The following is a 487408-nucleotide window of genomic DNA, read 5'->3' on the forward strand; positions in this document are numbered from 1 at the left end:
ACTGCACATTTATATTGTCCCGTTACACATGCAATTACTAATTACAAGAACAACAGTTTCACTTGTGAACAGATTCGCTATATCTATCTTCTTCATTAGTCACCTAAAAATAAAAGTTGAAGGAAGAAATAGCAACAATCTCAAAATTTCTGGTTTCTGTGCCATTATATAATGCTTAGCTTGTTTTTCAGGTTGAACAACAGCCTGTCTTCAAGTAAATACCCTTCTCTTTGTGAATAGCATGGTATAGAATGAAATCAAAGAGGATTTCTAAAATCTCATATAATTTTGACAATGTGTGTTTACTTTTTCATATTTCAGCTTAGAGACAGTGGAAGTAGATTTTTCACCTTCACTTTTGTTTCTGATTTGGAAATTCACTGTGAACTGTTCTTGCATGTTTACCTTCTACTTCAATATTTAAGGTCTTAATCTTGCAAACTGCCCCCAGTGCCAGGCTGACTTCAGCAGAGCTCTGTGTAAGCACAGGTGCTTGTAAGAGCATGACCTAATTCACAAACACTAGGGAGAAGTTTATTGCTTTAAAAAGTTCATTGGAATATATTTTAATAAACACGTCACGGAAACATTACAGTATTAGTCTTGGACTCTGTAAGTGCCGATATTTACTAAAGGTAAATTTGAAATTAAATTTTCCCTTAAATGGCCACATCCCTGGATGTCACTCCTGCAGGCATTTACACTCTCACTAAACTTTATTGTATAGTAATACAGGAGCCCTGTATATGAGAAAAGGATCATTTGTATCACTGAGTACAGTTCCCCTAAATCACAGACAACCATTTAACATCTATTAAGTCCAGGAGAGTCCACAAGAACATTTATTCCAGCCTTCTTATCCACCCACAACAGAAGCTACAAAACACCTTCCAACATCTTATAACCAGAGGAAACCTTTTAGTACAAGAGACCTGAAGCCTCAAAGGTTACAATGTACCCTAGAAAGAGAGCTGGAGAGGGCCCTGCCAAGGCATTGGTCTGAATTTGTTAGGTGAAATATGTCCAGGTGATCCAAAGTGGTGGAATATACTCCACACCACCAAGGCAGGCAAAAAACCAACATCAGTCCCTACTAATCTTACATGAGAGAAAACTAATTCCTAACTCTTAAGTGTATTAGCTGGGCACCTGAGAGGTTTCTCAGTGCCAATCAGAGCAACAGTGTAGCCCAACCAACCTACCATCTCTAGCTGTGGCTAATCTAATCCTAGATGCTTCAGAGGAAAATTTAAAATAAAATAAAACAAACAAAAAGGAACCAGAAACCAGTTTAAGAATGCAGATAACCATCAAAAAGTGTGAACTACAGGATTAATTAAATGCAGCATAAATATTAGCTGACAAGTGTTGTAAGCATACTGACAGCTCCAAAGAGAGGGATGAACAGAAAGGATCATCACAACTACCTGGTCCAGCCTTCCTCACTTGTGCACACAAGCCAAAGAACATCCTACAGTCTAAAGACTAGAGCATGTCTGCAAAAAGTCATCAAAATTGCTTCAAAGACCCCCAATGCTCAACCTTCCATGTTACCAGAAAATTGCATCTGTAATTTGCATCAAGCTCCACGCTCCACCTCTGGATTCTGCTCTGCATTATCAAAGCTCAGAAAACCATCATTCAACGCCAGTCCCACATGCAAAGAACTACATGCAGCAATTACATCTCCTTTGAACCCTCTCTTAGGGATACCAGTGAATCGAAGTCTGGTATCACAAGGTTTAATTTCCAACTCCAGAAGCTTCTCAGGTTCTGTCATGAAACAATTTAGGTTCCTTGCCTCTACTACACTGGCCAGGTTGTTCCAAAATTTCTCTTTTCTGATACTTAAATTTTTTTTTCCTAATTTCTCTCTAAAAGTATTCTTGACCAATTTATTCCTATTAGGCTGTGTAGCAGCATTATCCTTTACCGTAGATAGCTGTTCTCTTTCCCTGGAATGCACTTGTATTCCATGTATACATAGAGTAATCACATGCCCTATTAACCTGCATTTTGCAAAGTTAAAAAAGCCAAGCTCTTTTAATAACCTCTTATAAAAAAGAAGTTATCCATTTCTTCATTACTGGGAGAATTTGAGCACACATAATCAGGACTGTACCCAAAATTGTAAATGTTTTCATCAATGCCTTGTACACAGTTTCTGGCTAAAATTACTTTAACTGATCTTTTTTAGGAATTAGCTTTTCTCACAGCAACATCACACTGATGGCTCATGGTCATTTTATACTCAACCAATAGACCCAGATCCTTCTTCTCCTCTGTTGCCACACATTTATGAGCCCTCAAATTCTATCAAAAGTTATCCATATTAGTCCCTTAGGCATGACTTTGCAGTTTGTACCATTTAATATCCTCCTGCTTCTATTGCTCCACTCCGCAGGATCATCTAAAGCAAGGGTTCTCAACCTTTTTCTTTTTGAGCCCCACCCCCCCCTTAGCATGCTATAAGAACTCCAGGGCCATGTGCAGGAGAGAACTGGCCTGAATCCCTGGCTCCATACGCACAGCCCCTGGTACAGCAAGTGGGGAGCCCTGGGGCCCCATACACCTGCGCGGCAGGAGCACAGAGGCTCGCTCATCCACCCGCATTGCTACCTGCAAGATGCAGCCTCCCCACAGGTGGCAGCAGAGGGGCTGGCTGGGGCATGAAAGTCAGGCTCCTGCCCTGCAGGCTTCCTCCCCATGGCTGGCTGGGTTGAAATTGCACCCTGCGGTCACTGTCTACACATGTGTTTAATTGCATGTGTTAACTCTACTATAGGATAGTACTTGTACAGCTCTATGCTACACACAATAGAGTAAATTAGTTTACTGCACCCTAATTCCAGTGCACATGTAGATGGTGATATTTTACTGTGGAGCTAATTAGTCAACTCAGCAGTAAAGCACGCATGTAGATACGCCCTATATGTACCAAGGTCACCAGGGACAGTAGTAAACAGGATGAATTTCAAGACGGATACCTGGAATAATATCAGTGGTAACTTCTCCATCCTCATGACTCCCCTTTCAATATAACTCACTGCAATTTCCCCTTTAGAGAGATCTGTATAGGAATAGATGATAGGTAGATCTCTGTATAGATAGATCTGTATATACATAGAGCTGTAGATAGATATAGAGCTGTGGAGAGAGATTTGTATAGGAATAGATGATAGATCTGTATAGCTAGATCTGTATACAGCTAGAGAATTGTGGAGAGAGAAATCTGTATATAGATAGATCTGTAGAGATAGATTTGTATGTAGATCTGTAGATAGATTTGTATACAGAGTAATATAGATCAATCTGTAGATAAATCTGATATATAGATGATAGATCTGTATATAGATAGAGCTGTAGCGGGGTAATCTGTATATAGCGAGATCTGTAGAGAGATGTGTACACAGATCTGTAGATAGATTTGTATATGGAGAGATATAGATTGATTTGTAGATAGATAAATCTGTATATACAGATGATATATACAAATCTGTATATAGATCTGTGGATAGATAGGTCTATATATGAATATATCTGTTGAGAGCTATATGTATAGATAAATACCTAGATCTGTAGACAAGAGACAGATCTGTATATAGATGGATGATAGATCTGTAGATAGATCTGTGCATGGACAGATAGCTATAGATCAGGGCATTGGCGACATGTTGAAGGCCACAGGTGGAGCATATGTCCCCCTGAGATTGACCCTTGCCAGCTGGGGAGTGGGGGCGCTGAGAGAAGTGCTGGCAGCACTTCCAGTTTTGCCACTGGCACTTCCAGGGTTGGCAATCAGCCTCTGAGGGACCTCCTTCCTCCCCTGGTCAGCGGTCAGCTGCTGGTGCCCCCCAGACTCAGGAGGCACGAGTCACCCATGGATCAGTGGTTCCCAATCTGTGGTATGGGTACCACCACTGGTACGCAGACAACCTGTCAGTGGTACGCATTAACAGATTTATTATAATTACTTTCTATGACAAAAATTTGCTGGTGGTACTTAAGGTTGTATCATTTTAAACTGGTGGTGCGCAACCTGCCAGAGTTCGGGAACCACTGCTATAGACTGATCTACAGATCATCTGTAGAGAGCTAAATCTGTATATACATGATGGATCTGCAGCTAGATCTGTGTAGATCTGTCGATAGAGATGTATGAAGAGTTAGAGTCGCACACAGATCTGTAGATTGATTTGTATAGGGAAAGATAAATACAGACGGATTTGTAGATAGATAAATCTGTATATACCGGTGACAGGTCTGTAAACAGATCTGCAGATAGGCCTAGAGATAGACGTGTAGAGAGAGAGATGTACAAAGACAGATCAGTGGATAGATGACACATCTGTAAATAGAGATCTATCTCCCTCCAGACCTCTCTAGATCACCAGACCTACCTACCTGGCTACATACAGAGCGATCAGCAAGCACCACCGCACAGCCCCATCTCTGCACCCACAGACCTCTCCCCCGCCCGCGCCGAGTCGAGCCCGGGGAGGCGCCCGGGCAGCGCCAGCGCCGGCTGCAACGGGTCCTAGCAGCTCCATACATCAGGGACATCTTTCAAGAGACTTTGAAACAAAAAACAAAACAAAAAACCCCCGCGCTCCTAATAGTCAGGAGGGTTTTTCCCAGTCTGCTACCGCTCTTTTCTTTCTTTTTTTTTTTTCTTTTTTTTTTTCCGGGTGCCTTGGCGCGTCCCCTTTTCTACCGTGCTGGCCGGGCCCTGCTTGCATCCCTGGCTGGGGGCCGGCTGCGGGCGGCGCAGGTGCGCGCGGGGTTGCGAGGGGCGGGCGGGCAGCGCCGGGAGCCGGGGTGCCCGGCTTGTGCGGGGCCATGCGGAGCAGGAGCAACTCCGGGGTGCGCCTGGACGGCTACGCCCGCCTGGTCCAGCACACCGTCCTGTGCCACCAGGTGAGCGCGCCTGCTCTGTCTGCGCACGGCCGGGGATGGGGAAGGGGCTGGTGCTGCTTGGAGCAGGGGGTGGCACTAGGTGAGCCCCTGCCTGGGTCCCTGCCAGCCCTGCTGGTGCGGCAGTCGGGGGCTCCGGGCTCCACCGCTCCGCGCGCCCCTTCCCTCCAGGGTCACAGAAAAGATGATGTGATCTCTTGCATTGGTCCAAGTCAACGCAGTCTTGTATTCGTGGGTCTAATGCAAGAGATCATGGAAAAGATGTGCTCTCTTTTATTAGACCAACTCAACACAGACTTTTATTTGTTGGTCTAATAAAAGAGGTCACATCTACCCACACAACCATGTCTGCCTGTGCCCCTAGACCAAGGGCATACAGTTATTTTGGGCAGAGGGCCGCTTACTGAGTTTTGGCAAGCCATCGAGGGCTGCATGACAGGTAGCCCAGGGCAGATAAATATTAAGTTTTAGAAAATTTTCGGGGCCCCGCGGGCCGGATAGAATGGCCCGGCGGGCCGCATTAGACCAAAATGGCAACAACCAATAGACAGCTTGATTTTCAAAGCTGACCCCTTTTGGGATCCCTTGGTCACGCTGTGGGCTTTCACTGCAGCTAGCGGGAGGGAAAGGGGCTGGGGGCACAGGCCACTTCAAAGTTACTTGAATTCTTCATAGAAAAAAAATTTGATTAAAAAGGTTCCTGTTTTTTGGCACCCCCTCCCACCAAAAAGGGTGGGGGAGGGGAGAGGGGAAGGTCTTGCATTTGACAGCTGAAAATCAAACCACCTATTGGTTGTCACTGTGTTGGTCGAAGGACCAACACAGACAAGGTTCTGTGGTTAGATGTGATCTTTTATTAAACCAGCTAATACAATACTGTGTTTAATTGGTGTAATAAAAGATATCATATTTTTTCTGTAATCACTAATAAGACCAACTTATTAGACTAAGTTGGTGTAATAAAAGATATCACGTCTACCCAAAGAACCTTGTCTGCCAAACTGTCTGTCCTATGCTTTTCAGTGGAAAATGTTTAAGGTTAATTTTTTTCCTTAAATGAAAATGCCAAATGTCAGAGAAAACCGTGTTAGCTTCTGGGTGCATTTCCCTGCCTGAGCTCCCTAGCTGGCTGCCCACATGGGCTTCCCCAGAAGCACTCACTGGGCGGCTCCTCTCCCTGGACCCAGACCTCGCTGTGGTTGCTCTTGTGCCCATGCGTCTCAGAGCTACTAGTCTTGTGCACCTGATGGGGTCACCCGGGGCAGACAGGCCCGTGGGGAGGTTCCAGGCAAATTGCGGCCTAGCCCCTAAGCCCTCAGCAGCAGATCTCAAAATGTCAGGGTCTCCCAGGTGGGAGATCTCCTGGCATCTGGGGTGACTCCCTCACCATGAATCGAGGTCATGTGGCTGTTTCCCTTGCCGTGGCCCCCTGGTTGAGCCTCACTGGTATCTAGTGAAGTACAGTTGTTGGCTTAGGCAGCACTGGGCTTGTACAGTCTGTTGTTGTAAGAACTTATGTAGAGTAAATTATGCTATGAAGTGTTGCATGAAGTGGTGTGTTACCCCAAGTAAGCAACATGTTTGCTCTTCAAGAAAAGGCTGGTGAGAGAGGTGCTGGGATGCTGCCACAGGTAAATATATATAGTGCTGCATTTTCTCCGTAACATAGAGGATGAATTTTTGGATGTATGTATTAAAACCACTGAAAAATATCCTGTCCCTCAAGTGTATAACAAATACTGTACTCTTCTTGTGTGAACATCAAAAGCAATCATCAAAATTGTTCTTTCAAAAGTGTAAGCATGCTCAGGAGATGATCTTATAAAATAGATCACAGATGCATGAAAGCACAGTGAGCTCTTAAAGCTATTTTAACACTGTGTTTACTGTAATGTTGAATGGCTTGAATTGCTGCCAGAAATGTGCTCCTGCATCACTGACGGAGCTTCTGAAACTCCCCTAGCATAGATGCACTGCAGCGACTTCTAGCATATGTGGCTTTTGAATAACATTCATCTGACAGGACTGAATCCACAACAGAGCTGGATTCAGTGTTGCTAAGAAACTTACTTTGTTTAGTTTGTGCCTGTTATCACCCACTTCTTACCAGATTCATAGGCCAGATTCTGATTTCAGTTATGCTGAAGTAGATCTAGAATTACTGCATCAACTTCAGTGGAGTGGTGTCAGATTTATCCTTGTTTAACTTGCACAAGATGTTGGCCCCTTGTCTTACAGTTTTGCTTGATATACTGAAAGAGTGATGGTGTCAAGGGTGGTAGGCAAAAAATGTGACCCACTAGATATGTTTTGGCTCACAGATCTGCATAAGCACATACCATAGTGCTCTCTATTTGCTGTGCTTCTCTGCTTCATCCAGCATGCAGTCACTGGGTGTAAAAGTTGTGGTGTCCTTTGATATGGCATGCTTCAATTGAAATAGTGTAGCATATAAAGATGGACCCAAGAATATTATTCCATGAGTCAGGTTCCAAATATACTTATTTGCTAAGAACTATAAGGGTGCTTCCAGATGATGTTTGTTTCCCCAGGGAAAAGTAGCAGCGGCACAAGGTGCTGCTGTTGCAATGCCTGTGCCATGCACACTGTGGCGTGCACAGCACGTTGCCCCAGGTGGGGAAGGGGAAGCTGGCCCCAGCAGCTGTACCTGGGGGCCTCCCTGAAGGTAAGGTGGCCTTGGCAGGATGCCTGGCTGACAGCCAAGCATGTGGCTCCAACTGTCCAGGCTCTGCTCTTGCGTGGTGCACGCTGCCGCCATGTGTGCTGCCCCGCTTTTTCTCAGTGTGGGTTTTTTTTGACCCTGGGATCTCCTGGGGTCAAACACCTCTCCCCGCGCTGCCAGGTAGCAGTGTGAGGAATGCCTGTACGTGTGGCACGTGACACCACAGACGGGTCTGCAATGCCACATACCTCATATCCATACTTCTCTGGACATGACCTACAAGGCTGCCTAGGAGGGTGGTAAGGCCCAAATCTGCTTTTGCTGAAGTCTCTATGAGTTGTGTCATTGCCTGCAGAAAGCTAATACCATATACATTTCTGAGTGAATATGACTGGGTATTAGTTAAAACCAATACAAATAATGAAAAGTGATATAATTGGTGTAAGAAATCCATGGAGCCTTATGAAAAAAGCACTGGAGTAGAACTTAGGAGAACTGATTTCTGTTTCTGGCTCTGCCACTAATTTGCTTTGTGACCTTGGGCAAGGTCATTTTTACTTCCCTGAGTTTCAAAATGAGGTCTGGGGAAATTATACCACTTTGCTGGGGGGGATGCCCTTTATGATATAATAATGAAAGGTATACTTTGAGAGCTATCCTGTTGTTATTGGTTAATAATAATAATACACATTGGAACCGATCAGTATTTTTCCAAGGACAGATTGCATGGTTTTATGAAATGTATGAGTAAACTCTCTCATTTTCATAAAGAAGTTTCTTAGAAAAAACAGAGTCCCTTGACAATGATCACATAATAGGTGGGAAAAGATTATCAATGCAGTGCCTATGCTTGACTGCACAGAGGTGTTGTAAAACATCTTGCCCTTATTTCCCCACAAACTGTAAATATTGCATTTTCCTTTACAGTCATAGATTTAAATGGAAGTGTTCACCTAGCCCGATGTAGAGAGGAACAGTGCCTCAGCTGTTTTGTCATTTTTCCAATATCTATTTGGTAGGCAAATTTTAACTTTTCCATTTGAAAAAAAGTAAACCAGGAGTACTAGATGAGAAAAGAATAGGTGGCTGAAATGGAAACTACTTTTGGCCATTTTTCTTTTCCCTTTTTTCCAGTTCATGTTATAGGCGCACTGGATTGCATTCAGTTCCTCACAAACCAGCCAACCAAACAGACCCTGATGGTGATCTAACTTAATTTAGCCTTGATTTATCTGATCAACTAGACTAATGAAAGCTAAAATACACTTTAGATTGGATGCTGAACTCAGTTATAGTGATCTAAGTGTGTAGTAGTTCCAGTGAAGTCAATGGTTAGTTACTTCCCTTTCCTATTAGTGCAGCTGAGATCAGAGTAGCTGGAAAATTTGTAAATAGAAAGAGATATCGTGTGTAGAACCACATATCAAATTATGACTTGTCTGGCAATCAGATCGCTGCTGCAGAGTTTCATGGCTTTGTGGAGTCTGTTGACTTCAACAGGGTTTCTTTTTACATGCAGACCTGCCAGTGCCAAGGGTTGATAACCTTTTTGGACAGGCTGAAAAAATACAGCTCTATCCAAAGCAAGCCAGCATTTGTAATACAGATTACAAATTTGTACTGCTGTCCCTTCATCCTGGTGCCTAGTTGCCAGCACGGTGTCATGTGAGCTGGTTGCTGCCAGAATGCTGCTGGTATCCCAGCTTCCTGGGTCAAATGGAACCGCTTGATTGATGGATCCAGCCCACACAGACTGTAGTTTGTTGACCTGGGGCCCATGCAGATGGATTTACAGGATCAGGGCTTACCAATCTAAAGTAAAGTTAATAATGGCATTGTGACATGATACTCTTGAGACGTGGAGCATCTTTAAGTCCTATTGATAGCTGCAGAAATTCAACCTACCTGTCATCAGAGACACTTAGCACCTGGTAAGATTGGACTGTTTGTACAGTACCAAGGAGAAACTGAAAAAAAACCCCACCCTTATTTTAAGAATAAGAATCTTACAACGCAGACAGAGTAACTTTAATTCCCTCTGTTTCACAGAATGCCTGTTCCAAAGCCTCTTGACTTTGTCTGATCCAAAGCACTTGGGATCAGCTTTTGTCCTACGTTGGAAGTGCCTCTGTTTAGTCCCTGTGGTTCCGGTTATAGCGTAGGGTTCAGAAACCTTTTGAGAATGGCAGACTGAAAGAACACAGATTGGTTTAAGGTGGGCTGCCACTGCCTCTTATCCCTACCATTGAATTGCTGCTGATGATCGTGGGCCGAACGAAATGACTTGGTGGGTCCTGACCCAGCCTGTGAACTCTTGGTTACTGATCCCTGATACAGCAATTAGAAAAGGTGGGTCTGCTGCTGGTTATTGTTTTGGTTTTTTTGTTTGTGCAATCTTTCAAAAATTTAAAACAGCTCAGACCCTGGAAGTTGAATGGTCTCCTGGAGTTTTATAAGGATAACTCCCCCCCCCCCCCCCCCCCCCCCCACCCCAGAAATATCCTTCATAGTGGCAGGAAGCATTTTCCATTGCACATCTGACACCAGGCTGAGAATGAAGCCTCTGGGCAGGGGGGGGGATAAAAGCTGTCCTTAGGCAGCTGGGCAATCTCTGCAGTGCTAGAATTACAGCTACAGAGCAGTTCCTTTTATTGTAAGTCCCTGCCTAAGTAAGTGAGAAGTATTACATCTGCCTTTAAGAATTGCTGTTCTTCCTATTCAAATTAAATTGGACTTAAGGTTTCGTCTTCAGTGTTTTGTTTTGCAATTTCTCCTCTGCTCTTGCTTGTCTTGCTTAGGAATGCCTTCAGCAGGCAATCCTTGTTGGGTGTTTGGGTGACTGCCTTACTCCATAAAATGAATGGAAGTATGTGAAGCACCAGAGGGTTTGCTTACTCTGGAAACCTCTATGATTTGCAGTGTAAACTCTTTGGGTGGGGACCATTTTTTCAATAGATGTATACTGTACATCTAAAAGGCCCTAGTTTAGGCCTTGCAGTGCTGTTGGATCCAAATAACGGTAACGCATATTAAGCCTGTAAACATTCCCTAAGTTACCACCTACGTCTTCACTGATCACCCTTTGAGCAGCTTTGGGAACTTTAAAAGTCGTGGTGACAAACTGAAGGAAGTTCATAGTGAAATGAAAAATTAGAAAGGTAATAGATGTTTTGGTAGAGCAAAAGAGGTTGCTCAAAAGTGCTTGAAAGCTGTGCTTTCCAGGCAGCATAGATAATGGTCATAATTAATCTGAATAATTTTCTTCTCTGCACTTTCCAAGGGAGGACTGGAAAGGTTTTACTTACATTAATGGATGTAGAGATCACAAACCCTGTGTGAGGTATATTAGGTAAATATTACTTTTCATACTTTTCTGGGAGTGGAAACAGCAGTTAATTGACTTCTCAAGATCACGTGACAAGGCAGCTACACGTTTAAGCATGGATACCAGATCACTTGCTTGCCTGTTCTGTATGTGAGCATGCTGCCATGCCATATAATTAGTTTTATTTCAAACAACCTATTGCTAGATAGAACTGACTATTTTGCACGTCCATCTTATCCTTCTGGGTAGGCTGAGAACTGCTCAGCTGTTAACTGTTGAAATAGATTCTCCTTTCACTGTAGTAATGGTACTCTTAGATCTCAATTCAAACCCACTATAAACTTGTGAATGGTCACAGAGTAGAATAAAACTGTAAACGTGAGGTCTGGTGTGTCTTTGTGCTGTTTGCGTTACCATTTGATATGGAAAGAGCTACTGCAGTTCAGTAAATTGACTTTAAAATGATGATACCTGTGGATTTCTTTGTTCTTTCATTAGAATCCAGTTACAGGACTGCTTTCAGCCAGCGTTGATCACAAAGATGCTTGGGTCCGGGACAACATCTACAGTATTCTGGCTGTGTGGGGCCTGGGAATGGCTTATCGGAAGAATGCAGACCGGGATGAGGATAAAGCCAAAGCCTATGAACTTGAGCAGGTATACCTAATTACCACATAATGATATGCTTATCAGTGGTCCCACTGCATTTCTTTAATTATTTGATGAGATATTTATTATTTACGTTGGCCTAGTACCCAGCATATTGCAAGGGCTTTCAAACTAATGGGCAGTCACAATCCCAGCCCAGATTAATATTTAGATTTGGAGTATTTATCTGGTCTCTATTACCATAATATCAGAGTGCCTCACAACCTTTCATGTATCTACTTAGCCTCTCAGTATATTACTGTGGAGTAGGGAATCACTACAGGTACTCCTCACTTCCTCGGCGGCAGCAACAGTCCCTTGGAGTCGAGGATGACATCCATCAGGCTTGATGGGTCCTCAGGTGTCTGAAGAGTCCAATTCTGGATACACACGTTCTTCGGCAATAGGGGCATGTTGTTGCACGGGGGAGTGGGATTCGCAGCCCCAGGTTGATCTTGTCCTTCATCCGCTGCCACTGTTTTGCCTCAGTATTGAGTCGTTGGGCCTTGAACTGGTGCGCACCTTGGTGCACTCCTCACTTAACGTCAACCTGGTTAACGTTGTTTCATTATTACGTCGCTGATCTATTAGAGAACATACTCGTTTAAAGTTGCACAACATTCAGTTATAACATTGTTTGGGGCGCCTGCTAGTAGGTAACTACTGTGATGTAATTGGATTCGCTTAACATCATTTCGCTTAAAGTCACGTTTCTTAAGAATGTAACTACCATGTTAAGTGAGGAGTAGCTGTATTTCTGTTTCTCAGCTGGAAAATAAAACAATAAGAGATTAAATGTCTTAAATGTAGTTGCGTCAAGGGTCACACAAGAAGTGTGATATCAAGTAGGAAATAGAACCCCTGAGTCCTGGACTAGTGCCATAGATATTGGGTCACTTATTCTGAAGTCACAGCATAACTTTTGTAAATTCTCTTTTTTCAGGTTGAAAGACACATTTATTTCCTGCATTTAATGCAAAAATGAATGATTTTTCTTTATAGCAGTCCCTCTTGCAAACAGCACTGCTTGTATTTGCCTGGACAAAGGGAAAAGGTCTCACTAGGTTTTTCATCTGCACCAGTGCGGTGCTTTGCAGACATTTGGGGTGTATCCATTTGTTTTTGCCCACTTCCCCAACCCCCTCCACAAATTGAATACAACAAAAAGAGTCTCTTCTCACTTCTTCAACTAGGCCGAACTTCCTTAGCTAGTTAGAATATGCCTTTAGGAAAAGATTTTGGCTTTTCTGTGCAATAATGTTGTCCAAATAGAAATCAATAAGTTTCTTATACTTTTAGAAAACTAAAGAATTGAAGCAGTCTTGAACCCTCCTAGGTTGCTAATATGTTTTGATGTGCTTTGCTAGCAGTGAGAGTGTCAGATTTTTCAAGTGACCACAAAAAAGACACATTCCAAGATAAAACTCTGGAAAACAAAGTAATCAGAAAAATATTTCCCTTTAAGCATATCAGGTCTTTCATGTCTATGCTTGCTGCAGGACAGTTGTACATATATAGCCTTGTTATTGTTAAGAACTGTCTGATATAGGTGATCATCCTGGTGATTGGAGAAAATAATTATTTGGTCTCATTCCTGCAGAATGTTGTGAAACTGATGCGGGGACTTTTGCAGTGTATGATGAGACAGGTAATCTAATAATTACATTATTTACTGCTCTCTGTTGCTCAGCTGGATCTATTGCCTTACTGCAATTTTTGCATGAAGTGGAATATACCATGGCAAAGAATGAAGGAGTACTGGAATTTTGTAAGATCAGTAGTTCTTTTGGGTTCTGTAGTCCTGTTGATTTAAAACAAGTGGCAATTAAAAGCTGCCACTCAAGTGTATTGCAAGGGGGGTGTTCCCATATATACCTCTGTTTATGTTTACAAAGCAGGGTACATTTCTTTTATCTGAGATTTCATTCAAATGACTGTGCAAACAGATGTGGGTGTTTTAAATTTATGTATTTACTGGGAGTAAAACTCTGTTGTCCTGCATGTGATTGGTCACACCTGCAACAAATTGCAGTTATACGTATGCAAATTAATTTTTGAGTTTGCACAGCTATAATTAAGAGCTTAACTCAGCAAAGCACTTAAGCTTATGTCTTACTGATTGAGACAGTGGATTTACATATGAGCTTAAATATAAACATTCGCTTAAGTGCTTTGCTGAATTCTGCCATGTGAGAGTAAGGTAGGAAAAAATGGAACATATTTGCTAGGTGTTCCTGGAGCAAAAGTGCCCTCTGACATGGTTTGTGTCTGACAAACCTCTTCTAGACTGCTTTTGAATTTAAAATCTTGATCTTATTCTTAGGTGGACAAAGTAGAGAAATTCAAACACACACAGAGTACCAAGGACTGCTTGCATGCCAAATATAACTCAGCCACTTGTGCCACAGTGGTTGGGGATGACCAATGGGGACATCTACAGGTAGATGCAACTTCCCTTTTCCTGCTCTTCCTAGCACAGATGACTGCATCAGGTAAGCAGTGTTTTAGCCCTGGCCATTGGTACGCATGATAATTTTAAGTTAAATGCTGCAAACAGCTTTTAATAAGTAATTAACTTTAAAGAATATGACAGTTACAGTTTTTTCTTCTGCAAAATGGGGTACACCAGTAATCCTGAGTAAACGCTGCCCTTTGTTGGTATAACATCCTAACTGTGTTCTGATTGCCCCTTCTTTCAAATGCCTAAAGAGAAGTGACTACCTTTGGACACATTAATTTTACTGCTGATGTTACTACTGATTTTTAATACCTTGTAGTTAGAAAAGTTTGGCACAGATGGTGCTCTGAATATCAGAAGGTGAAAACCCCTCTGGCCAATGACATTAGAAATCAGTGCTCTAACTTGGGTTTGAGCATTATATTCTGTAGTATTGGTTTGATTGGGTTTTCCTGGCCCATATGAATTATGAGCAAGTGTTATTTTGTTTTTCTCCATGAGGACACACAAATATCAGTAAATGACTTAAGAGGATCTGCTAGTTAAAGAGGAGTGACTTCCAGTAAGAGTGGGAGCCAGCTGCAGAATCCATCAAGCTGTCCACCTAAAGTAGATATTTCCTAAATATTGTGCCCTACTTAAATGTTGATGTGATCTATGACTGGGTAGAATGCCAGAACAAGTATTGGTAGTTGTCAGGCAACAGGGAACCTAAGTTTGACTATTGTGAGTAGCTTGAAGGTCTGTCAAGTTTGAGCATATATGCTAGTAAGAATACAGATAAACAATTAGTGCTCTGTATATAGCTCTAGATGAAGTGCTTCAGAAATAAAAAAAACTTAAGTGCAATGGTTGCTTTTAATTTTCAAAATGCCAGGGAGCTGTTGGAGATGAAGCGGAGCGGCTACAATGGTATACACTTGATGACTGGAAAGAAAATATTGGGACCATGTCTGATGGAAAATGGCAGCAGGGCATGCAACATTTAGAGGAGCCCTGTGCTATTACCTCAGGAGAGTAATATTTGTATAGAAAAGAGATGCTACTCACTTGTGATTCAAGCCTTTATTAAAACAGAAACTTGAAGGGTAATTGTAATATAGCTAGTTAATGGAAACACAAAATACGTGGAGTATCTTGTATCATGCATTTATTGTGTCTGAAAGGAGACACAACTTTATGAAGGATAATTGTTGGTTCTGTTGCTGTCCTGCAGAGATCTTTGTGCCCCTCTGAAAATGAATAAAAAATGTACCTCTAAGTCAACATGGATCCTAATTATCCTGGCCCTGCTCCCTTGTTTCTTGTCACCTTTGTATTTTGATGATTTACCAAGTCTACCCTTCATAAAGAGTTGTGACTATACAGCAGCTTCCCTGCTTCTTTTCTGTTCTCTGTGTGCCTTATAATGATCTACTTCTGAAAAAGTTGTCATCAGACCCTTTGGTGTTTGAATGTGACCCTAAGTTTTTTTTTTTGTTAATCTTTGAACTAAAGAATATGTGCTAGTGACATTTAAAGTACTGCATCAGTGGCAAATGTTATGAGGCCTGATTCAGTGTCTGTTGAAACTGATGAATCTTTCAATTGATTTAATCAGGGATGGATTTCTAGCAAATAAAATGACAGTTTGGCTGCCAAACATCCTTTTAGAATGTTACATTTTGTTTCTTTTTTACTAGGGTTGCGGATTATATTCACCCTTGATGAGGTTGCGTTCATACAGAATCTTGTTTTTTACATTGAGGCAGCTTACAAAGTAGCTGTAAGTATCTGAATATTTTCTCAAGGACCTGAAAGAGAGTCCTATAATTTTTTATTGAGTCTTTTATTTTGTTCCTTGGTAACACTTACAGCTCCAGTTTGTCATTTTATAAATTATATCATTTTTTGTCCAAGAACAAAAAGCTTTAGGATGTGTGGAAAGGAATGGTGACTTTAAGAAATTGAGAGAAGCTGTATAGTAGGGGTATTGTTTACTTTGGCATACTTCCTGCTCTATGAAAAATTCATCCAACATTGTTAAGACGTCAGTCCTGCTAAGATTTACTTGCATGCTTATCTTTGAGCTCAGTGAGTTTACTCACATACTTAAATAAGGCTTTGGAGGGCCTAACTTCATAAACAAGTAGGTTCCTCTAGTGTTTTGTTTTTAAGTTTCAGTAGGATCTTTTCCTTCTTCTTGTTACAGGATTATGGAATGTGGGAACGTGGGGATAAAACCAACCAGGGGATCCCAGAACTGAATGCAAGCTCTGTGGGAATGGCCAAAGTGAGAATGTTTTACTGATTCATTGTTTGGATGTAAAACTAGAACCTGTTGCCTCTCTTAACATGCTTGATTGCTTCCCCATCTTTGTGTTTGCTGATTACATGATGTTTGTATGTATTACTGTATGTAGATCTTAATGTCCTGTTGATTCCTTTGTTTTGGTGCCTTAACTTTAGTTTAGATGACATAGAAACATATTAAATGAGGGTTGGAAGGGACCTCAGGAGGTCATCTAGTCCAGTGTTTCTCAACCCGTGGGTCACGACCCAAAAGTGGGCCGCAAGAATGTTTGAAAGGGTTGCAAACAATCACGAAAAATGCAGGGAAGTTTGGGTTTTCCCTTGCAGGCTGGGACGCTGCCAGCCTGCAAGGGGCTGCTTGGAGCTGGGGGAGTGGGACACGGGCACTATGTGCACATAGACATGCACATGGCAGCCAGGCAGGGTGGAGAGCAGCTCCTGCAGCTCCCTGCAAGTAAGTCTGTGGGACGGAGGTAAGGGGCATAGACGATGGGAGGACTGGGTGGGAATGTATGTGCCCCCAGATATGTACGGGCATGGGGCTGCAGCCTGGTTGGACCAGCATGAGTAGGAGCTGTCTCCAAGGCCCAGCAGGTGGGTCACAGCATATGAGGGTGGAGCGGGGCAGCAAGATTAGCTGCTGGCAGCCAAGCCATGGTGGCATGGTAGAGCCGTGGCCCAGCTCACAAGCAGCTGGCAGCGGGAGGAGGTGAGGTTTAATGTGGGCACCCCCTCCCATCTGTCACTTCTCATGTTTCTGATATGGGGTTCATGGTGGCGGCAGCAACCAGTCTTGCTGCCCTGCTCCACCCCTCCACTCTGGGACCCACCTGCTAGACTACTGAAGTGGATCCTGTTCATGCTAGTCTGGCCAGGCTGCAGCCCTGTACCCACATAAATCTGGGAGAGCACATGTCCCCCCTGTCCCACACACCCACCCCCAGCCCCTCACACTGTGGGGCAGGGGGCTGTGGGTCAGGGCTGGTCATCAATGTTTACAAATGGGTTCTGGTACAAAAAAGGTTGAAAACCACTGATCTAGTCTGACCCCCCCTGCTCAAAGCAGGACCATCTCCAACTAGATCATCCCAGCCAAGGCTTTGTCTAGCTGGGTCTTGAAAACCTCCAAGAATGGAGCTTCCACCACCTCTCTGGGTAATCTGTTCCAGTGTTTTACTACCCACCTCGTGAGAGAGTTTTTCCTAATATCTAACCTAAACTTTCCTTGCTGCAACTTGAGACCGTTGTTCCTTGTTCTGTCATCTGCCACCACTGAGAACAGTCTGGCTCCATCCTCTTTGGAACCTCCCTTCAGGTAGTTGAAGCCTGCTATTGAAATCCCCCTCAGTCTTCTCTTCTCAGTGAGCCCAGTTCTCTTAGCCTCTCCTCATAAGTCATGTGCACCCAGTCCTTTAACCATTTTTGATGCCCTCTGCTTTGCTCTCTCCAATTTGTGCACATTTTTCCTGTAGTGGGGGGCCCAAAACTGGACACAGAACTCCAGATGTGGTTTCATCAGTGCCGAACAGAAGGGAAGAGTCGCTTCCTTTGATCTGTTGGCAACACTCGTACTAATGTAGCCCAGTATGCCATTAGTCTTCTTTGCAACAAGGGCACACTGTTGACTCATATTCAGCTTATTGTTTACTGTAACCCCCAGGTACTTTTCTGCAGAGCTGCTGCTTAGCCAATCAGTCCCCAGCCTGTACTGTTGCATGGGATTGCTCTGCCCTTAGTGCAGGACTTTGCACTCATCCTTATTGAACCTCATGAGATTTCATTTGGTCCAGTCCTCCTGAATCCTAGTCCTACCCTCCAGCATATCTACTAGTCCCCACAGCTTAGTGTCATCTGAAGACCTGCTGAGGATCCACTCCGTCCCATCTTCCAAATCATTGATGAAAATATTGAACAAAACCGGCCTCAATATCTATTTCCGGAGACTGCTAAAAGCCTGTCGGTGGTTTCTTGGATTCATAGATGCTAGGGTCAGAAGGGACCTCAACAGATCATTGAGTCCGACCCCCTGCCTAGGCAGGAAAGTGTGCTGGGGTCAGATGACCCCAGCCAGATGCCTATCCAGCCTTTTCTTAAAGACCCCCAAGGTAGGGGAGAGCACCACCTCCCTTGGAAGCCCATTCCAAATTTTGACCACCCTCACCGTGAAGTTTTTCCTGATATCTAGCCTAAATCGGCTTGTCAGTTTGTGATCATTGTTCCTTGTTACCCCCAAGAGGCGCCCTGGTGAACAGAGCATCTCTGATCCCTTGCTGCATCCCCCTAATGAATTTGTAGGCAGCCACAAGATCACCTCTCAGCCTTCTCTTGCGGAGGCTGAAGAGGTCCGGGTCCCTCAGTCTCCCCTCATAGGGCTTGTCCTATCAGCCCCTAACCATACGAGTGGCCCTCCTCTGGACCCTCTCATGTCTATCAACATCCTTCTTGAAATATAGTGCCCAAAACTGGACACGGTACTTTAGCTGTGGTCTGACCAATGCCGCATAGAGGGTGATGCATGATAAAGTGCACTTAGCTTTGCTGATGATTTTGTCACACTGACGACATGTTCCTCTTGGAGTCCACTATGACTCCGAGGTCTCTTTCCACTTCTGTGCCGCTGAGAGGTTTCACTTCCCAGCCAGTAGGTGTGCTGGATATTTTTGCACCCTAGGTGCAGCACTCTGCACTTGTCCTTGTTGTACTGCATCCTATTGTGTAGTGCCCACTTCTCTAACCTGTCCAGGTCTGCCTGCAATTGTTCCCTACCCTCTGGAGTGTGCACTTCACCCCACAATTTAGTATCGTCTGCAAACTTGGACAGAGTACACTTCACACCCACATCCAAGTCACTGATGAAGATATTGAAGAGCACAGGTCCAAGGACCGAACCCTGCAGGACCCCACTACCCACATCCTCCCAGGTCTATACCAACCCATCTACTACCACTCTCTGGGTGCAACCGCTAAGCCAATTTGCCACCTACTGGACCATGTAAACATCTATGTCACAGCCTCTTAATTTATTTATGAGAATAGGATGAGCTACCATATCAAAGGCCTTGCTTAAGTCCAAGAAAATGACATCTGCCTCTACTCCTGCGTCTAAGCATTTTGTGACCCTGTCATAAAACGAAATCAGATTGGTCATGCATGATCTACCTGCTACAAATCCATGCTGGTTTCCCTGCTGCATTATTTTTCCCACTGGACTCCCACAAATATGATCCTTCATAATCTTTTCAATCCTTCATAATCTTTTTAGGTTCTCAGCCCTGTTAGACTCAAGGCACCCCTTGGAAAATGCCAGCTCTTAGCTTTTCCTTGTTTTTTGACTATGAAAAATAATAGAGCAGTTCTTTTGTTGCAGAGAACGTAGAAAGACCATAACAGGTGAGAGTGCTTTTGACATTATTCATTCCTATTTGAAATGTCTGGGCTTATCTTGTGAATCATGTGTAGGTGTTTGCATACCTAACAGTGCTAAGGCATCCTTAAAAAGATTTTATGGCATCCCACAGTGCTGCAGCACACTGGTTGAAGATCACTGTGCTAGACAGATGAGCATAAAGTGGCTTCTCTCCCCCTTGGGAGTTAAACATTCTGTTTGCGTAGTGATCTCAAAACAGAAATAATTTCTGGAAAAGTAACAGAGTGCTTCTCTAAGGAGTAAGATAAAAATAGTTGGAAGAGATCATTAATAGGAATGTATTTAAAGTCCACAGTATGAATCAAGCTCTGCACACTCTGTCTCATAGTGGAAGGACAAGGAAATATTTCCAGAAAATGAAAGCTACCAAACTTAATAAAACAAAACCAGGGTGAGTTTTTTGTTTTGTTTTTTTCCATAATGTATGATTAATCTACAGAACTCACTGTCACCAAACAGTGCTAAGGCTTAGCACTTAATTAGGTTCCAAAGAGGATTGTTATGGTTCCTGAGGACACTCTTGGATATGTTTAGGTAATAAAGGAGACAATCCTGCTTTTTTTTTGTCCAGAAGCCAATGAAATATCAAAGAAGTTAGTAATAAGCTTAGCCTAAAATGAAATTTATTCCAAAGGTATCACTATAAAATGTCTTGCACCTTCCTTCCTTCCTTCTTTTCTCCTGTTGACTCTAGTCACTATATAGGCCTGACTGCTGTATATTCTTGCTGATTATTAGATCATTGGCTGAGGTTGCACTGCAGGAAAAAAAAAACACATTTGATTCTCTGGGATCCTGAACAATTTGAAGTGTTTCTATATGTAGAGGAGTTAGGTGCTAGTAAACAGAAAGAAAAATGGGGAAGGGGGCATTGTTCAACATATTTTTCTCTCTTGTCACTACATATATAGGAGGAGGAGAGAGAGAACTGTTGAGCATAAATCGTCCCAGAGCAGCAGAGCAACACAGAATTTACTTCCTTGGTAGGGTCTGTACGTGGCTTGCCCATGGGCCCAGCTGTGCATTCCCTTACAGAACATTCTTGTTATCAATAACAGATCTCATGATTTAAATGGCAGGCTAGTAAAGAGAAAAGCTATTCATAGTTTCCAGACTTGGCAGCAAAACTCCTGATATTTGCATGGAAGGAAGAAACATGTTCATGCCTCCAGCGAGACCAAGGCTATGTGGAGGGTACAACTCTGAATGTTGCTCATGTTGGAAATAAGTTTGCACTACAGTAAATACCTATCATGAAAACAGACAAGGAAACCCTATTTACCTTTGGTATGACTCCACTAGACAGGCAGAGCTAACCTGACTGTAGCTCCTAGCACCTGCTATCCTCACGTGCTATCCCTGTGTCCCAATCCCAGTACTTTCTGCTGCAGCAGATTACACAGGGAGGCAGTAGGGTGGCAGGCATTGCGGTAGGGAGTATGGGGGGGAAGGCAGTTGGGGAGTCAAGTGGCTTGATCTCTGCCACCCCCCCAACCACCCCACAACCTCTGACCCCCTGCTTCTCTCCCCCCTACTACCGTTTACCTTTTGCTCTGGCTCCAGCATGGTTCCAGCCCGCAGGAAGAAGCACATTTACTCTAGCCCCAGCCCAGCCCAGGAGCAGTGGCAGTGCAGCACCAGCTCCAGGCCAGGCTCTGGGGCGAGCTGCTGTTGCTGCCACATCAGCTATTACCAGGCAAGCATGTGTCCCAGGCTGGAGAGGGGACAGAGCCAGAGCAAAGGTGGGGGTAGAGGATGGGGTGGAGCAAACAGGGGCAAGAGGCAGCAGAGGGCATGTAAGGGGGGAGGCAGCAGCTGAAGCTCTGACCCAACCCTGGGTTGGAGTCAGAGCCACAGCAACCTCCTGCTCCCCCACTGCTTCTTACTTGAATACAAGATGAGGGGCATTCCCTACCATGTAAATGGGGGGAAAAAACTTGTCTCGGATTTGAGTAAATATGGCATTTTCTTGTTGATTAGCTGCTTTCAGGGAGCTTCTTGGATTTTGTTTGTTTTGCATGGCATTTTTAATTGATGGGGGATGGGAAGGCAGTCTTCTGCTTGCTTGAATCTTAATAAACAAACTCCACTCTGTTTTCTAACAAGCTCTCATTGCCTTTTATCAGTCATAAGAATCCAACTTAACGGCTTATCTAAGGTCATTGGTATATTTCCATTATCTTCACTGGATGTTGATTGGGCATTTAAGCTCAGAAATCTGGGTTAACGTATATGTGTTTCTAAAGGCAGCACTGGAAGCAATTGATGAACTAGATCTTTTTGGAGCTCATGGAGGGCACAAGTCAGTGATCCACGTCCTTCCTGATGAAGTTGAACACTGCCAGGTAAAAAGTAGCTTCCCATGTTCCTTTGATATGAGTAAGCTCAAACATACTTTTTATAAAGTACTGACAAAATAAACCCCAAACTTTAATCTGCTGATGATTTCACAAGATACAGCATGCCAGCATGTTTACAGGAGTTCACCTGATTTTTGACCAATTCCATCTACACTCATTTTTAAAAAGCTCTCATTCAGCCAGTTCCCAGCTGTTTTTGAAAAATACTGATGTGTTCTATTTGCATCTAACATCATCATTTTGAAGAAGCCAAATTTTATATAATTATTTCTGTTTTCCTTTTGTGTTTCCCAGTCTATTCTATATTCCATGTTGCCAAGAGCTTCCACATCAAAGGAGATTGATGCTGGGCTTCTGTCCATTATTTCTTATCCAGCTTTTGCAGTGGAGGATGTGAACCTCGTTAATGCAACGAAAAATGAAATCATAGCCAAACTACAAGTAAGAGCTTTCTTCTTTCTGCTTCCGGAGAGGAAGGGAACCTTTTGTTTTGCCTCTTCAGAAGTTTAATGGGTGTGGCATAGTGAGTGTGCATGTGAGAGGGAGGCATAAAAAACCCTCAAACCTAACCCTAACGTAATATAAAACCAGAAAGAAACTTGTTATAAAATGTCCACTTGGGCACCTGAAGAGCAGGTTGCACAATGATTTCAAGAATCATTTTTCTCTCTTGTGTTTGCAGGGACGTTACGGCTGTTGTCGTTTCCTTCGTGATGGTTATAAAACACCAAAAGAGGTCCTGTAATTGCAGATTCTTCAGTTGACATTTTGAACAGTTTTTTTTAACCTAAGTTATCCCAACTTTGTGCCTGCATTTTTTTCTTTTTTTTTTAATCTTGTTACAAATAGGATTGTTCTGTATCATTACCAAGACTGCACAGTTAGAAAAACCATGCAGTTGTATATAGTTCATTTTGGCATACAATCCAGAAATAAACGTTACTCGACTGACAGTGAAATCTAGCTAACAGAGTGTAATGTATAGGGGGGGGAAAATGAACAGCAGCAAAACCTAGATCACAATCTGATAGTAAAAGTGGATGCTATTATAATGAAATATGTTTCTAAAGTGAAACAATGTCAGATTTGGAACTGCAGACATGTCATCATATACTGTCATTGGTGAAGTGAACTGTGGTTATCTTGGTGAGACCTAGGTTTTTGCAGCTGAGCTTGGTTGATACATTTTGGGAAATGGATGAGTGTTTTTGTGAGGCGAGTATGAACGTGAGAAGGAGAGGAATGTACGTGATGTATAGTGATGCGTGGCTTGATTCTGTATTTCCTGCAGTGTACGTGCAATGTATGAAACAAATCATGTAGAATATTAATTGCATATCTTCCACAGGAAGTAAATTCAAATTTATTTGATTTCTAGGATCCAAACAGGTTACATTATGACCCGGCTGAGCTCAAGCTCTTTGAGAAAATAGAATGTGAGTGGCCAGTCTTCTGGACCTATTTCCTAATTGATGGAATCTTCAATGGGGAGAAGATTCAGGTAAAGAAAGAAGTGGCTTCAGTTATTAAATCTATTCTCATGCTTGTTTTAAATGATCGTGTAAGCCCCCTGGATTACTTTATCTACTAGATCCCAAGATTGGTTGGTTAGGGGCAAGTCCTTTCCCAAGTGATATGCTTGGGGACATGAGTGATTGGTGCCTTCTGAATCTCAGGGGGCACCCGCAGAAGCTGCTGATAGCAGCAGCCCTGTCGGGGCGGCAGCAGCCCTACCAACGGTATCAGTGTCAGCCATCGTGGGGGGAAGGGGGGCACATGCACCCCCTACCAGTGGCCTATGCTTGGGGAAGTAGACTGAATATCAGATGTCCTGTGGAGTGGGGCTGAGAAGGCAGCCCTTTGGGCCGTGAAGAAGTTTCTGTAACTCCAGATGCACTGCTGAGTAGGTCTGCGTAGCATGGATTCATTATCCCCACTTCTTTTCCTGTTCACACCTGTTATCTGTGGGCTTCTAGCAGGGTGGATAAAAAAATCAACAATTTTTTAAAATAAAAAATTGGATTTTTTTTTATTTAATCACATTTTTCTATTTTTTATGTTAAGATGCTTTTTAAAAAAATACCCTATATAAAAATGGTTTTAATTTAAGATATTTTAAAGCTCAAAGATAGCATCATGGAATAGAGATTATAACTTTTAATAATATACTAGTTGAGACAATATATTTGTGTAATATTTTTAGAAAAGTTTTATAAATACGTCACAGCAGGCCAGTGGACTATATTACTGGCCCAATCTTATGGGGTTCTCAGAGGCTCCTCTGTAGATTAGTTAAGATTACAGAACACCAGTCTACCCAGTGGGACTCAGTGCTCAGTCTAGAAGATCCCATTAAGCATCTCCATGATGCTTAGTTTCAGTTCTCAAACTGTGGATCTGTCTCTCCAGAGATAACATACTTGTTAGAAGTATATGGACATGAGAGATAACAGACCTGATTACCTACTCATCTCTGTGAATTTGTGTACACAGAGTCAAGCCCTTACCTCTCTCTAAAAGTGCAGTTTCAAGAAGTTAAATTAATCAAGGATATCAAACAACAAGAATGCACTTTTTGTAGAAAACAATAATTAAATCGAGGCTTCCTGACTAGTGATTTTAAACCATGATTTAAATCATAAATTAAATTGATTTGTTTTAAATCAGATCCACCCTGGCTTCTAGCAGCACATTCCTCTTCCTCAACCTGTTCCTCATCTGAGAATTGGATTTGCAGAGTTGCATGCTTTGGGATTTAAGCAAGGTTGGCCCCTTGACAAAAGGCTATGTTTTGGAGAAGGAATGAGCAATTTCATTATATCTCATTGCTGTTTCCAGCACTTACTGCTGAGGAGGGCAGATTTGGCAGCCCTTTAATAACTGTTCTTTTGAGGAAGTTCTGGACTGAAGTGATAAATAGCAGTGAACCACTCAGCTTAGAAGACAGTATTATAGGAGTTATAAAGAATGAAGGGGCTGAGAAACTAATGGATGCATGATTTAAAATCATGCAGTGTGGAGAAGAGTAAAAGGGTTTCATATATGATGCTAATTTTAAAAGAGGATGCTAGGCGTAAAGCTGGGAGTTACAAACAAAGAAGCCTTTATTTTAATACCAGTTTCATAAACTGACTGAAAGAATAATTGAGGACAGAAATGTAGAACACTGAGATGAGCATGGTATGATGGGAAAAACAGAATTGCTTCTTGAGGGGGAAAAACATGCTATTTTAAACCACGTAATTCTTTAACTAAACTATTAAATAACAAAGTAGTATTAGGAAGAGGTGAAAAAAGTACTACTGAAAGGTAGAATCTGGCTAAAAGATGGAAAACAGCGTGGTGATAACAACACCCAAGATTTCATATAAGTACCATTACTTCAGGTAGCAGTAGTCTGAAAAAAGGAGATAAGTGGTCAGGTAGCAAAATTTGCAAAAGCAAAATTATTTACATTTATTCATGATTTGGCATAAGTTATAAAGAGCATCAAGCCAGGTGAATCCAAAGTGAAGGCAGATGAAATTTTATGCTGACAAAAGCTGAACTGCTCTTTCATATTGCTCTGTTCTAAAATAACTGTCAATGATCAGGAAATAAAACTGGATGCATATCAAGCAAATAATGATTTTTTTTTAATTCTGTACTAAGCTGTGCTCTTATTTACAGTGTCCTCTCTAATAGTACAAGAATAAGGGGATTTTCCATTAATCAGAAGAACCAATTTAAAATTGGTTAATAGAAATATTAATAATTAACATGTTGAATTTATTAACATGTAAATTGCAAATACAGGTTAATAGTTTAACTGAATTCAAAGTAGTAGGGGTGCAGCTGTCTATTTAGACATTAGCAAGTTATAAGTGATATGAACTGTTATGTGTTGAACAGGAACCAACCATTGACTTCCTCTGAGGGCAGGCTATTGTGTAAATGTCCGTTGCTGGTTTCTTCTGTAGCTGGCAGCTAGAAATAATGAGTCAATGAATTTGATCCCTTATGGCAAATCTTGTATTAGGAGGGGCCTATTGCTTAAATAGATCTTAAGAATAAATAAGACATGTTCATCTATTTTTTGTTTGTGTTTCATATTGCACTCCCCCCCTCCACACACACACACACACTCTCTCTCTCTCTCTCTCTTTCTCTTTTTCTCTCTCTTTCTCTCTCTCTCTCTTTCTCTCTCTCTCCCCTTCACAACAATTCTGAGGTTGTGGATCTCTGATTCAGATCCAAGATCCCAATCGTTGGGACACTGGCCACAGCTAAAGCTTGAGGTTTCTGACTGAGGTGCACGAGTACTCCTGCTGGTGCTGGAAACCCAGAAGTCCCTAGCTGGAGAATCCTGCTCTTTTACTTGGGGTCATACTGATCACCAAATACAGGGTCAGGAAGGAATTGTTCCCCTAGGTAAGATTGGAATAGATTGGGGGAGGGCTTTTGCATTTGCGTGTAGTGTTGTCAGTGGTTCTCAACCTTTTTTGTACTAGGATCCATTTGTAAACATTGATGTCAGTCCTGACCCAGTAAATAGTTTAGGTAGCTAGCTTCCTGCCAGCCTGCAAGGGGAAACCCATGCTTTCCCGTGTTTTTTTTCTTTTACAGGAGAAAATCTGTGATTTTTTTTCCCCATGTTTTTATGTAATTATTCATGACCCTTTCTATATTCTTGTGACCCACTTTTGAGTCGCAGCCCATGGGTTGAGAAACACTAATGTAGATTGTGGTCCTTTTCTTAGGATCTTCTGAGTGCATATTAACAAACTGCTTCCCTGTTGTTGAATTGACAGTGCCCTCATCTCCCTGACTTTTACATATAACATGTATAGGGTGTTACTCATGTTTCAGATATTGTTTCTTGCACTTGTAGATGCAGTCTTGAAGTGGCAGTTTTGGGGTTTCCTTTGGTTACAATAGCTGCAAACTCAGGGGGCTAGACTTGTTGGCTCAGGAGACCCCTTCTGATACTGTATTCTTAGAAAAACATGCTGTACAATATAATCTTCCTTTATTCTGCTTGCTTTTTCTTCCCCTTTTCACCCTTCTTCCCAAGAAAAATAGTAAATCCACAATAAAAGCTTCCTTCTGCTCTCCTCACCACAATTTAATGGAGATGCATTGTTCATTTAAAATGTAAACTACAGCAACTCCCCTCACCCCCTGAAGTCCAGGAATGTATTCTGCATTTGAGAGACAGAAGAAATACAGAGCATATTCAGAAATAAAAAATCGTCAAATCACTTTCATGGTGCAGTAAATTAATGATCTCTCTTTTATAAAGAATCTGCTCTTTAGAATGAGGTGGTGTTTTTTTAAGACAGTTTAAAATAAATTATAACTTGCTTTAATGCTCCGCATATTCCACATAGGTTTTATATTCCAAAACCAGGTTATAAAATAGGAAAACGTTTTCTGATCCTAATTTCTAGATATCTGTTAAAAAAAGAGAGAGAGAGAGTATGCTTATGGCCCTCCTTCGTGTCATGGCTGTTGGGTTAAGAAAGCCTGCTTCCCTCCTCCTTCTCCTTCTCCTCCCCCCCTTCCCCCCCAGCACTAGCATATTTATTAGAAAAGATCTTAATGTTGCTTTTCTGATGTGGTATGTAAAATTAGAGTTTTTCTTTTCTTGACTGTAATATGGACTCTACCTTTGCCTCTAGGTACAAGAATACAGAGAGGCCCTTGAAGGTGTACTTATTAGAGAAAAGAATGGCATTCTTCTGGTGCCAGAGCTGTATGCTGTCCCTCCTGATAAGGTATTGCAAAAAAAAAGTTAAGTGAACTGCTCCTTTTTTGAAATGCAGCTATAAAATGACAAAGCTTTAGTTGATAAATGTAACAAGAAATATGTGTAGTAGCTTTTGTGGGTTTTTCTTTTCTTTTTTAAATAATTGAGTAATAATTCACAATTTCCAGTGAAGAAACTCTGGTACCTTGCAAGTTTCCACAACTCCAAGTGCCTGATCTGAGAATATTGAATAGTAAGGAAGAACAAAAATGTTATGGAGCACTGAGAGCAGGGAGATATGTTAGGGCTGGTCTAAACATTTACACCTTGTTTCTACAAACAATATTTCTGCTCCCACCTCCCCGCAGATTATTTTGGTAGGGACTCCAAGAAAAAAGTCAGGGTAGGTAGATTATTTGTTAGGGAGTCTAAGAAATAAGGAGAGTAGGTTTTGCCTGCTGCTTTTTTTGCCTAGTATGCATTCTGTATAAAACCTTATACTGTAAAAATAATATATGAAGCATTTCTAGTGTTTCCTTGTACTCTTTCCCCTTTACAGACCTATCATGCATTGTTGTGCCAAATAAATGATCGGCTCTTTATTAATAGACTTCCCTATTTCATTCTTTAAGCATCTTTGTAAACACTGGAAGAGTGTTGTAGCATATACTTCTAGAGAGCTATGATAGTACCAATTGAACCCAGATGTTCCCTGGCAGGGCATAAGAAAATAGTCAAAATTCAAATGGGAGCATGAAGGAAGGAAGAATGTAACCAAAATAAAAAGGGAGGTTTAAATGTGTACATTACAGTCATACTCAAAGTCCCCTGTCAGCATCAGGCTCTGTTGGGCTCAACTCTGCACAGAGTCATTGCTCAAAAAATTTACGGTCTAAGAAGTGAAAACAAAAGAAAGAGGGGCATCGTTACCAATGACACATCATGAATTTGTAGTGTGCAGGTCCCTAACGGCATTAACCATTTTGGAAAATATGATGTTTAATATTTCTTTGTAACCAGATGGCTAACATCTCCTGTTTAAACTTTTTTCTATCAGGTGGATGAGGAGTATAAAAATCCTCACTCAGTGGATCGTGTCCCAGTTGGAAAATTGCCTCATCTGTGGGGCCAGTCTTTATATATCCTTGGTTGTTTGTTAGCAGAGGTAACTGTGTTTCTTGTAAAATAAGCAAGTTAATATTGTACATCACTTTGCAATCAATTGAGTATTGCCTAGTTCCAAACTGCTGTTGGTCAGGGACAGTTGGTTCATATTTTCTGGAAGAAACAAGCCTGCGATTCTTGGGTAGTTTATGTCCTCTGTTTCTTTTGAGAGTACATGGAATGGGTCAGTCGGTTCACTGTACATATTCAGGATGTGGTTCTTGTGACCTGTATGAGTTCTAGATGCTCTCAGGTTTCTTCACCAGAGAGCATTGCAATGTGGTCTGGGGCTCTCAGATTAGTGAATAGCAAACCTCATACTGTGAAACAAGAAAGTATCAGCTGCAGGGCCATGGAGAAGACTGGCCAGATCTATTGCTGAGCCAGGCATTGATCTCAAAGGGTATGAGGAAAGTCCAAGAGTTTGAGAGCCATAGGGAGTGTGGTAGGGAAGGAGTTAGTTACATACAAAGAGCTTGGAGTGTATGAGGAAGGAGAGACCTTTGTAGGTTGAGTAAACCTTATAAACACTTCTCTGAACTGACCATCCAACTTCTAGGAGCCTACTAGAAGTTGGTTGTAGACTGAGCCTACTAAATACATGGTTCAGGATACACGTTTAGGTTTTTGGTGTAGTTGCAGAAAATGCCAGCATCAAAGGGCACCTATACACATGCTCTGGGGCAGAAGGGTTGGGGGGAGCGTTTTAATTAGAGTGGCTCTCGAGAGCCTTCAACATCTCATGTATTCAGCGTCCCGCATTTCAAAATGGCAGCGGGGACACTTTAAAGGTCATTTGACAAGCTTTCATTAAAACGCCCCTGTGGCCATTTTGAAACAAGGGGATGCTGAATACATGAGGCGCTGCAGCATCCTGGAGCTTTCTGATTAGAACGCTCCAGGAGACTTGATTAATCGCGTCAGAGCACATGTAAAAGTGCCCAAACAGATCAACTGCAAGAGTTCCAGATCCAAAATGTTGAAAGGAAGTTATACAACACTAAACTGTTTTCACAATCACAACACTAAACTAGTTTTTTGGAATTTCATTTTGCAGTAAGAAACAACCTAAAGTTTTATTTTACTATGCAAGATTTTCAGTAAGGAGCTAAAATGGCTAAATTTTTTATTTAATTCTTTTACATATGAATTGAAGTTAGAGGATTAGGATAAGGTTTTTCCCATAAATGGAGATTTTCAGATGTGATTAAAGGTATTTTCTCTGTTTTTATTTTCTTTATTCCTCCTTTTTGTCTTTTATCCTAGGGATTTCTAGCTCCAGGTGAAATTGATCCTGTAAATAGGAGATTTTCCACTTCTTTTCAACCTGATGTTGTGGTACAAGGTTGGTGATTTGTAGTTGATGCATTGTGAATAAAAGGAGATGTTATTAAGCTTACTTTAACCTCTCGGTAAAAAAGAAAGGCATAATTAAAAACAAAACAAAAAAAAAGCATCCTGGGGCATAGAGAGATTATTGGCTGTGAAATCTTACACTGCTGGGCATGCTTTTCTTCCTCAGTTGTTGTGTGGCAAACAGATGCCGTGGTGATGATATCCACGAGAGAGAAACTGACCTTGACATTTTTTCATTCTACTAGTTTTCTTCCATGAAGGAATTAACTTCAATCCATTATTGTATTAAAACTCTTTTGTGAACAGTTGAATTAAATGGTTTTCACTTGCTTCCATCAGTTACTGAAAAGTCAAGCCCATGCTGATGGCAAGGGCAGCCAATGTGCCACTTGCTGTGGTGCATAAATGGAATTTTTTCCCTTCTGTCCCTGCCCTAAGGGGCCAGGTTTGGGTGAATGCAGGAGAGTTTCAGACTATCTTCACAGCTAGTGTGTGTGTGTTGGGGCAGGGGGAAGGTCCCAAACCTGCAAATCCAGTGCCTCTTTAGAGGTGGGGAACAAATTAGTCAGCAGAAAACAAGCATGCTGCTACTGACAAACTTCCTGCTACCTCTTAATGTTTCATAGAAGGATAAGAGGTTTTATCTTGATCATCACCAGTACCAATGCTAGAGTTTGCCTGCCTGCCTGCCTTTGTGGTGGTATCATCTAGAAAGACCAGATTAGGGGGAAATAGCAGACTCCTGGAAGCTGATCAACAGATAAAGCCTCATTTTGCTTTTTGCAGTCGTGCAGCTCCTGTTTTGTCAAGAGCAGCCTTTATGCCTCTTTTCTTCCTTTTGGCCCTAGCAGCTATCGTTCTAGTTTATCTCAGCCTATACAGTGGAGCCTGTGGTTTCTTCCTCCTGTTCTCCCACACAGACAGTTCTGGGGTAGTAATACAGATCACAAGCTGGCACCTAAGGTGGGGACTGTTCCCTCACCAGTGATGGTTTCTTTGGTGGGTAGAGATGGGATATTGTTTCTCTTAATGAATATTCATGACCACAGCAGTATGGCCTAACAGGGCTGCACAGAGTACCTCCCAGTCCAGCAAACTGGCATATGTGGATCAAGAACTTGGATTATAAATTCCTCTGTGCATGGACCTGGTTGTCTTCTGTCTTCATACAGTACTCGTCACAGCAGGGCCCTGAGCAAGAACTGAGGTTACTTCTGCTGTATGTATAGCAGCATGTGGATCCCGCTACTACATATGTGTATGTTGGCTAGTTACATCCTGTTACAACAGCAGAGAGAACTGGGGAAAACTGGCCTGAAAACTGAAGAATGAAAGATGACAAATATTCCTGGAACCCCAGTGGTATTGTTAGACTTGCCAGTCAAAGCAGAATATGACTCTTACATTTGTAGATAGCTGGGCGTTAGGAAGAGGCTATGATGGGTGGGGTCAGAACAAACAGCAGTAATTATGATTAAAATAGCAAAGTGCTCTTTTTTTGTACAGTTACTGTTTTGGCAGAATCCAATGAAATAAAGAAAATCTTGAAGCACCATGGAATCAATGTGCAGAGCATTGCTGACATCCACCCAATGAGAGTACAGCCCGCACGAATCCTGAGTAACCTGTATACCAAGCTTGGTAGGTGCCATCACCAGTCTGTCCTGTGAAATCCATTATTTTTTCTTTTCCTTTCCCTTTCCTTCATTTCCCTGTTTTTATTTGCTTTGCTTCTGGGATCTTCTAGAGCATTAAAGCATGCGTGTGTGTGAATGGCAGGACTACACACTACCTAAGTAAGACTAGTGATAAATCATCCAGTGTTGACTGCATCATATAAAGGGTCTGACAGAAGAATGTGTTTATTTTGCCTCCCTTAAATAGGATGTGCTGGATTCAAAGTAATGCACCTTTCCTATCAAGTTTCACAGTCTCACAGAAGCTGGTTCTGTTTGCTTCTGCAGAAACTGCTTTCAGAGGCAGGCTGGGCATAGGGAAAGAACTGAAAGGAGACAGGAACAGAGACTGGCCATAATTCTCAATCTGCATTCTGGAAAAAGGTTTTCTTACAAATTTGCATAAAAATGAGAAATTGCAAAATTTTCTACAGCCAGGATATTCTGATTATTTCTTCTGTCTTCCAGAAATATTAAACCATTTGTTCTGATTATCTTGAGTGCGTTGTGTGACCGCCCCTAACTGCACAGGGCATCCCAACCAGAGAGCCTAGAAGCCTTGAGAGCCCTGACTCCAGGTGAAGCTGTCAGGCATCCTGCTGGTTCAAGGAGCCTAGAAACATCTATTACAGTTCAGGTCTGATCTCTAAAGGCTCCCTAGACTAAAAACTAAAATTGAAGTTGGAGTCGGGGCTACCAGGATTTCTGGCCTCAGCTCCACGAGGACCCTGAAAGGCCTGGTGTTCCCAGGAGTTCCTCAGCTGGGGTGTCATGAAACTAGGCAGGTTTCTGTCAGGACCCTGCCTGTTCTTTGGTGGGCGGGTATGAGAACTGATATATAGTGGCTTCTGCCATTCTGCATTTTGTGATGAAAACTAGAGGTGCACCAATACATAGGTCCAATATTGGATCAGTACCGATATAAATAAAATTGCCTATATTGGCTATCGGTCTGATGGGGCCAATAATTTGGCTGATAAATGCCCGTGCTGCGCACAGCTACAGCACAGCATGGAGCAGAGCTGACAGCATGGAGAGCTGCCTCCTGCTGGTAAGACGGAAGGGAAGCGGGGAGGGAAGGGATGGGGGGGGGGGGCGCAGATCAATGCCCCCCCCGCGGTGAGGGAGGGGGCAGGGACAGGTGCTGAACAGGTGGTGGTGGGGGGCATGGGACAGAGGTGCGTCTTGTGGGGTGGGGCAGCTCCCGCCACTGCTTGCACCCTGGGGTAGGGGGGGTGCCTCCAGATCTGCATGGTGCAGGGCAGGTTGCAGCTGCCGGTTGGAGCTGGCACTGCGCGGGGCTTTTCTTTCCAGGGGCTGGGTTCAGAGTGGGCTCGGGTGATGCTGGAAGGAGGCTGCACCCACCCCAAATTTCACCGCAGCTCTGCTCCCAGCCCCGTGCCGCCACCCGCTGCAGCCCCAGCTGAACACCCCTCCTGTACCCAAGCACCAGGAAAAGTTGGGGCTGTGCCAGGCGGCAGCACAGTGCTGGGAGCAGAACTGCAGTGAAATTCGGGGTAGCGTCAGCATCCTCCCAGCGCTGCCGGAGCCCTCTCTGAGCCCAGCCTCTGGCAAAAAAAACCCCATGCAGTGCCGGCTCCAGCTCCACCCCACAACTGCAGCCCGCCCTGCATCATGCAGATCCCCTGACCTCCCAAGCAGCAGCGGGAGCTGCCTCTACCTCACGATCCATGCTTCTGTCCCGCTGCCCGGCCCGTTTGGGCAGTGTCTGCCCCTGCCCCTGTCCTCTCCCTCACCATGGGAGGTGTTGATCTGTTGTGTCGTTCCCCCCCCTCCCCCCCCAAACACACACACACCCCTTCCCTCCCCTTCCACCGCACCGGACTTACCACCTGATGGCAACAGTATCTGATGACATATCAGCCGATACTGATCTGATTCCTTAAATATCGGCTATCAATATTGGCCCCCAAAATCTCTATCGGTGCTCCCCTAACAAAACTGATTTATTCAGAAGATTCACCTGGCTCTAGTTAGAATTCCAGTCCAAATGAACATTAACCGTGGACTTTTCTAATTATTACTGCCAGAGGGGTGTGGGTATTTTGGGGATCAGGATTACAGAATCATAAGACTCTTTCCTTAGGAAAGTCTACTATGGGGGTGATTCAGCAACAGTAGGTCCTTTTTACCAGGGGCAGGGATATCTGTTTTGGGTAGAACTTACCTGGGCCATTTCAGTATTTCCAGTGGCAGTTAGGATTACAGTGCTGTCTATAGGTCTCGGCACCCTCAGGGTGTGATGAATTTGACACCCCTGGCTTACAGGTAGAGCTTGAAGCAGCCTCAGAAGGTTTGTTTGATAATTCAATTTGGGCCTTGAGCAAAATAAATCTTGCAGAAAAAATCAGAAAATCACTCATGCTGCTTGGAGGGAGAAATGAATTCTTATCTTCCTGATGGGTAGGAAGGCCTGGTTTAGGCCCAGATTTTACCTTACTTTGTACTGGTTTTCTTTTGCAAGTGGATGATGAGGTTAATTACATGCAGTGTTCTTTGTTTTAAACATCTGGTAGTAGTTGTAGATCATGTGCACTTCTTTTGTGGTAATCATCCTTATGCTGAGCACTACCTGGACCCCATAGACAAGTCGCGCTAAGAAAGGGTCTCTGATGCGTATGCAGAGAAAGACCTATTTAATTTCAGGACCTATAGGAAATTATAAAATAACATAATGCACCTTAATCCCCTCTTTGAAACTCCTTTCATGGGTAAGGGGCTGATGATGGCAGATGATGACCCCTGCAGTGGCATCCTGTTCAAGAGCTACAAGCTGAGGGCTGTGAAAAGATGGTCTTCATTCTTTTTTTTTGATCTTGCCTTCCAACCCCCCTCCCCTGTCCCAGGACCTGAGGAAGGGTTTTTAAAACTGCTGTTGTATCTACTGAGCATCCCCTTCTAGCAATGAACAATTTGTGAAGATTCCTGCAAGGGAAAGCTCAAGGAGAGCTGTGTGCATGCTTGCAGGACAACCCCAAAGAGATTAAAGGTTCAGAAGGGTTTCTACCATGGGCCTTTGCTTAGAAAACTGTACCATCCTGATATCACTGAAAATGATGAAGCAGGTACAACCTGGAGGTTCCTGGTAGGGTTGTGCAAAATTTCAACAGGTGTTTTGTTTTGAAGTTGCTTCAACATGTTTTGAGCTCGAAACAGTGAAATCAAAGTGAATTAAAAGGCTTCAAAATGAAATGAGGGCACTCAGAATGTTTCTAAAGTTTCGGAATGTGTCGAGTTTTGAGGCAGCTCGGTGGCGGGAGGCAGGGGAAAGCCAGGGCTGTGCTCGGCAGGAGGCAGGGAAGAGTCAGTGAGGGCATGGCTTTTGTGGTGGAGGTCCTGTTGCCCACTAGGGCACGTTTTTTGGGGGGTACATAGGCCCCAGCGCCAGTGAGGGCTCAGGATGTTGGGGTGCACTGACCCTGGCGCCAAAAGGCGTGATCTTAAAAGGCCAGGGTGGTCTGGTGCACCTGGGTGGGGAGCAGTTTTGTTGGGTTTTTTTCCTTTTGTGGACTGGGGTGGCATGGATTCGGGGCAGTTCCCCAGATTTGAACTTGCAGGCCCCTAGCTGTGGGGCCAGGCTCCAGATTGGAGCAGAAAAGAGGGCCACGAGCCTCAAGACTCTGAAAAAGGCTAGATTCTTCGAGTCAAACCCTGTGTGGTGGGTTTAGATGGGGAGGCCTAGCTAGAGAAAGACCGGGGTCAAGGCCCGTGTAGGCAAAAGGCCCCAACATACAAAATACAATAGGCAGTCTTCTGCTCGCAAGAACATCAGCATAATAATTTCCATCAAGACGTGGCAGGAGAGTAGAGAGTGGGACACGTGCACCCTCTATGCGTGGTGGTGTACCCCCTGCAAAAAGGCTGGTGCACCCCCTACAAAAAGTGAGTCGGCCGCTTGCCACCCTGCCGCCGACACCACTGGCAGCATCTGCGGACGGTCCACAATCGCTGCTGGCTGCTGCCGGCGGTGCCTGCAGGTGGTCACCACCTACCCCCCTCCACCCCAGCGGCATCTGCAGGAGCTCTGTGCTTACTGCCACCGGGCTCCCACCACCGCCAGCACAGCCATGTCCCACCAGCTACCGAGGGCACACACTGTTCATGATCTAAAGGTAACTTTGAACTCATAAACAGATTAAAATTATGGAAGAAAGTGGCAGTAACACTTGTCAATAAATCTCTCCTAGAATTCATCATTGCTTACTATTCAAATACAATGTCTAAGGTGCATTATGGGATTGGTGGTGCCCTGTCTTTCATTTCCCAACTAAAACAGGGGTACAATAAGGATGTCAACTGGCTCTGCTACTTTTTAATCTGTTTTTGAATGATGTAAAACATGTGCTAACAGGGAATCCATTCTATGCACCCCCAATATTGAGTGTTTGTACCCTCTCTTACTTTATGCAGAACACATGCTATTAATGTCACGATCCCAGATAGGCCCCCAAAGGTTACTAGATGATTTTCAACAGTAATGTGTCTCAAATGGCTTGGAAATCAATAGTGCTAAATCCAAGGTATTGGTTTTTGGTAATGAAAGGAAGAGATGAGTATGGCTTTTATAGAAAAAAGAAATTAAAGGAGGTGTTCTCCTTTAAGTAATTCAGAATTTATTTTAATAAAAAGCTGAGCTGAAAAAAACCACAAAAATGTCAGCATTAAAAAATATCCTGTGGTGGATTTTATCCTTTTACAATATGATGGACGGAAGGACAGTACTGACAGTGCAGAAGGTCTGTGGATCCAAGACAGAGTTCATTTTATTGTATGGAGCAGGACTATGGGGTACTGACCTCTTGGTTCTTTCCAAAATAGAATTTTAATTACTTTTCAATGTGGCTTTTATCTCTGCCAGACTTTACGATGGGTGGAGATGGGAACGCTCATGCAACATGAAACGGGTCTGCTTAATGCAAGTGCTTTAGTTCAATTAAGAGCTCTGTCAGAGAAGAATTAGAGCTTGTATCCCTATCGGGTACCCTAAGAAGTGTATTTTAGAAGTCTCTTCTCTTCCAAGTAAACCATTGTTTGGATGGTTAAATAATAATTATACTCTCCTTCAGAAAATGGCCTGGGAAATATTCTGACTGTTACACCATATTTTTCCCATATTTAAAAGAAGATACAAATTTAAGAATTAAAAACACCAGAACAGAGACAGATATGCAGAAAGTGAGATTTTTCCCAGAACTTCATCTTTTTATAAAACTAACAAAACCCTTTTTTTGGCCTGGAAACCTACATATCTGAAGTACAAACCCACAGCCAATGAGGCCATTACAAGACAAATTCACGCTGAGATCTGTAGTCATCATGGGGAGGTGGTAACACATCCCATATTTGACCAGGATATGTTCTTGTGGGAAGAATGGAATAGATTACTTAAATCACTGTTTGTGGTCTTGTTGGTTCTTTGAATAAATAAGAGGAAAATTGGTCTCTCCCTTAGTGGAGAGTTTTAAGTGCTGAGCTAATGGAAGGAAAAAAACCTAATTCAACTCCTCTCTAACAACTTGCAGCCTGTCCTAGACCATGTAGGTGTAGTTGCACTGCTTGCACAAAGAATTAAGGACCAAAATCAATAGAATTCCCTGGGTTTATTTTTTCTTATTCTAGTATTTTATATTGCTTCATGTTGTTTACTTTTATGTATCATCATTTATGTTTGATTTTAATTTCATTCAGATTAGTAGAATGTGTAATTTTATTGTATACTTTTTTACCAGTAACCACAAATCATGTCATTTTATTATCTAATATATAATTTTATTGTTAATTCTACTGTATCACTTTAGCAAAAGCTGCAAATCAACTACTACTGCAGCTACTACTGCTAAATATTACCCAAATGGTTTCCTGTTAAGATGGCAAAACACTGGCAGTGCCCTTGTCTCCTCTGTTTTTATCCGTGGCATGCTCTTGGTGTTATGCCTTGTAGTTGTGGGACTATAAAGTAGCAATTATGGAGATTTCTTGGGTAGAGTGAGTGACTGCCAATACTGGGGACTGGACTTAGTGGTTCCAGAGGCCCCTCCCTGTCTTAGGTTTGTATATTCCTAAATACCAGTGAGAGCTTCATACTTTTGCTGGAGTAACTGCTTGTTTTGATTACTTCCTTTTTTTTTTTTTTACTCTCTTTAGGGCTTTGCTTCCCTCCAGATCAGATTTTAAAAACATTAAAGGCACCTTCTTGTCCATCCACACACCTGTCCAGTTGTCTCAGTAGAAGGTGACAGGGATATGATTTTTTTCAATATAGAAATCTTAGTACAAAGAATTATTACACAGAAATAATTTGAAGAAGAATAATTTGTAGCTGAAGACAAGTGCATACTATAATTGTCTTAACTTTTTATGGAGCTGTCATTTTTAATTCTCGAGCTTCAGACACTACTATTAAACATAGCAATTTCTGTGATGCACATTGAGGGAGGGTTAAACTTGCAAATAGCTCAACTCCCATTGTTCTTAATGGGAGTTTCTGGAGGGTGAAGACTTACGGTAATTTAGCACTCATCTCTGAGGACCTAATCCAAAGGCAGATGAAATCAGTGAGAACTGACTTTGAATCAGGCACGTTAAAATTCAGAAACCTAGGATTGTATGGTACAGATACTATGATGATTGGGCTTGTGGAAACTTTGAGATGAATAGTAACAGTATACCACTTGAACCTTTTTTCTGTCTCAATTCCAGCTAATATATGCATAACAAATATTTCTGACTGAGGATTTAACATTGGTTTTAGTAGCACACCATGTACAAGAATGGTATTTGAACTCTCCTTTTTAAGTAATTTGGGAAGGAAATCCCAGATACAATATTTTTATTATTACAGGGAGGAACAAGAACATGAAATTGAGTGGGCGACCATACCGACACATTGGTGTGCTTGGAACCTCCAAATTGTACGTGATAAGGAATCAAATATTTACTTTTACCCCTCAGGTGAGCATACGAAGTGAGCCAGAAAATTACTTCTGGCCTAATCACTAATGAAACTCTGCTTTTCTATACTGTCCCTTCACTTTAGGTGCAGCAGGACTGATAAAATAGCTATACTTTGCTTAGCTGTCTTATGGAAGAGGGAGGGCAGCCAGCTGGGAATGCTGATAAAGCTTTGTCCTCCCCTAACCAGAGGCCAGCTTCACTAGGCTTTTGGCTCAGAGAAGGGTACATGCAATCAGTAGTGCAAAGTCTCTGTTGAATCTTTGGCAGCTACAATTTTGATGAGGACAATGAGATAAATAGTTTCTCAGAATTGCTGCTCACTTAGTTGTTCATTCTACTAATGACTTCATTTGAAAGTCATGTTCCAGCTACAAATGTCAATAATTATAAGTATCACTTTCGGAAAAACAGAATCTGATTCCCGCCCCTCCCCCTTATTTTGTTGCCATGGCCAGTAGTACCAAGGAAAGGATGTTTTCTATTCACTTAAATGTATATTACATGTCCTTTTAAGTACACATTTCTAACAAGAAGCTTGGATTTTGCAACAATGTTTTTATCTATTCTGCAAAATATTACACTCTTAATTATAGCTTTATAATGGGTGGCTATAATTTAGCCTTGGAAAATTCTGTTTGCCCAGAGCTAGTAATTTCTTTTATGGACAAATGAAATACAATTTCTTTCATTAATAATCAGGATGGTAAAAGATAGGAAAATGGATTTAATGCTTGTACATTTTCACAGCAGTACTGTGCAAGGCTGTGTTAAAGCTTTTTCCAAAGTGGTACGCCTAGCTCTTACTGGAGGAATGAAAGAAAATTGAAAATTTGAAAGCACTGGCACACACTTATGTATATTTTTTGTTGTTGTTGCTGCTGCTTTTCTCCAGTTTACAGATCAGCATCATTTCTACCTGGCTCTAGACAATCGGATGATTGTGGAGATGCTCAGAACAGAGCTGGCATACCTCACCTCATGTTGGAGGATGACAGGAAGACCAACCCTGACTTTTCCCATCACTCATACAATGCTCAGTAAATTTTATTTTATTTCTTTGACCATCACAAGCAGAATAGATGTACACTGGAGGTCCATAGAATGGTTATGGCCTACTGAGTCTGTAGCCAACAGCACACAAGAAAACAATGTGGCTAACATTTGTGTCTTGATGTGTCTCTAACATTTGTGCTTAGCCACTTCTTTACTCCTTTGAAATCTATCATGGGCTTTTGAGAGTTGTGAGCTGTCCTCATAGCTCCTGGCCTGTCTTGAACCTATGCCTCACTTGCATTGAAAAGGACACCTAGTAAACCGCTGAGCTGGCCTTGTGTATCCTTTAAGAAAAAGTTTCTAAATGCCAACCTTGAGTACTAAAGTCAGCAAAGATCTTAACCCCATAATTGTGCTACTGTTATTGGAATCATAACCAGTGTGTTGGTTTCCATTTTCAAATAAAAACTGTTTTAGTAGGAAGAAAACTGGTTGTATGAAAATGTTCAAATGCTCTTTTAAATATATTAAATAGGAAATTATTTTTAGACCCTATGAACTTTCATTTTTCTTTTTAGTTGATGATGGTTCTGACATTCATCCATCAGTTCTTGCCAGCGTAAGAAAATTAGAGGATGGATATTTTGGAGGGGCTAGGTAATGTCACTTTCTAAAATATATTGTTAACTTTCTTTGAATTAAGTCTTGCTTAATCCTTGGTAGAAATAAGTAGAGCGTAGGCCTGCTGCACTGGATTGAATTTCATCCTGAATTTGCTGCTGGTTTGGATTGATAGATAATAGCAAAGGACAGTTCTTAGTAAAACTTTAAGTATAATCAGACCTATAAATATAGCACCTACAGTCTTTATGAAGGGAGTTATATTTTGGGATTTCCGATACTTAAAGTTAGACCTTAATTAAACATCATTCTTGGGTGTTTGAGGTGAGAGTTAGTTTTATTTTTAAGATACATGGTTTAAAATGAAATGATCCTAATTGTACATAATTTTCAGTTATTCATATGTGTTGTATATGCACATATATATACTTCCTATTATTTTTTTTACATAAAATAATGTAAAATGAAGCTCATACTACATTATTTTAAGTATACATTCTGTTGTTTTTTCTATTAGATTTGCCTCTTTCTGCATTTTCCTAAGAGGGAAATCCGCTTTATATCCCACTTGCAGCATTTCATTTTTATTAAAGTGGCTCCAACTATGGTGAATGAACCCTTGTCAGCCCCACTGGTATGTTTGGGATATGGAATTTTAGTTCTTCAGCATACGGGTGCTCTCACTATATGAATGCACAGCACCTTTGCATAGTGGAGCTCTAACCCTAGTTTTGGACCGCTACCAGTGTCATAAGAATACATAACAACTAAGAGTAGTAGAGGCAGGGTTTTCTTGTGATTACCTTTTTATATCAACTGTATAGCTGGGAAATATGTTGGACAAGCTTTTAGGTACAAATGCCCTCCTTCAGGTCCCCTTGCCTCTTGTACACTTCCTGGACCATCACATCTACAACAACCCTCCAACCCTACTATAACTAGAGTAGTACCCAGTCAGGTCTATGACTGTTTTCTTGGCATGTTTATTGCCTGGCACCAATTTTTGTTTTCCTTTTTATCAAGTGAAGGACTAGTTGGATTTTGAAGAGGTTTCTAGGGCTGTTGAATGAAACTCAATGCCTATAAACATCTGTAGATGTTAATTCCTTCTGGCATATTTCCCTGTTTGCAGGGTGAAGCTAGGCCAACTGTCAGAATTTCTTACCACATCATTCCATACGTATTTGAGCTTCCTGGATCCAGACTGTGATGGAAAGCTCTTTGATGATCATAGTGAAGACTATTATAGTTCTGAAAGTGGATATGAATGTGAAGGCTATCCAGAAGATTTCTATGATAAAGGTAACACTTTTTATCTGAAAATATTTATAAGAATAGGAGATAAAATAGCTCTTGTTTACATTAGCACAGAATTTGGAGAGGAGGACAAAAATCTCAATTTTTGCTATTTATATGCACAGGATGGTTTTGTTCAGTTGTTTGTCAGTCTCGTATGCTAATACGATGATGACAGCACTTTCACATATTGCTCCAAGTAGTCATCTTATGCATGTATGTTCTTTCTAAACCATTCATAAACATAAGGGCATTGACCAGGAAGGTGAGCCTGCGCAGGTAAGGTTGCTCATAAAAACCCTTTACTTTTATAAGGGAAAAAATGAGGACATGGTCTTTAGAAATGTTGGTTACATTTTGTTCCCTTACTATCCCCAAGTTATTGAGTTTTTTAAAAATAGTTGACAGTGGCACTTGCCTGCAAAATATCTGGCCTTTGTATTTTTGTATCTCTCATTTTTGCCTTTCGTTATTTTTAATTGTAATACCTTAAAAAAGGAAATGCACATAAACTTTTCCAGTTGTTTAATTCAGTCCACCTTTTCTTTCCTGTGCTTCCTGCCAGAAAGCCAGGATGAGCTGGACCAGTACATCAATGATATGCTGCAAAGTACAGCACTCAAGTCATACCTGCCTCCACTCTCAAGGACTGCTGATCACCCCCATGTGTTCAGTGCTGGACATTCCACGCAGGAGATCTTGTCAATCATGGCCAAAGCAAAGGGGTTGGATATTCCAAGTATGTTCTCCCATTTTTTTTTAACTCTGTTGGTTCGAGGTAAATTGTGTAGCTCCTTTTAAGTAACAGAATATGAGAAGCAGCGATGCAAGTAAATTGTCATTTACCAAGAATTAAGAAGGTCACGTGTTCCTTTGTTTTTAATGAGGTTACTATGTTTGTTGTTTTGTTAAACTGAAACTAAATTAAACATTTGGACAACATGAAAGCAGATGTAACTGGGTCTGTTGGCTGGAATTATTTTATACTTGTGTTTGCAGGTAATTATTATAATCAAGTCACAATTTCTGGTTATATTGTGAAGTCCATGTTTGCAGCATATTACTATACAGGCAGCCCTTGGACTTACAACACAACTGGTTCCTGAAAACTGCGTCTTAAGTCGAAACATAACTTGGAACCAATTTTCTCATAAGAAACAATGTTATAAATGGGGGATTGGTCCCTGAAGCAAGGCCCGACACCCTATTTTCACTAAAAATACCCCAGACTTTTGTACTCGATTGATTATAGATATCTAATATAGCTACATTAATGTGTTTATATTGTAAACAACAATTGTATTGATTTGGAAGGACTTCTTTGAGGTGACTTTGCTGGACTTTTTGAAAGGCTCTTGGTTGGACTTTTTGAAGGGTTTTTGGCTGGAGTCTTCTCGGGAGTCTTGGCTGCAGGTTTTTCTGGAGTCCTGTCTGCTTTCTTAAAGAAAGTGTTCAAGGAAGTTTGTACAGATGTTCTCCAGGGAGATAAGCGACACAGCAAACTTGTTCACTGGCGTGGCATCGCATCGGATTAAGTGTTGTAAAGTTGAAACAGGGTGTCAGTTTATAAACATTGTAAGTGTGAAACGCTGTAACTCGAAACATTGTAAGTCGAGGACTGCCTGTACTCTGGAAATTAGATATAGATAGATATAGCTATATAATATATCTATTATATTATAGATTTTATACATATAATATATAATTATCTATATAACTATATGTAGATATAGATGTATATCTATATCTAATAGCTATTGAATCTATATATCGATATATAATATAGATATAATATGCATATATATTATAGATATAATATAGATATATTTTTTTTATTTTAGTAATTTGTGAAATGAATGTTGTTAATGCCAAAAGATGCAAATAGATTTTAATAAATTCCAGAAATAGAAGGACAAGTGAAAAATGTGACTGCTAAAAATATTATAGTAATAATATACTGACTTTACCCAGGAGCCATTCAGTTTTATCCATTTTCTGTGAATAAATAGTCATGTAATCAACATAGTGCGCCTTGTCTGTTTGAAGTTAATGGAAGGGTTCTCATTGACTTTAGTGGGCATTGGAGCAGGTTCTTTATAAATAATGTATAGGTTAATATTGTCCACATTTACTGAGCTGTCTTCTTTATCCTTTATGTATAGTCTGTCCTGGACTGTGAGAAACAGTGTAAAATAAACAGTGTATGTGCTTATCCTAGCTACTAGTTTGGTAGTACAGTATTTCACTCTCCTTCTGACATGTGTTCTGTTGTTTTGGGCTGTTTGCCTCAATAAGATCTACTTATGCTTACAATTTTAAGTACATGATTCAAATGCATGGCTTAGATTGGGTCAATAGATTTTAACATTTTTGAGGATCAGGCTGTCTCTCACTAGACACTAGGATAGCATAATGCAGCCCCTGGGCTGCCTGGGCCTTTGGGCACCAGCAGATTATAAATCATATTGGATCAGCTTGTGCTAAAGAAAGGAAGAGAAACTGCTGAGGATGGAGTTTTCTTTGAAGCTGCATGTGCCGTGGCTCTAGAGGTGTTTTTAACATGCTCACCTCATAATTCTTTTTACATAGGTGTTTGCATTCCTTCTACGTGTTCTTAATAATAACGTTTTTGCTTGCTTGGCTTTTCAGATGTTTCCATGTCTCTCCCCACCAAAGTTTTAAACACTCACCGGAAATCTCTCAATCTAGTTGATTCCCCACATCCACTTAAATTAAAGGTAAGCTGCTTAAATATTTATGCTACACATAAATGGTAAGCTGTAGAGTTGGATTTGGAATGATTATGTGGCTATTAGAGGATTCTTCTTCATTTGGATATTACTTAACTGTACATTATTGTATTAAATGTTTCTTTTTGTGACTCTGAAACAGTAAAATAACTCGCATTCACCTTTCAGGGGCAAATCTGACTTCACCCACTGCTAGGCAAGTGCAGATAGATAGGCAGTAGGGTGAGAGCAATATGACACCAGTAAAAACGGGGAAAGAGAGAGTACTCCCCATACCCTGTCTACCCTGGAGCTGTTCTCCAAGGAACTGTGTTCCTAGCAGTGTGTGGGGTGGACTTGTGAAAGTACATGGGCAGGGCTGGTAGATATGTCACTCAATGGATCCATGAGGCAAAACCCACAATAATGCAGAGAGTTGACTCCAACAGTGGTTAGAGACGGTTCAGGGCCAGGAACCCCCTTGGTCACTGCTTGTCTATGCAGGTATTACACAGGGTACTAATAGATGGTTCAATATGTATTTGTTATGTAGTATTCTCAATAGCTTATTAAACAGAGGCTTTATTCATTTAACACATGTTGTGTGTTGCCCTTATCTGATTTGCTGACATGTTCATTTAATTCATGGCATTATCTTTTTATTCAGTAAGAAAATTTTTAATAAACATCTTCACTTCTAGGTAGGCAGAGGTAAAGATATATATGGAAATCAATCTACTTTCAACTAAAATTTGTTAATTGAAAAGGATTAATACCCATGCACTTCTAGTTTTGAAAGTAGTAGAAAGTCACAGGAGCATAGTTTGTTTCCTGCTTTTATATCATTTCTAGTTGTTATGGCCCTAAACAGGTTTCCAGTGATGAAATCTCTGTTGATTCAATGGGACAGAAATACTATATTTTCTGACATACATGTGCCACAGAATATATGCGCCTTGTTTTTGAATGGCAGAATGATGGAAAAAAAATTGTGTTTGTAGTAAATAACTGGGTAGTAGCAGCAGCTAAGGAGCCCAGACTGTTCATTACTTTATTCCTATGAGTTGTGTGCAGATTTTACTTTCACTTTTGCCAGTATCTGGTAGAAACTGCTCTTACTGTATTTCTCACGTGTAATGTGCACTTCAATTTATAGCCTCTTTTTTGGGGGGAAAAGTATGTGTTGCATGTGAGACAATGCAGTATGACTTTTAAGGGAGGGGCTCTCTATCAGCTGCTGCATTTTCTGGGACTTAATCTGTCATTATTTTTTCATCTGCACAAGAGTTTAGTGCAAAGTACATAATCAATTTATATTTCAGATGAGGAGGTGCATTAATGTGTTCCTTTTCTTGGCTCCCTCTGCATAGCCAGAGAGTTCGAGAACTTTTTTTCTCCATTAGTTCTTTCAGGTACTTCTATTTTGTTTTCTGTTTCTTTTAATAATCAGGATCCTGAAGCTGTTTTACATTTACCCAAAGATGCTCATGGTGATTTGGATTGTGAGAAATTAGTTGAACAGTTGAAGGAGTGTCCAACACTACACGATCAAGCAGATATATTATACATCTTGTATTTAATGAAGTAAGTTATTGATGTTTCTCTGCAATGTCCCTTGCACATCTGGAAGTACAGTCATATGTGCACGACTGCCCTCATACAAAATCTCAGTACTGATTTTAAGCTTGCACTTTATAGGAAGGCTTGTAGGTACCTTAAGTACCATGATGATTTTCTATGAAATATATTTAACATCAAACATACATATATATGGATATACAGATTGTAGGTGACATGATGGTAAACACAGTTAATAACAAAAGCAAGGGTGTTCAGTATAAGAATATGAACAGGCATTGCATGTTTGAAACAAAGCTCAGTGAAATCAAATATGTAAGCCCTCCATATAGGCAAAACCAGGATCTGATTCATTATTGTTGTTGTTGTTGTCAGAGGTGTTGTTGTTCACAGTTAATTTAGTTAATGAAGTTTATATGCAAGTTGGAACGCACATAGATATTTCCAAAACTTTTGGAGAAACTGTAGACATTTGTTTCAGTAACATAGAGTGCATTCCTTTTTTCAGGTAGGACACATTTTAATATCTGACCATTTGTTTTGTCTGTCTTTAAGTACACCATTGGCTTAAACCTCAACACTTCTCAAAATCCTTTGGGGAATGTCTACTCCAAGCTGTTAAATGTAGCACAGTAGACCTGTGACTAAACAGGTGATAAGAATAGGGCCCTAATTTAATCCAGAGTCAACTTGTCAGAGATAATTTTCTAATGCGCACATCTGGGTGGGGTTTTTTTAATAATAATAATTATTACTATTATTATTGTGGGAAAGCTATGGGATATTGGCAGAGTTAGCTTCACTTCCTGCTGGACTTTCCTAATGCCCCATAGATTGATCTTTCATTTACTTTTCTGTCCTGTTTCTCACAGCTGGGTCTTTCTGAGCATGTCTAGAAGATTCATTTTTCTGCATCTTCTTTGCCCTGGTTATCATATTTGTACATTTCCACTGAGGAGCCTTGTTACTTGGCTACATATAACATTCTCTTCCCTCCCTGTCTTATGCCTTTGTGACAGCAACATCTTCTGAAAAGCAAATCCTCTTTGATGTACCCTATAAAAATAGTTGAAGACCATTATCATGATATTATGAAACATAGACAGCAGGGAGCCAAGTTCCTTACCATTGTGCTGCTTCCTGAAGTGGGTCAGGAGAGGAAGAAATGAACAAACGAGCTTTTTTTCAGCTCCTCTTTGTGCCCTTTTCTTTCCAGTGTTTAGAAATGTGAAAAGTTATATATATCCTTCCAAGAAGGGCAGCCTTAGTTCTGTGTCATCATCAACAGTTTCTCCAGAGCATCTGGATTTCTGTAATCTGTTGCTAGAGGGCAGAATTCCCATACCCAGGCCTCAGTTACAGAAATATAATCGCTGCCTCTTTCAGTACTTTTCTCATGACAGCGGCAGCGCTATAACACCTTTCCTATTACATGAAGGAATACAATCTTAATAGGACAAAAAGTGTGGAAATTTGATTAACAACATGACAAAGTCCAAAGTGAAAATCTATTGGAAGCCCCTGATACATCTCAAAAACTGATGCAGTCTTCAGTGTGGTTGGTGAAAGCTATTCTTCTAGGTTTCTGTCTGCACAGCGTTGTCCAATATGGCATCTAGGTGCCTGGTTCACTTAAAGCATGGGAACAGTTCCACTGACTTCAGTAGAAGTCCTGACACGCCTAAAGTTAAGCAGTTGCTTAAGGCTGGGATTTTCAAAAAAAAGCAAGGGGGATTTATATGCCCAAATCTTACTGACTTCCAGTGAGGGCTCAGCTTCTCAAGACTGCTTTTACAAACTCTTTTCTTAAGTATTCTGCTGGATTAGTATTGGACAGCCTGACTCAGTATTGCAAGGCTCAGCTTATAAAGGGGTTTTGCTTCCTATGTTTTACCATCTGCCCTGTCTCTGGACTTAGGATCTTTAGTTATCTGTCATTTTTTTGCTTCTGGATGCATCTAATCAAAGTAATCTTTTCTTTGTTTCTCTTGTGGCAGAGGTCCTGACTGGAATACAGAGCTAAATGGACAGTATGGAGTCACTGTTCGTTGTCTGCTTAATGAGCTCTACAGCAAGGCAGGCCTGAATCAAGAGTGGGGTTTGATCCGATACATTTCTGGCATGCTAAAAAAGAAAGTGGAAGTCCTGGCTGAGGTATAACAAAAATAAAGGTTGTCTGTCACTTCAGTAAAGGTCCGACATTTCCCAGAACATGATGATTCTTGAAGAGCGTGTTTGCTAACGTTCAGAGGATAATTCAAAGGTGGCTTCTGCTTGCCGCCTTCTAGTATTGCTTCACAATAATGTGTTAAAGCAAATAGTGTACTTCAGAATATTTTAGAAAAGCAGCAAGACTTAATGATATCCATCATGCCTGCCTAGAACTTTTCAGAGAAGCAGGGTAAAACTTGAGAGAGGTTGCCTGGGTATTTTAAAGAGTTGAGGATTATAGATTAATGAAATGAGAATGACAGACTCAGAGGTAAGGGAAGAGGTTAGGTAGTGCTTTAAAAATGTTTTGGAAACCAAAGTGTTCATAATGGATTACTTTAGTGCCTACAACCCCTGGTCATAGACAAGTGCAGAAACACAAGAAAAAGGTGATCTGTGCTCCAAAAACCTTAGAGCAATACAGTAGAACTATGTTGAGTTGTACAAGAATGACAAAGTATCTGGAACTAGATAAAGTGAATAATGGAGTTTGATTATAGACAAGTTGATTTCCTTTCTGCTGTTTGTAAGCCTGTCTGTCAGGCTATGTTTACTGTGTTGGGTAGGGACAGCCTTATGGGTGCCCTCACTCTCACCATTTATATGGACAATCCTTAAGCTCAGCTGCCAGCCACAGTCCAGCCTGATCTTGGAAGTTCTGCTGATTCACAGCCTGGGAGCTTGCCTTCTGTTAGCCTGACCCTCCCCACAGTGTGTTTTGATCTGTACCCAGATATTGCAGTAATTCCAAAATTTCCTGTGCTTGACTTGGAGTTAAGCACAAAAGTAGATACAAATAGCCTGCAGATTTGATTTCTTGAAGAGCTTTTCTTGAGGAATAGGTATGTAGCAACTTCGAGGCAAGGTACAGATGAAAATTCAGGACAATTTATTTGGCTTGGGCTGTTTGAGGGTTGACCCTAATTATTAGTGTAGACATACCCTTAAATTTACCTGCATGTGCCAGTTCATGGTAAGGTGCCAAGAATTGATCCTTGCTATAATTTCTGGCCATGTTTTAGGCTTGGTGTTTCAGCCTATGTAATACCGTGTTAAAGCTGTGACTATCATTCAGCGAATGTCCTGTTTTGATAAAGCTTGTGTAGCTCCAAAACTTGCAGATACTGTATTGTTTCTCCAAATGTAGGGCTTGCTGTTGGCTTGTCCCCCTGAAGGGACACAATAGACCAGATAGTTTGGAGCATGTCTAAATTTTAAGACAATAGGGGCTTGACAGTCAACTAGGCAGAAGGTATTTGTTTAATCTCCCTGAAGGAGGTGTCCTAGGTTCCCAAAAAAGGGGGAAATACTGCTCCACTGTCACCAGCTTCAGTTCAGGGCCCTCCAACAGTTAAGCAGAAGCCAGCCTGCTTTTATAAGACCAGCATAAAAAGTAACACATGGCAGCACCTATTTAGGCATAAATTGGCTATATTTTGAAAGTATGCAGTTGTTCATAGGATGGCTACTAGCTGTAAAATGTTCCAAGTGAGGTGCAGAAGCAGCAACCCACAGGGCTGGCTGCACCTCCTGCTCCTAGCCTCCTTCATCCCCACCAGCATTGGCAGACCACACCATAGGAGCCTCTCGGGACTTTAAAGGGCACCTATACACATGCAGAAGCTGTTCTGACATGCTGTAATTACAGCACGTTGGAGCAGATTTGATTAATTGAGTCCGCTGGAGCATGGTAATTACCACACTCCAGCAGACTCCAGCGTCATGTGTATAAATACCCAAAGTGTTTAAAGAGGATGAAAATCCCTCCTCCCTTACCCTTCCTGGTCAGAGGCTGGTCCTTTCCAGTCCTCTGTCTCCCTGCTCCCCTGCCTGCTGCTGCTGCTTTCTCCACTGTTTGGGGATGGGGAGCCTCCAAACTCAGCTGGGCTGAGTGGGAACTGGGCTCAGCTGGAGAGGGGACAGGGGCAACAGGATGGCTGGAGACTAGTTCTTCCCCACCACCCTGCCCAGTTCTGGAGCAGGCCCACTGCTTCTGAGCCATGCCCCCAGGACAACAGAGGAAGGCAGGGAAGTGGGGAGGAGTCATGAGCAGAAAGGAAAAGGGCGGGAGGATTTTCATGTGCTTTTAGAGCCTTTAAAAAGTCCCAGGAGGCTCCTGTGGTGCACTTCAATCCAAAGCCATACTACTGCACCCCCTCTAGATCCACCCCTACAAGTAGTAACATTACAGTAAGGGTTGGAATATTCCCATAGGTTTCTTACTCTGCTCCCCTGCACCATTGTTCTCATTGGGATCAGGGTTGGCTTGCATTGGCATCAGCCTGGGTCGAACTATACTAGTTCCATTGACTTCACTGGAGCTATGACAGTCTACTGCAGCTGGGGATCTTTCTCCAAATATGTGTCCCTTAGCAAATTTGTCCACAATGAAGAATTCCCTTAGGAGGGGTATGTTATCACCTTGAGTTAAAAAAGTATTTCCCCATCAGTTAACAAAGGCCACTCTCTTGCTTTCTCTGTCATGCTTTAACAGGCTTGCACAGACCTCCTGTCGCACCACAAACAGCTCACCGTAGGCCTTCCGCCTGAGCCTCGAGAAAAAACCATCACTACGTAAGTGTTACCTCCTCCTAGGTGTGTACATCTTGCCTCTCCACATTTCTGTGGTGTTGTACTGTTTCCAAATACTGTGTTCAGAAAGAATAGCGAGTCTTTTGCTGTAACAGGCCTTCCAGGCAAAGTTGTATCATAACATGAATCTTAACAAAGTATCAAAACTCATTTTAATGCATGTACAAAATGACTAAGCATCATGGTTGCTCTTAATTGTTTGATTCACTTTTCCTAGGCCTTTGTCACCTGATGAGCTAACAAATCTTATTTACGAAGCCAGTGGACAAGACATCAGTATTGCAGTTCTTACACAGGTAATAAATAGGTATAAAACGTGCAGGAAGAGTGTTCCTTGTGCTGCACCTAATTGAATGCCTGTTTCTTGTGTTGCCTGTTTATGGTAAGCGTTAAGATGACTGTCAATAAATAGTTGTCTTTTAATTTGCTCCCACAGGAAATAATGGTGTATTTAGCAATGTATGTTAGGTCACAGCCCAGCCTTTTTGCAGAGATGCTCAGGCTCCGTATTGGATTAATAATTCAGGTGATGGCCACTGAGCTGGCTCGGAGTCTAAACTGTTCAGGTAAAGCCATTTGTACTTTTGATATTGCAGTAAACAAATACCTCTTCCCTCTCCACCCCAATGTTAAAAAGGGATGATATATGTTTGCCTCTTAAAAAAATTAAGTTAAATTATTAAAATCCCCTCTTAAGTGAACACTCTAAAGCAGTATTCTTATGTGCGGATGTTATATAACCATCCAGGAAATATGAGAGGTAAGAGTTTTTATGGATGATATCTTTTATTGGACCAGCTGCATGGTTGGTTTAGATAGATTTAGAAAAGCTTTTGGGTATCACAGTACCATTATTTAGGTCTCTGGGAGAGAAGCAAGCACAGCAGAGTTAAATAGTGGGTGGAACAAAGATGCGTAAAACTCCATATGTAAATAAAAACAGAATCCATAAGAAATTATCAGGTAGCTGACAAACAAGAGAGATGTAGTAAACCCCTGATTAGAGGAGAGCTGGATATTTCAGGAGTACCGTTATCATCTGTGAAGTGCAGAATTAAGCAAGTATCTGGTAGATTATAATGGACCATAAAGTCATTGTCTATGTTAAGTCCCTGGTCTTTAGAGTCTGATAGGCTAATCAGTATTTTTTCCTTGCTTTTTTTCCCTAGAAAGTTGCTGTTTGACTAATTGATAATGTTTTTACTAGGTGAAGAAGCTTCAGAAAGCTTAATGAATCTAAGCCCCTTTGATATGAAAAACCTTCTGCATCATATTCTGAGTGGAAAAGAGTTTGGTGTGGAAAGAAGCAGTAAGTAGTCTGTTTGGGTCCTTGGATGTATTATGACCAGGGATCTTGGTTTTCTCTGATTTTAAAAAAAATCCCCAATTTTCAGATTTAAAAAAGTAACCCCAAGTCTACATTTTGATTTCATTTTAATCACAGAAAAATGTAGATTTGGGGTTACTTTTTTAATCTGAAAATTGGGGAATTTTTTTATCAAAGAAAACCAAAATCCCTGATTATGACTTAATGCTAAATGACAGCTATTTAAATGCAGAGTTAATTTTAAGTTGTTTTGTCTGCAGCGTCTCTGCTTTAAAAATATACTTAAAAATATACAGATCATTTATGGAACATAGTGATTTAATCTCCAAAAACACCAAATATGATTATTCATTCCAGTTTCCAAATATTATTCAGAACTAAAGAATTTTGATTCCGACCCTATTATAAGGCAGCTTAATCATATCTGGAGAGGTCTGCAGAAATATGTGAACTTGCTAGACAAAAGGAGTAAGCTAAGCATTGTGGGTAGATTTGTACCCACTGTTTTAAAGATGAGAAGCAGTGCCACATGTCAGGGAGACTAAGGTTGCTGTCAGGGCTAGCCAAAATGCAAGAACTAGAATGGCCTCCTGTGTAGGAGCATAATAGCTATAGGTTCCTTGTGCCTGCCTTCCAGCCATTGATTTGTGGTTTTTATTATTGTTTAAACATAGTGAGTGGCTGCATTTGATGAATAAAACTGTCTTGCTTCTTTCTTTAGTGCGACCTCTAGATTCCACTTCATCCAGCCCTGCAATTTCCATTCATGAAATGGGCCACACTGGAGCAACTAAAACAGAGAGGAGTGGCATTAATAGACTAAAGAGTGAAATGAAACAGGTGAGGGCCGTGTCTGAGTACTTCTTAGGCCATCCAAGGATTGAAGAAAAAATTAAATGTCCGGAGTGCAAAGGGGAGAGCAGTTTGCAAACTGAATGTTTTATTTCTAGCTTCAGTTACATTCGTGGTGAGTTACAAGAATTTCCTTTTTATTTACTCACATGCAGTATAGTTGGCTGTTAAAAAAACAAACAAAAAAGGAAAATATTTTTAAAGAAATGTTTCTTTTTTTTTAATGCAGATATTCAATTTAGAAAAAATTCAGCCACCTGTAGTTTTCTAAAGCAGTAAAGGCACCTGAATTTAGACTGAATTCTTGGTTTTATTAAATAATATGAATGCTAAAAATCTTGGATTCAAGTAGTATTTTGCACCACAAAGAGGTATACATCAACTTGACACATGGGTCATGTTAAATCAGTGATTCTCAAACCAGGGTGCCATGAGATCCTTTGAAGGGTCCCAGGGTATGAGGAGATAAGCATGCACAGGATCAAGTTTGTCCGATTCCCCACTCCCACTGCCCTGATCCCTGCAAGGAGGTAAGTACTGTAATATGTACATTAGTTTTTGAAATTGGATGCCAGAATGGAGGTGTTCCTGGAGTTTAGCGAGGAGTGCCTCAATTCCAGTAAGGTTGCGAACCACTGTTAGACCTATGTTCAGTATGGCATTTTGCAGGTTGGAAGGAAAAGAAACATTCTTATCTGAACAGGCATAGGGATTTATGTACTATCCCAATTCATATACAGTATAAAGTACGTACCAAGACAGCTAGAGTTTTTCTGTGCTAGTTACTATATCTAGACATCCTTGAGAAGTATAATACATTCAATTTTTATTTACATGACCAAATTATTTGGGGTTTTTTTCTATATATTTATTTAATTGCAGACTAGTATTGTATTCTAGATGAATAGGAGGTTAAGTGCTAATGAAATAACTAATGCAATGTAGGAATGCATTTTAACCTTTCCTCTTACTATGTCATTATATAAACTTCATCCTAAAATGTGGGAACCAAGAAGCTTTTTGTGATCTGAATACACAACACTGCAATGTTGACATAAGAAATGATTTAATTTATTATTACAGTGCAGTTTTGCTTATGAAACTGCTGTTAGATTGTAGTTATAGTCAAAAGGGCTTATATTTCAGTCTCTGAAAATCTCTAATAATTGATACAGCTATACAAATTAAAGAGTCTGAATATCAGTAGCACACGTCAAATTGGCAGCATCTGACTTGAGTGTTTTCCTACTTGAAGACTTTCCGTTCTGCTTTTGATTACCCAACCAGCCACCAGATAGCAGTGTTCTTACATTATTCTGAATACAGATGCAGCACAGTAGCAGCTATGCTGAAATGTAATGCAAAAAGATGCTTCCTCAGATTATTATCAGTTTGAAGGAGAGATGCCATTTCAATACAGAAAAGGAGTCATGTATTTCTACTGCCATCCGATTACTTTTCTATTTCAGCTGATTCCTGCTGTCTCCTTGAGCTATCGGGGATAAAACCCTGACTCCAAGACATCAGTTTGACAGTGAATATTCTGTCTTTAAATGTTTATATTCTACTCTTTATATGCTGATTTTCTAATATGCTGACTACCTCCCATTTGCACTGATTTCTGCAGGTGCTCAGCATTTCTGAAAATCAGGCCCATTAGTCTTGCAGCATGTCCATAAGGTGCTGTTAAATGTGGTTTAACTGAAAATAAAGATATTGGGAATTTGTTCTAGGTATCAATCAGCATCTGACCATTTTTGTTAGTGTGCTGCATCATTAGTTCTGTTACGCATTGCCAGCCTGCCTGTCTGATTCCAAAATATGGGATAACTTTTAAGTACTAATACAAGCTGTTGATACTATAATGGATACTGAATAAAAAATAGAAACTTGCAGTGCCAGCTCTGCGTCATGTGGAGACTGCTTTTTTTTATCTTTTTTATATATATATATATATATATATATATATATATATATATATATATCCGTGTTGCCTCAGGCAGGTTCTGTGGAAAGCTTGTGGTTCCTTAGCAACGGGGGAATGTAAAAAAATCAGAAAGTCCTCAGCCATAAAGGATCTCTCAGCTTGCGATTTCACTTACAGTGGTGTGAATCAGGATTACCCTCTGACGGCAATGGGATTGCACTGGTGTGAGGTCATAGGCCAGCTAATGGAATGCTTTTCTTTTGTATGAACGGAGGCAGTTTAATCCTCATTTGCTTGCTTCCTTGCTTGTTTGTTTTTACACATGTGTCACCTTGCCTTACTTCTCTCCTGTCATAGTCGTCTGACTCGTTGGTTTTTATTTCTGTTTTGTAGTTCTTTTATGGGGGCCATTCCATGACCAGCAGCATACACGCTTCCAGGTCAACGGTAAAACAATGTTCAGAGATTTGCAATCTGTTTTTCTGCTTCCTCTGCAGGGAGAGACCTACAACAGGCAGCTTTCCCCTTATGGAACGTTATTTTCCTTTCTCCTTTTTTCTTTCCTTTTTTCTCTGACATTCTGATTTTTGGGGGGGTTCCCCCTCATGGGGAGTGAGTTCTTATTCCCAGTCTCTTGCAACTAAAGTTAAATTTTCCACGTTAGTGCTTTTAAACTTTAGGTGTCGTGCTGAAATTACCTACTTGACCGCCCGATTAAATTGTTTGCCAGCCCTGAATGTTTAGAGGTAATGTGGAAATAGGAGTGGCATCCACTTTATTTTAGAGGTTTATAATACATTTTAATTAATAAAAACTTCCTTGTGATACTGGTTGAGTAGGATGTTGGCAGCATTTCACTTACAATATGGTCTTTTCTAGCCCCATTGTGATACACACCCAGGGACCTGGGTGAAATTCCCTCCAAATTCATGTGTACTTCTGGGCCTAAGTAAGCATTTTAAACCAGGCCCTCTGATTTTAAGTGTAATGCATATGAAGCCACAGTTTAAATCACTGTGTCGGCTGTAGAAGGGTTAAAGTGACAGCAGTTGTGCTACTCTCTCCCATCCTTATATGATCATGCGGATGTAACAGCTGCATCACAGCAGTTTATACTGGTTCAAGTATAGTTACAGCTGTCTACACCCTTACATAATAGGCAAGTAGTTATCCTAGACCCTATATGTACAGCACCCTGGTTTAATGACAAGTACAGTTAATGACAAGAATATGTAACTGTCATCAAAAGTTTTGACCCTTGTTTATTAATTTTCTGATTCAGATTCTCAAAAGTAAATTTGTAAAATTGTTTAATAGCCAGTGGTCCTGGTTTTCTCTGATTTAAAAAAAAAATCCCCAATTTTCGGATTAAAAAAAGTAATCCCAAATCTACACTTTTCCATGATTAAAATGAAAGACCACTAATCTATATCTACATGTTAGTGGTGTTTCATTTTAATCATGGAAAAATATGGATTTGGGGTTACTTTTCTTAATCTTAAAATTGGGGATTTTTTTTATCAGAGAAAATCAGGATCCCTAATTCTCACAAATGAAAATGTTTAAACCAGTCCTATAAATCTAATTTGGGTGGCCTGTACCAAACAAGACGCTGCTAAAGATAGGAAAAGATAGAAGTTTTTCAGAGGACTTATGGCAGCTGCTTGGTTCAGGAGTATTGTTCACTGTGTATATTCGACCAAGATTTTTTGGCCAAATCCCAGCCCAGTACGCAGAGATGAAGTAAATCTCTTAAGTAATGTGGGTTTGTTTTCTACCTGACATCCTTTTACGTTGAAGTCACCAGCAGCTTTTTCTTTACTAAGCCCTCACTCTTAAAAGGGTGGTAACTGTTTATATAACCTGTTATTTCCCAGCATGCCCTGCTGCAGAAACTTGTGTTTTCCAGGTAGCCACTGTGGCTCAGGCCCTCAAATTCCCATCATATTTTAGTAGTTGGCAGAAGCCTCGAAGAGGATAGTGCTGGAGGCCTGCCTTAGCTGTCCTAAACTGATGCATACATCTATGTACACACACAAACTGTACTTTGTGGTGGTGACTGCTGGCTCCCAGTATATGGAGACCAACTGTTGTGCCTCCCGAACTTCGTGGAATGTATTGTCACGGGGATACATGCATTTTTATACTTGTAGCCTATCCCATGTCCCATTTCTTCTGCATAGGAATTCTGTTGCAATGTTCCCACGCACAGAGGGACAGGACTCAGTGCCATTTTTTCAGTGCACTTAATTCATATGCAGAGTTATAAAATGAGATGTGAGTAAACAACTGGTTAGGACTGGCACAGATGAAAGAAGTAAATCTGTGTAGAGCAGTGGTGCTCAACTTGTTTCCCTGGCAAGCCAGATGGGCAGTGCCCAGCTCATCCACAGGCTGGATCCAGCCAGTGGTCCTGATCCAGCACCCAGGGCAAGCATTGCAGGCACTATCCAGCCATGAGAAGGGGGCCAGGGGATCAGGCAGTCCCAACATTGGCCTCGCCAGGGAAAGGCACTTGACCTGGCCCTGCAAGGAGGGAGAGGGCATGGCCAGGCCCCATGAGACAGAGCGGGGTATGGCCCATCTCTGTGGGGAAGGGGGCACAGCTTGGCCCTGACCAGTCACGCGGGGCTTGGGGTTTGGGAATTTGGTGGAGGGGAGGCTGGCTGTATTAATGGCCACCATTCCCCTGCTGCTAAATTTCTGGAGCCCCACAGGCCAGGTGCAATGTTTCCACGGGCCAGAGGTTGAGCAGCCCTGGCATGGAGTAATTTTTACAGCACTGGTACATCTGCATTATTCAAATGTTGAATTTGATGTCCATGTGAAGTGAAGAGGGCAAAGGCAAGGATTTTTATTTCCCCCCATTGAGTGAAATGAAAACCACTTTCTCTTTTCAGTCAAACACGGCAGGGCAAACATGACCATTCTTGTTTGGCTCCCCAGTACCACTGATGCACAGGAAGTTTAGATCACATCTGCGCCCTGGAGGGTGGGGGGTAGAGTTTTCCAGTATTTTGACTGCAGTCCTTACTCAGGCTGACTCCCACTAGCTTCACTAGCAGTTTGACTTAAAAGGGTTTCAAGATTCAGATCTCAATGAACTGCCCCCATGTGCCTGGCTCTGAGTGGCTCTACAAGAGGATACAAAGAGCTTTCCCTGGCCCGGGATAGAACGGGGCACAGTGTAGTTAAGTGATATTGTACAAGAATGTCCAGAAGATGTACGATCTCCTTGGGCTTTGGGAATGTTTCTAGATGGTGCTACAACTTTAGGTGGTAGATCACTGTCCTCTTTAATTCTGTCTTGCTGAAGCCTGCATGAGTCAATAATAGCAAAAAGATAAACAGTGATGGTTGGTGAATTTGAAGTACAAACAGGGCAGGGCATCTCTTTTCCTAAAAGAGATGTTGGCCAGTATGCACCCTTGCAGGTTTTCTGCAATAAGTGCCTCCCTGGACAAAATTACAGATTACCTATATGTCACCTGAGGCTAAGCTTGAAGGCCATATCGGGCACACCCACAGACCCTGTAATATCTTTTTTTACTCTATAGCTATTGGTGTGAATTCATAAGGTCTACAGACATGCCAGTTAGAGCTTGTAACTACCACCAAACAACTAGCTCTGGGCTAGCAGGGCCAGCAGGATTCTTAAAATTCCACAAAAGACAGACATCGTGATGCCAGCAAATCTACCATTCTGTCCTCATGTCTCCCAAGGACTAGTGTCCTGCAATGGATGTTTCCTTTCATGTGGTTTGAAGTCATACCTTCACTAGCTATAGGACACCCAAGAGAGAGATGCTTTTGCAGCTGTCAAAATGCTGGAGAAATCCCTAGTTGGAACAGCTACCCCATATGCTGTATTAGAAGTGGGGACACATGGGTGGTTTGTCAGTGATTCAAAATAAGCCTACAAATCTGTGTATCTGTTCTGTTCTGTTTAGTGTAACCTGTTTTGCATGCCTGCTTCCTTTTCTCTGTCCGCCTCCAAACCTCCATTGGGCTTACAATAAAAGTATAAAAGTATTGACCATGTTTCCATTTGTTTCAGATTGCTTTTAACATTGTTTGCCTCCACCTCTACCCCAATAAAGGCTGATCTTATAAGTGAAAGGGGGAAGGGGCGGCAAGCCTAATCAGTACTTGAAGAGAAGAACAAGAGAGGAATGGGAGGGGAGGTGTTGTAAAGACAGTACAGAGTGACTTATTTCTGTTTTCATCAGTATTATGGTGGCAGTACCACTGAGAGTTTGGTCTGTGGGGTTGCTCTATAAATACAGCCTACTGGCTGAATTCGGTCTGCAGAACCGCTCTATCTAGCCTGTTGGGCTACCAGTGAGCCACCAAGGGTTGTGGGGTGTGGGCTGCTGCAGAATTTGAGGCCTCTTGGCCCTACTGGCTATGGCTATAGGTGGCCAACTCGGCTTGCCACTGGGTGCATCTACATGAGATGTTTGTTGCTATTGCACAGTAGGGTCAGAAACAATCCGTGTGCCACCAGGACTGTGCAGTACCAGCGAGTACTGTGCAATCATTTAGTACTTGCTAAAGTGAGTACTAAATGACTGTGCAATATCAACTGTGCAGTGGGGCACATGTGTAGATGCACCCACTGACACTCTCATATCTGCTGCCACAGGACCCCTATCCCCCATCTCCACCAGACCCCATGCCACTGCTGGACCTGCTGCCAGTGACCATGTAGGCCATCCCCATGCCCTGAGCTGGGACTGGCCTGGGAGGAGACCCATAGTGTGGATCCAGCTTGGGGTCCCAGGTGAGCTTGACACCCCTGCTTTATACGGATCTTTACCTTGACTATTGGAGAAGGCTTTCGTAAGGGAACTTGATGCAGAGCATCAGGTCAAGCAATAAGGATGTTCTATCAAGATTTTCAAAATCAATCAGTAGTGTTACTCAGAAACTAGCAAAATGATGTAATATGCAAGAATTGGTGTTTGCAGTTTAACAAGTGGTCTGTCTCTCTTGCAGAAGGGCAGTAGTCCATCGTCTCCCACTAGTACTTCGTCCCTTACGGGGACTAGTGTAAATATCAGCTGGGATGATCGTCAAGGGCAGTGGCTCCGCAGAAGAAGGCTTGATGGTGCCATTAATAGAGTTCCTGTTGGGTTCTATCAAAAAGTCTGGAAAATCCTTCAGAAGGTGAGTTGATGGTAATAGAAAGTGGGAAACAAGTAGGCTGTATATAACCTTGGGTGGATAGTATTTCAGATGCATTATATGCTGTGGATTGAAGGTAGTATGATTGGAAACTAGTATTTTGTGGAAATATCTGACATACAAAAAAGCTCTACTGAAACATGTTTGCATCAGTGTATTTCTTCTAAAATTCAGCAGTAAACTGTGACTGACTGATTACATTCTGCACATCAAATTTCCATTGTTTCCTATCTTAAACTGGTCATGGTCATTGTCACTGAAGGGCGTCACACTCCAGTTCATAACTGAATGGGGAAATTGAAGAAAAAGTTGTTGCTTGCTCTTTAAAAATGTCTAAATTCTGCAAATTTTTGTGCATCTATATTCTAAAGCCAATTTGGGCTCTGCTAAAAAATAACCCCTGAAGTTATTTCTAAGTTCAATATGGTGTGGCATTTGAAACAGTGTTCCCTAAGAAGTAGTATGAAAAAGAGATCATAAACTCCCACTGACTTCAGTTTGACTATCAATTTGACTTTAAATTCTGCTGTTAGGGTCAAGAGTTTTTTACTAAACTACTCTTGCATGCTAGAAAGTAGGAATATGTGCTACATGTCCAAATAGTCCAGATATTTCACAGTTTTGAGTCCTGATAGGCTTAATCAGTGCCATGAGAAATGGAATTCTTTGTGTATTCACTGCCTGGGCTTATTAAAGTGCTACTGTTAACTTGCCTTGGTGTGAAATTTGACACGGTCTCTCACCCCATTCTCATTAATAAATTGAGCGACTGTGGCATTGATGCCTACACAGATGGATGGATCAGAAATTGGCTGATGGGGTGCACCCAGAGAGTGGTGGTGGACGGGTCATACTCGACCTGGCGGGATGTGAATAGTGGGGTCCCCCAGGGCTCGGTCCTGGGGCCTACACTGTTCAACATCTTCATCAGCAACTTGGACGAGGAGGTGGAAAACACATTGTCCAAGTTTGCTGATGACACCAAGATGTGGGGAGAGGTAGGCACACTTGAAGGGAGAGAGAGGATGCAATTAGATTTAGACAGACTACAGAAGTGGGCGGATGGTAATAGGATGGGCTTCAATGTGGATAAGTGCAGGGTGCTGCACCTGGGGAGAAGGAATCCACAGCATACATACAAGCTGGGGAGCTCCCCCCTTGTGAGCACAGAAGTGGAAAGAGATCTTGGAGTCATTGACTCCAAGATGAACATGAGCTGCCAATGCCAGACCACAGCCAGCAAAGCCAACCACACGTTGTCATGCATCCAAATATGCGTCTCAAGCCTGTCCAGAGAGGTGATACTCCCCCTCTATGTGACATTGGTCTGGCCTCAGCTAGAGTACTGTGTCCAGTTCTGGGCATCACACTTTAAGAAGGATGTGGCCTGCCTTGAGAGGGTTCAGAGGAGGGCCACTCACTTGGTTGGAGGGCAAAAGGGCAGGCCCTATGAGGAGAGGCTGAGGGACCTGAACATGTTCAGCCTCAGCAAGCGGAGGCTGAGGGGGGATTTGGTGGCTGCCTACAAACTTGTTAGGGGAGATCAGCAGCAAATAGGAAGGGTCCTATTCCCCGCAGCAGCACCTGGGGGGATGAGGATCAGTGGCCAAAAGCTGCTGGAGAACAGGTTCAGGTTAGAGATTAGGAGGCACTATTTCACTGTTAGGGTGGCTAGGATCTGGAACCAACTTCCTAGGGAAGTTGTCCTCGCTCCTACCTTGGGTAAATTCAAAAAGAGGTTGGATAAACACGTCTGGGTCCGTGTGATCCCAGCGTATGCTCCAACCAGTGGTGGGGGGTCAGACTAGATGATCTGTTTAGGTCCCTTCTGACCCCCAACTACTATGAAACTATGAAATTAAACAACACCTAAGATTACTGAACATGAGAGAAATGAGAAGTAAAATGGCTTTTCTTTGAACATGACAGCACTTCGTATAGCCAGCATGTCTCTGTTTCCATAAATAGTCAGTTATTTTCCCTGTGTCTGAGTAATTTCCATGCAGCAACAAGAGGAAGGAAACAACTGAACACGTAACTAAATTCAATTGTAAAATTGTCAATATTTGCCAGGCAATTTAATTAAAGTTAATATACCTAGCTTTTTAGGTTCCTTAGGTCTGAGTAGCTGTCTGATTGATGTCTGGCATATTAAGCCTTAAACCAATTTAAGTTTTGAACATTACCATGGAAATAGCTGGACATTAACATGCTTCCATATGTGAAAAGCTAATGCTGCCTAGCTTTCTCTGGGTGAATTTTTCTCATCTGAAGACTTTTCTGGTCCCTCTGTACAGTGTATACCATTTCTTTCTTGACCTACTTTATCTGAAAATGGTGTTTGGTCAGATTTTTTTTGAGGCTCACATGAATCCTTTTAAATCCAACCTAAATTTTTGTTTGCTCATCCTCATCTCATCACGATTCCCAAAATCCTTTTAGATCATTAATACCTGTCCTCCCATAGTTTTCCTAGGCAAGCTGTGTGTTTCTAGCTTCAGTCCTTTCCCCAAGCTTATTTTATCTGGTCCCTCAGCATTTTTGTTGCTTATTTCCAAAGAATTTTTCATTCATTGCTCTTAGGGGCTGCTAACTGCCAAGGGATCTTTTACTAGACAGAGAGTGCTTCTTATTTTTCACAGACAGCAAGTGTTTTTATTTGTTACGAACAACCCATAAGACAATATTTCAGGTTTGCCTGGGAAAACAGACAGGCAATTCCCCCCCACCCCCCAAAAAACAACTCAGGCAAGTAGTGTTTCGGTGTAAGTGCAGCATAGGGTTATTTACATTATAGCATTCAGATTTCCCCTCTCATGGTTTTTTGGTGTTGTTGCATGATTATTTCTTTGGCAAAAGTGAAACAACGTGTTTTGAGTATCATTGTTTTTAAGACTGTTTGATATCACTGAGCAACTTTTCCAGGAAAAAAAACTGACTGAAGTCAAAGGTAATGTTAATAGGTGGGGTGACCATATGTCCCGGTTTGTCTGGGACAATCCCGGATTTCACAGGCCGGTCCCAACCAGGTGGTGAAATCGCAGGGACACGAGGTACAGTCCAGTGGGGAGGTGGAGTGGCATGGTACACCAGGCAGGAAAGCGCTTTTGCTACCGCCTGCCTCGTACACCATGCTGCTCCACCTCCGCCTCTGCTGCAGCAGCACCGCTGACTTGAGAGTGGAGGAGGAGGGGGCAATGTCCTAGATTTCCTTTGGTCCCATATGGTCACCCTATCAATAGGGTTCAGGTTTGTTTTTAAGGGCCATTTTTAACCTTTATTAAATTAATGTTTTTGTTTTAGTGCCACGGGCTGTCCATTGATGGCTACGTTCTTCCTTCTTCAACTACGCAAGAGGTACAGTGAAATACTGAGGTCTTCCTAAGAATCTGACAAGCTATTTTCCTCTACAGCACAATGTGCAATGCGTTCTTCTTTGCCGTTCTTTTGTTTTAAAACACTTTAATTAAAACTAAAGTGGTAGTAATAAACTTTGAATCTTAATTAAATAGGACTGTCTGAATACTTAAGAGACTGGGATGGTAGGTTCAGATTATATTCACGATGAAATCCTGAAAATAGTCAGCCTACCTCATCAAAGCAGGACTTTCTATGTTTAGAACACATGAAGTTTGATTTTTTTTTTTTAAGTCTAATTTCTGTAGTATACCCTAAAGTGCTTTACCATCCATTTTACTTTCATCCTATTCCCTCTGTGCATTAAAAAAGACCAGTTATTTTTAACCACAGGCAGTGAGGTAAAAGCTCTGCATATCAAGTGAGTTAATAATTGCACATTCTATTTTTAGAAGCATTTTTCCTGTTTGAAATATATAAGAACAGTCCTTAATATTTAAATGTCTTCAAACCAGGCTACTATTCCATTTTCCAGGAAAGCTGTAATAGTAAAAGATCCATCTTGTTTCCTAATGCACATTAACTATGTTTCCTTTTACTGTTTTGTTACTCTTAAAGAAGGATTTACCCTGCTCAAGGTAAAATAGAGGGCAGCAAATACAAACATGAATACTGGGTTAGTAAAATGTTCTGATCTGCTGAAATTGCACAAGCTGTTTCAAATTCTATGGCTGCAATCAATACATGGAGATTTCTAACCACAAAAAATTTGATTATAGAATAATTGTGGCTGATCACAATTTTGTCTGTTTAAATGGATGCACTTTGTCTTTACACGTCTTTGTTTGGTTTGGTTTAATGCAAACAACTCGCATCCCCGTCACAAGGCACTTCTGGCAGATTTAAATATGCCATTAGCAAATGAATAGCTGTCAGTAACAGTACAAACAGTAACAAAGAAATAACCTGCAGTCATGTAAATGCCCTGGTCATCAGATTTCTATCATTCTTCTAAGCCCCAACCCTCTGTGTAGTTCTTCCCTATCACATAATCAAGGGGGAGACCTGGCAGCATGCCTGACAGGTCAACATATTTGAGCTGCTTCAGTGGAAGATCAGGTACCCAAGCCTGCCTGCGTTTGTGTTAACTGTCCATAGGGGATGCACTTTGCCCAAGACCTATTGTCAGTGCAGAACACCTATGCAACCCCTATATTTTTCTTCTTTTGGCTTTTATTTTTGTTTGGCATCCTAGTCTCTGAACTGACCCAGCTTCTCTCCACCACCACCCAAGCCACGTGTCAGCTCCTCTAAGAGTTTTGACACCATATGACATCGTTGTTCTCGGGGCATGCACAGACGTTTGCCTGGAACGGGTTCAAAAGGGGAGGGGGAGATGCTGCTCTGTAACAGTCACCTGTGCAGGAGCCTGTAGCCATGCAAATGTAGCAAACCCCTGCTTTGGATGCAGTTAAAGTTGAGGCAGTTTAGCTGGCTTCTATCCCTGTAGGTTCATGCACACATGGCAGTTAGAGCATAGCAGTTCCCATGCAGTCTTGGAGCAGCTTCCCTTCTGTGCATGCCTTCTCTGCCAGTACAATGGGGGCCAAGCCATGGGCTCATGTATTGTGGAGTCAACAGATTCATTTCTTGTCTCAATTTTTTCACTGATTGTACTGGACCAGATGATCTTGTAAGGTCCCTTCCAGTCCCTGACATCTATGAATCAGTCTCGCAGCTTTTGGAGGACAGCAGTGTTGCGCAGACGGCAGGCTGTCATTGCTTTTTGTATTTCACCAATTTAGGATATTTGAATCTTTCAGTTTAGGCAGAAAAAAATGCATGGATTTTCTGCCCACATACTCCCCCACCCCCTCCACCCCGCTTCATTGCTTCCCAGTTGTGTCCCTCCCTGGATAACACAAGGGCAGGTTTGCTGGCAGCTGCACAGGATTATTTTTCATTCTTTTGTGGTACCAGCAGCAGGGAAAGAGGATGACATTTTCTGTTGTATTGCAGCCCTTTCTTTTGTGGAAGTGCGTTCTCTAGCATGTAGACAAATGTAAATTGGATTTGTTCTTAGGCCTGTCAGACCTAATTTTACTGTTATTAGGAATTGGGCTAAATAAACCTTGCCTCCTGAGGCTACCATGTCATGTGACATCTCCATAGCTCTGCTAGAGAAATGAGGCTGTTCTCTCAGCCGCGTAGCAATTGGTGGTTATTTTTAAATCTCAACAGTACCGTTTGCTTTGTAAACAATCTATGATCCAAAAAGATGGTCACAGGAAATAACATTATGATCAAAAATGAATTTGCAAACTAAGCGGTCAGCATTTCTGTATGTAAGGTCTGTGTGTGATGGATTGCAATCGAGCGACAGTTTTCTAGAAGTCAGATAAACCTTTTGGCCTGTGAAGTCCAGGGCCTGCAAAAAGTGTTGCAAGCACTAAGCTGTATTCACACAAGCAATCTCATTTACTGCATGAGTAGCATTGAAAATATCAACATGTTTTAAAAGTCAGCAGAATCTGGGGCCTTGGCCTCTAGTGTTTGTCAGTTTTTCTTTCCACTAATTTAACCAATCTTGACTTGTCAGATGACCCCTTGTGAAATCAAGTTTGCTGTGCATGTGGAGTCCGTGCTGAATCATGTACCCCAGCCTGAGTATAGGCAGCTGCTGGTGGAAGCTATTCTTGTTCTCACACTGCTGTCGGATGTAGATGTGTCTAGCATTGGGGGCATCATCCATGTGGATCGAATAGTGCAGATGGCTAACGATCTGTTTCTTCAGGACCAGGTGGGTACTGTTACCTGAGGGCAGGGTTGGGCTATGTTTTCTGTGTGCATGAGAAATTCTCTTCCTTTTCTTTCCTCGTAAAGAACAAGTCATTTAAGCTTATTCTTGAAATACATACAGAATATTAAAACCTCTTCAATTAACAGAATTAAAGGGACACAGCCTCTCTGGGGCAGGTTTTCACAGTTGTAATGAGAAAATATTTCCTAAAGTCTTAGGGTCAGATCTTGTTCCATCTACTAGGTTTCCAAATGTGAAAGGTTTCCACCCTACTCAAGTCCCTTGGAAGTTGTCACCTAGCTACTTTTTTAACACACCTGTGTCTTATCCTTGAGAATCCACCACTAAACACTTCTTTCTGTATTAACGGTTTGTCAGGGATTTGAACAGGGTGAAACAGCATGGCTTTAAGACATTTATCTGCCTGATCAGGGGAAACACATTTTGCCCCGGCAGCCTATTGAAAATGGTTTGCTTCACAAAACCGTTCAACTCAACAAGCCACTGTTTAAGTTGAAACAAATTATTTAGTCTTATGTCACTTGAGAATGGGCAGAAAAAACACAAAGTAACCATCTAGCCTGATGGTTCCCACCCTCTTTAGACTCGAGACCTCCTTGGAAAATGCCAGCCATTAGCTTTTACTAATTTTTGGACTATGGGAAAGTAATAGAGCAAATCTTCTGTGGAAGAGAACTCCAAAAGAACACAAAAGGTCCGAGTGTTTTTGATTAAGGATTCCTATTTCAAATTTTTGGGGCCAGGTAGAGACATTACACTTTTACCAGTATAAGTGATCAGAAACTGGTCTGTACCAGTAACAGAACAGAAACTTGGCCCACATAGACTGATTTAAAAATGGCGGAACCCGATCTAAGACTTGCTGCCCACCCCCACCAAAGGGAGAATGTGCGTTCTGTTCGCTACCCATCTAAGCCAGGCCACTTACAGAAAATGTGTAATTTCAATCAATTGCACCTCAGACTTTTTAAGTATTTGTAGCTAACCTGGGTCTATCTAGTGAATCATATGTCAGTGTTTGTACGCCTAACCATGCCAATATTAAGCAGCACCCTACGGCACCTTTAAGAGGATCTTGTGGCACCCCAGGATGCCACAGCAGTCTGGTTGAGAATCACTGGTTGAGTTTCTAATGAGTTCTGGATCCAGTAGTGCAGATAAACTAGACGTTCCCCATTAGACTCAATTAATAGAGCCTGTTCTGACGCACTGTTATTACAGTGTGTCAGAGCAGCCTCCCTGCGCATGTACGGGCACACTAAGGCTCCTGCTACATGTTACATATATTAAAAAATTAACTGATTGATTGTGTAAGAAGCTTAAACTGGCCACACATGCAAAGCAATTGTTATGTCATAAAAATATCCATCCAGCTATAAGAAGAGCCAGCCCAGCTACACAGTGCTTGAAAATGTGTAACCACTCTATAGCTGGTTTCTGTCCAGCTTTCATTTAAATGCATGGCAGGGCCCTGAGTAGTATACATTGTCATCTGCTTCTGAGTAAGAAGCAAATGAAGGAAAACTGAACTGTTTTCAGTGCAGATACAGGAGTGGTCATGAGCTAGTATTATTTTGAAATCTGAGCATAGGTATCAGATTTTCCCTGCTCCTGCCTTTTTTTTCCCCCCTCCACAGAAATCATTTGGAGCAACCGAAGGCCTTCTGGAGCAAGACCTGGCCACAGGAATATGCCTCTTCTTCTACGACAGCGCTCCAAGTGGAGCGTATGGAACAATGACATACCTAACAAAGGCTGTAGCCTCATATTTACAGGACTTCCTGCCTAGCACAGGCTGCCTGATGCAATAACTTATACTACAAAATGAGGGGAAACAGTAGAGCTGAAGAAGCTCTTTTTCCTTTCCCTATTGGAAGTCGTTTTTGCAATTACTGTCTGTGCACTACCTCAGCAGTAAACACCACTCATCAGAACGTGTGAACACCAACCTGTAGGGAAAAGCCGAAGGTGAAATCTGACCTGCTTGCAGGGAGTTTGAGAGACAATACAAATAATGAGGCCTATTCTACCCAAAAAGCACACACGCAGTTCATATTAAATTGGTAGAACTGCACACCTATGCCAAGGAGAAAATAGATCACATTGAGGATAAAATGAGTAAACTGTATCACTGGCATAAATCTTCCAGAACAAGGGAAATGTATTCTTCAGTATATTGGATAGATAAGTTTTCTTTGTGTGTCCTTATGTTGATGTTGCTGTGAATGGCTAAAGCCTCCTTGGTTTGTTCAGTTTCCTGGGATGTCCCAGCATTGTGTCTAATAGAGGTAGAACCTGAGTCTGATCTGGTTGCATCTCCATGAGGAAAATGTAGTAACCTTAGTTCGGTCAAGCACGAGATCAGAGTTCTGGCTCTCCTTAAGTGGCAGCCTCTGTCTGACTAGATTGCTGCTGACTTTCATCCAACTGTAATCTCAAAGTTGAGTTTTTCCAAAGCAACAGATGCTTGTAATAATTCTGAGTAGATGAATAAATAGCTACTTGTAGATCCCAAAGGAACATTTATATTCAGGCACCCTTTCTAAATCCCTGTTTTTAAAAAAAAAAAAGCAGTCCACCATAAATGGCTTCACAGATTAGAAATACATAAGTATCCCCCTTCTATAAAATAAGATGCAAATTTAATGAAAGGAGGGGTTGGATATTTGTTGAATGTCCTTCAAGGAACCATTTGTCTAATTACCAAATGCTGCCTAGAAGCTACTGCTGTGCTCCCTACTGGGCAGACTGCCCACTGAGTGTGTTTAGCTACGTACAACCACCGTGCTTCCTCCTCCGGCCTAACCCTAGGGCGTGGGCAAAGAAGAGGCAGCAAAGATTCCCTTTGCGGGCTTCCATTTAAGGCTGAGGCTTGCCCCTAGGGGATTAACTACATGCCTGTAGGCTGAATGAGTAGCTGTTGGTTCTTGGCTAGAAGGAGAGGTGCAATTCAGAGCAGAATGATAGCTTCAGAGGAGGCAGATAAAGGTATGATTGAGTTGCTGCCAGTGCAAAGAGATGGGTCAGAACATGTCCTATATCAAAACGAGATCATGGACTAGTATGTGAGGATGGAATTTCTCCCCTTTACTTCTAGGACCTGAAGGGGAGAACCCCTCCCCCTCAAATAGTAAGGCAACTGTACTTTTATTAAAAGATTTTATTGCCTTTAGAATGGCACTTAGCAGTGAGCATAATTTTAAATGTTTATTTCTAAGTAGAAAAATTGTTGGCAAGAACTGGGAAATAAAACAGCCCAAAAAACCAAAGGAATCCAAAATCCCATTCCCCACACCCTCCAGTCTCAACCAAGCTAGACAGCACGTGTCAGGTTCACCTTCCATCCCACTCCCTCTGCCCCAAATCTGTCTGTCCTGTAAGGAACTACATCCTATTACCACTGTAGCAGTGACCTTCTGAAGAGCTGCTTCCCTGTGGGCAGGCAAGAGGGAAGCATTCAGTGTTAGAGGTACAAGAGTTGTCCCTTCCCAAGGGGCACGAATTTCTCAAAGAGCCACGAGTATTTGGCCATTTAAGAAGGGTGAGGACAAGCATCCATTCCAGATCATACATGTACCTGAGCACGTTTATTATCCAGCCACAGGAATTGTGGTTCTGTATTATTATGGGTGGGGCATGGGGTGGAGATGTGCCTATCATTATGTCATTGTTTGATTTTGGTTTTTTTATACTTGTGCTGAGAGATCAATTAGCTTCATGGTCTAAGTTCATGGGGGGAAAAAAACCTTCCTCCACTTTTAAGTAGGACAAGCTTCAAATTCAATTAGTATGCTGCGTGTTTGCTCGTGTATAAGAGACTTACAGGTACTTATTTTCTGAGGTTTCAAATAAAGATCCAGAAATTTCTGTGATTTTTAGGTTGTGCTCTGATTTTTTTATTTTTTATTTTTTTAAGATGTACAATGGTTCCCTTCAACTTTGTTTTAATTATTAGTTTACATACAGGAGAAACATTTAATGGTTTTAAATGCTGTGGATACTAAAAAGAATGCTTGAACTGTACATGTTCGTGCAGCTGAGCAGAGGTTTAAAATAATACATGAGAACCCGCAGCAAAATGTCACCATTAAATATTCAACTGCATAGGTAACCTTGAGCTCCTTCTTTATTTATAATTCATAACATGATGTGATTTAGAAATGCTTTTTGTTTTGTGTTTGTCACTTTTAGACGATCAGTACAGAGCAGTTGCTTGAAAAATGTATGTTAATTTAAGAGTCTGAGACCGTGCAGTCAAGCAGAAGGTTGATAGACAGGCTGGAGATGGTGAAGGATTTTGAAATAGAGAGAAAATGAATGATAACCCATTTGTGCTCCTAGGGCAATCACTTGTCTGTGACTTTTCCCCAGCCTCTTACTTCAAAGAACCAGGTTTAAGATCTAAACTGCTTTGTTTTTTGGAGTGGTGCAGATCTGATGAAGTTGTGAAAGCTCGCTTATATAGCACCCTATTTATAGAGGATTTGTGTGTGTGTTTAAATATTTCAGGAGTTTAAGAGACCCCTGCCAGTAATTGTTAGCTATCTGTGCTCTTGCCTGAACAAACTGAATATTTTTAGTTTACTTAGGATAAGTTAATTGGAAATAACGTGACTGGGTTGTCAGCATTTGCAGGGGACTGAAAAGTAGATGACAGTCCAGCTTTAAATCACATTTCTGGAAAATAAGCAAGAAAAGGGTAAGCAGACACACATCAAGCATCTTGGAAATAGGGGCATTCATGGAATGAAAATAGAAACAACCAAGACCCAGTGTTTTAGTTTGACAGGCTGTGCTGTTGTAAGCACAGACTGCAGCTGTCAGGAAGGAAACACCTACACTACTACTCCATCAAACCCAGACATGTCTGAAAACAGAATAAAATGGTCTGGTCTGCCGGGTTAGTCAGAATGATAAAATGTTACTAGCATTCAGTGGCTACTGTACAGTGGACTAGGTCCAGCTCTTCCAGGGTATAGCACTGAGGTGCATCTCAGTAGTCTGCACTTCCTCCTCCACTTGTAATGAGCACCTTGCATATAGGGATTCATATACAGAATCTTGTCAGACTTTTGCAGATGGTAGGAGAACACTGTAAAAGAGAGAGGGAGAGAGAACAATCTTTAACGAGTCTTATGAAATGATCAAGAAATTGTGCTCAGTACCAGTCCAGGCAGCCGTCCTTAGCAATACTGCTTGTGATTTGTTTACTTCAAGGAAGTAGAGCTTGACAAAGTTATTGACAATATACCAGACAGTCCAAGTAATGATTTTACAGCTGAGGAAGCTAAACCAGAGCAGTTTGAGTCAAATCCTCTCTCTCTCTGAAACAGTCAAAGTTGCAGTGCCTGACTTGTAGGTGCCTACCCCCTGGAGCAGAATCCATAGCTCCAATTTAAGCACCTTTGGCACCCTGTACAATGCCCAGGATAGTTAGGTGCCCCAGAATAGCATTCAACAGCACCCTGCACAGAGAGCCACATTAGCTATCCAGTAGGAAATGCTGGGGGCGGGGGTCCAAAGGTGCCTATATCACAGATAGGGACAGGATTTTGGTATCCTGTTCAGGACTGGAAAGAGGTGTAATTGAACTCTGGATCTATTCAAGGGTAGTGATGACTGAATCATATGCATGCAAGATGCATTGTATAGTGCACCCCTTCCTTGCCATCTGCCTATCTTGTGTTAGGCAAAGTTACCCCACAGTCGGGGCTTGCTGTCGGACTCTTCCATCTACACTGGTGGAAATGTCAGTGACATCAGTGTTGGCCACATAACTTACCCAGGTGGTAAATTTGCTGGGCCAGAGAGCACGTATGCAAATGTGTGCAATTCTAGCAAAAGAGCTAGAGCAGTCACAGGAAGGACCTGGACTCCAATTCCAGTTTCAAGGACTATTCTATGCATTTAATAGTAATCTTTCACTGAAGCATGGCTCAGCTTCAACAGGAGGGAGTGTGAGTTAACATTCATTGTAACGCTTAGTAAAGGCAGATATTCAGAACTAACTGCTCTTGCATTGAAATCATGTTGCAAAATGGTGGTACTAGAATAACATGGCTGCAAGCATTGAGGAAACTTATTTTACTTACATAGTTTCCTTACTACTTTTAAAATGCAGTAGATAATGGTTTGAGACTATCTGCATTTTTAGAAATCTGTGAGTATAATGCACATAATACAGAAGGGACATTATTACTCAAAATCCTTTAGCAGTTCAACTCTGCTTTCATGACATCACCTGTCCACAACCCAAGCTAAGCTCTGTTTCTACAGCTCGCAAAGTGCTTGCGTATAGCATGGCCACTCTCAAGAAGTGATTTGATTCTTCCAGGAGAGATATAAGACCTCATTTTGAAGTACAAGTTTAATACTGAATTGTTACAGGTACATTTGTCTCTGCACTGGAACAAAACAATGGACTGTATCTGAACAAGCATCGTGGCATACAGGTCATTACTGAGGGCAGAAGATGCATGCCATAGCTATTGTTCTATATAGCACTATTATATCAAGCTGTTCTGATTTTGCTTCTTGTTCTTCTAATGAAAAGAAAGTATTGCATGTTTGCAACATTTAAGACTATGATCTGCATTCACATGAGCTTGGAGCTATTTTATAAAAAAAATAAAGTTGGACAGTACTTCTGGCAAAGCATTTAGACTTACTTGATATAAGTAAACAGACTTCAGAAATGAAATGTCTCACAGCAGGGACTATTAAATTTAATGATAAAATATTTAAACGTGTGCTCGTCTCTTCCTTTCTAATGGCTTCTGTCTCTAATAGCTGTTATTCTTCAATAGAAAATTAGCTCCTTACTCCAGCTAAAATCATCGTTCAAAATGTGTTGGGAAGCTCTAGCCTAGAGAGCCTCTAATTTTGTTTTCATTACAAGATGATTATTTTTAAAAAGGACCCCCACCCCAGTGCTTTGGTAATGAATTGCACTTGGAGTTCCACCATCAGATCACAGCAAGAAACCAAAATAGGACTAGTGTCCCGGTGTTATGGGCGGAACAGGGAAAATAGGAAATGCTGGCCACGAAAGGGAAATATTGCGAGTGGTGGAAACAGAGTCGAGTGCTCTAGGTCAGGAGTGCTCAACCATTGGCCTGTGGCCTATGGCACCTTGTCATTCAGCCCATCAGGCTCTCCATGGTCTGGAAATTTGGCAGCAGGGGGGCGGTGGCACTGATGCTCTGCATACTGGATCAGGCACCTAGTCCCAGGCCAGATGGAGGTGGCATTGATACATGGGGGAAGTGCTGGCCTAATCTTGCTATATAAGACCAGCACCGGGCTCCAGGCCCAATCATAGAAAATGATAGTTGGAAGGGACTTCAGGAGGTCATCTAGTCCAACCCCCAGATCAAAGCCCCAAATATATCACTATATTTTGTCTCCAGCCCTGATGCTTGGAGAAATAATAGGCCTCATTAGGGCACAGTTAGTTATGTTCCAAGAAGACTGTTGTTTCTTGGGCTCTTAACATACGTAGCACTTGAAGAAGAAAACAATAGTTTAAACTAGGGTGCTCAGACCTTGCCTCCAGTGCCCTGTCATCCAGCCTGCAGGGCTCCACACAGGTCTGGAAATGTGGTGGCAGGCAAACCATGCCATTGTTCTACTGCAAAATTTCTGGACCCATGAGGAGCCCCAGGCCCTGCATGCTGCATCAGGTGCCCAATCCCAGTGCACGGGACTGGGTAGAGGGCAGTGTTAGGCCCTAGGAACTAATCCCCATGTGGGAGGCTGGGAGGTGGTGGCACCAGGACTTTAGGGCTGATTCTGGGGTGTGGGAGGGGGCGGCACCAATCCCCAGGAAAACTAATCCTGGTGTGTAGGGGGGTTGGAGGGGGGTGATGCCAGTCTCTGGGAGCCAATCCCAGTGTATGGGAGTGGGAGTGGGCAGTGTCAGGCCCCCAAGGGCTGCTGCTCATTCATGGGGTAGGGCAGGAGCCAGTGTCTGGCCCCAGGGCCTGATTCTGGTGGATGTGGCTCGATTCGGCTTGTGGACTGGCCCCATGCTGCTCAGCTGGTCCAAGAGACCAAAAGGTTGAGCATCACTGGTTTAAACAAGCATTTTCTAAATAACCCTCCCTATTCCAGGCAGTGCCAACAGCTGCAAGAGACACGTATGGGAATGATGCAGTTTTAAATTAGAAGTACACCATGGCTGAAGGTTGATGTATGTCTCATCTCTGGCCTGCTCACAAAGAGCTTGATCCATAACCCAGCAGACCCACGCACTACCCAATTTTCCACAGAATTTTATACATCTACAACAGTCTATCTGATATATGCTATACAGGCCCCCTCTATATGTCACATTTAAGCCACGATTAACATGTTAGCCATGGCATAAATGGGAAGGATGCTACACATGCACCCGATTTAAGGTACTAAAATGGGAAATGAACCATGTAACTGTTCCATGACTGATTTGTACGGTGTCTTAAATATACCACGTGACCACAGGCTGATGGCAGATCATTGGTTCTGGGACCCAAACCACACCAGAGTCTGGAATAGCTCCAAAGGCAATGGTCAGATGCTTGTTAATCCCATCCCAAGGCTAGGGATAGGGGTGAAAGCCAAAGGACTTCCCCCCCCCCACCAGAGACTTTAAACACTGTGCCTAGCAGCTCTGCTAGGCTGCCAGGCATGGAGGATCAGAAGCTTCCAGCAGAAGCCAAAGTGCTTTTCCTGCTGTGACCTTTAAACTCTGGGCTACTGGGCTCAGCATCTGTGCCCAGCCAGGGCTAGTGGACAGGCACCAACAGTCAGAAGATTGTCTGTGCTGATAGCCCCACATGAACGAGACCTGGGACTGGCTGAGATTGGGACCAGCAATCAAGTGACTGTCAGACCTAGTCTCCAGCCAGTCCTAGGTCTGGAACCAGACTGTCTGGCCAGGGCTGGCAGTCAGCTGATTGTTGGCTTCTCATGTGGGGCTGTGGCCCCTGGTGTGGCATGGCAGGAGGCGCTATTGTTGGAATGGGGGGGGACCAGATCCCATTGCACCAAATAAATGTGTGCCAGAAGCCTCAGACACTGATTTTTATTTCTCCATCCTCCCCCTTTCCCAAGGAAGGTAAGCAAGCAGAATTTGTTCTTGGGCTATCCCTGCTGTTTCTTGCTCATCAGCAATAGGCACCTGCAAGAGGTTTCTCCCTCTCTGGCATCAGGGCACCAATATGCAGCTGAAGTTGCCCCTTTTTCAGCTGGATGCTTGGGCTCCCCTGACACATTGGTGAGCAAGACTGCTTCCCTTCTGGGATCAGCGAGCTAAAGCTAAATCATCCTTACATGGGGTCATGAAGCTGTACTGCCTTCCTAACTGGAAGGTCCAAACAGAGGAACCTGCATAAATGTCTCTATTTCCACATCACCACCATTGTGGTACCCCGTGCGCATGCCTCTTCTCATTCTTTTGCTCTCTCAAGTCTTTGTGCAGCCAGCTGTTTTAGGATGTGGGTGCTCTTGCTGTCAGTTCTTGGTTCATTGGCTGATTCTCCATCTCTTCCCAAAGCTGTATTTCAAGTCTGACTTCTGCCTCTCTTCTTTCTTCTTCTATATGACCGTGCCTTATATTTACAGTTTTGCAATCACCTATTCCCTTTCGCTCACAATCCTGATTTCCCATCAATCACTTCTGGGGCTAAATCTCCAGGAATGTCCATGTCCATGACTGACCCAGACTTGGATCATGCTTGCTTACAGCCTTTCATTGACATCCCAATACTTACCTGTTACAGCCCTGATCCTGCAACAAATTTGCATGGTCTGAGCTTGGAACCTATGGTAGGGCTCACCGATTTCCATGGGACTCTCCGCAGAGAAGAAAGACAAAGTAGGGATACAGGGGCTTACACAGTATTTCTTTTAACATTTAGTTTATTATTTTAGTAAGGAACAAAGGGTAGTTTACTGCACAGTTAATACTGAGACCAAGGTACAGCAAAGCAATCAACCAGAAACTGTGGCGGTGCTTTTAAATAAGTCTTAATAGCTAAGACAAAGGCTTTGGCACAAAGAAAGATGCTTTCTTTTCATTTAGCATCTTTTGTGTGCATGTTTTATTGGAGAAAACACTTAGAAGTGAGCACAATATGAATGTATGTGATTTCTGTGCTACTGATTATGCATGCCCCCCATGCAGACTGGCTGAATATCTTCCAAGCCACTGGAGCTCTATGTTCCAAGCTTAAAAGCAAGCAGAGGAGCCAAGTTCCAGATTTTGCTTTCTTCTGGAAAGGGACTATGCAGTACCATATATTTTTACAGTACCTGCAATCATCTGCAACACAGCTGTCCAACTTGGAAGTTGCAAATAATATTAAGGTTGGCTTGTCTGGTATTTATTAGAATAATGTATACTGAAGCAAAGGAAAATAATATTTTGTCAAAACATCTTCATCGTCTTAAAAGCAGAATCTTTTATAGGCATATTCAACCATGGCCAAAGTGATGTTGCCCTTTGTAGTCAGCTATAATGAAAAACTTGAGGGGAAATACAAAGTGTAAAAATCACTAGACAACTCCTTTCAGGGTGCTCAATACTGCTTATTAATTGTCTGCAATGATTGGTCATGCACCACAAGAAACATTTCTTCCCAACCTCCCAAGGCTTTAGGTGGTATTTTGGCAGTGATCACAGACCTCTATGGCCACAGAAACAGGGACTGGAGTCAAACTTAGGTTGTTAATATGGCAGTGAAACACTCTACTAGCAGGAAACAAACCCGCCCCCTTAAGAAGGTAATTAATGTTTTCTCTTCTTTCATTTCTTCCTTTTCCTCATTAGTGTTTTCAAGCTTGGCAACTGTCCACAATCTACAACTGACTTGAGTAATAACTTGTCCAACCAGAACCAGGCTTCTAGTTATCTACCCCATATGTTTACCAGGCTGTCTTACAAGAACAAGCAGTCCATTATTTTCCAGCCAGAAATTAGGTATCTCAGCACAGCATTAGACCAGTGGCAAGCATGCCGGCAAGCTCCTGACAAGAACTCCTCAGGGGAATTCTGCTCTTTCACTGGTTCTTTCTCTTTTCAAACTTATGAACCACATGAAACGCCTCTAAAAATTCATTGAAATCAATGCTGCCATCTTTGTTGAAGTCTATGGCATGGGCGAGCTTGTTAATGGCTTCATCATCTATGTTGATGTTCAGATGAGAGCTAAAGAACCTCCATGTTTGGCGAAACTCCTCAATGGAGATCAGACCTGCAAAAAATAGATGAAAGTAAAGGTGCTCAGCACAGCTCACCCCATCTCTACTAAAAAAGCTACCTACCTGCCACTAACTCAAAGTATTTGCTGTTTGATGGCTGCAATGCACACACTGCTTTTGCATCAGATCAGAGGAGGGGGAATGTGACAAAAAAAGCATAACCAAAAAATGGTGAATCTACCTCTGGGGAGGGGAATTACACAGAAGCATCTTCTGGGTTTGGGCTACATTCTGGCCCTTACACAGGACACAGTCTATGTGCTTAACTGTGTTTTAAATAAACCAGAAAAAAATCACATTTGGTTCTCATGTACTTGGAAGGCTAAGAGGAAGGAGCAAAAATAAAGCCAAAACAGTAGAGAGCAATAATTAACAGACCTGCAGTCATTAGGAAGCAGTTACTCTGAAGTACCTGAACGATCTTTGTCAATGATGTTGAAGATTGTCTCCAAATCATTTCTGTATCTGCAAAAGGTTTCCACCAATGCTGGTTGAACCTGGTTTGGAAATTGCAAAACATAGATCATACCTCAGTATAAGTTAGTCTAATGAGCAGGACACACAAGACAAATTAGACCACTAATACACAAAGTGATCATTATTAACTTATTGAAGTATTCCATTTTTCAAGCAGAGATTCCAATGCGTGATTTCCACCCCTTCAGTAACCCTGCCCCAAACAAAGTATAGCCCAAGTCCAATTCCACTTTTAGATGTGTAAATAGCATTTACATGGCTCATTTTTAAGTGGTGTTTTAGGCCACTTAGATTTAAGATGGTGCTTCCTACTGGAAAAGCATGCAACTCCATATACTTCAACAAAAAAATCAAGGAGGGTGCCTAGCTCTTAATCCAACAGCCTAGTTATTACGGCACTTGCCATGGGAGTGAGATCCAGGTCCATCTTATGGTTGAACCTTTCTCTCTCACTTTCTAGCATAGTTTGGACATTGTCAAGGCATTCACCCCTCCTCTAACCTGGCCTATTGAGCTGTCAACAGGGGAAGACATGGGATACCAGAAAAAGAGCAAACTAGAGGGATTGTGGCTCAGTGGGGCAGCTTCAAGAGGAGAGCTAGAAGGTGACTAGCCCAGGGCACATTCCTGGGAAGTGGGAGATGCAGGTTCAAAATGCTTCTGGATAAGAGAGTAGAACCTGGGTCTCCCCCTCTCATGCCCTAACTGCCAGGATAGCAGGACAAAAGGTGAAAGGGCCTCTTCCTCCCTCTCATGGTTTACCTGGGACTAATATGTCTGGGTCTTGCCTAGAATGTCTGTCCCAACCTGGGTGGAACAGAATCACAACAAAGTGTAAATGGCCACACCTTGTGAGTTGTGCAAGGGGCAACAGGATCAAAAATGTATATAGCTGGTTTAAAACATCACTTATGTGGTGAAAGTTTGTTGCATGATACATACCTGCTAAAAACAAGTTGGATATGGGCCTATGAGGCTCTCGGTTCCAGGATACGTAACAGCTGGGTGGGTAAGATGACCCATGGGATGAGTCTTTCACACCTGCTATCAGTCATAATTTCTGAACAAACTAATAAACTTTTGGCAGCGCCTGCACATTACAAACATACTCACCTTAGACCTGAACCTTGCATGTCAGAACAGTTCCCCTCTCCTCACCTTCTTAGAAAAAGTGAGAAACAACTAAGTGCCAGACTTCCAAAATATGCTTAGCACTCAAGAGCTCCCCTTTCCTCACTTTTTGGAACACACAAGATTTTAGAAGAGCTCAGCTTGCATTTAGGCCTCTCAAAGCATTTCTGAGGCACTGACCCTCTCATTTCTCAGACCAGAATGGAAACGGAGCTCTTCCGAAAACCTGGCCCCACATGTGGGTGCTACATGCTTTACAAAAAAAAAAAATGTCCTCTAAGTCTCCAGTCTCAAAAGCCACAGAGCTGACAAGCCACAGAGCTGAACCTTTTCCTCTTTACCTCTTTCAGAGGTTGCTCTATTTCCAAATCATCGAAACATGAAAGATAGTCAACTCTTTCATCTGAGCCAAGCTGCACCAATCGAGAGCGCAGTGTCCTCCAAGGAAGATCCAGATGCAAGACAGATTCCATTGCCAAGGCCCACTCACCGACAGAAATATACCCTGTCAAAGTGGACCACATGTATAGTTATAAAGTATACGTGCCTCCTACTAGCACATCTCTGTTGTTTTTAAAAGGGCTATAACAATGTCTCAAATACGGATGTCAAATTCAAAGTGGCCTGTGGGCCATATTCCCTGCTTTTTTGCCTGCAGGCCAAACCCATTTGGTGGAGGTGGACTCTGCCTGCCACTGCACCAGGGTTGCCAGAGGTCCAGCACTTCCTGAGGCTCCAGCAGCTGCAATGAGAAGCCCTGCCACTCAGGGCAGGTGTCAGAGTGGTTCCCACCACAGCTGCAGCTCACCCCCATTGCCAAGTGCCACTGTTTCTCAAAGTCAGCAGCCGGTTGAGGCTGAAGTAGGCACTACTCCAATACCTCCCTCCAGGGGTGGATCAAGAGCAGATGCAGTGGTACTACTGCACTCCCCTGTTTCTGACCATGGGGCAAGATCAGCAGCCTGGACAGTTTTACGTCCCAATGGAGATAAGAATCCACCCCCTTCCCTTCCCCTCCAGGTTCAGAGGCACATCCCCTTCCCTCCCATTCCTCTCTTCCCCACCTGCCACTGCTGAAACCCTGCTGTTGCCTGGGGTGAAGGAAGTTCATGTCCTCACCTAGAAGAAAGAACGTCCCTGAGCCAGGGATATTCTTCAGATTGCATCAGCTAAGGAAACTGCTCAGTGGTTGCAAGTTGTGATAAACAGTCTTACAAGCCACCAGTATTAATTCCTAACTCCTATACTTAAACTGCACCTCCATGATTCTGTGAAGAAACTGAAGAAAATGCACCCAATCTCTGATAATTTAATCCCAACAGGAAAAAATCCTTGTCCCCTACACAGGAAAGAAGTCAGCATATTGAAAAGCATGGCTTTTGTGATACAAACATGTGGAGGGTTGGTAGGGCAGTTATAGAAACCAAGAGGCTCAAAAAGACCTGGTCAAAGCTTTAAATTAGATTAATGGGAAATGTGGGGGGAGGGCTAATCAGCTCCCATCACTAGGCACATCTACACAAGACACATTAGTGCACAGTAGAGCAAATTGCTGCATAGTAAGCATCACTGTCTACATTTGCAGATCCTTACTGCACAGTAATTTGCTCTACTCAGCAGTTAATTTGCTACTTGAAGACCGAGTAGTCTTCTTTCATATGACATTTTAGGATTACAACATTCATAGATGAATATCTAAGTTTGATAACCACCTGACTGCTTCAGGGGTAGCTGCACAAATTGGTTTAGTTACTGCACAGTAAGGCAAATGTAGATGGCCAATGGGGAGCAAATTTGCTCCCAGTCAGCCGGCCAGCAGGGAGTGGGAGATTGCTCCCTGCCCCTGGGACTTGGCTGTTGTCAGGGTGGGCTCCACTACTGAAGCCTGAGCTGAGACAATATCCCCCTGCCCTGGCAGCAGGGATCGCCTGGCCCTGGCTCCATGATTGCTTCTTGCTGCTGGGGCAGGGAATCCCCACCCTGCTGGGGTCTCACTGCTAAGTGCCTCACTGGAGGATCAGGGCAAGGGACCAGGACCTGCCCCTCCCCCACTGCTCTTTCCAAGCCTCCTGCCCCTGATTGGGCAGCTGGGGCTGGGAGCTCCCTGCTGCCAGGGCAGGGGCACATTGTCCCACCCCACATTCTGCCATCAGAGTCTGCCCTGGCAGCAGGAAGCTCCTGGGGACAGGGAGCAACTCCCAGCCTCAAGCAGGAGACAGCTGTCTCCTGGCTCTCTGCTCCCTGATAGCCCCTGGGTTAGCACTGAGGGGAGCCCAGAGCTCCCCCTGGCTGCTACAGGGGGGGCAGAGCAGGGTGGGAACAAATCTGCTCCCAAATTTGGGCACATGTAGATGCCAGCCCAGGGTGGGTTTACTCCAGAGCAAAATACTCCAGAGTAAACACATCCAGCAGCATTTGCACGCATAGATGGACACACTGTTAAGATGAAGGCTGAGACCCCTTCTAAGGTGAAGGACCCTTCTTTTTGCATTCCCCAGGTTATGCTCCTCCCTTCTTTGCAGGTGGCTTGTCACCCACTCTGACTTGATCAAATACCCTATCAAGGAGAATGAGATGTGGTATTACCTGTATCATTCGGGTCATATTGTTTGAAAGTTTCAATGAGTTCTAATCTGTGCGTGTAAATTTTCTCTCTTAGTGACTTTAAGGCAGAACATTCAACTACACTCACCCTGAGAAGAAAATAACAATAGACAGTTAAAGAGATGAAATTCTCAAGATCTCTAAAATTTTCTACGCAAGGTATGCATAAGAAAGCCTCTGTATCAACTAATATTTTACATCTTCAGAGTCTTGATATAAGGCCTCTTAAAAAGTGATACTTCAAAACCAAAAGAACTCTCTGAGTTTATCCGATGCTCAGATAATGGTAATCCTTACACAGACAAGTCAAGTCCTTTATACCAGTAAAACAAACCAGAAGGCCCCAAGAGTGGCAGAACTGTGACAATTAACTTCTTGGCCCTGATGCACAACTAAGTTTCTCATTTTAGACATGGCCATTAGACCAGTCTAAAAAGGGAGCCATACAGTGGTGACTCAAATCCTTTATAAGGCATAGGGACATAGGACTGGAAAGGATCTCCTGGTTTTCAGTCCAGTGCCCCGGTTTCATAGGCAACCAGGTCATTTATGCAGCAAGCTCCACCTTAAAATAATTAGGTGTTTTGCCTCCACCAGTCCTTGCAGAAGGCTCTTCCAGAACCTCACTGCTCAGAAGATTTCTAAGCATCAGGTTTTATAGCCAATTTATACCTATCTGCTTTTGTCTTACACATGTGCTGTCTTGTACAAGTCAAACCATTACATCCTCTTATAACATTATAGATAACCCTTAAAAAAAACAAAGTAGAGCTGTTGGAAACACTTAACATGTTTAATTAAAAGCAGTCAAAGATTTAATTAAAAATGAAAAGAAAAACTGGTAAAATAAATGGCTGTACAATTACAGCGAAGTTATTTGTGTCTAATATGAAAAATTAACAGACAAGGTTCTTTGGCTAAATGTGTAGGCAGTACACCTGAAGAAGAGTATTTGTGCCCGAAAGCTTGCAAAGAACAATTTTTCCAACAATTTAGTTGGGCTAATAAAAGATATCACATTTAGCCAAAGAACCTTCTTTGTCTATGTCCTTAGACCAATACAGCTACCACCAACAACACTGTATGAAAAACTGATGCATTCTGTGTAAATTCCTGCTCATCCACTACACATGTGACCAGTATGAGTTTTCCTTATGGTACCTTTGGTTAAGAGTCTCTTTGCGTGTGTGTTTACTGACTTGATACTGTACAAAGCGAGGTATCAGATTAGGATTCAACTTGATGTAAGCACCACGATTGCTTCCCTCTTCATAGTAGTTAGAGGCAGAAAAAATAGTGATGACCTGATTTTACAAAAGAAAGAAATTGAAGGAGTTGGTTAAAGCAGTTCCTTTTCGCACAGAAACATGAAACTGACCTTGAAAAAAATTGAGGCAGTTCTAAGATCTGTTAAACCTAGTTTAAAGTTACATTAAATAAGTAACTATCTATCATTCAGTTTAAAATAAGCAGCACCAGTTCTGAAATTGCTTGGGCCCACTGAGTCTGAGGCATCAGAACTACATTTTCAATGTGTCCCATCAAGTCTTCGGAATAACACTTTCTCACACTCATCACAAGGGCAACATTTCCCTGCAGGCTAAATCATGGCTTTTAGTCTCCTTTCCATGCTTCTAGCTGTGCACATCAGAGACAGAAGCCCAAAAAGAAAAATGAAATTATTCAGAGAAGTTAGCATCATAAATGTATCACACCTATCTGAATTAACATATATATTGTTACCCCCTCCCTGTTCCCCTGAAGGAAGCAGGGTTAAAGTTGGAGCAGTTTTGCCACATCTCTTTCATAAAAGAATCATGCAGATACAACATTTGCCATAAGAATTTGCATCAACACCCGTTGATATCAATCCATCTATATTCTCAGTTATTTCTTTAAAGCAATCCTATCTATTTACAAAGAATGTACAAAGGCCTGTTTCCTCAAATGTAGAAGGAAGCAAACAAAAGAATACAGTTCCTTTGCTCACAGCTCCAAACTTCTTTCAGCCAGCTCTTAACACCCCTATCCCCTCCATCCCCCTTTCTCTCATTTGGGTTGCCAGGACTGTCGTGGTTGCTTGTTGCTTCGCTGTTTTCCTTGTCTCTCTTGCCTCCTCCTCTCTCACACACACTTCTACTAAAAGCAATACAGAGAAAGCACCTCTATCTGTATAGTTATGCACTACATACAAGCACCCTTCTATGTGCTTGTGTTTTGATTGTTTCAACTACCTGGCTTCAGAAAGCAGCTTAATGCCTCCCTATACAATCTTAAATGAAAGGCCATGATTACCTTCCCCCTCCACTCACTTCATTTAATGATACAGGGTGCATCTACATGAGATGCTATGTTGCTGTAATGACGACCTATGGTGAGGTAGCTCGTTGCTAGGGCAACATAGTGTTGGCATGTATGAACCATTGCACTGACTACTGCACAGTAGCTATGAGCTACTGCACAACAACTCATTGCTACTGTGCAATAGCATCAGAAACGACCTGTGCAGTGCTGGGACTGCGCACTAAAGGCAGTTACTGAGCAGTCATTTACTACTTGTTTGAGCAAGTACTAAATGACTGAGCAGTAACAACTGCACAGTCCAGTGCATGTGTAGACGTACCCACAGTGGGTCTCGATTTTTTCCATAGAGGAAGGACAGTCAAATCTTTGATAAATAGGGTGCAAACCTAGGTAATAATGTATAAAACACAAGACAAACTTTCTTTAAACTTTAAAAAAGATAACTGGAATTTTAAGTTTGAGCAAACAACAGGGCATAACTCAGAGGTATTCCTTCTATCAACATTTTACCAAAGCTGAGAAAAAATAAGAAAAAGATCTAAAGTGTTGCTCATATTCTCCCCCTAATCCAGTCATTCAACTCCATTAGCTTTTGCTGCTGGCATTTTCCGGTGAGCATAAAAACAAAGCTCTGAAGCACTACCACTAGCTCTATAATGTTTCTATAACAATGTACTGATTCTCTGAATCTCTGCACTTTGAAGAAAGCTAATCGTTCTGAGACACTGAGAAAGACTTGTTTTGTTTTGTTTTTAATGCACTTTGGTTAAAAAAAAGTTGGCATGACTCAAATAGAGGATTTTAGTGAATTCAAAGCACAGATAAGTATGGTACTATTCTTGCTGTTATTACCAAATTGCCTCTTGATATTGAGGAGAATATTGTACATGTAACAACTATTGAATTGTTACATATGCAAATATCACATATTCCCTCATACTCATTTTATGAAGTTACTCTTTTTCTCTGATCAACTTTGCTGACCAGTTTGAAGTTACTAGCCTGGATTTTTCTGTGAAATGCAAGCCAGAATTTTACTTTACACACAAGGATCTTACCTTCCCTCCATGGATGACCTCATAGCCTTCTTGTTTACATTCATGAGATCTGATGAGCATCTTCAGATTATACTTTTTAAGCAGTCTGGAAGTAACATCAGGGCCAAAGTAGCAACCAGCTCCTCGATATTTGTTTGACGTGCAGCCCTTTTGGGTTTTTGGATCACTCCACAAAATATCAACCACCTGGAAATAGCAAACCAAAGCAACCAAAATCTACTGGGTTGAACTTTTAAATTTGTATCACACAAACACATTTCAGGAACACATAAAGGAAACATACTTTTCCCTGTGAGCTCTCCAAAGCAAAACATTTCAAAATTAGTTCTACACACCAGGGCTAAGTACAGAAAGTCATAGTTTCATAGTTTCTAGGGTTGGAAGGGACCTGAACAGATCATCAAGTCCAACCCCCTGCCCTGGGCAGGAACAAGTGCCGGGATCCTAATACCCCAGCCAGATATCTATCCAACCTCCTCTTGAAGACCCCCAAGGTAGGGGAGAGCACCACCTCCCTTGGGAGCCCATTCCAGAGCCTGGCAGCCCTAACTGTAAAGTGATGCCTCCTGATATCAAGCTTGAACCTACTCTCATTCAATTTGTGGCCCTCATTCCTTGTTATCCCAGGTGGTGCCCAGGGGAACAGAGCCTCACCTATTTCCTGCTGGTCCTCACCAGTGAGTTCATAGATGGCTATCAGATCCCCTCTCAGTTTTCTCTTGTGGAGGCTGAATAGATTCAGGCCCTTTAGCCCATCTTCGTAGGGCCTAGCATGCTGCCCCCTGACCATGTGAGTGGACCTCCTCTGGACCCTCTCAAGGTTAGCCACATCCCTCTTAAAGTGCAACACCCAGAACTGGACGCAGTACTCCAACTGTGGCCTGATCAGCACTGCATAGGGGGAAAGGATCCTGGACCTGTGTGTGATGCATCTGTAGATGCGCAACCAGGTCCGGTTAGCTTAACTGAGGTAAGTCAAAAAGCCAGAGGCTGAACTGATTCAGTCTTTGCAGGTTAGTCTAAACTGCACAGATTGAACCAATAAGCAAGTGAACAGACATTCACTTCTGATTCTGGAAATGCAGCCGCATGCCTGCAGTGGCTCAGGTCAGAAACTGGGGGTGCCAGAGCATGCCTCCCAGCCGCTGCAAAAGGGAAGGGAGGAGACAAGCCCTCCAAGGCTTTCCTCCTGCCTGCCTGCTCGAATGGAGGCAGCATGGCCAGGCCACAGCAGCCTGGGGCCAGTATGCTGAGGCCAGGGAGATGGGAGCTTTAAACCCCCCTTCCTGGCCTACATGGGACCCCAGCCTGGATCTATGGGGGAGGCACCCCTACCAGGCTTACCCCCACTCCCCACTCCTGCCCCAGGCCACCATGCCGGGGGGGGGGGGGGAGGGGTTAAATCCCATCCCTGGCCCACCAAGGACCCCAGCTGAGTTCTTCCTGGTAAGGTGGGGGGCAACCTGGTAAGGTGGGGGGTGGGTTTTGCCCACTGTGCTAATGCACAGTAGAATTAGTCTACTGCACTCAACACATCTCGTGTAGATGTACCCACTAATGACTTAATCTTGCCTTTTGGAAAACAAGCCAAAAACTGAAGGAAGAACATACAAAGTCCCTCCTCCCTGAGCTACTGGTAGATATCACTGATGCCTACTGTAGCCCACTTAAACTAACAAGATGTTTTGCACCACTAGATCCTAACCACATAAGATCAACTGGATGCGTTAGATACTGAAGAGTATTCTTAAAATGGACTGGAATGCTTGATACTTGGAAGAACAGAATAAATATAAACTCACAAGTCTTTCATTAATAGGGCTACAAAAGGGTTATGCATCTGAATAACCACTGGCTGAAAATAGATTCAGCTACAATTAAAATACCTTGACTGTCCTGAACAATGTGTTTGTCACTGAAAGCCCACTTCAGAATCAAACCACTTGCTTGCACAAAATAAATTCCATTTTATAACTAAACTTAAAGTCTATATTCCTAGGTCCACATACTTGTTTCCATTCCTTTGCTGTCAATTCTGGCAGCTTACAAGCACTGGACTCCAGATAGTGCATCTGAGGGGGAAGGTCAGAGCGGGTACCACCATGAAGGCGACGAGTACGTTCTTCAGCATCTGAGCGGTCATTGGTGTGTGGTCCTCTATAGCCAGACGTTGCTGGAGACTTGGCCGTTCGTTTTGATACAGAAGAATGCTGCTCAACCAAGCCAGTTTTGTTCAAGCTGGATTTTTTCTGTGTGTGTGGGTTTGGTGGTTTCAGCACAGACTTCATCTGAAACAAAAACAGACTTATCATTGCATCTTTAATGGCACGTACAGAAATTTGGAAAGGTCAATAAAATACATATCATGTTCCCATAACTTTACTCAGCACTTAGCCATAGTGATGGCTCTAGCTTCTTCAACATGGAATGGATGGCAGACATTGGTGCTCGCCATTAATTATTCCCAAGAGTGCATTTACTTGTGAGTAATCAGTGATGCTCAAAGATTGTTACACTATCTCCATTTTCTCTTTCTGAGGATTCCTACAGGAGTTCCTGTATTACTTCAATACAAATGTGTCTTTATTTAGTAAAGAAACAAAACAGATTCTCCTATATTTTTCTTCCAGGAAGCCTAGACATCTAAGTAGAGGATATCTCCCCACTATTATCTTGAACAATATCTGAAGAGATATCACATGGATTTAACAATATGAGTAGATCCCAGTGGGGACTGCCCAGCACAGTCTGGAATGTGGCGTACAAATTAAACTACTTCAGTATTCTCCTGTGAAAATGACTTCACCAGGTTAATCAGACACCGCATAATGTTTCACAAGCAACAGGCCAAACACGGAGTTGATATAAATATCTATCCCTGATTTCAGTGGGAGCTCAACCCTGCTTAACTTCAGAGCTAAATCTGACCAACCGCTGAGCTTGTTTGGTTGTTTTTTGCTGGTTTTTTGGGGGGTAGAGGGGGGGGAGAACACGGACATTGTGGGACATCAGCTTGTCGGGGGTGATCCTGACTCTGAACTACAGGTCTTTACAGTGATATGGAGTCTCAAGGAAGTTAAGCAGAGCACTCACAAGTGAAGGGGCCTGCCCACACAGATCAGACTGTAGGATCATGGCTATAGCACATACTTCTCTGCACAGAAAGTTGAACTTCACTGAAAAAATAAATTCACAAACTAAACTGATTTCCTGATTCCTTTGAAACTTCTGAGAGTTGTTAACTTTTATATTGTCTAGGATAACACAGAGTCTTACAACCGGGTGAATCAGATCCACAGCTGGTACAAGCTGGTATAACTTCCTTGAGTTCAATTTATCTACACTGACTTATAACAACTAAGTACTGGGCTCAAAATGTCCACTGATACCATATCCATTCTAAACATGTTTTAAGAAATCACTGGCACTCTTTTCCTCTCTTGTTCTTCAGCCCTGCAGGTCAGATGAGTGGCTCGGGGTCCATCTGTGACCCAGACTGGGCCTTGGGAGCCTGGCACCAAACCTTCCCACTCCCTGAGTACTGGGATTGGGGCCTGATGGCCCGGCACTGCCCCCTCCTGTACCTTCTTCCGCTCCCCACCATGCTCTGGGATTGGGTCCTGGGGGGCCAGCACTGCCCCTTCCCACCAGGATTGGATGCTGAGGACTCAGTACTACCCTCTCTGGCCATATGTACTGGGATTGGGTGCCAGATCCAGCATGCAAGGCCCAGGGCTCCCCATGGGTCCAGAGATTTGCAACAGGGGAGCCATTACTCCCCTGCCGCCAAGTTTCCAGACCCCTGGGGAGCCCCACAGATCAGGTGACACAGCATCACAGGCCAAATCTGGCCTGCAGGCCAGAGGCTGAGCATCTCTGCTCTAGACCTACAACATTCTTCGACAACAATACTTAGTCTTTTTACTTGTAAATTATTTAAATAAAATAAAATAATGCTATCTTACCTTATTTCTGCTAAACAAATTCAGGAGATCCAAATCTGTAGTGTCTGAAATTCCTCCATGCAAGATTAATACTTTGCTGTCAATTATAGTAGCAAGGGGAAGCCAGCTAAAGACGTCTTCCAGAAGGCGTAAAATTTTTTGCCCATGGTACTGTAAAATAGATTATTGTGTTAGATGCCATTCCTTAGAACCTCTAAAGCCAGTCACAGCAAGTATAAAGTAAGGAAGTATCTCTGGGTTCATCCTGTGGTTGGGGCTTCAATATTCTGGGGGAACAATTCTACCCACTGATGTAACCTCAAAAATATTTTGTTATTTACGCTCAGAAACTTACATTAAATACTGCTTGATTCTGAGTTGATCAATTATCTGCTTTGTGTCAGTGTGTTGTATTTTCTACAAACTTCACTTCATAAATGTACTGGATACAAAAAATCATGGACTAAATATAGACATTGGATTTCTGGCACATTATAACCTGTCTGCCATCTGATAACCCCAGGTAACTTGTCTGCATTTTACAAGCTACATTCTTCTATCACCAGTTCAACATCCCCCTCTTCTCCCTCCCCACCTCTCTTCCTGCCTCACATCTATTGTCTTCCACTCCTCTGACCCTCACTTCCAGGCATTACATTTTCACAGACCTGCATTTTGCATTTTGGCTTCTATTCTATTGGAGAGCACACAATTCACTAGCAGACTCTCGACATGCTTGAAGAAGCATGTTTGTGCCTAAAAGCTTGCAAAGAACAATTTTGCCAACTATTTAGATGATCTAATAAAAGATATTACATTTACCCAAAGAACCTTGTCTGCCTATGTTCTTAGACCAACACGGCTACAACCAACAACCCTGTTGTACTTTCTGGTATTTGTTGTATGGCTTATAAGTTTTTATGATTACTGTTCTTACTTCACTGGGTATAATATTCTATTCTCACTTACACTGGTATGAATACAAAATAATTTCTTTTACCTAGATGGAACTACTCTGTTTCTAGCTCTTTGTAACTGAGAGCTAGTCTTGTAGTTAACATAGGATTTGTAAATGCCAGAAAAAAAATTAAAGGGGGGGAAATATCTTACCCGATACTTCTTCATCACTTCTTTTGTGAAGCCATATCTGAAAACAGTGACAGCATCATGAAATGGCTTTCTGCCTGTTTTGCACTATAACTTTGCAATAATTCATATAAGTCATGTGAAACCTTACATCTATAGAAATCTATTAGCAGCGCATTCTCTATAAAACTCCAACGATACGCTGTGGGTGATGATGCATGCACATTTTGATCCATTTCAAAAGGGGACTACTTCAAGAGGGCAGTAGCTATTACTAATTGCAACACATGGACCATCTGGGAATGATACAAACTTAGCAAAACTGTTGCAACTTTAAACCTGAATGAAGTATTGAAGTTGAAGCAGGTGTTGTTACATTCCCTGCTCCTTAGCAGATAGCAATTAGAATGTCACAGCTGCTGCTCTTTGGAAACATTCCCCTTTTGAAAGGCTCCAAATATCACCCTGTGGGGATGCTCAAGAATTCTCCATCTCCTTTTTACTGCTCAATTCCTCAGTGGCCAGACCTTTTACCAAAGATATCAAATTCACCCAAGGAACCTTGTCTGCCTATGTCCTTAGACCAACACGGCTACAACCTGCACCCCTGCAACATGGAAGATATCGAATTCAGCCGTCTGAAATGTAAACTGTACAACATGAAAAAGAGTTGGTCTAATAAAAGATATCAAATTCACCCAAGGAACCTTGTCTGCCTACTGTACTCATAAACATACTTTCTGCTGCTCTCACTGGTGACATGTAGGGAGTGCACCCCCCAAAATCGGCCATGCACCCCCTGGAAGTGCCAGCCACGAAACTGGAAGTGCTTCCATGCTCAGAAGTATGTTCCCCCATCTGCCACTGCTACCTTCTCCACTCTCCCAGGGCTGGGAGGATCTTCAGAACTCCCTGCCTGCTCCAATTGGGCTGTGTGAGGGCTGGACTTACCTAGGACAGTGACCATGGCAGCAGCTTCCCACACCTGCTCCTGAAAAGGAAAGGCAGTATGGGAGAGCCCAGCCCCTCCCCTCTGTTGCTGCTGCTGTTCCCAGTTAGGCCCAGTCCCTGCACAGCCCAGCTGGAGGGTGAAGAAGCAGCTCTGAAACTTCCTTTGCCCCTGGGACAGCAGGAAAAGCAGCAGTGCCTGGCGGAGGTGGGAGAGGTACAGACATGCCTGTGAGCATGCAGGGGAAGGCCAAGATACCTATCTGTTTTGGGGACTTTAAAAAGTCCCCAGAGGCTCCTGCATTGTGGTCTGCCTACACTGGTGGGTTAGCAGGGGGGAGAAGCCTGGAAGTAGGGGTGCAACAACATATGCAATGTGGGTGGCTGCTCCTGCATCCCCCTTTGCCAAACCTTGGATCTGCCCCTGATTACAGGACTTAAAAGTTAGCAGGAACTGCAGTCCTAGAGAAACTGACTGTGTCTGACCCTCTATTCATTTTAATACCATGGCAGCTTCACTGGTATCTCCCTGGTTACAAAGCTTGATTGAAAGCCCCATTCCTGTCAGTCTTCAAATCTGCTAGTACATGATGCAGTCATACAGAACACTTCACCAATTAGGAGGAATGGGCAAGGGTTATCTTTACTCATTGCCTCATTGACAGATTACACTTTTTTACTACAAATCTGGTTAATACAAATGTCCTCCATGTGTTAATTAAATGGGGTTTTTTTTAAGTAATGCTGGAAAAAGAATGATCATGTGCAACACAGGGATCCGTTCACATGAATCATCAACAGGGTCTGAGCCACTGGTCTCAGAATGTCAGTGTAAACATCTAGCACTTGAGCTAAAGGATTATCTAGTATCCTGTGGGTACTAACCAGGCTGGGGACCAACTGGCTAAAGAGCAGCTCTGCAGAAAAGCCCCTGGGGGTTATAATGGACAATAAGATGAATATGAGCCAGCAGTGTGCTCTTGTTGTGAAGGGCTAATGGTATACTGGGTTGCATTAGTAGAAGCATTCCCAGCAGAGTGAGGGAAGTGATTATTCCCCTCTATTTGGCATTGATGAGGCTGCACCTGGAGTACTGTGTTCAGTTTTAGGCCCACTACTACAAAAAGGATGTGGACAAGTTGCAGAGCTTCCAGTGGAGGGCAAAGAAAATGGTTAGGGGGCTGGGGCACATGACTTCTTAAGAGAGGCTGATGGAACTGGGCTTATTCAGTCTGGAGAAGAGAAGAGGAGACTGAGAGGGGATTTGCTGCAGCCTTCAGCTACCTGAAGGGAGGTTTGGAAGAGGATGGAGCTAGACTGTTCTCAGTGGTGGCAGATAACAGAACAAGGAGCAATGGTCTCAAGTTGCAGCAGGGAAAGTTTAGGTTAGATATTAGGAAAAACTTTCTCACTAGGCCATAGTAAAGCACTGGAACAGGTTACCTAGAGAGGTGGTGGAATCTCCCTCTTCGGAGGTTTTTAAGATCCAGCTAGACAAAGCCTTGGCTGGGGTATTATAGTGGGGATGGTCCTGCTTTGAGCAGGGGGTTGGACTAGATGACCTCCTGAGGTTCCTTCCAACCCTAATTTTCTATGATTCAATGATTCCAAGCACTAGAAAAGTACACAACATATATCTTACCACATGCTTATCCAACATTTGTTAGACAGCATTGAAATAATATGGATCAGGATGCCCAACAAAATGATGGCTTCTGTAAGAGAAACTAGCTTCATCATAATTTTATCAAACCATCTAAAAGGTTTTAAAAACTATTGAACAGTTTAATAGAAAAAGATGACAAGAAAATATTACCTCAGGTTTATGAGATAGTCCTCATGGTTCCCTCTGTTCAAGTGTAAATCATTAGGGTAGACAAGAAGAAATGCAAACAGGATGATGAGTATTTCCATAGAATTTTTCCCTCTATCAACAAAATCACCATTAAAAAGGTAAGGGTTTTTTTCTGAAGGCACGCCATTCTGCAGAAGGAAACAAAACAATGCTGTTTGCCAGATTAGGCATAACTGAAAATTAATTTCTGAATAGGAATACTTGGGTCTTCGAGACTGTAAGTTTTGTCATGCTTTTTCTTGGTGGTCATGGGGTAAAGGAAATGAAATTGTAAATGAAATGGATAATATTGCTGGACACTCTGCACAAAAATTAACTTGAAAAAATAACACTATTATATTTTCTCTCTTCCTTTTAGTACAAAGTTTTCATAGCATTTTTTGCGTTACTAGTAGTCTGCCAAGCACTTGCTAGTGATGCAGTGTGGCTGTCTTGTCACATGCTGCTATCTCTAATCTTTGCTTCCACTTGCCAAATCATCAGCAGCAATCAGTACATTGCTCTTCTAATATAATACCATTTTTCCATAAAAGTTATCACTTCAGGGAAGTAATGGAAAGGAAATCTATGTATTCTGAATGGGAGGTGAAGAATCCTTGAGAAATTTTCTTCAGATGTGGTCCACGCTGAGAGAAAGTCTGTGGAGCACTGAGTTTGCATACACAAGAAAAAAGTTCCACATCTTGTACCTACATTGTTCAGATTCCAATTATTTAAAAGTTAATGAGAAATATAAAATCTACATGAAATTCAATCAGATGAAAGAAAGAAAGATAGACAGACAAGAATCCTTGAAATGTTTTAATCTTTATAACACTGTTCAAATTCTATCATCTTACATTTTGCTAATGGGGCTAAATGTATGATCTGAAAGATTCTACAGCTCTTGGAGCATAGGCTTTGCAGCTTATAAGAGTTGAAATCCTTGCTTTACAGTTCAGCAGATGTAAGGTAATTCATTATTATGAAAGATGTATATTAGGGAATCTGTTGTATGCCTTACCGAGACTGGTTGTCAACATACCAGTGGGTACTGTCAGCTTATAGAAAATGTGACAGCAATGTTTATATCTTCATCATTTCTAGAGAGTATACATATTAGAACTATTTATTCCATTTTTCAATTGCTATAGAGATCACCCTACCACAAGAAGATAACTGCTTGCGTATACTGGTATACCTGTGACCAACGTGTTTCTTGGCATACACGTGACCAACACAGCAGCTCCAGTACTGTGAAGTCATCTTAGTGTATTCTATTCATAAGATAACATTATGTGTTCTGAATAGCACTAAGTCACTCTTAGGGGGTATTTCTAATGAAGGTATAACATTTCCTAGGAAACTGCTTTCCAATAAATACATTTTAAGAAATGAAATGGGACACAAGGTGCATCTACCTGAGATGCTAAATGAGCAGTAGACTAATCCTACTGTACATTAGCATGTCATGGCAAAAGCTGCGCTAATGCACTAATGTGCAGCAGAATTAGTCTACTGAGCATTAACATCACTTAACAGGTGTGCGCTGGCGCTACTGCACAGTAGCACTGATTATTGCGCATTTACTTGTTATTACAAGGTACTAAACTTAATGCATAGTAATTACTGCACATTGATGCATATGTAGACACACCCATGATGTAGCTAGCCACTACAACCCTGAGTAACATGCTGAGCAAGTGGCACACAGCCTGATCAAAACTTACAGAAGCGATTAGTAACCTTTACAGATTCCAGTGGGTTTAAGATTGGGCACGATGTTATTAGAGTTCTACACAGCCAAGAAAGAGATGAGAGCATCTGATTCCTGACTTTGCTTTTTCAGCTTGTGTGATGGCACAGACTGAGAATGCTGCAAAAGCAAAATGCCCACACCCTGCTGTGTTCTCTCTCTGATTGATTCAGGAACTGGATGAATCAAATAGAGTTCAAGGGGATCAACCATGAGAATCTGAATATTTAGTAAGTGAAAAGGGTTAAAATGTAGAAAAAGAAATCACAGTAGGAATCCCTGAGGAAAGGGGAAAGGGTATAGAACATCCACAGAAGGGAAAGGCACAAGGCAGCAGTGACAGCACATGAAATAGAATAGTAACTGAAGGTTGTTCTCTGAACACTCCCAATTTTTTCTTGGACAAGCTTGTCACAGTTGTTTGTAAAACCAAGTTTATTTTTGCAGCAAAAAATCCCACACCTGTGACCAGATTTGATTCACGTGGCATTTTTAATACTCTTCTGTTTCCTTGCAAAAAATTATTTTGCTTCCATTTCTCCCATTTTAACTAACAAAAAGAGCAAATCAAAATTAAATCTAAAATGCATGAGATGTTGACTATGAGAACAAAGGTAGCTCCCTAATGATTTGCAAAGCAGTGGTGTGAGACTGTTAGCTGCTGGGCCTCATTACAATATCTTCTGGGTTAGTAGTTAATTAGTTTCCCTTTGTCATCTGTCTTCTTGCCAGCTTCAGGGTATCTCTACATACAGCATTGATTTCACAGTCTAATTTGGTAACACACAATTTACAATTCCAAGATGCTGGTCTGTGACGCAGGTCCACACAAAGATTAATCTGGTGAATGAAGAAGCATCTACAAATCGCTGCTTTGAGGAAGTCTACAGCACCTTGTTTACGAAGTGAAAGCTATAGATATCAAGTAGTGCACAATGTAAATTGCTTCAATCAACATTACATTCATCATCTGTAGATGGGTAATCCCTATGCTTCTCTTGTTCCACAGTGGTTAGTGGTCTGGAGGTATGCAAATACATTCTGACAAAAGGCATAAGGATAATACACTAGTATTAAGAGCCATTGCTGGAACTGAATCCTGCAAGAGGGGTTAGCATTCATCTGGGTACCGTGCTGAGTTCATTAAATTCTTCAGTGGAGCATTGACAGTGATACTGTATTGTCCCAAATGAGAAGGACCTAACAGATCTCATTGCTTATTGGAAAATATTCCTTTTAAATTCAGGAGTGTGCTGAGGATAGAGGTGCATAAGGATCCTTGGTGGAGCCAATTTGCCCCCTGCTTTGAAATGTACTTCTGCTTACTGTCCCAGCTTCTGAGTGGTCTGGAGAGTACAGAATGCAGGATTGAGATGCATACTTATTTGGAGAGAAATTAATTGGCACAGAAACAAGTCACTGTATCCTCATCTGATTTCAAAACAAGTAAATGCACCCCTAAGCAGAGAGACTGGACTGCCAAGCATAGTTTTGATTGTGATTTGCATGTTTTCAAAATTGTGAACAGTTGTGAACTGTGATTTACACAGACTAAGCATCTAGGACATTCACAAGGATGAGAGCAATACGTCATCCTTATCTCGTGGTACCTTTAGGCTAACTATGAGCAGTAGCTACAGAACAGGCACACAGCACTCTACCATCCAAGAAAATTCCTGCAAAAAGATATACCCTTGCAACATACAAAATCAGCATAGTCTGGTGGGCACACACACATCTCATTCTTGCAAGACCTACAAGACTAAGGGATATTTTATGGTGAATTAGAGAGTCAAGGCAGTGTTGCTAGAAACATTTTAAAAACTGATTACAGCTGAGCTAAAGGTTGAACTGGCCCCAGCAGGCTTAGGGTAGAAGACTAACAGACAGCCCTTCTTGTGTCACCTCCCTGACTCATGCCAATACAGGGGTGAATCAGACAACTGCTCTGATCCAGGATGATTTTAATGAATGGCTGGAAGTGGCCATTTGGAGTAAGGGCCCTGAAGAGCATTATATATTAGGCAAGAAGATGGGACCCAGGGAATGAAACTACACTTGAAATAGTCTTTGAGAAAAGCCTGTGGAAACAGTCGTTTTAGAATGTGAATATAGAACCCGTCTGCAGGAGCCCTGAAAGTAGTGCACTATGTGTGTGTGTGAATGAAACTGTGCTTTGCAATCCAGTCTCTCTGCTTAGGAGCATATGTACTTGCTTTGAAATCAAATGAGGATACAGTGACTTGTTGCTGTGCCAATTAATTTCTCTCTGAATAAGTATGCAGCTCAATCCTGCATTTTGTACTTTTCAGGCCACTCAGAAGCTGGGACAGAAATTTTGCCATTTTTACAGTCTCCAAGAAAGATTCTGTTAAGAGCATCCTAATAATGGAAGGATTGGGGTGAAATATTGGCCTCACAGTTTTGTTTGTAGAGTCCGGATTTCACAGTTACTCTGAGAGCTTTCCATTTGTATAATATTATCCTGATTAAATGACAACATCAATGTCATTTGCAGCATGCTTTTAAAGGCTACACTAAGTTTAATTTGCAGATGTAAGTATATCCATATTCTAACATTCATTTCCAAAATAGAGATTTTTTACCCTGCCAGGTGTTGTGTATTGAAATTAATCTAAATAATGCTTTTCTATCATGTCATTCTAATCTGCAATTTCAAAATGGAAGAGTTGTCTCATTAAACGGACAGCTAAAAGACAGGAAGCCAAGGAATAGCTAAAAATGGTAACTTAATAACATAGAAAGATGACCCAGGGAACAGGTCAGTGGATCTTTTGAATTGTTGTTATTGTTTTTAATTAGGTTTCTGCTTGAACAAAATATTCAAGTTTCCACACATCAGCTGTCAGCTGCAACATATAATTGAAGCAGACAGACACAGAGGAATTACATCATTTCAGCACCTGGTTTAACTCATGCCAGCCTTTGTTCAATGCAGATGAATATGCAATAATCAGTCATCAAAAACAAAAAAAAATCAGAGGGAATATCTGCTAAATTGAAAGGTGGTGATTCAGGCTAAAATGAAAAGAAATTTGGAACTTATTGTAAGACATTATTTGCTTTCAGCTAAGTATATGACTGCTAAGGAGAAAGCCTGGCATTTTGGTTTTTTCCACATTTGTGAAGCAATTATGTTTCAACAGGAAATGCATGAAAAGCTGCTGAAAGCTAAATGGAAATGCCCGATATTTTCACTAAACAATCACTTTTGAGAACTGGAAAGCTTTTAAGAAGACAGAACTGCTCTGTACTTCCCATAAATAAAAAAGCACCCTTTTCAGATATACAGTAAAAGCTGTGTTATCCGACTCTTTCCCATCCAGAGTGCTCCATTAACCAGCATCTGTCATAGACAGCATCTGTTTACAGCAGTGGATCGATGCAGCAAAAGCAAAACCGGAAGTCCCACCGTGGCACTTCCGGTTTTGCTGAGTCCCACTTCTTCCTTGAGGACCACAGCTGGGGCAAAGCAGCCTGCATGGGGCTCCCCTCCCTGTCCCCCAGCACACTGACGCCAGGGAGTGAAAGCCCTGGTGCACCAGCAAAGACGCCTCCAACCTGCTGGAAATAAGCTCTCAGATAACCGGCATATTTGATTAACCAGCACCTCCTATTCCCCATGGATGCCAGATAACAGTTTTTACTGAAAGTGTAAATAGGTTTAAAAAGCCAAAGAAAACTGTTGTATTCTCCACCATGAGCCGAATCATCCAGGATTACAGAGTTACATCAGGGATGCATTTGGCTCCTTATTTTTGAAGAACTAAATCTTTCCAAAATGCAGGAATGGGATTTTGTAGAAATTACAAGGAGTTAATCTGTCATGTTGATTCCTCAGACCAGTCCATGCCCTAGTGTGGCATTCACTTAGAGAGAGCCCAAAACACCCAGAGATTTCTCTTTTCACAAAGTCAGTGTAGATATTGAGATGGAAAGATGGAAGCTGCCCAAGAACTGATACAAACTATTGTAATGAGTTCTCTTTTTTCTTTCTCTCTCTCTTTTATTATGTCTGTATACTCACACACACACACACACATACATGCATCCATGCGCGCACACATGCAAACACATTCCTTGCATATAATATATACTAAACAGCAGCTAGCCGGTGTTCAGATGTTTTCCTAATGCCCGCCCTGGAGTGAAGGATGTTTTACTGAGCATTATTTACCTTATAGAATATCAGCAAAAGATCATCCAGTTTTCCATGCAAATCACCTAGAGGGAATAGAGGATTCCAAGTTTTGTAACAAAGTAGGGAACAAGGTGTCCATTACAGACAAATGAGAAAGCTGGAGCTACACTATAAGTAGTTATATTAACACGCTTTGTCATGTTTTCTTTTGCAGCGCTGTCCTTGTTTTTTAAATATGCAGGCCAAGTTTCACACCTAAATCTGTCCATTATGTACTTGATGGAGTACATAATTGCTTAACTAAAGCCTTAAGCATTGCAAGTGGGGGCTGTCTAATAGTATCAGATCAGAGGCATGCTTGAAAATGTTTGTTCAATTGAAGATCCCGGTGCTCTATGGTAAAATATATTGTGAATCTTAGTTTCCGTAAATGTGCTATGCTAACAGTGATAGCAAGTGAGAGGCTCCCTACAAATACTAACACCAAATAGATAGGAGCCTAGAAATAAATGTTTAGCCTGTCCATGAACATAGCTCATATGTGCTAATGCATATGTGACCATGCTTAATAGGGCAACTAGATTAATTTATATGCCCATGCAAAATGACAGTATTTTTAAGAAGTCATTAATCATTCCTTTTTTTTTTTTTTAATCTAGCATCTGCTAGACTAATGGAACAGATAATCTACAGAATATAATACAGGGCCATAATTCACACTACCATGAGCAGGGTGGGGAAGAGAAAGCACAAGGAACCTTAAGTCTTTGTACCTCTACACAAGGGGTAGCAGTTAAAGATCACCAGAAAGGTTTTTAATGGAATTAACTGCTATTCAGCAGGCAAAACTTGCTGCTATGCAAAAGGATTCTGTTGTATAGATCCTCTCTGCACAGAAGTGCATCTCACCCATTGTAATGCAGGGGAGAGGGTGCAGAATCAGGCTTTTTACCTGTCCAAATAAAATTCAGAGTTTACCTAGAATATGCCAGTGATCTCACACTTTCACTAGTAATGTTAAAAACAGGAGCAAGATGGCATTTTTATCCTGCTCATAGATGATACATGCAGCTCTGTGAATGCCTGATTGAAAGTCTGTTACAATAAGTTGAAGAGTCCCCTAGACTTCAACAGGCTTTGGACCCAGACTATTAAGGGAAACATGCCAGATAAATATTTAAGCCTCAGAAGCAGTTTGGCATTAAAAGGGAATCTCCAAAGGAGTGAAAGATTATTTTAAAGTAATCCATATTTTGGACTCAACATCAGTAAGACTATGGCTTTCATCTACTACAAAACATCTTTTTGGTTACAAAGGCTATTATTTGTTTGAATGGCAGGATGGGAAATTTTTTAGATGCTGCTTAAGTAGTGCTAATGAGGATACAATTAGGAGGAGATATCTATATTTATTAGAAAAAGGTGCTTACCAGTGAGCAAGTGTTTCTTTGGTTTATGTTTTTGTTGTTGTTGTTTTTAAAGTCCAGTGATATTTTGTATGAACAGCCATTTACTAAAAATCCACTCTTATTTGCAATTGTATTAGGTGCTTAAGCAACTCTAATGAAAATGCTGGTATCTATCTGCACCTGTCATCATCATACATTATGCATTCCTCAGAATGTTAACCCTAGTTGTCAGAATTTAATGTTGCTATTATTATTCTGTTTCACAGATAGATGTTCTTACAATAAACCATGATGTATCATCCTTTTATCACCAATAGATGACAGCATAGCAAAATGAATGGAGGACAAGGAGCTAATTCTGAAACCTTTACCCACAACTTACATTACTGTGAAGACAAATGTATTTGTTGTGTGAAGAATAATTGATTCCTATTCATCCTTTTAGTAGACAAAGACTCACAAAAGTTATTATGCATATTAGGTGTGCAATATAACCTATTCCAGGGACAAGTGTGCTGTTAATCAAAAGTTTCATTTTGGTGTCCATAGAAATAGTGGTAGCTGAAGGGTTTGGTGCTGCTGAGCATAAAGATTTTCATCTTAAACATGGTTAATTTCAGCATGTTAACTATGTTGGCTGCAGCATATGTCCATCAAGCAACAAAACCTTTAATTTTACAACTGGAAAAGGCAGAGGCAAAATTTCAGGACACTGCCACCCTTCAGCTCTGTTAGAAAATGTAACAATAACTGGGAGCAGTACTGAATTGCTGGACATCAGGCTGCATTCTCCTCCCCTCCAAAAGCACAAGCCAAGAAGGAACATGACACTCCTTACTCAGGGAAACTGTCACTGAAAGCACTGCAAAGCAAGATGTGATAGAACATCCTTTTCTCAAGGACATAATTGGACAGTGTTTCCCAACCAGTGTGTCACGGCACAGAAGTGTTGTAAAAAATGAACAGATGTGCCGCAGAATGTTGTTATGGCAATGAGCTATAATAGGTCTGAGAATGGGGAAGGCCTTACCAGGTGTGCCACAGAAAACAATTATTAATGTAAGTGTGCCTTGGGCTGGAAAAGGTTGGGAAACACTGCAATAGGCTGATGATGACACTGGTAGAAAAGTTACTGCATTAGGTAGCATAATTTTTACATAGGGCAGTACTGAGGAGGTGCTTTAATATGCATTGCAATGGCCTTGGTTTAAACACTGACTCACCCAGTAATACCAGGACAAAAAAGCAAAAGAAGATTTTTGATTTCCTTAAAATGTACCACTGGGTGACTCAACAGCATTTGTTTCCTTAGTTTGGGTACATCTATACTCTTTTAAAACTATCTAGAGCAGTGGTGCTCAACCTCCAGCCTGCAAGGCCATGTCACTAGCCTGCAGGGCTTCCCACGGGTCTGGTAATTTTGGCAACAGGGGAGCAGTGACAGCATTTACTGCCACCACTTTCAGAGCCACAGCACTTAACTGCCATCATTCTGGACCTGTGGGGCACCCAGTGGGCTGAATTACACTGGCTGGTGTGTGCGGTTGTGCTGCGGCTTGGCCAGTACACAGGATCACACTGTGACAGGATCTGGCTCACAGGGCCTGGCTGGCACACAGAATTGCACCTATAAATTAACACTGTGCATAGGAACCTGGTGCCATGCCACTTGTCTGGCCAGCAGGGCCAGAAGGTTGAGCCCCATTGATCTAGAACATTCCAGCCATCACTGCTGCTGTAAATATCTGTATCCTCTTCTGAATACAAAGCAATGCACAATATCAGGTTGTGGCCAAAACTAGTTCTCTTCATGGGCACCTTACCACAGATGGTTATCTCTTTGGAATAGGAAGTCGACAGATGAGTGATGTTTGGCATCTGTCGAAGAACTCTCCTTGTTTCATGTAGAAGCTGTAGCACATAGCGGGCATGCAGTTGCTGCAAAGGAACACGGCAAGATAAGGAAGCCTTACGAAAGACAGAAACAGAACTTTCATGAAGTAGCCTCATCCAGCATTTCTCAACCTGTGGGTCGCAACCCAAAAGTGGGCCCCAATGTTCAGCCCCAGCTCAAGTCTGGGATCGTGCCCGGTATGCAAAGGCCAATAAAGATACCGGGGTGAAAGTATAAAGAAGATTTATTGCTAGCAATAAAAGGTGCAAGCGGAATAATTTCATATAACAAGCACACAGATTTCTAATTCTAAGCATCTTTTATACAGGGGTTTTGGACCTTCATAAGCATCCTTGTTTGCTAATTGGTTATAAAGGAGTGACACAAGGAGTTCTTTACTGAGCATGTCTCTATACCTGTGTTTTAGCTATGTATCTCATTTACATACATGTATGTTTCATTAGCATACTTTTTCCCCACCTAGGGGCGTGATTTTTAGTATTTTAATGAGCTCTTTGACCCAGTACTCTGATTCTGCTTTTGTTTTCAAGCCTCCTTTATCTAAGACTGTCTCCTCCTTATCATTGCAGATGGGCATTCGTCACATAACATTCACTTTTGCTTGGGCTTTGCATAGTAGTTTCTAGGTTACTCCTTACACCAAGAATATATGAAAGGGTCACGAACAAACTTTAAAAATAGATTCTCCGTTAAAACAGAAAAACATAGGAAACTGTAGGTTTTCCCTTGCAGGTTGCCAGAGTTCCAACCTGTGAGGGTCTGCTTGGTGCCCCACCATACCGCCCACACGCACCCCCTGCCACACACATTGAGGGGTTGAGCCCTGGGGATGGGAAGCAGCAGCACGGGAGCGAGGGGCACTGGGTCAGGACTGGCCATTAATGTTTACAAATGGGTCCTAGTACAAAATAGGTTGAGAGCTACTGGTCTAGTTTATCCCAAACAACCATGAATGTTCCTATTAGTACTTACCACCTACAGATTGTTTGCACTGAGCTCACATATTATTAACACATGTTCTAATGCCAAGAATCAGGAGCTCCCATGCTCTAACTTCTAGTTGCCCTAGAGAACTGCTGCACAGGCTTCACATATATGAAGGTAAGGCTTCACTTGTATACTTCAGGGCTTTGCCACACATTCAAACTAAAGCTGGATAGAAACCAGCTATAAAGTTGTTATTCATTTTCAAGTGCTAACTTTGGAGCTGGTTGGCTTTTTTATAGCTGGATGGAAATGTTTATGGTGCCATCATTACTTTGTATGTATGGCCAGTCTAAATTTATTGCATAATTAGCCAGTAGATTGCATGGTAATGAACTTGCACATGTGGTCAGTCTAAATTCATTATGCAGTTAACCAGCCGTGAATGTTTCAGAACACTTTCAGGGGGCCAATCATGCAACAAATCTAACTTCTGTCTGCACTCTTAGAGATTGGCAGGAACCAGTGCTGCAGGGGCAGCACAGGTCCGTGCAGCTGTGGCAAGCAGAGCTGCAACCCCCAGTCCCAGCTGGGAGGCAACACTGCCCCCTATCACCGAGAACCAAATCTAGTAGGATCAGCCTGTTACTGAACCTACAGCAGCTGCTCTCCCTCCCTCCCTCCCACCTTGGAGGCAGGGGGGAAGGAGAAAGGAGTACTATAGGATGTTGGAGGAGTGAAAGAACCCTTGTAGCATTATATGTAACTGTTCATACTTTACATGGGGTGCAAAAAAATGTAGCACTATAAAGCAGTTCCTGTTTCAAACAAAAACCCTTTTCTGGCAGATCTGCTGTTTGTCTTGAAGATATTTAATCTCTTTGCTCCCCTCTGCTGCAAAAGCTGTTTTGTGCTGGGAGTCCTTCTGCTCTGTTAATGGTATTTATGATTATCCTGGCAGACAGTGATTTTAGAGCTTTTAAAGTATTCATCTGAATACATTATTCAGCTGAAGTTCTACTCAGACGGTCAGACCTATTTAGAAAGGTTGGCTTGGGGGACTGGCTTTTAAAAGAAAAGTCACAAAGGCAAACTACTGCCCCTCTACATCTTTTAAAAAGGTTCCTGATCAAAAATTAACCCTAATTCTTACTTGGCAGTGAGATAGCTGAACCTGAAGGGTGACTTGTTATCATTTATTCTTCTGTTTAGCACACTCTGTCTGCTAGTTCTCTCCCCCAGGGAAAATACTGGAAGTCCCATTCTTTAGTAAAATGAAAACTCTGCTGGACTATTAGTAGTTAGCGCTTAGAGTACTAGTAGTTAGCACTTAGACTTGCAGTTTAAATGGTCACATGGATCACCCTCCCAACACTTTGTACTATAAGTATTAATGCCATTTTACAGATGAGTATACTAAGGAGAAGTGTCTTAAGAAGATATGCTAAGAGGTGGAAGCAGAGTCAGCTGAAGCTTTCCTACCCACTATGGCTGAGACTTGAACCATCTCAAAAGACCAATAAATGAACAGGCAATGGAGTCTCTCTGTCACTGGTTTTCTTTATATTTAATTTTTTTAATGTCTATTTTAGAGAGAAATAATGTCCTTGCTCCTTCTTAACTCCCTCACCCACAAAGTAACACCTACTCTTGATTGGTGAGAGAGTTGAGGGACAGTTTCTTGCCCCAGCAACTGCAGATAGAATACTTCTACTCACCTGATCATTATCTTTTGAAGTACCGTATACTTAACTTTGTGTTAAAATCAATACCAAATCTTTAGCTCTTCTGTACCCACAACAGGTCACTATTTCTCCTTCTAAAGAACCTAGACTAAATTTTAAGAAATATTTCCCAATAAAAGCATGTTTTTCCATAAAACATCTGATATTAAACTTTATCATAGGCCTGACAATTCCATTTAAAAAATAAATCAGCCTCATCTCTGCTTCCAACTTGCCTGGTGATACTTGAAAGCATGAAGTAGAGCAGCAGTATCCTCAGCAGTGAGTGGAAAGGACAGCCGAGGTCCACGATAGGAGTGTGGAACCTCTATCATCTTCTCATATTCTAGTAACACAAGGTCTGAACTGGTGGTATTAAAATCACTGATGCCATCAAAAAAGTGAGAAACTGAATCTATAACAAGAGAGGTGAAGAAAACAAAACAGTTTGTTATTCTGGAAGGCAACACAAGCCTTTCTGCCATTAATGTATAAATAATACTGTGGGGCAGAGCTGTACTGCTACCCAGCACGTCCATGGGTGACAGATAGTGAAATGACCTCCAGGGAAGGTTAGCTGTGAAATAAGCAGGGGTAACTCTGACAAATAAGCAGTCATGGTCTGAGCAGCAGCAGCACCACCAAGATGTAGTAAGGACAGCAGGTGGCAATGGTTTCCCTCCTAAAAAGCCACATATATTCTTTGACAGTGCTGTGACATGGCAAGTACAGGTTGCCACTATAAGTCCACCCAGCCCCCGGCCATAGGTCTATAAGTTCTCAACGGTGGAGCAGGCAGAAGCAGGTAGAATCTCAATGGCTGTAAAAGTGAAGGAAGGCTGCAGGAGAACAAGATCCCCAATTGTCTTGATCTCTTTTCCATTGGATCAAGGTCCTGTTCTGTTAAGAGTCATGTGGAAGCCTATGTGCAGCAGCATCTCCACAATAAAAGAAGTCATGCATTGGCATCTTCCATGAAAACAGCTTTTCCAGCACATTCCTTAAGCCCTTTGGTGATCAGCTAATGGCGATAGGAGCAGGATTGTGAGATCTAGAAGCTCTTAGTCATGAATTGGCATGAAGGTGGCAGTTACAAGATCATCTAGCTCTTGGACAAAACAGGAGTGTGATTTGGCAGCTGAAACTGTGACTGCGCAGCCCTCTTCACAATCTGCTCTGCTCACCCTACATGGAGAGGGAGCTAGAAAAGATGCCCTAAGCATATCCAGTTTACATTTCTTCCTGGTTGGACAACCACGTCCAGTGGGACCACCTTTACTGCAGTTGAAAATACCAATGAAAACACATCATCGTTTTCGGGACCTGGAACATCAGGACTCTCACAGACAACCCTAATAGTGAATGCCCAGAGCACTGCACTGTAATTGTGGCCCAAGAACTCAGGTGACATAACATGAATGTAGCTGCACTAAGCGAGACCTGGTGAGTGGGAGATGGGAAGCTCAAAGAACATGGAGGTGGGTATACCTTCTTTTGGAAAGCTAAAAAGGAAGGAGAACACCAACTTCACAAAGTTGATTTTGCATTAAGAATGAACTCATAAACCTACTCAATGAGTTCCCTATTGGAATTAATAAGCACCTCATTAATCCATCTTAAACTGGCAGGGAGCCAATATGCAGTCATCAGCACATATGCTTCAACTGTTGACGCTGCCACTGAAACTAAGAAGGAATTCTATGCCAACCTTGACCAAGTCCTTTCTAACATTCCAGAGGCAGACAGACTTATTCTTCTTGGTTAATTTAATGCCAGAGTCAGAAGGGACTCTAACCTCTGGAATGGAACCATTGGCAAGGAAAGGTCAACTCCAATGGCATCCTCCTCTTGACCAAATGTGCAGAACATGGACCCACCATCACCAATACCCTGTTCCACCAGAAAAAAACAGGCATAGGACATGATGGCAACACCCACAGTCTAAGCACTGGCACCTGACTGTGTATGTCACTGGCTGTGCCTGGGATCACAAAGCTGTCCACATCACTCAAGCTATGCTAGGAGCTGATGATTGCTGGACCAATCGCTGACTCATCCACTCGGTTATGTCATTCAAACTGGCTCCCAAACAATGGCTGCAGTAGAAGCAATGCTGATGGAAGATCAGTGTTAAAGGACTCAAGGACCCAAGCAAGCGAGACCTCTTTCCACCAGTGCCTCAATGAAAAACTGGTGAATTGCAATCAACAACAATAGGAGAATGTCAGCAGCATGTTGGGTGCCCTCAAGGCCACTATCATCAATGTCTGTGAAGAGACACTTGGATTCTCTACCAGGAAACATCAAGACTGGTTTTATGAGAATGACTAGAAGATCCAAGAGTTGATTGATCAAAAGAGCAAGGCCTTTTGTGTTTATCAAAACAACATCAACTCCATGCAAAAGAAACTGAATGGGCATAAGCAATTGGTGACGGACGGGGGGGACAAGGCTGAACTCCTCAAGGAGTTCTTTGCCTCCATGTTCCTAAGCGAGGGGCAAGACAAGTCTCTCACTGGGATTGTAGAGAAGCAGCAGCAGGGTGCCAGACTACCAAGCGCAGACCCTGAGATGGTGCAGAGGCACTTGGAGGAACTGGATGCATTTAAGTCGGCAGGCCTGGATGAGCTCCATCCGAGGGTACTGAAGGCAATGGCTGACGTCATTGCACAGCCACTGGTGGGAATATTTGAACACTCATGGCGCATGGGCCAGGTCCCGGAGGACTGGAAAAAGGCCAATGTGGTCCCCATTTTCAAGAAGGGGAGGAAGGAGAACCCAGGCAACTATAGGCCAGTCAGTCTCACCTCCATCCTAGGCAAAGTCTTTGAAAAATTATCAAGGCTCACATTTGCAAGAGCCTGGCAGGACAAATTATGCTGAGGGGAAACCAGCATGGGTTTGTAGCAGGTAGATCATGCCTGACTAATCTAGTCTCTTTTTATGACCAGGTTACAAAACACCTGGACACAGGAGTAGGGGTTGACGTTGTTTACTTAGACTTCAGAAAGGTCTTCGATACGGTATCCCACACCATACTGGTGAACAAGCTAAGAGGCTGTGACTTGGATGATTACACAGTCCGGTGGGTAGCGAATTGGCTAGAGGGTTGTACCCAGAGAGTCGTAGTGGATGGGTCAGTATCGACCTGGAAGGGTGTGGGCAGTGGGGTCCCGCAGGGCTCGGTCCTTGGACCGATACTCTTTAATGTCTTCATCAGTGACTTGGACAAGGGAATGAAATGTACTCTGTCCAAGTTTGCGGATGACACAAAGCTATGGGGAGAAGTGGACACGCCGGAGGGCAGGGAACAACTACAAGCAGACCTGGACAGGTTGGACATATGGGCAGAAAACAACAGAATGCAATTCAACAAGGAGAAATGCAAAGTGCTGCACCTAGGGAGGAAAAATGTCCAGCATACCTACTGCCTAGGAAATGACCTGCTGGGTGGCACGAAAGCAGAAAGGGATCTTGGAGTCCTAGTGGACTCCAAGATGAACACGAGTCGTCAGCGTGATGAAGTCATCAGAAAAGCTAATGGCACTTTATCGTGCATCAGGAGATGCATGACGAACAGAACCAAGGAGGTGATAATTCCCATCTATCGGGCGCTGGTCAGACCGCAGTTGGAATACTGCGTGCAATTTTGGGTGCCGCACTTCAAGAGGGATGTGGATAACCTGGAGAGGGTCCAGAGAAGAGCCACTCGTATGGTTAAGGGCTTGCAGGCCAAGTCCTATGAGGAGAGACTAGGACATCTGGACCTCTTCAGCCTCCGCAAGAGAAGGTTGAGAGGCGACCTTGTGGCTGCCTATAAGTTCATCATGGGGGCACAGAAGGGAATTGGTGAGGCTTTACTCACCAAGGCACCCCTGGGGGTTACAAGAAATAATGGCCATAAGCTAGCAAAGAGCAGATTTAGACTAGACATTAGGAAGAACTTCACAGTTAGAGTGGCCAAAGTCTGGAATGGGCTCCCAAGGGAGGTGGTGCTCTCCCCTACCCTAGGGGTCTTCAAGAGGAGGTTAGATAGGCATCTAGCTGGGGTCATCTAAACCCAGCACTCTTTCCTGCCTGTGCAGGGGGTCGGACTTGATGATCTATTGAGGTCCCTTCCCTAACATCTATGAATCTATGAATCTCCAACAAGCCAAGGCAGAGGCCCAAAGGAAGACCCGTGATTTGAAGAGCAAATGGTGGGAAGACAAGGCCAAGGAGATTCAATATGTCTCTGAAATCCACAATATGCATGGTTTCTTCAGTGCCACCAAAGCCATCTATTGTCCAAGCACTCAGGGACCAACCCCCTTGAGTCCTAAGGATGGAGGAGATCTGATCAACGAAAGGGGAACCATCAATTCCCATTGGAAAGAGCATTTTGAAGACCTTCCCAATTGAGACTCTGCTGTTGACAAGAGTGTTCTCAACTCCATCCCACAACACCCAGTCAGAGATGATCTTGGAATCCCTCCAACCCTTGATGAGGTGAAGAAAGCCATCAAACAGATAAAGAACAACAAGGCATCTGGAACAGATGGAATCCGCGCTGAAATCTTCAACCAGGGAGGAGAGGAGCTCACATCACATTTTCATCTCCTCATCTTAAGGATGTGGAATGATGAGGAAATCCCAGATCACCTCAGGGACTTAACTATTGTGGCAATCTTCAAGAAAGGAGACAAGTCCAACTGTGGAAACTACAGAAGGATTGCCCTGCCGTCCCCCACAGGAAAGATCATTGTGAGAACCCTCTTGAACTGTCTCCTTCCAGTTGCTGAAAAGCTCTTCCTGAAATTCCAGTGTGGGTTTAGGGCTTCAAGAGGTACAACTGACATGATCTTCACAGCTTCCTAGCTGCAGGAGAAATGCTGGGAACAACATAAGCCTCTCTACATGGCCTTCTTTGACCTCACAAAAGCTTTCAACTCTGTCAGTTGAGAAGTGTTATGGAGGATCCTTCTGAAGTACGGATGCCTATCAAAATTTGTCATCATTCTCTGTCTGCTCCATGATGGTATATCAGCAGTGGTTCTCAGTAATGAATCTATCACAGATCCCTTTGAGGTTAAAACAGGAGGTAAGCAAGGCTGCATCATCACTCAAACACTCTTCTCACTATTCTTTGCTGTGATGTTACAGTTGACCACTAAATAGCTTCCAGAGTTAAAATACCGAATGGATGGTAAGCTGTTTAACCTCAGCCAACTCTGAGGCAAAATCAAGACCACCCTGACCTCAACCATTGAGCTCCACTATGCTGCTGATGCTATCATGTGTGCTTACTTGGAAGCAGACCTTCAGGCAATCATTGACATCTTTACTGAATCATACAAGAAAATGGGACTGATGCTTAACATTCAAAAGACTAAGTTTCTCCACCAACAAGCTCCAGTCCCCAGCTCCAGTAATCCATATCCACAGTGAGACTTTGGAGAACGCTGAATTTTTCCCAGACCTTGAAAGCCATCTCTCACAACAGGCTGATATCAACAAAGAAATCCAACTACGCCTGAAATGTGCAAGTGCAGCCTTTGGACACCTGAAGAAACAGGTGTTTGAAGATTGCAACATCGGATCCAAAACTAAGGTCATGGTGTATCAAGCAGTTGTGATCTCCATCTTGCTGTATGGAGCTTAGGCATGGACAACGTACAGGAGACATCTAAAGTTGTTGGCAATGTACCATTAATGCAGCCTGCAGAAGATCCTCTGAATCAAGTGAGAAGACAGACACATCAACATTAACATATCATCCAAATGTCTAACTCCAGATTAGTGAAGCAAGTTTTATTTTCCCAGCTCAGCCAAGAAGTACACTCAAGAGGAGGGCAGAGAAAATGCTTCAGGGATATCCTCAAGGCCAAATTAAAAAAGGAAACATTGATGTCAACTCATGGGAGACTATCACACAGGACCTCCCCGTATGGAGGAAGAGTCTGCTGCGAGGATCTCAGTACTTTGAAACATCATAATAAGAGGAGATGGAAAAGCAGGAGTGGAAGAAACAGCATGTCACAGAACAAGTCAAGCATCAAGCACCACCCACTCCACATGGAAACACATATCCATGCTGCAGTGGAGTCTGTTGATCCCAGAAAGGCCTCATCAGCCATTTTCGTACACATAGATAAGACAGTTACTGAAGACAATCATCTTTCACTGTGAGGGATTGCCAAAGAATAAGATAAATAATAAGCTGCACTTATGATATGATGATGAACTAGTTCCAACTAGTTTATTTAGTGAATTGATACTAACTTCCCAACAATTATTTCTCATATAAAATAGTATCTCCAGTCAGGTTGTAGATCTAGAGCAATGCCACCTGTCTCGAAACCATAATCTTCTTCCCTTGCCTCACAGAACTGTAAATTTGATATTTGCTGTTCATCATTAGGAGCTCCTCTCCCTCTATACAACAGTGAAAATTGAAATGCTTAATTGGTTTTTAAAACCTGTTTTGCTGTAGATCATTTTATCTCCATGATAAATACCAAAAGTTCCCTCAAAACAAAACAAAACAAAACAAAACAAAACAAAACAAAACAAAACAAGCCTTCAATTAAACAAAAGGTACTTTCACAGTTGTGCTCCAGCAATGAAACATCAGGCATGCTAATTTCTGCTAGCACTCAGAGACAATGTCATGGCTTGGCCACCTGCCATAAAATTACTGTATAAGTAAGTATAAGCAATAGGAAAACATTTTTTTGATCTAGTCTTCCTTGAGCATAGAGAAAGTGGAACTATTACAAATTGTTTCAACACAGGGCTATATTCTTTTAATGCAAACTAACCTGTATTTTGAGTATGTGGTAGACTGAAGTGTTTGCTTTCTGCAGATCATTTGTATACAACATTCATTATTATAAAATAGAGAACTAGCTAGTAGCAGTATGCTAATTAAAGCATTCTAGTGGTTGCTAGGGAGGAGTCAGTGTTGCTTTTGTGAGATTACTTTGTAAACAGATTTAGTTGGCTGCAGTTGATCTTAATTTCTTGCATTGGATTTTATTTGACTCTTAATAGAAAGGATGTATTATTTATTGTCATAACTACAAAACTGGCTGCAATGAAGCTTTCAGCAACTGAATCCTTCATTACATTTACATCCATATTTTATAACTGTATTTGGGCTTTTGGAGCAGCATGCCAGATAATTGATATAGGCCTAGCAGAGCTGTTTTAGAGGAACAGCTAGAGGAAATTCAAAATAAAAAGTTGAGTGAGTGAACAAAAAGGAAGCTGTTTCCTGTTTCAACGCTTAGTGCATGTTAGTCTAACTGGATTAAACCATCAACAAGGACTTGATCTCAAACAATGCTCTGCACTTTTCAGTTTCCGCTGGCTGCAATGTAAGTAGGTGCTTAGCACTTCTGAAGGCTACTAGTGTGTTACAAGCAGACCCAAATTGCTAGGTCCCAAGACAACAAGAATGGAAAGTTTGTAGCTCTGGGGTCTCTAGAACCCATTCCCAGGGCTCAATCCTAAGCACCCAGTTAATTCCTTTGAGCCCTTCCATACAAGAGTCCAGAGATCTACACTCCCCTCATCTGATCTCACCTCTTTTAAGAATCCAAGGCTCATGGAGGCATGCTAATTAAAGCACTCCCTTCCCCCAACCTCTGGAACAGGTGTAAAAACACCTCCAGAGTCCCAGGAGAACAGCAACTGAAGTAACCCTTTGCACTGCACTCAACTTGAAGGCTTCGGAAACCGCATAATGTTTTGAAAATGATTTACAGATTCCTAAGTATGGAACTATTTTCCTGCAATGCAAGGCAGGAAGAGCCACCCTTCTTTATAATTTATTCTTCCATAGTCTGAGATTTACATGTGAAGTCTCTGTGAAGAGATGCCCACATCCTTCCTCCTCTTTGCTATGACCATGCTAAACTGAGGGAACATCCTAAACAGTTTTACCCTTTTTAAGAAGGCCAGGGTACATCTCACATTGAGGATGTAGAAAGATGTCTTCATCCTGGACATGTGAGATTTGGGGAAAACAATCAGGTGGTGGATTTGTTTATTTAGGTGGAACTCTATGACCACCTTCATGTGTCCTTCAGAATACTCAACCCACATGGAAAACCATATAGGGAGGATGTGGAAAACAGGAAGATCATCTCTAATGACAAACACAGCTGGGAACATAGTGCCATTGGCTTGAACAGTAGTCTTGAGAGAGCTTCAAGAATTAGACTGATATCAGATCTTGCCTTGGTGGGAATACCTTGGTCAGACCTATCAAGAATTTTAGCACAGGGGAGTAGGAAAACACTATCTAGCCACCCATTCATGGATGATGATACAAGACAGCTGCCAGGTGCTACTTGACTGAGCACAGGGACAATTTGCTCTGATTCAACTTCAGAAAACAGTTAAAGATGACAGGCACTGATGTCTAGGTAACTACCCAAGTCGAGGCAGCAGCCAGCCAATTTCACGGATAGATCATGGGGCCAGCTTTGACTGGTTGAGGGGCTGTAGTGGCCCCACCCCTCACCGCTGATTGGCAGCAAGGGATATCTATCATATGGCCCTGCCCCCCCCATTGCTGATTTGCTGTCTGTCATGTGGCCTTGCACCTCACCACCACTTGGTGGAAAGGGCAGGGCAACATGGCAGGCAGGCCTTGCAGCTAATCAGCAGTGAGGGCCAGGGTCCCTGATGGTATACAAGAGGTGTGTCTGCATTTTGTCTCTATCCCTGTGGTTCAGGAGGTGAAAAATTTGAAAAGAGAACATTTTCCTGGGATGTGAGACTCTCCCAGGCAAGAGATAATACTTGAATCCAGGTGATCTTGAGAACATCAGACTGGTTTTAGAGAATATTGCCTTTTTTTTGTTTTTTAAACAAACAAACCAACCAACCAACCAAACAAACAAAAACCCAAATCCCCTAACAGTTCACCCATGGGCCACAAGAAATCAAACCTAACTTCCAGGAGTGCTAACTGAAGTTTAAGAGGTTCGGCATCTGCTGATGTTGTCTGTAAGCTGTCAGGAAGAAGTTCCATCTCAAACTGAAAAAAGTTTAGAGGAATTGAGATTTGAAAGAGACCCAACCTATAATATACCCTAGGGTGCATCCAGATGAGTATGCATGTGCATTTTCCTGGGGACAAATACCAGTGAAACACAGTTATGCTGTTGCGACTTGTCCCGGGGAACACCCATGCACGCATGCTCTGGCATGCAGCAAGTTGCCTTGGTTGGGGTAGGGGATGCTGGGACCAGCACCTGGGCTAGCCGCAGCAGCCTTACCTAGGGTTCTGGGGGCCTTCTGGGGCTCCAGCAGTGGCAACCCAGTGCATGAGGCCTGGCTGGCAGCCACAGTGTGGCTCTGGCTGGCCAGGCTCTGGTTTTGGGCAGCACACGCTGCTGCCACGTGTGCCACCCTGCTTTTTTCAGGCGCAGGTTTTTTTGACACTGGGATCTCCTGGTGTCAAAAAAACCCACCATACTGCCAATTAGCAGCATGGCAAACACCTACATGTGCAGTGTATGTGGTTTGCAGCACTGCAGATCTCATGTGTGTGCTCATCTGGACATGCCCAGAGTGAGGCATAAAAGCAGGGACAGGGTCCATATGTGCCATACAAGTACTGCTGACCAAAAGTCTCCAGCTTAAGGACTGTGCCCACTGTAGAACATGCATATAGAGAATCATTCAAAAGGAAAACATTCTCTTTCCCTGGAGTGGGATTGAAAGGCAGAACATTTGCCTTTTTTTTGGCTGAAAAATCTTTTACACCTGCCTCCCACAAACATCTTTAAAAATAAATGCCAGCCACCAGAATAAAAAGCGTGTTGAGTGAACAGCTTATGCAGCTATATAGCATCTTGGTCATGATGCTGAAACTACACTGACATAAAGATGAAGAGATCAGAAATAGCAATGGGTAAAAACACATTATAAGAACTACTCTGTTAAAGGGATGTGATCTTTAATTTTGTAAGCATGCTTTAAAAGAACAAATAGTCCTTACACTGGAAGGGGATGTGAAGTTTTTTTCTTTTAATCAGTTTTAGAATACGAAAATTTAGACTATAAATCTTTCATGCATCTCCCTAATCTTCTTTCCATAAGTAAAAGTGGAACTACTGAACAGCCATGCAGTGTATACTTTACTGTGAGTCCCAGAACAGCCCAAAAAAGACAATTTAGGTCCTTTTAGCCCTGGTGCTGTTACTCTAAATCAATGGTGCTCAAGCATTTGGCTACATGGGCCAGATGAACAACACAGGGATGGCCTGTGGGTCAGATCGAGCCCTGCATGCCTGGGCCCTACTCTGCTTCCACCTCTCTCCTAAAATTAAAGCTTATGCCCAAGTACTGATTTGACTACCTTAAGGAAAACTTTATGGAACATATTGAAGGTGCAGTTTAGAATTATTTAAAACACATCTAACCTAGTCCCCTCATGTATAAGGCTTTGTGCTGTCTCTCACTGAAAAATATTTCTATGCCAAACTACAAATTTTCAATCCTTGGGGGTTTTGTTGCCTATAGACCTGTTTTTATGTGTGTATTTTCAGCTTCTCCTACCACAAAAATAGCAGAACTTTTGGGGCATATACAGACATTTGCTGTCCCAGGAGAAACCCTCCTGGAAGTGACTCAAACCTAGTTGTTCCCAGGTTATTTTTCTCTTGGAGTGGCCATTTTTACCTTGGGAGAAAAAGCCTGAACATCTGTACACTTGTAGTTTCTGCTAGGAGAACAGTGACTCTCCCAGAAGAAACTGAATGCCTCTACGAGGCCTTTATCAATTTTAAAAAACTGGGCAGACACCAATCCTCAAGTTTCAAACCAAAAGGAGAAAGTATTATTAAAAAAATATGAAACTAGAGCTTCAACATAAACTGTGTTTCTATATTAACTTCAGAGGTGGTTCACTAGTACAACTAAAATGTGTCTACAATGTAGGTGTCACAACCCAAGGGTGTGATTTTGTGTGTGCACGCTTCGGCACTGCTAAATTATTTCCTGCCACGAGGAGCTTTCTTTGCAGGGTGCATTTCTCAGTTGCAAAGAGAAAACCTCGGTGCAAAGAAGTTCCCGCCACCCGCATGCAAATTTGTGTCCCACTATTGGCCAGTTCTAAATTATTCCCACGTGGCGGCTAGCGATTGGCTTGCTAGCCGTATAAGAGGCTTGAGCGGTTTCTGCCCAAGTTGGAGAACTCCAAGGAGAAACCCGCAAGGGAGGACTCCACAATCATCAGGAGGAAGAGGACTTCACGTCTCGTGAAGAACTCTAAGCGCTGTGGAGCCTAACGGACCCAGCGTGTATCTTAAAAAGGCTATAGGGGTCTGATCAACCTCTGGCCTCTCCCCGTCGCCGAGCGATCCCTTGACGAACCCCTTCCCTGCACGCAAGTTCCACGGAGCCTAGCAAACTTCGTGTGAGTGTATCCAGAGCTCTGTCCGGGTTCGAGTCCTGCAGGTTTATCTTCCCGTCGCCAAAAACCCATTGCGACGTACCCTCGTGTCTTGCATCTTCCCGTCGCCGAAAACCCCTTGCGACGTACTCTCGTGCCCTGCAGGTTCGAGTTTTGTTTTGTTTCCTGTCTGTAACTGCAACTCAAGCAAGTTTTCCTGCCTGCACTGCGACCATCTACGGTGTAAGTAAATGTCGCAGGGCACCTCGGTGCCCCTGCTCCTAGAAAGGAGAAACTGCCAGGGAGCGAGTGAGCGCACCCCGGCCTGACATAACGAGCCCAGCTGAGGCTTGCTCAGGTAATGAGCGCAGCTGCGGGTTGCCGGAGCAACCAAGGGGAGCCAGCTGGCCAGAAGGGGGCAGGGCCTGGCCCTTATAAAGCCCAGGGCTGAAGCCAGGCTAGCAGTTCTCTGCCAGCAGCCTGGGAGGCAGGAGCTCTGGGAGTGAGGATGTGGAAAGGAGCAGGATGTGCAAGTACAGCTCATGATAGCCCTGAGAGGATAGGCACTAGAGTTTAGCCATGCAGCTTGTGGTTATGTTACAGCATAGGGGCTTGTGGTTTTGCTTTGTGTTTGCGCTATTACACCCGGGGGCTTGGGTGAGGCTGTAGGGGTTGGAGCAGGCCTCAACTATAGGGACCCCAGAGAGTGTGGGGTGCCCTAGCGCCAAGAGGGCGCATTATTTGCATAGCGCCAGGGAAGGCGCAGCTCGCACACCAGTGCGTGAGCAACTGGCGGCGAGGAGTGCGGCCAGTGGGTCGCGGGCGCAACCCGTAGGTTGCGGACAGGGACCTAGACCCTGGATTGCGTGTGGGGGAACACAGACCCCGGCCCCAGGAAAGGGGTGGTATTATTGAGTAGCCCAGAGTGGGCACGGCGAGCCGCAAAGAGGGGGAGCGCCATTGTACGTTATTGAGTAGCCCAGTGTGGGCACGGAGAGCCCCAGAGAGGGGGAGCACCATACTGAGCAGCCCTAGAGAGCGGGGCCATATCGAGGAGCCCGAGACGGGCATAGCGAGCCCGGCCGCAGGCTAATGCGGTAACACCCCTCCGACTGAGGCAGGGCGCTGCAGTTGCCCCGAGAAAACAGGGAGTAGCAGCGCGGTGAGCCAGGGTCAGAGAGGGTGCCTGTGCATTTGGCCCATAGGACCGGAGGCCCGCTAGAGAGTCCCTGAGCGGAACCACACCGGCAGGGGAGGCCCAGAGTGGGCTAGACGGGAGTCCCAGCAAGAGGCTGGGCACGAGAGAGGGAGCCCAGAGTGGGCCACAGTAAAGAGGAGGCCCGAGAAGCGGGCGTACAGACCGGACAACGTCCATTACATCTGCGAGGCTTGGGGCATGGTATTAGGGGCTGGTAGGAGCCACGCATAGCCCACAAGGCTAGAGTGTCTGGGGAACACCCCCCATATCGGGAGACCCCCAGGGGGTCCGGAAGAACCGCGGGGACAGAGGTCCCGAGTAGCCGTGCCCAGGGAAAACACAAGGCAGCCTCCCATCATTATATTTACCATCAAAGATGTGGCGGGTGAGAATTAGAGGGTGTTTTGGGCCGGCCTGACACGGAGCGAGGGACCTCAAGGAGATCACGGCCCTCCGCGAGGACCCCGCTGTGACAGTAAAATAATCTTTAATCAACCGCTATGCGTCCATGCCTAATTCTAGTCTGCCGGCCTGCATTCCCTGACCCGCGTGCCAGGGCTGCTGGCCACAGCCTGCCGCACGCCCCCGAGGGCCTCGGACCGCTCCCGGCCTGCACAGTAGGTAGCCTGCTCACTGGAGATAAGGAACAATTTGAACTCCCTCTCTCCACTGCATGGACATATAAGACAAGCCACATCATCACTGTAGGTATTTCAAGTTCTTATAAAACCTTCAGATGGGTAGGCCAGTGTTCATAGAAGTGGTAAGGAGGCACCGCTCAGAAATAGTTACTCCTATTTTGTAACAACCTGAACAGACAATTTAATCCATTGTTTTATAAATTCTTGATACAAAATATGCAATGAAATATACCATCATAGCATAGATAACTAGCAGAGGATGGAAACATTGTTTGATTTTCTTCAACCTAGTCATTTCATTCCTTGGAAATCACAAGGGAAGAAAATTGTTTACAGGTTGCTATAATAATACGCAACATAGACAAATAAATTGCAGGACTACTTTGAGCTCTGCCTTCAGATGATCTTCCTTCTCAGAAAGGATCATTATGTACTAAAACCAGTTTGAGATAAAACAACTCCCAATTTTCTAGTTTCTGTCATTAGAATATAGAACCACTTAAAGTTTTTGATGGTGGTTTTATCATGCTATCAAAGTGTCTTGTGCACATTTAACTAGAGTAATCAGTAGCATGACCAGATGAAAGAAAAGTGATCTTTTGTAGTCTTTGATGAGGTGAGGCCTGCCTCTTCTTCACACAGCTAGGTTGAGATTCTACACAGACATCTAAACAAGTTGTTTGTTTTCTGAAAGTAGAAAGTCAATTACAAGCTGCGCCTCTGTTCAGAGTTCAAAACTCCAAGTAGCTTGAAATATGTAAAAAAAAAAAAAAAAAAAAAAAAAAAATACAGCAACTTAGCAGCTATTTTGCATTTCATACAGTGGTCCCAGCAATTTCACAGCAAAAGTCTAGAATAAATTATACTCAAACAGGGGTCCAGATTTCCCTACTTCAGAGAAACCTAAAGGGATAATCTCTTTGATTTTCTACATCTGGCTAGGATTGCTTAATGTAGCGGTTCTCAATGGGTGTTTATACACATGCTCTGGGGGCGGGGTAAAGGGGGCACTATAATTAGAGCTGCTCTCTGCTGGGGTGCCTTGAGATCCTTTTAAGGGTGCATCACATTGTTCTTGGAGCCTCTCTAATTAAAACGCCTGGAGTGTCTTGTGTATCAGCATCCCTGCATTTAAAAATGGTGGCAGGGTCACTTTAACTAAAGCTCGTTTGACAAGCTTTAATTAAAGTGCCCCCACTGCCATTTTTAAATGCAGGGACGCTGATACATGAGACACTGGAGTCTGCTGTAGTATAGTAATTACCATGCTCCAACAGACTTGATTAATCAAGCCTGCTCTGACATGCTGTAATTAAAAACATTGGGCACCTATACACAAGCCTATCTAAAAACATTGGGCGCCTATACATGATCAGCGAGGCTGCTCCAATGTGTTGTAACTACAGTGCATTGGAGCAGCCTTGCTGCTTGTGTATAGGTGCCCAATGTTTTTAGATTCAAGGTATCCCTCAATAGACTCAAGATGCCCTTCAAAAAATGTCAGCTCTTTGTTTTCACTCAATTTTTAACTGCAGAAAAATAATAGAGCAACCTTCTGTTGCAAAAAACCCCATAAAAAATATCACAGAGGGTCAGAATGCTGTTAACACTATGAATTCCTATTTGAAATTAGTCTTTGAATCATTTTTGCACACCTAACAATGCTAAAATTTCATAGCACCCTGAGGCACCCTTAAGGCTCCCAGTTTGAGAATCACTGGCTTAATCCACAACTATTTCAGGAGCTCTTTTACCAGAAATGTGAAAGGCTGTTAAGATTTCTACTTTTGCAGGGTAGAGAGCATGTCACAAAACACTCTATGTATCTGGAGGGCTATCTTTGTATTTAATAACAGAAACAGATATCTGGAACATCTGAAATCTTCACATCTATGTAAACACTTAAAATGTCAAGTTTTCATTGCAACAATTTCAAACTGCAATTTCAAACTGCAATTTCAGCAAGTGCGACAGAATGTGGAAGCATGCTAAATTTTCACATTTTTTTGACGTTTATCCTTACCTGTGTCGGTCTCGTTGAGCTGAGTAAAGTGATCCAGCATGAATGTGAAAAAATCGGACAGCTGAGTAAAGAAAAAAAGAAATACACTTAACAATTCCAGGGGAATCAGACAGAAAAAAAGCCTGTGGTCTTTTGCTTCTCACTGTTCCCACTGACTAGGAGTTTGAGACAGATCAAAGATCCGCCCACATCATGCACCAGGATACTGTGCAGATATACACAAGACAGCTCTAGAAGTAGAAATAACAGAGCCACATTAGCACGGGGCGGCAGCTGTGCTAATCTGCTTAGCTGTCAAGCAGAACTTACCAGCTCAGACGTAGCACAGTGCAGTGCTGCTTCTGCTTCTAGAAGTAGCACATGTGGAACTAGCTCAGGGATCTGCACAGCATTGCCTTGCACCATGTGGACTCCAATAGATGAGCTAGTCCATTTACAGCTAGCTTGGGCTATCTCTATATTTAGCCATCTGCTCTTACAGGTCTTAGTGTCTTTCTGTATCACAAATTAATGAAGATAACAGGATTTTTCATAAATGATGAAGCTCTTTCCATAAATATTACAAATTACTTTCTTCCCTCCCTTTAGGATAGCGAAGTCACATCTATGCATAGAAAGAGTCTAACTAAGGCTACAACTACAGAGCACAAGACATCCAGGGTAGGTTTACTGATCAGGGGTGTGAACCATGACTAGCACCCATGGGCTAGCAGAAACCTCTTGTACAGACAGTTTGACCAACAACACTGTGCTTTTAATTGTGTGGTTTAGTTTGCTTGTGGGGTGAATGGGTAGATATCCCACCAGCTTTTCTGGTATAGCTGTATCTATATTAGAGCACTTTACTGGTATACTATAGTAGCATTGCTATGCTGGTACATGCTCCAAGTGCAGTTTTAGCCTAAATTCAAGCACACTCACTTTGGCTAGGGACAGACATTCAAAAAGCTGTGCCTGAATTGATTCAATCTTTGCAGGGTAGTCTAACCTGGGTAGGCTGAACCACTTTGTAATCACACAGACCTCTCCTCTGGACTGAGAAAATAAAGGCACATGCCTGCAATAGCTCAGGTTAGAAGCTTAAGGCGCTAAAGCAGCCCTCCCGTTGCTTCCACAGAGCTCAGCTGAGGGGGCCAGGCAGGACACTCTTATTATTCCTCCAATCCTGAGCTGCCCAGCAGGGAATGTTTATCACCCCTAACTCAGTGTTTATCAATTCATTAAGAAAACAAAGCCTTTCTCCATTAACTAATGGAGCTCTTCTTAAACAGCTCTTCAAAGGAAGGACATTAAACTACTTGTTGATTAGCTCCAAAAAGCCTGTCTGCCTTTATCATCTCCCACAGCACAGACTATGGCCAGCATGTGGTCTGCTACCTAATTCTGAGAGATGTAAGGCAGAGGGGCAGGGGGAATAATCCCTGCTTAGCAGGGAGAAGCCAGGCAGATGCTTGCAGTCCCTGCCGAGCTTTAGGCCAACTCTGCTGTGGAGCAGAGAGCCCCACCCATGCTCCCAGAGAGCATGCCAGGATGCTGGGAGAGTCTGGTTTATCTCAAACCAGCAAGGGGTCTGGGACAGACATTGCATAAACTGGTTTGAGTCAAATCAGTTAAGTCTGATACTACATTCAACCAGGTTTATCTCAAACCGGTTTCAGCCATTTTCAAACTGGTTTATGTGCACTGAACGTCTGTTTTGTTACAGGTTTAAACCAGTTTCTGATCACTTAAACCAGTTTATATGTAATGTCTGTCCCTAGCCTTTAATTGTTTGCTGGTTGATGCTCTTTGTTTTCAAAACAGAAAAAGATAAAATAAAATGGATTTCTAGGAAGCATTAGACCAGGTAAAATCCAAAGCATCCACACTTAATGTAACACTACATGTGGAAGGAAGCTGATTTACATCATTTTAAATATTTTGTCAGAGTGTTTAAAGAAAATGTACACAAGAAAATGCTGAAAATGCTAAATGAAAAGTAAAACTATTTTAACAGATGTTTGTTTAATGTTGAAAGATGTGGAGCAAAGAATTTTCCAACCTATATTTTTTGGTCAGAGAACACTATGACACGTTTCTAACAGCTGATCGTTACAGTCGTTTATTTGTATCATGGTAAGGCTTGGAGGTGCCAACCAGTGTCAGTGACCCTTAGGATAAATGCTGTATTAATATGGCAGGAGACATATACACTGGTCTGAAAAACTTGCAAACTAAATACACAAAATGGACTGTGAGAAACAGGGAGTAGTATCATGCCATTTCATACAACTAAAACACAAAGAGGTTAAGTGATTTGCCAAAGATCACTCAGGAAGTCTGTGGCAGAGAAACAAACTACATACAGTTTCCCTGAGTTCCAGTTCAGTGCCTCAGGCACAAAGCCTCCTTCCTCATTGAATAAGCAGATTAGACTTAACTGCCAGCTCTTGGAAAGACATTTCTACTGTGGGCATGTTATATGATAATCATCAGTTACAGAATTTGTGCATCTTCTTCTGATGCATCTGATACCAGCCACTGTAAGAGATAGGTCACTAAACCGGTCTAGGAGAAATCCAATCTGGATGGCAATTCTCATGTCCCTATTTTTAATCTGAAAACCAGGAAACTAAACAGACAAAACATCAATATGGTAAGCAAATGCATGGTTCCAAACAAAGCACAAAAATTATGTTTAGTTACTTCTGGAAAGTCTCAATGCTACATCCCACTGAGCAAGTTTCCCTTTAAGCTGCACAAATGTGCAGCAGCGCACAATTAAAAATCTTACCACACAGTAACTTTTAATGCCACGCACCCGCCCAGAGAGGAGCTGGGCTGCAGCTTCGCAGAGAGGAGCTGGACACAGAGTGCAGCACAGACACCAGAGCCGACACAGGACACTTAGTGGTGGTAAGCTCCTTACTCCTCACGTGGGGCAGGCAGCAGCTCCTCCCTGAGGCGACCTGAGGGTGGGGAAGGGGCCTAGGGCTGCGGGCTGGCTCAGGCTCCACCCGCTCAAGGGAACTGCTCCACGCCCCAGCCCCAATGCTATGTGCCTCCTCGCTCCCCAAGGCAAGGCACAGGTGGGAGAGTGGAGCAGTTCCCCGGAGCCAGAGGAGCCCATGCCAGCCCCTAGCCTCAGCCCCCATCCCCGCCTCACCTCGGGGAGGAGTTGCTGCCTGGCCTGCATGAGGAATGAGGAACTTACCACCGGTAAGTGTCCCGCACTGGCCCTGGTGCCTCCCTTCTAGTTCTATCATGCTTTATAATGAATGATTCTTGGGACATGTTTAGCAGCAAACCAGTTACCCAGGGGTGGACAAAATATGGCCCATTGGCCAGATATGGCCTGCTAACTGATTGGATCCAGTGTAAGAGCAGGTGCCCACCAATTGATTGTGTCTGGCCCATGGCTGCCCCACAGCACTCTACATGGGGCTGAGTCCCACCCGCTCCTGCCAGGGGCAGCCTGTGCCACACTTCCACTGGGCCTGGCCAGCATGCACAGCTTCCCAATGGGTCTACTGCTGTCCAAGTCTCTCTGTCTACTGCTTGGCTCCCCCTGCCTCCAGCAGCTACTCCTCCTGCCCCTGCTGGGCTGCTTTGGGCAGCAGTTAGCATGGAGAAGGGTAATGCATGGGGCCCACAGTGCTTTCCATGGGGCCGAACCCCACCCGCTCCCACTTGGACACTTACTGCGGGACACTTACTGGCGGACCGCGCAGAAAGGAGGAGGCGGGACCAATTCAGAAACAGACAGACGCAGCATGCTCATGGCCCGAAGCAGCGCGCTCATGAACCACTAGTCCTTAGAGGGAACATTGCCAGTGAGTGTTTCTACAGGAAGGGAGAAAGAACTCAAAAGCACAAACCTGTAGTTGCGCTTGCTCTTCAGCATATTCAATAGATTGAAAAATATTCAGAGCATAACGTCGCCTCATTTCTAGTCGGGCCATTGCACAGCGATACCATCTCTGAATAAGGATAGCGGCCTTAATTGCTGTCAAAACATGAAGCAAAAGAAAAATTGTTATTGGGCAGACAGAATGAAAACAAACAAAGCTTGACCTTACATGAAATTTCACTCTTACTTATTTTTCAAGTAGTAACAGCAAACCCCCTCCCAAAGAAGCCCTGGAAACATTTCCAATTTCTGATCCAAAAGCAATGCTCAACTGTGGCTCTAGTGAACATGTCCTCTAATAACTAGGATTTTACACACATTTTTGTGTATTTCAGAACCCTGTGACCTCATCCATGTAGGGCTCAAACCAAATCCCATTGATCTGAGTGACACTGAATTATGCCATTGCTCAGCATGACATCATTACAAATCTTTCCTTCAAACAGAATTGATTCAGACTAATTTTTGCCAGAGAACACTATTCTGGGCAAGTGGAGAAATGACTATTTTTTTAAGCAAATAGAATGTAGCCAAACTTACCTATTTGGCTGCTTCTTCACATGCAATACAGATTTCTTCTTTTTCAGACTGCAGTTAAAAACTAAGGTCTTTCCCAGATGTATAAGAAAGGAATTTTTAACAGCTTTTATTAATAGAAAGCAGTTTGCATCATGGTTTGTTTTGTTTTGTTTTGTTTTGATTTGTTTTGTTTTTCATGAGTAAGGCCCACACTGTCCTTCTTAATCCCATATTATATTCAGTCTGAGTGTCAGATTTCCAAACAGCCACACCAATGAACTTTCACACTTTTCTGATGTCTGAAATAATACGAGACAATTTGATTTGTATTTTTGCTGGTTCAGAGAGTTTTACATGATCTTTCATAGGCAAGAGTCTACCTTATCAGATGTTAAGTGTAGCCCAGGTAGTACCTGGGTAAGTACTCCCCTTTCTAGTTGAAGGGAGAGTTAGGAGGGCCAGTGCTCTGTGAGAGGAAACTGCAGGCTGAACCAGTTTCCCTCTGTTCCCAAAAGAGCAAGGCCAGGACTTGATGAAACTTAACTATGTACAGATTGATCATTATTACATTAATAGATAAATATATACCATTATATAAACATTGGTACATATATTTACATATGCTATTAGCCTCTAAATCTTGTTCTTTAGATAGATAGATAGATAGATAGATAGATAGATAGATAGATAGATAACCATCTATCACCCTAACAATACAAATAGATTACAGATAAATAGAAGGGAAGGGTCCCAACAGAGCCCCAATAAATATCTAAACTCTATTATACTACCATCTTACAAATATAGAAATACACAAAATATAAAGCGTTCTCTCACAAAATGTATGGTGCTATATCACAAAATATAAGGTGTCTTAGCATCAGATTAACGCAACTCATTAAGCCTGCCCAGGGCCCAAGCTGATCCTGGGGCACTAGCTACACTCCTGCAATCAGTGGGAGGGGGAAATCCTCTGTGCTCTTCAATCCCACTGTGACCCACAGGAAGGGATACCTCCAACAGAAACTTCAGACCCAGGGAGACTTCCCCTGCATAGGCTTCCCCTACAATAACCAGCCTCACCACCTGGGGTAACTTCCCCCTCCCCTGTGGGAAATCCCTTTTCCTGGTGACTTATGACTCTAGGGGTGGGGGGCAGGTCCCAGGTTAGGGGTCCTCAACCCTTCAAGTGTGTGGATCCTCACTAGTAGTAATACAAAAGCTCATGCCTTTCTAACCACTACGTCTCTAAGGGTACTTTTACATGTGCTCTGACACTTTCTGATTAAAACGCATTGGAGACTTCTATTCAGAATGCTCCAGTGCTGCAGCATCCCATGTATTCAGTGTCCCTACGTTTCAAAAGGGCAGCAGGGCTGCTTTAACTAAAGATTGTGGAACAAGTTTTAGTTAAAGCGCCCCTGCTGCCATTTTGAAATGGGGGATGCTGAATACACAAGACACTGAGGGCATTTTAATTGAAGTGGCTCCCAAGACCTGGTCCAATTAAAATGCCCCCCACTGCACCCCAGAGCATGTATACAGACACCCTAAAGTGTAATCCTGCTCTGCCTTCTGTCTGACTTCAGACTAACATGGCTAACTACCTCCGATTGTCTACGCTAGCAACAATTTGCCTATTGTGTCATACCAACAAATACTGTTTGGGGAGATGCAGAAGTGGTCTTTTGCTTGGACATCTTACACCACTTCCTTGAGTAAAATAAGACAGACTGGCAAAGGAAGGTGGTGGTATGGAGGGCAAAGACTGGTTATTTTTATTTTGCTATAGATATGTTTGCAGAAGGGAGTTTTACTAGAATAGCTATTTCAGTTAAGGGTATGAGTTTTCAAATTCCTAGTCAAGATAGCTAAACCAACAAAGAGTACAGTCTGGGCCTTAAGACCAAATGCTACCTTATATGAAGTGTTTGCAGATTTAAGGGCAGATTTTATTTCCTAAATATATACCACAAGTCACATAGTACACACTTATCTGGTCCAAAAAGCAAAGGAAAGTTCACACTTGAAAACCTGATGTGACAGAGTGGGGTACGTATGTACCAAATTATGAATTATAAGGATGTACTGTGTGACTTGTGGTGTATTCACTGTGCACCGAATACACACAAAGACATGTCTGAGGGCACTTTGTTGCATTGTGTCTGACAGTGACCTTTCCCAAAATGGTTCTTGACCCCTTTTTGAAAGATGACGAATGACCCCATCCTCATTAAAAAACTAGGCGACTGTAGCATCAATGTCTACACGGTCATAGATACATAGCTTACAGCTAGTACATGGGCTTTCATAACCTCACATGCATTTTTTCAAACAACATTATTTTACAAAAACAGAAAACAACAAACCAATGTCATTTGATTATTGCCACAGGCCATTTGGATTTTTGAAGTCCCACAGCACAGAATGGAACTAAAGAGAAATTAGCCATACAAAGTGAACAATATGTTATTAAACAAGTAATAACATATTGTTATTGTTGCCTGCAGAGGGCAAACCAGGAAAGCCAAGGCTGCGATGGAACTCCAGCTAGCTACAAACATCAAGGACAATAAAAAGTCCTTTTTTAGATATGTGGGGAGCCAGAGGAAAAGCAAGGGCAACATTGGACCCCTGCTAAACCAAATGGGACAACTGACAACCAATGCCCATGAAAAAGCAAACTTGCTAAACGGGTACTTTGCGTCAGTTTTTCACCAGTCCCACGGGACGCCCCTGCCCACTGTGGGTCAGGGAGGCCCGGGTGAGGGATATTCCTTGCCCTCCATCAAAGCTGACCTCGTGAAGGAACACCTTGACAGGCTGGATACCTTCAAGTCAGCCGGCCCTGACGGTTTACATCCAAGAGTACTCAAGGAGCTGGCAAGCATCATAGTTCAGCCCCTGGCACGGATCTTTGAAAACTCCTGGCACTCTGGTGAAGTGCCCGAAGATTGAAAGAAGGCCAGTGTCGTGCCTATCTTCAAGAAAGGGAGGAAAATAGATCCAGCAAACTACAGGCCCATCAGCCTGACCTCTATCCTGGGGAAGGTCTTGGAAAAGATTATCAAAGAGGCCATCCTTAACAGACTAGCTGACAGCAATATCTTGAGGGATACCCAGCATGAGTTTGTTGCAGGTAGGTCTTGCTTGACCAATCTCATAGATTCATAGATGTTAGGGTCAGAAGGGACCTCAATAGATCATCGAGTCCAACCCCCTGCATAGGCAGGAAAGAGTGCTGGGTCTAGATGACCCCAGCTAGATGCATATCCAACCTCCTCTTGAAGACCCCCAGGGTAGGGGAGAGCACCACCTCCCTTGGGAGCCCGTTCCAGACCTTGGCCACTCGAACTGTGAAGAAGTTCTTCCTAATGTCCAGTCTAAATCTGCTCTCTGCTAGCTTGTGGCCATTATTTCCTGTAACCCCCAGGGGCGCCTTGGTGAATAAAACCTCACCAATTCCCTTCTGTGCCCCCGTGATGAACTTATAGGCAGCCACAAGGTCGCCTCTCAACCTTCTCTTGCGGAGGCTGAAAAGGTCCAGGTTCTCTAGTCTCTCCTCATAGGGCTTGGTCTGCAAGCCCTTAACCATACGAATGGCCATTCTCTGGACCCTCTCCAGGTTATCCGCATCCCCCTTGAAGCGCGGTGCCCAGAACCGCACACAGTACTCCAACTGCGGTCTGACCAGCGCCCAATAGAGGGGAAGTATCACCTCTTTGGATCTATCCGTCACGCATCTGCTGATGCACAATAAAGTGCCATTGGCTTTTCTGATGGTTTCGTCACACTGCTGACTCATGTTCATCTTGGAGTCCACTAGGACTCCAAGGTCCCTTTCCACTTCCATGCCACCCAGCAGGTCATTTCCTAGGCAGTAGGTGTGCTGGACATTTTTCCTCCCTAGGTGCAGCACTTTGCATTTCTCCTTGTTGAACTGCATCCTGTTGTTTTCTGCCCACTTGTCCAACCTGTCCAGGTCTGCTTGCAGCTGTTCCCTGCCCACCAGCGTGTCCACTTCTCCCCATAGCTTTGTGTCATCCGCAAACTTGGACAGAGTACATTTCATTCTCTCGTCCAAGTCACTGATGAAGACATTAAAGAGTATCGGTCCAAGGACCGAGCCCTGCGGGACCCCACTGCCCACACCCTTCCAGGTCGAAACCGACCCATCCACCACGACTCTCTGGGTACGACCCTCTAGCCAATTCGCTACCCACCGGACTGTGTAGTCATCCAAGTCACAGCCTCTTTAACTTGTTCACCAGTATGGGGTGGGATACCATATCGAAGGCCTTCCTGAAGTCTAAGTATACGACATCCACCCCTACTCCTGTGTCCAGGCGTTTCATAACCTGGTCATAAAAAGAGACTAGATTAGTCAGGCACAATCTGCCTGCTCTCATTTCCTTTCATGACCAGGTGACCTACCACCTGGACAAGGGGGGAGAGATTGATGTCGTATATCTTGATTTTAAAAAAGTCTTCCATCTGGTATCCCATGATCACCTCTTGGCAAAACTGGCTAACTGTGGCCTCGACCTCACCACAATCCGCTGGCTGGGCAATTGGCTCTGCGGTAGGACCCAGAGGGTGGTGAGTGACGGAGGCCAATCGTCTTGGTGCGCAGGCACCAGTGGGGTCCCTCAAGGCTCTGTCCTAGGGCCTATACTGTTTAACATCTTCATCAGTGATGTGGACATTGGTGTCAGAAGCAGACTGGCCAAGTTTGCCAATGACACCAAACTCTGGGATAAAGCATCCACACCTGAGGACAGGAGGGTGATCCAGGCAGATCTTGACAGGCTCAGGAAATGGGCATATGAGAACCTGATGGTGTTCAACACCGATAAATACAAGGTTCTCCACCTTGGGAGGAAAAACCTGCAGCATGCTTATAGGCTTGGCAGTGCTACGCTGGATAGCACTATGGATGAAAGGGACTTGGGGGTCATGATTGACCACAAGATGAACATGAGCCTTCAATGTGATACTGCAGCTAGCAAAGTGAACAAAACGCTGGCTTGCATCCATAGATATTTCTCAAGCAAATCCCGGGATGTCATTCTCCCGTTGTACTCGGCTTTGGTGAGGCCGCAGCTGGAGTACTGCGTCCAGTTTTGCGCTCAATTCAAAAAGAATGTGGAGAAGCTTGAGAGAGTCCAGAGAAGAGCCACGTGCATGATCAGAGGTCAGGAAAACAGACCTTATGATGAGAGGCTGAGAGCCATGGGACTCTTCAGCCTGGAAAAGCATAGGCTCGGGGTGATCTGGTGGCCACCTACAAGTTTATAAGGGGTGCTCATCAGGATCTGGGGGAATGTCTGTTCACCAGAGCACCCCAAGAGATGACAAGGTCAAATGGTAACAAACTCCGCCACGACTGATTCAGGCCAGACATAAGGAAGAACTTCTTCACTGTCCGAGCCCCCAGGGTTTGGAATAGACTGCTGCTGGAGACAGTTCAAGCACCTACTTTGAACACCTTCAAGACACACTTGGATGCTTATCTTGCTGGGATCCTATGATCCCTGCTGACTTCCTGCCCGTGGGGCAGAGGGCTGGACTCGATGATTCTCCGGGGTCCCTTCCAGCCCGAATGTCTATGAAATCTATGAAGTACAGGAAATAATTATTTTGGTGTTTTGTCCCAGTCTACCCTACCAATCCAGTGCCAAAGACTGCCAAAACCAGTTTCTCTCCTCCCTGGTCCTCTAGAGTATCAGCATAGATTGTAGAGTCGGAAGGGACCACAATGGATCATTGTGTCCAACCCCCTGCCCCTGGCAGGAAGGAGGACCGAGGTCAGATGGCCCCAGCCAGGTGACTATCTAGCCTCCTCTTGAAGACCTCCAAGCTAGGTGATAGCACCACCTCTCTTGCAAGCCCATTCCAGATCCTGGCCACCCTTACTGTGAAAAATGTCTTCCTAATATCTAAACTAAATCCACTCTCAACTAGTTTACACCCATTATTCCTAGTCACTCCCTGGGACGCCTTAGTAAACAGCACTTGCCCTATTCTTGTTGACCTCCCCTAATAAATTTATACGTGGTCACAAGATCCCCCCTCAGCCGTCTCTTGTGAAGGCTGAAGAGATTCAGCTCTCTCAACCTTCCCCCGTAGGGTCTATAACAAAGGCCACCAATCATGCGAGTGGCCCTCCTCTGGATCTTCTCCAGATTCCCCGCATCCCCCTTGAAGTGTGGCGCCCAAAACTGGACACAGTACTCCAACTGCGGCCTGACCAGTGCCGCATAGAGAGGGAGCATCACATTCTTTGATCTATTAGTCATGCACCTGCTAATGTACAACAAGGTGCGATTGGCCTTGTTGATGGCCTCGTTACACTGCCGGCTCATGTTCATCTTGGAGTCAATTATGACTCCAAGATCCCTCTCCGCCTCTGAGCTGCTGAAAAGGACACTCCCCAACCTATAGGTGTGCCAGGGGTTCCTCCTTCCCAGGTGGAGTACCTTACATTTATCTTTATTAAACTGCATCCTATTTCTCTCTGCCCATTGATCCAACCTGTCCAGGTCAGCCTGAATCTGCTCCCTGCCCTCTGGTGTACTAACTTTGCCCCATAACTTGGTATCATCAGCAAACTTGGAGAGGGTGCTCTCCATGCCCTCGTCCAAATTGCTGATGAAGATATTAAATAATATCGGTCCGAGGACCGAACCCTGCGGGACCCCACTGCCCACCTCCCTCCAGGCTGAGAAGGAACCATCCACCACCACTCTCTGGGTGCGGTCCCTAAGCCAGTTGGCCGCCCACCTGACTGTGTAGGCATCCACTCCACAGCCTGCTAGCTTCCCAATGAGGATAGGGTGCAAAACTGTGTCAAAGGCCTTCCTAAAGTCCAGAAAGTTGACATCAGCCTCGGCTCCCACGTCCAGACAGTGTGTGACCTGGTCATAGAAGGCTACGAGGTTTGTCAGGCAGGATCTACCTGTGACAAACCCATGCTGGTTTCCCCTCAGCATCGTTTCCCCTGCTCGGCCTGCACAAATGTGTTCTTTATTTTCTCTAGCATTTTCCCAGGAACAGAGGTAAGACTGACTGGTCTAAAGTTATCTGGCTCATCCCTTCTCCCTTTCTTGAAAATGGGCACCACACTGACCTTTCTCCAGTCCTCAGGGACTTGGCTGGAGTACCACAAGTGCTCGAACAGCTGTGCCACCGGCTCAGCTATTACACTGGCCAATTCCTTCAGCAGCCATGGATGGAGGTCATCTGGGCCTGCTGATTTGTATACCCATCCAGCTCCTCCAGGAGCTCCTTAACTATTTCAGAACTAACCATAGGCAGACTGGTGCCATGTGGACATCCGTCAATGATCGAGGTGGAGGAATTGGCTTGGTCGGTACATAGAAATACTGAAGCAAAGAACTCATTGAAGAGCTCTGCTTTTTTCCTTGCGTCAACCACCAACTGTCCTGATTTGTCCTGCAGGGGGGCCTATGTTGCTCTGAGATGACTTTTTATTGTCCTTGATTGTTGAAGCCAGCCTGAGCTTAAGCCGGCCTTGGCCTGTCTAGCTGATTCCCTGCAATAGCGCACCAGGGAGATATATTCCTCCTTGGTGGCTGCTCCCTGCTTCCATTGCCTATGCATCTCTTTCTTTGCCCCCAAACTCACCTGGAGTTCCCTGTTCAGCCAAGGGGGCTTTTTTGCCCCCTTACCTCCCTTCCTACGTAATGGGATAAACTCCTTTTGAGCCCCAAGGCTCACTCCCTTGAGATACCTCCAACCCTCATGGACCCCCATTTGCTCTATGTTCTTGAGTTGCATCCCCTCACTAACTAGCCTTCTAAGCTTGCTAAAGCTGGCCCTTATGAAGTCCAACATCTTAGCCCCGCTAGTTACTTTACCCACCCTTTGCTGGATAATGAACTCGACCAAGTGATGGTCACTGTCTCCCAGGCTACCATGAACTCACATGTTCCCCACAAGATCATCCCCTGTTGCTAAGACCAGGTCAAGCAAACCGCTATCCCTGGTGGGACTAGACACCATCTGGGTTAGGTGGAAGTCCTGCACACAGTGTAAGCATGCTCAGGAACAATTTGATAGAGCTATCCCTGAACATCCTGTATGCATATAACTACAGTTCTTGCTAAGCTGAAGATAAAAGATAACCCCTGGGGTAAAAGCATGGGGTAAGGAGACTTTTCCATTCCCATGTCTACATTGTAGTACATCTACACTGCAGTCACAGCAGTGACTCCTTTAAATCAGTTAACTCAGGTCCTGGTAGCAGTCCAGCTAGGGCAGCAAAAAGTTCATACAAACTAATTCACCCTGCTTGAAGGAAGATAATGCCACCCATGCTGTGCTCCCTGAGTGGGCCCATAAGCATTATTTAATAAGAACAATAAGGCTTGTGCAAGGCAAATGAGGGGAGAAGCAAGGCTCCTTGAATTATCCCTAGTTTTCATGTGTCGGTGCCAAGGCTGGGCATGCTCTGACTCTTTACCACATGCCATTACAGGCAACCCCCACTTAACGCGGTTTCACTTACCATGATTTTGTTATAGTGCTAATTTAAAATACCTACCAGGTTTCACTCAGCGCTCAGCGCATTTCATTATAACGCTAGGTGCGGGGTGGGGGAGAAGCAGTGGCAGTGGCGGTGGTGTCGAGGGAAGTGGTGAGTGGCAGCTGGCAGGAGCCCAGGGCGGAGTGGCGGGAGCCTGGGGTCCTGCCACTCCGCCCAGTGGGGGATGGAAGGAGTGGTAGCAGCGAGAAGGGGTGGGTAGGGGGCCGGGCAGTGTGAGCTCGGAGCCCAAGCAGGTGAGGCCCAGGGCAGGGTGGCAGAAGCACAGAGTCCGCTCTGGCACGTGGTGCTGAAGCAGTCAGCTGGTGTGGAAGAGCGGCAATGGCAGTGAGAAGGGGCGGATGGGGGCCATGAGCGCGGGGCCTGGGCCAGCGGGGCAGCAGAAGTGCGGGGCCCAAGGCCAGGGCCAGCAGGAGTGCAGGGCCTGGGCCAGTGCAAGCCGAGCCCACAGAGCTCCTCCACTCACGGGCTGCAGCCCATGCCCTGTTCCGCTCCGATAACACACTCAACCATGGGGCATGGACGCTGTCCCGAGAATGCAGCATCTGGTGGTTCATCCCAGTGCCGGGTGCCCTGGAGAGAGCCCTCACCAGGCAAAGTGGGGTGTGGGTGGGTGGGTGGCCCCACTGCTCCTCATTGTTCCACATGTCACAGCCCTGCTGCCTTCTCACCATGAACCCCTGGGTGGGTGGGTACCTGACTCAGACCCCACGGGCAGGGTGGCTGGGGCTATGCACAGGTGTACTGGTGGCCAGTGGGTGCAGGCCAACAGGGGCCATCGCAGTGGGGGAACAATGAGGACAGAAGGAGCTGATGCCTTCCCTGGCGGAGCCCACGTGGTGCCTTGCCAGGAGCACACAGCCAGGGCCGGCAGGAGCACAGGGCCCAGGCTGGCAGGGCCCAGTGTGGGGCTGCAGGAGTACGGGGTCTGGGTCGGCAGGTGGTGCAGAACCAATTATCTTTATTTACATTAAATCCTATGGGAAGATGGGTTTCGTTTAACACTGTTTTGCTTAGCACTCGTTTTTTTCCGGAACCAATTAAGAGTGGTAAGCGGGGTTTGCCTGTATACTGCTGAGTGACATTTCCATCAACAAATGAGGCCTGCTTGCACTAACTTTTTAATTGAACTTCCACCTCAGCACTGAAGAGGCTTTCAATCAATAGACTCACAGGGAATAGGGGAGAAATTCAATTAAAACCTGCTTTTCACAGAAATCATTCAGTGGTGCAGTGACTAATACTGACAAGTGGTGTGGTAGCTCTATTTGGTTTCAATTTCTGTTTAATTACCATAGTTATTCTGCAAGTTGCCTCCCAACCTTGAACAACATTTAAAAACCATGTGTCTCTTAGAAAAGGAGCATTTAGAACAAAATTTAATATAAACAACTACTTGATTCAACAGGTTTTGGGCAAAATGCCATCCCTTTAGTTTTCTTGTAGTGTTGAAAGTGAACTACAAATGACTGCAAAGGCACTGGTGGCACTCACCTTTCTCTGATTTTTTTGCTTGACTCTCAGTTGCAGAAGTGCCACATCCCATGGTTCCAGTACAGATTGTCCATCAGTTTAATTTCTCTTCAGACAAAAGGGATCTCTCTCATCCAACAGCATTAGAAGCATTCCCTTTTTGTTTCACCGAGGATGCAGGGAACCAGTCCTGTTTCTGCTATTGGCCCTACTGAGAGAAGTGTGGGGGAAGTAACGATAAGAAAGTGTTTAACAACATGGCATCTTAGGTGCAACTCAGCAAAATCATTTCAGCTTGCTATGAATTACTGCACAGCATGTGAAGTGGAAACTGAACCTCACAATCCATATTGCATTATTTTGAGGACTCAGCACCAGCAGCCTCATCTTGCTGTTGCCTGCATCCAGGTCAGATGAATAAAGATGCCTCTCTTGAATAAATATTGGCAGAAAGACAATATATGCCAGTGATCTCCTAACTGGAAGAATCTTTATTAAAGCTTTACTACTATGGATAGTAGACTAGGGAGAAAAGTTGTGATTTGAAAGGAATTTGGTGGCGGTAGCGATCCCTGACAGTTGAGAACAATCACTTCCATGGACAGCAAGTACATCAGAACTTTAAAATACTGAAAATAAATACAACTGATATTGCAATGATATTAAACCAACCAATATTAGATACTGCACATTGTCTCTCTTAGCTCCACAATGCTGTTTACCAGTTCTTCTGAATAAGACATTTCACTAATAAAAAACCTCACTACTTGTACATAATCCACAAAAATTTAATAGCAGACACAATACTGTAGAGTGGGTCCATTACAAGAACTAATTTTTACCACACTATATACAGAAATTGTATTATCTTAACCAGTCATATTAGCGTAACCATTTTTTTTATCAACTAAAGGATCAAAGTGGATTTTGTAATGGATTCTTCTGGGTTATTCATTGTGTGTGTTCACCTACACACTAATACATACCATTCACTAATTTGCAATGTGGCTGTGAGTTAGTTACAATGAGATTTCACCATAAAATAAGTTGGTGAAATTGAGTGCTACAAAAACAATAATTGGATTTGTAAGAAAGTTAGATTTTGTTCTACTGTAAACCCTTATTTGATCACCCTTATTATCATCCTCTGTTCTCTGGTTGTATATTGCTAATGACTCCCTAGCACAGCTAAATTAGAGTGCATGTTGTATGCAATATCCTTTAAAAAAGTTTTTAATACAAAGAGCAAATGCTGTCTCCAGCTGACCTATATGCTGATGGACAAATAACAGACTGGTACACTCTCCCTTCTACTTTCCTATTATAATGATTGATAAGCTAGGAGATAAAAGGCAAGAAGAGGAAGATAAAGGTACAGATGTGCTAGCAACTGGTACATGTTGTAAGACAACTGCATGTTCAATATAAAAAATGAGGATGCTTTTGCTGCAATAGTTATTAGGGTGACACAAAAGAGAAGACAGAAGCACTCTTCTAAAAATTCTACACTGGGGTTGCAGCTGCCTGCTTCTGATTCAGTAACAAAGGCACACTTCACAGAGTGGAAGATTCCTTTTTTCCCCAGTAATTCAGTTGTTCTGAATGAATTTATTCTGGGAAAATTTGTTCTGGGAAAATTCAAAAAGAGGTTGGATGATCACCTGTCTGGGGTCTTGTGAACCCAGCATTCATTCCTGCCTGTGGCAGGGGGTCAGGCTAGATGATCTGATCAGGTCCCTCCTGACCGTAGCTACTATGAAACTATGAATTTAACATTAAACACTGAATAAGTGTTGTTAATAAATAATTTGAGCAAAACAGTGGCTTTGATAAGATCTGTTTTTTTAGAATGGTGGTGGATTCATCTTCTCTTGACTCCAAGCACTCTTCATTATACTGAACACAATCTGTTCACTTTCTTCCCTTGCACTATTCCACATCATTTCTGGTCCAGCTAACACAGCCTGTCAAAGCTTAAACCTGGTCTTCACATTACATCAGTGTCAAAGACGTTACAACATAGTCTGTTTTGGACAGACCATCACTTCATTTAAGCTCTAATTAAAGCAGCAAAATGTACAAGCACATCTCTGATTCAACCATGAAGACTCTCACGCTCCAAATTCCAACGTGTAATAAATAACATTAGCATTTCACTTTGCAACACAAGGTATTGAGTAGCAAGCAAATTATCATTGCTGTACACAATTCTGACTGGCCAAACAGCCCTTTTCTCCTCACCAACAGTGCAGATCTGCTTGATCTTTTGGCATCCTGAGTCAAGTGAAGGCAGAGGAACATATACCCAAGGCTGAAACAGACAGATTGAAACAACAAATTCCTCCAGGCCTATGATAAGGCTGTATTACAAGCTTAGAGAAACTTCATATCAGCCTCAGTAAACCTTCCAAATCAGACCCCCAGAAGCTACCAGGGGTAATGGTTTCATCTGCCCATAATAGAGCCAGACATCAATCAGAGTTATTACTGTACTCCACAGCAAAAGCCATGTATATTCAGGAAAGCTTTTCAAACTGGCTGGCTCTGCTCCCTCTTGACAGGCAAACAAACAACATCTTTGCATTCCCCGAGTTTAATACACCCACTTACAAAAAAGCAATGTAGACTGACCCAGGGTCTCAAGCCAACCTCTACGAATCCAACCCATATCTTATCTGGCTAGCAAAAAAGTCATTAGCAGTCAGTAACACTCATGCCCAAAACAGCCACCCTCTTATACAAAGGTCTTCTCTTCCTCCTTCAAACAAAGAATAGATTAAGTGAATCTGCGAGAAACCAGTGCTTTCCAGGTACTGCTCATCAGCAACCAGAGATTAATTATGATTATAAGGGTGTTATAAGCAACAGATTTAGGACAGAGTAGAACATTAATTCTAATAGACTGCTTTCATTCTATAAGCACTGAACTAATTCTACATAGCGTAGCAGTATGCATTAAACTAAGAGTCAACATCCAGTAGCCTGCAGGTCAGATCTTGCCCACAAAGACACTTTTATCTGGCTCACAAAACACACCAAATTTATATATCCTGCTATTAGTAAACAGCAAGTGGTGTGGTGAGTAGCGGGCATTCAGGATTGAGCCTGCAGTCTCTGGGTTTGACAGAAGTAGCTGGGGGCTCAGGCAGGTCAGGAGTAGTGAGGGCACACAAGAGAGGGTGAGCTGGTGGGAGGCAGGCTAAGTCTGTCTGGGCATTAGAAAGTCACTGGAGCGCTGAGAAGTCAGCAGAGGCTCCGTAGGAGCCCAGGGTGGAAACATTTCTGGACAACAGGTCAGCCCCATTCATTTCAATGGGGGACCTGATCTGTTGGCAAAGAAAAAAATGCTTCTAAGTCATGCCCCAGACTTCAGTTCAACCTCCAGACCACCAGCTGTGCTAATTCAGTCCCCTGTTAATAAAAGGTGGCTAACCCCTATCTTAAACAATCATTTTGCTCTACTGTTTTGGCTGATGAAATAAAGAGTCAGAGCTTTTCTTAAATCTATTAAAAAGTTTGCAAAACACAAGGAAAATGTATTTAAAAATAGGACATGCAGTCCTGTTAGCATTCTAGCTACTACCTGCTGACTTTTACTAAAGTCAGTTCCACTTCTAAAGCAGACAAAAATTTACTATAAACAAGTCAGTTACCAAGCTAGTTCCATAAACAACTGCATTACATTTCTTTGTTTCGCTGTTTCATTTCACCAAAAAGCAACAGTAACAAGTAAAAGCATCCAGTACACTGTTTGTCTAATAATGCAAAGCAAAGCATCATTTCAAACTCTACTATATATGGATACTCAAGGCTATACAAGACCAGCACATACGAGTCTTTTTGCTGTATATGAATCACTGCAACACAAACTGACAGGAGAGTCCAGAAATACTGGGCTCCAAATCTGAGTTGCCTATAGCCTAGTTAGTAGAGTTGTTGAAAAGCATATTATTTTATCTGTAATCAAACAGATACAGATCTATTTGATCCATGTCCAAATTAGGCCCTCAGAGTATCAAGTCAGTCATCCAGAAACTGGAGCACTCAAATTAAGGACACTTTTGAAAAATCATACTTACTTTAAATTAAATTACTGGGTGGATTGCTAATTCTTTTGGGCAGGGCATGCATTTGCTTTACAGGTGCACTGTATGCAATGTGCAGACCTATCATATATGTGGGGCCATCAGCAGTTGGATGTATGCTAGAGCAGGTTTGAGAATCTGGAGGTCACAAATAAAAGCCACCAGGCCTTAGCCCTCATGCTTCTCCCATGATTCTTGCCTGCCTGCTGATGTTGTTTCCTCATTGCTTTCTGTAAATTGAGACAACAAACAATTTTTTCATGTATTTGGACAGGATTATAATGCAGCACAAAGTATCTCAAATTGTACTTCCCCTGCAGATTGTTTCATAGGCAATTCCAGCTGTCTGAGATACCTCCCTTTTCTTTCCCATTCTGATCTGTAGCTCTGTTATGGGGCACCTATGAATTCCCCCAAAGACAGATGTGGCTGGATGAATTATGAAAAAAAGATGTGTTTTCCATAAATATCTGAAGGACACACATTTCTAATTTAGAGGTATTGCTTCTGCACCCATCTACTGCTTATAATTTGATAGATTAAAATTCTACCAGAACTTGTAGAAGGTTACCTCAATTGGATACTTTCTTTTCTTTGGAAAGGAAGACTGTGGAGAACTGTTTTTATCACTGTAGTATGTGTGTCTGTGATGGATGTGCTATGACTTAGAACAAAATTAAGATGTTGAGACAATATGGCAACCTAGATATGGAGTACCCTACTCCTAACCTGTAACAGACAGTTTAATATAGGGGAAGGGTAACTCCTTGGTTCTACCTCTACTGACAAAGCTGCTCTGCCAATGCTGAAAACCTAGACAAGAACAGACAGTGACAAGAACCCCTCTGCAGACAGGAAATAGAGAAACTGTCAGTAGCTCAGAAGAGCCCAGATGTTCAACAAGTAGTCTGCAAATTGGTTCCCAAGAGAATGGGGGACACCACGGCTGTGTCATGTTCACTAGGGCTGTGTGAAGCTTTGGTAGGTGATTTGATTAGAAGGAGATTCGGCCTGATTTGGTGGCCGAATCCAAATTGAATTGGGAGGCCCACTAAAAGGTCCAAATCGATTCAGATGCCTCCAAATTGATTCAGAGAGATTTGGCGTTGATTCAGAGATTCGGCCATAGACTAAACAGCATCAATCCTCGACCAGGCTGGACACAGCTGCCTCCAGCTGGTAAGTCTGTTGTGGTGGGCAGAGGAGGAAGGGATGGGAAACTGGGGGGGGGAGGGGGGCAGATCAATGCCCCCACAGAGAGGGAGGAATTGGGGCTGGGACAAGCTGCCCAACCGGAGTGGAGAGGCGCATGAGTTGGGGAGGGGGGCTCCTGCCTGCACGCACCATCAGTCTGGGACAGCATGGGAGCAGGCGTGTGCCCCCGGATCTGCGTGGGGCAGGCTGGACCAGGCTGCGCTCAGGGAGGCTAGCCCCAGCCACCCACCACCGGACTGCACTCCATTGGGCGGGTGGAGCCAGAGCTGAGCTCCAGGCAGCTAGCCCCAGCTACAGCCCGGGGCACAGCCCTGGCTCTACCTACGCTGCAGAGTGTAGTGGAGCTGGGGTTATGGGGGGGGGGGGGGGGGGGGGGGGGGGCTGCAGCCATCCTAAAATTCCCCATAGCTCCTGCTGCCAGCCCCACCCCGATCCAGGTGCATATGCCCGCCCCCACGTCCTGCTGCTGCTCACCCAGCCGGGGTGTAGTGGGCAGAAGCCGCAGCTTGTCCAGGATGTGCAAGGAGGCTGGAGCAGCTTCTGCTGCTGTGCACTGCTTATCCAAGGCAGCGCAGCAGCACCATCCCGCACCTCCCTGCCTCGGCTGGGTGTGCAGCAGTTGGGCATAGCCCCTGCTCCCAGCACCTTCCACTATCTGTCTGGAGCACAGCCCAGCCCACCCCATGAAGATCCAGGGGCACACACCCACTCCCATGCCCTCCCAGACCAACGGTGTGAAGCGGCACACAGTGGCAGGGCCCCCCTCACCAAGTCCCGTGCCCCCCTGCCCTGGCTGGGCAGCTTGTCCCAGCCCCAGCCCTAACCCCTCCCTTGGTTTGGGAGCTTTGATCTGCACCCCCCTGCACCCCTTCCCTCCCACCTCTGCCCACCACAACAGACTTACCAGCTGGAGGCAGCTGGCCCAGCGTGGTCAAGGACTGCTGCCTGTTTAATCTATGGCTGAATCTTCGAATTTCTGGATCCAAATCAGCCAAATTGAATCAGGACAGTGATTTGAATCACCAAATTGAATCACTCTCCTTACAAATGGGCCAAATCTGAATCTGAAGCGAATACTTGCTGCTTCACCTAATGTTCACCTCCAAGCCTCCAGGATAACGCCAAGTGTAGACAGACTGTATCAACACTGAGCTCTGTTTTAAATCCATTTCTTGGAGTGCTGTGCAATTTTGTTTTGAAGAAGATACTTCTGTTCCCCACTCACTACATACTGTTATTGACCACAGGTTTCTAAAAGAAATTCTTCCACATGACAAAACTCTGTTGGGCAGGTTGAGTGTCATGGCTGATAACCCAGAAACCATAGGCAGCAGAAGGCCAGGGATAACGGGGTTTAGCCCCCCCAAAACTAATTTTGCAGCAGCTGGCAACAGCAGCAGCACCAGAGCGCCACTGTTCCACTGCATCCGGCGCTGCTCCTCTGCTGCTGCGTACAGCACCAGTGTGCACCAGCCCTGCAACAGCCCTGCGTGAGGGAGGGGCAAGGGTGAGCCCCCCCACCCAATAATATTTACTCAGCCCCCCACCAAATAATATTTCCTCCTGCTGCCAGTACCAGAGACCCAGTACCAGAGCACTAGAGAGTGTTTGAATCATGAAGGTCCAAACCCAGTGGGGTTTATCAACACAGGCTTGTCATCTGGGAGGCATGCACACAGGAGACTGGAAAACACTCTCAGAAGCAGCATCCTACCAAGGGATTGGGTGGCCATTGGTCCTATTTCATACTGGAGCATCCTGTTTTTAAACCCTTTGTCCCCTGTCCATTTCTAAATGAGGAATGGACTGCAAAAAGTCCCGTTTTTCAGTTCATTGGTAGAAATACATATCAATAATTTCTTCTTGCGATTCTGTTGGCTGTGCCTAAAGGTACAGCAGTGCACAGCTAGAAGGAGCAGGATTCCCAGCCAGCCAGGGAGGAAGGAAGGTGGTTTCTTGTGGTGGCCCTGCCCCTTGCTGCTGACTGGCCAAGGAGCCCAGTGGTCGCAACCCTCCTCGCTGACTGGCTGAGGAGATGGTGGCCCCAACCCTCACTGCTGATTGGCTGAGAGGGTCGGTGGTTACCCCTCTCCTCACCAAATGGATGTCCTGCGCTCTGGGAATGGCCACCCTACCTAGAGACTGTGACAAGGACCACTATACACAGAAATTATAAACTAGATATTTAGTCATAAATTTTAAAAGGTCTGGAGACTTTTCACAAAGAATTTGCCAGAGAGGCTAAATAAGATGGCAGTGGAGATCCTGACTATTTCTCTAAGCCTTTACAATATACAATAGGGCTGTGCGAAATTTCACTAGGTGTTTTGGTTCAAAACTGTTTTGATGCATTTCACGCTTGAAACAGCAAAAGGCTTTGAAACAGGTTTGAAATGAAACGGGGGCACTCAAAACGTTTCAAAAGTTCCAAAACGTTTCAAGTTTCGAAGCTGGGCTTACTTGGCTTCAGTGCCGGTCCCAGGCAGCCGCAGCAGCAGCAGCAGCAGCAGCCTCATCTTATCCAGCTCACAGATCCAGGGGTCCGCAACCCTGGGAGGCCTACGGGGCTGTACTGTATTCCTCCTGGGGGTGTGAGCCCCCAGATCTGCACGCCGGATGAGAGGAGGCTGCTGCTGCCACCTGGGACTGGTGGCAACAGCAATCTTCCCTGGCATTGGGCGTGGGCTGCGCCCAGCACCAGTCCCACGCAGCCTCGTCTCATTTGGCATGCAGATCCGAGGACTCGCACCCCCGGGAGGAGTCTGGCACAGCCTGAGCAGCCCTCCTGGGGGTGTGAGCCCCCAGGTCTGCGCCCCGGATGAGAGGAGGCTCAGGTAGCAGCAGCAATTTTCTGTGGTGCTGGGCACAGCCCGCACTCAGTGCCAGTCCTAGGTGGAACAGGCAGCCTTCTCTCATCCAGGGTGTAGATTCAGGGGCTTGTACCTCTGGGAGGGCTGCTGGGCTGTGCCAGACTCCTCCCGGGGGCACAAACCCCCGGATCTGCGCGCCGGATGAAAGGAGTTCCAGGTGGCAGCAGCAATCTTCTCCAGTGCTGGGCACAGACTGTGCCCAATGCCCATCCCAGGTGGGAGTGGCAGCCGCCTCTCATCCAGTGCACAGATCCAGGGGCCTGCACCCCTGGGAGGAGTCTGGCAAAGCAGGGGTGTGGGCCGCCAGATCTGCGTGCCAGATAACAGGAGGATGCTGCTGCCTGCAAGCGTCAGGAGTTGTGTTTTGAACAGTTTGAGGTACAATTTTCCAGAAACCTCTGTACCTATCTCCTTGAAACTTGGCAGGCTTCATGCCCTCAGAAGGGGCTACCATTCCTGCAGTTTTCACCCAAATCAGGCAAGAAATAACAATATTTTAGGCATTTTCATGATTCCCCATTATAGCCCATGGGCGAAACGGCAAAACGCATCAAAACAGCGAAATAGTTTCAACAAAATGAAATGGAATGGTGCTTCAAAACTAAACGACAAGATGTAACACTGTCCCTTCGAAATGGTAAAATGGATATCAAAATGAAATGATGGTGTTTTGCACAGCCCTAATATGCCGGTATCACCATACCTCATTTCCTGAACCCCACCCCCCAAGCTCTTATACCAAACCCATGACTACATCATCTGATCACTTGTACAATTATTCTAGATGAGTAATTTATAAAACTGTATACATTTTTCTGTATAGTTTACACTCAAGCCTTGTTACTATGTATTATTTCCTGGAGTGTGGTGTTATGGAGGAAATGAAGTTAGGAAGGATTTTGTAGAGTTAGCATAAAATAAAATTCTAGTAATTCACTGAAAGAAAATCATCACAGTTATTTTACACCATTCATTTACTTTACTTTTCCCATGTGAACATAATTAACGCTTTGCATTCAGTAAGTCATTCCTCTTATTTTACACTCTATTTGCGTTCACTATATGTGCTAGTGGCTAAAATTTCTTGCAGTGATAGGTCATGCCAAAACCTGCACGCGGCACACCTCTGAATTTTAAGATTATTTGGATCCAATTACCAGACTCTAAGTCCTAACATTTTATAAGTATATGGTATACTTGAACCTACCTGATATGAAAAAACAAATTAAAAGCATCCTAAACATAATTATGTATTGAGCAGTTGGGTATTTCGAGCAGACTTTTTGTTTGCACTTTCACTGCTACTGATCTTGGAGAAGCCTATATTTTTTGCCAAAATCAAAGACAACACTACCACAAACACCTCATGGCTACAGGGAACCTGCCACATGCCATGTAAAGTTTGATCCTAAAAGACAGTAAGCGCATTCAAATTTCTATTGGCTTTAATGACAAGTGAGGGATCACAACACCAGTATCTGGAAGCTGATAAGGCCTTAAGCCCTAGGGAATAAGGTGGTGCCATGCCAACTCAACAAGGTCATCAGATAATGACATGCCCAAACGGAAAAAAGCAAGAACTACAAGCACGTGAATATGCAAAGAGAATTTGAGAAATCAAGTTCAGGGGCTTTATATAAATACAAGGAGCATGTGCAGCAGATAAGGGATAAAAGGAAATTCATACTACTTAAAGGTTGATCAATAGAGGTATGTTTACTTTAAAAGTTATATATGGGGATTCATTTTTTCCCCTACAGAAAGAAAGAAGTGCATGCATTTACAAAAATTGTTACATGGAATATAAATTGTGCTATAGCTTAAGCAAGGCCATTACTTCAGCTATCATAAGCATGAGATTCCTGCAGTTGGTGAATCCTTTAAAATAAAAATTAAAATGTATCAAAATGCAAGTCCATATTCAGCAACTGGGGCCCAGCTAGATCTTAAGATTCAACAGAAGGGGACAACAATAGTATTCCCTTTCCTAAAGGTGGGGGGACAAGAAACTTCTGCCTCACTCTATCAGATATCTCCTGGGCTGCCTGAAAGCACTAGTCTCACCAAATTTTTCCTATCAGAAAAAGACAGTAGCTACAAATAGCGTGCATGTCTGTGTAGGGGGAGACAGGGGGAAAGCCCTGAGCTCCAATATGGAGACAAACACTAAATATCAGCATTTGTGCTGATTTAGAGTCAAACTCATATTCCTTAAACCAAATTTATTTTTGAAACTCAGTATGACGATTCTATAAAATGTATCCCTGAATTCCTCCATATTGTGGGAAGTACAGCACTTTTGCTCACAAAAAGATGTGTGAAATATGTTACATAACTTCAAATTGTAAAACAAATCTCTCCTCATTTATACACAGAAGCTCTGGATAATTAAACCAATCCATTTGGAAAATATCAGAGGGACCCCTTTTATCAAAGCAATAAGCAAAATCATCTATATCATCATATGCATTGTCATTTGCTGCACATGCTTGTGTATAGTATTTGCTTTTTACAAGTGAACTAAAAGTGATCCTAAAGAAATTACCTGTTTTCTTCTATGTCAGCATGTCAGCAGTGCAGAGGTTTTCCACAAGAGTATCTTTAGGAGAATTAAAAAAAAAAAAATCTCCTTTTGAAATCAGAAATGCACAGTTGGGGTGGAGAGCTGAAGGAGAATAGATGCTCTAGTTCTCTTGAGAGCTTTGAAGCTCACAGATTGCAATATACTTGCCCTCCTTGCATTTATACAGCTCCTGTGAGGATATTTCTCAAGCCCTGCTTTAAAAACCACACAAAACAAAAAGCTAATTTTCACCTTCCATCTTGATAGGAGAGCAGAGGACGGCAGATAGGGAGCTGCACTGTACGTATGCAGCTGTTACAGCTGTACTGTCACTCTGCTGCCTTGAATCTCAGGCAGAAAAAGGGATGTGCTAAGTTATCTGCTTCCAACCTGAAGTCACATGATCACCATTCCAGAGGAATGGCCGTTCTACAGGGACGAAAATGATTTGCATTTTAGCAGCCCTAGTACACAAATGGCAACAGTACTGCGGAGCTCTAACACAGTGGAGACTGGTGCCAGTGTAAGAATCCCCCCAGAAAAAATAAATTGTAGCAGTGTAGAAATGAACAGTATTAGCTTTATATGTATCTGCTAGCGCTGGAGTATTTTAGGAAGAAACATTATACTACAACCTTATGACTTGATTATTGCAAAATACTCAAATAGTATGATGAGGCGCACCACAAAAATGCCTAATAATTTCATGTTTTAAAATCTAGATCAGAGGTCTCCAACCTGTGGTGTGTGGACCCCAGGAGGTCCACAGACTATGTCTAAGGGGCTCGAAAGATGATTATGATCAATCAAAAGTATGTGAAAACCTACACTTACAATTCAAAGGGGTCCACACCTGCATTCAAAATTGTTTAGAGGTTCACAAATGAAAAAAGGTTGGAAGGGGGGAAATCATCCCTCAGAGATCCAATACTGAGACAAAGACTAAATATCAGCATTTGTGCTGATTTAGACTCAAACTCCTATTCCTGAAACAAAATTTCTTTTGGTTTAAATAAAATTTTCAAACTCTGTGGGTGCATCTACATGTGCCATTAACACATCGCAATTAACTCTGGTGCAGTTCATACCAGAGTTTATTGCTCCTGGGCACACGTGTGCCCAGGACCGAAGCACATTGAGCTGGGGTGGAGCAGCCTTGGATGACAAAGGGTCCAGGGGTTCAGCCCAGGGCTGCTGCATCCTGGCTCAATGTGTTGTGGAGAGGCTGGCTGGAGCACAAGGGAATTCCAGAGTGGGGCTAGATGGCAGTCAGCCATGGCACTATAGCACCCTTGTACCTCAGTCAGCCCCAGACACCATCTACATATGAGTTTCAGTGCATGTAACTACACCACTGTAGGATAGTACTTGTTAGGGTTACCGTATTTCCAGCCCCCGTCCCTGCTGATACCCCTCACTTCAGACCCACAGCCCTCTGGCCCTGCCTGTTCCCTGTGTTCCCAACCCTCTGGCCCCCTGTCCCTCTGGTGCTCCTCACTCCCAAGTCACTTACTCCCCAGTCCTGCTGGTGCCCCTCACTCCCAACCTGCAGCTCCCTGCCGCCAGCCCCCCATCCCCTAGTGCCCACAATCAGTGCCCCTCACTCCTGATTCAAAGCCCTCTGCTCCCCCAGCCCTGCTGCCCACACAGTTCCTTGCTGCCCCTGAAAAAATCCAAAGGCAGCCGCTACAAAAAATGTCCAGCCACCATGCTAGGAAAGAACACTAAACTCCTCAAGATCCACCAAGATATCAGAAGGTTCTGCCTCTTGTTTTTTCCAGAGAAAGTCCTGATCTCACAAAGCCATTAGAGACCCAAAGCACTTTCTGTAAGTGCAGCAATATCAAAACCGAAAATCCTGCAAAAACAGCAATCAGAACAGAAGTATTCTACCTACCTAAGTTTTCCCCATAGCTGTTTTTGCCCTTGCTTAAAAATTCTTGCAAAAAAGACTGTCCTGAGCTAAATCTTGATCTATCCTCCTGTAATTCTAGTTTTCCTAGAATACATATATCCATTGTATGTCTGCTCTCTAGTTATTCATAAAAATTTCTTCTCTGTCTCAGTGATCTGGTGAGACTAGTACTCCTGGGAACTTGATAAAAGGAATGTCCTGGGCCACCTCTCCAATTACCTGAAGGGATCATGATAACATGCAACTTGAGGAAATAAACAAATGTAGTTTCCAAGTTAACCCCTTCTCTGTTCAAGTCCAGGGATATATGTGTTAAATTTGGTCTCACTTCCAGACACAGCAAGCAGAACACACAGCTTCCACCGCTATAGAGCCCTTCATCTTCTCCTTTGCTCTTTTGCTCAACGTGCAAGTACTGAAAGGTACTTTATCAAGAGCTGGCAGTTGACAAAGCAAGTAGGCAGCAGACCATATCTTAAAAAAGAGATCTAGCTCTACCAGAACAATCATGAGTATGCTGACAGTGCAAAGGCTAGGTTACCTCTTATGACTGCATCCACCTGAACTATGGAAGAATTGTCTGAAAAGTCTATTTTACATTCCAGATAGCTTGGAAACACTCAGCTCTTAAACAGATCTACACACATGCATTCCATATACATAATTTAAATTCAGTTTCAGACTGATTTCAGGGAGGCTCCAATTACAGCGATTTAAATGACATTTTTCAAAGGACAGACTATGACCACAGGACAAAGAGAGTGTGTGTGCTCTTTCAGTGATCTGATCTTGCTTTTCCTCCTTTTCACTCCTGTTGCCATAAGGACCCCCAGAAGAATTACTTTTACAAGATCAAACAGTCTATGGGTGCTTCAGAGTAGGGGTGTCCAACTTTGGCACAGCTGGAGGCCACATGCAGCACTGGCTTGTGGTCTCCATGCTACACACAGGGTGGGTGGTTCCCACTCCCCCTGTGAGCCCTGCTGTCACGTGGGCTATGCAGCACACCGCCCCCTGGAACATCTCCTCCTCCCTCCTTTTGCTGCATGGGCTGCATGAGCGGCACACAGCCCCATCACACAGATTGCACCAGTGCACATGGACCCTGGGCCCTCCCCTGGTACACAGCCACAAGAGAGGCAGCCACTGGGGCCCACAAGCTGCATATTAACTGTCCACAGACCACACAGCCTGTGGCCAGATGCTGGCCCCTCACAAGACTGCCAACTGGACAGCCCTGCTTTAGAGCATAAACTAAAAGCCAGGATCCCTACCTGAAGACAGTACCACCCTATTGCTGACTGGGCAGAATAAAAGTATAACATTTAAGAGAAATAGAATAAACAAGACTAGAATATTTGAGAATGAGGACAAGTAATAAGATAACACAATTACTCGTTTCTGCCTTGTGCATATCTTGATGGTTCTAGTAATTTTGGTTTAGTAAATTAACTCACTCTCCATAAACAGCATGGCAGGAGTCTGTTGCTAAGAGGGATCTGAAAGAGAGGAAGTAGGTAACATAGTGCACAGGCAGTAGAAAACTCATACACTGGAGGCAGCATGGAAAAAAGGAGTGGGAAAAGGATAAAGACGAGACAAAGTCAGAGACATAGGCTTTCTTCTGTCTAAAAATATCACATCATATATCACACAACAGCAAGGGGTCACTAGACAAGCAAAAATATTTTTTTCAATACTTTAATTTTTTCCCCTCCTAAAACACCATAAAAATCTAACTTGAAAACTAATCCTCTCCAAATACCCCTTTCTTCATTGCAGGTCATAGTAGCATGTTTCTCTGGATAAGGCAGAGATTGGGGCTAGGGACAGACATTCAAAAAGCCTGAGGATTGAATTGATTCAATCTCTGCAGGTTAGTCTAACGTGGCTAGGCTAAATCGGTTTTGTAACCAGACAGCCATTTCAGAAATGCAGGCACATACCTGCAGTGGCTCAGGCTATAAACCAGGGGGGTGCTAGAGCAGCCATTCTCAAACTGGTTTATGTATGTTCTGTTACAGGTTTAAACCAGTCTCTGATTACTTAAGCTGGTTTATGTGTAATGTCTGTCCCTAGTCCTATCTCACCCATTCATCTTCTGTGTGACGGTGGGCAAACAGTTCACCTCTGCCCTTCAATCTCACCTTTTATCTTTGGTTATCTTGTATGTAGTTTGTGAACTGGCTAGGGTCAGCTCTGTCTTTCACCATGCATGTGTGACAGTAATCTGATCTCTGGTCAGGCCTCTCTAGTTTAAACCAACAAACACTTTGGATTTAAAGTTACTTAAGGCATTATCATTAATGGTAAGTAGCAGTCACCTCCCTGCTGAACAGATCTTCAGTGCCTTAGTTTGGGTCCCCCAGAAGCCAGTTAAGCAAACACATTTGGATTATAAAAGGATGTTACTGATTTTCAGCATCTCGAAGTGATTGTCTTTAGTTTTCTAATATCAGGACTGTAAAGCAGTAGTTGAAGCCATTATGTATGTGGGAGAGGGAGCTGGGAGTGTTCATGAAAGTCATTATATTTCCATTTCTTTCCCTGTCACCCTGAAAATACATCTCAGAAACTGAAATCCAAACATTTTCTTCACTGGGTCAATAAATCATAAGGTATTTCCTCAAAATGTGATCAATGCAAAAAGTGATAGTATGTACATTTCTCAACAACAGATGGAAACAAACAAATTTATAACTTTTTTTTACATATATTTGAACTACTGAAGATGATCAAGTTCCTGACTGTTGTAACACTGAATAATGGAATTTCTAATTGCAAATTTCAGTCCCAATCTTACAATAATATACTACTAGTAGTAATCCCACTGATTTCAGAGCAGTAAAATAATCAAATGCAGAAGTGTAAGTCCTTACTGTGAAGGGGGTCATTAGGAAATCTGCAAAGTGCCAGTGCTGAGAAGTGGTAGTATGATACCTAGACAGTATGTTTCATAGAGCACATACACAAACATATACACAAATTTATGGCATAAAAATTGAGAAGAGCTGTTTAGATAAAGAGAGTATTAGTAACAGAAGAGAATGAGAGAAGCTCTTCTTAAGCATTGGGAGCCCTCTGCTGACAGAATCAAAAAGGCTGAAAGCTGAATTGACATGGACTGGATAGCCACAGTTCTTGTATTCACTCAAAGACATTCACAGGAATGTAACAGTAACGATCTCATTAGGAACCCCAAACCTCACAATTAAGGCATCCTTTAATTATTTGACATACATTGTATTTGGGTACTACCGATGTTATATGCTAGAATAAGAAACAAAAAGAGATGTTGTATTCATGAGCACAGTTCTAGGCCTTTCTTTCTTTTCCTGGCTTTTATCTTTTACAGAAAAATCTTTCATGCTTTCATCCAGATTTTAAAAAGAAACCATCTTTAGCTTGTATTCTTAATGTTGGCATACTCATTCTTTCAGTCAGTATGAATCTTGTAAGAAAAAACATTATAGCTACTATGGCAGCCACGGTGGACTATTTAGCAGCTTTCTAAAAAGGGCACTATTAAGACTCACAAGGCCCAAATTCAACTATTTCATTAACACCCATTAAAAGCAATTTTCCATACCAAGAAAGTCATCAACCTCATACTAACCACTAAAACAACAAGAGTTAAAATAAATCCCAATGTGCTACATAGCACTTTCCCATCCCCAGTTTACACATACCCACACAAACATGCTCTTCAGAAACAGCAGGGCCATGTATGCATCTTCCTCTTCACCCTGCCAATTCCCTTTTTGTCAACCTGTTGGGTAGTGAAATGAAATATACCAGCTGGAATCTGTTCTCTGGTGGTTCACAAGAATGGAGCAACTAATAAACGCAGGGGACCCACAGCAAGTACACAAACATGCCTGAAAATATAAAAACAGAGCTGTCATTCCTGACAACAGAACTTTTTAAAACAGGCAATAAAAAAAAAAAGGTGCAATTAATCCTTTTATATTTACGATTTCTGGCCCTTCAAAACTATTTTTGTATCAGGGCTGAAAAAGTGATATTACTATATTACACTGTGTTAATTCAAGATCCTTTGCTGGCAACTCAGACATGCAGTGAAACCCCCATATTGAGACTCAAGCAACAGAGGCCCCAATTCTGCGAAGAGCGACTCAGGGCCCTGCCACACATTCAAATTACAGCTAGAGAGAAACCAGCTATGGCATTGTCACTTATTTTCAAGCACTAACTTTGTAGCTGGTTGGCTCTTTTTATAACTGGATGGACATTTCTGTGGCATGATAATTACTGTGCACGTGTGGCCGGTCTAGCTTTGCATGTGTGGCCAGTCTAAATTGATTGCATGGCTCACCAGTGAATTGTGTGATATATGGACCAAGTGGCAGGGGTCTCACACGCTTAACTTTACACGTGGTTACACTTCTCAGCAGTAAACAGTTGTGTGTTCAGACCCCTGGTACTCGCACACAGCATCCTGGCTTTGTTCGCATTGGAGAACCGAGCTATGTTATTACTTTATGAACGTGATAGGTTTTAGCTCAAGGTTTTAGCTGAAGGTTTTAGCTCAGTTCTCTTCTGAAGCCTGGTGACGAAACCTGTTCTCAAAATCACGTTCTCCCCAGAGCACATGTAATTATTATATTATTAGGTTATAACAAGGCAGCATGACCAGCTCTTCTGCAGCTCCCTTCCCCCCCAAAAAGGTACCTCGGGGCGGTGGAAGGCCAGCACGGTTTACCACGGTTTCCTTAATGTGTGGACAGATATTCGCCCCTGAGGCACTGCCGGACCATCCCTGCACCTCCCAGGTCGCTTGCAAGCTCAAGAGCAGGGGAATCATCTGCAGGCGCGCAGCCGGCCGCTCCCCCCCCCCCCCACACAGCGTCCGGCCCGCCAGGCGGAGCCGCCACACACGGCTGGGCGGCGCGATGCGACGCGGGGCGGGGAATCTCCTCACAAGAGCAGTGCGGCCGATAGGGGATATTGCGGTGGTTCCATAGTGTAGTGGTTATCACGTCTGCTTTACACGCAGAAGGTCCTGGGTTCGAGCCCCAGTGGAACCAAGAGCCTGGGCCTCATTTTGGTTTCTTTTGGGCTCGTGCTGCGGATCATTCTCCTCAGCATTTTTACCCGCGGGTTTACAGCACATTGGCAGGGCGGTGGGCAGGCATGATTTGCACCCCCCGTGCATGAGAGAAGGAAAAACCCCACAGGGAAGTAAGGCAGCCTGGCCTGGGGTCCTCCCAGCAGGTGTAAAATGTAAACTGAGCCTCTTAGAAGCACAAAAGGACCCTATTTGCTGAAAAAAACCCTCATTGTACACTGTAAGAAAAATGCAAATAAGCCTTCTGAGTTACTTTATATTGCGATGCTCATGCCAGCGAGTGAGTGCATGAGGACTGGGCTCTCCAAGTTGAAGCCTCTTTATTTTGAGGCAAACTGTCATAAGAAAGCGCTGACAGCAAACTGATTTAGCTGATCTGATTTGGGGCACAAAAAAATTCCCTTAAACAAACAAACAAGCAAACAAACCCCAACAACAACAAAATACCAAAAACTCAAAACGTTTGTAACAGGATTAAAAGAGTTTAACTGATAACGTGTGTTTTGGTCTGTCAAGTGAACTGTGCGGTGGTCACTTGGGGTTGGTAGAGGTACAGCTATTTATGTATGTAGAAATAAATATTTTTGCAAATATATATATAGATATATATCTATAGATAGATATATAGATATAGATAGATATCTATATTTATGTATGTATGAATGTATATGTATGTATATATACATATATATATATACACACATACATACACATGTACACATAAGTCAGATAGATAGCTAGATAGTAAACTCAAAAGTCAGTTAAGATTCCCTGCAACTGACTTGGGTTTTGCATATGCTGCATCAATGAACTGCCTCAAAAATGATCACACATTTTGAACACTTTTACCCGTATTGATCATACATTGTACCAGGGTTGAAATTATTGTACAAATACAATCATTATCCTACCCCTGGCAACACTGGGTCCTTCCACCCTCACCATGTAGGGCGTCCTTACTCCGCTGCAGGGAAGAGGCTGGGGCAGGGTGCCAGGAGGTTGGACCCACAGTCGAAGGACCAGCTCCTGTGCACAGGCACTCAGAAGAGCACCACTTTCTACAAACCCATGACCTCCAAATGGGAGGCAGAGCTCTTGAGTGCAACCCCCAGGCCCCTGCCCCCTGTATTACACAACTTACTGGTGAATCATGCAGAAAAATCAAACCAGCCACAGGTGCAACGTAATAGTCACACAATTACCTGGTGATTTGCGCGATAAATTTAGACCCTCCACAAATGCAAAGCAATAGTCACGCGATTAGCTGGTGACTCACACAATAAATTTAAACCAGCCACAAATGCGAAGTAGTAGTCACACAAGTAGCTGGTGAATCACGAAATAATTTGAGACCAGCCACACTGCAAAGTAAGGCTGGCCCTGAGTGCAAAGTAATGGTTGCAGAATTAACTGGTGGATCACACAATAAGTTTAGACCAGCCACAAATGCAAAATAGTGGTCACACAATTAACTGGTGAGTTGCACAATAAATTGAGACTGGCCACATGTGCGATGTGAGACTGGTCACACATGTGAAGGAATGGCCACATAAGTATATGGTGAATCGCACAATAAATTGAGACCAGCCTCTCTGCAAAGTAAGGCCAGGCACAAGTAGAAAATAATGGTCACAGAATTAAGTGGTGAATCGTGCAATAAATTTAGACCAGCCATGAATGCAAAGTAATGGTCACACACTTAAAGGTAAATCATGCAATAAATTGAGATCAGTCACACATGCAAAGAACTGCTACCCATGCAAAGTAAGACCAGCCATGAATGCAATGTAATTATCACACAATTAACTGGTGAATCTCTCAATAAAATTAGTGTGTCCATGAATGCAAAATATTGGTCATTAAATTAACTGGCGAATTACCCACTAAATTTGGACCAGCCACATGTACAAAGTGAGACTGGTCACAAGCGCAAAGAAATGGTCACACAATTAACTAGTGAATCACACAATAAACTGAGACCAGCCAGGAATGCAAACTAATGGTTGCACAATTAAGTAGTAAATCATGCAATAGATTTCATAGATTTCATAGACATTAGGGCTGGAAGGGACCTCGGAAGATCATCGAGTCCAGCCCCCCGCCCAAAGGGCAGGACGTCAGCTGGGGTCATAGGATCCCAGCAAGATAAGCATCCAGTTTCATCTTGAAGGTGTTCAATGAAGGCGCTTGAACAACCTCCGGCGGCAGGCTGTTCCAGACCTTGGGGGCTCGGACAGTAAAGAAATTCTTCCTTATGTCCAGCCTGAAACGATCTTGTAGTAGTTTGTGACCATTCGTCCTCGTCATCCCTTGGGGCGCTCTGGTGAACAAACGTTCCCCTAGATACTGGTGATCACCCCTGATAAACTTGTAGGTGGCCATCAGATCACCCCTGAGCCTGCGCTTTTCCAGGCTAAAGAGCCCCAGGGCTCTCAGCCTGTCATCGTAGGGTCTGCTTCCTTGACTCCTGATCATGCGCGTGGCTCTTCTCTGGACTCTCTCAAGCTTCTCCACATCCTTTTTGAATTGTGGAGCCCAAAACTGGACGCAGTACTCCAGCTGCGGCCTCACTAAGGCCGAGTACAGGGGGAGAATGAAGTCCCGGGATTTGCTTGAGAAGCATCTATGGATGCAAGCCAGCATTTTGGTCGCTTTACTAGCTGCAGCATCGCATTGCAGGCTCATGTTCATCTTGTGGTCAATGATGACCCCCAAGTCTCTTTCTTCCATAGTGCTAACCAACATAGCACTGCCGAGCCTATAAGGATGCTGCGGGTTTTTCTTCCCAAGGTGGAGAACCTTGCATTTATCGGCGTTGAACACCATCAGATTCTCATCCGCCCACTTGCTGAGCCTGTCCAGGTCAGCCTGGATCACCCGCCTGTCTTCTGGCGTGGATGCTTTGCCCCAAAGTTTGGTGTCATCGGCGAACTTGGCCAGTCCGCTTCTGACTCCAGTGTCCACATCGTTAATGAAGATGTTGAACAGTATGGGTCCAAGGACAGAGCCCTGGGGGACCCCACTGGTCACAGGACACCACGATGAGTGACTTCCATCAATTACTACCCTCTGGGTCCGACCCCGGAGCCAATTTTCCAGCCAGTGGATCGTGGGGGACCCAAGGCGACAATTGGCCAGTTTCTCCAAGAGACGATCATGGGACACCAGATCGAAGGCTTTTTTGAAGTCAAGATATATGACATCAATCTCATCTCCCTTGTCCAGGTGATAGGTCACCTGGTCGTAGAAGGAAATGAGATTGGTCAAGCAAGACCTACCCGCAACAAACCCGTGCTGGCTATCCCTTAAGACGTTGGCGTCGGCCAGTCCATTAAGGATGGCCTCCTTAATAAACTTTTCTAAGATCTTCCCCGGGATAGAAGTCAGGCTGATGGGCCTATAGTTAGCCGGATCCACTTTCCTCCCTTTCTTGAAGATAGGCACCACGTTGGCCTTCTTCCAGTCTTCGGGCACCACACCAGAGCGCCAAGAGTTTTCAAAGATCCGCGCTAGAGGCTGGGCTATGATGCTCGCCAGCTCCTTGAGTACCCTGGGGTGAAGATTGTCAGGGCCGGCTGACTTGAAGGTATCCAGCTTCTCAAGATGTTCCTTCACAAAGTCAGCATTAATGGGGGGCAGGGGATCACCCTCACCCGGACTTCCCGGCCCTGTAGCAGGCACGGGCGTCCCATGGGGCTGATGAAAGACCGACGCAAAGTACCTATTTAATAGGTTGGCTTTTTCCTGGGCGTCAGTTGTCAGTTGCCCCATCTGGTTCAGCAGGGGTCCAACGTTGCCCCTGCTTTTCCTCCGGCTCCCCACATATCTGAAAAAGGACTTTTTATTGTCCTTGATGCTCAAAGCTAGCTGGAGTTCAGCTGCAGCCTTGGCTTTCCTGGTCTGCTCCCTACAGGACCGGACCAGTGCAGAATAATCCTCCTTGGAGGTGACTCCCATCCTCCATCCTTTGTAGGCCTTTCTTTTTAGCCTCAGGAGGTCTGCTAGGTCCCTGGAGAGCCAGGGGGGCTGCTGTGCCCTCTTGCTGCCTTTCCTCTGAGATGGAATAGACTTAGTTTGTGCATTGAGGATCGCTCCCTTGAGGAGCAACCACTCTTCTTGAACTCCCCTCTCCCTGCGGTCACAGTCCCTTAGGGCCTCACTGACAAGCCTCCTGAGCTTGTCAAAGTCGGCTTTCCTGAAGTCAAGGACTTGCGTGTTGCTGACCGAGTTGCCAGCTTTTCGGCGGATGGTGAAGGTGATCAGCTCGTGGTCGCTGTCACCCAGCTTCCCATCGATCACTAGGTCGCCGACTAGGTCCTCCCCAGTAGCCAGCACCAGGTCGAGAAGCGCTTTGCCTCTCGTTGGCCCATAGACTTCTTGAGTCAGGTAGAGGTCATCCACGCACGAGAGGAAGCTCTGCGACCGCTCAGATTTTGCTGAGCGATCCTCCCACGAGATGTCTGGGTAATTGAAGTCACCCATGACAACCATGGTCCTGGAGCAAGCTGCCTCAGCCAGTTCCTGGGCAAACTCCTGGTCTAGCTCAGGACTTTGGGTGGGAGGTCTGTAATAGACTCCCACCATTGTGTCCCCTGTGCCATGTTCCCCACGGATTTTAACCCAGAGGGTCTCCAGCCGTCCACCCTGGTCGCCAATATCGGCTTGCAGGGACGCGTAGCTTTCCTTAACATAGAGAGCTACACCCCCGCCCCTTTTCTCTACACGATCCCTCCTGTACAGGGTATAGCCATCTATCCCCATGGTCCAGTCATGGGTGGAGTCCCACCAGGTCTCCGTGATCCCTATGACATCGTAATTGTTTGCACTGAGCAGGAGGATGAGCTCCTCCTGCTTATTCCCCAAGCTCCTGGCATTTGTGTACAGGCAGGCAAGCGCCCCCTGAGGGGCTCCTTCCTTGCCCACAGATTTTACCAGGGCTGGGGCTGGGGCGGGCTCCCTTGAGTGCCATGATCCGCTGGCTTTGCAAGATTTGCTCAGCGGGCCAGCAGTGGCGGTCGTGCCCCCGTCCCCCAGCGGGCTTAGTTTAAAGCCCGGTGGAGCAGGTCAGCCAGTCTGGCTGAGAAGAGCCTCCTCCCTAGGGGAGAGAGGTGGAGACCATCTCTTCCCAGCAGCTCGCTGCCTCTCTCGCCAAAGAGCGGGCTGTGGTCATGAAAGCCAAAGCCTTCCTGACGACACCAGCGCCGCAGTCTTTGGTTGACCACATAGATCCTCCTGTCCCTTCTCAGCCCATAGCCTGAGACTGGGAGGATCGACGAGAACACCACCTGTGCCCCCAGACCCTTAAGCCCCGCTCCCAAATGCCTGTAGCGCCTCATGACCTGGCTGGGAGTGCTCCGAGCCGTGTCATTGGTGCCCACATGAATAAGGAGCATGGGATAGCGGTCTGTGGGTTTGAGGAGCTTGGGGATCCTCTCCGCAATGTCCCGGATGCGGGCCCCTGGGAAGCAGCAGACTTGCCGGGCTAAGGGGTCAGGGTGGCAGATTGGCCCCTCCGTCCCCCTCAGGAGGGAGTCTCCCACAACAAACACCTTACGTTTTGTCTTGGGGAGAGCAGGGGCGGGAGTTGCAGTTGGGCCCATGTTGCCTGTGGGGGCCGGCAACTCAGCAGGCTCTGCTGGGGCAGAAAGAGGTGCATACCTGTTGCTCAGTTGTGGCGGGGGTGGGGCCTTGGTGCAGCGGGCCTTAGGGCCCTTGACCACCTTGGTCCATGCCCCTGGCTGGACACAGCAGGAGGTCCCAGAGTCCTCCTCTGGCCTGGAGGGAGACTGCGATCTACCCTCTGCCTCCCGGGGGAGAAGGGCCTGGCAGTAGGAGTCTATCTCCTGCTCGCAGTCCCTGATGGCACGCAGTCTGTGGACTGTGGCCTGGAGCTCCTCCAGCTGGCGTGCCAGAGACCCCAAAAGGGAGCAGACCCCGCAAGGGGAGGTCGCCATGCTCCCAGGCCCCAGAGCCTGAAAAGGGGACAGGCAGCCCCCGCAGCCGAGAGCCAGGGGCTCCGTCTGTGTGGAGCCCGGAACCAGGGGCTCCGTCTGGGTGGCCGTCTCTGAGGTGCCAGAGGGGGGGGGCCGCGGAGCCCGAGGGGACCCTCAGGGTATGGCGTGTGCCCATCCGTGTCATGCCTCTGGGAGGCTGGCTACAGCTGGGACTGTCTACCCTGGGGGGTGCGCAGGCAGGGTCTGGCGCCCTCCCGCACGAACTCCGCGCTAATTCACGCGCCGGCAGAGAAGCGCGCCTGTTTGTGCAGCCTGTTCGCGCGGCTCCGGTCGCGTGGCTCCCTGGGGGGCTGGGCGAAGTAGGGGCCTGGGCGGGGCTTGACCCGGCCCGGCTCCACTCAGACCAGCCACACATGCAAAGTAAGACTTGTCTCTAAGTGCAAAGTAATTATGACACAGTTAACTGGTAAATTGCATAATAAATTTAGACCCACCACACAGCACCATACAAATGGTTGTCCAGCTAGAAAAAGAGCCAACCAGCTACAAAGTTAGCACTTGTAAATGTGCAACAACTCACCACTGGAGAACATATTGGATGGAACTATCTTGCACTGGACAATGCACCACTGACATTTTCTTCCCTGGAGAAAATATCAGAGGGATATTTGTGTCTTCAAGCCTGGCGTAAGAGGAGGAGGATCTTAGGTCTGCTTCTGCTTAGTTTGTACCACATGGAAACATTTATGCCTTGGCAAAGTGATTACAAAACATTTTGATACGGTAGCACTTTGTTGCAGAGGGGTGAATATCTGTCCCAGTCATAAGGCAGAAGGGAATCAAGGCCTGTGTGTTTGAGTACATAAGTGGTTCTCAACTTTTTTAGACTCAAGGAACCCTTCAGTAGGCTCAAGGCACACCTCATATGATTCAAAGCACCCTTTGGAAAATCCCAGCTCCTAGGTTTCACAAATTTTTTCACTACAGAAAAACAATAGAGCAGTTTTGTTTCAAAAAGCTTAGAAAGACCACAACAGGTCAGAATGTTTTTAATACTATGGATTCCTCTTTGAAATCTCTGGGTTGGTCTTGGGAATCATGTTCACACACCTAAAAGAGTTAACTTTGTGTCTTACCTTGTGGCACCCATGACACCCCAGGGTGCTGCAGCCTCCTGGTTGAGAATTACTGGGCATGTCTACATGTTCCCCTGACTGCACAGTTGGTACTTTAGCAAATACTAAATGACTGCACAGTCTCAGCGGCATACAGGTTGTTTTCGACCCTACTGCGCAGTAGCAATGAGCTACTGTGCAGTAGCTCGTTGCTACTGTGCGGTAGTGGTGGCATCACAGTTAGTGTCCACCAATGTTACATCACCTTAGCTCATCACCATGGTGTCATAGCATCTCATGTAGATATGCCCACTGGGTGTAGAGGAAAGGGCTTCAGTAGATAAAGCAATCCAGTCACAGGTTTACTACAGACCCTATGTTACTAACACCAAAACTCTCAATAATATCTCCTAATTCTGAGTACTCAAGGGACTTAGGGCACAGCGAGTCTTCTTGTTGGGACTACTCAAAGTCTACAGCTTCAAAAACCAGCCAAATCCTAATGCCCTCAATCACACTGGGTATGTCTATATGAGACACTTTACTGCACAGTGATCTATTGCACAGTAAAGCATCACCAAGTAACCATGTTAAAAAGCTGTTGCACAGTAAATTAGTCTACTGAGAAGTTAGCTAGTACCTATAAATATAAGGTACTAACATACAGTGGTATGCAGCCCAGAGCTGGATGGGGCCTATCCCTCCCACACAGCTCCTTCCTCGGCTGATGGGATAGAGGGCTGGGAAAAAGTCCCCTCCCCTACAGCTCTTTCCCAGTCCTGTGCCCCAATCGAGTGATCAGGACATGGGGCTAAGAAAGAGCTGCAAGGGAGGGGCAGGTCCCAGCCCCCTGCCTCGATCCACCACTGGGGCAGCTAGCAGTGAGACCCCAGCTAGGTGGAGTATTCCTCACCCAACCTGGGGCTTACTTCCAGGAGCTCCACTGGTGGGACAGCTTGTTAGGGTAGCTTGTCACATTTATGCTTAAGATTGTACCTGCCTAGTGGTGAATTATAGTATTATTAAACTTTTCTTTTATATTTAGCCTTATTTTACCATTGCTTAAGTTTGAACTTTTCATTTTGCTTATCAGCTGACCTTGAGTTGTTTTTGCAGAACTCGTAGCATTCATATATATGTATATATTGTTTCTTTCCTTTTCTATCACTGTGACTTTTTCTAACATAACATAGTAATAGTTTTGTTACCTGCTCAAATTAACTGAAATTGGCACTAACTAGCTGAATCAGAGGGATGAAATGATTGGATATGTTAATGAAAAGTGATAAGACAAGACCAATGGACGATGCTCAGACTGAGAAAGAAGACCAAAAAAAGATCAGACGATGCTCAGACCAGAAAAAGACCAAATTAAGAGGTGTGCATATGATCAGTCTGTTGAACAAAGGAATGTGCTGACAGGATAAAATATGGACAGTATGCTGACCACAGAGAGACCAATCCAAAAGCAAAGAGTCATGAGAGGAGCGAAGTTGAAGAAAAGCATAAAAAGGGAACAGCAACAAAGGTTAAGTGCGTCGTCATAAATCCAGCCTTCAACACCTGCCTGAACCATCCCAGCCAATGATGCATCCTTTGCATTTAGGAACTGATTGGCCACCTTTTCTGTTGAGCAAAGTAACATCTGGGATTGGGTGAGATCATTGTACTAAAGGTTTTTCTCTCTATATATATAGAAACTGCTAAGAAAACATTCGTTATATCAATAAAGCTAGGCTTTGGTTATGTCAGCTGTTTGGGTTCATATTTCATGTCCATTTAAGGGTTAATTGTGCTTTAAGGATCCCTCAGCACTACCTGGTGGACAGTGGCCTTAACAGGTCCCAGCTATCCTCGCTGACAGAGGGCTCCTATGGGAAGGGGGGCAGGGGCTGATGAGGGGATTTCTGACCCTGCTCTGTGCTGCTTGACTGTTAAGTCCCCCTACCTCCCTGCTGGCACTTGACTGTTTACTGAGCTTCTGTGGCTCATGCTATGGTCACCCACCCTTACTTCTGCTACTGGCTAAACCTATTTACACTTGCCAGGTGCACAGACAATCTAACGGCGAATGATACAGAACATCCTATAAATAAATACAGAAGAATGGATTATTTGCCTTGCATTTTCCTCCCTCCTCTCTTCTCTTGGGGAGGAGTGGCTTGTACAGATGGGCCTTATCCTTCTTTCACTGGGTAAACCTGGAGTAAAATCAATGGAAATGCCCACGTACATGAGGTGTAAATCAGGCCTGTTCTGTCCTAGCAGGTCTTTTCTACAAGGTCAAAGTGGTTTGTCCTTAACTGAGCAAATCCCCACTGACTGCAAGGAGGTCCCTCCTGGAGCATCTGGCACCAGGATTTTGTGAGTCAGATCTCTGCAAAGTTATTGTGTGCGGGTGGGTACAGAATCCATGAGAGATTCCCTGTTTGACTGCACGTTTTGATTCTGTAACCAAGGAGACTGGAGAGAATAGAAACAATGATGCATGCCGCCTAGGGAAGGTGCAGCACTTACTGGAGAAAGAGAGAGCAAAGCAGTCTGTACTTCCTCTAAAGATGGGATGAGTGTATCCAAGTACTGATAGCCTCTGTGATAATTACAGCTCTGCTGCTGCTGCTGCCACCCACGCACAGGCTTTTGCTGCTGAATGCGGAACAGCTCCATTGTGATGCGTGGCAGGGAAGACTGAGGTCAGCACAGTAGGTAACAGATGACATCATTGCTGGTGTGAAGAATGCTTCATCCTACCTGCACTAGTATGATGTCACTTAGCATATTTTTCCTCTGGAGAACAGCAGGACAGTATTTGCCTGAGTACTGCACTTGAGATACTGTAGCAAAATACTGACATATTTTATCCAGTATAAACCTAGTTTATACACATTTAAATATTTTCAATTTTATCTGTCCATTTGCTCACTCATTCTCAAACCTCTCACTGTTTGAACACCCACCCAGGAACAGTGCAGTGCTTGTCACATGTTGTGTGTTATTTCTCCGTTTTTTTATATATATAATTGTTTTCTATCCTTGATTTTACCTCCATACAAATCAATAGAATATTAGAATACTAAAACTACTAAAAGTGGGAGAGAAAGAGACTTTAATTTGGGGGCAGCACAAATTGTACTCAGCTGAAATTCTTGTGTCTAGCTTTCATTTGTACAAATGCTGCTGCCCCCTGACCTCCCGCCTGGCTCTCCCAGGCTCCCCCATGGCTGCCCTGCCTACCCCAGCTCTGGCTCTTTAAGAAAAACAAAAACAAAAACAAAAAAAACCCAACCCGGTCTTGCCAGTTCCTGCAGCGGCCTTGGGGTTTTGGGGGGCTCATGGAAGAGCCCCCCACGTGGCACAGGGCATTGGGGGCAGCAGGGATCGTCCCCTGCTGGGCAGAAACCAATGAGTTCAGGGGTATTTTGGTTTTTTTTCTTAAAGGGTCAGAGCTAGGGCAGGTGGGGCAGCTGTGGGGGGGGGACTGGGGGAGCAGGTGGGGGCCAAGGGGCTCATGGCAAAGCCCCCCATGCAGCATGGGGCAGTGGGGGGGCAGCAGAGATTGCGCCCCCCACCTGGCTGCACCTGGTAAGTTGGGGCTTTTTTTTTCAAAGTGCCGGGAGTTGGGGCGGGCAGGGCAGCCATTGCCCAGCTGGGAGAGTGGGCAGGGGATGGGCCTGCATGATTTGGAGATTCAGCAGCAGTCAGGTCTCCAAATCAGATTCAGCCAAATCAATTTGGGGCAGCGATTTGAATCGCCAAATCAAATCACTGTCCCCTGAATTGGCCAAATCCAAATCCAAAGCGAACACTGGCCGCTTCACACAAGCCTACTGGGCAGCTGGAAGCTGCATCTGCATTTCTGAGTAGCACAAGGGCAGTCAGAAGCTGCCTAGCTCTGGCTAAATTCCCTGCCACCTGGAAACTGCACCCACACTGCAGCCAGGAAGCAGGGGGAGGGGAGAAGAGGTGGGATGTGGACACAACTTCCACATGCCCAGCCTTAGTGCGTTTCCTTCTGCTCTGCTCCAGTATGGGCATGAACCGAGGGAGCCTTCCATCTCCATGAGCCAGAACCACTGGCTCTGCAAACTGGATCCAGTTAATAAGGTATACTTTTTTATTAACAGTTTTTCAGGGGCTTCAGCAGGGTGGAACAGGCTCATGTTTAGGCACCTAAGACCACTTACGGGCCTAACCAGCGGAACAGAATGTGCCCCTTACTCTATGTATTTTAGGCATCTTTTCTAAGATAGCTAGCTGATGCTGTGATAGCTAAGGGTCTGACCCTCCTAACACACATGCTTAACTTTACACATGCATCTGTGCTTCTTAGCAGTAAACAGTTGCATGTTCAGAACCATTGTACTCTCACACAGCATCATGACTTTGTTCACATTGGAGAACTGAGCTAATGTTAGGCTTGCCAACTCTGTTTGAATCTATTCTGGGAGGTTTCATCAGATGATGTAATGACATTAATGACTGATCTACTGTTCTGTACTCAGGAAGCCAAATGTGCATTACTATTACATTTAAAAATCCTACTGGACTACTGTATAAATTGGATTCAACATTCAATATTTATTGTAATGAATGCCCTATCATTTATCTCCCAGGTGACTCTCAGCAGTCTCCTGGAGGTTATATCTAATTCCTGGAGACTCCAGACAATCCTGGAGGGTTAGTAACCCTAGCTAATATAGTGTCTTCTACCACAGAACCATTCATTTGGGCTGTGTAGCTCAAGCCTATTGGTTTACACATAGCACAACATAACTGAACCATAACCACTTTTCACTCTCAGTGGTAAGGCTCCAATTCAGAAAAGGCCTCAAGCCCATACTTAATTTAAAGCACAGGAGAAGTCCTGTTGATGTCAAGGTCTTGGATTGGACTGCAGTAATCACAGAGAACACTGTAAGGATGTAGCTCCACATGGTTTGAGACAGGCACTGTGTATGGACAGGATCAAAGTATCCTGGCAGGTTAATTTCTTGAAGTACATCAAACACAGAGTCCAGAGTGCTTGATATTCTTGCCCTTCTCATTCGGTCTGTTTTGCCTTCTCAGTGGTGTTAAGAGCACATTTGTAAATAAAGGCTGGTCTTCTAATATGGATGGAATACTCCAGTGCTGTCCACCTGAGGGAAAAGTGCCTTAAGTGGCACAGGCAGCCTCTATGTGTGGCATGCAGCAGATTGTGGAGGCAACAAGCAACACTGCAGCAGAAAGCAGAGGAGGAAATCAGACAGGGAGCACAGAGTAGTGAGCAGAAAGCAGAGCAGCAGATCGGGAAGGGGATCAGAGTGGTACTTGGGGAGGGTTTGGGGTTAATTTGTGGCATGCCTTCCCCACCACCTTGGAGTATCTCTCTGAAGGAAATCTTCTTTGGCTTTGTGATCTTTCTCCATGTCAGCAGTGAGTTCATCCAATTCTTCATGGTAATTAAATGTGAAATGCTATTTTTTTCCTTAAAAATAAACTAACACTTTTTTTCATGGGTAAAAGGCAGGAACTCCAGGAATGCGATATTGTTTATTGTTTACCACCTTTTTCCTGGTGCATTGAGACCTTTAAGAAACTGTAATTAGGAAAACTGTCACTAGCACTGTCAGAACTTTAATAAGTAGGGGTTTGAATTTTAGTAACTGATTGTGAGTATGCATAGTGATATTTGGGCCCACAAAATATAGTGGGTTTGAAGACCTCTGGATGACAGGATTCTCTATCTCTGCGTTCCTGATACAAAACACCTGTCCTTTGTCTGTAATTGTCTCTAGCTGTGCAACTCCGCCTCCCAGTGGCCACTTCTTAGGTGGAACAGAAAGCTAGGGATTGGAGCCCTAGCTCAGTATTTTGAGATGTCTTAAAGAGGACCATTAGGGATTACCAGTGAGGATTTTCAAGGGCAGTAGAGCTCTATACACTATATATAAACTCTTTAGTTCCCATTTTGACTGGCGTACTGACTGTCTGCACGGGGTGAATTTTACCACATTATGGCACCCAATAGGAATGTAGGTGACAAAAAACATAGGTGGGCTCAAGTCTCATTAAAAGCTTAGGGAGATAAGATACTCAATGATCCTTAATCATCCAAAGAGAAAATGATTGATTATTTCTTCCAAGAATTTCCATGACTAAAGGTGTCTCTCATAGCTATTCAATGGACGGCCCTTCTAAAGGATCAGAGAGGCATGTTAGGCATACATTGAAGTGGGGGCAATTCATCATAGAAATGTTACATTATTTGCAATGGGATACTTGACTTTTCTAAAGAAAAGTCTCCCACCAGCTGATAAGTCATCAGTCAAAGGAAGTAGATTCAGCTTTATAATTATTAGTGGCTCAGTTATGAATTAAAGCATAGTGGTTGTACAGCCAGGGATTTCTGGCAGGGCATGTCACTTGGGATGCACAATCCTTCCCAGAGTCCTCAGGTGTTCAAGCATGGGTGGGCAGTGCATCCTGCTCCCCTCTCAGCATCCCTTGCAGAAGAAGGCACAGGTTTGCCTCTATATTCACCTTTTAAGAGTGGCTTATGCTCTGGCAAGTGCTAGAAGGGAGCAGCCACTATGCTCCCCGCATGCACTGAATGTGATTATTTTTGGGCTTTGTGGAAGTGGAGTACTGTAGAGTAAGGGTATTTATACGTTTCCCTCCTGTACCACTATATATTGCCACTAGTGCCTAATACAATCCAGCTCTAGTATTCCAGCACTTACTGGGCAGCCTGTAAAATTTAGCTGTTTTTTTCTAAACACCCAGGACTTTGAACAGTTGGGAATTTTTATGAATGGGTGTTGGATATAAACAGGTGGAAAAAACTTGAGAGCTGCCAAGTTAAGTGGGCATTATATGGATGGCTGAGAGAAACAGAAACAGGCACTCATTCACAACCCCACAGCATAAACAGAAGCATATCATTAGCTTCTATGAACTCTCAGGGAGGCCTCCACTTTGACTGTGAAGAGAGGAGGGAAAAGTGGGAAATACTTCCTCTCCTGGGATAATTAATTTTAAAAGTTCAGCTAGGTCTGGGCTTTAAAAGGCAATCCTGCTATGGCAGCTACTGGGATGAATCCATCTCTGGTAGAACTTGTTCTGAGTTACTTTGCCCCAACATGGTTCCGCTTGTTTGTGGCTCTCTCAGAGCAAGCATAGTTCTCAGGTATTTGAACCGAGGTGCAAAAATAAAAATTATGAGGGATTCCAAAGAATGGCCAAGACATTTCACTTTTCAAGTTGCATTTTCATGACTTCTGGGTATTTTATTGTAGCCACTCAGTGACTTTTCCCTAAAAATGCCAGGCTAGATCAGCAGCCCTGCTTATATAATGTTTTCTCAACTTATAAAGGGCAAAGGACTGAAAGCAGGAATAGCTTAATAGGAACACATTTGACTTATGCAGTGACAGTAATTTATCTGCTAACTGAAAAGTCTTTAAAAAAACTTCTCCTGAAACGAAAGAAACTTTCCTTATTTTTTTATAATTCCATGTACAGTCTTGCCCATTAAAAGTCACTGACAATAATACATAAATAATGATGTTTTGTCATCTGATCTAAAGTCTGTTGAAGTCAACAGGAATCTTCCCATAATCTTCAAGAAGCTTTAGATCAGGCTTTTACCATCTTTATTAAAATTGTATTTATTATTGTCTTCAATTTAACATGGTTGCCAGTAACTTTTAGAAGAAGAACACCGTAGATAACATTTTTAGCGGAGGAAGGTTTGTATTTTGGTTTAAGATCTTACAGGGAGCAGATAAATCATGGTATAGGTAAATGTTCTGGTTTTGCTATGTTAAGTCTCTGCTACTCTCAATAATATAATATAATATAATATAATATAATATAATATAATATAATATAATGCTTTGTGTTGTGTGTACACACATATATGAACAATATATACATTGTACCTTTTAAATATTGTTACCCTTGATACCTCCATTAGGATGGAGCTTTGTTGACCAGAAATTGTATAGCTGGTTTGATGGTAGTTGGTAAAGCCATAAGAACTAGAGAGTAAGGTGCTTAATCAGGCAATGATTAAGTTAATCTCACTTCTTTTCAGAAAGCTGTTCAGAGTGCTAAGTAGACATTTCTGAAAGACGAAGGGAAAGATGCAGTTCAAGATAGAAAGCATCCTGTTCTCTCTCCTTTTCTGGTACAAAGGTATGCACTTTTCCTACTAAGAGGCACTTTCAGCTGTGTATGTTTATATTTTTATTTCACTCATACCTCTTTGTTCTCCCACAGGCTGTTGGGTACAGAATGAGCTCTTCTGTAAATTCTCCTGGAGACATAATTTGTGTAAAGGAAAAATTCTATAGCATTAGACATGCAATTTATATATGTGAGAGATTATTTCTCATAGTGCTGTGAATTCTCAGTAACAACTCTGTTCACCAAACAATTGCACTTTAAAAAGTGCCATATAATATGTCAAAATATAAATGTGTACTGAAGATTGCAATGCAGCTGAGTCAGTGGGTACATAATAATATTCATCTGAAAAATGAGGTACAATAGAACATGAAGGGTTGGACTCTTGGTAATCAAAACTCTTGATTAATCAAAGGTTGGTCATGACCCCTGACAGCAGGACGTTTCTGCTGAACATAATTCTCATTTCTCTAAGATTTTTCAGATATTATTAAAAATTATTGGAAGGTCAGTCAGATTGGAAAGCTTTCAAAAAAAGTACACTCTACTGAATAAAAAAAAATAGCTGTCTTGAGAAAATTTTAAAAATATTTGTGAGTTTTGAATGTGTCCAATATTTCATGAAGCCAACAACAATAGTCTAATGTAAACTGGGAGAAGATAACAGTCACAGATACCCTTCACCCTTAATTAATCCAATGCTGCTGTAACTAGATGATTTTATAGATCATGGATGAACTTCTGACCCCATTGAAGTCAATGGCAATCCCCCTCCTCCCCATGCCCCCATTAACTTCAGTGGAGTAAAGGTTTCTAATCATATTAAGGATCATAGAGTACCAGAAGTCACAGATAGAAATGTCATATCAGACAATCCAGTACATTCTTCTGTGAATGCAGAATTATACTTCCTGCTATCTTTTTTGGCTTGAGGGTTTTTTTAAATTGCAACCTATTGCTATTAATTATTTTAGCCCATTAAAGCTCATGTTCAGTAAAGTTTTCGTACACTATCTGTATTGTAATTTACTTTATTATTTCTAGTTGTGTCCCAGGGTATCAACCTAAATAATTTATCTCCCTTCAGCTAGTCATAGATTATTATCATGTCATGTGTCCCTTGGGGTCTAACTTAATGCAGATGTACTGTTAGCCTCTGAACTTTCTGGGATTTCTGGGCTTGAGTCACACTTTATTTGACTGTAGCCACGTTCAGGTGTTACATTTCTCAAAGGAGAATCGCTATTCTCCTGGTAGAAACTACAAGTATACAAGTGTTCATTCAGTTTTTCCCAAGGGAAATATGACCCTCGGGAGAAAGTTCTAGGTGTCAACCTGACAATTTCCCTTGTAAAAGCAACTGTTTCACAAGAATGAACAACTGTACATTTCCTACAGTTGTTCTACTGTAATATGGTCTATGTTGCTCTGAATCCCAGCACTACTTGTCTTTTACCAATTGTTGCAGAGCACTGAGGTGCCCTGCTCCTAGAGGGCAGAAACTGCCAGAGGAAAAGCTCTGGCAGTGCATAGGGAGCCCTAGCAGGGAATAGGAGCCCACCTGTGGGTTGCCAGGGCAACTGGAGGGAGCAAATGACCCACACCTGCCAGCAGTCAGCTGCCTTTAGGAGGCAGAGGCTGGCTGTTATAAAGCCCAGGGCTGAAGCTAGGCTGGCAGTTCCCTGCCAGCAGCTAGAGAGGTAGGAGCTCCTGGAGTAGGGGATGCGAGAAGCAGTGGGAACTGTAGGTACTGTCTAAGCCAAATAACAGAAGGCAGCTCTAAGATGTTGGGGCAATGTGGTTACAGCCAGGCGGCTTATGGTTATGTTGTAGCCTAGGGGCTTGTGTTTTGTTTTAGTTATTACACTGGTGGCTAGGGCACAGTATCCTCATTAGGGACTCACAACAAAGTGTGAGGACTCCAGCGCCAGAGCGGGCGCAGTATCCTCATAAAGGGGCCTCACAGCGGAGTGAGAGTACCCCAGCACCCAGGAAGGTGCAGCTTATGGGGTGCTTAGACCCCAGCCCCAGAGAGGAGGCATTTGAGAAGCCCCAGTGTGGGTATAGCAGGCCCTAGAGAAGGGCATTTTTTGAGAAGCCCTAGTGTGAGTGTGGTGAGGCCCAGAAAGGGGAGTGCCTAATTGAAGGAGCCCAAGTGTGGGCACAGCGAGCCCCAGAGAAGGGGCACTATATTGAGAAGGCCCCGAGAGAGGGTGACAGCGTAGAGAAGGCCCCGAGAGAGGGTGACAGCGTAGAGAAGGCCCCGAGAGAGGGTGACAGCGTAGAGAAGGCCCCGAGAGAGGGGGCGGCAGTGTACGTAGAAAGAGAGAGATAGAGACAGACCAACGTCAATTCCATCTGCGAGGCTTGGGGCATGGTATCAGGGGTGGTTGGAGCCACACATAGCCCATAAGGCTAGGGTGCCCCAAAACACCCATTTGTAAGACAAGACCCATGAGGAGTCCAGGAAACTGTGGGGTATGAGTCAACATAGAGACGTGTCTGAGAGGGCATAAGGCAGCCTCCCAACCAATCTAAACCATCAAAGACGTGGCGGGCGAGAAATAGAGGAAGCCCTTGGGCCAACTTGGCATGGAAAGAGGGCCTTAAGGAGATCACGGCCCTCCTACAGGACTCCGCTGTGACACCAATGCCTACATTTTTGGGAGGGTGCAAAAACTATCAGTAAGATAAGTTTTCACACAACTTTTTGTACCTCTAGTTCCTTTCTGGCATCTGTTCCTCCAGTATATTCAAATTATTTTGTTTCAGGCATTTGTCCAATTCCTTTAGAATTCCATGCCTCCTTCCTTATTGTAGAAGCTGCTTCCACCATCAGTATCACAAGGTCAGTCTCATAAAATAGCAGTAGTGATCCCATGGTAATCAGCTTAACCGTTCTCTCCAGTTTGACATGTGGCTCAGAGAAGCATTCCCCCACTTGTATCTTTTTGGTTGGTTGGTTCCTAAGTTTCCAAGAGTGCTGCAAAACAGTGGCATATGGTGCAGAAGATGAGCTCTTGTTACTAATACCTGAGCAGCTGTTGCTTCCAAATCCACAACAAAAAACTATACACAGAGCTTTTAATGGACACAAATATATTTTAATGTGTTGAATGTGATATGCCTATACAGCAATCTTTTGTCAAGTTCTATATACACATGAGAGAATGCATATTTTAATTTAGGGCTATGTTCATGTTTGTATCTTTTCCTATGGTATTTTTTTTTTTTTTAACAAAAAACTCCCCACATTCAAATCGCATAAAGATCTCCTTAAATTGCACCCATTCAGTCCCACTACAGTCATTGCATCTAATGAAATTACTATGTTGATAATGTACCACAGATGTTCTTCAATACCAAGAAACAATGATGTAAATGTTAAGATTAGAGAGAGCCAACTTTTTCAAATGAAAACTTTTTTTGTCAATAATAGTCTTTCCAAAGTTTGTTTTTTTTATATAAAGTGGATCTGTTGACTTTCTCATTGTTATTTGGTTTCTGCATATAATTTAACATACAAATATATTCTTCTAAGCAAAACCACTATTGAGAGCATGTGGTTATTCAAATATCTTAATTTACCAAAAAATGGTAGCCATTTCAATAACTGCTTGGATAACCTTTTTAAAATAATTAAAACTTTTTGTATAAATATTTTTGTTAAAAAAACAAACAAGTTCCATTTTGAATTTTCTGATATAGGAACAGCCAACAAATTTGAAACCTTTTGTGGTTTTTTTTCCCACTTTTGGTCAGAGGTGGTGACAAAACAATGGAGGTAAAATCCTGGCTCCACTGAAGTCATTAATTTTAATTCAGGTATTTGTTTCCCAACCCATATTTTTGTCCTACTTACCCATTTTCCAAAAAGAATTATCTAAATAATATTTAGAAAATTCTTCTCTACTTTAACTAGAAAGCATAGAGAACAGCCAGAGTAGGTAGCGGGTGGGTCTGCAAAAGATGCTTTACTGCACATTAGACTAATCTAGTGCACAGTAACCTGTCACCATTTATATGTGTGCACCAAATACTGCACAGTAGATTAATTTACAAAGCTGTTTGCTAGTACCAACAGATATAAGTAGTAGAAAATGGCACTTTAAACTAATGCACAGAAGTGCATATGTAGGCAACCGACTGGGGACAAACTGCTCTCTAAAGTTAGTCCCAAGTCAGTGCACACACTCAGTGTTACTGTGCATTAAGGCATCTACACTTGTGTTATTGTGCAGTAACTAATTGGGTGTAAATTTGATACCTGGATAATGAAGGTATTAAATGTATGCTCAAATCAGCATAAGTCACCATATTTACTGCACAGTATGGATGTGCACATGTAGATGCATGCCCATACTGTGCAGTAATTTTGGTTACTGTGCAGTAAGTGAACATGTGTAGATGCACCCACTGATATGCTATTCTATAATGCTTTCCTTCTGGGTGGGAAGCACCCAGTTCTTTAAAAAAAAAATAATTCTAAAAATAACTATATGAAAAGGCTTCTGTAAATATTTTTAAAATCACCCTTTCTCCTCCCTATATTTCTGCTAGGTGATCTCCTTCAAACATTTTGGGAGAAGAATGAAAAAAATTTCTTTTCCTCAAGTAGGCCTTCCAAAATGCACTTTATAGTCACATTAATTATTGGGAATATCACTTTAAACACTGGGAAAGTAATGGGGTTTGGCATTAAAGCTTCAGACAAGGAACAGGACAACCTGGAGTTGAGCCCTAGCCACACTGAAGTCTTTAGGAGATCTGTCATTGATTTGAGCAAGGCATACTGTTACTGGTTCATTGCATCTCATGAAGAAAATCACTTGAAGATTTTGTACCTAGGTTTTTCCATCAATCAAAGTGGGATAATTTATTCACCACTGTGAAGTATTTAGAGATCTTTGGATACACTGTACTTTGTACTAAAATGCATAGTCTTACTGCTACTAACATGAATATTTTAAATAGACATTAAGGGTACATCCAGACGAGTGCAGCCATGCAGTATGTGGCACCACAGACGTGTCTACAGTGTCACATGCAGTGCAGAGAACAGCTGAATGTGCAGTAAGGTAGCAGTGCAGCAGGGGGGGGTTGACCCTGAGAGATTCTAGGGTCAAAAAAACCCACGCGCGCAAAAAAAAAAAAAAAAAAAAAAAAAAGAAGGCAGAGCGCTGCATGCGTGCCACCCAAAACTGGAGCCTGGCCAGCTGGAGCCACACACAGACTGCTGGTCAGGCTCTGAGCAGCAGGATCACCACTGCTGCAGCCCTAGGAGGCCACCAGAACCCAAGGTAGGGCTGCTGGGGCCAGGCCAGTGCTGACTCCAACCTCTCCTACCCCACCCAGGGTAATCTGCTGTGTGCCAGAGGGTGTGTGGCACAGGAGTTCCCCTTCGACAAGCAGCAGCAGCACAAGGTGTGCCACAGCTTCTTGTTCCCAGAGAAACAAGTATGCACACTTGTATGGATGAAGGCTAAGGAACTACATAAAACCATAAAATATCACCATTATCACTATTAGGCCCCTACTACACATTACACTTAAGACATATGATTAACCAGTTAAGACACATCTTAAGTTGTGACCTAACCCCACATTCACTCAATTAATGGCATGTTAGAAGGAGCAATAAACCTCAAAGTTATTCCACAAAAATGTGTAGGAACAAGCCACAAAGTTACTATCATGCCATGAACTGAATGTGTGGCCAGGTTAGGATGGCTAGGAGCCCCATCAGCTGATTGCAGGAAGTGGGATTGTGTGGATTGTGGATCAGATCCCTTCCCACCTTTATTTGCATATCTGGCCAGGGCCTGAACAAATGTTTATTGTCAAAAGTTTGTGTTTCTGATCACATGAATACATTTGAGTTTCTAGAGGGAGCTCTGAGCCTGCTCTCCAACAGCTGAATTGAAATACGCTCACTTTCCCCTTTATAGCAAGAAGGCACACTTTTCAATGGATTGTCTCCATTAGCATTGATTAGACCCAAGGACTACTCCCTGGCAAAACAGAGATTTAGCTGAATTAGCTAGCCAAACCTGAGCAGCAGCTGCCTTACAACACAACTCATCCAAGGTGCCAGATTTCCAGCTAGTGCTAACTTGTGAAGATCCATTGCCTGAATGAAGCCAAGGGAGCTGTCCTGATTTCCAAAAACTGGGAGTGTCTACAGGTGCAAATACCGCAGGGTGGGTTTACTCTTAAGTAAATTACTCTAGAGTAAACCCATACTAGGCAGGTGGGGATTTGGGAGCAGAATTGCTACTTCTAGCAGCAGTCAGCTTCTGCCCCCTTCTGCCCTGCACCAGCCCCTTATAGCAGCCAGGGGGAGCTCTAGGCAAGGCAAGGAGCTTGGGATCAGGAGACTGCTGTCTCCCTCCCCCTGGGAGCTGCCTGCTGCTGGGTCAGGCTCCGGTAGTGGAGCTCAGGCAGGGACAATGTCCCCCTGCCCTGGCAGCAAGGAGCTCCTGGCCCTGGCTCTCTAATCGAAGCAGGGCTGGGACCTGCCCTGACCGGAACAGGTCCCAGCCAACTGCTGGCTGCACGGAGAAGCCTGAATGTGCAGCCCAGAGCTGGTTGAGGACTGCCAAAAATAAGAAAGTCCCTAGCCACCTCCAGGTTGCAGGTGCAGATTTAACTACATAGCCCAAAGTTGGCCAGGAACTGTCCTGGTCAGGGCAGGTCTCAGCCAGCTCCAGGCTGGGTGGGGAACTCTCCCAATACAGGGAGCTCCCAGTCCCTGCTCTATGATCATAAGCAGGGGCTGAGAGCTCCCTGCTGCCAGGGCAGGGGGACATTGTCCTGGCCTGGGGTCTGGTGGTAGAGCCCATCCCAGTGGCAGGCAGTTCCCACTCCCTACTGCTCACTGATCAGGAGCAAATTTACTTCCAGTCGGCCATTTACATGTGCAGTAATTATTTGGCAGTTAATTTGCTTCTTGCATTTGCAGGTAGCAAATTAACTGCCAAGTAAAGGCAATTACTATGCACTGATGGTCAGCACGTGTAGCTGATGACACTCACTATGTAGTAATTAGCTCTACTGCACAGTAAAGCATGTTGTATAGACATGCCCACTGAGCATCTGGCCCAAAGAGCTGATTTTACAGCTTGGAACTGCAATGCATGAAAAATAGTTGACTGGAAGGGTGAAGTTTACCCTGTGCAAACAACCTACACAAGGCCTATGTACCACTTAAATCCTATAAGTGAAGTTGTAGCTCCAGTGAAATAAATGCCAAAGTTCCCATTGATTGCAATGCAGTCAGGATTTCACCTGCTTCAGAGAGGGGTGCCAAGATAAGTGTCTTTTGCCATTTGTGTCCTCAAAATAGGGTTTTAATAGCGCTAAAGCAGAGCATGGGCCAAAAAGTAGGTATCTTTGGGGGTGGGGGCGGGGTTGGGGAGGAATTCCACTAATTGCATGAACACAGTGTTGTACCTTTATATGGCATCTTTTATTCCAGATAATGCCAAAGTGATAGATTTCTATTATATCAATAGAAGGGAGACAGCTCTAGCAGAGAAGCCAGAACAGCCTACTGTAAAATGGCAGGGGTAGGGAAGAGGTAACAGAATTAGAGTGAGTGCCAGTATTACAGCAGAAATATTGGTCGTTTTCTGGTTACACATTCCACAGAGAGTATATTACCTTAGGGCACTGTTACATGTGCTCCGATGCATTCTGATTAGAAGGTGTCGGAGAAGACTTGATTAACTGAGTTTGCTGCAGTGTTTGAGTTAGAATGCTTCAGCGTGCTGCAGTGTCTTGTGTGTTTAGAGTTCTTGTGTTTCAAAATGGAGGCAGGGATACTTTAACTAAAGCTCATCAAATGTCCGTTAGTTAAAGCACCCCCCGCTGCCATTTTGAAAAGTAGGATGCTGAATACACGAGACACTGCAGGTGTTTTAATTATAGTGGCTACTGGGAGCTGCTCTAATTAACACTTCCCACCCCAGAGCAAGTGTATAGGAGCCCTTGTTAGGTTTTGGATTAGCTTTTATCTATCTGTTGTATAAACTATAATGATACTGTAGATATCTGTTTATAAATGCTTTCTATGTCTTGCTGAAATGCTATATGCTTTCTAGTCTTGTTGAAAAAGACGCTGCCAAGTAGCTTAGGACCTACAGTTGAATGGTTGTGTAATCTAGAAGGGAAATTACTTCTATGTTCTTCAGCCTACAGTTCTGTCAATATACTGAACAGTAACAACTCCTTAAGGCCAAATTAACCATTTTTGGGCCCTACCTTGCTTTATTCTGCTTCCTGTTAGCGCTTTCCTGCTCTTTTAGATAAGGAAGGAATGGGCTTTTTTTTGTATGGCCATGCAGTAGTTTTTGCCCTTGATGGCAAAACCAGCAAGCTTGCCCATAAAATAAAGAAAATTGGCTGTGAGAAGTTTTGCTTAAGAATTATGAGTTCTGCCTCTTATTAATAAATTGAACTCCTGACTGGAACATAAGCCTGCCACTAAGTCTAATTTATACTACTGAATTTTGGTAAACAAGGTAAAGGTTGAGAGAAGTAAGTAGGAATAACTTAACTTGGTAAAGCAAGATTTGACTCAAAACCTGCCCTTTTAAGAGCTCTTTTGGTAAGTGTAACAGCCAAGCATATGTAAGCATCTCAAACATTACAGTTTAAGGAAGGGGACCATCAAATTTATAGACAGCTTGAAGACATATGAGGTCAAATTCTGCTTTCGTTTGTGTAGATGTAACCCTATGGGCATCAGTAGTCGCAAAGGTGTTGAGTATTTAAGAAATCGAATGCAAATCATCAAACAACTCAGGGTGTTTTTGTCTTTTGCATAAATATGAAGAGCAAATACATATGTTATGAATACTTTTTGATGAACTCTTACCTGTCTTTATAGTTACATGTTCTACCAGTTTTTCCATATAAAAGATAATGATGGAAATTAAAAAAACATTTAATTAAGAGTTCCCAAATTCTAATTTTGACTATGTCCCTGACTGACCATGGGCAAGTCACTTTGCTTTTATATCTATATCTTACCAAAGAATTGGCTATAAAAATATTTATTTATGACCCAGACCCCTAACAAGAATATTAAGAAGATTCATTAAATAATACCTGTTCAGAATCTTGATCCTTTAAAGTCCTAATTACTGTATTATAAAACTCTATTTACTTATTTTTATATATTACAAAATTAAAGAGACACTATCAGCTTAAAATCAAGTTACTTTTAGAAACTGAGTTAAGAGCAGCTAATCTGCCTCTTATCTCTTTAGTCTTTCTGCCAGTTTCTGTGTTTTTAGTCACATTTTCTCATTTTTTAATTTATTTTCCTTTCTCTGTTCTTATATGAGGTCATAAACAAGTAGGGAAACTGACTGGCTGACTATGGAGGGGAAACATCTAAAGTAATTGTCCATGATATGCTGTCACACACCTAAAGTGAACCAACATTAAAATGAAATATAATTTTGCCAGTCTTTCTTATTTATGGTAACTGTAGATGTTATTTGCATCATTATAAGTAATATTTTCAAGCAGAAATGTGATTTTAAGTTTACTGTGATCAAATCAAATAAATAATAACATATATATTATACATCAAATTTTCCATATCAATCTGTTGGCAATATTTTGATTTACCTGAGGTTTTTGTCAGGTAACATGATCTATTTTGATTCTTCCTTGTATAATCTAAAAAAAAGAGTTCAGTATTTTACAAATTGCTCTCTCAGATGCTGTTTCATCTGTTATAAACTTTAATCCCTTCAGCAAGATGGCCTCTCAGCGTCTGAGCATACAATAAGTATTGCCAGAGGTGATCTCAGTATTGTCTGCATTCTTTAAATTTTGTTAGTTAAGCTTTTTTCCTTTGGCAACATTACTTTAGCCCACACAGAGCTGGCTCCCTCTCTTTCATATTAAATTGCTCTTATAACTTTTGGACATTTTAGAAGAGGCTGAAATTATGAGGTCCTTTCATTAAATATATCGATTGTTATGCGTGGCATCTTACTTCACATGCATATGACCTGACTTGACTTGACTTGATCTCTCATTAATTGCTTGCAGTCACATGACCATCTTTTTCTTTACAAAGCTATAGGTTGGGCCTGCAGTGTTGCTACTTCTCCCCAAACAAACTGCACATGTTGTGAACATCCTGATTGTGGTTTTTCCCAGTTACAGAGGAAAAACTTCCAGGAAATTCCAGGTGAACAAGGTGAGGTAAAGACGGGTTGATGTGACCCTCTGCCTGGAGGGTCATCAGTCTCATTTATTGTATGCAGAAGATGAGAAATGTACACAATGAGTCAGCTTCAAATGGCTGTGGTACTTTATAAAGCATGGTGTAAGACATGGTTCCTGCCTTGAAAAATGTGCGATCTCACTCTACAGCAGACAAGATGTAGGACAGAAACATGAGAGAGAAAGAAGATGTCAAGTTTTGAATGAGCTAAATTCTATGTCTGTATCTACTTGCTTCTGCTGGCTGCACATAGGAGGTTTTGCTGCCCAGGACCGGAGCATGTGAAACATGTTCTTGGTGCTTTTGTCCAGCTCCACTCAGCAGCAGCTGTGCTGCCAAAGCATGAAGTGCTTTTTGGGAAGGCACCAGAATAAATCGCAGCAATCAGGTGAGGGCATGGGGTTGTCTACCCAGGCCTTGAGCCAGCTACGGGGCAGCAGCAGAAGCTTTAGTCCACTCAACAGAGGTGGAGTAAGGCTGCCCCCCAGAAAGGAGGGGTCTGCTGCTGCAGCAGGGCTTTGAGCATGAATATGCTCAGGGTTTTGTTAGAAGAACTGGAGTTTTGCTGGAAAAGCCAAGTAGACCTAAAAGCATGGCTAGAACAGGACCACCCAATTGTTGGTTTACCTGGGGTCACTCGTCTAGGACACAACAACTCAGAAGCTGAGGGGAAAAGAGGAAAATAAAAAACCCAAAAAACAAAACGAGGAGATAGTAAGCACAGAGCAGAGGGCTTACTCCCTGGTTCCCTTCTGCTGCTCCGGTTCTGGTTCCATCCACACTGCAGTCCTGCTGCAAAATCTCCAGCTACCTCATCCCATCCCATTACCACCCATTTGCTCAACATCGTCTGAAGTAACAGCACTACTGCCTGTGGCCCAGACTGTTTCATTATCCATCAGCATGGTCTTCTAGGACTGGGACCACACTGCACCAGCACAAACCGGTACAGCATCCCAGCAATACCTGCCCCATACCTGTTTCCCTCCCACCAATGTTTGTTTTCCATATCAGTCATAGGTTCTTGTTATGATCCAGAGCTGTAGGATTTAAGTGGTTTCCAGCAAAAAGAAAAAAAAAAAAAAAAGAGTGGGATTCCCAAAAGTAAAACGTTTAGAACCCCTGACCTCGAGGATTGGGAAGAAGGAACGGATGGGATTGCGTTTTCTCTCTACCTCTTACACATGCACACAGATACACACACGCATGCGTGTTTCATTTAATTACTGGTTTCTGAATGCCCTGAAGTACTTCTGTTGCTGAAAAAGAACTCTTCCCTGCTTTTGTTATTTTTTCTCTCAGTCTTGTATTTTCACATCAGTTATATCCTCAGGCTTCTGTAGGAACTCATGATTTTCCTATATATCATAATAAATAATTCTATATGATCCATAATTGCCAATTACCTTTGTCACCCCTGTGGAAGGCACACGCTTTCTATAAACATATGCTTGCTGTCACAACTTAATACTGCTGGCAGTTAGTTGTCCTCTTTGTTTCTTTCATAGGATAGTATTGATCACAGCTGTATGCATTTCATGTAAATCATTTTTTTGGAGTAACTGCAGCAAGGACAATTTTTTAATTCTTTTTTTCATTATTATTTTTCAGCCCCACCTCTAGCATTAATGGCAAGTAAATATTAAATTGTAAAATGAGCTGCAGATGCAGCATAATAGACAGGACCTCAAACATGACCAGAAAGAGGTAATTAGCTATGTTAGTCTGAAGTCAGGCAGAAGTCAGTCATTTGCATCTTATAGATTAACTAAATCAGAAATGCATAAGCTTTTGTAAGCAGCAGCTTATATAGCATCTGATGAAATAAGTTGCTGCATACAAAAGCTTATGCATCTCTGAGCATGTATACATGGGCATTAATGTGCCGTAATTATGGTGAATTAATTTTAGTACCTGCAATAACAGGTACTAACTTAATGCGCTGTAATCAGCAGCATCATGCAGTAGCACCGGTGCATGTCTTTTACGTGATGCTAATGTGCAGTAGACTAATTCTACTGTATATTAGCACATTAGCTTGGCTTTCTCCGTGATGCAATAATGTGCAATAGAATTAGTCTACTGTGCTTTTAGCGCTTTGTGTAGACACGCCGTCTGAGACTATAAGTGCAAATCTACCCTGCTTTCTGACCGGCCTTTAAGGCTTTACACCAGACTATTCATTCTTATCAGTGGTAATTTTAACACAGTTAGGTGTACACACTAAGATATACCCACAATAAAAACAAACACAAAATGACACACAGTGCAGGCCAACCTGACAGTACAGTCTGTTTGATGACAGAACTTAGGACCAGACTCTCAAAGGTATTCAGACACTTGTATCCCACTGGAATCCATAGACACCAGAATACCTTTGACAGTTGAAGTTTTACTATCTCTGTTCTTATTTCTGCCATTTAGTGGCCCAACATGCACCAAAATGTACACACCTGTTTGGAATTTATGTAGCACTGTGTTGTTTTATTAATGGTATGATCTGAAAGTTTGTTTTCAGTACATTACAGGCAGTAAAATACAGTTAGATCCAAAATATAATGGGGTGTTGATCTTTAGCTTATAAGTATGATGTCACATTCTTATTTTTGTTTCATTGCTCTCATCTCAGTCACGTGACTTTAGTGTGTAATATTTGTGCTGAAAAGAATTGAAGCATTGGATTGCACAATTTAACTTTTTTGGGGGGAAAACTATCAGGAAAGTATTCTTTAGCAGTGGTCAGATTCAGACAACACTCACTCAATTTCTATTATTATTTTTAGTCCGTCCTGTTGTGCACAATACACATTTTGCAGATGAACTCAGTGGCAGCAGGTTAGGGTTTGTGAGCACACAGCTTTTTGCAATATCTGATTATAAAGTATATCATTCATATTAGATTCAAATGTACCCTTTCCCCATATAAACCTGATATTGTCCCTAGGTATGGAACAATTACACCGATTGAAAAAGGGGCATGCAATTTACTGCCATTCAGTCGAATAAGCTTTAACTGTTACATTCAGCTGTTCTATCCTGCAGTAAGCAGAAGCTGAACTGGAGGCATTTATGACTGTCCCATTCCAGGGTAGGGCCAGATAGATGAAACTGTTAGAGTGGGTTTGTTGACATCCATTCACAAGCCGTGAGTCGGCTCCGGTTTAAAGGAGTGTGATTGTGATTACTCATCTGTTTAAACTCTTCATTTATTCTGGTAAATTGTTGATGTCAGAAGTGCTACCTCAGGAGACTGTGATTAAAGCAAACCTTGGGTATGTTAAAAAACAATTTTGTATTTTTTGAGCTCCCACATCTGCCCTGGGTGTGCGTTTTCTTCCTTTGATATATATTTTAAAGCAAGCATTACAAGTAGTTACATTTCAGTCAAAGATAAAGTGATCCTTATGCATAGTTTGTTTTAGTTGATTATGAATGTGAAGCGTTTTGGATTTTTTAGATGAAATTTGCTATAGAAATGTAAATCATTATTAATTGTCAGCATTATTTGGACCTTGCTGGGTTCAGCAATGATTCTGTATATGAATGAATAAGCTGTAACTAACGTGTGGTGAATAATTCAGAGAATAATTTACATGATAGAAAAACCTTCTTTTATTGCTCAAAGAATATCTGGCTGCAGATTCTTATTTATTCATTATTCAGATTTATTGGTCTTTCCTGTTCTGTCGACTGATCATCAACAATTGCCAGTTCACTGCAGCTAGCTAGTAGAGACTTAACATTGGACATTCAGGTTGTGTTTACTAGTTTCCAGTAGTCACATAAGTCACATGGTATTTTTTCTGTTTCCTGACTTACTGACCATAAAACTGATTAAGGCCCAATCCATCTTCCATTAAAATCAAGGGATAAATTCCCCTTGACTTTTCTGGGAGGTATAGTAGGCATGTAATGAGGAAGACTGTGGTTTAAAAAAAAGGCTATTTAAAAAGCTAATAAAAGTATAAAAAAAGCTATGGGTCAGAGAGAGAGAAAAAAGACAAGCAAAGTCAGAAGATGTTAGAAAATATAAAGCTTTTCCTTTGTGGGTCACACTGTTCTTATTTGAGGCATCATTGCTAAACAGGAATTAGTCTGTTCTAAAAGGTTGGTTAGCTGGGTGCAGTTTAAATTATTTTTTTTTCACAGATTCACATACAGTGATGTCCTTTTGAATACTAAAGGAATCAGTAGAAGTTCTCCCATTGACTTCAATGGGGCCAGGATTCTACCCTTTGATTAAATTAGATATAAAATAAGTAAGAGCACAGTTGGAAAGGGAGACACAGGGGAAGGAGGACAAAGAGAATAGCGATAGAAGCAGCGACCTTTTCAAGCTAGACAGGAAGAGGAGATGGCAGAAGTCTAAGTGACAGGAAAAGAAAATCTAGGAGGAAATGAGCATAGAACACAGGGTTACACGGTATCTCCCATCTGTAGAATCTCCTGTTCTTCCTGCCTTGTCCAGATGTCCACATCCTTTTGCTACTACATAGAAATCAGGCTGTGTGAAATATACTTAGCTCTTCTGAGGCTCTCTGTTCTGTTTTATACCTACTGCTAAGGCAAATGCATCTACCAGACTAACACTGTGGTAGCATAAGAGCCACAGAATTCATCTCTTCATTTCTTAACTCTCTTTCTTATTCTTTGTACCGTGCTTGAATCTCTCTTCACAACAGCCACACTGGCATTGTCACCAGATGAGGTAAGTCCATAAGCTTCTCTAAATATATGTAAATAGTTTTAGGGTCCAATTCTGCCTTGTGCCGAGCCACTGAACTCACACAGAAATTAGGAACAACTGAAGGAACCCAGCTCTCTGAAATCAGTCCCTTTGTTTGCAGTTTATTCTCCCCAAATATGAAAGTCCTAGCACTGCATTTTGCATTTGTTAGTTACCAGACAATCTGAATTCAGCTTTCTTTACCCAAGGATATTTGGACCAATGTAACCACATTGATGTATTTGTTTTATTAAACATGCCTAATATGGACACCAGTCAAAACACAGTTTGCATCAGTGTAACTTACCCCAATAAATAAGGCACAAACCCAATCATACACCCATGCAGTACATTTCTGGTGGACGGATTGAAACCCCACAGTATAGCCAAGAATTCAGAGTGAGGTAGGATATTAAGATCAGAAGGGATATTAGCTGTGGTTCAGTCTGTCCAATGATCCTTTTCAAAGGTTCTTTAAAAAAACCAGGTATCTGATTTCTCTTCAAATTAACCATGTAAATTCAATTTTGAAGTACAGGCTTACAAATCACAAGTTTTTAGGCCCCAAGCGCATGTTGTTTGTACAGTATTAATAACATGTTAATTGTGCAATAAATAGTAACAGTGCTACCGCCAATTTATGGTCTAAAGTGGAAAACCAGTCACAAAGATGTTCCCCAAAATATGTGGAACATCTTTGTGGCTTATTTGTCAGGCGCCATAAATTGAACATGTAGCAATGCTCCCATGCCAATGCTAACAGAGACCAGGACAGACCTATTCCTAATGCTAAAAATGGGCTGTGAGAAGAGTGGGTTGCAAGGTTCCCTGGTGAGAGGGAGCCAAGGGGCTTTCCCTGCCAAAAAAACAAACAGCCCCCACAGCTGGCAGCCTTTCCCTGCAGCCCCTGTGGAAGCACAACTTAAACCCTCTCCTGGAGTTAGGTACCTACACAAGCCTTTTCTCACAAAACAGAGGTGGAGGAGAAGGAGGTGATAGTCTTCCTTTTAGCCAGCAAGTCAGAGAATTCTCCAGGATGTGGGAAATCCAGGTTCAACTCCCTTCTCTGCCTGAGTCTATCTGAACACAGCTCCAGGCTCCTGGATCAATATCCTCACCACAGTCCTATAAGGTATTGGGGCTAGGGGAGAGAAAAGCTCTAAGCCCTACCTATTGGAGTTCCAGTTGGCATGAGAGAGGGGATGGTTAGGACACTTGTCTGGAAGCTGGGAGACCTGAGTTCTAGGTCCCAGTACACTGACCATCTAATATAAAATATTTTCTCTGGGCCAAGGAATGCTTAACTGTTACCATTCAAAGTTCAGTGGCTTCAACAGGAGGACTTGAGAGCCCCACTGCAAAATGCTCTACAACCTGGTGGTTAAAACATTTGCCTGAGACATAGATTCAAACCCTTTCAGGGGGAAGAGAGGATTGAACCTAAATGTCCTATACCCTGAGAAGTTCTCTAACCTGTGAGGTTAGAGGGGTCTCCACACTAGATGTGCTGCACAGAAGGATCCAGGAGATGTATTCTGAAATGCCCTGCAGGCAGGTGAGGTAGGTAAAGGGACTCCTAAACTGGAATTCCAACAGAGGCTCAACAAGAGACAGATACTGACCTACTTGTCAAGACTAGGGCAGTCCTGGACATGCACAGACATAGAATTTTAGGTACCTAACAAAATGCACAGACTTGAGATACCTCCAGCTTTGAGTGGTGGCTTTGAGGTTGTGAATTCTGAACTCATCACCTACAGTTCCAGTTAGGCAGGAGGTAGGTACCTAAATCGTTTTGTGGCTCTAACCCTACAACAGAAGATACAAAGCAATAGAGAATTAGGCTCAGTCTTGTGTCACTGTTTCTGATTTATAATGGTTTGTTTTACATTACATTAGGATGAGAGATCAGAGCAGTGGCACAGTAAAGTTTGCAAATGTGATTGTCAAGGAAGTCCTGATGGCGAATGGTCCCATGAAGGCAGTCTCTTAGAGTGCATCCCAGGTAAGAAATTAGTTTTCTCAGACTAACTTTAAATTATGATCCATTGTACTTCACCTGCTTTCTTTCTGTACCCTCAAACTGATTACTGATACCTATATTCACATGTTCTAACATCCTAAAGACTTACACTTTAATGTAGGTCTCTATGGATTCTATAATAAACATGACATTGCTTTACCATATACGGGGTCCTGCTTTTACCTTGGATGATCTTCTTAGCTCCAATATATTGTATTCTATTACTTAGAAATAAAGAGAGCATTAGATCTCAATTCATTGCATTGCTGATCGTATGCATTACTGTGATTTGAGTCATAGGGTTGGAGTCAGTGAGAGGGTGTGAACACAAGCTCTGTCATCTATGTAATAAATCAAATATACTATGGAACAAAAGTCAAGTGGACACATTATTTGTAGAGCCTTATTACACTCATATCCGGGGTAATGTCCCTCTCTGAAAAATGTGTAGTATTTTTACTGTGTAGGGAAGTTACTATACAGAACATGTGGTACCTCAGCTTCCCTTATCAATTTCAATCCAGGGTAGCCATTTACTCAAAGTAAACTGACCTTCCTGCCAGGCACTATAGTAGCACCTACTGTGGGCAGCTAACTTGGGAGAAGTGGTCCCGTGTCTACACCATACTATGGAGTAAAATCTGGGGTAAATGACTTCCTAGCAATTGTCATTTATTCTCAACCTAAGAGTATGAGCAGGTGTATAACAATCAGATAAGTCAGAAAAGAACTTCGTTCAAAAGGAAAGAACAAACAAAGGAGCTAAGAAACAAAGGCCAGGAAAGCCTTTAGATAGGTTACGTCTAAGCTGTTGATTAGACTAAGGATTTGCCACAATTTCAGCTGTTGGTAGCTGGCCAGAAGTATGGCTCATCAGAGAAAAATCTTCAATGTAGCTAGGGTCCACCAAAGTATAATACAGCTTGCACTGGAACAGTTAAACCTATTCTGAAGGCAGGGTGAGATCCTTACATGCAGAGAGTCATTAGGTCTATTTTTGAGGTGAAACCCTGTCCACATAGAAGTCAATGGCAAAATGCTCATTGACTTCAGAGAAGGTAGGATTTCCTGCAGGCAGGATTTCCAACCTACATCAGTGGATGACTACCAGTGGCTGGAATTGTAGCACATTGCCAGTATAAAAAAGGCCCTAAAACATCCCAAATGAAGAATCAGTATTATTCACATGCTGCTTTATTTAGCCAGTGTGGTGGTGACAAATGCTGAGAACTGGCGCCTTAGAATAGTTAAGAATGGAAACTGATGGACAGAAGGGAAAAATCTGTTGCTGAGGAAGTTTTACTGATGATCTGGTGTTACTGAGAGAATGTGGCCTACAGCTAGGCCCTGTGGCATAGTTCAGTTACTTCCTAAGAAGCCCCTCTCGTAGTCACAGGGTATGATGCAAAAGTGACTCGCCTCATCTTTGTATAGAATAAAGGATGCTAGTCTGATGATAGCTATGTAGAGTTAAGGACAGAAGAGACCACTGGATCCAGGGCTGTTCAACTTCTGGGGGCTGCACACCAGGCAGGGCATAGATCAGGGGGACACGCTCTGCATGAGCAGGCAGGAAAGACCCCTAACACTTTGAGGCCTGCATGCAGCCCACAGACTGCTAGTTGGACAGCCCTGAAGTAATCAGACATGTCTATCACAGGTCAATACATTTCAACTAGTTACATAAGACTGAAAAACTCATACACATGCCCAGACTATGCACTTACCTGAACTAAATGTAAGCAATGCTCATTAAGCACTTGGCACTGGCAACACCATGGTGCCTACAGAACCAAAACTACAGTCCATCATTTTCATAGCTTCTAACAGAGTTTAGACTTCTAAGGGTTCAAATTTCAGGAGTGCTACCTCCCCTCATTTTCAAGTCTTCTAATAACAGCCACTTAATTCCAGTTAAAGAATACACTTATATTAAAAAGTAGACAGTGGGAGCAGAAAGATGCTATGTACTTTAGCAATTTATTCACTGAACCAATATGTTGATAAGTAAAGCTTTTGTAAGGTAAACAATAAGTAAAAACTTGGAACTGGCACTATATTATGCAGCTAAGTGAGTTGTGCTCTTATCTAATGTAAGAGAGTATACCTTGTCCCTGAGTTAAGCCCTATATCTTGTGTTTGATTAAATTGTAATTTCCAGCAAGACATCTAGGCCTAATTTAATGACATTGGGTCTTTTACTACCCATTTTTTTTCCCCCTGAAGGAGTTATATTATAATCTAGTGACCTCGCAGTCTCCTTTCTGATAGGCTAAAAAAACTAAATGTAAAGTGCATTGACAACAGACAAGTTGTCATCTGGTAAACAAGGGCAAAGATTTAGAGTGTCACCTGCTTCATGGTAACTGTCTGTGTGCTTACACTGACCCTATGGTAAAAGAAAAATAACCCAATGTAGCCTACCTCTCTTTCATTTGAAGCAGGCTAGCATTCATTAACTGGAGGGTAGGAGTGTGCACACTAGCAGTTCCTGTGGACTAACTGATGCACTGTAAAGCACTGCCCTTCTTTATCTCATGGCAACTTGTTCATATTTCATTTTAATGCATTTTTCCACCCTGTAAGTTATCTTTGTGGCACTTCTTTGTACTATCTCTAATTTTTCAACATCCTTTTTAAATGTGGACACCAGCAGTGGATGCAACATCCTTCAGTTAGTCTCACCAACTGTATATCCAGAAGGAAAATCACCTACCATCCCTTTCTAATGACTCCTTTATACAGTCAGGGCTCACATTAACCCTTTTTGCCACAGTATTGTACATGTTCTGTTACTTGCTTACTTTAGACCCTAAAATGTACAGCATACAAGGCTATGGTCCCTGATTCTTGGGCCTGGATATATAACTTTGCAATTGACCTTTACTGAAACATTATTTATTAGAAAGAAACTAACTTTCTAAATAATTCAGACCACTCTGTATGATTACTTTATTCTCCACTAGCCTTCGTTATCAGCGGTAATCTGCCAATGTTATCAGCAGTCCTTTTTTTTTCATTTACTTCCAAATCATTGATGAAAATGTTGCATAGCATCAACATTGATTCCTGCAGAACTCAACTAAAAATATCCCCATTTCATGATGAGGATTCCCCACTAACAGCTACTTTTTGCTATCTGTCATTGAGTCAGTTCACAACACATTTAACATGTGCTAATATTTTAATCTGAATGTCATAGGGTACTCAGACAAATGCCTTTTGCAAGATGAAATATATTACATTTCCACAATTACATTAATCAACCACACTTGTAATCTCATCAAAGAAGGAAATCAGTTTTTTGGTTTTTTTTTTTACTAGAGTAAGGGAGGATATAGGAGCCAAGAAGGAAAGTATAATGGGAATTAAGTACTGTAAGGAATACCCATTCTCTCTTATGGAAAAATAAGTAAATTTGTGTGTCTTAAGAGAGTAGCAAGAGAAAAGACTTCATGATTTTACCAAGAAGTCATACATTCTTGGATTAAATACTTTTGGCTAGAACACGCTGATTCATCAAAACCAAAGCTTTCTGTAGAAACTCACCAATTTTGGTGAGGCTTTCTTAAGGAAAGGCTTCTCAGATTCAGAAAGGAATTCTTGTTCAGAAGCAGAATGAGGGAGACCAATGAATAACCGCATTGTTAGGACACTCACCTAGAATGCAGTAGATGCTAGTTCAAGTCTCTTTCTTCGAGAACCTTTCAGTTGTAGGTGACTGTCCTATTTACTCTGCTCTCTCTCCTCTAAGAGACCTCCTGAGGCTAAAAAAAAAGGCCTACAAAGGATGGAGGATGGGAGTCACCTCCAAGGAGGATTATTCTGCACTGGTCTGGTCCTGTAGGGAGCAGACCAGGAAAGCCAAGGCTGCAACTGAACTCCAGCTAGCTTTGAGCATCAAGGACAATAAAAAGTCCTTTTTCAGATATGTGGGGAGCCGGAGGAAAAGCAGGGGCAACATTGGACCCCTGCTGAACCAGATGGGGCAACTGACAACTGACGCCCAGGAAAAAGCCAATCTATTAAATAGGTATGTTGCATCGGTCTTTCATCAGCCCCATGGGACGCCCGTGCCCGCTACAGGACTGGGAAGTCCGAGTGAGGGTGATCCCCTGCCCTCCATCGATGCTGACTTTCTGAAGGAACATCTTGAGAAGCTGGATACCTTCAAGTCAGCTGGCCCTGACAATCTTCACCCCAGGGTACTCAAGGAGCTGGCGAGCATCATAGCCCAGCCTCTAGCACGGATCTTTGAAAACTCTTGGCGCTCTGGTGTGGTGCCCGAAGACTGGAAGAAGGCCAATGTGGTGCCTATCTTCAAGAAAGGGAGGAAAGTGGATCCAGCTAACTATAGGCCCTTCAGCCTGACTTCTATCCCGGGGAAGATCTTAGAAAAGTTTATTAAAGAGGCCATCCTTAATGGACTGGCCGACGTCAACATCTTAAGGGATAGCTAGCATGGGTTTGTTGCAGGTAGGTCTTGCTTGACCAATCTCATTTCCTTCTACGACCAGGTGACCTATCACCTGGACAAGGGAGAAAAGATTGATGTCATATATCTTGACTTCAAAAAAGCCTTCGATCTGGTGTCCCATGATTGCCTCTTGGAGAAACTGGCCAATTGTTGCCTTGGGTCCCCCACGATCCACTGGCTGGAAAATTGGCTCCGGGGTCGGACCCAGAGGGTAGTAATTGATGGAAGTCACTCATCGTGGTGTCCTGTGACCAGTGGGGTCCCCCCAGGTTCTGTCCTTGGACCCATACTGTTCAACATCTTCATTAATGATGTGGACACTGGAGTCAGAAGTGGACTGGCCAAGTTCTCCGATGACACCAAACTTTGGGGCAAAGCATCCACACCAGAAGACAGGCGGGTGATCCAGGCTGACCTGGACAGGCTCAGCAAGTGGGCGGACGAGAATCTGATGGTGTTCAACGCCGATAAATGCAAGGTTCTCCACCTTGGGAAGAAAAACTCACAACATCCTTATAGGCTCGGCAGTGCTATGTTGGCTAGCACTATGCAAGAAAGAGACTTGGGGGTCATCATTGACCACAAGATGAACATGAGCCTGCAATGCAATGCGGCAGCTAGTAAAGCGACCAAAACGCTGGCTTGCATCCATAGATGCTTCTCAAGCAAATCCCGGGACGTCATTCTCCCCCTGTACTTGGCCTTAGTGAGGCCGCAGGTGGAGTACTGTGTCCAGTTTTGGGCTCCACAATTCAAAAAGGATGTGGAGAAGCTTGAGAGAGTCCAGAGAAGAGCCACGCGCATGATCAGAGGTCAGGGAAGCAGACCCTACGATGACAGGCTGAGAGCCCTGGGGCTCTTTAGCCTGAAAAATCGCAGGCTCAGGGGTGATCTGATGGCCACCTACAAGTTTATCGGGGTGACCACCAGTATCTGGGGGAACGTTTGTTCACCAGAGCGCCCCAAGGGATGACGAAGTCGAATGGTCACAAACTACTTCAAGATCGTTTCAGGCTGGACATAAGGAAGAATTTCTTTACTGTCCGAGCCCCCAAGGTCTGGAACAGCCTGCCACCGGAGGTTGTTCAAGCGCCTTCATTGAACACCTTCAAGATGAAACTGGATGCTTATCTTGCTGGGATCCTATGACCCCAGCTGACTTCCTGCCCTTTGGGCAGGGGGCTGGACTCGATGATCTTCCGAGGTCCCTTCCAGCCCTAATGTCTATGAAATCTATGAAGAGGGACTGCTTTTGTACCTTTTGTACTGGGATCTAAGCATACATTGGAGCAGGGACCTGAATGTGGGTATTCATTCCTGGGGGGGTGCCCTAATCTTCAGGCTTTTAGATTATCTGGAGTGAACCTCCTTTGTTGAAGCCTGTTCCACTTCGTATAAATAAATATTTATTGGACCTGAAAGAGGGGGAGAAAGAGAGAGGCAAGCAGAGTCTGAAGACCAGTGATTTTTTGCGAGGCATGAGATGTGGGAAATCCAGGCTTAAATGAGCACTCCAATTAATATTCAGTGCAATGTGGAACAGTTCTTGTAGCTGTGCCCTTCTTAAATGAAATGCTTAAAAATGTGCTTTCTTCCTCTTAAATCTCATCCAGATGATTGCATGCTGCATTTTATCTCGAAGTACATGTTATTGGATGATTTGTCTGCTGAAAATAAATTCAGGACAGAAGTATTGCAATTCGGAGAGATGACCTATGGTTAGGGCACGAGATTGGAAGCCAGAAGACAGGGATTCAAGTTTAATTTCTACCTGTTCCCTCCCATGTAATCTTATTCCTTCTGTGCTTCAGCCTCATTCTCAAAATGAATCAACTCACCTTTTGAGATCGGAGGCACCATAAAAAGCAAAATAGCTTTCCTGAGCCCAACTATCTATGCCTCGTACCTTGTGGAATTGTTCACATCTGCAGAAAAGGAAGGCAAAGTAGGTGGAAATGTTATCATAGAAGAATAGAAGAGTTTTATTTTCATTTTGCTTGGATATATTTAATTACAGCATGCACAGTACACTGGACAATGCCAGCATTGCTACTGTTAGGGCTTGCAGGTAAGACAGCAGAAATATGCAGTGGTCACCATTAAAAGCAACTTTGTGAACTACCTAGTGTAGGAATTTTGTGTTAGTAATAGCTGCTCGTATAATGCCAAAACGTAGGCAAAATGTAGAGATTATACTATTAACCACTGTACCATTTTTGCACTAAATAAGTTCAAACTGATGCAGAGCTATCAGCCTGCTATGGCAGGAGGCCCTTATGCCTTTGAAACACTGCATCTTACAAGTTTAACAGTGGTGGTACTTGGCATCCCAATAACTAGATCAGGAGTTTCCTTCAGGTCAGCAATAACAGCATGAATAATTTAACTGGTTTTGGCTTGGCAGTAACCAGACATCTGTTTAGCAGTTCTTTGAGTATGACACAGTTCTCCAGAACAGAAGGTGACCTGCTAATTGTATTATCTCTGTGAGACCTACAGATTACTGGTAAAATTGTTCGGTCTTCCTGTACATCATGTTCAAGATACACCAAAACAAGCAGTAAATGTGCAGAGCCACTTTAAATCCAATTTCAGAATGTTGTTTCTTATGCAAAGGGAACAACTGGTGTGGAAAAGCTGGTTTTATTATGAACTAATCATAAGAAGACAAACTGATACAAATCCACTACACTACAGTCTACCACTGTGTTACATTCAGCCATTTAGAAAGATGAAAGCTAATCTCCATGTTGTTTTGCATTTTTTAAAATGTCAAACAAAAGGCAAAGGTTTGGTAGGTGCTTATGGTCTGTATTTGTAATTGTCGTCATCAGGGTTCTATAGGTAGATATTTCCATGCCTAGAGGAAGGAAGGACTGTAACTATTTGTTTTGGTGTGAAAATAAGTTAATGAGCTATTGACATAGCAAAATGTGTTAATGAGATATTGACCTGCAAGATATTGACCTAGAAAAATATGTTAATGAGATATTGACCCTAGAGCTGCCCTGTTTTAGTTACTAGCACAAGTACATTGAATAAAAGGATTACAAGGACTGTAGTTAAATTATGCTCTGAAAGGTCTGATAAATTTACAGGCTGATAGAGGATTATGCTGCACTTTCAAATGTGATTCATAAATGAAGATTTCCTGTCCATAAATTGAACTCAGCTTCACACAGGAGAACAAATACATTGATTTTAGAAACCCATGAAATAAACTATGCCAGACTGGTGACATTTTCATAGGTAACTCACAAAGGTGAGCAATTAGCAAGTGAAATAGGAATGCCTAGTTTTGGGGGTGGAATATGAAAATGATGTGCATAATTTATAGACATTTGCTCAGGCAATTCTTATTTGAAGCTTGTTAGCATCTTCCGTCTGCTTCTCCAGTCACATAGCAATAAATGATCCTCTCTAAAAAGGAAAGAAAAAGAAATGCTTATCTTAAAGAAAAGTAGTCACTTTACAAAGTCCAGAAGTTTGAAACTGTAAAAGGGAGAATCAGTTTTCCTTGGCAAAGAATTGTGGCAGGTATTTAAAGTTTTAATGATAAACATACAGTTCTGCCCACATTTCTCTGGCAGCCAGTTGGAAGCTTATTGAACACGGTCACAGGAACAACATGCATATGTTACATTTAAATATTAACTTTTGGATATATGATGATACCTCTATAGTTGTTTAACCTAGGTAAAAGCAGGATGGAAATTGGCTCACTGTCCTGTGTACTGGGTGCCATTATATCAGTTGAGATCATATGACAGTTTTACAAATCAGCTAGAGATTCAAGAATGTCAGTTTTGATGAAAAGCTTGATAGAATCCTGACACTCCAGCAAGAGATCTGCTCCTGTAATTATTTACAAACACATGGCATGTATGCCTCAATTTGACAGAGCTTGCATATCCTTGGAATACTAAATACTGGGATCCAAATACCAACAAATGATTTGGCTCCCTCTTTCAGTTACTTCTGTCTAGATAAGGAACTTGTCCCCATCTATCCTGGTTCCTGGCCACTGCTGCTTTCTTTCACCCCCAATACTTTTCCCCTACTTGGCAAGAAGCAGAGGCATAACCAGCAACTTAGGTGCCCTGGGCAGAGGTGCAGTGGATGAAAGGTGGAAGGGCATTTGTATCTGAGAATCTTACCTGACCCCAGAGACTCAGAGACCCATGACGAAGGCTTCCTACACACTGGCAGCTGCGGCTGGCACCTCACAAATTCCCTGGGGGGGAGGGGGGCACCATTCCTGTGCCTCCTCTAAATAGGTGCCCAAAGTTGGGTTCTCTGTTCACCCAACCCTAATTGCACTACTGGTGGGTAGTCAAAGAGTGTTGCAGGTCTACCTAAGCAGTGAAGTACATAGCAGTGCACTTTAAGAGATGGGGAGGCATAGTGTGAGAAGAGGAGAGGACTTTTGGCTGATAAACGCTCTCTGGAACTCTCTTTGGAGATTTTTGCATAAGGATTTCTGTTTCCTGTATAGAGCTTTCACAGAACAGAAGCGATGCCACCCCACACACTGCTTCCCTCCTGCTGCTCTTCCTGATGTCCCCAGCATTCTCCCTGGGGAGAGAGAAGGTCTTGGTGTTAACTGGGGAGCAGAGAGGAATTGCATTGGGAAGGGAGGAAGGGTTGGTGTCTCTGGGAACAGCACTATATTAGGTATTCAGATCTGGTTTAAATTGCATAATCAGATTTATATGATAACAAATCCAGGAAAACTGCCCAAATTGTGTCTGAATTGACTGCAGTGTGCCTGCTGCTTGTCACCTGCTCTTTTTTCATTGTTCACCTATGGTGGCAAGTCCTCCTTATCTTTAGAAATCCCAGGTTGCTGGGCTGCACCAAAGAAATAATTTTCTGTGAATAGATTCTAGATACTATTGATAGACAGCAAGGAGGCTCTGTTGTTCCTTCTCAGTTCCCTATTTCTGCTGTGTTTGAGAGCAGCAGTAGTCCTTACCTTCTCTCCTATCCTCTCTCTCCCACATGTGTTCTTACCACTTCATTTCTAGGATGGGAACATGTGGCAGGGGTTAGTTTTCAGGAGCAGCCTCAACAGTGGCACCGAGCCAGTGTAGACATGTCCTATATATTTTAAATGGGCTGATACAAAGGCCATGTAGTGTTCCCTGAACCTGATCATGTGAGGCCCTATTTAAGTTATAATTGCTCCTTGAGGGTCACGTGGCCCCTTACTCATGTTGGTGAATACTATTCTACAAATAGTCCCTTTCCCTAAATAAATAGGGCTGGAAGGGATTGACAGCATGCCAAGAAGATCATACCTCATTACTAAAGGCTTTCCACTAATTAAGGAGTATTTCTCCCTGGTTCCTAAGGGAGTTTATCAGCCAAAAGGATGAATCCTTGAAAGTCAAGGAAAGAAAAGGAAAGGATTAAGTGTCAGACCTAGGTAGAAACTGGAGGATTTCCAAACATCTCACAAAGGAGGATAAAGAGTCTCCTGAAAACAAAACTCACCCGTACACATTAGCTCTTCTGAATTTGCCTAAGGGAAGTTCACAATATAACACCCAAGAATGTCTAAGAAGAAAGAAAGAAATCTGATCACACAGGTGAGTTGAAATAGATAAATGAATAACTGGAATAAACAAAAAAAATAGAATAAATAAGGAGAATAAAACAAGTCAGATGAATTCTGACTTTCAATTTTCCAGTTACTGGGAGTCCACCGGAGCTGAGGAAAGGGAAGTTTATAGTCATACAAGTGTCAATACTGTCCACTGAGGTTTTGATCTGTTTGTAACAATGTCTGCTCCCTTCCTCGAAGAGGAGAGGTGAGAAAGTGAAAACACAGTTTTTATCCAGATATCAAAAAGTGAGCTAAGAAAATTACTAAATAGAAGCAGTGCGTCTTTCCTGTGATTAAACTAATTGCTTTTCTTGCAGAGTGTCCCTATCACAGACCCCTTGGATTTGAGTCAGGAGCTGTTACTCCAGACCAGATAAGCTGCTCTAATCCAGAGCAGTACACCGGATGGTATTCTTCTTGGGTTGCCAACAAGGCCCGACTCAATGGCCAAGGCTTTGGGTAAGTCTGGGAATTGTTTCTCATGACACCCCTGAAATTGGGGATATTGCTAAAACATTAGACAGAGCAAGATGAGGAGTTTTGGGAGGGTTCTTAAGTATTAATTTTACAGAACATACAAGGAAAACTGAAGGAAAGAAAGAGGAACCAACTGTCTTTGTGTTCAACACGTTTGCTTTAGTGGAAATAAAGAGAATACCTTGAGGGGTGGGCAGGAGTGAGAAGGGCTTATTTATTCACAGGTGTCATAGGCTTATGCTGGTGGCCATACAGCCATAGCTTTAAGGGCTGCAAGTGGTTTCCAGAATGCTTTTTTTTCCCATTTCCCTTAGCCAGAAGGGTGCTATGGGATTGCTCCTCTGGGCATTCTAGGTGTACCCCTTGGAGGCACTATAAAATTGTCCCTCTTGGGCAATATGGAATCACCCCTCTGGGCATTCTGCGATTGCTGTGCCTCCCTAGGTGCTCTGGGACCTCAAAACCACCCCTCACAGGCCCCCAGACCAGTGGGGCTGTTCTCAGCATACTTCTATACACATCTGCAAGTGGAAAGACAAGCAACATGTGGAGAAGAATGTTTGGGAAATTCTGCTGGTCTGGTAAAGTTAAAAAAAAATGTGATAAAAGCCCCATCCTCATTCCCATCTGCTGTTCAAATAAGAGGCAAAACTCTCAGGGCCAGTCTCTGGTATCGTTAGGAGTTCTGCTATTGTCTGTCAGAACAAGATTCAAGATTTTCAAACAGGCTGACTGATTGGCTGTCCAGATTTTGATAGACATTAGTGGAGCCTGATCTTCAGAACGTGCTGAACACCCCTTTCATGATGTCTTAGGCTGGGCATTCAGAAATGGAGGCATCCTAGATCACTAGTCAGTTTTGGCTTTGGTCCTTGGTTAAGTCAGTTGCTTTGCATTCCTTACTCCCCTCTCTGTGTCCACTGTAGTCACATCTATAATGCTTTTTTGGGGGGTTTCATGGTTCCTACAGGTGTGCCTGGCTCTCCAAATTTCAAGACAATAGCCAGTGGCTGCAGATTGACTTGAAGGAGATCAAAGTTATTTCAGGGATACTCACACAAGGACGCTGTGATGCAGATGAATGGATGACAAAATACAGCATGCAGTACAGGACTAATGAGAATCTGAATTGGGTTTACTACAAAGACCAGACCGGAAACAATCGGGTCAGTGAGAGTAGATTTTTGGTGCAGTTAATTTTCAGAGAAATTAAAATCTTTGCTCAAAAAAGGGTAACATTCTCAGCAGAACACCAGCATAAGATCTGTGCACCACTCCCTCAAACTGGGGCCTCAGGGACATGCCAGGCTTGTTCTGTTTCTTAGTATCAGGATTAATTTCATACAGTATGAATTCTTCTCTTTAAAGAGATGCCAATTCTTGTGCAAAGTAGGCAGCTGTGTAGAAAGAAATGTAGGAAAGATTTTTGCTGTAGAGCTCTGCCCAGAGAAAACAGAAGGTTTGTCAGGCAGTTGTTTATACAGTACCATCACCCAAGAACTAGTTCAGTAGCTTTTAACAGAAACCCTGGGCATCATGAGGTGCATAATGAAGTCACGAATTTGGAAACTGCAAATCTGGAGATTCAGGGTCTGTTTCTCACCTTCATGTGAGGGAGTAACATTAAGATAACTCTAAAATCTTAACCCAGACCTAAGACTGTTTTGAAGGTGCCAGTTGCCTGTTGAGATGTGCCTGTGGTGTAAGTAACCTACTAGACCCTTTGTAGGGGAGGACTGACATAGGAGAGCTCTGTTCCACTATGCCCAGACATGCTTTTCCCTGCTGCCACACCCTTCCAGCACCTTCCCCGTCATGGCATGAGCAGGTGGACTGTTCAAGATCTAAATATACACGGTGAGGGAGCTTTCTTCCAGAATAGAAATTCTCTGCTGGCCATTCACAGCCAATTTCTAGCTCTTTGGTACCGCTTTAGAGAATTCATTAATTAGATCTCCAGCTCCTACTACTTGCAGGTTAAAGAGAGCCTGGGAGTCTGCTGACCAAAGTTATCAGCACTACTCATTTTGCTACTTATCAATTTCTACCTAGCAAAGTCTCACTGCAACTATGAAAATACTATGATATAAACAGGGGGAAGGGAGCACTGAGGAAGCTGCAAGATAAATAGAGGAAACAGAGGTAGGCATCCTCAAGGAATCCTTTTAGAAACTCTGAATTCAATTTCAACAAAAGGGAAAATCACACAGTGGGCACATCTACACAAGATGCTCAACTGTGCAGTAACATAGTTTAATACGCAGTAAGCAAGTATGTTTGCACATGCTTACTGTGCAGAGAACCTCACTAACCAAGAGTATATGAGCTACCGGCAAATACAAATAGCAAATTTACTTTTGATTAGTAACGGCCCAGTAGTGCTTGTGGAGAAGCCTGACTGGGAGTAAATCTGCTCCTGGTCAGCTATCCACCAGGGGGCAGGAGATTGCTCTGGGCCCCTACTAGCTGTCTGTTGCTGGGGATGGGAACTATGTTCCCCTGCTCTGGTAGGAGGGAGCTCCAAGCTCCCCGCTCCAAGATCGCAGTTGGGGAGGAGGTGGGCTGGGAGATCCTTATCTCCCAGTGCCAGTTCTGTGACCACAGGGCTGGCTGGCACTGGGAGATCCTTATAGGATTGCGGAGCTGGTGCTGGGAGATAAGTGTTCCAGCACTGGCCCCATGGTCACAGGGGCTGGTGATGGGAGCCTGTTCCCTGCTCAGCTCTGTGCTCACAGAACTGAGTGGGAAACAAACTCCCCAGCTGGCTGGGAACTGTCCTGGTCAAGGGCAGGTCCCAACCCCATGCCCTGATCAGAGGCACCAGGCTTGAAAAGAGCTGCAGGAGTTGGGTAGGACCCAGCCCCCTGCCCTGATCTGTTGGTGGGGCAACTAGCAGCAAGCTAGCTGCTAGCTGTTCTACCATTGGATTGGGGTAGGAGTTTGGGACTTGCACCTCCCCTGCAGCTCTTCTCAAGACACCTGCCCCTGATTGGGGAGCCAGGGCCAAGAGCTCCCTGCTGCTGGGGCAGGGAAACATTTTCCCCACTTGGAGAGTAGGCAGCTCCTGGACCTAGAGCAGGGGCAGACAATTATTTTGGGCGGAGGGCCGCTTACTGAATTTTGGCAAGCCATTGAGGGCTGCATGACAGGCAGCCAGGGGCAGATGAATATAAATTTTCTAAATTTTTTAGCGTCCCCACAGGCCAGATAGAATGGTTTGGCAGGTTGCATCTGGCCCACGGGCTGCATTTTGCCCACCCTTAGAGTATAATATCTCAGCCATGGCTAGGAGACAGCTGTCTCTTGGCCCGGTGCTCCCTGCCAGCTCCTGGGCTAGCACCCTGGTGGTGGCAGGGGCCCATTGCAGGTTCTCAGGAAGTAGGAGCAGCTTGCTGCCATTGGCAGCAAATCTACTCCAACTTCCCTGAATGTGTAGAGACCTGCCCGGGACCATTTACTAGCGAGTAATTTACTCGCGATTAAACTGGTCCCACATCAAAGGCATGTGTAGACACACCCAATGATGATCTAAAACTTCCTGCTGGTAGGAGCATAATACCAGTATTCCCCAATTTAAATACAGGAAATGCTCCTCAACCTTGTAGCCTCTTTCACACTGGAGGAAACTTTTGAAGTATGACTAGTATTTTTTAGGAGTTCTTTGGCTGCTTTCTGCCCTTGAAATGGCCATATATCATTAGAAACACTTTGTCAGCATAGGATAAAGTAATGTCTTTTGATGAAACCTGGTGGATTAAAATGATTGGCATATCATGCATTATGTAGGAGCTAAGATATCAGCCTGGAAAAGGGTGACTTACTTACTGTCTCAATCCCACATTTTTAAAGTAGATAATGTGTAAGTAGCTTTACCTCAATGAGTAATGCTACATACCACGCAGTGTGCAAATAGGACAGGGATGTTTCTAATGACACATTGTCATGGCCATGCCCTGGCACATACATCCCACTAAGTATTTGTATTAGCTTGCAAACTGGTGAACATAAAGATAGCGTTTCACAGAATTTGTGGGAAGAGGAGATCAAGTTCTTTAACCAAATTTGCCATTTTGGTTTTGTGTAGGTTTTCTATGGGAACTCAGATAGATCATCCGCTGTCCAGAACTTCCTACGCCCTCCCATTGTCTCGCGCTACATTCGACTCATACCGCTGGGCTGGCATGTGCGTATCGCCATCCGGATGGAGCTGCTTGAGTGCATGAATAAATGTGCATGATGCCAAACCACAAACCATGCAGGGTTTTCAAGGGTGGGCGAGGAGGTGAAGAGATTCCTTAGCAACATATAGAAAAGCATCCCACAAGATAGTGAGGATAGAAAGAATGGGCTAGATTCTGGCCCAAGATGCAGGTTTCCTGAATCTAATGGGTTTGTAGAAAGGCAGGAATATGGGCAGTATCTACCCCTAGTTAGTTTTATTGAAACTGATTTCAGGAGTGGAGCTGTGTGAAATTCTTAGTTAGTGCTGCTTGAAATTTTCCTAGGGAAAATATCATATTGTAGCCATAGTCATCCAGGAAATATATGAGAAGAAAGGATTTTTGTGAGTGATATCTGTTATTGGAACAACAGCATGGTTGGGATAGACTTAGACAAGCTATCAAGACTTAGACATACTTCTTACTATCCAGAGAAAGAATGCATGGCTTTCAAAAGCTTATATAAGTCCATCCCAATGATACAGTTGGTCAAAAAGAAAGAGATCACCCACAAAAATCCTTGCCTCCTGAGTGGAGAAAACAGAATTTTGTGAGATTCATATAATCATAGGGAAGTAGGTCTGGAAGGGACCTCCAGAGATCATCTAGTCTAGCCTCCTGCCTGAGGCAGGATCATCTATATCCAAACCACCCTATACAAATCCATAATCTCAAATCTTCACAAAACTACCATCACACCACTGTCCTGCCACAACACATCACATAAAACATGAACCTGCCACAGGAAAGCAGGAGAGCCATGACAGCCAAGGTCCTGCTTCTACAATACCAATCTGCTCTTGCCAAGCAGAAAACATATTGAATTTGCCATCCCATTCTGGAGGCCAGGAAAAAATAGTTATATAAAACTTTAAATCTTCCCACTGATCCTGGTCTTCCTTGTGATGGTGATATGTCCTCAGTCCCTTTTGTTATCTTTCACTGATGCTACCAGAACTTTCTCAGTGAACTGATATTCAGCAAAGACTTAGTTGGATTTTTAGCAACTCTCCACAGTCTTTTACACAGCTCTAGGTAGGAATCAAATTTCTGATCGGCATAGACTTTAGTCATTTAATCTCTAGTAAAATAAGCATAGTTAACATTAAAGTCTTTAAAAGTTTTGTGCGTGCTCAGTAATAATTTAGGGGAATGTTTAAGATTTAAATGTGATATTAAGCACTAGGTACCTGTATGTGGACACAACCTTCATATATATGTATTGCAACTAAAATATATCTAATATAAATATTTATGCTGTAAATTAAAGGGCTTTCTTGAATGATCTGGTTTTAAGAACACACAAAATATTAAAGCCAAAGCTTTAAAAGCAGCTTCTTTTTTAAAAAGGTAATAAATGAGCATAATAAGGACAAATGGCTACCTGGTTCTGTCATACTGTTGATTTGGTCTTTCTGAATTCTAGAGACAGAATCCCCCTCTTGATTCTCCATCTTAACTCTTGTTATATCAGACTTGCTACATTAGATCAGACTATAGGTCATTGAAGGACAAGTATGGTCATAGGTAAGAGAGGAGTGGGCCCCAAGAGAACGAATTCTTTCCAGACTCTGGCAGTTATCAGGTTACAGCCAGAAGCATGACACTTGAACCACAAACACACATGACATCAAATGTCATTAAAGAAAATGAAGATTTTTATACCCAACTCCATCATTTCTGGTCTTTCCATCCAGGAAGCCTAGAATAGTTTTATGTACATTAAATGAACATCACACTCTGCTTTAGAGGTAGAAAATGTTGTTAGGCCCATAAAATACAGATTTGTCCAAGTTTATATGTCAAATTAGTGGCTGAGCAACCTGATTTAGGCCTGCATGCTCCATGTGGTTGTGTGGGGCTTGCTCCACATACAGAGCAGATCAAGCAGTTATATTATCATATCCACATCATCTCAGTTTCTGCTGCTAACCAGCCACACAGACTAGCAGTCTTGTGCTTTGCTTCCAGTGTCCCCCTCTGTGCATGGTTATAGAATGAGATCCGTGATATGCACTCACCAAGGGGTTACATCTGACTTCCTAGTCTCTTGGCCCAATCACAATAGGCCACTGAACCTTATGAAGAGATGTGTGTTTTACAATCAGTCAAGGGATATGGTGGGGGAAGGAGGAGGAAGTCAGGAGAGAGGGAAGAATGATTAGTCATGAAGAAAGCAGATATGAAGTATATTGATAACACTTAAAGCTAAGTTTTGTTAATGGCCATAAATTATGACCAGGCCACGTAAGTCTCCTGCTCTAAACATACTTGCTTTCTTCACTCTTTTCCTTCTATCTGCCATCATATTTCTCATTTCCCTTGAGTTACTCAAAGTTGTCTATAGTTCTTTTTGACGGGGACTTCATGTTATCAGCAAACATCACCAGTTCTCAATCATTTCCTCCTCCAAATCAGAAACACATGTTCAAAAACAACCCAACTAGTAACCTCTCTACATTGTTAGGAGCAGCCATACACTCCAACTGTGTTTTACTTATTTTAGTACAGATCCTGCACTCCCTCCTAGCAGGGATGTTGAAACCCATAATATTGTAATACTTCACATAGGAGTTGCAGGTAGTCAGATGCAAGGGAAGACAAGACTCTGATATTTCTCAGAGGGTTAGTCCATATAATCTACCAAAAAGGTCCTACTTTAACGCTACAATTTGATTTAATATAAAGATTAGCAAAAACCAAAACTAATGCTGAGCATCAATTCTGATACTTTATTTAAAGTATGAAGCACTCCAGAAACTCCTCATCAAAACCCATCTGATTGTTGTTATTATAGCTGTTAGTGGTGGTTTGTTTAAAATCTCCCTAACATTTATCATTAGCCTCTATTGGGCCTGGATACACATGGTAAAGCTCTACTTTCTCACGTGGACATCTGGGTCCTGCCACACACCAGAAGAGAGGCCCCATATGTTTTTGTGTTTTCCACAAAGTATCTGTTTAATTGTTCTAGGAGCTAGTGTCAGAAATCACCATAGAGCAGGATTGTGCCCACAGACCTTGCAAATAAACAACACTACAGCTGTTCACTTAACCGTTATGATACAAATTTACAAAATCTATGCTCTGATGGTCTCACAGCAAAGTAAAGGGCTTTGCATACTTTCTACTTACTGAGGAATATCTAGTTATTAATCAAGTTACACACCCTTAGCAAGTGCTTGGAGTTATTTCATAATGTGAAATTAGTAGCCAGTTATTTGATCAATAAATTAATCACATGATGAGGTGGTGGGCAGATGAACAAACTATACCAAGTTAAAGACAGGAGGGGGGATAATATGTCTGCCACCTGCTCAATGGTAGCAGTTTTGTGCTACTTTATTCCACAATAGGTGAAAGTTAAACCATGGTGACTAAGCAGCTGCTTCACTCAGGGGGTAAGATGGCCCATTTGTAAATAAAGGCCAGGTACAGACATTCAAAAATTCTGAGACATAATCGATTTAAGTTATGTGGTTTTTCTTAAGCAGTGTAGTCTAGATTGGTAGTGAACAGAACGTGCATGTGCCCTTTGGTTGGGGGTAGGGGTGGGGAGAGAGGTACATTTTAGACCAGATTCCACCATTTTTAAACCAGTCTATGTGTGCAAAACATCTGTTCTATTATGGATATAAACTGGTTTCCAATCACTTATACTGGTAAAAGTATAATGTCTGTACCTGGCCAAAGAACAGTACAAATAGTAGAGCAGGAGACTGTTTGGGTCCCAGATATGTTGCTGGCTAAATTCTTGACCTTTGGAAATTCACTTAACTCACCTGTAAAATGGGGATAATACTTTGTAGGGAAGTTGAGAGACTTAATTAAGATATTGCAAAGTGCTTTGAGAATTTTACTTGTCACTCCATCTCAGCATGAATGCAGAACATTAGAGCAACAGCATGATTGAGAGCGTGATGGAAGCACAGTAAAATGAGCCAAAATACAGTTATAAAAATCCAAAGCTCTTCCCAATATAGTCTAGCTTTTATTAGCACATCAGTATTATTCTAATTCACTGGCACCAGTCTCTCCAAGCACAACTGAGATAGCAATACAGACTAGAGGAAACTGAATGAGGCAGTGCTGAGAAAACATTTACTGGATTTGGAAATTTGGCAGGTAAGCAGTGAGAACTTCTAAAACCAGTTAATTAATCATAATCATAATGGCTTTGAAACAGTAGCAGCGAGCACAGGACCTTTCACTGCTTTAAATGATGTGATCAATATTTACCCTCAAAGGTTTGTAAAGTGACAAGCTAGATGATTGCACTAAGTGTTCCTGCAGGCCAACTCCAAATTAGATAATAAGAAGCTGCCCTGGGCCATCCAACCCAGCCACACCACTTACAGGAGCCAATGGCTGTTTTCTCCTAATGGAATTTTCCCCTCTGGCTGCTGGAGAGAATATTCTCCACACCCACTTCACTCTGTTTCCTCGCTGCTGATAAATGATCTGGAACTAATATGCACATGCTAATATTCCCTTACCTGCCTGTTGGGAGGGATGGGAGCCTTTATTTTTCTGCTCTCTTCAAGGGATGGATGTGGGTATATGTAGGAGGAAGGGATGAAGAGGAGAGGAGTGACACCCTTTTTTTCCTCTCTTTCTCTCTCTCTATGTGGAAATACTCCAGTCTTTCCCAGTCTGTTTGTAGACTTCTAGAGGGACATGCTCAGCTGAGCTGGAGACTTAAGGCAGTGAGCACAATAAAAATAAATGAATACAAGCAGTTTGTTTCCAATAAAAGGTTGGCTTCTGGGCTCTAGGGGATATAGAAAGAGATCTGAACCCAAAACATGTAGGGGTCACAGCAGCAAGATGGATAAAAGAAAATAACAGGAGGGAGAGGTGGTAAGAACAAAGACTACTAAAAGAAATAAATATTTAAAATAGGTTTCTGTTTATGGGCAGTTATGTGGGTGTTTTGGATGCTTGGCCTCTGGAATGGACAGAAATAGAAAGTTGCTAGGATTTGCCTGCTTAGAAAGTGAAAAAGGTGTAGTTAAATTAAGACCCTGGCCAGTTTGCTGGTATATTAGTAGTAGCATTCAGCATTGCCACATGGGGAAAGTTTGAGGAAAAATTGCTCTGGCCATTGGAATCTGACAGAATTGTAGAAGAAGCAGTTCCTCTTTTTTGAGGTCAGAGGGAGGGCAGGAGGCCTGGGAGAAGAGCTCTCCACTTTGCAATAAGTGCATTCATAATGAAAGCATGGATACAGGATAACTAATAATAATAATAGAAGGGATAAGTAGTAGTAAGTAATAATGGAGAGAGAGGTACAGAGAGCACAGAGGTACAAGTTAGACATAGATAGGAACCAGGGTGGGTGGGGTTTATCTCCCTGAGCATCAACAGCATGTTCAGTGCTGGGATGATCTAAAAGAATATGCTGACCCAGCCAAACAAGTAGCTTACAACCTATTGTGCCTGACAAGGTGGTGGCTGAGCCAGCAATCTAAGACAGCTTGCAGCTTTGTGCAACAGTCAGGAGCAGCACTGTGAAGCATGCCTGCTCTTTCTCCCAACACCAATTCTTGAAAACAAGGCAATGTCATCACCTCGGAGTGTTGCCAAGAGTGTGCCCAGCATCCCTCAGGCCTCCTGGCTCAACTGTGTGTATAAGCACATGCTCAACCTTGATTTGAGGTAGTAAGTGATACTGTGTGTTTCTGGGATTTGGTGCATACAGAACAGGGCCCTGCTGACTTGAAAGCATCAAACTACTCATAATAATCCCCTTGTTCTACTACTTGAAGCCTATTTGTCTTTCTTTATCTTTGCTACCAATTGCACTCACTATCCAGAAGCTGTCCTATTTGTGGAAGCTGAAGTAAAAAAGCATTAAATACTGTGCATCATCCATAACTAGATTGCCTTCTGCATTCCATAAGAGACCTATGGTTTCTCTGGTCTTCCTCTTACTTTCAACATATCTGTATAATCCCTTTTTATTGCCTTTTGCTTTATTGTCCTCTTCTAGCTGGATTTCAAGTAGAGCCTTGGCCTTCCTCATTTTCTCCCTGTATATCTGTGAGATCCTCTTACACTCTTCCCTAGTACTACAACCGAGTTTCTACTTTTTGTAGGATTCCTCTATGTGTAGACCCAAATTGCCTCTGTGTAGCCCCAGCAGGATATCCAGATCTTTAATCTTCCTTTCTCAGACAAGCAAGGGGTCACATGACTGAAACAGGTCCTGGAGAGTTCTCGTTCTGTGGCTCATGAAGTGATGCCTTTGCAAATGGAACTCCTTTTGGCCTCCAGTGACTTGAAGGAGAATAACAAAAAGAGAGTATAAGATTGGTGGGTTGGTACCAATTAAGGGACAGGGTCCTGGAAATGCTGGGTATGAAGTGAAGGCATGTTAGTGCTGCTCTGTGTGCCGTCCTAGAAAATCTAAGCACAAAACTGGTAAGAGGTATGGTCTACCTTGAAGTCCCTTGGCTAAGAATTTTCAGGGAGAGAAGTGCAACCCAGCACCTCACAACAGGCAGCTGTCAGGGTCAAGCAACAGGCATTTTTACTGAGGCACATGCCAGAGTTTTTCACAATCCAGACAATCTGGATTAATGCCCCCGACCTTGGTGGCAGAAAGAAAAGCTAGATTTAAGTTGACACGTTACATGGAATTCAACGCTTGTGTCTTAAATGCTTTGGCACATGTACAAGCTATGATTTTTGCCCTTTCATGTGCTGCAAATGCATGTCTGTTTGCATGAGTGGGATTTCCCAACGTTTTAAAAGTCTTTCTTGTGCATTAAACTAAAACGTCTTGGATATAGTTTAGCTTGGCTCACCGGGAATTAAAGCATTGCGTCCATGGATTCATTGCATGCAAACACAAAGGCACTCCAAGATGTGTAATGAGGCTCTTTGTCCACCAGATGGCGCTGTGACTTTTTTGTAGTTCAGTCCTTTGAATTGCTTTTGCTTTCGAATTGCTTCGTCTGTTTCTTTTTTTCTTGTGTGGTTTGCTAACTCCATGCTTCCAAAGCTGCACAGCAGGGCATGGGCACAGGGTGGGTGGGGGCCCCGGGCGTCCCACTCTCCTCTGGCACCAGCCAGGGACCTGGCTTAATTAATTTGAAAACCTAGTCCGTGTAAACACAGATGTGACACTCCAAAATAAACAAGTCTAAATTTTCTAAACTTATTTAATTTAATGAGGATTAAAACCCGTGGTGTGTACAGGCGCCCTTTGTGAGTAACATCAAGTCAAACAACCTCAGTTTTCTAGTGCAAAACCTGCATTTTATTAAAGACATATTTTGGAAGGCCCATTCAAAAATACATTGTGCTCAGTAAAAATTAACCATTTCCATGCTGATAATTAAGGTTACCACAGGATTTTTTTTCTCTTTTATATTTACAGCAACAATAGAAATTGTACAGAAGTTAAGAATGGAATACATGCCCGAAAAAAAGTTGATAAGGTGTACCAACAACATGATACAAAGAATAGTATATAAACACTTTACAAATGGTTTATTAACTTGTGTGAAGAATTCTGTAAATATTCAACACATTTTAAAATCAATGTATTCAAGGATTAAACAGGTTAACATCACATCACATCCCTTCCACAATAGAAAGCATGGTAGGTTTAAAATGTTGTGCATTTTAGAATTTCTAAGAGCAGCTAATGAAATTGGGTAATTTTTTACCAATAAATTTGGAAGTTTGGAAAACTACCTCCACAATCTGTTACTTTTGGTATAGCCAGCTCTGGCAAAAGGGAAAACACTATCAAGGTCTCCAAACCCAGATCTTTTCTCCTTCCCTTCTCCTTTTTAACCACATAATTCATTGTTTGACAGTGGAGATCTAAGCAGTCTTGAATGATTTGCCTAATAGATTAAACAGAATTGAAAAAAAACTTTCAATGGATTATTCTATACAATTACACTTTCAGGGAGGATTTTAGTTCATTATCTCTGTTCCACATTATCCAAATTTATAGGTCAGAAATTACTCCTTTGGATCAGACGTATCCTCCAATATGATGAAAACACCAGGATACCCTTACTAATGAACAATATGCACTATCAAAAAACAAGCAAAAGAAAAAAACTGCTGTGGGGGACATAGCAATCTGAATACAGCCTATGCTTTAGCTTTGTACTAAACGGCAATCAACTCTCTCTGCTACCCAACTTATATTCCAAAAGCTCATACCAAGGGCTTCATATACAACCAGAGATTTGCAGAAATTTATATTTTCCATATTGTGGATATGCTTTAGCTTGTTCTAACCAGAAATTGCATGGAATCTGTTACTGTGACCTACCATTCCCAGGCCTGTACACTACATTGCTGAGGCTTTCCTCAAACTAGACAAGGAACAATTCCCTGTAAAAACTGCGCTGCTTCTAGAATAAAATTCAAACAAAAACGTCATAGAGAATGATTGTGGGGAAAGGGGAGGGGCAAAAGGAGGTAAGATCTCTCCCTTGGATGGAATGAAAAATTTAGAATGAAGAAAATCCTGAGCAAGTCTAAGGATAGCTGTCTCTGAGTAGAACAGCACACAGGGTGGAGTAATAGATAAGGCCTCTGTCTCCCTGATAATCAGCACTAGAGCAATAGCAAAGAACAAGGCAACTTCAATATTTGAAAACTATAAGGAAATAAATGGAGAATACAATGGGAAGACTGCAAAGCAGTGCAAAGGATGGCAAGATTCTGAGGGAAACTGAGCTGATTTAGAAGCACATCCAGATGAAGGCCTGTAGAAATTCTGACTAGGCTCTTAATAGCACCTAATTCTCCTGTCCTAAAAAAGTATAAGATGGAATCCTTTAGAGGTCTTCTCTTGGAAAAGTTGTAGAATGGGAAGTCAGTGATAAACTGAGGGCAAACAAAGTGAACCTTGACCACTTCATGAGAGAGAGGAGGTAGATCGACTATTAGAGAGGACAGGAGAGGTCCATAAACCATGTCCCTCATCTCTTAGCCTTTACGCTATCAACCCTATGGTCAAGTCCAGTGGGCCAAGACACAAAGTCTTATTTATCTGGCTGTATATTTTGATTTACATTTTACAGAATGATTGGAAAGCAGCAACACAGTACATTGATTTAATGGAGGGAGAGCATCCAAACCGACACTGTACAGAGAGGGTTGATTTTAAAACAAATCTTGCGCATCCCACATTTTGTCATTGTTTCAAAGAGCCCCCTTGCTCCAACTAACTGAACAAACACAAGGATACCCTTACTAATGAACAAGAGCCATTCAACAACAGATAAATGATAACTTACTCTATCAGTCTTGCCTCTGCTATTTCACACAGTACCCGTTTAAAGGAGGCCACTGGGGCAAAAGATTTTCTACCAAGAGATAGTCTTCCCAAACAAAAGTAGATATTCCCCTTTGACTAATTTTTTTAAATCAGCACTTTACTTACAATTCTTCCTGTCATTTTGGGTCCTAAATAAAGAGTGAAAACACCTGCAGTTCTCTCATAGCATCTGAATCAGAACTTTGCAGGTCATCGCCAGGCTGAAGTGCCTTTGGCAAGATGCGCCATTACTTTTTTGGCACTAGAAAGAAAAAAAAAGGGAACTAGCTTCTCTTAGAAACATCCAGGCTATGTTGTATTAAAAGTGTTTATTCAAATTGCTTCCAAAATATAAGAAAGGCTTGAAAGAAGTTAAATGGCTTTTCTCCTTATTTACTACAAATCCCAGTTTATGAAGCAATCAACATTATGACACAAATAGGGACACGCTGGAAGAGGAAAGGCACCTGTTCCAAGAATAGTAACCTGATTTGAAGGAGATTTATAAATGGTTAATGGGGTACTTTACCCTTAATATCTCCTGTGCCTTAACGTTTTGCTGGGCCTATTTACATGAACTGTACAGCAGCAAAGCTGCGAAGTGTACCAAGTGGTCCCATTTTTGATGTATACTGTACATCAATTGACACAGAAGAAATTAGATTTTCACAATCCCCACAAACTTTGTGATGCATTGTTATGGCTTTTCAAAATATTCCTTCTGGGACCATCCAATTTGGATTCAAAATATTATTACAGCTCTACTCTAATAAGCACAGTTACAATATTTATATAATCAATGGGATGTACATAAGTTCAAAGTTTGCCTCAGTCACATGATCTTTTAAGAACCTGAACAACTGTAACTTGAATAGGAACCCAAAGCACTTTCTGGCTGGTAGTCACTCTTAAAAGCATGCCCATTCTGTCTTAGGTAAGGCCAGAGATGACAACAATATATCCACCATTAACATAACCACAGTAACCCTACAACAAGGAAGGTCTAAAACACTGCAAATTACTTAGGGTAAATGGCAAGTTTTTTATGGCTAAAACTAGCAGAAAATTAAAATAATGCTTATAAAGATTTCTGAGGAAAATAAAAATCTGATCTTTATTTTGTGACTTTCTAAACTACCTTGGATTGATCCTCCGCAGACACCCAACTGGCACAAATTGTAGTGATGCTTCAAGCATCTTCAATAGTACTGATCCAGAACATCAACTTGTAACCTACCTTTGCTCCAGGAAACCTGCCTGACGGAGAGAAAGACAAGAAATCTAAAATTATCTGAAGACAAATTGCAAGTATAGAAATGTGAGGCCCGCCTAAGCTTAGTTCTGGAAATGTAGTAGTTTGTAAACAGGCATTGCAGTGCAGTGACATTAGCACCCATGGGTGCATATACACATGCTCTGACATGTTCCAGTTAGATTAATCGAGGCTGCTGGCGTGTCCTAATGAGAATGCTACCACGTGCTGCAGCGTCACATATTCACTATCTTGCATTTCAAAATGGTGGCAGAGGCACTTTAACTAGAACTTGATGAATGAACTTTAGTTAAAGACCCCTGTTTTGAAGCGCAGGACGCTGAATACCTGTGACGCTGCGGCACTTGAATTACAGCAACTGTCCAGGAGCCTCTCTAATTAAAAGGCCCCTCCTCCACCCCAGAGCATGTGTATAGACACCCCATATGTTCAGATCGTACACCTAAGTCTGATTTGACACAAGAAATCAGAGTCTGAAGTTGGTCCTGAGCTCTGTTACTGGGAAGGTTTACCAAGGACGTAGGCGGACCTTACCGGAGCAGGGAGTGTTATCTTCTCAAGCAATCAGCATTGCCTATTGCTCAGACAGAGAAAATCCCATTTGCCCAGAATGGCTCACTTTTTTTGTCTGAAATGAAAATAAAACATAACTCCTGTAATTCTTTCATCATCACCACGATCAAGATTGGCAACAAGACTGGGCATCTAGTCAAGCAAATTTTAATGACAGTCTGTGAGGATATTTTATAGCCAGGTACAGAATATAATTTTAATTAAGATGCAATTAAAGAGCCTATATTTCCGTTTCCAAGAGCCAACTAAATCCTACAAACTCACAGGCAAACTGAGGCAGCCTGAGATGAACAAACCACCTTAATTATCTTTTTGAAAATTCATTTCTTTTATGTTCACATTAGTACACTATCATAAGGCAAAACAGACTGCTGAGGAAAAGAAAGCTTACTCTTTAAGTTATCTGCTTTATCCTTAGTCAATCTACAGAATATATATATAATACAACAAAATTAGACCAAGAGACCTCAGTAAGGAGAAAGGCTCACATTGAAAAATAGTTTCCTCTATGATACATTTCTCTTTTTTGGTGAGCTAGAGAAGTTCAAAAATCCTAGGAAGTTTCCTTTTTAAGTGTTAGTAAAATTACATGAGCAATACACTAAAGGCTGGGAATTCAGACCCAGTTGAAAATATGAGAACATTTATTCTGACATCAGCTGCCTAATGAGAAGTTCATCATCCCTTCAAATAGACTGAAGAGAAATACATACAGTCAACTCAATTTACTGTTCAGTTTTATCAAGGTTTGTTGACGTTTCTAAAGAGGAAAATGCAGTGTAGGGTGGCAAGAGCTTCATGTTTTTGGACCCTCAATTATTTTCTATGCCTCCTGGCTCAAACTTGAATCTGTAATAAGCATTTTAAACAGTTGAAGGTGCAATCAGTAATCACTCTTATTTAGCTCAGTGGATGCTGAGGGAAAATCTGCTGGAAGTTTTAATTCCTGCCATGAATCAGAATGACCATAATGACCAATCATCCAAGCATGAAGCTCCTACCAGCTAAGTAAGAAGTCTTCTAGAGACAAAACGCAAGTGCTGTATTATTCAATGAAAAAGGAAAGAACGTGAAGGACAAACTAGCCAAATCTGAACACTACCAGTCTTGCAGACATTCATACGGTACTGCTTAGAGCCCCATTCTCAAACTAACGCCAAAGTTTTTGTAGGGGAATTCTGGGATATTAGTCAGCTCATACTGGAGAGCAGAGGTAACCCAACTGTAGTGAACTGGTGGATACAGAAAGACTTCTCTTTGAAACGGTTACAATCAGTATATTATAAATCAAATAGCTACAATGATAATCAATTAAGAACAACCTCAGATGCTCTCTCAGATGTCCACTGTGCCCATCCAAACATAAAGCACCCTTTCACTGGTATATTTTACATAATATATAATGTTTCCCTATATTATATATCATATGAAAAAACATGTGGACATTTCTTACAGCAATAGAGGAACAAAGAATTCTTGTTTTACTGTCCGCTAGTCAGAATTACCAACTGTTTTTGTCCTATGAAAAGCTGAAATACCATACTTCTCACTGAACTCTATATTTTGCAAGTGTTGATGCCAATTGTATTGTAGTATGGTCTGAGGATGCTGGTATGATTGGGAGGTATGGAACTTAATGTCCTTCTGCACTGCTAATGAAGGAGGAGCTAGCTGGCTACATCTGCATCTATTTCTGTGGTTGGAATATCAAATTCATGTTTAGACTAGTCTCTTTTTGGAAAGGACAGAATACTTGTAAGCACAATTATTACAATGACAACTCACAAAAACTGAACTACACTTCAGAGTAATGTAAGAGGTGAAGTGCTGAGTTCAAGTATAGGTATTGTTCTGACACTACAGGCAAGATTCTCCTTTCACTTGAGCCAAATTTACACTAGTTCAACTTTGACTACTTGGGAATTACTGCTGATCTACCCCAGTGTAAGAGAGGGGAACCAGACCCTGCATTTTTATGCATAAAATCCTTCGTTTTAAAGGCAGCTCTTTGAATTGCCATGAACCTCAAATCTAATATTTTGTAGAAATGGAAACCAACTGTGAACAGGAATGTTCTGGTAGTGAGACTCCAAAGAGAAATTAAGCTGCCTGGCAACCTTCCTTCTTCTCCATCTGAATATCATTGTTTTACTAGCTTTAAGTATATCCTGAAACCAAAAAAAAGTGCAAGTGTATTTTAAATTTAAGTACAATATTTATCTTTCTAGTTAAACACACTTTTAAACAAAATGTAAAATATATGTATGCAAAAAAGCTTATACCATGATCTGCAATGCCATGCTATGTGTACGTCACAATTTTGGCATTTCACTTGCAACTCATGCTATATTTCTTTGGTCTTCACCCCTACAATTATGTGGAAGAGCATCTGCTTTAGCTTGTGGTCAAGGGGCACCTTCTCAGATGTGTTATTAGAACTTTATGGTTTTGATGCAGATGCATAATTCCCGTCACACTAATGGGAAAGCAAAGTGCACACTTAGGGGAGAATATACCGCATTTAGATTACTGTATAGTTCTGTAGTCTCTTACATCTAGCCATTACGTCCAACAAGTAGCCTATAATAAAATTTGGAACTGAGTGTTCTATTTTGTTTGCTACCGACAATAATGCCTATAATACTGCGCTCTAATAGCGGAGCAAGAGTCATACTGTTACAGTCACACATATCCACATTCAACTTCCTTTTATTAGAAGTATAATACTGCACTTTATATCACAAATGTATAAAAATATGGCAGATAGTGTCATAACAATACTTTTCTTTTAAATGAGTATATTTAAAAAACAGACAGTTATTTACCATTTATATATATTTATGTATAGAATAAAATACTCCTGATGCAATATATAAATGTTACTGTTAGTTCTTTTGTTTTTTTTAATAGAAACTACTGTAGCTGTTGCACTGCTTCACAATGTTTCAAACAGCTCAAAATAACTTTACATTGGAACATAAAAGATATGATTATAACAGTACAATATTGGTTCATCATAAATAAATATTACAAATTCTATCAAATATGGAAGTTTAAAAAACAAATTTAAGACATACAATTCAACTTTAAACCCTTAACAGGGATACACTTATATCACATAAACCCCACTGTTTTAACTAGGCAGCAAAATATGTAGTAAGGGCATAGGTCTAGACACTATTTTTTTTCACCCTATAAGTGCCAATGCATACCTAAACTTCTCCAGCTTTGAAACAGAGATGTGCACTAAGCTGGAATGTAAATGAGAGAAAATGGCAATACATTTCTTCTCCCTGAATTGCACACTCTGTCTATCATCGAATGAGATTTCTGATGATTGATAATTAATAATTCAACTTGTTTTACTGTATGATCCCTGACTAGCAATGTGGTGCCAAACAGGCTAGCTCCACATGTACATATTGCACACCTTTATAAAGCTGAAAATGCAGTCTTACCATCACCAGCACCACCACGACACCCCTACTCAAGTTTCCACGTGGATTGGCATATTTTCTGGAGTACCATTACAAGGCCGTCTCTTTTAAATCATTCAGATTTGGCATTCGTGATCGGCTTGTTCGGTTATACGTGTGTCCATTCTGTCCACTCTTCGAAGGCAGCTGATCGGTATAAGGTGTTCCCTCGTTAGTGCTCCTGTTCACAGGGGAGACATGCCATGTTGGTTCCATTTGACCTGGTATCTGGAGTGTCGGTCTGCCTTTTGACTGGGACTCCTGCCGGACGTTGCTGCTGCTGGAAGTCTGACTCATGGGATGAATTCGCACTTCAGAAAAAGTAGCTTTGGCTGGCTGACTAGGCAAGGGCTGGAAGCGGGGCTCCGGAGGAACAGGATGATTTGAAGAGGAAGAGAGATGTAATAGCTTTCGAAGGGATTTTAAAGGTTGGCTCTGAAAGATAGAGGAAACCACTTGGTTGGTCTTATGCCTTATTGTTATACCAGCAGTCTACTGCAAAACTTTCTCAGTCATATCTTAAAAAGAACAATTTGAACTTTGAAAAACATCAGGATTTGTCACTTTTACTACTTGTTAATCCTGAATATTTCATTTCAATCCACTGACCAGTTTGTGCACAGTGACAGATAGAAAAGGCCTGGCACAGTGACAGATAGAAAAGGCCTGGCAATTATAATTACTGTGTATTATGCAGTCTAAGAAGATTAATTGACTACAAGAGAAAATGGTTTGGCTTCCCATTTTTTTTAAACACGACAGTTGCAACAGAAATTTTCTATCTTTTTTTCAGATCTCTAAGATTTTTGTTTAAAAGCATTGTTAATACAAAAACATTACTGTCGCATACCACACCATTTCAGGGGAAGCTCTACCTTGGAACTCCCCAAAAAGTCGTGTCTGGTCTCTCTCTCCTGGAAGGACTCAACCCATATAACCCTTTTTATCACAGTTATGAAGACTACTGCAGCTGTTTCCTTCATCTTGGATTAAGTTGCTTTTGTTACCAGTCCTACTGGCACTTCCCTGAATCAGTGGCTGTCCTGAATTGGAAGGTATATGTGTGTGAAGAGCTGGGGAGAGGAAGAGCTGTGGTATTTTGCCAGATGGTAATTATACTGCGTGAATTGTGGTACACTGTTTTTCTGCCTCTCACATGTCCCTTGCCTCCCAAAGAATTATACAGGACTGTAGCTACAAGACCCCTCTTTAAATTCAATGAGAAATGAGGAGGGGTCATTCAAAAGCAATTCTTCTATTCACTACAGGAAGAAACTGTTAAGGCACACCACTGATAACAGGGTGAAGGTAGTTGATATTATCCCTTACATGAGTTTGGATTTCTGCCATCTTCTCAGGATGCCAATCCTTCTGCCGGCTGACCTGGTGATTAGAAGAGTGAATGGCTTTTTGTAATGCCAAAAGATCCTGACCATCACTGCTTGGCATCTGCAACATAATAATAAATGAGGATTTCAGTAAGTTCTTAAGAGAAGTAACAACCATTTTCCCCCAGTTAATTATATAATGCAGGAGAAGCCCACTAGTGCAGCTGTATTGCAATGCCTTTTTTTCCCCCGCAGTAAGAACAGTATTTGTGGATATCATGCAGATTTACTCTAACCTCAACCCTTAAAGCATACACATGCTGTTAGTGAGTTGCTGTAAGAGAGAGCAGTTGAATAAGCCTATGAAAAGAATTGCTGCGCCTTATCCTCATTTCAATAGCATTCCATACTGCAATTAAGATCATGGGCCACTTCTATAAAGACAGAATTTGCCCTGGATGAATAAAGATCAAAACTGTGTTTAAATGGATACCCGAGTGATTTTGGTGCTACAGATGTGGGAAAACCAATTGTCCCTGTTGTCACAAAATTCAAGTTCAACATATTGTTCTCTATATATTGTTCCGTGTATATGTACGTTTACATACAGAGACCTATCCTTAAATGTATTCATTTAAGTAGCTGTTTATTTAAAGCTATTTATTTATGTCCTAAAATAAAGGGAATTAACCCCTCATTCCACCACTTTTTTGTGAGGAGATAATTAAAACAAAATTCAGAAATAATCTGCAGTAATTTAAAATAGAGTAATACTAAAATTTAGGACAAAGAAAAACACAGAATAATGTAAAATAAATGCTGACTTGTTAGCAAGCTTGCTGGTACAATATTTGATTGATTATATTTGAATACAAATCCGTAAAAAAAAAATTCGAAATATTTAAAAACCAAATTACATTAATCTGCTGTACAAACAGAATGAGGAGGTCACTCTAATTTTAAGCACCACTTATTTTAGAAGGTCTCTCCTTTGATTTTAGTTCCAGGCTTTCACTGTCTTGTAATAACTAGATATACTGTTTTAAGTGCATCACATACTAGTCAATCACGATTTTTTTTTAGCTTTAATCCATTTAGGACTGCTGTTTTAAGTTGAATTTATGGAACTGGCCCAAGATACTTAACTGGCATGAAAAGAAAGTGACCCAATGAAAATAAAATACATGCTGTTGTAGTCAGTAAAACAAGTTTACTGGAGCGTTTTTCAATGCTACTGTACTTAAAAATCGGTACCATGGGTAGAGTGACTACAGGAAGCTTTTTCAAAGAAGAACTATGCTTTAAATGATTCTTTGAATTAAAAAGAGGAAAGAGGGATTTCTTGATGCTTGGATTCTCGCCGTTGGTGGATTCTGTCTGCAATATAAGATACAAAAACTAAATGCATAAATAGTGTTTCAGTTCAAGAGATCTGTCCTTGGCAAATTCATGCATAAATGTACTTCTAAATATCAACAGTAAGTAGTGGCAATTCCACTGCTTGCTTCAGGGCAAGATCAAGTTGACTGCTAATCTGAATGAGTAAATGGAGATGGAAGAAATTCTATGTATTACTGAACATCTGTGTGTGTACAGAATGTAAAAACATTAACAAATGTGTTTATTGATCTTCCGAATGATCCTCCATTAGGCCTGGAGGGCATTGCACTGATTTCAGTGGACCTTGGGATCAGTTCCATAACTGTGGCAGTGATTTGCACTAGATGCATTTGTATAATCTGTTAAATTGCATGCATTTTTATTTTCTAAAAATACCATTCCTAAAATCAACATGTTTTAAGCAAGTAGTTTATCACTATCTAAAAAAAGTATCTTAGTATTTCTGACTTTACTGGAAAAAAATGGGCTTCAAGATTAATTTGGCTTAGCTTTGGGGTGTGGAGGAAACACTTAAACTGTGTTTACGGTTGCATGTGATTTTCCATGCTACTATAATCAGTGGTCGTAGAAATGGGTACCCATTAAAAACAATGAGCAGTTAATTGTCCAAATCACAAACAGAAATGCCTCTCTCAGTGGAAATGTGTAAAATGTGAAGTATTATTCTGCTTGCCAAAAGAAAACTAGGCCATGTTGTATTTTGGAATGTGTAATATGAATTAACAGAAGAAAAGAAATACTGGTCAAATGGACAGTTTTTATATAGCTATCTCAAATTGTAGCCTTCAGCTAGAATCTCTGGGTACAGACACATATAACATTTGAAACATTTCAAAAAACTAGTGTACAAATGTACAGGTGGGATAAAACGCTCCCAAGAGTGACAAAAACATACCTAGAGGGACCATATACTATTTTGAATTGTTCTGTTCCATCTTCCTCCAGGCATCCCAAAATACATTGCTCTCCTAACTCCCATGGTTTCCCCACAACCTGGCTGCTGCTGTCTTTCCCAACCATGCTCACAAGCTCCCATTGCCAAGCACATTCTTTACCCCCAGTACTGGGGGACTTTATACCCCTACTCCAGGACCCAGGTTTCCTGCTCTCCAGCCTCCAATAGCAGAATACCCTTCCATGTCTGGACTTCTGGTTCTGACCGAATGCAAGGATGGGGCCTCCGGCCTCCCAGTTTTAACAGGGAGTGCTCTAGAAGAGCAGGGGTGGAAGGGACAGGCTCACTGACTTCAGCTCCAGCCCCTCTGGGAGACTGCGCCACTACATGCGGTAGAAAGATTTTGCCAGTCAACCAGTATGACAGGGGGCTGTATGTCCATCTGTTGTTGAAACAATTTTTAACATTTGGTTAAATGTTTCAAAGACCATTATATTTTGAAACGTTTAAAAGGTTCTGTCTTTATCCTTAGAAAGTTAAAGAAAGACTGATTCACTAATTTTCTTGTTTCTCTGAACTTGTTTGGTCAGATTTTATGTTCTTATTTGTGGATCATTAAACTTTAAAGGAAACAAAATGGTCATCAGGAATGGTGCCCACCTGTAACCAGAGTTCTCAAAGTACACTGTTTCTTTAGATCCACAGCCTTGGAATATGTACCATAATGCTGGGAAACCTGGGATCATCTGAAACGCAGTGACTACTGAGACTGCACAAAAACCCTCACATGGATCAAAATGGTTGGTGCTAGATCATATAAGAAATCATGACTCCAATCATCCTCAGTTCCTTTCTGCTACAGCAAGTAAGAACTCCAAACAGAGGAAAAGAAGAATGGGTAACCATGGCTTGGGAGAGGAGAGAGAATACATCTAAGAAATCTCCAGGAACAGGCAGAAGGCTTCATTACTCCATCAGGAATTGCATCTCGAGAACACAACTACACAAGAATGTTCATCTTTTGTACGAGGAAAGCTTAGGACAACCACAGATTGCTAGAAGATGTGAAACTGGGATTTTCTAGAAGGTGTTCTCAACCAGATTTGAGACATCCTTTGCTATCACTATTTATGGGAGATCTTAGGGAAAACTGAGTATTACCAAAGTGCATTACAAGATCAACAGTAACCAGCAGGTCAGGTATCGTCAGTCCTGATGAAGATGGTGATTTCCTAATGGCATACGTAATAGCTGATTTTGGTCTTTCCAAGGCCTGGTCTGTAATTAGGTGTAGATGAGCCTGGCTCAAAGGAAATAAGTGTAATGACATTTCATGAGACCTGGGAGCTTCAGAAAATACTGGATTTGCCTTGATGACATATCATTAGAAGCAACATTTTTTTGACTGTCTATAAAGTAATCTTGTGCAGTAGTTACCACTATGGCATTAACATTTCTATTATAGACACGTATCTCTGAGTGGACATGAAAGTAGACTTCTCATTTATTCCAAACCCTAGATTCCTGAACAGGAAGCAGAGGTTCTTTGTAGAACTGGGCCTTGAAGAGCTAGTTATCCAAATATAGTAAACAGGAACATCTGATGGTTTTAGGTGGGCTCCCTCAACTGAGATATTTAAGGAACAGTATCTGAACCAAAAAAGGAGCACTTAATACTGAGTATTGTTCTCCTAAAACAATTCCTAAGCTAAATCCTATTAGAGATATAGAAGAATGAACTGTAAGAGATCCTGACAAAACAAGGAAGATGTTCCATTGTGTTAAACAGGATCCTACAGTGATTTCACTGTCTCTTGGAGCAAAAAGGCACAATAGCTTTGGCACAAAGGTACAAGGGACCTAACAGAGCCAAAAGTGAATGCTGACACTGGAATTAGATAGCCTGGTGCTTACCTCTGTTGGATCCAAAGACCCCACTGGTATCAACAGGTTCCTAGCTGTTCCTGTTCCTGTTATGGTTCTTAAGACACTGACTCCCTCTGCTTAACCCAACTATATCCGTGCCACTTAAGGGTGGAGAAGAGTGGAAGTGATGACTTTTTTTTAGAGAGGTATCTTGTGGACCCATGTGCTTTAACCTTTTTGGTAGTGTTAGATCAATGCACTAGTGGCTTATTTTTTGCTTTGAATGCTTTAGTTTTGAAGTGCAATATGATTCAGAGGGTAGGTCAACCATGTCTGGATGGTTTGAACCACTGCAAATTCAACTTCATTTTGGCAAATACCCTTTCCTTAGAGATCAGTATACTGGTATACTCAACCATATTGGACATGTGGGGCATTTTTACACTTACTGTGGGATGCGGTGCCGGGCGCTTTAATTAGCAAGCCACACTAATTAAAAGCGCCCATGCATCACATGTATAAGCATCCTTGCACTGAAAAAATGGCAGCAGGGTGCTTTGAAATAAAGCTGATTGAATGTGTTTTATTTCAAAGCACCCTGCCACCATTTTTTCAGCGTCAGTTTCCGTGCTCCAGCAGACGTGATTAATCGAGTCTGTTCTGACATGCTGGATTTCCAGTGCATCACAGAAGGCTCCACCCATGGGTATATTAGCCCATGGATATGGCCAAAATGGTTGGTATATGAAAAATGTATAGATATATATAGATATCGTCAGTGGTATACATTCAGTCTTCAGAAATATAGTGATCTGATTTATAACATTTAAGTGTTTTTACAGAGCTTGTCTTGGCGAGTGAGGTGGGCTGTACATTCCTAGTCCATGTAATTCTGAAGAAAAGCTTAGCAAATTTGAAGGTAATCTTGACTTCCTTAAGCCTGCAGGCAGAGATTTGCCAAATAACATCAGAATTAATTTAACAAATGTATAGTCTTTTTCTCTGATGCTATGCAAAATAATGAAACCGTATTATATCCCTTTAGCATAGGCATGTAACAATTCCTAGCTAGACAAACAGACAACCTGTATAAAAGCATGTCCATTCCATGCTCTTGCTTGGGAAAGTTACAAGCATTAAAAGAAGGTGTTCACAGTGGGAGGGCCCCAAAAACAGAAGTTGAGAGTCTGGTATCACAGTAGGGATCTCTTTCCATTACTAATTCACGGCTGCTGAAAGGTTCCGGACTGGAAAGAAAACAGACTGCTCCTACTTTCTTCAGCAGCTGAAGAGAACTATATGCATTTATAAGACATCTATAAGCCAAAAGGTGATATTAAAAAAAATAAAAGATGTATGAAGAACTATCAAGGAACCCCATCAGACCTCACCCGCCCCCACTTCTTTCCTGGCACGAAGGTGCATAAAACAGGATGGAGGGTCTCAGCACAGCACTGCTCTGGACCCTGTTGAGAAGAGAGCTCCTCCTTTATTCCTCTCTTCCTATTAATTTCAGTTGTTAAATTTTCCAGATAGCAGCTGTAGGGTAGACTATTCAACTCCAGGGTCACAGAATTATGTACTTGTTACACTGGGATAGTAGCACCATCTGCTATAAAAAAATCTGCTGTAAAACCCCTTTAAACCCTTCACCAAAAGTGTCACTGAAGTGTCACAGAATTCTGTGCATCCCAGATGAAAGCAAACATACGAGTGTAGAATGGTTTAGCCAGTAGGGGAAATAATATCTGAATGCATGAATTGGTAAACCTTGAACAGGAAAAGAAGCTCACTTCCACATAATGAAAGCAAGTTAAAATAATGAAGAAATACACAGAGGTACATCCATGTATAATGAAGCAGTACATAACTGATCTAATGCATTACACAGTGGCAGCTTTAAAACAGTGGAAAAATACATAATAGTATGCTTCAGAAATTGCATATACTTACAGTTTGAGATTTCTTCTTCTTCTTTTTTATTGACCTGAAAAAGCCTTGCTTTTCTTTCTCCTTGAGTTGCTCTGAATGACTGTTAACATTTTCAGGACTTTTCCTAAATATGAAAAAATTAGGGTAAGATGGAATATTTTGGATTTTATGTTGTCACATTTAATCCTTGGATTTTATGTTAAAGAATACATTTTATTTCCCTAAAGCAAAGGTATTCAAAATATTTTTTTCATTTTTGTTCATGGATTAACATACAACTAAAGAATAAACTATTCTTATGAAATGAAAAGCTAAGAACCTTTGTTAGCGTGGAATGCTTAATCAAAAACAACTGCCAGGCATATAGGGAGAAGGCAATCTTGCACATTTGCCCTGGCTTTTTACTTGGTGTTCTATATTCAAACCAAAATAACATAGAAGATGCTAAAGAAAAAGAAAAATAATCTGAAAATATATATAAGAAATTATGCATGGATTAGATTGATAATTTCATCCCATATAAAGTATTTGAAAGCTCACTTGACCGTTTTTTGTGGATGAATCTTCTCTCTACATCATGTACTACAGTGCTAGCAAGGAAAGATGGCTCCAGAGACCTGAATGATTGTAAAGACTAAATTTTACATTTACCTAAATTTTTATTTTTGAGAAGGCTGTCCAAAGCTCTGACCTAGAGCTGATCAATAAAAAAAATCACCTTAGTTTAAAGTATATGCATTAAAATTCTGTATGTATAAACAGGGGAGTACTGACTTGGTGTAGGGGGCAATTTTACCTTTGTATACAGCTTTGGGGAAACTGATATTTGAATACAGTTCTGGTGTTCCCTGTATTAAAAATGAATTTGGAAAACTGAAGAGGATGCACTAAAATCACAAAAACAATTCAAGGTGTTGAAAAAATGTTTTGTAGGAAGAAACTTAAAGAGCTCAATCTTATTAGCATGTCAAAAAGAATATTTAGCATCTCTAAATATTGTTTGCAGTGTATAAGGATCTTCACAGGAAGAAAATTCTGGGAAATAAAGGGCTTTTAATCTCGTGGAAAAGGCATAACAAGACTTTGGGGAGAACAGTTCAAACCAAATGCATAGTTTTAACAGTGGGGTGATTAGCCATTGGAAAACCCAAGGAGACCAGTGGATTCTCTCCCTCCCTCTCTCTCTCTCTCTCTCTGTCTTATCTGAAAATTGGATGCTTTTCTGGAAGATTATTTAGTCAAAATAAGTTATTTGGGTCTATATAGGGTAAATAGCTGACACTTAGTGGCCTGCGACTAGATGAGCTTGTGGTCCTTTCTGGCTTAAATTCTGTGATATTATAAAAACAATTATACTTTTTATTCTTCATATGGATGGAAAGGCTGTTACATCTCCATACATCCAGTATATTAAGAGTTTAACTCCATTCCCCAATACATTAAATTTACAATATGAAAAAAATAGCCTGAGATCCTAAAATGAATATATGAAACATCTGAAATGTTTTAACAAATTTCACGTGTTCAAAAAGAGAATTTTTGGAGGAGCTGCTGCAGGTTTCTTATGCATAGGAAAAAAAGAGAGAAGTTTCCATAAGGTAGCTTACTGGAACATGCATCTAAATTGAAAAAAAGATTCCTTCCAGATTTCAGCAATATGATTTTCATTATAAAAATCACAACGCTATAATTAGCTGCTTCAAAAAGTCACTAGTATAGGATTTAATGACTAGATTTTTATGCAAATTTAAAAGACATCAGTTTACTAGAGATTCCCAATTCCATCCAGCTACAGCTGCAATAAGGCAATCTTTTAATTATTCACTGATTTATACAGCATGGAGAAAGCCCAAGAGGAAAAACGGATGACAGCTTTCCAGATGCCTTCCACTCACAGAACTGATTTAACACAGACTAAATACACACTCAATTATTGACAAAAATGACAGGCTTAGATAGTTTTATCTTTCCTAATTTGTTAGGGCTAAATCCAAGGCACACACTAAATCTAAGTAACCAGGCTTTGCATGGAGTGTAACACAAATGGGAATGAGGACACCCCCACTCCATTCAGTATGCACCTACTACTGGGGGAAGATTTGGGACTACTGGCTATTTGCTGGTCCACATATTTTGGGATTTAAAAAACAAAAACAAAATAATAACCCTCCCTGACCCAGAGCAAATCACAAACTGCATGGCAATGTCCCTATGCAGTAACCACTTTTCTGACCCACTCCTGTGTGTGAAACAAGAGTCACTATTTTAAAAATAGCCATTACCTTAAAAAAAAAAGGATTGGACATTTTTTGCACCATTTTTTCTGGAGACACCCAAGTCTTCAGCATTGTGGTTCCTTTCTTGATCCACTGCATCTGAGTCTTACTATTTTGACCTGTAGCACCAGAATGAACTGTTCTGTGAAACTCAGTCCCTTGCTTCTCTCTCTGAGGTCATAGTGACCATAAAGAGGAAGAAACTGAGGCCCAGAAGGAGTACTAGGTACCCACGCTCTCCTTTCCCAACTTGTACTCATCCCAGTGCAGCTGATTAGATTTGGTTACCAACCTCTCCCACTCCTACTGCAACGTTGTTGTTCAGCTTTGCCCTTGAAGAGTGGCTGGCATAAAACCCGCACTCATTATATGGTGGGTGTGAATGTAAACAATGTTACAGCAATAACTTTTGCAGCAAAGATTTTGGACCGATTAAAAATGGAACAGACTATTCTCATTAATGAGCTAAAACACTGGGATGTTTCAAGCATCCCTAAAGAAATTATTAAGACTTAGACAACCTAAGGAAAAAAAAAAGAGGATTATCTTGGTAAATATGCACCAGGCACTCCGTATTTTCCAGTTGCTGCAGTGTTGGTGTTTCTGAAAGTCTCAGCTTGAAGGCATTACCTCTGACACATGCTTGCAGCTCTCATAGTTGCAGGAAAAAAAACCCTTTAAAATTGTGATCTTATCAAATCCTTCCTCATAAACCAGAAGGCAAATACCTCCCCCCCCACCATTTTATTAAAATCTAACGATTTCTGAAAGCTTAGGTTGATAATGTTTCAGCTTTACATGCTTGCAGAAGAGATAGGTATAGAGATAAAGATTTTAAACTGGGTGACTAAATAACCAGACTCTGCTTCTTGCATGCAGGGAAGGCACAGCCAGTGAGTTGCAATGGACATGGTACAGCACGTATGCGAGTGCTAGCAGGGGAACATACAGCTTGTGCGCAGAAAGTAAACACAACAAAGGTCCTCAATAGTATTTCATAGCACTAGCAGCCCTGCTGTATGAATGCTGCCATTGGCAGTGGGTGCTGAGAGATCACATACCATTCCTTCTTGGAGACAATTCCTGCAGGCTTGTTTTCTTAGTTTCCTCATCCATCCTAGCTAGGGACAGACATTCAAAAAGCCTGAGCTCAAGTTGATTCAATCTTTGCAGGTTAGTCTAACCTGGAACCAATTTGGAGGTGGATAGACATTCCCTTTTCATTCCAGAAATGCAGGCACATGCCTATAGTGGCTCAGACTAGAAGCCGGGGGGGCGCTAGAGCAGCCCTCCATCCCTTTTACAGTGCTGAATTGAGGGAGGTGGGGGCATGGCCAGGCCCTGGCAGAATGCTCTGATTAAGGAGGGGTATAAACCCCCACCCTGCCTGCACTGTCCCAGGGTTTTTCCCACTTGCTGCTCAAGGGTTGGGAGTGTTGTCTGACCCCAGCCCCAGGCTAGCACTCTAAGGCAAAGTGTGTCTGTGCGCGTGTGGAGGCGGGGGGAGGGCGGGTGCTGCTGTGCATGCATCTGTTGGTGATACTGAGCTTTTCAATCTCCCTCTCCCTGTCTGCAAAGCTGATAGGGCTGCAAACCAGCAGGGGGGCTGATAAAAACCACAGTGTTATCAGCCTCTCAGCAAAACAAAGCCTCTATCATTAGTTCAAGCTCTTCTTAAACAGGTTTTTCCAAGGAAGGAATGGAGGGACATTACCAGCTGCCCTGGTAATTAGCTCCACAAAGCCCTAAGTGGTCACTGTTCTGTCTGCCTGTCTCAGTGAAACTGGAGAGACAGACACCTCTCAGCATTAGCTAGTGTACCACATGCCTAGGGCTCATGGAGCTGGAGTCCATGCTGTGGGAGATGGGAGGGAAGAAGGAAGGGGGGAGCGCCCCTGCTTGAGCAGCGAGGGAAGCCAGGCAGATCTCGCTGTGCCTTCTGTCTCCCCTCCAGCTCTGGCTAGGGAGGAGAGGGGCAGGGCCAGCCTGTTTTCTGGAGCAGAGAGCACAGCTTAGCCCAGCTCAGCTGCAAAGCATCTGGGGTGCTGGCAGACTCTGGTTTAACTTAAACCAGGAAGGGGTCTGGGACAGACATTGCATAAACTGGTTTGACCCAAATCAGTTAAGTCTGATAAACCTGGTTGAATGTAGTATCTCAAACCAGTTTCAGCCATTTTGAAACTGGTTTATGTGCATGTTCTATTACAGGTTTAAACCAGTGTCTGATTACTTAAACTGGTGTATGTGTAATGTCTGTCCCTAGCCCCTGACTTCAGTAGGCATGCTGGCTCAGAGACTCTGCTTAACCAGTACTACTCCCCACTCCATCCCAACACAGTCTCACATTTGTAAGAGCTAGCCTTTATGAAAGAGATCTTTAAGATCTTTGTGAAAGAGTCTTTGGGAAATGGTTGCTTCTCATGAATACCAGATTTTGGTACAGCAACAAAAAAACATAGAAAACTAGGGGTGGAAGGGACCTGAGGAGGCCATCTAGTTTCACACTCGCACACACACACAGTCACCCATACACATAGGCAGAAATGTCCCTGTGGAAATCATCCCAGACGTACAGTAAAAGCAGAGTAGAGTTGCACCTTATAGACTAACTAAATTAGAGATGCATAAGCTTTTGTAAGCAAAAGCTCACTTGGTCAGATGCTATGGAAGTAATATGTTGCAGATGTTGAAAAAACAAAACAGAACAAAACAAAACGGTACTTTACTTTGAACTTGGCGTGCTCCGATCCCAAGCCCAGAGCATGCCCAGAACAGGCAGTGTCTTAGTTGGACTTGGCTTGCCTAATGTCTGTATAGATCAGGAGCCTTAGTGGGGCTTTTTTGGGGACTTTTATCTAATAGCTGAGTGGCTACTCATTCAGCTATTAGATAAAAGTGCAAAAAAGCCTCGCTGAAGCACCTGATCTATAAAGATGCTGCAGAGCTGGGTTGAAGTAATATGCTGCTTCTTCCGGTAAAACATTTTTTGGTTTTGGTTTTTTAATGTCTGCAAGCAGGGAGGATTTCTATTTGGAATAAAGAGGGATTTCAATATACTATACAGATGTATAATAGGGAAAGATAGGAGGCAAAGCTTCAAGCACCATTCATCAAGTCTGGGAAAGAAGCAGTCTAATTTAAATTAGAACAATTGATGTAGTTTAACCTAATTATATTAATGACTTTGACTACTTGAAGAGGTAGTTTGCTCTAGACTGATAACTACCAAGAGAAGATAGCAGAGGGAGAAGCGAGAAGCAAATTATAGGACGTTAAAAAAAAAGTCAAATTATACATTTTTCTTCTTAGACTCCTCTGGAAGGTATTGCGTGGGTTTTCCTTTAAGGACAAGGATGGTGAAGTCAGAGATGGAATGGATGATTTGTGACGTGTTCTTGCCCTGGTGATAGGATAATTCTGTTCTTTATCATGTTTCTATGGGAGTTCATGCTGGAGTGTACTGGTTGTTTGGTTGAAACCAAATTATGACCACCAAATGAACCAAACACTAAAACCAGGGGATTTAACAGAAAGCAAAAGAACTGCCTGCCCAGAAGAGCAACCCATCTATTTACTCCTCTGTGAAATATGAAACATCATAACCAGAAGGAAATATGACTTCATTCTACTTACCAAACAACTGCGACGTAAACAGACTATTCCAACTTTTCTCTCAGACTAATCGGCGTATAAAATTAACTGTTCCAAACAGATTTTACCACACCTTCAACTCTCCAATGAAATATGAACTTTCATTTCTACCAAGGAGAACTTTTACAAACTTTTCTCCAATGCCTGATGAAGGGCGTTTGTGCCCGAAAGCTTGTGATTAAATTATTTTTTTTGCAAAAATCTAGTTGGTCTAATAAAAGATATCACCTACCACGAGTCCTGATTGCATTTTCCTCTAAACCAATACAGCTACAGCCTGGATACCTGACACACTCATAACAAAATTTACCTTTCATTTCTCCCATTGCCAGCTTTCCTTTGCTCCTTAGGTGATAACTGCCAAGTTCCCTTTCAAGTGGAAAAATGTATTAACATACTTGAGTTAAACTAACCAGAGTGTTGTAGCTTATATTTAGTTCGGACTGTGACTGCTTCAATCCCAGAGCTGATGAAAAGTCCTGGAATCCCCAAAATCCTTTGCTATATAACTTCCTGCCATAAAAGTTGGTCCAATAAAAGACAGTACCTCACCTCACTAATCTTATTTCTCTCCTACCCCTGGACCATTCTGGCCATGACAACAGTGCTGTTACTTGTGGGTAGTAGTTAATTTTTAGAGTAAATACTGATTTTAGGTCAGCTTTTTAAAATAGCTTATAAAGTTACACAAAATGAAGGCAAGAAAACATTTGAAACAAGTGAACTACTTTAAGCAGTTATATTTGGACAGCATTGGGGTGAAGTTGTAGCTGTCATGGGGCAGAAAATGTGAGAAGCAAGGATTTTTGTGGATGATATCTTTTTTTGGTGGGGGGCAACTGCATGGTTGCAGGGAGAGATTTAGACAAGCTTTCAGGTATAAGGCACTGTTTTTGTGGTTGACCTTTATTTAAGAATAGGATTTCCTTCTCCCCATGTTGTCATTTTATTTATTTATTTATTTAAAAACTCTAGGCTTGTTGACTTTCACATGCAAAGCTAAAATCATAGAATTAATTTTAGTATAATACTGCCAAGTTATGAATCATTGGAAGAACAAGCAAGCTAACTGACAGTCATACATCTTGTGGCTCCACTGGCTGTCATTACAATAAGTATGTGGCATGCAAGAAAAACAGTAAGGTCCTGGCCTCAATAAGTAAATCATTTATTACAAAAACAGAAGCAGCATGCCGTTAACCATTAAACCTTGTGTGTGTGGCTGGTTGAGTTTTCCCCAAACTACTATTATGTTTGCTTCTCTAGGTTTATTTCCACATGGCAGTGTTTGCAGGAGTTTAGAAAGCTCTATTTGTAACGATCACAAAGGGCCCCTTTTCTCTCTCCCTCAGTATATTTTTGATTCCTTTGTCTCCTTTTTAATGGGCCGCCTAACAGGGCATGACAACATTCCAATGGATTAGAGATCAAAGATCAACATTTATCCACATCTGCAAATCTTTAGATATGTTAACGGTGGAAACAGAGCACATAAAGAAGAGACCAGCTAAAACTCCTCTTTCCTTATTTTGATCTTGAATCAAACATTAATAAGTGGAAAAAGGGATGAGAGGTGGGCACTGGCTGTATGGGTGTGCAGGCTCAAGATATTTGGGAGGAGATGAAAAAAAACCCAACCTTTCCCTCCCCTCCCCCAGGCAAATACAATAGGGTAGGGATAAACAACCTTTTCCAGCTGCAGGCTGGAACAACCCACCCCAGGTTGGAAGCAGCAGGAAGGCAGATGCTAGGACTCTGCCATTGCTGATGCTCATCTCCTTGGCAGCACAGGAAAAGGACCCACAGAAGGTGCCTCCCCCTACTAAATGCTGCTGAAGCCCTGTGCCTGTTGGCCAGATGCAAAAGCTGGATGCAAGCGTTCTACAGGCCACATCTGACCTGCAGGCCATAGGTTACCAATCCCTGCAGCAGGCTATGCATATACAAGTGGCTTATGCAAGAGATACCAAAGGGGAATATATACTATCATCAGGAGGTGTGAGCAACATGAAGTTATACAGAACAGATTCCAAGAGCCAGATCCTTAGCAAACATAAGTGGCTCTAGTTCACCTGAAGTTTTGAGTTTGCAATTTCTTGCATATTTTTAGTTAAACTCCAGAAGGGTAAAAGAATTCTGTCTGTCATCAGTCCAGCTACTGTGTGACTGCAGAATGGCATAGATCAGGGGTCAGGAACATATAATATAAGGTCCACAGAGCCAAAGGGCTATTAAAGACCTGTGCCCAAGTCTACAAGCTGGAAGGAACGCCTGTGCTGTTGCCACTTCTTCCCATCTTTCCCCCCAACCTACCCTTAACTCAAGGCTGCCACGCAGGTGCAGCTTCCAGCTGCTGGAGAGCTGTGCTGGGTATGGGTTGCTTTTAACTGCACCCATGCTACAGCTGGATAACAAAGAGGTGGAGAGAAGTGGCAGCAGTATGAATATTGCTCCTAGCTGTCTGGCCCTAGTGTACTTGGCCTCTGGCTGGAAGCTGCATTCACATCCCAGCTGGAGCAAAAAGGGAGAAGTGGCACTAATGCAGGCACAGCTCTTAGCTGCCTGGCCCTGGCGTGGGTGTAGGAAAAGCTCTCCTGCTGCTAATGTGCTGCTGAAGTCACTGAGCCTATGTTGGACTGGAGTCAGGTTGTTCCAGCTTGTGGCTTGACAAAGTTGCCAGCTCCTGGTGTAGATACCCACATGCTGGCTTAGCTATTAGTAACAGTCTAGCTGCAGCAGCACAGGGCTCCATACAAGCTAACTGCTGATATTTACTCTGTTTCCTGGGCAGGATTTGTAGCCTGAACTGAGCTCCCTTGCAGCTAGACCACTACCTAGATCTCCTTTGGCTAATTTAAAGCTAGTTTGGGTAAGTCTACTTTCACTTCAGTATTGCCAAGAGCCTCTGGGTCTATGAAACTCATGGCAGAAGTCAATAAGCCACTGACACCCTACAATCCTGGTCTGAATTCTTTGAAGTGGAAAAAACCACCCATGGTATATATCTATTTTTGCAAAAAAGTATAGCAAAGAATACAGCAGATGTGACCAGATATTTGGTATAGGGACACAAATCCTCTGTGAGCAGGATAAGCATTAAAATGGACATGAAGATATCACTAACTGAAGTTCCTCACAAGCCCCCAAACATCTATTACCTTGCCACTGCAGATGCTTGTAACTGCTAGAGGACAATTCAGTATAACCTGATGCTCCCCCTGAAGAGATACTTAGGACCATAGCTGTGTAGGAGTAATTCGGGTCAAAATTGTGGTGCACAAATGGAGATACAGAGGGAAACTTCCTTATTACCTGCCTAATGTGGGTCTGGCTCAGAGCAGGGCAACTACAAGCAGAGAGAAACACCTTTCAAGATTAAAAAAAAAAGCGTAGCATTCTCATTCCCAGAGAACTAGGTGAAATAGGTCAAAATACCTACTTTTATAACTGGAGGAGGAAACTGAAGGATAAAAGTCCGAGGATATTAGAAGAACCCAAGAATTTAGAGCAATGTGCACTGACTGGTAAACAGAAAAAGTACAAATCAGGCTGCCTGAATGCAGAGATAATCTAGTCATTTAAGAGTAAATCCTAATGACAATAGACAAGTTGAGCAGCATAACGTCTTTATTTTAAAGAGGCAGGACAGCGAGGACAGGCTGGAGAGATGCACACAAGGACAACGGATCGTCAGTGACAATTAAAGTCAAACAAACATTTGCAAATTCCTTGACAGAAGAAAGAGGCAACAAAACACAGTAAGGTGAGGAAGAAGCAAAACATTTTACAGCAGTTCCAATCCAGGTGCATTACAGGTCGTTCATAACTTGAGATGAACTGTGACATACCAATTATGCATGCAAGCAGAACATTAAATATTTACTCCATCAAGAAAGCTATGTAAGCAAAGTCACGTTCCATTAAAGCAGAATGATTAACATTCTCATGAACAACTGCACAATTTTTCCCATTAAAAGTTATGCAGAGAAATTTACGTAGAGAAAGAGACCCTCTATAGCAGTGGAAGTAAACCTGATTAAGCTGCACTTGTGCACACTACAATTTTGCAACGTTACCAAGCCATTGCTAGGACAATTCACATCACTGGAGATGGGCAGGAGACAGCTTTCTATGCTGCAAAGCAAACTTTTCCAGATTTAAAAAATGTAGTGTAATGGGAGGAAACCAGGCTAGGCCCTTTCCAATTTTTTTTCCTGAAAATTCTGGCCAGAACAGGAGGGAGACAGGGAAGTAGGGAAAGCTTAGGAACAAATATCAGGGGAGCAGAATTCTTGGTGGTTAGGCCACTGCCATTCTCCCTTATCTCATAACTGGTTACTCTGGCATGGCTGTTTTTCAGTCTCTTTTGCAGGTGCTGATCCACTCTGTATAAAATATTGAAACATGAACTGGAGCAGAGGCTTAAATCTGGGTCTCTCATATCATAGGCAAGTGCCCTAACCACTGTGCTATGGTCAATCTTTCCTTCTGGCCCAATAATTATTTATACAGTGGAATAGCTGCCAGAGGGGTAGTAGCGGTAGGGGTTGAGAGAGAGACACAATAAGGCAATAACCAAGGCACCAGTTCCTGCTCTGAATCAGAAAGAATAGGGACTTACACCTGGATTTCGCAAAGCTCAGGTAAGTGCCCTGAACTCCAGGCTATTTGCTATTATCCGTTGGTTTTGTCCAGAAAAATCATTTCGGGAGCTGGAAATCTTTTACTAACAACATGTAATTGAAAGCACTGTATTCCCACAAAATATTTTGGTTTGGATGCTATGGCATTTTCCAGGGGTTCACTAGAGGGGACCAACACCTCATACCAATGTAATGGTAAGTCACAGTATAAGTTACCAAGTATTCTAAGCTCTTCTTTAGATAGCAGAACATCAGAAAATGATATTAAATGTAATTGACTCATCATAATTCATAGAATCCTTTGCTCCCAACAATTCTTCATAACTATAATGCTTATTTTCATTCAGTGTTCATTGCTGTAATGCATAAAGCAGAATGATAAGCATCTTAGAGCTAAATTATTCTCAGTGATAAAATTAGGATTTTCCTTTCAATTACTGCAAAGCTATGCATGTACTGCTAAATATTGGAGTGAATGTAGAACATTGCTTTAATATTATATGATGGTGTCAGGTGATCCTTCTTTTAAGGCTTGCTTTTTTCATCACTATACTCAGGTACCAAACTGTTTGGTCCGTTATCCTGTAGAATAATCCAGTTACTTTCTGCAGTGTTAGCTATTACAGTTCTGTGATACATGAGCAAAAGGAAGGCATTTACCATACTCTTTATTAACATGGTCCTCAATTACATATGAAAACATTAATTTCAGTCATTTTTCCATTAGTCTGACACTAGATACTTCTGGAATCCACAAATTAAGATAACGGTTTTGCATGCTATACTACGTATACATATATTCTAACAGCTTTAATCACAAATGTTGCTTGTTGGAAGAAAAAACCCAGACAAATGCACAAGAATATAAAAACTGAGTTACTTTTTAAAAAACATGTTCACAGGGATAGCATCAGGAGTCCTTTCCTGAGGACCCAAAGAGGTGTCATGCAATGTTGTTTCAATGCTGGCAAAGGGAACAAATTAGATTGTGTAGATGACAAGGACATTTATTAACAAGGTGATTACATTGCATTTTCTTAAAGAAAGAGAAGCCTAATAAAAAGGCCTTTCACTCACCATGGCATGTCAGACTGTACAAGCAACAACTCACCACGTATCAAAGGTGGTTTGTCTCTTTGAGTGGTTTGTCACGGTGCTGCTGTCTGATGGTATTGCAGGGGCTCTGTTTGACGCATTATTTTCAAGGAATGTACCCTCTGGACGCGGAGATGGAACTGAACAGAGAAATACCAAAATATTTGTATCCATCTCTGCCAAAGCCATATATTTTTATGGCTACTTCCCTATTTCTCTAGCAAAACAGAAGGATGAAGAGGCAGTTACATTTTATGTCTGCTCTTTGTAGTGCTGTGTGTGCAAGACACTTCAAGATGGTACTGTCAAAACACTAACAGGTATGTTCTCAAAATACAAAAGTGCCCCCACCTGTCAATTATATTTTTTTAAAAATGTAATGGAAGAAAGTCCAGTGGAAGAAAAGTTGGAATGCCACTGTCATTCAAGAATTCTTAATGCTATAATTTGCTCTCTCCTTGCAGGTCTTTTGGCTACTCAATGTTTTTTATAGTCCTTTACTATCTTTACTCATGCTGAGAAATATTTTGCCTCATGACTTGCCCCTTTTTGCACTATCTATGGAACAAAATACTACTTAGTAACAGGATCAAAATCTGATCCTATATACTGTTTAGAAATTGAAGTACTTGACTCATACACAAAAAAGAGGAAAAAGATTTAGATAGCTAATATGTGAATTTACATATACTACCCCTAAAATTATAACTGTCACTAGAATACAGAACACAGCATTTTTATATACAATATGAGACATTACTTTATTAACCCATCAAAATTATATACAAAGTAGATTATAAACAAATGATGCATTCTTTCAGATGTAGTACAAAAATAATTTTGTACAGCAACTTTCATGTAGTTCAGATAGCTATTATATGCTTGAACAAACATATCTTTTTATAGAATCTTTTATGACGATAGATCTTGAACATATTAAATAATAAAACAAAACAGATTTTTAAACTAAAATTTTTAAACTAAAATTTTACATTTTACAGATATAACTTCAGAGGCAGAGTGCTCTATTAAATTTGGGAACTACATTCTAATCCTGGACTTGCAATTACTTTGATGTATGGCTACAGCTTTCTCTTTGTATCTCTGTTTTGCTTGAAGTAAGTGTGGAGAATTATAGGAACGTTTTAGGATTAATTTAAATGCAGTTTTTTAAATTCTAGAAGATACTGAGACGGATTGTTAGCTAGTACAAAAATAGTAAAACTCCACTGAAGACAATGAGACTATAATGAGTACAGTGTGACATTAGCCACTTCATTGTTAAGGCTGCTATCAAGTTTTCATTATAAATCCAATTTTGTACTCTCTTTCTCTAATATCTGCAAACCAAGGAATACTGGAATCAATACTGGCAGATTACCTAAACCTACCAAATTCAAAAGGAATGTGCAGAGGAACTTATATTATTGATGAAACTGATTGAGGAGGTCAGGAAGCAGAACTCTGCTTCTGTGTACTTGAAATAGGAAAGTGAAGTGGTAAAACTGATGAGCAGAACCCAATTAACAACTAATTTTCAAGTTATTATGAGGTCAGATCTGAGCATCAGAATAGTTGCTGGATCCAGAGTAAGCAAAATGGATTTCCAGGTGGCCTCTGGATATTTACATTTTTTCCCCTCTTCTTTCCTTCCTTCTCTCCCAATTTTTTAAGATATAGAATTTAGCCCTCTTGCTTGCAGAGACATACTTAACATTACTAATTCCTAATAAGGCTCACTCATGAAAAAATAAAAATGTTCCCACAATCAATTTAACAAGAGAACCTGTCTGTCAATTAGGTTATTTTAAAAAGTGGCAGTCTCCTGAGCTAGCATATACCAGTGACACACTTTTTTTTTTTTTTTTTTTTTTTTTTTTTTTGCTAAAACAGTCTGGGCACTGAGAATGGGACAAGTTTTAAATGAAATATTTTATCTCTATTTTCAGTGTCAATGGGAGGAAATGTCTACACTGATAAAAGACAACATGGCTTTGCTTTGCCCACACAAAAAGCCTGCCATAAGAAGGCAAGGGGAGACAAGACAGCAGAGGGGCTTTCTACTTCTCTTTGCTGTCTCTAAGAGTGTTAGTCCTCTGTCCCCTGCTGTCTTGGCAGGTTTAACTGTCTGCCCCACAGGCTGCAGAAACTGTAACAGGCTTAGCAGCATCCCTTATAAACCTCCCCAACTTAATTATCAGTGTTGGCAGATTGACAAGTGTAAATAAGGTTATATCCAACTAACTTAAATAGGATCATTAGGAGATTGGGTGTCCCCACTTATGCTTCTTATGTGATTGATAATCAAAGAAGCTCACTGGGGCTTCTTAGAGGCCTCAAGGTTGTGGCCTAACCACCAGTCTTTTAAACATAAGGGCCCTTGCAGAGCTTTTACTGCTCAAGACTGTGGCTGGTTTCCTTTCTTTTTTGACCTATTTACCCTGAACAGTCTGAACTGTATCCACAGGGATAGCACAGGATCTCAAATAGAGCCCTCAGATGGGTTGTGTAACAGTACCAGGTACATAACAGCAGCCTTTTCTCCAATCCACTGATTTGTTTTGGGGCTAGGATTATACACATATGCTTTACTTTTAAATGAGGGATTTTAACCTCTAATGAACTGAAGAACAGTTTTGAATGTAGGTATCTGCTGGTGAAAGATAAGATGCCAACCCATGTATCACCAATCTTAAATTAACGTTTTTTTTAATTATAGAACATTCTTGTCATTTCAAATGGAAGATAGTGGGTGCCCGATACAGAGTTGGAGACTGTTTTCTGAACATCAAGACAGTTTTAAATACTAACTTGATCAGAATACGAATGATAAAATACCATAATAAAGTTTTGTATGCAAATTAAATTGGTTATGTTTTTCTGTCCTAAGTGGACAGTCACCTATCAATCAGTGTAAGCAAGCAATCTCCAAAAAGTGCATTCAGTCCTAGTCCCTGTAGAAAAACAGATGAGCCAGGGATGCCAAATTATGCTCTGTGGATTTAGTAGTGGCTTAGTGTAATTCTTTTTAATTTGTAGCTGTTAGCTTTGCTTTTTTTTATCTGTACTGCTCTTAGTCTACAGTATGTTGAAAATTACAGTTTAGTTTTGTAAGACACAAACTTACCTCTATAAAAGCTGCCAACTCTTCTAGGAATAGGGTCATTATACAGAACTCTGTTTTCTTTAGTGGATGCTCCATCTTCTGAGTGTGGATCATGGTACGTTCCACCCTAAACCAAAGAAAAAAGAACTATTCAAATTCTAGAAGAAAACCAGGCTCATATACTGTTCTTCAGTGACATGTCCCCTCACAGAATGTTATCCAGGCATAATTTACCTCTTGTTTTATTAACAGGCGCTAAACACGAATCCCAAAACACTGCAATAAAAAATCACTCAATTTTTTTATTATAGAAACGCAACGATGGCCATAGGAACATCTCCCACAAAGGCATAGAGTTATAGACATGAAAGAAATTCAGACCTCAGACTTTTGCCGTGAATGAAATGAGGTTGTAACATCTCTGGAGGCATCTTTAACTGGTGGTCTTGTCAGATTCATCTCTGGTGGAATCTGGTCACTCTGCTGATAGCAAATTTAGAAAATAAAATATGTGATTTGTGGTGTATGCAGTGCTCTATGATTATCACACATTGATTCTTACACACATGGGCCCAACAGTGGGGATGGTCCCATTGTGTTAGGCAATGTGCATAAATGCAGCCAGAGGCAATCCTGCTCCAAAGATCTTACAAAACTAAATAAACAAGACACACAGAATGGGAGTATTATTATTGACACATGGAGAAATGAAACAAAGAGGTCCCCATTAAAAAAAACACTTCAAGCATGTATTTAAACACTTTGCATTCAAGAAAGCTCTTACTTGGCCTTCAATAGGCTTTGACCACATGCTGAAAGGCAGTCAGGTGCTTGAATTGATCAGGTGTATGGACCAAAGTGACCGACTTGCCCATTATCACACAAAGGCTGCCCATAGAAGTGCTGGTTTGCATTCTAATTAGAATGTGTCAAAGCAGACTTGACTTAGGGCCCCCGTGTTTTAAAGTGGTCATGGGGGCACTTTAACTAAAGCTCGTTCAATGAGTTAAAGTGCGCCTGTGGCCATTTTAATATTTGGGGGGGGGGGGGGGATTAATACATGAAACAGTGAGCTGTTTAATTAGAGTGGCTGTCAAGGAACCGCTCTAATTAAAATGACCCCTCCCCACCCCTGAGCATGTGTATAGGCACCCAAAATCTCTGTGGCAAAGTCACAGATTGAACCTGAATTTTCTGTATACCAGGTTCAGTGCTGTAATTAGTTCAACAATCATCAAAAGGCACTCCAGACTGAGAATTTCTGAACTTCTTATGGTTAGTTTTAAATTCATTGATCATTGTGAATTATAAAGAGCAACATAAACATTATGGCAACCTACTCAGAAGAGGCACTTTGCTGAAACATGCACTCTGGATTAAACATTTTAATGGATTAACATTTTTAAATTGTCCAAAGCAGGCAAGAAGTGTCAATAGCATAGCTCAATTTGCCACCTAAAATATTTGTACAACAAATAAAAATTGCAAGCACAGAATTAGACAAATGTGTTTAAACTGAAAACCACTTTGGGATTTCCAGATGTTTGATATGACAGCAAATTAGTTAAAGCGATGAAACATGATGCAAGGATGAGAAAGAATGCTGATAAGCAAAAATCACCAAATAAGTTTTTCTTGATTAAGTTTGATTGGTCAAGGTTATCATCCCTTCCCAATGTTTCTTTGTATGGAATTACATGATTACTTGTTACAGGAGGAAGAAAAGGGTTTCTACATGTCAATCAGCCTCGTCATCTTGGCTATTAGTCAGTAGGTATATATTAAAACATAACATTGCAGTTTGTAAGCAGGCTTCCAAGTTGTGTCGTCATATAATTACACAAGACTGTTACCTTTCATTGGAAAAAAAGCTTTCTAATTGATATGGTTATGAAGAAAAGATTGAAAATGGCCATGGGTAACCAATGGTGTGACACCTGCCTGAGCCTACTGATTGCTTGAAACAGTAATTTGCAGAGGGTGTACTGATGAACATTTCTCAAAGAAGTGTTAACTTCAAGACTAATTTTTCTAGGAGAGTTTCCAACATCACCTGAGTAGAGGAATGTATCCAGCATAAAAGGAGAGTGCAGGGGCTGGGATTCATAGGCCCCAGACCCATCCAGGCTTTAACATTTAAATCATTCCTCTGGCAATGAACAACTCATTGTTTTTTCATATACACAGTGATAGTGACAGTGATGTTACTGCCCACCCAGCACCTGCAGAAAGTGGGAGACCTCGGTTTAGGCTCAGTCACCAAGATACATAAACAAGGTTGGCCTAGGAACTGGAATCTTAGGGTGTAGAAAGATGCATCGATTGCATTATATATATTATATTAATATCAATGGATACCAACATAAACTGTTACAATATATATTTCTTCATGATAACAATGTAGCAGCACTGACACTTTGTTTCAGGGTCAAAGCTAGGTTGATTTAGCGAACTTCCATGACTACAGGATAATGCAGATGTAATATTTACATCTTAATAGGGATGCAGGGTCCCTAGAAGCAGCTCCTCCTCCCCTTTTAAAGTGGTTAAATGGTATGTGACGTAGGGCTGTGCGAAGCTTTGGTCTCTGATTCGATTTGGCAGAGATTTGGCCCAATTTGGTGGCCGAATCTCTGAATCCAAATCGAATCAAGGGACCCTTTAATCTCTCTGAATTGAATTGGAACCCTCTGAATCGATTCAGAGAGATTTGGAGATTCGGACATAGAGATAACTTTAAATGTTTTTTCTACATACCTCTAGGTAGCAGTGGCTCATGAATGCTGTGATGCTGGGACGGATGGAGTGCGGTGGGCTCCTCAGTTCTCTCGGTAGCAGACCTAGAAGCAGACCAGAAGCACTTCCAGTCCACTTCCAGGTCTGTTGAGGAGTGCACAGGGGGGCCACCCCTGCACCCCTCCAGCTTCGTGACTCATGCCTCCTAGGTCTGGAGGCAGGTACACCCGGGGTCCCCCTGTGGCCGATCACCAAGCCAGGGGGACACGGGGGGGAAGGGGGGCCCAGCCCACTACCTGGCAGACCTGAAAGTGGACCAGAAGTACTTCCGGTCTACTTCCAGGTTCGCCACTGAACACATGGAGGGCCCCCCCCCCCCCCCCATGGGACATTACATGCGCCCCAGCATTGCAGCGATCACGAGCCGCATCTGCTACCTCAAAGTATGTAGAAAAAAATTGTAAAGCTGTGTCTGTGTCCGAATCGCTAATTCTCCGAATCCGCATCGAATCTTCAGATTCGGATTTGGCCAAATTGAATCAGGGAGAGTGATCCAAATCAAATCGCTGTCCCTAATTTGGGCCAAATCCTAACTGAATAGGGTCCGCTTTGCACACACCTAATGTTAACCACACCCCAAGGAATCCCTGGTTCCAGATGAGTCATGGTTAGTCACGTTCCCTCTTGTTGCTGTCTGTCTCTGCTACCAAGACCTTGTGTGCCTTTCTACAATGGTAGTCCAGTTTCATCATGAACAGTGGAAAGTGCCCCTGCCGCAGCCAAGCTTATGGCAGTTGAGTGATTAAGGCACACTCCTGCGAGATGAGAAAAGTGGGTTTGAATCTCTTCAAGTTGAAAAGATCTGAGAACCCAGGTTCCTCCCTCCAGGACAAGTGCTGGAGACTATTCTGTACAATGTGAGGAGTGCCACCAACACCTATGCCATCTTAAGAACACTTTAGAACAGTGGTTCTCAACCTTGTTAGACTCAAGGAATCCACTGGAAAATGCCAGCTCTTAGCTTTCACTTGCTTTTTGACTACAGAAAAATAATAGAACAATTACTCTGTTGCAAAGGACTTAGGCTACAACAGCTCAGATGGTTTTCAACACTACAAATTCCTATTTGGAATTTCTAGATTTATCTTGTGCATTGTGTCTGTACAGTTCACAGTGCTAACATTGTGTATCAATCCACAGCACCCATGAAAAGACCCCAGGGTGATGCAGCAGCTTGGTTGAGAATCACTGGTTGAGAATGAAAGTGCCTGTTCTGTTCTGTGTAGATCTCAGTGCTGTTGGAGTGGGCTAGGCATGTTCTGAACATGCCTCAGAGCAGCTCCCTTCACGATTTAGGCATGGGGACAACTGCTTTGTGAGTCTTAAATGGTTTTGATGGAAGCAGGTATCAAAATGCTCAGCTCCGCCACAATACTGCTGCCTCCGTGCATGAACAGCAGCAGAGTTTTAGATACCTACGTACATTTTCTAGCAAAAACATAGGTACTTCTAGCCTCTAAAAAGCTTAAGTGGGTAGGCAGTGATCAGTATGCTCCTTGGATGGAATTCAAGTGAAGTGCATTTTGGAGGGGATGCTTTGGACTAACAACATAAAATCCATGGGGCCAAGTTAAGCTTCTAAATCCACATTAGATAAGCTAAGTACAAGTTATTGGATTTTGAAATGCCACAGTAACATTGATGACAATGAACTTCAATGGGATCTGTAAGTGCTGAACAACTCTAAAAATCAGGCCACTTTTACTCCTTTTCACCTTTACTTTGCTAAAATATGCATTTACCAGCTTCACTGGAGAATCTCAGGTTTGAAAAATATTGAGCTTAAGGGATAAAAGCATTGAGTTAGACACTGCTAACTCAAACAGACATTTTTATAACCAAGCCAAAAGGAATTAATTCAAGAGAGATGGAAGACTCATCATCATTTTTCCTAACTACATATAAGTTTGTCTATTGGCTGTCAAAAGACAATGAGTGATCTGATAATTGCACTCAGTATGTCTTCACACAATATGAAATGCCATTAGACATTACTTATTAAATTAACATTCATTACATGAAATTACAATGCAAAAAATACTAATAAACTGCAGACTAAAAAAGAAAAGCCAGCATAAGAAACCACACTGTCTTTGAGTGGTACAACTTTTTTTAGTAACTACAATGTTGATTGTATGACTGTAGACAAAAGCATTTTGACTGAAATGACAGATGGGAATCGGTGCACATGAGAGGAAAGAGAGCTTAGTTTGTATCTACTGCAGGGTCATTTTAAACATTAATTTCCCTATAAAATAGATTGTAGTTGTTAAGCCTCATGAAATCTATGACAGAAGGGTGTTTAATGGGCTCTTGCTAATGATGAAAGCATTCACTCACATCTGGGGATATGTATAGGCGCACAAAACTTCTACTAATGTGCTTTTTAGAAAGAGGGTTGTATTATTTTAAAACAAAGTGTATCAGCACTCTGCAAGATTTGACATCTCCAGGAACATGGAAACACTTAACCTGCAGACAGAAGACAAGGAGGCCTAATTGACGGCTCCTCGTTTATCAGACAAATGGTGAAAAAGACAGCTGGCAGGAAACATCACAGGATGGAAGCAGCCAGTACCTTGCTGAGGGGGGGAAGCAGAAGGATGCTTAAGAGGAATCGTGACCCTTTTTTCCTTCACCTTCTACATGTGAAAAGTTAGAATCCCACAGCTTACCACAATATCTGTCTGAAAAGGGGTCTGAGAGAATAAAGCATTACATGTTTGTAAAAGCGTCCTGAATATTACTCTAAAACTCTGTGGCTGCATCCACATGAGTATGGACGTTTGTTTCCCTGGGGACAAGAAGCAGTGGCACATCTTGTGCCACTGCTACTTGTCCCCAGTGAATGCCTGTGCCACGTGCCCTCTGGCCCATGGCAGGTTACACCAGGTAGGGTATGGGAGGCTGGGGCCAGCACTGGGTTGGCCCCAGCAGCCTTACCTGGGGTCCTGGGGGCCTCCTGAGGCTGCAGCAGTGGCAATCCTGCGACTTGGAGCCTGGCTGGCAGCCAGAGTGTGCCCTGCGTGCATCGCTCCACTTTTTTGGGGGGTGGTTTTTTTTGACCCCTGGGATTTCCCAGGGTCAAAACCCCCCTGGCGCTGCTACCTTGTAGTGCAGAGAACAGCTGAATGTGTAGTATGTGGCACCACAGACATGTCTGTGGTGCCACATACTGCAGGGCCACGCTCATCTGGACGTGGCTTATTATTAGATACTGCACAATAGGAAATTAGCCATAGCTTGGAATAATCAGGCAAACCCAATAAATCTCAAAATAGGTTACTTATGCTTGATTGTATAATACAGTCTTTTAAAAAATTTCTGCGGTTAAGAGATCAATTATTACATTTTACTCTCTTCTCACAAATAATGGGGTTATGAAGATGGTTAGGGATGGCAGTGGTAAAATTAAAATAATCAGCAATTTCATCAAGCAGTGGAATTTTCATGCAGATATAGAACAAGGTTTGTCTGATCTCATATCATTCAATAGGCTACAGAAGACCTTCCTCTTACAGACCTTCCATAGTTTTATACCTAAAACCAACAGGTTTACCACTAGACACAATCATCTAATCTGTCCTCCCAACAAATGTAGACAACAGCACCTCACGCCAATGATTTCTACATCAAAGCTGTACATTTTGCTTGAGTTCTAGAATAACTTTTAAATACAGGTATCCAATTTTGATAGAAAGCTTCAAATGATGGAAAATACAACACATCTCTAGGTAATGGCATGTTGTTCCATTGGTTAATTACTTTCAGCTTTGAAAAACTGTTGTCTTATTTCTAGTCTGAACTTGTCTAGCTTCAGTTCTCAAGCACGGCATCAAAGAGCCATTTACTAACAAAAATCTCTTCCCTATGATACCTATAGACAGTCAGTCACCTCTTATTCTTTTCTAGGATAAACTAATTAATTAGATTGAGCTTTAGTAGCTCACAATGTTTTCCTGATCTATTCTTGTAGCTCTTTTTTGAATCCTTTCCAATTTTTCAGCAAATTGCTCTTATCTTATAATTCACTTCACTGCATATATTTGTATGTATTTATGTGAAATGCTCACTTAGGCATTTCTTTTTGCCGTAAGTTACTATCCAAATTTGCAGAAAGATTATTGGTATTTTAAATATTTGGAGGCAGATTTTGTGTTTATTTGTCACATGCAACATCCGTAAATTCAGTAAGGCTTCATAAAAATGCAAACCAGCACAGAATTTGGCACATTAATACTCACATCAAAATATCTGGGCACAGAAAGAGGAGTTGGCTCTGTACAGACTATGAAAGGGCCTACATAAACTGGGTAGTGCGGAACAGAATTAAACCTCCCCTGGAGTTACATAACTTTGAGCCATACAAGTGCTTAAAACCACTTTAGGGTGTTAGTGTGTGGACAATCCAGGGGTTAAGAGCTCCAGGAGCTGCCCAAAATTACTGTGTAAAGGAGCCCTTACTTAACCCAGCCTAGACTGGTGACAGGGGTCACTATCAAAAAGCCAATATTTATTAATACTTCCTACAACAGAGCCTCTATCATGCTCTGCATACTTATTACACAAAAATGCAAACACTTGGCATATTTCCTCTCAAGTAATTTGACTGCAGGTCAAAAGTGAAGCAATCACATGACACAGACATACATCAGTGTTGCTTCAATGCAAGGTAAAGCTACCCCTCAAAAAGTCAGGAATAACTACAGATTGATGTACCAACCATGTGTTTCCTTCCCTTGTCAATTTTATCTCTGGTAGCCATTTAGCTAATGCAAGTATGATCCCTCACCACCTAGTAGACAGACACTGTTACAGTTTCCCTTTAAGCAGAGAGCTTGGTACAGCTGGTTGTATGTCTGCTCCCTACTACAGAGTAAATTTACTGTGGAGTTAACTCTAGAACAAATTACTCTATAGTAATTTTGTTGCATGGCTGCAGCCTAAGGCCTTGGTGGACAGACTCCTATATACCACAGGGTGATTTATATCAGTTTTGTATGCCAATATAAATTTCACTAGAATCAGGAATAGACAGATGCACAGCTATTCTGGGATAGTTCAAACAGGAGGCAGCTACAATGGGATTTTACATGTAGGCAATGACGGATCTAGTAATAGATAATTTACTGTTAGCTAGTAACTGTCTTAGAAATGACACAGACAAAACTAAACCTGGTGTAACTTGCACTGGTAGTTTTATTCGTGATTCTTTCTGGAATAATTTTCCATGGGTTTAGGCAAAGTCCCCTTGGTTTAGGGGACTGTGAAGTCTTCATGCTACCTTTTTGTACTTGCGCAATGCCAAAAATACCAGTATATATGTTTGGTCTGCCCAGAGCTCATGAAAAAAGAAACAGTGCAGTATCTCAAATGGTTCCTGTATCACCAAACTACTGCTGTAAGACAAGTGCCTGAAAACTCCACTTCAAAAAGGGTTAAGATTAGTATTCACAACAGAATGGTACAACAAAAAACCCCAAAACAGTTTAGTAAAAAATTACATTAGATAGCATAAACAATGGTTTGGAAACCACTTACCAATCATAATTCGATATATTTTGACTGTGCTCACACTGCAGGTATTTCACCATAAGTAAACTGAACTATGATTTGTGTTGGCTCAAATTTAATAAGTAAATATAGAAGGGAGATATAAAATTATAAGCTGCTTTTGCCAACATGATCCTAGAGGCATGCAAGAAACACATAAAGGAAAATAAAATCTTTTGCAGTAGATGACATTTCAGACTAACCCTATTCGTATCTTCTGTACAATCTTCACGTGAGGAGCCAACAGATCTGGTGAGTGACCTATGCTGCACCTGTGGAGATAACAGTTGCAGGCTGTTTGCTCTGGCTGCCATCCCTTGCCCTACGCTTAAGCCACCCTCTGAGCCCTTTGACCTCACTCTGTCCCGGCTCACATACATAGAGTGTCTATGAGGGCGCTGCTGTGAGGAAAAGGGGCTAGTGTAACCTAGACCATATGAAAAAGATTCATGTGGGGCAGATAACGAATGTGAATGGCTTCCATCCATATGATCTGGCAGTTTCAACTCCTCCATGGTTTTGGAATGTCTTGTTGACAGTCTTCGTGAATCAAGGGTACTGTCACTTCGGTTATTCCTCCCAGATGGGCTGAGTAAAGTTCTGTTATCACCGTGGCGAGGAGGAGTTGGGCTGGTAGGAGAGTTCAAGTCCATGCAGCTTGATGGAAAATACCGACTGCTGTTTGGTTCTGCAATTTGAGCTCTGGCCTCAGAAAGGTTACCCACAGATTTGGAGTCTGTCAGGACCCCATGACTCTTGGACTTTGTCCGATATGAGGGGCTCTTGGATGACTGAGGAATAGTATCAATATAGCTATGGCGACTATGCTTTTCACCTGGTTGCAGCGTGCCGGTTTTGCTTTGAGAACTTTCCATAAACGAGTGCCGATTCTGTTGAGATCTGGCGTTTGACTTTAGGTATTTTGTACCTGGACCATCAGAAGCTTTTGGGTCCACATTAAAATCAAATTCTGTTTTTGTCTTTGCTTCCTTTGGACTGAGAAGATGTGGGATGTTATTATTGGCTAGGTCCTTGCTGCCACTTCCAGGTGGGTTGCTTGTTTTTTTTGCATGCATTGGACTGTGTGCAGCTCCCGTGAGGTTTCCATTTATGAAGCTTTCATTTGCTGGTAGAACCTCTTCTCCTCTTTGTAGTCCAACCCCTAGAGTCTGCATATCCTTGCTGTTCGATCTGTGATGTGACTGCAAAGCAGCACTTTTGCTGGCTTGATTTCTACATTAAAATGCATAAAGAAGAATTAATATGTTAGCATACATATAAATATGTATACATTCCTAATTCATTCCTAATTCTAGTAGCATACACTGATTTCAAAATGAAGTAGTTTTTTCAATACTGAGAAAGAACTTAAGTGTAGTACTACAAACTACACGTCTGGACCTCCCCTGTCCCAAACACTTAGACTAATAAATCTGTAATACTGGTAAACAATATATTGTGTTCCGATTGCCAAATTTTCACTTCTAATTCATGCAGAGAATGATAATACTGACATTTTAAACCATATGTATTCTAACACGTACACACACAACCACTCCCACATATATATATGTGCATGTTAAGTGTTTTAAGCACATTGTACACAGGAGATTTAAAGTATTTATTCAAATACATAAAGATGAATTGTCACATATTAGGACTGTGCTAGCACTATATTAAATAAGTTAATACAGCAAAAAGGGAGCTCTTCTGGGCAAGAATAACAGAACTCTCCTGCTGATCTCTGAAGATTTCTAGGGGAACTTTTCTGCCTCCAGCCACAGACGGAAAAAGATAGGTGCGCTTTCCACTTCTTTGTGGACATTGTAAGGCATGCAAGACAAAAGACATGTGACTACAGGTAGCGTAAAATCATGGTGAGAGCAGTCATAATTCTTTGTACCTTCACAGGGACACCTATGGGGAGATGCCTACTGTGACAGGTAATATTTCTGGACTAAATGTGTTCATGCTGTAACAATGCTGCACACTTTAGTTCCTCTAACTAGCTTGCACACAGGGGAAGAAAAAGTAATAATGCCCTTACTAAGACATGGTGTTGTGTTTGTCCAAATGCAACCATAAATAATATGACTCAAGCAACAGGTGTGGGTAAGAGCACTGCCATGCTAGGCAGGCCTGAATATATTTGGAACATATAGTAAAGCTATGCATTCATTGCCAGCTGTAGACTCAACAAAACAAGAAGTTAACCTGGATTCTAATGAGCCCATCAGGTATACTCACAACTCTCACACAGGGCTTGCCTAGGTGCTGGAAGAGCCAAGATGCACACCCATCAACAAGGAACTGAACAGCCTTATTGACACTTCAATAAGTTAGGACTGATAAAACATCCTTTGGAGGTGACACCCAGGAAGTGACAAGGGAAGCAGAGGGAGACAAGCTTCAAACAATGGAGGGAGCAGCTTGAATGGGAAGCAGGGTGTCAGCTGGAAAGCTGCAGAGCCTGGAAAGGGAATGGCTCTTTTCTTTGTGGACTGAGGAGAGAACAGCCAAGCTGCTATGGGGTGCTTGGGACTGTGGGGACTGGAGAAAGAACAGCTGAGCTAAATTTAGGGGGCTCAGAGCTATGCAAGCTAGACTGAGAAAAGGAGGACTGCTTAACCCCCTTTGGAGGGGTGAAAACTTCTTGCTTTGTGGGCTTTACTCCAACAAATACCTTTATCAAAGAGGTAGCAGCCATATTGGTCTAAAGGAAAAGGCAATCAGGACTTGTAGTAGAGATATCTTTTCTTAGATCAACAAGAGCTGTCCCTCTCTTTGAAGAGGGAAAAATCCCTCTCTCAGGAGCTGAACCGAAAGGAAGCTCCTGGAAGGAGGAGCTTGGGTAACCAGCAAGGATCAGAGACCAAATGGCTGGGGTCTCAGAGTCCGAAGGAGCCAGAACTGTAGAAGCCATACCTGGGCTGACTTTTACAGAATATTCACAGAGACCAGGTAAGGCCGGGGAGGCCCAAGCAAGCACTCCCTGAGGGGGATCCGTGACACTGGCCCATGGTATTCTTAGTGTTAATCAGAACAAGGACTGTTTTGGACTGGAGCCACATCTGGATAGGTACTTCCTTGTGTAACCCTCACTCTCCCATTCCCATCAGTCAAGAGGTCTCAGTTACAAACCTGTCCACCTAAATTCTTATTTCACATGCCTAATGCTTTCTCTGGTATCTTCCAAAACAGAGTTAAAAATGTTAATATTTTTTTTTCCATTTCTCTTGTATGCAAATTAATTTGACATAAATGATTGAGCTTTTAATATTTACCTGTATCACATGGATTATAAAAAGAAAAATAAAGCACTTTTTAACAAGAAACTTAAAAAAAAATCTTTTAGACATGAAAATGCTAAATTCAACTCTAAATGCTAAACTGAAGGATTCACTTTCAGTGAAAAACTGAATTAAACCCTAAGCATAAATGCTGTGACTTTGTTGGTGACTGCTCCTTCATTTTCTGTATCACAAAGACATTCATATAAATACATATATGTTTTCTTAAAACTGAAAACAGCTGTGCCTGGTTCTTCTTTACACCTCAGCTCTTCATAAGATTCATCTTCCTTGTACGCTCACATGCCTTCTTGCTTCTACCCCATTTGCTTTTCAGTCCCAGGCTCCTCAGTCCCTGTCCTTCCCCTGTACTACTTTGGTTCTTGCTCTGTGTCGTCTTCCCCCACACCATCCAGCCCAACTAATGCCCATCCCCAGCCTGTCATCAAATCCCATTTCCCTCCCTGTATTCCCATTCCAGTCTCTTTGCCCAAGTAATCACAGCTCCCCCAGTTTCAGGCTCAGCACCTTGTCACAATCTGCTTCTCCAGTCATTGTTCTCACAGGTCCAGCTCTTGTCTACTCTGCATGCAAGCCAGGTGACTTGCTCCTCAGTGCCACCTGGTCCCTATCAAGAGCTGCCATTGAGAGCACAAGAGAGTCTCCCTGCCCTCAGTTCCAGTACAGGGATGCAGCATTGGCAGTAGCAGCCTAAAGTTGTAGTTGCAAGGAAAGCTATGCTCAGCCCCAGGCTAGATCATGACCAGTACAAACAGAATTTTCATGGAATTCAGCTGCTGAAATGTAAGAAATCTCTACTAAGCATCTGTGAACTGTAATCTTTCAGAAACCTGCATTCTGGGATGATGTATATGGGGACAGCGACAGGCATATCCTTGATACAAAATGCTTCATACTAAATTTCAAGTTCTGCCCCAAACCACAAGGAAGCTAGAAGGGGTCAAATAAAATATCAACAGATTTGTTTCTAACATCTGGCAAAACCCATGTTTTTTCTCTGCCTCATTTTCAGCAGTGACTTTAGCTAAAATTTCCCAGAAAAATTCAGCTTGACACAGAAACCCAGAATGAAAAAAAAGCTGGAGTGAATATTTTAAAAGTTGCAGGTAACAGAAAACAAGTTCTTACAATGGGGGTATTGGGCAACCTTAATTCTACCAACCTTTTCCCAGTACCACATACATGGGTATACAAAGGTAAAAGGTCCAGTTACAGAAAAACTCTGTTCTCAGTGAAGAACTTGCAGATGAAGTATGTTTTATAACTGAGAGGGAAGGCAGCTTGCATACAAAAACTAGCTTTAGCTACTACATTAAGCTAAGAATAGAAAATATTATGTATGCCAAAAGGTCAAAATTATCAAGTGGTTACTTTTTCTTTTCTTGAAGATGATTTCATATTTATACCTGAAAGCAACTTATTCATTAGTGAAATGATGATGGTTTTAATAGTGAAGGTCTTTTTACTGCTTTTACCTGTTTGATAATGTGTTGCTCTCCCCATGATAGGATTTTCTCTTAGTTGTCCGTGAAGGTGAACTTCCACAGCGATCCAAGAGTCTCTGGGTTTGAAATGAAGGATGGTTCAAACACTGTTCTGTCACATACCTATCTCCTGGATCCAGTTTCAGCAAGTTCTTTTGAAAAGCAAATCCAGGTTTTAAACAAGCATTAGTGTTTAAAACAGTCACATAAAAAAATAGTTCAACAACATCCACATCTCAGTACTTTCTGAGACAACTGCTTGCAATAGCAAGACTAATTTAAGTAACATCATTATACCATTATAACAGCAAAGCATGACTGTAAAAATCTGAATATGTAATTTAAATATGGAATGTGTGAAGGAAAGGGTCTAACTGATTCAATTCTTCTTCCCCTACTTCCTATTAGGAGTGTACACTTCCTAACAAGAATCTGGAAACTGAATCTATTTAAAAGAAATTATTATAGAAGATTCTTTGAAAGCCAAGCTACTACTTTAATTTATATGATATTCAGCTCATAATCAATACTGACCTATGCAGGTCTGTAAAAAACTCAGTTCCCTCACTTCCAAATTCAGAATAAAGGTATTTAAGGGTGAAAGTGCAAAACAATGCTAGATAGTTAGCCTTCAGACAAGATAGGGAAACAGGTCTGATAAACAGAAATTGAACTTGATTATGCAGAGACTTCTCCGTTTGATAAAAAAAATATCCTTGTAAGTTTGATATTTTAAAATACCGCATTTACTCAACATTAAGATGACTGAATTTAAGATGACCCCACAATAATTAGATTCTATATATGGAAAATGTATACATTTGCTATAATTACTCATGTATAGAATCTAATTATTGGAGGGTCATCTTTAATTCATCCCTCCCCAGGGGGGAAGATGCAATGGGGAGGTCAAGCAGTATGCTCCTTGCCTGCCCTCCCTGCCCCACAGACTCAGGCCCCCATTTTCCCCTTCACCTTTGCTTCCTCTCTCTCCCCAGCCTCCATGTGCTCCCTCCCCTCTCTCTGCAACCTCTGCTACCCACACCTTTGCTCCATACTGGCAGTTTCCATCTCCTCTCTAGCCTGGGCACTGAGCACAGCCCCAGCTCAGCACCTGTAACAGCTGTGCACTGTTGCTATGGAGCTGTGCTAGGGCCGTGCTCAGCGCTCCAGGCTACAATGTGGATGGAGCCTGCCAGTGCAGAACAAGGGTAAGCAGGGAAGGGAGAGGGGCAGGCAGGGAGCAGTGGCTCCATGGGGAGCGGGGAATGGAGAGAAGAGGCTGCAGGGAGAGGGGTGGAGATGGTGGGGTGCAGAGGTAGCAGGGGGTGTGGGGCAGGCAGCAGCTGCAGCTGTGGCCCCAAGCCCAGGAAGGTGCTAAAGCCCAAGCTACAGCAGCTGCCTGCCCTCACACTGCCCTCATACTCGATTCAAAAACGAGGGACCCCACCCCCATGTTAAATGGGGGAAGACATGTCATCTTACAATTGAGTAAATACAGTACATATATATAAAGAAACATTGGGAGTTTTGTCAATGACTTCACCTGGAATAGATTTCACACATACTTTTGTAGCAATTCAGCTACCATATCAGGAATGAGATTTCTGTTATGATTTATGTCTGTTTTATTTTTGAAGACTGACATCTTCTGATCTCTAGAGGAGAAACATTTATGTATAAAATTAGGTACAAAATCAGGGTGACTAATTTGGCATTGTTATTAGTAAAAGTTTTGTAAGACACATATTATTCGTGTGCAAGTTGTTGTACAAAAGTACACGCTATTTATACTTGAACTAAAATATGAAGTTTTGTCTACTGTCAATATAAATAACATAGCTTTAATATGGCCAGTAGTAATTTATATAAAAATACAAACTTTTTAAAAAAGTTGTAAAATACCTGAAGAATATACAACCTCTGAAGGGGACATGAAAGCAAATATATTAACCATGTTAAAACCCTGAAAAGCCTTGGAACGTACTTATCTTTATGTATAGGGAGTACTCTCACAGAAACAAATGAGACTGCTCACAGGGTGAAAAATTAAACCCATACATGTCTTTGCAGGAGTAGGACTGTGCATAGCAATTCTTGATTCATTTGAACATATGGTATTACCAATGAGAATACATTGTTTGTATAAATCACGGCTGTTCAATTGGTGGCCTTTTCAACTATACTGAAAAGACAGTCATTTGACGTTGCATGAGTGACAGCTCTTAAGGGACAAATGGAAAGAGCCTGTGAAACCTTCATTTGCTTTACCCTCTCTGGAATCCGTTATAATATTGTGTGTGTTTAACCACATACCATTTTTACCTCCACAGGATCTCTGCTTCATTCCAGGCACAGGATGGATGGTTCTCAGGAAATGAGGCAGCTATTCAATATTTCTTCTTTTTATGTAAACTATTTTGGCACTTGCTTGCACTGCCCAACATATACAACCTTGCCTTGGTGATAATTTTCTCTTGGATTTTTCTGTGGTGCTTATCGCTATAATGTCTGACTGCTCCAGAAACACAAATGAATGCTGTTCATAAGCCCTCATGAAAGTAAGCAGACTGTTATTCTCCCAATTTTACAGACTGAGAAAGGTCAAGGGAATTATCCAAGGCTATCCAACAGAACAGCCACAACAAGAACTCAGGGCCTCCTAACTCTCATGCCTGTGCTTTTCTTGCATAGCACCTTAATTCCAGAGGTGCTGAGAATCCATAGCTCCAATTGATTCCAGCTGCAGATGACAATGCCCAGCAGGTGTCTGGCTATGCAACTAAGGAACACACAAACAGTGGCCACATGCAAAATTTACAGTTGATCTACCCAACATGAACATTTGCAAAGGAAGAATGGTCCACAAGATCATTCTTTTCTCTTCATTCAATTCCTGCTGAACTTATTATTTTTCCAACTTCTGGAACAAATGGGACACTGGAACTACAGACAACAGCGCGCATTAAGAGAAGCTCCTTAGTAGGATACAGCATAACCATATTTGCATGGTTCTGAGAGGCAGTTTAGCAGGCATGAGAGCAGTCTTTTGTGAATGGGACTATACTACTTCTGATCAAAGAGGTACAGGCTACCTCCCTGCCCAAAAGCAGTATGGCTATGTTCCCATGGTATCAGATAGCATGATGCTGTATCCTCTCAGCAGGAGCAGAAAGCCATGTGGCATTAATCCAGCACAAATATTTCATATTCACGATTAAAGTTCTTTTTCACCAAGGGGCATGGGTCTGAAATTCAGGATTGTCCCAGAATATCCAGGACTTCTGGCCATTTTATTTTATTACATGTTGACAAAAACATTGCAAAACATGGCAGAGAGAGAGAGAGATTTTCACCAGCTTTAAGTCTGCCAAATGGGAACAGAATCTCCTGGCAACATCAAAAGGCACTTTTCTTACTCCTAGGTTTTCCCCCTAGGAAACATCAAAGTGATGCTGCAAACAACAGAACTTCTCAAAATACAATCATAAGAATAGTTTAAAACTGAATGTATGAGTTTATGTAAACACAGAGAGGTCAGTGCTAGCTCCCCTGTACAGCCAACACTAAGAAGAAAGCAGTTTTTCCTACCTTCATAAGGTCAAGCAAAACACTACTTAAAATTCCTAAGTATCTTCTTTCCAAAGATTGTGGATGGTTGACTGCAGGGAACTGTAAAAACAATAAAATATAGCATAAATCTACTGCTTATATAAATAAATAACCAAACTACAACAACACTTTCAGCAAAACATGACACATGCAAGATAAAGGAAGGTCATCTCAACATTGTTTGCTTTATTAAAACAACTGACATCAAAAGATAGTAGGTAGCAGCAAGAAAGGAAAGAAAGATGAATACCATGTGGAGTAGTGTGTGTTGAAGGGGAGGGTATGGATGCATAAAAAACAGAACACATCAGTAGAAACAGCTTTCTGTTGTTCTACCATATGCAGAATTGTTCATTCTCTCAAAAAAAGCAACCAAGGATTGTTGGTGACAAGGTAGCTCACCAGATGTTTTTCAAATGATAAATAATCTAGCTAGATACACAAATGAATGCTTTTGGCATTCTGACTGGCAGAATGTGGGAGGTTTAAATGGACTCATAATGGAAAAATACAAGAAGGTTAAAAAAAAACAAATGATGTTCCCAAACGGATTAAAATTAGCCTCAAATGAATCTTATTTTGATCCTGGACAGCACTGAATTAACTTTCAAGGATTAACAGATGACTCAAATTGGGATGGGGAGGAGAGGGCAAATCATCTAGAAAGCCTGAAATAGAACCACAAAATACCTTTCCAAGTACTAAGACTACCAGGAAATATCAGAAAGCATCTTTTGGCCACTTATGCTGGCAGCTGGTTGTAGAATACATTATTATGAGGGGAATTAGACTTAGCAGTGTTTTCTTACTCCATTTTCAACCATGAAGTTCTTTCCGAAGCCATCCAATGGCACTATGTAAAATCAGTCCTCACTGTCCAAAAAAATTACAGAGGAGACACAGGGACACTGAAGATGAACAGATCACCATATTTGAGATCAGGAAAGAATTTTACCCAGATTGCTATGGACTGTGGGGATTCTGTCTTCCTCTGTAGGTGGGGGTTTGGCCCTCTTCCCAGTATCACTTGAAAGTATATTAACAACTTTTATTGTAGCAGGACATTGGCTGCTGTGGTCCCCCTGCTTTACCTGTGACAGGTTACAGTGTGTTATGCTCGGTGTTGCATCAGGGTTGACCATGTTGTTTTTCTAAGATGTTAGACAATGGATTTGTACAGTATGGTTTGGATAGGGATGATCCTGCCTCAGATAGGGGGTTGGACTGTGTAACCTATGGAGATCATTTCCACCTTAATTCTCTATGACTATGATTTTAAGAATTCTATTCTATTCAGCTTTGCATACTGTTTATCACTGGCATATGGAGTGGGAGGTTTTCTGTGGCAGCTCAGAGAGTCCTTCCTGATATAACTGAATCTTCAAAAAAAAAAAAAAACTTTAAAAAAATAGACATAATAATAATGATTAAAAAGCAAGCCTCAACAATATTAGGCATTGAATTTGATGTGAAAAGGAGTAAAAACCCCATAATTTATCAGGAGAGGGCTATACTTCATGAAAGTTATAGTATTATGGATAAGAGGTTTTCTCTATACTAAAGTGACAAAAAAGGCAGTAAACCAAGGTGGCAAACAGCAAAGTTATGGAAATTTTCCAGAGTGAAGTTGGTCAGATGTGGCAGGTTCAGGCTCTTTCTAGAAGTATATAAACTATGTCTGGTCTGGTCAACTACAAGAGCTCACATCACATCCACATTCAAAGTTTAACCAGGGTTGACTGATTTCTTCCTTTCTTCCTTCCACTTTGGATGCCTCAGACTGGACTTGCTTGGAGCTGCGTGGGAAGATCCTGAGTGTAAGACTCCACGGCTTCCTATCTCCTGTCTAAAGGTCTCTTGTTTTTGTCTACTTCACTTTCTGATTTTTTCTTGCATTTTTGCATTTTCCCCCCCCCTTTTTCTCTGTCCCCTCTCCATTCTAGTTCCCATTTCTCCATCTGTGAGTTGTGTTTGTCTACTTCACAGCTTCTGTCTTACTGTTTCTTTCTTTCTTTTTTGCCTGTCTGCCGTGGGGAGTTATCTTATTTTAACTTTTGCTTTTCGAGGGGTACTAATTATCCCCTTTTCTTTTTTTCTTTTTAGTTTTTTTTTTTTCCTAACTCCCTTGCGCTCCTCCCTTTTTTACCCATCCCTTCTCCCCTCTGGGCACTCACCCCCCTCCCTTTTTGCTTTTCATGGCCGCATTCCCAGACACTTACCTTCAGAGTTTATATATACCTTTTTTTTTATTCCCTTAGTTTTAACTTTTGGGATTAACCCTGTCCTAGCAGGAATGGCCGCTCCTACACCCAGTGACTGGCATGGAGATGCCTCTCAAGACCTCCCCCTTAACCATGGCTTGAGGGTTCATACCCCTCCCCATGTCGGGGTGGAGGTCTGCACAGGTGCTCTAGCTGACCTCCTGGGATGGTGTAACGTACATTATGTGGCTCGTATTAACACGGTCCCAGTGATTTACCTGAGCGCTCCCACACTGGTCAACAGGGTGTGCGCAGAGGGCCTGGACTTTGCAGGCATACACTATGTTGTCACACCCCTAGACACACAGGCAATAAAGGTGGTGATTTCCAACATGCCCCAGCACCTGTCCAACCAGGAGCTGGCCAAGTGTCTCGAGCCCCATGGGGTTCCTATGAGTCCCTTTCACCAACTGAAGATAGGAAGCAAGGATCTGAAGTTCAAGCATGTCCTGTCCTTTCAAAGGCAGGTCTTCACGCTCCTCAGGGAGGGCCCCCAGTCTCTTGCTCACTCCTTGAACCTCAAGCTCGATGGGCGGAGGTTTGAGGTTTATTTTTCCTTGGGGGAAACCATGCGTTTCCAGTGTGATAGCTCTTCCCACATAGCGGCCCAGTGCCCTCAGCCTGCAAGCTGCAATCTGCCCTGGAGACTACAGACCTCATCGACATCTGGTGAGCTCTGCATCCGATGTGCACCACTACACCTGGGCCAGGATGAGAGCTGGTGGTCTCACCATGGCCCGCCTTAACCGCCTTTGCATCACCACGCACCATCTGCCACTCCTGTGCAGTGGCCACATCGTTCCCTCCGGCCTGTCAGATCACGGCCTGGCTTGCTGCGAACTGAACCTGTGTGCAGGCGCCTTATTGGTGCTTCAGCATCAGCCTGTTCCAACACTCCTATTTCCAGGATTGCTTCACCCACTTTTGGCAGGGCTGGGAGTCCGCAAGACTGAGCTACTCCTCCTGGAAGCTATACTGGGATGTGGGCAAGGCAGATCCGGGCTTTTTGCCAGCAGTACACCCAGCTGGCCACAAATTAACTGTGCTGTTGTATCCGGGAGCTGGTGGAAGATGTGGCAGAGCTTGAGGCCACCCTGTTGGCTGCCAGCAGTGACGAGGTGCTGTGCAAGAGCCTCTGGTTCTGCAGGAAATGCCTGCGTGGCTTGGCACAGAGTGTGGCCACTGGCACGTTTGTGTCCCACTTTGACACAGCCGCCTCGATGGCCTGCCCTTCTGCTCCAGGGGTGTTGAGGAGAGCCTCTTTCATACCTTCCTTGACTGTCCCCACCTGCGGCTACTCTGTGTCACCCTCGAGCTGGCTCTGCGGGCACTGGGCAGGAGCCTCTCAGAGAACACCTATGCGTGCTCCTACCTGTATCGGGCAGCTGAGCAGGGCACTGTTTGCCTCGCCAACTTTCTTCTGGGTCAGGCCAAGATGGCCGTCCTCAAATGCTGCTGGGACCGGCTCACACGATACTCTGCGGCTTTTCAGCCTCCTGGTGTGGGCATGCCTCTCGCGGAGTTTGAGCATGCTGTGCTCCGGTGGGCAGTGCCCACCTTTAAGGCATGCTGGGCCCTTGAGGGGGCACTGTGCCACATGGAGGACGTACAACGTTCGTCTTCAATACAACAAATACAGAGCATCCATCTGCATCATTCAGATGTGCAATCTGAGGTTCCCTAGGATCAGTAAGATTTGCAGTCCACTGAATTTGTTTATATATTTTCACTCAAAAAAACCCATGGGGTAGAAAACTGTTTTTCTCTTTTAAACAAAAGAAAGAAGCAGTAAGTTCAATCAATATTTTATTGTTGGGCAGCAATAAGACAACGGTGCCCAACCTATAGTCCATAGGCCAGATCCTGTCCCCCAAAGTGACTGAATTTGGCCTGCAAGATGGAGCAAGCAGCTGGCACATCCCGTTCTCTCCCATGCTGATGCCCTCTGTAGCCCTCACTGCTCTTTCCTTTCCCATATGGCAGGCAGCCACCATCCTCCACTCTCTTTTCCTTTCCTCCTTCCCAACCAGAGGGTAGTGGTGGCCAGGGGTGTGGCCTGGCTGTAAGTGCCCAGGATTAGACCAGGAATTTAAGACAGAGCTCAATGGGCATAGACATCAAAGTCGTGGTGACTTTGAAGGAACTGAGATCCAGTTCTCAAAGGCTATTCTGAAAATCTAGGTAACACCACTATGCATAATTCATGCAAAATAATGAAACTGAGATAAATATATATTTTTTAAATGATTGAGTGTAGACCATCAAACTCCTATTAGCTGTACATTATACAGATAATGTCCAAAAACTTTATAATGGACCCAATCTCAACATGGGTGGTTCTCTAAGTACAGGTTACACAGGGTAAATTTTCAATTATGTGCATATGATGGCAAGACAGACAGAAGACACCTCCCACCTCCAAAACTGTTGTTGATGAAAACCTGTAACTAATGATTGATTGCTGCTGCAAGGCAGACATAGTGGTTATGCCACCCACTTCCTGCTCTGCAAGCACAGCAATTGCCCAGTACATGGGAGATCATGAAGGATTTAAACCCCAATTTCCCACATCAAAAGACACTGTCCTAACCCAAAGGCTAAAGATACTGTCTTCACCCTAGGGAGGCCCAAGTGAACCCTTCTGTTGAAGCTAACTTATTAGGTAGACACAAGAGAAAATCTTATGGGGCCTTAAAGAAACCAAGGTAGAGGAGGGCTGATTCTCTGGCCCAGGACAGAGAGCCCTACCCTGGCAAGGAGGGAAAAGAGTCTTTGCTTCCAATGTTGTTGGTGCATTTTCCATTACACAGTCATTCTGGTCTAGCCGATGTCATTTTGAAGTAATTTTTCAACTGACATATCCTTCAATATTTTTTCAATATCCTTCATATATTACATTATTATGTGAACTTGGTGGGAAGATGAAAGAACATTAGTTTCAATGTGTTCACCATATCCTCAGGTCTCAATACAGTTTATCTTTCATTCTTTTCTTCCTTTCATCTTACAGTGATTTACCAGTGCTCAGAAATTAATTAATATGGAGTCTGCTATATGGATCGCGACTAGAACTTATGTGAAATTTGGCAACAATACATTAAATTGGGACTTTCAAGAGCTTTTTATATTTCCTCTAAGGGTTTCTTCTACTGTCAATATTCTAGATGGGAAACAGATCTCCAAGGGCCATAATTTTGTCAAAATGAGCATTTTAATTATAAACCAAACCCCACACAGATTCTGCTATTCAAGACCTTGCTTAGAGGTCAACTTAGGTGGAGCACATCCAGTCTTTAGAGGGCATAATTTGCAGATATCTCTTCCAGCAGGAATGGGTGGGGGGGCTTGTAAAGCTTTCTCAGAGCTGGCACAGAGTCCAGAATTTCAAATTAGGGTTCACGCACATTTTACCACTTGCAAGATAAGGTTTATACAGCCCCACACAAACTTGCTTTCTATAAATACATGCCCCTATCAGTAGTCATGTCTTTTATGTTTTTGGATATCCCTCCACATGTTATGCTGGGCTTGTTACTGTTCTCCCCTGATCTTAAAGATGTGATAGCAATCCCCATCCTCAATAGTAAGGAGTAAGGTAGAGGTCATTCAATGCTCTCTATGACCTATGAGAGGAAAAAATCTTTGTATGCCTATGTGTGCATGAGAGAAAGAAAGGGAGAGAATGAACATGTGGTATAGCAGCATATAATTTGACTTTCTAACCTCTTACAAAAGGTTACAGAAGAGATGCTAAATGTATTTAAGGTATGGTGGTGATTCCTGTAGCCTAGATATGGGTGGATAAATTTCTTCAGAACATGTCATTTGTTCTGGTTTATACCCACATGAATGGACCATACAACATCTGACTTGCTAATAAGATGTACATTCTTTGTATATCTATTAAACAGCATCTTCCAAATATGAACCCTCAAGAGGTATAGGTTGTAGCAGTGTTGGTCTAAGGATATAGGCAGGCAAGGTTCTTTGAGTAAATCTGATATCTTTTATTAGACCAACTCAAATAGTTGGAAAAATTCTTCTTTGCAAGCTTTTGGGTACAAATGCCCTTAGTCAGGCTGAGGAAGCAAACTTCCTATGGCCCAAAATATACTGAATGGATCCAGATCATGCCATGACAAGAAATGCAAAACCTGCCAACATCTCTCCAGTACCCCCACAATTACTACACCCCACAACAGAACCATCACCATTCCTGGAACTTACAGCTGTACCCCCAGAAATGGTATACATCTCATCCAGTGCACCAAACGTCTTGGTGGAAAATGTAGGAGACACAAAACAACAACTGCGCACCAGAATGAATGCACACCAGAAATCCATCAAAGACATGAATACCCCGTTACCTGTGGGGGCACATTTCTCATAAGGAAATCACTCTCTCTCCAATCTCTCAGTTCTAATCCTCAAAGGGAATTTACAAAATACCTTCCACAGACAATCCTGTGAACTTCACTTCATCAAACTACTGGATATAAAAAATCACGGACTAAATATAGACATTGGATTTATGACACTGACAAGTGCAAGGTGCTGCACCTGGGGAGGAAGAACCAGCAGCATACCTACAGGCTGGGGAACTCCCTTCTTGTCAGTGCAGAGGCAGAAAAGGATATTGGAATCATAACTGATGCCAAAATGAACATGGGCCAACAGTGTGGGGACGTGGGTAGGAAGGCCAACCACACCTTGTCATGCATCCACAGATGCATCTCAACCAGGTCCAAGGAGGTGATCCTCCCCCTCTATGCGGCACTGGTCAGGCCGCAGTTGGAGTACTGTGTCCAGTTCTGGGCGCCGCACTTCAGGGGGGATGTGGACAGCATTGAGAGGGTCCAGAGGAGGGCCACCCGCATGATCAGGGGGCAGCAGGGCAGGACCTACGAGGAGAGGCTCAGGGACCTGAACCTGTTCAGCCTCCACAAGAGAAGGCTGAGGGGGGATCTAGTGGCCTGTTACAAACTAATCAGGGGGGGCCAGCAGGCATTGGGGGAATCCCTGTTCCCTCGAGCACTACCAGGAGTGACTAGAAATAACGGTCACAAGCTGGCAGAGGGTAGATTTAGACTAGACATCACGAGGCACTACTTTACTGTCAGGGCGGCTAGGATCTGGAGCCAACTTCCAAGAGAAGTGGTGCTGGCTCCTACCCCAGGGGTCTTTAAGAGGAGGCTAGATGAACACCTTGCTGGGGTCATTTGACCCCAGTGCTCTTTGCTGCCATGGCAGGGGGTCGGACTTGATGATCTGTCAAGGTCCCTTCCGACCCTACAAACTATGAAACTATGACATATTATAACCTGCCTGACACCTGACTCCCCAGGTACCTCTCTACTATTTACCAGCTACATCATTCCCCACCCCCCCTCTCCCCAACCCGCACCTACTGACTCTTCAATTGACATCTTCACTGACTGGCTTTCTTGCCTGAATTGCATACCAGACTCTGGCTTCTTAACTATTCCTTACATCCAGGAACAGCACACACCAACTGCAGATGCTTCTTCAGCCTGATAAATGCTGTCCTCCTGAACCCTCAAGATACACTCAGGAGAACTTCACTTTCTTGAAACAGCTTGGTAGTGTAGGATAAAATTAATTCTATATGCAACTGTTCCAGTCCATTTAAAGGGAAGGTGAAACATTTGAAAAATCATGCGTTATCCATATAGTTAGAGTGAGACGTGAGCCACCTCTTATATAAGAGAGATGAACCTGCTCTTCCTTGTGTAATTTTTCAATGCATGATTTAATATCATCATTTCAGTTCAGGCTGGATAGATGGAACTGAGGTGAAGGAAATGCTCAGAGAATGGTTACTTATTCTGTGGAAAGCTTTTGTTTAGCTACGCAATGCTTTAGACTAGAAATCAGAGAAACATATGGTTGGAAGAGACCTCAAAGGTTATTGTGCTCTCCAGAGACAGTATCAAGTGTCAATCCCTGATAGATATTTGTCTAATTTGTTCTTAAAAGCTAATGTCAGGAATTCAATGAATTCTATTAATAAATCTGTTCCAGTCCTTAAATATCATTATGTTAGAAATTCTGTTCTAACTGAAATCTCTTGTGACATTTTAAGCCAACCATCGCTGGTCCTCCCTTTGGTGAACATAAAGAAAAATTAATTGCCCCAATTTTACAAAAACCTCTGATGTATGAGAAGGCTTCACATACAAAAACCTCTAATGTATGTGATGCCTCCTTCTCCCACCTCCCCCCAGATTTTCTTTTCCAAGCTAAAACCCACAGGAACACAGGACTAGAAGCAGCCTCTCTTGAGACACTGTGTTAGCCTCTTGCATTAACAGGCGCTCATTAATCAAAGGGATTCCCAAAACTGCCACTTCAAGTCCTCACCCACAATATAATGAACAAACTCTGAACCACTGCAAACTCCCCATAAAATGTCAGAGGTAGAAGCAGGGGCAATGAGGGCACTACTAATACCTTGCCAATGCAAAAACAGTGAAGTAGTTTGTTAATATGTGCTCAGCAGATCCTTAGAAAAGACCATGCCCAAAGCAATGGGAGTATGCCCTTTCCTCCCTCCTACACACATACACAACACATACCAATTGGAGCTAGTGGAAAAACTCCTTCTTGGTTACTAATTTTGTGACTGATACAACCCTGAGCATAAGAGCTAGACACTCTAGTCAGAAGCTTCTACGTTTTTTAGTACTGGCAGTAGCATCAGTGCATGCCAGTCAGAAAAAAACAAAAACAAGCTAAAAGAACATCTGTACATATGGTCAGTGCCTCAGAAGATGGCAAAATTGACCACAAAAAAAACAGCAGCATTCATGCGGGGAAAAAAAATTATTTCTGGACCTACCTGGCAACTTGCATAAGCCCTGAGGCTCGGGATGTCCTTTAACTTTTTCTAACATATCATGTTTTCTTGCTGCCCTTCTCTGGACTCTCTTTTACTTATAAACATCTTTATAAAAGTCTAAAATTCAACATGGAACTCCAGCTGAGGCCTCACAAATGCTGCTTCTGCAACAGGATTGCTCTGCTGACTCATACTTGTTTTGTGATCCATTTTAACTACCAAACACTTTTTCTGTAGTACTATTGCTTTACCAGCTTTTCCCTGTTACATATTTGAGCATTTGATCTTTTCCTTTTAAATGTAAAACTGCAAATTTTTACTAAATTTTAACTTTGGCCATTTCTCCAATTTAACAAGTTCAGAAATTTATCACTGGATCATTCTGAGTAGTAGCAATTGACCAAATGGCAGCAGCTGTCAGGAGAACCAAAACTAAGTGGCAAGGAAGGCACAAATAACATTTCTGGCAATGACACAACAATTACCAGATGTAATACTCTTTCCTGATCCTGCCATAAACCTTTAGTGTCTCACCTGGAGAAAATATAAGCTCCAGTCTAAGAAACGCTTAGAAAGGCATTCTGAACTCACCAAAACGCTTTCACATGAAAGCAAAGTTGTGAAAAATATTAAATTTATAAAGCAAACAATGTCTTTACAGTCTAAATCTGTCCTTTATCTTTTTAGACAGACAAACTTAGATTAAATTAGGCAACACACAGAATCTCAGGAAAAAGGATCTAACATATATATTTTCTGAAGGACAATGGATTAAATATCACTTCAGCAGAAAAAATTGAAAAAAATAACAAAAGGCTTTAGGCCAATTTCCCTTACCCGCAGCCCATGAAAACGGGGATTGCTGTAGAAAAGCTTCATCTGCTCTGATGGGAGTGGTCCTAGCACCTTCTGTATTGTAAAGAGCTGGTCGATTTCACTTTCTCCAGGAAATAATGGCTGCCCATCACTTAGCTCCCCAAGAATGCAGCCTACAGACCACATATCCACAGCTTTTCCGTAAGGGGCTCTGTAAAGCAAACACAGTATATTCTCACTGACAGACACATATTTTTGACAACCTGATTATTTGAATTAATTAAAAAAAATTCCTCTGTATTAAGTATGCTTGCTGAAAGTAAGGGAAAAAAAAATTTGAACCTAGAGAAGAATCTTCAGGCATCTAGGCTTCCTATTAGTTTTACTTCTGTATTGCAAGTTAAAACAGCATGACCATGCAGTTTAAAAAAGCATAATAATGCTTCCAAAGGGAAGAAATAGATAATATTCTAATATTTAAGACTATATTAAATGCCAATTTCCCCCATTTTTAGCCAAAGTACAGAGCATTGATGAATATATTATTACTGAATTACATTTTGCCCCCTTTGTTTCACTTAACAATTCAGTCAGAATGGTGAATCATAGATGATAGAAATGATCAGACATCAAATTTCACCCTCTCTTTGCATTCAACATTTACATAGTGGAATTTTAAGAGTAGTAGACAAGTGAAGTCCTCCAATAACTATTTACAAGTAGAAAAACACATAGAGAAAAAACCTAGGGGGTTCACAATATACATCTTTCAAGATATGCAGCACTCCCCTACTGGAGGCTGCATCCAGAAATACCCATATGTCTGACATGTACACTCCAGTGAACACAAAAATGGACAACCAGGTTGCTGCTTTGCAAGTCTCTTCAGAAGACAGGAAGTTTTCAGCTCTGAAAGCAGAAGATCAACTTGTTTGATGGCTTTTGGTCTTCCTGCTAAGGTTCTGCTCTTGTGTATTGTTTTTTATTGCAATACATGAAGGAACTGATGCTTTATTTTTAAACAGCTGGTGGGACAGACCAAGGCATCTCATTAACTGGATATTAAAATTTTACTGGGTGGATTTTAATGGCTTTGTGAACACTGAACATGTGCCAGAAGCTCTCTTTTGGACAGCTGGATTTGGAACAGAATGATAAGAGGATTCCTTTCTAAGATCTGAGTGGATATAAGTGCTGAATCAAGGAGAACTGCTTTGCTCAGCTCTCTTCCTTTACAGACCTGGAATCTATTAGCTCACACTCTGGTTTGAAGGTAACATTAAACTTGTCTGGCTTGACTCTCTGAATTGAAGTCACTAAGGCTATATCTATAAGAGCCTTAAAGTACAAGCCCAGGAGCATCACCAAGTGATCAGCTCTGCCCACTCACACCTGCTCTATGCTCAGGCTGTCCACGTGGCACACGCCCAGGACCAGGAAGATGTGCACCTGAGCTGCCTACCCTGCCTAGTTTATGAGCTCAAACATGTTCAGTGTAGGGTGGTTGCAGCTTAACTCTCATTAACATTCTTAGACATAGCCTAACAGTTGAGGGCCCTCACATATCCTGTCCTAAATCTGCCTCCTTTTTTCCTTTTTTTATATTGATGTTTATCCTTAACTTGGGAGAACGTGGCTTCTTTCACATGGCAGAGCAAGACTGCTTTCTTCCTCTAAGTTGCTCTGTATCAGTTACTGATACAGATCCGCACCTCTGTTGTAGTTTGTGTGGAGAGGGATATACTTCCAGAAGCAGCTGGGTTTCAAGAATCTGCACTTGTTAGGCTGGGCTGAGCATGCCTTATTTCACCTGGGAAGAATAAAGAAAGAGAGGCCAAAAAGAGAAATCAGGCTTAGGAACAGATCCATTGAAAAGTCTGCTTCAAGGGAAGGAGGCAGCTAGAAAAGCTGAAACAGGAAGACAAAAGTGCACAGACCTCTTGCTTACCCGAACACTGCCATGAGGCACTGCTGTGCTTTCAAAGACTGGGAGCAGGAACACCAAAGTGAAAAGAAGAATGTTGTCAGTGGCCCTAGAACAGCAAGGCGGATCATACTTAAGCTCCTGAAGGGCAGTTCTGCGATGTCTTATCTCTGGTACTGGAAATGTGATCTGTGGAACTACTGAAGCTGCTTGGGCCACTGTTTCAGCTTGCTGAGCTGGCACAGGGAACCTGCTGCAAGCACTGTTTAATGTCACTTGTTCTGCAGTACTATTTAGACTGAGAAAAGGGTGAGGGCCAAGGGAGAGCTAGCATGAGTGCTTCTGTTTCCTGCTATAATCTTCACCTTACCGAGAGTTACAGGCTTCAAATCCAGGAACCTGCTCCTACTTGCACCTCTAGGGGTGGGTTGGGGTGTGGGGGTGGAGGGTGGGACACGATGGCAGACATGGTATCTATACCTGAAATCTGAAACTTCCAGAGCAGAACAATTACTGAGAACAGAACTGCACAACTCTTGCCCAGCAAGAGTGCAGGACAAATAAGCAAAACAGGCAACTTTTTCCCTATTATTCCTCTTTTTTTAAAGTTAATCTTCCTTGAAAATAAAGGAACAAAAGAAAGAAACATTTTGTAGCTAGATTAGCTGAGTAGGATCTTTCTATACTCCATAGTCAGGAGGTCTGGAAACTGCCTGTTTCTGTATAAGATGGTTTAGATAGGGGTGATCCTGCCTGAGACAGGGGGTTGGACTAGATGACCTCTGGAGGTCCCTCCCAGCCCTACTTCTCTATATGATTCCATGATTTTTCAGAAGGGTAGGTCAAACCCCTTTCTACTTACTGACAGATCTAGTCCTGTCGTCTCAAACTGCAGGACAAGTAAAACAAGGTAAGAATGGCGAGCTTGAACAAGAGAAACAATTCCTAGATGATAAACAAATCTGCATGCCTAATTGGAAGCTTTATGCTCCATCGCTGCACAAAACACAAGACTGCTTCCAGACATTTATTTGCTTAGTCTCTCAAGATTGTATGTCTATGTTTTAAAACCTACTAGTATTTATCAAGATTTTTTAGTTCCAAACGAATACAATGTACAGCACCAGAAGTTACCTAGACTTTCCAAAGGAGTAGATTTTGGGTATTTTATGAGCAGATACGTTTTCTTACCCTCAAGAACTTTTTTATTCAAAGTAAATGAAGAACAAAGACCCCCTCCCATTCCCTGGGAATGTTCTTATTGTACAGTTTTTAAAAGTTAAAAACAAATTTAATATTTGTAAGGTTAACATATTTAATATTTCTGGGAAGAAAATTCATTTGTTTATCAAGACGTAGGAAGGAGAATATGGCTGCAGAGAGACACTGGCTTGAGAATAATGAATCACCAGTAGCTAAAAGCACTTCAATATCACATACACTAAATATAGATACCTATATCATAAACTAATCTGCCAAATTTATGACTCTACTGTGCATCACTGATTCACTATTGAAAATGAAAGGGCAGATTATATTAACAGTGCAAAGTACATTAGTGTCAAAAGTTACACTTCATTATGTCCTTCCTTTCTGAGCCTACTAACTCACAAGACTTAAAATAATAAATAAAACTATATCCTATAACTAAGGGCACTGCTGACACTTTTTGTTCTTGAAACACTTTATTAAGTGTGGAACTTTCTTGGCAGCTTGATAATAAACAATGCACTGATAAAGACTACCCATTTTGTTTACTGGGACATTCAACACATTATGAATAAAACAATTTTTAGACCCAAGTATTGTTGTGCATCAATGTTACTAACAATGTCAGCACAGCTCTGGAGACTGTGTAATACATTTTTAAAAAAGAATATATTGACAACTTGATTCAGTTTTAGCTTATATAATAAATTCCCACTCTGTACTTTCCCATTTTAATCAGTGACTCCAAAGAGATAGACTTGTTTCTTAGAGGCAATGAACACCTGTAAATCTCATTTTGCTTAATAGCCACTGATGAATCATAATTAGATCACACTGAAGTATTTAGTTGATGTGGAGTATAGAAAAATTTCAGAACCTGGTGATAAAGGAAAGACTGTAATAGAGGCATCAGTGATTTTTTCTTTATTATTTTTAGCTGGAGTTCCTACATAACTCATCACCTTTAATTACTCCATGTAAGGTAGGGAAATGCCATTATCTTCCTTTAACAGATGTTTAAAATTAAGCAATTTACACAAGGTCAGACAAATGACTATTACTAGCAAAGGTAATATGGCTACTCATTGTCTTTTGGGAAAGAAGTCAATGACCTTGTTCCCTGAGTTCTTTGTAACCAATGAAAGAAACCTAGCATCAAAACAAGCACCTTGCTTTTCAGCTATCTCAACAGCAGTGTCAATGAATAATTGGGAATAGAAACTGAATTATATTCTTAACTCAGTGCAGCGGGGTCCCATCCAAGGAAGCACAGAAAAGACTTCACCTGCTCCTGTCTACACAGCATTCATTTGGCAGCTATAAGAACATTTCAGGCTTCAAGAACAGAGCACCTTTCACAAACAAAAAGTATTACTAAAATAAAAACCTGAACTAAGATTTGAACAAAATCCTATCTTATCATGAAGTCAAGCCACCTTGCTAGAAACTGAAGCCACAATATTAATGAAATAAGTGAGAAAAAGCAGTGGATGATACAAGACTTAGATGTCATGGCTGCTACTTCTAAGGAAGGATACTTACCCCAACAGGAGTTCAGGTGATCGGTACCATCGGGTGGCCACATACTCAGTGTAGTTAGCGTTGCTTCCTTCAGAGAGATTTCGAGCAAAACCTGGAAAACAACAGTTCAGAAGATTATGTACCAGTCTCAATCAGAAGGTTTATGTGCTATCATTGATTTTAGCATTAAAAGTTAACTTGAAAACGAATGTCTTAAGTACCAGCTGTAAATGTTGACTGTCCACAGAGGCTTCATCTTGCATATATGAATATGGGTTGAATAGCCTATCAGTCCATAACTAGCATAAGCAACTGGGGTTCCAGATCCAGGCACTACCTTGGAGGGGGCACAAGAATGCTATGCTGCTACTGCTACTGGACTGGGGCTGAAGCAAGCACATGCTTCATGGCTCAGGCTGAAACAGGGCCAGGGGAAGTGTAAGTGATGGTGGAAGGGTGTGGGGGGCAAGGAGGGAAGAAACTGTGGAGGAGCAGAGTCAACAGGGACACAATTAATCAAGTCCACTCTGACGTGCTGTAATTACAGTGCTAAGTCTGTAAGTACCTATAGCAATTAGCAGGGGGCAAGTGGCAGGGGTTGGACTGCTTGACATCCCTTATTGCCTGTTCCTCTACTGCCTGCCCCCCATTGCTGCTTTCTCCATTGCATCTGTGGGGGATGGGATGAATGTAAGACAACTCTCCAATAATTAGATTCTATACATGGAAAATTATAACAAATTTATAAATTTTCCATGAATAGATTTTAATTATAGGGGGGCCGTCTTAGATTCAGGGCTGTCTTCAGGCACCCAAGTGCAATCTTTTCCATATACTTGAGTCTCTGAGAGAACTGCTAATGTAAAAAGAAGGTGGGTTCTTTTCCATCTCACTGCTCATTTTGTAACTTAATTTTACGGGTAAGATAACATCATCTTATAAAACAAGATGCATTAATGGAACTCCAGGGATTTGAAGGGGTGGAAAAGAAGCCCACTTTGTCACCTATGTCCACTTAGATGACCAAGAGATAGAATAGGAACAGGCTTAAAGAGTACAGGATGACTAGAATATGCAGAAGTAAGAATAATTTGGAATTCCTAAAAATTCTCTCCTGGATGCAAAAGCAACTGAGCACCACAGGGACACAGCAGCTGGAAAAGCTGATAATAATAAACACTCTAGGGCAGGCACTGGCATTGTTTTTGTAAAGTGCCAAGCATGCTGCTAATGCTAAGCAAATGCATACTAATCAGGCAAGACTGGGTCCAGAGAGATGTCAGCTGCGAGACTCTGGATGTGAAATGTTTGCATTTCTGGAACAAAGAATCAGGAGCTGATCAAAAATGAACTGGAATAAAATTGAGGGGCATCTTTCCATAGTTTTTATAAATGAGAGAGAAACAATAACAATTCTGGAACCCAGAAGAGATGCAGAACACGGCTTCACTTCTGGATTTAAGCACTGTTTAAATCTTATGGTTGATTTTCTGCTGCTTCTGGATTCTCAGGCAGCAACAACAGTTGCTAAGGGTGCTTATTCCTTCTACCTGTGCTTGCAAAGATTTTGATCTTTTATTTAGGATGCAGAGCCCCTTCCTGAACTTAGTCTGCAAAGCCCAAATCTAGGAGCACTGCAAAACACTAAATGCCATATTTTTTCCTCTTAGTAGCAGGTGCACTGAATGGGTGATAAGATTGTTATTAATATAGGTTTCAATATTTATTTATGAATGATAAATAAAAATGGTTTGTCTATACCATTTCAGCACAGTATCCCTAGTTGGATGGGATTGGTTGAAACTGGTCCACCCCTGCTGAGGGGCATATTCCAGGCCTGAAAGGTTGCCAGTGAAGCTATTCCAGTGCTGCTTTCAGGCCCACTGAAAATACAGGGCTTAAGAGCAGGTGCTAGAGATGAGCCTTTAGCAGCCTCACTGGAGAACCTCTAGGCCGAGTGCATCATTGGATTTGATGAATGGGTCCTGAGTGGGTGGGGCATGCTCAGCCCTCTCCTTGCCAGTACCTGGAGCTGAAGTGGCACAGACAAGCCTTCAGTGTCCCCAAGAATTAAGAATCTAAAGGTGGCCACAGAAATGACAGCATATGCTGGAATAATTCAGAAGTACAAATAATCCACATTTGTTAAAGTTTCTCACCCACCCACACCTCACCCGGCCAGCTGAGCATCACAAGAACATGATATAGTGAGTGAAAGCAAGGAGTATCAAGGGATTCAGAGGTACAGTGGTGCTGGGCAATAAACCCATCTGATGGACTAGCCAGCCACTTGATTTTATCATATTATGCAATTGATGACACCTCTCTAACAGACACTGTATCCCAGGTATCAATATAGAAGAATTATTTGGAGTTGTATCAGAGTTTAACTGTTAAAATAATCCTTCCCACCTTTGGTTAGTTGCCATCACTTTTAGCATAGTTAAAATTTTGTTGGGAATCTCTTTGAAGCAGGAAACTTGTCTCTTACTTGCTCTGTAAATTTTCTTTACCAGTTTAGGACACGGTAAAATAATCTAGCATTCTTTTGGATACTGTAAAAATTAACTTGTGAAATTTATCTTTTTTCCCCTTTAAGGAATGATAAGGGTAGGCTGATGGTTGGGCACTTTGTTAAAATGCTATACATACCATTACACCTAGACTGACATATTGGGGGAAGAGGGAGAAAATCAGTTACATGCCAATATGCCTATAAACAATGTGATGTTCAATATTAAATATTCATTAAAACACTGTTAAGACAAGTGGCTCCGAAGCAGTGGGGTGGGAATTATATCAATACAGCTGATGTACCAATCAGAATGCCAAAGAACTTTACATATTACAACAGATGCATCCGATTAATCAGTCTATTCTAAATACTGTTCCTGTCTTACTTTTTATTGGCAGAAACTACACCCACACAACATGTGTTCAGGCAACTGCCACATACAAACTCAATCTTATGCACTGCAATATGTACAAGAGTACAACACCATGAATTTAAAGAGATGTGTGTGAAGCCATTGGGACAGAGAAGTGATGCTTTAGTAGGTCTTCAACAATATTTCTGGGTCACGTTATTTTGTGTTGGAGCATCCTATCAGTTAAATATCTCTGCTGAGGAAGGAATATAACATTTTTGTTAGTGTTTAATGTTTTCATGCGGGGTTCAAACTGCTGCTTGTGCTGAAGCACTTAGATGTCATTTTGAGAGAGTATGTATGTAACTTGTACAGATGTCCCAATTCAGCTGTGGTTTTCTCTGCCCATGCCTCGAGTATGCAATAGCTTTTCCAACCATCTCTTGAACAAAGCAGGAGTACCAGGCCCTAGCAGCTACTCTCTCAGTCAATTCTGTATCAGTCCATGTATCCTCACAGCAAGTGTTTTAGGCTGCATGGTTACGTGTGTACATACTGGGCATTTTTACACATTTTCTGGGGGTGGGAGGGGAGCTTTAATTAGAACAGGTCCAAGAGCCACTCTAATTAAAGTACTGCGTCTCATGTATCAGCATCTTCATGCTTCAAAATGGTGGCAGTGGTGCTTTAACTAAAGCTAATCAAATGAGCTTTAGTTAAAGCATCCCCGCTGTCATTCTGAAGTGCAGAGACACTGATACACAAGACGCAGAGGCTGGAACGTACTAATTAGCCTAATCAAGTCTGCTTTGACATGCTGTAATTACAGTGTGTTGGAGCAGCCTCTCAGCACATAGAGGCACTTACTGTTACCAGTGTACAACTGTCATTCAGTACTTCTTAGTCATTAACAGTTTACATATTCAGACCTCCTCCTTTCCATCATAAAAATATCCTCTAATAAAGAGTGCTCTTTTAGTTATTCATTCTTCAATAGTCATAAGGTGTGAAGTAACATAAGTTTACTCATAGTTTGTACATGTGTAATGTAGAAAAGATTGTAACAATTTTTAGTCTTCTTAAACTATATTTGTAAAATGTTACTTAGTGTGTGCTAACAACATATGTATAAAGTACAATTAAAGACCGCTTCATTAAATGGTTTTCCTAAATAATAACTTCAGCCTAATATTACTCTTTGTAGCCAAGCCAAGTAAAGCTATTTTAGCGGGTCCTCAACAAAATCAGCTGAGTTTTTACTTTGTAACTAGAGTTCAATAAAAGCTGAAATACAAAGCCAAATTCAAAAGTAAACTATATAAATCCAATAAGATAAAAAGCTTGAAGAAAACAAAGAACTGAGTTGAAGCTCTCTATAGCACTGTTCCATCCAGGAGACACCCTCTGGTATTATTTTATTTTTTTCAATTAGGTAGAGCATATATCTAGCTACCATTCAGTGAGTAAAATCAGCATGCTTACCAACTGCATGAAGTAACATTACTGCTTGAAACTAGCCAGAATTCATCTGGATTTATCATTATCTGTCTTTTAATGGCAAGACTGTCATCCAAAATATGAGCACACTGTTTCCTTGCATTTTCATTTCCTTATACAGGCAGTCCTCAGACTTACAACACAATTGGTTCCTGAAAATCACATCTTAAGTCGAAATGTTGTAACTCGGAGCCAATTTTCTCATAAGAAACAGTGTTATAAATGGGGGATTTGTTCCTGAACCAAGGCCTGATACCCTATTTTCACCAAAAATACCCCAGAATTTTGTAATCGATCAATTACAGATGAGTGACATAGTTACATTAATGTATTTATATTGTAAATAGCAATCATATTGATTTGGAAGGACTTCTTTGAGGTGACTTTGCTGGACTTTTTGAAGGGCTCTTGGTTGGACTTTTAGAAGGGTTCTTGGCTGGAGTCTTCTCAGGAGTCTTGACTGCAGGTTTTTCTGGAGCCTTGTCTGATTTCTGAAAGAAAGCATCCAAGGAAGTTTGGACAGATGTTCTCCAAGGAGATGAGTGACGCAGCAAACTTGTTTGCTGGTGTGGCATCACATCAGATCAAGCGTTGTAAAGTCAAAACTGACGTCAAAGTTGAAACAGGGTGTCAATTTATAAACGTTGTAAATGCAAAACGTTGGAACTCAAAATGTTGTAAGTTGAAGACTGCCTGTACAACTACTTCATTCCTTCACAACAATTAATTTCTTCTGGTTATAAAATAACTACACTTAATATGGATGCCTCTCCTTTTGGCTAAGCATTTCTGGGCTCATCATGGAAACGCAAATTTGTTGTAATGTTTAAGCAGAATTAGTTTAGCTGTTTTAAAAAGTTTATTTTATAAGTGCTGAAATAAAACTAAAAACAGGAAACCCTCACTATTCACAGGTTCAGCATTAATGGTTTCAAATATTCGCAATTGCTGAACCCACTTCTTAAATACACTTAAAGGAGCTCCTTGGGAGCTCCGTGCTTGCCACTGCTGGGCTCCCGCTGCCACCGCCCGGGCTCCCACCATCACCAGCACAGCTGTGCCCCCCCATGCTAGCCGTGAGGGGCACTGAGTTCATGACCACAGATGGCATTCATTAATGCAGTGCCTTATTCATGCATTTCACCATTCACGGGGATATGAGAATGTATCCCCCGCAAATGGCAAGGGTCGCCTGTATCCTTACTCCAGATACCCCCCACAAAGGATCCATGTGCTAATTGGCCCCCCATTCAAGACTGAAACCAAGTGTCCTGGGACCCTTCACAAAATTATGCAGATGAGGAGCAGTGTTGTCTGGTATGTATCCACCCCACAGTGGGCTGGGCCACACTAATCGTATGTACCAGGCTGAGAGGGGACATCAGAGCCTCTCAGTTGCACAGAAGTTTGGTGATGTGTGCCAGACATTTAAGGCTTCTGAAGAAACAGGAATAATTGGAAATGTGAAAGAAATGCACTGCTCAGCTGTGGGAGTGAAGCGGAAGTTGAAATATATTTGATGTACTGGTTTACCGTGATTTGGAAAAGAGTCAGCACTGAGTACAATGGGCACTATGTTTTAGTCAGATGGACTACATTCATTTTTCAAGCATTTTTGGCACAAAGAGGAGACTGTCAGGGCTGGTTCTGGGCCCCCTGGTGCCAGTCTGGTATTGCAGTACCTCCAGGCCTGGTGCCAGTTCTCTGTGGAGGGAATACCTACCTGTTTGTTTTTTTAAGGGCTGTAGCAGGAGGCTTGGTACTCCTGCTACTTTAAGAGCAGGTAGGCGGCAGATGTGGCCGGAAACAATCATGGGCCACATGAATCATAGAAAATCAGGGTTGGAAGGGACCTCAGAAGGTCGTCTTGTCCACCCCCCTGCCCAAAGCAGTGCCATCCCCAACTAGATCATTCCAGGCAGGGCTCTGACAAGCTGGGCCTTAAAATCCTCCAAGGATGGAGGTTTTACCATCTCTGTAGGTAACCTATTCCAGTGCTTCACCAGTCTCCTAGTCAGAAAGTTTTTTTCCTAATATCCAACCTAAACCTCCCTTGCTGCAGCTTAAGACCACTGCTGCTTGTTCTGTCTTCTGTCACCACTGAGAACAGTCTAGCTCCATCCTCTTTGGAACCACCCTTCAAGAAGTGAAAGGTTGCTATCCATTCATCCCTCAGTTTTATCTTCTCCAGACTAAATAAACCCAGCTCCCTCAGCGTCTTCTAGGAAGTCATGTGCTCCAGCCCCCAAGCCATTTTCACTGTTCTCCGCTGGACTCTCTCCAACTTGTCTACATTCTTTCTGTAGCAGGGGGCCCAAAACTAGACACAATACTCCAGACATAGCCTCACCAGTGCAGAATAGAGGAGAAAAATTACTTCAATCGATCTGCTGGCAACACTCCTACTAATGCAGCCCAGTATGCTGTTAATTTTCTTGGCAATGAAGGGAACATTGTTGACTCATATGCAGCTTATTGTCCACTGTAACCCCTAAATCCTTTTCTGCACAGCTGCTAACATACTTGTAGAAACCCTCTTATTGCCCTTGCTAGCTGCAACTCCAGTTGCGATTTGGCCTTCCTGAGTTCGTTTCTGCATACCTGAGCAATACTCTTATACTCTTCCAAGTAGTCTGCCCAAGCTTCCACTTCTTGTAAGCTTCCTTTTTGTGTTTAAGCTCACCAAAGAGTTCTGTGCTAAGCAAAGCTGGTTGCTTGCCACATTTGCTATTCTTCCCGCACATCAGGATGTTTTGTTCCTGTGCCCTCAGTAAGGTTTCTTATTTCCCTCTCAGATGGGCCTCCCAGGGGACCCTGTCGATCAGTTCCCTAAGGGAATCAAACTCAGGTTTTCTAAGTCCAGAGTCCATACTCTGTTGCTCTCCTCTATGACCTAGAAGGGAGCTGGGCTTAGAAAGGATATAAGCCTGGATCCTGAGCTGAGCAGGCAGTAGAGTCCTGAAGGCTGGTTTGGGAACACTGCCTAAGCAGGATGGCTGCAGCTCCTGCATGTCAGTTTGGACAGTATCGTCTGTGACTGTCTGGAGGTTTTGGGGAAGGGACTAAGGGGTGGAAGAGGTCCCTAGGGACTCAGTTAGAGGTCCAGGAGCCCAGAAAGGGGCTGAGTGTGGGACCAGAGGGTCCAGGAGCCCAGAGGGGCTGAAAGTGGGACCAGAGAGTCTGGGAACCCAGAGTGGGGCAAAGTGTGGGGCCAGGGGTCTGAGAACCCATGAGGGGTGGAGGTAGGAGCCAGGGAGCTGAAGCCTGAGAGAGGCAGAGTGTGCAACGCTGGGTAGAAAGCCCGTGCTTGAGAGTAGCTGAGAAAGAAGAAATGCCCAGGAGGAGCAGGCCACTGTGGGAGCTGAACCAATGTAAGTGAGTAATAACACCTCCGAGGCATGGCGTAGGGATGGATGGAGATACACAAGGCCATTAAGGTAATGACCACAGACACCTGTGGTTCTGAGAAGCAGATAAGGTTTGGGAAGCCTTGCAACAGCCTCCTTGTCTAAAAGCTAGATACAGCAAGGTGTGGTAGGAGAATAAAAGGGTGATTGCCCAAAGACATCAGAGTGGATAGGATGGAGGGGACTCCAAGGTAAATACAGCCAACCCCAAAAAACAAAAACAGAAAGGTTCCCATCAGTGTATTTGCTCAATATGGGCCAGGTGTTTTAAGGGAATGCTCTCAACATGGGTTGTGTTGCATTCAATGACTTTATAGTTCGTTTCTATGATTGAGTACATGCTGCTTCTAGCAGCAGTTTAATAACAGATAATATGTTTAATGGGGGGTGGATGCTGGTACACAGATATAAGATGAGGGGCTCCCCCCCTCATGCTGATAGGATAAACACCTTATGCTACAGTCGAGTAAATATGGTACTATGTAACATGAGCGCTCAACCTACAGCAGGGGCAGGCAAAATACAGCCCGTGGGCCAGATCCGGCCTGCCAGGCCATTCTATCTGGCTCACAGGGCCCATAAAAAATTTAGAAAATTAATATGCATCTGTTCTCGGCTGCCTGTCAAAGACAACAGGAGCCAGGGGCAGTAGGATCAGGGGAAGCCAGTGACAGGACCCAGCAGCTCAGCAGCAAGTCCCGCCCAGCTCCACCCTGCCCCCACCCCCCCACCCCGACCCCCCCCCAGCCAGAAGCCTCTGCCTAGCAAAGCTTCTGGCCTGGGACCTTGGGGCTGTTCCTGCTTCCCTGTGCTGGAGAGGGAAATTCAGATAAGAGCTGTGGGGGAGGGAGGCAGGGGAGGACCGTGGGTGATTACCCCAGTCCTTGGAGCCAGCAGGGCTGGCTCCTGCTGAGTCCTGAAGTCACGGCCATGCAGCTGGGAGCAATGTGGTACTGGAGTGCTGTGGCGGGCAGGAAAGCAGGGAAAGTGGTGGCAGGTGGGAGACTGGCAGTGGGTGGGCGTGCAGCGACAGCTGGGTGGGAGTGAGGGGCCTGCACCAGGGTGCCAGGGCTGGAGGGGACCAGAGCAGGGCAGCAGAATTACAGGGCTCAGGCCAGCAGGGATCTATGGAGCTGGGCCAGGCTGTGCCAGCAGGGAAAGGAGGGAGCCAGCCCAGCTTGACAGAGCTTCTGCCGCTCAGCCTTGGTCCCCACTGGACCACAGGAGGACGGGACCTGCGCTGGTACCCTGAGGCTAGGAGCGGGTGTGGGGGTATGTGTCTGTGCATGCACGTATTTGTACAATGAGGAAGGGACAAAGCGTGTGTGTGCGTATGCACACACACAAATCCCACATGTACACCCCACCATACACATGCACTCCCACCTCGTGCTGCCATACATGCAGCCCCAACACCACCTGACACACCCTAGCCACCCTCTTCCCCACACAGCCCCTACAAACCCCATACCCACCCACACTCCACACATCCACACACACCCCCACATGCTCCCTCATCCCACACCCCCACAGTTATCAGCCCCCACACCCTCTCTCACACTCAACATACCCACACAACCACAGCCCCCCACAAACTTATAGTCACCTCCCCAGGCCCCCCCCCCAATATATGAGTAAGACTTTATTTTAAGCTATTGTACAATCACCCTATGTACACTACGCAAACACATGTAAATCAGGACAAAAATATTTTTTCAAATCAAATTAATAAATGTTATAAATGTTCAATTTTTAGAGTATAATTTTGTATTTTTCTGGTTCTGAGATGGCAAAACCCCTTGCTGAAAGAAGTACTTTTTGGGGGCAAGGGGATGGACTTCTGGTGGCAAAGGCTGGGGGTTAGGGGTGGGACTTCCGGTCACAAGATGGCGACCAGAGGGTGGGGCACCTGTCAAGAGGTGGGGCGCTACCCACACAGCCCTCAACAGCTTGCCAAAACTTGGTAAGCGGCCCTCCAGCCAAAATAATTGCCCACCCGTGACCTACAGCCTGTGGGCTGTTAATTCTGCCACTGCTCCCCTGCCAAATTTCCAGACCTGTGGGGAGCCCTGTGGGCCAGACAACATGGCCCTGCATGGCAGACAGGGCTCGCAGATCAGCCCAGCACCACTAGATGTGTTGGCACCACTGCTACATATTTCATATACCAATGAGAATAATGAAAATGTGCTCATATTTTTCCCACATAGGTCCACAGTCAAGCTAGCTTCAAAACTAACTTGTCCCCTAACCTGTATTAATGATAAGGTCCTAATAATTGAAAAGAAAACGAATAGAAAAAAATTTCTACAATAACTGCATTTAAACACCTAGTTCACAATAGGTGTTAATTAAAAGCTTATGACCTCTTCAAATTAACATACCACCCACAAATAGGAAAAAACTAAATACTGACCATTAGAATGTACTCGCAGTATACACAGCACAGAGTTTAAAATGAACCACGAGGAATTTGAGTTAAACTGATTGCTGGTTTTAAAATTAAATAGAGAGGTAGGTATACTAATGTCTTAAAATCTCTTCAACTTACCAAAATCACACAGCTTCAAAATATCATTGTGGCTTATTAAGAGATTTTCTGGTTTGATATCTGGAATATCAGAGACAAAAAAAAGGGGGAGAAATCTGTAATACAGTTGCTACCGTCCATTTTTAACAGTCAACTTGTTAAACACCATTATTTAATTGTAATAGAACTACAACTATTCATACAGCACTAACAAAATAGATCACAGTAGAAAGCACTTGAAACTAGTACTAGGCTTCAAATAAGCTGTTCTTTTCTAATCATGCAGAAGTCACACTTCTGTATTGTGTTTCCTTTTTAAGAATTCTCCCAGGTAATATGGGAAGAGTAAACCTGTCTCTTGCAGTTCTGAATGGGCACAAAATTCAGTATGTGCACGTGGAAATATCATTCTACTATCCAATTTATTACAAATATTTACCTTGTTTATATACAGTATTTGCCAGCTCAGAATTACCTCCTGAGGCTCCTAGTGTTGTTCTAGAAATAAGTTTTCCCCTAATTTCTTAGTCATAAAAAATAATGTAATCTCTGTATGTACAACCTTAATTCACTAGCTACATTTTACAATGAAATTAAGAAAAAAAAATATTTTTCCTGTCTATATTTTGATTCATTTTAATTATAACTCAATTAGCATTCTAGGTGAATTTTGTTACTGAAACCATCCATTAAAAAATGCTTGCAAAATCATGCAGTCAAATGTTTTATAAAATAAAAAACATAAATCTAGAAAAAGCCACATATTACAGTAGATCAGGAGAAAAAACTGTATTAAGGTACCTTTTAGTCTCTTTCTACTGGTAATGTCACCGTTGTAATTTTGTTTCATCATGGCAAAATACATAATCTTTACTTTAATGACCCTCAGAACTACACTATTTACTGGGCAAACCTTGCTTTATAGTGGTCTTATTTTTCTACCCTTTAGATACTTTTTAAAAGAAACTTTGGTAATTTTGAATATAGGGTAATTTATCTGCATAGGCACTGATGAGATTCCTATTATCATAGTATTTGATCTCATTCAAGTATCTGCATATCTCATTGGAAAAAAATGTCTAGGCTCATTTAAGTATGATTTGTTCTCAAGTAAAATAAAGAAAGAAAGAAAATAAAACACACTGATGTTAATATAAAATTTATAAGCTGCAGCACCATTCCCTATTATATGAAAATTACTGGTATGGGCTCATTTCTATGTGAAAAACTATACACTTACCTCTGTGAACAATATCATTCTTATGACACCAATGAATTGCTTTGATTAATTGGTAGATATAACTTTTTACTTTCTCAGGTGGAACTCCATTCGGCATTTCTTCTAGCAATTCAAGCATATTCTAAATGTGAAAAATATAGATATTAATTGTGAATAGGTAACTTGATCCCTAATTTGATTGTAACATACTGAAGTAACAATTATGCCTGCGAATCTGGCTGTGCAAATGAGCACGTTCACATCCAAGTAACATAATCTTCCCCTAGTGAAGGTCTTCTCTCTCTACAGGTGAAGCAAAAATCTCTTTTTATAAAGGAAAAATACTTAAAAACTCAATAATTATCAAGTGTAAAGGCAAGCATGTAAAAAAATCAGCTAGGTCCTGTTTTACTTAGAAATAATTGCTTAGAATTGAGTTCCTTCAAACAATTTGACAACAGAAAGTTCCAAAAAACAGAGCAGTTTATGAATCATCCTTCAATATTTTATGCAGTTTTTCTGGAACTGTACCAATCCCACATAATATGACTTTGTCTAAATATCAAAAAAAATGCTTTAACTACATCTATATAGTACAATTCTAGTGACGTAGATGCAGCTATATTGATCTAAAGGTGCGTCATAGCGGCATAGATATTTGTGTAAGGAAGTGAAAATAAACTAAGCCAGTCTAAGATACTTTGTACTGAAACAACTGTCACTCCTCCAGGGGTTGTACTGATTTGCCCATTTGAGTAGAAAAAAAATCAGATCCCTAATCAAAATAATTACACTGGCACAAAACCTCTGCGGTTACAAATCTTATGCCGGCTACCTCTCAATCAGTCTTGTGCACTAAAATGTACAGTGGAGATTAGCCTGTACTAAATCCCAGGTGAATGGGGGGCAGTATCTGCTCCCAACTAGAATGCAGAAAGTCTTATTACGGTGGGAAGAAGGATCTGAGAACATCAGCCTCAAAAACTTGAGGTACGTTATGTAGTACGTGTGTCTAGCAGTACATATAGTACAATGTTTAGTAGTAAAACTACTAGACATTATTAAATCATCACTTACAGTGCCTTCAAAGAAATGACAGAATTCTGAACCTTGTGTGGAAAAATTGAAAAAACAAATTTGGGGTATGTTATTTTACAAAGAACAACCTGTAACTGACTTGCAGATTTATGCAGATTTTTACATGGACAAAGATACTGCAGCAAATCAGCTCCTTTTCAAATGATAATGTCAGAAACACCTCAATGTACACCTGAATTTATCAATTTATAAATACACTCAATAACATATGAATGTGGGATATACTTTTTGTTATATTTGTATCTAAGATATGAAGTAGTCACAGATATCTCTAGTAAGACACTGTAGTGGATTTAGTTAGAATACTGGCCACCAAAAGATACTGGAGATCTCAATAAATAAGACTTGTCTTCTTAGTGTCATAACTGTGAACCAGAATATCAGTATCAACAGGGTGAAACATAAACCTATATATTTAACCAAGAGGGCGATGGATAAAGGGGATTACTTAAAATCAGACTTAGTCTAATCTGGATTTGAGTACTGCAGAGATAAGACTCTTTAAAGGACAAGAAGTACTCATCAACCAGCAGAGACCCTAAATAGAAACTAGCCTACTGTATAACATTTTCTTTAATTCTTCTCCCTCCTCCTCCCCTAAAATATAAGAACTGTATATTTATTTGTAATAGCCCTGAAAAGTATCTATAAAATACAGGAGAATCCATTTTATACATTGTGAAAATGAGAAGCATTTATAAATTGTGAGGTGTAATTGAAAATAAAGATGGTAATAGAAGTGGCATTATGCAAAAGCTCTTCCTGATATCTACATACATTATTTTATCCTAGTGTTTTTATTAGAGTAAAACTGGATCACGAAAATGTATTTTCTTCTTTAACTGCAAAATATAATAAAAATCATGCAACCTACTACATTCTTTCAATAAATATTATTAATATAACTATTTTAAAATTTGCACTTAGTTAACTAATTAAATATTTATCTCTCTTTTGTATTGGTCTTCAGTACTGTTGACATTGTTAGTACCATTTGATTAGCAATATCAACTTTAATAAAAAACTATATATTAGAGGTGTACCAATATATTGGTCACATATTGGATTAGCATCGATAACAGGAAAATTAACATTACCAGCAAGCAGGTTTTTTTGGCCAATAATGTCACCGATATATGCCATGTGCATGTACCCAGCCAGGAATGCAGCCAGGCAGCTTGGAGAGCAGTGTCCTACTGATGGGGAAGGGGCGAGAGGGAGGGAAGAGGTGTGGTGGGGGGAAGATCAAGGCCCCCATGGTGAGGGAAGGAGTGGAACAGGGGCAGGGACAAATGCTGCCCAGCCAGGATGGTGAATGTGACCCCAGGACCAGGAGCAGGATGAAGCTACGGGTGGCTCATCTAGGGGGTGCAGAGAGGTAAGGACGGGAGGCAGCTCCCTGCTGCTATGCGCATGCCTGGGAGAGGCATGAGGGGGCATGTGCCCGGCCCCCCGGATTTGTGTGTGGGGTGAGGGCAGGCTGCCCATTGCTGGCTTGGGGACAGGGGCCGTGCCAGCCTTTCCCTGGCAGGGGGCTGGGTCGGGGCTGAGCTTAAGGCAGGCTCAGCTGCGCGGGGTGGGCGGCGGAGCTGGGGAGGAGGGAGAGTGCTGAGGGGGAACTTGAGGGGCTATGGCCATCCCAAAATTCTCTGTAGCCACTCCTCCCAGTACCCCTGCCATCCACCCTGCACAGCTGAGCCTGCCCTGAGCACAGCCCCAGCCCCAGCCCAGCCCTCCTACTGGAAGAGGCTGGTGCAGCTCCTGGCCCTGAGCCCACAGCTGCCAGCCTACCCTCAACCTGCGCACAAATCCAGGGCGGGGGGGAGGGGGACACATGCCCCATACCTTCCCCAGGGGTGTGTGTAGCAGCGGGGCGCTGCCCTCCCTCCCCACCAGCTGGTCAAACCGCTCACAGCTCTGTCCTGCTCCTGGCCCCAGGGCCCCATTCACCACCCTGGCTGGGCAGTGCCTGCCCCTCCCTCTCCCTTACCATGGGGGCCTTGATTTGCCCCCTATGCCCCTTCCCTCCCCCCCACAGACTTACCAGCAGGACATTGCTCTCCAAGCTGCCCTGATGCATTTCCGTAAATTGGCCATTGGATTGGTATCGGCTGACATGGCTGGTTATTAATTGGCTACCAGTATCGGCCAGGAAAATGTTTATTGGTGCACCTCTACAAAATATACAATAGTGGTGCATATATGAATGCATTTGGCGTGTTGTTGTGGCTATGATGATCCAGGTAATGTCTAAGAGGCAAGGCTTTTTCTTCTTTTTTTGTGACATTTTTATTGAACCAACTGTATTGGTGAGAGAACTGTTGGACAAGCTTTCAGGTATCAGGTTCCCAAACAGAAATATTCAAAATGAAGACAGAATTGATCATTATGGGAAAGGACGGATTAAGGCAGGAACTTCAGAATCCAAATGTCAGAGCTATCAAGGATCTTATGGAATAGGAATTCATCCATCACCATAGAGTACAACACAAAATTTATTGTAGCCAGTGCATGGATACTATAGAGTATTCATATATAGACCTTTGGTTACTTTATCTTACAGCAACAAGATGAAATCACATAATCATTTTATAAAGCTTGAGTAAAGGAAGCAGGTGGTGGTGAGGAGTCTCGTGACTCATTCAGTAAGAACTGCACGTACTGCTGGAAGCTAATACAAAGGAAGGGAAATACTACATATTAGGGGAAATGATTTAACTGAGGAGGACTAGGTGGCCATCAGCAGAGCACTAGCAAGACATCCAATTTGGATTTCAGAAAAAGGAGCAAGGCCAAAGGAAGACTGCTTTAAATATAAATTGTTAGTATTTATTTATATGAAGCCAGGGGAAGCAGGTGGTAGAACCCAGAAGAAAGGCCTATTCTAGCCTGAAGATATAGTAGAGGATTGATTTGGTCCCAAGCTGTTTCTCTTTAGAGAAAGGTGTATGGATTGCTAATGAAGAGCCAACCTAATGCCAGACAGAAACTCGTGGAATAGGTTTAGATGAGGTCAGGGTTGGAAGAAGTTTAAGTTAGCTGATCATGAGGAGTTTCTCCCGAGTCCTGTAAATGTGTTAATTCAAACACTTTTTTTCTTAAAGTGGATACAGTCCTTTTTAAGCAAGACTGACACTGACATTTTCATAGATTCCAATATGAAAATAATAGTAAAACAAATTCTATTTTCGATAACAGGATACATGGGGATACTATGTTATTGTTTTGGAAAATTAGCTCAAGCTTCCTTCTTAAAGGCCACACTAGTCAACCTCACAATTAAACTGTCTTCTGAAGTTTGGGGGAAAATAAACAATTTACTCAACTGAAAGACAGTTCAGTCTATATGACTTCAGATTGTTTTATGTTGGGTCTCACATGACTCCTTTAGCCATTTTCTGTAAGCAATTACTAATATATATAATATACATATATGCACACATTATATACACAGGAAGTGCATAATGTAATATATATGTAATGGTCTACCTCACAGAATGGCTAAAGGAGTTATGTCTCTATCTATCTAGAAATTTTGTATTATATATAAAAAATGTATATTTTATATTACAAATAGCATCGGTAATTCACACATATGTACTGCCAGACAGAGAAAGTGTTAATAAAACAGTGAAAATTATACAAATAGCATTAGTAAATTATGCTATTTGTATAATTTTAACTCTGTTATTAATACGTTCTTAGTTTCCCATTTCTACATTAAAATAACTTCATTTTTAAAGCTCAAATTTATTCTTTATTTTAAAGGTCCATTTATTCTCTATAAGTTGCTTGATGATTCTGCTGTGAAAAGTATCACACAAATTCAACTCACTTTTTCCACATATTCGAACACTAAGTACAGCTTTCCTCTTCTTCTGAAGGCTTCCTTCAGTTCCACTATGTTTTCCTGTTTCAAAGTGCGAAGCATTTTAAGCTCTCGTAAAGTGGTTTCTTTGACTTCTTCATTTTCTAGAATATAAACAAGATGAGTGTGGTACAGTAAAACTTACCAAAGAAAAATAATGATTTTAGTACACCATGATAAATACTAATGGCTACCGTTAGTATTTTCTCTATACATCTTGGACAGAAAAGCCCTTCAGATATTTTGAAATACATTAGTTGAAACGAAAAGAATCCTAAAGAGTCAATAAAAATGGAACAACTTCCTAACATCAACATATAAGTATCAGTAGACATTGACACAGTAAGGACAGTTCAGAAAACTGTAAGATATTTCTGTGATTTGGGAACTAAATATAGCTGCCAGTTCACAGATGCAACTATAAACGTACACTTCAAGCACTCTTTAGAAGAATAATTATTGATTATTTTTTTCTTTGAAATCCCCACAGACAAAGCCTCATATTTTAACTTGATTTACTATGTTGCTTGGCTGGCTTCTCATTGGAAAAGGGAATCTTTCACCAGCTTCCAAGATTTTGGTGACATTTGCATTTACATGCTTTTCACACACACAACTTTCAGCACCGTAAATTCAGTTACACAAATGTTCAATCCACACACCTTAGAAGATATAAGGGCTAAAACTGATTCAAAGTGCAGACCACACAACACTTTTACTATGTGGTAAGTTGACTTTACTATGTGGTAAAAGTGCAGTGGACACACGATACATACTACTAGTATGTAGCAAATCACTTGAGCCTAGCATAAAATTCTTCCTTAAATGTTGCAAATTAACTTTATTACATGGTGATTTTACAATGCAGAATGTGTCCCATTTATACTCTCAAACTATGCAAATCATTTCCTCCACTTTAATGAATCAGGAAAAGGTGACATGATTGCATGAATACACAGATAATTTGCAGCAGTAGACCAGATACCAAAGTGAACATTACACTGCAAGTGGAAGAGCATGTTCAGACTGAATTTCTAAGCATACAAACACAGACTGGGGGGCTGGGCCACACAGGGGAGAGAAAAGCAGAGAGTAAGTAAACAGAGAGATGAGGGGAAAAAGAGGAAAACTAAAACAACACTAGCATCAAAAAGGTTGTGATTTAAAAAAAAAATCAAAACAGAAGCAATTTAGAGAACTGTTAAGCCATTTCATTTGAAAGCAATGAACTTCTTGGCCTACATCAACCCAATCACCCACTTTCTACTGTCAACAAATACCACCTTCTGCAATGTATTTAGCCTGTATGCATCAACAGCAACATAAATAACATTAAAAATCAATTAAAATTAATTCACTTTTGTAACAAACTAACAAATTAGGTATAGAATGCACTGAAGTCAAAACTCCAAAATACTCTCTCATCCATTCATTGAAACTGTTGTAAACAACTGGCTGTAACTCTGAAAAGCAATAATCAGTCATGCAAAGTGACACCATAAAAGTGTGCTCTATGATTTGTTACCCAATGGTGAAATTAGGGAGGGTGGGGGGAAAAACCCCCATACAAGCTAGTCAACATAGTTCCTGAAAAATGGCTAGCATAAGAATCTTGTAGAACACTCAGATATTACAACATAGGATTTTTCTTGAACAGTGAACTCTTGAAATATTGTGAAATATTCAGAAATGTTGTGATCATGCTTATTAAGCAATTCTTACACCAATATCAACAAATATGGAGTGAAAACAGGTTGTCTTAGTGACATAGCTAAAAGACTCAGGTATCTGACAACTTTACTTCTAAAGCAACCAGAATTTGGATAAAATGCAACAAAAACAATATGCTTGATCATGTCTACTCAAACCAGGAAATTGCATTCTTTGTAACCAAGTGCAACTCTGTTGCTGTCAAAGATCCCTTGTCAAATGACAAACATAGAAGTGTGTGCTAAAATGTAATGATTGGCATAACTCTCTCAGGGGGAAGTCATTTACACAACTTCCTCCCTGCTTGTGTCCCCTCCCCAAACAGCAGGCAGTAACTTTGTTCTGCCCACTTACTGATCATGTCTACTCCCACACCCCAATCCCTGCTCCTGCCACTATATCTGTAGCATGTAGCCAGGCAATGCTAACAAAGCTGCATAGAAGATCAAAGCATGGATCAGGAAGTGGGGTTTATTCCTCTGTAATGCCACCTTGTCTGAAGGTACAAACCTGGCTTTAGGCAGGAGGTAACATTTTAAAAAATAAGAAATAAGTACAGCTTATGCCCCATTCAAAACAATAAAATAAGTTATTGTTTTAAAACCAACTCTCAGTATGTGAGGTCTTGAATTTTCACCAGGAAGATATCAGCCCCACATTTATTTACATGAGGGATGTCAAACTCCCTTTGGTTCTTCAGGTCAGGTCTAGACCAAAGGGTTCCTCACGGGCCAGATCCAGACCCACTTCTGAGCGGCAGCAGAATGACCAGTGCTGTGTCAGTTCAGGAAATCACGGGGATTAATACAGCTGTTGCTCATCCTGCTGCTGTCAAAACACATCCCTCCCAGGGCTCTGTACTTTGGACTTTGGTGATGGGCCCAGTCCCCATAAGCAGAAGGAGAAAATATTATTTCGGGGGGAGAGGGGTTGAGCGTATGTGCTTGCACGCACACACCCTCCCCCCAGCAGGTAAGTCTGTCATGGGGAAGTGGTGTGGGTGGCAGATTGAGGCCCCCGCAGTGAGGGAGGGCGTGGGGCAGAGGCAGGGGCTGGGGTGAACGGGGCCTCAGGGACAGGGCAGGTCATGGGACACTTCAGCCTGGGCAGTTTGTCCAGGGGCATGGAGGGGCTCCCACTGCTGTGCACACCCTGGAGGAGGCCCAGAGGGGATGTGCCCCCTGGATCTGTGCGCGGGATGGAGGCAGGCTGCCACTGGGGGCTGGGCTTTGTGCCCTGCTGCCACTATCCCAGAGCAGTGTGAGCCATGCGCCTGCTGCGTGCAGGGCGCAGAGTCCAGCCCGCAGCACCAGCCCGCCTCCACCCTGCACAAAGATCTGGGGTGGCACATGCCCCCCGGGCCTCCCTCAGGGTGCGCACAGCAGAGGGAGCCCGTCTGTGCTCCTGGATGAGCCACCTGGGCTCCGAGCATCCCACGACCTGCTCCGGCCACGGGGCCTCATTCACCCCAGCCCCTGTTCCACTCCCTCCCTCACCACAGAGGCCTCGATCTGCCCCCCACGCCACTTCCCCATGACAGACTTGCATGCTGTGCTGGGCAGTGCTTCACATGCTGCTGGGCTGTGTGTCTGTGCATGCCCCTTCCCCCTTGCTGTAGCCACCCAGAACCCAACCTTGGGCTTCTCTGCAGCCCTATGTGCTGCCACCGCTGCCCCACATTTGGGGGGGGGCTAAGCCCTGTTAGCCCCAGCCTTCTGCCACCATGCCAGTCCCCCAATTTCTAGCCCCTTCAGAAACTCCCTGAAGCCAGACAACACTGTTCTGCAGGCCGTATCTTTGATGCTCCTTATTTACATAAAGAGTCACAGAGAGGAAAATATTACCTTCACTGTCTTTGAATTTCTTGATGGCCACAATCTCATGCGTCTCCTGTAAAACAAAGACAAGGAAAGTGAAATGAACAAGATTTTTCCGTAGGTATTAGATCAATTAAATGACATATTCAGACTAAATACATTATTTTCACTCTATGTTGCCAGAGGCACATAGAAACAAACAAACAAAAAAGAAGTGAAACAGAAACCAGTGAATATCACAATGATTAGGTGAACCAGGCTGTCCAAGTATATTCAGCAAATACACTATGATTAACTTCCCTGACTTCAAAACACAAAAATCATAAACACCAACAACTTATATTCATAAAACTAAATTATTATTTTTTAAAGAACTGAGCACCTGGAGTTCTCATTATTCTGCTATTCTGGAAGTTGGGGCACTTATTTAGTGGATGTGGGGCCCTAGCAGATGTTACATTTATTGTGTGATAAAGTGTAAAATGCCACATGTTTAGCCTATTTATGACATGATAACATGTCAAACCAGCCACAAAGATGTTTCACATTTAATGTTCCATTTAACGTGGAACATCTTTGTGGCTGGATTACATTGCCCTTTAAATTGAAAATGTGGCATATTTGGCATAAGGCTGCACAGTGGCTTCAGGCACTAACACAAAGTGAGCTGATCAGCTGATGCACTTGCCACACACTAGCAAATTGAAAAACGATGTATCCTGGCCCTGCCAGAAGTGGATGGCAGGATGGACAATTTTTGGAATCTATGAACAAATTTGTCAGATCCCAATCATGCAGCTGTTGGGAGCCAGGCATCAAGGACCAGTCTCTAATGCCATGTTTCCCATAATGCCCTTTTTACTTGCTGGTGCATGGAGGAGCTGTGGGCTCTCCACATGCTGGCAAGTTGAAAGCTGTGTCGGGATACAACAGCTTCACTAGGGCAGTGGTCTCCAACCTTTTCATGGTGAAGAACACTTTTTGTAAGTAAAGGGCACCCCAGGATCTACCACCCCTGCCCTGCCCTGCCCTGCCCTGCCCCGACCCTCCCCACTCTACCTCCCGGACAAGCCACCCAGGCTCTGACCCCACTCACCCAGCTCAGCCCAGGTGGCAGAGGATGTGGCTCAGCCCAGCCACATGCATCCTGCTGCTGTCGCTCTGACAGACTGAGATCAACTGTCAGAGGCACCACGAACAACCAGTCGATTGAGATTGCCTGGTTGGTGACCACTACACTAGAGGCTTGCAACATTTTGGAACCCTTTCACAGGTGGTATATCCCATCTGAATATACACATGTAAAGAATTAAAGAAGAATGAAGGACCATCTACTTTCTATTCTTCCATCTCACCAAATAGGAATATATGCATCTAAAAAGAATATTTCCTTCCACTTTTAAAATAAAAGCACCTTGAAAGATTATCACTGACTTCTATGGGCAGTGAATCATACCCTTTAAGACCTTTAGATGAAAGTGAATATGAATAATATTAAAAATTAATAAAAATGGAGTTGGCATATTTTTTTTAAACTGTTAAGCTAAGCAACATTAAAAAGTGAGTCCATGTTTGGAACAAGTTCTTTAAAGCAGGTGTGCTGTCTTCATGTTCGTCTAAAGCACATAGCACATTATTTTAAAAAGATGTATATAACAGAAACAACGTGGCAATTTATCCTTTGATTGTCATACATGACATTTTTACCAAATCTTAGAAATGTTATGCTGTGCATTGGTCTAAATGGCTGACTGCTTTCTCTGACACCAGGGAAAGTAAATTTAACAAAAGCAATTCATGTGGAAGTCATTTTTCTCATTAGTTCCTGACTATCTCTCACAATGTTCTTGCCAAAACTTGCCCTATGTACAATGATCTAGTTTAAAAAACCATGCATTACATAAGGTCCCACTGAAGTAATATAGCTGATCAAGAAACAACCCCCTGCTCAGATATTAACAAAAAACAAAGGGGGCAGGGGAGAGGGTAACAAGACTTAGGATACCATATTTATTTATAGTTAGGGCTGCATTTTGAGAAGTTTGTCTATATATCTTTTACTTCAAACAAAAAATCACATGTACATTTTCCTGTGGGAAGCATCCAAGTTGGATGGTCTCAAATAAATTGAGCAAATATTTTTTACTGGTTATCATGTCATCACTGAGACTGTCTTTACATGTGCTCTCTAAGAGCCACTCTAATTAAAGTGCCTGCATTGTCATGTGTATTCAGCGTCTTGTGCTTTACCTAAAGCTTATTTGATGAGCTCTAGCTAAAGCGCCCCAGCGCTATTTTGAAGCATGGGGACACTGAATACATGTAATACAGAGGCTGCGGAAGCATGCTAATTAGGAATCCATTGAGCTAATTAGGAATTAATTACAGGTTGACAGACTCTCCTCCAATGCACGCTAATTAGCATGTTTTGAACCTGACGTCTAACATGTATAGATGGCCTGAGTGTCTCCCACATTAAACGTCCTATATTCACACAAGTATATCCTTTGACCTCATAATAATTATTTAACTTTGTTTTGGGGATGTTTTACTTTTTAGTAAAGTAACTCATGTTTCAGCTCTGATCCTGGAAATACTTCACTGGACATGCCATGAGTAGTGCCACGGAACCCCACAAGACTACACACACCACAAAAGTTTTTCCAAGTTCAGGGCCATAAGGTCCTAACTTCCTCCATATACAACATTTAAAAGGAGATGTGCTTTCAAATAACAGATTTTTTTTCCTAGCATACTATCTGCAAGTCATTATTAAAGAATCTCACTGGGTTATAGAAAAGTTCAAACTCTTGTAGCATTTAAGAGATTTTTTTTAATCTGAGGAGATACTTTTTATAAAACAAATTAGTTTTATCATAATGAAATAATTAAACATCAGCATGTAACAAACTGTGCGTCTTACTGTCTAGGATTGTGTATAAAATGTTATTGTATTAAAAAAAAAAAGCTTGATTAAATAATGCCATTAAATAGATAAAAAAATGAATAAAAAGACTGATAACTAAACAGCAGGAGTTGTGAGGAACTGCACTGAGCTCATCTTTCCTCCTTGAGATTTGACTTTTTTAATTTAAGCTTTTAGGACTTCTCACTATGTGTTATGTGAATTACAAGTCTTAGGAATGAATATGCTGTACTGGTTTTGAAAGATTCAGAACCAGACCTGCAAATGGATTTGGGCATAATGCTACTCTGCATCATCACTTATTTTTTAGGCACACAGGTCCTGGAGCACAATGACAGTCTTGGGACAGGTGCCTAGGCCATGAGTACACAAACAAGTTATCATGGGGTAAAAGAAGACAGGGATTTACTGCGCTTCAGCTGTTTCACCATAACTGCTAAGTGCAGACTCTTATGATGTAGTGAATGAAAACTAGCCTAAGCCTACCCCTCACAGAAGGAGAGCCAAACTACCAAACATTAACTTTCATTTACTTGGGGGGTAAAACTGTGTGCACAGTTACTGCAGAGCAGTTAATGTATGGCAAACCCATGTCTCCTTCTTATCTTGCAAAAACTTGTTTGTGAGCCCATGTTCCAAGCTCCCTCTATGCTGCCCGGGCAGTCATGTACCACATTTGGGAGCTAACTGCCTAATGTACCCAGTAGGAAATGCTGCGTGTCTTGAGCTCTTCCCCTCTTTAGAACTTAGGGGCTCCTATGCACGTGCATGGAGCTTACTCCGATGCACTGGAAATCCAGCACAAGTCTGTGAACCGTGAAAACTGATGTGCTCCAGCAGCAATCCAAGTCACGAGTATCAGTGTCCCTGTGCTGACAAAATGGCGGTGGGGTGCTTTGAAATAAAACACATTCGATGAGCTTTAGTTCAAAGTGCCCCGCTGCCATTTTTTCAGTGTGGGGACACTTTTAATTAGCACAGCTCACTAATTAAAAGTGCCTGGTGCCACGTCTCAAAACACATGTAAAAATGCTTGAGGTGTCTATGGCTGAGCTGCAGGAACGCAGCTACAATTCACAACCTTGAAACTGTGTCTGGAATTAGGTGCTTAAGCTGTTCCTGTCAAAAAATGGAGTCACTCCTTCCTTTTAAAACAACTGAAGGGGAAGCAATGGTAGTGGCATCACCCCCTTTTTTATGTTAGCAAGATGTGGAAAACCAGGCTTAACACCCTTTCTCCACTCAACAAGGTTTGTATCTACATCTCCCAGGAGAGCACCCCAACCAGCAGACTGTAAGCTATTCTAGTGTGGGAGTGTTCCCCAGCCTTCCTGTTGGAAAGCGTTAACATTTTCCGGGCTACAGAGAGAGACAGAAAGTGACCCCGACCTTTCTTGCCTGCTAGTTAGGGCACTCACCTTGCACGGGAAGTCTTAAGTTCAAAGACTATTTAAATAAACATCCTTAAAGGTGGACAGATTTTTTTCCTTCAAGGTGAATGCCCTCATCACAAGAGCACCTGAACAGAGCAGAAAATATCCTTTTTTGACATCTACAATTCATCAATTCATAACTTCAGGTGTGAAATTTGAATCAATTTTGCCACACGGTTTGATCTTACTCAGCTACATTTATTACAAAGGAGTCTAAAGTTCAGCTCCTAAAAAGAAAAGTCTAGCTCTAGTATTTACCTTCACAACATGATGAGGCAATGAAAACTACAGACTGACGAGCATTGCACATGAAGCACTCAAACTACTTCCAGCATCAGTAGTGCCTTTAATGATCAAGGTGATCTCCATAGAGGACCATGATGCAACAATGATTCAGCATTACAAAGGCATAGGAAAATACCAGCTTACAGCTGTCATATAACAGTAGATAAATGTTGCCAGATACTTGCCTTCCAATTTGCCAGAAACTGAAGATAAGGTGCAAAATGCCTGGTCACTGTCAGGGCAGAGCTTAGTGGTTGAGTGCCTCAGCACAGTGGAACTTTCTAGCACAAGGCACGGTGAGATTTTGTACGAGGGAGTTTCTCGGCACAGTGGAGAACCCTGGCGTTCCCGTCACTCATATGCAAATTCACACATTACTATTGGCCGGTTCTAAATTATTCCTACGTGATGACTAGCAATTGGCTTGCTAGCCGTATAAAAGGTTGGAGCAGTTTCCGCCCAAGTTGGAGAACTCCACGTCCATCTCGGAGTTAATGTGGTGGACTGATCAACCGCTGACGACTCCCCGTCGCTGACCGACCCAGACGTACCCCCGTGTTCTGCATGCTCGTGTTTAAAAAGATATCTCATCGAATAAGAGCTCCCCGGTTAAACTGTCACTGAAGTCTGAAGTTAAATTTCTTCCTACGCTATACATCTCGACACTGTAAGTAAAGCCATCTTTGTTTGAACCAGTACGCGTTTGTGCCTAATTCTACTTCAGCAGTCGAAAGTACCCATCTGTACGCGCCGGGTTTGTGGCCACAACCCAGCCGACCCTTTCCCGGATCCCCCTCGGCCCCTACAGTCACAGCCCAGAATACATGTGGCCAGTAGAGGACAAGGCAGAAAATCTTCTCTTTAAGTGCACGAATACCCTACTTCCCTCTAATACAGGGCTTGGCAACTTTTTACAAAGATGGGCCAAAGAAATGTGGCTCAGCCCTAAGGTGACCACCAATTCTTACCTGACTACTTTCCTTACTGTGCCCTGCTGCCATGTGCTATTGCTAGTCATCCTCAGCCAGCATTTCCCAAAGCTGATGGGCACTCTTGCACTCCCCTACTGCAGTCTCTGCCACTGTGACTCATCCCCCTTTGCTGAATGACACCAATTACTGGTGGCAGCAAGAATGGTCAACAGTGGATTTAATGATAAAAAAAAGAGTGACTCCTGAAGTAAGGAGGCACAGACTCCTGGAGGAGGCCTTCATTCTGGCTTTTCCCCCCCACACTGTGGCACTGATCTCCCTGCTGCTGAGCATGACCAAAGGCTAGGTCAAGCCTTCATGCGCTGAATCACAACTCTTCATGGGATGGATCCAGCCCACAAAGCATAGGCTACTGACCCCTGCTCTAACACTATTTCAATATAAGTAGACAGACACATGAATTCTCAGCCCTGGGGCTGCCCTGTCTTGTCTCAATGTGGAGGGAGAAGGGAAATTTGTACACAGTTTGGGGCATTATTTTACATAGGATGCTGAACAATGGTCCTCAACTTTATAGGCTCATGGCATCCCTCAGAAAATGCCAGCTCTTAGCTGTTTTTTGACTACGTAAAAATAATAGGGCCCCTCTGTGGCAAAGAGCTGAGGAAGACCACAACGGATCCCAATGTTTTTGACATTATGGATTTCTATTTGGAATTTCTGAGTTTATCTTGTGAATCATGTGTAAGCTGCACACTTAACAGTGCTAATATTGTGTTTTACCCTTAAAAGGATCTCACCGCCCAGGTTGCCATGGCACTACAGTTGAGAATCATTAAGGTAAAGAAACTTAAGAGGATCCAGAGGTGAGTACACAGATGAAGAGGTTGGAATACAAACTGTATGAGGAATACAAGGCTATGTTCTGTCTGGAAAAAAGGAGGTTAAGGAAAGATACAAGCTTTCAAATACTTAAAAGGCTGCCATAAAGAAGATGAAGAAACATTGCCCTCCCTTGCAGAATAAAAGGCAAAACTGCAGCAAAAGGGATTTTGACCAGATCTCAGGAAACAATCTTCCCATCTGTAAGAGCAGTAGGACAGTGGACAAAGTTGCCTAAGGAAGATGTCCAACCTCCCTCATTGGAGATGTTCAAGTAGAGGGCAAAGTGGCATGTGTCTAGGATAATGTAGTAATAATGCAGCCTACATGTGTACAGAGTTGGATGAGAGGACCCAGAGTTGGATGAGGGTCCCTTCCAATCTATGCTTCTATGACAGCCAGTTCCTGGGAGGGCAGTGGGCTCCTGGGAAGTGGGCTGTTCCTTTTGCCCCAAAGTATACAGGAGTTTGTGCCAGGAAGAGGATATGGCATTCTCTACTGCCCACTGGCCTGTCAGGTGAGAGGGTAGGTTGCAAGTTGGCAACCTACCGCAGCCTTTCCTTTCAAATTAAAGCCTTTCCAGGAGTTATTCTGGGGTCGTTTTGTTTCTATTGCTGCCTATTTTCCCCTATTGTTAAGAAATACTGAGCTGCACTTCCAGAATGCTATGAGTCCAACTGATTGCCTGTTTTGTTAATGAAGATTTTTGCCTAGTGAACCGAATTAGCAGAGGGCCAGAGAAGTTTGGGGGTTTTTTTGCCTCCCCTAGAACACTGGACAGTACATTTTGAGTTCAGAAGACTAAGAATAGGAATTTTAATATTAAGGGAAAATACACAAATAGTCTGTTGCAAACTGACAGCTGCTCCTAAGTATAAAGGATAGAAGAACCACTCCTTGAGGTAAATAAACTCAAGATGTTCTTGGACAACTTTTTGCTCATAAGGAGGAGATGCTAAGTCTTCATAAACTGAATTTCCCTGAAGCATCGGCTGACACCCTTATAGGGACGAGGGAAAACAGAATCAAATGGGAGCAGTCACAGGAGCTAATTCTGCTCTGAGACCTTTAATCTCATTCTGGACCAAAGCAAATGCCTGACGTGAGAGAGAGAGAGGACATGCAGATAAAAGCAGTGAAGGTTGTTAAACTTAAGAAAAAATTTCAATCCCTTTAAAAAAGGGAAGTGGGAGCTGCTGCAACAGCTGTTGCTCACTAATGAGCAATCAAATAGTTAGACCTGCATAATCCTGTAGCCACGCATGTTGGCTAAATTGCTCTAACTCTGACCATAACTGAAGCAAAGTTGAAGTTTGACAAGTTTTAATACTCTCATATTGCTACAAAATCATGCAACACTTGCACAGTAACAGCTTCTACTGGTACCTGTTGTCAACAATAACATTTCTATACCCTACATAAATGAAGTTGCAGTCTCCTGCTGAAATCCATCATTGTTTTAATCTTTTGTTCTTCTGCATATCCTGATCAATGGTGGGAGGTAATGCCAGGGGTTGCATTTACTGAGTTCTTAAGCAGGTGCATACTCCAGCACTGGATCAAAACTTATTCTTTTCAGTGGTGTAGCACAAGCTTTAGAAGAGTTTCCTGACATCTAAGCACTTGGACTACTTCATTAGTAATATTGCCTAATTCATCAATGAAACAATGAATTTTAAAACATGAGCACACCTTATTTTATTGATTACTGTTAATTATGCAAACATTTGTGTTCAGTAAAATATTTATGTAAATGTGTTTTGTTGCTTTCTGTTAATTATGTACAGTGTAAATGCTTTTACAATCTTTATATTTAACACGAGTCTCAGCTGGTTCCCAGAAAAGTCCCCAGTATTAATAGTTGGACTATTCAAAGTGTGAGTCAACACAGTAAAGGGGAACAGGACCCTCTGAAAGAAGTAACTATGTTATCTTCTTTTTCCAAGATGTCATGTCTGCTAATCTGAACATCAAATCGGGACTGGCACAGAAATCCCTGAATGCAAAAGATATGCTGGCTTCATCCTTTCAACACAACTTCAATAGAAAAAAACAATTTTTCTTTTAAATATCAAACACAAATTGTGACATCAAGCACAAGTTAGTTATTCTGTACTCTAATTCTGCTGTTCAATGGCACGTGTCCTAAAGGGCATTGGCTTCAGCTTTGAAGTCTTAAATTAGATTAATATTTCTCTTTTGACTTAATTCAATGCCACAAAAGTTCATGTCAAAATGGTCTCATTTTCTGATGCATTTAGCAAGCTTAAAAGTTTGAAAACTCCACATTTTGACTCTCTCAGTAGGTATGCATTTAATATCCACCCCCACTGCAAGAGGTTACTTGTCCTATCTAGCACTTTGTGTCTGCCAGAGATGGTACCAGTAATAAAGTTAATTGGTATTTGTATAAACATTGAATAGGTGAAATTAAATGCTAAAAGACAGTCATTATTGTAAAAATATAAAAAAATACTCTTGTAGCTTCTATTCTAGCATCCTCAAAAAAAAGTAATATATTTCCATTTATGCAGAGATCTAAAACAATGTGCTCACTGACTTTGCAGTGACATGTTTATAATATGGGAGTAACTTCTATGAACCGATAAAGTTCAATAATGATCAGATTATTACGAGCAGATCTTTAAAGTGACTAAGTGAGGGATTAGATTTTTCATGAATAATGATAAGAATGACAAGAAATATCAAGGGCAAACATGATGCACAGGAAGCTAGCTGTGGCCCTCCTATGAGTGTTAATTGGAGCTGCCCTAATAATTCCATAGTTACTCTGACAGTTTTAAGTGTAGCATTGAGACACGGTATTTAATATTTTAGAGGTTGTTTAATCATGCCTTGGTTGTCTTGAAAACAGTGGGAAACCACTAATTAAACAACATTTTTATTCTCTTTAGGCAAAATGAAACCAAAAGCACATTAACCTGTACATCAAAAATATTTTAAAATAAACAAAATCTAGGATATCAAATAAATAAAAAGCAGATCATAAATGGGCTTGTCCACAAAGTCTAGATAACAAACACAACATTTAATGATTACGAAGTCAACACACATACAAAATCCACATGAGTCACTTAAAGACTTCCCCAATACAAAGGCCTTACTGAACAGAGAGAGTGCTGCTTCTGTTATCCTGGGTTTCACAAGTGTTATTTCATTCTTGGAGCAATAAAATATGTAGGATTAACCCATTAACTACTTAACAAATAATCTAGTGAAAAATTAATATAACAAAAATAGATAAACATTGCTTCATGATACCAGTGAGAATCCCATACAGTTACAAGTATGGGTGAAATTAGTATACGGTTGGGCCTCAATTTACATGGTATTTTTTTGCACTGTTTCAGTTATGCATGGTCAATTAATTGTGACCCTTTATTTTTGTACATGGTATGGATTCACTTTTACATGTTGTAGCATGGTCACCTAGATGCGCAGATGCCAAGATGCGCAAATGTGCCTAGAATTACCTGGTCACTTTCTGCCCCCCCTCTACCACGCTGCTCCCAGTGTAGCTGGTAAGTGTCTTGTGTTGTGATGGAAGGGGTGTGGGGGGAGGGAGGGGATCAACTCCCCCAGCCAGGCTGGGTTTGGGGCGGGTGGCGACAACGCTGGAAGGGGACTACAGGGGGGCTATGGCAAAATTTGGAGTGGTTGCAGTCCCTCCCCGTAGCCCCCTCCCAGCGCCGCTGCTCCCCACCCCAAGCCCAGCCCCTGCCAAGAAAAACCCGGCACAGCCCCAGCTCCAGCCTACCCGCCCCTCCCCACCTCCCCCGGCCCTCCTGGGGTGCACACAGTGATGGGAACTACCCTCCTCCCCCCCCCCCCGTGTGCCCTCTGGATGAGTCGTGGCTCCGTCCCATGCCTGCCCTGCCCAACTCCTCCCTCACAATGGGGGGCACTGATTTGCTCCCCCAACACCACTTCCCTATTCCTTCCCCTTCCACCACACCACACTTACCAGCTGCACGCAGCTCTCCAAGCTGTCAGGCTCTGCTCTTTGCTGCCTGCCTGCTGCGCTGTGGCTGCACGCATTCATGGGCATTTATCAGCTAAATTATAGGCCAGATCTGGAACCTAAACCCTTATTTCCCACAGACCTTTGGTATCTTTTACACAATTTCTATTTGCACGGTGTTTTTTCAAGAACGTAACCACCTTGTAAATCAAGGGCTGACTGTACCTTTTATAAGGAGATGCTTACAATGGAAGTTGTATTTTTAAATAATTCTGTTTCAAAAGAATTCACAGAACCAAAAATATGTTTTGCAGCAAACTGCAGTGCATGAACCAATTAAGTATTTTTCATTGTGAGGGGTACAAAGTTATTCTTTGATTCTTTATACATACTAGTTATTTATCATACGTTTGTTTCTAATCTGTAGCCTTAAATCAGTTTTCTTCTTTTTTCCCCGAAGAATGGTTGTACATTTCTTCCGTAGTGCTTGCCTTTGTTGACATTCCTCTATATAAAAGATTTTTGCAATCAACACTTCAATTTCTAAAATTAAGTGGTTGATTTTCAGTAGAAAGTATCCACATCTCTATATATTTACGGTTTTAATCCCCCTTCCCCCCCCCCCCGAGGTGAATTTCATAAATTATTTTCTCCGCTATCATTATGTCCCAGCCTCTACTCTACCAACTCCCAATAGAAATAATTAAATTCCTAGGAAAACTACTTTCAGATATTTATCTAGACCCACATGCATTATTGCCCTGACAAGACTGCACCTTTGAACAACACCACTAATATGAACAGAGCTTCCTGTCTTCTCCATAGCCCTTCTGATATCAGTTGCTAGTTATTTTATTAAAATATTCTAGATTTTGCTGGAGTATCTTACAATAGGTTTCCTGTGTATATAGAGAATGGATCTGAAAGACTAGAGGAGACTTAAAAGCAGTTTGAGGAATCTGAAAGCCCAAGGCCATTTGATATTCAAAGGGTCTCCTGCTCCTAAAGATCACTCCCAAATTGCTAACTACTGTATTCCACAAGGAAAGTTTTTTTGTTAATCTAGTTCATTCATCTCTTGAGAAAAATAGAATTCTCTTCTAGGTTCCAAATTAGCATAAACTACATGTGATATAATATTCTTACTTTACAATTCTCCCAATAGGTAGTGATTTCTTTTCCCCCGGCTTAATTAAGGGTGTGTACAGAAGTGCTCCATGCACATTTTACAGCACTATAATTTAGAGCATTTTTTATATCACTCTAAAGTTACAGTGCTCTTAAATATGACAGAAGTGCAGTGTTTGGTGGGGAGGGGCCTCCGAGCCTCCATGCACTTACCCCTAGGGACCACTCCACAGCCTCCTGGAAATTCTCCACTGACCAGGAATTTGACCAGCATGCAGAAGTTATTTAAAGCACTGTAGGTTGCTAAAATGCTGTAAAACATGCTTCAAATATAATACTTCATTTAACAAGGGTTAATTTAAAGTGCAGTACCCATTTTTAAAGTGCTGTAAAGCTATGCACTTCTGTTAAGTCACAGCAATAAAGCACTTTAAATGGTGAAAAAAGCAACTTCTGTCCACACACTAAAATTCTGTTTCTTCATTTTTTTAAACTATAAAGTCAGTGTCATATATATCGATAAAAGGGTAAATCTAAGCTTCTAAAATATTGTTCAATTTCCCAGAAATCTAAAAGGGTGGTGTTTATGTAATACAATATCACTCCACGAAAGAAGAGATGCATAGAATCATAGGAATAGGGGCTGGAAGAGGACATCAGGAGGTCTAGTCTAACTCCCCTGCTCAAACCAGGACCATCCCCAAATGAACAATTCCTTGGCTAGGCTGCTGTAAGTGAGTCTTAAAACCTCCAAGAATGGAGATTCCACAACTTCTTTGGGGAACCTGTTCCAGTGATTATGAGAAAGTTTTTCCCAATATCTAACCTAAACTTCCCTTCCAACTTGAGACCATTGCTCCTTGTTCTATCATCTGCCATCATTGAAAACAGTCTAGCTCCATTCTCTTTGGAACCATCCTTCAAGTAATTGAAGTGTGTTATTAAATCTCCTCTCAGTCTTCTTTTCAGCAGACTACATATGCTCAGTTCCCTCAGGCTCTCCTCACAAGCCATATGCCTTCATCCCCCAAACCATTTTTGCTGTCCTCGGCTGGATTCTTTCCAACGTGTCCACATCCTTTCCGTAGCTGCAGGGCCCAAAAACAGACACAGTACTCCAGATGTGGCCTCATCAGTGCTGAATAGAAGGGAATAATTTCCCTTAACCTGCTGATAACTCTCCTACTAATGCAGCCCAGTATGCCATTAGCTTTCTTTGCAACAAAGGCACACTGCTGGCTCATATTCATCTTACTGTTCATGCTGTAACCCCCAGGTCCTTTTCTGCAGAGCCGCTGCATAGCTAGTCAGTCCCCAGGCTATACTGTGCATGGGACTGTTCTGTCCAAAGTAAAGGACTTTGCATTTGTCCTAATTGAACTTTGTGAGATTTCTTTTGGTCCAATCCTCCAATTTGTCTAGGTCTCTCTGAATCCTAGTCCTAGCCTCCAGTGTACCTACTACCCCCCCAGCTTGGTGTCATCTGAAAACTTGTTGGGGCTACCCTCCATCCCATTTTCCAGGTTGGTGATAAAGATATTGAACAAAACCGGCACCAGAACCAATCCCTGGGGCACTCCACTTGATATCGGCTGCCAACTAGACACCTTACAGTCCATTCATCTAGCCCATACTTCCTTAACTTGCTTGCAAGAATGTTGTGGGAGATCATATCAAAAGACTTGCTAAAGTCAAGGTATATCATGTCTACTTCTCTTCCTGCTTCCACAGAGCCACGTATCTCGTCATTGAAGGCAATCAGACATGACTGGTCAGGCATGACTTGCCCTTGGTGAATCCATGCTGACTGTTCCTAATCACCTTCTCCTCCAAGTGCTTAGAAATGGATTTCTTGAGGACCTGCTCTATGATTTTTCTGGGGACTGAAGTAAGGCTGACTGCTCTATAGTTCCCCATATCCTTCTTCTTCCCTTTTTTAAAGATGGGCACTATAGTTGCCCTTTGCCAATGATTTGGGACCTCTCCCAATTCCCACAAGCTTTCAAAGATTATGGCCAGCCACTCTGCAATCACTTTGGCCAACTCCCTCAGGTTCATTGCGTCTGACCCCATGGACCTGTCCATGTCCAGCTTTTCTAAATAGTCCCTAACCTGTTCTTTTGCCATTTTCATCTTCTTACTTCCTCCTCAAACTGTGCTGCCAGGTGCAGTAGTCTGGGAGCTGACCTTGTCTATGAAGACTGAGGTGAAAAAGGCATTGGGTACTTCAGTCTTTTCTGCATCCTCTGCCACCAAGTTGCCTTGCCCATTCAGTAAAGGACCCACACTTTCCCTGATCTTCCTTTTGTTGCTGCCATACTTGTAGAAACCCTTCTTTCTACTCTTCACATACATCCCTTGCTAGCTGCAACTCCAGTTGCACCTTGGCCTTCCTGATTTCACCCCTACATGCCTGAGCAATGCTCTTGTACTTCTCCCTAGTCATTTGTCCACATTTCTACTTCTTTTAAGTTTCCTTTTTGTATTTTAGCTCACTGAAGAGCTCCTTGCTAAGTGAAGCTGGTCTTCTGCTGCCATACTTGCGAGTCTTCCTGCAGATTGGAATGGTTCATTTCTGTGCCCTCAGTAAGGTTTCTTTAAAATACAGCCAGCTCTCCTGGATTTCCCTCCCCTTCAGACTGGCATCCCAGGGGGATCCTGCTCATCAGTTCCCTGAGTGAGTCAAAGTCTGCTTTTCTAAAGTCCAGGGTCCTTACTCTGCTGCTCTTCTTCCTTCCTTTCCTCAGGATGCTAAACTCAATCATCTTGTGGTTGCTGCTTTTGGGCCCATTTGTACGACATAGCCACAAGACACCAAATTAAAAAAAACAAACAAAATCTTGGTTTGTCACAGAAAGTGTGTTACCAATGTGGAACTTGGTAAGTATGCTTAGGCAAATCTTAGGAAGTAGGCCACACCCCACACTACAAAGGTAGGTAACTGTCCCCATGGTCCTTGCCAATCTGAGCAGAGGAAAACCTTTTTTCTTACTCCAGATCTGGATACCTGTTTGACTCTGATCACATGAGCAGGACCTATCAACCTAGTTCTCAAGAGATTCTCAGCACTATTTAGGAGGACAATCACTCTGAAGCCAACGTCCAATGTTTCAGGGGGGGGACTTGAACAGTACATTTAAAGGGGAAAAAAATTCTTGGCCCCAGCAGGCAACCAGTAACAACCTGAATATGGATTTTACAAATCTCTTACATGCAAACAACTTACCTTGAGATCACGTTTCCTGTCAACACCCTTATGGGAATACTACAATTAACTTGGGATCCTGCTACTATTACAGAATTATTTAATTCTTAATTTCCTCAAGGAAGTTGTGAATATTAGAAAGTAACAAAACAACTCTATCACCATCTTGTGTAATTTTCTTGGACATCGATACTTATTGCTTCATTATTACTTCAGTTTTTATTGTGACAGACTCTTTGTACAAGTATTTCAATGTCCAATTAAAAAAGAGGGAGACAGAACACCCACATCCCTGGCTGGTACCTCTAGAAATATATATTTCTAACTTCTGTCCATTAATCCATACTTCATAATTGGCTGTGAAAATAATGGTTTAATGTATTCATCTGAGAAGATTATATTCAATTCTCTATTGTTCTCAGAATGCCATCAGAAATCCCAGTTTACCTGATCAAAGGTTCTTCAACATCTAACACTAATAACGTTCACAGTTCTGCCTTTGATCTGGCAGAATAAATAATTCCACATTCCTCACTCTTATCTGCCTTTGAGTGAAAAACACTGTCCGCTAGTGATGTAGGTATGTAGACAATAATGTGGTTTTATCAGCTAAAACTGTGACCAATATTTTTCCATTAAGTTTTAACAAGAAAATAGCCATAAAAATAAAGAAAATGCAGTACTGGAATATGGTCAAATTCTACAGCGATGAGAACATCAGTACAATCTATAATGGATAGAAAGAGCAAACAAAGATACTTACCTGATTAGGGGAAAACTGATAGATGCTCCTATAGAAGCTAATACCTCATCAATACAGCGCTAACAATGGCTGCCAGAAGACTTATTATTTACTCTTTGTTAAGTTTTATAAAGTTCCTTGTAGCTGTCTGGGATGGATGCGTCAACTTGTGGCAACTACCCATTGCGATTTTTCCTTACCAGCTTTGGTAAAGACGTATCTATTTGATTTGACAAAAGTGGAGAGGTTAACAAAATATATAGTTATATTTCATTTAGTTCTTGGTTGTTAAGACTTAGGGCATGGACAGACATGTATTTGGCAAGATTTCAAGAGGGGAGGGGTAGCTGATGCTCTGAAGCTCCCTGCAGCTGTTACACCATAACAGTTATGTGTGTGCACAAGCCCAGAGTGATAAATATGTAGAAAAACTAAACTTGCTTTCTCCAGGTTTAGAGCTGGAGCAGTTTTGCTACATTTGGATAGCTCTGGGCTTGTGCACATGTAACTGTTCCAGAATAACAGCTGCTGCCTGTTTCAAACCAGTAACTCCCTTTCCCCTTTTGAAACAGCTCCAAGTATATGTTTATCCATGCCCTCATTCAAATTGTTCTAAAACCCTGAAAATATAGTGCTCATTTAAAGGTGGGCAGATTTTACTTCTGGTCAAATGTTGAGCTTAATATTTTGGCTTTTTACATCAAATATGGTTTTTTTCAGTTTGGTTCTTAACAAGCAAATTCAGTCTCTCATATTTGGCATCTGTTGAAAATTTTCTGTAACACATTTTGGTTCCTAAACAATTACAATCTACTTATATCTGTGTCTCAATTTTTTTTTGGATCTTCTACTCTCTTCCTTCATTTTAAAATTAGTTTAATAGATTTCGTAGACATTAGGGCTGGAAAGGACCTTGCAAGATCATCAGGTCCAGCCCTCTGCCCAAGGGGCAGGAAGTCAACTGGGGTCAAACGACACTTGCAACAGCTCTAGTGGGAGTTTATTCCAGGCCCTGGGGACTCAGACAGTAAAGTTTTTCCTTATGTCCAGCCTAAAAAGTTCTTCCAGGAGTTTGTGACCGTTAGATCTTGTCTTCCTTTGGGGTGCCCTGGTGAACAGATGTTCTCCCAGTTCCTGATGCACATCCCTTATGTACTTATAGGCTGCCACCAAGTCAGCCCTGAGCCTACGCTTTTCCAGGCTGAAAAAATCCCATGGCTCTTAGCCTCTCCTCATAAGGCCTGCTCTCTTGTCCTCTAATTATGTGCGTGGCTCTCCTCTGGACTCTCTCAAGCTTCTCCACATCCTTTCTGAATTGTGGAGCCCGTAATTGGATGCAGTACTCTAGCTGCAGCCTCACCAAAGCCAAATGAAGTGGGAGGATGACTTCCTGGGTCTTGCTTGAGATACATCAGTAGATGCAAACCAGAGTTTTCTTTGCTTTGCCAGCTGCATCACACTGGAGGCTCATATTCATCTTGTCGTCAATCGTGACCCCCAAGTCTCTTTGAGTCATGGTGCTAGCGAGCGTAGCACTGGTAAGTCTATAAGTATGATGCGGGTTGTTTCTCCTGAGGTAGTGGTGATGTGTAGGGGGTGCATGTGCACCCCCTGAGAAGCTGCGCTCCTCACTTAGGCATGGGCGGGTGGGGGCAGGTGGGAGCACCGTTGTCCCCCCTGCAAGCACCAGCTGGGGAGTGGGAGCACCAGATGTAACACCGCAGCCACTTCCAGGAGTGCCACGGCTGCTTCCCGGTCAGTGAGTTCCGGACAATAAGATTGGCTGTGGGGGACCACCCCCCCCGGTCGCCCCCCCCGACGCAGGTGGCACCAGTTGCCCATGTCCTGAGGTGAAGCACCTTGCATTTCTCTGTGTTGAATGCCATCAGGTTTTGATCCGCCCACCTTGCAAGCCTGTCGAGGTTGGCCTGGATTGCCAGCTTATCCTCTAGAGTGACCACACTTCCCCATAGTTTGGTGTCATCAGTGAACTTAGCCAGTCCACTTCTGACACCAGAGTCTAGATCATTTATAAATAAATTAAAGCATACAGGTCCGAGAACGGAGCCCTGGGGGACACCACTGGTTACCATGAGCTATGTTAATTCAGTTCCACTGACTATCACTTTCTGGGTCTGTCCTCGAAGTCAGTTTCCCAGCGACTGGACCATAAGGTTGCTGAAGCCAGTTCCCAGCCTTCTCTATATTGCAAAGCCAGACCCTGTTAATATTATTCTTATAACTAAGTTCAATGTACTGAGGGATCTTTAAAATAAAAAGTATCTAGGAGATTCTTGGTAGAACCTGCAAAACAAGGGGCTTGATTGCTATATATTTAGGCACTGAACAGTTTCCTAGAATGAGATTCCTATAAAGTCACTTCATTACATGACCTTCTTAATTAAGCGTGAGAAAAAGTGAAAAGGAAGTCACATCAATGCATACACATTTTGTAAGGCAGTAATAAAGTATTCAGATTTACAATTTGTACTTATCACTGGGGATCCAGGCTTTCTGTTTCCCATGGAAAAAACCCCATGGATTTCCCCCTTTACCCACATAAAATGTGGATTTCTCATTTTAACGGAGAAACCCATGAATTTTGCACTATTGCAAAGAGCTCTCTGCAGGCTGGCAGAATGTCAACTTGGAAGGGGCCGGGAGGAAGTGGGAGGAGGGTGGTCAGGAGGGGGTGTCATGTGCATGTATATGCACATGGCCACCAGGCAGCCTGGAAAGCAGCTCCTGCAGGTAAGTCAAGCAGTGGCGGGGGGTCCCCATAGGGAGGGAGGGAGGGAGGGAGTTGGGCAGGCTGGGGCTTGGGTCCGTGCAGCACATGGGGCTTGAGGCCCAGGGCTGCAATGCACAGCCACTGGGCCCTGGTGAGGATCAGGGTGGGGTTGCAGGCAGCTTGTCTGGGAGACAGGGAGGCTGGGGACAACTCCCTGGCACTGCGTGCACTCCAGAGAGGGCAAGGGGAACCTGTGCCCCCAAGATCTGTGCACAGGGTGGAGTGGGGCAGACTGCCTGCTGCAGGCTCAGGCTCTCTACCCTGTTGCCCTTCCCTGGGGCCTTCATAGCCCAGTGGCTGCAACCCAGTGCTGCAAGGAACAGCAAGGACATGCTGGGAAACTCCTTGCTGCTGCAAGCCCCACGCTGCCATGGCAAGACTTCAGTTGCCCACACCACCACCCCTGCTGCAGCCATATGTGCAAGGGATACCTCACCATGGCAGCGCAGAGTTCACAGCAGCAACAAGCTTCCTCGCACAGCCCCGCTGTTCCCTGCAGCGCTGGATCGTACCCACTGGGCTGCAGAGGCCCTGGGGGAGGGCAGCAGGGCAGGGAGCCTAAGTCTGCAGTGCTCAGCCAACACCCACCCTCACCCTATGCACACATTTGGGGGGCAAGTGTCCCCCCTGCCCCTCTGGGAGTGTGCGCAGTAGTGGGGAGCAACAGTAGACAGCAGAGTGGGGAGGAGCTGGAATCCATGCAGGAGGAAGCAGACCCAGGTCCCTGGCCCCGTAGCCCTGGCAGCACCCTCCAGCAGGGCTGGGGGGTGTGCTGTGGTGAGGAGTAAGGATGATCAGGGCCAAAGGGTTGTGGGGGGTAGTGAGGGGCACAAGCTGGGCCGGGGGCTATGGGTGGGGAGGGCACCAGCAGGACTGGGGAGGCTATGGCTTGGGAGTGAGGGGCCTGGACCTGCATCCTGGTGAGCTAAAGTGGCCAGGGGAAGCTGTGATTTTTTCCATGATATAAAACCCAAAATCAAATACCAACATTTATAGGTCTTTAGAATTTATTTTATTATAGTGACTGAGGCACAGGTAGGCTTCCAAATTGCTTTAAAATAAAGAAAACATTGTGCTCAACTGATGGACACACACACGTGCCCACACATATAGTGGCCTTTCATTTTAATAATAGATTTGGGGGTGTTTATCAGAGAATTTGCAATTTTTTATCAGAGAATTTGCTATTTTAGAAAAAATCCAGGAAAACCAGGATCCCTGGTTATCACTAATTTGAAGCAAAAGAGTGAATTTTCACCAAAGTAATGGCTACGCCCATCATTGGTAGTTTCTTAGTCAACCTACAACCAACAATTTTTGGTCAACCTAGTAACCTTGCTTTGCCGCTACGTGTCCTTGGGGAACATCTGTCCCCTGTGGTGCTTTGGTACATAGCAAGTTGCCCTGGGTGGGGGAGGGGAGGCTGGGACTAGCACTGGGTTGGAGTAATCATAACTTTGGTAAACACGTATGCAGCGCCACATACCGCACAACTATGCTCATCTGGATGCACCCTACATGTCTTTCAGGTGTATTTGTAAAAAGATGGGAGAATACAGTGTTGTCTGAGGAATTTCATCCATATATCACTAATTCCAAACAACATTGGAGTATTTAAGAATCTGTGCCCCTGCTCCCCCAGTCATTGGGCAGCTGAAGCCAATTAATTAATTTTCTTAGGCAGTCTCTCTCTTCTTTTGTCTTCAGTCTGTTACACAATTTTGCCTTGCACACAGGGTGATTCTCATGGCTACCTGAGAAAACATGTAACGAGTTGCCAACAGGATCAAAAAAATGTTCTTGTCTTCTTCTGGATCTTTAACAAACGTTTTTCCTCCTTTCTCTTCTCCCCGTCTCAAAGGGAAACATCTACTGCATTTTAAATTCTCAATTCTTCAGTAACTTCTCCTATTTCATTAGGAAGCTGCAGTATGTTTTAATAATAAATACTGAAATATCTGGATTTTATGGCTTTGAAGGGAAAAAAAAAGCATCTTTTGCTCTCTAGCTTTTTTTTTTCCCCTAATCAGATTTCTAAAAATAGGAATAGAATTTCATAATTATGTCTTGAGGGCAACCTCATACATTGGTAGAAAGAGAGTTCTGTAGGCATGCTCTGCTACTACTTCTGCTCAGATTTGAAACCTCTTTAATGACATCCTGTATTAAGAGAGTAAAATTACTTTGCTTAAAATTTCACAGGGATATCTTTCTTAGGAATTTCTCTCTCCAACTTTCTTGATATTGCCCCCACAGGCTCAATATAACATCAGCATTCTTTTCAGCATGTTTCAACTGTGCTGATCCTTTCATTTAGGTTATAACCCTTTTTATGACTACAATGCTGGGTGAAACATTGGTTGGACCCCTGGATCTCTTTTAGCAGCTCATTCATTTTAGCCTGTGTGGTACGTAAAGCCTTTTTCTTCCTCAGACTGAAAGTCTGTACAGTATCTTCTTTTGAAGAAGGAACAAGCAGTGCCCCTGACCTGGCAGACTGTCATTTAACTTTGCCAAAAACTTAAGGTTTGTATTCTTTCCTTTAGAGGGAAAAAACAATGGATCCCTTCTAGAAAATGGTTGAAGACTAAATTTACAAGCCAGTCATAGCAGCAACATGGGAAATAAGATCCACCCCCAACACACTCTTTTCTGTTTCCCCTCATCGCAGCTCCAGGTGCACAGTGGTGAAAGTATGGCTCCATATCTGACTATACATTACAGCAGGTGGGTGGGAACTCACTAACGTGCAGAGAGTCTCTGAAGTGCCCAGCCAAAGCCGGAAGTTCAAACTAGCAACTTCTGTTGCCATATTTTCTCCCTCTCTCTCATAAGAAATATTCTGTTTGTGTATTTCTACCAAAGAAGCCTTTCCTGGCAAAAATGCCTCTCCTATTTTACAGCAAGCTCTTATATCACAAAGACAATTCCTTACTGATTGGCCTGCATTCTCTACTAAAAAAAAATTCTCCACTGAAGACTTACATTAGGCCTTACATGGCTCTCCAAGAACTTCAAATATTCTTATGTACAGTAGCTTTTCTGTTTCATTAAAGGGGATGGAAAACCAGCACAGTTTTGTCTTTCACTGGTGCCATACAGGCACACTGAGGGCGCAGACAAAAGTTACATTTGTCATGCATTTGGCTCCCTGAAAGCACTCTACAGCTGTACCATGACACATGCATGGCTGCAGAGTGCTTTAAAAGAGGCCAATCGTGTGACAAATTAACCCTCATCTAATAACAGATCAGATGAAGGTGCTCCACTTTGGAGAGCCTTAGGGAACTTCTGTTCCCTAGGGTCAATCTATCGTGCAATTGGAGCTGGGATGATGCAGTCCAGTTTTGCCCCAATGCTGTCTGCAGGAAGGGGAGGGAGAATGAGCTGTGGGCTGGGGTATGAATGGGGGAAGGAGTGAGGGGGGTGGACTGGAGCTCCTCTGTGTCAGGGCCCTGCCAGCTCCCTTCCCTCCAGCTGAGGCCAGGCAAACACTAGCCCACAGTTTGCTCCCTCTCCCTTCCCCCCCCCAACACCTTTCTGCAGATAGCACTGGAGCTGGGGGTAGGGGGCAGGTCTAAAGGAGACAGGCTGCAGGCAGGCTCCTCTACTTGGTTGGCTCTCAAGTGGAGCTTGTTGCCCCATCCCTAACAGGCAAAAGTCTGTTGGGTCAGGGAGGCTAGTCTAACTCATGGTGCTTTATGCAAAGTCTGTCAGTGCCCAGAAGGTCAAAGAGGAAGCACACGAATGGGGAAAAATACTTGCTATGGGGCATTACATTTAAACTGCACTCTTTGCATATTTCCTCTTCACTCCAAAACAACTTTAAATGCCTGGTGGGCTGATGTTTGCATTTCACTTAGCTTTACACTGTATCATGCCCCAGTCAACTCATTCAACAAGTGGCTTATGAATCACAAAAGAGCAAAACAGAAACTCTCTACCAATCATGGATGAACATAAGAAATGGGGGGCTCCCCCTACCTCAATTGTTTTCCATAATGTTTAGACGTGTTTGATTAATAAGTATGTAACCATATTAAAATGACATTATTGCATCAGGAAACGTGTTTGGTGCTTTTCAAGATATGGTCACCATCCTAAACACAGAATAATTTGGATTTGGAAGCTACAGCACAAGCCTGACAATACACTCAAAAGTCTGGGTGGGAAATGTTTAAGTATAAATACCTTCATACCAAATGAGATTCCAAATGAAGTAGGAATTATAGTGCTAGGACATACTGTATCCTCTTATGAATTAAATTAATTAAATTTTGTATTTCTTCTAAAACAGTTTATGAAGTAATTTCAGTTATACTCTGAAGGTCTCTGAGTTTGCTGTGCAATACTTTATGTGGATTAGCAATATAGTCTATTAAATGAGGTTGTCCAGTGCTTCTCATAATGAGATCCTATTTGTGGTGTTTGAAACTTTGCCAAATTGCAAGTGACTTGAAGTTTCCCATGGTGACTTTCTGCCTCAGGCAGACTTTTCTTTTTTTTTTTTTTAAGAGAGTTTCAGCCAAAAGATTCAGACATTTCTTAAGAGTAAGGTTAGGGGAAATATATTGTTTTGACATGTTAAAAACTATTCTTAGGACAATTGTCTCAAGAACTTCTAATGACTGCATGCTTTGGCACAGAAACTTGTTGGCAGCTCTACCTCTCCAGTGTCAGGTCTCATCTGTCCAATCTATGGTTCTTGTTCCCTCCTCCTAAGAGGAGGACAATTTGGCAGGAGAATAGCCTTTCCATCAGGAACGTGCTTTTTGTCCCTGTGAAAATCTGGCAAAAGTTGGTCAAGTTGTTAGCCTTCCAGAAAGCTCAGTCAGCACATCTTCAATAAATGTGTTGAAGTTTAACACTTGAAATTTCTTAAAATTCTAATGAGACACACATGCAGCTAAAGAGGTAGAAAGAGACATTGTAATTGAGAGTTTTGAGGGAAAAGACTGGGGAGAGAGCTAGAAGAGAGGGTTATTGGGAATGGAACAAGATAAGCAAGAGGAGTGGGAGTAGGATGGGAAGAGACAGTTCTGGGACAGAACAGGAAGAGTCGAACTTAGCATGACTAAGCAGACAAATCTCTGAGCATACTCTCCACAGTCCAGAAAGGAATGCAATTTAGCTGAAAGCAGAGGAATGGTGAGACTCAGAAAATAACTATACAGCTCACTTGAAACCTGTCCCATTACCTTCTACTATTGGTATAAAATGATAAACTTCTACTGCTATCAGTGGCAAAAGTCTGTGTGGTAGATCTAAATGTTCTAGCCCTGCTGATGAATCACACAGGTATTAATATGGCAGATTTTTTTTTTAGTCTGTCTTTTTTAAAACATAGGAAGCTACACACATGTATCATCATGCATAGGAATTAAAAGTATGTACGATGATTTGTATGTGCCAAGAGTACAAATAAGGTTGACCCAGGCAACCTTAAATTTGGCATTTCCTAACTTCAGTGGTGTGACTATGTAGTTATTTTTGTGCAGTTGTATTATTTGATTAACTACTTCCAGAATATATTACTTTAAAATACTCGCTTTATTTTAACATGAATTCTATTACCAAGCTCTATTGGTAGGTTTCTTGTTCCACTCTTAAATCACCAATATCCTCCCAGTCAACTAGGTTATGTTTTCAATGTTCACGATTCTATTTTTTGAAAAAAATCAACTTTGCTACTGAACAAGTATGAACATCAACACTGTCAACATAATTGTTCAGTGTCAACATTCTCACATCCCACGAGGCAATCTGGCACAGATATCAAACTCAAATCTTTTGTAGTCTACTGCTAAAGAAAATGAAGTTCTAAGAAACAGGTTCTAAGAAATGGTTTAGCAGAGCCACATTAAAATGATTTACTATATTCTCACAGCAATAAAAAGTAGCTTTATGGTTTCTGAATCAAGCAAGCACTTAAAAATACAAGTTAAATTAGTGAGTTTTTGCTCTGGTTCTATTTTTTCCATCTTGTGTCCATCAAAAAACAATTTATAAGCTGAACATATTGCCATTAGTGCTAAATCTGTAGAACATAGTGAAAATTTAGACGTGGTTATAAACAGTCTAAAACAGAAGAACACTGAATGGTAAGTAGCCTTGTGATACTGGATTCCTTCTTGTAAAGGAGGGGATTTCATGGATAAAATCCCTCAGATTTAGACTTTGATAGGACAGTGTCTAGGTGGTATAAATATGGGACAGGGTCAAACAAATTCTCTATTTCAGTTCTATCCACTGTTATCTAGGATCAGAAAGAGCTGAATTAGACTTCTGCCTACGTGCCTATGTCCTTTCTGTGGATAAACACCGTGAACTGTTACTGCTCCATTGCAGGATAAGGTCCATTGCAGAGAATGTTGATCCACTGTTGGATCACTCCCCTTTTCTGCTGCCCTAATAAGGCTACCTGCTTCCACCCTATTTATCATCTTCTTAACACAACCACCCACATGCCTCCCTTACAGATGGAATGTACTCCCTGAACTAATCCAGCAAGGCCATGTCTCCCTACACCACTTAGATAAGCAATCACCTAAACTAACAAATGTTAGGCTGAGGGAGAACTGAAATTATATATATATAAAAAAAAAAATTATAAAAATACTATACTCTTATTCAGTTTGACTGTAACCCACTTCTGTTATTTTCCATAATCTTAAACTGTACTACTTTTGCAGACGATCTAGTATATATAAAGTATTAATTTTAATTGGAGCTTACCACATACTGAACAAAATAGTAACTGGATAAAATTGTCAATCCATTCCTTTGAAAAGGCTGAAGGCAATAGTTCTTGAACTCTTATTCAAGATCCTTCGTTGCCAAGAACCTCCCAATTATCTTCCTATTGCCAGTCTTTATCTTTTATAGAACATTGATAAGCTTATGGCTAACTCAGGTATTATACAAATCCTTAGAGATATTCTTATCTTTTGTTAGTGTGGTTTTAGGTGTGGGTATGCTCCTCCAAAGTATATCAGTCATGTTGGTCACTGGTTCCTTGCAGGTAAAGAACAAACCTCTTGCATCCCACCCCAACAAATACATCCATAATCATTATATGACCAACACTAAAAAGGCAATGAGTTTTATCTTCCTGTGGGCTTGCCCACATGAGAGATTGTGAGCATGCTACTGCTTTCTGGACTCAGGCTCAGATCCATACAGATACTATAGGTACCTAACTCCCATTTTGAGAGATGATTTCAATAGGAGTTAGTTAAAAATGGATGTGGATTCAGTAGGGATACACCGATAGAGATTACTGGGGCTGATATCAATAGCCGAGTTCTAAGAAGGCACATCGGCCGATACCAATCCAATTTCCGATATGCAGCCCAGCAGCTTGAAGAACAGTGTCTGGCTGGTAAGTCTGTTGTGATGGAAGGGGAGGGGGAAGAGAAGGGATGTGGGGGGGAGCAGATCAAGGCCCCTGCAGTGAGGGAGGGAGTGGGGCAGGGACTGGGGCAGGTGCTGCCCAGCTGGGGTGGGCCGTGGGACAGAGCCACAGTTCGTGAAGGGGATGTGTGCGTGGCGGGGGGGGGGCAGCTCCTGCCTCTGAGTGCATGGGGGGGCGTGTGCCCCCCTGAGACAGCATGGGGGGGTGCCCCCCGGTTCTGCGTGGGGCAGGGTGAGCTGCAATTGCAGGTTGGGGCCAGGGGCAGCACTGGGCTCTTTCCGGAGCAGGTTGGGCTGGGCTATGCTCAGGGCAGGGCAGGTGGCAGTGGTGCTGGGAAAGGCTACCAGGGCGCTGCAGCCACCCAAAAATTCACAGGAGCCACCCCCAACCTGATCTCCCAGCACCACTGCTACCCACCCCACCCCAAGCACAGCCCAGATCAGCCCCTGCCAGGGAGAGCCCGGTGCTGTCCCTGGCCCGAGCCTGCAGCTGCAGCCCACCCCTGCCCCACACAGATCCAGGGGCACAGGCCCCCCCCCCCACTCTCCTGGGGTGCACACAGCAGTGGGAGCCCTCTTCCCCCCCATCCCCCGTCCCCTGGCTGAGCTGCAGCTCCATCCCATGCCCTGCTCTGCCCTGGCTGGGTAGTGCTTGCCCCAGCCCCACTCCCTCCCTTATCACAGGGGCCTTGATCTGCCCCAAGCCCCTTCCCTCCCCCCTGCCTTTCCACCAGAACAGGCTTATCAGCTGGATGCAGCTCTCCATGCTACTGTGCTGTGCTCCTCACCGCCTACATGCTGCACTGTGGCTGCACACATGCATGGGGCATTTATCAACCACATTATTGGCCACATCAGGCTGACTTCCAATACAGACAATCTTCTTTAGATCGGTGCCAATCTGATATCGGACTGATGTATCAGTGCACCTCTAGGGTCTAGGCCTTAATTCTTTAGTTAAAGTAGAGAAAGGCTCATGCTTTTACAATAGCAACTCAAAAGGTACAAACTGTACAGATATCTGCTTCCCAAGATAGCATCATAATTATTTTTGATGAGTTACTTTTGATATTTTAAATCAAAAACAGAGTGAGAATGGATTAGCTGGAATGGATGGTCAGCTCTAAAGCACCTTTTCCTTTTAGCCTAATAAAGCAGTTTTTGTTTTCCCAACATCAGGTCAGGTCTAAGGCTATACAAAGAGCTAGTTAGATCAAGCTTAATCCAGACACGGCTGAACCAAATAAAATCTAGAGAACCCCAGGGAGACTGTCTCACCCCTCAACACAACAGTTTTGCCTCTCTTCAGCTATATTTTAAGGATTATTGTAGTTACGCAGCTGTGTAGGAAGCACTGGCTGCTAGTTGAGTTTTTTTCCCCTCTATTGCTCTGCAACTGCCTAGACAATTTTAATTTTGCCTATCAGATGCAGACCGTACCACTTCTATCATTTCATTTCTATCCTATCAACATCACATCCACATAACAAGATTTGCATGGATTACAAATGCATATGACAGAATGAAACTGCTGTTTATGGTATTGTTTACTTTACCTTTTCTTTCCTCCAAAAGAACCATAAAAAGTGCACTTGACATGTATGGGGTCATGCTATAATTCAGATCCCTACAGTCTTGACTTTTGTTCATAAACAAAATCACTGAATGTAATAAAAATGCTGAGGCAGAATTTTTTTCCAGTATATTTTTATTTAGCTTTCTATTTGTACATTTAACCCTCTGGACTCTTTCTTTGGCTATTTGATTCTCCTGTGGGATTTCATAAGAGCAAAAACAATTCAAGGTGTTTATCTGTAATTAATTACTTGTTTTTCATGGAAAACACTGTTTTTCCTAAAATTGATGATATTGTGGGGTCCACTAACATGCAGAACTGATTTTTAATCAGAACCATATAGTACTTTGGGGTATTTCTGTAAGATACCTATTGCCTGCATGCTGAGCTTTTCATTTTCCTTGCCCCACCATCCCATACAATTTTTAAGTATTAGTTTGGCCAATTGTGGTAAAGCACTAACCCCATTAGAGACTATCACCCTCCTTAAGTTAATACCCAGCACCAGGGTTCAGTTGAGGTGTTTCAGGTAACAGCCCCAAAATGACTTTAGGATGATGGCAGCTGTCTTCTGTATTTCTTGTTCTGTGCCTTCTAAATAATGGACTAAATTGAAAATTTTACTGAATTGAGCACTAAACTTACTGAGATTTGAGTGAGATGTTAAGAACTTTCTAACAATGTAGGCAGTTAAGTACTGGAACTTATGATTGAGAGAATTTTTGGAATTTCCGTCATTTCAAGTTTTTAAGAACAAATTAGACAAATATTTGTCTGGGATAGTTTACAACATGCTTTGAACTGAACTGGATAATCTCCTCAGGATTCTTACAGCTCTACTTTCTATAACTATGAAGGGTTTCCTGATTTAAAATGTGTGCCATGTAGTGGTCTGCATGACTTATAGTCATTTGACTTTCAGAACATACCATAAATTTTATCCATTCAGAGGCTTGCCAAAAAGGATGATTGATAACATGATGATGTTCTTTATTTTACATTCAGCCACTTTGTTACTACACAAACGAGCAATGTCATTATTGCAAAATTAGCTCTGGGGAAATCATGACAAATCCAAAACCTAACTGATTTTTATATTTTACAAAGCATGTCGGAAGCTTCATAGTATTACCTTGTCTTTTTGGTATTATCTGTGTTTGGTTTGGACTGTAGACTCTAATAAGAAAAGCCTGTCTTTACTACCTCCATCCAGTTTTAAGTATTCTGCTAGCATTCAATAATTATGTATTGTAGAACAAAGAAAACATTAACAATGGCATGAATGTCTAACCATTTAGAGGTAGTACACCTGTATTTATTTCATTATGTTGCATTCCAGATGTGATTCATTTTTTCACTTTTATTTATTGGAACTTTTATTATACAAGAATAAAGTAATATGCATACAAATTTCTGGGTGCCATCAACAGTCTTAAAATAGCAATTAATAAATGGGTCCCTATATTAACGAACATTAAAATAAAATAAACTAATGACAAAAATCAATCTCCGTATACAGTCCCCATAGGAGTTCTTAATGAAGAAAAAGGAAGGCTTGCAGAGCATGCTGAATATTAATAGCTTCCAGGCATATCACCCAGGAAAAGGAAATAAAATCCAAGAGCTAATATTCCTAGCTCTAATGCACATTATTTCTTTGGTTTTATCTATTGTTATGCTTGATTCAGTAAAATAATCACACCGCGTGTATGAAGCAAGGTATTTACAACTAGATTCATAAGTTAGGTTTCTTCAAGTGAGAATTCAAGACAAGTGTCCTTCTAAAAGATCTCATCCACAGGAACCCTGAATATATAAAATTCTATCTTTTCTTTATAATTTTCTCATGTAAAATGGTGACTGAGTAAAGAGATTTCAGCAAAAACTACATTTTTTTTCAGAAAATCCCCAAAATCTCAGAAATAACTATAGTTTCTTTCCTACCATTCTATAAGGAAGAAGTATTATTTTATTAATATTTCAGCTCAAAGTTCATACCACCTTGCAACAGTTTTGCTAAACTAAGGAAATCAGCCATTACAAAGTCATGCTGTACAGCAGGAGGCACAGATGTTTTTATCTGTAAAATTAGAAATAATGAATACCATGGGACTTACAGCACGTCTCAACTGGTGTATACACTCTGCAAAAAGGGAATGGTAAAAAGAATGTAGGTCCAATGTCTAAAGATGACCAGACTAGAACCTGATTGTCATATTTCATTACTAAGCCAAAGGCCTTAAGATTGCTGCAGTTTATGATTTCTCCCATCCCTCTAGTCACTTAAGACAAACTAATATTCCAAAGAGCTCAATTAAGAGCATAGGAATAAGTGCCGAATCATTTAAGCATAACCTGAAGAGTTCTATTATCAACATTATGTCAATCTTTATAGTCCAGAGTCAGCCTCGGCTCCTGTCAGAATCTGGTTTATACACATATCTAAAAACAAAAACAAAGAAACCCATATACCCATAATGAAAGGAAAGGGAAAGAAGAATGGCAGAGAAAGAGAGAGGAGTTGAGAGATTAAACCAGCACTAAAAATAGTCTACAAATTCAAATTACAAGAAACTGTTGAAATCATTGGCATTCAAGAGATGCAAAGGCTAGAGGGTTGGGAATAGATTGTATGGGCTGGACCTTTCCCCATTTTGCTGCTATGAAGTCAAAAAGCTCACTGGGAATTGTTTCATAGTTGGTAGGGTCGGAAGGGACCTGAGGAGATCATCTAATCCGACCCCCTGCTGTGGCAGGAAAGAGTACTGGGGTTAAACGACCCCGGCCAGATGTTCGGCCAGCCTTTTTTTAAAGACCCCCAGGGTAGGAGCCAGCACCACTTCTTTTGGAAGTTGGTTCCAGGTCCTAGCTGCCCTGACAGTGAAATAGCACCTCCCAATGTCTAGCCTGAAACTACCCTTCGTTAGCTTGTGTCCGTTGTTTCTTAAAACTCCCAGGAGTGCTCGGGGGAACAGGGACTCTCCCAATGCCTGCTGGTCCCACTTGACTAGTTTGTAGACTGCCACTAGATCCCCTCTCAGCCTTCTCTTTTGGAGGCTGAACAGGTCCAGGTCCCTCAGCCTCTCCTCGTAGGGCCTGCCCTGCTGACCCCTGATCATGCGGGTGCCTCTCCTTTGGACCCTCTTCATATTGACCACATCCCTCCTGAAGCGCGGCACCCAGAACTGGAAGCAGTATTCCAGCTGCGGCCTGACCGGTGTCGCATAGAGGGGGAGGATCACCTCCTTGGACCTGCTTGAGATGCATCTGTGGACGCACAAGGTATGGTTGGTCTTCCTGATCGCGTCCCCACTTTGTCGGCCTATGTTCATTGTGGCATCAATGATGACTCCAAGATCCTTTTCTGTCTCGACACTGGTGAGAATGGAGTTCCCCAGCCTGTAGGTATGCCGCTGGTTCTTCGTCCCCGGGTGCATTACCCTGCACTTGTCAGTGTTGAACCCCATCCTGGTCTCATCGGCCTGTCTAGATCCGCTTGCAGCCTGTTTCTTCCTACTAGCGTACCCACTTCACCCCACATCTTAGGTGTCATCTGTGAATTTGAACAGGGTGCTTTCTACCCCCTCGCCCAAATCACTGATGAAGATGTTGAATAGTGCAGGCCTGAGGACCGAGCCCTGGGGAACCCCACCGCCCACATACCTCCAGGTCGAATAAGAACCATCCACCACCACCCTCTGGGTGCGGCCCTCCAGCCAGTTAGTGACCCATCTTGCCGTGTAGGCATCAACACCACTGCCTGCTAGTTTTTTACTGAGAATGGGGTGAGAGACTGTGTCAAAGGCCTTCCTGAAGTCCAGAAAGACTATATCCACTGCGACACCTGCATCCAGGACTTGGTGACCTGGTCATAGAAGGCCACCAGGTTGGTTTGACAAGACCTACCCCTAATGAACCCATGCTGCTTGTCACTGAGCATAACCTCCCCTGCTGGCCCTTCCTGGACATGTGCCAGGATAATTCTTTCAAAAAGCTTCCCCAGGACCGAGGTAAAACTCACAGGCCTATAGTTTCCTGGGTCCTCCTTCCTCCCTTTTTTGAAGATGGGGACCACATTGCCCCTTTTCCAGTCCTCCGGCACATCGCCCGAGCACCTGAGTGATCCTTCAACAGAAAGCCTGAGATATAATGGCTGACCCTCCCAACCTAAGACAGTCCCTTCCAAAAAAAGGACTCATTCCCATGAGCCTACAAGCCTGATTGACCATGCTGTCTGTGATCTTCACTGGTCCAAGTCACACAGGAAGCTGAAGTTGCTTGGCAATTTAAAGGGCATTTAATACATGTGCTCTGGGAGTGCTTTAATTAGCCACTAATTAACTAAAGAGCCACTCTTAACTAAAGCACCTGGAGCATCATATGCATCAGTGTCCCTGTGCTGAAAAATGGCAGCAGGGGCACTTTAAGTAAAGCTTATCTGATGAGCCCACTCTGTTTTTGATGAGCTTTAGTTAAAGCACCCCTGCCACCACTTTTAAGCATGGGGACACTGACACATGTGACACTGGAATCTGCTGGACCACAGTAATTACTATGCTTTAGTAGACTCGATTAAATCGAGTCTGCTCTGTCGTATTGTAATTACAGCATGTTGGAATAACCTCGGGGCATACGTATAGGCACCCTAATAGACCACAGGCCGACTTACAGGGAAACAACAGCAGCCTGGTTAATGCTGCTTATCTTTAAGCCAGCGACTACAACTAGAGCTCCTCATGATAGCATGAGTCTATGGCGATGGGAGTCATGTTGCACCCTCAGTGTCAGATCTTGTTCAGAGCCCATGATGCACATAATGCTAGATTTTATTCCAGATATATTTTGTGATACTATTTTCAAGCATCTGCTGCAGGCAAAATAGAAAACATAAAAATAATAATAATAATAAAAAAAAAGACTGCGGCACTCACATAATGACTTTGCATCTACAGTACTGGCTGCAGAAGAAAAACTAACTAGTCAGTTTTACCCTGCAGATGGTGCTGCCTGAAAAGCATTTCTGTGCATAAACATGGAACTGCTCCATCTCTATTGTAAATGTTAAACTGGTTTCAAGAAAATACCTTGCTGTCTGGTCAAGATTATATGTTGCCAAAAAAGATGGGTGACCAAGTTGCTATCGACTTTTGCTTAATCCTGATGAAGTGGTTTTAGAACTGTAGAGGATCTCATCCTTTCATACTTCAGAGCCTGTTGCACATTAAGGCCATGAGGCCTCCTCTACTCAGGGAACTCTTAACCCCTGGACTATCCACACATTAAGACATGAAAGCACACCTTAAGCATTTTAAATATGCCACTCAATGGCAGGTTTCTCTCTGATCTGTGTGACCCAACTCATGTCCCACAAACGTACGGCCATTCCACAGAGAGAAGCCACCGAAGTTTCAGTCCTCAAGAGTCCCAGAATGCAGTGTCCCCTCCCCCACACCCTCCTGTTGTCTGTGGACAAACTTTCCAGCTCCTGAACTCTACTGCCCAGGGGGTGGTACTGGCATCCAAAGCAGCCACTGCTCCTGCTCCTACGTGGTGTGACCTGGTGGGGCAGCTTGCAGGAGCTCAGACCAGTCTGGGAGGGAGGGCTACAGGTTGTGGAGCAAGATAGGGAGCCAGACTGGGGTCCTCGTGAGCTGGGGCTTCTGCCCTAGGGCAGGGACAGTGTCACTGTGAGCTGTGGATACCCAATCCCAATCCCAATTTGTTAAACAGGAGACGTTCTTTAATTTACTTCCTCTCTATTTCTTTAAAAATTATTGGGGGGGGGGGGTCCTTTCTTATTTCATCCTTTAGTGGCTTCAATGGCTGACTTCCTTCATTTCGCCATCCAACCCCCGACCTCCGCTGCTACCCATTGCCTCTTCACCTCCCACTTCAGTACCAAGTTCCCATCACTGAACTCTCCTCCTTCCAGCCTCTCCAACCCACCCACCTAGAGCAGAGATAGAAACCTGTCCTGGCAGACCAGCCCTCTAGTGGCAATTCAAAGCTGTGCAGGTCAGGGACAGTCAGAGGTTTTTAGCCCAAGTGTGTGATGGCTCCAAATTCAAGCTAACACTAACATCAATCAACATTCGAGAAGCTTAAAGTTTAATGTGCAACAAAGCCCTCAGAATACTTCCATTCTTCCTATCTATTTAAAAATGTCTGTCACCTGTTGTGCCCAGGGACCTCCCATTTTTGTTTTCTTTGGACACTGACAGACATTGGGGGCGCTTTACTGGAAGAGGAAGCAAGTTAGTTCAACCCGGCTCCACAGCATCTGTATAGACTGGGCATTTCAATGGGACTTTTTGGCACTTTTATCTAACAGCTGATTTAATCAGCTGTTAGATAAGAATGAAAAAGCTCTGCTGAAGTACCCAGTTTATACAGACATTGGGCAAGCTGGGTCAAACTAATATACTGTCTCTTCTGGGCATGTGATGCACTCTGTGCGGGGGCATGCTGAGCTGAAGGTAAAGAACCAGGGGGGGGTTGTTTGTTTTTTCACATCTGCAAGCAGTCTTCATGGCCTGACAGGGAATTGGGAATGCATTTAAGCATATGGGGAACTTGTTCAGGCAAAGCCTAGTCTAAGAAAGCCATTCTGCATTTGGTAAAAAACAAAACCAAACCAAACCACGTTGCATTTCTTCTTTTACTAGATTTGTATCTCCCATGTGCTAAGAGATGCCCAAAACCTGAGTATCTTGGGAGTCCTCAATCAGCATAACACAATTTTAAGTTTACAATCTAAATGTCTGTTTATTGATTGACAGAGCAGAGAGACAGAGCAACATCCAAAGCAACCAATGTTTAAAAACACTTTTACAGTTGGGAACTACTGGATACAATATTATGCTATCTTAATGTGTAACAGAAATCCATATTTGATACTGAGAATCCAGTAATGAAAAAGCCTTAGAAGAACCAAACTCCAAAGTACACATACGCACATAGCTGGTCTGTTGCACTCTTCTTTGCTAATTATTATTCCTTACATGATATCTTCCATTAGAAGAATTCAGAGTTGAAAAGGGACACATCAAAATTTGACTTGCTTGGCCATGCAAGTATAAAAATATTATTAAATACGTGATATAAATAGAAATAGTCAATGAATTCACATTTTCAGTTAACCCAAAAACAGTTTAAATGAACATCTCTCTGCAGTTACAGAAAGCTAAACACAATTGGACTATACCAGTCAATAATCAGAGTGAAGCCAACCAATTTAGTTTTACTGCGTAAGTAGTGCTAAATATAGAAAGTTAAAAGCTAGAGATGTTGAAAAGTTGCATTTTTAGAAAATGAATTGGATTCAAACTACCTAAAGAAACTCTTAGGTAGCTTCTTCCCTGCACTTCCACAGTAACTAATAGTAGTGGAACTAACTCTGCTAACACTCCCTAAAAATGAATGCTAGGGGCAATGTATTCCCCTTGTTCTGAAATTCGCTTTCATGTTCCAGCAGTCCCAGAGCCCACTGATGCACGCTTCTAATAACTCAGGTTCTGTTTGAGTTGGGCTTGCATACGTGTAGTGATAAAGTATACCATTTAGTTATTAATGTTTTGTGGGAAGTTTTACGTGTCTGTACACATCCCAGATATCGTTTAAATCACTTTATAAATGTAAATAAAATCCATCCATTTTAACGATTGGTTAGAAACACACCTTACTGTCAAAATGAGATATAGCTGCATCTTTTAGAATCAGTCAAATTACTGCACGAGAGTCTATTCCAATAGGGTTGCCAATATGCAACAACCCTTCTAAAGATGGCATGCCATTACCTCAAGTTACATTTAATGAAATAATTGCAGAAAGCTGTTTTAACCGGAAAATTAAAAGTAAGGGTGTTTTACAATGCCTTTACAATATTGTTATTAAGTCAGGGCCCTTGTTGACCAAGTAAATGGGTGTGAGAGTGCAGACCAGTGGTTCTCAACTGGGATGCCACGGCACTCCAGGGTGCTGGAACACCAGCACAGCCACTACCACGGGGTGAAATAGCCATGCAACGCCTCTATTCTCAGGAGGCATATCAGAGCAAAACTAAGAAATGGCTGTGTAGCAAATCAGGCTCTGGGGGCAGCCATGTCACTCCCTAGCAGCCACCTGCCTTACTTACCCCCTCTTGCTGTTCAGGGCCCCACTCTGTTGCCTCTTCTGCCATGCTTTGATGTTAAAGTCAAGTGGGGAGGTTGCCCTTATAGGACAGTGAGCTTGACGTGCTATTACTCCTTTGGCTTCACAGTTTCGTTTTTTCCAGTGTATTGACTTGGAGTAGCTCTCCCTGACCCCCACACAGCACTTGGTCCTTCAGGCCTTAAATCTGAGCTTTGGCTTTCTGGCTGTACCCTTCTTGCTCCACCTGTGCCCCTAAGCCCAGAACCACTGCCTTGGACCTTGGCTGCTGGGCCCCTCAGGCCCTGGTCTCACCCTCTCAGGCTCTGGGCCCCTCGTTGCAGGTTTCGAGCCTTGGTCTGCAGTCCAGTCTTCCCACAGTGATAGCAATGCACCCCTACATGCTGCCTCCAAGTCACCCCTCACAGCCACTCCCAGTCCCCCGATTTAAACACGAATACAGGTCTAAGCCATAACAACTTTCAAAGTTATATTTCCCAACAGTCTGGCATTGTACCACTCTATGATGATAAATAAACATAACCAAAATAACTTAGCTTCACTGTCGGGTACTGTTGGGCTTCCTTGAAGCCCTTCCAAGGTCTGGAGTTCTTCTGCAGGTCAGAACCAGCCTCCCTTCACAACTGTGGTCCTGGCCAGATGAAGCCTGCAACCACCTCTCTGGTTCACCCAATCCACCACTTCTGCCCCAGGCCTGTCAATCACCATCCTGATTATGCTGTCTGCACTTGGGTTGAACCCTGCACTTGATAGTCCCTCTAGAGTCACGCAGCCAGCTGGTTAGTCCCTGGCTCTCTCTCCTCTTCAGAAATGGGGTAGGGGCCCCATTACAGGCTGCAGCAGAAAGGTGCATGTGCTTGCTTTGAGTAAGCAGGTGTGCGGTTTCTGCTGCGGCTCTTCCTGGTTCAGCTCCAATGTGCCTCCTGAGAACGGAGACATGCAGGGCAGTTCTACCTGGTTGAGTGGCATTCATCTCTAGGTTGCCACAGCAACCTGGCAGAACTGTCTCATATGCCTCCATTTTCAGGACATACATCAGCGCCAAACTGGAAAGAGCTACAAGAGAATCGCACACCTGCCTGCATAATGCGATGCAGGCAGACATGCCTTTCTCCTGCAGCAGCTTCTTCAATTCAGTTCTGATGCACCTCCTGAACACAAGGGCACATGGGATAGTTCCATCTGTCTCTCACCCCCCTGCTTCCAGGAGACACCACATGGAGTCAGACCAGGGAAGATTATGGTAACAGCACATGGTCCTGCCATAGCTGCTTCCCAATTGGGCTCAGGAGGAGGTGCATGGTACAGTGGGGCCTTTGAAACTACATGTCTAGAGATCAAGGGCGGGTACATTGACCCAGTGTACCCTTAGCTACTCATCTTGCTCCTATAATGGCTTTTTAGTAGACCCAGAGAAAAATGCAGATTGAGAGTCCCTAAGGAATGAGAGCAAAAACAATTTTAAAAAACACCTTAAAATCAATTTTGCTTTAACTGTGCTACTTAAACAACTATAAAGTAACTGGCACTGGCAGGACTAAGATATAATCTGAACTCCAATTTGGTTAAAAATATGTATATTTCTATAATAACAGTTCAATAATTAACAATTAATATTTTCCTTTACATAAACATTTATCTTGGTTAAATAGCAGTTCTCTAATAGCAAAATGCTATTGGTCAGTTAGCTACAACATTAGGGCTCCAGTTTTTGCCTTAAGCTGTAAGTCTTTTCAGCAAGTACGTGTGAGGAACAAGGTCACTCAAGTCCAATGATTAAGATAGCAAGGGCTTGCAAAAAACCATTTCCAGATCTCTGTGGAAAATGATTGGTCTGTGGGATTGCTGTCATTTTTATAAGTTATATTTGCTTCCAAATGTATCAAAAGGTGATAGCACTATACTTGATCTGAGCCTATCAGAGGCCAAGAAGTGATAATTAAAAGCCATAAGGGGCAGCTGTACAGCACACTGCTACAGGCCTATATGGAACTCCTACATTAATAATAACATGCACAATTCACTCGCAGGATGGAAGCATGCAGCCAGAAACAAAGTTGGTTATTCACTGGTAACCTTCCAGGAAATAGCAATGTCATCTGCTGCTTGGGCAGCCACCTCCTTACCTATCCAGCCAAAGAATATGAAAGAGCACCTGGCAGAAACTCAAGCAGTATGTCATAAAAGAGAACCAGAAACTCTGAAGGGATCTTTCCCCTCCAAAAAAATTATTGCAAATCACATTTTTGGGCAATCAAGAACCATACATTTGGTCATTGGTCAGAGAATTTCTAATCAACTGGGAACAAATTACATAATGTAGACAACAAATAATTTTATCTAACAAAAGACTTTAAAAAAAAAATTGTTTGCCTAATAAATTTTAAGTTAAAGCAAATAAGATTTATATTTGCGCTAAAGACAGGTAGGCAAAAAACCCTGTCACTTCACATGTTTCTTGTCTTTTTGTAAAATAGGTTGATCTATTCCTTGCTATGTCTGAATTAGACTCACATTATTACCTGCTACCCTTTATGTTACCTATGCTGAAAAAACGAGGGCTCAGCAAAAGTTTTGTTTTCAACATCTCCTCATCTTTCTCAGTATCAAATCAGCTGGCTTAACCTTTAACTGTATCACATTCCTTTGGCTCCAGTTTCACTACCCAAGATTATTCCAGAGATATTTAATTCTGATCACATCGAATCATTGTACTAATAACAGTTGTTCAATCAGGTACCCCGAGACATACCAATCACATTAACCATACAATATCCACTACAACAGGGCATTGATATTGTTGCACATGGCCATATCCTTTCTTGTATTAGGCTCATTTCCGTCTCTGAAGTATTTTTTCCACTTAAGGGAAGAAAAAAAGAATGAGACCAAGTACAAAAAGGCTGATTTGAGCAGCTGCCAAAGGAAAAGCTAAAACTTCAGAGGAGAGCATGGAGCAAGTTTGCCAACTTGTCTGAAGATGCTTTTGTGACCTTCCACATAAGGCCAACTCCCCACCCCCCCAAAATCATTAAGGAGAACCATTTTGAATAAGTGAAATGCACTATTTGTACAATCCAGACAGTGCCACCCCTTACTGAGCATTGCATATCAATGAGAAAGTGCTTAAAATTGAAATAGCAAAAAAAGTCCTTTAAGGGCCTGTTTTAGTAGATATTGCACCTATAGCAGGAATTACAAAAACTGAAGACAAGGTAAGGTAAGCAGCAGGAGGAAAATTAAAAACAAACTAAACTATGGAAATGCACAACAGTAGCATGCCCCAGAGTTCTAAGGATACAAGAAGCAATATTCACTTGAAACCAAATCACAAGCCTTTCAGACATTAAGGGAACCTACACAGGTGCTCCCAGGGTGGAGGCAGGGGGAGCACAGGGCACTTTAATCAGTGGCTCTGAGAGCTGCTCTAGTTAAAGCATCTGCAGCGTTGCATGTATTCAGCATCCTGTTTTTCAAAAAGGTGGTGGGGCCGCTTTAAATAAAGGTTGTTGGACAAACTTTAGTTAAAGTGCCCTGAAGGGCTAAGAAAAAGCAACAGAGCAGCCTGCAGGTGCCTGCACTCCCAATCAGGATTCACATGACCATCAGGAGGCTGCCTGATTGAGAAAAGGGCACAGCTGCAGAGCAGCAGGGCCAGCAGTTTGCTGCAAGCAGCCAGCAGGGGAACATCACTTGGCTGGAGCTGCTGCTCACATGATGTCTTTGGAGGTACAGGGTAGGAGCTATGGGGATGGTGGAGGCTGCTAGTCCTGGGGCTTGACCTAAAACTCCACCCTGCTAGGGATGGATGGTGTGGTGGGGCTGCCTGTGGAGGGGCAGTCCCCAGGAAGTGCCACACCAGTGGCCTAGTGAAAGGCCACTTAGGGTGCCTTAGAGCCCCAGCCCCCACAACCTGGTGGGTAACCTGACAGTAGGGACAGGAAGGGGGCCAGGCACATCTACGGACACCTGAGCCCCATGGAATGTAAGACCCTGAAGTCCCAGTGAAGGGGAACTGGGTGATGGCCCCAGTGAGGGAGTGGAAGGGTGGCCCAGAGAGGGGCTAGAAGCTGAATTCGATCAAGTGTGGGGCAGGAGGCTGGCAGCCATGTAGAATAGGGTCTGAGTGAGACCATCCAGAAGGGCTGCATGTGGGCTGGCTAGATGTGTGAGCGAAGATGCCTGGAGGACCATGTAGAGTAGGGCCCATGGGGTACCTGAAAGGCTGCACAGAATAAGGCGGGATGAGTTAGGCCCAGCGAGGGGCAGCATGTTTGAGGCCATGGGCTGGAGTTGTCGCCAACTTGGAATGCCATCTGTGAGACATGGGATATGGTACAGGGAAGGTCAGAGCCATGTATAACACCCTAGGCATCAGGGCACTTAAATGGGCAGCCTCCCGTATTTTTATATCAGTTCTAAAAGAGCAAGATGTGGTAGGCAAGAGACGGCAGACTGCCCTAGACAGGTGGGCAGGCCGACATGGTGACCAGCCTTGTGACACCCCTCTGTCACACGCCCCCAACGCCATTTTAAAATGCAGGGACACTGAATACATGACGCAGAGGCTGCTAGAGCATGCTAGTTAGCATGCTACAGCAGATTCAATTAATCACATCTACTCCAACACGTGCTAATTAGCACGTGTTGCAGCAGACTTGTTATGTGTATAGGTGCCCTAAGAAGTCAAGATGACATTTTGCCCCGAGGCCAAACTTTTCACTCAAAAAGTTAGGACATGCTGCAAATGGAGGATGGTTACCTTTGTCGGGACCCAGGGCAGCTGGCCAGCAGCTCTCCCTGACTCCCACCCGGGCAGATAAGGGTCCGGGGCCTTAGAAGGCCGTCAGGCGGGTACTTGTGATGCTTGGAGTGGAATTAATTAGGCGGACGCTTATCGGTTGCAAAGCAAGATTATTTACTCACGCCGTCAAGGTGGTGAAAGACGGAGGTTAGAAATACTTGGTTAGTTACAGCTTATAGTTTGTAGGTCGGTCTGCATAAGAGTTCGGTGGTCGGGCAGAGAAAAGGTCGGGCCGGCAGGTCATTGATTTACGTCTCAGATTGGGTCGAGACGCGAGGGGGCCACTGGCAAGTGATCAAGTTGTCAGTTACTCTGATACGTGTGATCAGAGGTCTCCAAGGTTCGTACGGAAGTCCCCCTTCTTCTTCTGTGCGGAAGTGTATTGGGGTTTTATTTGTGTAATAGCCAATTGCTTTTCGCCACATCATAAATTTAATTAGAATCGCCAATTATCTAGTGGTCTTTGCTAGGGTGTTATCATAGGGTTACTCCTTGTTTTTTTTGACCAATTATAATGATTTATGTATAGCACAGAAGGCTAAGTTTTATCTCTGTTAGTGGCACAGCAATACATTTCTTTTTGACATGTGCAGCAAAAAGGCGGTTATTGGCAAAAACTTTTGTTAACCCTTAGTTAACTTAGTGTAAAACAAAACTGCTTTGAATGGTTTTACTTGCTTGTGACATAGGCACTACTTAATTTGGTTGTGACAACCTTATGTAAGCACTCCAATCAATTTGAAAAATAACTAAACCTATAAGCAACCCTATACTTCTAAAATCATTATAGAAAGGAAGAGCCTTAGAGTGAAAAGCTTATCAAAGGAAAAGAAATTGTACAAACCAGATATCTAGTCAGGCAGAGAATGTTCTACCATAGCTGGGAGAAACAGAAAAACATTAAGTGGTGTTAGCTAGCTGGCTCAATTTGAGAGACCCAGTGACATCTTGATGACTCTTTCCACCTGCTGTAAGAAATTACAGCACACTAGGCGCTGTTCTCCAGTTAATCACACAGATGTAAATCGAGAACAACTCCACCATCCAAGGGCGCCAGACTTCCATACGTAGATCCTGAGGTGGTGCAGAGTCACTTGGAAGAACTGGATGCCTTTAAGTCGGCAGGCCCGGATGAGCTCCATCCGAGGGTGCTGAAGGCACTGGCCGACATCATTGCAGAGCCACTGGCGGGAATATTCGAACGCTCGTGGTGCACGGGCCAAGTCCCGGAGGACTGGAAAAGAGCTAACGTGGTCCGCATTTTCAAAAAGGGGGGAAGGAGGACCCGGGCAACTATAGGCCAGTCAGTCTCACCTCCATCCTTGGTAAAGTATTTGAAAAAATTATCAAGGCTCACATTTGTGAGAGCCCGGCAGGGCAAATTATGCTGAGGGGAAACCAGCACGGGTTTGTGGCGGGCAGATCGTGCCTGACCAATCTAGTCTCTTTCTATGACCAGGTTACGAAACGCCTGGACACAGGAGGAGGGGTGAATGTCGTATACTTAGACTTCAGGAAGGCCTTCGATACGGTATCCCACCCCATACTGGTGAACAAGTTAAGAGGCTGTGATGTGGATGACTACACAGTCCGGTGGGTGGCGAATTGGCTAGAGGGTCGCACCCAGAGAGTCGTGGTGGATGGGTCGGTCTCAACCTGGAAGGGTGTGGGCAGTGGGGTCCCGCAGGGCTCGGTCCTTGGACCGATACTCTTTAATGTCTTCGTCAGTGACTTGGACGAGGGAGTGAAATGTACTCTGTCCAAGTCTGCAGATGACACAAAGCTATGGGGAGAAGTGGACACGCCGGAGGGCAGGGAACAGCTGCAGGCAGACCTGGACAGGTTGGACAAGTGGGCAGAAAACAACAGGATGCAGTTCAACAAGGAGAAATGCAAAGTGCTGCACCTAGGGAGGAAAAATGTCCAGCACACCTACAGCCTAGGGAATGACCTGCTGGGTGGCACAGAGGTGGAAAGGGATCTTGGAGTCCTTGTGGACTCCAAGATGAACATGAGCCGGCAGTGTGACGAAGCCATCAGAAAAGCCAATGGCACTTTATCGTGCATCAGCAGATGCATGACGAATAGGTCCAAGGAGGTGATACTTCCCCTCTATAGGGCGCTGGTCAGACCACAGTTGGAGTACTGCGTGCAATTCTGGGCGCCACACTTCAAGAAGGATGCGGATAACCTGGAGAGGGTCCAGAGAAGGGCAACTCGTATGGTCAAAGGCCTGCAGACCAAGCCCTACGAGGAGAGACTAGAGAAACTGGACCTTTTCAGCCTCCGCAAGAGAAGGTTGAGAGGCGACCTTGTGGCTGCCTTTAAGTTCATCACGGGGGCACAGAAGGGAATTGGTGAGTATTTATTCACCAAGGCGCCCCTGGGGGTTACAAGAAACAATGGCCACAAGCTAGCAGAGAGCAGATTTAGATTGGACATTAGGAAGAACTTCTTCACAGTTCCAGTGGCCAAGGTCTGGAACGGGCTCCCAAGGGAGGTGGTGCTCTCCCCTACCCTGGGGGTCTTCAAGAGGAGGTTAGATGAGTATCTAGCTGGGGTCATCTAGACCCAGCACTCTTTCCTGCTTATGCAGGGGGTCAAACTCTATGATCTATTGAGGTCCCTTCCGACCCTAACATCTATGAATCTATAAATACTTGGCCTTACAGACAGGTAGGCATTTAAAACAGCCCATAGATTATACCTCAAACCATATGAACAAACACAGAACATTTGTAACAGGACTATATGGACAAAACAGAATACTGAAACACTTGTTCACCAGGGATCTGGGGTTTGCATTCACCACAGAAAAATGTGGTAAGACCCAGATTTTCCCATTTTAATGAGAAAAACCTGGATTTTCTCCTTTAAAGGAGAAAAATGCGGGAAACAACAGGTTTCCTCTTGCAGGCTGGTGGAGTTCCAGCCTGTAAGGGGCTGGAGGGGGCAGAAGGGCGGTCAGGCAGAGGGCACCACGTGCATGTACACATGCACATGGCTGCCAGGCAACCTGGAGAAGAGTTTCCTGCAGGTAAGTCTGGTGGTTCAGGGGTGGGCAGATGGCAGATTTGAGGCTTGGCTGCAGGGCCTGGATGGGGAGTGGGATGGGGTTGTGGGCAGCTCATCTTTGGGGTGGGAGGGGCTGGCTCCCCTGCACACACTCACAGGGAGGGCATGGGGAGCACATGTCCCCCAGACTTCTACATGGGTGGGGGAGATCGGGGAGGCTGCTCACTGCGGGCTTGGGTTCCCACCTGCTACCCTCCCACTGGGTGGCAGTGTGGAGTTGTGCCCCTCGCTGCTGCTGGATGGGCAAGGGACAACTCGCCATAGCAACGTGGAGCTCCCAGTGGCGGCAATGAGTTTCCCCACCTGGCCCCACTCTATCCTGCCACACTGGGTCCAACCTGCTGGGCGGCAGAGGCCCAAGAGGGAAGGCAGCAGGGTGGAGAGCTTGAGCCCGCAGCAGGCAGCTTGCACATGCCCCTCCCCACTGACAGGCATGCTCAGGCCATGCCACCTGCGGGGGAGAGGGAGCTGGGCTCCGCACTCTGCTCTGCCACAGCAGCTGCTGCCTCCCGCAGCTGGGCAGCAGCTGGGGTTTGGGCACTGCTGCAGTGGGATGGGGGCGGGCAGGGGACTGTAGATCCAGCATCTGGAGGCCCCCTCTGGCAGGGTTTCAGGGGGGTGGGGACCTGTGGTTGAGGAGTGAGAGGCACCAGGAGGGCTGTGGGTGGGGAGTGAGGGCAGTGGCAGGTCCAGGGGGCTGTGGATAGGGAGCGAGGGGCACTGGCATATCAGGGCTGGTCAGCGCCACAAAGCAGGGGGGGATGGGGACAGGACACACACAGCCGCAGCTGAACCTGTGTCCTGGTGAGTGAAGGTGGCAAGGGGAGTTCTGATTTTCCACGATAAATGCCCCAAAATCAAAGACCAAAATTCAGGAAATTTTTTTTCTAAAATAGGTTTTTAGAATTTATTTTATTATAGTGATTTATTGCTTCCAAATTGTTTTAAAATTGTAAATATATCAATAAAATAGTATTCCACTGACACTACATACATGCATGATGTTTTATTTTAATCATGGAAAAATGCGGATTTCTCTTTTTAACCAGAGAATTTGCAAATTTTTATTAGAGAATTTGTGATTTTTAAATAGTGAAAACCAGGACCCCTATACTCTGAACACCACCTGTTCTTATGGTCTTGGAAAGATCATAGTAGGGCAAGAGACTTTAACAACACTCAGCTTGTTAAAAGGTACCAGTATCACAGTAGCTGTTAGAGAGGGTGGCTAACACATCCCAAAGTATCACCGATCCTCAGCTGTATTTTTAGACCGCTCTGGCCTTTGAATCTTTTTATAACACTAGAGCAGCCTCTGGCCTCCTCCAAACAGGACACAAGGGGATTTGACCCCACAGAAAACAGCAGCAGGATGACTGGACAGCTTTAAACTACATCTGCAAATTTACATGTCTAGCTTAGGCTCCCTATGGTTTTCTTACACGAAAAGTCCTGGTCCTGAAAGAAGCTGCAACAGATGCAGTTATAACAGCAAACCTTCCTCCCATGCCATGTCAGTATAAGCCATTTTACCCAGAACAGGAGCAGGGAGGGTGTCTGAGTAAGGACTGGTGGGCTAAAATGAATTATGCTGGCAAAGGACAGCTTTGCTGGCATAAGCTGGGTCCTCTGAGACAGTGCTTGGCTGGCTGAGCAAAACAGTGTACCTATATAATAAAGCACTCTTGGAACCCTGCAGACGTGAGCCAGGCCCATGGCGAAGGGAAACCAAATGTGTGGGTTTCATGGGATTACCTGAAATGTTATATAAATACAGGATCATAACTGTGACACAAGCAGACCTAGAACTCTATGACTTTCTCTATCCTGTTCTCTCTCACGTGGGAAAAAGCTCTTTCTATATGGGAAGGGCTTTGTAAAACAAAAGGAAAGCACTGAAAACAATATTCATGGTTCAAAAATATGTGTTTAGATCATTAGGTTATCTAGTCTGATTTCCTTTACTTCATTGACCATTAAAATTTCACCTGGTTACCCATTATTATTAGAATACATTTTTCAGAAAAGTATTCAGTCTTGGTTTATATACATCAACAGACCAGGGGGATCTACCACCTTTGTTCATCCTTTTTCCCCCCGGTCCTTAAATCATCCTTGCTTGTAAATTGTACCTTATTGCCAATCTGAACGCAGTCGTTGGCCCTTGTTACACCTCCTCAGATAGATTTAGCATCACGTATCTTCGTCCCACAGAAGTACGTCTACATGAAAATCAGGTCACTCCTCAATATTATTTCTGATGAACTAGACAAGTTGAGCCCCCAAGCCCATGAATCATTTCTGTGGCTCTTATGTATGCTCTTCAATCTTCTCAATGCCTCATTCTAAATAAAGAACCAACCAGAACCAAATACAGTACTGCTGTATCATCTCAGTGACACAGACAAAGGTAGAATTACCTTCTTACTTGCACTTCCTTGCGCATATATTCAACTTTTTCATTAGCTGTTTTCATCATAACCCATGTTGGAAGCTTATGTTCAGTTGCTTGTTCACTATGACCCCTACATTATTTTCATAGTTACTGTTTTTCATGATACAATTCCACCCACCCCACTTTTGGTACAGATAGACTGTCTTGTTCCAATGTGTATAATGTGTATAATTTTGCACCTGGCTGTATTAAAATGCATTTTGTATGAAAGAAGCTAGCATGCAAGCAATACTGCTCATGCTACACAAGACTGTTTAGTTCTTATTATTTAACACCCTGATAACCTTGTGTCATCCCCCAATTTAAAATAATCGACCGTGATTTCACATGCATTTCCAGATCAGTCATAAAATGGTTGAATAGGATCAGGCCTACCATACAACTCTCACAGAAATACTCATTTTCAATGACTGCTCATTGATAACTTGTTTTGAAAGTCTGCTACTTTGCCTGTTCTTAAACAATGTAAGAGGTTGTTTAATGATATTATTTAACACTAATTTTATCACAGTGTTCTCCAGTTCTAAAAAGAATGCCTGGCAAGGGTATATTCATATTATTATGTATGTAGTTACCTTCAAAATCAAGCATGTTTATAATGTTAAATGATGAAATCACACTAGTTTTATAAGAAATAGGTCTTGTCAAGCAATATTGACAGCAACTAACTTTATTCCTATCCTTGAATTCATTATTAATTAAATCTTGTATCATATTTTCAATTTTTCACCTGAGACTGACTTCAAGCTAACTGGCCATTACGCAAAGTCATTCCACTTGCTTTCTAAGAGAGAGAGAGAGAGAGAGAGAGAGAGAGAACACTATTATACACACGCGCACCTCCCTCCCCCCTTCCCCCCCCCGAATTGGTGTCCCCACTGCCATTCTGAAGTGCGGGATGTTGAATAATTAGAGTGGTTCTTGGAGTTGCTCTAATTAAAGCGCCCCCCCCTGAGCCCACCCCCAGAGCACATGTATAGATGCCCCAGAGCTCCAGACATTCAGCTATTTTGATCCCAGATGCATGGAAAGAGAAAGGACACGAGTGGGAAATCTGTTAACACATACTTCCTTTTTAGAAAGATTAGGTTTGCCAAGCTTTCATAAAGCAGAACATTCATCTCTTTCCTTATACACATTGTCTTTCACATAATTAAATAGCTTCATCCTTCTTTTCCAATATGTGGCCTGTGCCTGCTCAAATACGTGTTACTGAAATCCTGCTTTGAATATAAACATCATATTGTCCTCTGGATTTTTCTCTGACACTGATTAATATATTATCTGAGTGTTTCATATATATGAATCAATTTATTTCACAAGGACCTATTGGTGAAGGGATGGTATCTCTATTTTACAAATGAAGAACTGAGAAATAAAGATTAGGGTCGACTGTTTCTCTCAATTAGGGGCATCTAAAGTACAGCTGCTGGTACACATTATATGTCTGGCAAGATTAACATGTTAATTGTAACATAAATAGCTACTGCCTGCATATTCACTGAATTTATTGCATCATAAAATAGCAAATCAGCCACAAAGATATTACTTTAAAATGTGTAACATCTTTATGGCTGGTTTATTTGGTGCCATAAACTGAATGTGTGGCATAGCCCATCATCCCAATGCCAACCATCAGTTGATGATCATATTGGGACATGTCTGGAACCTGGCTGGGGGCTGCCCTGGTTCTGATGCTGACAATCAACTGATTATTCCATTGGGTGGAGAAATCACAAGGACCTGGCAACTTAAAAATCAGAGGCTTCAAGGAAAGGCTGTTATAAGGCTCTTTAAGATGCCAGGTCCCAGTGAGCTGCAGGGCCTGAGGCAGATCTAGAGTCTAGCGCACAAGCTTTCCCCCCTCCCAGATCCTGAAGACTGGCCAGGAGATAGCCTGGGCTGGAACCAGGACCTGGGCAGCCTAGGACTGAATCCCAAAATTCACTTGAGTCCTGGGGTCTGGGACAAAACCACCTCATGCCTAATTGGTGGGACTGGGCTGTGTTACCTGTCAGCTATGTGTTCCTGAGGAAGACCTGGCACCCAGCTTGCTGGACTTACAAAGGACTTTTTCTATTCCCCACCTGCCACCCATACCTCATCTACCCAAAACTAAGCAGCAGAAAAGTTTAATAGGCATCTCAGGCCATACATTCCCTGGTCCCAGTATATAAACTTGATTGACTAAAACTCGGTTGCGGGGTTAGGGAATGCTGAGGCAAGAGACCAACTCAGAGGGGGTATGGGCAACATTTGAACAATGGTTAAGGGTTCATCAGTGTCCAGCCCGTTGAAGCCCTGACCACAAATGCTGTCATACTTTTCTCGGGATGACTGGTGGAAGTCCTCCCCACAAAGTTTATGAACACTCCAAGTAATCCCCTTAAGTCTGTTAAAGGACTACAATAAAATCTGAAAGTCATGCTAAGCTGAGGCTTATTCACAACAGGTAAAATACAGAACACTGATGCTGTCTTCACAGTGCAAGCATAGTTAGGCCATCTGAGAAGAAACAATATGGTATCACTTCCAGTATATCTTCTATAGTCATAATTTCAAGCTGGCTCCTAGGTATCTGGTTATTCCTTAAAACTTAATGTTTTTCCTGGTTGTTAATCAGTTTCTTGAGATGTTCCAAACCAGATAACCTCCTGCCACTGAAAAAGGTCATTCATTTAAATTTAAACTGTTTATATAACAGGATCTCCCTGTCAATTATGGCTTGGGACCCTCTTGATTTCCACAATTAAAAGAATGCTTTGAAGAGGGTAGACTAAGGGTATAAGAAAGCTGTAAAGCAGCAAACAGTGTGCTTCAAGAGGGAGAAATCTCTCTGACACCATCGGCTGTTGTTCTTGAGAAGCTGAGAGAAACAGATTGTCTCCCTTCAACGACTGTGTTAGAAACTTTGTTTGTCAACAAATCACCCAAGTGCCTTGGAATGGTGAGGTCCCAGCTCTTGCTCTCTCTTTCTCTTTCTCCCCCTTTCTCTCTCAGCATAGCTTTCTGAACCTGAATTTTATTAGTTAAGCTTGAGCTAGGTTTCCCCAAAAACTCAATTAAACCAGGGTAATATTGTAATTGTTTTGTTTGTTTTTCCTTGAATGGCTATTACTACTAGTACCATTATAAATTTCATATACTTAGCAATAAATAACTTTTATAGTCAAACTGGTGGTAACTGGGTGTATTTTTCCTTCTCTAGTTCCCTTCCACACTTGGTCTGCTGCAATGCTTTTTCTACCTAAGCCAAAGATCCCTATGAAGCCCAAAAATACTGTGGGGTCCGCTCATCAAGAGGCTACCACTACTAGGACAGTTAGGGCAAAAGATTGGGATGTGCTGAGTTTGAGACACATAAGGGGATCAGCTTGTATAGGCTGATTGACCCAGTTTGGCTCAGACATGACCTAATGAACTGAATGCTGGCCCATGAGGGTGTCAGCTAGACACCCAGGCGGATTCAGAAGTACTCTGTTCACCTGCATGCTCGTGTCTGACTGCATTTTATTGTTACCTTAATGAACTGATTCCTTGCATATGAGGGTGTCAGCCTGTACATGCGGATCAACCCAGCTGGGTCAGGCGTGTCGTGGTTGAGAGGGAGAGAGAGAGACTGGAGGAACCCAGCCCCACTGAAACTAAGTCCTGCAAGATAGCTCCTCTGGGGGTAAGGACTTGCAGAAGGGAGAGATACAACTCCATACAGAAACACAAGTAATACAAGCAGCACATTGATAGAATTCCAAAGACCCTAAAAATGTATCCCTAAATAAATGAACACACCCCAAAGTGATGGGCAAATCTGGTAACGGCTGGGGGCAGATTGAGGTCCTGAACGTAGCTGCCCCATACTATATCCCTGGAAGATGCTGGGCATGCAACTGGGGATGGCAGAATTTCTTTAAGAAGTGACCAACGTGAGCAGTGGGGGATGGGTGAGCTTTACTTGCCCATTTAAAAGAGCTGTCCTGAGTTTGCAACCAATGATAAGAGAGTGTGTCTATCCCACTGCTTCCCTAGGAGCCTCTTTAAACCAGCACTGTGCAATGAGCTGCACCATGGACAGCACCATAAGCTCAACATCAGGGATTCTCTCTCTGATGTCAGGGTTATGGTGGCTCAGGAGCATTACAGAAGGGGTATGCATTCAGCCTGGGCACCCAACTGTACACCCACTTTTAAAAGGTCCAGGACACAGAGACCAACATTAGGGAAAGGCTCCCTGATGTTGGGCCCAGGGCACTAAGACCTATAAAACTGGGAGCCCCAGGTGCATGCCTGCTTTATGTTCCCAGACACCTGGGGAGTGAGAAGCTGGAAAGCTCCCACGGTGCAGGTCCCCCCAGCCATCCCCCACTGGAAATCGCATAACTGGGGTTTGAGAAATCTTTTGCCCATACCCAGAACTGCATAACCTGCTATGCAGATGTGGCATGGCAGGTCATGCAATTTGGGATATGGGGCATAAAATTCCTCAGATTCAAATTCTGCAAGTGATAATAGACTGAAACACATACAGATGAAATTTTTAAGTAGTTAGCCTTGTATAATACTTTATACACCAGGAGCAACAGCGAGTGCTCAATAATTATGCAAATCAAATACCAGGGTCTCAAAATGGTACAAAAAAGATGAACGTACTATTAGTGACCTTATGCGAAAGGTTTGGATTAAGTCAGCTACCCAGCATCGCACAGGAAATCTGTCACAAAAGCAAGTTAGGAAAAAATCACTCCCCAGAACACACACAACCATAAGAATCATGAAGCTATCCTTTCTCTTCCAAGAATCCCTGACTCATTTATTATGTGCCAACTTTTGCGACAAATCAGGCAGAGGCCTACAGGCAACAGGTTCCCATAAGCCCTCCTAAGTTGGGCAAAAAATAGCATATGGCCATGTAATAAAAGACTGCATCATAATGCATATGCACAATGGAGTCTAGTTAAGGTTGAAACTAGAATTCTGGGATTTCCTAACTTTTGAGGAATTTGACTTTGACCTTTAACATACAACAAAAACAAAAGAAGCAGCAGCAGAATGAAAAATGCTGCTTTATGCCTGAAAGCTCATCAAACCTCTCTTGCAAGTATACAGTTGGTCCAATAAGAGTTATCATCAAAAAAACAAAAGTACCCACAAAACTTTAGGTTCTTTTAAGTCTCATGTACATTTCCTGAACCGTCATAGCCACAAAATTCCAACCCTTCTTTTAACACAGACTACGATTCTAAAAACAGCAATACCAGCTTTCAGCACCGACTTTACAGGAAACTTGAGGAGGCAAGTTTAGAACATTTAAGTCATAATTTAGATCTCTTGATGTTTGGGCTAATGGAACATAGACCAGTGGTTTTCCCGAGGGCATACATTTGCCCATTCCTACCCAGACTTTTTGGCTAAATACAGACATTCAGGGGTATTAGGCAGAGGTTAAATCAATTCAAAATGTCTGCCCAATATCTCACAAGTCAGGATAAAGGGGCTAGTGGTGGGGTTGCGAGTCTGCTGGGGTATGGGGGTGGGGGAGAAGGCATGACCCATAATGGGGGGGGGGGGGCAGGCACGACCCATGGGTGCACATAGCTACTGGCCGCACATATCTACAAACATACACCCCCATCCCTCCCCACACTGGGCCACACTGGGACTTACTTGCTTGGCAGCAGTGAACACTGATGAAAGCAGCTGCACCCAGAGTGGTTTGTGGGATGGGGGTTGAGAAGGCAAGAGGGTCCGGGGAGGAAAGGGGGCAAAACATAGCTCAGTGCAGTGGTGGGAGGTGAAAAAGAGCAGTCCCAGGGCTAGGGCCAGTGGACTAGTTTTCCCAGCCCTGGGGCTGTGCAGGGAAAGTATACAGTAGTTCCATGCAGCCATTTGACCTAAATCAATTAAGTTTGATACTTCATAGATCCAGGTATATCTTAAACTTGGTTCTTCAATTTTTAGATTGGTTTGTGTGCACGGAACTTCTGTACAGTTACAGGGTTAGACTGACTGCTAGCCACTGAGACCAGGTCTGTAAGTGTAAGGTTGGTACTGGGACAAGCTAAGTTTAAATCAGGCGGCCATTTTGAACCCAATTTAACCTCCCCAAATGTCTGTACTTAGCCCTTAAGTGTGAGCCTTTCTTTCTTTCTTTCCCCCAACATGTCTCCCTCCTAGTTCTCTCTATTCCCAGTCACTGCTTCATCTCAGTTGCATTCTTCTCTCCTTCTAATCCATGGCCCAGTTGCTTTGCCCAGCCTACCTTCTTATACCCTACCTAGTTCCCCAATTCACCCTCTCCTAGTGCCAGTTTCTTGGCCTGCTCAATCTCAATTTTCCACCTCACAGCTCCTCATCCAATGTTTCCCTGATTGATGGTACCTGGCCTTCAGTCTCATCCCCTCCCCCCCCATCCCTGTCCACATCCTCCCTTTCCAAGGGAACTCCAACCCCAATATCACCTCTCAGCCTCCTCATGCAATCTCAGTGTCCCTTTCCTCAATTCCTGTCAGTGTCAGTTCTCCACATTCAATCCATCCCATCACCTTCCTTGGACCCTGCTGGTTCTCAGTCTTCGTTGGATTCCATCCCTTTCCTGACATTTGCTCTTAAATTACCACTCTCTTTCCCTTCTGACCTCTGCTCACAGACTCCTTGCTCAGCTGTGCCCAATCTCTACCCTCATCCAACTCCTAGTACCAGTTCCTAGCCCCCTTGATTTTACTGTCCCAGTCTATCCTCACATGTCCAAATCTTGTCCTGTTCAATGGCTGGGCAAGGGAGCACTGACAGCATACCCAGTGATGCGGCACTGACAGCGTAGCAGAGACCATTTCCCTGATTTTATTTCGAGGCTGAACCTGTCAAAACCTGCAGAAGCCTGGAGCTGCAACTGTAGTTAAAGTTTTGTTGCAACATGCATGCCCAGGTCCAGACAGAACATCCAGTAATTTAGTTGCTACAATCTGAGAACTGTCAACTGAACCCATGAACTATAAGCCTTCAAAACCTCGCTGGCCAAATTTGGACAGATTTTCAGAGACAACAAATGGCTCATTCCCAACCCAAAGGGAAGGCAACTGCCAAATTTTTCAGTCTATGATCCAAAGCTTGGGAGTGTGAGCACTTTTCAAAGAAAAGTTGCTAGAATTCATTTATTTACTTGCACAAAGGCCAGCAGTGGCTGGATATTAAAAAAAAGAGTTGGGTTTAAGCAGACATGCTCCCCCTGGAAAAGTTCATCTGAAACAGTTGAAATTTGAGGGAAAAACAGTTATAAGCAGCTTTTTTATAATTAGGGATCACTGTATCTTGGGCTTCATGGGATTTCAAGGGAAAGTCCAAAATTTAGCGTTTCCCCCTGAAGTCCTGGAAAACTGTGATCACAAAAAGAGAGAAAGAAGTCTTGCAGACATCAGACCTGCCATTGAACACAATGCTTGATCTCTGGGAAGCTGAATATACAAATAAATAGCCATTAATCAAAAAACAACTATGGGGGAAATTTGCAGGGGAGGGGGAAAGGGAGGGGGAAGGAGTGGAAGAGAACACACACAACTGTGTGCGTAGCACTACAATAATGAAGAAATCTTTCTCATTGTGGAGGAGTTACTTTTGCTTTTCTGATGATGTGCCCTTAACACAGAATAGCTATGTGTCAAAATGATGAGCCTTTTAAATAACCCATTCCCCCTAATTTAAGCACACCAATGGACTAGGTAGTAAACTGCCTTTTTATCATATCATCAGTAAGTCATCAGTAAGTCACTATATCTTGGGAAAGCTTTGTAATTAGGGAGCCAGACCCTCAGTTGATATAAGTTTTGTCTCAGCTCCATGGACTTCAATGCTGATTTACACTAGCTTAGAATCCGGTCCCATTTTACATTACCACCATATTTAAAAGGCTAAGTAGTTAAATTCCTACATTCTAATTCTCAGAGATAATTACTACTTCCAGGAAGAAAGGAAAGGAAAGCTGCATTTGCTGAGAGATCATCAGAGGGAGGGGGAAAGAAAAAAAAGGATGACAACTCTCAAATGACAATTTATGGAGATTTCCAATCTATACTCAAGAGAAGCCTTTGACTAGAATAGTATGTGCATTTATAGATCATCACTGAGCTGCACTGACACCACTGTGAAGGACAGGAAGGGAGAGAGAAAATTTATTATACTGAGAGGCAAACAATGATACGCCTTATCTTGCTCCAAATACTTTAAGTACAATTTTTCTCCCTCCTATTCTACGGTGTGCATGTGCATCACACACACTGACATCTACGCTACTGTTAGTTAGTAGGGCTACTGGTAAAAAAAAAAACCTCCATCTTCTTGCTTTCTAAATGGAAAGACTTCCTGGTTTTGGTCCCCATTTCAGTAAGATGCAGCAGTTCCAGTAATGTCAAAGGAGAAGTGGTCAGCTGCTTAAAATTATGCCTGATGAAACAGAGCACCCAAAGCCTTATGTACAGACCCTCCATATGAGATCCTTTGGTGGGAAATAATAGCAGTGAGATTAAATCAGAAGGGAAAATAATATTAATTTTCACACAGAAGAGTGCAATATGTCCATCTGGACTCTTTACATCCAGACTCAAACTTTTTTCGAGAAAGAGCTTGAATTCATCTACAAGTTGTCCAACTAAGTTAATGAATCACTGGGCAAGATCTAGATTTGTGTTACAGAGAAGATTAGACTAGATCACAATCATTCCTTCTGACCTCAGAAATGTATAAAAAGGATGGAAATATATTTAGGACCATGATCCATTAGGTGATGTTACACAAAATTTTATTTTCCTACACAACAAAACCCAGAGAAAGCAGCCATACAGGCACAGTTGCATCCTCAATAATGATGGTTACCAAATAAGACCAAACATACAAAGGACTGCTATTATTAATTTCTAAAACATAGGTAAGCACCAGTAAAGGATTCAAAGATTATTTAAGGAGGGATACTACTGTATTCTCGGACAAAACAGACAAAGATCTGAGACTGTATGAACATGACAAATCACTTTCTATGCAATTCTGGAATTCATAACCATAAAACAATCCCAGGAGTAGAATCTTCAAAGGCATCTCTTGATATTAAAACTTGAATCTTTATAGTTATTTCTGTATTATTACCACTAATTTATTTTTTAAATTATATTTAAACTAGTAATCATCTTTTTGGCACATTTAATCTCATAGATAGTCCCCTAGATGCTCTCAAATTTAGTCCTCAGTAGTTGAAACACTTAAATATTTTAACTCCCAAAGTTATAATAGTCAAAATATTCAGGATAAGATGCATTTTCATGTTTTTCTCCCAGTGATACATTACACCATACATTAAACATCACATACTGAATTGAGGTATTTGAAAACTAGATTCCAGGGGTAGATCCTCCACATTTTCATATTAGCTTTTCAAGTAAAGCTATGGAAGAATACAGGAAGTAGCCTGAATAGGGTAGATAAGATTTAAACTTCAATCTTTTGTCATCTTTTATCATATGGCAATTTGAAAGGCAGTAGTATTTGATGTCCAGGTTTGTCATGACAATATAGTGTCAGAATAAACAATAGTTATTTATCTGGAGAAGGCTCTTACAGACAGCAACTCACTAGATGTTCCATGGTTTGTAGGTCTTCTCCACAGTCACGTATTGGCAGGGATCTTCAGAATTCACACTGGAAATGCACCGCGCAGCAACTTCTTTAATCTTGGGAGTTTTCCTGCACTGCCACCGATTGGTGGAGGGGCCCTATAGCTTGATGCTTGTGCCTAATGGCCGGTAGGCGAAAACTGCAGCATATTTAAAATTGTGGTTTTCTCCTTCTGGCCATCAGGGGTGGGCAGTGAGTGATGGGACCCTTTACCAATCAGTGGCAGGGCAGGCATGTGGGGGAAACTCCAAGATTAAAGAAGCCACCACACTGTGCACTTCTTGCGCGAATTGCGGAGATCCCTACATACTGGACTATCCTTCATCTTCCATTTACGTATCAGTGTGGTTAACTGCAGCACCAGTGCTAGGTTCTATCATTGTTCCCTGACTGCTCAGCAATACTGAATGAAGTAGGTCCCCCTCCAGTTTTTTTGACAATCCTCAAAAATTTTCCATCATATCCAAAAGGAAAAGCAACATTTTGAGTATACCTTCACTGCACAGTCAGTCAAGTCAGTTTCAGTGTGAACACATATGTCCCTATAGCAAAGCCCTACCCACATTTTGGTATCTTCACTGTTTCTCCATTCTCCCATGTATGTTCCATGGTGCATCTATGAAATTAAATCTATTTGTGCCTGCTCAAGAGAGCCCCGTGTGGGCTGCGAGTGGCTGTAGCATAGAGCACCAGCCATGGGGTGGGCAAGGGGCCGCTTTTCCCCACGCTCAGCTTTTCCCCAGGCTACTTTTCCATAGGCTCCCTCCCTGCCCGGGGTCCTCCACTGCCCTCCCCCACTTACTTGAGGTTCTGGCACCGGGGCAGCCACGTGGTCCCAGGCCAGAAGCTCTTGCTGGGGCTTCTGGCTGTGGGGGGCGGGGCAGGGCCAGCCCTGCTGTTATGGGAACCCACCGGGGCTTCCCCTGGCTCCTACTGCCCCTGACTCCTGTCATTTTTGACAGGAGCCAAAAGCAAATAAATATAAATTTTGTAAATTTTATTAGGGGCCCTGCAGGCCAGCTAGAATAGGCTGGATCTGGCCTACAGGCTGTATTTTGCCCACCCCTGATAAAAGCTCTCTGCTTAGCAATGGCAGCTTAACATTTGGCCTAAAACCCTGGAAGAAGCATGAGTTATCTGTGTACAAACTACCCTAGCATTACGATCTGCAAAAATAACGCATTATGTGTTGCTAGATACACGCATATTAATCATTTCGTCTGAAGTACATAGAGGTTATTTCAGGATATGTCTACACTGCAGCCCAAAAAGCAAGGCAAATTAGTGCATGCTGAGCTCATGCTGGTGTGGCTAGATTGTTTTGCATATGCAAATGAATCCATGTAATATTATCTCTAATCATAGCAGTGCAGACCCAGACCATCAGACTCCATTCCAATCTCAAGCAGGTTTCTCTTTTTTCTATTTGTCCTTTGCCAGTTTCAAGAGAATATTGTTTTACTGCAGTTGCATTAACCAACAACATCTATGGAAAATTTCCCCTAAATAACTTGTTGCCATACAACAACCAGGTATGACTAATTTCAAAACATTCTAGTAGAAACTAAATATGGTTGTGCATCATGCTATGACCTTTTTCTTTATCCAGCTCTCAAGTGTAATCCTTAGGACTGCATCTGAAATGTGCGCAAAGTGGTAATACTTAAAACAGTTTAATAAAAGTATATATTGTACTTAAAAATTATAAAATTAAACTCTCTTCTGTATTTCATTTCTTGCCTGAGTCACAACTGTTTTCAGTCTCAATAGTAAGAATTTAAACTGATTACAGGACAAAGTCTACCCCACAGATATTAACAAAACTTGTCTAATGACCATTAATATCCCAGCCCTCTTGACCTCCCCATCTGAGAGTTCATTCTCATTTTCATCTACAGACCAACATCTACATGCAGTTTAAAGCATTTGGCTTACCTTGTGTCTGCATTTAAGTACAACCCCATAGGCTCCTGGAAACAAAAGCAAAATGTATTACGGATATGTTGTTTCCAATACTATTTTCTTAGACCACATGCAAAGTGCCATATTTTCTCACATACAACATGCACCTTTTCCCCCAGGAACTGACTGCTGGAAATTGGAGTGCACATCATGTGAGACATACTGTAAGAGCAGGTTTTGCTGCTAACCAGGTAAAACTGCAAGTAAAATCTGCTGCTGCTAAGTTACTTACTACATGGAAAGATCTTTTTTGAGAAGCAGGATGGAGGAAAGAAACCACATGTATTATATTCCAGGGCATGCTGTATGCAAGGAAATAAAGAACTTCACTGAATGTTTGTGCCACGTCAAATTATTAAAAAATAAGCCACTTAGAAATATTTTACAATCTATTTACTTTATTTTCTAGAAATATGATTATATATTTGATTTCAAACTCATGCTGGTATCCGTACATTTAATCTCAAGGGAATTCTTGGCTGCATTTGTAATGGTAAAATGGTCACTTTTCCATTTACAATATTATAAAAGCCTTCATAACTAAATGACAGTTTAGCTGAATATGTTGTTTCTGATTTAGAAGTAAATCAGAAACAACATATTCAGTTTAATTCTGTCTAGTTCTTCAATGCCCAAAATTAGGAACAGACTTGCTATACAGCCATCAAATTTTAATATGAGTGGATTGTGAAATAAAATTTTTTGCTGACTTGATAAAATACTTTCATTTAAGAACAAATTACCTTGATATTTCAAGACAAACATCAACAGTTTTCAAAGGGATTTTTTCCATTTATTAAAAAGAGGAATATTACAAGTAGCCCCTATTCCCATTCAATTCTAATTTATATTAGATAAAGAAATGGCTTACCTTCACCTACAACCCCAAGGATCTCAAATTTATTCATCACATTACCAATGTTAGGAATCTTCATCAAGACAAATTCCTCTTATGTTGAGAGCCACAGAACATGGCACAAGAGTGAAGTGTCTAAGGGTTCACAGTAGGCAAAGAAAAAAAAACCCCAAACCCGAAGGCTTCTGGTAGAAGAAATCCACGTTTGTCGACTGGGCTTCTCACATAGTTTTCCTAATCACTAAACATTCAGTAGTTTCCTGTGAAGAAAAGAATGCGATAATTAGCATCTTGTTTTACTGCAGCCAAAGAGAACCAATGGCAAAGATTCATACTTTGCTCTTAATACTATGCTAGTTTATCTCAAGAGTTATTTTGCAGTCATTCCACATTTTATGATCAACAGAATTCTGAAATACAGGGAAAGGATTTCAACACATTATGACTACATGTTTGACACATGGCAGAGCTGGTTTTGTAACCCCATGCACACAACAGAATGTCTTTTAAAATAAAACTACATAAAAATGTTTCCTGCTGAGAACCCCCGCCCCCCCAAAAAACCCCAAACTATGACAGTGGGTTGTTTAAAAGACACCAACCAATGATTTTTCTTCTTGTTTATGTCTGCAGCTAATTATAAAAATCGTTTGTGATTAGGAAATTTATTCTTCACTCATTCTAATGGTAAAAAAAAAAAAGAGACTAAGGTTTTCTCCTTATTAACAATTGTTAACAGTTTCATGGTTAAACCTATTAGGAACTTATTTTAAAAGGTTAATCCCCAAATACTTTTTAAAAAATTAATGAAAAAACTAAGTAAGTAACTGAATGAAAAAGATTTTAAAAATTAAATTACTAGATAGTACTGTACAGCATACCCCTTATAAAGTTTGTGCATAAACTATGCAGAAAATTTTTTAAAAGTATCATATCAGAAGAAAGATGTGGAAAGATACGAACATAAAATAAAACGAAGCTACTTTCAACTCTAAAAATTGTCAACATTCGTAATAAGAGATCATTCTATATATCTATATAAAGATATATAGATATAGAACAGACATACACAGACTATATATGTATGTATATGTTTGTGTATGTCTGTTCTATATCTATATATCGATATATATCTAGATCTAGATATATATCGATATATATAAGGGTTTAGTCCGCCTGTCTGTGTAGCTGTTCGTCTGTAACGGTCTTGGAGCATTCTGGTCGTCTCAGCAGCCAATCACAATGCTCACTAAAACAACCAATTGCTCAGAGTGCTCTGCAGGGAACATTTGGGACAGCGTGAGATGGCAGAGTGCTGCCATGACAGTGGGGACAGAGTTGGGGGGAGTCCAGGGCTTCTGGCCTTGCCCCCACAGCCCTGTTCCTTGGAGGCGGCAGCAGCATAAGGTGCTGGTGGAGGAGGATGGAGGGGATAGCACGACAAGCTTTCCCCACACCCCCACTCCTGGGAGGTAGTGGCGGCATGGGATGGTGGTGGCATGCAAGCTTCCTCCCACCCAATGGTACCCCCTTGCTCCTGGGAGGTACAGGGTCAGACGCAGAGTGTGGGGTGGCATGTAGCCAGACACAGAGCCGGGGTGGGGGTGGGGGGAGGGTAGCATGCAGTCAGATGCAGAGCGGTGGCAGCACAGGGTGGAGGGTGGCAGCAGTGGCTACGTGCAAGCTTCCCCAGTCCCCCTGATCCTGGGAGGCAGTGGTGCAGGGTGATGGGTGGCTACGCTCCATCCCCACCCATTTTTAATGGGCAATTTGTTAGTTGATACATAAAAGTGTACCAAGATTTCCTTTGGGCAGTTTATGTAGTATTTTTTTTTCACATCAATGCACACATGACTTCTTGCTTTATTCTTGGTTTCTTTCCATGTTTTAAATAGATTTGCTGGACTAGTGAACATTTCAACACCCTATGAACAGGCTTACTCATGGAGAACAAGACTGTAAGGTGGGAATGAATCCATATCATTAAACCACCATACGGCTAATGGATTAATGACTTAACTCTCCTAAATTCTGTACCCACAGAAACATGAAACTGCCTTGCTATTTTAGTAGTGATAGGTGTTGAATGCTGCTCTGAACAAGTCAAATATTAAAGACAACAAGTCTGAGCCACAGGATGGAGATGGACTGGAAAAATCATAATACTTGCCTTGGCAAGATATGTGGGAGAGAAATTCGGGTTTTCAAGGGAAAAAACCCACCTAAAGAAATAAATCAAGTACAATGGAATTCTGAATAGCGTCTTCTAAAATAAGCACCTATTTGGAGGCCTTCTACCAAAAGCTGGGGGGGGGTTTCAATATAGAATTAATTCGTATTAGGTAAGTGAGAAGAAGCATTTTCCTTACCCAGGACTTGAAACAAATGCCACCTTTTTTGACAATGTCTACCCTGCCTTTTCCTCCTCTTTCCCACAGTTCATTTTCCCCTAGTCCTATATAAAGTGTTTGTCTTTTTATAAAACACTAGACATTACTTCCAATCTTACTCATGATGATAACAAACCAACTAAAGTAACCATAGAAATAAAGTACATCTGATTTGTTACCACCTGCACTTCTGCCTCCTGTACAGTAAGCTGCACTATATGTATCCATATTAAAGATCTCCATATAAGCAAGGCTTAGCGTCTTCCATGGAAATAACGTTAGGAACAACATGATAGCCAGGCTTGGGCTAAAAGTACCAAGGATGCCAGAAAATGAGAGAAAATAAAATGTTGAGAGAGATGCATTTAATATAATCAAATTAGACACACAGATTTTGCAGTTTTGCAAAGAGTTCGCTGCAGGCTGACAGAGCTCCAGCCTGCAAAGGGGGGGGGTGGAGCGGGAGAAGGGTGGTCAGGCAAGAGGCACCATTGTACATGTATGCACATACGCACGCACATGCCTGCTGGGCAGCCTGGAGAGCAGCTCCTGCAGGTAAGTCTGGTTGGGGGAGCGGGGGAAGGGAGAACTGAGGCCCCCATAGGGAGAGAGGCAGGGAGTTGGACAAGACTAGAGCTGCTACCCAGCTGGGTGGTAATTGGGGCTTGGGGCTTAGGACTGGAATGCACAGACACAGGGTCGCATAGGGGAGTGGGATGGGGATGCAGGTGACTCATCTGGGGGGGAGGGCGGGGACCGACTCATGCCGCTGTGCATGCTCCTGAGAGGGGCAGGGAGGTCATGTGCCCCCCAGATATGTGCACAGAGCAGGGGCAGGGGAGGATGTGCGCTGCCTGCTGTGGGCTTGGGCTTCCAGGCCTGCTGCCCTCCCCACAATGGGTGGGACCCGGTGCAGCACAGCAGAGTGGAGTAGGACAGGGAAGCTCCTTGCTGCTATGAGTCCCACACCATCCTAGAGAAACGCCACCTGCATCAGCAGGGGTGGTGGCACAGAGTTCTGCCCCTTGGTGCTGCTGGGCTGGCAGGGAGCATATCACTATGGTGGCGTGCATAGCTGCAGCAAGAAGGTTCCCTGCCTGACCCTGCTCTGCCCCTCTACTCTGGGTCCTGCCCACAGGTGCCTCCTCTGGGCAGCAGCCAGGGCTTGGGTGCTGGACCTGTGTCCTAGTGAGCAAAGGGGGCAGGGTGAACTCTAATTTTCCATGATAAAAAACCCAAAATCAAATACCAAAATTATAGGTATTTATAATGATCAAGTCACTGGTAAGCTTCCAAACTGCTTTAAAATTCTAAATGTACCAATAAAACATTGTGTTCAATTGATACCTACATTTATAATGGCATTTCATTTTAATCACAGATTTGGGGGGGGGGTGGTAATCAGAGAACATTCAGTATTTATCAGAGATTTTGTGATTTTTAAAACAGAGGAAACCAGGATCCTTGGTTATTATGAATGAACAGACCAAAATACTTCCTTTCTGACATTCATCAGATGAAGAGAGACATGGATCCACATCGTGGATAGTAGCACAAAGCTAAGCTAATGGGCTTCATATCCTCATCAAGCTATGCTGCCTGAAATTCAAAAGGGAAATTGTTTTAGTGACAGTGGATAGCTAAATATGTTGTTTGCTAGTTAATGTGAAAAATTCTAAAATTAAGTTACTATATTCTGTAATTTAGCAAAGACAGGATCCACCAAGCCACTTGGAACAGTTCTAATGCAAATCTGTAAATGCTATCCAAGAAAAGCAAAATAATTTCTCCATTTTCTGTGTGCTGCCCATAGCACATGGACTGAAAAATGTCAGGATGTCTAAAAGGTCAGACTTAGCACAAAACTTCTAGCACTGGTGTTTTGTCAGTCTTCTCTCTTGCTTCTTTTGGTACAGGTGTTATGCAAAACATAGTAGCCTGGGAAGCAAACTGGCAGAGACAACGCTGGGAGTATTCCCTTATCTATCAAAGCTGCCTGAAGACTCAATGGTTCCATTAATTTCTATGGAGACCATTAAAAAATATCCCCAACCCATCAGCATAGATGCACTCTAATGTCAAACAAAAGAAAGTACTCATCAGTTCACACAGAGGTAATATTTAACCTCATAGCCCTCCTTTTTGTGACAAGCATCAGATTTAGAACATGCCGAGATTTGTGAATGGAACCAATGATCTCGTGATTGTTGCAACATTCTGTAATATTCTGAGCTACTCCCAAAGAATCAGCTGTTATTTAAATGGATCTCAAAACAACATCCTGGGATTTGCCCATTACAAGCTCACACAATCTATACAGCTTTATGGTGCTGAATCTAGTGTTTGAAATTGGACAGGAGAAAAAAAAGAAATGAAAGCATAGTTGCACACTAACTTTAGCTACTTCAGAACCAAAACACTGCTTGCCCATACCCAGTGTAACTACTTGATCAGAGGCATTTACTTTCAGTGATGAAATACTACAAATTACAGTCTCAAAATCTGTGGAAACAGAAAGTTCCCACATTGTTCCAAGAATACATGCTTGTTTCTCAGGTATTATAATATGCTTTGAGAGATACTTGGGAAGTTGCTGGTTCTGAAGTCAGTAGCAAACTCCTACTGACTTCAGTAATGTAGAAACTTCATCTATTAGGTTTTAACTAACCTCTTGCCATGAAGCAAACAATTCTATTCTCCATTTCTTAGGGTTAACCTACAATATTATTTTTTAAAAGCTGGCTAACACAGAAAGCTAAGTGTCACTGGTAGGTGATATAGGGATCAGGCCCCTTCTTGACTAGTGCCTTATCCCACAGTGATGTCAGGGTGGGATCCCGATTTGGCACCACCCACATGATCTAAATGCTGCCCCTGCTCTCCTGCCATGCCTTTGATGTTTCTCTTGGGAGACAGTTCCCAGAAGGTGGTCCGTGGGATCTCATACCAGGGTTTCTTTGTGGGGCTTCAACCTCCTCTTTACCCCACCCTTACCACATCCATGGCTGAGATGACCCTTGGTCTCTGGAGGTCTCACTCATGGGTGAGGTCTTCTCACCTGCAGCATCCCGCTTCTTGAGGGTGTTGAACTCCCGGCCATAAGTTCCTTGTAGGCCATCCTTTGACCATGGACTCAGGCCTTTGCAACAAAACTTGCCTCACTCATGAGGTAATCCGGAACTTAAAGATAATGCCAATGGCAACAGAAAAGGAACTTAAGGATTACAACAATTGAACAAAGTAATCAGCATCCACTGACAGGGTCCTGGGTCTCATCTTTCAGACCCCACAGGTCCCAGCTGGGACTTTTCACTCTCCCTGCTCAGGGGTTGCCTGCTGGGCTCAGTGGCTCCCTGCTGCACCCCTGGTGGCTGTCTTGTGGGGCCCTCCTCTGGGTCCCCGCCCCTTTCCACCTTGGCCCCGTCCAACCTAAGGCTGGGTTGTTCAGTTCATTCCTGGTGCTGCCCTCATTGCTGGCCTTGGCCGCTCTGCATGGCTCTACCTCCTGGCTCAGCCTCAAGTTGTCACAGCCCTGCAGCAATGCCTGTCCACTGCGACCCCCAGCATCTGTCCCTCTTTGCAGGTCCCCAGTGGGTTCCATGCTGCTACAACACTTAGCCCTCATGCCGCACACTTCCCTCTTAACACGTTCCGCAGTGGGGCTTCTGCCTCCTCCCAAGGCTCCGTGGCATGCCACTGGGGCTTCTTCACTGCAGCCAGTGGCCTGGCCAGGCCATCCTCCTGGAGCATCTCCTGGGTGGACCACTGCCTCCCCAGTACCACACTCTTCAGCACTACCCAGACTTCTCTTAGTGGCATCCCCCTGTGTCTCCCTACTGGCATGCTCTCTCTTCCACACAATGCACAGCTGAGTTCCTGGATGCCTTTTGAACAGCCTGTGCCTCCGTCTGGCCACTCCCCCTTTCCCCACTGATTTGCAGACTCAGGCAGCTCTGAAACTGCCATGCCTGAGCCTGCTGTCTCACTGCAGCTGCTGCACATCACTTCCCCTAAGGTAAGTAATGGGGTGAGTTGGGCGGAGGGGCATGGGGCGAGTTGGGGGGGCTCTCTCTTCCCTTTCACACTAAGCATGGAGTCACAAATTATCAACATTATACTCCAGTTTAGCTTAATATTAAATCAAAAAACAATTTATTATAGCCCTCTTAACTATGTTATCACACATGATAACTGTTGTCACAAAAAGAAATTTGAGTCAAAGATTTATTAATTAGTTTCATGTGGGAACTTTAATAATGGCAGCAAAGACAAACATGTTTAATCTTGTCATCAACATTTAACTAAATAAGTATTCCCTCTCCTATTACTGCAACTTTTAGTTCATTTATGCTGTACATTTATTTTTTAGAAGTATAACAGCCAGCTGTAGTAGCCACTAAATCTATGTAAAGTCTATTAGGATAGGCTTCAACAGGGCAGGCCCTATGAGGAGAGGCTGAGGGACCTGAACCTGTTCAGCCTCAGCAAACAGAGCCTGAGGGGAGATTTGGTGGCTGCCTACAAACTCGTTAGGGGAGATAAGCAGCAAATAGGAAGGGTCCTATTCCCCCAAGCAGCACCAGGGGTGACGAGGAACAATGGCCAGAAGTTGCTGGAGAATAGGTTCAGGTTAGAGATTAGGAGGCACTATTTCACTGTCAGGGTAGCTAGGATCTGGAACCAATTTCCTAGGGAAGTGGTCCTCGCTCCTACCTTGGGTAAATTAAAAAAGAGGTTGGATGAACACCTGTCTGGGGTCATGTGATCCCAGTGTGTGCTCCAACCAGTGGCAGGGGGTTAGACTAGATGATCTATTCAGGTCCCTTCTGATCCCTAACTACTATGAAACTATTAGACACCAAAACATGCCTTTCAACAACATGTAATACTTAATCACTAATTTGTGATGAAAACACCAATACAGCTTTGACTATAGCAAGAAATAGTCAACCTCTTTTCAGTAGTGATGACAGACTTAACTGCTCTAGTCAGGGTGATGATGTGCTTCTCATTCAATTATTTTGCTTCTCCCTAGGGGCCTTTAAGTTAATGTCTTTGTGGATGTTGGTTGCAGCTGTGCTGGTCTAAGGACATAGGCAGATAAGGTTCTTTGGGTAAATGTGATATCTTTTATTAGATCAACTAAATAGTTGGAAAAATTGTTCTTTGCAAGCTTTTAGGCACAAACACCCTTCTTCAGGCATAGGGAGAACCTGCTGGTGTTTTGTGTGCTCTCTTGGGTGGAGTGGAAGCCAACATGCAAAATGCAGGTCTGTGAAAATGCAAATGACATATCACCCCTCCCTGGAACCTATACAAAAATCCTCAAACAACTACAACCCATACTAGAAGACCCAATTCTTAAAGATTTTTCCAGAACCACCCAGCCTAGCCTTTAAACAATTACTGAACCTCACCAATCTCATCACTAGAAGCAAACGTCCAATGGCCCAAAGCACCGTTTCCCAACCAGTGTGCCGCAGCACAAAAGTGTGCCATCAAAAATGAACAGGTGTGCTGCTGAATTTGCTATGGCAATGAGCTACAATAGGTATGAAGATGAGGAATGTCTTAACAGGCGTGCCGCAGAAAATTTTTATTAAATGTAAGTGTGCCTAGGGCTGGAAAGAGGTTGGGAAACACTGGCCCAAAGCACACTGAATAGATCCAGACCATGTGTGGCGGCGAAGCGCCCCCACAGGCGAGCAAGGGGGAGCAAAGGGAACCCACAGACCCCAGACCCCGAGAACAAGCCCCCAGAAGGGCATATGCACCGTCAGAGGGGCAGCGGGAGGAAGAGCCACATCCGCAGCCGCGCGAGCCGCCATTACGCCGGCTCTGGCAACAGCTGTTCCCCACGGGGCGAACAGCTGAGCCAATCCCAGCAGCCGGAGCGGCCGTGGCGGGAGGATTTAAGAACGCCGGCAGAACAGGGAACGTGCGGGAGCCAGGGAGAGAGAGTACGGGTGTGCTGCCCGTGCCGCAGGCTTTCGCACGGGGCAGCGAGGACCCCGTCTGCGGGTCTCAAACAGGCAGCGTAGGCAGGAGTGGGAAGCCTGCCGCCGGCAGCCAAGTGAGAGGCAGCCAGAGAGTGCACGCCGAGGCACTCTCTCAGCGTCCTGAAGCGGCAAACGCACAGGAGGCAGGGGAGCACCCTGCAGACGAGAGGAGAGGGGAGACAGCGGGGGCCCCGGGAGGGGGCTGGCACCAGGGGAAGCACCCACCAGCTCCCCCTGGTTTGGAGGAGTATTACCTTTAAGGAAGGAGGAAGGAGAAACCCCTCTTAGCAGGAGGGAGGACGACCGGAACCGGTCAGGGGCCATCATACTGGGCCTGGCAACATCTGGACAACATCGCCCAGCGGTTGGCGTGTGGACGGGGTGTAGGGGAGGCGGAGCCCCGTGGATCACCGCGTCCCGTAACCGTGAGTAACACCGTCTATCGGGAGGTCCCACCCAGGATAAAGATCTCCACTGGAGACCCCTCTGAACGTAACCGATTACATCCAAGTCGTGGCAGGCGAGTTGAGGGGAGGGGCCACACCCCGATAGGCCAGGCGGAGCGAGGCACGGGCTCCACACCATGCTAGGACAAGAAATGTAAAACCTGTCAACATATCTCCCCGACTCCCACAATTACTACACCCCACAACAGAACCATGACCATTCCTGGATCTTATACCTGCACCTCCAGAAATGGTACACACCTCATCCACTGCAATAAATGCCCTGATGAAAAATATGTAGGAGAAACCAGACAACTGTGCACCAGAATGAATGCACACCAAAAATTTATTATAGACAAAAATACCCAATTATCGTGGGGGCACATTTCTCACAAGAAAACCACCATCTCAGTTCTAATCCTCAAAGGGAATTTATAAAACACCTTTTGTAGATGAGCCTATGAACTTCACTTCATCAATCTACTGGATACAAAAAATCATGGACTAAGTATAGACATTGGATTTATGGAACATTATAACCTGCCTAACATCAAATAACCCCAGGTAACCTCTCTACATTTTATGAGCTACATTCTATCAGCAGTTTAACATTCCCCCTCCCCCTCCCACCTACCTACCTGTCTCCGACATTGTCTCCTATTCCCTCTGATCCTCACCGCCACACATCTCCATTTTCACAGACCTGAATTTTGCATATTGGCTTCTAATTCCATCCAGGAGAAAACAAAACACCAGCACTCTCCGTAAGCCTGAAGAAGGGTGTTTGTGCCCAAAAGCTCGCAAAGAACAATTTTCCAACTATTTAGTCGGTCTAATAAAATATATCACATCTAACCAAAGAACCTTGTCTGCCTAGGTCTTTGTGGAGTACTTTGTACTTGACAGAGAGCACCAAGAAGGGGCCAGGATGTAAAGGAAAAGACACCCAGATACATTCATTGAGCTTAAGCGACCAGCATGTAGAATGCTGCTTCTGGGAAAGTGAGGATGAAATAAGTACTATGATTTAACTTTGCTTGATGATCAGGAGGAGTTGAAATCAGGGCATCTGTACAATTATAAAAAACTAATGAGAAAATAGACAGCGTTAATGATACCTTCCAGGCTGCAAAATGAAAATTGCAAAGAGGAAGATGGCAGTGTTGCCACTGATATAAAATGGATAAAATGAAAGGGAAGGAGACAGTAGTTTAGAAGATAGATAAATTGAAACATGACAAAAAAATTCTTAAGAAACTGGTAAGACACGCATGGGGAAATCCTGAAGAGATGCAACTGCTAAACTTGATAGCTGAGAAGATTTGAAAAATCTGTACTCATTACTGTTATGTAGTTAAACAGATGTTGGAATTATTTAAGATAGTTCAAACTAAAATTCAAAATTAATGTTCAGTTAAATGCATTCGACAACCAAAATGTTTGATATAATGCTTAGCCTGAAACCAAAGGGTTTTTCTGGTGGGGTTCCCTCCTCCCCAGAGGTCCCAGCTTGGGAAACCAGAAAAAGTTGTTCAAGTTCAGATTCAGCAAGTTCCCTGCCATGTGTGTAAGTTTAATGCCAGGTGTGGCAGAATTGTATCTAAGAGTAGGGTGATTCTGTCCCTTCCTGCTCTCTCTCTGCCCCTAGCCATTTTTCTTTTCTCCTATACTTCTAGGCAACAACAGAAAGATCTTCTCTACAGGGAGAGGAGACATTCAAATGAATCAATGCTTTCATGAACATATGCAGACAAGGGTCTTTGGGTAAATGTGATACCTTTTATTAGACCAATAAATAGTTGGAAAAGTTGTTTTGTGCAAGCTTTCAGGCATAGGGAGAGAGTCTGCTGGTCTGCTGGAGAGTCTGGGTTCTCCATGGTGGAATAGCCGCCAATATGCAAAATGCGTATGTACATACAGCCATCAAGTCTTCATGGTACTGACTGAGTACTAATCAAACAGAAGCCAGGAGGGAGGAAGTGGGTAGGAGATAAAGAGCAGCAAGAGCCTGTGATTAAGTAGGCAGACCATTCTCTTTTTTTAAGCTGCAATGTATCTTTTTGTGCCAACTAAGAAATTAAAAGGAACGTCTGGCAAAGAAATAAATGCATAACAGGAGAACTGGCTTAACTTTTAACATAGACGAATGCTAATTACCTTGAGAACAAATAGGAAGGTTGTGTGCACCTGTTCATGGCATGGAATTTTTAACAGTTACATACAGCAGCCCCTAATTTATAAAAAAGTAATATCATCATTAGAACTTCAACTGTTCCTGGTTCCACATCTGCTAGTACTGGGAACTCACCTGGACAAAAATAAGTGATATGGATAAATAATCTCAACTGACAAAAAACAAGTCCTTCTCTTCCTTGCTAGATAATTTTTTCTTCTAAAATGGACTTCTGACTTGAGAAAGAATGTGTCATCTTCTAACAGACATGGGACTAGCAGAAAAGCATGGATCTGCCAACTAAAGAAAGCAAGCGAGAGTGGACAAGATATCTACTTACCGAGATTCTCAATCATGATTCAGATGCTGTGTTTTATTTGGCCCTCTAATATTCCTCTCCCTTAATAGGTGATTCTACATCAAAAAATAACTGAATAGTTTGTCCTGAATACAAAAAATAGTTTCATGTGTCATAGTTAGAATTCTGGAATTCTGAGATCCCCAAATGACAATATTGGCAAGAGTCAACAGTAGATGTCTAGCAAGAGATTTCAAAGGCCATAGTGACACTTAAATAGATTGACTTTCTAAGTATTGAGCTCACAAACAACTCTCAAGTGACTTCAGCACGAATCATGATGATGATAGCAAGACAACAGCTAAATTTCCAGTTTTCTCTGTCTGCTGAGAATCTCAAGTGTAGTTATTAAAGGTGAGATTTTTCAGTCCTGCTTACGCTCATCCACATTCAGGATACCTATGGTAATTATGCACAGGAAGTGGTAGAGTCCTGGTAATCCCATACATATGCTTTAATTAGAGAGGCTCTGAGAACTGCTCTAATTAAAGCATCACTGCATCTCCTGTATCAGCATCCCCATGCTTAAAAATGATAGTGGAAGTGTTTAAACTAAAGCTCACTTGATAAGCTTTAGTTCAAGTGCCCTCATTACCTGAACTACCTCATTACCTTGAACTAAAGCTCATTGAATGAGCTTTAGTTCAAGTGCCCCCATCACCATTTTTAACACTGATACATGAGGCGCAGGAGGTTGCCAGAACGCAGTAATTGCCACGCTCCAACAGACTTGATAAATTGAATCTGCTCCAACACGTTGGAATTTTAGGGCATTGGAGCAGCCTCCACCCTTGTGTATAGGTGCCCATAAGTATTAAATTTGCTGAATTCAGATACCAGCCATTTCATTTGTGAGCAGGAGCAAGCAACCTCCTATTTATGGACTAACTTCAAATTGGAGTGGGCCAAGTACCTGACACCTTCTGAAAAAAGAAATGAGGATGCTTAGACACCTAAATATAAATTTAATCTAAACTTTAGGCACCCATTTTTTGAAGTCATAGCCAAGGAACATCTGGTTTCAGAAAAAGAATAATTTATTGAGAAGGCTACCATATACTTCCAACTTTCAGTAATCCAATAAAATAATAAATTGAAAACATTCATACTGGTAGTTAGTTCTTTCATTACAGTCTCTCTCTCCAGAATATCAGACATCAACAATACCCTTATACTAATTTTAAGATTATCCTTGACAATGTGCTATGGATTAAAAATCCCCAGATTATAAAGCAATATGATTATTGTTCTTTCTTCTCCAATATTTGGAAAATAAAAAAAATGAACCATGTTCAGAGAGATAGTCCAAAAAGCTCAGAGTCCTGAATTCCAATTTACATTCAGTCTTAGTATCCCATGATATGGTTTTATTAAAGGGAGGAGGGGGGAAGGAAATGTCATTGTAAAAGGCAAAACCTTCATATCTCCATGGAAAAAGAAAATATCAAACAAACACGGGAAGAAAAGGAACAAAAGAACTTCTTATAGTAGGATGACAGGATGAATCATCCTTGGGAAACATAGGACCAGAAGAGGCATGGTTCAACCAATCAGGAAAATGGCCAAAAGTCTGAGTACAGGAAGGATTTCTGTGGAAAGAGATGAACTACTTCTGTTCCCCTCCATTCTACTGGTCCCCTGGGCAAGAAGCCAGATAGCCAACATCTAAAGTTCCCCCAGGTTTGTAACACTTGTTCCACATCCAATCCAAAAGGACAGCAACCACCAATTCTAACATTACTGCACCATGACAGCAGGGCATTGCAATGACAAACAAAACGGTTGGGACCATGCCACTTAATATGTCTCTCCACTCCTAAATCATGAGCAGACTAGCTACCAAATCACAGAGCCCTGAGTACAGATAGATGACTTAAAAGGGTGCCCTACATCTCTCAAATGGGAAGGCAGACGGGGAAAAAATGCAGGTTGATCGATTGGGTCTTCCTTCCCCTCTTTGCTCCTCAGTTTCACTGTCATTAGATCTACGTGGATTTACTTCTATACTGCAGGGCAGAAGGGAACATCTGAACCTTCCTCTTTAAAGTAAAAAGAACAATAGGTTGCTAAATGAAGGTTAATATACAGAGTGCTTATAAAATACCATAGGAATGCTGGAGCTAAGTTTGTGGTTATTCTAACAAAGACCAAAATAACCACAGTGAATGCTCTTCCATGTAATTTTCAACCCTATCATTATGCTTATATTGTTGTTTCACTCTCCAGATTTAAAAAAATAAATAAACCTATGAAACAGCTTCCTTACAAATAAAAAAATACCACTCATTTACTAAAAATAGAGAAACATTAGGGACAAAAAGCCCCTAAAAGTCTAACTAATGACATTAAATGCTACGTATTTGTATTCACTAACAACAGTGATGTCTACCTAGCCCTTAACTTAAAAGTGCTTAGCAGATTTCTACCATTCATTCTTAAAGCTTTTTCATGTTTTTATAGAAAATCATTTGCATCTAGTTGCAAAATGGTCTGTGGGGGGATTAATTTAAATATAAATTTAAAAAGTATACATTAGAAGGAAAAAAAAACCCAACTATAAGTACAGGCCAAAAAAAGCTACTCACTTATCACTTATATAATTGGAAAAAAAAAAATTCTACTTGCCCCACAAAATTACTGACTCCTTCCCTACTTGGTAACATGCAGTATCATAGAATTTGACAACTCTGAATGTCTCCTCATTCACAGGCCGCATTTCCCAGCTCCCATAGTCGGTTAGCAAGTAAGGTGTTAGCCATTTCTATTAATTCCCAAGTGATCAGCTTGTCTTTAGAAAGAGGGGTTGGAATAATTTGTTGTAAGTGTGATGATCCCTAAAATGTGTAAAAAGCGAGAGTATTCTTGGTGATATCTTTTACTAAACCAGCTGCAAAATGGGAGAGATGTCAGACAAATTTTTAGGCACAAAGGGCCCTTCCTCTGTTCTTGAAATCTTGTCTAAGAATCTCTCCTAACTATACAGTTGCACCACCAAAAACAAAAACAAGAAAAAAAAATCACCAAAAAACCCTAGCTTCAACAAAGAGAAGCAGCCTATCCAATTCTTCCCAAACACTTGTTTTTATGACCTCAATATTTTCCCTCTCCATCTCCCTCAACACTGAGAAAAGCCCAGGTACAACAGGTATTGAAAGCAGGAATAGAAAATGCTTTGCTGTTTTAATCAATTTATTCTTCCTAGGAAAAGTGAATCTAGAAAAAGCAGATGTGGCTAGAACAAGGCAAAGGACCTAAGAACTACAAAAGAGGAAGAGAGACCAAGGTAATTAGCAGGAAGAGAGAAGTTAGTTAACAGAAAAAAATGAGGGAAGACTGGAGAGCATGGGATAAAATGGAGGAGAAAAATAAGAGGAAATAGGTAAACAAGTTAAAGAAAAAAGGAAGCAAGTTTTAGGGAGGGGAAACAAATGTTAGACCATTAAGTAAATCACAGGAGAACATGGAGAGTTGATCATTTTAAATGCATCAGAATATAGAACAAAGCAGTGCATAAGAGCAAGAGAACAAGGACAAATAAAATGGAAAGGAATAAAATAAATGAAAGCTTGTCCGTGGACATCTTCAATATTTTGTATCTATGAATAAAATGATCGTCTGGCTAATTAAAAAATCATGACCAAACAACAGTTCAGAACATACCACTGGGGAAGAAGTTAACACCCACTTCTGCAGACGCCCCTTTGGAGAATGCTATAAATCATTTTAATTTGAAAGGAATGAGGGGTGTGAATTATTCATTTAATCATATTTCTAAGAGACTGTCAATTTGAATTTTAGTCAGTTTCAACATGAGTTAAAAGCAGTTGCACATATTATTACCTCCTAAGAATCTTTGCTAATTTTTCTGTTTTTTATAACTACATTTCCTATCCAGATCAACTCAGAAAAAAAGAGCCAGGGGCTCACTCATGAATAAGCTTGTATTAACTAATCAGCAACCACAGAAGGAAGACATTTTGATAAAAGAGCCTATTACTAAGAACCAGTGAAGAAAAGCGAACTGATGAGAATCTTTCTTACGAGTATCTTTCTACATAAAAGCCACCAAAAGTGATTAGCCTACATATCCAACCTAATTACCTACAGTGATTTTTTAAACTTTAAGAGAAAAGAAAAGCATTTGCAACACTGTAGATAACCGAAGAACTTTTTAAAACTAAAGACCAAATTGAACTTATGAAAAATCACTTACTTTTAAAAATCAGAATACAAACTAACAATATTTTAAACTAATTAAAGTCATATTGCCCCTAACTTGGCAGCTTTAAGTCAATTAAATACACTCAACATTTCCTTCCGACTCCCAGCCAGCATGTAGGAGTTTAATATTTGTGTGTGGGTAAATGCGTAGGTCAGGTAAACTCATGGAGGGACAAATAAGTCTGGAGGCTAAATTTTGAATGGGGTTCCAAATGCAGTAGAGTTGTGATAGCTATTTTGCAGGATGGAGTTGAATAACACAGACCTGGTCCTTGCAAAAACTGCCTGAAGCCCACGAACCTCCTCCAATACAGAGACAGACTCTGGGTTCTCCTGGAAAATGGTTGCTCATGAAGCGGTAAGCCATATAATATCGAATAACCAAGGCCAATCCTAGGGAGGACTTGAATGTCAGCCCAAACAATTAGTCACCTCTGTATTCAATGAAGAATAGAGAGCAAAGTAAAACACCAATTTCCTTGTGACCATCTGGGTTGTTAACAGGGGCGAAACTAGAGGGAGGCCTGCAGTGGTGCAGTTGCACCCCACTGTTGATTTCGGCTCTACCCACATTTTCAAACCAACTGTCTGGGCAGGACAGTGGCACTTCTATTCAGGCAGTGCTAAGAGGGTCCCGTTAACTTCACAGCTCACTACAATCTATCTGATTCCTGCTGATGTTTCTTCTTTCCATAGGTTTTAATGACCATCTCTCCTTTTTAATGGTCTTGATATTCCACTATTCAAACTATTCTTTCTTCTGCATATTTTGCTGTTTGTTAGCCATTTTTTGCTGTTTGGTAGCTTTACATCAAAACTCAGGTATAGTAATATTAATTCAGATGTAGAAATGACTGGCAGCAAAATATTGGAGGCATTATCAAGATACTCAAGACTACTAGATTTTGCTATATGAATCTGAATAAGAGATGTACATTAAACTACAATGAGACTATATGACTAATGAGCACTCGCTACTGTTTTGTCCTGTTTTTGCCTGGTTTCTTATTTTGTTTAAAATTTTATATATAATCTGGTAAATTAGTGAACATTTCAATAAAGTTATATTCATTTTTTCTTTTTCTGCACCCCTCTTTTCAAAATCCTACATCTGACCGTTGTTGTTAACAAAGTTAAACTGCAAAATTTAAAATTACTCCTCTGCAAGATTCCAGGCAAAGGACCACCACTAAAAAACCATAACTTCAAAATTGGCAAAGTTACAGCTTATGGATTACTACAGTGGTTCTCAGTCATTTTAGACTCCATACCATTTGGGAATTTGGCAGCACCCCAATTGAGAGCCACTGTTTTAATATCTCCGCCTACCTATTTTGTCCGCAGGCTGCCACACCATTGCCAGCAGGTAGAACTGCTGCACAGAGCTGTTTCCAGGAGGCAAACGTAGAAACTACGTTACCTAATACAGGCAAGAGCACCTGCTCCTAATTCACCCACTTCTGCAGTTCTGCAGGTGCCTTCTGGAAACAGATACACAGGACAATGCTGCCTGGCACCAGCAGGAGCAGCAGCAGCAGCGGCAGCCACAGCTCCCTAGATGAGAAGACTGGATTACTATGACTAGGCTTGTGCCCAATACAGCGAAAGCACAATGTTTCAGTGAAAACCGAGGTGAAAAATGGCAGGAAAAAAAGTTCAATTCAACTGAGACAGAGATGGTATTATCCAGCAAACAGACTGAAAAGAAATCCACAAAAGGCATGTGGCTGTAGGGTCAAAGTGGTACGCACAATCCATGATTCACTCCTCACTGTCCTTGGATGCACTAACATATTAATGGCCTCTCTGCTAAAATTAATTCAAAAGTAAATAGCTCAAAAATATTAGTGATGACACTTAAGCATTTCTATTCTGTTACATTTACTAAAGAAATAAATTAAGAATTTCTTTTTTTACTGAAGAAAAAAACCCACACACACAATTTTTTAAAGGATGAAACAAAGGAAATATAAGTGCCAAGGATATTTATCTGCAAAACAAATCAGAGAAGAGACTTTAGACCAGGCTTGTCCAACATACGGCCCACGGGCCACTATGCGGCCCTCCAAGCTGTTTTCTGAGGCCCAAGGTGCTGCGACAGCAAACAAAAGTAAACACTATACTTTCTTTTGGGGGGGGGGGGAGGTGATGTGATACCACTTCCTGTGAGGTCTTTGAATATGGCTTGCCGGACCACTGGGTGATAAAAAGTTCATGATCCAGCCCCACATTCAAAAAAGGTTGGAGACCCTTGCTTTACACCTATTACATTGAATTAAGTATTAATAATAAGGCCTAAATACTACGGAGCTGGAATTTTATTTTTTTTTTTAAGCTAAAACAAGGAACATTCTAATCTTTGTAAATTACTTTCGACGGATCCTAAATTTAGCCTGACAAAAAACCACGTAAAGATCCATAGGTAAAGAAGAGGACCTAATTTACAGATTGGGAACTGAGATATTAAAAACAAATACAGGAAACCTGTATTGATGGGTTCAGTATACGTGGTTTCAAATATTCATGAATGCCAAACCCACATTTTAAATACACTTTAAACACTTACCGGAACTCCTCAGGAGCTCTGCACTTGCTGCCACTGGGCTCTCACTGTCACCGCCGCGCTTCCCCCAGCCACCAGGGGCACTGCATTAATTATCCGGCCCCACATTCAATAGGTTGGACACCCCTGCTTTAGACCCATTACATTGCATTAAGTATTCATTAATATTAAAGAATTCATGAATGCAGTGCCCTATTTGTGGATTTTGCCATTTGCGGGAATCACAGGAATGTATCCCCCGTGAATGGTGAGGGTCGCCTGTAATAAATTAAGCCAGGAATTCTTAATGTGTAATTCACGTAGGTCCACAGAGAGAGTAAATGATGAGGCTAAGGCTGCACTTAGCACACATGACTTCAAGCTTAAAGCATTTCTAGCACATCCTTTCCAGCTAAGCAAAGGCATTGTAACACTTGTTACCAAATGTCGTAAAGTAGTATGATGAATGATGCAATTTATAAAAACACATTTCTAATGTGAACTTCAACTGCTAGGCAATTAAAAAGCACAACTTGTTTATTAAACTTGGAATCTTACATTCAAAACTGAACATAAGATAGAATTGGTATTTCACAGATATCCCTGAATAAACGAGTGGACTGAGTTCAGGGGCTTCTACTACGTACTCTATATCTTACGGGAGTAACTGATTCTAAACCAGCCAGCTGTGCATTAGGAAACATGATTATGAAGACTAGTTGTTATTGTGCCCCTCATCCTCCCTTCCAATTCCTTTCAACTTATTTGTTACATCCACTTCTTGGAGGCTTGTCTTTAATTCGATTTTAAGCCCTTTGGTGCAGGAACTCTTTTGCTCTGCATTGGAAGCCTCTGGGTACCACTGCAATATAAATTAATAATAATGCCATGTTTGAGACCAGCCTGCTGTGCCAGCAGCATTGCACTGATTGAATTGCTATGAGGATGATCTGGGTCTAAAGTTGCGTTAAAACACTGTTCAGTTCACAGAAAAAGAGAAAACAAGCATTTATGGAAGTGAATTGTTGCGTCTCCAGGGGTGGGGTTGTGATAATAAATAGTTTTGGCTAATCTGTGGAACTGCATTAACACCAGCCTCTGGGATGACTAAAACCTAATAATTATAGCTTTTCAGGGACTGATGAAAGAGGATCTAGGGCCTGTCAGTTTATAATATATGGTAAAAGATATTAATTTAAAAAAAAGAAAGTACCTACACACTCATCGGAAATGAAGATGGCAGCCTTGCACTTACAAGAGGGCTCTGACTAGTGTAAAATAGTATATAAAACCCTCTGCCCTAAACATTACTATCTTGGAAGATGTGTTCCATGTATGCCAGATGTACTCATTTGGAAAGCTTCAGCTAACTTTAGTAAGAAATGAAGAATGATAGAGAGTAGAAATTGAAGAAGTGGGAGTTACCAGAGCTTTTAATATACCATATTTTCTAGCATACAACACACCCCTGAGTTATATACACATACCTTCTTTTTGAAAGTCAGAAGAAAGACAAAAGGATCTTTCTTTGTAATAAGCAGGGATCCTGGTTTTCTCTCATAAAACAAATCCCCAGTTTTCAGATTACAAAAGTAACCCCAAATCTACATTTTCCGTGTGGTGTTTCATTTTAATCATGGAAAATGTGGATTTTGGATTACTTTTTTTAATTTGAAAAATGGGATTTTTTTTTTTAAATCAGAGAAAACCAGAGTCCCTAGTAATAAGTAACTGAGCAGCAACAGCTAGGGATCCCAGCTTCCTCATTGTTTTCCTCCCTCTGGAGCATGTGCAGTTATTTTTGTTGCCACTCAACAAAGGCTTATTTGGCAGAAACTGCTGTTACCATATTTCCTCACTCAGAGAGCACATCCCAGTTTCCAGTGGCTGATCTTAGGCGGGGGAGGAATTGTTTTGTGTATAACAAAATAAGGTATTAGCTTTGGAGAAAAAATGGGTGCGTAAAACTTGCAAATGTACTGAAACAACTGCTGCCACTACATTGCCTTTTTGCCCCATAGAACTGTTAGTTAGAGACTCCCCTGCCTCACCACACGCACCCCAGCTCAGTGTGCAGCCTGGATTCTCTCCCCACCGGCTAAGAGAAAAATGCAGGCAGCACACACTTTTCCCTGACCCCAACTGCCTTGCCTAGGGTTACTGTAACAGGGGGCTTTGTCAGGGCCAGTCTACCAATGGCCCGCCCACCTATTTCTGGACCAACCACCCACCTCCTCTCCTGCCATGCCTTGATGATATACAGGTACTCCTCACTTAATGACCTACCTGTTTAACGACCACACGGACTTACGCTCGTGGCCTGGGCGGGGCGGGGTGCACAGAGTGGGCTTTCCTCGCCAGGGCCAGTGCTGGGGCAGCTCCGCCGGCTCCCACCTGCCTGCAGGCGCGATGCCCCCGGCCCCATGCGACAACGGTCCTGCGGGGAGCACTTTGCTGCTCAGAGCGGCTCCTCGCTTATCGACCAATTCGCTTAACGACCGAGTCGCAGGAACGGAACTCGGTCGTTAAGTGAGGAGTACCTGTATACTTATGTTGTTAATTAGGCGGGAGGCTGCCTATTTCTTGCCCCGATGCCAGGGGGCACTATCTGCGGCTTCATTCCTCACCTACACCACAGTCCAAGCCTTGCAGATGGCATCCACAGTTCTTAACATCACCGGCTCCACACTAGGTCCCAGCATCCTTCCAATCAGACCCCAACCGGATCCCTCCAATCAGGCAGCCTAATCTGCCCTTATTCTGGGCTGCCTAGCTCCCTGAACTCTTCCCCCTCTCAGGTGTGGTCCCCCTGGGACCTTTGGCCACACAGGCCCTGTCCTCATCTCCAAGGCCAGTCAGAAACCCCAGGCCCTCAGCTCTGGGCTTCCCTCGCGGTGGGCCCCTGGCCCTTTTGACCTTTCCGGTCCTGGCCCCAGCGTTGACCAGGTGAGGGTGTTTTGAGTCAGACCTCTGAGCCTCCAGCCCACTCTATAACCTGGGTCTTCCTTCTTGGCCCTATTATGGGGTAACCCAGCCAGTTGTGGGATCTGGGGTTATTACGGCACCCCGACTCACCTTACACCGAGGTGGTAACTGGCCTGGCATTTCCTAGGGGCTCCTGTGCCACTGGGAGCCCCACCAGGCCACCCATCCCTGGCAGGGTGCAGTTTTAGGTTACGCACAGGACCAGAAGCCTCTAAACCATCCTCTTAAGCTCCTGCCCTTACCTCCAGGGATGCTGCATACAGCCTTGCAGCCAGGTGATATGTCTGCTTCCTCTGCCAGCAGCAAATTGCACTATTTATATAGGCAGCTGGAGATCTAAAATGGCTGCCGCAATCAAGCACCTGCTGGCTGCTTTGCTCCGCCCTTAAAGTGGCAGGCACCAACACAGTGCTCTGCCACAGTTACCATAAGTCTAGGTTTTCCCCAACGTGTCCTCTTTTTGGTTCCTCCAATCGCCGTCCGGGTGGTTTTTAGAAATCTGAGCCAATGTCCAGGACTGCGCTCTGTGTGTGTGGAGGGGATGGGTGTGTGAGGGTGGCCACTGCCTGCCGGCACTGGGGGAAGGTGTCTGGGCGCTGGGGCTGCAGCAAGGCAGGGGGTGAGGGGCAGACACCTACCCCTCCAGAGGAGAAGGGGTTGAGGAGCCCTTTGAGAGCAGTGGGAAGCTCCCTGGCTGGGCCAGCAGCATCAAAGCTGGTGCCCTTGCTTGTGTGGCTGGGCCAGCCTGGAAAGACTGGCCAGAGGGGCATGGCCAGGCCACCTGGCACTGCACTGGAACCCCAGCCCAGGGCATGGGGTACCACAGGTGTCTCCTCTTCCTTCACACCGGCACTGGGGCTAGACTAGCTCTGCCACCTCCCACATGAATTGGAGTTGCTGTGCTCTAGGCCCATCAGGACGGGGGAAGCTGGGGGCCCCCTGTGGCAGGGCTGGGGTGAGCAGGGGGCTGCGGGTCAAGAGCGGGGAACCAGCAGGGATAGGGAGCTGTGGGTCAGAAGTGACGGACACCAGCAGGGCCAGGGGTCTGCAGGTCAGGACTGAGGGGCAGCAGCAGGGACAGCAGGGGAGGGGTGGGGCTACAGGTTGGGCGTGGAGTGTCCCCCCCGAAAGGTGCCTTCTTTTTTGGAACTGGCAATACTGTAACCCAAGCCTTGTTCCCAAGGCAAAGCAAGAGGCAGAAAGAATGAGAGAGAGAGGGGAGCTATAGAGCCTCCACTGGTAAAGGAAAAAATATTTTAGCAGATTAAAGATTATTTTTCTAACTTTACATAAAAATGTAGTGGGGTCAGGTTCCATAAGGAAATACCATAATTAAATTACTCTGGCGTTGCAGGTGCCCTGTTATAAACATTAAGCACCAGCCTGTTGAGGATAAATAAAAAAATGTTTTAAACTGTACAGGTTTATTCCACAAAGATCAAGCAAAGACAGATGAATGTCACCAAATCCTAGCACATGCAGCCCAAAAATCACCCTTAAAAAAGTCAATTAAAGTCACAGTATTATAGGTAAACAGAATAGTTTATGTTAGGAATCTGCCCTCCACAGCAGAGTGGCAGATGGTCCCCTCCAGAACCAGGGCTGCTTGCAGCACAGCAGTACCAGTTCCTCCAGTCTGGCTGGAGAACAGGTACAAGGCCCTGGTGACACTGCAGAAGAAGAAAGGAGAGGAGAGGAGGAAACCTCCAGAGAGGAGGCAACTCCACATTCTCCACACTCTGAACAGGCTGAAGGAGCTAAGCAGACCCGGAGAAGGAAATGTCAAGTGATCATCATAGGTGACTCCATCCTGAGAGGTACAGAGGGTCCCATCTGTTGCCAGGACCCCTTACACATGAGGTCTACTGCCTCCCCAGAGCAAAGATTCAGGATGTGACAGGGATGATCCAGGCCATGATCCAGCCAACTGATTACTACTCCAAGGTCCTAATCCATGTGAGCACTAATGATGCGGCCAGGAGAAGCCCTGATCACCAGATGACAGACTACCATGCTCTGGGGAGAATGCTGAAGGAGACAGGGGCACAGGTGGTATTCTTTTCTGTCCTACAAGTGAGTGGACGTGGAAGACAACACGAGACCTGCATCAGAGAGGTCAACTTGTGGCTTCGGGAATGGTGTCTCGAGGTGGGCTTTGGCTTCCTAGACAACGACCTGCACATCAGGACGAGAGACATGCTCAGGTGAGATGGGCTTCACCTTTCCCCCAAAGGTAAGCATGCATTCTCTTCTATGTTGGCTGATCTCCTCCGGCAGGCTTTAAACTAGACTCGTCACAGGACAGGGAAGACGAGGGTGGAGGAAGCCTTGGACCACCAAACCAAGCATCACTCACAAGAACAGCCCAGCCTAGACCGACGACGAGCAGAACAAATACCCAGGTAAGCAACAGGGGCCCAGGTAGTACTGAGATTAGGAGGCCAGTGCATGCATCTTCAGGAAGCCTCAAATGCCTCTACACTAATGCTCATAGTATGGGGAACAAGCAGGAAGAACTTACCCTTCTGCTAGCTAACACCAACCCAGACATAGTGGGGCTCACTGAAATGTGGTGGGACCCAACGCAAGATTGGGCGGTGAATATCAAGGGCTATAGGCTGTACAGGAGGGATAGGACAGGGAGGAAAGGTGGGGGTGTGGCGCTCTATATCAAGGAGAAATAACACATCCTCAACGAGTAGCACTGGGTCAGAGAAGGGGCACACTGAAGAGCTCTGGGTTAGAATACAAGGAAGTCAAGGGGAAAGGGACTTAATGGTGGGGGTCTACTACAGACCACCCAACCAAGGGGAAGAGCTAGACTGGGAATTCTTAAGTCAGCTCACAGAGGTAGTTAGGTCAAAGGACGTGGTCATCATGGGTGACCTAAACTTTCCAGACATCTGCTGGGAAGAGCAGTCAGCCAGGTCTGACCACTCACATAAGTCCGTAGCCGAGATACAGGACCTCCATCTAACTCAGGAGGTGCATAGCCCAACAAAGGGAGATGCCTTGTTAGATCTGGTCCTGGCCATGGGCGATGACCTGGTGAGGGGTCTGCAGGTGCTCGACCACCTGGGCGACAGTGATCATCGCCTGCTGGAATTCACTATCCAGCACAAGTTGTCAAAGGCCTGCAGCAAGGCAGCAGCCCTGGACTTCGGGAGGGTGGATTTCAATGAGGTAAGGAGAACAGTCAGGGAGACACTGAGGTGCCGGAGGGGAGGGGAGTCGGGTGTCCAAGAAGAGTGGTCGTTCCTTAAGGAGACAATCCTCCAAGCCCAAAGGGAGGTAATCCCAACACGGATCAAAGGGGGCAAGAGGGCGCAAAAGCCCCCATGGCTCACCAAAAGCATACGGGAACAATCTCCTAGCTAAAAAGGAGGCATACACTCAATGGAAGGGAGGGGCAATCACCAGGGAGGACTATACCTCGGTTGCTCGGGGCTATAGGGGGGTGGTCAGGAAGGCCAAGGTGGAGATGGAACTGGGACTAGCTACCCGAATCAAGGACAAGAAGTCCTTTTTTAAATATATAGGCGGTAAAAAGAACATGGGGCCTCTGCAGGACACACTAGGAAATCTGGTCAATCGCACCAGACAACAAATCTTACCTATTTAACAATTTCTTTGCCTCAATTTTTCTGAGCAGGGACCGGGTCACCCCCCACCCCACCGGGACCCCCATAGGACCCAGGGGAGGCGCACCCAGGCCTAGGGTCAGTGAGCACCTAGTCAGAGAACTTCTGGAGGAACTGGATGTATTTAAATCAGCTGATCCTGACAATCTCCACCCCAGAGTGCTGAGTGAATTAGCAGAGGTCATTGCAGGACACCTGGCACAGCTTTACAAGCACTCATGGTGCTGTGGTGCAGTACCAGAGGACTGGAAAAGAGACAATGTGGTTCTCATTTTCAAAAAAGGGAGGAAGGCTGGCCCAGGAAACTACAGGCCAGTCAGTTTTACCTCGATCCTGGGTAAGCTTTTTGAGAGAATTATCCTGGCACATGTCTGCGAGGGGCCAGCAGGGGAGATTATGCTTAGGGGCAACGAACATGAGTTCATTAGAGGCAGATCCTGTCAGACCAACCTGGTGGCCTTCTATGAGCAGGTAACAAAATCCTTAGATGCAGGGGTAGCAGTGGACGTAGTCTTTCTGGACGTTAGGAAGGCCTTCAACACCGTCTCTCACCCCATTCTCAGTAAAAAATTAGGGAGACTATAGCGTCAACACCTACACAGTCATTGATGTTAGGGTCGGAAGGGACCTCAATAGATCGAGTCCGACCCCCAAATGGGTCACTAGTTGGCTGGAGGGCCGTACCCAGAGAGTGGTGGTGGACAGTTCTTATTCGACCTGGAGGGATGTGGGCAGTGGGGTTCCCCAGGGCTCAGTCCTTGGGCCCGCACTGTTCAACATCTTCATCAGTAACTTGAACAGGGGTGTAAAAAGCACCCTGTTGAAATTTGAAGATGACACTAATATGTGGGGAGAAGTGGGCACGCTAGAAGGGAGGAATAGGCTGCAATCGGACCTAGACAGGTTACAGGGGTGGACAGATGAGAACAGGATGGGGTTCAACACTGACAAGTGCAAGGTGCTGCACCTGGGGAGGAAGAACTAGCAGCATACCTACAAGCTGGGGAACTCCCTTCTCGCCAGTGCAGAGGCAGAAAAGGATCTTGGAGTCATTACTGATGCCAAAATGAACACGGGCCAACAGTGTGGGGACGTGGTCAGGAAGGCCAACCGCACCATGTCATACATCCACAGATGCATCTCAAGCAGGTCCAAGGAGGTGATCCTCCCCCTCTATGCGACACTGGTCAGGCCACAGCTGGAGTACTACATCCAGTTCTGAGCGCCGCACTTCAGGAAGGATGTGGACAACATGGAGAGGGTCCAAAGGAGGGCCACCCACATGATATGGGGTCAGCAGGGCAGGCCCTATGAGGAGAGGCTATGGGACCTGAACCTTTTCAGGCTCCAGAAGAGAAGGCTGAGGGGGGGATCTAGTGGCCCTTTACAAACTAGTCAGGGGGGACCAGTAGGCATTGGGAGATTCCCTGTTCCCCCGAGGCCTCCCAGGAGTGACAAGAAATAACGGTCACAAGATAGCAGAGGGTAGATTCAGGCTAGACATCAGAAGGCGCTACTTCACTGTCAGGGTGGCTAGGATCTGGAACCAACTTCCAAGAGAAGTGGTGCTGGCTCCTACTCTGGGGGTCTTTAAGAGGAGGCTGGACGAACACCTTGCCCGGGTTGTTTGACCCCAGTGCTCTTTCCTGCCATGGCAGGGGGTCGGACTTGATGATCTGCTCAGGTCCCTTCCGACCCTACCAACTATGAAACTTAGACAACCCTAAAAAGGAATCACCTCACAAAAAGTATTGAGCCATTAATTGTAAGCTTAAATAAAATAAGAAACTAAAAATCAAAATCACTAATCAACTAAATCTGAGAGTGACAACATGATCACATATGCTGCTTCATTTTGGACATGCAAAAAATAATTTTACAGTGTGAGAATCTACCCATCATGCATAACAAAATGCAAAGTGAAAAAAGGAAATGCCACCAACTGGGAACACAAATTCATAGAGGAGATCGTTACTAAGAAGCAATAATACAGTACAGCTAAAAATACATTCTCTTTCCTGTTCCTAACATAGCTTGCTGGCAGAAACGAATACCTAGTTTCCTTTCTTACAGATGCACAATACCTTTTGTATTGTTCAGTAATCCATAAAAAGTGCAAATATATTGAACTGCATTTTTTCTTGTCAAGACTGATTATCAGTTGTTCTAAGTGCAAGTCCAGGGACGTTTAGCATTGGTTAGGAAGAGTTATTTCCTCTCCTTCTGCCTCTTGGCCTTTTTCACCCCTCAGACCTTTAAAACAACCTAACCAATTCCTGGCCACTGAAGAGGTCAAAACAGTCACAGTGCCCTTGTCTCCTCTGCTCTTCACCTGTGACACACTACAGCGTTTTGCAATAGGCTGCTATGTGTCTGTGGTGTGCACAGTGGAAGAAAGGCCATCTTGCAGGAATGATTCCTGCGAACACAGGAAAACGGTCTCTTCCAGTCATATATTCCCAGGTTTCTTTCCAGGAGGTAATCATTGCAGGCTTCTTCAACACATTCCAAATTAAGAGTAGACCAAAATATATATCAGAAAGCCTGTCCTAAGCTATAAGGTATTCTTCTATCATGGGAGTTCTCAACCTGTGGGTCACAACTCAAAAGTGGGTTGCAAAAATATATGAAATGGTTGCGAACAATCTTTAAAAATGGATTCTCCTTTAAAGGAGAGAAATGTGGGAAACCGTGGGTTTCCCCTGGCAGGCTGGCAGAGTTCCAGCCTGCAAGGGACTGCTTGGGCCCTCCCTATATCCCACCCCCACCCCCATCTACCCTACACACACACACACACACACACACACACCCTTTGCCCCACACACTGCGGGGCTGGGGCCTGAAGGTGGGAGTGGGGGGCAGCGGGTCGGGAATGAGGGGCACTAAGTCAGGACGGGCCATCTATGTTTACAAATGGATCCTGGTCCAAAAAAGGTTGAGAAACGCTGCTCTATCATACATTAAACAGGTGTTGAATTGGAGAAAAATCTTAATTTTTCCCTTTATTATGCCAGAAGCTTCATCTTGAGATATTTCTCAAAACCTGAGACGTTACATGAATTTCATTTTCTCTATTTGCATCCATTTCTTCAACTGCTTGGAATAGGGAATTTAGAACAAGCCCATCTGTCTGCTCATATGCTGAGATTTTTTTTTATTTTTTTTTAAAGGCGAAATGTATTCATGACAAGTCACACGACAGCATTTTACAGCATGTCCGTAGCTAAAGTATTTTTCCACTGCAGGGTGTTTGTCAGACTGCAGTAATTCTATTAGTACTTTTAAGGCTTAAAACACACCTTCTGTTGAATGCTATGAGTCATAGCTTTAATGACAGTGTGTGATGTTCTGCAGCTATGCACTTTATGCAAGAGAATACCATTTGCATTAAGTACCCACCTTTCGAATCAACCTTTATTATTCTTTGTAAGCAGTGAACAACAGCTAGTAGTAAAAAAAGAACAGGCATGTATGCCCTGCATATACTCTCTCTACTTTAAAAACAAGGGAAGAATTCTACGTGGTATCTGTTAGATCGGGGTGGGCAAAGTCCAGCCCACAGGCCAGATCCAACTGGCAGTGAACACCATTTCCAGCAGGCCCTGCCCAAGTGGCTGGGGTTGGTTTCCATGGAGACCCCAGGAGCAGCCACACTGTGATAGTGCGGGGCTGGGGTTTCCATGGAGACTGGACCCAGCAGCGCTGGCAGAATGCACGGCAGGGCAGGGAGCTGCTCCGGGGCTGGGCTGGGATCTTGCAGCGGTCACAGCATCATATGGAGCCCGGGCAGAGCTGCGATCCGCTGCCTGCACACCCCTGCCAGACACATCACAGCTGCTGCTGGGGTCTCCATGGAAACTGGCCCCAGCCACACAGGCAGGGGCTGCTGAGAAGTGGAGTCTGCCATTTTGCCCACCCCTGTGTTAGATAAAAAGGCATAGTTTTGTTTTGTTTTGGGTTTGGTTTTTTTGGTCATTTCATGTGTGCGCACTAAACTTGATATATCCCCTCATTACTTTCTGAAAGCAAGAAATTCTGACAATGAACTTCAAAACTAGATTTCTTTGCAGTAAACTTTCACATTTAGACAATATGTTGTAGAAGTCTTGAATAGGGTTGCGAAAGGTTAAACGATGAATCCTTTAACCAATATGTGCAGTGATAACCGGTTAGTTTACTGGTTATTCTTTAGCTCTAGGCAGGTGCAGTCTGGTAGAGAAGAGGGGAGGGAATGGGGGTGGAGGAAGCCCTGCAGGACTCCGAAGGCAGCAGGGCAGGCAGGCAGGAGGAAACAAGAGAGGGAGGAACCCAGAGGCGAGATGGAGGAGGAGGGAGGGAGTACCCACAGCTTAAGAGGAAAACAGTGAGCAACCTAATGGCTCAATAATTAAGCAATTAACTGCTTTTTCACAGGTGCTCCCTCCCTCCCAATGCAGGGCTTCACCTGGTCTGCCTTATCTGGCTGGGCTTGCTACTCTCCCCCTTACCAAAGTCAAAGAGCTCCAGGAGCCAAGTGGCTCCCAGCAGCAGCTGTGTCCAATTAACAAACAACAGCAGCTTGTTTAATCAATACAATTAGAGGAGGTTAAATGAATATTTTTTAATCATATTTACAACCCTAGTCTTGAATAGATATTGTTCTTCACCTCCCTTCCCCTGACCACAAAAGGGCCACTTAAATGTTTTAGAATGCCCCAGTTGGAAGAAAGCTAGCCCTCAGAAACAAGGAAACTAAAAGAGGGTAATAAGTCTGGTTCACAGAGTGGGTCACAAAAACAAACAGGTCACAAGCCTAGGATATCAGGTTTGTTGATATCAAATACCAACAAACCTGCTTTCCAGTGTCTTCTTTTATTGCCAGCTCTATTTTATCACAAGTCTCTCAACTCCCTGTCAATCCTCTTAAAATAAAACAAACACTCTCCTGTTCTAGATGTTAGGGGCTGGAAAGAACCTCACAAGATCATCAGAGCCAACCCCAGCCTCACCCCCCCCCCCCCCCATTTGGGCAGGAAAGACTGCTGGGGTCAAGTGACCCCAGCAAGGTGAGCATCCAGACATTTTTTTGAAGATTTGCAGAGTAGGTGATTGTGCCACCTCTGGGGGGAGTCTGTTCCAGACCCTGTCTCTGTTAAGAGACATTCACCTAGGTTACCACTGCGTAAACATGTAGAGGGTTTCTGTATTACAGGGGAGATTGCAGGGAGGAAGGTGGGGGAGTGCGAAGAGGGGAATGAGGAAGGGTCTTGAGCAGTGGTGCCCAACATTTTCACTTCAGGCCAGATGGGCTGTGATAGGTCCACCTGTAGTTCAGATCCAGCTGGTAGGCTTGACCCAGTATGCAAGGCCAGAGCAGTGGGGGCCTTGGTTGCAGAGGGGTATGGAGCCTGACCTTGATCTGTCCATGATAGACGGCGTGTGACTGGGACAGTAGGGATGCCTGGCAGGGTGCTTGGCAGGTAGGGCAGCCCTGATCAGGATGTACGGGGGCAGCAGGGGCAAAAAGTCACAATTTGGATATGTGAGGGGGAAGAAGGGGCAAGGGATCAGCCTGGCCTGATCTGGATGTGCAGGAGGCAAGTCCAGCTCTGCTCTTGCTGCACAGCAATGGGCTGGATCTAGGTGTATAGAGTTTCTACTGCTCCCTTGCCACCAAATTTTACAACCCTTGGGCATCCCCATGAGCTGGATGGCATGGCCGCACAGGTTTAGCAACCCTGGTTTGAGCTTTCATGGACATCATTTTCAAGAAAGGTAGGAATGCATCATTTTGCTTCTTTCAATTCTGATCATGCCCCATTATATATGAAGAGGTTTGTAGAAGTGCACCAATAAAGATTTTCTTGGCTAATACCAATAGCTGATGATTAACCAACAATATCACCTGATGCCAATCCAGTAACTGACATTTAGTAGTAGTGCAAGGCATTTTAAACTACTAACATAAATACACTTTTTAGTTGTTCTGCATTTAACAAACACACACACCCTTTTAGCCTGCTCCAGCCTTATTCCCACACGTCACCCCCTTGCCCATGGTTCCTACTGACAGCCCTGCTCCTCATGCAGCCCATGTTGCTGTCCCAGGCAGGTGGAAGAACCCTTTACAGACAGCAGTGCTGGGACCATTTGGAGCTCTAGAGCATGCTGCTGCCTCAGTGCTGGGCTCCTGCAGCCGCTGGGGAGAAGTGGCTTTTGCAAAGGGGCCTGGAGAAACAGAATGTCCTTTGCGCGATGCCTTACCTGCCCATATGCAGCCCAATGTTTCCACAGCAGCCCCAGCCCGTGCTGCATGTGCAGTATTACCATGACAGTGAAAGCAGCAGACAGAGCTGGTAACAGTCCTTTGCTGCTGAGTGCGGCACCCTGCAACAGTTTCCCAGTGCCCCCATCCCCTCCTGCTGCTCGCCAGGACCTGTAGTCTGCAGTGGGCTTGGGCCAACAGTGGGGACCAGACTATGCTCACCAGGGTGCTCCAGGCACACAGCCATAGCTGTCAGCTGCAAAGACCAAAAACAGCTGATGGCATCATTTCTCCTTTTATCAGTGCTGATCAAATAGCAAACCAATATCTCGGTGCACCCTGTTCATGTTACTCAGCACCAACTACTTAGCCAAATCAGTAAACACGACTCCCCTGCAGGGAAATTGTTAGGGTAATGATTTGGCTTCATTTAACCTAATTTGGGAAAAAATAGGATTTTGGCTAGTGAATTAATTTGTTCACACACCATACACTGATCTGACAGGAAACCAGACCCAATTCTCATACAAACCTATGACCAAAGGGATAAAGAAAAATTAATGTAAGGGGACAAAGTGCTTTTTCTAACTAGAAGTTAGGATTTACCTCATCAGGAATGAATATGAGCAAGCGGCATCCCCTTTCCCAATCCAACTCCAAAAAAATTAATAAATAAAAATCATCACATGCTGTACAAGTCAAACCTTAATACCTGTTTTAAATACAAAACAGACTGCAAACTAAGGCTTCTCTCCAGGTTTGGCTTCTTTTGTTCCTGCTGCAGCACTGTTTAACTCTAAATTGGTCTGATCAGAAGATACTATATGTTGACCCTACTTCCACTGTGGATTAGCAAAAACAAGTCAGACAGGCTCAACTGGCATCTTTCCCCAGGGTTTGAACACATGCTAAGAGGTTAAGTGGACAGAAGAATAAACCCACTGTGTTTCAGTGAAGAAGACCCAAAAGTTCATGTACTCTTGTGTTAAAGAAAACAAACAGTGAAAAGTCTGCTCGGTCAGGGTTTGGCAGAGACAGAGCTGTAGGTATTTGAAAACCCATACTGGATTGGAAGTCCCAGAATCCCACACCTGGAAAGGATTCTACGTAAGAAGCCAATCTGATCACAGGTCAGCCACATCCCAGAACAGGCAGTAAGGCTCACTGCTTACTGTTTGGGTGACAGGACTTTTGTCCAAGATTACTGCAAGCACTCCAGCGCGGACAACTACAGATTGACATGTGAGAGGCTCCAGTACTAGCCAATGTCTTCCAAATAAGGGAAAAATACTGGAATTACTGCCCTCGCATCTGGCCTGTGGCACTCCTCATGGGTCCAGAAATTTGGCAGAATTAATACGGTCACTCGCCCCCTGCCAAATCCTCAAGCTATGGTTCCTGGCCCCTTGGGGCCAGGCTACATCCTCCTGCTTCTGCATAGAGACCAGGTTATGCCCCCTTACCTCTCTACAGGGCCTGGTTAGGATCTAGACACATCCCTTCCCTTTGTGGGGCTGGGTTGGGATGCCTGGCTACCCCCACCTCTTCCCCCTCTAGGGGGCTGAGTCAAGCTTTTTTCCCCTTGCCATGCTGCGTTGGAGCCAGCCTGCACCCATCCTGCTCCACCCACAGGCCAGACAATGCCTGCCATTCCCACCAGGTGCACCAGATCAGGCCCAGACAGACCAAGGACTGCCAATCCAGCCCACCAGGCAAAAGGGTTGGGCAGCACTGCCCTAAAAATATAAAAACAGACTACACTTTCATTTAAAAAAAATGAAAAGTAGTTATACTTGACAGAAAGAGAACTAATTTTTATATACACACACGATTTATTTCCATCTTTTATTCAGATAAAAGCTTTACAGAGTAAGCTATGAGCATACTTAAGAAAAAAATAAAATAATTTTTTTACTCTAACGTAAGTTAATTTTAACTTGAAAAAATACACTAGGATAATTCCAGTGATTAATAAAATATTTTTCCTGCTGAGCTAAAATTTTCATCATAAAATTTTGGAACACTTATATTACCTCATTTAGTAAAATAGTCTAGTCTTGCTTCCAAACAATCTTCAGAAGATGAGACCCTATTTTCTTCCTAGAAGCTCTAATTCTGCTGCTTACATAATTTGCTAAGTTCCAGTTGAAGAGAAACACAACCTCATGGTCAACTGCAGAGGTATGTGAAATAAACAAAAATAATATTGGTGTTGAACCAAAAACATTTTTTTTTAATTCAGTTTAACCCTAAAGTTTGCATTTTCATTTTTTAAGTTAAATTTTAAAATATGTATTGCAAGTAGAAAGACAGAAATGCTTAATTTTCAAAAAAAATTTAAACAAGTTTTTAGACTTGATTTTTTTTTTGGAGGGGGAGGGTTTCAACCAAATTTATCAGAAATTAATTAATGAATAGGTTGTGAAACCTAATATTTTTTTCAGATGAAAACTTTTTTCACCAAAAAAATTTGTCTAACTCTATAATCAGTTATATTGCTACTAATTAGAATCCAGTGGGCAACAGTCAGAGGTGACCTGAGCAGGGTGAGGGGCCCGAGGTAAACCAGCCCATGCAGGGCCCCGCCCCAGCTCCAATCCCGTACCCAAAGAAGCTGCCACCACCATCATAACACAACTTTTGGTGCTAATTCTGCCCAGAAGTCTCAAGAATCAGATGCAGCTAGGTTTGGGCTTTATTAACCAGGAACAATGGTCACAAACTGACAGAGAGCAGATTTAGGCTAGATATCAAGAAAAACTTCTTCACAGTAAGGGTGGCCAAAATTTGGAATGGGCTTCCAAAGGAGGTGGTGCTCTCCCCTACGTTGGGGGTCTTTAAGAGAAGGCTGGATAGGCATCTGGCTGGGGTCATCTGACCCCAGCAGTCTTTCCTGCCTATGCAGGGGGTCGGACTCGATGATCTGTTGAGGTCCTTCCGACCCTAACATCTATGAATCTATGAATCAGCAGCCGCTACTCCACCTGGCTCCACACCGCCACTGCTCCGCCTGGCTTTGTGGGGTCCCCCAAAGCACCTCAATTCCCGCCCACCCAGGATGGCCCTGGCAACATTAAATTGCTCTGAAATCAGTATCTGAGCAAAAGTATAGGTATTTACATGGTGGTTTAAGAAAGAATTTTGCAAAACAGTGGTCATATACAAGGATACACTTGCTACCATGCACCTGCAAGAGAAAAGACTACCTATCAAAGTTGCAAGAAAACACAACTTTTGGGGGAAAAAGCAACAGCAAAGGGTTATATTTCTTTCTGATAGGGTACAATTAAGAACAGGTCCATTGCTCAGAATCATGAGAACTTTAGTTAAACTGTTTAAGCCAAGGCTTTCATAATATTGCCTGGTTTAAGGCCATCCATGACTCAAATATTATAGCACAAGGGAAACTTGAATTTTCGTTGCAAAGATAATTCTTTAACAGCAGCATCTTAAAGTGCAAGTGGAAGAATCCCACAGCATCTTATATTATCTTAAAATTCTAGCTCTCTGGAGGTAAGTGGAAAACACTCTGTTTCCATTTATAAAAATCTCTTCTGTGTTTCTAACACACATGGTTAACCTTTGTTAACCAGGTTAATCATGAACCCTGAAAAGCTCAAAAACCACAAGGCAAATATAGAAGAACCCCAATTTTTGTGTGTACCTCTCTCTCATTATTATGGGGATTTACTTATTATTCTTGATTAGAAGAACTGCCAATGATAGAAAGTTGGGGGGGGGGGTGGAATTTCCCCTGAAAAACCCAACCACACACAGAAGTACATCCTTCTCAAACCTGTTCTTAAAATCAGTCTTTAACATGCATAATAATTCGCAATTTTATATAGACCATTTCCTCAGTGTAGCATGATGTCCCGGGGACACCCAGCCCCAGCTGGGCATGGTACACCTCTTCAGCTGGGAGCCTGCCCAGCTGACTGAACTCCCAGTGACAAGAGGGGGGGCTCTGCTACACCTGCAAATTAAAGCTGGATAGCAACCACCTACGTAGTATACATTTTCAAGGTCTAACTTTAAGGCTAGTTGGACCTCTTTATGATGTAATAGGCACTTTGCATGTGTAGCTGTCTCAGTTTAACTGCACAATGAACCTGTTAATTGCACAATAGCTATAACATGTAGGGGCAGCCTTAGTTTAGCAAGACCCACACACAGAACTTGGAAGTTTTTTTGAGAGGGGAATGGAACGAAGAGCGATCAATAGAGATTACTTTTTGTCCATTTGCTTTTCCCCAGCATAACTGTCCATAAGTAACACCCCCCCCCACTTTTCTTCTAAACTGTCTGCAGTCCAAACTCTCAAGGAGATTGCCTATGGCTGCCCATCTACCCCCTGATGATTCTCTCGCTTCCCTGATCTTTACCTTTAAATCGGGGCAGGAGCTCCTCTTCACCATTTGATGCTAGACCAGCATCCTCTGGAATAACCTGTCCTTTTTCTTTGGGGATTTTTTTTTCCTTTGTCATCTCTGCAACTCCCATTCTGGTGTCTTTGTGATCTCCTGTTCTCTCCTTCCACTGTGCCCATTGCCACCCCCTCATCTTTTCAAAGTCACTTTTGTTACACTCACAACTGAGGATGGCTTTTCCTTCTGGCTGTGGCTTCATCTGTTGCTCCTCAGGGTGCCGTTTCTTCAACCTGCTCCCCCTTCTCAGGGATCAATGCCACCATCTCTGGCAATTCTGTTCTGACAGAAGTTCTTCTCTCTGCAGAGGTCAGGGCTGCACTGCCCCTCTACGTCAGGGAACCAGGTTTATACCCCTGGGCTCCTCCCCTTTGGGCAGGTGTTCTCCTGACCAGCTGCAGGTACATCTCCTTAGCCTCCAGAGCAGCCTACTGCTGCTTCCCTGGCCAAGCTGCAATTGTTCCCTCACAGCCTCTAGAGCAGCCAGTCTACTGCTGTTTCTTTGGCCACGTTGCAATAGTGCCCTCGTTGCCTAACCCAGGGTACTGCCCTATGTCCTACTACTAGGCAACCACCCACTCATTAGGCACTTACAGGCTACAAATCCCTTCCTACCTGCTCCCTTGCAGCTAGTCTAGATTCAGCTGCCTTCATCCACCTGAGGACATAAACCACAAGGGTGATTTGTCCCTTAAAGTACTGGCTCCCTGTTACACTACCTTTGAGACATTCAGAATGTTATGATGGTAAGGCTCTCTCTTTATCCACTAAACCAAAACAGCAAGGAATGGATACTGCTTTCCTACCAGCTGATACTCCTCTTCCAAGAGCGTTGGGGTCGCCGTCTTGATACTTTCCTATGCATGCTTAGCTACCTTCCCCCCCACCCTTCATAATGGGGAAAATATTAAATATCCTTGGGAGAAATCATCTTACTACTCCTCTCAGCTCAACCTTCCACATGTACACTTGATCTTAACCAAAAGGCCGAGACATAAGGTTAGCATTATCCTTTATATCTAACAGAACAGTCACATTCAAGTTTCTCAGATCTCCCCTTTTCGCTAGCAAATAGGGCAGCAGCGTGGAAGTGGAAACAGAGTTGTATTTGCAACAGCAGTACAGAATCTGAATATAGGAAGGCTTAGTGGGACGCCAAGAACAGAACAAGACAACCTCCTCCTCCTCCTCTCAAGAATTTGTTCCACTTGGAAAAAAATAAGTGGACTGACATTAAAGACAAATCTAGACCACTACTCAGAATTCTGTCTCATCTTCCTTTAATAGTCAAAGAGAGCAGAGAACTCTTGGGAAAGGCATGGTCATTATCTTTTCATATGGAAAATCTTGTACTTTGAAAACAAGCAAAAATCTGACTAGCGCTAAAAAGCCTAGCACTCAGTAAGTTACTTTGCTTTTAAAGCAAGCTAACAAAGAAGCTACCAAAACTAAAAATAAAGCTATGCCACCATTTTGTAATCCAGTTTCTTTTCCATTAGATTTTAGGCTACAAGCAGTACAGAGGCAGCACTTGTTGCTCTGGTGGATGGCCATCTTCTGTGAATGGGTTCTGAAAGTGCATAACACTCACTGAAAGTCAAATCAAAGGCTTACCTGCCTTCAAAAAGTTGAACCCATGCCTTCAGAGCCATAGCAAGACATTTAAGCCACTCTGCCATTCTTGTTACTGTACCTCACTCATTGCACAACACTCAATATTACTCATCCAAACTCTGATGTCTGCCCCTTTTCACCAAAGAAATTCCAGGAATGAATGGAAACTTCCTGTAATGGTTCCAGTCTGTCCTTTCAAACAACCCAGAGGAGTTTTATGGATATTTGTTCATTCACCTACAAACTTTTCTCCTGCAATGTCTTACATGGTTAAGCCCTCTCCATATTATTTAAAAGCTATATGCAACTGCTAAGAGCTATCCAACAGATCTGGCCTACTTGAGTCAGTTCTTCTGAAGCTTAAGTATTGCAGTTCATACCTAGGAATGAACACACCCTGAAAAGCCCACTGAGTACTAAAACAACTAGCTGATTTACATTGCAACATAGGTGGCCAGAAACCCAGTTGTGCTGACACACTATAGTAATTCCTTGTACTGACTTTACCCCTAAATCCAATCCAATTCAAGGTCTCTGCCCCACATTCTTAATCCTACATGGATTTGGCCTGCCTTCTGACAGATTGCAAATGGAAGAACCAAATAATAAGATACATATAGATATCTATAGATATATCTATATAGATATAGATATTCAATTCAAGACTAATAAAAACTCTTGCGTGCTTCCAATCCCCATTAGTTTATTTTTATATATATGCACGCAAGAGTTTGTATTAGTCTTGAATTAGGTTATAGAGCTCAGACCCTGAGAAAAAGAATTACTGGAAGCCTTACAGCTTTCAAAACTAAATGAAAGCTGTGCCCCTGCCACTCCACACGCATTCTTCACATGCATAAACATAAATAATTTTAAATGTGAGCTCTTTTGCTTACACATGGAGCGAAATACTTCTAGTAACAAATATTAGAAAAGGTCTCAGATGGGGACTTTATGAATGGCATGAGATATGCAAGCGAAAATTACCTCGTCACATACTAGCACAACAAACTGTGATTCTTTCCTAGAAAAGGAATCTGTCTATTCTTTCCTTGTAAAATTGCCTCTCTTTCTGAGCACCCAAAGGAAAGAGAAATTGGGGAATGGAGGGGAGGGAAATCAGCACACAGCATACAAATGGTTTAGAATGCAGACACATGATAATATTATCACAGAGTAATTTACTCTTCCATTTACTCCCAAGCAATAGCATGACCAGCTTACCTGAAGGGGAGGCTGGGTAACACCAGAGTATAGGTAAAGATTTACCCACACTGTATTTCTCAACATCTGACTTGTGGAGCCATTTTTTTAAGTTGTAGGTACATATTCAGAAACAGGTAAATTATTCAGCATTAATTAGAGCAAATCAGCTCTCAGTAAACTCAGTTATGTGCTGTTTTGATTATACTTAAGAAGTTACAGCACCTTCATAAATGCATCTGTAGTAGTGGCTTGAACCAATTTAATTATCAGTTTTATGTATGTTCTCAATTAGTAGGAACAAAAGGGCATGAAGCCCTACATATATCAACAAAACCCCAGTCCCTTGAAACACTCCGCTTGAATTAAGCAATGGATTAAAAGAAGTGAGACAAGAGAGTTTAAAAACAAGTATTTTCTATTCTCTTCTTGGAAATATTTGGATGATATGCCAGTAACCAACATTATCAGACTACAGAAAAACTTATTTCACAAGGGAGTAATGCAAGAGAGACTGAAAATGTTATGTATATTGAGTAGACAGCATCTTAAATGCTTCAACAAGGAGAACATCCTGTTTCCTTAGACAGGCACTGAAGAGAAACAGGACATTTCCCTTTCCTTCAATGAGCTAAACAAATCAATTCCATCACTGTTATATCTGGTCCTCATTTTCCCACTGAGGTACATAGACAAATTGTCCAAGCTGACCAAGAAAATCTGACAAATGTAGCGAACAATTAGTGGAAGTTTCCAGATCACAGGCCTTGGTTTCTCATGGGGGACTTCAATTGCCCTGACATCTCCTGAGAGGGCAATGCAGTAGTGTACAGGCAAGTTTTTGGAGACAACGTCCTGGTGCAAATGTTGATACTAGTTAGGGGCCATGCTCTTCTTGACCTACTGCTCACAAACAGGGAAGAATTGGTGGGGGGATGTAGAAGTGGATGGCAAGTTGGGCAGCAGTGACCACAAGATGATCAAGTTCAGGATCCTGACAACAGGAAGAAAGGAGAGCAGCAGAGCAAGGACCCTGGATTTCAGAAAAGCAGACTTTGACTCCCTCAGGGAACTGATAAATCCCCTGGGAGGCCAGTCTAAGAGGAAAGGAGTCCAGGAGAGCTGGCTGTATTTTAAAGAAACCTTACTGAGGGTGCAGGAACAAACCGTCTTGATGTACAAAAAGAATAGCAAATCTGGCAAGTGACTAGCTTGGCTTAGCAGAGAACTCTTCAGTGAGCTTAAACACAAAAAGGAATCTTACAAGAAGCAGAAGCTTGGACAAACAACTTGGGAGGAGTATAAGAATATTGCTTAGGCGTGCAGGGATGAAGTCAGGAAGGCCAATGTGCAACTGGAATTGTGGCTACCAAGGGACATGAAGGGTAAAAAGAAGGGTTTCTACAAGTATGTCAGCAACAAGATGAAGGTCAGGGAAAGTATGGGTACCTTAATGAAAGGAGGAGGTAACCTAGTGACAGATGATGAGGAAAAGGCTAAAGTGGTCAATGCCTTTTTTACCTCCATCTTCACAGGCTAGGTCAGCTCCCAGATTATTGCACCAATTGGCACAGTCTGGGGAGAAGGTGAGCAGCCCTCAGTGGTGAAAGAACAGGTTAGGGACTGACCTAGCTGAATGTATACAAGTCCATGGGGCCAGATGCAAATGCATCCAAGGGTGCAGAGGGGGTTAGCTGATGTGATTACAGGGCCGCTGGCCATCATCTTTTGAAAACTCATGGCGATTGGGAGAGGTCCTGGATGATTGAAAAAGGGCAAATATAATGCCCATCGTTAAGAAATAGAAGAAGGAGTATCTAACTACATACCAATCAGCCTTACCTCAGTCCCTGGAAAAATTATGGAGCAGGTCCTCAAAGAGTCTATTTCTAAACACCAGTTCTGTTCAATATCTTCATTAACGATCTGGAAGATGGCATAGAGTGCACCTTCAGCAAGTTTGTGGATGACACCAAACTGGGGGGTGTAGTAGACATGCTGGAGGGTAGGGCTAGGATGCAGAGGGATCTAGACAAATTGGAGGATTGGGCCAAAAGAAATCTCAAGAGATTCAATAAGGACAAGTGCAAAGTCCTGCACTTAGGATGGAAGAATCTCATGCATTGCAATAGCCTAGGGACTGACTGGCTAAGCAACAGCTTTGCAGAAAAAGACCTGGGGATTACAGTGAGAATAAGATGGATATGATTCAGCAGTGTGCCCTTGTTGCCAAGACTAACCACATACTGGGCTGCATTAGTAAGAACACTGCCAGCAGACTGAAAGAATTAATTATTCCGCTCTATTCAGCACTGGTGAGGCCACATCTGGAAGTACTGTGTCCAGTTTTGGGCCCCTCCACTATAGAAAGGATGTGGATAAGTTGAAGAAAGTCTAGCAGAGGGCAACAAAAATGGTTTAGGGGCTGGGGCACATGACTTCTGAGGACAGGCTGAGGGAATTGGATTTATTTAGTCTGCAGAAGAGAAGACTGAGAAGGGATCTGATAGCACCCTTTAAACTACATGAAGGTTGGTTCCATAGAGGATGAAGCTATTCTGTTCTCAGTGGTGGCAGATGACATAACAAAGAGCAACAGCCTCAAGTTGCAGCAAGGAAGGTTTAGGTTGGATATTAGGAAAAACTCTCTCACTAGGAGAGAGGAGAAGCACTGGAACAGGTTATCTACAGAGGTGGTGGAATCTCCATCTTTGGAGGTTTTTAAGGCCTGACTTGACAAAAGCCCTGCCTGGAATGATCTAGTTACAGATGATCCTGTTTGAGCAGGGGGTTGACTAGATGACCTCCCGAGGTCCCTGCCAACCCTAATTTTCTATGATTCTATGAAATCAGTGACAGATCCAGAAAAATAACCCAGGCAGAGCTTCCTAGATTGCTCGTTTCCTACACTATTCCCAAACCAATCTAGGTTTTTGTATATACAAAAGTAAAGAAAAGGGCCTACCTATTTGGAAGATTCAGGGTTAATATTTTTAAAGTAAAATTGTAAAATCATAAGCAGGGACCTTTGTAAATCACATTGAAGTCTGCAGTACAGCAGTGCCTTTAATCTTGCTCTTTTTGCTGCTCCCAGCCCCCCACTGCTGAGAGGTCAAGAGGCAATTAATGCCGCGATTTTTCCTCTGTGTCCTTATAATGTGACGCCCCAAAATGAACAAAATACTTTAGCTGAGGCCTAACCAGCACCAAGCAGAGTTGTACTGTCATCTCCCAGGTCTTACATCCAATGCTGCTGTTACTGCAACCCAGAATAGCATTTGATTTTCTGTGACAGCATCACACTTCTGACTCATGTCGAGTCTGTGATCCAGTCTAACCCCCACATCTTTCTCAGCAGCGCTGTTGCCAAGTCAGTTATCCTCCATTCTGTATTTGTGGATTTGTAGCACCTTACATCTGTCTGTGCTGAATTTCAAGTTGTTGTTTGTTGCCTGGCTCTCCAATTTGTCCAGATCCCTTTGGATTTTAATCCTGTCCTCCTATATGCAAATCTGATCAACGTGTTCTCCATCCTTGCATCCAAGTCATTAATAAAAATGCTAAACAACAGCAGCCCTAGAACAGACCCCTGTGGAACCAAACATTTAAGACCTTCTGCCAGTTACTTTGCCTGCGGTAATTCTACCAATTCAATCCATTAGGTAGATACGTCTGGCCCACATTTTTTCCATCTTATTTATGAGACTGGCATTGGGACTGTGCCAAAAGCCTTATTAGAATCCAGGTACATGGAGTCCACTGCATTCCCCTTACCCTGTCAAAAAAAAGTTGGTTTGATGATTTGTTCTTTACAAGTCAATGTTGGCTCCTAGTGAACATCCTTATCCTTTCTCCAGATATTTAGAAGCATAAGGAAAAATAGTACTTTATACTTTAGTAAAACTTCATGTTACTTACGAGAATGTTTTTGGAATAAGCCGAAGGAAATGCAATACAGTTGAGTTAAAGGTGTAACAATACTCATTAAATAAAATTTAACAAGATCAAGAGACAGCATTTTAAGAAGCGTGCCTTAAAATGGACACATCTATAGCCAAAATGCTGATTATGTGCCTAGTCCCAGTAAACTTAACTAATTGGTACAGTAGCCAAAGTCTTGACAAACTAGTTAGAAAGTCTTGACAAACTATCTTTTCAAGAGAAATGATATTTTTCAAGACATATGGTCTTTATTTTTAGACATGACTCATACAATAAATGTAGGTTATTACAAATTTTGTTTTTGCTTGGAAATACCAAATGGTATTCTACCTAGAGGTGCTATACTGATATTTTTATCAATTTTGTGCAATTTATAGTATATTTATAGTTTGTATTATGGAAAAATCTGATGAAACACTTTTAGATCACTAATACAATAAAAAAAATGGAGAATGATAGTCAAATGTGCATATATGTAATTTTCTTAACACACACACAAAGGTCTTGACAAAGAAGGAATGCATGGAATTAAAAACCATGGATGACAGTGGTCGTCCATGTGAACAGCATGTCCCAATTCTTCTATTTTATGCAACCTTGTATCCAGCCAAATCTTCCAAAACTCTGTTGTCATGAAAAAACAGAACCAGACAATTGGGTTTACAAACCTATCATCTCAGCTTGTTCTCTAGGAGAAACAACAAGGCAAATAGTGTGGTCCACAGAAATATCCCTTTGAACATCAAGGCTAAGTACAGACAGCTAAAAAGCCACAGGTGGAACTTATTCAATCTTCACAGTTTAGGCTAACCAGCATAGATTGAACCAATAAGCAAGTGAACAGACATTCACTTTTGATTCTGTAAATGCAGCTACATGCCTGAGGTGGCACAGGCCTGAAGCCGGGGGGGGGGGGGGGGGGGACAAAGGGGTAATGCTACAGCATGCCTCCCAGCTCGGCTGCAGCAGACAGCTTGGGCCAAGGCTAGTTGGCCCACCCTGAGAGGGGGAGTTTGTGGGGGAAGTGCAAAGCATCCTAGGATGCTGGGGGACTGTGAGTTAACTTGAATCTGGAGGGGATCTAGGACAGAAGTTCAATAAACCAATTTAACCTAGATCAGTTAAGTCTGATATTATATCCATCCAGGTTTATCTTAAACTGGTTTCAGCCATTTTGAAAGTGGTTTATGTGCACTTCTGTTGTGTTACAGATTTGAACTAGCTTCTGATAACTTATACTGGTTTATATATAATTTATGTCCCTAAACACACTGGTTGATTCCATTCAAGTAAAAAAAAAAACTTTCTAAACCCTTTACTTGTTACCTTTAAATAGGCTTTATATTTCTTGCTTAGAGACATATATTTACCTTACCATTCCCCTCTAATTCTTCTTTTATGCATTCTTTTTTTAATTCAAACATCCACCTCTGGTCCATCCATTAACTTTAAAAGAGATGCCCAGGTTTACATTTTTAACAACTCTTACCTACTGTAGAAACTTCAGTCAGATCACTTTTAAAGTCTTTTTACAGGAATAAATCATCACAAGTTCATTGGTTTCTCATCTAATAAGAACTCCTCCATTTAGAGCTTTATGGTCTCTCATCTATTTGGATTGGGTTTTTCCCCTTCCTATACTGTCCTCACTCAAAATACATCTTCCACTTAAGTAACTGTATTTGGAAACCCTTCTTCAAGTGAAGCACAAGCATAGTTTAATCACTTAGGCCGGTAACATAAAACAAAATGCCACACCCATACATTCCAAAGCCTATACACTTCCTTGGTTGCAACGTTATTTCAGTTTGTCCAGAATCTTTACGAAGTAAAACAGAACTGCAAAGTAAAACAGAACAGAAAGAAGAAGAAAAAAATAGTTGATTTGCTTGCCCAAACTCTTTAACTAAATCAGCACCCCTTCCAATTCTTTCCAAGCCAGCACAAAGGAAGTTGGTTATATTCTGGTAGCCTCCTTATTTCCCAGCAGACCTTGCACAGCCCAGGACTGTTCAAAGAAGTTCAAAGAATAAACTTCAATCTCTGGCTTTCATTCTTCAATAATCATACATCAGTTCTAACAACTTAAATTATCTTTTTGCAATTTGAACATAAATGTTCTGTGGATCATTAGCAAACCATGAATTTTACATCTTAATTATAACCCACCAAGTCAGTCAGCCAAATGCATACATTATTTATGCAGGCTTCGAACAGTAAAAAGTTTAATAAATGAGGGGAAGCTTATTTTAGAGAGTTGTTTTAATATAATAGTTAATATAGAATACTGCCCTGCCTAATCATTTCATACAGAGATCAGAATTCAAATCTACAAAACATGCAAGGTATACAGTCAAAATGAGTATTTTAAATAACCCTTTATTAATGTCATAATAACTCTTAGTTGTAATTGCTCACTTAAGAATTTTTGCTTAATAAATCCGTAGTTCAATGCTCCCTAACAGAGGCCCAGTAGGACCAAATTGCTTTGTTTGTTGTTGGGTTATCTCATCCAGATTTAAAGAAGAAAGACCAACAAGTAATCTGTTCTCTTTGCATGCAGTATTCAAATTCCACACTTTAATCATATATATGAAAAGGCAAGACTCCAGAAATAGAAGCATAGAAAATTAGGGTTGAAAGAGACCTCAGGAAGTCACCTACACCAACCCCACACTAAAAGCAGGTCCATCCCCAACTAGATCATTCCAGCCAAGGCTTTGTCTAGCCATGTCTTGAAAACCACCAAGGAGGTAGATTTCCACCACTTCTCTGGGTAGCCTATTGCAGTGTTTTACTACCCTCCTCATGAGAAAGTTATTCCTAATATCTAACCTAAACTTCACCTGCTGCAATTTAAGACAACTGCTCCGTGTATAAAGGAAGCACAGACACATAAATAAAGGAAGCACAGACACAAATAAATAAATAAATAAAAAGAAAGAAAGTATAGACACGTTCTAAACTGAAGGAGACATGGTCTCTGTCACATCACTAGGGCCTCTAATCAGGCTAGATCCAGACACAACCTAACAAAAGTCTTGTGTGAAAAGCTACAAGAGTCCCAGCATTTTTTTTCAATCCTTGTGAACAGAGATTTGATTTCCATCTGAGAATCATTTTATACAACTCTGCTGAGAGCTTCCTATGGAAGAAGGTTTGTCTCCAGTTACATAAACAATCAGTTTACAAAGCATATTAGGAGCTGCTGAGGTGTGCTGGGAAAAAAAAACTGTCAGGAATTACCAGGATTTTGAATTTAAAAAATGATTATATTACTCTCCTTTCCCACCTCAAACTACTCCTTTGGCTCCCCCCCACTTTCTGAGCTTGTTACTGACACACACAGACATGTTAGGATCCACTAATAGAGATCTTGCATTTTGACTTTTAAACTTGAGTTGGTAGCAGCATTGCTGAACAGGTGAAAAACAGACTTTGTACCTGTTACCAATTGAATTAGGGCCGCACTGTATAGCTTAAAACATTTCTTTTAAGTAGGAACATTCTGGTTTCCCCGATTCTCAGGGTCAAGCTTGGTTTTCCCCAATTATTCTTTCAAATTGGTTTTAGTCTGTTCAGTTTTAGAGTTTGCAAGTCAGATGAATTCGGAGATTTTATAGTCTATTTGGTACGTTCAGTAGTTAAACAAAAAACTTCATAGTAAGTGTACTGTTATAGGTATAAATCATTATCCCATAATATTTACCATCTGTGAGCCACTAAATAAAACAGAAGTCACTAAGCTGCAATTTATATACAAGTGGATCAAACAAAAAGGGAGACTAAGTATTAAATGGCAGCTAAGGCTTCTATGGTCTTGTAAGTCTAACCAGGAAATAAGACAAACATTCAGAAGACTCAGTATCAATCCATCAAAACTTCTATTGGGAAGGAAAAAGTATGTCGCTCAAGTTGAATGCATCTGCTATTATAATGCCCAAGGCTGTTAGTCACAGCAAAACATGAAGGCTGGTCTTGAGAGACCAGTACAAAGAAGTGTCATATAGACTATCAACACAAATCTGTACACTTCAAATGCAATTGATAAGTCATGATTTTATTGTAATCTCAGGACATAACTGAACTGTTCTACTAAAATCAACTCTATTGTATCAAGCTTTGCATGTAATGAGAACATTTTATGACTAATCACCACATTTTCACTGGGCACTTCTCCATATCAAAGCACATAGAAGCTATGCCATTCAACAAAAGGGGATGGTTCATCTTACTTAGCAAGCAGGAAATTTTGCTGATTGGCTGTCTAAATAGGTAAATTTTCTCCTGGTTTTATTTTGCATCTAATTCTTGCCAAAAAAATAGTGTCTTAATACTGGTAAAGGGTATACAGGTTGTAGCCATATTGCTTTACAGGCAAAAGGAATCAGAATTTGTGGCAGAGATGATATCTTTTATTAGATCAATTAGACATTTGCAAATAAAAAAATAAAGATTTATTTGCAAGCTTTGAGGCACACAGCCCCTTCTTCAGGCACAGGAGAATGCAAGGATTGTCAAATTTCTCCTAGGTGGAAATGAAAATTCATATTTCACAGGACAGCTGAAGGTGTTATAAAATGTCCTAGTTGGAATAGTTCTTTCCAACTTTTATCTAAGCCTAATTTGCACAAAATGAATGAAAATGTCTAGTTGGTCTAATAAAAGATACCACCTCTGCCACAAGTTCCGATTCCTTAATACTGTAAATATTTTTAAATGAGTATGACCATATACAAACCTGTATTTTACAGTTAATGCTTGTTCTCTGAAAAAACAAACAAACCTACAACCGGAAGTCTTCTGAAAGAAGACTGCAACAACATCGACATAAAGTTCACAAATCCTGGATGACAAAGACAGATATCCTGAGGCACAAATTACGTTCCATATATAAGAGGGAGACGCACCAAAATTGGGCACCTGGTAGTTAGTGTATAATCTTGACATTATTGATATTAGGTGTCCTCACTGACTTCCAGTAAATGCTACTACAAGGTGTAAAGGTTACTAGCTGAAACCCTTAAGGAAAATGATTTGCTAATAACTCAATTTGTCCTAGGCTATTCCTGCCATCCCAAGAGCAAAGAGCTAGACCATTTTTGTAGATGTAGCAAGGAAAACTAGGGAAGACGAACTCCTCACATTGCTATATTCCTGAATATCTCCTTTAGATACCAGATCCTTTATATAGTAAAGTTCAACTGATAATTCCCTATTAATATCAGAGGGGCAAACAATCTCATGATTTACACACACAAGACCTCACTGCTCCAGAAGCAGAAAAATGACACCTGGACCATTTTGAGGCAAGGTCACCTTGGTCAGACTTCATAATAAAAGCAATCTGACCACAGGAATGTGGTTGTTTTCATATCATTTCTTGCAAACTGTGAGGCAGCTAAGGCACTGTTTTACTTTTTAACCGTAAGGGAACAGTGAAGGTAAAATATCTAGATATATTTATATATCAAATGTGCAATTTTGGTCCCAGGAAGATATCAAGGAAGAAGAAAGTAGGAGAAACAGTTTATTGAGATGGAATTCAATGTTAACATCCTCAAGAATTAATCCAAAGGCAGAAGAAAACAAACGAACAAAACAAACAAAATCACCTTCATGGGAGAGAAAAAAAGATCACAGAGGATGTGATATGGTAGAATGTGAAAAAAGAACATACTATATCAACCATCTCAGGCGTGATGGCAATCAGTAAGACTTTGAATACTATTCTCCTTCCCTCACCCCCCAAAGAAACCCTGTGTTCTCACTTAGGACCTCAAAAAGAAGTTCCCTTATGAATTATATTCCAGAGATCGAAGCCCCACTGATGAATCACAGGATAGAAAAGCACAGATACTCTAAAGGCAAGATTTGAGATCTTGACACAGGGTTTGTGATTATTAAATTATAAAGTGTGCTTCACGTTGATGAAATACCAGCTCCACACAGACCCTATTAAAAGAAACACAAAGGAAAACCCTATTCATGTCAACTAGATAACTTCCTTCAATATTATGTTGAGGATGTTGTAAACGCTCTCCCCCCATTTTTTCTGACAAAAAAGAATCTTAGAATATATGCAAATTTATCAGGAGAAAATAGGTTTTCTGGTGACTTAAAAAAAAATTACCAGTAAGGCATTAATTAACAAGCACTAAATAGTTTTGTGCAGCATCCCCAAAACCTGTATTCTCTTAACAGGTATACAGGCTACATTGCAAATTACTACTGCTGTTAGAATACGTAAGTACGTTATAAGAAAATGCTCATACCAAACTTTAGCATGTTCCCCAGGATCCAGGAATTTATTCAGTACCTTAAGTAGGGTAGCAGACAAAAGTCTCCTAATCTGTCCAAAAATCACAGAAGCAAGAAGCATACCATAGAACTGACTTATCCCACAGCTCAATATATTAATAGGGCAACAAATTCTGATTCACATTTCCTTTTCAGGATGAACTACTCCTACAACTTTCAAGTAGGGAGTCCACCTTTCCTGTATCCATGATATGTTTGTTTCAATACACAAAAGCTCTAAAACCCCCATCCATTCACAGAATATGAAAAACACACAGACTTGTTTTAATCCAAAGTTTACAGGAAAGCAGTCTCTCTTTTAGGCAAATATTCTGCATACAAAATTTCAGGATGGAGTATATTTTTCCAACCACGTTATAACAGGATTTTAAAGAACACTGACACAAATCTAACGTACAGCAAAATTATCCTTGCAATAAGCCAGTTTTGCCAAGTCATCATGAAAATTGACTAGCCCAGTCAAAATCTTTTTGACTACTCTTCCCAAAATGTTGAAAATACTAAGACACAAAGGTCTTTTAATAGCCTGACAAAAAAAACACTCACCAGGGGTGGGGCAGGGGGAGAGGAAGAAGAGAGCTTTCGAATCACGTAGCAAGTATGATTATGCTTTATAAATGTAACCCTGATGCTACTGTACTGATGTTGCAACCTCTCTGTGGTACTTATTTGCATTAATATGCAAGGTCAGATTACCAGACCGCCTCTTTTATCCAATAGCTCTATTGGTATGCATGGGGAAGGGAGTGAAAAACACTATTTTGTACTTGTTTTCACTGTGATGTTTTAACTGCTCTGAACATTTTAAATATAAGAGGCCAGTGAAGTCAGGTTTGTGTGCACTGGCACTACCTTCTAAAATTATAAAGTTCATAAGGGAACTGATACTGTAAGAGAAACTTGAGTAAATACAGCTGAAGGGTCAGTGTTCATCATTACTTGTGTGGGAGTCTAAGGAGAAGGGACCCCCCAGCTCATGAATCACAAAGGAAAAGAGAAGAGGCTCCAGATTGGAGCTCTCTAGGAGGATGGGTAAAAAAAAAAAAAAAGACAGTAGATGGGGAAGAGATGGTGAACATCATATAGAAGAGAGACGACTGGCATAGGCTGTTCAGAGGCAGGTTCCTCAAAGAAAGCAACCATGATGGCAATGGACACTACAACTAATACAATGAGTGCAAGGACTGGGGAAACAGGTGGGGGAGTTGGGAAGGGGGAAAGTACTGAGATGGTCCTTTGCAAAATTGTAACGGTTAAAGGCGGCAGGGACAGGCGTGTGTGTGTGTGTGCAGGAACACAAGTGCATGATGCGGTTTGTAACAGGAATTAGAATGTTGGAACTGTAAAGGTGTGTTTTGGACTGTCAAGCCAACCACAGCAGTCACAATTTGGGGGGGGGGGGAGGAGGGGGGAGTGTTTTTCTTTTTTTGCAAAAAAGAAAAGCATGGGGGTTGGTGTTGCATCTCACCATTCAGTCATAAAGGGATGACAGCTGGTGATGTACAAATCCCTTGAGTGCGTTCCATCTGAGCCTGTTACGACTAGGTCCTAACAAGCTGAAATCCTAAGGGTAAGTAACAGGCAGAATCCTGCACCTGCTAGATCCTGAAGAGCTGAGATTGCATCTAAAATAGTTAGACTGCCTCTGCAACCAGAAGAGGAGCGGCATCCTCCAGCAGCAGGGAGGAGTAAGTGCTCCCACTACAACCCCCCAGCAATGAGGCCCTGAAGCCCCCAGCAGTGGTGAGAAGCACTGTCCCTGAGCACCAACTCCAGCAGTGGTAAGACAAGGGAAACCTTGGGCTAAGAGCTACACCAGCTCTACTGACTACACTGTTCACCCTGAGTGGGACTAGGCAAGAACTCCAAACCTATCGACTGTGCTGAACTCTTAATAGTGGGTTGTGGTAAGCTACTGGTTATTAAGGGGTTATGTTTGTCATCCCATCTCCCTATCCCCACCTTAATAAACCCTGCTATACTTTGATATTGCTTGCAAGTGGGGAAATCTGTTCATACTAGAACACCCAAGCAGAAATTATTTCCTCAGGTTTCTGGGTGGGGGCTTGAGCCAAGATAACTGATTTGTGAAAAACCCCTAAGGTAAATTTGGCCCTTGTTGCTGCCATCTGCTGCCTGGCAGAAAGGTTACACAAATACAGAAAAAACAGATTAAATTAATTTTTACATAAATGGATCCAGTATTATTCCCCTCCATCCTACCAGAAACATGGTAAAACATCAGTAGTGTTATAACATTTCATTAATAGGACTGGAAGCAGGCCATGTGCCTTCAAGTGAGTATACTGAATGTTTGTTAAAACATGCCAGAACAATTTGAGGAATCTTCTCTCTGGGGATCGGACATTTAATTAGATATCAAATTATATCAGTAAAGATGGGCTGTGGCATGAATATAATCCTTTATTTTTCAGGCCATAAGAAAACCTCTAAAGGGAGACAGAGAGAGAGTGCATTAATTTCTGTAACTTGGTTTCAAAAACACTCTGACATCTATTCGATGCAAAGTCACATTACATCCTTAAGCAGAAGTAAATCTTCATATAGTAACTGGCTATAGGATCAGAAAGTCATAGTACAATAGCATCTGATTACTATTCATTTTTACAAGGTTCACAAGGGCATCTACAATACTGGCCAAATCTTCATTTCTTTTTGAACACCAATTTAAAGCAGGGTATGGAAAATCTGAGTAAAAAGGGACCAATTCAATATAATTTGTAACTTGGAACAAACAACCAGGGATAGCCTTAACGATAAACAAAAAGCTAAATTATTAACACATTCAAACTGTTAGTTATTAAAATCAAAAGCATCTTCAAAATGACATTGCCTATCAAAAAATCATAACACATGTGATCATGCGGGGTTCATTACAGGATACAGATGTCTCTTGTGTAGGCACTGAAACTAGGAAGAAAGAATGACCCTGATCTTTTTTAATTTTTTTCCTTTATTTTGCCATGGGGGTGGGGAATGAGGGGCAGAGAAAATCCTATAGAATCATGTTGTATTCCTACACAGTAGTGCATCCACAGTGGCACCCATAGCAGAACAAAACACCTTGTCAGGAGACAGCCATAAACCTAGAGACCCGGCCTGGTCAACAGTAGCTCATCCCATCCCATCCTGCCATCCCACATGATTGCCGCAACTGATCTGGGCTGGCCTCCAGCAGGGCCTAACCCTCTATCCACTCCATGAGACTGAAGTGGTCAGTTGACCCACCACATCCCCCATATAAACCCTTGTCTGGGCTACAGGCCTCAACCTGCCTTAAGACTGCTTTGCCAACACTTCTGGCTTCTTCCTCATCTTTGCTTAATCTCCTGGCTTTTTGACTTGGCTCACTCCTAAACCCTGTTCTTGGATTGACTTTTTTACTTCCTGATCAGGTTTGTCCCTGAATTCTCTTCACCAGTAGCCTTAAACCAAACTGCCCATATCCCAGCATGACACACCTAAACCAATTCAAGAAAGCCCTATGGTGCAATAGCACAAATGTAATCTAATTACCTTTGATAAAGGCGGGGAAAAGATTGAGAGCAAATGAATGCTGACAATGAAATGCCAATAAATGCTGGCTTTGAGCAGGATGTTGTGCCTTACCATGCTTTTTTATTTTTGATTCTCTAAAGACCTTGTGCTACTAATGTCCTTACAAAATTTCACAGGAAGACCAAACAACCAAGGAAAGGTTCTAAAGGGTTAAAGGAACTAAAATGCTAAACTAAAAACTGTGTTGAAAAGAAATCTAACTTGCTATTTTTACTGCTTACAAAAATACTGCAAATAAATAAGTCAGGAGTATTAGGGGCCTGATAATATCAAATTTGGAGGAGTCGAGTACACTTTTTATGGTTCTTGTGCGGGGGAGGGGGGAGAGGGTCTTAGACTTCTAGTGAGAAAAATACAGTAGCATTCAGAAGGGATAACCTTCCAAAAAGTTTGTAGCTCCTTTGAAAGCATGTGTGAGCTTTTCCTCTCCTCTGCAGGGCTTAAATTAGCTCCAATACACTCACATCTTTTAAAGGCAGTAATTAGACCTGACTGAACACTGACATTCAGATCACATTATGGAAAACTGTCTGTGGTACCCAAAAAAGGAGAAGGTTTATTAGTGATGCAGTTTTTATCTTCACCTGAGAATGATGGCTGGAGAAAACAAGAACCCATCAGAGATTCTCATTTGCTGGGCTTTTCAAGAAGCCATACAACATTCATATTTTTCCCTCCTTCGTAACAGGTATAATTTACAAGGAAAAGAAAAAAAAACAAGTTTTTCTTATCAGAGAACAAGGTTTAGGACAATTCTTAAAACAAGGCTCCAGGTGTTTTGTAAATATGCCAATATGGTGTCACTTTGCTACCTTGATGTTTTCTTGGTAAATTCTGCTTCCTGGATTGCTACTGGTAATTATAGCATTAAAAAAAATCATATTGTGTATTCAAGAATCAATAAATAAAAGGTTCACTGCATATCTGCCACATTTTATTTTTAATAGGGTTTTAATATATTAATCACTATGGCCAAGTGATCAGTCTATAACGACTGGCAGGTTTTAACTTTAGCTTATTTAAATTTTTTATCATTCCATTAACTAGCAGATCATTTGCATAACAATTTAACGTTTAATACAGTATCATCAAATATTAAAAATAAACATTGCAATTCAGCTTTTAAACTTGGGTACCTCTATCTACAGAGAAAAGGACCACTTCACAAACCAGTATGCAGGCTTATATTGAGGAGCCAGCATTTTAACTATTTTAAACTCTATTTTTTAATTAACTTTGCTAATTATGGCCTGCTTTGCAGCTTGGTTTAAACCAAAAATGGGAAAAGGAGTGCTGTTGTTTGTTTTTTTCTCCTCTGGGTAAATGATGCCTGTTATGAAGCAAGGGGGGGCGGGGGGAATATTATTGGTCTGTTTATATTGATTATATTTAAAGTGCTGTATGTTTAAGTTAGTAAGATTTTTCAAGGTAAAAAAAGTTTTAAAAGTTTCTGAATCCAAGATTTAGGTCATCTTAAAACAGGCTGATCTTCCCAAGCTGGTCATCTCACTGGGTTGGCTACAGCAATACATCTGTTAGTTAGTTCCGGCACCTCCTCATGCCCTATGTAGACAGAATTACTTTAGGTCAGCAAACCTCTATCCAATCAAAGTGCTGGTTTTAACAGAAGATTTTGGATGGAGTTTCATCATAGTGCCTGAGATCAAATACAGAAAGATCATTAGTCCTCTCCACCAGAATGGGTCTATCTTACAGTACTTCCAGGATGCTAGCTCTGAGCTCATCAGGGTAGCACCAATGGGACTCAACCAAAAGCAAAGCCAAATTTACTACACATACATGTAGGTTAAAATAATCCCTGCAACAAAAAGTTTATAGATATATTTTCATTGCAAGGATTATAGATATAGATACAGAAAAACAGACAGAGCTAGAGCCAGAGCCAGAGCCAGAAGGGATATGTAGAAACACTTATAAATGTTATCCTTGCTCAGGTGCCTGTTACTGCTTATGCTATTTGATTGTAAAGCTAGATATTCTGATTTATCCACACTATTATCTACAGTTTAGGACAAAGTTTAGGACAGTTCTTAAAACAAGACTCCAGGTGTTTTGTAAATATGCCAATATGGTGTCAATTTGCTACCTTGATGTTTTCTTGGTAAATTCTGCTTCCTGGTTTGCTACTTGTAATTATAGCATTTAAAAAATCATATTGTGTACTCAAGAATCAATAAATAAAAGGTTCACTGTGTATCTGCCACATTTTATTTTAAAGAGGGTTTTAATATATTAATTACTATGCTGAAGTGATCAGTCTACAAGGACTGGCAGGTTTTCACTATAGCTTTGACCTATAACTAGACCTTCTACTGTGGAGGTCCTGCACTTTAATCTCCTGACTAGAAACCTATATTTAGCTTCCAGGAACTCTCTTCTATTCTTCCTTATGCCATTGGTACCCACATAGGCCACAACTACTGACTCCTCCCATGAACCCATTAGCAGCCTATCTATACATCTTGTGAGGCTTTGGGACTTGGGCTTACCTGCACGGAACATGGAGTTTAGTTTGCACTGAATAGTGGAGTACACTTTAACATTATACACTTATGCAGCCAGTTGCCTCCAACTAAAGTCAAAGTTGTTATTATACACAGCAGAGACTTTTTCAATATTAAATAACTTAAAGGCTCCATTATAGTAGTCAATGGCTCAATGTCTAGTCGGCAGCTGGTATCAAGTGGAGTGCCCCAGGGGTCCATCCTGGGGCCAGTTTTGTTCAGTATCTTGATTAACGAACTGGAAGATGGCACAGAGTGCACCCTCAGCAAGTAGGCAGATGACACCAAGCTGGGGGGAGTAGTAGATACACTGGAGGCTAGTGATAGGATTCAGAAAAACCTAGACTAATTGGATGACTGGGCCAAAAGAAATCTCATGAGGTTCAACAAGGACAAGTGCAAAGTCCTACACTTAGGACAGAACAATTCCATGCACTGGTACAGGCTGGGGGCTGACTGGCTGGGCAGCAGCTCTGCAGAAAAAGACCTGGGGGTTAAAGTGGGCAATAAGCTGAAAATGAGCCAACAGTGTGCCCTTAGCACCAAGAAGGCTAACAGCATACTGGGCTGCATTGGTAGGAGTGTTGCCAGCAGATCAAGGGAAGTGATTATTCCCCTCTATTAAGCACTAGTGAGGCCACATCTGGAGTACTGTGTCTGGTTTTGGGCCCCCCACTACAGAAAGGATGCAGACAAATTGGAGAGAGTTCAGCGGAAGACAATGAAAATGGTTTGGGGGCTGGGGCACATGACTTCTCAGGAGAAGTCAAGGGAACTGGGCTTATTTAGCCTGCAAAAGAGAAGACTGTTCCAGAGAGGATGGAGCTCATCTGGTGGCAGATGGCAGAACAAGGAGCAATGGTCTAAAATTGCAACAAGGGAAGTTTAGGTTGGATATTAGGAAAAATCTCTCTCACTAGGAGGGCATTAACGCTCTGGAACAGGTTATCAAAGAGGCTGTGGAATCTCCATCCTTGGAGGTTAAGACCCAGCTAAACAAAGCCTTGACTGAGACGATACAGTTGCAGATGGTCCTGCTCTGAGCAGCGGTTGGACTAGATGACTTCCTGAGGTCCTTTCCAACCTTAATTTTCTATGATGCAACTCCCTAAGGTAGCAACAGCTGCACAGCAACATAGGAACTCCTTTAATCCTTTAGAAGGATCTGACTATAAATAACGTAGTATGAACAGGGGTTTAGGTTGTAGCTGTGTTGGTCTAAGGACATAGGCAGACAAGGTTCCTTGGGTGAATTTGATATCTTTTATTAGACCAACCCAAATGGTTGGAGAATAGTTATTAAGCAAGCTTTCGGGTTCAAAAACCCTCCGTCAGGCTAAGGAAGCTTCAGCAGTTGGTGTGTGCTCTTCCTGGATGGAATGACTTTTCATGACAAAAAGAAGACCAGCCCCAAAAAGTAGGTGCAACACCCCACTAGTGGCTAAAGTAATCCTGCCTCCAGTCTAGCTCCTCAGGGTAACCTCCTCATTATCCCATGTGTCAAACCTTGATGGAACTGTATATTTGGAGGCTGTTCCTCAGAGTCCCCAAGTATCCCCGTGGTCTACCTTGGCCTAGCTTCTCCTGCTGTACTGGACCCCCTCAGTCTGGCTCACAGATACAGATCCCAGGATCTCCTACCCCATTCTGTGTCCCACTGACTCCTGCTTCTCTATAAGTGATCAGGCCCTAGGTTTCTAGCTTCTTTGCAGCCATTTCAGTAGGCAGGAGCTCTTTTCCTTCAGGGGATCAGGACCTGGCTGACTGCTCCAGCTTGGCACTGAGCTTGTATCTCCCTGTGCTCCCCCCCATTTCTGGTCCCATGGCACAATTTTGCTCTCTTACCAAGCCCAGGTGTCCCCCTTTTGCTCAGTGAGCTGCCTGCTCCTCTGTTGCAGGTTATACAGCTCAGCTGTTACACTAACGTAGCTGGCCTAAGCTCAGCTGGCCTCCATTCAAACCCAGCTCTAGCCTGCTGTTCTCCCTCTGAAAATAAGGGCCTTGGCCCTTTGTTAAACCCCTGCCAACTCTAGGTGACCTAGCATATACTTTGACGCCCAAGCTGATGAACAGGGATCCAGGTTTTCTCCAATTAAAAAAAATCCCCAATTTTCGGTTAAGAAAAGTAATAACAAATCCACATTTTCCCTGGATTTAAATGAAACACCACTAATCTATCTACCTATGTTTCATTTTAATCCTGGAAAAATGTGGATTTGGGGTTACTTTTTTTTTTTTTAATCCCCAACTTTCAGTTAAATCAGAGAAAACCAGGATCCCTGCTGATGAAGCACTCTAATAAATAGTTCTTTTCTATGGAAAGTGCAAACAGAAAGTTTGTACAAAAATGCAAACAGCTGAATAAAATGCAGTGAAACTGATACACAGTGCAATACTAGGAACTTATCAGTGCCCAGTAACATACAAGTTCTCAAAATTACAAGTGCATACACATTTGGCTTTGCAAGTTACAGATGCGGCTTGCTGAAGGTTTCTTTCTGTTAATTTGAGAAGGGGAAGCCCCCACTTTTTGTTGGAGTGTCTAACAAGTAGGTTCCCAGAAGCCCTAGTTTAATACTCTGTGCTGGGGTAGGAAAAAGTAGGAGTGGCTGTCTATGGGGCAAATAGTTGGCTATACCAGAGCAAGAGGAAAATGAGAAGGGGCAGCTTTGAGGCAGCAACATTTCAAGAATATGATCTGCATCTTCTTGTCCTTTTCTACTCTCCCAAGTCACTCATTCAGATCCTTGTCCTCCTCCTCCTCCTTAGCCTTAAGGAACCTCTCTATTCCCAGGCTATCTGGCCCTGTTTCTTTGAGGGCATTAGCAATTCTCCAGATAGTCCTCACATTTGCCCAGTGCTACAAAGCTGGTATGGGTCTGCTCCTTAAGAATCACACTGGCTCGTATATTTGTTCCATTAAGCAGCAATTTTCAACTGGGATACCGCGAGATCCCGGCAAGTGTGCCACAACACCCAGCCCCTGTGCCATGAGGTAAACAACTGCTCTGCCTCCTACGAGACACCCCTGCATCCCACAGACAAGCAGCCCCAACAGCTGCTCCCTGCCCACCACAGCCCAAGCACTGCCAAAAACATTCTCCGCAGCATGCGCAGAGGCAGATAAAGAGATGCAGGGCTACACTTTGCAGCCTGACTTATTCTCCACTCCCCTCTCTTTGTATCAGGGTCAGTGGGAGTGGACATGTGGCTCCAGTTGCTGGTATACAAGTTGTCAGAGAAGCAGACGTGATGGCAGGGCAGCATGTGCCCCTTCCATACAGATCGGGCAGGGAGGGGGCAGAGGCTGGAAAAAGCAGGGCATGTTGGAGTTGAAGTCCCTATCATTCCCCCTCCTCATCTTTACCTGGCACCTTGACTGTTGGATTCCAAAAAGTTAAGGCATGGTGCCTCGAGGCTAAGCAGGTTGAGAGCCACTGCATTAAAAGGCAAGAAACGCAACATTTGTCCTTCAAAAACTGAGAAGCAGCCTCATAACCTCTTACCATTAATGAGAAAAGAGATGGTAAGCCATTATTCATTTTGCTCCCCTTGTGTCTCATACACAAATGTAAAAATTTTGGATTCTTGGTCACAAAGGTCCAGCACTGCGCAGTTGCTTTTGCAAGCTGCCGCAGAGGGCAAGTTGCTAACTATACGTACACCTCTGGAGGCAGTCCTCCACTCTGATTCATGTCATCATAAAGCACTTCAAATGTTTCTTTAAGATTCCGACGGCAGACCAACCGGAAGACAGCCTCCCTCCCCACAGATCTGCCGACACTGGAACGAGAGAGAGAGAGCAGATCTCCCTTAAAAATGTTTAAGTGCTTGAATTTAATTCAGTATGCCCTGCAGACATGAGCTAAACCCACAAGGTAATTAATAGAATCTGGCAATGATTGCTAAACTCTACAGTTCTAGACAATGTCCTTGTCTTACTGGAGTTTTACAAATGATGTAGGACAGAGGTTATTTACTCCTTACATTCTATGCCCTGTACCAAAAATAATACTATGTCTCTCTAGAAAGCTGCAGTGAAGTACTCTGTGGAATATACTTCATAGAGTTTTAAGGTACAGTACGAAAAAACCCCAAAGTGTACCTCACGACTTACTAGGAAAGCTGTAATTTCAAACTACAAGCACCAATTTAAGCGATATTCTGTTATCTCAGTATTCAAACATTAGTTCATTTAATATTTCAATATTTGAAGTGGGTGTGGCAAAGTGACGGTACAGGCACAAGTTCGCGGTTTTGAGCATAATAGGAGCAGCAGGGCTGCTACAGCAGGTGGCTGAGGCAGAACGAGATCAGGAAACAGAAAGAGAGGCACAGTAATCCATGACATGGGAAACCCACAAAGAATTTTTTTTAATTCTTTCAGCAACAATACTACAGCATTTCATTACATGCAAGCACTCCCCATCTCCAGCAGCTTGTTGTTCAGAGAACATAACAGAGAGGTGGGGAAGAGTGAAAAAGGTCAAAATTAACATATAATCATAGAGAAATAGGGCTGGAAGGGACCTCCAGAAGTCATCTAGCCCAGTGGTTTTCAACCTGTGTGCAGCAGACCCCTGGGAGTCTGCAGACTACATCTAAGGGGTCCACAAAAAGATAACTACGATCAATCAAAAGTATGTGAACACCAACACTTACAATTCAAAGGGTCCTGGCAACTCCATTAAAACATTTTTAGGGGTCCACAAAAGGAAAAAAGATTTAAAACCATTGATCTAATCCAACCCTCTGCCTAAGGCAGGATCATCCCTATCCAAACCATCATGTACATCTATAATCTAAACTCTACATAAGACTACCATCAACTGTGACAACACAGACCTAACACCCTAACCTGCCACAAGTAAAGCAGGGGAACCATGGCAACCAATGTCCTGCTTCTATAAAATGTTGTAAAGTATATGCTCAGGACATACAAGGAAGAGGGCCACACCCCCACTATAAAGGTAGGCAAAAAAACCCTGAAGTCAGAACAAATCTGACCATGGGGTAAAATTATTTTCTGATCCCAAATATGGCGATCAACCCAACCCTGAGTGAAGGGGCAAGACCCTCTAGCCAGGAACCTCTGGCTCTGTTCCCAGTAGGAGTATTGGCACATCCCTAAGAACAGCTTGATTTATTTCTTGCTGGGATCACTTGATCCCAGCTGACTTCCCGCCTGTGGCTGGGGGGCTGGACCCGATGATTTTATGAGGTCCCTTCCAGCCCCTAATGTCTCTGAAATCTATGAAATCTCAGTCAAAAGTCCCCATCCTTGGCTGTATCCAATGCTCAATGCCTCTGAGGCAGGATTCAAAAACACCCTGATATATCATAGAATCGTAAAACATTAGGGTTGGAAGGGACCTCTGGAGGTCATCTAGTCCAACCCCCTGCTCAAAGCAGGACTGTCTCCAACTAGATTACCCCAGACGAAGCTTTGTCTAGCTGGGTCTTAAAACCTCCAAAGATGGAGCTTCCACCACCTCTCTGGGTAACCTGTTCCAGTGTTTTACTACCCTCCTAGGAAGAGAAAGTTCTTCCTAATATCTAACATAAACTTCCCTTGCTGCAACTTGAGACCGTTGCTCCTTGTTCTCTCATCTATCGCCACAGTCTACCTTGATCCTCTTATGAACCTCTCTTCAGATTGAAGATAGTTGAAGGCTGATATTAAATCCCCTCTCAGTCTTCTTTTCCAATCTATATATAAGCCCAGTTCCCTCATCTTCTCTTCATAAGTCACGTGCCCCAGCTCCCTTTTTTTGTTGCCCTTCACTGGCCTCTCTCCAATTTGTCCACATCCTTTCGGTAGTGGGGGGCCCCAAAACTGAGCACAGTATCCAGATGTGGCGTAATCAATGCTGAATTGAGAAGAATAATCACTTCCCTGGACCTGCTGGCAACACTCGATACCAATGCAGCCCAGTAGGCCATTAGACGCCTTTGCAACAAGGACACATTGTTGGCTCAGATTCAGCTTATTGTCCATTGTAACCCCCAGGTCCTTTTTTGCAGAGCTGCTGCCCAGCCAGTCAGTCCCCAGCCTGTAGCGGTACATGGGATTGTTCTGTCCTAAGTGCAGGACTTTGCACTTGTCCTTGTTGAACCTCATGAGGTTTCTTTTGGGCCCAAGCCTCCAATCTGTCCAGGTCACTCTGAATCCTAGCCTTAACTTCTAGCATATCTACTACTCCAGCCAGCTTAGTGTCATCTGCAAACTTGCTGAGGGGTATAGGTTGTAGCTGTGTTGGTCTAAGGACATAGGCAGACAACGTTCTTTGGGTAAATCCATTATCTTTTATTTGACCAACTCGAATAGTTAGAAAAAATTCTTCTCTGCAAGCTTTCAGGTACAAATACCCTTTGCCAGGTTGAGGAAGTGTCTGCACACACTTGGTGCTGGAGTATTCAAGAGAGTCTGATGGAGGGGTCATGATTGTTGGATTTCTGATAGAAATCAATCAGAGATTGCAGGTTTTCAGTCCAAATGATGAAGATGTCATTGGCACACCTTAAGTATAGCAAGGGTTTGATGAAGCAGTCCTTGAGAAATTCTTCTTCCAAGTGGCTCATAAAAAGTTTGGCAAACTGTGGAGCCATTTTGGTGCCCATCACTGTGCTCATGGTCTGGAGGAAGTGTTAGGGAATCCATGCTGACTGTTCCTAATCACCTTCTTCTCCAAGTGCTTAGAAATAGATTCCTTGAGGATCTGATCTATAAAAGAATCTTGCAGCTCCAAAGGGCAGTGCTGGCTGGCTGGTGGCCCACACTGAGCCTTGAACTTCCCAGGCCAATACACAGGCCTCTGCGCCACAAGACAGGGGTGCAGCAGAAAGGGGGGGGACAATCAGCAAAGCCCAGAAGCACAGGAAATACCCATAGTAGAAGACAGATATAGCTATACCCTGATCATCTTTGACCAGTGGCTGTTCAACGTCTTCTTGAACACCTCCAGTGATGGCAAGTCCACAACTTCGCTAGACAGTCTATTCTACTGCCTCACTATTCTCACCTGAAGTGTTTCCAGATATCCAATCTAAATTTCCTGTGCTGCAACTTCAAATCCGCATCCTCCTCTCTGCAGCAAGACAGAAAAAGGTACTTTTTCCTTCTTCTTTCTGGCAGCCCTTCAAGTGTTTGAAGACTGCTATCATGTCCCCTCTTAAGCACCTTTTCTGCAAGCTGAACATGCCCAGGCCACTTCTCATATGACTTGCCTAAGACTTTTATCATCTTTGTTACCCACCTCTGGATCCTGTGTTTTCCACAACCTTTAAAATGTGGAGCCCATAAAGGCACACACTACTCTAGATGAGGCCTAGCCAATGCCAAGTAGAGGCACTATCACCTCCCATGTCTTGCACCCAATGCTTCTGTTGATGCATCCCAAAACTGTATTTGTCTTTTGTGCAGCTGTTTCATACTGAAGATTCCTACCAAGTCCGTGATCTACCAAGGCTCCCATAGTGCTGCCATTCAGCTAGGTGTCCTTCATTTTATATTTGTGTTTTTAATTATTCCTTCTGAAGTGTAGCACACCTTGAATTTGTCCTCATTGAACTTCATTCTGTTAGCTCTCACCCAACTTTCCAATCTGGCAAGATCCTTCTGAATTGTGCTCTCATCCTCCAGTGTGTTCACAATCCTTCCCAGTTTCGTGTCATCTGAAAACATGCTTAAGAAGCTTTCTATGCCAGCATCCAAACTGATAATAAACATGGTGAACAGCACCAAGCGCAGGACATCCCTTGTGGGACTCCACTCAAAACCTCCTGCCATTCTGACATGGACCCATTAATAATTACCTGTTCCATAGAGTCATAGATTCTAGGGCCAGAAGGGACCTCAGTGGGCCATCTAGTCCAACCCCCTGCCCCTGGCAGGCAAGAAAAGGGTCACCAAACCTGGAGTCATGTGAACCCAGCCAGGTGGCTGCCCAGTCTCCTCCTGAAGACCCCCAAGGATGGGGTGAGCACCACCTCCCTTGGAAGCCCATTCCAGATCCTGGCAACCCTGACCATGAAGAACTTTTTTCTAATGTCCAGGCTAAACCTTCTCTCTAGTAGCTTATGGCCATTGTTCCTTGTTGTTCCAGGGGGTGCCCTGGCAAACAGATCATCGCCCACTTCATGTTGCTCTCCCCTTATGAATCTGTATGCTGCCACAAGGTCTCCTCTCAACCTTCTCTTGGAGAGGCTGAAGAGGTTCAGGTCCCTTAGCCTTTCCTCATAGGGCCTTCCCTGCAGGCCTCTAATCAGATGAGTGGCTCTTCTTTGGACCCTCTCCAGCTTGTCCGCATCCTGCTTGAACTGCGACATCCAGAACTGGACACATTACTCCAGCTGCGGCCTGACCAGTGCCATATAGAGAGGGAAAATCACCTCCCTGGTCCTGTTTGTGAAGCACCTACAGATGCACAACAAGGTGCGACTGGCTCTGCCGACTACTTCATCACATTGACGACTCATTCATCCTGGAGTCAATAGTGACTCCAAGATCTCTTTCTGCCTCAGTGGTGCTAAGCAGGTTGCCCCCCAGCCTATAGGTATGATGGCAGTTCTTCCTTCCTAAATGCAGCACCTTGCACTTGTCCGTATTGAATTGCATCCTGTTGCTCTCTGCCCACTTCCCCAGCCTGTCTTGGTCGGCCTAGATCTGGTTCCTCCTCTTCAGGGTGTTAGCTGCATCCCATAATTTTGTGTTGTCTGTGAATTTGGACAGGGTGCTTCCCACCCCCTCGTCCAGATCACTGATGAAGATGTTGAACAGTACTGGTCCCAGAACTGAGCCCTGAGAGACTCCACTGCCCACATCTTGCCAGGCTGACACCAACCCATCCGCTACCACCCTCTGAGTGCAACCCTTGAGCCAATTTGCTACTTACTGTACCGTGTAATCATCCAAGGCAAATCCCCTAAGTTTATTTATAAGGATGGTATGGGATACCGTGTCAAAGGCCTTCTTGAAGTCCAGATTGATAACATCCACCTTGACTCCTGCATCTAAACATTTGGTGGCCTTGTTGTAAAAAGAAACTAGGTTAGTCAGGCAGGACCTGTCCGCTATAAACCCATGTTGGTTATCCTCCACATTACATTAGTCAGTGGGCTGCCACAGATGTGCTCCTTGATAATTTTTTCTAGGATTCTCCCACGGATAGAGGTAAGGTTGACTGGTCTATAGTTCCCTAGGTCCTCCTTCCTCCCCTTCTTAAAGGCTGGGGTGACACTGGCCCTCTTCCAATCATCCAGGACCTGATCCGAGCACCATGAGTGCTCATATATCCTTGCCAGAGGTTCAGCTATGACACTCGCTAATTCCTTCATTACCCGTGGGTGGAGTCCCTCCAGTCCCAGTTATTTGAACATGTCCAGCCCCTTCAAGTGTCTTTTTACTTTGTTTTTTTGTATGTCTTTTTGTCTCAGACCAACATGGCTACCAAGTATGCCCCCGAAACATGGAAGATGCCAAATTTTAGCCGATTTTGGATTTTAAACTTCATTGCAGAACGACAAGGAAGTTTTTTTTGCCTCCCTGCCTGCCATCTGACACCTCCAGGGAAGGAATTCTACCTGAACAACACATTAAAGAGCTACTCAACACAGCTCACAAAGACACTCTCACAGACCCAGGGGGACAGACTTCCATCTTCAGCTCCCTCTGTTCAAAAATGAAGTTTATTTCCTACCTATGAGGACTTTTTACCATCTTGTACCATCTACACTTTTCCCAGAGCCTGACGAAGGGACTTTGATCCCAAAAGCTTGCAGAAAAGGAAAATTTTCTTGCCATTTTCCAGTTGGTCTAATAAAAGGTATCATATTGGAACCAAGAGTTCTAGTTTTTTGTATGTCTTTTTGTCTCATTAGCCCCCCTCCCACTGCCCCTGCCACTGCCACCCACTCCACCCCGTCCAGCCCCCCTCTCACTGCCACTGCCACCCACTCCACCCCCCCTCCCACTGCCACTGCCACCCACTCCACCCTGTCCAGCCCAAGTGCAGCCTCCGGGAAGAGCCCAGCACAGCCTCCAGCTCAGTTTGGATGCTGGCACAGAAAGCTTCTTAAGCATGTTTTCAGATGACACGAACAGTACATGCTCACTCAGAAGCAGATCTTCAGGCAATTCTTGAAGTCTTTACCAAGACTGCCATTTAACAATTGGAAGACTAAGGTTCTCCCTCAACAAGCTCTTAATGAGCAATCCCTAACTCTGGTAATTCAAATTCATGGTAAGACTCAAGAGAACGTCGAGTATAGGTCAGTTGCATCACACACGCATTTAACTTACATGAATTCAACTATACGCGGGGTGGGAGCGGGGGGCGAGGCTTGAGTTTTCAAGCGGCGCTGTCGCTTACCTGGAGGCCCATTATGGCGGTGATGGCCACTGCCTCCAAAACCTCCCGCTGTCACCATGGAGCTGTGCCCAAAGCTGTGTGGCTGGCCGCTGGGTGGCAGCGGCAGCGTGGTGGTGGCCGGGCGGCACGCAGCCATCCCTACCACCACCCTGTGCTGCGCCGCTGCTGCCACCCGCACAGCTCCAAGCACGGCACCGCATGCAAACTCAAGCCCCGCCCCCCTCCCACCCCACATATAGTCACCGATTTTCACCTTACGCACTGACTTTAGCACCTAACCTCTGTGTAAGATGCGACTGACCTGTATTTCCCATACCTCAAAAGCTCTCTCTCACAGAAGGCTGACATCGACAAAGAAATCTAACATTGCCTAAAATATGCAAGTGCAGCCTTTAGGCGCCTGAGGAAATGGGTGTTCAAAGCTCCAACATCAGATTTGAAACAAAGCTCAAGCAGTCGTGGTCCCCTACCTTACTGTACGGAGCCAAGATGTGGACAGTGTATAGGAAACACTCAAGTCACTGGAGAAATATCAATGCTGCCTGCAGAAGATCCTTCAAATCCAGCAAGAAGACAGACACACCAACATTAGCATCCTCTCACAAGCAACCAATACAAGCACTGAAGCAATAATCATCCAACATCAACTTCACTGGGCTGGCCACATCATCCAGATGTCCGACTCCAGACTTCCAAACCAAGTTTTACTCTCCCAACTCAGTCAAGGTGTATGCTCAAGAGGAGGGCAAAAGTGCCTCAAGGATGTCCTCAAAGCCAACTTAAAAATGCAAAATCAACATCAAGCCATGGGAAAATATCACACAGAACCACCCAAAATGGAGGAAGAGTCTACTGCAAGGATTTCAGTACTTTGTAACCTCATGATGACAACAGAAGATGGAAAAGAAAGAGCAGCAGAATCAGTGTGTCGCAGACCAAACCAAGAACCCAGAACCACCCACACAGCCCAGAAACATGTGCCTGAGTTGCAACAGAACCCATTGATCCTGGATTGGCCTTGTCAACCATCTTTGGACCCACAGATAAGGCAATCATTGAAGACAATCATCCTTGACTCTGAGGAACTGTCAACGATGATAAACATTGTTTAACAAAATATATACTTAACTGCCTCATAAAGGTCACAGCAATTATTTTTAAACATAAAATGCAGAGAACTTGTGAAGAACTTTTTTTGTGCATGTGTTCTGATAGAAGGAAAGATAGAATGATATATGGGAATGGATAACTCTGAAACTCATGCTAAACTGGGGCCTACTCACAAAAGTTAAAATAGAAAATTCTGATGCTAACTGCATAGTGCAATAGGATGCGAGTTCATGGCTAGGCCATCCAAGAAGAAATAATGAGGTATCCCTTCCAGCTTATCTTACTATATTCATGATGATTTTAAGCAGGCTTCTAGTTGTCTGGTACCTAATCATGTGAAATGTCTATCCTTGATTAATTAGTACAGTAAATATTTCTTCTGCAATTAACTTGTATTTATGTGCAGGAAGAGACATTTTCCATATGTGATAGGTGTCTCCCCCTGATTTAGTTTTGTTTTTGCTGTTTTCTTGTGATTTCTTCCAAGGACACTTGTGTTTTCTCTGGTTGTTAATCAGTTTCTTGATAAGTTTCAAACTTAGTAGAAATGGATAACCTCTTGTCATCAAGAAAGGTAATTCATTTAAATTGCAACTTTCTGATGACCAATAACGAGCTGTTTGATTTTGACAGGATTTTCCTGTCAAATACTGCTTGGGACTTTCTTTTTGATTTACACAACTACAAGAATGCTTTGAAGATGCTGAACTAAGGGTATAAAAATGAAGTACAACAGCTAAGTGCACGCTCCAGGAATGAAAGTTCTCTCTGACAAAAGCTGCTGCTGTACCCCAGCTATCTCGAGAAGCTGTAAGAAACAGACAGTCTCTCCTGTTGCCTGGTTGGTGAAAAATCACCACTTTATAGCTAATTACTGGACTTCGCTTTGGTTTGGGCTCACTTGACTTGACTTTGAATACTTGTAGTAAATAAAGCCTTTCTGTCACTCAAACAAGGAGGTGTCATGTCAATCCCTAGGCTAGTACAGAATCCTAGGTTTTTATGGCCTAACAGAACTTTTCACCTCATATGAATATGTTCCTTTCTTTCCATCCATCAATTTTAAATACACTTTGTAGTAAATGCACATAGTGATGCCATGTGAGAAGATCAGACTGTATTAGTTTATGCTACTTTTAAATGGGTGATGATAGGCCAGATGCCTATTTAGCACATCAGAGTTGAAAATTTCCTTTAACATTTTTTTACCATTTCTTAAAAGTCACAATTGCCAGATTTCCAATCAGTCCCAACATGTATTTTGAAAACAAGGTTAGAAAAACAAGGTTAGAAAAGGTATCTTATATCTGTTTTCATCACAGAAGTCTAAAGTTTCAAGTAATGCCAAATTACTATTCATGTTCCCAAATCCGTGTACTTAATGTGCACAACTATAAATACCCTCATCAATTAACACACAAAGCAAGAGAAAGAAAACCCACACCTTATACTTCATCTTTAATAATAGACAGCCATTTATTGTATTTTTTCTTCCTCTTTAGATTAGCTTTTCTGCTTGGCTAAATTTTTTTTGTAGGAATAAATTTTTAAAACTACCCCATTTTCCGAAACTCAAGGTACATGTAGCTGTCCTATTCATGATCTTTTATGTGCAGTGCAGCAATCTATTAAATAGCATAAATAAAACTGAGTAGATCAAAGTCAAAGCATTTTGTAATTCACTAGACTTCTGTTTCCCTTCCCTCTTACCTGTCTAGTTCGTGTTTGTCGCTTGTGTCAGAACTTAGTAATTAAGTGCCTCGGCACAGCGGAATTTTCTAGCACAACGAAGCTTTTCGGCACGGTGAAATTTCCGCTACGGTGGAGAACCCCGATGTAGAAGAGCTCCCGCCATCCCTATGTAAATACGCACACCATTATTGGTCGGTTCTAAATTATTCCTACGTGGCGACTAGCAATTGGTTCGCTAGCCGTATAAAAGTTAGAGCAGTTTCCGCCCACGTTGGAGAACTCCGCGCCCATCTCGGAATGAACATGGCGGACTGATCACCCACCAACAACTTCCCGTCATCGACTTTCCCGATGTACCCCATATCCTGCATGCTCGTTGAACTGTTGTACTCCGTGTTCTGCATGCTTGTTGAATTGTCACGGACATTTCACCTCGGTTTAAAGAACTCTCGTCCGGTTGTAACTGAAGCTAACTTTCTGCCTACGCTGTATTTATCGACAGTGTAAGTAAAGCAATCTCTTTGTTTAACCGATACGCTTCCGTGCCTAATTCTGCTCCATCGGTCAAAAGTACCCGCCTGCCGTTTCGGGGCTACTGGCCACAGCCCGACCTACCACTTGACTGCCACAGCTTGGAACAAGACAATTAATACCAGCTTCTCGAATGCATATCCACTGCTCCAAATAAACAGTGATGATCTGAATTTGGAGCATAAAAGAGAAGATGCACAAACACGCACACAAAAAAAAAAAAAATCACACGCACACTTTAAGAATATATAATTCTGAACTCTAGTTTGACATCCATTGAATGTTTAAGAAAGAATGTAACAGGGTGAGAACTTGGAACAGGATTAACCACCGTACTCCCTCTCAAACTAAATGCACTCCGATTGATTATATTGATTGTAGTAGGGCTTAGTAGGGAACAATTCTGTTTGGGCACTTAAAGTTATTTGCTATAAGGAATTCAGAAAAGGAAAGTAAGTAAGTAACTGGCTAACTGTTTAGTTTACCATTTCAACAAATTCCTCTATTCTTTTGTCTAGAAGTCACGGCTGCAGGTTTAAAGTAAATATTTCCTTTAGGATGTGCATATAAAAGTGAGGGGAAAAAAAATCAGTGCTTCTTTAAGTGTGTTATAAGAGTGTAGTAGTATAGGAGCTTTATATATGTGAAAATGGACAGACAGTCTAAAATATAAAAATGTTAAACTGTTCTCTGCTGACTTCTTTATCTACCATTAAAATGAAACAAAACAAAACAAAAAAACAAATCTGCCTTTAGACTTCAAGCTTATACAGAGGGAGCAACACCCACAGAGAAACTTTACTTGTCAAATTCAGGGTGGTTTCTTCTTGTCCTAATTACAAGAACCAAACTGTTACCTGATAAAAATGCATAAAGTTGTAGAACAGCTCATGTTTAATAATTATGACTGATTTTTTCCACTTGAGCAAATCATTATAGCAAGTATCTCTCAGCTCGAGGTACTTACAGCAGTCCAAGAATAATAGCTCACTTGTCACACACAAAGAGAGAGATTAAGCAATTATGTTAGAATATGCATTTTTACTGTCTCCTCATACCTGTTTCTAACTTTCTTTAAAGAAAACTATTCCAATCAGACAGCAGATTCTAGACCAATACCTAATTAGCCATTGCTTTTTCACAGAAGAAAAAACTTGGGGTACTCAAGTACTCCTGGAGGATGGAATTATTAAGCCCATTTTACAGACTGGAAAACGGAGGCAATGATTGAGCAGCTTGTCCAAGTAGACAAATAAATTTGGGCAAGAAGTTAGATGAAACGAAGTCTAGCTTTTAGTATTGTTGTTTAGTATTTGTTAAGAACCAACCAACAGGTTGTTTGTTTGCAAAGTGGTGTGCATTTTAAACTACAATACTCCAGAGTCTTCTTCAATAAATACGGTATACGTTTTAAAATTTATCGAAGACAAGTTTTTCCCAAATCTGTCTGTGCATACACGTTCAAGTGATCTAGAAGTATTCTCTCAGGTTTGTTTTCTTGGTAGAAAAACCTTTCTGGAAGCCATATGAACAGACATTCACTGGTGGCCATCTCTGCCCCCTCCTACACACTCCTTTGGATGGAATATTGTGTGAAAAAACAATTGTATGGAAGAACATTGCATGGACTTTCCTTATTCCTCAAAAAACCCACTGTGAAGTACCTGGAGGAAAATACGGTGGCCAGCATGGATTCATCAAGAGCAACTCAACCTTAACCAACCTGATTTCATTTTATAACAGGTAGGCAATCATTAGGGTTGGAGGGCCACTTAAGGAGTTTTGGTTAGCTGTGGAGAGCTGGGGGGCGGGGTGCTAATCCCGCTTCAGCCCCTCATCATAGCTGTTTACACCACCCAGTGTGGTTGCTGGGTAGGAGGGTGCCAAGGGGATGCCACTGGTCATATCCAGCCCCAGCCACTACACACCCACTGCCAGGAGTGCCGGACAGAGGCAGGGTCTCCATGGGGATCAGCACAGGACCCCTGTGGGCAGGGTGCACTTGGCTGGGCAGATGAGATGGGGCCACAGGTGAGCAAGGAGTGGTGTCCGGGACCAGGGGCAGGCAGGGCCTGGGGCCAGGGCAGAGCTGCAATCCTCTCCTTGCACACTCCTGTGACAGGTGCCAGTTCCACAGGCAATGGCTGGTCTTCATGGAGACCCCATCTGACTGCCTGCTCTGTCCAGTGCCCCCAGTAGTAAGTGCAGGCAAATGGGCCAGGGTGCCTGGGCAATGGGACTGAGTCCATCAGCAACACTTAAGTGTGAAGACGAGAGTGAGCAGGAAGCCAAGTACAGCTGTGCACTGCGCTCGCCCCGCCACATGGCCCCAAGAACTACAGATCCCAGTATCCCTAAGAGCCACATGCAGGGATACGGTGGGCTGTGCTCCATGCCAGGCAGCACCTCCACACCGAGGGGCAGCAGGATCAGCCGCCTGCACCATGGCTTGGGCTGTCCTATCCCCCACACCTGGAGCTGTAGTCCAGGGGGCGAAGGGACCCACTGCGGACTGGATAGAATCATTTGGCAGGTCAGATCTGGCCCATGGGCTGTATTTTGCCCACCTCTGTTCTATAAAGGTGCCAGGTTCTATGGACAGGAGAAAGCAGTGCGTGCAATATATACCTTGGCTTGAGCTAGACTTTTAACATGATCTCTCAACACACTCTCGTTATCAAGCTAAGGAAATACAGGGGGCTGGACCAGATGACCTCATAAGGTCCCTTCCAGGCCTACTTTCCTATAATCCTATAAACACTAGCAGCCTACACCTACACCTTCCACAGAGGTTATGATAGAGATGCAATATATGCTTCTTTTCCTCCCCACAAAAGATACTTCACAAGTACCTTAACCAAGCATCACTAATACAGTCTCTGAAGGTGCATACACAAGTCTAAAGGTGATTTAAAATAAGACAACTTAACTAAGTTGTTTTAACTAAGTCGCCTTAAGGTAAGCCTATGTTGACTCATAGACACATACAGTTCCTTGAATCCCTCTTGATACCTCCTTCCAACTAAGCAGTGAGCCATTGATGACTACTCATTGAGTATGGTGATCCAATCAGTTATGTATCCACTTTTGAGTAGTTCTGTCTATTCTGTATTTTGACTTAATACACCTTGGAGATGTATCATCTTGCACCAAATTTAAATCAATTCTGCTTCACATATGTGTATACACTCTGTCAATTAAGTTGACTTAAAGATGTTAAGTCGACTTAACTGTCAGGAAGTTAGTGCATGTGTGCACACTCAGTGAAATGCTCTGCCATCTATGAGATCCCCCAATTTCAGGCCACAACAATTAACCCTATCACAAAGAGAACAGAGACTATGATAAGTAACCCTTCCTGAACCCCACTCATTATTTGGGGATCCCACACAACACAGAGAGCTACAAAATACTTCCCTGCTGCCTTTCATCTCCCAAAACAAATAATGCATTGTTGGCAATTGGGTATCCAGTCCCCAAAGATGTGTGCTCTAGATTTTTCCAGCATGACCCTGATAAAAAACTGCAAAATATTCAAATGTAACAGTGGATATTTGTAGAAGGAATGAAGGAAGTTAGATCACTGAGCACAAAGAACAGAACTAGCATTAAATGGGTTTCCAGAAAGGACTTTGGCCCTGCAAGATTCCATCCAGCCATCCTAATGTCCAAAAGGAAGAGGGCCAATGGTAAAATAAATAAAAATGGTAAAATAAAATAAAAAATTATGGTAAAAATCACTGTATGAGAGACTAGAGCAATTATGATTATGTATTCTACATCTAGAAACAGTCATTTAGACTAATGTCAAAACATGATGGTAGCTACATATGTTATGATACTTGTACCTATTGGCGATCTTTTTGGAGAATACAAAGTGTGAACAAAATGAACCAGAGAAGAACAGTAGCCCCTGTAAGTGCAAGAGCAAAAGAGACTTTGCTTTGGCCATAGCAGGGCAAGTTCTAAAGGTAAAAGCCACATAGCTCCCAATATACAATTAGGAAAACTTGTACATGTTGAAAGAAGTGATACACCTTTGTACTAGAGATTAAACTCAAATATTTGCATTTCTCTGACATGTTTCAAAAATACATCTTATATGTCTTACAAAGTTAGAGTAACTTGTTGTGGAGTCAAAAGAAATGCATGCAATTTAATATCTTTGTCAAAGCTTATGCTGAGCATGGCCAAGAAATAACAACTCCTTTTACCACATGGATTTCTAGTGGCACCCATTAAATTTTATAGTCAATACAGTCTCAATTTGAGCCACGGAGTAAATATATGCAATACTTTTATGCAAGTGATTTTTGTACAATTTATTATGCGTACTTGTGGTGATTTTAAAGAAAAGCCCCGTACAATAAAAACATCATTATTTTTTTGTATCAAGACCTAAAGGGGAAAAAAGTCAACAATTTCAAGCATACAAAAAGAAGAATCTTAAAGTATTTATTTCTATGAATGTTTTCCCAAAAGGTGTTACAAAGACTGACACACCTTTCACTTTATGGTAAATGCAGTTAAAGACAGCCAGTAGGCAGGCAATCTAACACATGCTACAAAAATATTTCGAACCTAGTTTGATTTTTATCCTTAAAAAACCTCCTTTCTAAAGTTGAATGTTTGTAAAAGAGCCATTGCAATACAGCAAATTAATCCTAATTCAACCAAGATGTGCTCAACAGAAGAAAGGGATTTTTCATTTGTATTGCTGACACATTTACTGGGACCTACTCTGACAAACATTTTCAAAAGGCTCTACATCAGATCTCTTATTTTTCTAGACATCGGTCCTACAGATGTTCGTATACAGCTGCATTTTTTCAAAGCTCTGGCCATGAACAATAATCAATGGCAGGATCAGGGCTTATGTTAGATTGTTTATTTAGAACACTATTGTATTTTTCCATTCACGACATCTAACCTCAAGAAGAATTTGGAACTTAGTACATGTTGTTCCCTTAAGACAAAGGCAAGGAGAGCCTTTCCAGAGTATTACTGCTTACTGCTTTCCCGTATCTTCTATAAAGGTAATCCCATTTTTGTGTGCGTCATCCTCTATGACTGCTTCTGCCATTTACTAAGCGGCAACATTATTTCTCAGCTGGTGTCAGTATAACATATTGTATTTTCCTATATACACTACAGACACCTTTCCCCCAAAATTTTGCTGTTGGAAATTGGGGTGTGCATACACATGAGGAAATATGATAATGATTTTTGCTTCTGATGGAAGAAAGCAGAAGAAACACTGCAGACCCGCCTAGGGGCTCCCAAGCTCAGGGTTGTGGACACTTCCTCTTTCCTCTAGCAAAGGTTCCTGCTGCAGAAGCTGCTACTCAAGTTACTTGCTGCTCCTCACCAGTGTTTTCAAGGAAAGATCCTTTTTTTTTTTTTCTCTTCTTCTTCATTCTGCCTTTCAAAAAAAAGCGTTCGTCTTATTCAGGAGGATGTCATACGTGAGAAAATACAATATTTTAAGGTAGAACCTGACAAAGTCATTCAGTTTTCTTTCTGTAAAGTTAAGACACAAAAGTGTCTATAAATAACAACATAGTGTTCAAAATGCCTTCTGTATTAGTCATTCAGATTTAAGAGGAACAGATTGTAATCAACTCATTGAAGAAACACATGGAAAATTAATACAGAAAAGATGCACTAATGCTGCAATTAAAGTCTCTAGGAACTAATTAAAGTGCAGTCTCTTTCCAAATTTTGACAGTCCATCTAACATTTGGAAGATTTAACTTCTGTCATTTATTTCACTGATACATTTAAAGAATTAAACTTGGCCGAAGTCTGTGGTTTTTGTGCCTACAGAGTCCTCTTACAAAACTTTCTTGAACTACAGTCTATATGGTGGTCATTACATGCTTGTACCTCTCCTGTTTCTAGCTGCTACATGGCAGAGAGCTAAAGGTACCTACATACATTCGTAACACAACTGAAACGGTAGGATGATAATCTACCTATGTAATGACAAGAGGGGTACAAGAGTCTGAGAACTAGTTTTGAGCACAGTAAGAACACCATCTTTAAAGAGGCTTTTTTTTTTTTTCAGCTGACCAATCTTGATGCAGTTGAAAAATGGGTTATCGTTAAACTAATGAAAATCTCTTTTTTGTAAATGGGTTATGTTGTTATTGAATCAATAGTTTAACTATAATGAAGAACAATACAATTAAACAAACTAAGTAGTTGAAACAATGGATTTGGTTTTCATTTAAATCAAGCCAAAACTTGATTTATGCATTACAGGGCCTACAGACACTTCAAAAACTATGCTTTGCAGTTTTCCTACCACATTTGGTTCGCTGAAGTCAGAGAAGCTTATGGGACCACACATGGTAGTAAATATCATGCCACAGGAATAATTTTTGCAGGCCAAAACATAGCTGTATGTAATATACACTGACCAAAGATTTTCTATAGTTATATCACCCCACATCGCAAAGTAGGACTGGAGTCATTGGAAAACTTTAAGGTTCCTTCCAGTCCGATGAACTAAGATGCCAAACCTCTATTTAAAAAAAAAGAAAAAAAGTGAAGTGTGGCTGTAACATTTAACTTGTGTTTAAACTCCTATACAAGACATATTTGATGTTATATCTATCACAGTAACAGGAGGACAAGCTGTTCTGGATAATTCACTCATGTGCAAGTTTCTTTCATAGTCCATGCAGATCATCTCTTCCCTCAAGCTAGCTGCATGTAACAGATATGAAAGCTCCTCTTCCTGAAATATTTCTGACCAAATATATATTTTTAAAATGAAAACATTAGCCTGGAGAATAGAAGACTGAGAGGGAATTTGATAACTGTCTTCAAAATACCCAAAGGGTGATTATATAGAGAATGGAGATGGGCTTTTCTGTGTGGCTGTAGGGGACAAGACCAGGAAATGCAGCAGGGGAAATTTAGGTTGGAGATTAGGAGAAACCTTCTAACTATGAGAGTGGTCAGACATCAGACCAAGCTACCTAGAGAAGTTGTGGAATCTCCATCCTTGGAAGTTTTAAACAGCAGGTTAGACAGACACTTGGCTGGGATGGTTTAGTCAGGAATGACCCTGCCTTGAGAAGGGGGTTAGACTAGATGACCTTATTTCCAGCCCTACCTTCCTGTGATGTTATGAACTTGAGCTTGGAGCTAGTCTATCCTTCCTTCCTTTTAACCTGTCCCACTTTCTAAATACAATTAAAATGGAACTCCATCAAGCGAAGATTAAGAGAAGACAGGAAAAAGAAAATGAAAGCACCCGACTCCATGAATGTCTAAAGAGACTTTAAATGCAGGCAGCTCAGAATGAATCTCTTTAAACTAAATGTTCTACTAGGCGTCCCTGTTACAGTAGAAGAGAGGATAAAAAACAGAGCAACAAGCAGCGGGTAGTAGCAGCAATATGATCTGTAGATCTGTTAACTACCTAGACTGCTAAAGTCTACACCGTGCTAGGATGAGTAGGAGAAGAGGAGAAGAGATGAGGAGAGGAGAGCAAGATGTAAAATGATCCCTCTACAGTGCTGGCAAAAGTGGATGGAGTTCACCCCGCACTGAATCCTCAAATCCTTGGCCTTTTAGAATATAAATAAGTAAGCATGAAGGCCTAAGTAAATAACGGCTCAGTTTGACTTTATTGCCAAAGCGTTATGCTACATAATTTTAATAGGGTAAAACTTATTTTGTCTAATTTTTCCACTTTACACTTCCTATCACTATCCAATTTCTGCCAACTAATACAGATCTAAAAAAAAAAATACAAGTACTGAATTTAGGGGAAAAGCAAACTTGTACTGAATTTAGGGGAAAAGCAAGCCTTAATTTATTTGTAATGTAATAACATCTACAGGCACCAACTGGGAGTAGAATCCCACTATGTCAAACAGACAGTTTGACATAGACAGTCTCTAGTCTGAAGATCCCACTGTGTAAAATTGTAGTATTTTTTAATATTAGACAAGCACAAGCCTAAATTCTACCAGAGAATTTACAAAGATACTTTACTGTTACAGTAATCCCACTGTAAAGTTAAATTATACAAAAACCATGGTTCCTTGTAGCGACTCTGAGGTAGTAGTTGACAGTAGTCCCCAGTATAAGGACACCCGCATTCAGAAAACTGATCAAACAAGGAACTGTTCCAAAATAAATACATGCTAGTTTTAAGTAATTAAAAAAAAGGAAAGAAACAAAATGTAACTACAGCAAAAGCTCTGTTAATTGGCATCAATGGGGAATGGGGAGTGCCGGTTAATCAAATATGCTGGTTGTCTGAGAGTTATACTTATCCCTAGCCCGGCAGGTTGGAGGCGTTTTTGCCTATTTGGGCTGCCACCCCTGCCGCCACGTCCAGTGTGCCAGGGCTTTTAGTCAGTGCGTTGGAGGACACGGAGGGGGGCCCTGTGCAGGCTGCTTTGCCCCCGGCCGTGGTCCGCGAGGAAGAAGTGGGACTCAGCTTGCGGTGGTGAAACCAGGTGCCATGGTGGGACTTCCGGTTTCAGTTTTGCCGTATCGATCGGCAGGTGGTACATAAGATGACAGATACCAATTAAAAGAGCATTCCGGATGGTAAAGTGCCAAATAACAGCTTTTACTATAAATAAAAGATCACTGGCAATTCTATAAAAAGAACAGAACAATCCATTTTTACATTTAAAATTATCAGACAAGTATGCCTTTCAACCTAGTATATTAGGGCAGTTGAATTATACATTACCATAATCCTAAAAACAAGCACTTACATTTCCCAACACTCGCAATGAAAACTTAGATAATTCTGAATGCAAGTACTTGTTGCATTTAGGAAACTAGTGCACCTCTTCGTAAGTATTGATCTTTAACGGTGACTACTAAATTAAATATTAAGCCTATTTTGTAGATTTGGGAGGGTGGAGGGAGGGAAGGGAGAACGGTAAAGAGCCACCATAACTTATTTTTTGAATTTTTGCGTGAAGTGGAAAATGACAAAACTCTGAACTGAATAAGCATCTCCCAATTGTCAGACTCCTGCTTAAACCATATAATCATGTTTTTAAAAAGTGAATTACAAATACAGATGGATCAATTTTTTGTGAAATATAATAATTTAATTGACAGACAGCTGAAGAAATTAGCTGAAACAATTTGAGCCACCCAGAAAATTCTATCTATAAAGAATATACAAGAAAAAGTTGTTACAATAACTTCTTACAACTCGTAAAGCCACAAAGTGTTAAATGGGGTGGGGAACACACCCAGATTCATTAGCTGCCTTGAATTCATTATTACTGGTAAATGTATACCCACCTTCACTTTAACACTGGATGTGATTTTATGTTAGGAAAAACACTAGAGTACTAATTGAATACGTGAAACATGGCCAATTTATTATACTGCTGCTGCAGCAATGGTAACTCTTAAAATCTTAAACTAAGCCATATTACATGATCTCTTAGTTTGTCTCTTATCCAAATAGGAGTGTCAAGAAAAACATTGCACAGTAATTTGCTCCACTTCAGCTATAGCAAATCTATCGCTTCAGCCTTCCTGTTTTTAGTCTATACAAAATCCTAGGCTCAAAGTCCTTGCATGGCTGACTTCCATTTGTGTTCTGCACCACGTTCAAATTTCTGGTCCTAACTGTCTGGGGTTTGTGCAAACTTTTACCTACTTATATGTTGTATCATGCTTTCCACTCGTCAGGTACTTCTCTTGATTGATCCCATTGTCCTTTTCTCACTCCCATACTCTTTTTCATGTCAGGTTTTATCTGAAAGCATCTTTTAAGTTTTGCTTAAGCCTTCCTCTTTTCAGAAGGTTAAACACACTAAAAGCCAAAAGCAAACCAAAAATCCTTCACAAAACATTCTAAAAAGCATTAGCATTCCCTTAGCACTGTCATCCCCTATTTTGTTCTTTTCTATTTCTAGCAGGTTATATTACACCAGACTTTGCCTTTAGTTTATGAACTTACTGGAGAATTGTTTTAGTCATTGTATAATATGGATGTGCATCTACAGTGAACCATAAAAGTCTGAACATCATCCTTAGCTAAACAAGTTATCACAGCTAAGTGGACAGATACCTTATGAAAACACTTCTGCCAGTATATAATATATTCAGTCCAAAATCATAAAGATTAAAAATGGAGTGAAAGATGTATATGCAAGTTTTAAAAAGGAAATATGATGATAACAGAGTAAAAGAAAGCTATTCCAAAGTAAAAGATCTGCAAAGGCATCTCATATTTCAACAGCAAAAACAGAAGAAGTGGTACAGTACTAGATAAGCAGATAGAAAACATGAAGCAGTCCGTAAGGTAGGCTGAAGCTTTTAAAACATGAAACTTGTGAAGTGAATATGGAATCTCAAGTCTGGATTCGGATTTGGGGGTATGATATTGGAATGACTTGCAGTAAACAAGGCAAGAGAAGGGGGGGAAAGCATATAGAGGCATTTCTGCTAAGATTAAGTGAAGAAATAGTAATGCTGTCAATGTGGTGATAGACTGACAACAAAGGCAAAATTAAGATGTTTGATTTGATAAAAAAGGAAAAAGAAAAAGAAAAATGGAAGGGAAGAGGGGAGAAAATGAGGGGGCAAGGAAGTTGACCAGAGAATACTGTTCTGGCCCAAAGGAATAGTTTTGTCTTTGATACTTAACTAAAGATGAAATGAAGCTACAAACATATCTTCATTCGCACTGTTTTGGATAAATAAGACTCATTAATAAGGTGTCAAAAGCTATATATTAAAAAACTACAACCTAAGAGTGATAATTAGAAAAAAGTAAAATCAAAAGGACAGCGCAAACACAAATATATTGAAAAGAGCACAAGGAAAGAATTTAACGTCATGCAACTCCATAAGACTGTCAGAGACGGAACTAGAGAGAAATGAATCAAAGTATTTGTAAAAACCAGAACTGTCTTGTGCAGCTATGGGGACTGTAAAGGTGGGAAAGTGATCTGAAGCACAGAGATAATCCAAATAGGGTGCAGGGCCTGGGGCAAATCAGCTTGTGCGGGGCCTGGACGTGAAGAAGCAAACGTGGCAAACAGCCGGATGCAAAGCCAGTGGCGGCAGTGCCGAGTAACCAGCACTAGGCGGACCATGCAGGAGGAGCTGCAGCTGCTCTGCCTGGCTCTACGGGCCCCCCAAAGCACGAAACCCAGGGTGGTCACCCTCATTTGTCCCCCAGGGACAACCCTGAGCACAGAAGGCTTCTCCAACAGCAGGGAGAATAAGTCATTAGAGAAGAGGTATCCCGGGAGTTGACAACAACAGTTGAAAATTTACTCACCTGTTTCATTTTTAACTTTCCACCTAATAAACTGAAATTTTCCCACATTAAAAAGACAGTTCTGGTCAGAGGTACCAAGTACATGGGGCCCCAAGGACTCTGGCCCACCTCAGGAAGAGGGCTGTCACCTGAAACACATAAAGCTTTCCACATGCACATCATCCTAGCCCTTCCCCTGCCCCCAACAAATACAAGCCAGTGCCTATGGTTCTGGTTTTCCTTTTATTCTTAATGGATTTTTTCAGTTGAATTGAAGAAGTTGTTACAATCACTAGAGATGGTTGTTGAACAAGATAGTTGTTTTGTTTATTGTTAAGGGGTGGCATTTATGAAGCGATTCACGATTTCTGCTTGGTTAAATTTGAGCTTTTATTTTAAAGACTTGCCTACTTGCAGAAACAGATCTATTCTAACAGGAAGGGAAAAACCGCAAATCCATACAAATATGTGTTTTAATTTGCTTGACTACTATGGCAGAAGAGAAATATGTGATACCCCATACTATAGATATCTCCTCACTAGAATCAAAACCCCTTTTGAAGTCAAAACGGGTAGACTTTTATAGTTTATGCTTATCAACTTACTCCACTTCCCAAGGTCCTTACACAACAGTGAGCATCACTGTTATCATGCATGTGTAATAGCAACTGGCTTTACCATTTTGACTTTAGGCTCCCCTCTCCCTCAATTTTATAGTCTTCTTCTCTTTTAAATTTTCCCTCATCCCTGTTACTGTATGACAGGGTCATATGAAATGGAGAACAACAAGGTCACTGCATACAATTATACATGCAAGCAACAAACTTTATTTCATATTTGGTATTCATGTGCATCAAGTTATATACACGCATAAAGAAGGGTTTAATTAACTTTAAAAGGATGTGCTTTGTATACAGTGCATCTCTCATTTTCAAAGTAAAAACCAAAGAGGCAAAATATTTTCCCTCTCATCTATGCCAGTTATAGCAAACTTAATTGTTAAATTTTAACACTGTTTTAATTAAGACAAGCGTAATATTTAGGTTTGTGTTGCCCCTTACAGAAAAACTGACACCAAGGCATCTTAAGTGAAACCAATCACAGGCTGACCAAAATATCTAGAAAAACAGAACCAGAAGCTGTAGTGTTTATGTAAAGTGAAAACTGTATCTACCTTCAGGCAACTATTGTAAGGGCCTGTAATTAATATGGTACAGTATATAAATATAATTTAAAGCAAGATTTAATGTGTCTGATAACAAGAAATAACTATTAAAGTACTCCGAACTGCACAGCAACAGGATCCCTTGCAATGAGGTTCTACAGCATGCATCCATCGCAAGAGCCTGCTTTCAAAATGAATCAACACACAGTTTGTTAAGATAAAGGTTTTCCAAGTTATGGAAAGATAATGCTGTAACAGGAAGCATACTGGTGTGAAGAGGTTACAAGTGCAGTTTTTTTTTTATGTTTGCCCTCTACAGACAAATTCCACAATAATAGGAATAAATCTAACAAACCCTACCTTCTATATTTATATCTGCTATCAATGGAATTAAGTGTATGTAACAGTTGTAAAATGTCTCTCATAAAAGTTATATACTTTATAGATTGATACCATCTCTTAACCTTAAGGTAATAGTATAGAATTTAAGCAGACGTGTTTCCTAACAAAAGATACAGATATAGTTAATTTTACATATGCACGTTCAATTTCTATGTGATATAACTGTACCATAAAAGTAAAGTACAACCTAAATCAGCACCATATAGCCCAAACTGAATGACCTACTCAAGATCATCAAGATTGTTCTAGCTCAGTGCTTTGCTTGTTAGAGCCATCCAACTTTCACCTGCAAAGGGGTGTGGGAGAGTGTGAGCGCGAGAGATGGGGCAAGCTAGAGCCAGGAGGGCCAGAGCCTGTACCCTGAGACAGAAAGAGACACGCACAACCAAGAAGAGGTTGGGACTGAGAAGCCATGCCAGAGCAGTGGACCTAGGCTTAGGAGTCCACAGCTGAAGCAAACAGTAGGCCAAAGTCAAGACAGCTGAAGTCTGTACAGATGGGTGTTTGGATCAAGAGTGCTGGAAGCATGCTGGAAAGGCAGGTGCCAGGTCTTCTGGCAGGGGAGCAAAAGCACCTAGAGGGGGCAGGAGGAGAGCTGCAAGTTCTGCCCCCAAAAAACTTAAGACGCACCCTCTTCCCTAGCAGCCATGAGACTTCTGCTGCTAGTGGCAGCAAGGAGGTGGAAGCAGTGTCTGCACCTGCCCCACCTCCACTAACAGCAGCAATACTAATAACCCCAGCACCACCAGCATGACAAGCACCAGCCTGACAGTCTCCTCTGCCCCAATTTCAGTTCCCAGCCTGAGCCTTCCAGTGCCAGAGGAGGAGCTGGATCTGGAACCAGGAGAGCTCAGTGCTATAGCCAGAGGAGTTCTGGGAAAGGAGGGAGAATCTGAGTTTCTGCTCCACACTCCTCTAAGTTCCCCTAGAGCCAGGTCTCCCTCTCCAGAAAGCACCTTGTAGGAGGTTGAGGTTGTGAAGGCAAGTGGCTCCGCTGAGTCAGGTCCTCCTATTGTTGTGCCTCGGCCTGCTGAGGAGGGGGATAAAGCAGGATCCACACCCCAGAAGCGAGGGGGTAGTGTAGCGTGGGATCATTTTGAGGTAGCATACTTGGGATCATCTGCCATCTGCCTGCACTGCTAATGCAAGACCAGCTGAGGCAAAGACGAGAAACACTTAAGCACCATAGGGATGCTGATGCATCTCTGCAGGCACCACCCCCTTGCCCTTACTCCTCCTCAGCCTGGCACCAATGGGAGCCTGCCTAAAGGAAAGTCCCATTCTCAATCCAAAGCCCCCATACCCAAAAAGCAGAGGCAGGTCACCCTGGACCAGTGGGGGAAAGGTGGAGGGAAAGGGTGGGGCGCATTCCCAAGGCAAGCAAGGTCACCCAGAGCTTTGGGGAGATGCTTGCTCTGGATTGCCAGCCTCTCTCCTTAGTTGAGTGGCCAGGATTCAGGCAGCTGATGACGCTCATGGCCCTATCCTACCAAGTGCCCGCACACACCACCTTCAGCAGGACGGTGGTGGCCTCCCAGTATGAGGCATGCAGGGAGTACTTGAGAGAGGAGCTGCACAAGGCAGGTCTGCAGGTGGCCTTACACTTCACTTGGACATCTGGAGCAGCTGGGGTGGGGATTATGCCTACCTCTCCCTCACTAGGCACTGGTGCGATCAGTCAGGCCGCTGGTGGGCTCTCCTTCAAGCGGAAGTGATGGATGAGTCCCACACGGCAAGGCAGATCATGGTGGCCATGAACTGCATGGTGCAGGGGTGGCTCATTGGGCAGGGTGAGCTCACTGATAATGGTCACCGACAATGGGGCCAATATGGTCAAAGTGGTCCATGATGCCAACTTTGTTGGCATCTGCTGTGTGGCACACAAGTTCCATCTTAGTCAGGGGCACCTTGGGGGGGGACAGGGCTCCCAGTGATGGCGCCATCACAACCAGCCAGTTCATTTAAAAGTGCAGGAAGGTAGCAGGCTACTTCCACTGGAGCATCAAGGGGGACAAGATACTGCAGGACAAAAAGGCAGAGCTGAGCATCCCATAGCACAAAATGATGCAGGATGTGGAGACTCAGTGGAACTCCAATACCTGATGCTTGAAAGGCTGGTGGAGCAACAGAAGGTCATCCATGAGATGGCCTTGCTTGGGAAGATTGGGATCAGTGGCCCCCTTAACAAAGCTGAGTGGGATACCATCTCCCAGATCTTGGTGGTCCTCAAGCCATTGCTTGAGGTCACAAAGAACCTCAGCACTGCCAATGCCCTTAGCCAGGTGATACTCATAGTGAAGGAGCTTCAGAACCAAATGGAGAAGTTCCAGGGAATCAATGTTCCCAGCTGGGGCAAGCCACTGTCACCAGAGGTACAGGCACTGGTGAAGCGGCTGAAGGAGGTCATCAGGAAACGACTGGATCTGTTGTGGTCCAGTACAGTCCACTAGCTGGCGGTCACATGCAAACTAAGGATAAAGGGAAGCGTGTGCGCCAGCAAAACCCTGACACCCCACTGCACCTCTCTGAATCCTGGTTTGGTGGAGCAGCTAGTGTTCTTGAAGGTGAACCTCCCACTGCTGGGGTTCCCCAAGCTCCACATGCAGACAGAGTGAGTGCCACCCTCCTCACTCCATCTGCACCTATTTCCATTTTTAATTTTTTTTTAAAAAACCATTTAATGCCCTGGCTCTCAGAGCTGGAGGCGGCACTCACTGTATCAGCAGCCAGCAGGGGAAGAACATCTCCCTGCTGAGCTCCCGTACCAGGACAAACTTGGAGGTATGGCCTTGGGCTACAGGGAAGAAGGAGGTCCCAGGTATGACCTAAAACTGCACCCTGCAAGGGTCGGGAGGCCTGGTGGGACTGCCGGTGGTGCGGCAGTCACCAAGAAATGCCAGGACCACAAACCTCCCTGTGAAAGGCGGGTAGGAGGCACCTTATAACCTCCAGCCACCACACACACGCACAGTCCTGGCTAGGGAAAGCCCAGACTTGTAAGATCTCTGAGAGGCCTGAGGCTTGCCAGTTGCAGTGGATTTGTGAGGCTCCAGTTGAGCTTAGCTGTCTGGGATGCCAGCTGTGAGGCATGGGCCACAGTATAGGGAAGATATGGAGCTGTGGAATGGATGTCATCCCTAGACACCAGGGGCCTAAATGCATAGCCTAAAAGCTTAGTAAGCTTTCGGGCTTAAAACCCTTCGTCAGGCTGAGGAAGTATCTGCAGTTGGCACATGTGCTCTTCCTGGATGGAAGGAATAGTAAAGAAGCCAGCGGCTGGCATGCAATTCAGGCAAGAAAGCCAATCAGTGAAAAAGTAAATTGAGGTGTCAGAGGGTGAGGGACAGGTGGGGGGGGGGGGGAGAGGCAGGAGGGGGAATGTAGCAGGTAAAAGGTACATGGGGAGTCAGATGTCAGGCTGGTTATAGTGTGTCATAAATCCAATGTCTATACTGAGTACATGAGTTCTTGTATCTAGGAGGCTGATGAAGTGAAGTTCACAGCCATTCTATTTTGGACTACCATCAGTCTTGTTTTGACTTTGAAATCAGCTTTAAAACATCAAACAAAATCATCTTGCATATGTATAAATGTAGTAAGTATACATGTTATTGCTTCACAAATAACTCAATTGACCAAAATCAACCAAAAAGTTGAGGATAATGCTCTAATTAAAAGTTTTTAAAAAGTGTTAACTATTTTTTCAACTTTGCCTGCATTTGTTAAACTATTACAAATAAATTACTGCTTTGAAATACTGATCTTTTTCAATGGAGAGGCCTACTACGGGAAAAATATTTTGTACTCATGGTCAAAAATTATCTTTCTTTGTACAGTGAATAATTTAATAAATATTTGGTTTTATGTCCCCTTAGGATCAGAAATGAATGAAACATTATGTAAGCAACACCTGCAATTCTGTAGTCCTCTAAGAACAAAATAATGGAGACAGTACTACAATTCACCAAAACAGTGGAGCTCTCTCTAGCTGGTATATTGAGAATTTGGCTACAATTTGTTCACGTTATTTTTCCCTTCAGACTAACTCATTTCTTTCACATTGTGCCAGCAAATTATTTCATCTGTAGGCCACCCACAGAAAGACTTTCCCTCTTTCCAAAACAAATTAGTGTCAGCATTACACTGAGTCATTTATTTCATTGTTTTAAATGATTGAAACCTTGACTAAACCATTAATATTTAGATTTCAATGGCTAATTCCAGTATTCGGAAACTTGGTCAGTTCAGCATTGCAGCAAAGATTTTAAGCAAATTAGAGAACACCAACATGTACTGAGCTAGGACTGAGCTTCCCAGAACAATACCCTCCCTCCACATTACCTACAACACATATTAATACTGATTCTCTGCAGAGACCTAAATACTAAAGAAATGGTTGTCAACCAGAGGTACATGTATCCCTAGGGTTACTTAAAACGGTCGTAAGAGATATGCAGAACGAATGAGAAAAAAAAAATACTGTTTTATAGAGGTAAACCAATACATCAGTCCCACATCGGATCAGCACTGATATAAGGAAATCTGGCTGTATTGGCAGCGGGCTTTTTTGGGCTGATGTGGCCGATAAATACCCTGTGCATGCACACAGCCAAAGCACACCATGCAGGCAGCCAGGAGAGCAGCTGGGTCCAGCTGGTAAGTCTGTTGTGGGGGAAAGGGGAATGGGGGGGGGGCTGCAGATCAAGGCCCCAGTAATGAGGGAGGGAGTGGCGCTGGGGCCAGGGTTGCCCAGCCAGGGTGGGGTGGAGTGCAGGATGGAGCCACAGCTTGTCCACGGGGCACAGGTGGTGGTTCCTACCCCTGCAAGCACCCCAGGAGGGCATGGGAGAGGCATGTACCCCTGGATCTGTATGCAAGGCAAGGGTGGGCTGCCGCTACAGGCTGGGGCTGCGCCAGGTTCTTCCTGGTGGGGGGCTGAGCCAGGGCTGCGCTTGGGGCAGGCGGCAGCAGCGCTGGGAGGGGGGGCTACCACAAAGAATGGGGTGGCTGCAGCCCCCTCCCATATTCTCCCCTCCCAGCACTGCTGCTGTTCGCCCTGAGCACAGCCTGGCCCAGCCCTGCTGCCAGGAAAAGCCTGGCACTGCCCCAGCCCCAGCCCATAGTGGCAGCTCACCCTGCCCTGCACACAGATTCAGGGGCACACCCACCCCCCCTTGTCCTCCCAGGCAGCGCATAATGGCAGGAGTCATCCCCCCGCCCTCCAGATGAGCTGCTCACAGCTCAGTCTTGTGCCCCAGCTGTAAAGGGGCACATGAACTGAAACTTTGAGACAGAAGGGTACACTTGTTAAAAGTGGTTGAAAACCCCTGTACTAAAGTATTGCATATAAGAATGTTAACAGTTCCCACCTATAGAGAGAAATGCATAACTCATCTTCAATGGTACTGTTGCTTCTCCTTTATCACTAAAGGGACTAAATTAGGTTTCATTGTTATGCTCACCAATCAATGTTGTTATTAATTAAGGAATATGAATAAACCTTGTTGTAATCAACAGACTTTACATTCAGATTGTTATTTTGTTCTAAGATGCGTTTTATGAATGGAATGAAATAATTGGAAGTTCTCCAGTGGCTAATTTAATCCCCTGAAATTCTTTAACGTTAGACTGTATAGCTGATGGGCTGGGGGTTCACCATTTTAAAAATGTGTGAAATGTTTTCAAATTGCTATTTGATATTTTTCTCAGTTGTCAGCTAATCAAAATATTTATAACCATTTAACCATCTCTCATGATTATTCTTCACCAAAAATAGTAATATATTTTTATTAAAATAAAGGAAGAATATTACTGTGAAATTCTGCACAGGGCTGGTTTATGTCTCAAAGTCTTTGTCAATGTTCTTCTAAATAATGTATTGCATAGGCCCTGCTGCATGGCTCATTATAGGTCTACAGATTTCTCATATTTACTCAGGAGAAATTAATCAATCTTTATTTTAACTTTCATACAGCCAGATTAACTCTCCCCACTTCTGAAAAAGGAAAATACTGTATCACTTCACAGATAAGCTCTTTCTACCTGGACTCTTCAGTAGAGGAACTTATATAGCTTAATACAGATACGTTCAGAGAGAAAGCATGATATTATAGCTAAAACACGTGTGAAACCAGAAAACATCAAATCAACTGTGTGCGCACACAACTGGGCAGGTCACCTATGTTCCCTGCACCTGTTTGCCCAACTATAAAATGTACATTCTACCTACCTCATGCAAGAGTCACAAGGCATCATTACTCACTACTAATAAGGCACTTAAAGTCATGAAATGAAAGATGCTATTTATAAATAAAATTAATTGATTCTTAAAATGGTGAGTGTGCAGGCAGTTTGTTGATGACTTGGCATATCTCCTGATCTCAAACTTTTTTCAACTGTGCATGCATGTGCAGATGTACACAAGGCATAGTTCTGGGAACATGCATATTCAATATTAAAAATACTCCAAATCAAATACCTGTCAACAGATCGACTCAGAAAATTCAAGAAATTCAAGATATGCTTCTTCAAGCCAAACTCCTCAAGAAAAGACTTGTAAGAGTAACTCTTCATTGCACATATAACAAAGGTGTTCACTTGTTAGGCCAAGTGGGGAAGTAAATTCTGGACAATCCTATATCATTAGTAATCTGCTTTTAGCTCTCCATAATTACAATCTGATGATTGGTCAGAAAATCTTCATAGGTAATCCCAGTTATCAGTGACAGGATGAGGAGGTGATTTCTCAAGAAAGCTATAACCATGTCATACACTGAATTTTAGTGGGAGCTTCAATCCCATAAAAAAAACCCAACTAGTTCCTTTCAAAGTATTGTTGCTGAGTGTCACACGTACCAGGCAGCAGCACTAGCATTCTAGTCTGAGTAGTCTTCAAGGGCATCCTTACATCTATAGCAGCTCTATTAATTCTTTTATAAACAGAGCTGAATTGTTCTTTTTCTAACTAGGCTTTTCTGTACATGGAAAATACTTTTGATCTTACTTTGTACTGTAGCCTTGAATCTCCTCCTACTCGCTCACTCTGCTCCATGCAGTTACAGAAATAGCCATGGCTAGTGCCAAACCATATTAGAGCTCCAGATGAACATTACTGCTGTAATGGAAACTTCTGATATGCTGGCTCCCTTGATAAAATAACACCCCGTGATGATTTTCTGCTACAATTATTGTCATGCAATGTTACTGTATGTGTTTCAGTATCTATATGCATTTTCTGTCACATTTACTGAATTACAGGGAAATAACCTTTCTTCTTTTAAAATAGGGTAAGAATATAAGGTCTTAGTAATTTTAACTTGGCGCTTAAAACATATTTAAGATTTATATATAAATATATGAATATAGATAGCTATATCTAATTTATATATCTATATCACTGTACAAAATATCAAAGCACAAAAAACACAAAATAAATATATATGTTTATGTCTGATATTTATCTAGCTATACACACACACACACACACAAAATATATATCTCAAAACACAAAATAAGCAAGTTATTTTTGCAGAGTATACTAACAATATGTATACTGCTGTTATCCAAAAGTAATATATGCTACAATGTTAATTATTTCATTTGTGTGACTTTTTTTTTACTATAAGGTCAGACAAAACTGATCTGTATTTCCTGGTTCAAGAAGAAGTCTAAACATCTCAAAGAACTAGTTTCAGGATTGATTACTTTTGAACATCTTAAGGGTCAAACATGATAAGAAGGTATCTTGTTTAATTCAAACCTTCATGAGAATAATATAGCATTAAATTAATCCAGACCATCATAGTGCAGGGGTTGTCAACTGGGGCTACATGTACCCCTGGTGGTACTATGAAAGGTATCGGGGGTACACGGGGGTGGGTGGGGATGGAGCACCGCCACCCTGTGCCGCTGCCTCACAGGAGCAGAGCCAGGGCAGAGCGAGAGCAGGGCCACACAGATGCTGCGCTGCTGCCGCTCAACCACTTGCCACCACCCCCGGGAGTACACTCACTAAAAAGGGGGCCACCAGGGATGCACTTATTAAAAAAGGTTGAAAACCCCTATCCTAGTGCATTCAAATAAAATTAAGTATCAGACTCAACTCATAAACATTCAAAGTAGTACAACATTTAAAATGGTGTGTGGCTGTGTGCGCATTTGTGTTGAAACAAACTGCTTCCAAACATGTAAATAATGTTTTATCTAAGTTGGTTCTAAATTACCAATACAAATATTCAGGCCTTACAGCATTTTAATTATACATCTACTAGTTCTATTTTGCACACACCACAGTGGTTCAAATATAAGTTCAATATTTTATATGCACTAAGTATTTATGAACCCTGAAAAAATTTAAAAGGGACACAGTAAAACCACACATGTCCAGAAATATAGATGTGGTTTTACTACATGGACACTGTAATACTGGGTAAAATGAGGACCCGATCCTGCACGTTGTTCAGTGCAGGAATCTGTTTGGGGGCAGGGCTCTACAGCTTGTCAAGAATATAAGTGATACTGCCAAATAAGCAGAAAACAAGAGACAGAAGGAAGAGACATAAATGTCATTAAAAAAAGTTTGTTAAATAGAAAATCTCACTTAATTTATGCTAATAATACCTCGTTATTTCTAGGTGTTTTTTAAAAAAAACCCAGATCCTATACGAAGATAGGATAGAAAAACAGTATTGTGGTACTGTGATGTTTTTGATGTGTTCAACTTGACCTTTAGTATCACTTAAAGATATTGTTTGAATCCAATTATGGAATGTCACGCAACTGCTTCAATCTACCCCCAACTAAAGGGCCTCCAAAATTATTTTAAGCCAGAAAAAAAAAGTCTAAATTATAGTGGCTAAGGACTGGAATCATATTTTATAATATAATTCCCGTCAATGGAAGCACAAAGTGCTAATGTAATAGAGGTTAGGTTGTAACAGACATAAGGTCAAAAAACTGGCCCATTTGCTATGAAGTCACCATGCATGCTACAACCAGAGGGAGACTAAAATTTATAGATGATTTTGCTTTTGGTGAATCCAAAATGCAGTGTGGCAATGCTAAATTACATCCAATTCTGGAAGGACAAAATATTAGCTTTAAAGATGCATCTTGCAGAATAAGAGGCAGCAGCAGGAAAAGACTAGGGCTACTGCACAGGTGAAGCAGTGCATCCAGGAGACCGTGACTTCAGCAGCAACATACAAGACTGTCACTGACCTTAGCACAAGCTGCAGGTGCTCAGTACCTCTTAAAAGAATTTTTTTTTTTTTAAACCAGTCCAATTGTTCATTTGAAAATTGTGGCCCTTACACCTGCAGAACCTGGAGGCTGAGGCACCAGACCCCTCAAGTGAAACCTTTCGCTTGCCAACAGACGAGCGGCCAAGTGGGTTTTTCAAGCCTTGCTGTTCTCTCCAAACTATTTCATCAACTATCAAAGCTTTTACTTAAAATATATACTCTCTCTATATATATATTTTACACCTCGTAATCAAGAAAGGATAGGAAACCTTCGAAACGTTGACACAGACCCACGCAGCACCATCTTCCCCAGCCTGGAGAGCATCACCCGTTCCAAACCGGTGGCAGCAGCAGGGAGAAATGTACATGTCTGTAACTTGTTTCACTATGGCAGTTTCACAGGGATGCGGCTGGAGAAAGCTACCTGCTGCAGCAATGGTAGGCACCAGCACAATGCAGAGGAGGAGATGGTGAAAAAAAAAAGATAGGAAGCTCAAGAAGGAAAGCAGCGCTGGCACCATGCCACATCCTCCTTAACAGAGCCCAAAGAAGGGGGGGCAGAGAGGGAAGCCCCTTTCCCTCCCACCTCCAACAGGCTGCAAAAGCCTGAGAGGAAGGGGGCAATTGGGGGGAAAAAAAAGGAAGATGGAGCCATGTGAGCGTGCAGGGGTGAACATGTGTGCATGTGCATGCATGCACAGAGGGCATGTGTGCATGGGTGTGTGTGTGTGTATCTTATTCAATTAGCCTAATAGATATCTATCTATCCATCTTAGTTGGTTATGGTAGGTGTGTGCATGCAGTGAGCTACATGTGCATGCGGCGTGCTATGTGTGCACTAAAGGTGTGTAAGCACACATGGGCTGTGTGTCTGTGCATGCACATGGGGGTGCACATGTATGTGCGGGGACATGTGTGGATAGGGGTGTGTGCATGGGGGATGCACGTGTGCACGGGGGATGCACGTGTGCACGCGTGGAGTGCATACATGTGCACGCGTGTGCAGGGGCATGCATGCATGGGGAGTGCACGTGTGCACGCAAGGGTGCATGTGTGTGCACGTATGGGGTGCGTGTGCAGGGGGCGTGAGCCTCTTAGTCAGCTGGTCCTCAAGACAGACAGAAAGACCTACAGACACAGATCTCTAGATCTGTAACTTACCCATCCTACATCGCACGCCCCCACCCCACGTCCCCGGCGCTGAGAAGATGGAGCCGGCAGCGGGCGGGGCCCGGTAGGTGCCCCGCCGGCCCCAAGCCCCCACGTCACCCCAGCCCAGTAGCACCCGGTGCGCTGCACCCCCCGCACTGGGCGCGGGCACACGGGCTCGGCGCGGGTTACATTTACCCCGGGGGTCGCGGGGGCGGGGGAGCCCGCAGCAACCCCGGAGTAACTCGCGGGGAGGGGAGGGAAGGGGCGGCGGCCCCCCGCTACTCACCGGCCTCGCAGCGCTCCGATCCCCACAGCGCCCGCTACTGCCGCTGCCGCTACTGCTGCTGCCTATGGCAGACCTCTCCGCTTTCACCCTACCCTGCTGCCTCCTCGCCCCGCCTCCCGAGAGTGGGGGGATGGGACCACGCACTGACACCTCCCTTCGCCAATGGGAGGGGGGCGAGCGGCCCGACCCCGCGGCGCCGGCCAATTAGAGACAGCCGCGGCCCTGCTGGGGGCGGGGCTGAAGGTGTGCCCGCCCCTATGGGTGTGTCTCCCCGCCCCCTGCCGGGCAGGCTCGGTTGACTCTGCAGCTCCCAAGCAACCAGCGCCTAGCGCGGGCGGCAGCGGCAGCGGCTGCTCCTCTGAGGGGGTCGGGGGAGGCAGCTGCCCCGCCCCCCGCCCCGCGTTTCCACCTGTACCCCGCGGGTCCGGGCTCGCAGTGCAGCCTGGGCGCTCTCCCCCTGCTTCACTTAGTCCGGTATGCAGCTATCCACCCACCTACCTACCTACCCACCCACCTACCTGTGGGTGTGTCTTACTCAGGTAGTCTAATGTAGCTATCCCTCTCATTCAGTTCACTTGATGTCATATGTACATCAGGGTTCAAATGACACTTTCACTCTTAAAGGGTCTGCAAAAAAAAATTGGGCTGCCCATCCCATGCCCTAATAACAAGGGAGACCCAGTGGTGGACTGACAGGGGTGGGAGGGGGCCATGGGCACCAGCCAGGCCTCTCAGGGGTCTTATCACGCGATGTGACTTTAAGTATTGCTACAACAAAGGGGGGGGGGAAAGAAGCATTGACCCCAGGATGCTGGAAACCCACAGTACATCACTATGGAGACCCCCCTCCCACAGGTTATGATTTTCAAATCTTACAGGGGGGCTCTCAACTCTTATGGGGGGGGGCTGAGCTCCCCTGTCATTCGGACCCTGATGTATATATCTTACTCAGATAGTCTATTATACAGGCAGTCCTCAACTTGCAATGTTTCAAGTTACAACATTTTGCACTTGCAGTGTCTATAAATTGGCACCCTGTTTCGACTTTCTGACATCAGTTTTGACTTTACAACGTTTGATCCGATGTGATGCCATGCCAGCGAACAAGTCACTGTGTCACCCATCTCCCTGGAGAACATCTGTCCAAACTTCCTTGGACACTTTCTTTAAGAAAACAGACAAGACTCCACAAAAACTTGCAGCCAGGACTTCTGAGAAGACTTCAGCTAAGAACCCTTCAAAAAGTCCAACCAAGAGCCTTCAAGAAGTCCAGCAGTCACCTCAAAGAAGTCCTTCCAAATCAATATGATTGCTATTTACAATATAAATACATTAATGTAGCTATCTTACTCATCTCTGATTGATTGAGTACAAAATTCTGGGTTATTTTTGGTGAAAACAGGGTATCAGGCCTTGGTTCAGGAATCAATCCCCCATTTATAACATTGTTTCCTATGGGAAAATAGGTTCTGAGTTACGTTTCGACTTAAGCCACCATTTTCAGGAACCAATTGTGTCGTAAGTCCGAGTACTGCCTCTATATTATTTATATGTAGCTAGAACTTATTCAGTGTGTAATATAGATATCTATCTTATTCAGGCAGTCTAGTATAGATATCTACCTTATTCCATTAATTCTGTCTTGTATGCATATATCTTATTCAGTTGGTCTAATAACAGATATCACATTTACCCAAATAACCTTATCTGCCTAGCTCCTTAGATCAACACAGCTACAACTAACAACCCTATCTCTTATTCAGGTATTCTATAAAATATATCTATATGTATCTATAATTTATTCCATCTATAATGTAGATATCTATCTTATTCAGTTAGTCTATTTTATATCTTATTCTGTTAGTGTGCAATATATATCTTATTTAGTTAGGCTATAATATAGATAACTATCTAATTCAGTAAATATATATAAATATTTATATTGATATATTTTTTATATATATGTTTATATGTATATATATATTTATTCAGGTAGTCTGCCATATATATCTATATACATCTATCTTATTCAAGTAGTCTACCATATATATCTATATCTCTTATTCAGGTAGTCTACAATATATATTATATGTAGCTGTATCTTATGCCGGTAGTCTATAATATGTAACTAAATCTTATTTAGTTAGGCTGTAATATAGATATCCAGTTCAGTTAATCTATTACTATACATATCATATATATCTATATCTCATTCAGTAGTCTATAATATAGATATCTTATTCAGGTAGCCTGTACTATAGATATGTATCGTATTCAGTTAGTCCATTATATAGATCTACACCTTATTCGGTTAGTCTGTAACGGGTATTCAACCTCCAGCTCATGGGCCAAATGTGGCCAGCTGACCCATTGCATCTGGCCCACAGAGCTCCCCGCAGGTTAAGAAAGTTGGCAGTAGGAGTGCGGAGAGCAGTGGCCACCCTCCCCTCACTACCAGATTCCCACACCCCCTCCCTCAGCACAGAGCCAGCCTGAGCCCCCTTCTCTCTACACCACAAGGTTAGTAATGGGCCATAATCCCTTTCTTCCCCCCTCTCCCCCGCTGAATCAGAACTGAATCATCCCCTTTTCCCTGCACCCAGGCCACACACCTTCCCCCACAGGGCTGGATTGGAGCTGGGCCACACCACCTTTCCTCCACCAGGATGGATCTGGCTGGTCTGCTTCCCCTGACCCCTGGCCCTCTCTGTGAAACCAGATGGGGCTCCGCAGCACCTGCCCCGGGGCACAGGATCAGGATCACCGACCACATCTGGCCCATGAATAGACCGGGCACTGCTCATCCAGTTCACAAAGGAACAAGTTTGAGCACCCCTGGTCTATAATATACAATCTGTATCTTATTCAGTTAGTCTATAATATCTATTTATCTATCTATCTATCTAGCTAGCTATCAAATTCAGTTAATCTATTATATATCTTATACTCAGTCTAAAAAGGTGTATATCCACTATGCATTCTGATTGAATTCACAGTAACACAGCTCTAACTACCTCTCTCAGCCAGGGGCACAAGGACACCCCAGGGTGCGAGCACATCCTCTGAAGGGTGTCAAGGGGTGTGGGGAGATAAGGGACATGTAAGGAGTTAAATAGATAAGCCAAATAGATAAACAAATAGATAAATAGACAACCTATACCCAAATAGATAAAGGCAGACTTGGGCTTGTTGCTGCCTCATGGATCCCCTGCCCCCAGTGTCCAGCCCCTCTGCAAAGTGGTAAGCACTGCAATATACACATTAGTTTTCAATTGCCATACAAGCACCGGCATCCTTGCTGAAGCCAATATGACCTGCATTGAATCACTGATCCTCAAGTACTAACTTCACCGGACCAGACATTGTGTGCCTGACTCTCAACTCCCAAAACAGGTGCTCTGGTCCCAGCTTAGTAATGGCCTGAGATCTTGTGGTGGCCAGAAGAAACAGTACTAGGACACAATGAAGACATACCTCAAGAAAACCAATGTCGACATCAGGGGCCAGGAGGAGCTGGCTGCCAACCAACTCCAGTGGTGCCACAACCTCAACTGAGCAGTAGCCCATTTCATGGTAAAGCAAGCTTGCCCTTGAAGTAGAGAAGAGAGAATGGAGGAAGGAAAAGGAGAGGAATCCCAGCCTGTGGCCTAGTCTCCCTCTGCAACTTGTGTGGACAGATCCTCAAGGATTGGACTCATACATCACCGCAAGACCCATCAATAAGCCATGGTAGACATTATCCTCAAATTGAAGGATTGCCAATGACAATGAGTTTTTGAAGTTGGGCACCACTTAATTCACAAACATTAAGGGCAGCGGGGAGACATCCAGTGAGGGCTGCCTCAAGTCCAAAAAAGTTGAAAACTACACTGAGCTACAGGTTGGTGCAGGTTCATGTGACTACAGGAGCTGGGACCAGATACTACAAGGCCCACAGCAGTTGTAAGAGATCTGCTAGGAGCTTGTATTGGGCAGCACTTCAGTTGTCTTTTGTAATGGTTTTTACCCAAATGAAATCAGTAGAGACCACTAAGATACAGTGAGATTTGGGACTGCAGGATGTTTATGGATTAACATGGTAGCTGAAAAGAAGCCCATCAATAATAATATACTGAAGGGAGTTATTCAGATATTGTGGGGTGAGGGGGTTTATAAGTACCTACATAGATCAATAGGAACTTATCAAATGAGGGAAACTCCCTATCCAATTACATTAGCGATTGTCCATCTCCTGATGCAACCCCTCTCACAACCCCTAAAATGGTACCCTGCTATAGGAGTAGATTATGTTATCCATGGGCAGAAACATAATTTGAACTGAGATTCAAGCAGAAACAAGAGCCTGTTTTCCAGACTCGCACACATGCTGTGACATCTGCTACTCAGGGCACTATTTCTGTATCTTTATAATCCCTTATCTCAATGTACAGATCCCAGGATACAGGGCTGTTGTGCCACCAGTAAAAAGATAAGCAAATGTTACTTCTTAAAAGAACAAAATTAGTTTCTTTTAACCTATGCCCACAATTAAAACAAATCTCATCTCTCACAGTATCTTCTTTTTTGTGCAATACCAGGCACCATTATAAGTATGGCAGTGAAGTAAATGTAATTTTTTTGGAACAGCCTGGAGTTGCAGAATCAAAAACTGAGTAAAGGACTGAGATATTTTTGTGTTAGTTATTTACACAATCATTATTTCTATTTTTTAGATTGGATGCTTCCCCCAGAGAACTGATTTTACAAGTTTATTGGTAAATATCAACTATGTTTACTATAAATAATGCCAGCCTTGGTTCTGATCATTCAAGATACAAGCAGAACTCTGAGTCTAGTGGAGACATGGGAAGGCGGGAGTCTACACAAAAAACAATTGCAGGATAACTGCAACCCCTACTTTATACTGGGTGGGAAGCATAAGTAAAATGTGGTACAGTGAATAGAGCACTTGATTATGAAGCTTAAATCTCATTTTGAGTTTTCCTTAAATAAAGACAACAGTGATCCAGTCCATAATATTTATTCCTCAAAACAAATCATATATCATAGATTTAAATGTCTTTTAGCCTTTCTTGAATGGTTGTCACAACATTTCTCTCTCATACTGTGAATATATAATCTGAAAAGTGTATGTATTACCATTTCACCAAGAAGTTCCATGTTTACTTCCTCCCAGCATTCAGGACTGCTTGCTCACTTTACAACTCAAAAGATGGGCTAATTCAATGGGAGCCCTTACAAATCTGCCTGCAATCTAAAAGTAAAACTGAGTTCTTTCTGCCTCAACCAATAATGCGGATTTCACTCTGTCTTGTGTTTTTGGTGCTGTACACGCTAAAATAGAACCCGTTTCACTCATCCTAATTAATATTTCCTCTGCAGGTTCTAATCACAATAAACTTCAGGAAAATTTACTTTAATGACTATGACTAAAGTTGAACAAATTTGAACCTTCTGTTCTGGGACAAAATTGAGGGGCAAATGGCTCACTCCAGAAACTCTTTGAAACAGCATGCAACTAGAAGAAGGATGAACGGTGGCTATGGCCTCCTCTGTAGTCCTATGTTGTTCCCCAAGTCAGCCGAGGAAGTGTTCTGGAAAATGGTGCAAATGCCCATTCCCTAGTGCCTCTTTTGTCTCAAGAGCCAGAGCGCACCAGAGTCAATGTAAACAACCCTAGGTCTTATGGGGAATCCTGATGGGCTGCATTCACTGACACAAGAACAAGATATTCAAGTCCTATTGCATTTTAGAAAATTATCTAAACGGATGTTGGGAAAACCATTGGGAGGTTTACTTAAATGAAAACAACAGGAAGTGGCACATGGCTAGGAGCAGATTATTAATTACTCTTTCTTGCTTTGACATTTCATTTCATACATGGGACACAAGGAATCTGAAAATGTTAATAGGTATTGTTTCCTTCTCAGAGTCTTGAGAGAAACCAATGCATTAGCAAAAGGAAGCAAACCGCTTTATCTTTTTCAAGGGACTGGTTGCTGCTTTTTCAGGGCCCAGCCTCTCAGCTGGCAAGTATTACTTTAAAAAGCATTTTTATAATAACATTCTTTTAAGCCAGATGTAGAGATTTAGTATACTTAGTGAATAACATATGGGCATTGAGGACTGGAATCCTCAGGTGGTGCAAATTGGTATAACTGCAGTAAAGTCCCTGAACCTTTTAAAAAGTTTTTCTTAAAATATATCTGCCAAGTTCGCAGATGACACCAGGTTATAGGGAAGCATGGTCATGCTTTAAGGTACAGGAGGGTCCAGACAGGCTAGCAAGTTGTGCGAGTCAGAACCAGATGAAGTTCAATGTTGAGAAATGTCAAGTGCTCCACCTGGGGACAAACAATTCCCTGCACACCTACAGGTTTGGAAATGCCAACCTGTCCAGCACTATGAATGAAAGAGACCCCAGAGGTAATAATAGGCCACAGCATGAATATGAGCTGGCAATGCAACTCTGTTGCCAGCAGGGCAAATAATACTCTGGCATGTATCAATTCAGGCATCTCCAGCAGGACCAAGAAGGTGATTCTTCTGCTCTACTCAGCACCGGTGAGACCCCAACTGGGGTACTGTGTCCAGTTCTGGGCGCTTCACTTTAATAAGGACATGGTACAACTTGAGAGAGTCCAGAGATTCACCACCTGTATGACTACAGGCTTGCACGGCAAGCCATACAAGGAAAGGCTGAGGGACCTGGGACTCTTCAGCCTGAAAAAGAGAAGGCTGAGAGGGGACTTGGTAGCAGTTTACCGCTATGTCAGGGGAGTACATCAGGGGCTCCGTGAGCAACTGTTCACTAGGGGGCCCTTGGGGAGAACCAGGAGTAATGGCTACAAACTTCTGGAAGACCATTTCAGGTTCAACATTGGGAATAACTTCTTCGTAGTTTGGGTTTCCAGACTGTGGAATAAGCTCCCTCCAGAGGTGGTGTAATCGCCTACCCTGGAAATCTTCAAGAGGAGACTGGATAGTCATCTTGCTGGGGTCACCTGACCCTACCTGTCTTTCCTGCCTGGTGCAGGACCTGATGACCTTCCAACTTCCCTTCTAGCCCTTTACAATCTATGAACCTATGAATAGATAGATAGATAGATAGAGCTATATACAGGCAACCCCTGCTTAGCACTCTGAATTGGTTCCTGAAAAACTGAGCGTTAAGTGAAATGAGTGTTAAGCGAAACTGGAAGTATTTGACAGCCCAAAATGGTGACCTCAATAGTTTTTAATGACCCAGGAGGGCAACTGCGAGTGTTATAATGAAACTGGCTGGGCACTAAGTAAAATCAGGTATCAATTTCAAATGAGCGTTATAGCAAAATAGTGCTAAGCGGGGATCACCTGTAGATATACATAGATCTATATAGATTTATATAGATCTTTCTATAACTACAGGCGACCCCCGCTTAACGCTGTTCACTTAGCACTATTTCGCTATATCTATCTATCTAGATAGATAGATAGATAGATAGATAGATAGATAGATAGATATTAAAATGCAGGGGTGGCATGGAACATTCTTTAATTGAATAACTTCACTTTGGGGAAGGAAGGATCAATGCTATAGATGTCTCCTAATTAGATTATTTCAATGCAGGGACATCAATTACTTCCATGTTCTTCTTTTGATAATTGGGTAGATACCTTGACACTATGCAGAAATAGCAGTAGGTCTATCCCATGGGATCTACAAATCCTCTGCAATCTATTCTGGATTTAAATGGCTCCAAGAGAGACCAGAGTCTTCTGCACAGATGTCCCCTGCAAACTGCTAACAGAATTATTTCCAAAGAAGCCAGATTGTCAACATTCCCAAGCCAATAGCTGGTGGAAGAGGCTTTGCAGAATATACAAGAAACCTAAATGTGCTAGTGCTGGGTTAGGAAGAAGTTAACTTGCCCTGATTTATCCTAAGAGACTTGTTTGGGAGAAGGAATGATACTGTGGAGGATGACTGTTTTCAAGTCCAATCATTGATCCTGACATCAGAAGCCACTGTCAGGAGGATGTCAGAAGTATGCTATATGACCTGCACTGCTTCCTCCAGGATATGGATGTTTTGGTTTGTGAAAGCATGGAGAAATATTTGGACCTTCATGTTTAGGTTTATTTTCATTGCTGTTCTTTTGATCTAACTTCAAGTGATTTTTGCCTGGTTGCTCACAATGGTTTATTGTTTGGGAAATAGTAATAGTAATGTGTAATGAAAGCTACTTAGATATGGAAGTCAATTTTCATTGTGCCTCTTGCCAAAGGTAAACTGAGTTTATAAACAATAATTCTGTTGCTCCTATGATTCTGACTTTGATACATTTTGATAATATCACAAAGATAAGAAAAGAGTTTATGGAATGAAACTAAAACTTGTTCAGACTATGTTGTATTTTGAGACAACCTGGCAACTCAAAGAACTATAGACCTCTTTTAATAGTAAAGAGAATGACAATGGTTATTTAACTTGCTGCATCCTAACAGATCCAACAAAGTGGAATATGTACCCTCTGCATGATGGCAGATCCAGGATGTGGAAAAGGTGAGTGCGGGAGCAGCAACTGGCACTGAAGGGGTGGCTGCATCCCCTTTCCCAGCCTCTTCTCCCAAACTGGAGGCAGACGGACTGCACCATGGGAGCAGCAGCCAGGGTCTTTTTAAGTCCCTCAGTCAGGTAAGAATCTTCCCTCATTTCCCCTCCTCTTCCCTGCTACTGTTCCCACAGGCCTGAGCTGACCCAGAGGCAGAGGGGATAGAGAGAGACATACTGCAGAACTACTCCTGCCCACTCCAGCCAGGCTGCACATGGAGCCAGGCTTAGCCAGACAGCAGTGGTGGCATCAGGTGGGTTCCCTTCACCTATACTTGCTCCTTGGCTGGGAAGGAGCATCCAAGAGAAAGGGCAAGGAGAGGAATCAATCTGCTGCTGCCACTGTCCCTGGCTGGAGTGGGAAGGAGTGGATCTAAAGCCTCCCCTATCCCTATGGCAGCCAGAGACAGCAGTAGCACTGGGCAAGGAGGCAGGAAAGGGAGTGGAAGGTGCCATTGAGCTTGGGACAGAGGTTTGAGGATTTTTAGTTAAGTCTCCAGCTGCTGTACCTGCAGTGTGAAGTGTGCTCAACTGAAAGAGGGGTGTTTCCACACCACTGCACCCCCTCTGAATCAACCCTGGTTCTGCGCCTAAGTTGACACCTGTGCCCCAAAAGGAATTTCATCCCTGAGAACAGTACCACTCCTACATTGTATAGGTTGGAGAGGGACTTGCTAATAGAAGAGGTCTGCATCCTAAGTTCTACCAAAGTTAGGGAAACCTGGCCAGCAGAAATGCCACAGTATGTCCACTGTTTATTCATAAAGCAGATATGGAGAGCAACAGGTGGCATAAGCAAGTTTACTTTAAGGATTCCTACTCTCCACCGCCCAAACAGACATTCACTCTCTTATGGAAATAAAAGTAATCCTGGGAAGAGTGTGGTGCCTGGTGGAATCCAAGTCCAGTACAGTCCTTGACCTTTCTACTAAGGTACTCAGCAATTACTTTCTATTCTTATATGGACTGCTATAGGTCCAGATCCAGATGACTTCTTCTTCCAGTCTTCATATGCATTCAGATACCTCAAATGAGAGTGCAATGTTAGAACCTAGTCTTGCTCCCATTAACATTTCCACTATTTTTCGTAAAATGAATATTTGATTTTTAAAAGTCTGTAACTTTACACCTATTTTTTTCAAAGTAAGCCCCTATCTCATTAACTAGTTTCTTTTCCTTCTGTCACTATTTCTCCTTTTGCAATGCTTCTCCCAGCATCCCCACTGTTATCTTGATCTCTTCTAAACCATCTTCCTGAGATTGCTGTGCACTCCTCTAACCCATTCTAACAGCATCCCCTAGTTGATGCTGCTATGGTAATTTATCTTCCCTAATACCTGCTTCTACAGGAGCTCAGTTTCTCCAATGCAACAGGGTGTCTAGACATCTATTAAGGCATCTGTGGAGAAAAGATTAAACCCAGCAATGTACAACCAAATTGCCAACAAGGTCTAAGTAGACAATTGGCAGATTACCAATTGAGGATCACTTATTTGTGAAAGTGCACAGTGTTTAGAAAAAATATTAGTTGTATGCAAGAGTAGAAGATTGTAATGAACCACATTATTTCCTGATGTAAATCTGTTGACCACAATAGATTTATACCAGGGATAAACGTGGGTCAATAATCTGCTTTCTACAACAGAATGTAGTAAACTAAAGTCATTATTTCTGTGCTAAGTCAGTTTGGACTGCAGAAGTCATATGAACAGGATCTATGCCCCAAGGACTCTCAATATTTTCACGGTATCCAGAAAGTAGGTTGGGCCCATTCAATACCCATTATTGAAGTATATGAGTAAAATCCTTACAAGCCTTAGTATAGTCTAACCACATCCTCACTTTTAAGAAAGGAAAGTAAGATGCACAGGACGCACAGCACAGCCATGAGGTATGTGGTGCCACAGGCACATCTGTGCCACCACATTCCTTACATTCAGTTCTCCACACTGCAAGGAGATGGAAATGGAGAAATGAAAATGAAGCAGAAAATTTTAAAAAAATGAATTTATGAAAAAATGGAGCAGTATATCTGTGGGTCATCCACACAAAGTATGTAGCTGAATTTGTTTATGGATGAGATTCTTTTCTCTCTGAGATTTACCGTTGGGTAAAGGTAGACAGAATGGTAGTTGGGAGTCCCAGCTATGGGAGAAGAAGAGACAGGAATGGAAGTGAATGAAGCATGGAGAAAATCAACTGGATGAAAGAACAGGAAGATGGGCAGGTAAGAGAAGGCTGAATCCTGAAAGCAAATGGTTCTGATACAGTGGAAGTGACAGGACGACTGAGGGCACAGAAAGAAGTGCAGCTTCCTGCTATAACTGAGAACGCTCCACAGGAAGTGTTTTGAGTTACAACGATTCCCTGGACAAAACAGAAGTTCGCTGTTGGTTCTGGGGTAGGGGGGAAGAGACGAATCTAGCTGCTAGCAGCCAACCTGCAGCCAGTTTCCCCTAGCCACAGCCCCTCCTCTCTCCTAGCCTGTGCCTGTTTTCAGAATGGGAGTGGGGAAAGGGAGCAGAGAGAGCTCATTCTAGGGGTTCTCCAGCTGGCACTGGAGGGTGGTGTGGGGTGGGTAAATTGCAGCCCTCCAACTTTGGGGGGCTCCAATACACCCTCCTCCCTCCACTGGGGGTAAAAAAAAAACCAGATCAACCCCCCATCTCCATTCCCTTTTCCTGCTCCAATTTTGAAAACAGAGATAGACTGGGAGGCAGCACAGACACAAGTTATAGAAGATGCTCTGTTTAGAAACATTTTCATCTGACCCCTCATGCAATGAGGGTTCAGATTTCCACCCGATCGTCCATTTTTTAAACAATCTGCAGCCATGTTTGGTTATGGCTACAGAGCACTCTCTGTGGCCTGATCAGGGGAAAATTGTCATTTCTGTCTACATCCTGAGGGACAGAGTTTATGGAGAAACTGATGGATGAAACTGAAAGTGGCAGAGTTAGGATCAAAGAGGGGTAGCATGGCAGCAGAGAGATCAGAGAGCACAACACTTGGGGAAGACCACATCAAGTAGACATGTTTTGGTGAGTGCAAGAGTTGTATCAGGGCTGCAGACCAATTGAAAAGGGGAGGATGAGGAAATGTGTAGCTCTTGAGTTGAAGGAATCATCAAAACAGGAGTTGGTCACAGAAGATTGGTGTAGGAGTGCAAGAGAGGCAGTCGGGGATGTCAATCAGAGTACAGGAAGGCTGTTTGGGAAGCAGGGCAGTGGATAGTAGATGGCAGCCATGTAGGGCACATCCAGACGAGTGCGCACATGCCTCTTGCCCCGTCTCAAACCCCTTTGAGACGGGTCAAGAGACACGTGTGGGAACGAAAAAACGTTCTCCGTGCTGCAAACTTGTAGCGCAGGGACAAAATTAGACCCCTGGATAGCCAGGGGCCAAAAAAACCCACTCTGGAGAACAGCGGAGCAAGGCACAGTCCCAGACCATACCTGGAGCCAGCACAGGAGTTAGTCCTCCAGAAGAGATGCTCTGGTTTTGGCCAGAGCATCTCTTTGGTGTTCCTGCTGCCTCCGGCGCTGTCCTAGGTGAGTTAGGGAGTAAGGGTGCGGGGGGGTTATGGGTGGTGTCAGAGGGATATTGGGTGGGTGTTGGGAGTGGCAGGGGGGAGGTGCCCAGGGCTGTGGGGGGCGAGTGGCCGAAGCAGCTGCGGTGAAGCCGGTGGCACACGGAGGGACCTGGCCTACACCAGTGTGGCTCACTAGTCTGGCTTTGCATCAAAGCGGGTCGCACAGCTCCGGGAGGTGCACAAAGGAGCTGCGCCTCCCGGAACCATGTGACCTGCTCCAGTGCAAAGCTGGACTAGCGAGCTGCATTGGGCTGGGCTGGGTCGCACTGCACACCACCTCCCTGCAGGCACAGCAGCGGGGCAGAGGCAGGACTCCTGCCAGCCCTGGGGCTGCTTTGCAAGACTGGCCTGGTCAGGCAGCATGAGCAGCCTCAGGGCTGGCAGGACCCAGCTGGGCTTGCCACGCAGTCCCTGAGAGTGGGGAACTGGCAGCAGCAGGCTCAGAGCACCCCACTCCCACTGCTGCTGCAGAAGGTAAGTTATGGGTCTTTGGTTGGGGGGGGTGTGGCCCTTCAGGGTGCCTGGGACCCTGGCTGGGGGGGCTGCAGCCATGCAGAGTACCTGGCACTCTCTTCCAACATCAGGTGCCAGTGACGTTTTCTGTTGGAAGGATCCTTCCCCAGCTGCTTCTGCATAACAACACGGGAGCAGTCATAACCAAAAGTCTGTCTTTTCATGATTAGAAGTAGCAAACATTTCAGATGCAGACCTTGCCTTCACCCTTGCCTTTTTCACTGTGATTCTGGATTTCTGAAATGTGGTCACATCAGTTTATAGCTGAAGACTGCCCAGGAGCTTCATCTAGGGTAGAACACAGCAGCCCATATGCTTTGCAGGGTGATGCATTGGTAGAAAATTATGCTTGCTTTCTATATTCAGCACTGATTTCCTGTTTAGTTTCATATGAAATTTGAGGTATTGGTTTTGCCGAGTAGAGCTTTGGCTTGGGGTCTGGCTCCCTAAAATACACCTCTCTTGTGTCATATCTCAGATGACCTGAGATTCTTCAACAGACAACTCTGATATAATGAGAAAAGGTCTGCTGGCAAAAATCATCTAGTACTTCTCATCAAAGATCCCCCAATACTGGCATCTATACCCAGCATTGGTCTGACAGAACCTGAATCTGCTGACCTGTTAAGCCTTCCACAAAACTCATATATGTTCTTCAGGCTTTGAGAAAGAGAATGGGTTAGTGTGCAGGGTGAACTCTATGGGTAATGGAAGTGGCTTCTGGTTATTTTATGTAAATGACTGTGGGAGGAGGAGTTCATGAGTTGTTATTTAATTTAGAGGAATACTTAAAATCATGTTATAAGCAGATTCACTGTTTTAGTTATGTCTCTAACAATAACCAAGTTAATTGGAAGCAAAAGAATGTTTTTTAATTGTAAATATTTAAACTTTTTTATTATATTCCTATAAGCTTGGGCACCTGAATATCCACCAAATCATTCTCTTTCAGAGTTTAGTACTGAAATGTTTGGCATCTAAGAATTTCAGGGATAAATATTTGTTTAAAATCTTTCTTTTCATCGGGTTATTGGGAAACATTTGTTTTTTGTTGTTATTTGTAAATAATTTAAATTATGAACCAAAGTGAAATGGAAGAAGTTTATTTTAAGGCAAAATTTTCTTATTGTATAATAACCCAGGGCATCTTAAAAGACATCAATCTGAATAAGTCAATCTGCCAAACAGGTAGCTTTCATATTACAAGTACTAACATAGTGAAGACCCAGAATTCAGTTGGAGATGAGAATTAGGTGTAGGCTGGTTAAAAGTTTAATTTGTGGCTGAATAAAAGCAGACATTGATGTTAAGCCCTAGAAGGGTCAACATTTCATAAAATAGATACTGTTACTGTTTTTCAGTTCAGAATGATTCATCTGAGAGTCAACTTTTCTTGGGAAAATTGAATTTAATCCAGTTGCAAACTAGAAAATGGTTTCTTCTCATTTTTGGATCCAACCATGAACCAAAACCACAGGGAGAGATTTGAATTTGCAGACGGGTTTTGAATCCTGTTCAAAACCTGAAGCCATATAAGGCTTTGAATCTCCAGAACTGATTCCATTCCAGTTAAATTATTCCCTGTCTCATCAAGTTATTTTAAGAAAGTGTAGCTTATTTTATCCCTGTACTACAGCGACATCTACTGAATGAAAGTAAAAGAACTATTAATGCCTTCATGAAAATAACATTTCCCTATCTTAAACCATGTAAATCTACTATTGTAGCTTGTTTGTTTTTTTTTCGTTTTATTTCTGTATGCTTTAGCCTCATTATTATTTATTTGGCGCCTCAGGATAAGTCATGAACATATTTCCACATTGTAAAAAATTCTGAGGTATTCTGTGACCTGAGAATACTGCTAAGTAAGTTTTATAATTTATTAGCTAATCTCCCAGCAGGCATCATTTCTTGCCTGCAATTAAAACAGCCAATTGAAATTTGAATCTGCATTGAAGGAGACTCGTCTAGCATAATCTATCTTTCCTTCTTATTTGACATGGGCCCCAGTCTCTGCCCTTTCCCAGTGTCTGGGTGCAGTTGAGAATTGGATAGGTGTGAAGCAATTGACGCTGGTTCCAGACAAGACAGAAGTGATGGTGGTGAGCAGCCTGCATGATTTAGGAGGGTTGGGATACCTACCATGGATGAGGTTCAAGTCTCTCCTTGTCACTCAGGTTTGCAGCCATGGCACACTTCTAGATCCTTTGGTTCACCTGGATATGCAGGTAGTAGCTAGGAGCACCTTTTAGCAGCTCCGTTTGATGAAAAGGCTGCAGCCCTGTCTTTCAGATTTGGATCTGGCCCCACGGCATCCTCGAAAGGATCTCAAGGAACCTCAGAGTACCATAGCACCCTGGTTGTTAATCACTGGGCTAAACTATTTCAATGTGCTCTATGTGGGGCTGTCCTAATGACTGTCAGAAAATGCAGCTCCTGCAGAATGCAGCAGCCTGCCTTCTGACAGGAATCGCCAGGAGCACATGCTTCCAAGGCACTGGCTCTAAACAGCTTTCTGGGTGCAATTCAAGGTGCTTGGCTTTTGACCTATAAGGCCCTAAATGGCCTTGGCCTTCCATACCTAGGACTGCCTTCTCTCTTATGCCCAGTGCAATCCCCAAAGTTAGCCAAGAGCAACCTCCTACAAGTACCATCAACTCACCAACCTCACTCGGTGAAAACACATAAGAGGTTGAGGTCATTCTCAGTAGTTACTGTTCAGCTCTGGAACTCTCTTCCCCCTGAGGCCTGCCAGAGGCCAAGCCTGGACAACTTCCAGAAGTGCTGTAAGACTATTAGAGCAGGCATTTAGCAAGCAAGGCTAAGATGGGATAATTTTTAGGAGGTTTGTGCTCTGTAGATTATAGTCATAATGGATTACTATAATCATGATAAATTATTTATTTATAGTGATCATAAATAAATTATATTTCTAAATTATTTTTCTTTCTCCTGCTCTATTCTTTTGTTCGTTTCTTTTATAAGTTATTTTGCTCTTTTCTGCAAACTATCCTGAGCCTTTATCAGGAAGGGCAATCTCTCTCTCTCTCTCACCATTTTGTATCAACTTCTTCAATGACATGTAGTAAAATTCCATGTTAATGTAAAGGTTCTCATATTTACAGATAATTTAAATCAGGATGGCCATCTAGCCTAAATCTGTTATACTTTCACTGTCTTTTTCACCTTTGAACCAATCTAAGACTTTAATTTATGACAAAGATTAGGTTTTACTTTTGCTACTCCACTCCACACTATGGAATCAGTTCCTACTCACTATTGCTGTGATTTTCTAGCATTGCCACAAGATTCTTTCAGGGGTTCCATGCAATGTTAGGTATACAAACACTTACTTACGATTCACAATATAAACCCAGAGATTTCAAATCAAAATCCATAGTGTCAAAACCATTCTGGCTTATTGTGGTCTTTTTGAGTCCTTTGCAGCAGAAGACTTGTTTTATTTTCTGAGGTCCAGAAATGGGCCTCCCATACTAGGACCAAACAGGCCTCCCATACTGAGACCAAAGCTAAGAGCTGGCATTTTCTGCAGGGTGCCCCAAATTAAGAAAGGATGTCCTGAGTCTTAAAAGATTGAAAACCACTGTTCTGTTTTTATAAATGGGCATCTATGATTTGAAATCCTAATGAAAGAAATGTGTGTGTTATGTTATTTACTAGTTTAAAGTGTCCTACATTCCTTCATTATATGCCCATGAAACTCACATTTCTTCTGTGTATATGCACAGTGGAAGAGCAGTTGGAGACACTGTTCAATGGAAGGCACAGTCTTTGAGGTGATATATAAAATCAAAATCCTAAGCATTTTTCATCTTTAACTGCCAACTGCTTGCTTTGTACAACTCACCTGAATACGACTTCCCTCAGCAAGGCAATAACTGGTGGGAAATGGTATCTAGCAAGTGGAATTTGCTGTTGATTCCTTCAATTCCATTTCCTTTTTTGGCAGACACAAATGGAACATTATTTTCTCGCAATTGCTATGAGCTGAGAATAACAGCTCTTAAATTGGCACTGAGAAGGTGGAAAGGTGCATATTTTGTTGTTGCAAACACTCTCTAGCAGTCTGAAGGCTGCAATGTAGAAATATGTCTTATCATACAGATTAAACACCACTACCATGTGGCTTGTTGATGGGGTCCAGTTATATAACTGGTGATCAACTCACACAACAGTATGCATATGCTACATAATAATACTCTTTACTCTTGGGTAAGTGTGACTCCTACTGTATTTTAAGAAGAATCCTTATATCATTAACCCATGTGTTTATTTTTTTCCTGTTTTGCCAAGCCAACAAGCTATTTTTGGTAGAATGGACCTTTCAACAAATTTTGATTATGAACTGTTTCAGTGACTGACGTAGGTTGCTGGTAAATCTGGTCCTCTATGGAGGAACAGAATTAAACAGTGATGATCAGCAATATCTCATCATTGCCAATGGACCTAAAATATGACCTAAAAATCCCTTCAAGGTCAGTCTTTTCATATATGTTGGGCAACGAATGTGTGAAGCTGATTGAGGAAAACATTGTGAAGTGTGGTATAGCTTCAGCATCAGTATGTTGGTGACAGGCAGTTATGTAATTTATGCCATGTGAACCCTATGAGCTTGGTCTTAACTCTGGAGGAAGTCCTGAATGATACTGTTAGCTGCATGCATTGCAGCTATCTTGTCTTAAAAGATAGGTGGGAAAATGAGAAATGTTGTTGTTAAATATAGTTGTTTCAATAAGATGACTTATTCCTTCTTCATTTCTCCTTGAACTTGGAGGTTATGAAGTGAATTTAAAATCTCTGTTTCATTTATTATGCCATGAATAGACACGTGTCAACTGTTTTTCCAGAAATCTGTTTTCCGGCTACAGACTTTGAAAATTTACTTAGTATATGATGACCTGGTGACAGCAGTACATGCAGCTATTATAAATCCCTTTTCACCAGCTTATGAATGAGGTGTATTCAGAATGAAGCACAACAATTGCTCATGCATTTGAACTATTGTATTCATCCTACTTTGTTTTCCATGTTTCCTGACTATGAAGTGACAGATCCAGTTTAAATTAATCCTATTGTTGCATCAAGCTCTATATGGAACTGACTCTGATTATTGAGCCTGATGGGATTTTGCACTTGCATATTATCTAGTATGTTAGGGATCTACCATCAAGCCCTAAGTTAGTAGTGTTGATGGTAGATCTCTGCTACATGGGAGTTGGTCCCTTGTGAAATTTGACTCATTTCATATCCCCTAAACCCCCACTTCTAAGAAACACAAAAAAGGTTATTTTGAGAGCAATTTTACAATTCTTACTCCTGCTGTCATTTTACTTATCTTTGTTAACCATCACTTCAAATTTTTTTGATATGAGAATGTTTCTAGCTACAGTAAACTCTGGTTAATTGGCCATTCCAATCTTATACTAGTCTTAGAGTCAGCATAAGGGTTCTGCACTTGGCCTAAATCTGCTTACTTAGCAAGATTCACAATTCTACTTATGACATCAGACCCTAAGTCAGTGGTCACTAACCTGGGGATCCCGATCTACAGGTAGATCCCTCTTGTTACCAGATTTGCCTGTTCTTTTGGGGTGTGCTCATTTATTAGAATTATGTTTCTGGGGTCTCTGTAATTCTATCAATGTGCTGCTTGTGTCACTTGTGTTTCTATATGGAGCTCTATCTCTCCCTTTTGCAAGTCCTCACCCCCCAATGCAGCTACCTTGCAGGGTTTACTTTCAATGGGGCTGGGTTCCTTCAGCTACCAATTCAGTCAAACATACACACACACACACAGAACCACTGGGGCTGAGTGGTGCCAGGCTCCGGGTGACACGTGGAACTGCCCCAGCTCCCAGACAGTGCACGGTGCCCTGCCAAGCCACACTGTACCTGCGCCATGGGGCAGCTGTTGCATGGGTGCCAGGTGGGGGGGGGGCCCACCCACTGCCCCCCACTTCCCTGTGCTGTGTAGGGTGGCTCTGCCATGAGCACCCAGGGACCCCAATCACTGCTTCTGCAGCCGGTGAGTGCAGGGATTTTTATTTTTAATTGCTGGGGGGGGGTGATCAGGGAGTGGGGGCTGTGCAGAGGGGCTCTGCCAGGGAGCCCCAGAGCCCCCACAGCCCATGCTACAGCTGTTGAATGTGGGTCTTTTTTTTTTTAACTGCCAGGACTAGGCTGAAGAAGTGTGCAAAGAGGGCAGTATTCGATTCAGATTCAGATTTGGCCCAATTCGGCTGATAGTGATTCAATTTGCTGATTCAGATCACTGTCCCAATTTGATTCGGCTGAATCTGAAGATTCGATTCTGATTCAGAGAATCAGAGATTCAGCCATAGACACATTTTTATATGTTTTTTCTACGTACCTCAAGGTACCAGGCGTGGCTCATGAATGCTGAGATGGTGGGGCAGATGGAGCGTCCCATGGGAGCGTGGGGGGTCCACTGCCGAGTGCATGGGGGACCGCCCTCCACACCTCCCTGGCTTGGCAATCAGCCACTACATAGGGAGTAGGGAATTGAGGTCCTGCAAGTAGGGGGCATGAGTTGAGGTCCAGTTAATTTGGGGGACCAAATTTGGTCCAGGTAAGCCTTTGGGTGACTGAGGCCACAGGTGGGCCTCGGGCCATTTGGAGGGTGGCAGAGGAGAAGCCACAGAGGAAAAAGGGGGTGAGTCAACAGCCCTGTATGGAGAGCAGCTGTGGGGAGTTACCCAGTTATGAGACGGGGCAGAGTCAGCACAGTATTTTGCAAACCACCCAGAGCTCACTCGGATGAGGGTAGTGGTAGATGCCCAAAAGGTTGCATGCTTGCTAGCTGGGGAGTGAACGGAATCAAGCTGGAGGACCCTCCAGGTGAGTGCAGCATGAGTGTGGTCCCAGGGAAAAGGAGGGGCGGTAAGAATGAGGTCCAGCAAGGGCAGTATGAGAGATAGCATGTGGAAGATGCTGGAGTTTCAGAAGCCTCAGTGAGAGGGAAGCAGTATGATTGTGGCCTGTAACAGAGCAGGTTGTGAGAGGCCTGATACTGTAATGAGTTGGGCCCAGCCCCAGGCCAGAGCTTTACACAGTTGTTAGGCATCTGTGAGGTATGGGACATGTACAAGGAGGTAGGAGCATGTACTCAAGGCCCTAGACACCAGGGCCCAGAATGGGCAGTCTCCCACCTAATCAAGATTGTAATTACTTAATAGTAAGGCATGGCAGACAAGATGGGCAGGTGGTGTGCCCAGAGGCAGTGGGAGACCAGCACTGTGGCTGGTTGGGGAGTGCCCACATTCACCACACAAAAAGAGATCTTCACCATAAAAAGGTTGGAGACCACTGCTTTACAAGGGCACCTTGAAGGCATACCTTAAGAAGGGTGGCATCAACCCTACAAATTGGGAAGTGCTGGCTGCTAACAGCTCTTAATGGCACTGCACCATACATCAAGCTACAGCCCACTTAGAAGAGAACCACCTTGCTCCGGAAGTCAAGAAACGGCAGAGGATGAAGGAAAGCGTACAGCATCCTGGCCAACTGTTGTACCCCTCTCCCCCCAAGGTACCCCTTGTCATATCTGTGGAAAAACTTGCAGAGCATGGATTGGACTCCTCAGCCACCTTAAAACTCACCAGTAATTCCCTCCCTGGCAGACATCATCCTTGTATTGAAGGATAGCCAATATACTTCAACCATACTAGCCTGAGTGGCTGTTAAGTTCTGTTAACCATTTGACTCTAGCAGGATTTTGCAGTGAGAAGAAGAAATGTTTTGATCCTTAAAAGGAAGACTGTATCATAAAAATGTCACTTAGCTTCTTTTTGAGATTTTTTTCTTTGAAGAAAGTGTTATGGATTCCTGCGTTGTTAACTCCTATGAGAAATGAGGTGGTCATATTTACACACTTTACAATCATAAACCACCTAGCAATTTTGTCCTGTAATAATTACATTTGTGCACATGTGTATAGTGGCAAATAGAGTGCTAGCAGCTATGACATCATGTGCTTGGTGGCCCTAAGAGTCTGGCCAGGTGCAGAAGCCGGGAGGAGTGAGGAAGCATGTAGGGGGAAACCGCCCATGCAGTTCGTCAGCCATGTCCATATCCAGCTGCGGCCAGGTGACGTCATGAGGAGATGCCACCCGGCAAAGATAAAAAGCAGCTGCGAGAGCGCAGAAGAAGGAATGCCAGGGACCGGAGAAGTGGCACGAGGCCACGAGAAGGAGGGCATTCGGCAGCTGTGCTCTGCAGCAGCGGCAGTGACAGAGGCAGTGGCAGTGGTGGTGGCAGCCAGAGCTGCAGAGGATCCCCAAGCCAGGGAAGACTGGCAGGGGCCGGAGGTGTCGGCAGGGAGACCGGCAGCAGCAGAGGCAGCAGGAGCTGCGAGAGATCCACGTGCTAGAAGGAGACCGACAGAGGATCAGCGAAGCTACCGGTGAAGTCAGCAGAGGCTACAGTGAGAGCCGGTGTGGGAGCTCCCACCAGAGGCAACAGGGGCTGAGGCTCCAGGGTGGAGGCGGATCCTGGAGGGAAGGGGAGAGAGACCCCAACTGGGGTGAAGACACAGACCCCGACCCAGAGGGTGCGCCAGCCTGGGGCGTTAAGGGCATTAGGGGATAGGAGAGTATGGGGCTCCCCCCACAGGGCACTCCTTTTCCTTTGGTTGTCTCTTTGGTCGCGCTCCCCTAGTAGTTGCATTGCTGGTTCCATTAATTTGTTTCACGGCAGGGCAGAGGGTTATGGTGAGGGTATTGTTTATGTTCCCCTTTTAGGGTTAGTTTATGGTAGTTCCCTGGTGAGAGTGGATTAGCGGAGCTCTTAGCATCAGGCTAGGGTAGCCGGGACCTCGCCCGAGGGTGAGAGAGGAACCATGGGTGAACCCTGTGAGGGTCAACAGCATCAGACATAAGGCTTAGGGCGCCGAAGAAAACAAGCCCAAAGGCTGAGAGTCGCCAAACCCTCTGAGTCCAGTCAGGCCCCAGCGTACTCATCCACAAGAGGAGATGCAGGAACCGGGGGGGGTATCAGCAGGGGCTTGCCGCAAAAGATTCAGAGGCCCGTCTCAAAGGTTGGCACTTGGCCGGGGTGTAGGGGAGGTTGGAGCCCCGTGTACGTCCGCCGTGACGCATGACAGCTCTAGAGGCATCCTCGGAGGGGACCCCCTTCACTGAAGGATCATTCAAAGTCATGGCAGGCGAGTTTGGGGGTCACCCTGAAGGTAGCCGAGAAGCCCCCTGGGGTCTGCACGAAGGTCCCCGCCCAGCAAAGTCAGCGGCTCGGGCAAAGGCGGTGCGAGAGCGAATCATCACAAGGAGGTGGGCACATCTGCATTGCTTTAAAAGAGCATGGCACCGTGCTGTATAGGACATTGCCCAAATTCTTTTACAAGATTCCTGGATTGTGCAGTAGTCTAGAATTTCTGCAGCATATTCATGTTTGTTTATATGCAAAATAAATTACACATAGTATGGAATGATAAATTAATAATGAACTTAATGTTGTAAAAAATTACTAGAGAATGCAAGTAATAATATAATATGATAACTGACATCTGAAAACCGGGGCCCTTTAAGGTGTCTCAACTTTAATATCCAAACACTGAAGCAGCAGGTTTACTAATCACTTCTGATTATCTTAGCCTTTGACATTAAATTCAATATAGTTTATGCTGTCCACACTTCTTCAGTTCTTGAGATTTTCTCCCTTACAACTCATAACTGCATCCTGGAAAGAAGGAGAAAAGCTGTAAGTTTGTACAATGCATTGCACTGCACAAGGACAATTGAAACTTTTGTTACCTAAGGAGGACCAGGAGGGAGTTTGGGATCAGACTTTCAGTGGTTACATTTGGTAAAATGATCATCATATTTAATAATGTTTTCATTTAAAACTATCATCTTTAGGTTTCACAATTAACCATTCCATTGGAGTTACTGAGCTGTTTCACACCTCCCAGAGCTAGGCTATGTCATAACCCAAAGGTATGATTTTGTGTGTGCTTCGGCACTAGAATTATCCCCGTGGGATTACAGCTTCATTGCACGGTGGAGTTTTGCTGCACAGAGAACCCACGTGCAAGGGAAAAGTTCCCGCCACTTTGCAGCTGTCTTTGCAGGGTGCATTTCTCAAGTTGCGACAGAAATGCACGGTGCAACGGAGTTCCCGCCACCCATACGCAAATTTGTTCCCCGCTATTGGCTAGTTCTAAATTATTCCCACGTGGTGGCTAGTGATTGGCCTGCTAGCCATATAAGAGGCTTGAGCGGTTTCCGCCCAAGCCAAGGAGGACTCCACATAGATCTCGTGGGGATTCTGGGTACACGGCAGGGCAATAGAAACCTTGTGTGAGATCCAGAGGAGTTTGGTGGCCTGATCCACCACCCACCTCTTCCCGTCTTCGAACGGAAAATTATAAGACGTATCTACGAGTTTCCATTTCGGTGGCGCCCTTGTCCAGGACATCCAGAGTTCTGTTTGCGTGGAGCCTAGCAAACTCCACGTGATTGTTTGTGTTCTTTTTGTTTGTAACCACAACTCAAGCAAGTTTTCCAGCCTGCACCACGACCATCCCGGTGTAAGTAAACAATCTTAAAATCTACCATTACACGTCAGTGCATAATTCTAGCTCGGCACCTGCCCTCTCCGACCCGGCGTGCCCGGGCTGCTGGCCACAGCCCACGTGCAGCACGACAAGGGCCGCGGATTCGCACCCAGCCCGCACAGGCTACAGAAAGACAATGCAGCCTTTTCTCCTGATTATTAGTTATTATTTGAAGTTTAGTAATGCTTGACGGTTTCACTCAGGAAATAGGACCTCACTGCACTAGGCAGTTAATGTATTGAAAAGTTCCTGCACCAAAGAGTTTACAATCCAGGATACAACAAAAGAAACGAGAGCTGAAGGAATGACAAGGAGGAAGTGGAGAAGAATGAGGCAATAGTAAAACAAGCAAGGTGCACTAGCTATGTCTTGCTACATCCTTGTCTTTGTCAGTGGACTGAATCTTGGGAGAATCATGGCAGAGTTATATTTAAGGAGGAATTTGATGGATAATAAAGTTTCATGCATATGAGGCAACATGGGTGAAAGCATGGAGTCACTTGAAGAAAAGATTAGCTCAGGTCAATTAAGTCTGGGAAGAGCAGTGGAGCAGAGCTTATTGTCAACTTTGCAATGAACTGATAGAACAACTTTGTAGGACTCACTAAAGGCCTTTCCTTTAAGGCCCTTAGTGCCTAGCAATTCTGTCTTTAAACAACTTTTTGACAGTAAAAAGGTTTCCTCTACTTGCTTTTTTCATTTTCATATTATCTTTGCAACCATAGAGACTAGAAACATTGCATTTTTAATATTGGGAAGTTAGTTGTAAAATCAAATTTAGATGTACAATTCTGTAACAAAGGGTGTGGATGGCACCCCAAACTCTATCTTAGCAAAATTTCTGGCTGCAGGATCACAGAGTACCTATGACTAGAAGTGTAAGTAGGGCAGGGCAACAGGGACAGTTGCCCCAGGCACCAACATAGGGAGGCAGACAGAAAACAACAGCTCCAGAGCCACACAATCATGCTGGCAACATGGCAGCACCCAGAAGTTGCCTCTGCCTTTGTGTGTTGCAGTTGCCCCGGGTACCCAACTACATTTGTTCTGCCTCTGCCTAAGACTCTAAATAAGCAACTAAGACAGAGAAACTCTCCTCCACTTAAGCCTGAAGTTATAGGGTGAAGGCTGAGGGAAGTGTGCCACTTTGGTTATCTTGCCCAGTGTCTGCTAGTGCACAGTTGCACAATAAATCAATGCAGGGCCAAGTTATACCCCTAGAAGTGAATTCATAGATCTCCCTTCTTTCACAAGAATGGAAAGACTAGATACTACTGCAGCATCGTTTTGCCTACCAAACCCTACAGAGAGCTAAAAAAGGGGTGGTGGGAGCTGGTATCTGCCAAGACTGCAAGAAATCAGCCATATCCGAGAGCAGCTTTTTCACAGTGGGGTACCCCAGATAGGAAAATGCAGTATAATCACTTAAAGAAGTCCTCACTGAGATTTCTTCAACATGTAGCCCGGGTGTACATGGGTTTGTACTCCCCTGTCCTATTGAGGGAATTATTGGTACGACAGTGTGCTGTGGAGGGACACAACAGCCCAGCAGCTGCCTCTGTCCCCTCTAGAGTCAGGCACAGTCAATCAATTACTTAAGTATATACAAATTTATTATTACAAAAAAACACATTAAAGGGTAAGGACATATATATATGTGTGTGTGTACAAATTTACAAAACAATAAACCCTATACCATATATATACATTATATATATATATATATACACACACACACACACACACACACACACACACCCCCAATTATTATTAAAAAATACAGATGAATAATAGAACCCAGAACAAAGGATATTGATCGTGCAACCTTATAACTCTATAAATATACAAAGTATTACTTCAACTTATTCACATAAACTATAAGGCACAGTCTACAAATATAACAAGCAATCCTTAGACTACCTGGGTGCCCCCCAGGGGAGGGGCCCCGCTCCTAAGGTACCACTACAGGAAAGGAGGTGGGGGGAAAGAAAAGGAATGAGACCCCAAAGACTCCTAAGCACCCCCCCTGCTATCACCCAGGAGTAGCCCACATGGTGCCCCTTCGCAACCCTGGGGGTCCCACCCCTGTGGAGACCCTCTCTCCAGGGTAACTTTCTACTCCACAGTCCCAGAGGGTTGCCTCCCGCTCTTCAGGTCGAGGTCTGTTCCCCACCGGGTTTTCCTCCTGCCCCAACTCTGCTGCTGCCAGCCTGGCTTAGGGCCACATGCACTGCTGTGTGTAGTGGGCGCTTTGCCTTGTGCTAGGGGCTGGAGGCCCAGGCAGCCTTGTGCAGCACCGGGGCTCAGTCTGCTCCTGGACCATCTGTGCAGCAGCATCTGCACTGAGGTGCTGCCCCATGCCAGCAGCTGTAGATCTGAGCCACCTCAAGTAGCTCCCAGAGTCTCTCACCCTCCGTGCAGCGCCTCCTGCACCGAGCACCCGGACTCATGTAGAGGTTGTGGACCTGAGTCGCCCAAACGACTCCAAAGATCCTGCTCCATGCACTGCCCTGTGCATTGTGTCTCTGGCCGCATGCCAAAGGTTGCAGACCCGAGCCACCTCACACAGCTCCAAGGGTCTGGATGCCATGCGCTCTGCAGCACAGCAAGAGTCTAAGTGCTGGAGCCATGCGCAGCTCCCCACAGACAGAAGTCTTCAGGGGCCCTTCCTGGGCTACTGCTTTGCCCTGCTGAGCAGCTCTCCTCAACTCTTCTAAGCCCCACTTGCCTCTCTTCTCCATCCCCGATACATCTCCCTCCTGCTGGGCACACAGCTCCTTTTATACTCTCCAGGGCTCCGCCCCGAGGTCTTCCAGACCTGACAGTGTTGCAGTCTTCAATCAGGTCTGGGGGAGCTCTTCTCTGCCTCCCCTCAGGAAAGGGGCAAGACTTTATTTCTGTTGCTGCCTCCTGATTGGTGGATGGGCTCCACCAATCAAAACAGCAGGATCTCAAGCCTGGGACTCAACCCAAGCTCTGAAAGGTAAGCCTGCTACAAGCATAAGCCCTTCCCATGGCTTTTAAGATCTGGGCTATATATTCTAGAGCACATTGAGGTATAAAGGATGTGGAATAGAATCTTATTGTGTCTGGCAGTGCCTATGGTGCAAATTCAATTGTTTTCTCAATCATGAGGAGAATGTGCAAAGATGAGAAGGTGTCACGTTGAAACCTTAAATGACAGTTCTTTGAGGATTTTAAGTCTAGATTATCAGTCTTATCTGTGCATTAGTAATTAACTATTCCTCAGAGGCACACTAGGGATCAAGATAGCCAAAATGCTGGCTCAGTGACTAGTGCAGAGTTGGGAAAAGAAACTTACTCAACCTCATACCTCACTCCCAACCCCTAGGCAGCAGAACATCCCCTAAAAGAGCACCAAGGGCCATGCAGTGTATATTGGCACCATGGACTTTTAAAGTAGGCAAATTTCTAGTCCCTGTGTTCTAAATTATACCAGCTACGTGGAGGAAGGGCAGTGTGGAGATCAGAAAGTGGATTGGGTCAGGTATAAAATTCTTAATGTACCATTATCACTTGGGAAAACTGTATAATTTGCAGTAGATATTGCTGAAAGAATCAGTAACTTCTGATGCATATGAGTTCATCTCAGAAAAATGAATAGGTTACAACCCAGGGGTGGGCAATTATTTGGGTCCGTGGGCCACACGAGGAGTTCTGTTGAGCTGTTGTGGGCTTGGTCAGCGCTTCTCCCCTCCCCCTGCTCAACAACTCACCAAAACTCCCTGTGTGGGATGGGGCTGTGAGTGGGTAGGGAGCAGTGTTCAGAAGTGGGGTGGATAGGCAAGGCCAGGATCATGGGTCCAAGTCATGGGGCGATAACAGCACAGGGCTGGGGCCTGGAGCAGAGCTGCGATCTGCTGCCCGCACACCCCTGTGATGAGTGCAGGTTCCACAGGTGGGGGCATGTGGGGAGCAAATTACGACTCTGCCCTGGTCCCAGCCCTTTGTTGTCATTGCCTCAAGATCCTGATCCTAGCCCCGGACACAGCTCTCCTAGCTGTGCACGTTGGGTACGCAGCTTCAGGCTGAGCTCAATGGAGACTCTGGGATCGCAGGGCAGCAACAGTGTGGGGCTGGGGCAATGCCACAATATGCTCCCCACACACCCCTGCCCGCAGAACCAAGGTTTTGCCCTGGCCCCTGCATGTGGAACCTGAGCCTGTCACAGGGGCTTGTGAGCAGTGGATTGCAGCTCTGCCCTGGGCTCCTGCCCCATGTTGTCCCTGCCCCAAGATCCCAGGGTCTCCTCCACTTAAGCCTGCTCACCCATCTTACTCCTGGACACCACTCCCCATTGGCCTGAGGCCCTATCCCAGCCACCTGGCTGCATGTCCTGCCCACATGGGTCCCACCCAGCTGGTGCGAGGTGGATGGGCTATGGTGCCCAGGCAGCAGGGCTGGGTCCAGCAGTAGCAACTGGAAAAAGCCACCATTGCTGGGGCTGCTGGGAAATAGAGTCTGGCTGCCTCACCGCCCCAGCCCCGCTGCACACCCGCAGGTGGTGGGACCAGTTGCATGCGCCACAGCCTTGGCTGCCCCCACACCTGGGCCAGACAGGGCTGAGGGTGCCACCATGGGCTGGGCAAAGTGCTCCACAGGCCAGATATGGACCACAGGCTGTATTTTGCCCACCCCTGTTATAGCCTGATACTGTGTCACTAGTGACAGCACATGCCAAAAGAAGAGTTAATTGGAGCGTGAAGAAGAGTCACCACTCCAAGCTACTTTTTTCCTGAAATGGGTTTTCCTTTGGGTGAGGGACAAGGACATATTAATATCTATAATCATCAAAGTTGTTATCTTCATACATTTTGCTTCATATCTGCAGCATTATTAAACTCTGTAGTCTGTGCATGTATTTACATTGCCCAGCTACTGTGTAAGACTTTCCTTAAAATAATTGCCATGCTAGAGCCTGGGTGGCTCCTCACAAAGCAAGTCTGTTTTTTACCTTTGGACAGTCACAAACCCTGTTGAAAGTAAGGGCCTACAAGGCATCTTTTCTTTGAGCTAAATAAAGGAACAGTTAAACACCTTTATGTTAAGCTACAGCTGAAGACATGGAAACAATTGTTCAACAATTAGACCGTACGAAGCCTGGGTAGAGACTGGGCCATAGGATATAAGGACTTTTTCTAGGGGTTGCTAACAGGTACAGGATCTGGAGAGAGATCTTCTTCTTGGTAGAAGAAGATGAAAGCCAGGAGACAGAAAAAAAATTACTCAAGAGAGAACTTTGTGGATAGAGTACTGGCTGCGAAAGTTGGTGTGAAATTGTGAGCAAGGGAACTGCTTCCTACTGTATTCAGGAAAACAAGATTTCATTACATTTTTTGTGACTAAACAAGACTGCACAAAAGAAATACCTGGTATATACAATTAATTTTTATTTCTAAGGAAACAACCCAGTAAATCCCAGAATATTCGCTAACCACTGGCTTTATGGAACAACATAATATTTTCCCACTATCCAAGAATATTCTAGTACAATTTCCTAAATAATATAGAATGTCTGTGGCAATCAAAGCGACTGGGTACAATAATGTTGTGGAGATTGCCCAACAAATCCAGAATCATTAAATTAGTTTAAAGATGACTTTTTCCCTTCACTCATCTCTGGCTTTGCTCAGCCAGTCTTGAGAATCATGGTTGTTTCCAAAAAATCCTTTTTTTTAACAACAAAACATTAGTAAGTGGGTTACTAATATTAATGTACATCCACTAAGTTAGGTGATTGCGTACACAAGCAGCCTGATGGGAAGATAATTTTCAGCTCTAATGATATATAAAAAAGGCTACCCAAGCAAAGGCTGTCAGTAAGCAGTAGAATGACTTTGCATAGATAAGCCAAATTCCAATTAGGCTGTGAGTTTTACCACAGCCCGCTTCACTCTGACCATTGTTAGCAATACAGCTCTTTCCTATATGAAAACAAAAGTACACTCGAGTGTACTTTTGTATGCAAACTGAAACTATTTATCTCAAGCAAAGAGATATTTTGTGAGAAATAATGTCACTAGTATATAAAATAAATGCTCCCATCTTTGTTTGTTTATCTTGAAAATGGAGCTAATAGGCTTAATTGAAACATTAAATCCTGGTAACCAATTAATTTACAAGGCAATTCAGCTATTTGTCGATAAATACCTTTTCTTTCACTTAGCTGATGGAATAGTTTAACCCAAAGAATAAGTTTAGCACAAGTTAACCATAATTGTGTCATAGAGTTTAGGATCACTTAGAAAAAAAAAATCTTCCAATCAAATGCAACCCTTCAACATGTTGTTCCTTGCCTAACATAAAAATGCATGAACTGTGTTCAGACATGCTATGCTTCAGTTAAACCAGTTTCAAATAAACTTGCATAGCATGATTGATGAGGCTGATCTATTTTGACCAACTCACTGCTAAGGGGCTAATACTTCACATTCCTTTAGTTTCTTGTATAGATAATAGGCACTATTCTTCACTGATTTACACAGAGAAATATTAAAATTCAGGGTTACACTTTCACCTGGGGTCAGCAGAGTGTTGACAAGCAGATGTTTGCAGTTCCATGCCCATCTCTAGCCGGGTGCTTAGAGGCTGCTGTAACATGAACCAGCTAGTAGCAATTTCCAAGGGACAGTCTACAAGCTGAGCACCATTACAATGCAGTATACCCCAGCCATGTCTTGAGTATACATGTCTCCAGCCTGATGTAAGAGCCTGTTATGCTGGCTGTACACTTTCTGTGCTTGGGAAATTCCCAGACAGAGGATGTAACCAGCCTTCACACTGTGCCACCTGCAGCTTGGAGCAGGTCAGCACATCTGCTCAATTGACTTGAAGATTTCATGTTAATTGGCCTATAACAGTGAATACTATGAGAAGAAATTTGACCACAATAAGCAAGCAATCAAAACAAAATAAAATATTAGGATATTGTAGCTTAACCCTATGTTGTCTTTGGCTTTTGGGCAAACAGAGTCAGAATTGATCTCCAGCATTTCTGAATTGCTATTTTACCTTCACACTATCCCCAGCCCTAACCTATTTCTCAGCTCTGTACACAGATCACCACTAATATAAGAAATCCCTCCAAAGGCTTCCTTTCATGCCAAGAAAACCTAGTATCTGTCTAGCCAATGGGGTAATACCATGCAGCAATGGCACCCTCTTTTGGGGACTTCTTCATACCATCCTATTTGTTTAAGAAGAAGAGCTGAAGGTTTTTACTGTGTCTATACACATCCCACTTGGGAGGGGAATCAGGCTCGCTGGTTCATGGTCCTATTCAAAGGTCAGTGAAGTCAATAGTTTTGATTTCAGATCAGGTCTTATTTTCATGTCCTTCTCTACTTGTATATGTGAGACTTTTTCCTCAGGTTAAGGCTTTACTATTTTGAGAAAAGTTTTACAAGTAGCTGTAAAAAGATCAAAGCACCTGGGTAATAAAGAAAAAAACAGGAAGCCTTTAGTCTGAAGTGTGTAAATAGAGAATTTGCAAAAATATGAAGGGTATGAAAACAATACTTCATAAGTTTAAATCTCAGATCCCAATACACAATTTGAGGCCATATCTGGAGTGTTGTGTCCAGTTTTTGAGTCCAGCACTACAGAAAGGATGTGAACAAGTTGGAGAGAGTCAAGTGAAGGGCAACAGAAATGGTTTGGGGGCTGGGACACATGACTTCTGAGGAGAGGTTGAGGGAACTGGGCTTATTTAGTCTAGAGAAGGAAAGACTGAGAGGGGATTTGATAGCAGCATTCAACTACCTGGAGAGTGGTTTCAAAGAGGATGAAGCTGAACTGTTCTCAGTGGTGGCAAATGACGAATAAGGAGCAATGGTCTGAAGTTGCAGCAGGGGAAGTTTAGGTTGATTATTAGGAAAAAACTCTCACTGGGAGGGTGGAAGAAAAAAAGCTAAAACAAAACCCCCTCTCTCACTGGAAGAGGTTACCCAGACAGGTGGTGGAATCTCCATCCTTAGAGGTTTTTAAGGCCCGGCTGGACAAAGCCCTGGCTGGGATGATCTAGTTGGGGGTGGTCCTGCTTTGAGCAGGGGATGACCTCCTGCAGTCCCTTCCAACCCAGTTTTCTATGATTCTGTAATTTCCTTTTTTCTTATCCTACCTTTCAAGTAGAAACATGTTTCCCATCATCTATCTTAACTTGGCCAGTCAGTATTTTGGTTTCCAAAGGATCATACAAATGCCATGCCAGATAAGAGCAGTGCTTCAATGCAGCAATAACTATCTTCAGAAAAAAGGTGTAAAGAGTATTGTATTTTTATAGGAAATATTTTTTTTTCTAGCTGTTGTCAGTTAGTAGTTAGTTTATATTGAAAAGTAAGCAGGGATATTTTCTGTATTTAAAAAAGTCATAAAAATCCATCCTAAAGATTGTATTATCTCTATCTATATAATCCTTTTGTGAATCCCACTAAGCTCTGGGTTTTAATCAGCTATTGTGGCAACAAGTTCCACATTGCTTGTGATACAAAACTTTAACAGCTTTTAAATTTCCTGCCTTTCAACTTAAGTGGATGTTGGCTTGTTCTTGTATTATAAGTAGAAGTAAATAGCATCTTGTCATCACTTCATTCATTATTTCCATCCCTAACATATATCATTGTATTCATCTTGTCCAAATTAAAAAATCCCAGCTTTTTGATCTCTCTTTATATAACAGTCTCTACATGTTTCTGTTTTCTTTCATCACCTGAATCTCACATCTTTTTGTTCCTCCAGTTTTGAGCTAGGAAGACCTAAACTAAACATGGTATGAAAAATGAGGGCTTACTGTTGATTTATATAATACTAAAATATTTTTAGTGTTGTGTGTAAGCCTTCCATTGATAACAATTGTTTGAAGTTGATACCTCTGAAAAGTTTCTGAACTAGCCTTAGGGAGTATAGGTCAGTTTGGCCCTTTTTGGGGGAATGCTTAATATATATATATACTCCCGGCAAAGGAACTTTTTTGTTAACAAGTTCCCAAGATTAATTCTTTCATGTCTAGATTGTCTGGAGAGATCAAACATTTATTTCTCGTATTTCTTCAGAGCATTTTTTAAGAATACAGTTTTACCCAATAACTCTTCCGAAAAGAGTAAAACTGGGATAGGTACCACTCCAATATCCTCTGTGATAAAAGCTGCTGTGAAGAAAGCAAGCTTTTCTGCAACATCCTCTTTATCCTTAGTGACTATTTGCTCTTTTTGCTCCTTGGTAGTTCAGAAGATCCATTGGCTGGCCCTTGTGCTTCATTCCCACATAAAGAATTTATGTTGGTGATCTGTGTACAAAGTTGAGGGAGAGATTAAGACTGGAAACTGATTAATCCTCTGTTTTAGAGGGACCAACCTGGCACCATTAATCCCTTTAGCAAGAGAGCAAGGAAGACATTCTCTAAATAAAGCATCATTGTAGTCAGTAAGATCCCACAATCATCTTCCACCCCAGTATTCTATTTAGCTGCTCCTTTTTTTTTTTACTCATGAACCAAAACTTGCCAGTAGTAAAATAAATTATCATTTTAAATTATCAAAAAAGCTGATTTAGATCAAATTTCAGGAAAAACTTGCTAATAGTAAGCACAGGAAGACAATGGCACAGGATGGCTGAAGTAGTTGTGGAATCTCCTCCTTCCTCTCCTCAAAGGGAGGTTGAATAAGTAGGTGTTGGGGGTGGTTTAGGAATCACACATTCTGCATCTGTGCAGTAGGTTGGACTGCTTGGCCCTTGAGGTCCCTTCTAACCCTATAATTCTGTGCTGCTAAGTAGTGTGTACTTTTTGGCTTAGTACAGACTGTCAAAAAGCTGGAATTTGAATTGATTCAATTTTTGCAGGTTATTCTAAGCTGCATAGATTGAACCAATAAGCAAGTGACCAGTCATTCACTTCTGATTCCAGAAGTTCAGCCATATGCCTGCAATGGCCCAGGCCAGAAGCTGGGGAGCGCTACAGCACACCTCCCTGCTCATTTGGAGCAGCCAGCTTGGGTTGAGGCTAGCCTGCCCACCCTGAGAAGGAGTGGTCTGTGTGGGGAGGTGCAGAGCATCCTGGGATGCTGGGAGGATGTGAGCTGGGAGGATGTAAGTCCCTGATGCTTTAGATTTTAGTAGAAGTAGGATTGTGTATTTCATAAAAATGATCCCATTTCTTTTAGTGCTTTGTGGCTCAATTTGTTGCACTTTTTGTAGCACAGAAAATTAGGCTTGGAAGGGACCTCAGGAGGTCTAGTTCAACCCCCTGGTCAAAGCAGGACCATCCCTAACTATATTATCCTAACTAAAACTTTGTCTTGCTGGATCTTAAAAACATCCAAGGATGGAGATTCTACAACCTCTATGGGTAACCTGTTGTAGTGTTTTTCTAGCTTCCTGGTAAGAAAGTTTGTCCTAATATCCAACCTAAACTTCCCTTGCTGCAACTTGAGACCATTGTTCCTTGTTCTGTCATCTGCCACCACTGAGAACAGTCTAGCTCTGTCCTGTCTTCTTCGGAACCAACCTGCAAGTAGTTGAAGGCTTCTATTAAATCCCCTTCATCTTTTCTTCTCCAAATAAGCCTTGTCCCTTCAGAAGTCAAGCACCTGAGCCCTCTAACCAGTTTCATTGCCCTCTGCCCCAGGCTCTGTGCAGCCCACATGCAGCTTTGTGTTACCGGGAGGAAGCAGTGCAGGCTGAAGTCAGCTGCCTTTCCTGCCCCCTGCTTCCCAGGACCTCTGGGCTTAGCCCGGTATCATAGAGCTGCATGTGGGCTGTGCAGAACTTGGCATTAGAGGCAGTCACAGGGCTGCACTCCTCGCTCCCGCCTTGCAGTGCTGGCCAGAGGCACACATGGTCCTGTGTGGGCCATGAATGCTCCAGGGCTGCCGCTGCTGGGCAGCAGCTGTGTACCGTGGAGGGAGTGTATGTGTGGGCCACCCTCCCCCACCCTCTTTCACACCCACACCCTGCCTCCCCAAAGCTCCATGATCCTGCCACCACCCTGTGCATGGGCTCTGTGCTCCCACCCAGCTGAGGCCTCCTCCTCTCCCTATCTTGTGTCCAGAATGAGCTGGAGGCTGGGGAAGGCACGCAGGTCCTGGGGGCAGCAGGATCTGCAGTCCCACCTGGAAACTATGTGCTGGCCTGGCTGGGCCCTTCCACCACCCCAGTGGAGGGGGAGATGGATGGGGCCATTCGTGTGACCCTGATTAACTTGTACCACTGACAGGTTATCTGCGTAGCACTGGTGGTACACATACCACAGTTTGGGAACTGCTTTATTAAGGAATTGTGATGGACAGCCCGATTGTTTTTTGAAGACCCTTTCCCCAGCCACCCAAGAGCCAAAGTGTAATTCAAACTCCACTCCAGACATAGTCTCACCAGTGCTGAATAGAGGCAAAGAATCATTGACAATGCTCCTACTATTACAGTTTAGTATGCCGTTAGCCTTCTTCGCAAGGAGGGCACACTGGTGGCTCATATTCAGCTTACTGTTCACTATAACCCCCAGATCCTTTTCTGCAGAGCTGCTTTTTAGCCAATCAGTCCCCAGCCTGTACAGGTGCATGGGATTATTCTGTCCTAAGTACAAGACTTGGCTTTTGTCCTTACTGAACCTCATGAGCTCTTTTTTGGCCATCCTCCAGTATGTCAAGGATCTGAGTCCCATCCCTAGCCTCCAGTGTATCTGTTATTCCCTGTATCTTGGGGTCATCTGCAAATTGGTGAGGGTGCACTCTATGCCATCTTCCAGGTTGTTGATCAAGATATTAAACAAAACCCCAGGACTGATCCCTGGGGCACTCATCTTCAGACCGACTGCCAGCTAGACTTCAAGCCATTGATTATTACCAGGGATCCTTGTTTTCTCTGATTTTAAAAAATCCCCAATGTTTGGTTAAAAAATGGTAACCCCAAATCCACATTTTTCAGTGATTTAAGCAAAACACCACTTATATATCTAGATATTAGTGTGTGTATATATGTATACACACACAAATATACACTAATAACTTTCTCTCTTTATATAAGTGGTGTTTCATTTAAATCATAGATAAATATGGATTTAGGGTTACTTTTTTTAACTGAAAATTGGGAATGTTTTTAAATTGGAGAAAACCAGGATCCCTGATTATTACCCTTTGAGCCCAATGATCTAGCCAGTTTTCTATCCACCTTACAGTTTATTCATCCAACCCATACTTCCTTATTTTGCTTGCAGGAATGTTGTGAGAGACCATATCAAAAGCCTTGCTAAAGTCAAGGTATATCATGTCCACTGCTCTCCCTGCATCCACAGAGCCAGTCACCTCATCATAGAAGGCATTCAATTTGGTTGGGCATGACTTGCCGTTGATGAATCCATGCTGATTGTTTCTAATCACCTTCTGCTCCTCCAAGTGCTCAGAAATGGATTCCTTGAGGACCTGCTCCATGGTATTTCCAGGGACTGTAGTTCCCCAGAACTGATATGTCTGTAATTCCTCAGATCCTCCTTTTTCCTTTTCTTAAACGTGGACACTATATATGCCCTTTCCCAATCATTCAGGACCTCTCCCAACTGCCACAAGTTTTCAAAAAGATAATGGCCAGCACCTCTGAAATTAGCTAACCTTAGCCAACTCTCTCAGCACCCTCAGGTGCATCACGTCTGACCACATGGACTTGTACATGTCCAGCTTTTCTAAAACTAGTCCCTAACCTGTTCTTTCACCACTGTCAACTGCTCACCTCCTCCCCAAACCATGCCACCAGATATGGGTGCTGACTTTGCCTCTGAACACTGAGGTGTAAAAGGCATCGAGTACTTCAGCACTTTCCATATCATGAACCACTTGTGCCACCTGAGACTGGGGGGCACAGTGACTGCACTGCCTGCAGGTGGCTGCAGTGACATTGGCGGTGAGGGCGGGTTGAGCGGGGACTACCCACAGCCGGCTGCAGTGATGTCAGCGGCAAAGGGGTGAGGGTGGCAAGCAGCGACCACCCGCAGACGCCGGTGGCAGCGTTGACAGCAGCCAATCTCGGGGGGGGGCACATGCCTTCCACCCTGTGTCCCGCCTACACATTGCCTGTGTTTCACATCATTTGTCACTAAGTTGCCTCTCCCATTCAGTAAGGAACCCACACTTTTCCCGACCTTCCTCTTGTTGCTGACATACTTGTAGGAACCCTTCTTTTTACCATTTACATACGTCCCCTGCTAGATAATACTCCAGTTGCACTTTGGCCTCCTGGGTTCATTCTTGCATGCCCAAGCAACTCTCTTATACTCCTCCCTAGTTGTTGAAGTCCCCCATGAGAACCAGGACCTGGGAATCAAGAAACTCCTGCTAGCTGTTCGAAGAAAGCCTCATTTACCTCATCCTCCTGGTCTGGTGGTCTATAGCAGGCACCCACCATGACATCACACTTGTTGCTCTCCCCTTTGACCCTAACCCAGAGACTTGACAGGCTTATCTCCAGTTTCCTATTGGAGCTCTGAACAATCATACAGCTCTTTCACATGAAGTGCAACTCCTCTTCTCCCTGCCTGTCCTTCCTGAACACTTTGCACACATCTATGACAGTGCTCCAGCCATGCAAGCTATCCCACCCAGTCTCTGTTGTTCCAATCACATTATAATCCTGTGACTGTGAGAGGACTTCAATTCTTCCTGCTTGTTTCCCAGGATCCATGCATTTGTGTACAGGCACCTCAGGCCAGTTGACCTACTTTTTCAGGAAGAAAGAGAGGGCCTCTCCTGTTATCCCCTCCTGCTTGCGCTTCCCCCAGCCTCCTCTCCCCACTTACCTCAGGGCTTTGGTCTCCAATCCATCCCCTGGCAAACCTAGTTTAAAACCCTCCTCACTTGGTTAGCAAGCCTTTCTGTGAAGATGCTTTTCCCTTTCTTTGTCAGGTGGATCCTGTCTCTTCCTAGCAGCCCTTCTTCTTGGAACAACATCCCATGGTAGAAGAAGCCAAAGCCCTGCTGGTGACACCATCTACGCAGCCATGCATTGATCTGCAGGATGCATCTGCTCCTGCCCAGGCCCTTCCCTAGACAGGAAGGATTGAGGAGAACACCCTCTGAGCCCATTTCCCCTTCACCCTTGCACCCAGAACCCTGTAGCCACTTTTGATGTACTCAGAGTCACCCCTGGCAAGATTATTGGTACCCATATGGATAAGCAGCATGGGGTAGTATTCAGAGGGCCAGCTGAGTCTCAGTAATCCATGTGTGACATCTTGGATCTGGGCTCTGGGCAAGTATCAGACCTCCTGAGACAACAGGCCAAGCCAGCAGATGGGTGCCTGCACCCCTTATAAAAGAGTCTCCAACCACCATCACCCATCACTTGCTCTTGGTGGCAGGAGTCTCAGTACTCCCAGCCTTGGGGATGCCTTGTCTGGCCTCCTCCACCAATGGAACATACTCGTCCTCTGTTGATAGGGCTCCATGTCTGTTCCCCAGGCAAACTGCTGCAGGCTGAGATGGAGATTCCTGCTTGCTGCCAAAGATCACAAGCTTCCAGCTTCTTAGGGATCCATGTCTTCTTTCTTCTCCAGGCCAACTCCCCAGCAAACTCTCCATCGCTGAGGATTCTAGTTAAGAAAGGGGCTGAAGTAGTGGTCTAATTCCTGAGTTTTAGCTATTTACACTAATTATATGTAGGTTAGCTAGTCTATAATAATAATAGGCTTATTCTGTCTGTCCAGAGCACTCTAATTGGTTGTCTCAGCAGTGCTTACTGAAACAACCAATCAGAGTGCTCCAGACTGACAGAATAAGCGTGTCATTATTACAGACTAGCTAACATATAATTAGTATAAATAGTTAAAACTCAGGAATTAGACCACTGCAGCAGCCAGTTATGTTTTAAGAGTTACCTGTGAACAATTGTCCATGAGTAACCCTTATAAGGCAACAGCTTCTGTGCACTTCTGATCAGCAGCTTCCCTTTTAAACTGCTGCCCTTCTAAAATAGCTCTAAATGTATTTATGTCTATATCCTAGGACACTACAGTCTTCCCTTTCATAGATTCATAGATTCATAGACCTTAGGGCTTGAAGGGACCTCAGAAGATCATCGAGTCCAGCCCCCTGCCCCAGGGGCAGGAAGTCAGGAGGGATCATAGATAAACCAGCAAGATAAACATCCAAATGTCTCTTGAAGGTGTTCAAAGTGGGTGCTTGAACCACCTCCGGTGGCAGTCTATTCCAAACCTTGGGGGCTCAGACAGTGAAGAAGTTCTTCCTTATGTCCAGCCTGAATCAGTCGTGGCAGAGTTTGTGACCATTCGACCTTGTCATCCCTTGGGGCACTCTGGTGAACAGACGTTCCCCCAGGTCCTGGTGAGCACCCCGATAAACTTATAGGTGGCCACCAGATCACCCCTGAGCCTTCGCTTTTCCAGAATGAAGAGTCCCATGGCTCTCAGCCTTTCATCATAAGGCCTTTTTTCCTGACCTCTTATCATGTGCGTGGCTCTCCTCTGTACTCTCAAGCTTCTCCACATCCTTTTTGAATTGTGGACCCCAAAACTGGATGCAGTACTCCAGCTGCGGCCTCACCAAGGCCGAGTACAATGGGAGAATGATGTCCTAGGATTTGCTTGAGAAGCATCAATGGATGCAAGCCAGCATTTTGCTCGCTTTACTAGCTGCAGCATCACATTGAAGGCTCATGTTCATGTTGTGGTCAATCATGACTCCCAAGTCCCTTTTGTCCGTAGTGCTAGCCAGTGTAGCACTGCCAAGCCTATAAGCATGCTGCAGGTTTTTCCTCCCAAGGTGAAGAACCTTGCATTTTTCAGTGTTAAACACCATCAGGTTCTCATCCGCCCATTTCCTGAGCCTGTCAAGGTCTGCCTGGATCACCCTCCTGTCCTCAGGTGTGGATGCTTTACCTCAGAGTTTGTTGTCGTCAGCAAACTTGGCCAGTCCACTTCTGACACCAATGTCCACATCATTAATGAAGATGTTAAATAGTATAGGCCCAAGGACAGAGCCTTGAGGGACCCCACTGGTTATAGCACACCACGACAATTGACTTCCGTCAACCCCCACCCTCTGGGTCCTACCACAGAGCCAATTCCCCAGCCAGTGGATCGTGGTGAGGCCGAGGCCGCAATTAGCCAGTTTTGCTAAGCGGTGACCATGCGATATCAGATCGAAGGCTTTCTTAAAGTCAAGATATATGACATCAATCTCTTCTCCCTTGTCCAGGTGATAGGTCACCTGGTCGTTAAAGGAAATAAGATTGGTCAAGCAAGACCTACCCACAACAAACCCATGCTGGCTGTCCCTCAGGATGTTGCCACTGGCCAGTCTGTTAAGAATGGCCTCTTTGCTAATCTTTTCTAAGAGCTTCCCCGGGATAGTGGTCAGGCTGATGGGCCTGTAGTTTGCCAGATCCACTTTCCTCCCTTTCTTGAAGATAAGCACCACATTGGCCTTCTTCCAATCTTTGGGCACTTCACCAGAGTGGCAGGAGTTCTTGAAGATCCGTGCCAGGGGCTGAGCTATGATGCTCGTCAGCTCCTTGAGTACCCTGGTGTGTAAACTGTCAAGGCCAGCTGACTTGAAGGTATCCAGGCTCTCAAGGTGTTCCTCCACGAGGTCAGCATTGATAGAGGGTAAGGTATCTCCCTCACCTGGGCCTCCCTGTCCCGTAATGGGCAGGGGTGCCCCATGAGACTGATGAAAAACTGACACAAAGTACCCATTTAGCAAGTTGGCTTTTTCCTGGGCGTCAGTTGTCAGTTGTCCCATCTGGTTTAGCAGGGGTCCAATGTTGCCCTTCATTTTTCTCTGGCTCCCCACATATCTAAAAAAGGACTTTTTATTGTCCTTGATACTTGTAACTAGTTGGAGTTCCATCGCAGCCTTGGCTTTCCTGGTTTTGTCCCTGCAGGTCCAGACCAGTGCACAGTATTCCTCCTTGGAGGTAGATCCAGTCCTCCATCCTTTGTAGGTCTTTCTTTTTAGACACAGGAGGTCTGCTAGTTCCCTGGAGAGCCAAGGGGGCTGCTGTGGCCTTTTGCTGCCTTTCCTCCAAGCTGGGATAGACTTTGCTTGTGCATCTAGAATTGCTCCCTTGAGGAGCCACCACTCGTCCTCAACTCCCCTTGCCTTTGGGTTGTGGTCTTTTAGGGCCTCACTGACAAGCCTCCTGAGCTTGTCAAAGTCAGCTTTCCTGAAGTTGAGGACTTCTGTATTGCTTTGATTTAGAATAGGAATGAACTATGCTAAATATAACTTTTTAATGCTAGTGACTGTAGACAATATATCTAAAATTTTCTATTGGTATCTATCTTATTAGTGACAGAAAACAAATGTGTGTAAGTTATACTTTTCCACTCTCCAAATTGCTCTAAAATAGCTTATGTATACTGAGTAAACAAAATTAGTAGATTTACTTGAATAGTATGTTAATACATGGCATTTCTTTTATCTGCTATCAACATTTATATTATAAAATTAAAATGAAGTACATATCCAACTGACATGAGCTAAATATATTGTGTGACAGGAAAGGGTGTCTGAAATTACTATATTTTCTAGTAATTTCAGACATAGACCATTGCAAGGATTTTAGTTGGGCCTGACTGAAGACAATTTGGGAGCTCTGGCTCGTTCAGAAGAGAGCTGCTTGCCTTTCTAATAGAATGGGTTGAGGAAAATGTGTATTCTTCACACTAACTGCCAAATTATTGATGAAAAATCAGTTTGCTGAATGGATTGGATCTAAGATGTATTACCTGTATTCATCCAGGGTGTTGGAATTCAGTGTCCTACTGCTGTTGCTTGTTGGACCTTGAGTAGCACCATCATTTGCACCTTTCAGAAACACACATAAGTGAGCAAACCTGGGCACATCTACAAAGAGGCACTGGGTTGCTTTGTTTAAGCTTCATCACAGAATCCTGAGATCTAGGACTGGTCAGCTCCTTCCTCATCCTTTTCCTAAAATCTGTAGCTAGAGAGGAGTGGGTTCTTTTTGCTTCTCTTTACAACATCAAAGAAACAATTTAACATATGTAGGTACTGTGTGGCAATGGGAACAATGTTTTAGCAAGAACCTCTAAATTTCCCAGCAAAGCTAATTTATTTTAAATATCTTTAAGTCCCATCCTTCCTATCCCCACATATGTAATTGTATCTCACAGTTCAAAATAGTCAGTGGTGGGACAACTAAATCTTATTTTTATCCACGATTTCTGCTATGCTTTCCAGATGGCCTAGAAGCCTATGAGTTGGTGACTGATTACAGGGTTCTATAGGTGGTAGCTCAAAGTTTACTTGACAGGGAACAAATGGGAGTCTGTAACTAGCTTTAAGAGATCATTTTTTTCTTTTCCCAGGCCACAGCTGCTGTGTTGTCTTTTAGGAAGTTTCAATGGCTATCATACAGTTTTGGCTTTTTTCCCCACTCTCCCGTTGGCAGCTGGACATCAACTGTGGCTTCCTAGCCTTTGGCTGTGCAAAACCATGGAAGAGTGCTGAAATTGTATACTAATGCAGAAAACAGTGTCATCTTTTTCTGCAGCAAATGACATATTCCATAAGTTCTGCGGTATGTTAGAAAAGTGCAAGATTCTCGGGTGTTAGAATCATTAAGCCATAGACCTGGAAATTAGATGAATGAGTAGTTGACACCTCTCAGACCTATTGATCCAGGCTTTCTGAAAACCCAGAAAGCAACTCAGTATTATCTGAGAATCATTTGCTTGGTTCTCCACAATGGTAAGAGCTGGAATTTGTTTATTTACTAGCTGAAATCCACAAAACATTTGTGATTAAATTTTTATTGCAAAATTATGTCATTAAATACAGGATTTTTAGTTATCCTTTGACTGAATAGTTTAATGGAATCAAAACTTCTCACCCTTAAAAAGGCTACATAAAACTGTCCATGTATAAACACAGGCTTAGGAATATAAATGCATATTTTGTCAAAAATCTGACCTTGTGACTTGTTTATAGTCATAGAATAAAAGGGCCCTTGTACACATAAGGAAATTGCCCCTTGTAGTGATTTAATTGCCCTTTTAATGATTTAATTGCATAACAGTGTAACAAATTACAGCAATATTCCTCATGTGTACAAAGGCCCTATCCGAAGAAGGTGGTGGGGATGGTGCAGAGCGTGCTGGAAGCCTGGGTGTGCTCAGGGAAGCTCGGGCTTGGCAGGCTTCCAGCACCCCAGGCATCATCCCTGCCACCTTCTTCAGCTGCCAGCACACCCAGCTGCCCTTCTGCCACTTTCCTGGGGCAGCCAGTCCATTACCGGGTGGTCCCATGCGGTCCTGGTATATGGGGTGTTGGAAGCCCACCAAGCCCAAGCTTCCTTGAGCACACCTAGGCTTCCAGAGCCCCATGCACCTTTGGATCTGATGGGTTCTGCCTGCGAGCGGGACCGGCACTTGCGCAGCTAGTATACTGCCAGAGTAGCCCTGTGGGTCACCACCACCTGCAAAGGGAAGCACTGCCCCATGGCCAGGGAGCAAGCTACCAGTGGGTTGCACAGATCCTGAGCTGTTGGAGATCCCTCTGCAGTGGCAGTGCCCCCCAAGCAGCAACCACCTGCTGGCTACCACTGCAGAGGGAAGCACCAGGGCCCCCCCACAGCTCAAGACCACCAGCGGCTTGCACCCTGGCTGCGGGAGAAGTAGGCAGGCTCCAGTGGGGGGAGGAGGGGGAGATCAGGCTCCTCACTGCTTTTTTTTTTCTTTCGGCAGATCCTGCACACTCCATGGTGAGGGACCCCAGTGCTTCATTCGAGCTCTGACTTGCCTGCATATCTGTTTGAAATGGCTAAGGTCTATAATAATAATTCACTTATTCTGTCTGTCCAGAGCACTCTAATTGGTTGTTTCAGTATGCATTGTTATTGGCTATCAAGATAACCAATGAGAGTGCTCCAGACAGACAGAATAAGGCTATTATTATTATAGATTTAAAAAAAAATGTTTTAGATTCAGGACCACAGGTCTTCAGCAAAAGCTCAACTTGGTAAGAAAATCAACAGAATAGTGGAGTAAACCATTCTGTGAGCAGGTCCCCATCCTCCTGGTCCTTAGTACAAAGCAAGTGGAAAGTGTCTTTACCACATCCCTCTTTGAAGGAAGATGCTTAAATTAAGGGGTGCTGCCAATGCAAAAGGTATAGCAAGGGTGAGCTTATAGCCTGGCAGTCCCTAGTTATCAGAATTCCCCAAATGAGCTGTTGGCAACAAGCAACATTTCCAGAAGTTGTGGAATCTCCATCCCTGGAAGTTTTCAAGAGCAGGTTAGAAATACCTGGCTGCGATGACTTAGGGATGATCCTTCCTTGAGTAGGGGGCTAGACCAGATGACATTGTGAGGTTCCATCCAGCCCTACTTTCCTATGATAAGGCTGAGCAGCCTTTAGACAAGAACACTGGCTTTCTGATATTAGTCGTAAATGGGCAGAAGTAATGTCTGCTGTGCCACTGACAATGAAAAACACAAGGAACTGGAAACAGGATTTAGGCAGAAAATCCACATCAAAGCAGATCACTGCAGAAGGAACTATTTTGATATTTTTAATTAGAAGATGAAATAGTAAACACTAGGGACTAATTATATTTTTTAAAAAGGGGCCAAAGTGCACTCTTGTTTACTAGTATATACATTTAGAGTTGGAATAGTTACCTTTTGATAGCTGTAAACAACTCCAACAACATTCATTACAGTTATAGTTAGAAAATAAATAGAATTAATTGTTACATTTACATGATAAAGGTTACAATATCCACAAAACAAGATTTTTTTTCTTACCCATGCATTTCTTAATTATTCTAAGAGGGAAAAGGCCAACTTAATTTAATTTTAAATGGTAGAAATCAGGAGTAAATCCACTGAATAGAATAAAATTACTAATTTTACTGTTACAAATAAAAGTACCATTTGGGTCAAAGCGCATTGTTAAAATATTTAATGTGGATAAAGAATGCTGCTACATGCTGGGATGTTTGCTTTTGGAAAACTGTTCCAGATCACATGACTACATCTATGAAATACAGATTTTATTTATTGCCCCTTTTCCTGTATTTCAAACCCCAAGTTTAAATCCATTTCTACTATCTTACATTTTATCTATTGATTCATTGAACAATCTCTCCCTAAATACACATATTTAGAGCGGTATTGTTCAATTAAACTTTTGTTAGGCACAAAATGTTCATTCATTGAAACCAAAAGATCATAAAGAAAATAAATTAAAAACTCATTTTTATGAAGTTCTTGATCCACAAAATATTTTTTAAAGTTTTGGTTTTTGACAAAACAAGGCATTTTAATTTTAAAAGAAAACAAAACTTTTAACTGTAATATGTAATAAAAACAATGTTTTAATAGGAGAAAATAACCAACATCAAAACAAAATGTTTCCAAATTATTAAAACAAAGAAGTTAAACCAAAACTCTTTCTATATGTTTTGATGTAAGGAACTTTTCAAAATGTACACTCTTCAGATTAATTTGTAGTGGGGAAAATTTTAGAAATCTCAACATTTCTGATGAAATAGGGAAACCATATGCTGCAAAAGTTATACAGATGTAATAATCAGAAGCTGAAGTCATAAGAAATATGATACATTTTAAAGAAAAGATTCCTATTTCACTTTAAATTCCATATTCTATTTTGATGTTTTTACCATATTATAGGTTTTTCACATAGTCTAGGAGTAAAAATCCAATATCCTTTGTCCTACGACAAATAGGATACATTTATACCATGTTAATATAGAACCAAATAAAATAAATTCACGTTGCTTTCTTGGCTAGTAAGTTGCAATCAGCACCTGCCTGATTTAAGAAGAAAAAGTTACTTGTATAGCTGGAGGCAAAATTCTTCTGAAAACAATCCTTCCAGATGATTTCTAGCTAATAGAGTAAACATTAAAAAAATACATCTTGGTCCAAATTCTGCACTCACTCGCATTCAAATCTGGAGAAACTTAATTCAAGTCGGGGGTTATATCATTCTTATAAATGCAACCAGAATTTAATGCCTTTAAAAAAGTAGAATTAGTTATTATATGTATAGAGATGTGAACATGTTATGTGCAAACTGTAATTTTTATATTGTAAATGCAAACATTAATATATTTGTGCATATTTATTTTCCAGATACTATCATAATTTTGTTTCCAGTTGTCAGTTGTAATTATGTCTGTTTTTAATCTTACAGTTTAAGATTCAGTGGGAGCTGGAGTTTCCTGAAAACAGGCAAAAATAAAAAGCATAACAAACAAATATTTTATTAATGGTGTAAGCCAGTGTCACACATTTAGCTGCTGGAGGACTAAGGATGAGTTATACAGCCATTCACACTCAGCCTAATTACTCTTCTCTAAAGTAGCCAGTTTTCATACCCAGAAAAAGATCAAATGTTACCCTTGGATATGTGCCTATAACCCCTTCCTGAATTGTGGTGATCACACAATCACCAACAGAATTCAACCCCATTTATATATGAATTATGACTCTATTCAGATAACAAAATTGTCCAATTTCTCTTAGTTTTACAGTACTTATGTACAGGGCAAATATATTGTGGCAATTTGAATTGAAAGGGGGCTCTGAAATTGAGGGAGATTTTAAATACCATATTGAAACAATTTATTTGTTGGGAGCCAACAGCATACTTAGTGCTGCACAAAACCATCAATTTTTTTCCTAGAAGGCAATGCTTTCAAAATGGTTTTAAAACAAATCTAAAGTTAAAGGAATCTCTTACAAAGGGTGTGAGGCCACATAAACCAGAGTGTGTATCTGTAGGTATATGCAATGACCAGAGCTTAAAAATCTTGATACCTGCTAGCTAAAAAACTATATTTTCTAGTCACAGGTTGATGCCAGAGATGAGTGGGTAATACATGAAGAAAATGCATAGCAATGCTCTAGGAAGCACTCTTTTCTAAGCTAATGGGAAAGGGAAGGATTCTCATTTAGCACTGTTTTAGGGTCCCTGTTAGGGCCCCCCTCCTTCTACATCAGCTAGTTTAATAGGTGAATGGCATATTTGAAGGCCCTTCATCACCATTTGATTACAAAGGGGAAAAGGATATTTCTTTCAATTCAAGTCCTAGTCCTTCTGCCTGTTGTATGCATTATATCTTGGCTTATTTATTTTTTAAGGCTTAAGTTTCTGATTGCTGTCTCTATCAGTTATTGTTAGTTTTACAGCTGTCCGACAGGACTATGAATAGCAGAAGTAAAATGGAGCAGTCTTGTTAAGTTCAGTCTGCTTGCAAATGGTATGAGGAGCAGGGAGAACTGCTTCACTTAACATCTGAAGCGCTTTGCTTGTGACTTCCGGAGCTAAAATCTTTTCTTACAAACAAATTTGAATGTCTCTGGAAACTAATAGTGTAGGTCTCCCGCTCAGGCAACATGAGTACATTTTAAAATCTTATATACTGATATGTCACTATAATAAGAATAGGGTAGATAGATAGATAGATAGATAGATAGATAGATAGATAGATAGATAGATAGATAGAGCTTCTATAGACTTGCATAGTGATTTGGGACAATTCTGTGTATTCATGTGTAAAATGGAAATAATACTTATCTAAATTTTCTAACAGTAGTTTGATTGTATATCCAGCTGTTAATGCATTTAAAAATAGTAGGGGGAGGTGTGCGTGTGTGTGTGCATACATACATATACATTCATACAAACACACATCACAATATAATACTGTTATTAAAATAAAATAATCACGGTTGATAGAGACCTCAAGGGTCATCTAGTATAACCCCTAGATAAACACAAACATGCTTATCAAGACTCTTCTTTAAAAACATTCAAGACAGGAAATTCCATATTTTCCCTGGGCAACTTGTTTTATATATGAGATGATTCATTCTTTATTCTTTCTACTACAGTATGAAAAGTGATTGATTGACCAACTCCAAGCATGACAATGTGATCATATATCAGGGGATTTAAAAAACTAGTGGTAGTTTTGAAATAAAACTATTTTGTGTGCAGTGAGTGGAAAACTAAATAGGAGTGGGGAACACTGATGGAAGCATTATTGAACACACCCATCATTTATGATTATGTTGAAAAGTGATGTAGTCCAGTAAATGATCATAACAGCATTAAATGGTTTTGTTTTGAAATTGTTGCTACTGTCTGAAACACCCTTGTATAGACACACACGTATATATGTGCCATATGTTATATATACATATACATATGTATATATATATGTGTGTGTGTGTGTATATATATATATATATATATATATATATATATATATATATATATATGGCAACGTTGTAATTATATATATGTATGTAGTATATTATATATATATATAATTACAACATTGCCATATATAATGCATATATGGATATATGTCAACCTTTTGTAGTAGTGCTGTCTCCTGTTGTCCCTTATTGTTTGGACCACTACGTTTTTCCCTTTGCTTTTCCAAGATAACTAAAAGATAACAATGTAACATTTTGTAGCAAGAGTCCATCTTCTATGTGGTTCTAATTAACTACCAAATTCCTTAAAGAATGCTATAAAACAGTGGTTTCCAACTTTTTTTCATTTGCAGACCCCTAAAAAATTTTAACCGAGCGGAAATTTTGAATGGAGGTACGGAACCCGCTGAATTGTAAGTGTGGGTATTTACATACTTTTCATTTATTATAGTTACCTTGTGCAGACCCCTTAGAGGATTAGACATAGTCTGCAAACCCCCAGGGATCCACAGACCACAGGTTGAAAACCACTGCTAAAAAACAACAGTTAATAACTTTCATGCTATTAACGTGTACATCTAATATGAATGCCTATGGATATGATTCTGTTCTATTATCTTCATTAATGATTTGGATGATGGGATCAAGGGCATGTTTAATCAATGGGTGGGTGGAGTTGCAGGTACTCTGGAGGGTAGGTCTAGGATTCAGAATAACCTGGATCGATTAGAAAAATAGCCCTAATCAATCAGATGAGATTCAACAAGGAGTAACTGCATGCACAAGTACACTAGAAGGATTGGACAGACTACAGTACTGCAGAAAAGGACCTGGGGGTTACAGTAGAGCATAGGCTGAGTATGAGCCAAGAGTATGCTCTTGTTGCCAAAAGGCCAACAGCACACTAGGTGGTATTAACAGAAGTGTCGCTTGCCCTTGTGCTCTATTCAGCACCAGTGAGGCCTCACCTGGAGCTCTGTGTTCAGTTTTGGGTTCCCCACTTCAAGAGAAATGTGGGGAGATCAGAAAGGCCAGTGGAGAGCAACAGATATGATCAGGGGCCTGGGTAGCAAGATTTAAGAGGAAAGGCTGAAAGAACTAGAGTTATTTAGTCTGGAGAAGAGAAGACTTGGTGGGTTGTCGGGGGACACATGATAACAATCTTTAAATACCTGAAGAGAGGACAGAGGTAGAGATGGGCCACAGGGGGCACAGGACTAGGAGCAACAACTTTAAACTGCAGCAGAAGAAATTTAGGTTGGAGATTAGGAGGAATTTTCTGACTAGGAGGGTGGTCAAGGACTGGAACAGGCTACCCAGAGAAGTTGTGGGATCTCCATCCTTGGAAATTTTCAATACCAGGTTGGACAGACATGTGGCAGGGTGGCAGCGATGGTTTAGTCATGGACCATCCTGCCTTGAGCAGGGGATTGAACAAGATCACCTTTTGAAATCTCTCCCAGCTTTACTTTCCTGTGATCCTATATAGGAAGGATTTTTTTTTCTGTTTTCCCCAGAAAATGCCTAGAAGAATGGACTCCCATTGTCTTCATTTACCTTTGAGTTTAGGATTTAGTTGTTTTAATTTTTCATTTTGTAATTTGAATCCTAACTGGCTTAGAAACTTAAACTTCATTTTCAAAATGACTTGGTGCAGTTTCTGTCTTGTGGGTATATGAAGTGGGGGAGGCTGGTATGTGTGCGTTTGCGGGCATGTAGAGGGATTGCGTATGTGTGGAAAGTAGTACTTGCATGGGCATGTGTATATAGAGGGTGGTACATGTGTGTTTATGTGTTGGTGGTACTTGGGTGTGTGTGCCTATGCATGGAAGGTAGTATGTGTGTGGGTTTATGTGGAGGTACTCATGAGTATATATTACATGGAGCGTGGCACTTATGTGTGTATATGTATGGAAGGTGGTATTTGTATGTGTATGTGTAAGCATGAGTGTGTGTTCATGTGGAGGTGGTACTTGTGCATGTGGATGGTGGTAGGTGTGTGTGTTTCTGGCAGTAGTGCTCACATGTGTATGTATGCAGGATGGTGCATGTGTGTTTCTGTGGAGCTGGTACTCCTGTGTGCATGCATGAGTAGATAGCGGTACATGTAGAGAGGGTGGTTTTCATGTGTCTATGTATGTGGATCTAGTACTTG

The 487408-nt window shown here is 42.8% G+C and overlaps 4 protein-coding genes and 1 non-coding gene across 21 annotated transcripts; 3 read left to right on the plus strand and 2 right to left on the minus strand.

Annotated features, from left to right (window-relative positions):
* Positions 1–4786: 4786 nt before the first annotated feature.
* PHKA2 (phosphorylase kinase regulatory subunit alpha 2) lies at positions 4787–88276 on the plus strand. 7 transcript variants are annotated; one of them, XM_019495036.2, is made up of 34 exons: positions 4853–4917; positions 9647–9946; positions 10878–10946; positions 11421–11579; positions 13171–13218; positions 13894–14062; positions 15711–15793; positions 16220–16300; positions 21994–22092; positions 22402–22548; positions 22790–22843; positions 23486–23608; positions 27768–27863; positions 28893–29000; positions 30266–30344; positions 31862–31996; positions 38894–39003; positions 39899–40043; positions 40578–40656; positions 41753–41922; positions 42482–42655; positions 44566–44654; positions 46096–46229; positions 48221–48377; positions 50929–51008; positions 51244–51322; positions 51463–51592; positions 52234–52335; positions 53075–53193; positions 55526–55579; positions 60131–60301; positions 63623–63676; positions 66276–66476; positions 68135–70369. In XM_019495036.2, the coding sequence occupies exons 4-34, from the start codon at positions 11517–11519 to the stop codon at positions 68306–68308; spliced, it is 3507 nt and encodes a 1168-aa protein (XP_019350581.1). In that variant the 5' UTR covers positions 4853–4917; positions 9647–9946; positions 10878–10946; positions 11421–11516; the 3' UTR covers positions 68309–70369. The 7 variants fall into 7 exon arrangements, 6 of the variants coding, with proteins under 6 accessions (XP_059576867.1, XP_014463710.1, XP_006267661.1 ...); XM_059720884.1 differs by lacking the exons at positions 9647–9946; positions 10878–10946; positions 68135–70369 and adding an exon at positions 87943–88276 and having other exon boundaries at positions 4787–4917; XM_014608224.3 differs by lacking the exons at positions 9647–9946; positions 10878–10946 and having other exon boundaries at positions 4788–4917.
* On the minus strand, positions 76380–152232 carry PPEF1 (protein phosphatase with EF-hand domain 1). Of its 5 annotated transcripts, XM_019495040.2 has the most exons (19): positions 152053–152231; positions 151050–151238; positions 134734–134923; positions 124695–124972; positions 124123–124250; positions 120266–120326; positions 105251–105429; positions 102275–102389; positions 99079–99125; positions 93107–93273; positions 90367–90403; positions 89278–89427; positions 87322–87600; positions 85313–85498; positions 83112–83254; positions 81933–82039; positions 79688–79851; positions 78151–78235; positions 76380–77731 (listed from the first exon to the last, which is right to left on the minus strand). In XM_019495040.2, exons 5-19 carry the CDS (start codon positions 124204–124206, stop codon positions 77538–77540), a joined length of 1998 nt encoding a protein of 665 aa, XP_019350585.1. In that variant the 5' UTR covers positions 124207–124250; positions 124695–124972; positions 134734–134923; positions 151050–151238; positions 152053–152231; the 3' UTR covers positions 76380–77537. The 5 variants fall into 5 exon arrangements, with proteins under 5 accessions (XP_019350585.1, XP_019350584.1, XP_014463734.1 ...); XM_019495039.2 differs by lacking the exon at positions 124695–124972 and having other exon boundaries at positions 134734–134920; positions 152053–152232; XM_014608248.3 differs by lacking the exon at positions 124695–124972 and having other exon boundaries at positions 152053–152232.
* A 103-nt stretch (positions 152233–152335) lies between these two features.
* On the plus strand, positions 152336–152408 carry TRNAV-UAC (transfer RNA valine (anticodon UAC)). Its single transcript has one exon. It is a non-coding gene; the product is annotated as a tRNA-Val (tRNA).
* A 15204-nt stretch (positions 152409–167612) lies between these two features.
* RS1 (retinoschisin 1) lies at positions 167613–200830 on the plus strand. The gene is made up of 6 exons (XM_019494976.2): positions 167613–167696; positions 182616–182641; positions 184559–184664; positions 195085–195226; positions 196215–196410; positions 199329–200830. Exons 1-6 carry the CDS (start codon positions 167645–167647, stop codon positions 199479–199481), a joined length of 675 nt encoding a protein of 224 aa, XP_019350521.1. The 5' UTR covers positions 167613–167644; the 3' UTR covers positions 199482–200830.
* Positions 200831–206705: 5875 nt separating this feature from the next.
* Positions 206706–437818, minus strand: CDKL5 (cyclin dependent kinase like 5). Of its 7 annotated transcripts, XR_002092672.2 has the most exons (20): positions 437709–437818; positions 345898–346142; positions 345000–345034; positions 287658–287703; positions 284071–284207; positions 279159–279279; positions 277940–277999; positions 267639–267729; positions 262985–263174; positions 253007–253087; positions 249407–249567; positions 244824–245853; positions 236653–236754; positions 236293–236398; positions 233182–233305; positions 221522–221624; positions 216661–216783; positions 215408–215527; positions 214061–214513; positions 206706–210657 (listed from the first exon to the last, which is right to left on the minus strand). XR_002092672.2 is itself a non-coding variant. In XM_006272645.4 (19 exons), the coding sequence occupies exons 2-19, from the start codon at positions 345959–345961 to the stop codon at positions 214130–214132; spliced, it is 3075 nt and encodes a 1024-aa protein (XP_006272707.2). In that variant the 5' UTR covers positions 345962–346142; positions 437709–437818; the 3' UTR covers positions 206706–214129. The 7 variants fall into 7 exon arrangements, 6 of the variants coding, with proteins under 6 accessions (XP_006272707.2, XP_014463718.1, XP_019350542.1 ...); XM_006272645.4 differs by having other exon boundaries at positions 206706–214513; positions 236653–236751; XM_014608232.3 differs by having other exon boundaries at positions 206706–214513.
* Positions 437819–487408: the final 49590 nt, after the last annotated feature.

This window comes from Alligator mississippiensis, chromosome 1 (assembly GCF_030867095.1).
Source record: "Alligator mississippiensis isolate rAllMis1 chromosome 1, rAllMis1, whole genome shotgun sequence".
Classification (NCBI taxonomy): Eukaryota; Metazoa; Chordata; order Crocodylia; family Alligatoridae; genus Alligator; species Alligator mississippiensis.

Bases quoted from the DNA above. Each gene is read 5' to 3' on its own strand.
- PHKA2 (XM_014608224.3), top strand. From the start codon at position 4,840: ATGCGGAGCAGGAGCAACTCCGGGGTGCGCCTGGACGGCTACGCCCGC. The intron at 4,918-11,420 runs GTGAGCGCGCCT...TTCTTTCATTAG, and splicing joins ACACCGTCCTGTGCCACCAG to AATCCAGTTACAGGACTGCT. The intron at 51,009-51,243 runs GTAAGTGTTACC...CACTTTTCCTAG, and splicing joins CGAGAAAAAACCATCACTAC to GCCTTTGTCACCTGATGAGC.
- PPEF1 (XM_019495039.2), bottom strand. From the start codon at position 134,785: ATGGGATGTGGCACTTCTGCAACTGAGAGTCAAGCAAAAAAATCAGAG. The intron at 89,428-90,366 runs GTAAGATATTTC...TCTATTTTACAG, and splicing joins AAGTGATGAAGAAGTATCGG to TACCATGGGCAAAAAATTTT. The intron at 78,236-79,687 runs GTAAAGAGGAAA...TTTCCAAACCAG, and splicing joins TAGAGCAACCTCTGAAAGAG to GTTCAACCAGCATTGGTGGA.
- RS1 (XM_019494976.2), top strand. From the start codon at position 167,645: ATGCAGTTCAAGATAGAAAGCATCCTGTTCTCTCTCCTTTTCTGGTAC. The intron at 195,227-196,214 runs GTAAGTCTGGGA...TGGTTCCTACAG, and splicing joins CTCAATGGCCAAGGCTTTGG to GTGTGCCTGGCTCTCCAAAT. The intron at 196,411-199,328 runs GTCAGTGAGAGT...GGTTTTGTGTAG, and splicing joins ACCAGACCGGAAACAATCGG to GTTTTCTATGGGAACTCAGA.
- CDKL5 (XM_014608232.3), bottom strand. From the start codon at position 345,961: ATGAAGATTCCTAACATTGGTAATGTGATGAATAAATTTGAGATCCTT. The intron at 267,730-277,939 runs GTAAGTTGAAGA...GTTGTTTTCCAG, and splicing joins TTTGAAGCTGTGTGATTTTG to GTTTTGCTCGAAATCTCTCT. The intron at 263,175-267,638 runs GTAAGTATCCTT...TTTGCTTTACAG, and splicing joins TCACCTGAACTCCTGTTGGG to AGCCCCTTACGGAAAAGCTG.